The 576,716-nt window shown below is 39.7% G+C and overlaps 4 protein-coding genes across 7 annotated transcripts; 2 read left to right on the forward strand and 2 right to left on the reverse strand.

Annotated features, from left to right (window-relative positions):
- The first annotated feature begins 66,938 nt into the window (after positions 1 to 66,938).
- CTNNB1 (catenin beta 1) lies at positions 66,939 to 89,256 on the forward strand. 2 transcript variants are annotated; one of them, XM_075728153.1, is made up of 16 exons: positions 66,939 to 66,962; positions 81,441 to 81,498; positions 81,982 to 82,209; positions 82,347 to 82,600; positions 82,690 to 82,928; positions 83,013 to 83,214; positions 83,542 to 83,686; positions 84,144 to 84,247; positions 84,335 to 84,673; positions 84,923 to 85,081; positions 86,025 to 86,144; positions 86,297 to 86,447; positions 86,539 to 86,660; positions 87,872 to 87,932; positions 88,686 to 88,907; positions 89,199 to 89,228. In XM_075728153.1, exons 2-15 carry the CDS (start codon positions 81,486 to 81,488, stop codon positions 88,892 to 88,894), a joined length of 2,346 nt encoding a protein of 781 aa, XP_075584268.1. In that variant the 5' UTR covers positions 66,939 to 66,962; positions 81,441 to 81,485; the 3' UTR covers positions 88,895 to 88,907; positions 89,199 to 89,228. The 2 variants fall into 2 exon arrangements, with proteins under 2 accessions (XP_075584268.1, XP_075584269.1); XM_075728154.1 differs by lacking the exon at positions 88,686 to 88,907 and having other exon boundaries at positions 89,199 to 89,256.
- A 2,726-nt stretch (positions 89,257 to 91,982) lies between these two features.
- On the reverse strand, positions 91,983 to 346,501 carry ULK4 (unc-51 like kinase 4). Its single transcript, XM_075705440.1, is given in 37 exon segments — positions 91,983 to 92,004; positions 92,006 to 92,065; positions 95,094 to 95,182; positions 149,185 to 149,370; positions 157,587 to 157,685; positions 161,260 to 161,426; positions 186,760 to 186,865; positions 222,146 to 222,194; positions 239,663 to 239,755; positions 248,422 to 248,566; positions 248,666 to 248,717; positions 258,147 to 258,241; positions 258,332 to 258,383; positions 262,136 to 262,192; positions 262,527 to 262,648; positions 266,763 to 266,896; positions 273,445 to 273,572; positions 279,412 to 279,594; positions 286,097 to 286,258; positions 297,672 to 297,755; positions 302,161 to 302,268; positions 322,660 to 322,738; positions 323,565 to 323,611; positions 325,066 to 325,247; positions 327,212 to 327,272; positions 329,325 to 329,429; positions 329,926 to 330,025; positions 332,461 to 332,530; positions 332,660 to 332,784; positions 334,585 to 334,677; positions 335,298 to 335,373; positions 336,294 to 336,377; positions 337,212 to 337,313; positions 340,030 to 340,192; positions 341,602 to 341,741; positions 343,364 to 343,463; positions 346,364 to 346,501. Coding segments are annotated over 37 exon segments (3,858 nt in total).
- A 99,713-nt stretch (positions 346,502 to 446,214) lies between these two features.
- Positions 446,215 to 502,551, forward strand: TRAK1 (trafficking kinesin protein 1). 3 transcript variants are annotated; one of them, XM_075704525.1, is made up of 15 exons: positions 446,215 to 446,278; positions 463,689 to 463,765; positions 467,234 to 467,350; positions 473,060 to 473,160; positions 474,706 to 474,814; positions 476,460 to 476,538; positions 476,932 to 477,062; positions 477,592 to 477,666; positions 478,875 to 479,012; positions 480,679 to 480,755; positions 482,788 to 483,024; positions 484,043 to 484,359; positions 488,765 to 488,980; positions 496,760 to 496,862; positions 501,753 to 502,551. In XM_075704525.1, the coding sequence occupies exons 1-15, from the start codon at positions 446,215 to 446,217 to the stop codon at positions 502,549 to 502,551; spliced, it is 2,640 nt and encodes an 879-aa protein (XP_075560640.1). The 3 variants fall into 3 exon arrangements, with proteins under 3 accessions (XP_075560640.1, XP_075560641.1, XP_075560642.1); XM_075704526.1 differs by having other exon boundaries at positions 488,765 to 488,920; XM_075704527.1 differs by lacking the exons at positions 446,215 to 446,278; positions 501,753 to 502,551 and adding an exon at positions 498,143 to 498,215 and having other exon boundaries at positions 463,700 to 463,765.
- A 10,686-nt stretch (positions 502,552 to 513,237) lies between these two features.
- On the reverse strand, positions 513,238 to 517,655 carry CCK (cholecystokinin). Its single transcript, XM_009481065.2, has 2 exons — positions 517,400 to 517,655; positions 513,238 to 513,374 (listed from the first exon to the last, which is right to left on the reverse strand). The coding sequence occupies exons 1-2, from the start codon at positions 517,653 to 517,655 to the stop codon at positions 513,238 to 513,240; spliced, it is 393 nt and encodes a 130-aa protein (XP_009479340.1).
- Positions 517,656 to 576,716: the final 59,061 nt, after the last annotated feature.

Raw genomic sequence — 576,716 nt, forward strand, 5'->3', positions numbered from 1 at the left:
ACATACTCAATTTCCTCTGTTATTTTACCACTTTGACCAAATCCTGTGTTACTGAAAATTCAGATGAGTTCTGGTGAAATAGTAAAAACAAATAAATGGGTATATAAATATTACTGTGAATAGAGGAACTAAATTTATCTCTCTTGGACTTCTAGGAAGTCATGTTTATCACTGTTTTTGAATACTCAGAAACCTGTTAGTATTGATGGGAATGTTCATGAATCCTGATCATCTTGCTGATTTTTGTAGAAATGCCTGTTGTGTTTGGTGAAAAAACACATTCTTAAAATGCTCAGTCAACCATCCAGTACCAAAAATGGGACTCTCTGAGTTGTATACTCACTCATGGGCTAAGACTAAGAGTACCATACTTTAGCTCAGCTGTTGAGCATTTGATGCAAGTGCTCTGCTGAGGGCTAGATGCATATGCTTATGTGTAAACAAGCTACATCTTAGGTTGTTACTGGTGCAACGCCAGTTGCTTCAGCTGCTATGGATGCAACAGCAATGTAGTCAATGACAATTCAAACAAGTGCGGGAATTAATCCAGCATGTCTCATGACTGAAATCATGACTGGGTCACAAATGATTCATGTGCCAAAAATGGCTAAAGTCACACTCAACCTTAACTAAAATAATCATCATTGCTAGAATTCAAAATGAATTCCTGCTTTTCAGAATCCTACAATAAATTAGCCCCCTTCTCCCTCCTCAGAAAGACCTATCTATTTCCATGATTCTTCATTTTAAAGAGTTTGACTCATGAGCTAATGTGACTTCAGGAAAAAGAGAATATATAGCTATTCTTGGTTTTGTCTAGAAAAATTTCTGTGGGTCATTGCAGCTTTAATTCAGAATTGTATTGACTGATTTCTTTCTGCATCCTAAGGAGTTGCTAAGCAACATGGATTCTTTCTCGCCATGCATTTGTCAAGACAGAAAAAAGTGGGAAGAAATAGAAAAAAGATTCACCTTCTCTAATATATCTATCAAGCCACAGGGTATCACTTATTTCAGTCTCACCTAAAGTTATACTATTGATATATTACTCACTTCCTCAGTGCTGTAGCTGCTTCTAGAGTCTAAGTTCAAAACCAATGAAGGTCTCTTTTTTGCTCTCATTGATAAGGCACTGTTGGATGATGACTTTCACCCATGAGTCTACCCTTAGCCAATGGCTTATAAACCTTCTCATAAGTCGTAAATGGGCAGTGGCCCATCGTGCCAAATTCTTAGGTTATTCTTCTCGTGAGAAGCAAAGGGTTGGGGAATGAGGGCTTGTCTGTCCTCAGCCTGGAGTCCTCTGAGGTCTTCAGAAAAGGCAAGTCATTCCAGGCAGACAGTACAGCCTGAATGCTATCATTTGGGCCTTACAGACACTGCACTTATGGCTTGTGGGCCACTGCAATAGCATGGTCAATCAGAGAGGGCACGACAATGCTATGGTGATTACCATGGCATGCACTGTAGCCTATATATTCAACATAGGCATACTATGGTTTCGTGGCAATGCTCCGTAAAAGGTCTGTCAGAAGCCTGCATGTGGTCACCAAGCTTATTTTGAAAAACAAATATTCCATTTTAACATCTGACACACTCTCCAAGACAGTGGCCACCAGAGTTTATGGATTTTCTTCTTTTCTTTGCTCTTTGGCAAAATGATTCTTTGCTAGGTGGTTCCCCATTACACCACAGCTTTTTTGTCCATCTCTCCTCAGAAAGGAGAACCAGTATTTGCCACCTAGTTAGTAGTTCTCTTGCTCTCCCAGAGTTGTACTGCAAATAGATTTGTACAAGCAATAAAGATGATTTTTTTTTGTTGTTTGCTGAAAGATTCAGCTATAACTTGGAATACAGAGAGGTGAAGCCAAATTTTGCAGTCCACTGCATTAAGGAAAACTAGGAGAAAATCTATTGACCTTAGTGTCTTGATGCTATGTATAGTCAATGAAGTCATTCCTGATTCACTATGGTACAACTGAGAACAGCATTTGGACCTCTTTGCTGCACTTTAAAGCCAGATTTTTTGCCCTCAGAAACATCTATTTGTAACTTCAATTGACAACATATATCTGAGGGCTCTCAAACTGGAGAGCAGAAAAGTGTTATCGATTGACTTTCCTCCTGTTGTTCATAAAGTATGGTAAGTTCTGCTTGTCCTAAACAGCCTTTTGAGGGCCGAAACCAGCAACTCCATTTGCTCATTCTGAAAGAAAAATCACAGTAAGTTTTTGTAGAAAATTGTAAAACTGTTTGTATTTCAGAAACGTTGTCAAATAATGGATGTGGCCCACTGTGTTTTGTGTGACAGTTTAACTGCAAGATCCGGAATATAGCTTCAGAAATGCATTCATGTTGTTAAATTGGTTTATTTTTAATGTATTTATAGCTCTTAATATCCATTTCCTGTTGCTATTTTCACATGGAGTTTTATTGCCAGACACTGGTAAAAAACATGGGGTTTTATTATATACTGGGAGTTTGATAGTATATGTATATAATGTATAATCACAAATATGTACACCAAGCCCCTAACTGTAGAAACAGCATATCAGGAACCCACTGATACTGTGTTTTCCTGTTTGGATCACTCCTCAGCTAACAGATGTGTAGCAACACAAGCAGGCAGAGAGTTTCCAATTGCCTCTGAAGGCAAGGAGGCTCTTGCTGGTTATTTATCCCACTTTGAGCCTGGAATAAACCATTTGGTAAATAGGTCCCGGTAGAATAGGTTCAGATAAGGGGATGCTGTGAAGGACTAAAACCTTCACATTCAAAAAAACCATTGCATTTTTTGGGGCACTCCAAGCCCAAATGCATCAGACATCTGTCTCTGCTATCTTTATGTGTGCCTACAGCTGCAGCTGTGAGTAATGGTTGCTTTGGTTGCCCCGGTATGTCTAGTGTTTGACCACTGTGTGAGGCTGGATCCAAAGTCCTCTGAAGTCAGTAGGAATATTTTCACAGAAGCTGCTAGTCTTTGGGTTTGCTTGATGCGGCATTGCAATCAGAACTGAGATGGAGAAGAGGAGGGCCACACCACTGCCACCAGGATGGATGTCACCTCAAACCACAGCCAACAGCACAGGGAAACCGAAGAAATGATTGTCATGGAAATTTCAGAAGAGGCAGAGTGTATATTTTCCAAAGTTTTGGTCTTAAGGATTTACTGTCACAACAACTAAAAAAGGACAAAGCAGGTCCTGCATTTGTGAAGAGGGGACAAGTTGGGGAAGGAAATTTTGGATCCTCTTCATCTCTCTCTGTGATGGAAATAACATCTGATTTTGCTCTGTGACCTTCCCATGTACTTCCTTTGGAAATCATAACTCACCTGTGGTCTACAGTGACTGCTGCCTTCCATCTCTAGCCACCCAAGAGAGGAAAAATATTTTTCCTTTCTCTTGGCCTGTAGAGATGCATCAGCCTTTCTATGGACTCCTTCTATGGACTATGCTCCTCACCCAACATTCCTATGCAGCTGGAGCACCTGGTGAGGAGTGAGGGAGAAGAAGGAAGACCCATCTGAACTGCAGGAGCATTGCACATCTGGGGTGCAGTCCCACTGCAAGCTGAACCACCTCCCCAGAGCTTCTTGTCTCGGCGGAGCACTGGGAAATCACTGGCAAAACTCAGTGCTAGTGGTCCTGGAATTTGCCCAGTGTGTGACAATAAAGCGTACAGTCCTTCAGTCAGCACTGGAGAGCAAAGTCTGAAAACTGAAGAAGTACATCATTATCATAGCTACTTTTTGTTTAAATGACTACCTTTTTGTCTGGCTCAACAAAGAGAGCTGCTAGTGCCTGCTGGGCACTGGAAGAGGTACAGAAGTGAGTATTTCCGCTCTGACTAGGGGAATTTCCCATTGCTGTTATCCAAAATCACTGTAATAAATCTGAAGGTGGAGGGAGGTGGATTCTTACCTCATGCAAAGCTGCCTTGTCCTTTGGCTTCAGTGAAGTGGCAAGAGTTCACATCAGCTGAGGACACTGATTGAGCTTGGCTCATCTTATAGCCAGAGCCGATTCCCTGACACAGAGGGTGAAAGAGCCTCTTTTAACAGCTGTTGCAGATGAGCTGCCATGCCTCGCCATCTGGGCACAAGCTAAAGAAGGGGATGTCCGTGCACTTCACCTCTGACATCAGGAAGCCAGAGGGAGATAATGTGCAGTAAAATTTTGCTCCACAAATGCATATTTCTTGGCTTATTACACTGATGAGTTATGTTTGTGATTTGGTGCCACAACCTGCACTCTTTGCTTTCAGCTTGCCTTTAAATGCTTCAGTCTTTTAATTAACAACAACAACAACAAAAGACCTCTGTCAATGTTTGTGGCATTCAGCTGCCATTCTGATGCCAAGTGCTGTGTGTAGATCTCAGTGAGAAGGTGGTGTTCTGGGCACTTCAGCTTCCCCAAGAGAGTGATTGATATATCATGATAGGTGACATATCATTATATCATGATAGGTGATAACGGTAGCCATACTGACTACCATCAGTATCAATGCAATGGACAATAATGATAGCGATAAGCTGTGTCCTTAGGAGAAGTTTAGGTTCAAGGGATGTGGGCTAGGTAAGTCATTAGTCAGGGGCATCAACTAAGGTTATACTAGATGAGTGAAATATTTCAGAAAAGAAAAATAAACCTGATAGGACACTTCACTCAGCTCCTCCCTTGGCTGCTTTAGGAGCTGAAGAACTTCCACCTGCTCTGGTCTGCCCTCACAGGCTGTGAAACAGGACCCCTTGCTAACACAGGGGTCTTCCAGTAAAAACAAGTACAGATCAATCAACATAGTCCTCTGTAGTTTTACTCTATATATCCTCTATATTTTTTAACTCTACTATATTCCTGATTTAGCAATGGATCCAGGGAATGACTTTGGTAACTCATGCCACCTCCCTGCCCTTTCTGGGCTGGCAATTCAGGTTGCATGCACCCTGGCTTTCAATTTGCCCCAATAGTTCTGCCAAGCACTTCTGGAGAAAGGGGGTGCCCGTGCTGCACTGAGCATCCCGGACAGGCACGTCCCTCCTGAGTCTGCAGCACCTGCTCGTGTGGTCAGCCCTCACTCATGCCAGGAGTCTCAACAGCCTTGGTGTGTTCACTCCCATGAGTAATTGTAGCTCACTTTGTAAGGATTTAGCCTCGTCACCAAATTTACTCCAATTCCAGAGGGACAATGTCTGAGCCAATTGCTTTGTTTTGTGGGCGGCTTCAATAACGCCAAGTACTGGCCGCAGAGACTCTGGCTATTAAGAGCTGGCCCTACCTGGTTTGTAATGGATGGGTGGAAGAAGACAGCCTGAACTAACTAACTCCCAGGGTGCCTTTAGTCCACTGCACCACATTATCTCCCATTTTCAGACATTTGTTCTTTAAACCTTTTCTCAAGGAGTTCATAAAATATTAATGTGAGAGGTCCTAGAAATTTCTCTTCTTATCCTTTGCTGTAAAAAAAAGAATTACAAAAGTGCTTCTCTTCAACCAGTGCTTTCTTTTGTAAGAGAAATATTTTATCTAGCCACTGAGACAATAATTTCTGTTTTCAAAAACAGGAAGAAAAGTATAAACAATGTGCAGCCAGAACAAATAATAGAGGAGGTTTGCCAACCACATTCCTAAACACACATATACATTGTCTGTGAACAAAACTGCCACAGCCCATGATTCCTGACATTCAGAGCTGTCACACCATTTATTTTAGGCTTAAGATTTATGAAAGATTAATAATGATAAAGACCTACTGCTAGTTCTAAGCAATGTGGGGATCTTGTGCAATTTAGAAACTGTCTCAGGTGACTGCTGCAGAAGAACAGAAGCAGCCAGAGCAATGGATGCAGGGCACAGGGAGGGTGCAGCCTTGCAGGCAAAGCTCTCCCCTCCTCTCTGTCCTCGCAGATCTCTGGCGTGCTTCCCATGCTGGGAGCCGCTCTCTATAGGCGTGGAAGTTTTGCACATGCAGTGCAGAGTCTGCAGTGGAAAAAGACAGGAGGATTCGCCTGAAGAAGAGCTCTGCAGGGCTCTGGTGGATGGGCTTTAGCAGATCATGCTGCAGGGGTGTGAGATGTCCCAGCCCCCAGCTGTCCCCACCCCTTTGCAAGGAGGTACCAACCCTGCAACAGCATCTGCACATCAGCTCCTGTGCCTGCATTGCAGCCGCCCAGGTTCAGCCCGAGCATGTAAGTGCAAATTCCTGAGGAGGGTGAGTTTGTGCTAAGACTCCAAGCTGAGAGCAAGAGCATCGGTGGAACTGGTGCCGACGGTCTCAGGGCAGTAATGCTGGCAGAAGGACAGGCACAAACTGCAAGGTTGCAGACATTGCTATCCAAACTGTCTGATCAGTGAATGCAAGTGTGAATCCTCATGCACTCTTCCTTCTGCTCAATTTGGCTCTAGCAGAAGGTTTCTATTCCGACAGGGCTGCCTACATTTTCTGGGGCATAGCCCACTCTTAGTTTTTAAGAAAGCGCCAAATGCAGGAGGACAGGCTGGCATGCAGTCTGTGATGTGTAAATCAGGCACTCGCTGCCCAGTCTCACCAGTGGTGCATGTTGCAGCCTGTAAGGGCTCTCTCTGTTCACATCAAACTGCTTTGTAAGTGATGTGCTCGCTCTAGCCCTTCTGTGTGCCGTATACATGGGTTTGTACCACATTTACTACATTGGCTTGAAAACCACTGAGTTGTAATGGGGCTTGGCATCAAAGGGCATCCCGGTAGTATTGGCATTGGTTAGACCCCAGCCATAAAAGAAAATCACAGCTCCAAATGAAATGGGTCAGTGCAAAAACGGTGTAAGGATTTGAGCTCAGGGCACATTCCTGTCTTTTCAGTTAATATTCTGATTTTCTTTTTTATTCCTGTTTACCTGCCCCAGGTATGAATAGGTTGTCCCAGCAAACCTTGCCCCACTGGGAAGACACCAGATGTGGCTGCGCCCTGGAGAGCACTTCAGTGCCTGCTGCCACCACTCGATGTGCAGCCTGTCCCCCAGCATGCATCTGCCCTGCCACTGAGTGAGGATGCTGGCGCTGGTGTAGGGACATCCTTTATGGAGTTTCCTGGCAGGCAGTGCTATCGGTGGCATTGTGGTCAGTTCCTGGGAAGGAGGCGGAGGGGCAACCATCAGAGGCACACAAAGTTATTCAGTGAGTCAGAGCTCAGGGGAAAAATCAGAGCAACTCTTTTGAGATCGAGAGGGTTTGGTTTGGTTTAAATGCCAGAGAAGGGAAGAGGAGCATATTTTGAAGCAACTAAGAAATAAAAAATGAAAAGTGAGGAAAGAATCCTCATCTGGTGATTGTTTAAAGCTGCTCAAGCAGTCCTGGAGGCATGAAAACTAAGAAAAGGTGAGCAAGCACTCCTCCCATGCTCACTGGAAAATTGATCCTTGTTCTTAGCTATCATTTATGTATCCATAATAAATATTGACTCCTGCCCTACCGCAGGACTTACATAAGTGCTCCAGACACGTCTGTTTGCAGACATTATGATCTGTGTCTTTGACTCTCTGTACTAGTCTCGTTATAAATGATGAGCCAATAAATACTCTTGGAAAAGTTTTTACGATGTTTTAGTTGACATTTGGGAGCTTCAAAGACTCACATAGAGCTGCCTTCAATCTATATGCACTGTTCTTCATTGATTAGGTGAGCTCATTGATTTCTAGCAAGATCAAAGCTAGAAGACAACTGGTGGAGAGGTTAAATATGGAGAAGACCTACTGGACCCATTTGCCAATTACCTGCTATAGTAGAAGATGCTTTTCCCATACAACAGCCAACAAAATATCACTTCCACTTTTATATGATTCCAGAAATGGTCTGGACATGTAGGCACAGGGTTTCTTCCTGCAGCCCTGGCAGCTCCCAGTGTCAGGAATTTTCTTCTGTAATTTGGCCTGCTGTTGGCCACAGATTACTTCATCCACGTGCTTCCACTCATCTCTGGTGCTGCTCCTCTCTTGTGTTGGGCTGCCCAGCTGAGCATCATTTTACATACCCCCTACTGAGGAGGGACCTTCAGCTTGCAGGAAATGGGGATGTCCACAGGGAAATACGAGCAGTCATACTGGACTAAACCAAAAGGGTCTTATGACGGTGTCCCTAACGAAGGCCAGCAGCAGATGAATTGAGGAAGCACATAAAAAGGGTAAGTGAAGAAATAAGAGCCTTCCCTGGTGGTATCTGGCAGTCTGTAGACACCTCCTGAGCGGGTGCTCATGTCAGGAGCTTTGCGTCTGAAAGCCTTTGATGGAGCTTTTCCCCATGCGTTTGTCTTAACTTCTTTTTGAAGTCATTTGTAGTAACTGTTCAGCCCAAACAGGTGAGATGCATTTTGCCTTTACATTGCACTCTGGGCCCCTTTCCAGTTTGCAGCCACCCAATATCCACTATTTTCCTGAACACCATTGCTGAGTATTTCTCTTTAGCTAACATCTGCATTTTGGGCTATTTTCCCCAGCTCTATTAACTAGCATTTTTTGAAATGAACATCCTTAATTGGATCAATTTGAAAGGATATTAATTTTCTGTCCATTCATTCAATCTCCCATTCTCCTCACTGGGGTTCACAACCCCTCTGAATCTGAGTAGCATCAATGAATACAATTAATATAGAGTACACATACGCTCTCAGATCATTACTGAAAATGTTAAATAAGATCAGGTCTAATATTGATCTCTGGAGCACCTAACTTTCCAGCTATTCCCCATCTAACTGTTGATGACTAATGATGCTTTCTACAGCTAGGCAAATGACGTTTTGGCTTACTGCCAGTCCCCAAAATCAGGAGAAAGCAAGAGAGAAGTTGGTTTCAATCATGCTGAAAAAGAAAAAAAATTCAACACTTTCTGTGAATCATAAAATCACATATATTCAGTTTGGATCAGATGGAGTTTTTCCTTACTTGACATGGTAGTTTCAGTTTTGTTTAAAACACCACCAAATGTTTTAGAACTTGCTTAGTTGCACATTAAAGGAAAATTTCTAAATGAAAAATTATTTTGAATCAGAAAATACAAATGCTGCTTCCCAAATGATCCAGTGGGATGTTGGATTTTTTTAGGGTGGTTACTTTTTCAAGACCAAATAATTTAGGAAAACTCGATCAGTAAGTACAAAGTATAACTTCATAACTGGCGAATCTACATTTTTTTATCCCCTACTTTAGCCAGGGCCAGCTAGAAAAAGAAAATTTTATTCGAAAAATGTTAAGCATTTCTGATAATCTTACACCAGGTTTTAATTTCTTTTTCATTTGATTTCATTTTTAGCATTTGTGGCATGTAAATGGGACAGCTAATTACAGTGATTTTTCTGAGTTAGGAAGCATTATTGCTTGCTGTTATAATTAATCATATTTACTGTAGCAATGCCTAAGAGTGCTTACCTGTGGCCAGGACCCTTCCTCAGAAGGAACACAGAAGAGTAGGCAGATCCTTCTGCTGAAAGACTGAGGCTGGTCACTGACTACAGGAGGCTGCAATGCACAAGAAGTTGAGCACTGGGATAGGAGCAGATCTCATGTTCGGTGTCCTCCTCCATTTTACTGCCTTATGGTTTATTTGTATTGAATTTGGTTGGAAAGGGATAAACTAGTTGGGGAAAAAAAGAATAAAGGATGGTTAAGGAGTCTATGTCAAAGAAGAGGGTGTTGAGAGGTGCAGGTATGAATTGAAGATGAGCTCAAGAAGCTTGAAATACTCTGAGTCTGTTCATTTTTGTCTTTATGTCTAGTGATATACAAATATGCTATATTATTACTGATTTTATATTTTACATGACTCACAATTTCAAATTTTTTAAAAATAAGGCAGTTAATTAACATTTATTCATGTTCTACCCATTCTGTGAATTGATTTTGGCTGTGTCTCTAGGCTAATGTCCTCTCCTGCCCTGGTGTTACACATTTTATTTTAGCTCTGAGCTGTTGTTCTTAGTGAAAGCCTAATGCTCAGAGGTAAAGGAGCTTTCCTCAGCATGGGAGCTGGCTATGGGATCAAGAAATCAGCAGTGGCTGTACACCAGCTCCGTGCTCCTTGTTATGCAGCACTGCCAAGCTGAGAGCAGCCCCAAGGCTGCTCTACATGCTTTGGGGCAGATAATGGCCCTGAGCCACTCCAAGATGAGATGTAGCATGAACTGCTACCGCCTCTCACCCTCTTCTTCCTGCCCAAGTCCCCTTTCTGCCAACAGTGCAGGACAGCCCTTGAACACAAGTAGGGCAGCTTACAAACTTGCAGTCTCAGAGCCTCTTGCCAACAAAATCTAGGACGCCTATGTCTCTGTGTAAGCTCATTCCTTCCTCAACGGATGTCAGTGGACCCAGTCTTCCCAATTGCATGTCGCCTTACATATGCTTGCCCCTCTCTACAAAGTTTCCTCCTTGTTTTTCACTGATGCCCCATTTAAGAGCTAAGAGGGTATAAAGCTTGAGGCAAAAAAAAAGTAGATAAAGATGCTGGAGCACTGTCCCAAATGGCAGACCAGAGCCTGCTGATGTATATCCAGAATGAGAGTCCTCAGTATGTGCGTATGGAGGAAGGGGAGAAGGGAGATGCTTATTAGACCGAATGGGAGTTCTGTGAGCGGGAGAGGAGCTCTCTGTGGCCCTGAGGATGTAAGGAAGATTTGCTAACTTTGCTTTATACTATTCATGCAGATAAGGAAGACTCTCAGTCTCCAATCATAAATCGGTATTATACAGTATACTCCCAAAGGCCATAATTACTTCCAGAAGCAGAAATTTGAATGACCCAGATAATTAGTTCAGTGCAGCTGGTCCAAAAATTATTTACATAAAAGCCAGTTTTACTTGAGGGGGAAGAAAAACAACCTTGCTACCGAAAGCAAATGACCCAGTTAGCTTCGTGCAATGAGTCTGAGGAGGCAGAGCATGAATGGCAACACGATGTCCTGTGCCATCATTTCTTCCCTCTTGTTTTCAGAGGGCAAACGCTGGACTGCCAGTGTGGCAAACGAGCCCCTCTATAGACAAATATGCAGGAAGGCAGTGAAGAAACAGGAAAACTGCATGAATTTGACCTTGTGCTTTCTGTGAATGTCACTCTCAGGGAAATGCAAGGGTCCACCACCTCCAGAGGAAGACATTTCACTTGCAAAGATGCAGGCACCCAGGGAGCAGCGAGAGGGGTGAGGAGCAGCACAGCTCTGCTGCAGGCTCTGAGGAAGCCAGCATCAGTTCTTCCATGCAGGGGACTGATGCAGCTGGAAACTAATCATTGCAGTTATCTGGATTAATTTTTAACCAAAACCAGTTCCTCCATCCAGCTTAGCACATAGCTGGGCAGCAGCAGGGGCACCCAGGAAGGGAATGCCCAGTGGCTCTGTGGTTAAGGTCTCGGGGGGCCAGTGCTGATGTTTCAGAGGCTGCCCTCTAAACTGTTAGGTTAAAAAGGAAAGAAAGGATATGTTTTTAGAAAGCATTTAATTTTAAAAGCATTTGAGTGATTCAAACCTTTGCTGGTGACTCTGTGCACTTTTAGCGTGCACTAATGGACACGCTAACCACGGCTGGGTTAACCACTGCTATGTGTTTACAGCTGTGTCCTGTGTGGACAAGCCCTGAGTCTCAGCTCTGCAGTGCTCTGACCCCATCCCCAGGGCCAGCTCTTCTGCCCCTGCCCGTGCTTTTACCCTGCAGGCAAAAAGGACGGTGGCTGCCCCCACTGCTGCTCCCATTCAGGGACCCCACCATGGGGTCACCCCCATGAGCACTTTGGGGATGCACTGGTTGTTGCTTCCCATAGACTGGGGCATCTTTTCCCCTGCCCATCAGTGAACCAAGACATGCCGCCACAAGCATAGCAAGACATGGAGCTACAGGCCGTGGTAAGCGTGAGGAAGAAAGAAGCCTGAGCTGTATGTCCCCATTTATTGTGTCCTTACATCTTTGCCAAGTATCCCAAAGGCCACCCCTTTTTATTCAGGCTGTGACCACGGCAGAATCAGACCAATGGTCTGCAACAAAAATGTGCCAGGAAAGGTATCTGCTGTCCCCAGTGTGCCACAGGCATCACCTGGCATCACCACTCTTTAGTACTCCCTCAAGGCATAAGTGTTTTTGTGCTGCTTCTCAAAAAGCTTGCTCACTCTCAGAACAGAGATCTCCCCCAAAAGGAACAAGAAGACAAACAAAATCTGTGAGAAACAAAACAGGGTAACAATGATCTTTTGTATTCAAGAGAGCGCACAAACATGCTTACTTAAAAAACCTAAATTGTTCTCCTAAAATGTAAAGTGTACAAATAATAACAGTAAATTGCTGTGTATCTCACCAGCACCACATTACTGTTTGCTATTAAGTTTGCTATGGATAGCACTTGTTACTTAACAGCATAGTAAATAATTAGATAACATCCCCATAAAGAGACTGGATCTGATTCGCCTCCCACTTACATTGCTTTTATGCTAGTACATGCCCATTGACTTAATGGGGTTAATCTTGATTTACAACACTGTAAATGGAAGGTGAATTAAAGACCACAGAAGGCAAGTTGGAGAGGATGTGATTTGCAGTGGGCTGGATCCCGACTACAGTAACACACCCCTAGACGGGGACTAGCTCCACCAAACTAAGGAGTTGCACAGTTGCCAGAGCAGAGGAAATGGAAATTCAGGCCCCGCTGCCCTTTGTTTCCAGTGAATGCGCACATCTTGCACAGCACCACGTGCCAGTAGGTTGCCTTCCCTTTCCCTCACCCCACCCTCTCTCCATGTGACTCAGGGGCATAAGAAGCATTTCTCTTGCATAGCCTGAACCCATGGGGGTCTTCATGATGTGCACACTGGAGATATTTTGCTCTGCCCTTTGCCTAAAGGCAACACACACAAAGTCTTAGGGGCACATCTATTGCATGCACAGAAGCCTGTGAGACAGAAATGAGCTGACGACTTTTGAGGTAGGCATTCAGAAACCAGCTGACTTAAAGGCTGGTGCAAACTCTGGTGCATCCATCTTTATGTGTCATGCAAAGTCAAATGTAAATCATCCTTGCCTATCAAACTGGAGCTTGTTCTGGTCCATGACTCAGGTTCCTCCACCAAGACTTGACCACAGGCCACCAGCTTAGGCACCTTGCAAATGTCGCTGGCCAGGCAGAGGTACAACTCATACAAAGGGCTCGGGGCCAGTGGATGGGAGGTCATGGGGGAAAAATTTTAGTGGACAGAAGAGAGAATAGGTTCTTGCAGGATCACGCAGTGGATGAGAGAGGGCTCCTCAGGGGCATTTGGGTGAGTAAGCAATGCCAGTCTCCCCAGGCCATCCTGATTTCCCACTTGCAGTTTGGAAGCCCGTTGATGAAGATCTGCAGTGGTGTGCGCATTTGCATCTGTCTCTCTCTTTCAACATGTGAGAACCAGCTCCTCAGATGCTATCGGGCAACAGCAGCTGAGCTCGGCAGAAGCACAGCAGCTCCCACCAGCAGCAGAGCTGGTCCTCCAGGACATCTCTCTTGGAGGAATAGCACGGCCTGGATGTTTGGAGACCAAGATGTTGGTAAATATACCCTTGTTTACATTTCCTGTTACATAAGGGGAATGTTTCCTCTCCTGGCTCCTCGTCACCCCATGCAGCATGGGATGCTCGCAGCAGGAGAGAGCGTGTGGGAGAGGAAGCAGGATGTGCTCCCATACTGCGCTCCCAGCGCTCCCACCACACCCGCACCCCGTGCCGGGGCACTGACGGAAACCGCTTCTCTCTGTGGTCTAACCTGGCTCGCAGTCAGGGCGGCAATTACACTGCTGTAATGGCTACTCCCAAAATGTATCGGTCAATCGGAATTGCATGTTAAGTGGGTGCCTAAAGCCATGGCAGGTTTGATGATTACTCTGTGCCAGGACCGCAGCTGTAGGCTGGTGAACACAAGGAGCACCCAGACGGACCCAGGGAGTGGATCTAGACCTTGCTTTCACTCTGGTTGCAGAGATGGAGAGCAGCGGGTGCTTCAGGGCAGCTGCTTCCCTGATAAAACTCCTCCTGTCTTGCAGCAGAAATGAATTTGCCCCTCTGGGCCAGCTGCTCCCCAACATGGGAAGTTCAGGAACCTCCCTGAGGTGCAAACAGACATTTCCAGCAGCAACAAAATATACATAAACATTATAAACATTTTAAAAGATCACTTTAAACTTCCACCTCTCCCCCTCAGCTGCTTGCTACCGCCCGATTTCTAAATGAGCGGGATTTCTCCTGTGTTCAGCTTCATACATATATACACACGCATAAGCACGCCCACCTCGTACACAAAGTATTCCCCATCTTCAAGTCACAGTCTCAGCAGAGTACAGAATTAGATCCTGTCTCCACTTCATAAGCTCACCCTCTCTGTTAGTTTATATAAAGCCACTTCAACCCTGAAGGAGCTGGCATCTCGCATCCCTGCCTTCTGAATGTACAGAGCAGAGGAGTAAAGAACAAAATAGTGGGGATGAGGGGGAATGTTCTGTTTCTGCTTGGTAACATGAAATGTCCCAGAGTTAAATACCAACAAAATATTCAGTGTTAATGTTTAATATTGCCAGGAACTTGTCACCTACACTTATCGTCTTGGAGCTGCCATTCTCTCGCAGACTCCCACGTCTGAGCTCTGGGCCTAACATGCTTTCCCATTATATACTAGAAGAAAAAAAAAGAAAAGCCCACAAGCAGGGAGAGATGGTGACTCTGTCTGGGTTACAAAGCTAGGTAGGGCTTTTTTCCCCTTTCTGTTTGCACAAATGAAATGACTCATACAGCAGAACTCCTAAACTGCTGCTTTTCAGGGGTTTTTTTGAAGCACCCCCTCTCTAACCTCTGTGGGAGATTTGCTTTGCTGCACTGGATAACCAGCCTCATCACCCCTCTCCTCCCCCCTCTCCCCAGCCAGAGCCTAGTGTGGCAGTTCTGCAAACTGACTCATGAGCACAGGATTTGGGGGATCCAGGGACAGAACGGTACCTAAAATAATGCAAATTAAGATTTTGCCTGCCACACTTTAAAATCGACTCGAGGCTGATTTGCAGTTGTGAGGGTCCTCTTGAAAAATGCACGGACGCCATTTCACAGAACTCACTTGCAGACCAGGGAGTATTTCTCAGTGCAGCTTGATGGCATCCCGAATGTCTCGTTTTACTGCTGGAAGCTCAGGCACCAAAAAAATAAGAAGTCAAATCTCCTTGCAATCAGTAGAAACACCATGCTTCACACTGCAAACAGAATTGGGCCATCCTGCCTGTGTCTCTGGTTTCCATAAAATGCCTTATTATCCTTCTAGGCTGAGTGGTTAATAAAAATTCAAACTCTTCTAGCTTATTCCAGTTAGGAGGAGAAATGGGCGATGAATTCAGGTATCTCTGCTGCAATTCTGTTTATTTGGAAGGCTGTACAGAAGCCTGCTTCTTTAAGCGCAGGAACAACAACAACAAAAAAAAGAGGTCATTTCCCTACCCTTCACTCCAAACCTCCTTCGGTCAACAACCTGACCCAAAAGTGACTCCAGTATTCTACCAAAACCACATAATCATCAGACTCTTTTCAAACTTTCTTCTGCTTCTGTAAGATCTGTTATTCCCTGTACACCTTTGCTTTTTTTTTTCCTACAGCAACAAACATGCTCACCACACCTCTGAAACAACATTCAGCCCAGACGCTGCCGTGCAGAGCAGCTGAATCCCTAAAAATTACCCAGTCTGCCTTTTGTGGGGAGCAGGGGTGTAGACGATGACACATGCTTAATGCCTCTTACAGCCATTTTAAGTGAAAGATGCCTCTAAACTGTCTTTTTCACAAAGGTTTAACCCAGCTGTAGCAACACTCGCCACCTTTTTATAATTCTTGCAGCTAAAACTTTCAGTTAAAAAAAAAAAAAACAAAACAGGTAAATTGAGATTTTTATGGAGTTCAGTGACCAGATTCATTAGGCTTATAACACACGCAGAGATGTGCTGTCATTCCTCTGAGCCTGCAAACAAGCCGTGGCTGCAGGAGGATTGTAAACTACCTCTGTTGTTTCCCTGCCTTTCTGTATCGCTTCTGTTTTGAGGATGATCCAAATGCCACTTTACTACTGATCATTTGGATACAAACCTACATAACATCCAGTGGGGTCAGACCAAATCGCCCAGAAAGCTGTCTCTGGCAGCCGGCGAGAGCAGATGCTTTGGGAAACGTGCAAGAAAAGGGCAAATTCAGATTCATCCTTCCTCTGGCGTAGGCTTCCAGCTTCTGACAAGCCGAGCTGAAGGATGTCTTCATATTGTTGTATTTAACATCTCTCAAGAGTCTTTTCTGATCTCAATCTGTCCGATCACTTTTTGATCGCATTTCGCTTTTGGCCTTCCTGGCATCCTCTAGCAATCAGCTCCACAGCTTAATTACATATGTTTGTTAGAAATCTACTGCCTGGTCAACCAAAAAAAAAAAAACAAAACCCCAACACGGAGCTACTGGACACCAAGTAAAATGCTGAGAAATAGTAAATACCCATTCTTTGTTCATCCTCTCCTTGACATTCATGATTGTATTTATGCTTATCATGTTTAATCAATCTTACTTCCTGAACTTATGCAATAAACTTTTGAACCTGTTTATACCTTTGCCATCTAAATATCCTGTGGCAATGACTTCCCAGTGTTAAGACTCTATTGGTGACTTCTTTTGATTTGTTTTAAATCCACTCCTTGATTAATTCACTGGGTATCCCATTTTCACTGTCAAGAACAGTAAATAATCCTTCTGTTTATACCTTCTCCAGCCATTTGTGGTTTTATAGCACACTGCTGTAGTCCACCTTGGCCCCAGTCATCTCTCTCTAGACTGAAGTGTCCCGGTCTGTTTAATAATAGATTGCTGCTAAACTTAACCATTGCTGCTGGAAGAAGTGGTGAGTGTAAAGGCTGTTTCTGTGGCTGCTCTCAGAGTTTCATTTTCCTGTTTCATTGACCTTAGACATAGTGCCTTTCTGGAGAGTATTTAGGTCATAGGAATGTAAGATATTGGAAAAAATGTGAAAGTTTGTGTAAAGAAAGTATATTCTAAAGCATTTTGAGGAGGGGAGGAAGTGAATTTTATTTGCATCTGTAAGAAACAAGATGTGAGAAATGTATTCTTAATTATGTGCAAAAGTAGCACATATAAGTTCTTGTTAGACACTCATCTGAAATAATCACAAATCTTTATTTTTTATTAATGAACTTGGATCAGAGATGGAGCTGCACTATACATTAAGGGAGCTGAATATTTTTTTCTGTTGACGTATCTTTAAAACAAGGGAAAAGATAGAAAATGGAAAACATCAATATCACTGACTTGCAAGCAAAAAGGAAGGTTAAGATGGAAACATTTGAATTGAAACGTACACACAGACCTAGTGTGCAGTGTAGACACAGAAGTTATTAATGTTTCCAGAGAAAGTGCTTACTAGGTAGATAGACAAAGAGATTATATATCAAATATCACACGGTAACTCAAAATAGTTTATATTCACCTGCATTAAACTGGAAGAAGAATTGCATACTACTATGATTTTGAAATAAATGGAAATGTTCGTGGAATCTTACTTCTGGAAGGGTGATGTGCAGCACCAAGAGCATGTTGAACAGCACTCCAAAATTCTTTTGCTCTTTATTCCTAGAGAAAATATTTCACTGCAATTGCTTTTCACTTTTTGCCAAAATTTTCTGTGTGTATGCGTTAGGTCTTGAGATAAAAAGGAGACAAATCTTGTTCTGAAAATTTCCAGGAGTCATCCAGGCCAATACATCCTAAGGTATGCTAACACATTAGAGAAATTGATGGTATTTACTGCTTTTTCTGAGTCAGTGGTGAAAAACCAACATTAATGTTGTACTTAGGAGTCTGACTTGTTATATCCCTATAATTTGGTTACAACTGATGTACGATCGACACGAGTGCCTTGAATTTCTTGGTTCATAATTGCCAACTTCACAGTTTTCATGAACATCCACGAATTCACATTTTCTTCATGAGCTGCTCACAGTCATGTTATCCTGAGCATTTGATCATCCAATATTTAGTGCCTGTATTCCCATGCAGCACTGGGTGTGGCTTCCTGGCTGTGTGATGCAATCTTTAGACAAAGAAATAGAGACTTCAAGAAATCACCTAAGCTCCCTCAACAGGGGGAGAGACCTCCAGCAGCCACTTTGTCCCACCCTAAACCATGTACCCATGGGAGGTGTCCTAAAGTGCTGCAGGGCTTTGCTTCTCTTGCCCACTGCAGCTAGACCCTGTCTAGCTCAGCCAAAACTACCCCATCATTTCACACATGGGCTGCGAAGTAGATTTCTCATGTAGATAGTCCCCAAGGGTGTGGTTTTAAGCAGATTTATTTAAAACAGTGCCAAGGGCTGTATGTTTCATATTTAGCTTATGCCGGTTAGCTTAGGATCATTGGGACTTGACTTATGGTTAGGATTCTCGTACTTCAGTTCCTCCAGGGCACAGAGGTATGGCTGCTGCTTTCAAAACAGAGCCTGTTAATGGACGATATTTAAGCAGATGTTCTTTGCCTGGCATTTACGATAGTCCAAATTGGTTACCACAACGGGGCTGGCACAAGGTAACTTGGGCTGTGAGTCTGATGGTTGGGTGGGTTGGGCAGTACCTTATACTAAATGAAAATACACCAGTCTTCAATCTGAACAGCAGTGTTTAGCCCCAGATGTGTTAGCACTGATTTGACAGAATTGGTGGGAATAGAAGCACAAGACTGGGCCTTAAAACAGTTATTTAAGCTGTGCAGATATTCTTATTTCAAACTGGGAGGCACTCACTTCATCTTAGCTGTGAGCCCTATGTTTTCTTTCCCCCCTGAGAAACAGCGAATATTGTCTATAGAAAGCAAACATCTTGTTTTTTGAGACCTGTGTGTATTTGATAGCCCACTTTTTGCCAAAAAAATAAAGAAAAGTTTGAGCAACCCTAATTGAAGGCCTGAAGAGAAAGCTAAAAGGGATGAAAAGAGGCCTTACTGAACATTAATGCTTTCCAGGAGGAAAGCTCTGGCATACTTGTGTTGGTAGGCAGTTACGGCCCCTATCTGTCAATGCTAATATGCCATGTGGATAGAAATGTCTCCTGTTACACCTCCAAACACATCAGTGATGTATTTGAAACATACCCATCACCAGAGGACACAAGTATGCGAAGCATTTTGTTTTGCAGCAACAAAAAAGATAAAACATTGCAAAAGGTTGCCAACAAAGCAAGCTCTGTGGTGAACCATAGCCGCTCTGCGGAAGATCTGGAAAAGACGTAGAAAACTTAAAAAGAGAAAGCAAAAGGGGAAAACCCCTGCCAGGAGTTACCAGTAATTTTGAAAGGAAATGCTCTGGAGGGGAACAGCCAGAAGAGGATGAGGAAGGGCTTACCGAGGCCATCGAGTGAGCAGGGAGGATGGTGTGATGAAGGAAGGCTGTGCTGGAGATCCCTGGCTTCGCTTCCTGCCTCTCCTGTGGGTCACAGGGTGTCCTTGGGGAGGCCGCAGGACACGTGCACCTTTCTGCACACCGGGAAATGTGCTGGCATGTTTTGGAGCTGGAATGGGGTAAGTGCGTGCCATAACAGTCCTCCTCCTCCTCCTCTAGGGTATGCTACAGTTGCTCTTGCACACGTGGTTCAAGGATTATTGATTCATTTTTAGGTCGCTTTCCTACACAAATTAGGCTCATGCAGCCGGCCTGAGCACCCGTCTGTTAGTCTCCCCTGGTAACTCTTGAAGCCTGTTGTTTTCAGGCACATTGACAGAGGGGTAAAGTTTCAGAAATATCTCATCCCTAAGGGTTTTGTGAAAATAAAGGACTAAGTAGAGAAGAGAGACCCTCTTCGCTTCTCCACTGAAGGACTGACTACAAGAGCTCGGCTGTTATTAGGCATCAGATACCCACATGGATGAGTCCCTCCCTGGGCTTCATTGCTTCTGCTCTGCAGGAACTCACTCATGTATTAACTGAATTTTCTCGTCCTTCCCTTTATAAAGCTAGCGCTCTACTGTAACAGGGATAATGACATATTTTGCCTGAAATAGGATGCTTATGAGAGCCTAGCTTGAAATAAAGATTATAAAAATGTAATGTCTAGCAATTGTAGAAGAGTAGGAGAGAGAGACAAACAGATATATAGGTAGGCAGATGGATAGATTTCTTAATTGAACTCTCTGCTTGGCTGTATTTCCTTTAGGCAAGTACCATAGGTGACTAACAATAAAGGATCGCAAGGAAGAACATGTAGGTTTTTTTAAGAAATTTGACTTATCATAGGCAAGCTTTTAAACTTGCATCAGCCTATACCAAGGATCCATAAATAATTCAAAGCATTCAAATGGTCTAACATTAGCAGAGTAGAATGCTCCCCACTGGTGCTTAAAAGTAGAAAACAAGGTGGCAATATTTCCTCTTTTGAAATACTAGCAATATTTCATTTCCCTGCTCCAGAGCATTTAATATCCTATACAGATCAATACCTACCTCACTATCTATCGATAAATGAATAATTACATTTTTGCCCATCCCCAGACACTCTGAAACCATTTATTCTAGTCATTTAATCACAAAGCTGTTATTGCAGGGGAAAATCAAGCAGACGTGAATACATAAAGCCAAAAATAGAGAGCTAAGCTGAGAACTTCACTACGATAGCAGTCTCTTCCGAAGCAAGCTGCTTCTCACTTTCCCAGGAGATGTAGTAGGTTTCCCTTCACTTTTCAAAACAATAACTGGAATGGTAAAGCTCAGTCAAGCAAAGCAAAACTTCACTCACTTTGCTTTTCACAGTCAACATTTGAATGCAACAGGGAGTCCTTGCTGGTCTGATCAGGAGCTCTCTCTCTCCCCATCAAAGGACCTGGGGTCCCAAAATGTCCTCACGCTGGAGCCTCCATTTGAAAAGGAATCATATAACAACACCCATCTGTCTCTGTAGAAAAATTTGTTCATCTCAAATGAGTACTCTTCTTCTGTGCTTTTTTGAATGGACCTACATCTGGGAAAACTGAAAATATCCAACTTCACCCCATGGAAGTCTTAGTTTACCCACAGCAACAGCATCCTCCTTCCCAGTTTGTTCACTGTCCTTTTGATGCCATGTGCCTGCTGTTAAGAGACTAGATGCATGAGAGAGTCTGTGTGTGTGTATATACACACAGACAACACGTAAGATTCAGAGGAAGAGTCTAGACTGATGTGAGAGTGGTAGTTCCTCATTCACTGACATTAACAGAGTCTTCCCCCTGCACCTCAGTGAGAGCCTCGGGGATGAGTGAATTAGGCTATGTCTAAGTCAAAATTCTTAACAAATATTAATTATATAAACCTCCCTCCCATCTCAATTAGATATATGCTTTTTGTCTGTAAGAAGGATGGAAACTCAGATGACTTGCCAGAGTTTGGAAAGCAGAATGGTGATATGTTCTCCCAGCTCCCCATCCTATGCAAACCTGTTCTTCCTTCCAGACAGGCTGGGTATGTTTACCATGTCTCTACCTTTGTTTCTGCTCACCTTCCATCCCCACAGGGAGCCCTCAAGCACGTATTTATTTGCACTTTGAACCTGTGCTTGCTTGCACGGCTATGCTTTAGCTCAAGCTGGGACCTGATTGCTTTAGGGGAGACAGAGACAAGATTGCCTGAGTGCCAGTAAAGCTTCAGTGCCTTCGTCTGCAATTCCTCCCTTTTACCCCAGCACTCCAAGTTCTCCTGCAGTTGATACCAATGAGTGGGAAAGAATCCTACAGCGGTTCAGAGCAAAGCGTGTGTGGCACAAACGCCCATGGGCGAGTGCAAAATAGTGTGATCAGACTAATGTGGACTGAACTTCACATTTAACAGCAGAAATAGCAAAGCCTTTATGCATATTCTAATGTAGACCATGAAGGTTTCTGAATGTATAGATGGTTTATTATGTCAGATTTGGCTTTGGGAGGTGTCTTGAATCCTATAAATGATATGTTACAAAAAATGCTGACATATGTATGTACGTACGCGTGCAAATACATATGTCTGGGTCTTTGTGGAAAAATAATAACCAAGGATGGCTGGATGAATAGCTAACCAACTAGCTAGCTATACTCATCCTTAAACTGAAAAAAGAAAACCCCAAACCTTTAAGCTACATGCATCTTTTAACACTGACTTCACTTGTAAACCCCCAAGTATACCGAGAGGACTTCAGCCATCTCAAGTTCCATCAAGTTTCCTTTTCACTGAGTGCGTGGCCCTGGATCCTGCTGTGCAGGTCTCAACAGCCTCAGCAGAACAGGGAGACATGGTGGGTCGATCGGGTAGCTTGGTCCTTCGTTATTCGGCTTTAATCCGAGTAGCAACAGCAAAGCTTTGGTGTGTATGGTTTGAACAGTAACCAGGCAAAGAGGAATATGATAATGCAAGAGCCAGAAAAGGACCTGGCAAAGTCATTTTCTAGTCTCTGTGGTATCCAAATTAACACATGTTTTTCAAGGGTGAATCCAAACACATCCTATTTCTGTTGTTCAGTGGCCTGCCTGTGGCAGAGGTGGGCCAGGCAGCCCTTGTCCCCCACGGCTCGCAGGCAGGCATGCAGCAGCCCTTGCGTCCCGACACAGACCATTCAGACCTGCTCTCACTTTGAAATTAGCCCTGCTTTGAGTAGGGGACTGGACAAGAAGGTCCTTTCTGACCTAAATTATTCTCCAGTGCTAAGTTCAAAACCTGTTTTAAGTGGACATTTGGGAGACACCTCTCAGTGCCAGCACGGAGATTGCCCCGCTCATTTTGAATTGCAGTGGGCTATCTGTGACTCTACAACAGCAGAGGAATAACATCCAGTTTGCAAAGAATGACCACTCCTGATGCCAGAAGATTCCCAGGTAGCTCAAGCCAGCTCTTTTCCCTCCCATCAGCAGCTGCATGGATGGAAACAGTAGAAAAAATTGCAGGCACAAGTGCAGTTTCACTACTCCTGTTCCTTGGGAGGATGTAGCAGCTCCCACCTGTGCTGCATCCAGGCTATGAGACCAGGAGAGCTACCACAGCTTGGCGAGGCCATGGTGCTGCTCCAGCCATAGAGGACAGTTTGGCAGGGGAGGCACACCCGGACCATTGTCAGGAGCAGGGAGCTGACCCCAGTCCAAATCCACTGTTGAGACAGCAGGTCAAGACTGACTCCGTTTACTCAGAAATCACCACACTGCACAGACCTGTCTGCTCGCGGGATTTGTGCTAGCTTGATGAAGGAGTTGGCTCCTATCCTCAGCTGAACCCTCATGGTTCAAAGTTGTGCTGGCTTCTTTTCTGTGTCCTTTGGGGTGAAAAATGTCTTGCAGCTGCTGCTTATAATTATTTCCCCATTTTTCAATGTTCTCCAAATGAATGTCACCCAAAGCAGTGCTCTGAGAGACTGCAATCATGATTGCCAATAGCCAACATCCAGACTAAAAATAAAAAGCCACAGCATGGGACTGAGAGACAAGCAATACATCCTCTGGCAAAAATCACCAATAGCTGGAAAGAAAAGGCCTCACCCCTCCAGTCATGTCTTCTCCATGCTGAAAGAAGCTTCCATCTAACAACATCCTCTTCTGATGTCATCAAGATATCAAGACGGCTTGTAGAAAGCCCAAGGTGAGCTGAGCTTTCCTTTTCATAAATGCCCGTATTTAATATTCATGAAATCTTGGCTGGTCAGTAAATACGCTGGAGGGAAATTGAAGGCTTGTCAGTGGAGCATTTATTTTCTCCTTGGATGAATTTGGGGAGCTGTTACCAAATACCTATTTTTGGCCCAAGAGGTAGCAGGTCATCTTTTTTTTTTTCTTCTTCTCTGGTTTCAGCAGCCACCTTTTGTGGAGATGGATTAGGCTGAAAGGATCCCACCTGCAGAAGGGAAGGAAACCTAAGGAAAACATTTTCTGGGAGACAGCCACAGTCCCTGCCTTGCTTCCTCCCAGCTGTCACAGCCCAGGAGGGAGGGAGAGCTGCTGAGGGCAATGTTTCCAGGAGTATTGGGATGTGGATGAGGAAAAGGGGCAAGGAGCAGAGCCATGGGTCTGCCCTTTCCCTGTGCTGGTGTTCAGTGCAGAGGGTAGTGGGTACACAGCACAACCATGCTGCAGGGATGGGACCCACCGGGCTGCACACCTGTCCTGGTTTTGGCTGGGATAGAGTTAATTTTCTTCCTAGTAGCTGGCATAGTGCTGTGTTTTGGATTTAGTAGGAGAAGAATGTTGATAACACACTGATGGTTTAGTTGCTAAGTACTGCTTGTGCTAGTCAAGGACTTTTCAGCTTCCCAGGCTCTGCCAGGTACACAAGAAACTGGGAGGGGGCACAGCCAGAACAGTTGACCCAAACTGACCAAAGGGCTATTCCATACCATATGACGTCATGCTCAGTATATAAGCTGGGGGGGGTTGGCCGGGGGGAGCGATCGCTGCTCGGGAACTGGCTGGGTATCAGTCGGCGGGTGGTGAGAAATTGCATTGTGCATCACTTGCTTTGTATATTATTATTATTATCATTATTGTATTGTTATTATTATCATTACCATTTTACTTTATTTCAATTATTAAACTGTTCTTATCTCAACCCAGGAGTGTTTCTCACTCTTACGCCTCTGATTCTCTCCCCCATCCCAGCGGGGTAGGGGGAGTGAGCGAGTGGCTGCGTGGTGCTTAGTTGCTGGCTGGGGCTAAACCACAACACCACCTCAGTACCAGGTAATATCAGCTCTTTGGACCAAGCCTTCAGGTTGCCCTGCCTTGTACCACGTGTGGCACACAGCCAGCCTGGCAGGAAGAAAATACCGATGAGCTTGCAAGGCTTCTCAATTAGCTTTCCACTACAGCTCAGGAATTGAGACCTCAGGGTTTTGCCTAGTATATCAATTTTTGCATATTATACCTGAGGTGGGCTGAAATATTTATTTCCCTTCTTTTTGATTAGTATTTAACACGCAAGGAGAATCTGTTCATTTGTCAGACTGACCTTGCTCAGAATGGGGTCTAGAGACCAATCCTTTACGTGCTGACAGTAGCACATATACTTAGGCTAAGTAGAAGTATTTTGTGGTAGCTGATCTACCAGTTCACTGCAGTGTTAGGGTTGATCCTAGTCCTGCAACAAAAGCCTTCCTGAATTTTGCACACAGTAACCTTGCAAGATGAAAGCACTCTAACAAATAACATGACACTCTACCCTTGTGAAAATGAATAAAAGGCCACATCTTTTAACAGCAGTGGTGAGATGTTTTATTTGCACTCATTTACCCCATGCCTGGAAGACACGAATTCTCAATCACTATTGCTACACAGTCTTAAATGTGAAATAAAGTGCTTCATGTGAATGATCATAATTGTTCCAAACCAGACTCTAAACACCCAGTTGAGAAAGGACAGTACCACCTTTGAAATGAAAATGTGGCTCAAGAGGGAAGGAGAGAGATTCTAGCTCTTGTTTTCCATTTTCGCAAGACTCCCTAGCTCTCCCTCCCCGTCTGCGCAGTCTTGGGCAGATCGTTTCCCTGGTGTCTTGCTCCTTGAGGGAACCACAAATCCTGGTGCATTCTCATTTAACTGAAAGGATCCTCAGTCAAAACCACAGCATTCAGGCTGATTCAATAACTTGTTTGGCCCACTGTTTTTTAAGAGGTTGCAGAGCTATAAATATGTTGTTTCAGGGGAGGTCTTAACTGCCAAGAACAAGCAGCTGATGTTATATTATTGGATTCAGGACTAGAAAGAATGGAGTCTAGACATTCCCTTATTAAAAAATAAGAATTTTTACTTAGTATTTCCTCTCTGTGCTGTGAAGTGATAAATATCATCAATAAAGGTCTAATATCTCAAGTCAAGACTCAGTCCCACCTTCTGCCTTCTGCTCCCTCAGAGGTTTTATATGGGTCCATGCATTTGATGACATTCTTCCTGGAAAAAAAGCTTCAGATAATATTTACCAAGTTTATAAATGTTTTACAAGTTGTCATAAGACATGGGGATTTCAGGCACAAGCAAAAGAAGAAAGAAAGTGTCATAGAAGTGTGTTAGGGAAGGAGGAGAAGAAATTTTCTTCTTTAGCTGATCTAGCAAAAACACCTCTTCTCCTTGGTCATTGATGCACAGTACCTATGAAGAGCTTCCCTGCATATACATCTGGCTGCATCTATTGCGAGAAGCACTGGGATTACAAGCTTGCAGGCTAGTGGGGCCTGCGTGAGTCACAGGAATCAGCAGATTCACCTTTTGGTTAAAAAAAAATCACAGTGATTTTCCTGAAGATGTGGGGACTCCCGTTGATTTTTCTGGTCAGATCAACACCATTGCAAGATGGTAGAGGGGAACTGCCGAGTCCTTCCCCACCTGCTCCCGCTGGAGGCAGCATCTGCAACACACTTCCCTCCTGAGCACAGCACACACAGGATTTGAGAAGATCCTATTCCCAAAGAAATCCTGGGGGAAAGAAATTAAAATCAATGCAAAGCAAACCCAAAAATATCCAAGATACATATCTGACAGGTACTGCAGGCCCAGACCCAACAGAGCATTTAGACTCCTATCTCCTGTTAGTGCTCATGGGTTGATACAAGTAGAAAGAAATAGGAGTCTTTCTGAGCCAAAAACACATGGAACAAACAGAAGCAGTAAAAGGCCCCTTAATATCTCTAGGCCTGCTTATTTGATGACACTGGAGCCACACACATTGTTATTGAAGCCCCCATAAACACAGCATTGGTGCCCATCACCCTGCTAAGCACCTGCCCCAACCCTCAGGAAATGGTGGCATTGCACTCCAGTAGCCAACACAGCAGAATTAAACAGACCCTTTCACCTTGAGCACAGCTTTTGGTGGGCTTAAGAAATCCACCCCTGCTGAAATTTCAAACAAAAACCCTTGGATGGGCCATCACTTGAGGTAGGGAAGCATCTCACACAGCTAATGGGAGCCCTGGCAGATGGTTCAGCTGTGTGGTAAACTCCTCACCTCTAAGAAGCGAGAACTCCAATAACATACTTCTGAGTTAAAATGGGACAGCTGTATTTCAGACAAGCTTGCTGCTTACCCTGGGCTTTTCTTGTGCTATTCTGATGGAAATCAGAGGATAGCACATCCTAAAGAATCAGACTTGGGTGCATTGTTTTCATGACCAAGAGTATGTTGCTCCACAAAAATAGCTTACTACCTTGTAAATATTCCAAAAGTAAGGGTCTGTTCAAGATATGTGTGCTGCTAATACTTTAGGCAGGTTGACTGTGTCCTAATTCACGCTTGCTAGACTACATGATTATCAAATCTTAAAGCAACCAGTGTTTCTAGACATATTTTATCCTAGAACATGGTTATCAGCTCATATCTATGCCTTATTTACACTGGAATTTAACGTCATGTATGCAAACATATGCTAAATCCCTCAGCTAAAAACCAAGCGTCAGCATACAATTAAAACACCTTCATCTCATCCAGAATATTCTGCAGCACTTTAGCTGTATAACGATGCCATGGCAGTCTCTGACCTAAGTGAGATGAGTGCTGAAGCAGCACAGGTGAGGCGTGTTTCACACAACAGTGGCAGGTTTCCCCAGGGAGCACTACAGCACATTTCCCAGGTTTTTTCCCCCATAAAGGTACAATGGAGGGGACAGGCTGTGCTAGTGTCCATTTTTGGCATGCCAGGCAAAGTGCGGAGGCTCTCGTGGCAAGAGGAGGAGCTGCCAGAGTAGCAGGAAATTCCACTTTCCCGAGTGTTTCCTAATTAGCACCGTTTCTGGAGGCAGAGTACCTAATACCAGGGTGCAGGTCTAACCTGGTTACTGAAGGAAGGCATTGTCTACCCCTGGATGCCCACTGTTTTCCCTACTCTGGAATATACTTATTACATTCTCACATAGCCAGGCTCTGTACCTCTTCTCACTCAGAAACAAGCCAGCCAGGACTCAGAGAAGCACCCCTGCCCAGCCGGTGATGTTAGATGGGGCACCCGTGCACAAGTATCAGTTTCATATAAAAATACAAATACAGGTGCCGAAGGGGAGCATGGCACTCTGCCTATGAAATATGCCCTTGTGAGTGCTCCAAAAGCCAGGGCCCACTCATGATGTATCTACAGCCAGCAAGTCATCCAAGCTGAATATATCTTAAAGCTTGTCAGACAGCGTGATTATCATGTCTCAGAGATCATGTCCACCTCCCTAAGCCAGGGGTTTCAGCCCAGTAAACGTGTGTGGTTCCTGGACTTTTTGGGCACTATTTACTTTCTCACAGCTTACCCTCTTTCTCACCCAAATGCTATAAAACCTGGACCCGCAGGTGGGGCAGCAGCAAGTGCTTCCCATCACCCCCATACCCACCCAGGCGACAGCTTGCAAACACCCTTGTCTTCATCGGGGGGCTGCTCACCCCTTGCAGCTCTGGGTTGCTCCACAACCTAGCCCTGGTCACGCCTGTCAGCGCTGCGCTAAGCAAAGCAAAGCAAACCCGCCCTGCTTCACAGTCCTCGTCCTGGCGATCAAGATTTCATCAGACCCATCCAATCCCACCAATAGCATTGCCTGGAAAGGCGTTTTCAGCAGCACCCGCATATAAGGAAAAGCGCCGCGTGAGCCCTTCTGCCTGGCAGGGAAAGGCTCGGGAGGCTGAAAACGTAACCAGAGGAGGCTGTGTACATCTTATCTGGGATGCCAGAATGTCGCCTTTATAAGCAGAGCCCTGTATTATCAGAAAAGAGGCTATTTTCGGCTTCTTAGCTCATGCTCTGGAGCAGTGGGTGACCAGTGCTGCAGGAGCTCATTTAGGAGTCAGGAGATAGAGAGCCACAGCAAAGCAGCTGGGGATTTCTGGGAACGCGGGGTCACCCTGCATCCGCACCAGCCTCTCTGCACACTTCCAGCAGCGGAGCAGAACAGGCTTGGTGCAATAAGGCCAGTGCCATTAAATTATGACATTTAAAATATTTTTTGCCTAACCTCCTAAGCTACTGACTTATCTTTTCTTATCCCCTGCACCAGAGAAGAAAGGGAATGCAGTGGGGACAAATAGACATAGATGATATTATTTTAATACCAGGATTATTTTAATACATGTAATAGAATTGAATTCTGCTCAAAAAGTTAAATAATTTACCATGTTCCTATGCACACTGCACTAAAAAAACATGGTTAAAGCAATAATTTATTCTTGGACAACAGGAAACAGCTGATAAAAGAAAACCTCTTTTGTTTTGGATTTACAGACCATTTCCCATGTGTTATGTTTGCTTTGGCTGTCTCTCTGGCATCCGCTAGTGGAGATGAGAAGGAGGGGAAGGCAAGGGTGTTGCTCAAAACACAGGACCCACAAATGCTGTTACTCCTGTTACTCTCTGCACAAAGGTACCAAGGATCCTCCTGAACCCTCTTCCTCCTCCCCAGAGCTTTTTTAAGGTAACTGTGTGAGGCTACTGTCCTAGCAGCACTCCAGAAACTCTCTGGAAACACATCACAAACTTCCCGGGAATAGACAGGCTAGGAAGTCCATAGTCTGGAGATGGAGGAAGAAACCAAAAAGGAATAGCCTAAATAAACCAGTGTGCAATTGCTCGCATGTGTTACTCTGCAATCCTTTCGTGCTTGGCTGGTGGTTTTATTTCCTAAAGGAAGTGATCCTCAATGACTGTCACACTTGTGCCACTGGCCATCTAACCTCCCTTTCCCTACCTGAAGAGTGAGCCTCCATGTGTTTTGGCTTGTGCACATCCGTACTTTGCTGCATGGTCAGGCGAGGCCTTGCAGTTATCCCTTCACAGCACCTTGGGTAAGAAACCTCGTGATGTGCTGAAGTTGTACCTGTGCTCCCTGCTCCCAGCATTGGGCAAACAAGGCAGCCCAGTGTCTGAGGAGCCTGGAGACAATCACCTCAGACAGGGCTCATGAAGGAAGGGAAAAAGGATTTCTTGTCTTTTCTTAATTATGAACAAAGAGGCTTTGAGATTGCTTTCTCTTTCGTTCTTACCTGAGGAACAGCAGGATTTCTAAGTCTTGCGTTGGTGTTTTTGTTCTTTCTTTTCCCCTGGAGAACCCTCCAGAGGTCTCAGAGATGGGAAAAAGCAGGATACTGAACCTACCCAACAGTCCTTACAGCCTGAAGAAGGGCTCATGAACGCTAAGTTTGTCTGTGCTTCCTGGCTCTCAAGCAGGTCTTGCAAAAGATATGACCTTTACATGCAGGCAGGAACCACCAAAAGGTTCTGTTAAAACACTTTTATTTTCCAAGCTTCAGGGATTTTGAATATTGTGATGCGGTGATAAAGTAACTGCACCATGTATTTAAAATTGTCTGAGTTTTCCACTGTAGACCTTAAACACAGTGCTAAATAGGGCAAACAAAAATAGCTGTTACTTTGACAAGTGCTTATTTAAAGCCTGTTTTGTCAGCATTGCTGCCCTGGTTATGACAGGGAAGTTGTCTAGAAATTGCATAATTACCAATATTAAACGCAAAAGCAAACAGCACCACACAATTCAATAATGGAGCGGGTCACGTTTGCCATGGCTGTTGCAGCCTCTATTAAGGCTGCAGCAACTCCGTCTCAAACCATGGCCTCAGGAAAACGCCACACTGCTGCTCCTCATTTGTTCTCAGCCAAGGAGGTTGCTCTGCTCTCGGCATTCAGATTGCTGCACCAGGGGAGGCAATAAGGACACTATTTTCTCGCTCGCCTGCATGCTGCTGAGAGAAGGCAGTGTTACTGCCTTTGTTGCTTGTTCTTCAAGTGTCCAGCACTCATCATCGGACTCTTAATGGACTTCAATATAATAGGAGTGGGGACTGGAGATCAAGGGGAGAAACAGTCCAAAAACACTAGGACATCCTTTTTGTACATCATAAATTTTGCAACAAGTTCAGCACCTGAGTTTCTGTGGAATAAAAGAAAATATTCAGTGCTTTTTGCCTCCTTCCCCTTCCTCTTGCCTTCCCTTTCCTCATAGTGGAAAGGAGGTGAGAAAAGATGACCAGCTCAGAGATGGTTCTTTAATGGTTTGATTTCACAGACTTTGTGTTCCTTCTGTCACTCATCTTTCTCCCAATCTCCAGGGGCATTTTCAGATGGTTTGTCCTCCTACTTTCCAACAGCTCAGCAGGTCACTCTGAGGGCCTATCCATGTGATCTGTTTTCCAGTCCAACCATAGAAGGAAGCATTGCAGCAAGCTCCACACTACCTTTCTCCCCACCTCCTTCCCTTCCAAGGTTTACTGCATGCACTAGAGTGGGTTTCTACCCACGAACACTTGTTATACATGTCCCTCTTATCTGAATGCAAGCTCAATATCGATCTGCTCTGCACTTTAGTCTAGCTCATTTACTTTCGGTAAAAAACATAGGAAAACTGAGCAGGGAGCTCTGGTCTGCTAGTGAAGATCCCCTCCTGCAGTGCTGCTTACCCAGTGTCTCGCCTGGAAAAAGCAGCAGCAGCGTCAGGAGCCTCTGGGTGCTGAGGCAGGCACGCTGGAAGTGACAGGTTTGCATTAAGCATCCATCAGTGAAAAACCTGCTTTAAGTGACTTGGTCAGCATCATATACGGATGCAGTGGCAGGAGCATGTATGCCATCAGTAGTCGAATTCCTAAGGCACCATGTAATCTCCTCCCTTCTTGCGACCTGCTGCCTCATGGGCTGCACGTCTTCCAGATACAGGAGCACTTGGGGTGAGGACCCTACAGCCAAGAGCTTTCTTCATAATACAGTCTTCATTAATTTTAACAGCAGAATCATCCTGTGCACTACATGAGGATGGGGACTTAGGGAAAAAATTAGCATCGTCATTTAATTAAAGATGGATCATAATAATAAAATCTGCACAAAGGGACTGGTGTGGGATTACGAAGAGGACCTTAATTGTGGAATTCTTCCTATTTGACTTTGAGTCTGATTTTTCCATCTTAACACAATCTTTTTAACTGCTTTGGCATGTAATTTCCTATTGTGAAAAAAAAATTAAGAAAGACTGAAGTGTCATCATTCAGCTTCACAGTGACACCTGTATGTGTCATGAGCAAAGCTGGAATCTCTTCTATCTGGGACTCTTCTCACTTAACCTAAAAGATTAACTGACAGCAAGTGCTATCAGTTGCAAGGTTGCACTCTAGCTTGCTCACTGCAGGCCAAGTATGAGGGGACTTTGGCTAAAACGCTCTCCTCTGTGGCGAGTATGTGCAAACTGCAACTATTCAGGCACCTAGAAATTAGGTAAATTTTCTTTGACAGTACAGTGACATCAGACTTTTGGTCCCTGCTTCAAATGAGGGGTACTGCCAATGCTTTCTAAAGATGAAGTTGCCAGCCTTTTCTTTTTCCATGGGTGAAAACCCTTTTTATTCATTATGTTTGGGAGAGCTGAAATGTTTCAGCTAAAACTACCTAAAAAAAAAAAAACCCAAAACCAAACAAAAACCCAAACCATGCTTCAGAAGACATCTGAAGGCAATTTCATGCTGAACAGCCAAAGCTTTACAAAAGTTACACAAAGGTGAAAGCAGGACCTTCTCATCTGAAACACTGGATGCCTTTAATAATCAACAGTGCTCCCAGTTGCTCAGGTTTCCCTTGGCAGGCAGAGGATAACCATCCTCACTTCTTTCAGCAAAGCCTTTTAGACCTACTGGTGAAGATGAAGAAACTGTCATCATCACCAATCCCATCTACAGTGATTATTATTATCTGGAAGAAAAGCAGGGCTTTGTTCACACACAGGATTTCCTAACAATGAACCTATATACGACATCCCATACGTAAGAGCAGAGTTTCCCTTTTCGGCTGGGCCGACAACCGTGTTGCAGTCAAGGCTCTGCCCCATGGGCAGCACTTGCCAGGCAGCTGAAGGTGTTGGAAAATGTGCTCTGACGCTCACGTGCCAGGCAGGTACGCAGGCCTCAGCCCATCCTGCTGCCACGTGCTTGGAGCACCCATTCATGCTGCTGTGAACAACCACACTGGGTGCAGACAATAGCGAATCGTGCTCTTCTGCCTCTGCCAGTGTCCTAAATAGGTACCACTGACGACTTAAAACACTGCCACTCGCATTTCTCTTGTAAAGAAATGTAAAAGCGGGTGCAAATAATAAAGTGGCACAAAGCACCTTGAGAACAAACAATCATTTGCGTGTAGATCATTAATAAACATGACTAACTCTGTTTCTAACCAAGATGATTCAAATATTTTTATTTTTATGGCTACACAGATCCCTTACTTCCCTCACAGTACTTTTAAATTCAGGAAAACAGAGGAAAACTATACAAGTTCAAACTTACTGACATTATTTTCAGTTTATTTCCATGAAGTTGAATGCTGAATATTATGAAACAGCTCAGGAATGCTGGACATAAAGGGAGATTTCCTTTTTTTCCCCTTCAGCAGAAATATCTTTTGGCAATAAATCCCCACCGGAAATGTGCTTTCCCTGATTCCCCGGCTTAATTAGCTCAAACAATGTAAGATATGTAACACTGACCACCATGGGAAACCTGATAACAAAGAACAGTGATACAATGCAAGCCTTTCAAACAGATGCAGCCAGTACCCTGCTAAGACAAAAGTGGATCCAGTGCGATGTCAAGCCTTTTCTTCCTTCGCTGCTGCAGGAGACACTAGCACTACGGTGAGACAAGTTAAACTCTGCCATGTTTTTCTCCAGTAATGATCTAAAATTGCCAATTCCTCTGTAGTATGCAGGTCACACATTAGTATTTTTGTCAAGGAAGAGACAGCAACTAATGCTGCAGCTCCTCGGCACTCAGGATGCATTCACTGCTGTTCACCATAGGGAAAATTATGAGAAAAACTGACCCCAAAACTGGCTGCTCATGTGAAAACGAGCAGCGGTCCTAGTTGGCAAGACTGCATGCCCTCACATGCTCCTTTCTGAGTCAGCTGAGGCTGCAGTTTCCTCAGGATTTCTTTCCTGGGCTATATCCTGAGCAGCCCTGCCCCCCCTGCCCTTGCTGAGCACTCCATCCCACCCCATGTCATCCTTCAGCAATGGTTTGTGCAGATGGATGGTAAGCAAGAAGGATGTGCTCACTTGGGTTGCAAATATCCTTTTTCTTCTTGCCTTTCCATGCTGCATTACTGCTCGCAGGGCAAGTTGTCCAGTGCCTGCCCCTGCTCGGAGCTGGCGTACTGCGGTAGCCACAAAGCTGAAGGAAGGGTGAAAGACTGGGAGCATAAGCAGTGGGTGAGCAAGGACAATGGTGCTGCAAGAGACAGTAACATCACTGGTGGTGGTAGCAGCGAGGAATACAGCCTCTCCTGCAGACAAGCAGAATTGGGACCCTACTTAGGTCAGAACAAATTTAATGTGCAGTTGGGGTCTGGATTGGTGCCCACAGTGTGGATAGTCCCAGCGTTCATTAAAGCTGCTCTCCCCCAATATTGTTAAAGATGCCAGAGGAGAAAAGATGCAATAAGCTTTTGTCTATTTTTCCATTTATAGTTTATAATTTTTAAGTTTAGACATATTTATAGATTTCCTTTTTCTTTTACTTGCATTAGAAGCTTGATTCTTATCACTTCTGTTCCCCAAAATACTCTGTGGACACCAGAGAACTGGCAGGATCATAATGTCACAGGGAAACAGGTAGGGAAGTGCAAGTAAACATAGTCAGGAACAGGGATTTCTTAGTCAGAGCGTTTATAGTTTGCTGCTTCTTTTGGTTTTTTCATTACCTGTGTAACTCAAATGCCTTGCAGGAGAATGGCGAAATTACTTTGGCCAGGTCCATCTGGCAGAGCTCTGTTGACTCAGCGATGTCCATTGGGGACATGAAACCGGTCGGAGAGCCAACCTCCATCCGTGCCTGGTGCACTGGGGCCAGGCACACCGGCAGGGCTGTGCTTTACTGGCTCAACTTGTTTCACTCGCGCACAGGTCCGGAAGCACACTGCCGCTGAAAGCATACCAGTGCTACCAGCACAGCCCTTCCCATGTACACCTGGCCCTTCAGAAAAGGTGAGAAAGCTCTAAATCCAAAAGAATTCCTCCAGTAGGGCTTCTAGACAAAACAAAGAAACAGCAAATCCAACCTATTCAGGGTCTAATGACTTGGGTATTCCTAATATAATATCAAATGGAGTTAAGAAAGTCCAAGAGCCATCTCTTGGGCTTCTTCGTTCATTGTGAAGAACCAAAGGTCACGGGCTCACTTTTCTTCTGTGGGTTGCCTTTGAAGTGCGGGTGTCATGGGTGCACTGCAGGGCCCCACATAGAAGGTCCCGTTTGATCCAAGTCCGTAGGTGGCTAGCTCTTTTTGGCATCTCTGGCTATCACCTTTGTATTACAAGGCCAGTTGCGATCTGACTGATCCGTTTAAACAAATTAGATTCATCCCTCTGGCTCTGCTAAAACTCAAGTGCAGCCCTCAGCTGGGTAAAGCACAGACACTCCAGCTTTATTTATATTAATGTAATTATAGATAGACCAATATTGAAATGGCCAACTTGCACTGTAGGCAAAATAAACAAATGCTTCTTTGGTGATCAGTGCATCATGGTTTTTTTTTAATTATAGCCTGCATGCTAACTCTAGACCATACCTAGAAAATGTGGCAGTCTTAGTTCTCAGAGACAGTAAATGTTGCTCATTTTCCAATATATCAAAGTGAGAGAGTCTACAGAGTATGAAATTATTTTATACACCAGGTATGAAAGTATTTCATACATGAGGTATTAAATCTCCTTCCCACAAAAGCCATTGGCAAAATTGCCACTAACTTCAGCAGAGACAGCACTTCAGTCTAGGAGGGTATGCGCGTGTATGCAGTGAACAAATGTAAGAAGCCTAGGGAAAGAAAAAGAAGTATCAGGAACGTACAGGAGATTACAAAATCTATCATGTCTATCATGAGTGCTAGGCAGCCACACATGTCCTGCACCTGGTTCTCCAAATTAGTCCCATACATGGCTGCAGCATCACTTACAAAAGTGGAGTCTTATAGAGCTGTTATTAAGTACTGTTTACTAGGTGCAGCTGTGCTTAATTTCTGCCTATATAGTCCTTGGTTTCAGCAGATATTTTGAAGATGTTCCTATTATCACCGCAATTCTGGAAACAAAACTTGCATGAGAAAACAAAGATGCAGAGCTCCTTCTTCATCTACTTTTCCAGCCAGGCAACTGACGACACTGCCAGTAGAATAACACCAAAACCCTGTTTTTATGCAGAAGAGCTGGTGTGAACATTTTCTTTGGTTTGCCTCCAGAGGGTATAACAGTCTTTTGGGGATTTGGGTCTGATTGTTCACTGTTTTCTCAAAAAGAGCTCCCCCAGGGCTCTGGCAGAGTTTCGTTTGTAACTTCTGAGGCTCTGCATCTGGAGATCTGCCAAGCCTCTGCCTTTGGGTGATACACACTCCCATTTAATGGGAATCTACCACCCCCGCCCCACACACGCACACAGTTTCAGGCAGGAGGTACCACTTTTTCTGGGAAAATTACTGCTACGCAGGCACACAACAGTTGCATATGAGCAGTCACACAGCTGTGGGATGCATCAGATCCATTGGACACGCGGCAGACGGTTGGATGCTTCTTGCACAGCAAAACCTCTGTATTCTATTGCTCACATATGGTGTGGCTCTGTACCTCAAGTTCAGTGAGTTCGTCTAGGCCTGGGGTGCCTGGAGCTGGTGAAACAGCTAACCCTCCAAATCACTGCACAGCACTCTGTCATTGTCACCAGGCTTCCCGTGTAGTTGGCATGATGACTCAATTAAAGCAAGATTTTCAGTCTGTTGCCTGGTGTTTCATTGGCTCAAGTTCACTTAAACAGACGTCTCCAGAAGGTCAGCTCAGGAAGGTAATGAAACACAAGCCAGAAAAATATGTGCTTGCTTTGGGCGCTTTGGGCACTTTGGCCAACATAACATAAATATGCACAGGACAACTTCACCCCCACCCATTCAGGTGGTTGCACAAAATGGAGAAATGTCAAGGAAGACTTTAGATAACTGTAGAGCTTATGGTAAAAAAAATGCAAGAAATGGGTTCCTAAATGAATAAATGTATATCAGCATTTAGCCACTAAATTACATGATCTGATTTTGCATTCAGAGGAATTCCAGTTGTTTTCTTCTTGAAGTTTGCAAGTGGCTAAAGGAAGACAAACTGATTGAATCATTTTAACTGACTTGTGTTATTGGGGAAACTGGAATATTTCAGTACTTCAGTACTTACTATCTTAAATTTATAGAGAATACTCAAAATGAAGATCTGTTACAGACTTACAAATACTCTTTCTGGAGATAGACACACTTTTCTTCACTTGGTATACTTCTGATCTTTATTTGCCATGCAGCCAGAAAAAACATTTGGCTTGCTGGAAAAATGTAGACAGCACTAAACTTACTCAGTAACTGCTTCTCTGGTTACAGTACTGTAGAACTGGTGCCGAAGGAGGCAGTGGTCGATGTAGTTAGGAAAGAAGGCCTCTTTAAAACCAAAGTGCCTAGCTGAATTTTTTCTTTCTCCCTCACTCATCCTAGGGGAAACCTAAGGTTTCATGTGAGCTATGGCTGCACATATGAAATAGCTTGGCCTCTTCTCCATGTGCAGAAAGTCTTATCCTGTACCTATAAGATTATGGTCTATCCCTTGGTAATCACTGAGCCCAAACTGAAGAGATGGCCCAACAGGACACCCCACAACATCGAGGAACAGGCTCCACTGACATCGCAGGGAGTCAGTCCAAAGTCTCTGAGCTGAACACCCCAATCTTTCCAAACATCAGGGCTATAAATTATGCATCTCATGTCCATGTTATATATATATATATACATGTATAGCTATTTTCTGATACTTCCATGTCTTTTAATAATTAAGTTAGCCTTCCACTCTGAAGGGCAATTGATTGTCACAGAAATCACTTTTAACGTATTCACTTTGTAGGTACCCGTCTCCAGGTAACTCCAGGACTCCATCCACATTGCCAACCATCATATTTTCAAAATTCAGTCTTTTCTCATGAACGCTGCATAAGGACAAAATCAATCTGCCTCCCATCACACTATGTGAATAAAACTGAGGCTGTAGGATGATGCCAAACCATATATTTGTGGAAACATTTAAGCATTTTCTTAGCTCCCTTGGACTGCCTTGAAATTTGAGCATGTGCTTAAAATACTTTGCACTGTTGTATTCTTGGAGGTCAAAATATTAATAGGAAAAGTGGCCAGAGAGCAGTACTGATCTAACAGGTCTTACACACTACACTAAAAATGTTGGTAGATCACAAAGCCCTTCACCGATTTGTTTTAACTGATGAACCGAATCTTGGTCTCCTTTTTGCCAGTTGACATTTTGACCAATTCAGGGTCCCAAGATACTGATGAGACAAACTGAAGAATACAGTTGATGACATGCAGGGCCCTGGGACCATCAGATGCTCCCTGCAAGCAAGACGTTAAGCCCCAGTGACATCTCAGCATGGACTGAAAGATGGACCTGTGCAAGCTCCACTTCCCCACATCTGATCTGAAACCTCTGCAGGAGTCACTGCCTTATGGCATTGTACTAATGTCAGCAGACAGCATCTTAAATAAGGTAGGGCTCTCATTCACATTCATTGAGTAAATGTTGTTATTGCCTCCCAGGTGTTTGTTACCACCCGTCTACTGGGCTACGATCTCCTGACAACAAAGTGGACAGGAGGGAACTGGTGTCTGAGCCTCAGCCATTATAATTTAGACACTGTACAGTCTAGCACCTTAGCATGAACCCTCCCTTCTTGATGGCTTGAACTTAATACACAATGACACACAAACTGGAGTGGCTGAGGTGTAGGTGCACACTCCCCACTATTACTTCTGTCCCAGAGGGGTAATTGTCTAATGCCAAAGTCCCCTGCTCATGTAGGGGAACGAAATATGTGTAAAAGGCAAATGAAAAAGTCCACAGTATTTTGCACCCATCCACTGCCACTTACCAATAAATAAAAGTGAGTGTGATGAGGGCTCTACAGCAGCACTAAGCAGGTAGCCTCCCACTCCTCCTGGCTGGGTAACCAACCCACACTGGTGGGCGAAGCTCCCGCGGGCTCTCAGCAGAGCTCTGCTCCGAGCCACAGCACCAACTGCTGAAGGCACAGCCAAACCCGCGCCAGCAGTGGAGACTGCATCCAGAGGCTGCTGTCCCTGTTCTGCAAGGTCCCACCCCCTACCATGGTTTTACTCCAAATCCCTCCAGTTCAGATGTGTCGGTTCCCACCCTCTATCAGACCCTTCTCCCATGCACTCCCATCTGTGTTTCCAAGCACCAGCCTTGCTCTTCAAGGAGACTTTTGCCAAGTGCTTTAAAGAATGCAAACCCGGGCCAAGTGCTCCGTGCTTTTGGATGCTGCCCTACCTTTTGGAGCCATTAGTACAGAGTAGCGTAGACTACTTTTATTATGGAAGTCACATTTGGATTTAAATGTTCTTTCCATTTCTCCAGATCAAGCTTGGATTTTTATTTTATTATTACAGTTTTATTATTACAATATATTTTTTATTATTGCTGCTAATTATTACTTAGCTCTATTGGTTATTAGGTTCATCACTGCTTGGAAACTTCCGTGTTAGATCTGGTCTGGATAAATATCAAAAGATTTGGATACTTTTCCAAAAGCTTTGAATATGCAAAATTGTCTATATTCCTGGAAAGGAATGGAAGTTAGCATATGAAAGAGGAGGAATCAGACAAAGTAGGGCAAATTAAAGGACAGACTCAGTACCTCCCATCTCTGGGAGAATTTCCTTAAAACTGAGACAGACACAGCATCCTAGTGAGTCTGTTTCTGCATTAGCTTGTGTTAATTTAAAGGGTTTGTGTTGTATCATTACCTTTTATTATTAGGTTTTCTGTAATGGTCAGTGTTACATATCTCAAGCCATGTGAGCTAATTAAGTCAGGAACTGCAATTTTTTGAGTGCTATAACAGATTATTCCCACAATAGCATTCCCACAGTATTTCATTATCTCAGACTCTGACTGTAGTTAGAAAAAAAGTAAATTCATTTTTGAAACTGGGTCTAGTCTAAGTCTTCACCCAGACATCTGTGCAAGGCTTCCTCTATAGAAAGAACGGGGTGGGAGGAAGCCCTTTGTTGGGAATCTTAGAAAAAAATACTTGTTGATGGTCAGCTCTTTTCAACACAGCCTCATTTAACTCTCCTGACAGTGTTGGAAGTGCTGTAGACAACAGCCAAGTGTGTCAGCCTCCATGGCCGATGAGTGCATGGGTGCCTCCACCCACTCTGTGGTGGTCCCCAACACAGGTGCACAGGGCACCCACCCAGGGCAGCTGGGGCAAGGCAGCAGCTCTCCTCTTACCACCCTGCTTAGGCTTGGGTTGGACTTGAGTTGGTTTCGGTCATGCCATGGTCACACCAGGTCCAGCCAAACACAATGCTGTCATGGTAGACTGGACCCCACCAAAGCACTTGGCTGAGGATGTCCCATGAAACGCTGAAGGTGCTTGAGGCAAAGGAAACTAAGTCTGAGGGTATCCTTACATGTTTGGCCTTGAGTTTGTGTGTGAGGGGGTGTGAGATGAGCTGGATCAACAAAAAAAGGCAGATTTGTCTTGAACAATGAAAACTCCTAGAGTCAAATCTCCCTGTCCGTCTGGGGAATACTGCCTTTAGCAACAGCTGAAGAAGGGATGTGCCTCCATGCCATGGAGACAGAGTAGCGCTCTGGAGATCCCCCGTTACAGTTGTTAAAGTTACACAGAGTTGTTTTGAGAAAATTTATGCCCAATTCTGGCTGCTTGCTATGGCTATTGAAGAACATTTGGACTTGAATCAACTTTTTAAGAGCCACTTTTGGATGCGTTCAGATTTTGTATCAGTTTTGCTTACTGTAGAAGAAAAAGGCTCATGAAGGCTGGCAATTCAAAATCATTTCACACAAACCCACACTTTTCGGTGCATAAGTTTGCACCAAAAATTTACCAAGGTCTAGCATAACCTAAGTGTAACTATGCAATTTCCTTATAAATTCTGGATTTATTTTAGTTATTTCTGCATAGGAATGCCAAGTAACTAACAGCACCATCCACTAAAGTATAAATGTTTATTTCACAAAATGCTCAAGCAGAATTGACATCAACTGACCATTTCAAATATCCCATAGGTTTTCTAGCTTTTTTATACCCCCACATTTGATTCTTAATGCTGAGGAATGCTCCATGCCAGGCGATGTGTGCACAGTGATTATAAACAGTCACGGTGTGGTTTGCTTGCTGATACACAGTTAATTCAGTTGTCTCCTTCAAGTGAATTTACATCCTTCCATCTTCATATAATGCCTTTGCATAGGAACTTAGGACATGTATCAGTTTGATTACATGAGAAAAGGCAATCCAATCCAATGAATTAATCTGAAATAGAACAAATTTTGGTGCCAGGAACATCTCTGCCTTCTAAAATGGAGCTGAAGCGTGGATTATTTGTGTTTCAATATATCCAGGCAAAGCAGCAAACTCTGTTCAACTTCACGAGGGCAACTTTAATGAATTTTCCCTCTAGGTACAAGTAAGTGGAGAATTTTCCCCCGCACTTTCTTTTTCTACAGTACTTTTGTAACCAACAACAGCTGTGTACCTTATTTCAACTTTTGCAAAAATTGGACACAATTGTTTCACCCATTAGAGAATGTATAATTCAATTGGATTCATTTTTCAGTTTACATCAGTGGTAAATTTCGTTTAAAATACATTACATATAGCATAGCCAAATATAGCATCCTGAATTGAGAATTAATTGTAATTAGTAGACTACAGTTTTCTCCCAGTCAATTCTACACCCATCCTAAAGAGTACTCCCATACTTGTTTCCTTGAGACTTAATTATTGTACACCTTAAATATGCCGTCTTCTACCTCTCATTTAGCTATGAATAAGGTTTAAAGGATCTCTTTCCTGGATTATTAAGGAGAAGATTTTCAATTTCTAAGCTGTAAATATTTGTGAAAATATTTGATCTGAAATAACATATTGTACATTAAGCTGTAATGAATAGAATTCCCATTATTTCTGCTGCTGATGGCAGATGGGATTTAAATTTAGATGGTAATTGTCAATTCCTTCCTCCCCCTTGGAAATCAATGAAAATGAAATCCATAACTTATAATCCACATTTAGAATTGTGCTTAATAGCTGATGACATGATATGACCTATGGGGAGAAAATAACAGAAGGACTCTCAACTTGAAGAAATTCAAGCCTAGACATCTAGGGAAAATAATCCAAAACTCAGTTATTCCTCAGAAGGGAACATGAGGAAAGTAATGCTGAAAGAAGCCTGAGGGTGATAGTAGAGAGTGCATTAAATGTGACTGAGCGAAAAAAGAGAAAGGGAAATTTTTGGCTGCAGATTCAAAGACATCACCTCCTGGAAAAGGGAAGAAAAGATTCCACTCCTTATGGCTTTGGTGTGACCACACTAGGAATACTAAATTCACTCTTGGGTACCTTATTAGCATCTAAAAGGGCAGGTTCAGCGGAGAGCAACAATAGTGTCTAAGGGGTTGTCTGGGCTGACTTTTAAGGAGAGATTAAAATAGTTCAGGGGTGGATTGGGGCATCTTTTATTCCCATGGAGTAGCACTTTAGTTCTTATCCCATCCCTTTCCCCTACATTTTAACAGGCCTACTAACAAAGCAAAATATTATGGGCAAGTGTGTAAAAGTCTGGCCCTACAGATAGATGTATTGGCTAAGCAATGAACAGGGGAAGTTGCAACAGACATCTATGTATGTTGGAAGGGTTATTAACACCAGTGGGCATAACTTGCAACAGGATGATATTTTTAAAGGCAAAAATGTAAAAGAAATGAAAACTTATTGACAGGTCTGTTAGGGTATTGATTACTCTCATAAATGAAGTGATGCATCTCTTGATACATTTAAAGCTATGCTTGCAAAGCACAAGTGACTACACTCAAGAGAACAATCCTGCACTGGACAGAAGATGGACTAGACGGCTTAGCAGGTTTTTCTTATTTCTACTTGCACTGACTTAGAAACTTTAATGAGAGACACGGAGTTACAAGACAACCTGGTAATAAATATGCACCACTGTCTAATGTATTATTTGGCCAAAGCCCAGATAATTCCTGAAGTACACTTCAGGGCCTCATAATGACTCCAGTGCTAAATATCTTACAGTCCCACCTCTGCCTGGCTGGGCCAGTGAAACATTACACAGTATAAACAAGAAATCAGTCACTAATCCTGAGCTGCAGTCTCTAATGGTAGTGTTGGGGAGAGTCTTTGGATCTGCTAGAAATACTCTGTGCTGGGTTTAAGTCTACTAAAACCTCCCTGGGACTGTTGCTTTCACAGACTTTCTCTGCCATGCCCTCTTCAAGTAGCATCTTCCCCTTCCTCCTTACCAAGGCCCAGGCTTCCCATCAGGAGGTGGATCATCACCACTTCGGTCAGGGAAAAAAGTTCAGATCCTCTGATGGACGGATCTGCCACCCTTTGATACTGCAGACACTCAGCAGTGATGGTAGGTATTGGTCAAGGAGGGCTCCTACACTGACCCCGCAGCCGAATTGCACCCCATCACAGGATGCTCAGCGCCTACCCCAGGATGCCCTCTCTCCTCCAGTGCTCAAGCAGGCTTTGTTAGCACCTTCTGCATTTTGGCAGAATGGTTTATTTCCCCTTCATAGGTCATTAAGTCTCTATTGATTTCAAGCAATTGGTTCTCCACACTGCAGACGTTGTTATAAATTACTGATAGGGGATATGAGTTGGTTTGGCTCCCCATCTGGTGTATTTAGCAGCAAGTTTTGAGTGTACATTTCTCCTGTTGCTCTTGTTGACGTGCCCACACAATGACAGCAGCAGTCCTGCTTTTCTCCAGAGCTGAGCATAGGTAATTTCCTTAGCCTGGGCTCTCGAGAAGCCATTTCATATTTATTCATTCTCTCTCCTCTCAGTGCAAATTTACTCTCCTCTCCCCCTCCCGCCCCAAAAAAACACATCCATATTAAATTTCTGCCTTCCAAAACAGGCTAGGAAAAAAAGGCAATAGATCCTCTTGCTTATTTTTTAACTGCTTTAAAGCAACATGATAGTCTCTCTCAGCTGTGAAATTACCTATACTGGGCAACTTAGCATCCCTAAAGAAGAAGGTCCTCTCTATGAAATGGAAACAGTGCAGTGAACGTTTTTTGGTTTTCCAGAGCCCTTTCTGTAGTAAATGTCATGTTGTCACTGCAGCCTTTTGGCCGCTTCGAAAGTGCTAGCCCCAGACAGAGTCAGGCCTAGCAGCCAGCATCCTTCAGGGCTTACTGCAAAGATCAGCTTTACAGAGGGATCTGAACTGAGATCTACAGAAGTTTGGATCAAGTTTGGGTCAACCAACCTGCACTAACCTGACAAGAAGAGTTTCCATGCTCTGATTCTCCTTCAGGGACATCTGCAAATGTTTGTGTTTCCTATTAGCAAACACACATTTAGTAGGAGAGGTGGTAACAACTTTCCCAGTACTCATCCTTAACTATTTCTGTCATATTTTCCCTCCCTTTCATCACCTTCCCAATATAAACTGTTCTTACTATTTATTTGTAAAAAGCCAAGAACAGACAAGGTACTTTACAAACAGTAATGAAGAAAACAGTTTTCTTCAACAATGTATATTTCTGCCATATTCATTTTAGCACTCTCTTTCTCATATTCTTCTTATCCTCACCCACGAAACACAGTTTTCATGATGGTAGCAAATAGTGCAGAGAGAAAAAAGGATAAGCGTGGAGAAAAAGAATGAGCAAAAGACAGAGAAAAACCCCAGGAACTTTCTGAGATATTTATTAAAGTAAGGGCTGTGGGAAGATAAACATAGTGTACTGGTTCCATTCAAAAAAGTAGATCTTCCTTCTAAAGCAACCACAGCCAAACCAAAGATAGCCAGGAATTTCTGTAGCAGAATATCTGGCATCTCTGAAGATCTCTGCAGATACAGAAATACAGAGAATCAGGTGGGAGATGGAAGAATAAAATTTAGATTAACAGCGAATCTTCTGAGCTTGAAGACCCACAGCAGAAGGCAGAGGTGTGTTTCCAAGCTGGTCCATTGACCAGGGAAGGAGGTGCAGTTGCCATTTTGCAGGCAGCAATATATCTCTTGTTATCTTGGATGTTAGACTCTCTCACAGAGACGCTGCTACCCAGTGCAATGGGCTGGTTTTGAAAAGGAGAGAGCTTTTCCCTGAAACTCCCTGGGCATCTGATCGTCCCTTTGGAGAGGTCCACTGGGAATTTTCATTACCATTTGAACAGAAAACAAAACTATGCAGACAGGACCTTAGTTCAATATTGTATTAAGGTAAGTGCATTGGCATCATCCTGTGACAAACATTACATCATCCTTTTAACTAGTAATGTTTTTAATGTATATATTTCACTAGGCAACAGACTGATAGTGTTTTTGACCTTTTAAAGTCACACAAAATATTTACCAGCTTTGTTATCTTAGAGTGCTACAAAGGCAGTCAGCCCCACAAACGTGAGATGGGAAAGGTTCATGTTCTTCACTTCCAGTGTTTTTCTGTGTATCTGTTATACAAACACACACATATAGGTATACACAGAAAATTACACACAGAGGCCTGCTATAGAGAGGGCCTGTATATATATAAAATGATTATAAGTGGTTGTCTCTCACACCCATCCTCAGTGTGTGTGAGTGCCAGAAACTAGACATGATGTTCCAGACTGGAATGATGCAAGGAAGAAATATATTGCATTTATGGAAATCATTCGTTTTGCTTGTCTGGGAACCTCTTGAATATAAATAATAATTTCATTTATAAATTTCAAAGCACTGTCCTAAGAATGGGTAAGAATCATTATCTTCATTTGACAGTTGGAGAAACAAAGAGCAGACTGTTTTAAGCAGCAGTCTAAGGTCACAAGGAGTAAATGAAGTCAAACCTCATCTCCTGAGCCTGACTTTCCCTTGAGAGAGCATACCAGAGAGCACACCACTCACAACTTTATCAGCTGAAACTCTTCCGCGCATATGCTAGTAGTATTGGCAACCCTGAGCTTTCACAGATCAGGACTGAGGTTTCAAATGATCAGCAGATTTGCTTTAAATGCATAAGATTAAAACCCCCAAATAAATACATTTGTGTTTCTTCTATTTGCCTTCTGTTATCTGAGCCTTTGGAGTGTGCTAAGGTAATGGTTTCCAGGTATTTTCACCACCAAAAGATCCAGGCATCTTTCCTTAAAAAAGGGGGGGAGTGGGAAGGGGAGCGGTACTAAACAAACAGCACTAAATACTGCAAATAAAATCTGGATTGCTGGCAACAAAATGCAGAGGCCATACCTATTTCTGGCACATGCTGAAGACTGCTCTCTTTATAAAATGATGTCCCCACCCTACCTCAAATGCAGATCTTTCTTTCAGAGCTGCAGCAGCTCCCCGTGACGACTCCTGAGGCTGGTAAGCATCCATCACTGCCTCAGTTTGGGTTCTCCAGACCTTTTCAAAGGCATGACAGCTTGGGGCAGAGCTCAGAGTACACCATGGGAGTCGCGGGTCTTTCTGCATTGCTTGAACCCAGCAGTCGATGTGGCCAGAGCACAACAATTTAGAGCAGGGCACACCCCAGCTTTCTTTTGCAATCAGAAGAACTGTTCTTCCCCCTGTAGAAGCCAATTCCTCCTATTGGGGTTGGTAACATGGGATCAAAGCTGCCACAGCCACACAAAGCAGAGTACTGGTCCCACCTGAGCTCATTCCTCCTGCTCAAATTTGTTGGTGGGTTAACTCTGTGCCATGAAGCTTTATATCAGATACTGTTTATCTGCACCCTTCTTACTTTGTGCCAGCTGAAATTCACAACTCCGAAGCGGTGGTTTCAGTTTAGGGCTTTTTTTTCCCCTCTTAAGACCTGTCTTTTTCAAATGTCTCCAAATTAGACAATCGCCAGGGGCACTGATAGTTGTTTTCCTTTTAAGTCAGAGGCACTATTTGCTTTTTCAGTTCCTCAGTTGTTTTATCTCTTATTATGTTGAATCATTTTGAAAGCTATATCTTCCATTTAAAAGTCATATCCCATTATCTAGGAGGGAATTTGAAAAGGTCGGTGTTAAAAGAAAACACAAGCTAAAACAACCCCAACACTCAAGCCTTCAACACTAACTAACCCATGCGATATTGAAGGTTAATTAGGCTTTAAGAAAATGCGCAGGCAATACATGTGGCATGCTACTGATAAAATGACATTGCTTATAATAAATTAAATTATAGTAGAACCTCACTGAGGCACTAATCATGGGCAAACGACTGAAAAAAAAGTAATGTTTAGTCAGGCTGGGATCTGTTTAAGTTAATAAACAAAATAATACAGTGTATTCTGGTGTGTGGCCTTCAACAATCACAGTTCAGTTTTACTCAGTTTTAATGCATTTGCATATATGTTGCAAAAATAACAGTTGTAGGTATATGATAGCACTGCAAATATCTGGGTGGCCTCTAAAGAGTGTGAGTTAGCAGTATGTTATTTAATAAACTTTTTTACGGGCAGCACAAGATATCTCAATGGTTTCTCCTTGCTCTGCCATGTCTGTTAGCATTTAGGTATTGGAACAGACATAGTACGTACTGGGGAGAAGCACATATGGACATTCAAAAAACTGAAATAACGTTAAACATGTTACCCAGCTTTCATTTCTCTCTCTCAGTCATAAAATCATATGCTGGTACACACTTGCTGGAGTGTGAAAAATAAAGTATAGGTTGTTACTGAATCTCATTTTTAGCAGAAAAGATTTGAGTGCGTGCCCTGTATATTATATGGGCATGTAATATGCTATAGAAATAAATAAATCAATCTGATCTGAGAACCCAGTTCTTGCTTTTCAGATAACTTGTTGACAGACTCTGGTAAAAGCAATTGCTCAGATTTCTTCATGCTGTAACCCTTGGAAATGTTACAAACGCTTTTACAACAGTAAGCCTGAAGACGCAGCACCACACAGAATCCATATTGCTAACACATGAATGGCCTTTAATGTCTGCAGAGCCTTCAATCAGCTCCATTATATTCCTCTCAAAGACAGACATGAAATGCATTTGACACTATCACAGTTTCATTAGCTAAAACCTCACTCGCGTTAGCCATATGTGATACGGCAGGCAACCCTCACATTTAGAGGAAAATGCAGATATCACCTATTTGACTTTGCTGCTTCTGAGAATTCAGAAACCCAGACAAACAAAAATCCCATGTTTGAAAGAAGTGGAAGGAGAAGACTCAAAAAATAAAGAATAGTTAGTTCTACAAACTTTGGCTTGATAGCACTTGGATATGTGAAGACACATACTTCTTGAAAACATGCTGGGGGGCAAAAGTCATAGATGCTCCCAGATATGTAATCACAACATGAATACGTTCTGCAAAATGCTTAATCAGAAGGAGCAGGCAACATGGAGTCATCACAATTTTAATTCAAGCTCTGAAAGATAAGGCATTAAAATATCTCAAACCAGATAATGTTGGCTCCCATTTCAGTTGATCATTAAACTTATTCCATCTGTTTGGGGTTGCAGCCCTGCCTGACTCCCTCTGAATAGCATCTGATGCATGAAAGCATCACAGAGGCAGATCTGTCCATACTACGATTAAAACACACACACAGATATGTGTTTGGACTGTTACGCAAAATAAAAATGCATTTTTTTCCTTTGCACTTCAACACACATCCCTCTTTTAACCCAAACCTTTAAAAGGGTGTCCTTGTCACTACAAAACTGAAGAAAACACTGGAAGCTGGAGCACATCTTTTAACGGTTTCCAGGCAGCCTGTACCAGCCTGGAGCAAAGGAGGGTCTGGTAAGCTGTCTTCCATCTTCTCAACTATTCTTATCTCTAGCTCTGTTTCTAAGGTCAGTAAAAACATACAGAAGTGATTATGCAGGAACTAGCTCTGAGGGATTATGCTATTTGTCAAAGTAATAACAGTGAATTCAATATGCGTAAATCTCTTCTCCCTGTGCAGTAGAGCTGTGCTCTGGAATACCAGTGGGATATTGATAGGAGTCATTTCCTAGGCAGCTTACCTTTGGGGGGAGTTTGTGGTTGATATAATAAGAAACCCAAATTTTCTAAGAACCCACAAGTTGCAAGGGATAGTCCCACAGGCCCTTTCTGCTAACAAAACCAGTTGAGTTACTTTGCATTTTTATCAGTGACCTGGAAGAAAATATAAAATCCTTATTGATGAAGTTGGTAGATGACACAGAGACTAGGAGTGAACAAAGAGACGTCACTGATGCAGGGTGAGCTATTAGTAAGCAAACAGCATGTTTTTTAATACACCCCAATATAAAGGTGTAAAGAAGCTATGACTGTAGGAGGTCATTATAGAATCAGGGGCTCTGTCCTGGAAAGCAATGACAGCCTGGTCATGGCAAATAGCCAGGTGAGTACCAATCCCTGAGGAGATGCAGTGGCCAAAAGACCAAGTCACTAAGACAAAGGTGGGAGAACCTTGGGATACAAAGCTGCGTTTTGTATTTTGGCGCTGGTTCATCCAGTGAAGGCCCAAGCCCATCTGTGAATCCTAACAACCTTGCAGCCTCATTTCGTGAAACCAACTTGTCTATTGGGTGTGACTCCACTTCTGGGGAACTGCCAGGGAGCAGAAATCTTGGGTCTATACAACTCTTTGGTGGTATCTAACTTGTGCTGCATTCAGCCATGACCAGCCATGTCATGTGCCTTGACCTGTGCCTCCTGGGATCTCCAATGGGACATAGGAGAGCTGCCAGAATGGGGGTTCCCAGTGAGGAACACCAGCCTCCCATGCCATGGTGACCCAGAGGCTGCCATGTGGATGTGTGGAGCCAGTCAACAAGCCTGACAGCTTTAGCCCACAACATCACCTTGTGCGTATCTCAGACACAGTCTAGATGCAGCCACTTTGTCCCATCCTGGTGTCTATGGTCTAGAAGGGTGTTAATAAGCTGTAAAACAGAGAGGGTGTGGAAAATTTGCCTTGTAGAGTAAAAGGTGACACTTTATCACAGAGAAAACTAAGGACTAGATTTAATCAGTCTGTAAGAACAGAGCTTCATACTGGGCTGAGTGGTACAGAAGACCGAGGTGTAACACCACCCAGAAGCTGCAAGTTGAAACTGGGCAAGTTCAGACTAGACTTTAGACATGCTGATATTTGACTGCTAAAAGAACCTCCCAAAGGTTTTCCTGGGTTCCCTGGCCCTGGCAATTTTTAAATCGAGATTAGGTTCCTTCTAGAAAAGGAGCGGATGAGTTAAGCACAGCAGTACCTCTGGCTTCCTAGTCCGTAACTCCATGAAGCCCACTCTGAGCTTTCCTTTCTCTTCCCCCATTCCAGAAAATTTTATTAAGTGGGGGCACCCCCACAGGAGCATCAGAGATGCTTTTGTTGACTTTCCTTCCAAACTGGATGTTTCATAGGACAGTCATAGGCTATGCTAGGTGACATGCCAAAGGAATCCACCACCCATGTGATACTACGTTGCTGGGCATGATAAGGACTTAAGGCAGGCCTGAATGGAGAAATCAAGCCAGCTCTCTTCCATCATACAGACTAGGAATAAATCTGGCACTTCCCACTTGAATAAAGATTTGTCTTTTACAGATCTTGTTTGGAGGAGAGCCAGAGAGCAAAGATGCAACTATCTGAGGGCCCCTCTGGAATGGGAAGTGTCATTTGGGGATGGGGATCCGATAGAGGCTCACCTAATAAAATCAGCTGAGGATGGCAGTGTATGTAGGAATTTGGTTGTCAGAGGCTACTAATAGGCTTTTGGAAAGCCTGGAAGCTCACAAAGTTATTGCTTGTTATTTTAAAATGTTAATGTGGATTTGAAGCTCATGAAAGACATGAGATTGCTGGTGAAGACTTGTCTAGCCACACAGAGGAACAGCAAGAAATTCAGGTTTCTCCATCCCACTCGGCCTTGCCATGGAAGAAAGACCAGCTCCAAGTAAGTTTTGGTCTTTATGAACAATTAAGCCCCCAGGGCCCTCTGATGGCCTACGCCAACTCTGATGCCTGCTTTGTGATACAGATATATGTTGCCTGGAAACCAGACTGGTGTTGGCCACTTATTTCTTTTTCCTTATTTTCCTCCTTATTGTTTAGGGGAAAAAAAAAAAAAAAAAAAAAAAGCTGTAGCACCACAAGAAAAGGAACAGAGATTGTCTAATGCTCACAGGGACATTTAGGGGATCTCCCACCATGCCTCTAGTTATTGTATCTTACTAGAACAGCTCAAAATGGATACTTTGGCAAAACATGTCTCTTCAACAGTGTCCCTATGCATCAGATGATGAGATCATCACTTTAGGGCTGACGGTGTCTAAAGAATTTGACTTGTGTCTTCTTGACTCCTAGCAGGTTCACCCATCATTTGGTGTCCCTTCCCAGTAGCATGCACCTACAGCCCAAATAGTTACACCCTGGCAATTTGCAAATTCCACTTCTTACTGTGAAATTTGTTCACATTAATTCCAGATAGGAGGAAAAATCAAGTTGGTTGGGGAAATATTTTTTATTTAATCTTTTACTTTAGCTTTTATTATTAGAAACCAACATAAGTTGGTTTCCGGGCTGGATGAGTCAGATGGAGCTGATAACCATTAGCATGGCATTAAAACACTGCATTAAAAAAAATAAAATAAAATACTTCTTGTAAACATCTGATTTAAAAAACCCCGAAATACTAATCAGTTAGAAGCTGACAGAAATTTTTTAGCAATAAGCTCTTTCGCATAGAAATAGGCTTATTACCATGCATTTGCAACAGCTGGCATGAGCCTGGCACGGTGCCAGCAAACTGTGTCCTGCAAACACATTCTTTCCACCTGATCCCAGGAAAAACACCAGCAAGACAGAGTTGTATTCTCTTCTCAATCCCTGCATAATATACTCCCATTGACCCCTGCAGGAGTTCTGTGCATGTGCATGTGTGTAAAGAGTATGGTCTGAAAAGGAAAAATAAAGTCGGTTTTGCCTTTTCAGCCGGCAGACCTGTGAGCAAGGACTGTGGGCTGCTTTTAAAAGGTGGGGGTAGAAGAGTAGGGGGATGTGTTTTGCTACATTGTTGAAAGCTAGTAGAGGCCACCCAGGAAGGAAAGAATAAATTAATCACAAATCACAGCCGCATGAAGATCTTAGGTCAAATCAGATTTGTTAGAGGGTGTGGTGTTTTTGTTTTTGTTTTAAATCAGCAGAAAATTACCCTCTGCATGATGCATGGCATAGTCTTCAGCTCCTGGGTCTGCCCACACTCGGATGTCTAAGCACATTTGTGGTTTGCTGAGATCTAGTGGTGTTTGCTTGCTTTTTTTGGCCAAAGACTTTTCCATATGATTACACTCTAAAAGCGTGCCATAGATTACACAGTCCATAACCAGGTTACAAGGAGAGAACACAGGTCTGCATTTAGGAAACCATCCTTAATCCCAATAGGAACAGCTTCAAACATTCAGCCTTCAAACTTTTTTGTTATTGACTTGGTTAAATGTAGGGACAGATCCTGCAAATGTCAGGGATGTTCACTTTGCTGGGGGACAAAAATGCTCATAATTAAAATTAAAACTGAAGCAAAAGAACCCAAAACACTTTGCAGGATTGGGCTTCAGGTATGGAAAGTACAATGTTAACAACTTGGTGTTGTAATGCGAATCCAGCGATTTTTACATTTACTCTAAAAGGCCAAATTATGTAAGATTTTGTCAACTCTTTAGTTTAATGGGGGTGAAAAACACTGACTATAAAGGAGGTGAATGAAATGGCCTATGAGGCTTTATGGGTAACACAAAAATCACTATTGAAACAATGATCCCCTTACAGTTGAAAACATTGACCTTTGCTGAAGAAATCCAGAAGTCTTGAACACGGTGCTCGCTGCTTAGTCCAATTTCAAGTCAATCGAAGGAAACAAAATACAAAGGGAAAGGTCATATTGACTTAGTATAACAATCTTAATGAATCTTGGCCCTCTGTTTTGCATTTCCAGTGGAAGCATGAACTCAGTGGCTCAATCCCTTCCTCTCTGTGCTGCTTCCAAACACACGGGTAGAGGGAATAAGCTTTTGCTCGGCTCAATTCCCGAACAGCACCGTGTCTATGTTTAAACAGAGCCTGAAAAACAGCCTTTTTATTTTTAGCAACAGCATTTACTAAAAGGAGCTGTTCTTGACAAGAAAAGCCACTCATATTTGAATACGAAACATTTGTAGCACTTTAAGTGTGAGGGGAAAGGTAAGCAATTCGGGAGTCACAATCAATAAGGAAGAGATTGTGAAGGATTTCTGGACAGGGAATATTTCTTTGCCTCCCAAAAGCATTCATCCTGTGCAAAACCAGAGGGGTTTTTGGCACTGCTGTAGCTTATAGGTGTACCAGTCATGGACCAGCACCCGGCTGCGTCAGGTACTGTACAAATGCAGAACAGAAAGACAAACTTAAATCTAAGACAAGAGCTCACAGATGGATGCAGACAGGCAGGCGGGGGATACAAGGAAACAGGGTGACATAATAATATTTAAGTCCCTATTTCAGATAAACAGTGAAAGGAAGAATGACAAAATTTCTTTCTACTTTTTGTTAAAGCTGCTGCTCCCTCTGTCAGCCCCAATCCTGCCATGATGCCTAAATGAAATAAATCAGCCTGTTAATAACGCCTGAGCAGCACTGGCAGCCAAGGACGGAAGTCTAGTGAAAGACGAATGGTTGAAGTTTACTAAGTAGTTACAAACCACCAAAAACAGGTCTTAAAATGGGAAGTGTCAGGCAAGCCCTTAATAACAGGTAATACTACCAGCCCCACCTATAATTATGGGACTCGTCTCCCCACCCTCTGAATGTCACTCGTTTCCATCAATTGCAGGCTTTTCAGAGCACCGGCGGTGCCTTGGCAATGTCTGCATGCTGCCTTACAAAAACGGGGTGATGTTTTTTATCTGAGCTTCTGAGGAGCTGCTGTCATATACGTATTAAATAACAACAGCACAAATAATAGCAATAGTAATGAAACAGGAGGTTCAGCTCTGCCCACATCTAGCTACGCCAATGCTATCGTATCCCCAGTACAGTTTGAGGCAACCTTGAAAGGCTGCGTGTAGAGGGAATAATGTATTGAAAGGAATACATTTACCGTACTTCACATAGTCCCCATTAGGAGATTTTTATGATCACGTTACTATGTGCTTTGTCTTCAAACGGACACTTCGCTGGCTTTTCCACCCATAAGCAAGAAAAAATACTTGCCACTCTCATTATCAGTCTCTTGGTTCAGATTTTCTCTGTGATGTACAGCTGCTTCATTTTGGTTCTCAGTTCCAACAAGATGTATTATCGTCACCTTTTCTGTAACAATTTCCTTACACTCCTGAAACTAGACAACAGTCAAGGATTACTATGAGCCTGAGACTGGTACGTGCTTACAAATGTTTTAGCTGTGTAGAGATGGTTGAATATTTTTGTTTAGTCATTATTTTACACATTTACTACCATTTGGGTTTGTTTTGACATTATTTTACACATTTACTACCATTTGGGTTAGAGGATTTTTTAAAATTATACCAGTGTTTACTAACCAGCCTCATATGCTCTTTTTCAAACTGTTTGCTCTGACTGTTTAGGGGGGCTCAATGACTGTACAAATCATATGGAAACCTTTACACTTGCTGATTTGATATGGGCTGCTTTTCAAACATCTGATGTAATATGCAAGAAAGAATAAAAAGTAATAAATGTATGGGATGAATTTTCAAATAAATAAAGGTTTGTGAAACAAATTAGGGAAGATTTTGAGAGACTTAGTGCCTCAGTGAACAAGCTCCTGTGTACTTGTAATAATATAACCCACAAATCACAGTAAACCAAGTGTGGTGCTTTGATTTTTGAAAATATGCAAGAATATTCTTTTAACTATCTGATCAGCTCTATACCGAGCCCTCACACTATCAAAAGGTCAGAATCCAAAAGGGTTAAGTATTGACTGACAAGAGGATGAAAGGAAAAGCAACAGAATGTAGGTGTATAAAGGTCTTGAGGGACATTCCTAAAAGTCAGTATCGGTTTTTACACTTCTTGCACAGGACCAGATATGAATTTCAAATAACGAATAGATTCGGATCATCTGTACTTTTCAAAAATGTGAAACTCATATTTAACTGTGTCCATGCCAAAAGCTTTTCTTCTTTTTTTCTTGCTCAAGCCTTCATTAATTTGAAAATTCATGCCAAAAAATCATTATTTTTACTCTTTCTCACCCATTTTCACCTGTTTAGAAAAGCACCCCCTCTCCCATCTTTGACCCTGCGATTTGTACAGTCACTCACTGAATAATGCAGCCTAGGAGTTTACAAAACAACATACATGGGTGAAACTTGCTAGTTACTCAGGGGTGACAATGTGTTAGAAACAAATGGGTTTGAAAGCAAATAAAACCCCAGGTGCTGGCTATTTCCAGTACCACAAAAAAAATGCTTTGCATCCCAAATGCAGCTGGTAAATGCAGTGGGTTGCACGGTCAGGGCACGTGCCCCTGTCCCCCAGCCCGGCTACAGCAGAGCCATCGGTGGGGACTATTGCCCTGTTTTGGGACCCTCCATGGTGGCAGCGGCAGGATGGGAGACTTGCAGGGTGAGGGGGCGACTAGAAAAGGTCCTTGGCAATCTGTGCTCCACTCTCCTTTTTTTAGGGGCAGGATGTTTTGGGAAGAGAGAGTTTGCTGGCAACCTGATCCTCCCTCCGGTTGTGGTTGCGGAGACCTTCAAAGGAGACAGTGCTGGCAGCTGACATCCCCCCTTCTCCTGTTGGGTTTTTTTCCCATTCACACTGCAGATCCCTCCCCCAACAGACCTCCTGATCAGCTCCTTCCTTCCGCAGCACAAGCTCAGCCATATGCAAGTCCCTTCGAGCCTTGCACCACACTGGGAGGCCTCGCCACGTTGTTTATGTGGGAGAGCGGCTCCACCGTGCAGTGGCATTAATGAGCTTCAAAAAAAATAATAATTTGAGAAGTTGCACAGCTTCTAAATGGGAGCAGGAACCTGACGGTTTAGAAAGGCAATGGCAAACACAGCAACATTGGGAGGGCAAAGGAAGAAGCTTATGAGAAGGAAATAGCTGCCAACCCAGCCTTCTCACCTAGGGCTTCCCCAGAAACCATAGTAGCTTCGTCTCTGCCCCACAGTATTTCACATGCAGCAGGCCCCTGCACAGGGATAAGTAAATCTGTTGGCAAAGTTGGCAAAGACCTTTCCCCACTTCTGCTTCTAGAGGCTTGGGTGGCCAGAGTTAAGCCCTTCTCCCAAAGATACTTTGCAAGCCGTCCCTCTGTGCTGGAGGTAATCTGGTGCAAGGAGAGACAGATAGCTGATTTGTCCAGCCCTGCAGAGGGGCAAAAAAAGAGCTCAGAAATTGTGAACCCATGCCCCAACCCAAAAACCTCCAATCATGCAACACCCACGCCCTGAGACGTGGCACGGCCCTCTCCGGACTAGCGAGTGGGCCGGCTGGAGAGGGGCTGCAGGGACCCCCCGGGTACACGTAGCAGTGCCTCCATGTGCTGCCTCCTCTCCAGCCCCGTGGACGTTGCCTGACAAGTTATACCCAGTGACGCTGCTGTAAATGGCAATATCTCTTGGAATGGTTTCAGTCAAACCACACTTCTCTGGCAGCGTGCACGCGCGCGAGGAGAAAGGTGGGTGGAAGGAAAAAGGCAGAGCCAGCGCAGTAGCAAATATTGACACAAAACAATAACTAAACATTATTGTAAAACCCACACAAATGAACGGGTGAGTCTGGATGAGCACAGCCCAGGAAAGTGCTTCAGACTCATGCATTCATGTTCACATTTCCAGTGCTGAAGAATACACTTGCAGAAACAGAACCTGTGTAAGCACAGGTTGCAGAAACTGAGATGAGGCAAATAAAAAAAAAAAAAAAGTCATTTATTATTACGCAGAATGGCAGATACTACAAGGTATAATAAAGGGCTAACACAATCACTCAGTTTTGTTTTGGTTTGTTATGTTTTTGGTTTTGGTTTGGTTTTTTAATGTGGGTAGTCCCGCTGGCCTTCCTTAACTCTCAACAAATGCTCTCTGAATTGGGTGCTCGGCACCTGACAGGATTAGGCCCACATTCAACATTCACAATAAAGCTTAATCTTGAGTCACGTTAGCCCATGAAAAAAAAAAAAAGCCTCTGCTTTGTTGCAGTCATCTACACACAGCAATAAAAAGTCGCCAGTCACACGCATTGCACAGGTTGTCTTACACTTAACTATCTGCTTTTCTCTAGAGCCAGCTATCAGGCCTCCTCTCTTCCTTTTTGTTCTTTGGTGAGGGAAGAGTTTTTTATAATGGAAAAATAATCAGCTTGTTGTATCTACCTTTTTCCCCCCATTAAATTAATCAGGTAGTGTAATACTTCCAAAAGTATTTGCATATGTTTTCTTAATGAAGCCACCCATGGCTCCCACCATGTACTGCTTTGCTGTGTAAAGCCACTGTTCTCGGACACATGCATTTCTCCTCCGTAGGGCTAGGTCAATCATAGCTTCTCTTCCAGTTTTCCTGCTGAATGCCAAACAAGACATTTAGCTTGGCAGATGGCAATTTTCCAAAAGCACCTGCTAGCAGGAGCAAGGGACAGTATGGAGTACCCCACTAGCTGCCCACATAACCTGAAAACCCACTCCTCAGTCCTGCTTCAGCTCTGCCGTTTTGATTTGCATTTTCCTATCGTGTGACGTGGTCCTGATAACCCTGAGCCTGGCAGGTGCTCGGGTGCTTCAGTAGCAGGAACCAGTTAGATGGATGAACAAGTTATGAAATGTTGATCCAATTCCCCTACCGAAATTACCTGCCAGCAAAATACAGACATCCTTTGAGAATGTGAGTAGCACCCTTCCTCTTAAGAGCACGATACCGAAATACGTGCACACCACATTTCTTTAGGTGGGGTCTGAGGGAACAGAGCCTAAAGCGCTACTCATTTGTAGCATCAGCTTTACTTCAGGAGAAAGGAGACACCAGGCTACCTGCCCGGTGAAATACCTGCGCAGAAGTTTGCGAAAGCGCATTTTCGCCCTGTGCTTCATATGCAGAAATGCTATACTATTTACTCACTTGGATGATGACTGGGAGACACATTACTGTGAGCTATTATGGAGATTAATGCCTCAAATTTAGGAATTCATGTCCCAGTTGTTACTCTGGGAAAACAGCTATGGACACAGATGGAGGCTGAGCCCAAATAACAACTTAAAAATCAGATCTTTGGGGTAGACACGAAGAAGCCACAGAAACAAAACGGGTTTGATACAAAAGCAGCATTAAAAACAAAACCATTTTCACTAGCACAGTATATACATCTTTGCTTAATTGATTATATGTTTTCTTCTTCGGGTAAAAGGGATTTGAGACATGCAAATTCTAGCTTAGGGACGAGTTGTGCAACATCGCACTCGCTCATGAGTAATCCAGTTGACCCTGGGCCGACTCATGCGAGCCAGCGCTCCTCACCACCACGGACGGTTGCACAACCAGTGGGGTTTCCGTGCACCTCTCTATCTGCACCACCCTCCCGGACGGCACCGCGTCCGCCCTGCTTCAGCACAAGTGTTTGGTTGACCTTCTCCGATCGCTACAAAGCTATGCCAAAACACAGAGGAAACGTGTCCTGTGCGAGGAATTAGTTTGATTAGTTCTCTTAGGATACACATGATACTTTTTTTTTAAGATCACAGAAAGAACATTTCAAGGTTACTCCGTGAGAATAATCAATCTTTTAAAACACACGAGTTCTCTAACTACATTTGCCAAAAAAAAAAAAAAAAAAGCTGTGTATTCTGTGACAATGAAAAAGCTACTAAAGTCAGCACAACTGAGCCCTTAATTTTGCCTTTTCACCAGGTTTCAGACAATTAGGTCCATGAGCAGTAAAAAAAAAAAGACCGGGGGGGGGAGAGAAAGAAAAAATCACGTGGTTAATTTTTACATTATGGTGCCCAAATGAAAAGAGATCACTTGGCTTCATTTAACTTCCCATCTTCGTAGTCTGAAGAATGCTGCAACACGCTACTGGTGCATGCCTGTAAGGTAACTAGTAACCGGCTTCCATAAACACTATATTTACCAGAAAAAGACAGTAAAAATCCCTGCTTAGTTCACTGCACATTATACAAGCCAAAATGCAAAGAGATTTTTTTTTTTCTCTGCAATGAACTACGTGGAAGCGCCAACATATAAAAATATGCATCTGTTACTAATGAGATATTTACAACCCCTGCCTTGCCAATTGCACGTATGTAATACCTCGGTGGGTCGTTACCTATAGAGCCCTGGTTAAGAGACAATAGGTGCAAATTAATGTATAAACAGACATTATCTCTTCAAGCCTGGACATGACTTGAAGCCTCTTTAAATATTTTTAAATGCCACAGCTTTCTACTAAGGTTTTAAAATCCTTTCTTCCACTCTTTGCTGATGGTGAAAATGTTCGGGGGACAGGACAAGATATTTATAATAACAGGACATTTCACTCTGCACTTTGTTTTAGCATGTGGGGGGAATAATAATTGTATTCAGACTTGAAATGGCTTGGGTTACGCAGTTCAGAGCACAAGCACCTGCAGCAAATTAATTTGTTGTAGCACATTTATTATCTCATAGCTTCTATTTAGGCTGCAGCTGTTGCTGTTATGTTAATAATGTTTTTTATCACCACTGTATACAACAGGTTATGGTAATACAGAAATTTTGGGGCGTGGGGTGTCGGTTTGTTTTTTTTTTTTTTAATTTTATTTCTCAGAAGGAAAAAGATGGGGAGCATATAACACATAAGCATCGATCAGGCATTTAGCCTTCTGTTTATTAGCTGATTTGAAAGAGAATGGGCAAGAGAAATTAGAGAAGAGTAACAATAGACAAAGATGGCGCGTGCAGAATTTGTGAAAGCAAAAAAGAAGAAGAAGAGGTGGAAAAAAAGAAAGAAAGAAAGAAAGAAACACCGAACACCGCAGTGCTGGTGTGGTGAGTGTTCGGGTGGGGGCGGGGAAAATGCTGCAGTTTTCGTGAAATAATAAGGTGGAAAAAAAGGCATACAAAGAGTAGGTTTTTCATTGTCTGTAAAATATAAACACAGATGAATTCTGTCTTTGGTTTGTTCATGCTTTTCACTCTGCACAGCAGGGATGTTCTTAAGAAGTTGCCCTCTGCGAAATTTCACTAAATGGAAACCGTGGACCCTGCATGATGCGATTATAATCACACCAGCCATTCTTTTTACATAATTTTTTGTTTAAAATCCAGTAATGCTTCTTGTTTTTAAAACATATATCTATATCTATACACGCATCTAAACCAGTGCTGGTTTACGTCCCCCCAGCAAAGCGCAAGCTGAAGCTATAACTGGCTGTATCCCATCCGCAAATCTCCATGGACTCAAAAACAATATGAAAATTTTTAGCTGACAAGAACATGTCTGCTGCCTGCAGTCACTGCAATAGCTCACCATGTTGCCTACTAACCAAAAGATCAAAAATTATCGATTTCATGGCGCTGCGTGCTTGGGGTAGAAAAGCTACTTTAAAATTTGCATTATTTAAGAAATGAATTAAGAGAAAAGACTCATGTTTTAGAGCACTTTGGAACGTAAAAATGGCTTTATGTTTTAATCTTATCAATGATTTACTATAATTCTATTATTTTTAGCAGCTGGGGTCTGGAAATGATTTTTTTTTGCCGATGAATTTAGGATTTTGCCGCAGTATACATCTGCAGTCCCAGAATCCTCTGGTAAGATAATCCCTCCTGCGATGGGGAAACGCCTTTAACCTTTTCGTGAATGAAAAATATGCAACCATTTTGAAATAAAAAGGGGGAAAGAATGATGATTTCTAAGAGCTGGAATGAAATTTACTGTGAATTGAAAGAACAAGGAAAGGAAAACGTACTGTAATCGCGTTGTGGCGTTGGAGTTTCTAGCTGTTGTCTCCATCGCTCCTACCCTTTCTTCAACGGTGTCCGTATATATGCCTGGAGTATGGTGTCACCCATATTTCATGCGGGTGAGAAATCGAGAACCAAGACGTTAAGAAATACAGTGTTTCCTTGCCATAACTGCAGAAATGCTACCCCTACTACCTCCATGCCGCAGGCTTTAAGGAAAATTTTGATCACCGGCCATTGAAATTCATTTGACCAGCGGATTCTTAAGATGACCAGACTGTGTTAGGGGAGCCAAGCCTCTAGATAGCAAGAGGTGTTTACAGCTGCTCGGGGGTTTTAGCTAGACAGGGAAGAGGAAATTTTTCTGTGGCGTAAGGAAAATCCGAAGCCCTAGTCCATGCACAGTCTGTTTGGAGATTGAAACTCCTACCCTGATACTTTCATATTTTCAGGCTGCACAGTAATTAAGAAAGAGCAGTTTGAACAGAAAAATCAGGTCTTACTAATTTATTATCTTATGTTTTAGGATAACATATTAGCATCAATTACTCGGAATAAGGAAATCTGGCCTAAAGCTACTGAAAAAAAAAAAAAGCAGAATTTATGTATCAACTATCTTTTTAAAGATGGCTTTCTATAGAGAACAGCTATGTATTTAGGGTATTGACAATTAAAGGGTTACTACTCTGAGAAATCAGGGGTTTCATGTGGACGGAGTTTGATTAGAGAAGAAGAAGGTAGGTGTCACACCTCTGCGACTGTTACTGGTTTTGCCTGTGTTTCTGGCTGGCTTTTCTGCCAGGGTGCCTGAACACAACCATTGCAATTGTTTTAAATGAGGAGTATGAGACCCGTAATCATTAAGAGACAGGCACACAGAGAAATCTTAAAGGAAAGCTTAGGTGCTGTGGCATACTTGATAATGACAACATTTTGAAAAGGACCAATATTGTGGATTTCTCTTTACGTGACCATGCCATAAATTTTGAATATAAAGCCGTCTTGATATTTGTTTGGTTAGTAGTAATTAAAATATATGTATTGGGAGATGCAATGCTTCATGTTTATTCTGTTCCACTGCTTAATATGCCAGTAATCAAATATTCTGAGGTGTAATGCCTCAGCTACTGTATCAGCTGGAGACTTTTTTCAGTTTCTGAAACATACCTGATATATAAAGTTAAACTGTTGTAGGCATTCACATGTACTGAATTAGAGAGGGGAACACTAAGGCATATTGCATATATCCAAAACAGGAACACTGAGGGAAGGAATAACTTTTTTTTTTTAAATCAAATTGGTGGCCAATGAGAATTCTATTTCCGATGCTTGAAACAACATTTATAGACTACTCTAATTTGTGTCATTCCAACCAATTAACAAGATGTTTTGATTGGTATCTTCTATACTAATTTATTAATAATTTTTAGGGTCTCTCTTTCCTTCAAAATGACCCACTTACACACTCGCATAATTTTTTGCATCATTTTTGAGAAAAGCGAAATCTCACCAGTATTTTGAGTTTGGCTAATTCTCTTTCTCTTTGTCCATAAAGAACAATTTTTTTTTTCTGAAACTGAGCTTGAATGGCAGAGCTATTTGCTTTAACATAGCAAAGATTCTGACGTGTATTAATAAACTGTAGATCTCAAGCATGAGGCAGAAGTTACATTGATTAGTCCTGTATCTCAAAGAGTGCTTAAATACTGCAAGCATCTTCTCTCTTTTCCCCTTCACTCCTGTATGAAAATGAAAATATGCGACTACAATTTCACTTCGCTGGAAGAAGATTCCTTTTATTTTTTTCTTTTTTTAAGAGGATCAGAATGATGTATTTTTTGCTGACAAGTGAATATATATTTAGTCAGTGTCTGAAAAAAATATCTGTAGTTGATTCTTGAATATGTTCCTAGAACATGCACGGTTTGAAGCCAATTATGCATACATTTTGAAGATCCATATGGGAAATCAAAGATTCAGGCCCAGAGCCCTAGATGTTTCCGTAATTGGTAATTTTGCTTTGTCCTTATATTAGTGCCATGGCTACTCATTCGTTACTATGTTCCTTACAAACATAGCTAAATGCCAGGATTTCAGAAGGAAAGGTGACCAACTAAGTTTACCTTTAGCTGTTTGTTATTTTTAATTAATGGGCTTCCTGCTTTCTACCCTGTTAAAAGTTGACTCTCCAAAAGCAGTGCTAAGGATGTAAAAAAAGAGGCTAACAAAAAGATTTAAATCATTATCTTTTAAAATTTAACCATGAAGCTCTCCTTTGCACTGAGGATTTCTTACTGCAGTGATACACAATGGACATGTTAGGAGACTGCTTGACCTTTTGAAAAAAATATGTCTGCAGCATACTCGTCTAGCAAACAGCCACCAAAACAAACCTATTAAAGTATAAAAGAGCTCTAAGCAAACTTCTGAAGCTGCATATACACGCTCAGTGCTTCTTAGGGGGGAAAGCAAAAAAGTAGAAGAGGAAGAATAACCAGACTGTGAATTTACTCATGAAGCTCCGCACTGTAATATCTGATATAACATTTACTCTTCTTGTTTTGATAGTGGACCGTAACACACTATTTTAGAAAAATTAGAAACACAAAATGTATTTTAGAAACATTTTCATAATTGAAAGAACAGTATAACAAGTTAGAGTTAATCGTCACTGTAACACTTCCAGCTATTAAGATACGAGTTTTCCTGGGGTAATTTCTTTTTTTTTAAAAAAGGTGAAATTTTAGAAAATGGTTAGCTATCTAATAGCTAAAAATTGCAAAGCTAACATGAACCAAATTTCTATTAGCAATGTGTCTAGATCCAAAAGCATCCCAACCACTTTGCAGTGAAACAAATACAGATTAAAATGACAACAAACCATGCAAAACAACCAAAAATCCACAAGAGTTTAGCATTATGCGCTAAAGGCCTTATGAAATTTTTTTATATATATATAAACTTATATATAAGTTGTATGTTTTAAACCTGTTTTTAAAACGGCTAGTTCCAGTTGTCCTCGTCAGGTCAAAAAGAAAAGCAGTCCATAGTTCAGGGGCCAGAAGCAAAGTCACGGACTGTACCCCTCCTGCTCCTGCAAAATCCAGGCTCCAAAAGCCCCATCCCTGCAGACCTCAGGGGGTGAGATGGCACACAAAGAGGCTCTGAAAGGTATCTGGGACCATGCAATGCATCAGGGGCGTTTGACTGATTCTACTGTTGTTATCAAGTACCCAATGGAATTGCTTATAGTGAATTTGGCAATAATGCCCTATAGAAACAGCACTTTGAACTTATATAGTACCTTTGATCCAGGGATCTAAAAGGAGGGGTCTGTCATTATTACTATTCCCATTTTACAGAGGGTGAAACCGAGGCAGAGCAGATTTTCCCAAGGTTGTAGAGGAAGGCAGCTGAGAATGGGAGGTGGACAAAGAAATTAACTCTTCCCCCTACACCCTTTTTTTTTTGTTTTTTTAATGCCCAAACCAATCTCCAGGAATACTTTCTCTGACTCTTATTGTAAATTGGAATTAAACTTCTGGTGTCAAGAATGGCAAGGTCCTTCTGCTCATAGCTGCACCAAGTAACTCCCCTGGAAGGTGATGAGCTTTCACAGCCCGCTGGCCCCGAGCCGGCAGCATTTGTTTTGCCAACTCTTGCGACGGTTGCCCTCGTTTTTGCTCTCCTTTTGGCCAGCATTGTCAAAACAGGCCCTAAGAGAAAACAGCGTGATGAGGAAAGCTGTATTTCTTGAGCCTCCGACTTCAGGGTTGTCCAGGTGGCATTTCATTTCCTTACTAGCGGGGACCTGAGGTTGCCCACTGCACAGGGAGGCTGGCGGGTGGATGACTGCTATGTGCCCTGCAACAGCAGGGGAGAGCGGGGTGGAAATAAGGATTTTTTTTATCACCACTGCCTTTCCAGAGCCATTTTAGTAGTGACAGCTAACCCGCAGACTCAGGACCCCTCCCCTGCACTTGCCCCACTGGGTTGTGGCCCTCTGCCAGCCATGCCAGGTCCACCTGCGAGGGCTGCGGTGCCTTTTGTGAGCAGTAAGCCCTACATTATTTCCCCCCGCCAGGAGAAACCCGCTGCTTTAAAAAGCGACAATTAAAAAAAAAAAGAAAAGCGGTTGACATGAAAATCAAGTAGCACTGTGGAAGAAGCTCCTTTAGTCTAACACTACATATTACTGAATAAATCAACCGGGGGGGAAAAAAAAAAAAAATCTGTAAGTGTAACTTCCTGAGTAGAAACTCAGAGCCCATTTAAAACAGTATTATCAGTAGAAAAACAGGTATAAAGGGGGCCCCTCTGTGAACCGCACATCTCCCCGCTGCATGAACCACAGAAGCTGGAGGCTGGTGGGGAACGGAGGCTGCACAAAGCCCTCCAGTGCAAGACCAAGAACTCAACCCCCAACATCCGCTAGCGCTAAAGCAAATTTACACTGGGGGAAAAGAAAAATAAATCCATCTTTCACTAGCAACGGATGTTTTACATAAACACCTTGGTATATACGGTCCTTGTTTCATTGGGGGGGGACGGGGGGGACGGTGCATGTTATTTCCCCTCTCCCCCGGTATGTTAAACACACTTTGCCAGTGCAAGACGGTACACGCAAAAAGTCTGTAAAACATTCTGCCGTGCAAGCCCATGCACGCCGGGGAAAAGGCTGCCACATACGTGCCTTCACAGGGCTCTGCGCGCCGCTAAAAACCTTGTGCAATTCATAATATTTTCCTGTTTTTACGACTCGCTGAAGAGGCGAGGGGCGGGCGAGGAGGAGGGGTGTGTGTGTGTGTGTGAGGGGAAGCTCGCTTCTTCCATAAAAAAAAAATAAATAAATTGCATAACGAGATACTTTCTTTGGCAACTGCTTCCTGACAAATATTTACAGGGGCAGAGCGGAGCGCGTTTCCGCCGACGTGAGCGGGCCCCGCCGCCGCCTTCCCGGGCTGCCCCGGGCTCCCCGCCGGCCGGGCCGGGAGCGGAGCTCGGCGGGCTGCCCCAGCCCAGCGCCGGGGCCGTTCTCCCTCCGTTCGACGGGCCGGCAGTCTCCCGGACTTGGCGACAAGCGTTTGGGAAGATGGAGTTTCGCTACAGTTGGTGGCGTGCGTTTAAAAAAAAAAAAAAAAAAAAATCCCCAGGCAACCAAAGGCCAAATTAAAGGCGGGGGGGGGGGGGGGGGGGGGGGGCCGCGCTCGCTTTTTGCCCCCCCCCCCCCCCCCCAAGCGGGACCCCGGGCTAATCCCCTCAGCTGCACCCCCTCCCCCGCCGCCTCTACTCCACCCTCAGGCAGCAACTTCGCTCCCAGCCGGGACCTCGGATCCTTCTTCCCCACCTCCGGAATAAGGTGTCTCCGCTGTCCTCCCCCCGCCGGCCGGCCCGCCCGCCCCTCACACCGCCGCTCCCCTCCTCCTTCTCCTCCACCTCCTCCGCCGCCTCGCCTCAGCTCGGCCCGGCCCGGCCCGGCCCGGCCCGCCCTGCCTCCCCCCGCCGCGCCGCCGCCGCCACGGCCTTCCCCCCGCTCCCGGCCGCTTCCCTCCGCTGCTGCTCTCTGTCTCCCTCCGCCCTGGGAGCCGGGCACTATTTCTCCTCCCCCTGCCCTGTGCGCTGGGTGCCTGTGGAATGCTGCGCGCTGGGCCCGGCCGCGGCGGCAGGATACAGCCGAGCCCGGCGCTCACTATAAGAACCTCCTTGTGAGCGACGCCATTTTAAGCCTCTCGCTCGGTTCGGCGGTGGGAGCAGCAGCGGCGCTCGGGGCAAGGGGGACTAACACTGCCGCCCCGTACGGTCGCCACCTGGGAGGCCAGCGGCGGGGGCGGCACCGCCGTCAGTAAAGAGCCGAGCGAGAAGGAGGCAGCGGCGGCGAGGGGACAAGGAAGGAAAGACGGACCGGACCGGGATCGCCCGGGCGGCAGCAGCAGCAGCCGGAGCCCGGGGGGACCCTGCGCTCTCGCTTCCCTGCAACGTTAGTGCCACTTGCTCCGGCGGGACCTTGGGGCGAGCCCGGGCCGGGTCCCCCCCGCCCTCCCTCCCTCCCTCAGCGGCCACCGGTGCCCCGGGGCGGGCGGGAGCGGGCGCTGCGTCCCGCGGCCGCTGTGGGGTCCAGGGTGTGCCCGGCGCCGCGGCGGGAAGGACGGGGCTGGAGCGGGGCGGGGGGCGCTGCCCGGGTGGGAGTGGGGGTGGGAGAGAGGCGGCGGCGGGGGGGAGAGCAGGAAAGGAGGAGAGGGCTCTTGTTTTGGGAGGTCCGGACAGCTGCGTGGTCGCAGGAGGCGGCAGCTGCGGCTCCCGAGGTGTCTCTTGGGAAGCTCGTCCTGGGGCGAGGGGGTGGTTGCTCGGGTCTGCAGGAGAAGGGGAGTCTCTGCCGCCCGGGTCTCCGTGGGGCTCCACTCCCGGCTGCGTTTGCAGCCGAAGCCGGAGTACTTTCGTGTCCGTGTTCCTCCACCACCCCCGCTTTTTCTTTTTTTTTTTTTTTTTTTTTGGGGGGGGGGGAGGAGGGTGTTTGAAGGTGCTGACTCGCCGGTGGGCTGCAGACCACCGTTGGTGATAGGAGGAAGAAGAGAGCAGGGGACGGGTTTATTTGTACCGAATATAATTAATCACGGTCACTGCAGTCAGCGGGAGATAACTAATCTGTTGCCTTGTGGGTTTTCGGTCTTAGTTGCATGCATATTTACCGGCGAGGTTATGCTTCTTCTGGGTGTCACCGAAAGGAAGCACCCCGGAGCTGGGAGCAATCAAATTAAGTTTTTAACACCCACGTTACCAGAGTCTTGTGGGGAATGACTTGGGTCGTGTGGGGGTTCGTATGCTGCAAGGGGAAGCGCCTGCTGCTTTCCGTGGCTGGCTGGGGGGGGGGACGGGGACGGCGGCGACTCCAACCTCCCAGATTAACGCACTTCTGAGATGTGCGAAGCAACTTGCTGTTACTCCTAGTAGGACATAGGGCACTTGTTTCTGATTTCCCGTGGAACAGGGAGCTCCAGATGTGCTTTTTCCCGAAAAGCTTAGTTCAGATCTCTTCTGTGCATGATCAGTTGCTCCTGAGATGGCGAGGTTTCTTAAATCTAGCGAAATCTCAAGTTCTTCCCCAGTAAAAACTTGACTTAGGACATTGTGCCGCTTGTTTTTGAATTTCTTCCCAAAAACCTCTACTGAAGATTATCTCTTCTGGGAAGAAAGGGCAGGCTGTGAAGGTACTATGGGGCAACTTGTGACTTTAGGACTAGCAGTGTTGATCTTTGTAATCAGCTACTACTTCTTGATCTCCTTCTCATGGAGCAGCCATTGTTCTGACACTCTGTATATTCCAGACATCTGTGGTCCTCCCATCCCCCAAAGTATGCAAGTGGTGAATGGAAAGAGGCTGGGCTGGTATGCTGAGGTCGATGGACGGAAATCAAGGAGGGGTTTTAGTAAAACAGGATCTTTATGTGCTGAGACTGTAGTAAAGGCAAAGACAAGAAAACTACCTGAAAGAGTATCAGGGTGTTCTTGATATTAAGTTCAGACACGCCAGAGAGTAACTTGCCAATTACGATTTTGCTTCTGAATGACAAAAAGGTACTACTACAAGGGTTTAAAACAGCACAAAGGGCAAAACTTACTGGTGTTTATTGGGCCAAGTTGTAATGTGAATTTTGGTAACTGGCAGTCCAGGAACCTAATGTTAATCTTGCACTTTTAATAAAAAGGTGCTGACAGCTGCAGGTATGTGGCTACTGTGTTGATTGCCTAATGGCTGGTACTGTTGAAAATGAGGCTACTTAGGTGTTCAGACAAGGCTTTAAGGCTCTCTAAACTCAGCATAAAATCCTATCAAGTGTCTTGCTGTTCTGGGGTTGTTCTGAAGAAATGTCGTATTTGCTTGTCTGTTAGTTTGGATATTTTTTGTTAAGGTATAAACTGATACGTGTGGGAATGTTCATGTTGGTCTGTATGGCCGATCATTTCAAACAGTCTAGGGGAGAAATAAGTAAAAACGTGTTGATGGGGAGGACAATGCAATGCACGATAGCTTCTAGAAGCAAGGATTTAATACAAAGTAAAGCTTGATTGAAAAAGTGAGTTCTTCAAATGTTGTGTTACAGCTTTAGTAAACCAGGCTTCCTTTTTCTTGCCTAAGCAATAAATAGGCTGGGCTTCTTGCTTGATACGTAGTCTACTATGAACGCTAACATTCTGCTGTGACTACGTGGTGTGTCAGTAACTCACTTATCAAATCTTAGCCATGAAACCTGGTTGCCCTCCAGACATACGGTTTCTTTGTGAAACAGATGATGGTATTTCGTGACTTAACATTACCAAAAACTCAAGTTTAACTCTTCAGAACACAATACTTCAGAAAGTTAATTCAGATATAAAGACAACAGGTTAGTACTAGTGGCCACCTAAACTAATTTTGCAGTATTTCAAGGGGTAGAAGGGGAAGTAGCAAGAATGGGGCAGGAAACATAGCTATTACAAGCTTCAGTCTTACAAACTGGTCTGAATGTGCAGTCTGAAACTCCTGGATAAGGATGTTTCTGCAAAATATTGTCTAGTAGGTAGACTGGTGTGCAAATACAGCAGTAATCAAAATCACTCATGTTAATTCATAGTTAAAGCTGGTAATGCAGGGGTTGTGGTGATCATGCAGTTGCTTGCAGCAAAACTTGTTCTGTGACTCTGGTAGACTGCATACCGTGGCAGGAAAATCAGGACTGACCTTACTTATCTTCAAGATCATACTTCATGAAGCCTGATAAAACTTTGTGAGAAACTGTGCAGGCTGTTGGGACTTGCTTTTGGGTCCTCACAGCATGCATTTGCAAGCTCCGAGCCCTCTGCCTTGCTGGGTGACTGCTATAGTTTAGAAACGGCACCGTATTAAACTTTGCAAAATTCTGCAAACTCCTTGGCAGTAAGTATTGCATGTGACTTTTCTTGTCTCTTTAGATAAAATTATTATCCTGGTCAAATGGGCAGGGCAGTGTTGCTGACTTTCTAGTTAAGCATTAGAAGACTTGTTTTGGGGGTGCTTTAATATTATGCACCAACTGAATTGGTTAGACTTGCCAACACAAGGTAGCCTGACAGTTGTTCACTTTTATTATGCGTTTCTGGCACTTGATTCCAAGGTAAAACTTGCTGTAGCCTGTGATCAGGCTTTAGCCCAAGAGGGTCATGTCTTAATATGCTAGTGTTGTGTGGCCTGTGCTAGCTCTCATGAGAAGAAAGCAGCCAGAAAGGTTTTTTGCACTAACAGGTAACTTCAAGTGCAAGGGCAAGAACTAATGGAAGTCTTATTCTGGCATTTTTGTCTGTATGGAACACCAAATTGATAAGGTGAGCAGGTGAAATGTAATCTGTAGCTCAGCCTGCCCTCATGAATCTGTTAACTCTGATTTGATGTGAAAGCAAATGTGTCCTATGCTTTTGTTGCCTTGGGAGGCATGGGTGCAGATGTTGCTTTACAACTGAAATTACAGAAGAACTTTCTGTTAATGCTCCAAGTTGCTTTAGGAAATAATGTACATTGGCTGGATTAGTATTGCAGAAGTGAAGTACTTGCTTTATTAGTTAATACTAAATCAACTCTGGAGCCTTGTTTAGGGAATAAATTAATTCCCTTAAAGGTTGAAGGAGTTAATCTAGTATTAAAAGGTTGCTGCTTTTAAAAAGGTGGTATGAGCTAGCTGGATCTTAGTGGAGTTGGCAAATGCACAGTGTGTGCTATAAGTGTATTTGCTGGAGCTAGCATTTCTAGGCTGACTTACTGTGCTAAATAGACTTGTATAGATTGGAGAAGTTTGCCAACTCTGCAGCAACTGTAGCAAGTAGTTCTGTATTGTCCTGGCAACAATTCAGGTGCCCTCCAGTGGCCAGAAATCTTAACATCCTAAAGGTGCTGATAAATGCTGTTGCCTTGTCAGTTTGCCTTAATTAAAAATGTGTTGAAGAAACATCTTACAGTGTCAGACTTTACTAGCATGTTTGTTGCTCAGACAGTACTTTTTGGAGTGTTGGTATGTCTTGGTGTAAATGCATAGTTATTCTGACAGACAAGCAAAGGCAGCCACTTTCAGATTCATAAGTATTTCATTAGTGTCAGTGCAATTATGACTAATCACTCTGGTTTATTAAACCATGGAGATTAATGTTTAACATCCATGTTCAGGGCCGGCTACATGGTTACAGCCTAAGAAGAAACTAGATTATGGTTAGATACTTACTGGTTTGGAAGGGAGATTGTTTGCTAAATTGTTGCTGTATTTGAGTGGAAATGAATGCTGCAAGTTCTACGCAGACAGGAGGGACAGAGAATGCTGCAATACAGTGGCTGTCAACCTTCTTAGTGATGTACATGGCCATGATAAATGACTGTAGAACCATTAAGTAGCTTTTTGACACTCAAAACTAAGTGGGCAGGAGGCTTGAGGGCTGGCAGTGGTTTGTCGCTGAACTTTATTAGTGTTAAATGAAATGTGGTATAGTATTTGCCTAAGTTCTCATAGGTTATCTCTAAATGGTCATGATGGCAGCTTTTTTGTATGTGGCTAGGTAAGACTAAAGAATGATATTTGATCCTGGCTATTGCCATCTCCACTACAGACATCTTGGTGAAAGTAGGGGCGCATGGACCAAAAGCTGTAAATCAGTGCAAGTTGATTAGGTGAGTACTGCTGGCAGACTAAACCTTAGACAGCAACACTAGCTCATCCTTAACTGAGAAAGGCAGGAGTATGCATAATGTAGATACCTGTGTCCCACAAATAAGAGGTGGTAACTTTCTAAGTTATGATGATAAAACTGCTCTTAATGTCTTGCCCAGCCATGAAGGTACTCGAACATAATGAATGCTGCATGAAACCCTAATTATTGGAAATGCTTGCTGGTGGCCGAAAGGTCTCAAAGTAAACCCATTGCTGAACAGAAGTGAACTTAGTAACTGTTTTGAGGTTACTTGCATGAGTTGGTGGTGCTTAGTTGGTCAAAACAATTAAGACATAAGAGTAATTGGGTTGATAATCTTGTTATGAACTTGCATTAAGTTCATAAACTTGAAACTGTCATAACCAGTCCTTTAATACTGAGCTGCAAACCGCTGTCAAAGGACTGATAGGTGGAGACAATTACTACTTTTGTTCTAAAGCTGGATGTGTAACACCTGATTAGTAGTTGAGCAGTTCCTTGCATCTCATCTTAAATGTTAGTTAAGATTATCACCAGCTCCTCTCTTGGACAGTGAAGAAGGATATGTAGGTACTTGGAGCCAATCTTGCCTACTAATAAAGTGATAGACTTTGCCAGTGTTGCAGTATACTTGCCAGCGAAAAGCTCTCTTAAACCATTACTTTCAAACATGACCTGATAATTTCTCTGTCAGCTTGAGTACAGCTGCTGCTTGTAGCTCATGGAAACAACTGGATTTTTTTATAGAGGACAAACAGATCGTCAGTGCAGAAAGTGTAGCTGTCTTTGAGAAGATCACTTTTTTGTTTGCAGTTGTTGTTAGAAGCTGCTGGTATACTTGCCCATGATTTTGAATATAAAGGATTGTGTTGACGGGCCTCTTGCAACTCCTGAATGTTTCTCTAGGTAAAGGGCAAAATAATTGTGCTGTGGATCCAAATGCTGCAGCTTCGCTGAAGTGGCAACACCCAGTGCTGTGAGATTTCAGATACTACAGTATAACTATGCTTTTTAAGTAGCAAAAAGTGTATGGGACTATGTGAAAGGGTACAGTCTTTACATTGCACAGTATGCCCAGCAATGTGACTCTGGCAGCCTTAGGCTCTGGTCAGCATAAAACAAAATTCTGGTAGTTGTAAGAAATTATGGTGGTAGGAAACTGCTACTGTGAGTACCTTCTGACCTCTCTAGGTGTCCTATCAATATGTAATTTCCCACAAAGTTTCTCTAAAATGTCTGTCCTAAAGTACTGTGCATCGAAGTATATGATGTTGTCAGCTTCTTTGGAGGTGGGGGGTGGGCGGCACTTCCTGGCAGGCTCTAAAGTTTATCTCTTAGAATGATTGTGCAGATTAGTGCCGAGGTGAACTTTACGCTTTTAGTAACCTACCTGATGTGCTTGTTCTGAATTCTCCTCCAGGTTCTCATCATTTTATAGATTAGTTATCTCAAGTATTTGTTGGCTACCAGGATGCTCTGACCAATGTTAACTGTTGCTTTATTGAAACTTCTAATGGGTTGTCTTTAAAAGGGTACTTAAACCTTAGTGCCTGTGAAGACCCTGACTAATTGCACAAGCTGTTAGTGCCTAAATGCTGTGTTAGTCGCTCAAGGCATGACATGCAATGGCTGCAGCTGAAAGATACCCCTTGTGGCAGCTCACTAAGTCACTTTCTGATACATTTGGTTAACTGAACTTTCGGTCAGTGGCTAAAGTTGCTCTTCAGTGATCGGTTAAGACTACCCGTGTTCTGGGTGGCATTCTGTGTTTAGAGTGAGCAAAACAAAATGTGGATCTTGCTACACTTAAATTATAGTCTCAACTGCACTTCAAATTTAATGAGTTGTCACAGTTGATCATTTGGCAAGCTGGCTAGGAAGTGTGATTCTTTACCAGCCCGCTGTCCCTTTTGGGAGGAAGGGGAGGGTAAAACAGGTGAGTGTCCTGTAGTATCAGAGTCCATAGTGCTCCAGTCCTAATGGAAGTGTGGTAGAATGGAGCCTTACAGCTGTGTTGTAAAGTTCTTGTGGCCACTTTCCCTCCCATCTGATATGTGTGCCTAAGGCTGCATGGATTCAAAGATGAGCCTTGTTCTCTGTCCTTGTAACCTGAGTCTTTCCTTCAGTAGACGCTTTTTGAGGAATAAATCCTCTTTTAATACAGCTAACCCAGTGTTTAAGTCTAGTCAAGACTACCAGATGCCTGCACTTCAGTTCCATTAGGCAGTTGTAATCAACTTTCTTAGAGAAGTCTAGCAAGAACAGAACTATTTGCATGCTGTTTGCTTTAGGTAATGAGCATGTGAACAGAAACTCTTACTCTGTACTCTTAATTGGTCTTAGATTGCTGGATGACTGAAAATAGACAGGCGTAACATTTTATTTTGTGATGTGGCATTAAATGAACTCTTATTTAAAAAAAAAACTTACAAAAGCTAGAGTAGGGATGCTCTTCTGCCTGTGTTATGGAAAGGAATTTTTACATAATTTCTAAAGCAGAAGACAAGGGCTGAAAAGCTAGAACAATTGACGTAATAGCAAAGTGGGATGCCTGAAGGAAAAAGGAAATAGTGAAGTAGAAATGAAGCAGCAAAAAACAGTGGCTGAAAGCAGAGGTAACTTGTAGTGAGCATTGGCAGATATGCTCTGAAATACCCCTCTTCCACTTTAATTCTGTGGACTATCTGAGCCTCTTTCAGCATGTATTAAGGATATTTGAAGTTTGGAAGTTGCAACCTGTTAACATTTGAGAAAGATCAGTTTAAGCAGATACTGTTTAGGTTTCTTATTTTCCTAATGTTTAACAGGAGAAACAGATCTTAGACTTTGAGGTCCTATTAAGAGATTTTAAAGAACAACTTAACACTGTTGTGTATTCTGGGTTCAGAGTCAAACTTGCTGTGATCTGATTAGCTAAATCTAAAATAGAATGTAGTGCTGTTTGCAAGGCATCTTCTACCTTCCAGCAGGCATCAGTAGCTTGCATTGTCTGAAGTATTCTAGCTGCGATAAATTCAAGCTGGATGGATTATGTAGGATACTGAGTGCATAGGGTACTTCACTGGAGTGAAGTATTCTTAGTTCGTGGTTGGAGGGAATGATGTTGAGCAAATGGGAAATGACCAGAGCAGTTTTGTCATAAGTTAAAGTTTATGAATGAGTTTGTTCTGCTGCAGTCTAGGATCATGAAGCTAGATTTCAGCGTGGGCATGTGCTGTGGCATGCAGGTTATGATTCCTGTCTCTATTGGTAGCTCTTAGTTTTCAGTAGAACTACTGAAATGGTTGAGGTTGCTACATCTTGGCACAACACTTAAATATAGTAATGCTGCTCTTGCCATGGCATTTCTTCCGAGGTGGTGGTGAAGGCTATAGATGAGCGTTACTATCATCTAACCTGGAAGCTAGAAGTGTTTTAGAGCTGTGAAAACCCATGGTGGTTCTTTTCCTGTTAGAATTGGGAAAGTACATGTTGTGTTTTCCCTTGGCTGTATGGTTTGACTTGTTTCCTTCTGATGTTGCATACTGTATAAGTTACTTTCATTTACTTAGGATATCTTCAGATGGTCTATGACAAATATTTTTACCCAGTATTAAATATCAGCCTGCTGAAAGCAGAAGGAAGCCTGACATTAACATGAAAAATGTGTAGTTTTATATTCTGATTCTTGGTATAGAGAATAAGATAAACCTTAACTTTACTGTCTCCAAAAATATCCAAATGGTCTATTGCTTTGTTTAATGTGATAATTTACAGCCCTAAACCATTATTTGAGAGCCAGTTTTCAATGAGTTTCACAGTAGTTTTTGTCTGTCCAGGTCCTTAAACTGCTTGTGTGAGGAGGGATTTGAAAAATTGAATTTCTTAATCCAGGAGTCACTACTGGTGAGTGACTAATTTGACAATAATCAAGGCCCTCTAATGCTTGTATATAACTTTAATTTCAAAATAATCTTCACTCACTGCATACAGCTGTTCTTTCAGAGTTGACCAAGTGACTGAGGACTGCAAATGATGCTACTTCAGACAGAATATGGGAATGCTGTTCAGTACTTGTTCTGTGGATATGGAATGTATTTAAGGAAAACTGTTGTATTTAATCCCATGTAGTACCTTTGTACAAGAATTAAATTTTTTTTAAAATGCGAGTCTTCAGAGTGGAACTCAAGCATGTTATCTGTTCCTACTTTGAAATAAAGTATCTTCTGTTCATTGCATAGAAAAATTTTAAACCCCAATTGTCATTCCTACAGCAAGCTTCTAAAATCCCTTAAAACACACAGCACTGAAACTGTACTTTCAGGACTTCTTACTAATCTTACAGAAGCATCTGCATACTTTTTACCCCAGAGCTCAACAGAAGCCAGACAAAATTCCTCAAAGTTAAGGTTTTTTTGGAATATCTGGGAGGATATGGGAGAAGAGGACTTTATCCCCACTTCAATAAGGAATAATTGGAAGTTTAAAATGGATTTCTGGTGGCAAAAATTCTTGAACTTGTTTAACCTTGAAGACACAAAATGAAAGCTTCCTAAACTGAGACCTGCAAGGCTAATGACAATCCTTTTAACATCCAGGTTTATCATCTCCCTTAATACAAAACTAGAATTGTCTAAGTTAGAAACTGAATGCAAATACCCTGAATCATTACTTTTCACAAGTACTATCCTTTTTTTCACCTGTGGATAGGCAATCTGTAAATCAGTTCTTATAGGTCACCTGTAACTTCTTGTTCCTTCCCTCCCTCTCAAACTGTTGCTGTCATGTTTTCTTCAGCTAGACTAAGACTTCTTACTTTTCCTTTTTTAAAAAAAAAAAAAAAAAAGCTGCTGGGTATAAACTGGTTATAGGCTTCCCTCTTCGAAGGAAGAAAAATAACTCCACTTCTTTTAGGCTTCCTGATGATAATCAGTTTAGTGCTATTCCTAATGAATATTGCAGTGGCTATCTCAGTTGGATCATGTCTTCATAAGACTAAAGGCAGTAGAAGGTAGGCTTGCCTCTTGTAAAAGTGCTTATAGCTGTGGGGTGGGTTAGAACAAAAATTGCTTAAGGAGACAGGTCAGCCACTTATGCCTGAAAGAGCTTATATACCACGAAAGCTTCTTTGTTTCCACTATCACTATTGTCTGTCTTAGACAATGCCCCAGACAATGCCCCACACATGCTTTTCTAGAAAACAGAGTAACAACTTCCAGGAAAAGATCGAAAGATTTTTTTATTTAAAAATCCTTAATCAAATGTATTTCTTGCATCTCCACTTGAAAACTAAGGTTAATTAGGAAGCTTCTGCTACATTAAGTTCTTCTATTTCTGTTCAGGGAACTGATGTTGCCTGTATATTTTGGCTGCTGACTCTTTGTAAAGCAGATATACAGGCAATGTCATTGGCAGGCAGCTGTCTGAAACAAGACCAGTTATAAAATTAGGCCCAAAGAATGCTTCCAGTAACACCTTGGTAGTGGTTGCAATAACTTCTGAGCACTTGGAGAAAAACTATTTTCCAGTGCCTGTATTTCTCTTCACTGTATGTATATAATCCATGTTTTTAACTGCTCTAACTGTCATAAGAAGATTAAGTTCTACTTGTTCTATGTAAGAAAATGTCAGTCAGCACCAATGGTTAATTTAAAGATGCGGCTGCTTGGCCTGTCCTAGATGAAACACACACGTGAAAACATGGTCAGTAGACATGTTCCCTTTAAATTGATCATGGTGATTGGATGTGTCAGTCTTCATTTCTCATACAAGGTTTAGTAACATGCTGCTGTCAAGCAAAAAAATTTCTGGAAGGCTTGCAAACTTTAAGTTGGACTTGCTTTACAAAGAGGTGGGGAACTGCTTGTCAGATCAGTGAAGTATAATCTGAGTCAGTCTTAATGAGGAGATTCTGTTAAGATTAAGGTAGTAAACTTAAAAGAAGATGTATATATTTTTATTTAATACAAGCTGCAACTATGAGCTGTTTTATAGGCTAACAAAATGGCTTAGCTGACAATGAAAATGGGTTTATCTTAGATAAACTGTAGCAGAGGTGCAAATGTACTGTAGTCTTGATATACCAGGCCGGTAAATGTCAGGCTGATATTCATCCTCCCTAGATAGGCTATTCTCATAGGTCTTGTCCTCTCTAAGACAGAATAGATGTAAACAATTCACTGTGCTCTGTATCTTAATGGAGTTTAACAGCTTTAGAATTAAAATTGTCTAGGTTTTACTGAAGCTGTTCAGATTTATTGTTCAGATTTGAGAAATGCTATAGGCTTGTTGACTTCCTTGGCATGTGCTTAACTGTTCCCCATAAGTTTTGTTCATCATCAAAATACTACTGCTCTTTTGTTCCTTTGGAAACCAAGAAATTTGAATTATCTTCTGTAGTAACTTGAAAGTAGTAGCTCATAAGCCTGCTAAGCTTGCAAAACTTTTTCTCAGTTATTTAGAATTCAAATGCAAGGTTGGAACTGATGGTACACAGTACAGCCTAGTGCAATGTCTTGCATTGCCCTACATATGAGGGATTTAATATATATTTAAAAAAAACCTAAACAAATTCCATTTAAACCCAAAGCTGATGTGCTTTTTACACAAGTGGATAGTGTCATGGGGGAGGAGGTTTTTAAGAAGTTAATGGTCCCATAACTCCTGGCAATACACCCATATGAACTTCTGTATATATAACATGACTTTTATGAAAATTCAGACTTGAATTCCTTTAAAAACAGTAAGGCTTACAGAAGCTTGCTGTTATGCTAAAGTTTGTGAGTATACTGAGTCCTTCTGTCTGTCTCATCCTGCTGGTTAAGATCTGTATTACTGACCTTGAAAATGTAATGTCACTAGTCATATGTCATCCAGTAAATTTGAATAAGAGCTCAGTTTAAAGGAGCTGGTATGTGGTCCATGGTTGAAGACTGCAAGCTTAATTATCCTAGCAGGAAAGTTTGTTTTTGTGGGGTTTTTCGTTTTGTTTTGTTTCCACTCCCCCACCACCTCGAGCCCACCCTGCATGTATTGGTCCAGTTTCTGTCAGGAAAGGTAACAGCACAAATATTTGTGAGAATGGGAAGGAATGGGAGAATGTTCAGTTACAGAAACCCTAAAACCGAACTGAACGTACCCCTTTTTCCCTGGCTACGTTTAGTCTGCAGTTATTTTGAACTCTTGGGATTAAACACAATTTCCCATTTAAATAAAAAATGCTACCTGGAATTGCTGGGGGGGGAGGGTTACAGGTGTATGAACTGCAGATTAGGATCTTAGAAACTTTCAGGTGCAGCTAGCAGGCTCATCTAAGGTCAGCATTTCAAGGACTGAATATCTGACCGATAATACAGTTCTGAACACTTAATTGAGTCTTCTTCATTCCTAACTTGTATATGTTCTTCAGCTTTATGTTGAAACAGTGTTGCAGTGCAGCTGCTAGTATGGTCTGTTGGATTGTACCAAATGATACAGCTACTCTTCTGATCTCTTCAGGTTGTTGAAACTGAAACAACCTTGTCAGGGTGCAGTTGCTGTAAGCCAGCTGCCTTCACTGTTGAATTCTGCACAAATGAAAGGAAATGATATACATTGTTCCCAAGCCCCTCATTGCATTGCATATTTGGATCTGAGGTGGTAGTAAATATCTCAAAGCATGGTCGGTGCTCTTGTGTGTTAACTTCAAAACTAGTTTGGTGATGATTTTTGTTATCAGCCTCCTGAGAGGAGGAGACAAGAAAGGTTACAATAAAAATAGATCTTTTGTGCTAAGCGTATTGCGAATTGCATATAGCAGCTAGATCTTGCCCAGTTTTCTATTGGAAATGTTGCATCTGACTTACAGTGAGGACTAGGGGCAGCAAAGATACAACTTTTCCTTTTTAGTGCTATTCCACTTCTTTCTTTTTGGAAGGTGTTAGTGGGGCTGACAAAGTAATGCGTAAGACCTGCAGGGAGCTATCAAGCTTTTGTATATGCACTTCCTCCAATTTAGCTAATCAGAATTTTTGGATTAACGGTGAACTGGCAGCATGACTTAATTGTTCCTTCCCCTTACCACTGCTACTCCTGAACTCCAAACAGGATGTTGGAAGAATCCAGTATTCAAGGGACTGGAAAAAAAATGGTTGTATTGTCAGTGTATCCTCCATGCAGATTGCGAGGAGCAGACTGAGTTGGCCAGTCTTTTCCAGGCTGTGGAGTAGGACCAGTTTAGGGACCTAAGCATTTCCAATGGTATATATAGCAGGGCACTTTATGTTGTGTTATGTCTTAAATCAGCTTAATGCTGCCTATCTGCTGCAGATGCAGATCTCCTGTCCATTTTAAAAGAGCCAGGAAAGGGTTGCTGCCAAAAGTTGTGGGAGTGCAGAGTCAGGACAAACAGCACTGGCATTTGTACAGCAAAATAACGAATTTGCTCAGGAGCTGCTGGAGTATCCTGCAGCTGGCTTGGAGACAGTGGAATATAAGCTTGCCTCAGAGTTGCCTAACCTATTCAGTGAGACTCTTAAACTGCAGGCCTGTCTCCTGTTTAATTATGATTTATCTGAAAGCTACTCCTGAAGGAAACTCTTAAACTGGGAAATCTGTCTTTACACAAATACAGCGTTAAATGGACTTTGTTCTCCTGACACAGTACTGCAAACCTGTCCTTTAAAGAGATTAGCGGGTTGCCTTTACTTCATTGTCTAGGAATGTTTTGATCAGCATAGCTCTAACACCTAACAGCACATTGAAAGCTGATTGCTGGAAGAGATGGTTTTGCTTACTGCACTAGCTACGACTACAAATGTTTCTGCTTGGCTAGCTCCCAGAGTAGGCTGTCACCAGCTCTGTGTCTGTGCTGAAAACAATGTTGGACTGTGGGGGGAAGGGGAGCAAATGAAATAAAAGTATGACAGCTTTGAGTGACCTGTTGTGATGCTGTAGCCTCGAATTTCTCTTTCTGGGTTAGTGAAGAGATGGCTACAGATTTATGGTACAAATACTTCTGTCCTGCTTGGTGATATCAAATGGAGGTCCATACTGAAGGTTTTGATAGGGCATGTGATCCTATTTCAGCCTTCTGCCCCCAGTTATCTTGCCTTTCTGGGGAAAAAAAAAATAGTTAGTTTGATGACTTAATGTGTGCAACTAAAGGAGCACATTTGTTTATAAGGCTGGTTCAATTTTCAGTTTAACTTCAAGGAATAGTATTTTGTGTAGCAAGACTCCTTTCTTCTTGTAGTACAGGAAAGGAGTAAAGGAGGAGGTTCAATTATAACTCTTTAGGTAGCCTTTGTACCACTGAAATAATAGTACCTTGCCTTAAACGGTCATTTTGGCTTTCCTTGTGAAAATCCATGCTGTAGCCCTGTATCAAACAGTTTTGCTGCTATCTTAAGAGTAGCTGTCTTCAAGAGAAATGAGGAAGTCTGACATTTAGCCCTTGTCTTTGCGGCATGTCCAAGCTGTGGAATTTAATGTCTGGACTTCATCTTATGCAAGGATAGAGAAGTAAGAAATGGCTCTATCATGGTCAGTCTTCAGTTCTTTTTCTCTTGCAGCTTTAAAAGGAGACTATATCTTACATACAGTCTGCCAGAAAAAGTCTGGGTGATACATCTCATTCTTTTGTGTCTCTGTCCATGGGGGTTTGCTAACTAGCATTTGAATATACTTACTGTAGTAATGAAATGGCAAGAAAGATGTGTGAAGTCTTAGTTTGCAATTCTAGTGTTCTGATATGAAATCCTGTCTTGCTAGCTCTGATTAGTGTTTAATAAGTTCTAACCTTGCTCTTTTTTAGGGTCTCTGAAAGGTAGCAGGAAAGAGTTCTGGGAGCACAAGGAACATGGCAACCCAAGGTATATAATGCATCACAATTTCTGTTATTAGAATCTAGCAGTTCCTAATAAAGAGCAGTTAAATTGGCTCCTTGCTCCCCTTTTTTAACTTTTTAAAGTAACTTGGATTGAATAATGTCGCTCTACTACAGTAATTAATACCTTGCCACTGGAACTCAAAGCTGCAAACAAGTTTGTCATCGTAAGCATTTTGGGTCCCTGAAGTACAGTCTTAACCATAGTATGTGGAAAAGGGAACCTTTAAGCAGTAGACTAAAGACAGTCACAGTAGCAGTGATTGCTCTGCCTCTTAGTCAGGTTTATAGATGTCTGCATTGGTTCGATGTAAAGCCTCAGTTTAAAACTGCTGTCTTGCTTGCAGTGCTACCTCTACTGGGTTGAGGTAGTTGTTTATAGCAGTTTATTTTTTGTTTAAAATCTGTGTCATCTCTTGGATTAATGCGTGCTGACTAAACTTAATTGTTCAACAATGATTTCTTACAGCTGACTTGATGGAGTTGGATATGGCAATGGAGCCAGACAGAAAAGCAGCAGTCAGTCATTGGCAGCAACAATCATATCTGGACTCTGGTATCCATTCCGGTGCCACAACAACTGCTCCCTCCTTGAGTGGCAAGGGAAATCCTGAGGAGGAAGATGTGGACACGACACAAGTCCTGTACGAGTGGGAGCAGGGATTCTCTCAGTCCTTTACCCAGGAGCAAGTTGCTGGTAAGGCTTCTTCTTTTCCACTGATTTGCTTAGGCATGCAGCTTAACAATACAGGAACCTAAAAACTGAATTATTACTGATCTAGAAGATGAGCTTTTTATTTCTAGTTTGAGGTAATGACTTACCTTGTTTTTCAGATATTGATGGCCAGTATGCAATGACTAGAGCTCAGAGAGTGCGTGCAGCTATGTTCCCTGAAACACTGGATGAAGGAATGCAAATCCCATCCACGCAATTTGATGCTGCTCATCCAACTAATGTGCAACGCCTGGCTGAGCCATCCCAGATGTTAAAACATGCTGTTGTTAATTTGATAAACTACCAAGATGATGCTGAACTTGCAACTCGTGCAATCCCAGAACTGACCAAACTGTTGAATGATGAGGACCAGGTTAGCATTTTCTTTGCCTCAGTGTAGCTTGCTTGTAAGGTTTCTTCAATGACCTTAAAACTAAAAGCTTGCTTCAAATATTCCTGTAGGTGGTGGTGAACAAGGCTGCAGTTATGGTTCATCAGTTATCCAAAAAGGAAGCGTCTCGCCATGCTATTATGAGATCTCCTCAAATGGTATCTGCTATTGTACGTACCATGCAAAATACAAATGATGTGGAAACAGCCCGTTGTACTGCAGGTACACTACACAATCTCTCACATCACCGTGAAGGCTTGTTGGCAATCTTCAAATCAGGAGGCATCCCTGCTTTGGTTAAAATGCTTGGGTATGTGGACTACTAAGACGGTACTTGTGTTTTTTAGTTGGCGCTGGTAGGTGTGGGTACTCATGAGGTTTTTTCCTTCTGTAGTTCGCCAGTGGACTCTGTGCTGTTCTATGCCATTACAACTCTTCACAATCTCCTGTTACATCAGGAAGGAGCCAAAATGGCTGTCCGTCTAGCTGGTGGGCTGCAGAAAATGGTTGCCTTGCTCAACAAGACAAACGTCAAATTCTTGGCCATCACAACGGACTGCCTTCAGATTTTAGCATATGGCAATCAAGAAAGTAAGGTAAGTGCCTCTGCTATTGAAGCACTTAAAATGAGCAAGCTTGCTGTGAGTGGCCTAACAGTTCCTGTGTATTGACCTCCTTACTCTGAATCTTCAGCCGTTTTGGGCTTTTGCCAGGCAGTCCTGACCTTGCAAGAGGTGAGGGACTCAGGAATTATGTTGCGGAAATGCAGTCATGCTTATAGTGAGACTGCAAAACTTACGGACCTGACCAGCAGACGTGAATGCTTTTTTAAAGATCTGTAACCTATGATGGGTGTAAGCCAGCCACTACCTACCAACGTGCACAGGAAGTGACAGATAAATGTTATTTTTGCTGTCTTTCAGCTGATTATTCTGGCAAGTGGTGGACCCCAGGCTCTAGTAAACATAATGAGGACCTACACTTACGAGAAACTATTGTGGACCACAAGTAGGGTGCTGAAGGTGTTGTCAGTCTGCTCCAGCAACAAACCTGCTATTGTTGAAGCTGGTAAGTACCTTGTACCCATGACAACTTAAAAAGCTATGCAGTACTGCAGGATCAGTACGTTTCACGCAAGAACAGAAGCTGCCAGCATCAGAAATTGAACTTCAATTGGTCCTTCAGTCCATAGCTAGTTTTGGAGGCCTTTAGTGTACAGAAGTCTAAAAGGCAGTCTGTTTTAAGTAAGTCTGCTATGTTGTTAGCTGGATGGCTTAGTGGCTGAACATTGTCAGAATGGTCCCCTTAGAATACGCATACATTTAAAAGGTCCAGTGTCACAAAAAGAATCTCAGGGTTTTCTTCTATGCGATGAAGGGTTAGGGCCTAGCCGTATTATGATACTAATGCCAAAAAAGATCCAGAAGCTTGTGAGATATGCACTCAGGCTTTAAGGAAGAGAAGGACCTGGCTGTTCACAAGGTGAGCATCTGAGTAATGGTGTCAAATCTGTACCATCTTCCAGGTGGGATGCAAGCTTTGGGACTCCACCTCACCGATCCAAGCCAGCGTCTTGTCCAGAACTGTCTCTGGACTCTGAGAAATCTGTCAGATGCTGCAACAAAGCAGGTAAATGGCTCTTCTAAGGGATCAGGATCAAAAGCCAACATAGTGGAAGAGGAGAGAGACTAATTTTTTTTCCCTCTTTTTTTGCAGGAGGGAATGGAAGGCCTTCTAGGAACTCTTGTTCAGCTTTTAGGATCAGATGATATTAATGTTGTGACTTGTGCTGCTGGCATCCTTTCTAACCTTACCTGCAACAATTACAAGAACAAGATGATGGTGTGCCAGGTTGGTGGCATTGAGGCTCTTGTGCGCACAGTTCTTCGGGCTGGAGACAGGGAAGACATCACAGAACCTGCTATTTGTGCGCTCCGTCACCTCACCAGCAGACATCAAGAAGCTGAGATGGCTCAAAATGCAGTACGTCTCCATTATGGACTCCCAGTGGTGGTTAAACTGTTGCACCCGCCATCACACTGGCCTTTGATCAAGGTAAATAATAGTTAACAGCTTTCAGCGCTGAAAACTGGTGCTTTTTTAAGGTAACCTTAACTGTGAAAAATACCTTGTTTCCACAGTGTTGGGGAATGTAATTTGTCTGATGGGAAAGTTGCTTCAATTGAGCAACTCGGAGTTGTCAATTAGAGATTTAAGCATTTGGGATCAACAGATTAAAAAAAATCACTAACAGCAAGCACACCCATCATGCTCTTTTGTTCCCTCCCCCTTTCTTAACTGCAGGCTACTGTTGGTTTGATCCGCAATCTTGCTCTCTGTCCTGCAAACCATGCCCCACTGCGTGAACAAGGTGCTATTCCGAGGCTAGTTCAATTGCTGGTTAGAGCACATCAAGATACCCAGCGACGTACTTCTATGGGTGGAACACAACAGCAGTTCGTGGTAAGTGGCCACTGCTAACTGAAGTTAACGTGTAAAATTCCTGACTTGTCAGGTTGCCTCAGCCATGTATTGTTTGGTCTAAATAGCTGCTGTCTTACCGTTTGCTCTAGTTCATGTTAGTCTCTTGGTATGCTGATAATTCTGTCCTGGCAGACCTGAAGTTTTTCTTAAACAAGAATGTCAAAACCTTGGTTCTTATTTTACTAAGAACCTCTTGAGCATTTAATTCTGAACACTATAGGTCACAGAAATACTGGTTTTGCCTACTCTAGCAAGGGAAGTAGTTCTCTACCAGGAAACTCATTCTTGTTGGAACTATGGGTTTAAGAACGCTATCACAGCTTACTGTGTATTTTCAAGGGTGCTTAGAGCCATAAAAGTACTGAGAAGTTGTACAGCCTCCGTACTTGTTACCTGTTTAGCTACTGGGGCAGCGTGGCAAGATCAGTCTTGATCTTTTGCCCCGTTAAATGCATTAACAAGGGAGATGTTGCCTTAGTATGGGCAAATGGCAGCAGTACCTACTAGTCCAGGAGTGTAGTTAATACTTGCAGAGGCAGGAGGGGCCTCTTCGTTACTGATAACCACTGTTTCATACTTAGTAGATTGCCAAGCTAATTCAGTTTGGGGGGAGGAAAGCCAGTGTTGTCAGACATGAAGTTTATAATGAATTGAAATAAAAATGATAACAGTGGGCGGAGTTTCACTGAGATGCTTCAGTTACTCAATTTAGTTGGATAAACTGGGCTGACTCCTAGCAGGGATGTTGCGTTTGAAGGCCAGCAGTAGGTAGTGGATATGAGCCCTGTTGGGGGAAGGGGGTGTGTGTAGGGGACAAGTTTGGTTGATTTGTTGATGCGGTGGTCACTTTTTTGATGGTCGTATTAGAAGGTAGCACACAATATCTCAACCTCAAAAAAATGCCTTTTCTCTCCCTAACTAGGAGGGTGTGCGTATGGAAGAAATTGTCGAGGGCTGCACTGGAGCCCTGCATATTCTTGCACGTGATGTTCATAATCGAATCGTAATCAGGGGTCTAAACACCATTCCACTATTTGTGCAGGTAAGCAAGAGCTCAAGAAAATGCTATAGTACATACTAGAAAAACTCTTAAAATGGCTCTTACCCTTCCTTGGTAGAACTGCTAGGTCAGATTGTGCTGAAGAGCTCATTTCAAGTAGAAGAGCTAAAGAAACCCTTGTGCTTTGGTTGCAGTTGTTGTACTCTCCCATTGAGAACATCCAGAGAGTAGCTGCAGGTGTACTTTGTGAACTGGCTCAAGACAAGGAAGCAGCTGAAGCAATTGAAGCTGAAGGTGCAACTGCCCCTTTAACAGAGCTGCTTCATTCTAGGAATGAGGGTGTTGGTAAGTGAACTGAAAAGATAGGTTTCATCCTTGTGTTAGAAAAGTTGCTAGAAGGCTCGACTTCTACTAAACTCACCTTTCCTTTCAATAGCAACATACGCAGCTGCGGTGCTGTTCAGGATGTCTGAGGACAAACCACAAGACTATAAGAAGCGACTTTCGGTTGAATTGACAAGCTCTCTGTTCCGGACTGAGCCAATGGCTTGGAACGAGGTGAGTTGCGTCTTTGTGTTAATGGTTCCTTGGGGAGATCTTGCTTCCAAGTCCTCCCTTCTTCCAGCAGTCAAGTGTAGATGCCATCAGTGATACAGGTCCAGCTTTACACCTGGCTGTACCTCCTTTACTCTCTCTACGTGTTCAGGTTCAGCCAATCTGTGGCAAGCAGCCTTAGAGCTGCTTCTTCCCTTGCAGATAGGAAGAGCCCATTCTGTACTGCTGCTGAAGTTTATAATTCTCATTATGTTCATTAGCGTGCAAAGCTCTATAGAATTTTGTACGTCTCTGTGCTGCTTGTCAGAACCTAATGAACTCTGAATGGAAAAAATGGAGGCATGAGTGATATGAGGGAAGCATAAACATAAAACATACCCTGTTGAGGCTTCTATCAAGCAAACGATGTAGGACTAAGAATCTTGGGGTGGGGATGCAACTTGTGTTCTCCTTAGAATCGAGCTCTCAGACATGAATATGTTTGCAGGCTGATTATTGCACGTTGCCTTTTTTTCATGCTTAAAGGGTTACACAGTGAATTGAGACTGAAAACAAACTGTGTGCATGGGGTAGACGGAAGGTTTCACCAAGTCTCTGTCTTCTCCCAGATTCTTAAGATTCAGGAGCCTAGCTTGTCTCACCTTGTATGTATTTACTAAATAAAGGACAGCAGCCCTTGATTTGTACTATTTCAGTGCTTAGTTTTCTGTTGTCCTGAAATCTGTACCTACCACAGTAATGTGGGGGGAAAAAAGCTAAAATGGAATATCTCTTTGAGATTGGAATTAACGCAGTTACACTACAGACAGGCAGTTACTTCTGTAATTGGACAAACTGGGGGAGGTCCCTTCAGAACTCTTAACACTCTGTTGCTGGCTCAGGAATCTCTGACCAGCTGACTTGCAGGAGCTGGGCAGGTGTCCCTGAGGAGCAGTGTTCCTAGACCTGCTCCGTCTCTTTCGTTCCCAAACAGAACCCTCCTTCCAGTGATCTGTGGATTCCTGTGCCTACATCTGGCTGTTATATATTGGATGCAGATGCTTGGATAAAAAGGCATTTCATGTTCACAGAAGTTCATGCTGCAGTGCTCGCTGCAGAAGAGTTGCCAAAAAGGGATCTGGGGCAAGCTTCAAAACTTTTTAAACTCAGCATTACCAGTGCTGGCCCAAAGACCTGACACTAAAACTGTTTTGTAACTTTTTGTGTACATCTAGACAGCAGATCTCGGACTTGATATCGGTGCCCAGGGAGAACCTCTTGGATACCGCCCAGATGGTATGTCTCCTCTGTTCCCCTTGACTAAACTTAAGTTGGATGAAGTCAAGTCATAGATTTTAAAGGAGAACCGCAAATGAGCGAAGAGTGAATTACTCTTCAGCAAGGTGTTGCAATCTGACAGGCAGATGGGGAACTGCCAGCTCAAATAACCAGTTTCTGCAACACCACTGGCAGCACTGAAATGGGAGCCGTGTGACCGTGCAAAACTGGTGTCTCTTGTCTGAGCCTTGTGGGAGAATCTCCCACTGAGCTGTTGTTTCCAGAAATCTTTTAAATTCTTTACAAATGGACTTGACAATTCCAATAGTGGAGTTTTTCTTTAAAACAAAAGCTGGTATTGAATGTATTAGTCTGTAAGTGTCTATAGACTTGAACGCAAGCCTATCCCTAAGGATTCTAAGCTATTTTTGACTAGTCTTTCAGAAACAAGTCTACAGTCTTGGAGCCTGGTTTTGCTGCAGTATTGTTGAATTTTAGTACTGTTGATTGTGCAGACTAATGGCTTGGCTGGAATCTGCTCGTGCTTCTGACTGCAGTGTGCTTTGTCTGCAGAATCGTACTGGAAGGCTGTTTCGAACAATGGAATAGCCATTAAGGGCAGGCAACAGACTGTTTTGAACTTGGCTGAACTAGAAAAACAATTAGATGGCTACAAAGATCTTCTCACACACTGATACTTGCAGCTTCTGATGCATCTAACATCTGTTAACATTATGCTTTTTTTCCCTCTGCCACCTTTAACTTTCTTAGATCCTAGCTACCGTTCTTTCCACTCTGGCGGATACGGTCAGGATGCCTTGGGTATGGACCCTATGATGGAACATGAAATGGGTGGCCACCACCCTGGTGCTGACTACCCAGTTGATGGTCTGCCAGATCTTGGCCATGCCCAGGACCTTATGGATGGGCTGCCTCCAGGTGACAGTAATCAGTTGGCCTGGTTCGATACTGACCTGTAAATCATCCTTTTAGGTAAGAAGCTCCAACCTTGAATTTCAAAACAAAACAAAAAGAGAAAAACAGATGACTGGACTGAGGACTTGGTTGGCAGGGAGGGATTGGCTCAACTGGGTCCCCGTGTGCCAGAACAGTGAATAAACGCTCTGGAAGCACACGATTACAGTACACTCCAAACTGACTTCTGCCGTGAAGTGTGGAAGTAATTAACTGTAATGTCTTGTGCACTGGCTTCACGCAGTCTTAGTATGTGAAAACAGCCCTTCACGCAGGAGCACTGACGCCTGTTTTTTTTTCTCTTTGCAGCTGTATCATCTGAATGAACTTGCATTGATTGGCCTGTAGAGTTGCTGAGAGGGCTCGAGGGGTGGGCTAGTATCTCAGAAAGTGCCTGACACACTAACCAAGCTGAGTTTCCTATGGGAACAATTGAAGTAAACTTTTTGTTCTGGTCCTTTTTGGTCGAGGAGTAATAATACAAATGGATTTTGGGAGTGATTCAAGAAACGAAGAATGCACAAGAATGAATTGCAAGATGGAATTTATCAAACCCTAGCCTTGCTTGTTAAAAATCTATTATTTTTTTTAAATCTCTGTAATGGTACTGACCTTGCTTGCTTTGGAAGTAGCCTTTCTTTTCGCAGTAATTGTTGTTAGTTTTTTTTAAAGTCTCTCGTAGTATTAAGTTATAGTGAATATGCTACAGCAGTTTCTAATTTTTAAGGATTGAGTAAAGGTGTAGAACACTAATTCATAATCGCTCTAACTGTATTCTGAATAAAGTGTAACATTGTGTAGCCTTTTTGTATAAAAAAAACTAGACAAATAGAAATGGTCCAATTAGTTTCCTTTTTAATATGCTTAAAATAAGCAGGTGGATCTATTTCATGTTTCTGATCAAAAACTTTATCTGGGATATGTCTGGGTAGGGGCCAGTAAGAACTGTTTATTTGGAACCTTGTATTGGACAGTTTACCAGTTGCCTTTTATCCCAAAGTTATTGTAGCCTGCTGTGATACAGATGCTTCATGAGAAAAATGCAGTTATAAAATGGTTCAAAATTAAAGTAAACTTTTAATTCACTCTGTGTCAAATTATTTCAGATCATAAGTATATTTGTGTGTTTACAAGCCTTCTGAAAATTGTCCTGGAATTGCACAAGAACTCTAGTACTGCAGAGGAGGAAGCCCAGAAGCATTCACCTCTCATCCCGCTGAGGAATGCTTACCCTTTAGAGCCCCAAGTCCTAATGAGAAGGGTTCGCTACTGCAGTCCTCTGAGGAAGTACTCTTCCTCTTGGCCTGCCAGCCACACTCGACTTCTGGGCTTCAACAAGTGAGAACAGTGTATGACTTTGTCTCTCAAGATGGGTGCTCTGGGGGGGGCAGATGGAAGATCCTTTGCTTACAAACTGGCAGCTGGTCCAGTAGCTTAAACTTATTTTCAGGTGTCCTCAGTCTTCAGTTACTGGGTGAGATACCACCTGTGTGTAATTGCCTTCCCCTGAGGCAGCACCTGTGTACTTGGAAGCGGGGAAAGTAGTTCTTAAACTGCTGCCTTGTTCTCAGGCTGCGCACATCAGCACGGCGCAGCTGTCACCAGCCTCTGCTGAGAGCCAATGCTCCCCAGCACTTCTGCTTCTGTGCAGCGGTTTGGCAGCAGCAGATCAGAGGGGGCCTGGGCTGCAAAGGCTCACAGCTCAAAGTTAGGGTCCCAAGATGATGAGAGCTGAATGAAACTACAACACAGACTGCCCCCCCCGCCCCTTTTGCTTGCAGAGCAAAAGGCCCTGCAACTGCAGAGGGGCAAGTCTCACCTGGTAATTCAGCTTTGTTCCTCTCAGCCACACGCCCATGAGAAGACCATTACTGTAAAACACTTCATCAATAGCCACCAGCTAGCTTGTTCCAGCTGTTAAGCTACGAAAAAAAAGCTAGTGATGTTTAAAGTAATGTAAGAAAACATTCTTGTAAAACTTATGAGGTGAACTCACTCTGTTTATCTAGGGGTGTTTGCTTGCCTCCATGTTACTCTGGAGGACTGGGCTGCCCAAGAGCAGGCTCATAGCGGCAACTCTGAGTAAGGCAAGGCAGCTGTGTGTGGTTGGTGCAGCAGGAACATGCTGCTGTCGCTTGGAAAAATTAACGCTAAAGAAGAAGTGGTCATAGTACCAGACTTAGCCACGCTGTGCTTGCTCAGGGGACATGGGGAAAAAAAGGAATTTAACAACTTTATGCACTGTGGCATCTGCTAGCTCTAGAGGACATTTCCTAGAGTATCAACTTTTACTGGGGGTAAATGACAAATTGCCAGGCTCATCATCTCACCTATTTGCAAAGAGGCACTCCAGCCAGGAGTGTTGGCAGCTGAGAACGATACGCCACCAATGCAGCTTAAGCTGTGCAGTGCTAGGCAACAGAGGGGCATGCATTTGCCCAAAAAAAAGCCCATGCTACTGGGTAAAAACCTAATTAAGAAAAAAAAAACCCAAAACAATCACGCATACATGACACATAGATATATATACACACACAGCCTCTGTGTGACCGTTGGTTCTGGTTGCGTGAGATGAAGAATGTTGCCAGTCATAGGCATGAGGTGACCCCCCTTAAAATAAATGGCTGAGGTGACCCCTTAAAATAAACGGCCAAGGCATTCACCTGGTCAAAAAAACAGAGAAGAAAAAAAAAAAAAAAAACCACATTAACATTTCTAACAGCAGCTTAAAATAGTGAACCACTGTATATCTATATTGTTAAATAACAAACTAGTTCTTTAGTAGAATACTATACTATTTCTTTAATTTACACATTTCCAACTCTGGCTGGCAAACATTTGAGCTACATCACATAATGCCAGCAAGGTAAAGTCGTAATCAAGAATTCAACCTTGCAGAGGTTTTTAAAAAACAAACAAACAAACAGAAACTCCCTGAAGCCTCCCAAAGTCACGCGTACGCCCATACACCGCTACAGCTCAGTTTGCTAAATCAGTTACGTCTGCTCTCCTCGTTTGAAGATGTTCCTGCAGGAATGGGATGCTGAGCAGCATACACAGCTTGCGTGTTTCAGTAGGCTGGTCAAAAACGGTTCACTTGGAAGTCTTGATATTCATGTCCCACTGTTCTCAGAATTTCAAGTGCCAAGGAAGCAACAGCAACATCAGCGTGAGAGCTAGGAATTAAAACCAGTAACATCTATTAGACATCCTTGGGGAAAACTTCTTGTTCAAATCCTACATTTGTCTTTATCTATGCTGGAAAATTCTTAATAGCCATTAACTGCACTGTATACCCCACTTTCCTGTTAAGCAGCAACATGCAACTAGTGATTCTGCCCTGTAGCAAATCTTGTGTAAAAATGAATTTCAGCTCAAATTGACAGTAACTGCTACCTCACTCAGGCTCCTCTGTAAAAAGAAGATAAAATTTATCACACCCCTCCATGAATCTGCACACACGCACACTTCCAGCTTGACAGAAAAAAATGTGTTTTCACACATAGCCCTCTTAATGCAGCGGTGCTCCATGCAGGGAGGCAGTTCCACTCATGGTGTTGCCCACCTCCTGCAAGGAGGACCGACTGCCCCACCACACACAGCTCTGCAGGTTTGACATTGAAATGTGGGATCTTCCTCCTTTGCTTCCTCACCTAAGTTTTTATTATATGTATTTTGCCTAATTTTGCCTTGTGGAAACACATGGTTTTTTCTAGCATTGGAGCAGAGGCTCTAACACATTACTGCTAGTCCAGAGAAACAAGCCAGGTTTTTTTATAGACTACCATCCCTCATCTTTAGCTTAGAAAGGACACTAGTAGACCAATCTGCAACTTCCTCGATTACTGCTAATGACAAATACCTACCTACACTCCATGTTTTGGGGAAGGCAGAGCTAGCCAGGAAATCCAAATGATCAGTCCTCACTATGTAAGACAATGTCTTAATGAGCAGCAGTTTAAACCAGAAAATTTAGTTATCTGAAGCAAATTCATCTTGGCAACTGTCTTCACTGAAAAATAAATGGCTACGATCCCACATTTTGAAGTGCAGATTTGATTCCATGTAGCTACTAAGCAGAATGGGTTGGTTATGTGTCACTCTCAAAACTGCCTGTTCCAACTAGCTGAGGCTGCATCGCAGGGAAGGAGTTTGGCAATCCACAGCTGCTACACGGCAGCAGGAGAGCACCGAAAGCAGCTTTGCAGTCCAGGCAGTGCCCCTCTCTCGGCACGCTTGGCTGGTCTCCTTCTGCCGCGCAGGCAGGGCGAAAGATTAGAAACCTGTCTGTAAAAAATGAGCAAAGCAAAAACACTCCTCAATCACTTCACACCAGTGATAGTACGTGGGCGGAAGGGCCTGGGAGTTTAGACTACTCAGAGGATGGCTTAGATCCAGGATCTGGGTTGTAGCCTCTAAAACGTTTCCAGTTCGGCATGAGATACAGAGAGGCTTAACAGGGTTCAAAGCACAGGTGAGGAGCCCAAGTTTATTAGGTCACAAGGCATAGTTCGGGAAAGATGCCACGTAAGGGATTCTGGGGAGATGGCAGAACATCTGTAACTTCCATCAAGAAAATGGCCATTCAGCTAAAGCTGATTAAGCTTGCTAAAACCTCAGTCTTCTCCTGTCTGCCCATTGCCAATTTCTCCATGTCTGAGTCCATTACAGCCCCAAGATCCAGGCTGAATCCCTCCCGGTTTCCTCTGAAGGGGACGTGCATAGGGACGTGTGCTCCCCAAAGAAGGGGAGGAGGGAAAATGAAATCCGTGAGCTCCTGGGGGCTCCCCTGTTGCTGCTGCAGTGTGGGAGCTCGGGACAGCAAAGGAACTTGGCTTATCCTATGTATCAACATAATCGGCATTGGCATCAGCTAGAATTTGGTCTACTGAGCATCTTGTGTCAAATAAGAGAGAGTGCTGTTTATTCGGGGCTCTGTAGTACGTGGTTTTCTGCGTACAGAAATGTACAGGTAACAGACAATTAGAGGAAGCCAGAAAAGCAGACTCAAAGAGAGCAACTGAGCTGTCTAGTGCATCTAATGCTGAAAAGCTACAAAATAGAGTGATAACTAGTTCTAAAAGAAGAAAACCGCATCTTTCCCCACTGTAATTTTTAGTGGTGGTGCCAGTGTCTCCCTTGGGGAGAGCTGACATTTTATTTTAGATAATTTAATGTGTCATACAAAAACCCGTGAGTCAGCAGCTGAGTATGCGAGAGGGATGCAGACTGTTCTCGACAGGTTTGGTTAGTCCTCAGCGTGCATCTCTTCACACTCACCACGTCCCAGCATTTCCTCTCCACATCTGCCCACATCCCCCCTTCCTTCCCACACAGGGTACACCCTGCCATGATGCCAAGGAGCCAATTTTCCCAAACCAACTGATCCATATAAAGCCTACGTTTGGGAGCACAAAGAGCACTGAAAAGATTATCTTAGTTTTTTAAAACCTGATTTATAAACTACAACTTCTCTACCAATTTTAGTTCAACCAGGAGTGAAATGCAGCCTAACAGCCCATGGCAGGAGTGTAAAATTTGTTTTGAGGGGCAGAGAACAGTAATTCATTCATTCATATGTCCAAGGGGGAGTAGATGAGGGAAAGTCTACAGGAGATGAGCTGAGGTTTGGCCAACTTGTTGGGACTAGCACCGCTGTTCTCGCAGAGGAAGCCATGGCATTCCCCAAAGCCTTGTGCTTCTTGGAGAAGCTATGGGTATTCTTAAACAAAAGTAGTTCTGTTCTTTAGCTGCGCGTTTGAAAGTAATCAGCTTGCAAGTGCCCCGAACACAATTACTTTAAAACAGGGCACAAGCATCGCATTGTGCATCCAGCCCACTCTGCCAAGAACCACTGACCAGTATCCGGCTATAGAGGCCAAGTGTTCGGAATAAAATAATATATTTAAAAAAAAAAAAAAAACCAAACAATCGACACATGTGCAAACACATTGAGCCGGGCTGTGCAGCACACTGTGGCTCGCCGCAGCTGGGGATCAAAGCACACCACCGCCGCGGCAGAAACGCCGGCAAGCTCCAAATGAGAGGAGTTTGGAGGAGAACAGTGGAGGGAGGAGGGCCAGGAACAGAAACCTGAGAAGCTTATACTGCACAGAGGGCAATTACAGGAGAAGACCATGGCAGACAAAAGAGGAGGCGAGCGCTCTCAGCCCTGGAAATTCCTGGAAGCCTGAGGGAACTCACCTGGCAGTTTGGGCCAGGCTCTCTAGAGTTTGGATAAGAGCATCGCCATCATTCTTCAGGCTTTCTGAGCGCTTCTCGTTTGAAGTTATCTGGAACAAAAAGAAAGAGCCGTTATCAAAGGCTTAGCGAGAAATTCCTCTCTGTCATTTTTTGTGGGATAGGGGAGAGGGAAACAAGTTATAGCATTTATTACAATTGTAAATGGAATGTGACATTAAAGAGACCCAAGAGAAAGTCCCTTTTACTGGACCGGATTGAATTTTAGGCACAGACCATCTAAAATGTCTTGGCTTAATTAACGAGATTCATTCTTGTTCTGAGTCCCTGTATGTGTGCAAATTCACACATCACAGTCTGCCAATCCTGATTTCATCCTTAGTACCAACGCAAATACAAGCCCCATTTAAACTGAATTCCAGGGAGATCTTGGGGGGCAGTCATTTTCATTTCTCACTTCAGGGAAAAAATAACCAAGCTTGTATCAGCCTTCAGATCAGGACACACGGGGTTTCTCAGAGAGGAGCCAGCTTAAAATCACTGCAACGTTAGCAGTTGCATATCGAAATTTTTCTTGCCCTCTATCAGTCATTAGGAATATTACCCGCACAGGGCTGTCACCTACAGAGCAGGGGACTGAGTGACCAAAGCTATATGCCCTTTTGTGTCAAGTGAATCCTGATTATAGCTGATTTTGCTGCTGGTGTGTGTTATCACGCTAATCTGTAATGACTGCTTTACTGTTTCTCCAGCCTTAAGTAGTGCAACTACACAGCTCCAAGTGGCCGCACGTTTCCTGACCAGTTAAGGAGGTGAACAGGAAGGTCACGGGGGACGTGACACGAAGTCGCACAGCACTGTGGCACAGACGGACACTGAATACTTAGCAGCTTGCTGAAGAAGCTCTCATATCTCAAAAGATTACTGAAAAAAAAAGGTTTGCGTGTCAGTTCCTGCATGCAAAGGTAAATAAATCTTGGCCAAAGAGAAAGGAAAAAAGGAGGACCAGAGCAGCTGATTATTTCAATACCGGAGGAGTTGATGCTTGAAACAACAATTTCTAATCCCAAAATCTGGCAAGGACTTTCAAGCTTTAGCATGTTGCGGCTGGCCCTATTTACCATTGATCAAGCATCTGGGCGATAACGCCTTCACATCTCCCTCTTAAATCACAAGAGAAGCTGTATTTACAGCTGCCGTCCCACCGTAATTTATCAGCAGTGATTCTGCAACAACAGTGTCACTACATCTATAATCATAACATCCTGTAGTTAAGCAGAGACAGGGAACGGGGACCTGTCTGAAGTAAATTAAAATGCATCCTGTGTGTTGAAAAAAACAGTGATGTCATTACCTAAGTTCAAATCCTTGGTAAATCCTGATTACAGGTCATTAAACCTTTTTTCCTCTCTTGAGGTTATATCTGACCCTTTCAGTCTCTATTTCAGTAATCCGTTCTTCTTTATTTGTCACCCGTTAGACACAGACGATGTGTTGTAATCTGGGTTCTGAATGTGAGAACACCACCACACATAATAGTAGCAATACAGTTGCAATACAGGGCCAGAAGTGCTTTCACAAGATGTTGCTTTCTATTCCTGAAGAGCGCTCATGCCTCTACCGACCGCTTCCCCTAACTTCTGCAGCTCACCAGCTGCTGCCACGTTCTTTGCACTTGCCACATTCGTGCCCCTTGTTTATCCTGCACACTTGAAAGAGGAAGAGATCGCGGGGGAAGGAAGGTCACTGAAGACTGGATCATGCTCCATAAAACTACCAGGTCAAATACAGGTTACAGATATCTCATTCCAATACATCCTAACTCTTGGGTGCTGACATCTGTACAACCCTCTGTCGTGGTTTAGACCCAGCCAGCAACTAAGCACCACGCAGCCGCTCGCTCACTCCCCCTACCCCGATGGGATGGGGAGAGAATTGGAGGAGTAAGAGTGAGAAACACTCCTGGGTTGAGATAAGAACAGTTATCTCAAAATAGTAATGATAATAATAACAATATAATAATGATAATAATAATAACAATATACAAAGCAAGTGATGCACAATGCAATTTCTCACCACCAGCCGACTGATACCCAGACAGTTCCCGAGCAGCGATCGCTGCTCCCTGGCCAACCCCCCCCAGTTTATATACTGAGCATGACGTCATGTGGTATGGAATAGCCCTTTGGTCAGTTTGGGTCAACTCTTCCGGCTGTGCCCCCTCCCAGTTTCTTGTGTACCTGGCAGAGCATGGGAAGCTGAAAAGTCCTTGACTAGCATAAGCGGTACTTAGCAACAACTAAAACATCAGCGTGTTATCAACATTCTTCTCCTATTAAATCCAAAACACAGCACTATGCCTGCTACTAGGAAGAAAATTAACTCTATCCCAGCCGAAACCAGGACACTCTCAGAGTCTTTTAACAAATTAGCCTTTGTGCATTATATATAGACAGAATATTCAAAATGTGCTCAACTACAAAATCTGTACCAAGAAAAAGTTTTAATTCTAAAATGCTCTATTTAAAACAATAACTTAGTCCAGCTGAGTCACAGGGTCTGGCTATAAGCTTGCCCGTGTTGCAGCATGCCTTGTGTCATTATTAAGAATACATTTCTGTGGATACAATGCATTTGAATGGAAAGGATTAAAATGGCTTTATATGCACAGAAATCATAATGGACGGAAGAGAAAGACCCATGAGGTCATCTCCCTATTATACTTCACTCTTCAGAGTAGCTTTCAGCAGCAAGCAATGGGCTGCTGTGATATCCATCCGTAGGGGCTACTCCCGTCTCTAATAAAATGCTTCAGCATGATCCTTTCAGCAGTAAAGATGGTACCACAAGGAGGGAAAGGATCAGGCCTTAAACATCATGAGCAGCCCGCAGACTGTTTAAGCCTAAAACAAATTTAGGACACATTTTCTTGAGAGCACCACCTAACAGCTTCATACAAGCCGAGGGGTGTTGGTGAAGAACAGACCCGGCCGGCTGGCAGTGCCACCTGCACGCACAAATGGACAACCTCCATGGACAAAACGTGGCTGTACGGATTTTTCGTGGGCAAATGGGGTTTCCACAGCTGCTCTCAATCACCGGTGTCCAGAAAACTGCTTTCGATCTACCACCAGGCATCCACACCATGGGTCTGGGAGAGGATCAACGCTGCAGTAGCAGGAAAGCTGCAGGTTGAATATAGGGTGAGCTGCCAGTGCCCCGTAGCCAGCGGGACCGCAGCTGCCTATGGTTTTTTTGTCATTACTCCCATGCTGTTACTGCTCTGACCGCTAGCATTTATTTGCCCTTTGCATCAGGCTGCTTAGTAGACCTGATTGCCCCCCGAGTGATCAGGTCTCCCACATACGACAGATTAGGTCCTGCTTCACATAAAGCTCATGAGAAATATTGTCTGGATCACTGTACACTTTCAAGACCCAAGATAAAACTTTACCCATGTTTCTTATTTAAAAATTGTTCCAGTTCTGTCTTCATTTTGTTCCACAGGTAAAAATAAATAATGACAGCACATAAAACCATCAGTAACCAAACTTTTAGAAATGAATTTTTCACTCATTTCATTATCTTTTTCTTCTACCCAGCATCGCTGTATCTTTTATCCACATCAGTTGTAGTTCTTGTTCACTTAGAATTTTAACAACTGGTTTAATGATCTCTTGTACTATTGCTATTTGTTAGGGCTGGCTACAACACATATTCAATGACATAATCAATAGCTATTCCTTTAATTAAAAATGTAATTAAATCTCGGTTTAGTTGTACAGTCACTGCAATTTAACAAGAATTTCAAAATTACTTTTCTTTATTCAGCTAATAGCCATTCAGCAGCTTTTCTCTCTTCAATTCTATTAAACAAGGATGAGCCATAAGGAATACCATAATTGGTAAAGATCAGTATTTCCTAAAATTTAGGATAGCTCTTCAGGTATTATGGTGCTGCTAAAGGTGAGTGCAGGAAAAGACATAATACAAAACATTTGCTGGAAGATCATCTTCACTAATAAATTGAGGAGTTTTGGATTTTTGGTCCAAGAACCAAGTTTTGCAATTCACGTTTCAAGAAAGCATGGAAACCTATAGGACAAACACTTTTCTTAAGGCTGGTTTCATAATACTGAACTGCTTTCTCTGATTAGTCATAACTCACATTTTGCAATTTACGACTGAGTTAAATGACCTAAGTAGTAAAGTACTCTCTCACCATTTTGAAGAGAAAGAAATTCTCCTGCTTTGTTGAGGTTTCAACTAAATCGTAAGCTTGATGTCTGTGAAGTAAACTGGGAAATAATGCAAAATATTGACTGGGTGAAAATAAGGAGCTTTTTATTTGAAACTTTTTTTGTTGTTGTTGAAGAAAGGCCTCAGGAGCATATTTAGCTGCACCTTCAAGTGTTATCTTCTCAAATAAACAACTGCTGGAGATGTTTACCATTTCCACACTCAACAGATGCTTTTCTACAAGCCATCACCATGCCCGTATACACAGACACAAGCAAGGTTCTTTCTCACAAACTGGCTTTTTCTCTTTCCCAAACATGCTCAGTATTTTAACCTCATAAAGTGATGCTTCCTTACTTTTTCCTCAAAATTTGATACAATTAAGCTAATTACCTTTGCAGGATTAGTTAGCTCAAGTTCTCACTCAACTTTACCAACAGTGCCTGAGAGTTGCCACACAGGTAACACAGGAGTTGCTGTGGGCTGGTTTATGAGAACCACCAGATACTTATGGGTCCAGTGTTAGCATCACTTGAATATCAACACATACTGTGAATAAAGTACCACTTATGCCCAGCTGTAGGCTTTTCTTCAGCTAATACTGCAGTAAAAGCAATCACCAATATATTTTTTTTTGTGCACTAACTGGGACCCTATGTAGGACATGACATATATTTTTAAAAAATTAAGTTTTCAGAATTAAAAAAAAAAAAAAAAGCAGCACACTCCTATTGCCCTCTAGACTCTATTTCAAATAATGTCTTCATAGTAAGTGCTGTCCCCACAATTTTAAATGTGCATCTCAGACTTCTCATTCCTGCTTCCACCTTTGACTGGCTGAAGGCACTGTCAGTAGGACACAGAGCCTTTCATCCCCACCCAAAGCTGCTGTTTCAAATGCCATCCAGGCTGGTGGTGATTGAAAGTTGATGGCTATTCACAGCTGCTTAGTGTGACCTTATTGCCATTTTTTAAGGAACAAATGTCACAAAATATAGTGGTGTCAAAAACATCACTATAGCTGACACGACAGCCCAGCAAATAAGTCAATGGGATGGTAACTTCAGAAATGAGGCACAATGCCTGCGCTGGAGGAGAAAACCTTCCAGTGTTGCAGCCCGTCTTATGTCTATCCCAAGGCATTTAATGGTACTTTTCCTCCCAGGCTGTCAGTGCTGAGCTATTCACAGGCACTGCAGTAATCAAATAAAACACGGCACTTGGTTTGTCATTTACAACTCACAATGCCATGGCCAGAAATATGCAGCTGTTCCTTCTTAACAGAGGAGCACGCTAACCAAGAATATACTGCAGAAGGAACTCAGTCAGGTGAGCATCTATGTGAAATAAAACTAATGGATCCATTGATTGTGTTCAAACTTACTAAATAGAAATATTTCTTTCAAAAGAAATCCCTCTCCAAGCAATACACATTGAGCTGGCATTGCCCAGAGGAGATATATCAAATGGATCCATCACTTCTGTAGGCCTGCACGCTTGCTTACTCTTACAAAGTAATGTAGCCCTACCTTTGCGTAATGAAGGGCCAGACCAAATAAAGCATTTGAAGCCTATAGAGGCTGTAATTATTACGTTATAGGTGTCAGCCCCCAAAGAAGAATCCCCAGGGGAGACCGAGATACCTGCACAGTGCATGGGGAGCGCATAGTTGCCAAAGCGCATGGAAACCTGCATGTTGAGCACGAAGTTATCTGAATGCCCTCTCCTCTCTGGAGCTCAGACTGCTAACACAGCAAATGAAAACTCATGATCCAGACAGCAGAGACCACAACTCCAACCCTTTTCTCAGTGCTCCCACACCAGGCTATGGGCTCCCATGCTCTCCTGTACTCCTCTCCCCTTTTCTAGGCAAGCGAAGGTCACGTTTTTGTTGCTGTGGCACAGTTTCCGCTGGATGGGGAGAGGCAAGGAGGTTTGGATGGTTCCCACACAGTGAGGGAATAACACCACAGCACAGGGACTTGGCAGGGAGGCAAGAGGCAGCACGGCTCTCCAGGTCAGAGAAGTTAAGCATGAACTCCTGTTTACCAGTGGAGCACTCTAGCTATTAGCGCAATTTTATATCCGTGGCAGGAATTTTTTAAAAAATAAACCCAAAACAACTAAAAACAGCAACAAAAAATCTCAGCTATCTACAGCGGTCTTTTGTGAGGTGTTTAATCTGGCATTTGTTAGACATGCTCTAGGCAGGCACATGGGACTGGATCCTTCAAAGCACTTAGGTGCAACCAATTTGCAGATTGTTTAATGAAAATTAATGGTAACTCTTGCCAGGCTACGCAAGTGTAGCAGAGGAACACCCAAGGACAGTGTGCTCGCAGAGACACCGCACTAGGATGGCCACAAGTTATTTTTGCTCTCCATAATATACAAGGACTCATTCTAAAAGGGTAAAAACCTTCCTGGCATCCCCCCACCCCACCCCCCATCACAGCATGCTTCCTTGCTACTCTTCTCTCTACACATGGTTCAGCCGGAGAGAGACAGACACAGAACGTGTGTGTGGGAAGAGCAAATCAAGTCGGACAAGTTATATTTATGTTACTAATTGCCAACTCATTTGAACAGGCCTGAGCAATGTTGCTGGACCATAAAAACAAGAAATGAAAGTTACAAAAGCATGAGTGTTCCAGGTGTGCTTTGGCAAGCATATTGCAGTCAGGGATTGCAGACACACAGTTACAAAGACTTCGTGGCCTTCAGATCCTGCAAATACATGTGAAAACAAGCAGGTATTTGTGACAAAAACCCCATACATCAGACAGCTTAGCTCTGATATTAGAGTTCAAAAATCTTTTTTTTTTCCTCTTTATGGATAAAATTCTTGTTCCACTGAAGTCAGCAGCAAACTCCTTTTGACTTTGATAAGGCCAAGATTTCATTCAACGTGTTTTGTTTTCTTCTAATTTGTATGTGTGTGCAGGTTTATTCTAAGTTCAAAGCAATTTCCACCCGTAACTTGGAAACGTACCAGTTTCCCGGCAGTCTGAAAGCCACGCTGTCTCGAGTACTATTCACAGAGAGACAAGAAATGTCTCCCACACGCTATACAATGGTTAATTGATTTTGGACATTTCTTGACACCTTCCACTTTGAGGCTATTCTCTGCCCTTCAGCATATACATAACGCACACAAAGGCAAGCTCTGTGATTGTTGTAAAGTTGTAAAATTACCAACTCTAAGGGGCATTGTCTAAGCAGAAGAGAAGATTCATAAAACCGCAGGGTAATTATTGAACAGAAGAGTGCTCTCTGTCTTGTTTGATTTTTTGATTTGGTTTTTATTGCTAGCAGTGTCCTTAGCTCACTTTCAAGAAATACAAGATGTCTTTATAATCCAGAAAATATCCATTATCGCAGTTTCCATCCTCTGTAACTAGTGAGTTTAAAATATTCGACTTAACAGAACTGGATAGAGCAACCTCTTCACATCCATTAGAACCAGCTGTCCACAACGACTTCATTAGCAAAAGTAAACTGCAGTCCTGCCTGGCAAAAGGTGTCGCAAAGGTGCTGCAGGAGACTTCCACATCGTGTTGCAGTGTTGACAAGTTACACATGCTCATAAGCCAGCCCAACATCAATATGACATTAAAAATAAACACTTGCTACCCTGTTGCTGGTGATCTCATCTGCAAACCCAGGTTCATCTGTCATCTGCATGCCAACAACTCCCTGAGGTACCACTTCAGACTAGTTTAACTCTGTCCAAACAATGATCCCAGCTGGCCTCAAGCATCAGCTTTAGCAAAATGAGGCCACATACTGAGCTTATACGAACCTTGCAAGCCCCTCAGATCCCTCTTCCCGCAGCTCCCAGGCAGCTGCCTGTCCTCAGCTTGCTGGGTCTGATGAGACCACCACCTCCCATGTACACCCCACCCTGATGGTCTCGTATGACTTTCCCCTTACAAAAAGAACAGGGAAATCCATTGTAAGCATTTTTTATTACCACAGCAGGTCCAATTTAGGCTCAGATCCTACCTTTATGTTCCTTTAGGAGCTATGATAGAGGCTCCTGGTTTTCTTAGAGCAAAAACACATAAAAGCAGTTAGGAACTCACACTGTAAAACAATGCAACAGGTTCTCTGCATATCTAGATTTCCCTTCAAGTTCATCATTCCCTGGATCTCTCATATTCAAATGTCCTTCATAGTCTCTCTCTTCATCAGCTTTTCTCCTAAAATAGCTTCTGACAAGTAACTCCCAATCCCTCTTAAATGTTGATTCCTGTAACTCTTTTTCCAGTGCCACTGTCTTGTATGGCCTAATAATTCAACTCCTGAATAAGATCCCTGAATTCCAGCATCTGTCATCCTTTATATCTCCCTATAAAATCACAAAATATTCTGACTGCAAAGTTGCTTTAGAGTTATATCCAACTTTGGTTGATATGCTCCATGGGCTGTCCTTCTTTTCTTGTCACATACATGTTCTTTTCATGTTCATCTAGTACAGCTGAACCTAGATCTTTCACTGTCATATTTTGTGCGACAACAATTCAAATAATTTCAAATATTTATACACTTGTAAGTGTAAGAACAGTTACTACAGATAACTCAACTTCTCACTATTAGGAAAACCAGTGACAACCAGAACATATTGGAAAGTGCTGACCTTTAAATGGCAATTACCATACAAGAGAAGTATGCAAGCAACCAAGCAATTACCAATTTCATGCATGCTTTTACATCTAAGGACACAAACACTTGAGCAGGCATGCCTGTGATGCTCAGGTGAACTGGACAAACCCCTAGGAACTGCCAGCAGTTGCAGTTTACTGAGGAATTTGAGTTTTAACGCATACAGCCTCCAAAAAAATAATACCTCCAACCTGACGTTGTCCCTTGACAAAGGCAGAGTGATGTGAACAGATGCTGTCAAAGTTGTCCTTATACGGATCCACTGGTGCAATTCAAGTCTTATCTAGTATGCAAAATCCCTAGCTTCCCCTGAGCAGAACATTTATATGGCATTGATTAACTTTCATGAAGGATGAAACAAAATTGCAAAGCTCATGCTCACATTGGTTATAATCTGGACTTGAACAGAAGACTCCAACAACTAAAAGTCTGTACAATTTGACTTAAAGTTTTAGATTTACCATTCCAAGAACAGCAGGAATATGATGAGTTACATTAAGAACTAACACAGATTACAAAAATACATACTGAAAGAATAAAGAGAGTAGCAAAATCATGTTAGAAAATCATTATGAACTATGATTTTGAGCTAAATATTAAAGCATTAAACATTAGTTCCTTTGTAGCCCCTACAGACTTGGTTTCTATGGACACATAAAACTTGGACATAGAACACTTGAGGTTTTCCTTAAGTACCAAACATGAATAGACTTTCATATACCGAAAAAAGACAAAAAAAGGTCTGATGATTTTTTATTAGGGGAGAAAAGCATCATTATATTTATGCTTTATGTAAAAGCCAACTAGGAATGTAAATGACTGAACAGGGATATAAGTCTATAAAACACCCATTTCTGAGGAAAATTATGCTTTATGTAATGGTTCAATTTCCATAAAATTGTAAAAACTGTCATAAAAACAAATGGACTTCTGAAATCGATGCTTGCTTATTGTCATGTGACAGATGGCTCTGACTGCCTGGCAGAGAGCAAACAGCTACCTAGTTGGTCCTCACTGACCTCGGAGAGAATAATTTTGGTCTATTCACATTTTTTTTTTTAATGAGCCCGGTTGCATTTAAGTATCTTTACAGCAGCTAGTAAGTCATCCATGTGCAATTACAGAGAAGAGGTCAAAAGGAAGTAATAGCGATGAGCCCAACAGATGACACAGCTAGGCAATCTCAACAGTATTGCACTATGTAAAATTATAGTGCACTGAAACACCAAATGAGTCTAGCAATCCTTTTGTGGCCACAGAAACAATGAATTAGGACTCCATAACGAAAACAACAGTGATAGTCACTGAGAATTACACTGGCTTTGAATTATGAATCAAATAAACAGGTTGCAGGTTACAGAACTGCCAGTTTCACTGTACAACCCGAAGCAAAACATCTGTCCATGTGAAAGAAGAGTGTATTTCTCATTGCTGACCATGGCAGTATTGTTTTTTGGACAGCTCCTGTACCTATTCATAATCATACTGGGCTCCCAGTACCCAAATACCAGCACAGTGCTAATCATTGCAGGGATTGGGGAGGTGGTCTCGGAAAGCAAACATATCCCAAACAAGGGGATAAGAAACTTCCCCCAGGAACATGGGTTTGCAGTATGCCAGCCACTGGAATAAAGACTTATCATTCTTGCTGGTCTCTGAAATTAAGGGCAGATCCCGTATTTGACCCCCCCTCCATCAGTGTCATTAAAGAGCAGCCATTACAGACGGAATACTTTAATGTCAGTTGTGAAAACAACCATCAACCAAAATGGCAGCCCAAATCTGCACTTAATGCAGACACACATATACTTTCAGACTTACACTACTTATTTCAAATAAACAGAATGAGATTTGATGTAGAATGAATAGTTGGACAGGCCAAGTTGTGAGTAAGTGTTCACAGTTACTTCAGAGATCATCCCCACTCACTGCATCTCACACAAGTCGTCAGTACGTTCATGTTTTGGTTTTTGTCAACACTTGCCATTTCATTAAGTTGTGTTTGGACGTCACATGCTTCACCCTTTATGAGCCCTGCTGTTTTAGTGACATCAAGATACTAGTGATTTGACAATGTCATACCAATTTTCCTCTCCCTATGTGAACTCGCGTATACCCACACTTGGCTGACTATCACAGTTTCATTGGTGACTAGCAGGAACAGATTCCTGAGTAGCTTTCCTATGCTTTTATCAATTCATTGAGTTTCACCTCCTGGTAGCCTGTGTATAAGAGAAACCCTTGTAGTCCCCAACATAATGCCACTTTACTGGTCTTTATAATAAAATTTCAAGACACAGATGAAAATAAACACTGAAGAGTTTCTTTACTGCAAAACCAAAAGGGCTCTAAGACAAGGTTAAATGATTTACAGCGGAAACTCACAAAGAGAAGATAAATCACCTTTTTCTCTCAATACAGTGCCGTACAGTCATCTTCATCTTTTCTTATCAGCTGCCATTTCCAACACATGCAAGAAGTGCTCTTATTATGCTAGGGAGCAAAAAGGATCAAGCTCTTCAACCTGGCAGTCTTCTATCAACAATAAAAGAAAAAGATACAAAGACCGCGAGTCCAACATGATGTCACTAACTAGTGACATGAATGGCAATGTACTGCTTTACTGCTAATAAAAGAAGTCAGGGAAGACCAAGGCTCATTTTATTTAAGGATAAACTCAAGTAGCTGGTAACTCATCCCTGACAGTATAAAAAGAAGGGCAATGCATGACAACTCGGTGCAATACTTCATGGCAGATGGAGTGAGGGGAACAAGACTAGCTGTCTGTGCCGCTGGTGGGCACAGTAAGGACAATTTTGTCCTAATGCAACTGCCCAGTTGTGATCACCAAAATGGAACAAGGGGGAATATATCCCTGCATCAAGAAACGAATGTAGAAGTTACAAAATATCTGCTTAAATTGTTCATCCTCTCCACATAGAAGGCTGTCTCTGGCACTGTTACAACCGATACTAGAGTTTATCTTCTCCGTTGCGTAGTTAAACAAATTTTAGCTAAATTAAAATCACGCAATTAAGTAGAGTCAAACAATCACAAGTACTTGAGTTAAAAGAGTTTAAGAAATTACCGGCCACTTAGCTAGAATGTGAAATCTACGTATATATGCACCCACTAAATGGCAATGTTAAGTGGGCTGGCTTGAACCACCACTGTTGGTGATTTACACTAACCCATTTTACTCCGTGCTGTAAAAGATTGGGGTGTCCATACAGTCAGCTGTGTTGTCTCAGGCAAGATAGTATCTCAGGCAACTGCTCCCTCAACTCCTTTGCCTTGATGGCACCATGATGGGCGTCCATATTTTAAAAGCTTGCTAAATGTTCAAATTCTGAGCAAGAAATTGCTGTCAACAGAGGAAAGATGCTAGCACAATTATTTTTTAATGCATCCTTATTTTTATAGAACATATTCGAATGGAGATTAGTTATGTCATCCTTTAGTTATGTTGTCCAAGAGCCTTGACAAATGGGTTTTGTTGGGTTTAGTTGCCACAATTCAAAAAAAACAAACCAAACAAAAAATTCACTGCCCCAACTGTCTGCTCCATTTCATTGCCAGGGGTGTTCTTGTACCCAAAGCATGAAGGGGAGAATGAGATCCCTGTTTACATCTCACTTGCTCTGGTTCACAACTTGTCCTGTTAGCTTAAACAGCTCATGAAGGTGGGCCTGCATTAACACTGGGCTGAGACACGTTTCCAGGTCTGTTGAGTTGGGACAGCAGAGAGGCAGGACAGCGAAGTGGAGGTGGTGGTGGACCAGGCAGGGCAGCAGACTTCACTGCAGCCAGCATCTCAGAGCCTTAACCATGAGCTCACAGACTTTTGTCATTAAAAGGTGGAGATAAGGAGGTAGAAGCCTGAATTGATAAAACTTTCAGTGAAGTAAGTGCACAACAAAAGGAGAGTCTGTCCTTCCAGAAACACAAAATCTGCTGAATTCCCAAAGAAGAAACCCTGTTTCCTATAGGAAGTAAACAGTTTAATTTGGATAGAAGAACATTCTCTGGAAGACAAACTGACTGTTTCTCTTTGTAACTCTGTAGTACAGCAGAGATTGACCTTTGCATCCTCATTTTGATGCTTATCTTGAACAAACAGCCTAGAAGTCAATGTCTACAGAGAAAAAATTAGGGAAGTGACTTTTCTCCAAAAGTGCAGAGAAAGTCCTAGGGAAAATTTTAATAAATATGAGTCCAGCTGCTGTAGCTGAATGTTAACCAACTTTGTGATGCAGTGTTTATTTGGCCATGAAATGCTTGCTGAGACAGGTTAAACTTCAATCTTGAATTATACGATTAAGTCTTTCAGGGAGAAAATGATCCTTTGTAGCTTTTGTTATCTCAAAATACGTTACATTTCAGTATCAGCAGAACAACAAACATTTTCTTATTTTATACATGCATCGGCTTTTTGCTTTTATCTCATGGGTGAATTTAGAGTTCAAGGAATGGATACCACTGACTAAAGCCAATCCTAATGAATGCAAGGCTTCTGATAAACTTCACCCACGCAGATCGGGCAGTGAACCTTGCACCTAGCTTACAGCACCACCACTTCTGCAGTCTTGGCTTTAGATGAATAGACAATTGCATCGAACTGTGTACGAAACAGCTACTGACAACCCAGCTTTCAGCTATGACCTAATCGGGATGTGAACTGGATACTTTTTCCTCTCATTTTCTTTTTGACTACAGGAAAAAAATTACAAAGCACTATTATCACACAGTAATATTCATAGTAAATACACACAAATTCCAAATAAAGCATTTCTAACTTAATAAAGCAGTTTGTTTTCTCTTAGAGGTTTCAAGTTAAAACTCCTCAGACATTTTTGCTGATGTGCAGCTAATTACATCATTGTTTTGCATTTGCTATTGCACAACTACCATGAACAAGGTGTGCCTTAAAATTAGATGTTGCAGCCCATACACTTACCCTGATTAGGTCAATAATTTAAATATTAACACAGTTACGGAAATGAAAGCAGACAGATTCTTGTTAAAAAAGAAGTCATTATATACTCTTACACTGTATTCTTTTAAAAACATGGGACTTAAATGTTTTCAGACGCAGAATGAGCATCTGGGTGTCTGCCACAAGATACTACCTTTTGCTCTTATACCCACTGTGGCTGTCAATCTTACAACTCTGTCCTCCAGGACAAGGTAACTGAGTCACAGTGCAAACTTAATCACATCACAACACAAAGCTGATGCGATGATCTCATTACTGTTCCAGGAAAAGGAATAAACTCAATTCCTATTTACACCAGCAAATCTAGCTTTCAGCAAAGACCTACAAAAGCCCTGACCACATAACAGGGAGAACAAGTAACATGAGTGGCACCCTATTAAGAAAACTATTAACGTAAGCGAGATAGTGACATTGAGACTTTTAAAGAAAATCTCAGTGCTTTGTCAGAGGATTTTTGAATTTTAAAACAGTTTTGAAGTTTAGCCAAATCTATGATCTTTTTTGGTAAGGTTAAGGTACCTGGAAGTTACCTTTATGTCAGGTTAAAAATAATTTTGTACATTAAAGAAGAGATTTATTGCACTCTTTCAAGCACTCAACCCAAACTAAATTGGCTAGGAGGTTCATTTTGAAGCTCTTCACCCTTTTTTTAATATTGTATTTGGATTATTTTCTAGCATCATATCAGACATGCAGAAACAAAATCTAAAATGACTAAATCTGACTTAAAAAGAATACCTGTCTGATCAAAGCCTCTCACTCACCTGTGTTGGGTGTTTTTTTGGGGGTTTTGGTTTTGGTTTGGGTTTTTTTTTTTTTTTTGGTAGAACTAACTAGCAGGAAAAGTCTTATCTTCTAAGAGTTGCACTTAAAACTGATTGCTTATAAAGATTTGAAGAATGATGGGGATTATCATTCTAAAACAGCACCCAGGGGAACTGGGTGGATCAAGGGATTGCTAATGAGATATCGAGTCTTTCACATCTAAACTGCTGATTTAAATTCAATCCAAGACAAAGATCCCCCAACTGGTGGACATCTGATGATCTGTAAAAAATGAGCTGATGTTCTCACTCTATTCTTAGAAGATGCATGCTTTAAGAGCACTGAACTGCCAGCAAAATTGGCACTCTTTGCAGTGAAACCAAGGAATGAATTGACAATGAAACAACTTAAATTAACTCTTATCCTTCAATACAGTAATATAAAACAAGGCTTTGGCTTTCTGGATCAGGTTTAGATACTCAACCTGCTCAAAAGAAAGAGTTCCAGCCTCTAAGGCTACCACAGTAAATCTAAATGAAACATTTTAGTAAGGTAAAAATTACTATTTAACTTCCAGAGTAGCTATATTGGGCTTTAATGACTTATAATTTACAGAAAGGGCAGTAGTAGATGTTAATGAGTGACTCAGACAACTTTCTATTATGCTTTTCTGCAGGAGCAGTCATTATCACATGTCAGTTGCTCAGAACATAGCACTCTAGTCCTCCCTCTTATTTAATAAAAGCAAATTAATCATTTCCAATCATTTATGTACTCAGTGAATTTAGACCCATTTCACTCATAAATTACAGTAAATGTATCATTTTAATTAACTTACTAGTCAAAGCTGTTCTACAGATGTTTTGTTTGTTTGAGCATACTTAGTCTATGAACTATTTGCAACTCTTACTACTGTGATTCTTGATTTACTAATGGCATTTGTGACAGATCAACTGTATGACATATTACTGTTTCTCTTTGCTAACTACTGGGTCAGACCGAGAGTCCACCTCCTAGGCCTAAAGCTCTTTGCTCTTGGTACATGACATGGCTATCTATCTCAAATGGCTACCGTGCAAACCAAGCCCATAGCCAGTACAGAGAGATGGACTGAACTTACCTGCATATGAATCAGTGGGTTGGGCACACAGTAATTGCCACAGCAGGAGCAGAGCCTCTTCTCCTTACGCAGCCTTCTTCCCTCTTTCCTTCCTCCCAAAAAGTACCCCTTCCACCCCATAACCCAGACCACTTCTCCCTGCAGGAACCTCCCTTGCAGCCCCATGGCAATTATCACCCACGCACAGGAGCGGAACCCACCAGAACAAGACCCCGCCGTGTGCTGGTGGCACTGCATGGAATGAGGGAGGCTAGAGAAGTTCTTTGTTGTGTCTTTCAAAGGATCCCTCTACCAAGTTCATTGCTCTACCAGGGAAAACAGGTTCTTCCTGTGCTAGGCCCCAGGGCAAATCCAGAGCAATTGCCCCTTGGTCCAGAAAGAAGAAATACGGTCTCTTTAAATAATGGAAGGTGTTGATCATCCACAGACGTCTCCCAACCCTCCATGACATCATCAAAAAGCTCACGTATGTTCTAAGTTGCCCCCTTACAGCACGCATGCACAGCTAGCCAATGCCACCAAACACAAGACAGGTTTCTTAGCAGGAGGTGAAAAGGGACGCCACAGTGTGTGGATGAGGGCACCTTGAGAGAAGATACCGTTTCTTCTCCTGCTGATCCTTTCCTGACTGTCTTCCTCTTGTGCACTGCCTCCCAGATCCTGCTCACCCTAAGCGCTGTTTTGCTAGCCATTCCTCTACAGACACCCATAAGCAGGTGCTGGAAATTTGTCCCAGGGGACAAAAACGGCAAATGTAATTCATGACAGGGCTCCTTCACATCATTAGAGGAGGTCACTGATGCATCCACAGCTCCATCTCCCAAGACAGCCTGTGTGTAGAGACAGTCATATAAAGGAGTAACACCACCATCATCAGTCCTCTCAGAGAGTCCTTGAGGAAGCCTTGGGTATGGTCCTCTGGGATATGGTTGGTGAGAAGGAAAAGACTGCCTTAGTGGATGCCAGGCAAAAATCCATTCTGAAGATACAAGTACTTGGCTACCACCTTTCCAGAAAATCAAGGTCTTGGGTCTGACTTCTGTCATCCGAGGAAGGGATGATCTCCTGCCTTCCCATTAGGTCTTCATCTAGGTGCTGAGACAACACCAGCACTCAGTCTTATCTTCCCTGCCTAAACCTCCTCCTACAGCTCCAGCTGTTCGCAGTCTCCATGCTGACCATTGGTGGCCAATCCCACAAGGCTTGGCAAGTGCCAGAATGAACGGAATCCAGAGAGAAAAGGTCTACACAGAGAGTCCTTTCTTCTTGCATTTCCTGTGGATCTGTAAGAGGGGTGTCATCCTCTGCCAGGAGGCTGCTAACATGTTTCTTGGTACCCTTCTATACTTTTCCAAGGAGTAGATGTATGCACATGCTCCAGTTCCCCTCACAAAGGAGTTGAATATGTGATCAGAGAATCATGCCTCAGGCCCAGTGGTCTTTCTGGACCCAGACTTTACCCTCTTTCTCCTATAATTCAATACACTAGGGTGAGTAAGGCAGGTGCCTTTAGGCTCTAAAATATCTTGCACCAGACGCCAACTTGCCACAGCCCTCCACCAACTAGCCCTTTTCACATTGCTGCAGCGCAAGGATTGGCATATACCTTTTCTACATCCCAGCACCTTTGCAATAAGGACAAGACATAATTTCCTCCCTATCAAGCAAGCCCAAACTTCCAAAAGGCCTCTACAAAGCCTATGTCCTCTGACAGGCTATTGTAAAAATGACCATAGGCTGACCTTGGCCAAAATTAAGAGCTCATGATCATTACAGACACCAGGTAGCAATCCATGAAAGGGGTTGACTGGCCGGAGGGGCGTTCCTTACTCAGGTCTGGCCTCACAGACATTTTTCTTTGACCAGTGTTCTGCAATTCCAAAGGCCTGTATAGAGTTAGGATGGTTTTTCCCTCTATACATTATTCAGTATTTATCATTACTGAAAGTTATCTGCAATTCTGTCATCCATTCAATCAATATTTTGAGTTGTCTGCAACTCTTCACAATCAGCCTTAGTTTTGAATAATTCTGTATTATCAAAAATCTTTGTCATAGCACTCTTCATCTCTTTTTCCAGGCAATTTACGAATGCATTGCAGAGCAAAGATCCTGGTAGGCTTATGACAGTAATCTGCATTTATGGTGCAAAACTAGCCATTTATTGTTTCCTATCATTTAAGCTGTCATTAATCTGAGAACTTTCCTCTTTCTCATGGCAGCTTAGTTGCTTTAGAAGTTCTACCAAGAAACCTTAAGAAAAGCCTTTCCAAATCCAAGTCCACTATATCAATTCTTCACACACTATTGACTCACTCGGAGGAACTGGAGAAATATGACTTTCCTCTACAGACATCATATTGACTCTTACATAATGTGCTATATTTATCTTTCTGTTTACCCATACTTTCCTTATTATCATATCTAACAGTTTCAGTCTTACAGAAGTCAGAGTTAATTGTTTGCAGTTCTCAGAATGATCCCTGGAGTCCTGTTAAAAATTTTAGTATAGATACTGATTTACCTGATACGTTGGGTACCACAATTACAGGCTCAGCAATTTCTTGGACAATTACCATTGGGACAGCTGACCTGTTACTACTCACTTGATCAAATTGTTCCAAAATCTGGTTTTGCAACACCTTAATTTTTTTAGTCAATTCTATACACATAAAAAAAAGGCTGAGATGACCAAACTGTGTAACTTTCAGTAGCAAAAATCAAAAGTCTGAAAAGTGACCTTTGGGGTATAAGTACAAGACTTCCCCTGTTCTGGTCTTCAGACGAATACTTCATGTGTTAGTCTGCGAAATGAAGTTCGATGCTAAGATACAGTAGTTTCTCAGAACCTTTGTAAATAGTGATGAATGACTACCTTCATTGCAGATGGTGTATTTTTTCATTTGATGAACTGGTAAGCTATTAATGAGGACTGTCTATGACCATGAAAAATAGCATCTTTGCCTTTATTATGAGACAATTTTTTGAAAAATATACACCTCAGAGTATAACCTGGATGACTGACCTTGCTAAGTAACATATACTAATGGTAATGGTAGAACAGCACAAACAATAATCTAAATTACCACTACAGACTTTCAATGACTTTTAAGTCTTAGCACCTCAATGTTTACAGACATAAACATTCCAGGACACATAGAAAATTGCAGACATTTGGAAGTCCTTTGACAGACACCTCACCTGGAGGTAGGCTAGCTCATCACCTTGAAATGATTTCTTTCGATTTCCCTTGAAACATTTCCTGGATAAAGCTCCTGGAGATAAGACACTTCTAACTGATTATGTCCATCCCTTATTGCATTTCCATCCAAAAATTTCACACACCACAGGGACTCTCCTCAAAACTGACACTCAGAGTAACACCTTGTATGGTGCAGTTTCTGAATTTGCTCATGAAAACAGAAATGAGAAAAGGTTTTGAAGAGCATGTTCCCATGTATTAGTAGCATCTATGACAAGCACACAAATATAATATATCATAATAACAACATATCTAGCTTTTGACTCTGAGAACAAATTGTGGGTGTATTAGTTCTTGCTTAATGTGAGCACCACTGGGAAGTACTTTTTAAAAGGATAATGAGGCAGTGCGAAGGACTAAGATTCACAAAACTATGAGAAGAGGATAATTTTGTGATGGGTGTGGACTGTGGGAGTTTTCTGAATGGATGATCAGAGCCAAGAAAAGCTAACCCTTTCTTCTTTTTCTAAATGAAACAAAAACTTCTAATGAAGACATCAGATAAATGGAATAATATTATTGCCATAGGACACGCAAGTGCAATAAAGCTAGGATATGATAGCATTTCAACGATAATCAGAAATCACAGGTTTAGAGTTTAGAGACTAATAAAACATAGGAAACTAAAATTAGAAAATGTTGCAAACATATCTGAGAACATCACCAAAATAGTCTTGAGAACAGTGTGCTTACCACATTAGTGGAGGAAAATTTGCATAATTAAAAGGCATTGATAATTTACGTAATGCAGGTCAAAGAGTAAGAACATCATGGAGCTGTAATTAGGAGAACTATTTGTCAGTCTCATTTTAAATTGGACTCAGAAACTTCAGTCATGTCAGTGGCATTTATATGAGTAAAAGTTACTGGAACGACCATATTTAAAACACATTAGGGTAACTAACTTCTAGTTTGTCAGTAAACCAAGGACCGTCAAGCATGCCACCAACCGACATTGGTGGGCAAAAAGGAGGGTAAGTTCTCTAGACAGTCTTGGAGGCTGTGGGACAGAAAGTGCTAAATTAGGGGAAATGTCAAAGAGTGGTTAGGGTATGGAAATAGACAGCTGATGGGTACATAACAAAAAGTGCAAATACCAGACTGTTAACAAGGAAGTCTCATGGATGAGACTGCCCGAAGAACAAGCTGGAAGCTGGCAATGGGGAGGGCATGGAGAGATATCTGGCAAAGGGGGGTTATGGCCTTCATCTTCCTAGATCACAGAAGAGGATTTGATTACTGGTTAGGGTTATCTGCAGAGCAGCTTCTCCCATGGAGAGCAGGGGCATTTTAAAACAGGAGAACAGCATTTTATTACAGCACAACAGCTGAGAAAGGATTCTCCAGTGGATAGGGAGCACTGGTTCACAGCTTCTCCTCTCCCTCCTTATTTTGAATGAACTCAGATCTTGGAAACTGAGCTGCTGCCTATATTCAAGTTTGTTTACATGGCTGACTGACAGGAGATAATATTTCTTTACATCTCTCTTCACAAAAGCCTGCAGCAACAGATGGATTTTGCAGCATAATCTAAAGGTCAACAACTTCTGACCAGCAAACTAATGGAGAACAGACCATGCTGCAGCAAGTTCAGCACTGGGGAAACCTAATTAAAAATTACGTTCATATTTAACTGGTGTTTCAGTATTGCACAAGGACAGAGGGAGTACCTGATTACCTAAGATATGTTCAAATCAATAAATGCTTTTCTGAAAAGGAAAGCTATGCATAAATATAAATCACATGCCAAATTCACTATTTGCAAGACACAATATGTAACAGTTTTCTCCATCAGTTAAAAGTATTTTAGAAGCCTTTAAGCACGTCAAAGTATTCTGAGCAAAATGTGACAAAGGGGTGGATTTTGTAGTGATGCATCTGAAATGTCTGAGAATTATTTTCACAAGTTGTAGATTAAAAAAAAAAAAAGACTGTCACATAGATATTCAGAAGCACTTACAATTAATCAAGACTCTCAAGCTGCAGACTCGAAATGCCCTATTTCTCTTCAGTTAAGAAAACAGGTTCAAGCCTGCCATACTGCTCAGCTGCCCACCCTCTCACCAAAATTTCTTCAATTGCCCAGGGGTGTATCCCTCAGCTACTGAATATCCTTCAAACTCAGAGGGACTAAACAAACATGACCTATGCATAACAGTAATGCAAACAACTATAGCACCTCATCCAGAATAAATGAAAGATCAGTCAGATACCATTTTGTATATCCTTTCAGCAAGAAATCATTCCAGTCCAGCAGTTTGTAACATGGGCAACTGGTCAGTAAAACCACTCGTTCTCATTCCACAGCAGAGATCGTCTAGCAATGAAATGAGTGCAGTCTTTGAAGCACTGCATGGCCTCTAAATTGATAGGCAGCAGTGAAAGACCTCTGAAAACCAGTATTTCCTATTTGATTTTATCAGTCAGCTTGAGGAGAGTTAGTGTCCTTAACAGTAACATTTTATCATTGAACTTGACACAAACGCTGACTTTTAGATATGAATTCTACACATACAAAGATGCAGTCATATAAATTAGCAAAGCCCAAATCGCTGGTTACCACAGCACTAGTAGTAATTTCAGCTATTATGTAATTGATAATTAATTCTGTAGTTCAAGTTGCAGAACTATTATTTGATTATAATACCCCTCTTCTGCACACACTCTTCTGAATATGCCTTATAGGAAGAAGCTTTCCCTATTTTAAGAAACTTCTGAGAGTTTTTAAGACTGCTGAGAGCGTTTAGCTAAGTTTTCAGCTGCAGACTTTTAAACAGGAGCACAGAAAATATACATGCAGGAAAGGAAGTGCACATTTTAAAGAGCTGGCTGAAAGACAGCACTTTGATCTTGCCCCAGTTGGTGATTTGATTCCATGAGACCATGAAGAAGACCAACCAGTGGGAATTAAAACATTAGATCACAATAAATCAACAGACATGAAAACATTAGCTCAGGCATTAAATTTACATTTTCCAGACCATTGGCTCTTGTGACCCAGAATATACTGGGAAATTAGAAGTTCTGCTGTCAGTTCTGTAGCTCTGTTTCACTCTAGCCCAAAGCAACAATCACGAAGTGCAGGCTCTTGCTTCATTCTCTTGCCTTACACTGGAACATACTTATTTTTAGGCATGGCATACTTACAATCTCATTACACATAGGAGTGGGGAAGATAAGGTCCATGCTCAGTCTCAGATTGGGATGATGCACATACCATTTAAATGGAAATAGCAGCTGTTGGGGGACCATACAATCAGCTGCATAGCTGCAAGAAGCTTTAGCGTACTTGGGGAGAACAGAGTTTTCAGATATTTCTTTTTCTAATATGGAAGAAATCTTTACTGAGCATATAAAAAGCTGCCACTTTTTTTAACGGTTTCAAGCTTTTAAAAAACTCTTCAAATAAGAAAGGAATTCAGGGGATGGCAAAAGCCACATTATCAAAACAGAAGTCAAATTCTTGCCACAGGCAGTAACTTTTCAGAAAAGCAAAGTTTAAAAAGTCATCAGAATTTTTAAAACTATGACCAGATAATAACAACAACATAACACCTCTTAGTAATCTTCCAGGAAACTGTGGAAATTTCATCAAGAATAGCTTAAAATTTCAACCTGAGTCCAACACCTATTATGAAAAATAGGATCCAAAACATCCCAAAGTTACAGGCAACTGTTATACAATGGGACAAGTCAGAAAACCCCAATAATAAGTAACCACACATGCCATATTAAGCTCTGTCTATGCCACAAGGGAAAATAAAAAATAAATATTTTGCTGTCTTTTGGCTAACATGCTTTTAGCATGCTCTCTCTCACCAGCATCACCGCAGAATTTCTCCTAAACATTGTGCTGCAGTAAATGACTTCCCAGGACAGCTTTGTTTCTCTTCCCTGCCTCCATATTATTTTAGAAATCATACTAGAATAACACTGGTAACAGATGTTTAAATATGTCTGTGGCTACCACAGTTTCAATAGCAGTGCACAAAGGCTGTAATGATCATGTCCTGCCCACTACCATTCAGACAACTCAGCTCCACTGAGCAGACCCAATGGGCACAAAGAGAAACGTTCCCCTTTTGATATCCCGGTTCAACAATGGTTCTGCTGGACTTCTACCTTTACCTCCCTTGTAGGAAATTCAGATAAATAAAAATCAACATAATGAGTGAGCTTGTGATGGGAATATTGCCCAGGTACTAAAGAATATTTCATATTCTCAAATCTGTTATGGAATATTTGTAGTAATATAAACAGAACACAATACAAATACAGATGTTTTTTAAGCTTTCCCATAATAAATTACCAACTATATGTGATCAAGTATCTCTAGTGCAAAAATATTCTACAGATCAAGTTTCAAATCCACTCGGACCTACTCATTTCAACTACCCTTGCCATGACGAGGCTATGCCTCATAAATGATGTGGGAACCAGACACCAATGCCTTACATATAGTGCACGTGCCCTTTATGTGACATATGATGAAGGTCAATGGGGCTCCTGACAAACAGGAACTTTTTGGAGAGGGTATAAGGCCATGACCTATAAATATGGAAGAGGTGAAGCCCATAACACTTCTTCTCCCTTTTCATCAAGGATAGTTGTGGATCCAGACTCTTCGGGGCTCTGTGCACTGAGCTTAATCCCTGGCTATTAGAAGTAGGACACTGGTGAAAACCAATGTACATCAAACCAATCACTCAGGTGAACACAAACTATGTCCTTACCTTGCTCCCTCTAACGGAAGTCATGGCTGGGTTAAGTAGCACAGGGCAGGGATAAAAATCTCCCCTTTGAAAGAGATCAAGAGACGTCCCTCTCCTGACGAAAAGTCAGAAGAAAGCCTGGTTGCCTCTAGCCTGAGCTACATCTGCACTCTTCCGTGAGGCTCCCCCAAGAGTCTGAGCTCTGGAAGCATCATGGGACACAATTTGCTGATACCATGTTACTAAGAGTTAAGAGTTTCTCCCTTGTAGCTTCAGCTGAGCTGGGACTAAGTGGCAGAAGCGCCTATCATTGATGCACACCCTGAGCGGTTATCCCTCACCCATCAGTCCAAGCAAAACTCAGATGTACGAGGTTTGGTCTTCACAAGTCTCTCAAATGAAATTATTTTCCTTTCGGATCAAGTTTCTCATGTATTTGGTAATAGTGGGTTTGTCAAAGTAATTTTAAACAAAAAGTAGTTACTAGGGTTACTGGGATATCAGATAGATTTTAAGGTCATAGAATAAGCTGGAATTAATACAGAAACTTTTGTAACTTTCTGCATGAGATTTACTTATTTTTAGAGAGAACAAAATTAAATCCACAGGGATCTCATAAAGTCAGTAGAAACTTTTTTCCCTCTGAAATCATATTCATTAATACTACTATCACATACAGGAGAACTGAGTAAGTCAAGTAATAACTTTGGTCAAGGATTTACGCCTATACTGGGCAGAAAAAATTCACCCATGTCAGTGGGCTTGTTCTATAGCATGTAAATTACCCTAATGATAGCAAGCAATTTTCTTCAGTCCTTCATTCATTCTCCTAAAGAACAACTTTCCAATTTATCAAGACAAATGAAGGAGCTGAACTACAATTCTTACATGGAAAATTTAATAAACCCTTTTAGTAAATTTTGATTTTGAACCACAGTGCCATATAACATTGATATTGGCATTCTGCACCATGTCAAAACATGTTCCAATTACTGCAGGCTGTGATGTATTTTCTGATTCTAAAGCTGAGGAGGTAGATGCTAACTAGTCCTCTTCTATATCTGCTTACAATAATTTTACTGTGATGGAAGAAAAATAATTGAAATAACTTTCCACCTTCTGCCACTGGAACGCACAGTTTTTGTCATTTTATCACAATGGGTTGTTACTAACACTACTATCAAATTGCCTAGGGTAAATTCTTTATATATTAATTGGAAGTTCAGTTTTTATTTTTGCCCTGTCAAGGACTCCTATAATTAAGAATGAAAGATCATAAAAGAGCACATTCTGAAAGGTATAATTTTCTTTACCTGTGTTTTTCAGGAAGACTTCTACAACACCAAAGCCCTTCACATATTAAAACCTTCTGGTATAACTTGTTAAGATGGTATTTTCCCAAGCATCATATTCACAGTAAGAAACCAGTTTACCTATTCTCATACTTAGGGTAACTGGGAAAGAAAAAGGTTTTACTGTGCAACTAAAACACCTAAATACTGTGTTAGAAAAAGCAGAAACTGTGGAGAAACTCACATTCACAGATCTAATGGCCACTAATATTATTTATTTGTACTGTTGGCAGTGGTCAAAGGTCTGGCTCGCACGAAGTGAGCCACAGCGTGCAAGGTGACGTATAGATAGGGGAAGCTTTTCTGTAGACCTTAGACTAGGAACAAACTGAGGGACATACACACACACACAACACCAAACAACCCAGAGCAACCAGTAATGGAGAGGAGAAGCAAAATGCTGGCTTAACTGTATCAAAACAACATTTGTAATTAGGCTAAGAACATATTCAAATTGTCAATTCCACAAATAAACTAAGTCAGGGCAATTAAATGTTATCCTTTGCACGGTGATGCAACTTCTATTGTTTGTGTGCATGGGCACATCACTACCACACAAGACGCAATGATATGTAATTGCACCTTGGCACTTTTACTGGAAAGATCATATTCCTGACCGTCCTTTACATCAGCTTTGACATCAGCAGAATGATTCTTAGTTTGCTCTAGTCAAAGGAGGGGCAAAGTCTATATAATATTATGCTCTAAAGTTTCTCATTTCATCATTAACTTGTTTTAATAAATAAGTAAATAGAGTGTTGGAGGATCAGATGACTTTGCGGGAATAGAAGGTTATACTGCAGGTTCTTTCATTTCTAGGGCAATGTCGATAGTGGAATGAATACGAACAGGCATCCTTGACCACATTGCTATCTGTTAGCCACCCCACCCTTGATCGTTTTAGCATCAAGTAAAGTGAACACCTAACAGATGTTCTCTGAGCCAAAAAAACAGTTTCAGAGTTGAAGGAAAACAGGTGTTTGTATGACAAGATCGCCAACATTAGCTTTAAATATAAAACTCCTTCAACTGCCAAAGGACCGAAAAACCATTAGAGCTTGTATTTTTTAAAATACCTGATGATGGGTTCCTTCTCTGAGCAAGAATGAAGCACTGTAGAGGTGGAAATTGGACACTGGGTATAGGCATACTACAAAATACAGAGCAGAAATATCTGAGATAGTGTAGACTCCCAACAAGCAAAGAGCACTAAAGCCAGCAGAATCATGTCACTCTCTTGTAGAGCTGTAACTCTCGCAGCTTACGCGTCTCCATCAATGAACTGAAAATGACTCACCAGTAAGACCTGATCTAACTCCTAGCAAAAATCACCTGCCCGTAAACAAGATTAAAGTAACTACTAATTTAATTTAAAATTAACTGTTCATTCGGAAATTCCAAGGGTCCAAATATGAAAATAAAAATGTTTCTTTCCTAATATACCTGAAAAAAACTCAGAGAATGGATTTCAGATAAAGATATACAGAAAATGAGATGTTCTCACGAACCTTTTTCCCATATATATGAACAGTCATTTTAGAGTTGGGGCTCAGAGCAGGACAACTTCACCATTTTTAGACAGACAGGCTGGTTAGCCATTAAGGAAAGTTACTTCAAACAACTTTCAGCTGTACTCAATGACAATCTAATCTTTGCAGCAGAAAGAAGATGATGGAGAAAAGCTCCATCACAATAAGCTGTCTGATGCTTCTTTCTTCTGTGTTTTTAAGGTAGTGGCAGACATTTTGTTGGGAAGATATCTATTCTGGGAAGTTGCACTACACTGCGGAAAGCATACTGCTTCCAAGCAGAGAGGGGGAAAGTGCAGAAGTCCTCAGGTCGTTCCCTCTTCCATGAACAAACAGGCAAGATGAGGAAAAGGATCAGGGAAAACAGACTCTGTCGCAGGAGGCAGAAGTGACTGTGAACAAGTGGGGTTTTTTTTCCCCGTTTCTGACATGCCACCCCTACCAATTGCCAAGCAAAAGTGGAGGGTCCAATATATTTGTGACAGAACTTGCCCCTGACTTGCAATAGGTATGGTTGTGCTTTACAGTGTTAGACAGTGACCCAAGGCAATGTGAGAGGGACTAATGGCTCAGTAAACATGGACCGGCTCTTTCCACAGCCAAATAACCACAACCCCTGGCTGCTACCTATGATGAAGACACACACAAAAGGGGGAGTTTCAAAGGTAGGAGTAGTTCTGCAGTTTTGGTTACTTCTCTGAGATGTGTTTGCTCACTTCCAGTTACGCAGGGGGATGATTCTTCGTAATTTAGATTTTAATTTACTTTAAAACTTTTTCCCTTCAATATATTTAATGAGCGCAATAACACCACAAAATGTGTATTAGTCAGCTAATACACCCACGCCCTGGGTGTGTTATAGCCCTCAGCAACACTGCTGCCCCAGTACATCCAAGATGCATACATACTAGCTGACAAAAACACACCTTGTTGTGTGTTATTGCTTACATAAGACAGGACTTAGCATATGTAACTGTATATTAATGACACGCCTTGATACATTGTTAAACTGGAAACTATGGTTGTACTCCATCAGAGGCGTAGGTGTGTGCTGTATTACACAAAGCAAAATTAATTAAGAAATCCTGCGTTCTTGCTGGCAGTAGCTGTAGCGATATGCTGGGAACAAGAGACCACACTCCTCACTGACCTACATGGAGCATGATCCAGGCCAACCTCCTAAGTGCCAAATGCCTCTCGGACAGAATCTTGACCCTGAAAGGTGCTATGATAATACAACTCATTTAGACAGAATGAAAAAAATCCCCATTGCCGACACCCCCCCCCCCCCCCCCCCCCCAAGGCTGCGGGTTCTCCATCCCTGTACAACAGCCTGAGTCAGAGCTGCTGCCCAAGGGGCCTTTCCCCTCCGCCCCCCCTACCCCAATCTCCCCAGCCCTCCTCTGCGCCAGCGCTGGCATTTGTGCAATCAGATGGTGAGAAATCAGGGATGCGATCTGGCCAACCCCTCCCATGCTTTCTTCCCTAGGTTAGTTTTACAGTTTACCACTCACGCTCATACTGGCACCAGAGAGGCGGCAGAAACACATGGCTGGGACCTCCCTTTTTGACGCCAGCCCACACACAGGCTGGTTTAAAGCAATCGTGAAACCGTATCATTAACAATGTTGGCAAAAACCTTCCCACAGACACAGTTATCCCGACAAAAAGTTGCCTTGCCCCAGTGACTTTTTTCATTTGAATATTGAGCTAAGGTGGCTCTTTGCTGTGGAGCTGAGGGGGAGGTTTCCCCAAATAGCTCTGCTGGCAAACCTCCTTCGAGCCTGCAGTGCAGCAGTACCGCCTTCAACAGAGCAATGCCAAGTGATATCAGCAGTGATCCAGCCACTAGTGTTTTGATACTGATTTTTATTCATTGCCCTATTTTCAGTATCTTATACTTCTTCCTCTGAGGATGTTAACCAAGCTCTCCCTTTCTTTATGATTTTTACCCTTTAATGTTTCAAGCTTACTCAACAGGAAAGTTTTACCTCCAGCTGCCACAGCTCTCCTGCCAGGCCCATTTGAAAGTAGTAGTAAGGTGTTAATTAGGGTGTTAATGGCTACAGAAACACCTTTTTTTTTTTTTTTTTTTTTTATTTCAAGGAAGAAATTGCTGGAAACTCAGCATTCCTTGCAGAAGTGTTAGACTATATAAAAAATGTAACAAAAAAAAAAAAAAGCCTTTATTCGGCACACAGTGTAGATAGTCTTTGGCTCCCAACAGCTCCAAACTACAATTCTGTTTATTCTCTTTCACCTTTCATTTGGAACCATCTTGTGGTGGGGAAAAAAAAAAAAGGTATATCTTCTCCTGGTGTCTGAGTGCCAGAATATTTTTTTTAATCTTTAAAATGAATTCTATACCAGAGTGCATCTTCACAACAAGAAAATGGTTGTGTTAATGTTTAAAGTAACGTGTAGTTTCTCAAGCCACCTGAGCCAACCCCGCATCCCTCTGCTGCTGAAAGAGGCTGCCCCCCTCTCTTCTTCCCTGCTGAGTCTTCCCAGTGCCAGTCCACAGTTGCGCTGGCTCTGGCACTTGTCTGCTACCTCTGCGAGTTCAGTTAACTCACTAAACCGACATAAAGCTGTTCACTTTTTTGCCGAGTTCATTTTCTGCCGGTTGAGTGAGCTGAACCAGCTGAAAGAGGGGGCAGCGCTAAGCGCAGGGAAAGCAGTGGGAAACATGTACCTGGGGGATTCTTCCTTTTGACAACAGCAAGCTGCTAAAATGGCTCAGGCATCTTGTGAAACCTCACCCTAAGGGCACGGCTTTACTAAATCGCCTGATACAAATTAAGAGTTTGCTATTACAGAAAGAGACAGGTCCTAGTAGTCACCCGATCTCGTATTATACTAATTCGGCTCACTAAAGTGGTAGAAAACTACCTGGGGTGGCAGCTGCTCTTTGCCAGGTCAGCAAGTGGAACTGGCACATCTTCTGGTCAAGATGAATGTGGAAGCTGACTTGAGGCACAGGCAGAACTGGGTGGCAGGGGTGGGAAGGAGGAGAAGAGCCAGGGAGAGGAGTGAGCCCACTCTCTTCTAGCTATGGTGAGAGCTGAAACCTTGCGAAATCACACCCCATGTTATGAAAACTCCTAGCAGAAAAAAAAAAATATTTCTCCATTCCTGTTAAAAGATAACTGTGAAGCTACTGTTTCCCCAGTCTTTATATAAACTTGTTGACTTGTGTAGAAGCTAAAAACTGCATTTCTTCTTTATCAACATTTTAATTTCATGTAATATCCCAGTCTAAGAGTCACTGCAAAAATAGATACAGTGATTTCAGATACTGCTGTACACCAGACTGTGTGTTACCATTCTCCCAGCTTGATGAGTTAATCATGACTGCTCTTCATTCACCGCAGTGCAAAATCGGCACAGCTAGTTCAAATTATCCTTGGCAGCAATTTATATTAAGCAAAGAAGGAAATTTTTGTTGCAATCTGAAAATAACTTTTGGAGATGTCAGACGGATAAGAACCCTTCCTTCCAACACTGCAGTTGGAACTGGGTGGACAGGCCCCCTCAAAGGCTTGGCATCACACCAACACTCTTACAGGTATACCACATGGTTTGTCTTTTTAAACTAGCATCTTTCTAAATGCTGGTTGTTTTCAACTTTCACTAGCTGTTGTTTTTTAAAACACTTGTGTCTCTTGGGTGGGATTTTGGGGTTTTGTTTGTTTGCTTGTTTTTCAGTGGAGCAAGTTATTTGGATCCTTATGCTTTATGTTACAGCTAGACCGAGATGAGAGTGCGTTTGTCACGTGGGCTTACGTCACTCAGAGATCTGAGGCAGCTGGTACTTTTGCCAACAAAAAAGCTTCTTCTCTCAGCATATGCTGCATCAGTACTAGGGAAGTTTGCACCACAGCTGTGCCAACCCAGTTACTGTGGCACATTTGTAAGTGCTGCATGAGAAGACCTCAGAGTAGTGACCTTCATACCCTGCTCTGACATGAATTTTGCTCGTGGGGCAGAAGGATATTTTTCCATTACTTCTATTCAAACATACTCATATCTTTGGCTTTTGGTTACCCATATCTATTTTCTGATCTGTTATGATAAAAGCCTATTAGAAAAGATATTATACAGACACTTCATATCCAATTTGCAGAAATATCTGGAGTCATAAATAAACAATGGAGTTCATGAAATCTGATCCATTAAAAATACAGTCTTGTGACCTGTTTCTGGCTCTGGCAGATGACTTCTCTTAAGAAAAGCTGTTGAAATTCCGAGCATTCACATCTGAACTCCACTCCAAACTTAATTTAAACTTCAGTTTAATAGATCTGGATCACTACCTCATCCTTACTTTTAACTACTAATAGCAACTAACTTTATGGATTGCTGCACCTGACAAATTATTAAATATTTCAGCTATTTTCTAAGTGAAACGCAATCTACATGCGTTTCTTTAGTCCCCATCTCCTTTCAGAGAAATTAATGCATCTCCCTGTACTGGTCTTACTTTATTTAAATAACCTGATAACTCATCCTTTCTCATCTTCTCAGGATTCAAAATAAATCTGTATGGTCTCTTAGTCTACACTTTCCTAAGGAATATAGTCCTTTCAGATCTAATCTTTTTGAGTAACTAAAATCCTCAAGCTTTGAATCATTCTGGCTTTGTAATATTTTTCTGTAATAAGAAAACCAGGATGCAGGCACTACCTCCCTTAATTCACATTCTGACATCTGTATTGGCGCAGGAAAGCCTGCAGTATTGTATTTGGACTAGATTGTTCACAGACATGCAAGTATTTCACTTCTGAAATTACAGAATTGTTGATCTTTTTTAAGAAATTATTATTCACTGGAACACTAAGTTAAGAAAAAATACTGAAGGAAAAGGAATGAAAATAAATTTTTTCTCCAAAGAAGGTGATTACATGGCTAAACATTATCTATGGAGAGAAAGAAAATCCTAAGAATCAGTGGGGCTTGTCAGAGTTACTTTAATGTGCCTGATTTTTTACAAACACTAACCTACAATTTCCTGACATCTTAAATTATATGTTTCCGAGAACAGTAGTTTGGCTACAGTGTGTCATACATACAAAGTCCTTGCTGACTGAACAGAAGGACATTTATGATGCTATTATGACAGGCTGGAAAAATTCTTACAAAATAAGTCCTCTAAAAAAATAAATCCCAAAGTTAACTTACTGGTCTATAGACAGTATTTGCTGCAATCTCCGCTGAGATTCAAACTTAGTTCCCAGCATCCATTCTTAACTCCACCAGAAGGGCCATGAACAATCAGCAAACCAAAGCAAGAACAGGGGAAAATCTTCTGGGTCCCAGAGGCCTGCAAGACATCTGACTGCAATCCAAGAGGATGGAAAACAACCAACCTAAATATTTTGACCAGAATTAAGTATTAATGCTTCAGCAGCTCCCAGAAAGGAATATGATTAAATGAAGTCTAAAACCAAATATTAGAGAAGGAAAATAGATTTCAAGTTATTATGCAAACCAGACATTTTCTATCCAAATTCAGGCACTGAACTTCTATAATCTGAATTTTAAAACATAAGTTGATGTCTTGGTTGTAAATGGTGTTTTTTCTTTCTGAATGTCATGCTAAATTACTGTGTGCATATGCAGGGTGCGTGGGTGGAAGGGATTGGCACAAGGAGAAATTCATTATTGGGAAAAAAAAAAGGTTTTTCTAAGGGCATGGTTAAGAATAAGAATATAGCTCTTCCAATAAAAATGGAGCTAACCACTGTTTGTAAACACATCAATGTGTAAATGAAGACGCATTACTCGTTAAGTACTGACAATATCTGATTCAGCCCCTGCATATACCAGTAAGCTGGTCTTGCTGGCCTCACTCTCATCCTTCTCATCTAAGTGGTTATATTGTCTCCATGGGGATACCACAGTGCCTTACAAGTCAATATGGACAATCTTCGAACTGGACTTCCAAACACATCTCTGCTATTAATTCCTGTGTGTATTCCATTATTAAAGTGCAACTTAGACACACTGATCGAAATGCTTGGCTTCCGTAATTCCCATTTTGCTTCATCAACCAGCGTAGCACGACAGCTGTTAAAAGCCTTTTATATTTAAAACACTATTCTAGACCTACTGCATATTTCCAGTTTACACATCTGCGATACAGAATAATGAGAGGTAGATGCAAAGTCACAATGCACTTCTAAATAGAGCGAGCTCTACTGGAACCAGTCTTAACATATGCAGCCATAGCTTTTGCTCGTTATTATGAAGTAGCAATTTGTCTGTATATCTGAAAATTAGGAATGCTGAGCTTGTGGGCCTAATCAGGCAAGGCAGTAAACCCAAAGTCTACTAACTTCAATAGGATGTAGAAGTTCCTCACCCCTGGCATTTTTGGACTAATACAGCAGAACTTTTTAGGTTGTACAGAACGGTGCGGGTCTGCTGTGTCACTGACACTTTGCTAATTTACATGAGCTGAGCCTTTCTTTGTCTAGTGAATGTGGGAAGTGCTTAAATAAATAATAAAGCCTATTTCATGCTGCATCTGTATCTTGGAAGATTGTTATATGGTTAATTGTACAAAAGAAAAAAAGAAGATGTGCAACCAAAAAAAAAGATGAACTAATTTCTCATAATATTTATGCAACAACATCTCAAAACACAATCTCTAGTTTGCATTTCAATTGTCAGACTAAGATGAAGGTATCTCAGCATGAAATCTATTTGTAAGAGATAACAATATTATTGTTCTGTAGTGCATATAATTTGATGAATGCATTTTCTGGAATAGTTTTTAACTCTTCATCCCATCAGAATATGCACTAAAACCTGTCCCCTGTAACAGTCATATGCCATCTGCAGAAAGATGCCAAAATGGCATAATCATAAGAGAGTATGGAGGAGTGTGTTAACATTTGCTGACCTTTTCAGGTTTATTGAAAACACATTATTTCAATTTCCTTGATATAATGGTACTTTGGATCAATGTGTGTTTGATCTCAATGGTTATTTATAATTTCCTACTGAAAGTACACAAAAATTTAGTCCTGCTAAGTTTCATCTCCTTGCATGCCAATAGTCTTCCAATACTTGAATTGAGTACACTTGCTGTCCAACAGCATCTATAAAGAACAGTACTCTATATACACTCATTTAACAGCTTTTTGTATGCCTTTTCCCCCCCTTAATCTAAATTGCTCTAAATTTCTTTTTAATATAGCATTACTTTCTGTGGTCACATTACAAGATTAGGAATCAGGAATTTTATTTCCAATTCTATCACTAGCCGTCTTGGCTAAAACAACCAAAAATGACAGAGTAAAATATTTTTACATTATCAGAACAATCGACAGAAGCCTCAGTATGTAATATTAGTTTAAAATTATTTTGTTGCTCCAAATTGGCAGCACCTTTTGAAAAAACACAAGGGTCTGAACGTAAGAATAAAGTAAAAAATGCTTGGAAGTGCACTTAACAGAAACCAAATCAGCTTCACTTTTCTGAGCAGAAAATGGAGCAGGTTGAAGTTATAAAGGCCAAAAATAACCTTTCAGATAAGCATGCTTTCAATACACAAGACTGGCTGCTTCTAACAAAGAAGAATAAAACTTGGATGCGTCAGAAGCCAGTAACAGTTTGGGACTTACCCATTTTGAAGTCTTACAAGTAAAAATCTGAAATCTTGAATGAGACTCTATTTGTCACCCAAAAGCAATACAGAGTGAATCAGCAGGCAGTCATCGTCTTCTGTCTGCTCCACACACTAATCAAGCTGCCTCATTCTGCTGTAGTGACAGCCCATCATTAAGGCATTAGAAACCTAAGCATCTGAATTGAGTCTTTTTTTAGGACTGTGGTCAGATTTGGAATTGTACTAGTCTGTCTCTCTATCAAAAATAGGAAGCTTAAGGAAAGGCTGCACGACTGAAGGCACGCTTTCTCGTGTGTACATGGTGAACAAGCAACGGATGCTGATACACACAATTCAATCCCTCTATTCCCAAGGATGTGCTGTTTTCACACTTTTCTGTGTCTGCAGGCAGAGACTAAAACCAGCTTACATATTCCCATAAGAGTTGTCTTGACCAAGCCTGGAGAAGATCCTTCGCTACTTCTTTCCTCAAAGCTGAGACAATATAATATTTTGCCATAAAGTGCTGTTTCTGCCCAGACTGCCAAACAGTAGTCCTTCAGACAATTCCACCAGAATTTAATTTTACAAATACCCAAGCTGCAACAGTCAGAAAAAAGCTCTGCAGCAACAATAGGCCAGCTGTGATCCACAGACAGCTCTAACACGTCACCACCCCAAGAAATATGTGCAAGTTGGTGGTCCCAGAGGAGTGCTGTGAGCCCTTCCTTGCATACTGAACTGTGGATCAGCATCTACTGTTAGGATTAGTCAGCACTTGTGTAGGAGTTGGAAGGGGTTTAAGGCTATGATAAATCTTAGAGATCCTTTCCAATTTTAATGATTCCTAGTTTTTACTTTCATTATAAATGATCCAGCCACCAAGCCAGGAGGCATGGGGTTGCTACTCTACCCTTAATTGGTTTAATTGGTTTAGTGGTGGACTTGGTAATGTTAGGTTAATGGTTGGACTGGATGATCTTAAAGGTCTTTTCCAACCTAAACAATTCAATTCAATTCAATTCAATTCAATTCAATTCAATTCAATTCAATTCAATTCAATTCAATTCAATTCTATTCTAAATACTTCGATATTTTATGTTGAAAGACAAGAAGAAACCATCTCTACTGATTTACAAAAGGGTGAAATAGCTGAATGAACAAATCTGCCTATGACCTTGAATAGGGCAGACAGGTGGTTTCAAATGATTACCTCAATTAATACAGACATTTTACAGAGATGTTTCTCCAATAACCAGATAAATGATAACACGAGGAAATTTCATCCTGCCAGAAACCCAATGACCTCTCCAGTTTCTGCTTGCAGTAATATCAGCACATACATAATAATGCATTTTGCTTAGAGTCTGCTAGTTAAAGCCCAAAGCAGTTCATATAGAAACAACTGGCCTTTTTTGGACTAATGATAGAAATAGGGGAAGAGGCTTGAAAGTTACTACTTCTTGAAAGTTACTTGGAAGATCCACCTAATTATTAACATAGATTAATTGGTGAAGCGTGTTCTCCTTGATATAAGAAACGCAGTAACACCAATGGAACAAAACCAGCCAAGAACTGAGCTTTGAAACTCTCCAACAGTCTTTTGCATCTTAACCTTTTGTACAAGGCAACTTAGCATATCGTTTCTAAAAAACATAAAGGACAAATGTTTAAAATAATTAAAAATGAAATAAAAGATTTAATTTAGGATTAAAACTTTCTCTTTTATGCTAAAAATCTTTCCCTACAACTATATTTCATTTGGCTTGATCCTTTTGCCGCCTCAGTCTTTTTCTTTGATGAATAAACCAATGCTAGTTGAATGTAAATAAAAATCAGGGGCATTAAGTTAGGAAGGCAGACTCACCAAATTCAAACATGTACACTGAATATTTTCTTTCCATAAAGTTGTGTTTCGTTCTACAGCTAAATCAAGGCTGAAAGCTTCAGCAGTAAGGTATCTACATTAGGTGGATAAAGGGAATGCTTTTTTAAATCTTAAATATTTTACAAGTATGGATTACAACACTACAACTACTATTCTGCCATTCAAAATTAAAAAGGAAGTGAAGGGATAAAAATATAAGCTGCCACAAACCCATATATTTCCCTTCTTGAAACTTTTCACACTTGTATGAAAACAGTTTACCTAACAGACATCAGCTTCAGTAAAGGGAAACACTGTTTTATAAACAGCCACTGCAAAAAATTTATGCAGCTCACATCACCTTCTGTCAATATTCATTGTTGTTTCCACAAGAGCTGTAAGAAAATAAACATTTGCTTTCAGTTTCATTACCAGTTCCCTAGTTTGAACCAAAGTCTACTTACCTGCATCTTCAATAAGCCTAAAAATTTTAGGACAATATCCGACTTTTGCTTTGACATGATGGTTCATGCAGACCAAACAGTTAAGAAAATGAGTGGATTAAAACTATGTGAACCAAAATAAACATGCAAATAAAAATATTTGCATAGACTCCCTCTTCAGTGACACTGCAAACATGCATATAACTGAAGGCTGAGTTTCTTGGGAGATGCCCGTGAAACTTTTCACAACACAGTATCACATTGCTCTCTCATCTGTATTTCTAGTACACTGGAGTGCAAGCCCACCAATTGATATCAGCTACATTTGAGAGCAAGGGTACATTTTGACGAGCTAAAAATAAATCACTAATAAAATAAAAATATAAAAGTATATGAATTCAACCGAGAAGTAAAAGATAGTAGATCACATTTTAATTAATACTATTTAAAATTCAAGCTTTCAAGAACTGTGTCTAATTCCCCTTGGGTTTCAATGACACTATCTCGATGGTTTTCTTTTGAAAATTGCAGGGTGCAACTGCATTTTTTGAGTATCATACTTGTCTCACTTCTATATGCTGTAGGGATCGCAAAGATCCCTCCCAAGTAATTCTGCTATCCAAGGTTAAGCTCAGATACTCTTGTATAGTGGTATTTCTATCTGTTCTTCTCTTGCCTCTCCTCTTCCTCCCTTCTTTGCTTTAGATCACAGTTTTAACCCTATGATTAAACTGTCATTAGTGAGCAATTTCTACAATGTTAAAACGATGATGTTTTTAAACCTCAATTTTCAAATGTGAGAACACATCAAAACATTTGTGGCTTTTTTCCTCTGTGACTTTACAGGAGTATATAATAATTATTATGAGCTGTTCCACATTTTAAAATTAATAACCTGATTTGAGCAAAAGCTGTAAAGGTAAAAATGCCATCAGAGGGCAAACCACTAACAGTGTCACTCAGAAGTTTCTGCCTGTGTATTCAGGAGACCAGAGATGAATTAGGAAAGTACTATAAGGAGATGATTATGTATTATGTGGTATAATTCTAGAAAATTATTGACACCTGTAATTACTTAACTAGAAACAATGTAATTTTAGCATTAGAATATCAAGATATTCTTACATAAATTATTTTATGCAAATGGAATAATAATTTATGAGAACATAACCCATTTAAATCAATGTCGATATCACATTTAGGTTAAAAGAAATAGCAGAAATGTGTCGCTAAAATCAGAAGCGATGAATCTAGATCACAGTTGTGTCGCTTGGCATTTAAACTGAATGTTTGTACAGGGCAGTGAGACTTTATGGTACATTAGGAACTCACAGCAGAAGTAACAAGAAGCAAACAGACACCCTTTCATCATCAACTCCCAGACAAAAAAAATACCAGTAATTTGAACAGGGCATACTGAAGGTAGCAGCAAGCATTCAATTACTGTACATGCCAGACTGACTGCTAGCATAGTGCCAGTAGTATCTGAATACTTCCCAAACAAGTAACAGTTTCCTGCTTTTCCATCTGTAGCAAAAGTAAAAAATGGGGTGGGGTGGTGGGGATGTAAAGGACCTTTTTACAGACATTAGCAAGCTGAATAAAGGAAGTTTTGCTTTCTGTCAGGAAAGTCACAAGAAATCACTTAAGCACAGTTCTTTCTGTTCACATTAATGAACTTGAAACATACGCTTAAAGCCTTAATTTTGACAGTGACCCAAGTCCCTGTTCATTCATTCATCCTGCTTCTGCTCCAGAAAACCAGACTAAGATTCTGTTCAAAGTCACAGGCTATGACTCTATGTCTATGCGCAGTGCTGAGTATGAGAAATAAAACCCTCTAGACAGAAATACGATGACAGCTAGAAGAGACGTGCAGCCAGCAAGCAAGCCATGCAAGTCAATACCTATCTTCTCAGAAAGTTCATGATAGCTAGACTCGCACATAGCGACTGCAAAAAAAAAAAGAAATTAACAGGACCAGTATTTTCTCTGGCTGTTTTGGAGAACAATGTGAACCACCTTAGCACAAGTTAATAGTACTGCTATGCCCCCTAGGCATGCTGAAGACACGATGGCCCTATTTTATTCCCCAAAGCACAAAACCTTTCAATTTAGAAAGCTACTGAAGGTTCCTAGAACTTTCTTTTACATCTTATTGGGACTCGCTGATGGCTTCTCTATGCTTGATCACATCTCTAGGCCAGACAGAAATAAGGGCCCTAAATCTTGCCTTGTTTTTCTTCAGGATGTTGTGTGTCAGCAGGGCACTAATGGCAGATGAAACTTTTGCTTTCCTCTTTGTAGGCTCCAAAATACTACCCATCCAGCTACAGAGCCAGAAAAGGGTGTGGGTATTTATTTCACTGTGACCTCCCCCCCGTAGTATATCTACACCAAGGAACATAAAGAACCCAACCCTCTTAATAACAGGACTATGAGTCCCAAAGATCCCTAAATACATAAACTAAGACCAACTATTATACTGCAGAAATCACTTTGTATAATGACAGAATTAGGGAAAAAACTGCATGTGCTTTTTTTCTGACAGGTCTCAAGTTGTTTATTTGTAGATACACTGAAGTTGTCCAAATAAAAGCACGAAATGATCTACATAAATCACATTCGGTGTTATGCATAAACAACACTTACTGCAAGGAATAAAAAACAAAAAAAACCCCAAACAAACCCAAAACCAATAAAGAGATGAGACAGTGAGACAGGTCTTTTTTTTTGGGGGGGGGGGGGGGCGGTATATAATCTTACATCCGTATCTAGTTCTTTAACAAAGATTATATCAGATATATTTTTTTCTTTTTATGTTGTGTAACCAAACTGGTTTAGACATCTCCAATAATGAAGACATTGCTACTATTATTATAAAGTCATATAAAAGTAGGTGAGCAGCTGTAGCCTAATAAACACACAGCTGAACAAAGGAAACTGCTGACAAGCTGCAATCTTGTCTTAATGTAAATTCTCATGTGTTCACATCATATTTTAATTGTACACAACAATAAATAAGCTTCTGTCACTAGCAGTTTCTCATAAATGGGCTAATGGTAATTATCCCTCTATTTTCAACCACATGGTTTTAGTGAAAAGATTAATGTCAGGAAAATAACACAAATATAATGAGCTTTGCAAGCCATTTGAGTGGCAGAAAATACAGTTTTCTTTATTTGATTTTTCTAGTTTTATATGAAAGCTGTGACAACTCTCTCATAAGACATCTCAATGTTTCAAGCATTAGATCCAGCAATATATTAATTATGTAAGAAATATATAACCTGCTTCCCTAAGTTTTTCATTAGGATTGTTGTACTGGTGAACTGAAAGCCAAAACGTGCAACTCCAGCTCCATCACTGAATTTAAGGGCTGGTCTCTCTTACATCTGGAAATATGTAATTCAATATGGGCAACAGGTTTCCCTTCTATTCTGTCCTTTGCTCTACAGCTGGCATTAGGAGATGTTTGTTTGGTCTGAAATTTGTACTAGTCTGACAAAGTTATTTTAACTCTGACTAATGATAAGATACAGCATCTAAAAGAATGATTGTCCAGGGAATGATTAAGAAGAAAGGGCCCTCTGAGCCACTCAAGTGCTACAAACTTGCTTCTTTTAATTTTCACTCTTTTTGTCCGATTAATCCTTCCAGTTACATGTCTTAAGCTTCCAGTCAAAATCAAGACTGTACCGAGTACCGTATAAACATACAGCTTGAGACACAAAGGTGATGCTTGCATTATGTGGTGGCACCTAGACCAGACATACATACGTTCTATACTGCAAGCGTGGCAGCAGGTCCGGCTGGAACACAGCCTCTACCGCATGGAGGAACCCGCATGCTTAAGCACACCGCGTGGGTTAGCGTGCTTGCACCTGCTGCTTTGCTGAGCAATAGGGTTGATAGAAGACTGAGGGGTGCAGAGACTACTGCACCTATAGCTGCTTTATTAGTGTGGTACCAACAGTTGTCCAGCTGTTTCATGTACCTTGGCTGATTTTCTGTTTAAAACATAAACACTCTTTCTGCTTTCTTTTAAACAAGTTGATGGGTAATAGCATTTGCATCTCACATGATGTTAGCATGATACTGCTAAATACAGCATTATCAAATCTTTGGGATGAGGGTTCAAATTAGGTTGCCAGAACTTCTCTGTTCTCACTAATAATGGGACTGTGGCTAGAAAACATCACTAGAAGACCTCATCCAATGATGACACTACAATACATAGTAGCTTTGGTGCCCCTTCTCCCTCCCTACAGTCTTCCTGAATGCACACAGCTTCACTGGAGCACATTCCCTGATATGGACATTATAACACAGAAGTCCAGCTTTGATCCAGCTTCTTTGCAGAGGAGTGAGAGATGCATCCCTGTCCATTGGAGGGGAGAGGAACAGAAAGGTACATGAGGAGCGCAACCACCTCCAATCTCTTTCCTTCCTCTCCACTGGAACAGAGAGGCTGCAAGCTGAACCCTTGGTAAGTTGGGTGGGGAGATGGATCAAAACAGCGCAGAGGGACAGGCTGTACAGAGTGGGACACAGGATCCATATCACACTAAAATCAGTATGTTCAGTAGTCTCAAAATCTGTTTTCATATTGTTTGGGAATTACAGACATTCAGAACTGTAGTGATACCATGGTATCGAGATAGTGTTCATCACCGCTTTACATCTCTCACCTCTAATCGTTTCCAGAAATCATTACTTCTCTTTCTCACATACACGTATTCAGCAGTAGTCAATGCCGCTCCGTTCATATTCCAGTCCACATCCTGCCACTGTCCTCTGCACTTTGCCTTACTCCCAGATGTCCCAGAGTCATTAAATGACTGTCAGAGTGATTACATTTGCATTCTACTTTCTCAACCAAGTTCAACTAAAAGTATCATCATTTTTTAAGTTCTTGAAGTATTCTACAGGGTATTAGTCAAGAGTTGAATAAAACAATCTTGACAGATTGATGTTTGGCTGCTATTATTTCCTAGTAAAGATGGACAAATTTGGTTTGCCTCGTTTCAAAGCCATTTGAACTTTGTGGGTCAAAGGCTTGGTTACATCATTACTAGGTTCATCTCCCATTTAAAACAGTTTGTTAAAAGGGGAGTGAGGAAAAAGACACAGATACAAGCTTTAAAAACCAAAAACCTACCGGTGCTAGCTTTGCTTTTGGGAAGACTATTAGGCTTCCCACATAGTTTAGTCGCATATCACAGCATCCTATTTCACTACATTTCATTTTCTTAAAATGTACAACTGAAAGAAGTTAAATGGAATTTAAATTGTTAAACTAAAATACTTAGTATCCTATAGAATTTCTGCTCCTCAGTCAATTCTTTGGTCTCTTCTTTCAATCCTTTTGTAAAAGCTTTTTTTTTTTTTTTTGCTAGGACTTAAAGTACCTCATGTTTTGGGATGCTAAACCAGAGCAACTTTTTGTAGACCTGATATTCAGGAGTAAATAATTAGTACTTTCAGGAAATTAGATATCCTTTGGAATCTCTGCAACTAAATTTAGAAAATTAAGGTATTTCAAATCCTAGTCATTTTAGAAACTTCTAGCCCTTATGTAGACAGAAATACTAAAAATTAAGAGAAGTTATAATTTAATGAGAAAATTTTAAACGATTACAGAACTGTATATAAACCTAATAGATGTACACATACAAGCATATAGCAGTATGCTAATGTAATTATATACTCTTGAGATCATAAATAGTTATGCAAAATTGAAGTATGAAGCTGCAAGAAGGGGAAGAAAATCTTGTTGAAACCTGCAGTGGTCAAAATATAAGATGAGAGTAGGCATTTTAACATTCTTGCTCTTCCAGATTTCAACATCAACTCCCACAATGCTTTCAGCTTCATTTAGAAGAAAAAAAAAAAGTAACTTTCAAGAAAAATCAGGAGCATCTGGTTCCGGAGAGAAGAATCAAAACCATGTAAGTAGAGGTGGAAATGAGGAACAAAAAAAGACATGTCAAGAAATATAATGGTGAAGGCAATATAGAGACTAGAAGAGTCTATAAAATCATTCATTATTAAATAACATCACCTTCAAAATGTAATACATATTCCATCCTGGAACTATAATTACATTAATAAATTGCATGAGCATCTCTCTGATGTCATCAGAGCTCCTCAGTGGAGCAACAGTCCACTCAAGCAATCCTGAGGGCATATTATTTAAATCTTTCAATGACAGCTGTAATTTGCTTTTCAGCAATAAGAATATTCCTCACCAAGATCAAAGAAATATTGCTATATTAGCAGAGTCAGGGCCACACATATCTGACTGATATATGGGGTACAAATTACTCTTAGCCACCTTATAGTTACAGACTTTGAAAATAAATATTGTGTGCCATTACATGAATATACCCCCATTTATATTGCAAAAGCATAAACGTGTACTAATGGTTTAAAATGACAAGAGGGCCCTGATCTTTATAAACAATGATTCCTTTTATGCTTTATGTAAACCTATTACTGTATTGAGTATGCTAAAAATTACCTTTTCTAGTATTTAAATGCTGGCAGTACTTTGAAGAAAAGTAGCAGCATGAGGATGTGTTAATATGCTCATTTCCATGGGAATTATTCGATTGTAAAAGATTAACTTGGTTTTGTTTTTTAACTCTAATCTGCTTGGTCTAGACTTTTGCCCTAATGAGAATAAGCAACACACAGCTACTCACTGAGGGGTCTTCGTTAAAATTTTAGGGCTGACTAAATGCTGCTTTACCAGTAAGCTCTGCAGAGCTTTTCTGCTCCAGCACTCAGGGCCAGCAGCCCTGGACCCAGGCTCCCCTGGGAAATCCTGCCTTTATATCTCCCCAAGCTCACTGCAGGAAAAATCTCTGCCTGGGGGACAGGTAGAGAGTCCCAAACTGGCACTTTCCTGGAAACGATGGTGTCTTGAATGAAAAGCCACAAAGGAAGCATTTGGTTTAGAATGAGCACAAGGTATTCTGCCTTGATTATTTCTTCTTTTTTCAGCGACAAAATGGGACAATAGTAAATTGCAGTTACAAATAATGTAATTTGTTTACATTATTAGTCTTGTGGAACCCAGTGTTTAGTATACATACCTCACATCACATATGTATACCTCGCATCATGTATACATAGCAGATTTTTATATACACATTTTGTTTAGCACACATAGGGGCAGGTTTTGATATCAACTATCTTCTTCTGATGCAATTTGAATATGCAATAAGTCTGTTCATTACAATTACCAAGGATTTACAGCCTAAAGATGAGATTTTAATCCACAAAGTACAATATTTTGCACTATGGAACATACCATTTTGACTTTTCAGTGTATACTGGGGTTATGCTCTACAACAGTTCTCTTGCAATGAAGTACACCAGTATATTTCCTTAAAAAATAAATTTTAAATAATTGGAGCTATTTTTTACTATACAATTACATGCATTTGCTGATCCATTTCTAAATGACCACTACATATTAGTGGAAGAAGTACTCTATTAATATTAAAGGATCTAGGTAATCATCTGCTTTTGACAAGACTGAGGATTGAGTGTCAACTTCATTGCTCTTAAAATGCCCCCTGAAAGGTCAAAAAAAGCAAGCTGTATAAGCAGAGTAGAGCTGGTATGCAAATTATGAGATATTCTTATGCTGCATCATATGAACTCATCAACTAGTCATTGCATCCCAGAGAAAGCATCTGCTGTGTGAAATTTAGGACAGTAATTCACAGCCCATAGAACACTGCATCACCACAAATTAGATTTGTTATAAATTTATAATGATGTTCGTATAAAAACATTACATTTTAATTGTTTAAAGAAGTAACAGCACTGGGCACTTTTATAAATGTTTAACTAGTAGAGTCTTCATAATTTAAAATGTGGAGGTTTCATCACTGAAGATGCTGGATTGAATCACTGTTTGAACTTGGGGGGGGTCAGTTACTGTAGAAATCTACTGAAAGTCTAACCTCAGTGCACAAAAATGCTATTTTTAAATGTAACCTTGTTTCAGAACACTCACACGAATCATGGACTCATCTGAAATTGTGCAGCACCATGTTCATAATGCCCAGATATGGTTATCACTGCCAGGGATTAGTATGTGAGCATGGGCCCTCTGTTGGGGAACTTTAAAAGTATGCACTCATTAACAAATACATCAACCAACCATTAGATGCACGAGCTATCCAGGGAAAAAACTTGAAGTGTTTTGTTTTCTTTAATTGCATGTATGTTTTGACTGATGCTTCTAAAAGAATCTTCATCTTTGATCTTTCCAACAATCTCTAACTCCTTGAACACTGCCTTCCCTTTGCTTTTTATGGTCATATTGCTTGGTCTCATTATCACGACCAGCATACTTTGGTGTATCTATGTCATATTTTTACTCACAATTTCCATCTGACAGACAACCCGTATCTGAAATGCCCTATGAGCCTATTTGTCTCCTTTGCCTAATTCATGTACCTCAGAGTCCCACATCCTCACAGCTTGATGGCCAAGAACTGCCTCCCTCTGTAATATACCCCTTTAATCACTCCAACTATATTCCCTGTTTACCTGCATCCACACACTGGCTATTAAATCACTCTGTGTAACCTGCAGATTTGCTCATGGCATGATTTTTGAAAATACCAGCTTCTCAGCAGTACTCCAGCCTTATAAGATGAAGAGGGTAAGGATCCAGGCAAAGTGAAACACAGGTAGTGTTTGTCAGATGCCATATTAAAGTGAGGAACTTGAAATATATTTGAAAATCAATAGACAGAAATATTGACAAGGAAAATAAGGGAGCACTGAGGATTAATGAAGAGGGTATGTCAAGACCTTTTACTGTGACGGTTCAGTACTAGGTGATTTAGAAGTCAAAGGAAGGACCACTCCTTTCCAGTGGGGAATCTAATTCCTGCATTCAATTTCCTCCTGGTACATGGTAGTTAAAATTTTACTCACACACTGAAATGTAACAGACTATTTCACCCTCAGTAAACTTGTCAGCAAGGAGACTGAGTTTAAGAGAACAGAGGTAATAAAAAAGGGAGGTTTTGTTGAAGGGTTTGCAATACGAGTTTGCAAAAAGTCACAGTAAACCTGGTTTCTATGAGTACCTGTATCTCTTTTTCGACACGGGCAATCAAAACCTTCCAAAGCTCTTTTAGTTTCTGGTAACGGCCTCACATGAAGATTAGATGAAGACTAAGGATTTTTAAATACTCCTGTGACCATAAGAATTATTTGGAATAAAATGAAGATACTTTTGTATTAATAATCAGGAGCAACTAGTTAAACTCCCATTCCTGCTTGCACAGAACTAGACAGTGCCCAAGGATTTGTTTTATCCAGGACGGTCATCTTTGTGTCAAATTATTTCCTATTCAGCAGAGTCACTTTCAGGCAATTCCTTGAGCTTCTTTTGAAAACAGGAAACAAGCTGGATTGTTCTCTGGAGCAAGAAGTGACTTTTTACTGTGCTTGCATTGAGCTTATCACAATGAGGTCCTGGGCTACAGGCACTAATGCAATTCAGTTATACTAATAATGAAAGCAGCAACTGCTGCTCATACACTCTGATTAAAGATCCCGGAAATATGTGCAACCTGGTATTAACACCGAGGCTGAGAAAATATTTTAATAATTTAATCCTATTTGATTGGTGTTGGTAGACCCTCTTAGAAAAATCTTGTTGATGTTTATTACTCCTTATCTGAGGACCATGAAATATTTTGTAAACATTAAATATCACAGTAGCTTATGAGGGTAGGTGAGTAATATTAAACATAAAGCTGCTAGGACAAAGCAGAAAGCAGCAAAAGTAGGAGCCATTCAGCAGTATATTAGAAAGTTGTCAGCAAACAAACACACACTAAAGAAAAATGAAGGAAAGCCGTTAAAATAGCCCTCTGTTTGAACTTTGGGGTTGGGAGCAGGAGAACTCAATATATGATTTGCTAGCAATGCAGGTGTTTGTCTATGTGGTGGAAACACCAGACAAAGGATAGTGTGCTCTCTTCGACATGGAGAAAGCACTTCACAGTTACAGTAAAAACACTGACAGCAAATTAGTCATTACAGAGATGTAAATGCATAAAACAAAATAGCACCTCTAGACTGAGATAACCATGGGTATTCCAGACCTATCACCAGCTGCAAAAAGGTGGGACCTAAATCACATCAAAAGTTAGAAGTCCCAGTAAATATTTCCTTAACCAAAAGCTTCCAAGCTATACAAACTCCTGTATAAACCCCAAAATGGTAAGTTAACTGCATAAAAAATTCCTCACCATCTCACTTTAGGTATCACTGCTTAATATTTTGATTTTACCACAGGTTATATGAAGCCTAGTATTTTTAATAGAATAGGCTCATGGAGTCCAGTGATCAGCTGAAAAAATAAAAAAATCTCAGATCCATTTAAAATAAAATTATAATTTTCACAGTTGTTAAGAATTTTGTGACACTTTAAGAACACCCCAAGTCACATACAAAAAGAAAATACACTGTGCTTGTGGTTATACATATACAGGGATACAAACTATAACACATAAAGTGAATTAGAGCAAGTGTAGTCAGATAAGTACAAAATTCACACAGCAGAAGAGGATTCTGACGCAGCCAGAAATAAGTGATCCTATAAGCCTGGACAATCTTATTGAGATTTAAATATTTGCCTTTTCTATGAGAAGAAATAAGCAGAGCATTCTTGTACCACCTAGTGCTTTGGGTCAAAAAATAGCAAAGTTTTCTGCAATCTGGTATCAGCCACAGAACTTCTGGACAGGATCAAAAGTGACATGATAGGGGAAGATAAGAATTCCAGGGACTGCATTGGTGACTGAGGCTTACCCATGGATACTTGTTCTGTTTAATTTCATAAGACAGAAGGATAAGTACTGGGAAAAAAAAACCAGCAGTAGTATATAAGTTTAGAATGCTGTGCTTGAGAATTTTGGCCAACTGAAAAAAGGATATTGGAAAATTCAAAGAGGTAAATGAAAAGGAAGGCTAATCAGAAACAGAAAAGGCCTTTTAAAACTCTTTCAGTGCTCTAACCAAGAGTATAAATCTAAATACCAAAATATTCTTCCCTCTCCTCCAGTAGAAACCATAGGATGCAAATGTTAAAAAAAATTCAAGGACAGCGTTAACATATTGTACTACTTCTCAGCATCCTGAAAACATTCCATGAGTTACACAAAGTATAAGTGAGCCTGAATTTAGCTATTCACAAGCTACATAAGCCAGGCACACAGGTCATAAGCATGTACACGCCTCTAAGGTGAAACAGTATCTAACCATTTCAAGTGAAAAATGAAAATTCTTCTCAGACCCATACAGTGAAAAATTGTGCCCTGGATTTCAATACACAGAATATAATTAGTCAAGTTAAAACTAACCATGCACACTACTATAAAGAATGCCATGGGATCTCAAATGATAATCAACTACAGTATCCCTCTCACATCTGGATATCCTAAGTATTACTGGACATACAAATAACATTTTCATACAGTACTTTAAAAGAAAGTGCTTTTTGAAAAGCTATGTTATCTTAATATCAAACAAATAATTATAAACTAAATAATCCATATTTTAGGACTTGGTATTGCTCATAGAGTGTCTGAGAACAAACTGAGATATTATTAAGTATTGACTATTCAAAAATCACACTTTCATTGACTAAATGTGTTAGTGCTATTGAAAATGCTTTACTAAGCTTAAAAACCCCTTCCATCAGGGTTTAATGATGAAAGTACAATATTTCATTTCCATGAGAATTTGGTAGAGCCCACAGGACATTGCAATCTGAACACAAAGTTCAAAATACAGCTTAAGTGAGACTTTAAAAAAAGAAAATCCAAATTACTCAGATAAATTAATCAATATTAGCTCAATTCTCTGTTCAGTAAACCACAAAGTACAGCAAAGGGGCTGTGCTGCAAGAGAACTCTGCCCACCAAATGCTGAATTTCTTCAAATTACACTATACTAGCTCAATTTAAATCATTCTTTAATTACTGTTTAAATTGGATTAAAGTAGTTGCTATTAGCTGCATTCATCTTCCGAGTAATTTAAACCAGTTTTTCTCAACTCTTCACTGTAAACTCAATATATTGCTTCTTGACCAAAGGGAAGGGCCTGGTCTAGCAATTCCAACTCACAAATATCCCTGCTGACTGTTAATTATTCATCAGGGACATTGTAACTTTTTTTTTTTTTTTAAAGGAGTGTCACTAGATTGTATTTCAGTCAAGATGTATGTAAATTCAAAAAAGCTATACTTAAAAGCTTACTTTATGACTAGACTAAAACCCAGAAGCATAGGAGGAGGAGAGACATCCCCCTGGCCGCGGCCCTGGGGACAGGGCCATTCCCCCACACGGTATGGTGGGGCCTGGAAGTGCCATGGCGGAAGGTTGCCAAGCAACAGCTGGCGCTGGAGGCCTCCCCATCTCCCATCTCTGGGGACTCTCTCCAATTTCATTAAAACCCTAAAACAAAGGCCCTTCCAAGTGTGCAAACAGAGGGAGCTTCCCTGCACGGTGGGAAGGGTGGAGAGGCATTATCCTTCCCACGTATTTGCTTCAAAGCATTTTGAGAAACTCATCCTGTTTATGATCTGCATAATGTATCTTAATGCTGATTAGCTTTTTCTTCTTGGGGGGGATCTTAAGTTGTTTGTGGCTAATGAAATGCTCCATCCTACCCGGGGACGTTTTTCTAGTAGACTGAAGCCAACAAAACGATGGTCTATAAAGAAAGGGATGCAGGCTTGGTAACAACTTGAAAATAATACTGAAGAGGGACAGAAACTCTTCGTATAAGAGTCATAAGGATTTTAAAAATGTATGTAATTTAAGGAAAACATATATAACACATGCATTTATAGTGAGTATACCTATACATGTCAGCAACCCACAAGGGAGTATTGTACTCACAGTCTAACAAGCATCTCTGTTATAAAGCAACAGAATATGATAGATTACCCTAGTAATTAATGAAATTAATTAAAGGCACACTTAAAAGATTCAGGTTAGGAGAAGGATGCATAAGAAGTTTTTCTCCAGCTAACTGAGGCTGTTAAAGAGCGTTGTGCTCTCTCCCCAGGAGATATGCCAACAGGTTCCAGCAGCTTTCTAAGACTCTGGGAAAGCAGACTCCGCTGGGAATTGCCGCACAAGCACCTCCTTGTGGCGCTGAATCCTCGGAGCTGAAGCCGTAAAAGAGATGGTATCTGAAAATCTCTTGGGATTTTGCTTCACCTTCTTTGAGGCAAGCTCCCTGCGTAGGTACTTGCAGGAATCTACTGAGGGGCAAATCTCCAGCAAGACCTTCAACTTAGAAAGGGATTGCAGAATTGCTACCCTAAATCAGACATTTGTGCTGCCTGGACTGTACATCTCTTCAAGCTCTAAATGTCTTTCCCCATAATTAATGCATGATCAGTGACTAATACAACGAGGACCTAATCTGGGAACTATCGCAGTAAAAATATACACATATATTTTAATACACAAACACACAACTGTCAATTTAAAAGATGTGAACTCAGCACATCTCTCTATAAAACTCAGGATGATACAGTTACTAATCTAAATGACAGAAATACTTAGGGACACATGACTTGAATGATATTTTAGACATAGCAACTGGTAGTTCCCCAGGCTTTGGTTCATTGGAAACAGGATAGTAAATCTGCCTTCAGGTACACAGTGATGCCATAGGTGTGGTCCAACTGGCAGGGAAAGCAAATTAGCGTTCAACAGTCCTACAGTGAAATTAATGAAAGCTATGGACCTTTGCCACAGCTCAAGTATTATCATTCTAGCCTTAACGTCTTTACTACACAGCCTAATACAATGTGAGAAATCCTTATATGTATCCCCCACTGGGTATCTGACATGCAGATGACATCCTAAATGTCTTAGCTGCTCACAAATAAAGGATGAACAACTTTTTGACAGTTAAGATATGTAAATTAGTGAAAATGAAGTTCTAGAAAGATGATGGGGGGTGGGGGGAAGGAAGTGTGACTTCGGTAGAATTCAAATATACTTTCTGAGAAGTACTTAAGGTAAAAGTCGCCGAACAGAAGTTCACTCTCCACAGTGACTGCAGAACTGCCTGTTAAAGCCTGATGCTTATCCACTAGACAGAATAAAAAGAGTCTTCTCTTGTTTTGAAAGCTGAAACATTTTATTTGCCAGTACCCAGCTGTAATCCCACAATGATTATGTGGCCAGTGGAGATATTGGTTAGTTCTATAAAAATTCTGGTGATAATCACTTGTCTTTACGTTACATGCTAGATGGTAAATTGACATGGCAGGTAGATTTTTTTTTTCCTCTGGGGAAAAAGAGAAATGAAAAACTACTGAATAAAGCAGGCAAAAATTGAACTATTTGCTTCCCAAATGAAAATTTCTTCCACTTCACAAAGAAATATTGTAATCTAGATGATTTACTGGACTGTAATAAGATGCACTATATCTTCACAGAAGAGATGGAGTGATAAGAAAGTGATTTCCATAAAGGGTGGTAGGAGAGGCTCCCAGAACCAAAGAATGGGACAAGATTACTCCCCTGACATCAATGATCGTTTACACAAGTGCTACTAAAAAAGATGAAGAATATCTGAATAGCAGTATTGTCTAACCCAAGGTGAAGCAACCAGAACAAGAGAGTTAGTAAAACGGCTGAAGGGGAAAAAACCCCAAACCACCAAACCTTGTTTCTTTGATTCAGTAATTTTATTCAGTTTCTGTCCATTATATGGATGCCAGTGAGAGAACATTCTTGAAAAAGACTGGTTAACCTGGGCCTCACAGAGCCAAAGCTTTGAAAGCTAAGAGGTGATTATAAAAAAACAGAAAGAAGACAGTCAGTGGTGCCTCTTTAAAGCTTTTAAATGATCCTTACTTACACAGTTACAAAAGTTAGCTAAAAGCATATTTTTTCTGGTTTTCACTCCTAATGATTTCTTTTTTACAGCAAAATAAAGCCTGTAAAAAGGGCTGTTCATCACGATTCCTTTAATAAGTCTGTACAAAGATTTCTTTTTTCTCCCCCCAGTCTGGCCTATATCTTTATTTCTGTTTAATAAATGAATACAACAAAACTGTAGGGCAAAAATCAGTGAAGAAAGTGTTGCAATATGTTTCTATTGCCCTGCAGTCAATTTGCTGGTCAAAGTTGACAGTGAAAAATGACTATTTAAAAACAAACAAACAAACAAACAAATGAAAAAAAAACCCCAAACCAAACCTCCAACTTTGTCCAAAAAAACCCCTTCAACCACTAGAGATAAAACTTAATGAATGAATACTATTAAATTAAACCAACACATAGATATAAGTTTCCATTTCATCAAGGTAAGGTTATCTTGTATGTCAACAAATTCTGTGACATGCTTTAAACTGAAGACTGAAATTGAGAAGCCTGTCTCCATCCGCTCTCTGGAGTCATATGAAACACTTGGACAAAGGTTAACTAGTCATACTGCCATGCCTTTTCCTTATTTCCAGAAATACATGCTATAAAGGCAGCTATAGCATAGACACATTGAATTCTTTTTGTATATTCCTGTCTTACATAAGCAATACCTGTGCCTGTAACAACAAAGTTAATGTGACCACAGATTGGAAAGATGCTCTGTACAATCACCAATTGACAAGAATGGAAATTGGTGCACTTAATGATCCCTCTATTAAAATATTGCTCGGATATTAAAAAAAGAATGAAAAACACTGCTCTAGGCTTCAAAATTCAGCATGAACAGCTGATGTGGGCTGAATCCTTCTTAAATAGATATGATTATATTTCAATATCTTTTGTGATTATGACAATTTTGACAAGATAATAATCTCCTCTGAACAGGACTTTTTAAGGTTTAGAGAAATAATGTAAGATTTATTAAATAATCTGTCAAATTATCTATGAACCCGGCTTTCAAAAGAAATCCTATGATCTCATTAAAATAATTACAGAAAATCTATGCCTGATATTATAAATAACAAGTACCAGTATCACTGGTATACAAAGGAGAGATCAAAAAGTACAGGGACTTGCTAGATTCAAAAGGTGATAGCATAGCTTTGTTCTCTTAAGATAATCAACAGAAGTTTCTGTGTTAAATACCCTGCATGCTATGTCAACTTTTGAACCATAGTCTTCACAATGGAGGGAAAGGAAACAAGTCTGTAGCTATGCTGAAATCAAATAATCTAGATACGTATATTGCAGCCTTATTTCTCTTTCCTTTCCTCACACTTTGTTGCCTCTTTACTGATTGCTTTTGGAGAAAAGCAAAAACCAATTCAACGCAGCACAACAATTACACACACAGAGAAGCACAGGTACAAGTAAAAATCAATAGGAAGTGTCTTTAAAAAAATCTTTGCTAGAATACTCTTTTCAGGAAGAGCATGAGAAAATAAAGAAGTGAAACCTGAGGTGATGTCAAGAATGAGAGTAATTATGAAATTTAATCATCATTTTAATTTTAATTTTATATATTCATGCTTCTTCGAGGGAGAGATAGGACCAAGCAAAACTAGGAAGAAGGGTATGGAGTTTACTTTCCTGTGATGTAAATATAGCAGGCAGGAGAAAAAGGACAGGAACGGCTCCAAAAGCTCTACAAAAAGGGTTGCTTCCTCTTATCTCTATAAGTAGGATGACTCCTGCTGCCGTTGATTATGGCCTTACTCTAGTAGCCAGCATTGTACTTGCAAACTTCAAGCGTCTTCTGCCTCTTACACTGGGGAAGTTACCCTCTTTTAATTGAAAACTCCTGCTCTTGGAGAGTAAAGGGTGAAGTAATCAACCAACAGAAGGTGACAATGCAGGCAAAGCTTCTTATCAAGACACTTCAAGATAAAAACCATACTATTATCTGAGAGAATGTTACAGATACAAAAGGTTTTCCACCTAAGCTTCTTGAAAGACACAACACTGCTGTCATGCCACCGTGTCAGAGCATGACAGAATTGAAATCCCTACCCGTCAATAACATCAGCAAACTAAGCCCCTGCACGATACCCACTGATTGGCATTCTACATTACAACCACTCCAGCAGAAGTGGTCCCTATAGCTCAGTGAGAATGAGGAGTCAGCACTCTACGCACAAACCTATTTCAAGTACAAAATGGCATCTTATTTACCATGAAATCAAGCACTGTGTTTCTCAACAGCTATTTAATGCTACAAGGTTAGTTCTTTCAGAAGGCATTCAGAAAATTGTTCCAATACTTCATAAAGCTGAAATACTAAGCAAATATATAAATAACTTGAGTTACTTAATGGTTAACTGAAATAGGAGAAATCCAACAATCATTTTGTAAGAGGTTTTAGGAGTAGAAGGCTATCTTCTCCAGAGAAGTTAACTGAAATTTAAAGACATGAAATTTAACTTCACGTATTTTGTCTTCAAAATTCTTTTACACTCTTCTTTACTTTTAAAAGCAAAAAGCTAGGCAAAAATTATCCAACAACTTTTAAAATGTTTAGAAGTTGACTCACCAGTCTTTTTATAATTCTCAACAAAAGCTTCAGTTGTCGTGTATCTTTTTTGGACTTCAGTACTTCAGCAAAGCTGGCCATGTTTTCTGGAGACATACTGTCCTGACTGTTCCCTCCATACAGCTGAACCAGCAAAGATAAGCACTGTGAGGAACTCTCAAATATTTCAGTATCTTCACTGGGAAGCTAAAAACGAACAAAAAATAAACAAAAATCAAATTCCAATTTCAGAAAAATTGCATGTCACCAGGGATTTGGAAGAGCATTAATATTTGCCTTGTGCCAGGAAAGAATCATTTCTAGTTGATTGACTCAAAATTCCATTAAACTAAGTTTAATAAAGTAATGAAAACATAATTAAAATATATCTGTTCTTAAGCAGCAGTATAACAATGTATCCACTATCTATAGCGACATCATAAAAGCACTGAAGATGTTGCTTGCTGCCAACTCTGTTATTTTCAGACAGTATATATTGCTTTAAACAGAAGTAGTAATAGCAGAAAGTATCATTATAGCCATGATGTCTAACCTACATAATGCACACCACAAAACTCCATTTAATTATTTCTAAATCAAGTCTATGGCTTCTGGTTGAGGTAGAGTACAGGCTATCTAGCTATTTAATGGATTTTAAGTAGCCACATTAAGAGGTAAGTTTTGCAGATTTTAAATATTTTCCTGAATTCCAGCTTTTCTGCACTCCTCTGAAGAGCAGATACTGGAACAGGCCCTAGCAATGGGGTGGAAAAACTCTTTCCTGGGAAGCACAATTATGGAAAAGATTTGGGGGCATGGCTAATAATAATCTTTAAAAGAGCTTCTGGTAGTATGACACTGCTATCAAAATGATTTATATCTTTCTTGAAAGCACTATCTGGAAGTAATGAGTAGAGATATTATTCTTGTATTTGGCACTGCTGGAACGACAACAGGAACGCAGTGCCTAGTTTTAGTGCAGACAGCTCATGAAAGCTAGTGAAAAAAATCATAGAGGTTTCTTGGGAACAGGCAAGAGGATGACAGATTGGAAAACATAACAGCAAAGGACTGAAGGAATTCAATGTCTATAGCTTATCAAAGGGAGGGTTAAAGGGCACTTGATCATATTCTCTCGGTTACATGTGAGGAAAAGCAGGCTGAGGATAGGTTAATTCCTTTACCTGAAAAAGGACTGGTAAGAGATGATAGCTCAAAACTTTAGATAAAACAATTCAGATTTGAAGGAAGATAATACTTTGATTTCTTTTTTTCTTTCTTTCTTTAGTAAGAGTGATTAACCGCTGAAACAACTTTCTTAGAACTGAGACAGATTCTCCATCACAGGCAATTTATGTATTGCAAAAATATTTTTTTTCCTAAAAAAATAGCAAACCCCTTTACTATAATAAGGAATTAATTTAGGAAAGTCCTATGTCTTGTGTTATATAAGATCCTAGACTAAATGATCTCAATAGCCTTTTCTGGCCTTACAATCTATGAACTGGACAAAACATACCAGTGGTGGTCTTAACCAATAAGGTATAGAAGTGTAAAAACACCTCATCACTCCTACTAATTTTTTAATTCCAAAAGTACTATTTAAATACAAAGAAGCTAGATTAAAGTACAGTTAATGGGCTATCCTTACTGACAATAAAAAGGAAATAATTTATATAGTCTGTCCAACCATTTATATAATATGCCCAACCACTTCAATAATGGTTACTTATTTAATCTGCAGTATGAACTTCCAAAGTTTTTTCATCTTAAGGAAAACCCATACAGTTACTTTAAAGCATTCCGGGTGTTCCCGGATATCATCAGACATATACTCCTTAAATATTCAAGAAGCAGCTCCCCAGGGATCTGCATGCAAATACAATCCTGTTTTCCATTAGCTTCATAGAGCTGGCTGTTTAAAACAGACTGAACTGAGATGTAAGCTCTGAATACATAGCCCCAAGACATATCACATTCTATTTGACCTAATGCTATGCAAGTGACAGGACCACAGCAGCTATTTCTTCCACAGTTTTGTTGTATGTTTTTTCTTCATTCCAATCTAAATGCCACCTATTTGATTGTTTCCTTTCCGACATCCAGAATTATCTAATAACATCAACATAAATAGCAAGGCTAAAAAGGAGGAAAAGCTACAAATAGTAACAAGCTTTATAGCTCCATTTATATCTTCAATCCTTATCAAGTAAAAAAAAAAAAAAAAAACTCCACTGATCTCACTGGGGGCTTTGAGCCGACTTGTATTTCCTTTACTGAAAAAAAAATGCTATTAGATAAAGGAAGGAAAAATTAAACTACTTTAATGTATCTCATCCCTTTTAAAAGCAGCACTCTAACTTACAGGTTTTTACTAGATCAGTGTAGACAGGTATATCAACCATTCCCTGAAGAAAACCACAGTACAAGAACTATATTCAATTTTTAAATGTTGTTTGTGGGCTAACCAATCATAAAAAATAAAAAATCCGTGAACATTTGGACAGATACACCCTTGCCTTATTATTGCAGTGGAGGCTAGTTCCCTGGGCTCCATAAAGCACAAAATCCCATGTGTAATCAGTTATCACAACAGCTATACTTGGAAGTGAGACTGTTCCCAAGGTCTTTTTCTGAGATATTCACTAAATATCAGAGGAGTGGAAAGGTGTCAGTCTCTGCAGAGGACTGCCCCTACAACAACCTTGCATGAAGAAATACATAAAGCACCACGTCCTTTGCAGTTCTTCCTGATACCAGGAGGATACATGACTTCCAAGGAAGCAAATGAGCAAGTCCAGCCTGTTAGGGTCATTCCCAAGGAAAGCTGTCTTCAGGAGTCCCCAGTTAGTGAGACAGTGCAACATTTTGCCCTAGGTGAGGAGGAGCTGGGCTTGGGCCAACGGCTTTGCTTATCTCCTCCCAGCATGCCCAGCCTTTTATCACTGTTGCTGCTGTTCTTTGTCGCTTGACAAGAGAAAGGAAGACCCTGAATCTCTCCATCCAATATGTCTTGGCATCAGATAGGCTTGCTCTCTACAGGATATCAGGCTGTCAGTGACCATCCTCCAAACCTAGCCACCAGTATCACTCCAGGGTTCATAGTACTTGTCAACCATGACATCATCCTATTCAATGACAAATGCCAATGCATTCCTTCATCGCCTGTTGTACTTCAGGCTTTTCTGCTCCTCTGCTTCACCAGAGTCTGTTTGAGTTTCAGTGCTATCTAGAGTTTGGGGAGCAAGTTGCTGTCATCCTGGAAAACTGCAGGGTAAAACAATAACAGCATAGGTCTTGGATGAATAGGAAAACAAGCTGGGAATAGGAAAGACTGTATTTACTCTGGAGCAGATGAGAGTCATTGGCCTACAGTCTAACCAATCAATAATTAAGGTGGAAGAGGAACTCTCAGCAATGTCCCTATTTAAGTACGTCTGCAACAGCATTTTTCTCTATAATTCTCACCATTTTGCTGTTTCACTACCGACAAATAGTGATTTAGATGTCAAAAGTCATGAGTTGGTAATCTGAAATTTAACAATGGCTGCCAGTCAGCGTTAGTACTTTCATTAACAGTTATAGAGGATCTGAAGAAAATTACTGGAATGAACAAAAGCAATGACTGAAAATATAATAAATATCTGTAAAAATAGAAAACCAAGTAATGAATATTCAGCTTTCAAGTAAATAGTGTCTCATGTCTAATAAGAAGAGCAAAGCTAGAATCATGTTGCTAGACAATGAATATAGATGGATGGTTCATCTCTTAATCAGCTGGAACAGTGTTCTGATAATTTTTCTAATCATAACAATACCATTTGATATGAAGAAGTATATTTCAAGTCTTTGAAATGCATTTATAGTTTTTCATGACAGCAGCTACTTAAGTTTTTGTTCTTTCAGGGGAGGAGAAACCTATGAAAAAACTAGAGTTCTAACTCTTTAAGAAAATACCTGCCCCTTAATATTTCATAATTACATGAAAAAACTCTAGTGACCTTTCATTTCTTTTTGCTTTATCAGTCTTAGAGTGGATTATGGATTCAGCCCTTCAGCAAGGTAGAAACATTAGCACTCCTTCTCCTTGCAGCTGTTATCATTCTGGGCTAGTGTATAGCTTGAAGAAAATCCAGCACCTTAAAACGAATTACCTAAAGTAAAGTAAGTAGCTAAAGTCATAATTTTTGCCATTCTCTAACTCAGAACTGTAGATTTATTTTTCACTTCAAAATTTTAAAATAATGCTCATGGCAAGACTTCTGTGTAATGAAGATTGTGTATTACTTTTTGCTTAATTTTTATGGCCATGTTATAACCTGTGAACAGGCTTGTAAGGTAAAATTCTACTTCTCTTCCTTTCTAGATGGAACCTGCTCCATGTATTTTAAGGTTAATGTGGTGAAGAGCAGGAAGTTTCTTGCTATCACACATCTATATTTCTGCAGTCTGTTGTCAAAAATGCCTTCATTTTGAAGCAAGTTGCAGTGTGTTCATGAATTGCAAACCATTGCAAGAAACGTGTGATCATTTGAGCTGAAGTGGCAGTTTTCATACCGTTGGAGTTGTTACAGCATCTAATTTTAGAGCTACAATGAAACTGCCTGGATTACCCAGAGGGGACACTATTTCAGTGCATTAATGAGGTTATACACAAAGAGAGTTTATTACGATAAGAGATAGATGTTCATTAGATCAGTAATGTGATTACAGAATGTGCTGTAAAGGAAGCACCATTGGGAACTATAGGGAAAATGATTTTGCAAACATTAAACCAAATGTAAAAGCAAAACATCATTATTAAATCTGCTAACTTTACTATGCTATTCTTATTAGTAAATATGCATAGTTTTAAATGAAAAAATAGAATACTATATTTTGGCTTAGGGCAAAATTGTCATCTTCCTACCTAAGGGAAAATATTTTAAAAACCAATGTATTTTCAGTTCATTTTAATCTAGCCTAACTGCTGAGAAACTAAATCCCCATTCTGAAATCCTGGGCTTGTGACAAAATACTTTTATTTCCTCTGGTGTGTTTTTGTTTGGGGTGTGTGTGTGGTTTTGTTTGTTTGGGTTTTTTTTCAGTCTTTAGGGTAGCTCTGTAGAGAATTCTTCAAATAAAATTCACAGATAACATTTCAAATACAATAACAGCAATACATTATATATACAGGAAATAAACGTATGTTTTTCCCACTCTGACCACAGAACTGTCTGTATTCCTAAGAAATGTGAAATAAAATTCTACAGTCTACAGGGTTATCATTCTCCTGCTATCATTTTCATTCTTCATTGGCAAATACCTTCACGTGCTCTGAAACCGAAGTCAGGGCACAGCCTTACAGACAGTGCGACATAGAGACAGAAAGGACCTACAGGAGATCATCTCATTCATCCATGTGCACTGAGGCTTCATATTTGTCCTCTTCATGTTTGCACATGATTACCTGGTCTTTCAACAGTAATATACAGAGCACAGTAATCAACTGCAAATTTTACTCGTAATACTACAATGAAGAAGCCTACCACCAGAAGACAAGAAAAGTTCTCTCCCAGCTGTCTGGTAGGCTGCAGAAAAGACCGGAAGATCTACACCTAGGATCTTAATCTAGGATCTACAGAGAAACAAAACTCCTTTTTATAGGTACTGGCAAGGTTTCTGAAAGTTTCTGAAAAGTTTCTAAAAATCCACACTGAAGCGATTTCAAAAGTAAGCAAGCATTAATTTTTTTTTTTAGTATAACGGTATATCAAAAAGTAGAAGGTATTTTATATCTTCTATAATTGCTGCAAGTTTCAGTATAATAATCACATAACATTTATGTTCAAGCAAAGAAACATTACACAAAAAAGCTAAGTGTAATTAACTTTTAAACACAAAGCTGCCAAGCAGAAGACTAAATGCTCAATTTATTTTCTTCTTATTGATCAGTTAAGGGCAGACTGATCATGGAATTAAATATTGAATTCTCCACATTTGCAGTGTTTTCTGCATGACAGAATTTATAATTATTTCTTCTTTCGCATTCTTAAAAACTCTGAAGTTTCATTTACATGCAATCGAGTTTTCCTACACTCGCTTTGCTATGCCCTAAGTGATAGACTAAATCAGAATTACAGAAGGGAAAAATTGATTCTAAGTTTTTGACATTTTCAAGTTTAACTCACATTGATTTTTGAGGGATTATTAACAGAGATAAACATGTAGAACTTGAGGAAAATAAATAAATAGACAAGTCAATGGGGCATGGAACAATCATCTAGTTGAGGGATATACATATCAATGAGGGAAAGCACTTATTTAAAGTGGCATAAAAACTATAAATTGGGTAAGATAGGTAGAAATAACAAACCAGAGAAAATAATTTTAACTCAATATCTTAAAGTGATGGTTAGTTCAGAATTTAAGACCTCCATTATCTCCAGAAAATAAAGTGCACAAAGAACTAAATGCCTCAAAACAGTAATAAAGGGTTATGTAGCCATGTAGCTCAATGAATACAGAGAACTAGTGTTGGCAGCTCCACAGAACTTAAGCTTAGGTAGGCCTGAGTCTTTCTGAGGGGTAGGGAGAGTATACATACTTGAGAGACCCAGTAGACTTCACAAAGAATCTAGTCCTATTTAAAGTGATTAGAGCATAAAACATTTTAAACAAGTGGATCCTAAATGTTAAAATTATTCTGTTGTTCAAACTCTTCCAGCCTTAACAGGAAATGTTTAATACAGCAATGGGTAAAGGATATAAAATTTAACAAACCTCGCTAAAATAACTTTCACATATCCAATCAAGCACATGTATGTAAAGAACGCCACATACACATTACAAGAGAAAATCCCTCACTTTTACAAAATCTTTAACAAAATTCAAAACCAAAAACAAACAAAAAAAAAGAAGCAGCACCGATAGTCTTTAATCTTTACCCATATGTTAAAATCATCAGATTTAAAATAAGCATTTTAAACATACCAGAATCTGTAGAAATACGGAGCAAAGCAAAACCTAGTGGTAATTTGCAGCCATGCTTCTAAAATACAAGGGCAAGTCAGAATCTAATCAGTACATGCTAACTATACAATTATCCTATCCTTTAATTAAAAAGTTATAAAAGACTTCCAGGTGGTATAGGCTGAGTACAGCTTGGCCTCTAATTTTCTGTTCTTTAGAGAGTTAATGGAATTTAAATTTATGACTATTTTCACTTTAAAGGAACATTTGCATCTCTTCATGTCTTACTATTTATCATACATAGTGATTAAAAACATAGAAAATAAATTAAAAGAATTGATAAAGATTTAATATTATATAGTTGAAATTCAGTCACTTTGTTTTAGGTCATTGAGTGAACATTTCCAAAAAGCCTTTGTCAATATCTGTTCAAAAGAAATCCATCAAAGGAGGACTTTGCAACAACTGTAATGCCAAAAATTAATAAAAAAGGAATCACACTCTTCCCCAAAATAGAAGACGACAGACAGTGCTAAAGATAGTAAGAGTCACAGGTATTTGTATCACAATACATCTGAAAACCTATATTTAAATGAAAAAAACCACCACCCAAAAAATTTGAGGCTGGAAGAGAACTGAATCTGAAATGCCTCTAAGTGAAATAACCTGGAAAGCATAGTGTGATATGCCACAGGGAAACTCTCACATACCATTTTAATGGCTTTATGTTGAATAAAAGGCTGAGGCAGCCTCTAAAACCCTGTCCGGCTCAAGAAGCATTCCTCTACTACAAGCTATTACACACAGAGCCAAGACAAATCTCTGGCACAGTATGATGGAGGTTGAGCTGATGATGCGTCAGGGCCACAATATAGCACTCTGTGAAGACTTCAGTGCAGCACTGTGACATCTTCGTAAACCCTGGAAGAGACTGTCTTTAAACAGACAGACTTCAAAGATGTTTACAGATCACCAGGGACCATTCCTACTTGTAAATCCCTCAGAATCATGTTAAAATAAAACTAAACCCTTGAGAAAAACTCAGAAGGCTAAACCCAAGAAAATAATATTAAAAGTCATCACTCACTGCAAACTAATTTTATGTTTACTGACTTTTCTAATGGTAGCAGTACTTGCTGTTTCCGATTTTGAATACCATCCTTTCCCTATGCAGTGAGCATTAGTCCATTCCAAAGGACTAAAATGTGGCTATACATATGTAACCCAATTGAGAATCTGCAGCCTGTCCCTTGTCCCACTTCTATGCTTGGGACAGACTTATTCCGATGTCACTTGTAACCTGCAAGTCACTAGGACCTATAATTTCTTAAAAAATGTTAGTCCTTCCTTCGTACTAGGTGGGAGCTTATAAACAATAAAAAATTAGCAAACAGTTCTAAGATATTGAATTCAGTTGAATAATTCCAACTTCAGCAACATTCCAAAAGGCTTACAAACAAGCAAATTCTCACCAGTTGAATAAGCAGGCTAATTAGGTCCGTCAGGGGTTTATTGATAAGCAGAAGGTTTTCGGCAGCCTGCGTGTCCCCTCCTGTGCCAGATTTCTGTGCCTTAATAAGATGAGAAAAAATAAAAAGCAGCCTTGGTGACTGTTCCGTTATGAGAAACAAATTAGGTCCATTAGGTGGTCAAAGTTTGAACGGAAGCTTGAAGGAGACTTGTATACTCTTTTCTAGTTAAGTATTCCTGGGCTCCCAATGAGCAGTTACGCTCCCTGTGTCTGTAACAATAAGCACAAAGCAAAAGGGACTCATGCTGTCATGCCCATTCTGCACAGGCTGAATATACTGACCTACATGACATTTCTTCAGCAAAATGCTATAAACTGTATATGCAAAAGATATCTCTAAAGCCATAAATGTTTTATGTATTTGTATTCTCTTTCAACATGACATGCCTATTTTAACATTAAAGTTCAACTTTTTTTTTTTTTTCCTTTATCAGGAACAATTTTAAGTGCAACTCAAAGCAAGAAAACCAAGGTGACTGAAGAGTTAGGATACTCAGCAATAACATCCATTTTTGCCCTTCTGACTCACTTTGTATCCTGAAATATTAATAATATATTATAATAATTTATTTTTAAATAGGAATAATAAAATCCTTAAGTGACCAAAGTCTGTGGTATGATCCGTTACTACTTCTAATTCTGATCATTGTCATCCCCTCTCATCAAAACACACCGCCATCCTAGGCAGTGCTATTTATGACCCATCCCTGCCCCAGGACACCAGCAAGGGCTGTTTGCAAGATTTTTCATTTAACTTCATTATCTTGGGCCATGACTCTATACACGCTAGCTGCTAGAGGAAAATGTAAACATTTTGTCTAAAGAACACATTTTAAAATAATTTTGCATTGTGTTTCATTTAAAGCTCAATCCTAAAACCATCATCTAAGTATAATACTTGAGGATTTTCATTTGGTTAAGTGAACACAGGAGCAAGTCCACTGAGACAAGAGACACTACTGCTGAAGCTCTGCTGTTGATACTGATGAGTTGAAAGGATAATGCCTTTCTTCTGGAAAGAATTTTGAAATAAGAGATCTGAAGAGCTGTTTCTCCAGGTAATAAGACACATTGGTATGTCCCTCACTGAGACTCACCACAATGACCTGGAATGCTGAAGTCCAAGAAGGGCAAAAAGACATAGTGCAGAGAAGACAAGAAAATGGACTGTTTATATTAATCAAGAAAGAGAAGTAAGCCACCTTCACTTCAGCAAAATTTACAACAGCTTTTTCTGGTTAGTGCTTGGATGAGAAGACAGACATTCTCCATCACGGATGTTTGACTACTTTCTTTAACTTTTATAGATTTAGTGTCTTTGGACAGAGAATGAATAATATCACTAAAGGAATTATACTTTTTATATATACATATATATACACATATATATATAAAGACTACACACTACACAATGCTTAAACCTACATTAAGTCACTAAATAGAGTCCACTTCTCAAATCGAGATTGCAAATTACTTTTAGCTACTGTGGATCACCTGTGGAACACGATATGATGAAAATGCTCCAAAACAATTATGCAAATTAATCTGAACTTTTGTACAATTTCCATTAAAAGACAAGTACTTGGACCACAGAGAGCAAACTCTTGGATGAAGCTGGATACAGTTATCAGCACCATTCAGCATAAACTACTGAAATGCAAAGAAAAATGGTGTCATGTTTTGCCTATGCAGCTGGATAAGGTTATCACTTTACATATAAAAAGCTTAAGTAAAAAGGATTCAAGCAAAGGTGGTACCACCTGTAAAAGTCAACTTAAGCCTCAAAAAAGGATAATATGAGAAAATTTGATTCTCTATTTCAACTTCTGTTTTAGAAGGTATCTTATTCAGAAGATCCCTATAACACCAGTCCAAGGCTATTTGTTATCACTACAGTGATGCATTTAGTGCCACATGGATAGTGGAATATTATGTAGACGCATGGTAAATAGCAGTCACCAACTAATGGCCATCATTCAATAGGGCGTGTGTACTGAGGCAGCTGCAGAACCCACAGGGGCCTTGTGACGAGTATTGTCAAGACAAGTATGCCAAGGCAATTACCACCACCATAAAATTAGTTTTATGGGGGCAGAGGGCAGAGCTATGCTTCAAAACTCAGTTTTTCAGCTTCCTCTTTTTACCCATTAGCCTTCCAGAGCAAAGCAGATTACTTTGACTAGAGATGGACAAAACTGGAGCTGGAATTTTAGTGTGTCAATCAACTCACATATTAATGTAAAGCCAGAATAGAATTTGGCTTTGAATGTATAGATTTAATTTTGTATCTGAATAAAACACATCAGTTTCACTAATATTACTAATCCACGTGCAAGACCCTCTCTCCTCATATGTGTCCTCCAGTATAATTGGCCTCACCACTGTTGCATGGAGCATAAGTACAGAATTTATCTCTCTGTGATTACATGGAGTGCTGCCAACAATATGACAATCAGCAATCAGCCTACAAAATTTGAAATGCATTACAGAACCTGCTATTAGAGGACTTGGAAAAGACAAGGTACTGTACCAGCAGTTCTAAATCAAGTTTCTTTCAAAAATTAAAAAAAACCCAAACCAACACCTCTCAGTAAAATATCTGGTTGATATGGTTGATAACACAACTGATTATGTAAATCTGTGTAGAAAAAAAAAAAAAAGCTTGATTTTCAACACCCACTTCATGCATTAAACTATCTTTAAAAAAACAAAACAAAACAAAACAAACCAGAAAACAACAACAAAAAACTACACAGAGAAGGACCTTTTCAGAACAAAGAAGCCATGTCCTGAAATTCAATACAACCTGGCTGCAGTCTTTTGAATCTCTGTTCTCCAGATATACTGGACCTAACAGGCTTCTCTGGTTTTTCAGCAGATAATCCCAAGAACATCAAAAACCTAACACAAAGAGTAAGTGGTGGTATTTGCAGCCTAAATACAGAAGTTAATTCCAGTTGACTAACTTACAAATTTGGTAGATCATTTAAAAACAAAGCTAATATTGCTAGCTTAATGTCATGTCTAAAAAAACATGAATGCTTTTCCTTGGTTTGTTTTTAAGAGTTATGTGCAATTTCTTTGCATAGTATCTTTTTGTGCTCCATTTTTAGGGAGGAGGAGGAAGTCCTACCAATGCTGTGATTTGCAGTGGTTCAAACAGTAACTTCAAAGACAAATTGATAAATGTAAGAGAGGAAATACTTTTGTCAGTGCACATGCAGAGGTTACATATGTTTTTCAAGCACGGTAATCACGTCTGATTTATAATAAAACAGATACTGTTATGAGTAATCTTTTTCTTTTAAAAAGAACAGAAGAAAAATGCTTTGAACTATCATTGAGCAAATATTGAATTAAAGTATTTACGGAGTACAGAAACAAGAGAGTCACCCAGAATCTGTGTTCCCAGCATATAGTGAGGCTAGTATGGACAGTCTAGCCAAGTAAGTACATGAAACAGTGATACGCAGTTGAAAACACATGCTCTTTTCTTTCCGCCAAACCAAAAATTCAATAAAATCAGAATAGTCGGAATTTCATTATTAGGATAACAGGAAGTTATCTAAACAATTGTTTAAGATGGTGATGACCACAGGAAATAAAATCCATACCTGTAAAGTCTGACGCACAATGTTTGCTGTATACATCAGCATGCAGTGCAAAATGTCAAGCAAGGACAGAAGCAGTGCATTTGCTGTCTTCATGCTGCTTTTATCATCTGCCTCCAAGTACAGAGCCAGAGTTTCTATTAGGAGATTACAGACGTGATGAGCCAGTCCTACATAGAAAGTGAGACAAAAAAAAAAAAAAAAAGAAATAGACTATCAGGAAAAGAACAATGTGGAAGGTAGCCCAGTTAAAAATAATAGATTAGCATAAAAACAAATGTCACATACATTATGAATATTTATTCAATTTCCTCTTTTTCACCATTATTATAATTACCTCCTCTTCAGTTTGGAGCCGCTCATAAAGAGAGCTAAACTGATACAATCACATTTGCTAACTGCACGGAAAATTATGTAACATTCATTAAATAAAGACATACTTTGAATCCTAAACTTTTCTGTAGCATGCTGCTACACTAGTCTCCTTCACAACACTCCTAGTCACAAGAATTAAGTAATATCTCCAGGCTGTTACAAAATGACACATCAAGGTCGGAGCCTGAAGTTTTCTTCCTTAACTGGTCTGCCAGTTACAACCTTCCCCATATGCTTTAATTGCAGAATTGAACAGTGTTATGCTTAACAAAATATATTCAGAAGACCATTATAAATGAAATACTGAATACTATACCATAAATGCTATTAAGATTTGTTTGACCAGTGGCAGTAAAAAGTTTCCTGAAAATGCCTTCTCGTCTTGAAACTTTTTTTTTTTCAGCTTCTTTGGAATTTAATAACATCAGATCCTGTAGCTTGCTTAACGCACAAATAAATTCACATATCAGAAAAAATATAATCTATTTCAAGGCAACACCGATTCACTTCAGAATCTTTCTTACTTTCAAATACAAAATGACCAAGTTCATTATATTTGATCTTAATCTTTTTCTTTCACAGTTTCTTAAGGAATGAAAGATACTTTGTTCCTCACCAAGACCACAGTTATGTTTGTAAAGTATCTTCTTTTAAACTGGCAATTAGTCATACTGTGACTTGGGCATAAATATGTAGTAACATTGTAGCATATTATTACATTAGCTTCTAGTCCCCTGGCTGTCAGAAGTTACTGAAGTATTTCACTGATTTTACTCCTTTTGTAAGTTCTCCTTGAAAAAGTAATTGTATATATTTTTATAAACATCAGCACAAGATCAAAGTGAGACATGGTAGGATACAATATGTAATTACACCATTCAGCTTTTGAGAGTAGTCAGATCTGTGGGGTGTTGAACTATTTTTGCTTTGAAAGCTGCCCCATCAATTAACTAAACTTCCATGAAATATTTTCCTCCCCTATTCATCATCCTTAATACTTTCCACAGGAAATTAAATACAAAAACATTCATTTAGAATACAGTTATGGGTCAGGATTATTAAGACTTGCACTCTTCTTCTATCTCACATCCTTTTGTGTTTTCTATGATTACTGGCATTATTCTTCCACAACAATTATGATTGATGGACTACAGCTCAGGCTAAGCTTTGAATTTCCTGGGTTTTTGTCTGCACAAACCAAACTCTCAAAATTATATCAGTCTAATCTCGCACATTTAATTTCCTTCTCCTTTTTTAAAGTACAGTTTCTGCTGCAGTTCTGAACATTTCATACAAAAATGAGATCGCACGCAGAGACATATTTAAGTGATGTCACCAATATCCACCAAGAAGAAAAAACCCAGACATTATTGCATGTCTACCCAATACAAAACTTATGGTTATTCTACGGCTTTTTTTCACCAGGCTAAATTAGAATAAACTTAAGAAAACAGTCCAGTAAGAGTTGGTCCCTATCAAAGCAAGGTCTGCAAAATTGCCTGCAGGAATATGTCCAAGTACACTCTGTTTTTCCCTGTATATGACCACAAAACCCACAGCCACATCAAAATGAACGAGTCACCTCTATTATTTCTAGGTGGCTTACATATAACCCTTAAGACAGTGACTTGGAGATTAACGCTGAAAAGGGTGCTTTCAAACAAAGGCATTGTATGGGTCATCAAGAATTTTAGGCAGTAGTCTTCCTTGCATTTACAACACTAAGCAGGGAATGACTAGTAGTGAAGGAAACAACAGGATTCACATCTCGGATCCGCAATCCTTTCCCTTTCAACTTTGAGGAGAATGACTTGTTTATTCCCTTGACCGTACCAGCCTGGGTCTCACAACTGCTTCACTCCTGCTGTTCAGTGAATGGGGAAGTGAACCAAATGCTCAACCTTCCCCCTGCCCCCAACAAGACAGGAATAATATAATCACCTAGATTTTATTCTCTTGAAGTATACACATCCTAAGGGTATGTGTATTAGCAATCCTGCCTCCGAACACCTGAAATACACTAGAACATTCACATTTATTTAGTTAACAAAAACATCAGAACTAGTGGATTTTATATAGGTAGATACATGCTCACACAGAGTTATATGTACAAAGATATGCATGTTGAATTTGGAAATTTTGGGGGGAAAAAAAAAAAAAAAAACCCAAAACTTTTCCTGGACTTAAAATACCTTTGGAAAATTTAACACATCAAAACTTTATTATAAAGACATCTAAAATAAAACACTGGTGCAAAATGTTCCCTAAGACACTGAGTGATTCATACAGAAACCTGATAAACACTTGGTTCCACAGATAAAAAAAAATAAAACAGACTGACCTCTTGCCAAGTAAATAAAGTTCCAGACATGCTCTTTAAAATACTTTATTGTCACAACAAAATGAAAATTGGAGGCCACAATTGTAGACATGTAAATATACTCCTTGCTTACACCACAAGACAAAATACACATTCTTTGCCCTCAGAAGAGAAAGTTGGGAAGCTGGTATAATTTACAGTGACCATACAAAATTCAATAGAAATTTAACGGCCTTGGCCATTGGCACTGTAACTAATGTATTCAAAAGGTAGCGATAAAGTTCAAGGCTGATATGTCGCAGCATTCCAAGAATTGAATCCCACAACATAGTCTGAAAAAAGAGGATGCAATTCTAAAACCAGGAGCCTGTATTCATAATTCAGTAAAGCATAATATAAAAATTGCATATAGATGTCTAAGTTTCAGAAAATACATTGAAGATTTTCTGCCAGATTTTACAAGTGATTCAAGAACCACATGCTTCTTAATTTCCAATAATGCCTAAACCAATATTTATCTTTAAAAACGTCACACAATATATTTCTGAGACATATTTAAGAGACATAAGTTTCTTATGCAGTGATTCTTAACTGTTCATTAGAAAGTAAAGTAGGCTTTGATTCAAAAGATGCACTCCTGAACTTTGGAAGTGGTGGATCTGAATCTGAATTCTGTATCATAGTAGAGAGCTAAACCTGATTAAATTGAGGAATATTGTTCTACTGAGAACAGCTACATATTTTTAAGTATTCTGGTACTTCCCAAGTATGTTGGTAACAGTCCACTGTCAAGAGAAAAGTGTTAGCGACAGTTTACATGGGTTAACATAATGCATCATAATTTCTTTCAGCTGGGCATTTCTTATTAAAAGAGTTAAACAAAAACTTATTAACTTACAGGGTTTTTTTGTTACTCTACTAATTTGCAAATTTCAGCAAACAAAATATGTGACATCATATCCTTTATAGCTATAGTTACAGTTTAGATTTACTACAATACTTCATAATGCACTAGTCATGCCTTATATTTATCTGTAAAAGGAAGATCTTCAAAACATTAAGTCTCAGTGCCGTTCTCTGCCATTCAAATTTTGGAGAAAAATAAGGCAAAACTTGGACTTGGTATTAGAATTACTGTGTTTATACGTTAACATAACTGGAATTAAACAAAAAACTTGTTCTAATTGCAGTCCAAGATTCATCATATGTATTAAAAGGATTGCATCCAAAATGCCTAGCCACAGTTTTATAGCATTTGACAAACCTAGTATTCACAGCAGAGAATTTCTTTTGCCCAGAGACCCCTGTGATGAACTGAACACGTCGCTGATAGTGCTTTATGAATGTGGACTGTGATGACTGTGCTTGTGTTTTACAAATCTTTTCAAAAGATAAAAGGAGTCTTTTGGCCCATGATACAGCTAATCGGACAGAATGTGCCATGATACCTTCTGGAATGAAAGCTGAGAGGAGATATTTTATTCTCACCTATTAGCAAGATGGATAAAGGAAAAGAAATCTTTGCTTCTAAATCATATGAAACATCAAAGGACAGCCTAGGAAGCAATCTTCTAGGCAATCCTTTCATGCCTACCAGCAATTAGAGCGTTCAACAAACCTGTCTGCTTCTAGCCGAAGAAAATGTTAGAGCAGGTGCAATGCCTCCGAACAATGCCACCACGCAGCCAAGCAGCCAGCAGCAAAACCCTCAGCCCAGCAAAAAGGTTTCTCTTTGTTCCTTTCTACACGTTGCTCTCCGGAGAGCTGTTTTTCCCATTTGTATCACACCTACACAACTGACTCCCCAGGGATATTACCAAATATGTATTCACTAGACTTTTCTTCCTTCTTTTACTTACAGAGTGGACCTGCTTGGGGTTTTTACATTTTTTCTTTTTTTTAAAAATGACTCAAAATAATAACATATTGGGAACTAGCAATGATACTGCCATACTAACTAGAAAACATATTCCATAATCTTTTTAATGTTAATGACAAAACTCAGAAATATTGCTAAGAAGAAACACGGGACTGTAGTCTGATGGATTCTTTCGCACAGGAATTAGCTCCTCAGTACCTGAGCACTTAAGATAATACATCATGTCATAAAGATTCTTCATAAAACCTTATTTACATAAACATGGGATTTAATTTGCATTCTTTGCATCATAGCCCTACTACTCAAGGTTTCCTCTTTTGAACAATTCAAAATAGGCAACATGAAGCAAAAAGCATCTTTAGGGTAATGGCATTTTTAAAAGAGCCTCGTTGCTTTTATTGTTGTTCTTGTTTATTATTTATTACTGTTTATGTTTCAGGAACTATTTGTGTTAGTACTATACTATTATTGAGGGAAGAATAAACTAGGATAAAAAATTATATCACCACTGATTTCAAGATTTGGCAAGTTATGAATGTCAGATCAAGTGGAAAGAAAATAATAGGGCTGTTGAACATATCAATTGCATGACAGATGCCCTGAAAATTATTTTCTATTCTGATCTTAAAAATGAATAGCATCTAAAGGAGAAAATTCTGCGCGTATTGGATAGTGTATTCCTAGTACTGGGACAGTGACTGGACATTTTGTGACCAAATAAAGAATCACTAGGTTTGAGGAACAAAATTTGAATTTGTCACACTGCAGTGGTCAAGGCTCTCCAGAGCTTTCCTTTGTGGGAAGAGTCCGTGGCTCAGCTTTTCCTACACTCATGGCACGTAGGGCACTCACCAATGGTGCCTGAGCAGGGCACCTGCCCTCACACTCAGGAAAATGGACGTGGTAACAATTATGACAACCAGGGAAGAAAAGACAGTCATCAACTTCACTACAACTAGGTTGAAAGTAGACTGGGAAGCACTATGTTATCTTGAGTGTGATGCCTGAGAGGAATACAGACCTGACATTCTCAGTGGCAAGATTTTTCTGCTTCGACTCAGTCAAAGCATGACATAGCTCTACTTCACTTTTTCAGGACTGGCAATGTTTAGCGCTTATTATTAGAACACAGTTTACAGGCGGCATCTTTCACTTGTGAAGAAAGAGTGCAGAACTGACAACTCCCCAGGGAACCACATCAAACTCTTCTCAGCCAAAAAGAATCCTGCCAACACAGAAATTTACTTTCTTCTAAAATTTAATCTATGGAACAAACATGTAGGTGATTAAGACCAATAGGTGTTTCGAACAGCCAACTAAAAGACAGAAAACCAGGTGGATTCTCTTATAAAGAAAAGTATCTGAGTGTAATAAAAAGATAGTAAAAATGCAACTTGAACAATTTAGGAATAATAAAATCACATACTATTGAATACGCTTGACTGGTCAATACAAAACTAGTAAAATATAACAAATTATACCAACTAGGCAGGACTGTGGTGGTTCTGTATGAAAAGATGTGGTTAGAATGACATACACAGAAGAGTCTTTCTGAAAGTATAATCACTGATCCCCCGGGAGTTCCTGATTTGCTGTTGCTTTTGAAACAACAACAAAAAAAAACCACACAAAAAAAAAAGAAAAGAAAAAAAAAACCCCAAGTTTCCCATCTTAGAAACTCATTAAGGTTTCTGTTACAAAATACCAACTGAATTCAAGTTTTTGTGTCAGACTGACTCAACCATACTATAATTAAGTCAGAAAAGATACCCAAGCTGTGTGAAACTAAGTTCACAGCACACATGGGTACATAGCATCAAAGTTTTGAAGGCAGGGGATTTTGTTCTAGACAAGATTTACCGAGATGGTCCTCATTGCTACAAGTATAACTCATTGAACACGAACACAAACTTTTTCAACAGGGATAGAATGAAGGATCAGAAGGCAATTTTCTTCCAAAAATAATTATAAGACCATCCAAATGCTTTCTAGTTCAATCAGAAAACAAAAATTCAAAATTTATATGAGCAAATACCACATAACTATGAATTTAATGATGTTCAGGGGATCTATTCACAGCGTTGATAAGACATTAATAGTGCCTCATTTCAGCAGTCAGGTTTGATTTGTTTGGATACCATGCTGTTGGCATCACAGTCTCTAGAAATGCTATCTGCTTCTTATGTTCTGTAAGTAGCTGAGAATAATTGAACGTTTAATACAAAAAGATAAGAGAAAAACATAACTGAAAGGTCGGATCCATTGAAGATGCGCACACAAACTTTAAATGCTCATATCAGATGGCTTGTGGGACTGGACATAAAAGGAAAATGTCTTTTTAAATTAAACTATTTTAAATTAAACTATTGCTCACCAGGGATGAAATTTAGTACTCAACAGAGTCATAAGATGTGCTGCCAGTTCTGTCACTAATGTATATGTTATGTACATCACAAATCGGCTGCTTTTTTGTTAATCGGCCCTTGATGCATGTAAAATCGAGTGCTATCATCACAAGAGGTAACTGAGGTAACTGAGGTAACTGAGGTAACTGACAATACAGTAGAGTACAATGCTAGGGCTGCCTGACAGACATCCATTTTGTAAACAGCTTTGTTGATGGCAAACACTAGTTCTTCCCAGCTGTTTGCTAGTGATCAGTTGTTGGAGGTTATTATGCCTACAATTGTGCGTAAGTGTGCGTGCATGAGACAGAGAGAGGATGCAAGTACTCCTTAGTCTCCCCAACAAGGTGTGCTAGGCTGTTTTAAACTGTTCAAATGGGCAGCTTGCATTAACCCATCTGATTTTGCTTGAAGCAGATTCACACACTCAGATGACCCTTCTAGCTGGAAGACCTGGGGAGGGATAAAGGTGGAGGTAGTAACAGTGACTTCACGGAGCAGACATTTCAAATATTTCTGTCCCCAGTTGTACATATATTAAACATCTAACTTGCATTCTTTTCATATGGATTTAAGCGTTTTTGTTGATACAGTCTTTCAATATGTCAATTGTGCAGTACTTGCAAGCACAACCTTCCATCACCAAAAAAAAAAAAAAAAAAAAAAAAAAATTAAACCAAGACTGTAATAACATAAAATCACGTTGTCTGGATTGACTATTATTACTGTTAAGTAAACTTCATAGTAGCTTTTCAGCTAGATATTTTTCCCCATATGTCAGAGACACGTTAGAGACGGTAGTCTATTTTATAAAGCATAGTAATTCTACAGCATGCTATACCTCAAGTCAGATCCTGATACACCCTATTTCATCCCTGACAAGGCGTCAACTAAAATAAAATCTCTTGGTTTTGTGAGACAGAAGAGAGATGACACTTAGGGGATTTTCCAAACAGCAGGTTTTAATGATATGCACGAGGAACAAGAATATCTAACAGGACCCTTTACTCTCCGAGAGGCAACAGTCTTTAAAACCCCCTCTAAAACCAGCCTGAGGTATTAGCTGTTGTTGCTTCACAGCTACATGGAAAAACTTCTGCTTGCGTGTTGTGAATTAATATATAGTATATGCTTTTTAAAAAAACAAAGACTGCGTGAAGTCCTCAAATTAATGGCAAAAGCTAGACAAAAAGTTCCTCATTAGATTAAAATCTGTTGGTTTTGTTAGATTAGGAATTCTTTGCATTCAGCAAGATTCAGAGTCAGTAAAGATTCGATAAAGACTTTTGACCTACTGCTCAGAAAGATCAAGCCTGCAACAATCACCATGTGATAAAATACAAGGGGAATTTATATCCTGGGCTTAGTTTAGAACTAGAAATTCTTCTAAATTGATTGCCATTTTAATAATAGACTTCCTGTCACACAAGATTAAACCCTGTTTATCTACTTCAAATATCTTAACGTGCTTCTACTTTGGCATCAAATTTCCCTTCTACCAAAATCCTTGAGAGATCACATTCAAACTTTGAGAGCTACCTTTTTGACAAAACCTGTACTGACCAGATATGAACAGACTCAGAATGCAGATACAGCCCTAAACTGTTGCCACAAATTGACAGCATTCAACAGGTTTGAACGACATTACCAGCACTAATTGCTCTACCTAAGCTTTCAAGAGTCCCTGGACTGAGAGCGATAAGGACTGATGAAACTTGGCTTCAGAAAATTCTCTGAAGTTTTCAAACAGTTTTAAATTGCAGAAATAAAACACAGTTGACTACTGTTCCAACATATATTCAGCAAAGAATAAGGGTAAAAACTCTATACATTTCCCTACTGAAAAGTCATGCTCTGTAAGAAAAGATTAATAAATATTTATTCCTACTCCTCTTGGTCTATTTACATCAGTCTTCCATAGGATGAAAACTTACAAATACTTGGATTTTCAAGTGAGTCTTTTACAATTGTTACAACTAAAGCACAAAAGTGAAGTCTAGAGTATACACTAAGTAGAATTTGCTGCTGTTTATTACAACAAAACTGAACCTACACCAGAGTTTCCTGTAACATCCTACATTATTCATCAATTAAGTTTATAACAGAAATGAAAGCTGACAACCAGTAATTGCAACTACCCAAGGTGGCCTTGGTGTATTTACACTTACATGATCAAAGGGCTTAAACAGAGGTCAGGATGTTACATGAGAATAAATCTGGTTTTGCAGCTATGACCAGGTTAAATACTGTAGCCTAAAGCCTACTCTGCTAGGTCAACTGCTTTCCAAATAAGTCATAGGACAACTTTGACCACCAGACTCCCTTTCTAATTTGCTATCATCTGGCCATGCCAATAATGCCACATCTGATTAAATCTCTAAAATCTAACCACAGACTTTTCACCTCAGATGTTATTATCCCTCTTATTAGAGTGGCTTAGTCACATGTCTTGGGGTTTTTTTGCGTGGATGCTTGTTCTACTTTGACCTAGCCATGATTTTCAGCCTTACCAGCAGGATCTTTGAGCTGGAACCCATCACACTGTGATCATGCTGTCACCTCAGGCTGTACCAAAACTGCCTTAACCTAATACTTGTCTTTAGTACAACCTAGACCAACAGAACCTTCATTTTCTGTCAGCACAGCTACTTGACCCCCAACTATTTGGGCTTCAAACAACTGCACTGAGCTAAGACAGCTAGTGCCACACCTCAGCTTATTTAATCCAGCGGCAGTCCTGGCTCTAAAAGAACTATAAAAGCTTTTGTGTGTTCACATACTGTGTTCCATAGGGTGTCTCCCCTATCTCAACAGGACCCATGCAATAGGAGCATAGGTCTACTGACACTGGGTTGTGGAAAGCCTGTACATTTTCTACGCAGGTACCTGTTGCTGGGACTAGTGGAGCCTGTGTATATATTTCACCTCAGAGGTGAAAAAGAAGTTCAGAACCTTGATACAACTACAGTGAGAGAGATGATGACCACAGAACAGAAAAGAAGGATTAAGAGCACCAGGATTTTTTTGTTAAGTGGGTGCCCTGTGAAGATGTGTAACAGAACAGCAAAAGAAACTTGATATGCAGTCTCTGTCTTAGTACCTGTACTAGTTCCGGCTGGGATAGAGTTAAATTTCTTCATAGTAGCTTGTATAGGGCTATGTTTTGGATGTGCTGAAAATAGCATTGATAGCACACTGATGTTTTAATTACTGCCGAGCAGTGCTAGCACAGCATCAAGGCCCTTTCTACTCCTCACACTGCCCCACCAGTGAGTAGGTTGCAGGGGCACCAAGATTTGGGAGGGGACACAGCTAGGACAGCTGACCCCAACTGGCCAAAGGGATACTCCATACCATATGACATCATGCTCAGCAATAAAACTGGAGGGGAGGTTAGCAGGGCAGGCTGCTGCTCCTGGACTGGTTGGGCATTGGTCAGTTGGTGAGCAATTGTTTTCATTTGCATCACCTGTCTTTCTTGGGTTTTATATTCCTCTATCTTTGTTTGTTTATTCCTCTTTTCCTTACAATTTAAAAAAAATTATTCTTTTTAATTATTAAACTGGTTTTATCTCAACCCACAAGTTTCTCTCTCACTTTTACCGTTCCCATTCTCCTCCCATCCCCCTGAGGTGGGGGGAGAGTAAGCGAGCAGTTATGCTGTGCTTAGTTGCCAGCTGGGGTTAAACAACAGCACCTTCTCCTTTTTCTCTAACGTGTCTGCTCTGTTGGGCATAGGTGTTTACTAGGTACTAATGCACTACGGGGTCCCAGTAACTTTACCAACTTGCTCCAACACAGGGAGCCTCCACCATCCTGTCTTAGGGTGTGCTTCATGTGTCACTTCTTACATGCCTTGGGCACTACCACTATGCACCTACATTTCTCCTCCAGCCTGCTTATGCCCAGACCACTGATTCTATAGAGCAAATTCAGGCAAAGAAATTAAGTTCAATCGTTTTGTTTGATAAGATAAACAATGGGGGTGGGCGTAAGGGGGAGCTTGCAATGAAAGGCTCATGTTCCTTTATTCCTCCTCCATGTTATCTCAAGTGAAGAGACAAACATCAAGGATCACAAAATTAAACAGTAGCTTGAAACAATAAGGTAATATCCCCAGCATTTTCTAAAATAATATGTTCTGCAACAGATTCAACACAGGTCACTGCTTCCATCTAGGATTCAGGATTGCAATAGATACCCTACAGAATGGTGGCATCAGGGCCTATTTGATAGGGCTTCCCTCTGTTTACGTGAATAAACACTTCTGGTTCAGAGAGAAAGCTAGCATGTCAAATGGCTTTAGGGATGCCCAATCAGGTTCAGTACAGGAGCACATACTTTTCCAGATGGAATCAATATGCAGTTGCTACCTGTAAATAGCTAAGATCTGCTCAAAATTTTGGCTCTGCTCTGTTTGAACTAGGCTTGTCCTTTGCCTTTGTTCATCAATATTTTTAGAAAGAGAGAACTGACTAGGCCTAATGAAGATTGTGCTTTAAGGGAGAGGGACTTTGGAAGTAGGCTACATAAAGTGAAGTCTGGATCTAGTGAGTCTGGATCTAGTACAAGTAAAAGCAGCTCTGATGGAAAGACCGGAGGAATTAAGATCTGCGAAACTGGACTGTCAACAAATTATGCAAGAACCAGAGAGAAGCTGCAAGAAGTAGACACCAGAAATGAGACACGTACACAATTAAGTTTTCAAGACAAGCAATTTCATGGCAAGTAGAGGTCAAACATTTTACACAACTTGGCCTGCCAGAATACTTGCACTGAACTGGGATACCGGACTACAGCTCAGCCTGGGCGACTGGGCAGCACCAACACTGGCCAGCTCGATGGAACTGAATTAGGAAGTTATAGCCAAGAGTGGTCATTTACTGCCTTTTGGATGTGTTACTGTTGCTGGTTACAACCATGACCATATGCACCCCTTTCATGAACACAGGTTTTCTTCCATGGGGCTAGGCAGAGCCCCCAGTCAGTTCTTGCACTCAGTCCAGACTGAGTATCTCTGTATTCAGACTGATCCCACAACGCGCAGACTCAGTCTGAGAGACTGCCTGACCCATAGCCTGGGCAGGCATAATCTTGTAAGCAATGCTGTTCTTTCCGCATCTTCTGTCAAAACCCCTAAATCTGCCTTGATAATCTGTTCTTTTGGGTACCGTATCTGCCTTTTACTTTGCTTATGACTTTTCCTCACAGTATAGACAAAATACTGCTGCTAAATTCATCTTCTTGTGTTGCTGGTTGAACCACGTGCTCTCTGAACTCAACAACATCCAATGTAATTTCTGAAAAAAATGCATAGTAAGTAACAGTTCGAGCGTCTTTTTCTTGTAAGATAAATAATGGCATAAACCCACACTTCATGTCATTCTGGGTTGGGTGGTGGGATCAAAATATACAATATCCATCTGTTTGAAAAAGACACAGCTAGTTTATTCAGCAAAAATGTGTATTGGAAAGACTGTTGAGCCATCATGGATAATTTTACTGTTTTTTCAATCTTTATATAATACATATAGTAGCAGTAGTTTTATTGTCATCCAGGGAAATGAGTCATATTTCATGGCTGTATCATTGGCTAAAGAGCTGTATGGTACAATCTGGGCATGTTAGCTAGGAAATACGATCTTTTAAAAGTGTGAATAAATCCATTAACAACACTTTCCTGGATTTTTGCCAAGTGTCACAGGAATAGGGGTGAAAGGTTTTTGAGTAAGCAACCTGCAATATGATAAGCAAAGAAAGAATGGCCCTCAGGAAAGATAAGACAAGTTGAAACTAAATGGATGCAGGTGAAGAAGAAGTTTCCACCCTTTTTTTCCCCCCTTATCTTTTCAAAAGGTGGGTGGTAATGGGGGGAAGGGGAAATCTTCCCAGTTTTTACAATCTCCTAAAAGACAGAAAAGAGCTTTAGACTTTATAAAGATATCCTATTTCTTCCCCTCTTCATCTTAGAAATTCAAAGGGAAGCACATATCTTTTTCCTCAGCTAAAAAGAAGGAGCAGATAGCTGGTGCAGTATCTTCTAACACTGTGGAGACATCTATGAAAATCCTATTTATGAAACAAAAAAACCCCAACATTTATCAAGTTAGGGCCTCTTTAAATGAAAAGTTACACTGATCTGAAATCCACCACATATGCTTGAGCACAGGTCTTTGTTGACACACTTGTCTTCATAAACCCTTCTTACATAAAAATAATCTTGGTCCAATTAGAAAAAAGCTTAAGGTAAAATGAAAGTAACTTTTTTTTTTTTAAAGGGTGGATAGACAAGTTTGTACCACATTTATGAAATGTATTTTTTAAAAAGATCAAATGGTATCATCAGGTGAGCATCTACATTTTTGTCAAAGCACCTTAAATAACCACTGTCCCTCAGCTGGAGGTTTCAATTGCACATCAATCAGGTTCCCACAACAGCTGACTTGCAAAAACTGACTATGTGCAGATACATTGCTATAAAATGTAAATATTCATGGACACAAATATACACATCATTAGTTACTATATCAAATCTACAAGCCATTGACCAAATGCTGTAGGAAAAACCTACTAGTTAAGGAGCGGTAACTTGCCTAAATAACTTTAATGAGAACACAAACGCTCATCTGAATACATGCTGATGGTGGAAAATCCATGTGTAGACATGGATCTATGGCTTTAGACTTCAAAAGAAATTTATCTATAGAAATGAATTCTTAAATAAGAAATGCACATAAAAATATAACTTACAGTGTTTGGAAAAACTAAGCTAAACAATATTATGAAATTACATCCTGAATAGCAAAAGAAAACATCAAACTATAAAGACTACATATAAATGTTGTATTTTAGGTAAAGTTTGAAAAATAAAAAAATATTTAGGTGGAAAACCACAAACATTACAGGAAAAGTTTCTACTTCATATTTGTGTACAAATTGGGACTTTCAAAAGGCTTTAAAAATGTAAAGAACTTCAGTTTCTCCATTATAATATAATACCCTTTCTGCTTTAAAGATAAAATTATTTTAAAGTTTAATTGTACACAAGGAGTTTAAGCAGATTATTTTGTGAGATGAATACATTTGTTCAGTCCACAATTTTCCTGAAAATAACTTAGAAGAGGAAAATATCTGGCTGTCTGGGAGCTATGACAACTATTGAAAAAATCTAAAACAAAACAAAAAGCCCGAACCATTCTTTAAACCAGTGAAAAACCTTAGATTTCATTTATCTGTCCACTACATAGATCTGGTCCTGCCAAAACTGGTGCTTGTTTTTAGCAATTGACAAAATTAACTTCTTTCAGTAGGATCAAATAAGCACATCTGAAGAAGACCATTACCTCTATGACAGAGTAATGATTGATGTAGTTTAATTTTGTGTATAGTACTTCGTACCTTTGCAACTGTACACTTGCCTCAAATTGGCAGTGATACACTGCTTTCATACTGAGACTGTTCTAACAGCTAGAACAGAAAATATATGAAAGCTCTACAACCTATGGCATAGTAACTGTATTCAAACTGGGTCTCTTTTCAAATATGTAGTTACATTTTTAATTTCATCCCTTAATATCATCTTTTAGCTTACTAATTACATCTGACAGGCTACACAGGGACATAATCATAATTAGACTTTAATTTATTATCTGTAACAAATAGTTTGTGTCATCAATAGTTAACTTGTAGCTAATATGATAGCTACACTTTTATCTAGTTAATCATTTTCTCTCAAACTGAACATATCCACTAGTCCTAATATATGATTTGGGTTGCACCTTCAGGAGAGTACTAGCATAATGTCTAACAACGCTTAAATTAGACTGCAGGAGAAGCAGCACCTAGAATGAATGCAAAGACAACAGTCTCTAGAGGAGAGGAAAAACTATCATTTTTATGGATAAGTGGGTGAAAAAGAGCATGAGATTTTGCAGATTTTTTCCTTTTTCCCAATCCTGAGTTTGTCATCAGGAAACCTTTGGATATCCACATCCTCAGATACAGAATCAATGCCTGACATTTTAACATAAGAATTTCATTTTTCAAATGAGTTTTCTGCTTCCAAACATTTATCAGTCAGTGTAATCGCTCAGCCAAAACCTTAACTCTTAGTTTTGTCTAGAAATTGGATAGGCATAAAACATGTCTATTACGGTTGGCATACTAGAAATATACAGACAGTCTAAGTTTTGAAATTGCTATATTTATTGAACTAAGTTCCAACCATTAAACTAAGTTGATCAGTTATATGATCAAATTTCTGCATAGGGCCTCTCAGACTAGAATATCATAGAATGAAGATATTTTGGATGTTTTTTGTTATTACTCCTTTCTCTTCCATCAATTAGGTGTTAAAATGAGATATCTTGGGTAGTTTAATCAGGCAGCTATGCTGCAAGATGATCTGCTTAACTAACCACAGGGATAGTATCAGGAAGCCTACGCCAGCCACAGAAAAGGCCAGTCCTCTTTTACAGTACAGCACTAGCGAGACAAGATGTAACAACCTGTTGAGACTTTATTAACTTATTTTATCCTTTGAAGGCTTTGCAAGCGTGCTGTGACATTTTGTGCCTTACGGATATGACTCTCAACAACAACAGCCTTGGTTCTACTTGAATGGCATAACTGTTTCTCACAGCAATTACCGTTTCTATTTTCATCCTTTTCAGATGGCTGTATTCTTGAATATCACAGGATGACACAGGTTATTTTTTCCTCAAAGACTTCACTACTACCATGCTATTTTGACATGATTCCCACTTATCTTTTATGATACCAGACTTCTAAGTTTACCCATGTGATATTATACCCTTCCACCTGAGTGACTGGCATTTTTGTTCAGAAAAACATGTCTTAATACTGTTAAAAAACATTCTGAACTTCATAACATCATAGAAGAGACTTCCTCGGGCTCAACCGCTGCTAACTTCTCATGTAAGCTGTAACTCAAATGAACATAGTGACACACGACTGCTATCTTTAGATGTTCATAGAGACATCTGTGCTCAAGAGCTGAACTATTACAGTACTGGCAGGGAGCTGTGAAAGGCTTACATCCCACACGGCAGAGGCTGTAAGGTGTACACCTCCCAGCCAAGGGACTTTCCCCGTCACATCCAAATGATACAGAAGCAACAACTGCAACTACTCAGACAGGATAATATAAGTCTGTCTGCATTTATTTTCTGTATTTTAAAATAATTTCTTACTTTACATTTATTTAACTGAGAGTGTTTTGTTTCTAAACATTGATTAAATAGAGAAAAATTGTTTTTAGATTCTTACTTGTATTGATTTCCCCAACTTACTCTCCCTGCCAATTTTTCCATCCAGTATCACAATATGTTGCATATGAGCTAAGTTTTATATTTGCTTAGGGTGATGTACAAGAAGTGGGCATAAAGTACTGCCATGAAACAACACGTTTTCTATCTTCAGTCACTGAACAAATATTCCTATATTGTATCCTGTAAAAGCTTTGCAGAAAACTCCTGCCTCCTAGGAATAAATAGGGGCTACTAAGGAATGAGCAAATGGCTTCAGAACCAGTCTGAATGCGCATCTGATTTCTTCACAGACTAAATCTGTGGGGGCATTTTGGTTTTTTTTTTTTGTTTTTTAAGGGCACATTAAGTAATGTGTTTTATAGGATTTTATAACTACTGCCTTTCCCTTACAAGTAGGCTTCTCTTGTATGACTAATCCATGGTCCTCTTCTCAATCACTGTCTTAGAGTTAGTTTCTCCCATCTTGGAAGAAAATCCTGCAACTCTGAAGCCAGCTACTCCAACAACTCACTTTTATTCCTAAAATCGAAGTCCTATGCAATGTCACACCAACGCCTTCTCAGTGTTGTACAGTAGTTCAGATTACTGCATAGGTGGATGTGGCAAGGAGGAAGATCTGAGTTGCCAAGTTAGTGCAGTCTGCTGCCTAATTTTATGAACACTGACAAATTAGCTCGTGAGAGAGAGCTGACTAGGAAACTAGAAACTGTTCTTAAAAAGTGTGCTATGGGCAGCATAATCAAATGTATTTTGGAGACTGAAGCTGAAATACAATTATCTGTGAGGAAGTGAAAGATAGAAGAGTATCCTCCAAAGATTTAGGTAAGTTAGAAACCTTTGGGGTCTATCTAGAGAGCTCAGAATTCATTGTCATTTACCTATCATTATGTTAAAGATCTGTGTATGTAAAAGACTGATTTTTTTATTTTTTTTTTTTAAGAAAAAGGTTAAGGTTGGATGTTGGTCTCATGAGTGCCACTTTTTGGATATGCAATATTTAACAGACTTTAACAATACAACACATGAAGACACCTGAAATCTAATTAATCTCTTGACATTTGACTAAAAGTCAAAGCAGCGGACCACAAGATGAATACGGATACCTCACCCATGAAGGTTGATCTTTCTTTCATGAGGTGCAAATGAGTTATGATGATCTGACTACAAAGTTTATTGCAGATCTCTTCCTTTTTAATAATTGTCCCTGCTTTAAGCACCTACCATGCTTTGTTAATATGATATTGGATATAACAACTGCTGTAGCTGACTTTCTACATTTCCACTAAAGGTCCTTCCTTAGGAACTTCAGTTTTTACACAAATTGCTTCAAGTACCGTGTATTAACTAATAGCTGTTGCGTTTTTAAAGGAGAACTTGAAGACTAAGATTGTTCTAAGTGTTAAAACCCATAATTTCACTTTTACTTTAGTACCCAAGATTCAACAGCATTAACACATAAGGAATAAAGTTTAGGATTTGCTGGTACCATATAATGGAAACTGTTTTAAACATCCAGGCATTCACAGATGAGAAGGTTTCACCTCCATCAGTAAGAACTATTATAATCCAGGACATAAACTAGGACCAGTTAGCTCCACTTTGATCATGTCATAACTTTATGATAAAAGACGGAAAACTGTTCAAAGAAGATGCTCCTCTAACATTTATATTCTTTAGTTCCTACCTGAAGGTGAAATGACATCTTTTGGGTTTTTTTGCAACCTAATTTCCATAGGGATGGTCCAAGATAATAGGTTGCAAACAATGTTTTTTAAAATTTTGTAATTTGGAAATTTTAGGTATTAAACTTCCTTTCTTTCTGTAAATATGTAAGTACATATATATACACACATATTTTGTGCATGTCACATATTGCATTACCCCATTTGCTGTACATTAGCCAGGAACATTTAATTGATAAGCCCATACTACTGTCTTTCCCTAAGCTATGGCACTAACTTGGGTCTCTCTCCTTTCCTCAGATATTGATTATTATAGAATGAATACATACTTTGTATATTTGGACCTCTATGCCCTCTCAAGTTAACTTAAAATTGTCCATTGATTTCAAAAGATGGGGAAAGGGAGGAAAGAAAGAGACTGGCAGACAGAAGCCAAGACAGAGGGAAAGAGGACAAGCCTCACATTCTTAGAAGACCATGCTAAAAATGACCACTATTGTCTTGGCTTTTTAGCATCTCACCTTAATCATTCACAAGAGACCCTATATTAATCTCAGTCTCCTCACTGAATTCCAGTCTCAGTAATTAAACTGAAGCATATAATTCCCTCCTGATTATTAAGTGGAAATTGTCATTAACGTTAACAGAAGAAATGTTTAATAGCTGATAACACAAGTACAGGCCATTTTAAATTCCCTCTGTGACTTTAGTTGCACATGTTATTCTCCATTTCACCTTTAAACATTACAAGAGGTTATCATTACGTGTCTGATGTATTGTCACACAAAGGGACACAGTTCAGGGGAGAGAGAAATTAATGCTAGGCAATCCACCCTGTACGCAAGTGTTGAAATGCACAACCGTATCATTGTTATTAATATGAAATCACAGAAGTAGTAATGAAGCAAGTGCCATCATGCAAGATTTCCTTGAGAAAGGGGAAAGTTCAACATGTAAACTGCAACCCATTAAAAAAAAAAATCTCTATCACCTAATAGAACTGCTTTGAGCAGGAGAGAGTTCTGAAGGCTAACAGCACAAAAGGCAACAGTGATGAGGGTCTCTGAATGATCTCTGCAAAAATACTGCTTCTTGGCAGCTGAAGAAAGGCATACACAGAATCGGAAAGAAATCCTCATTGCTAAAGTCTGGACTCCTGGAAACAAAAAAACTTGACAGGACTGACCCCCTAATGTGAGTTCCTTATAATGTTTAGCAAGTATTTAGAGGTTTTAATTTCTAAAGCTCCATATATACATGAACTAATTATCACACTGTAATGGGGAAATAAGGGAAATTGATGACCCATAATACTCTGTCTTCAGCCTTCTTTTTTAAGACAGCAGAATAGCTTATGTTGAATGCCTTCATTAACAGCATGGACATAATGTGTTCATAGGATAGAATAACATGCACCTTCAGCAAGTTTGCAGACGACTTTGAAATAAGGCAAGCGGTTGATGTGATGAAGGGCTGAGCTACCATTCAGAAAGAGCTCAAGAAGCTGAAGAGCTCAAAAAAAGGGCTGCCAGAAACCTCTTTTAAGTTTAACAAAGGCAAATACAAAGTTCTGCACTTGGGAAGGAATAAATTCATGTAATAGTACAGGCAGAGGCTGGACACACCATGTGGTCCACCCTCTTAAACATCTTGGTTGCCCTCCTCTGGACTTGCTCCTGTCTGTCAATGTCTTTCTTACAGTTTGGAGCTCAAAACTGGACACTGTATTCCAGATGAAATCTCAAGAGTGCCTGATGGAGGAGAATAATCACTTTCCTCAATCTTCCAGTTATTCTTTCTTATCCCAGCCTTTTTTTCACTTTTACTGCTGCAAGGGCACACTGCTGACTCATGTTCAACCTTTCTGTTTGGACTCCAGGATCCTTTTCTGCAAGGGGGAGCTTAGTTTCCATTTTACTAGATCATATTGTTCTCCATCACACAAAAATCATTCAAAATGACAAGTTGAATATCAAAGACAATGGCAGAGGAAGTTGAAGGTATTATCCTGTAGCGAACACTATATATTTACAGTTGGTAATGAAAAGGATAAAAAGCACTCCAGATTGCATGGAATAACTTTTCATAGAATCACAGAATCGTTTAGGCTGGAAAAGACCTTGAAGACCTTTGAGTCCAACACTGACAAGGCCACCACTAAAGCATGTCCCAAGCACCACATCTACAGGGCTTTTAAATACCTCCAGGGATGGGGACTCCAACCACTTCCCTGGCCAGCCTGTTCCAACGCTTGACAACCCTTTTGGGGAAGACATTTTTCCTAGGATCCAATCTAAACCTCCCCTGGCACAACTGGAGGCCTCCTCCTCTTGTCCTATCTCTTGTTACTTGGGAGAAGAAGCCCACACCCACCTTGCTACAACCTTCTGTCAGGTAGTTGTAGAGAGCAATAAGGTCTCCCCTGAGCCTCCTTTTCTCCAGGCTAAACAACCCCAGTTCCCTCAGCTGCTTCTCATAAGACTCATGCCTCTGTAGAGCCTTTCTACACTCAAGCAGATCAACACTCCTGCCCCAGCTTGGTATTGTCTGCAAACTTACTGAGAGTGCACTCAATCCCCTCATCCAGATCATTAATACAGATATTAAACAGAACTGGTCCCAATACAGAGTCCTGGGGAACACCACTTGTGACCAGCTGCCAACTGGATTTAACTCCCTTCACCACAACTCTTTGGGCCCAGCAGTCCAGCCAGTTTTTTACCCAGCGAAGAGTATAGACTCATAGAATCACAGAATGCTTTGGGTTGGAAGGGATCTTTAGAGATCATCTAGCCCAACCCCCCTGCAGGGAGCAGGGACAGCTTTAACTAGATCAGGTTGCTCAGAGCCCCATCCAACCTGACCTTGAATGTTTCTAGGGATGGGGCCTCCACTACCTCTCTGGGCAACATGTTCCAGTGCTTCACCACCCTCAGTGTAAAAAAATTTGTTCCTTATATCCAGTCTAAATCTATTCTTCTTTAGTTTAAAACCATTACTCCTTGTCCTGTCACAACAGGCCTTGCTAAAACGATTGCCCCCATCCTTCCTATAGGCCCCCTTTAAGTACTGGAAGGTTGCAATAAGGTGTCCCTGCAGCCTTCTCTTCTCCAGGCTGAACCACCCCAACTCCCTCAGCCTGTCCTCACAGGAGAGGTGCTCCAGCCCTCAGATCATTTTTGTGGCCCTCTTCTGGACCTGCTCCAACAGGTCCATGTCCTTCTTGTGCTGAGGGCTCCAGAGCCAGATGCAATACCCCAGGTGAGGTCTCACCAGAGCAGAGCAAAGAGGCAGAATCACCTCCCTCAACCTGCTGGCCACGCTTCTTTTGATGCAGCCCAGGATTTGGTTGGCTTTCTGGGCTGCAAGCGCACATGGTTGGCTCATGTCTAGCTTTTCATCCACCAGTACGCCCAAGTCCTTCTACACAGGGCTGCTCGCAATCCCTTCATCCCCCAGCCTGTATTGATATCGGGGGTTACCCTGTCCCAGGTGCAGGACCTTGCACTTGGCCTTGTTGAACCTCATGAGGTTCACACAGGCCCACCTCTCCAGCTTGTCCAGGTCCCTCTGGACGACATCTCATCCTTCTGGCGTGTCAACCGCACCACTCAGCTTGGTGTTGTCTGCAAACTTGCTGAGGGTGCACTTGATCCCACTGTCTGTGTCACTGATGAAGATATTAAACAGCACTGGTCCCAGTACGGACCCCTGACAGACACCACTTGTCACCGGTCTCCATGTGGACATCGAGCCATTGACCACGACCCTCTGGATGCCACCAGCCAGCCAATTCCTTATCCACTGAACAGTCCACCCATCAAATCCGTATCTCCCCAATTTAGAGAGAAGGATGCTGTGGGGGACTGTGTCGAATGCTTTACAGTCCAAATAGATGACATCCATTGCTTTTCCCTTGTCCACTGATGCAGTCACTCCTTCATAGAAAGCCACTAGGTTGGTCAGGCAGGACTTGCCCTTGGTGAATCCGTGCTGGCTGTCTCAAATCACCTCCCTGTCTTCCATGTGCTTGAGCATAGCTTCTAGGAAGATCTGCTCCATGACCTTCCCAGGCACAGTGAGGCTGACAGGTCAATAGTTCCCAAGGTCCTCCTTTTTTCCCTTTTTAAAAATGGGCACAACATTCTCCTTCTTCCAGTCCCCAGGGACTTCACCTGACTACCATGACTTTTCAAATATCATGGAGAGTGGCTTGGCAACTACGTCAGCCAATTCCCCAGGACTCTGGGATGCATCTTATCAGGTCCCATAGACTTGTGTACATTGAGTTTCCTCAGGTGGTCTCAAACCTGATCTTCTCTTACAGTGGGGGGGGCTTTACCCCCCTGGTCCCCATCTTATGGTCCATTGACTCAGAAGGGGTGAGGAAAGAGGTTGCCAGTGAAGACTGAGGCAAAGAAGTTGTCGAGTACCTCAGCCTTCTCCTCGTCTGTTGATACTAGGTCACCATTCTTGTTCATCAGGGGGGTACGCTTTCTTTAACCTTCCAGTATGCCCGTCCAGGCCATGAGCAGCCAGTTTCTCCAGAAGAATACTGTGGGAAATGGTGTCAAAGGCTTTACTAAAGTCCAGGTAGACAACATTCACAGCCTTTCCCTCATCCACTAAGTGGGTCACCTTGTCATGGAAGGACATCAGGTTAGTCAAGCAGGACCTGCTTTTCATAAACCCATGCTGACTGGGCCTGATCGCCTAGTTGTCCTGTACGTACTGCGTGATGGCACTCAGAATGATCTGCTCCATAACCTTCCCCAGCACTGAGGTCAGACTGACAGGCCTGTAGTTCCTCAGATCCTCCTTTTCTCCCTTTTTCATTCAAAGAAAATCTTATAGTCTACAATTACAAGATCAATATCTTCATAATATTCTCGCAAACCAAATTTCAGAAGTTCTTTACTCGGCAATTAGGCCCTTGATCAATAAACCACTGGCCATAATCCAGGTTTTCAGTACTCTGAAGATCAGCCAACGGGGAAAAGGGATTAGACAAGATGGGGACATTTTACTTGAGATAAATTATTTTTGGCGGCTGTGCTGTTTTTCCTAGTCAGGATGCTGAAGTTCAGTGAGCCCAACTGTTGTGGTTTAACCCAGCAGGCAGCTAAACACCACACAGCCGTTTGCTCACTTTCACCCTCCCCAGTGGGATGGGGGAGAGAGTTGGGGAAAAAAAAAAGCAAAATTCATGGGTTGAGATAAAGACAGTTTAATAGGACAGAAAAGGAAGGAAAAATAATAATAATATACAAAACAAGTGATGCACAATGTAATTGCTCACCGCCTGCTGACCAATAGCTAGCCAGTTCCCGAGCAGCGATCGCTGCCCTGCCAGCCAACTCCCCCCAGTTTACACGCTGAGCATGATGTCATATGATATGGAATAGCCCTTTGGCCAGTTTGGGTCAGCTGTCCTGGCTGTGCCCCCTTCCAGTTTCCTGTGCACCTGGCAGAGCATGGGAAGCTGAAAAGTCCTTGACTAGTGGAAGCAGTACTTAGCAACAGCTAAAACATCAGTGTGTTATCGGCATTATTCTCATCCTAAATCCAAAACACAGCACTATACCAGCTACTAGGAAGAAAAGGAACTCTATCCCAGCCAAAACCAGGACACCAAGTTAGTGTTGCCCAATCACTAATAGTCTGAAAATGTTACTGGAGTTATTTATGACATAGCACAGGAAAAGATAAAAGACTTTAATAATGTTTCTATCCCACTTCCTTAATTTGGAAACTAGCATGATGGAAGAGATGCATTTTATTTTTGGAGCAGATGAGAAGTGAAACAGCACTGATATACTACCAGCAGCATAAAAAGTACATGGGAGTTTGCTCTGTGAGACAATAAAGAGGAGCTATTCAGGGAATGGATGCAGTTTTGCCATGTTGTTAAATAGTTTTTCACCTAATTTGCCATGCAGAAAGGCAGAGCATATTACTTCAAGTAAGGCATGCCAATTACGTGGTTACAGTGCTTGTGGGACTCCAGCTACCTTCTTTGCATATCATTGTGCAGTTTTAATAAGCTATCCTGTTGCAGCTCAGGTCAGTGCTAGCTTAGGATTTTGCCCAACACAGAGGAAGGAGATCTGCCCAAAGATAGTAAAAGCAGCACATACATCTAAACCCCAGGAAACCCCAAGCAATTTCTAAGTGTGATAGACAGTTTGCTGAGAAATAACCAAAGCATCAGAATCCTATGAACCATCCCTCTCTGATTCAGTGATATTTTCCTCCTCTTTCTTTTCTTCTGGCCCTATTCTCATACCACTAACTTCAGAGTGGATCTGTTTGAAACAGGAGACGAGCATGTTATTAGCTACAATGTCAAGTTCCAGTTCGCCTCCTGCATGACAGTATTGTCCATTCAATCCCTTCAGAGTAAAAAGGACCAGGAATTCAGCTCTCCTGCTTTCTGGGTGAGTACTTTAACTGCTAAGGTAATTATGAAAATGAGGGCATGACCACTACTACCAATCTTGATAGAGTTTTAGGCTGGTACGTGTTCTGATTTCTTTTTTTTTTTAAATCGCATACCTAATCACAGACCCAATTCTTCAAATTTGCTCATCACCATCAGTGTTTATACTTAAACCATTAATCATACCATGTCTCATCTGGCTCCTTCTCTGATGCAATGACTATAGAAAAGCTACACTCTGATGAATTTTCCCCCTCGCACCCCACCCAGTCTTTTCCTAGAGACTTTCAAAAGGTTCTCTCTCAACTCTTGGCTTCACAAGAGACTTAGCTGTCACTTCACTGTCTCTCTATGCAAACTTCTTTCTTTTCCTTCTGGAGTATGCTACATGTGATTTATTCTATACAAATAGTACAAACAGTAGTGTAGATCTTATTGCTGGATATCACTTATTAACAATAAACAAAAGTAATATTATCGATGTGTATATTTCTAAACAAGTTTTTAAATTTATATAGATTTCCAACAGCAGAAACTTCCTCTTCATTTTGTAAACCAGAACCAATTTCTAAATAAAAGGAGCTTCGATAATAAAACATAGTGAAATGAAGACACAGAATGGTTTGTAGACTAAGACTTCATAGTCAGTTTGGGCTCCACCCCATTAGTCTGCATCACTGGACTGCAACAGAAGCTAGTTTTTTAAGAAGAGCAGAAATATTGTACAACTTATCCTTTCACAGGTTTGAGCAGTGAGAAAAGGAAGAATTTGCAGAGGCTCTCTCTGCCTGCCTGCACTCTGCACTGTTATGGTCAGAGCTCTAGCCCACTCCTTTCCAAAGCCATTCTTCACAGGCATAATGTTAACTTTCAGCCAGTAATTCTTTTGAACCACATTTTCTTGGAGGAACAGCTTTCTAAAAGTTAAATTTATAATCAAATCAGTAAGGGAGGTAGATGATGAGAAGTACCAGTCAGTAACAATGCGATTATCTAACAACAACTATAGAATATAAATACATACAAATCTACAGTTTCACACAGTGCCAGGTATTACAACAGACTGGGAAACATTTATAGTAAGGAGAATAACTATTGATAGAGACAACATACCTTCTTCAGAAAGTAACATCATGTTCGTGCTTTTATTAGCAACTATGTTATTCAGTAAGGCGATTACAGTTTGCATTGTATTCCCAAGTATACTGTCTTGGTGTTCCTGTAAAAACAACAAAAAAACCACCCAAAATAAAAATACTGTAGTTTTCCTTTTGCAAGGTTAGAAGAAGAATATTCCCTTCCAAAAAATGCAGCAATACAAAAGCAATACTCTCTCAATCCATTGAAGTTCAACATTTAAAATGCTGGAAAACCAGCCAAATATCTTAGTAGAGAATATCAATTTCAGGGAGCCAAATCTAAAATCTTGGAGCAAAACTTCTCCCATGTTATTTTGAACTGAAAGAGTTCCTAGTTAGCTCCAAAGTTTTGGGACTTTGAGAAATGGCATAGAGCTTTATCAACCTAATCTCTATATATTCAGAACCAGGATCATTCCCTTTTGTATGGTATTTCTTTTATTAATGGTATTAATTTTACTCTTTTCAGTTTCAACTTGATAACCCACAGTAAGTCGTAAAATCTATTTGTTGTTTTTGTTTGTATACTTTCATAAGTATAAAATTAATTTCACATGCACATTAAAGACCTGTTTCTGTATCAAATTGCAACACTTATGTCTGTCTTATGCTTGATGATTGCTTCAGTGAATTTTCACAATTTTCTGAGACTATACTGATAAGAGGAAGGTGTCAAGGTTTATAAAGAAATTTATTTTCCTCTGTAGTAGTTAACACGCACACTCAATCTGAAAAGGGTGAATAAGGCAGTGCAATCAAAATATTTATTTATTCATGCTAGTGACAGTAATAACTCGGGTATCTTCCAAGAAGCCAAAATATAACAAGCTTTTCCAAATCTGAGTCCAGATATAAATATAAGCCTGAATACATTTCAAATCTCCCTAGAAGGGTTCAGGAAATATTTTGTTCAATTTTTCAGACTCAAAGCCAAATAGAAACATACATCCAAAGTGAACATAACAACATTAAGAAAAACTGTCACATTTCACATATTATAGACTTTTCACATGCACCTAGGTGACTTCCATGCTTCCCTTTCCCATCAAATCTCTCAATATACTGATATCACTCAACTGCTTCACTGCCACAGAATATGCCATCTATTCTGATCCATCTGATGTCTGACAGTAGACCTTTGAAAAAAGTTAAATTTGAAGTTGAACAAGAGAAAAGATTATTGGTCTGAAGTTGGGTTAAGTATTTCAGATGACAAAAATTACTACTGCCGTTGAATACAAAGGAAGACTCTCCCTGAAAGTTCCTTTAGGAGATGAGCACCAGTGGCCAAGAACAGTTTATTTCCTACATCTCTTAGCTCCGGTATTTATGACCTTCTGTCTCAGATGTATGCTTGAAAACAACATGAGCAATCTATCCTTCTTGGGGATAATCTTATTGACCATCTAAATACCATAGCTGGTGCAGAATCAGGCTGCTTGACTGTTAGCCAGCAGCAATCACAAAGAACATATTTTACTATTCCAAGAATTCACTTCAAGTTAACCTATGAATGGCTTTCAGATCTCTAGTTTATAAGCTGCTTTTTGGGTTGGGCCAGGACTAAGTCATCAGCACTGCATTTAGGATAAGCCACACAATTTGAATCCCTGCCTGGAAACATCATATAACTGGTTGCAAGAAATTCTCAAGTGAGACAGTCCTGATTTTTATTTCTTGACTAGCGTGATAAAATTCAGGATACCGTGAAATGCATCTTCAATGCCCCTTTGGAAAGTCCTCTGTTACAGTGGTATAAAGGGTCACTTTATGTGAAGAACAAACATTTTCCTTTAAACATTTAACTACAGAAGAAAAGGTTTTGACAGGCAGAGGCTCAGATGGTTGCTTTGAGAGCATTAATTTCTGTTTCTGCACTCAAAAACTAAAATTAAATGTTATTATTTCCTGTAAATACCATGAAATATACATGATAAGGTATAATACATTAACAGATAAAGAAATATATAAACATACACAGCCTCCAATTGAACTTCAGCCTGTATGAATTTTCTATTCATACTAGAGCACTTTAAACTGGATCATAAGGAGAAGAGACAAGGAAGAATGGCTCACAGCCTTTGAAGGACTGTAGTTTCCTACCAACCCCTAAAAAAATATATATATCCAAGAGCCCCAAAGTTCTATTTACTTTACATAGCACTTTGAGATGTCATTTATGATTTCTATAAAGACTACAATAAATATCTGTTCCTCTGAAGGTTTAAAATAGAGCCTGATAAATTTAAAAGCAATGTTGGAAAGTATAAACACTACATTCTTCAAAAGATAAGGTAACCAATACAGAAAAGAGATACTATAAAGACATGGTACTAAAAATAAATTTGAAGTTATTTCCTACAGATAGCTGAAGGGTAAGAAAAACATTTTTTCAAAAGATAAACAACATGTTTATCTGGTAGTCTATCATCACAATATCGTATTAATTCTCCTAAAGAACATTTAGTAAACAATACATTAAATAGTAAGAAAGCCTATTGGTGTTATTGAAGATAATGATACATGCACTGAGAATATAAAATTAATGAAAGCAAAAAATTCCGCAAGTACCCAAATGAGAGCAGACTCAAACATTTTCTTTGCAAGTACAATATTTCTATTACTGGCCCATATATGTGAAGTAAACATCTTGTAGTAAAATTCCCTTTTGAGATATGCAATTACAAGAGAAGCTGGTAGTTGCTGACGATAGCAATCTTTTGCATTCACCAGGTTAGTAACATTAAAATGAAGCCATCTTTGCTTTTAATGGAGATCAATTACACTATACAACCCTCTACTGAAAGACTAGCACTGAGGCTTTTACTTATATCAAAGCATATGTAACAAAACTTATCTTACCCTAAACACATATAAACTAGAATTCAAGATGTAATGTAGATATCTCGAGGAAGGAAAATGGTCTCTTAATGAATAAAATAATCTTACAAACGGTATACTCAGCTGTACTGCTAGTTTTAACATATGTGTCATAGATGGGTTTTAACAAGATACTAGGTTTCAAGAAGCTACAGGTATGCTTTACTTAGATAAGTCATCACTGATTGCTGTTAGACTCTGTTTTAGAGGTTTATATAAAAATATTTAACTTCTTCATAATCTATCAAGGAGGAAAGCTGATCTAATTTGTGTGCACAGCACCACAGACTGTGGACATTTAATGAACAGTGCACTTGACAGCTTTAATAAAACATAGCATTTGCCAGCAGAGATAATTAGAATTGAAGCAGCAAAATTCTAGTGTTTGGCAACACAGATGAAACAACTTCATTAAAATGTACAGCTTCGGCAAATGAAAGGCAGGAAAGCACTGGACCCTGAAGAATCAGCCTCCTCAAAACTAATTGCTTCAGTGCTTAAAAAGGACAGCTATGAAATACCAAGGGCATAACAAGGAAATACTAGTATAAAAAAAAAAAGGAACCACAGAAGATAAATCAGGCTTTTCAAATAGGACGGCACTATATTTAGGCCATTAAACTTTTCATTCTAATTTTGAAGGGTTGTACATTAACAAATCAGTTGAAGTATTTTTTTAAAGCCAGTTAGGTAAGAGGGTGTGAATTAACAAAGTGGGAGTACAAATCTTGGCAAGATACTATGGCTAAAGCTGCCATTTCTCTTTCTTTAAGTGGATTAGAATTTAGAACAGCATAGGCAAACTACAGTATTCTAATTACATTTTAGATAACAAAAGAGATAGCAATTGCGATAAGAAGTTACCAATTTGGGAGACTTCACATACATGCCTCCTACTCATGTATCTAAGAATCCAGAAGAAAATGCACTAAATGCTATGTTTACAGATATGCTGTAATTAAATCTAAGGACCACTATATACCAGAGTACTACTGCTCATTCAATATAATCAGAGTGATTAAACTTTAACTATAAAGGGGCTCTCCTTCTCAAGCTTACATATGACCTATGAATGCAAGTTAAGTAAATAAGGGGATGTAACAAGATGTAGGCATGGTTTTTCATACACTAAACCCACTTGAAGAAGAAAATTTAGAAATTAACGATATCCAAATTATTTTTAATAAAAGATGCCATTTTTACGTGATGATTCTTTGTCACAGTATAGTTGAGATAAAATAAACCAAAGCATTGATGCTAACAAGGACCTCTAATGAGTACAATTTAATATTGCATTCAACCTAGCTTGTTTTGATATACTGTATTACTTTGTATATATGAAATAGAGTATCAGAAACTTTCCTGGACATAACAGTAGAACCCTTCTGTATGAAACGGCATTATTAGCATGCAGCCTGCAAGGGACATTCACAACAGCATACGCACTGTTCTTCAATCACAAGAGGAAGCCCACTGAGAAACAAATTTAATCCAGTTACGTACATAGTCGGCTAATCTGGTCTTTAACATTTTGTGGCTTTTGATGCATAAGACCAGTTATGCATAAACTGAAAGCATATAAATATAGATCTCTAACATTAAGGTAATATTATTCTCCTTATTGATGATTTAAGTCAGAAGTAAGCACAGCCATATCTCTTGCTACTCTGCTTTTCAAAAATCAGCCTTTTACAAAAGCGCAGTTCTAACAGAGCTAATATTTCCAAATATTTTCCTCTGGGTATGGTCATACAATAAGGAGCAACTACCAATCTGGCAACCAATTTCTAGAATAAGCACACTTAGGTGTATCACAACAGTGACATATTCAGTTCACACAGATCATAAGTCTTGCAACTTTCACAGAAATTCCTGTTGCAATATTGGTGGGGGGGAAGAGAATCAGTATTCTCAGTCACCAAGTGCTTAGACAAAGTCAACTGAGGATGGGGAAACAGTACTGATGAAGGAGAAAGGATACCATTAATAAAAACCTAGGATGTCAAGTACCAACCCACAGAAAACAGTAGTGTTAGTCTTAGATTTTGTTCTCCTACCCACTGCAGCTGGCGATGCAAAACTTCACAAGATACTTTGAGAAGTAGATCCATTTTTGAGAAGTATATCAATTTACAAGTGCATTCTCTTGCCATACCGAAGTTCAGATTTTCAGACCTAACAATCTTTCTTTCTATTCTGCAACTCATTTGTTACATCCTTTTCATTCCCCCAAATTCCTTGTTATCTTGGAGACAAGCATGCAATTTCATTTGTTAATGGTCAGACGCTCAGGAGGCATAAGGAGGAAAGGTGACATTTACAACAAACAGAGCTCTAAAAAACATTGTCTCTGTAGAATGAAAATACAAATTTGTTACTTTTAGAAAACCAGCTTATGTCAAGATCATACAAGTACTTCCTTTGTACAACAAACATTTAGAACTGAAAAAATAACTAAAGCCAGTGTTCTTTCTCTTCTCATTTTATTCCCAAATCCTGCAAGAATACAACTTCAAAGAATGGACATGTGAACAAGAACAGTATTTTTCTACACCACCTATTAACAGCTTAACTACTTTTCTTCCTTTAAGAGGACCACTTCACATTTCAAACTTGTGGAAGCTGAATAAACCATTCTAATCCAAGAAGGAAAATGTAAGTAGCGAGTTAAGGATAACAAAACCATCCTAAGCATGAGATTTATAAACTATATGAAGAGAAGAATACTTAAATCTGTTCAGAATTAGAGGTACACAATCTTCAAGGTTAAGAGGGAAACTATATAAAGGCCTGTCACCAGTTCTACTTTATACATAATGAAAAGAGAAAGATGCCAGCATATTGATACACTTTTAAAATTAACATATAATTTTTACAGTATAAACTACCAAAGTCCCAAATATTGACTAAGAATTCCTTTTTGTCCTTGCTTTTGCTTTGTATTTATCTGACAAAAAAACCCTGGCTATTGGCATGAAAGTTTCTTTTATTCAATTTTTAGTGAATCAAACAGTCATCTTGGGGAAAAAAAAAATACCAACCAACACAACAACAGGAAACTAATGGTCCAGTTCAGTGAAATTCATGTACCATTTTTTGTCTAAGTTTTGGACAAAAACAGGATAAATCTTGTTGCAGCACAACACAGAAAACAATAACCAGCCATGCAATCTTACATTCACTGTTACAGATGAAGCAACTCAAAAGCAAATCTCTAAATGCAATGCCATTTCTTCTTCCTACAGAATTGCACCTAAATTTCTGGCACAAATGAAACCTCATACCATCTCCTTTTGCTGCTGAAAATCTTAGGGAAAGAACTCATTCTCAAGGGAAAATTTATTTACTGTCAACAGAGGGAGACTAAGACAACTCCTCTCTCAAGTAGAGTCAAGCTCCTTCACAGGGAGGACACGCTGAAGCAATTTCCTATAAAAACATAATTTTCCCCGTTACCTAGAAAGAAGCATCCAAGCAATTAGTTTCCTGAGTATTAAAGCTATTCATTGTGAACAACACTCAGAAACTCCCTTAAAAGTAAAATTTGCTCAAGACTGAAGAGACAGTATGGAAAAGCAGTTATACACATATCTTCCTCTGGAGAATTAAATTTCCTCATATCAAGGAAGATCCTGGAACCCTGGAAGCATTCATGCTGCTATGTTCTGAAGCAATAAAGCTCTAGAAGTAATTGATACTACCACAGCAGTAACTTCATATTTAATATCATAAATCTGTAGCTACCTTGGAGAGTCTCAAGTATCAGTAAGGCATTTGAACTGCAAAGTCACCTGGGAGCTGCAATCAACCATTACACCAAGAAATTTCCATACCAAAATATTAACTTCTGAGACTTGCGTTTTCACCATTAATTAAAAGCTAGTTCTTAAACAACCTCAGAATGACAGCTACCAATCAACTGACATCTTTTTTTTTTTTCCACATGGATCTTGCCTTTGATGTAAAAGACACTTTGCCACTACAAGAAAAGATGTTGAGATGAGTTCGGGGAATTTGCTGGTGACATTTTTAATATAGAGAACATAGATTCATTAGATTTATCCAAAGGATCATATTAAAATTTTTGGCTGGAAAAGGTTTGAAGGGTTCAGAATGGAATTTCTGCTTAAAATCATAAAAAGAGACATATGCTGAATAAGGTACTAAGTTGGGGCACTCACCTAGGATACTGAAAATTTAGTTTCAAGTCTCTGCTGGAATTGGGGGGTGCAGTGATTTGAACATTGGTCTCCTCTTCATTCCTGAATCCATCATCAACTGTTAAGGAATAGGTCTCTGTCTCTTCTCCCTTCTCCATAGCTAGCTAGTTGTTAAATTAGTAGTTAAAAGCCGAAATTGAGACCAGCTCAGTGATTATACTACCTACTGAGGTATGCAAAATCCAGACTGAAATACTTTTCCCAACATTTTACCTAACAACTGAAAAAAACCAAGGAAAGACTAGTGTTTTCTGAGGAAGCAGAAAGGGATGAGAAGAATATCCATTGCCTCGCAATCTCAAATTGCATGTTTTATTCTTCATACTCACAGACGTAAACTCAGTAGTGCTGGAGAAAAAGGTGTTGAATTAGAAGCCATGGGCTGACAAATAAACACAGAGAAATGAAACCTGCCTGAATGAGGAAAGAATGATTTTTTTTTTCCTACCATAATTTAGTTAGGCTGAGGGGAGTTATAGTCATTGTATTGGATTTGCTTGGCAAGGTTTTGGTAGCAGGGGGACTACAGAAGTGGCTTCTGTGAGAAGCTGCTAGAAGCTTCCCCTATGTCCAATAGAGCAAATGCCAGCCAGCTCCAAGATGGACCTGCCGCTGGCCAAGGCCGAGCCAATCAGCAACAGTGGTAGCGCCTCTGTGATAACATATCTAAGGGGGGAAAAAAACCTGCACAACTGCAGCTGGAGTAAGGAGTGAGAATATATGAGAATGACAACTCTGCAGACACCAAGGTCAGTGATGAAGGAGAGGGAGGAGGTGCTCCAGGCACTGGAGCAGAGATTCCCCTGCAGCCCATGGTGCAGACCATGGTGAGGCAGGCTGTGCCCCTGCAGCCCATGGAGGCTGACAGTGGAGCAGATATCCACCTGCAGCCCGGGGAGGACCCCATGCTGGAGCAGGTGGATGCACCCAAAGGAGGTTGTGACCCTGTGGGAAACCCATGCTGGAGCAGGCTCCTGGCAGGACCTGTGGGCCCATGGAGAGAGAGGAGCCCAGGCTGGAGCAGGTTTGCTGGCAGGACTTATGACCCTGCAGGGGACCCACGCTGGAGCAGTCTGCTCCTGAAGGACTGCACCCCGTGGAAGGGACCCACACTGGAGCAGTTCATGAAGAACTGCAGCCCATGGGAAGCACCCACATTGGAGAAGTTTCTGGAGGACTGTCTCCCATGGGAGGGACCCCATGCTGGGACAGGGATAGAGTGTGAGGAGTCCTCCCCTGAGGAGGAAGGAGCAGCAGAGACAGCGTGTGATGAACCACAACTCCCATTCCCCATCCCCCTCTGCCGCTCGGGGGGGAGGAGGTAGAGAAAATTGGGAATGAAGTTGGAGGAAGAGAGGGGTGGGGGGAAGGTGTTTTAAGATTTAGTTTTATTTCTCATTATGCTACTCTGATTTGACCGGTAATAAATTAAACTGATTTCCCCAAGTCATGTCTGTTTTGCACACGACAGTAATTGCTGAGTGATCTCTCCCTGTACTTATCTCAACCCGGGAGCCTTTCGTTATATTTTCTCTCCCCCTGTCCAACTGAGGAGGGGAGTGATAGAGTGCCTTTGGCGGGCACCTGGCATCCAGCCAGGGTCAACCCACCACAGTCATGCTGTCAAAAGCGGCAGGAAAAATGAATGTAAATATTTAATTTTTGTGTTTTACCCTTTGCTTTATGCCTTCTACACCCAAAATACTACTTAGTTCAAAGTACACTGTTTTTTTCACACATTCAATTTTACTCAATCTGTAAATGCAACAGAGAATGTTGATAATTAGTTTATTCAAATTACATTAAACTTGAAAACAATGAAGGGCTGCTACATCAAAAGGAAGCACCTGCTGAATCTTCTGTTACTAGATTCATGGTATAGTATCATTACATTTTGCATCTTCTAAATAATTTTATTATTTCTTATTTTCTACTATTAGTTTTTTTAGGGATTATCTAACTAGTTAATTACTAGTCTGAAAAACATTAGGAAATTCTCACTTTTTTAATCTCTTTTTTTAAAGGCAGCCTGTTAACCTCAACCTTGGACACCTGTTCACAGAAGTTTCGCATTTTCCTAGAGACATGCATTTAGAAAACCAACATACTCAGCAATCATACTGTATCAGCTATCAACACTTTACTCAGCTCAAAGTACACATACTACTGCACATGGATGTTCTAGCAAATTCATCTCCCAGCCTTTCCCCACTCAAGTTATTCCTATAGCAGCAAGCTACGTCATCTGTTAGTTTATACCAAAGCATCAAGCCACAAGGCAGGAAACAGGGGAGTGCTAACAATACTCCTCAATGAACAGACTGGCAGAAGTGCTGAAGAGTAATACAGCCAGCATTATTACCCCATGAGAGAGCGTGCATCTCTCTCATGTTCCTATCCTGGGCTTAGATAGACAAGCAATTATGCTCTAAGGAAACTATATTCCTACTACGACACTAGGCAAACAAGGCAGGAGAAATTAACTGATTACCATAGGTGAAAACTCTATCTAGCAAAATACTGTATTTATTAAGTGTAAATAAAAAAATTTTAAATAACTCTACTTGTCATCACAGTGCTTTTTTTGTGGTGTTATACTCAATAAACATTAACTCTCAACACTAAGTTGTTTGCTTAAGAGTATAATTCATTCACTCTAAAGAAATATTATAGGGAGATTTTATTTGGCATGGTTTTTGCTTTAATATTCATTGTCAAGACAAGACAATCCATGATTGGCCCAACACTTAAATTATAAAAACTTGCTGTTAAATCACCAGCCTCCTCCCTTCCTTCCCACATTGCAGAAGGTTACAGAGTTGCATATCTCCTCCATTTTTAGCACTATTGTTTCCAGACAACTGAACACTGAAACAAAGTATAAGGGATGGTAGACTCAAATAGGTGTTTGGTTAGTTGGGTTATTTTTTAGGGTTTTTTGTTTTGTTTTTTTGGTTTGGGTGGTTTTTTTTTTTAAATCAGTTAATTAAGGACCATGAAAATTAGCAAACTTTGACTGTAACCAAATTACTAAATACTTACAAACCCAGGAAGTGAAAAATATTTTAGGTATATTACAATATTTCTGTGAAATACAGGAATAAGGTTTATGGGTAAACTATCTCTAAAGTTTCTTCTTCTGTAAGTTATTAGTATATAATCTCTACTTTCAACTCTATCTCAAGTTAATGTTCCCTGATAAACAGTATGTATATTACACAGACACACTTTCATACCCCATGTATGACAGTGTTATCCTGGCACCCATTCAAGAACTCAAGGATGAATGAGTTTTCTTCTTATGCCAAGCTGTGCATATGAAGTCCAAGAATAAAAAGAGCTGGGGTGAAAATGAAAATCAATGGTCTGAACAGAACTGAACTATGATACTGGGGCAAAGATTCAGAATTTGAAGGGAAGATTACAATTTATACTAGTCCTAACTCTGCGTGTGCCACAGTGATTAAAACTCTCCCGCGTATAAGCGTTCATACCCATATTTAAACTAAGTAAGACTTGAAGTGTTTGCTACCTCTCTTAATGTCGGTTTACAAGAATAAGTATTTGTGAAATCCAGGCCTAAAAAATGTAGTGTTCATAGCCACCAAAAATCTCACTGCTCTCAGAGAAACAAGTCTGGTAAAAAGAGCCACATTTGGGAATATTTGGAAGGAGCAGTTTGGATTCATAGCCAGATGACTTCTGAATTGGAACAAATGAAAAAAAATAAAAGGAAGTCAATTTCTTATTCTATGTAAATACTAGAATCACACTTTCTCTTGTAGACACAACAGGAAGGAAGCTTATTGCTATCCAAAAATCTCCCACAAAGATCTGATCCACTCATCAGCCTAACTTGGTGTCTAGCAAACAAGCCACCAACCCTGTTCTTTAATCAGATTCTGTCCAAGGTTAACATGATTTTCCTTTATTACTGTTTACCAGAAATAACAGCATGTAGTTAGGATGAAAAATTAAAAATAAATAAATAAATCTAGAGACTAGAAAGACAGAACTTCAAGGTTAAATGACAGTACCTTCTCCTTGCTTACATTGTTCTAGGATGTTGCTGCAGCTTCCAAGACTCCACAGAGTTTGCTTTTAAATTAGTTCTGCCTGTGGCAGCAGAACCAAAGACGGCACACATATCTTGGTTATGTTGGTCTGAGACAGAAATAACATTTTTTTCCTTTCATCATGATCTTTATTTATTCCTTTAATTGTTTTCTTCCTGTTTTGCATTTAATGCTTACTCTGTCTCTATCTGTGACCCTACAAAAAGTGAACATGATGAAGTTCACTTTGGTAGGTCATATTTCAGGTATGTATTTCAGTAAAATACTTAGGAAGTGACAACCCCCCTTTAGCTCTATAAAATACTGACAGCATGAATGCAACATCAGTCACAGGAATTACATCCTCCAGACACTGGAATTCACTGATATTGGAAGACAACTGTTTCCTTAGCTGGCAGTGGTCTGCCAGTGATGCTAGACTACAAAGCAGAAGCAGAACTGATGAGAAGGAAGTAAAATGGAGAAAGAAATGACAACTGACGAGAATGGTAATAATAATAATTATTCAAAACATACTTGCAATATGAAGTTTATAATAATATAAATTTGTATGTGCTAATAAATTACTATTCTTGTGAATTTAAGATGGTACCTAAACTAAAAGAGGATAGATTTAGATCACATATAAGGCAGAAATTCTTCACTATGAGGGTGGTGAGGCACTGGAACAGGTTGCCCGGAAAAGCTGTGGATGCCCCATCCCTGGAAGTGTTCAAGGTCAGGCTGGACAGGGCTTTTAGCAACCTGATCTAGTGAAAGATGTCCCTGCCCCAGGTAGGGGGCCTGGAACTAGGTGATCTTTAGCAACCTGATCTAGTGAAAGATGTCCCTGCCCCAGGTAGGGGGCCTGGAACTAGGTGATCTTTAAAGGCCCCTTCCAACCCAAACCATTCTATGATTTAGTCAATTGAGTGACAACATCCACGCTTTCACATAGCAGCGGCTATGAAATAAAAGGCACAGATATAAAGCACAAACAGTTCTCATCGCCCAGAATATTAAACTAGGAAGAAAAGACAGAAAACAGAAATTACTTCACTGGGTGTATAAAAGAAGTATAGCACAACGAATTTTGGAATGGCCTGAGTCTTGCTCCCATGGTAGCAATCTCAATAGTGCCAGGCAGTAGACAGTTTGAAAAATTCATGGTACAGATATACTCAACACTACAGGGTCAGCTGGTACCCCACTGGTACTCCCTGAGGCAGTCTTTGTGCATTTGCCCAGCACAAGCCAAGAACCATTTCTGAAAACTCTCACTCTCAGCTGTTCCGAAGTCCACTCCTACATTTCAAAGAGGAGCAAGGGCACAACTTTGGATTTAAAAGCTGGTCTGAACTCAGATCTACAAGAATACAATGAAAGGACAGCAATTCTCCTTCTCATCAGCATTTGCAAAGCAGTATCAGTTGCCATAACTTAAAAGAAAGTATACATCTTGCTGCTACATATCATCTCACCTGTAATTTATTTCACTTTTACAGGAGATTAACAGATGGATCAAAGACAGAATCAAGAATGACTAACTTCAGCAAAATAGGAAGCTCTTCTAAACAAGTCCTACTTCCTTCTCAAAACCAGAGGAAATTATTCTGCATTTTATTATTATTATTATTAACAATATATTGAACACAATTTTTTAATTTGCACACCTTTCCAGGGTAACCTCCAAATGATTTATTACAGTTTTCTTCATAGTCTCGCCCCACCCCTTCCCTCCACGTAATTTCTATTTAGGTGCCTACATATTGATTCAAGAAATGAACATTAGGAATACAAGTTTGAAAATTGGTATAGGTTAAAAAAATAAATTCTAGTTTATGACAGAGATATATTCCATTCACCAATTCATGTTTTCTTCCAAGCACAGGTTCAATTCAAACCTTCCTGCTTTTCGTGACTGTTAAGGAAGTTATCTCCTGGAAACATAGGAGATACGCTATGAAGGCACTGGAAACACAGTGCCTTCAACCCCCAATAGAGTGACCTTCTTTCGTTCCCCCTCATGCAGTTCATTTCAGTAGTAAACAGATACTAAATGATTAGATGAGAATTTATGTCTACTGCTTTAAAAGGGTGACAGGATACATTAAGTGTATGTATATATATACACACACACATATATACGCATATACACACACATTTTCTCATAAATTACTTTAACTGTGACATACAAAATTCAACTGAAACTATTCTAACACTGAAAAATGAATGACTTGAGACTATGTTGTTTCAAAACAGAGCTAGATTTTCCACTCCCTCAAATGTTCAAGACTGCAAAAAAAAGTTCCCAGTCCGCAATGACACACACCCAAGGTTCTCACACTACCTGTACCCCACCAATGGTTCACTACCTCACATGAAATGTAGAGGACTGAAGTTCTTCTATTCCTCCCCATTTTAAGTGAAAGTCCAGATCATCAGAAGCCTCTGCTATGACAGAAATGTAATATATACAAACTGAAGCAGCTTTAGCAGGAGATGTTGAGAGATGCTAGTAAAACATCTTGCCTAGGAGTGAAAATACTTATTTTGAGCTTCAGAAACCCAGCATCAGCCATTCCCTCTGGGTGATTCTGAACTTGGGATCTGCACTTGGCCCATTCCCCTAAGGCATTCCTGATTAATAGGCTACTGGCTACCCTGAGGCCTGCCTTTCTCCTCTGCCTCCCATGCCACTGTGCAGAAATTTCACCCTGAACACAAGAGGCCTTTCTCAGTGAAACCTATATCCAAATTGGAATAATATCATGAAACACTGAAATAACCCAAATAATATCTCCTCCCTCAAATTCCACACTCGAGTCCTGAAAACCATGGAGCCATGACCAGTTCCTATCAGCAAGATACTGCTGCTATGCCCAACTTGTCTACCAACAAAGAGTAGTTTTATTCTCATATGAACTTATAGCCTGAAAAGGAGCTGGATACTTTTAGATCCAAGTAGCATGCTGAGAGGCATAAAATATTGAGAAATACGTTTATTATCACTAGAGGCCAGACAAAAATTTTAGCAAATATACAACATCACACAACGTGTCATTGCACTGTAAAAGGAAAGAATAATAACAATTAAAAAAACACACACCCAACCCCCTAACCCCCCTCCCCCCCACCCAACAATTGGACCACTGGATTAAGACAGCATAGAAACATGTTTTACATGAACTGATTAAAACATTAACTTTGTTAGAAAACAGGGTCCTAGTAATAACTGAAGGAGTTAATTTTTTAATTACTCATAATAAGGAATTTTACAGTTATTAAGGTAACTATATTAGTGTTTTACTTCATTTCATTCAACCTATTCCTCCCTGAATAATTATTCATACTGAAAAATGTGTACAATAGATGTGAGAGAGAATAAAAGGATGAAAGAGGAAAACAGCTAAAATATATCTGAAAAGCTAGTAACAGGAATTTTACAAAAGCCAGGGATAGGAGAGTAGGGTATCATTAGCCATTTTCATATCCTAATGGAACATGCAAGTTTCAGTCTGTTACTGAGAGTGGGTCTGTGGCAAAGAGCCCAAATGAGGTCTGAGAAAGGATAATGTACCTTTAATGATTGAAATAGCAAGAAAATTAAATCTAATCATGTTTCATTAAGCATACTTTAGCTCCCATTTTTACTAAATTATTTTATTATGATTTCCCAACTGTCTGTTGAAATAACCTTTTACAGCAATTTAATTCACCATCATAAACAAGTCTCATTTCTCACAATGAAGTCTCCTGGGATTAGTGAGAGAAGATGGATAATCTAAACCTTGCCAATCCTGCAGCCACTAAGGTAACCACTCAGGGAGACAAAGATTTTTGTTTTCCTATTTGTGGCTGAGATCATTAAGATATAATTAGAAACGTATTCATGAGTAATAGAGCGTCTGTTATGGAGATACCATTCGCTCAACAAGCATCTTCTATATCAGTCTTTAATAAGAAGGGCAGCAGGCATAATCCCCACTTCACTCTCTGGAGAGTTCTGTATTAAATGGACTGCATTAGACAACCCTCTCGCTCCCCCCTTTTTAATGGAATCTTATTCAGGCATCCAGTGTTTTCTCAGACTCCATTGTTACCATCAAAACTGCTAGTCTGTTTGCTTTCAGCAATATGCTCCTGCAGTGCCATCCAGATGTGAGCCCTAAAGATAGCTACGTGCAGTGAATTTAAATCCTGCTCCAGAACTTGTTACAGGGCAAGCAAATGTGGAACTTCACAATATACAGTAACAAATGAATTGGACTGTTTACAGAATAATCCTCAGCTCTCTGCAGTAGTGAAAGAAGCTATTGACCCCTGTATGCATCCTTTCTGCTTGATGCATCATTCGAGTAAAGAAACTCAAGGAAATCTGTTTTGTCCTTGTACGCAAACTAATTTGTTGCCAAACTCCATATCAAATCACATGACATATCAATGGAAAATTAAAAGTAATGTCACCCAACCAAACAGTGCTTATGTATCTGCCATAGGGATCAATTTATGGCTACCACTTAAACTGCAGAGTGAAAACCATCAGTGACCATATGTAGTATCACGACGTTTGAACAGGTTATTACTATATTTGGTTGGCAGGAGTTTGAAAGGGACCAAGTAAATGAAAAAGAAAGAAAACAGTTCTAGGGCACAATTTTGCTTCCTGTACCCACGTCAATAGTAAAGAACTACTTGCTCAAAGCAAGCAAGGGGCAGAAACTGAACCTTGTAATACAAACAGGGGAAAGGGACTTGAAAGACAAACCTAAGAAAAAAAAAAAGAGACTACCAAAATTTCAGCTGACTCTTTGAGATGATGCTACTGTTATAACTATAACTAGAAAGTTACAGTGGGTAAAATAAGATTGGATCATGGTAGGCTTAATCTTTTTGCATATATTTGACTATAAATCTATTTTAGCAAAGCAATGATTTTTAAGCTTGCCTATAAAAACATTTCATAAACCAAAATATATTTAGAAACTAAGCATATAAGACAATGAGTAAATGACTACAGTTAAAAACAGAAAGTCAAAAGCAGAGTATTAAGATTTAAATTGTTTTGCTCTGTGGAAGACTGACATTCTAAAATCTAATTATCATCCCGCAGTATGAACTCTTCAGGAAGACATTAACATAAGGAATGTATTATACATGACTGAAGCCAAACCAGACAAATTTTTAGATAAATGATCAGAGTTCAGAAGCATAATGCGGAACCTCTGCCAGCCAGAAACCGTTCACGGACATTCAATATTCTTTTACAAGCTCTATTGTGAAACACACAATAGTTTATTACCTTAGTCATCAGAATGCAGCTGGTCAATAACCGTACAGTCAGCAACTGCCACATTCCTACACCAACATTTATTTAGATGAGATCAGGAGATATACCTCAGTCGTTTGACAGAACAGAGATAATGTCACAGTAAAATTCGGGTCACAACATCAGTAACTCTTGTTCTGGAAAGTATGCATCCAGCTTTACTTCAGTATGTGTTTTTTCCTTAAATGCTTTCTCTGTCTTGATATTTGCATTTACAGGAACAGTAAATTGGCAGACTGGTCTTAATCAGCCTGACAAAACACAAACTTTGGGATGAATGAGATTTTGCTTTAATATTGCTTCTACAGCAAAAATAAATATTTAAATGTAAGAATTAATCACTTTGGGTGAACATTTTCATTGATGGTGATTTGTTTCTATATGACCCACTTAAAACTTCTCATAAAAGTCACATGAACTATGGTAAGGTCAGGATTTCTCCCCATAACTTCTAATTCATAAAGGACATAATTTGGTACTAGACTTGTGAAGTCTCACTTGAGGAAGAATCATCACTCACACTCTTTCTGCAGCACCTGCATTTCACATAGTTGCAGCATTTGCTCCTCTTCTCAAGGTCTCCACATGCCCTTTGGCTTCATCTGTGATCAGTGACCAGCCAAACTGGGGTGGGAGCGAGGGAAGGCTGCAGGGTTGCACTCCAGCCAGCCCTGCAACACACAGCAGTCACAAACAAGAGCAGCCCTGTCAGCTTCCCAAAACTGTTGTCCTCCCTGCTCCCTCTTCCCCTGCTCATGATCAACTGATATGTAACTCCTGGGACTAGGCACATTTCTTCTTTTTTACATCACATGATCCAGTATGAAGAACACCTATCACAAAGACATGGAGATTTCCAACATAAATAATGTCACATCTATGCATGGGGTTTTTTTTAATGTATACTCATATACTTATATATATGTGTGTGTGTGTACACATACATGAATACTGCACAATTACAAACTGATTACAGGAGAAGAACTAAATAAAATGAAATGTGTCCAAGGCATGGGCACTGCAAGACTAAGAATGAGAAAAAAAGCCTAAAGAATGGGAGGTGATATTTACCAGTTACTGATAAAAATGGGGGAGGATAGAGGATGAAAGATAAAGGATTCAATTTGTTTAATTTTATTCATAGCAGAACAAGCTAACAATCCAGAAGATTAACTACTTTTGCTGCATTATTTAAATTAAAATGTAGGAGAAAAGCAGCAAATGCTAAGGAACGTTTGCAGGAAAGGGGTGTGACGGAAGTAATGTGGTTTCTGAAGATGATGATACCAGTTAAGTGTCTAATTAAAATGGAGTGCAATTATCCCTTTACCCATCCCCAACCACCTCCCAAATGCTTCTTCTCTAATAAGTGTGAAAATTGTCCAATTAGAATGACTACAAAATATAATGACCAAAATAACACAAATCCTGTGGAAATGTTCTATGTTAAACATTGAGAGCTCTGAAACTTGTTCACAGATAGGGAATCTATGTAAATGGAGGGGGAAAGATTGTATCTGAAGTTGCATCTGAAATTTAACATACATAAAGTAATGCACACGGTGGGGAGAAAGTCCTAACTTCATATATGAACTAACAATCCAATCATCTCAGGTTAGGAAAGACAGTTTCACACAAATGACCCAACTCAATGATACCAGTCAAAAAAACAAAGTGAAATGTTAGGATAAGAAGGAAGAATTAAAAAAAGAGATAACAAGAGAACTTCACTATGCCACTGTGTAAACCCACAGCTCATCCACCCTTTGAACACTCCACTCTGGTCCTACATCTCAAAAATTGTATATAAAAATGGAAAATATTCTGAGAAAGCAGCAAGAATAATCAAAAGTGTGGAACAGCTTCCATTTAAAAATACCTAAGTAATGATGGCTTTGTAGTCCAGAAAACTGTTTTAGCAATCTGAGGGGGAATATTGAGATTTATAAAATCAAGGGTCCCTTGTTGAAGATCCCTTGTTTGCTGATTTCTTGAATACAGAAACAAGAAATAATCAATTAATCTGCTAGGAGCCATGTTCAAAACAGACAAAAGGAGCTGTTTCTTCACTCCATGCAAAGCCAGGCTGTGCAGCACCTTGTCACGGTGTTGGGAACTCGAGCAATTTGTGTGGGCCTACAAGGGAGGTTGGACAAGGCCATGGAAAATATGTCCATTGCAAATACTAAACACATAGTTACTACAGCCAGCTCAGAAAGGTCTTGAGCTGAAAGTGGTTGGATGTAGAGAAAGTACTTGGTGGACATGTCAGATAGGCTTACTCTTTTAATTTTTTTCTAGACATCCACTTGTGGCCACTGTGAGATACAAAACCAGCAGGCTAGTCAAGACCCTTGATCTGACCCAGTCCAACATTTTTTACATTATTCCTAGTTGTCTGTGCAAAAAGTAACATGACCACCACCATACTTCAAAAAAAGAGCTAAAGGAAATAAGGTATGAAAAAAATCAGATTTCATATGGAGTCCAAGTAATCCACAATAGCCAAAGAAAGCATGAAAAACCCTCAAAGAAGTCTATTCAAATAGAAGAGCTTCCAACACTTCTCATGCAAACAAGAGCACTTAGATGAATCAAACTCCCATTAAAATAAATGAACGTGAATTAACATAGAAAGTAGATTAGGTACCACCTGATTTTTAGACAGAACTGATAAGTATTTGACTTTTTATAAATGACATTTCTAAGTAGAAAATACTATTTTACTTCTTTGTGAATGACATACTATTTGAAACATACTGGCCTCCAGAATCATTTTAGCATAATTAATTATTATACCAGCACGATTAACCCCATAGTTTTATCATAGATATTAATTATTCAATTAAAAATGTAAAAGGACTTAAAAGTCTTATAACCTGACAATAATTGTCCTTATACTAAAAATAAGGAAAAAAAATCATACATAATTTTCAGCATGAAAACTCCTAAGAGTACATATCCCATTTTGTGGCCAGTTCCCAGCAAGTTTCTCTATAGTAAAACACACACACACACACTAAAAAAACCCCCAACATTATACCAAATTACAGAACCTAATTACTTTTGGTATTTCAAAAAAAGCATTTCTGAGTAAGTGAAAAATACCTTTTTGCATATGCTATCTGCTTAAAGTACATATTACATAACATATAAACAAGACAATGTAAATCCCAAGTAGAAATACTAGGATAAAACTTACGTTAGGAAATTATGATAAAAATTCAGGATATGCCTACTGAAAAACTCACACTGAGATGGAGCACAATGCAACTTCAAAATAGGAATGGATTTCTTTTTTTTTTTAATTAATATTATTATTACCTTCCTTAATCAAGAAGACATTTCCAAAACATTTCTTAAGTCAGGTACAATTAGAGATACAGACACCTACACTCACACAAGTAAACTCTGCTGGAGTTAAAGGACTGAAACAGAGCTTGATATTAAATACTATATATTCTATAATTCACACAACTAAAAACAAGAGCTTAAATAAGAACTTTGTGCCAAAAATTTGTTTCTGAATTCTCAAAATTACTGTTTGTTTTTAACTCATGTACTCATTAATACCAACATATTTGCATCCAAACAACTAAACAGCACAGACTGAAAATTAACTTCATAACTCAAAACTAATACTGCGTACTTTTAACCTGCTAATTTCTGAAAGAAATAATTGTTGCTTCAGAAAACAAGTCAATCTGTTTCAGTCATAAAAAATAATCTGGTTTCTCACACAAAAGTATGCACGTATTTTCAGTATATAAAGCAGAACCTGACTCAGTTAAAATTAAAAGTCTACTTACTCCAACAACCTATCTAAAACACTCATCAACAGAAGAAGCCCTACAAGTGCAAGCCAGGTATACAGAACACTTTCCCCAGCCTCTAGGAATTCGCAGCCCAAGGACTTTGGTGCAGAAGCAGATCTTTTGAAACATAAGAGCTCTCAATGGATTTTTCTTCCATTAATTTGTCCCATCTTTTTTTAATTCAAGTAAACTCAGGACCTTAAGGCACAGCTGAACTTAACCCTACAGGAAGCAGTATCACCTTTTGTCAGTTTTTAAGATCCCAATTGCAAGTTTTCTTTAGTTCATATAATACAGTTCTTATATTAGAAGATACAGTGCACAGCAACACTGCTCGCTCTTCACCTTGTATGAGCCACTCATAACTGTGTGCTATCATACTTCCCCCTCAATCATCGCCTTCCAGATTAAAGCATACGGAAGAGTAATTTCTACTACAGTGGTGGTTCCAGACCTTTGATCTAATTTCTTCTACAGTGGTGGTTCCAGACCTTTGATCATCTGTGTGTCTCTTCTTTGCACTTTTTGCAGTTCTGCTCTAACCTTTTTGAGATGGGAAACCCCAAATCCACACATGGATTAATATGGCACAATGTTTTTCTGCTTGCCATTGTAATATTTCCTCTTATGAGCTGTTACATTCGGTTTGCTTTTCTGACCAGGACTAAGGATTAATCAGATATTTTTATTAGACTGTGTTTTTATCTAACCACATGTGGTGGTTTGACCCTGGCTGGATGCCAAGTGCCCACCAAAGCCGCTCTATCACTCCCCTTCTCAACCAGACAGGGGAGAGAAAATATAATGAAAAAGCTCATGGGTCAAGACAAGGACAGGGAGATCACTCAGCAATTACCATCACAGGCAAAACAGACTCGACTTGGGGAAAATCAGTTTGATTTATTACCAATCAAAACTGAGTAGGAGAGGGGAGTGAGAACATGTGTAGGGCAATGAGAAATAAAACCAAATCTTAAAACACCTTCCCCCCACCCCTCTCTTCCTCCAACTTCATTCCCAATTTTCTCTACCTCCTCCCCCCCGAGCGGCAGAGGGGGATGGGGAATGGGAGTTGTGGTTCATCACACGCTGTCTCTGCTGCTCCTTCCTCCTCAGGGGAGGACTCCTCACACTCTATCCCTGTCCCAGCATGGGGTCCCTCCCATGGGAGACAGTCCTCCAGAAACTTCTCCAATGTGGGTGCTTCCCATGGGCTGCAGTTCTTCATGAACTGCTCCAGCGTGGGTCCCTTCCACAGGGTGCAGTCCTTCAGGAGCAGACTGCTCCAGCATGGGTCCCCTGCAGGGTCACAAGTCCTGCCAGCAAACCTGCTCCAGCCTGGGCTCCTCTCTCTCCATGGGCCCACAGGTCCTGCCAGGAGCCTGCTCCAGCATGGGTTTCCCACAGGGTCACAACCTCCTTCGGGCACATCCACCTGCTCCAGCATGGGGTCCTCCCCAGGCTGCAGGTGGATATCTGCTCCACTGCGGACCTCCATGGGCTGCAGGGGCACAGCTGCCTCACCATGGTCTGCACCAGGGGCTGCAGGGGAATCTCTGCTCCGGTGACTGGAGCACCTTCTCCCCCCCTCCTTCTTCACTGACCTTGGTGTCTGCAGAGTTGTCATTCTCATATATTCTCACTCCTTACTCCAGCTGCAGTTTGTGTCTGGTGTTTTGGGTTTGTTTGGGTTTTTTTTTTCCCTTCTTAGATATGTTATTACGGAGGCGCTACCACTATCGCTGGTTGGCTTGGCCTTGGTCAGCAGTGGGTCCGTCTTGGAGCCGGCTGGCATTGGATCTATCTGACATAGGGGAAGCTTCTAGCAGCTTCTCACAGAAGTCATCCCTGTAACCCTCCCTGCTACTGAATCCTTGCCACGCAAACCCAATACACCACGATATGTCATTCCTGAGTGATAATGGCAACACATCTTGCCTCACTGCATATGTAGAGTCAGGACTGTTGCTAGTAGACCCATTGTGCAATACTTCAGAACACATACAGGTTTCATGCTTGCTTTGAAAAGGAGTGCAAATTAAACTGAAAGTGAGTAGTATTAGGTGTCAGAAAAACTTGTGAGGATTTTAATTACATGGATACTCACAAGATCCTGAAGGTTAGGTACAAAACTTCTTTCAAAAAAGGCTCAAATCAAGTGTAATGAAAGAATGTGTGAATGCTAAACAGCTTTATGACTACCAAAAAAATCCCCCACCCAACTCAAAACTGTTGAAGAGGGGGGAAAAAACCTTGATACAGAAAGTCTGCACTGTGAACTTTATAAGATCTTCAACCACCTTGTGTTTGCAGAAAAACAGAGAGGACAGAACATGAGCACCAATTGTGCACCTATCCAAGTCTGAGGGCAGTCCAATGTGATGCTCAGTCCTGCTCTCTCACTCCTGCTGCTGGTGACATCCATCATTAAGAAGCATAAGCTCAATACCCTTCTGTCTTAAGTTCCCAAAACTGATGGAGTGGTCTGATGACTGAAATGAAATTCCTGGTACAATGTTCAGTGACCACAGAAAAAGGTCATAAACTGCTCTCATTCAGACTAAACTGGGGGAACACTAACAGAATGATTCCTGATGGAATGGGCTAGACAGAAGAACACACTATAAAATGAAGTACTGGAGACTTATTTAAAGATATATATCAATATAAAATGACAAAAGAAATACGATTTCCCTCTCAGGGCAAAAATTCATGTTTTTCCATGGTTTTAAGTCTTTTGAACTATGCATGGATTTAAGCCATCCTTACTTAGTGTGAGAAAACAACATGTTTTTATAGGGTGTCTGAGATGTAGAGATCAATGAAAGTACTTAATGCCATAGTTTAAGCTACAATAGAGAACTCATTAATCAGTCCTTAATTTTGCTTTTTTTTTAACATCTAATTCTTCTCCTAAACACTATAAAAGTTTTCTTTCTCAATACATATTTCAAATATTCTACAAATCTTAACTGTTCCAAAGGTGAAAGAGTTAAAAATAAAGAAAGGTGTTAGTTAACATCTAAGTACACTTGTTTTCCATTTAGTTTTAGAGGAAACTCTCACAGTTTTCTAAGGAAAATCTAATAGCATTGACTTTAGCTGTCAGGTGCAAAGCTGAAGTTAGCATGTTCCCTTAAAGGTCAGAGTTGCACTGTTTTTAAGTAAAAATATAATCATTAGGAAAATATTACCACTTTTGCCCTAAATTCTCCACAGCAATATTCAAATTACCCAATCACAAAAGTCTCATATATACCACTTAATTAAAAAGTTGTTCAGAACTCTGTTCAAAAACCACAAAAGTAAGACTCATATTTAAGGTACCTTGCATAATGTTCAAGAGTATTGCCATACAAAACAAGTTGGCAGAAACACTCACTGACTTCATCCATCCATCCAACCTTGACCTACAGTCTGTCTTGGATTTGGTTCGTAAAAGAACAACCTCATGCAGTATAAAATGTAACTGGCTTAGATAAGGGAGAAATGGAAGCGGAGCCAAACCAGCTGAATAAGCACTGCCACTTCAGTCCATCCACCTTGCTTACTTAAAGGTCAAAGCATACAAGGAATTAGGAAGCAGGAAATGGATGAAGAGCTCAGAAACCCAAACTCACCTGGGAGACTACTGACTTGGATCCTAACCTAGAGGGGTTAACACATCTAACAACAGGTAGGACACAGTGAATGGTGGCTACCATGCTAGGAGATAGCCCGTGGGGTAGTTTTTATTTGGTTGTTTTTTAGGAAGATGGGCTGGATTAGGCCAATCAAATCACAGAAGTTGGTTGTATATTTATATCAACCATATTCAACAGGTATGGTTGAAGGTACCTTTGGAGCTCTCTAGTCTAATCCCCTGCTTAAAGCAGTCTTGTCAAAGCAAGCTGACTCAGGACTGCATCCAGCTGAGTTTTAAGAGTCTCCAAGGATGGAGATGCTACAACTTCTCTGAGTTCTTGCTTCAGTGTTTGACCACCCTCCCCACAGCAAAGTTTATTCCTATATCAAACTGGAATTTCCCATCTTGCAACTTGCATTCATCCTCTTGTCCTTCCATTGTGCACTGCCAAGACAAGTCAGGCTTCATCTTCTCTGTACTGCCTGATAAGGTAGCTACGGATAGGAATAAGATCCCTCCAAGCCTTCTTTACAAAGGTTGTATGAAACCTGTTCTCTCAGCCTTTCTGTGTCTGCCATGTGCTCTGGGCCCCCTGATCATCAGGGTGTATATTCACTGGGCTTGCTCCAGTCAAAGGTTCAGGGTAAGCACTATTACAGTTTTACAATATATTTAAAATTCTTCTCTAAACACAGTATTTGAACTAGGTATTCCTAACTAGTTTGGCCTTCCAAAAAAAAAAAAAAAAACAAACCCAAAACCAAAAAAACCCAACTTTTAAAAGTTGTTCAGAATAAGCACTGCACTATTACAGCCTTTGTAATTGGAGGGGATTAAGGGAAACACCAACTACTAGAGCCCAGCAAGGTCCAAAGGACAACAGACAATCCTCTAGATATAGTAGAAACCTTGTGGATTTTGAGCAACAGCCAAGGGCCAGCACACAGTAATAAGCAGATGCTCCACCCTTTGCAGGGGTTGAGACTTTTGGACAACTGTTGTGCTGGATCCCAAGTCAATCCCTGAAGGGATCACGGGAGTTCTGTATTCCATACCATAACACTGGACAAATATTAGGGTTATAGTTAATTATTAGTTGTTTTGAAGGGAGTTTAAACTGTGTCATCACCATGCATCCCTGTAACACTGGGCTGTTTTTCCCAACCAACAGAAAAAAAAGAACAGAGGCCTCAGCTGGGCTGTAAGTCACTTTGAAACAACACTGTGAAACATTCTTGGGACAGTCAGAGCAACAAAGTGATAAAGACTCAAACAAGGCACAACACTGATTGTTACTCTGCAACAACTTTTTCTTTGAAATGCACTGTAAAAACATTTTTCTTTCAACGGACAACTTGGAAGATGTTATACCATAATACACAAAACAACCATCCACTTCTGACTAGTTTAGAAACATTTTATATATAAAAAAAACCCCTCCACAAAAACAGTATGCTTGCTTGCTTATTGAAGACCAGTAAAATAAAACATGAACAGTGAGATCAAAGAGATGGAAAACAGTCACATCATAAAACTTAGAAATGTGTTCTAGTATCAGCAGTAATCACAGTCAGTATTTCTGCAAAGCAGACCTACACACTTCGCTACTTCTTTGTGATTTCCTTTTCCAGTATGTTATAGCTAGCTTTAAAACTAGCTTTTAAACACGAGTCTTTTAGACTCATGTTTATTATCCGTAAAATTTTTTACTTCTGGACAGGATGAAAAAAAACTACTAAGAAACACATAAGAATATTGTTTATACATGAGTTTTCTTACATCCCTTAGCACTGAATATAAAATAAAAAAATAGTTATGTAGCATACACACTAAAATATTAGTGACTAGCAACAGAAAACAATTCCTTTAAGATGCAAATAGCTGAATTTCCTTCCTAGAAAAGAAAATAATGCTGTCACAAATGCTGTGGATTCGATTTTCTCTAAGAAGTGGAGCTTCAGGTGATTTTTTAAATAACTTTATTCCCTCCTCCAACAGGAGCAGTGGTTCAAAATAAATTTCAAGATAAGAAAAAGAGTGATAGAAAGATACGCTTTAGTAATATTTTTTCCTTTTAAAATGCCATTTCATTATGCATAATATCAATTTATAATATTAAAATTATTTAAAGGATGGCTCTGCTTTCCCTCACATGGTTTTCTTTTTCCACCAGCAATCCTACTGGTGCTAGACCTACCCAGACATACAGTCATAAAATAGGCTGCTCACATTTATTTAAAATTTGTACAGTGCTTCTCATAAAAAAATCTGAATACTTTCTAAATCCTAATGAATTTATCATCCCTGCATTCCTGTGATGTACATTTACAGTTTAGACACTACCTTAGCATAAATAATTTCATTAAAGAATTATGCTTGAATAAGGTCCAGTTAGGACCTTAAACAGGCCTAGTTTCAGAATGATGAGCACCAATTTCTAATAGTTTTGTAAGAGCAAACGTGTTCATCAGACACACGAAGAATAGAAGTACACTAAGCGCATCTGAAAAAGGTGGCCTATACAATTTGAACAGGGTCAAGCAGAAATATAGATAATCAGCAGGAATAAGCAGCAGTGCTCTCAATTCTCTCGGTACTCTACCAACAAGCCCACTCTTCATCCCATGAATCATGTACTTCAGGTAAATGAATAAACCTGAAACCCTGCTCAAATTCTGTCATTTGTAACAAATACACATTTAACTACTACCATTATGACCTCTCAATATTAGAAAGTTGAATTAAAACCAGTCAAAACTATTTGATTCAAGCAACTCTACAAGAACAGCTGAAAATCAGCTACTAATACCACTCAGAAAACCAACACAAAACCCCCACAACAATAATTTTCTCAAGGTTAAGGAGGGAAAGTAAATCATTCCAGCTCTGTTTAAAGCTAGCAGCTGTTAAGGGAACTTTCTAAAAGGTTTTCAAACTTGTACATGCAAAAGTTTTAATTATATAGCATTTCCTTCATTATCCCAAGCTCATGATATTCATAAAAAGAACACAAAAGAAATGGCACACTGCACCTCAGAGGTACATGGCATCCCTCCAAATGAGCAGCTTGTAGTTGCCACATGGTCCCTAAGTCCCCAGAATATGCTCCAATCACTTCCGACACTCCGGTTCCAGTCCTTTTCACAAGATTTCTTCAAACTACATTGGTCTTTTGCAAGTATGGGAAGACATCCATACATTAATTGTGAAGACATCCTCTGCTCTGAACTTGCCAGGGGACCCAAGGCAGGATGGCTGCAGCAGCTAACTGTCCAAGTATTTATTAAGCTTCATAGAAGGCTTTCCACTTTATAAGCCCTCTGCTGCTGCACCCACATTAGTTAGCTAAGCTACTAGCTTAAAGTTAGGTGGAGACATCTTCGTGAATTACTGCTACACACTGACTGCAGCACAGACAAGTCTTAAGCTTTGTGGTTATAGCAAACATGTTGAAAGTCTAGCATAAGCGACAAAGTAATTGAAAAAGTCAAATCTTTCTCCTTTTAATGTTTGTAGCAAAATGCCTATGCAAAGGAAACTTCTGTTGACCTTTTTACTGGGGGACGAGAGGCTAGCAGCCCCATGGAAAGAGAACTGGGGGCTTGGGTTGATGGCAAGTTGAATATGAGTCAGTGTGTCCTGGAGTGCACCAAGAACAGCATAGCTAGCCAGTTGAGGGAGGTGATTGTCCCACTCTACACTGGTGCAGCCCCACCTTGAGTACTGTGTGCAGTTTTGGGTCCCTCAATATAAGGACATCAAACTATCAGAGTGTGTCCAGAGGAGGGTGACAAAAATTGTGAAAGGTCTCAAGGGCAAGAGGAGCAGCTACGGTCACTTGGTTTGTTCAGCTTGGAGAAGGCTGAGGGGTGAGCTCCTTGCAGTCTACAACTTCCTCAAGGGGGGCAGCGCAAGAGGAGGTGCTGATCTCTCTCTAGTGACCAGCAATAGGACACAGGAAATGGTATGAAGCTGCATCAGGCAAGTTCAGGTTGAACATTAGGAAAAGGTTCTTCACTGAGAGGGTGGTCAGTAACTGGAACAGGCTCCCCAGGGAAGTGGTCATGGCACCAAGCCTGTCAGAGTTCAAGGAGTGTCTGGACGATGCTCTTAGTCATAAGATTTAGTTTCAGGTAGTTCTGTGAGGAACAGGCAGTTGGACTTGATGATCCTTATGCGACCCTTCCAACTTGGGATATTCTATGATTGCTTTATCTGTATGGAAAACCACTGCACATCACCTAACAATATCTGGGGAAACAAATTATATACCATGGGTTCTCATTATTAACCGCAGAGATGCCTTTTATACCATGCATCTTGGCTTCCAATAGTTTCATTATCATCAAGATGATAGTTACACATCAATAAAACAAAACTGTTAAGAGTTCATTCTGTGTACAGTGTTAATACTTGCAGAGAACAACTGACCACAGCAGATGAACAGCCTGATACTAATCAAACATTTACAGATGCACAGATATATAAACACCTCCCCAGAAACTCCTGACTGAAAGACTACTGACAAAAAATAAAAATCAAATCTGTTCCTGAAAAAACTTTCTTTTAGTAAGATTCTGCTTCCTGATAAAAAATTCCCAAGAGAGTTACACTTACACATGTTTATTTCCAAGAGTACACATTCTGATATGCAGGCTTATCCCTTCCAAGTATACACTATTTTCAACTCAGCAATTTAAGAGAGATAAGTAGTTTCAGGCATCTCATCCTTAAACTAAAGTGTTTAAGCAAGTTAACAGAGTAATGAAAAAAGCATTTCTACCAGCTGAGCCATATTTTATGCCTTGAAAACTGGAAATTAATATACTGTACCCTACTGCCTTTTACAATACCTTCTTCAGTCTTTAGAAACACTCCTATTCATTTGATTTAGCATTGAAAAGAGAATAAATATAATACTTTACTGTATGTTGACAAAAGACTTCAAGACATTGGTAAGAAATGTGTCAGTTCAGAAAATATTTAGACAATACTCATTGTTAAAGTGTTGTTTTACTTACAGTAATTTTTACATTTGCATCACATTTGTTTTCTTTAAACTGTATCTCATAATTTTTTATCAAACACACAAATTCCAAGATAGTCTAACACTTTTTCACTAGTTTCTCCTTAATCCACATTTGGATATTAAATCTCTTTCAAAACAGGCAATTATTTTGCTTTATACACCACCAATTAAAATACGATTTTGGCATTTTCACTTTCAGAAATCCTCATAGATTACATTCCTAATCTGTCACAGCAGTTTTACATATGCTACCACAGCATACAATTTGGCTATGAAATCAAGTAGATTTTAGGAAATATGCATACTTCACAAATAGGGAAAAAAAAAAAAAAGATATTAATTACGGATAAATTTAAGGTTCTTAACTGTAACTAGTGCCCGTCCTGTAGAAGCCACAAAAATCACTCTTCGAATCTCATTTCAGATACCTTATAAATGCAGTAAATTCCCTAAAAGCAGTAACAGGCAGATGAAATACACCAAAACGAGTCGTATTTAACTTTTTTCTAACAGTATTGAATATACAGCCAGGAACAGGAATACCACACACAAAGCTATTCAAATAAATACTATTTCCTGTTCTTTAAAACATGTGTTGCCTAACCATTCACAGATATCTTTGTGTTGATTTTTTAAATAGAGAGCTGAGGCTAAATTAAGGATTGAGTAAGCCAGAAGACTGGAGTGAACTGTTGATAGCTATCAGTTACTACCAGTATCAATCTTCTCATGCAAGCACAAAGCTTGAACAGGGACTTTAGCTCAAAGCTCATTTACAGCACAGAGAACCGACTGCCCATTTGCACTAAGTGCTAGTGCTTATATCATTTGCCATATTCGCTATCCTAATTTTCTCCAGCAGATGAGTTCGGCAGCATAAACTATATATATTTCCTACAGAACATAAAGAACAAGAGTTTCCTACTCTACTGTTTCAAGTATCTATCCTGGATGGTCTACAAGTACTTGCAAGAGTTAGAAACATGCTCCCCATTCCTCTAGACAACCAACAAAGTGTGCACCACGCTGGACTAAAAGGTGCTTAGCTTAGCAGACAGAAGTAAGCTAATGCTTCAACTGTTGCAATAACCTCTGACACGTGTTCCTCTATACCTATCATCCATGTGGCCACGATACAGAAAAACACCTCTACCTCTTCCCTCAAATGATATTTGACCGCAGTGTCTCAGTAGAAAACAGAAACCAAGTAAAATAGGAATGGTGAAACTCCCGCTTTTCCTCTCCAATGTTTTTTCCTTTTTAATAATATTTTCACAGCAACGACTTGTCAGAAAACAAGTATTATTTTTAAACAGTTCTAAGTGGGTGGCTTCATTGCTTTAACTAGATCATAAGGAGTGGAATCTCTGACTGTAAGCATTTCCTGTAGCTTGATTTTTTTACTTCAATTAAAATTCAAAATGAAATATAAAAATCCAACCACTGATTCCACTTGGCTGCTATGCAACTTCTTTCTCACAACTTTTTTTTTTTTTTTATTGAAGGGCTTTAGTTAAAATTATTCTTAGTTTTTAAAAAAAACCCAAAGCAATCTAGTTATACATGGCTACATATCCCCTATTTAGACAAAATTTCCACAAAATTATTAGCTTTCTTGAAAAGAAGGTGTTACCCAAATAAAACTGGAGTGGTTTGTTTTTTTCTTGAAGTATGAATGTTTAACTAATTTTGATGTAACTGTTACAGTTCTTCTTATAATCACACCTAGCTCACACTCTCGTCCTTAGTGCTCAATGGAATAATGAACTTGATTCAACTGCAATTACTGCAGTCTATCAAAAACATGAACAGTATATATAATCCTTTAGTTTAAGAAGTCCAATTCTGTAATTAAACTTATTAACATGGACTTATATAGCAGTCCCAAAATACATAGGGACAGTATAAAACCCCAAACCTAGACACAACTAGGAAAAAAATCCCAAATATATATGAATATGACTACAAAAAGAAGTATATTTTGTATTTTCATAGTAACAGCTTCCCACTGTATTTTAAAAAAAATTAAAATTTGTAATTTTAAAATGAATTTTAATTATTTCAAAAAGCGTGAAGAAAAGATGTGGACTTGCTTGTGTTAAGGATAGATCAACAGTATAAATAAAATAATCATTATATTTTTACATTTAAATTAGATTGTCTAGTTTAGACTAAGACACTATCTACCTTTGGTTGATGGTATTTAATAAGATATTTTTAAATACAGTAACTTTCAACCTTACTATAAAGTCATTTTTATTAAAAGGATATGCTTTTAAATCCATGTTGACACATTTTTCATGCGATCGCTGACCATTAAAATACAGAATGTTGCAAAAAAACATTTGACAGTAAAAAACAAAGTCTGTGAGATGCTGGTGTGATTAAAAATTACACTAGAGATTTTAATAGGATAAGTACACAATTGACTACTAAGCTTTAAAAAGAGGATAGCACTGAGCTCCTTATCACAAGCTTCATTAACTTTAGTTTTAAAATTTATCAGCAGAAAAATAGAATTTCAACAACTACACAGAATTTCTTTTCTATGCAATAGCTTAGATTTAGATAACCCTAAAGGAAGGCCGGGCAATATTTATGATGTGTGGAGAGTCCCTGTCCTACCCCCTCTAAAAAGTAACATAGCACAGAAAATAACATATATGCCAACCTCATTGCTAGCTGCTCAGCAAAATCTTGGTAGCAACCTAAATCAGAAGTAGCCATAATTTATAAATATGGGAGTAAACCACTTCAATTTCCTTTATCAACCTCACTCCAGCATTATAATATAATATTCCAAAATGAATATTTTGTATATAATATACTGATATTTCAGATAGATCACAGGTTTGACATAGTAAAATATATTAGAAACAGAATACTAAGGATGTAGCAGAAAAAGGCAGCAAGGAAGCAAAACCTGAAACATATCCCACAGTAACTTTTCCTGTTACAATCCCTTCTACTTCATCAACAGCAGCATTTCATATTTATACCTTACACCAACACAACTTTTGGCATCATTTATGTCATCATGGAATTTGGCTCATTATTTTTAATCTCATTACCAAGGGGAGTTTGCACCTTTTAAATTTTGCACATTATGATGCCAGCTTTCCTTCTGTTTTTCAGTCACTTGCTGTCCTGAATATACTCGCCTATTGTCAATAGTCTCCCTTTTTCCACAGATACACGTCACTACATCTTCACTGATCTCATTGGACATTATAGCAAGATAAATGCCTACTCATAATGCAGTCATGCGTTCGTATTGCTTTGCAGAACTACTCATAATCTATGTAACTGCTAGCACCAGGATCTGACATCAGGGTACTGATAAAACTAATTTGCATTCAGGTGTAACATGAAATTCCCTTCTGAAGTTTTGCAATGAAGAACTGTATCCAGGTCTTTCACATGTTCACAAAGTACACTATTAATCTGCATTTCCTAAATGTAACTAAGTGTTGAGTGATAAATGAGTATTGAGGGTTTCCAGGGGAATGGCAACTGTATTTATATCCTCTTACTAATAGAGCAGTAACTAAAACCTAGCTCAGGTGAATAAAACTAATAGCTATTCTCTTAGAACAACTTTTTAGGTAGACAGTACCAGCCTTTTTCACTGATCCAGTTCCTTTTGTTTGGCAACAATAACATTTACAGAATCGCAGTCATAAATGACATGAAAGGATATATTTGGTATGATTCAGCTGAGTTCAGAGATCTAACTGGTCCAGATACATGACAGAGGGTAAGAAATTGTCAAATCTCAGTGTTATTGCTTAGACCACAACATAGGATAGCATGCAGTATATGAGGTAGTGCAACTCTACATCAATGAACAGTGAGAAGCAGCCACATTAAAACCTATTTCTTGTGAATTGCCCAGTATCTGCAAGCCATCATATCCTCACTGCTGTGATAGCTAGATTAAAGCTAGTACATTCAATCCCACTTTGATTGTAGCACAGTCTAGAAATGAAGACTGCTCCTGGAGATACTTTCCAATTCTGAGCCCACATTATTTCGCTTCAGAGCCTAAGAGAGTCAATATTCTGTCAGTGGCATCACTGGAAATAACATGAGCTACATTTAATGATACATAGAAAATAAATACATTGGACATTTGGTCTCAGCATAGAAAATTATGAAGTACTAGTGATATTCCTTGAACTTGATAGTGATAGTTCTACATTAACTTACTGACAGTACAAAAAAGTGTATTGACTGAAGCATAATTGAAATTTAATAGTTCAGGGTCTGGTAAAATTCTATGTACAACAACACAGGGCTCAACGTTACTGATCTGTGCTGTTTTTTGAAACCAATAAAAAGCACAAACCTAGCCAAAGAGTAGTTTATGGACAGTAATGGGAAGTAAATGATATGCAGTTCCCTTCAGTCGTACAACCATGAAAATTATTTCAGAAACCTGTAATGAAGGAGTTTGTTAATTTGTTCTGTTTGTGAGGAAAAACAGCCTAATGATTAATCCTTCCAGTCTGATGAGTCCTGGCTCCCAAGCCTTCCCAACTGCCTAACATTCCTTTGCTGAATTCACTCTTCTGGAGGGAAAAGAGGGAAACAGTAAGGAGGGTAGCAACCTGTTTAGGATCTCACATTCCTTGAAGCCAAACAAGACCACAGCTGACAGCCAGTGCACTGTTAAAGCTTGACTGCTATATTTGGCAACTGACGCCACTACAGGTGTCCTCCCTGAACAAAGCACGTTGAAAGGCGCTTTCTTTTTTTTTTTCCCCTCCCTGAAAGCTATAAGCTTTTTCCCTCACAACTCTAACAGTAAGCTCCAAGACAGCTATAGAGGTTTAAGAGAGCTATGAAACCCTCACAGACCACCAGTCATGAAGACTAATTTGAGCTTAGCTGCTTTTTACTCTCTAGAAAGAGAGGTCAAACTATGTGCAGGGACATCAAGAGGGAGTATTTATGACTGACTCCAACTTATCAAACTTACATAGCATGACATACAAAAACATTTTAAATACCATGAATATAGATAAGTTATAAGAATTTTTTCAAGATCTGGGAATATTTCTTGAGATCATAACGATGCTCAAATACTCATAGCTATACACTAACACACATATATATGTGTGTATATATACATGTGTGTATATATACATTGGTAGTTAAACTTCAAGATTACAACACCTGGAGACGTTTCAAACATTAATTTAATATTTGAGGATATTAACATGAAACATAAAACATTTCATATTTTACTGTGTTCCTCTTGTTACTACCTAAAAGCAGTACTTATACTAGGTCAAAACTATTTATGAATCACTGTAAACTGTTGTTTTTATTGTTAATACTTATCACAAAAAGAGATTTGTACATATATGTACATAAAATAGCATAAAGACTGTGTTCTGTATGCTACTGGGAAAAAAATCTATCATCACTGAAGAGGTTACTTTAATAAAAAAGGGCTTATCTGGGTATGCAGTATTAGAGAGATTTAAAATGATAGGCAGTGAAATAAATCAATGCAAAGGAGGAGAGATTAAAATACTTAAATCTAAGAACGGAAAAATCGGAGTTGATTCAGAATCACATTTATGAACAACTGCCCTGAGTAAGATTGAATTTCAAGAATGATACAAAAGCAAGTATGCAATCTGCTTGCACTGCATAAATTATGCACATTTATTTATAATGTGTATTTAGTATTCATCAGAAGCATGCTTACATGACAAGACACTTACCTGATACAACTTCATGAACAAAAAGATTGAAAAAACCCCATGAGGTTGTGGAATTTAGCCATGAGAAGGCTAGTGGATAGCACAGTACCCAGCTTCCAAACTAGCCTATAGATTTTTCTTCTTCATTAACATATTTGTTTCACAACACCTCAGAGATGCAAAACTATCAACATGTTTTCATGGTCTTCATAAGTAGAAGATGCTACTTAGGGATGGAAATTCAGCATGTGGCTATCCAAAAATCATATCTTTGATACTTCATATTGAAAGAAACTCTAAAAGCAAATAGTGGGAATTGGCATTATCGCAGTCAAACTTGGGTTTGACACAAATTTGGGTTAAAATGCAGATTCCTCAGCATTTGTTGCTTGGGTTGGGCAAATATAGAGTATTAATTAAGAATTAAGCTCATTAATTCTATTTTTCCGATTTTTATTTAGTTCAAAACCAAAAGTATTTATCCTGAAGTTTTTATACAGTAGATAGTTGGTGAGAACCACAGACTTGTCTGCTTACACTAGATTCTTTTGTATTGATAAACTGTTCAATTTAATGTTATCAACATTTTATTATTTTATCAACATGCCTTATTAAACTTACTAGTTTGACATGATTTGAGAGATATAATACCTATCTATTAGTATACATATATATAAAAAAAATTATTCTTACCAAGATGACTTGGAAAAGAACTGGAAAAAGATGGATTTCTTCCACAAGGCTGTAAAAACATATTTTAAGATTTATTTAAAAAGAGAGGAAGTGAATTCTTATTTAACACACTAAACTCAGAAAAGGAGCAGAGTAGTAGAATAGTTGTTGCCAAAATCCATGACCCAGAACCTCAGCATTTGACTAGCTCTCAACAAAAATAAGCTCTGCTTCAGCTACTAAATAGAAATAGCAATGTTATACTGCTTTGGAAATTACTTCTAGGTCTGTTCACTGATGCGATTCAAGTGAGTGGAACAGTAATTAAATTAATATTTTTAAATGGCAGAAATTAATCAAAATTCAGAAATATAATACTATACATACTATGAAACAGTCAGTGTGTGCCATTAAATAATTTGAATAGACTCAGCACACACAATGGAATTATAGATATGCTGTGTTTTTTAAAGCATGCTACATTAGCTAACTTCTTGAATTTAACATATTAATATGACACATTGGTCAGCCACTTCTCTTGACAATACTGAGGAGTGGTTACCCAAAAAAAATTTAGCTACATTGTCTTGAATTTCAAAATCGGATACAAACCAGCATATAAATATTTATGAGAATATTCTCAAAAACCAGTAATACTTTACATTAATGCAGCCTCTTCTATTCTTAGAACCCAAACCTTTTTTTTATTAGTAAAGCATGTCTTTCTCTCACAAACACTATGATGACATATGAATTATATGATTACATACTCTTTCCCATATTATACTGTCTAATTTGAAGAATGATTCTCCCTTTTCCTTACACACTGTACTAGATGCCTGTTCAAACACCACTGAGAACACCAAATTGTGTGTTTCAAAGATTTTGTCTTGTGTCTTTATAACATTACGGAAGTGCTTCATAAACATTAGGTAGGTTTTAGCCTTGTGATACAGCTATAAGACAAGATTGTATTATGAAGTCCATGTAATAAATGCTGAACTCAAGCACAGAGAGCACATCTGAAATTATTGAGGATGTCCACTATGACTGTATGCTCAACATGAGACATGCTTTTGCACATTTGTTCAGGGAACTCAGCATAGAACATCCTACAAAATTATCTTGTAAGTAGTACGTCAGTTAGAAACACAAAATTATATTATATAGTTCTCTGTGAATAAACAGGAGTTTATTTGATTAAAATAAGCATTCAGTTTCATGTTTGAAGCTTTACTGTGTAGTACCCTATACTGGCTTCTGGTGCAACAATAAATCAGATTAATTCGGTTTGGTAAACTATTTGTTAAAAAGAACCTATACATTACTAAGATTATATATTTCCACTTAAGAGTTTTTATTTATGTCCAGTGAGAAAGATGAGAAGGTATTATTTTTATGGATAGCGTAAGCTAAAGCACTAGACTGTGAACTGAGGCAACTAAAAGGATTGCACATTCTCTTCTATAAACTTAATGAGAAAATTGAAAGGGGACTAGAACAAACATCCAAGGGTCATAAAATGCTTCATTTAGATTAATGTCACCTATCAAAGCCCTGGTCGTTCGTATTTGCCAAAATCATGTTACGCAAAGGAAATATAATACAGTAATAAGGAATGAAAGGCATGCTAACGGAACAACCATGTTTATGAAGAACTGAGAATTACTTGGAAGTCATATATGTGCATTAAGTATAAATAATGGTTTCATATTCCATATTGTTTTCTTATTTCTCTGATCCTTGCGTTCACCTAAATGTAATAATGATGATCATACAGAATATACATGAAGTCGGGGTGGGAGCAGGGGCTTAGCATAAGGAGATTTGTTACATTGTACAGCACTGGCACGTGGACAAAGCGACAAGTAAAATACATCCACTAAATTGGTCAAAGCATAACAAAGCAATATAATTGTATGCACCTATATGAACATGTTTAACGTAGCTAAGTAACAGCCTTGTTCAACCAAATGTGTTCAATTTTTCTTGCACGCAAAAACGTGTAAAAGTACAAGTTACACCCAACAGAAAATGTAATACATTCTGAGAGAGAAAGAAGAGTTTATGTACAGAAACAAACTCATTATTTTGGAGTTAAGAAGCCTGAATTTACGGACAATATCTGTTCTTGTTAAGTTGATGGAAAAAATATTCATATGCAAGGGAAATCCCAACAAGTTGCCTACATAGGTCAGGAGAACCTGAAAGCTATTCTCCCCTGTGCCTTCTAAGAACACTTAAATAGACAGTTATGCACCTTAGACATGGCCAGGTCATAAGAGAGTCCCAGGATTGCAGATAGGAAAAATTGTTATATCTGAAGTTCATTTTCCAGGGCCAAATCCACTAGTTACATTAAAAGTTTAGACCATGCCTGTAAAACAGAATTTTGCTGACGTGGGTATAACAATCCTGGATGTAAAAAAGCTAATTTAAACACCACAGACTCCCCAAAAGAACAGCTAATGTAAAAGCAATCATGTTGACAAAACGAAGTTTTGCCAGCACAAACCTTCTTATGCTTTGGGCACACTGGAATTACTTACCCCAGCAAAAGCTGCTTACTTTGCTACATAAGCAGCATTGAAACTGAGAACACATTGGCAGTAAAATGCAGCTGAATACTAAGAATAGCTAAGCAATCCTAGTTTAGGCAAAACCTAGAAAAACTCTTTTGAGGTAAAGAGTAAATTATGAAACAATTGGTTTCAAAAAACTGCAAGCGGTCCCAATTGTTACAAAGTTATAATGTCAGCTATACTTTCTGCTGAGATAAGCTAAGACGAAACCATAGCCAATATGGCTATTCTTAAAGGTCATCTGCAAACCTTCATGATTGAAGCAAGAAATAGCTGCAGCCTTTAAAGAAAATTATACATGTAACTTAGCTCAAGCTTAAATTCATGTCAACCAGCATGTTAAGACAAAGCTTAAATCTGATTAATCCCAATTTTGTGTATATGTGTGCGAGAGAGAGTGTGACTATCACATTGTTCATTGCTATCTTGCACAGTTTTACAAAGGAAAAGTCTTAAAGCAGGTGAAAGAGGAGTTTAGCTATGGAATTTATTTCATAGATTGGCCATATTCTAAATAAAAAGTAGTTTGGTTCTTTGTAGACTTTTTAAAAATTTATGTTAAATCAGGTCCTATCCTGTTTGGAAAACATACAGTATCATAATCGTACATATAAGCAAATTATAATTCTAAATATCAAGTACTCACATTTTCTTCTCATTTAAATCTACACCCAAATAAACAACACTGGCTCAAAGGAACTGGTCATCTGATTTTATAAGAATTGCCATCAGTATAGTCTGAATTTTTAACTCTCTAATAATTTTCAGAATGACATTATGCCTCCAATTTTGCTTTCAAAAAATATGCAAGATCTGTTTTTCTAAGACGTCCTAAATTGCCTTCTTGCAAGATACAAACCTACTGCAAGACACTGAACACAGAAAAAAGGCTTTTTGTTACACGTGTGATCCCTTAACTATCCCAGGCACCTACTTTGAAATAAGAACCTTACAACAGCACTTCTGGTTTAGAGTTTAAGCTTTCTGTCCCAGCACTTGCATGCAAAAGGAAATACCGACACCAGGATGTTAATCTACACTGCCTTGCATTTGCTTCTCACAGAAATAATTCTGGTACACACTAATGAAGGCAGTCTTGAGGAGAGAGCATAAGACTTAACTCCCTTCTTATCAGACATCAAGAACATCTGTGCTGGTTCCCCATACAGAATTTTTTGCCTGATGAAAACACGATTGGATATTTCACTTGTATGTGTTCAAGATGGGTACTACACCAAGTTAGGAAAAAAATTAAAAAAAAAAAAAAAAAGAGTGAAATCAATAAAACTCCTGATCTTGTATCACTTGCAAAGCAATTTAATAATGTTACTATCTTATTCCTCTAATTAGAAGTCTAACAAATTAATATTCTTACTTAGCTTTTAACTAAACTTTTGTAGTAAATTCTCTGCTCAAATACAAAACCATAAATTCTACATGTCCAGATTGCCGTTTTCCACCTTTATAGGTAGGATTTGCCTGTAGGTAGGCTATACCTACAGTGACAACTGGTCCCTAAACAAAGGAAACGGGGCAAAATTCTTCTGTAAAAATACAGAGCAATGAACTTTCCAAAACACTGAGATTTGTGCTTTTAAGTTACTTCATTTTCAAAAATCAGTATGTTATTGTCGTAAGTTTTTGTTATAAAAAAAGTCATAGATTGCTACACTCAAGTAAACCCTACTAATTAGTCTTTCACTTCTCATTATACGAAATAAGAACCTTTTCTAGAAGGACAGCAATGCAACAAATAAGATATACCTCACAATAAAAAACAGGAGTTAATATACAAACAGAATTTGATTTTGACCCCTGACAAATGACTTAAGAATTCATGCTCTTTACACTGTGATGCACTGCAGTCCGCTGTTGTTTGTATTGTCTGTATGTCTGTATTTTTGGCCTGGATCATTCACAGAAAAATCCAAACCAAGTGTGCGCATATTTTTTATTATTAAACTGAAAAGCTGCAGTAGAGGCTGGAGAATAAACACAAAATGGCCAACACACCCATGACCTCACGCCACTTTAGCAGCATAGAGAGACAGAAAGTTAGTGGAGATGGTCAACTGCAAACTCCTCGATCTCACTCTCAAACAGCAAGTAAACTCAGGGATATGAGTTTCTAAGTTGGAATAGCCTCTCAGGGCCATTGGTACCTTGAATAAATTAGAGAAGAGTTCACATAAATTTACTCTTTTTGGGTGAATCCCAAATAATAAAGACCCGCCACTGAACCGGAAAGTTTCAAAGTCATCTTACTGCCACACTTTCATACCATGCCCTTCAGTAGCTGTTCAAAGGCAAAGACAATGATCTTACCATCGATTTTAAGAAATATTATACCAAGGCACAATTTACAATGGTATCTACCATAAAATACATCAGTGAGAAGATCTATCAACCTTATCTTTAGGGGTCCAATTATTTTAAAGTCAATTTTCTTGAAGAGAGTTATTCTTCAATTCCAGTTCCTAAGCCTTCTCAGCTACTGTAGTTTACATTCAAACGACCCAGGGGGACATGGAGGAAGAGAAGACTTTTGGCCTTTCTGCAGGCAGAAATTTATGTTGGATATAGAATAATTGGATTTTTATTTAATGCTTTACTTTTTATAGCAGACAGAAAAGGAAGATAAACACAACAATGAAGATCTGTATGTAAAAGAGATATGCATCACTATTATTTGATGATATTTTAAAGATATTTCACAAGTGTATAATTAATATTGAACATGGGAAGCATAACAAGGAGAGGCTGAATGCTATTCATAAACACAAAGGAACAAGATTTGAGAATTAAAATAAATGTACAACTCCACTCTAAGAAAAATATCTGAAGTAGGATATTTCTTCTTTTAAATATCTTGACTATTTGCTACAACTGTCAAAGTATGTGAAATTCAAGGAAAATATCTTTCAATAAGTATAATATGAAGATCTGTATAAAAAGTACTGATCCATAGCAGTTTTGTTTTTATCATGTATCAGCAGATGAATTGGTAATAACTTCCAGTAATTATGTGATGAAATGAAAGGGGCTTACTTTCAGTCCCAGTGAAAGCTCAAAAACTGTTGCACACATTTATTGGAAGGGTGTCAATGCAATCCCAGTCATTTTGTCAGCAGTCTCAGCAAGCTTACTGAAGGAGAACAGTTTGTATTTGCAACTCCTGTTCAGTTTCCAGCTTCAAAATTCATATGTTGTAGGAATATTTGTCTTTTGATATGCCTAAACCACAACATATTGTGTTTCACCAATTTCCCATTATTTCCTACAATTTTACCCTTGCCTACTCACAAGTAGTATAGAATACCTAGCCAACAATCCTAAAATAAAATGTCCCCCGCTTTTTTTTTATATATAAAATCATAATACAAAATGATTGCCAGTCAGTGAAGCGGAAACTGCAAGATGGCAGGACAATTATATTAAATTTTTAAAAAATTTTAGAAGTGTATGTGTTATCGGCCCTAAATATTACAGGCCTACAATATGGTATAAGACAAGAAAATACTATGATCAAAAGTTTGAGGGGCACTAAGGGCTATAGTCATAAATAAGAATGTTTGAAGCTCTCACAGTTGCAGCCTCTGCAACTGTGCTCTGCACATTCAGTGGCAACATAAAACTTCTGCCTTACTGGAATTATAACAATTTCCTGCTTTTTAGGGTATATAATCTTTGTTTTACTTTTAAAAAGAAATTACATGAAATTCGGCTCCTTAAAACATCCGATTTAAAAAAATTTGTTTCCCTGAAGTACTAAGTCCTGAGGGATATTTTGCTTGAAAAATTTATATTGATGTTTCCATTATGTTATCTTCATGATCTCTTGACACCTGAGTCAATGCTTCCTCCTAGCTTTGAAAAATAATTGATGTAGTCTAAAACATTAAAAAAACATATTCCAGCCCTTTTCAATAGTCTTCTATTTTCTTCCTTGCTGAGATTATAAAATATCCTCATTCACTCTGATATCAAGGATTTGAGACTTAAGCCCATAGCGTTCCAATTCATATTGTTGACAACACTCTAGAAAGGAAAAATTACTTCTCTGAATGAACTGTCTGCGAAGTGCTAGGATCTATAATGTAAAGTAATATGCCAGGCTACTCCTGGTTGACCAGTACCATTGGAATAATTAAAAAAAAAAAAAAAAAAAAAAAAGCAACGTTCCTCCTGAGATTAGATATTTACTTTTTTTTTTAATATATACAGAGCCTAGCTTTCTGTATATAATAAATTTAGTTAGTTCCATGGTGGGCCACAAAAAAAGTTCGATATTGCCAGTGATAGTACATACACACCACAGTTTATTTCAGTTTGTTCAGTGACGTGTTTCAATATGGATACATGCTTGATAATTTTTCTGTTCCACTTATCTCTAAGAAACCAAAACAGGAAAACTATGCCTTGATTTACATATTATACAAACTTGCAGAAAGCAATAGAATCTGATAAACTGACATGAACTGTGGTTTTGATTAATTCAGTTTCCCGTGATCATTTTACAAATTTTTTTTTTCCTCTCACCATGCATAACAATCAAAACTGTATTCTGAGCTCTACATGACTGTTACTAGAAATTAGAATTTACTAGAGAACAAAAGCTCCATTTAGGGACAATTTTCAAAATTTAAGGTGAATCTATACCACAATTTTCAAATACACTCAAAATTATTCTATTCAAACTGTCTTAACACATTTTAACATTAGTTTTATTTCACTCTGAAAGAAAACATTTTCAGGAAATCTGGACTGTACTAATGTGTCCAGTCTTAGACTAAATAACTGGATGATTGTCCTTTCTGCTAAAGACTGACTTAGGAGACTAATTTCCAAGTCCCTGATCAACTTGATTCAAAATGATCTAGTAAATACCCCAGTTATAATGCTCAATGGAACCAAAGCATGCCATTCATCCATTCCAAATTTTGGTATTTCACTGAAGTATATCTATGTTTTAGTTTAGACAAAACAACATATCTCAATGAAATTTTGTTAAGTGTTCATGTTATCAGAAGGGAGAGCAATGACAACTTAATAGTGATATAATAAGCAGTAAGATTTCTGTGGAAAGGAAATGCAAACCTTACTTTCAAAATAAATATCTGAATCAGGCTCTTGGGATGTCTCTAAAAATAAACATATTTCTTCATAAACTTTCAATATCAGATGAATTAAAACACAATGAATTTCCAGTATGGTCAAGTGGCCATGATAATTTCTGATAAACCTCCTCAACTCCTGAAGTATCAGAAATGGTACAATTGAAAACTTTTTAATTACAATCACAATATCTTACTCTGAAAACTGATTTTAAGAAGTGTTATGCCTCAAGAAATTTTTCAGCTTCAGGATGAAGTTCACTAATCATCACAAATGGAACTGGTGAAAGTCTAGTAAATCTTACTTTCTTTAAGGATCCTAAACCATTTTCTTTTAGCAGAGCTTTTTTGTTGTTGCTGTTAAAGCTTGAAGACTAATATTTTCTGAAGTTTTTGCCAGGTTGTGATTGCATATCTTAGACTGTTACTGTATCCAACTGGAAAATAAGAAAAACAATTCCATTCTTCCACAAGTTTTAAAGTCTTGTTTGAAGGCAAGGAAGCACAACAATCTTAGTCCTTTCTCCAGTTCTGCTACTTTTAAACATTATATTAAATAAAATTGCATTAAAGTTTTTATAAGTTAATTTTCAGATTTTTATTTAACATAAAATACATCTTGATGTTTCACAAAATTATAATATTGTCTAGAATAAATCAATAGCAGGTTAGACAAGTTATTTCAACCATATCTCAGATACTTTTCCAAAGCCTTTTTTTTTTTTTGAGATTTTTTTGAAGCATTTATGTATTTATATCTTTAAAGTCAAGCCTGACTGAGATTTCAGCCCTAAGTAGATAAAATTCCTTAAATGTAAAATCATTATTTGCTAAATAATTTTAACTGATTTGATATATGAAAAAGCTTCAGAAAATTCTGAAAAAAACTTTTAGTCATATGCTTTTACTCATAGGATTTAGTTTTAGGTAGTCCTGCGAGAAGGGAGTTGGACTTGATCCTTATTGGTCTCTTCCAACTTGAGATATTCTATGATATGAAAAACACAATAGTATGTCAAGCAACTTTTTCTTCCATAGCTAAGCACTCTCACGCCCGAGAGCATTCATGCAGAACTATTCGCACAAATAAGGATCGCAATTAGTCTTTTACGTCAACCAAGATCTTTGGTTATTATTCTTATCCCTGAGAAATTATAAACACCATCTGTTAAAAGAAAGAATAAGGGTGAGAAAGTACTTCATTCACCAACATAATCAACACTCTACCAGTAACCTTGGAGCACTACCAAGACGGCAAAGCATTCATTTTGCCCCTCGGACTTCCAACACTTTGTTAGTCAGGTAATGTTAATGAAAGCTTCTGAACCCATATGGTTCTTTGAAAGGTGATCTGTAAGGTGTAAACATAAACACACCCGTCTGCTAAATTACTGACCTATGTTTTCGATGCACTAAATATGGAGGGTAAAGTAGGCCTTACACCTTTAATCTAACTCATTTGAGACTCCTCTCTTTTTACATTTCCTGCAGACCATGACACAGCAAGAAGAAAGGAAGCAACATAAAGGACATTAAATGGTTTTGGGGCCTGTTCTAAATAGAGTCTACAGCATTGGAAATCCTTCTACATATATACCCCCCCACCCCCCAAAAAAAAAAAATCTTACAGAATTTAAAATTAAAAAAATCCCACCTTTGGATTGATAGAGATGGCTGACGGGGAACAAATGGAAGGGAGCAAGTGAGATAAAACCAGAGATCCCAGTTCACACACCACAGACTGCTTCTTCAGGCAGTCAGCTAACATTGATTTCAAGTGTTCTCAATCCCTACAAAATTTCATTCTACTACACAACAAAAGGGCTGTCACAATCTCTGAAGAATGACAGAAGTTTGAAAGAGAGATACAACAGAAGGCTCGCAAGCCTTCCACAAAGCAAGATCTTTTCTTCACAGAAGCACGTATAATCAAGCATCTCTTAGATATTTTAAAAATAATTAAGGAATATCTAAAGGAGAAAAGAGCCATTAAAGTGAACTTAAGCCATTTATTCAACTATGGGACTAAAATCTGAATTGAAAATTAAGACAAATGTTTCAGATTTTAATCTGTGTAGAGACTGCAGTTCTTGCGTGTGTGATTACCTCTAACTGTTCTTTCTATGCAGAGTCTCTAGGGAAGAGACTGGTAAATATTTTGGAACTTGCTAAAAATCCAAACCCATTTTCTGTTACTGAAAGAAAGAGGACACAAGTGCAAATCCATCCTGAGCTGAAAAAAATCTAGGTAAAAAAGAAGCTTTTAAAAAAATAATTTTTAATAAATATTAACTACATAGCTATGAAAGAACCTTATCTATATTCACTTAATAGAACTGTAAGCAGGTAGAAAACCACCATTCAGTGTTATGATAACAAGGTTATCTTTCAGTCCTCTGAATATTTCCTCCATTTAAAAAAACAACAACAAAAAAAACCCCAAAACCACACACCCAAAAATACAAAACACTACCTAAAATACATTATTTATCTATTTAAAAAAAACATGAGTAAGAAAACATTGAGAAAACATTTGGGAATAGTGGCATTTCTGAGTTGGATCCGCATAAGGATTTAGGCATCCTCATGGTCCTAGAATTTCCAGTTATAAAAACTAAAAGCATCTGTCCTTACATATGTGGAGAATATGGGCCTAAAATCAGATTTGCAATATTCAGAACACTGAGCTGGATCTGGCTGATCTAGCCAATATAAAAGCTTAAAATGCTCCTATGTTCCAGGTTCAGTAATCAATACCCATTTAGGATTCGCAGTCTCATACATTACTCATTTCATTTCTTTTTAAAAAGGGTAGTTTGGGGGTTTTGTTGTCTTTTGTTTTAATGGTTACCTAATGTCTTCCTTTGAAATGTGAGACACCCCCAGATTCCAAACCTCTTCTTCAACCCCAGCCTTCTCTCTTCAGGGAAATTTAGCTAGTCCAGTAGGCTATGCTCACTCTACAGAGGGTTACGCTCCAACCTCTCTTTGTGAAGCTGTCCTACTGAAGAGAAAAAGAATTAGAGGTTTATTAGACCACAGAAGGAGAAAATGACTTTGTCACCTATTTTTTTTAGTTCAGCATTTGGCAAAGTGAGATCAAAGTGTGTACCTTGTTTAAAACTCTCTGCTTTCATAGGAGAGATTTAAAAGACAGAAAACGTGATGTTATCAGATACTAACTTTTGAGAAAAGCTGGATGGGGGGGTGAAAAAATGTGTATTACAGACAATCTAAGCTGAACAAATGAGTAGAAGCTATTCTGAAGAATAGAACTGGTGGTCATGCATAGAGCAAGAAACAAGACATTCATTTTAAAGGGACGAAATGTCAAATCCATGACAGATCTTTGAAGAAGTCACTCAGCATGTGGACAAAGGAGAGCTGGTTGATACAGTATTCTTGAGCTTTAGAAATGTATTTTATAAGGACCCCTACTAAAGGCTCTTAAAAAATAGGTAGGACTGTTCAGATTGCAAAAGGTACAGCTAAAGGACACAATATGCCAGAAATTTATGAAGTAGTGTGTGCTTCTTTTTCACTATAAGAACTTGATGGCAAATTAAGTGGCAAGTGGCAGAGTAAACAAAGAACTCCAAAGAAAACGCCTAAAGATGATAAATCTTCATATGCAGGTGATTATGCTATGAAATAACTACTAATGCTGAAAGTTGCTTGTCAAATATCTTTTTGAACCCATGTAAATGAAATGAAAATTACTCATCAATAGCTACTAACTACAGAACACCACATCTTCTTACATGGCTTCTGAAAAAACAACTTGGAGGGGGCTGAGAAAGCCTGCAGAAAGTATTGCCACTCGCTTGCCTTCTTCCTATAGTCTTCTCTGAGCACCTGCAGTTGAACACAAGACAATGGATTGGATGATGGTTTAGATTTGCTTTGTGCTGAACAGAGGATTTGTGGCAGAACTGAATCCACTCAAGTCCGCAACTCCAACTGTAGTACCCTAACCAGCTGACCCTTCCTCATTACCTGTTTATTTTTTATTTGCTATTTGTATTCACAATGGCAAAAATTCACTATTGAAAGTAAAAATAGCGAAGAATGAATGGTATTTTCTTCTCCTTCTATTTAATGCTTTACATGAAAAGAATAAATGTGTGAACCTTACAAAATGACATTTTTCAATAATTGACTTAGTAATATCAAATAGCAGCCTCGCATTTTTAAAACTTAGACATTCAGCAATTCATCAGCAACACGAAAGAGGAAACAAAATTACAGGTATAAGGTTAATAGCTAAAGGGGAACTTTTATAAAATTAACACTAAGGAATTGTGTTTTACATTAAAAATGGTGATTAGTATTACAGTCAGTGCATGACTAGACTATGAGAACTCACTTGCAATAAAGAACTCTGATCACCGCCTTTGATATGAATTACAATTATGTGCGACTTGACAACAGTGTTATTAGCTGACACAAAACTTAACATTTCAAGAGTCTGTTGCTGGGTAAGTTTTCCTGCCTGGTGTTATTCAATAAAGCAGCGTATATGCAAATATTATACCAAGTAATAGGAATAGCAAAGATCATATGAATTCTTTGCTGTTTTATATTAGCATTATTTCTCTAACAAGAAATTGAGGATTTTTACAACTCAATTTTCATAGATGCGAAACTAGCGTAATCAGGATCACGTTCAAAATCTACATAAATATTCCCTGAAGTTCTAATAAAACTGTATCATCCTCTGACAATCTCTCCTAATCCATCTACATTATGATTTTCTCACTAATGTTGTATACCTCTAACATGTAATTCTACTGTTCAGTTCAGTTGGACTAGGCCCTGTAGGCTTACCTGTTATCAGAACTACTCCATATTACTTTATTCATATTCATTACAGAAAACAAGAAAACACATAAAACCAGAGAAGCAATTTAGACGCAAATAGATCTACTTTTTAAAGTGAGGACTTCAACCTTAAACTAGAAAACTAAAATGACTAATGATGAGAACAAAGTGTTTTTAAAGCAATTAGTATAAGCCCGCATTAATCAATTCACCAGGAAAGGCAAACACTGAAGTGCTAGCCCTTTAGTATAATGGCAAAGAAACTACAGCAGGTTCAAAGATAATCTACGCACAATGCTAACGAATGCTTGTGAACCGAACCACAATTCTACCAACACAAACCAATTAAAAACACCACGGTGAACTCCAAACAGTTTGGGGGGGGGTGGGGGTGGGGTGTTTACTGTTTGTTTTCTGAAATCAAGGGCATGGATATCAGATAGACCATTGCAGGATACACTGAAATGTAAACAAATGCTAATGTAGAACATCATGATGTATGATAAGAGGATCAACCCATTACTAACACTGACTGCAGAATGTGCCTTAATGGTCTTTAATAGATAATGCATGGGTACGAACAGTAGCATAAATTAAGTTTGAAAATTGGACCATACATAGATAATTCAAAAGACATTGTGATAAAGAGTTACTCGAATTAATTAAGACAATCTGCTGTGGTGTACAAGGTCTATCCATCTATCATCTTCACAGGTACTAGATCTGTGGCATCTAGAAGCAGCAGATTTTTTGTTGCTCTTCAGCACCTTCCTATTTTCTTTTCTGCTGCCTCTTCCCCTTTTCTAGAGCAGTGCCTAAAGTCTGTCTGGGAAATTTACAGTAAGGACAGGAGGTGGGGAAGGTTCCTTAATTTGCTCCCCTGTCCTTCAATCCACCATAAATCTAAGAAAGGTCACACCATTAGTTTTTAGATAATTTTTCTCCCTCAGGAAATGACTTTAACAACAGAATAGTGGAATGTGTCCCACTCATGATTATTATCTGATGCAATATCTGACACTCCACTCACCTCCACTCTATGTCCTTTACTGTCTCCCTTACTTGCAACCAAAAACATCTATTTTAGCAACCCATAAAAATCAGACTCCATAGTTTTGAGTATTTAGCTTTCAGATATATTAATGTCATCAAATGCTATAAGTTTCTGACTAAAGGTAAGTCAATTAGCTGCATAAAAGGGCACACAGCAAAATATATAGCTACATTGCAAAACCTTATCTATAAGACAAAGAGCCAAGTTAAGAATCATGACCCAGTATAAGTTTCCTGGAGTAGGCACAGTATAATATACCTTACAATAGCCGAAACATTTAAGAAAAGCTAATCGATACACCATATTAATAGAAACTAAGAAACTCATATTAACTCCTTATTACCAGAAAAATCTAGTAACCTGATCATTACAGACCACAACAAAACAGTGTACAAGACTTAAAGCAGGAACCAAAAAAACCCCAACCCTTAACTAATAGGTTATGTCTGACTTTCTATCTGTACATATAACCTATACCTGAAGTTGATAAGCACACAAACGACGAGATATCTTATGCTATTGCTCTTTTTGAATACAGACTTTGCATAGTTAAATCAGATCTCACACTGCTGCAGTCATTTGGTCCTACTGTAAGAAGTTCAGTTCCTCCAACAACTCCTTACACAAGTACAGTCCACCAAGAGTAATTAACAAAGGGAAAAAAAAACCCCTCATGCAAGTTTCCAGTAGTCCAGACATTCATCATTAACTGAAGCTACATGTTTCCTTAAAATCAGTGATTTCTTTTAAAAATCAGTCTCAAAACGCTAAAGAGGAACTCTGCTATTAGTTCTCACACTGGTTTTACTGTCCACAGTTTTTCTTACTATAAAACATTAAAAATTCTTGAAGAAAACAAGGCAATAGGTATTTAGGAGAGCCACAGCAGAATACTATTAACATTCTTAAAGCCAGACTATTAGCTTTGAGCCAAGTATAAAATAGGCAACTGATGGACAAATTCTGTTCAAAGCTCATCCTTCCAATATCTGCTGTTTTCTTAGTAAATGAACTCTAAGTGAGCTTGTATCAGACAGCAATTGTTGCATAATGTAAAAACAGGTATATAAGGGAAAAATCTGACTTATTTATACTCTAACCCACTAAGGTGAAAACAAACAAGAAAACACTCATCCTTCTCTACAACTGGATTTTCTTCCTGTGGATCCTCATATGATCAGATGTCCAAATACTTAATGTGCTCATAGAAACACATTAAAGTTTATTTTACAGCAACCATCATACGCATGCTGGAACTTATGTTTGTGACAGATCTAATTCTGCAGCACATTAAAGTGTTATCACTAGAATGCTCCACTGCTCAATTGAACAGCAACAGAGTGGAAGAGCTCCCATAATACAGAATGTTAAAAACAACCCCAACAGTGGAGCAATGGCAAAGATTACAAGGTATTTTTTGTATTCTTACAAAATATTAAAGGCATTCAAAATATGTATCATACATTAGTAGTATTTTATCATAACCTTATAATACATTAAAAATATAATATTTTAATATCTGTGCCTCTCCCATATAGAACAAACTACCCACTATAGAAAACAGAAGTGTCAAAAAAATGGTAAAAAGATGAAATGTTTTTCCTCTGATCTCACAAGTTAGCTGATTTACAGTATCAGCTATGAAAAAAATTAAACAAAAGATTGGAGTGCATCTGTCTCCTTTCAAGTGCTATAAGAACTTAAGAACTGCTCAAATGCTGACACCTCTATCGGGAAGCACACAGGAAAAGACTGAGAGGATGGGAAGAAGAAAGGTAAGTGTGAGATACAAGAAAAATGGTGGTATTAAAGAGAGAGCAAGGAAGAGAGAATGCATTAGGTGAACATGTCTGAGAACAACCTATCATATAGAACAAACTAAATAAAACACAGTAGCTCTCATCCTCCACCCAATTCACTCTTTTATTTCAAAATAAGGTTAATAATAATAGCTACTTTTGAAAGACGTGTAAACAATAAGGTAAATACTAATTTAACATTTTGCCATTTTACAATCTTTTTGCTACCACCATTTTTATTTGATTGAAGTCACAGGAAAAAGCATCCATCCTTGAAACCCAGGCATTGTAGATAAAATGGAGAAGCCACAGAGACTCAATGAAAAGTGACTCACATCACTGTCATCAGTACTGAAATATAATAGAATTTTTCCACAAACAACAAATTTAATCCCAAAGAATTTGTGTCAATGTTACTTATTTACTTCCCATCACCGTAATCCAGATACTTTCCATGTGCCTAATGAAAGGGACAAGAGAGAGCCTATGCCTTGACTAATTCTGAGCTCCATGCGTATGATTAATTAGCCATCAAACCAAAACAGAACCAATTGTGATCTAGTGTTCTCTATAGCATGTACCTGGTTCCCTTTTTGTTCACTAGCAGTTTGTGCAAATATGAATATACTATTCACCTCTGTCACACTTTTGATGCATCTGCTTCTTCCAGCTAAAGTTATTGGGAAGTCCAAGAATCAGGAAAAAGACAGACCAAGAGAACTGCATAAACTCCACTCCTTCAGAAATCTAGCCAAAGAAATTACTTAGTGGAAGTAAAAGAAGAGGGCCAGTAAGACATGTGAGAAACAGAACAATTACAGATGTGTTAGTATCTGGAATCTAGTAGCCCATCCTTAAATAACAGGACTGGATAAACTGGTATTTAAAATTATTAATAGTTCATTGGATATCCACAGCTGCTGTCTAATAATATTAAGAAAAGAATTGCTGTCTGCTGTAAGAAGACCATGAGGATGAGTGTGTATCCACAATCTACCTATATGGAACATAAGGGCAAGTATACACGATTACTCAAAGAGAATTCATTAGGCAGAGGAAAAGTGCTGCTATAATATCCAGAATTCTAGTTACAGAAATATTTTTTATAACTCTTCAAGTATTAGAATAACTGTAGGTTAATTCTAAAAATAGAAAGCTGTACTATTTATTTGTATAATACATAAAACCCTGCAGTAGCATAAACAGCTTCTACACAATAAAAATACAATTAAGTACATTTACTGTATTCAAACCATTTAAAATCTCAAGCCACTATTTCCTAGTTCATTTTTAGTCTACTTAGTATATTAAAGCACCGTTCACAGTAGCATCATAAAAGATTAAAACCAGGATGTTTTCATCTTTTCTAATAAAAACAGTGGGAAAACAAATTAAATTCCCTTCGTCACATTTTTTTTTTTTAATCTTGTGCTCATTTCAAAGCAAGACAGTATTGTACACAGTGACTTCTTAGCCATAACACTATCAGACAGCACGAACACACAACGGTGAGTTCAGAACAACCTGATTTTCTGGGCAGCTCTGGGATGAGGAATAGCTGCATGTGTGCACACATATGTGAGAAAGATGCTTCCTTATTACTACCAACAAATGCAGTTTAAGTTCTATGCCACTTTTTTTTTTTTTGTCCATCACAGCCAAAAGTTTGGAACCAGAAAAAAGAGACATTAAGATACTTTTAAACATACTGAGTGTACCTATACTCAACATTTAAATCTGTATGTAGGAACTTAAAAGGGTAGCTATTTTTGCAGAAAAACTGAACAGCTTTAAAGTGAATTCACTGGTCTAAACCTTTTGCAAACAAATCACCTTTGTCCTAGTACAAATATGCTTAGCTGGACAACAGTTTTGATTTTTTTTAAAAAATTTTTAATTATAATTTTAATGTTAAAATTCTTATGATTTTGTCTCTAGTATTTCATTGGCTAAATCCATATTAAAATAACCAGGATCATATAAAATTGGCACAAAAGACATAAGATTGTGCTCTATAACAGATACTCTCCAAGGATTTTCTAAATCTCCTAAGTACTAGTCAAAGTAGTATGACAGTGAGATCTAAGTTATCGTTAATTCCTAATAGGAAAAAAAATGAATTGAGACAGAAAGAACCCAGAACAACCAAGAATGTGTAGTTATATCACCTCACAGAAGCAGGGCAGTGTTCAGTCAGGGCCACCAACAGTTTCAGAGCATACATTGGTACTGGGTCTGGAGCCATCAGAATGTGCTCATACCTGAAAAGGAAGGGGAAAAGGGATAGCAACATTGGAAAAAAAAGTCGAGATGCGTGTTAAAAGGTTGATAGTAAAAATACATCATTTCCCATTTCCAAATTTTATAATCACCACAATAGAAATACAATACTGTTTGGAATAGCTGTACAAAGCAATAAACAAGACTTAATTAGAAACAGTATTTTAAAACCAGCATCAGAATAAGTTTAAAAGCAGCATTAATAAAAGAACACATTATCTTTTAGAGAGAGATACACAATTATAAAATATGTAATATATTTATAAAACATCTACACATTTTATAAATATAAATTATATTAAAATACATATTTATAAAAAACATTTTCTCTCTATGCATATGGTTTATTTATTGATATATATTATATATTTTTATTTATTTAAAAAAAAATCTAATCTTCAAGAGGCAAGTAGAAACCAAGCCTCAAAATATTAGGCAGAAGATTTATTGGGTCCTCAGGAAGACCATCAACCAACTTATATATGATTAAGCTCTATATTTTGTTTATATAGTGATTATTCTGAAAATGAAATGTTTCACTGCCCTGGTTTCGGCTGGGATAGAGTTCATTTTCTTCCTAGTAGCAGGCATAGTGCTGTGTTTTGGATTTAGTAGGAGAAGAATGTTGATAACATGCTGATGTTTTTAGTTGTTGCTGAGTACTGCTTATACTAGTCAAGGACTTTTCAGCTTCCCATGCTCTGCCAGGTACACAAGAAGCTGGGAGGGGGCACAGCCAGAATAGTTGATCCAAACTGACCAAAGGGCTATTCCATACCATATGACATCATGCTCAGTATATAAACTGGGGGGGGTTGGCCGGGGAGCAGCGATCGCTGCTCAGGAACTGTCTGGGTATCGGTCGGCGGGTGGTGAGCAATTGCATTGTGCATCACTTGCTTTGTATATTATTGTTGTTATTATCATTGTTATATTGTTATTATTATCATTACTATTTTACTTTATTTCAGTTATTAAACTGTTCTTATCTCAACCCAGGAGTGTTTCTCACTCTTACTCCTCCAATTCTCTCCCCCATCCCATCAGGGTAGGGGGAGTGAGCGAGCAGCTGCATGGTGCTTAGTTGCTGGCTGCGGCTAAACCACGACATTCACTTATAGAACACTTGCATTGATATATATGCTTTATTTCAAATGTCAAAAAATATTGCTTTAACTACAGCATACTTCCATTCTCCAAGTAATATGGAACAGAAGAATAGAAAAATACTTCACAGCAATGTTTATTGAGAGCTATGGCAGTGAAGATAAAACTGCAAGAAAAACATCTATGAAACATTTCCAAATATCACTTCATGGAAATCTTGGTAAGGAAAAACAGGCTACTGAAAACCAAAATGGATCTTGCTGTTGCTAAAATTCCAGTAAAACCCACCCAAACAGGGCTATTTTTATTTTGTTTAAATCAAAATGTATCTGGAGGGCAATAGGATGCAATGATGGAAGAGAGAAAGATGTAAGCATAAAAAAAAACCCACTGCCTTTGATTACAAATAATGCTACTCTAAACATGTGGAAATAATAGAATTGGAAGCATAAATCTCTTCATTTATAAAAAAAAAGATGAAGAATTTATCAAGTATAAATAAAAGGATGATTTGTAGGAAAATGTGGTAGGTTAGCATGTTTTGTGCAACAAAACGCTTACACTACAGTTTTTTCTTTTTGGGTTCTGATGGGGAGAGGGGGTGGAATCAAGCAAATCACCAAGAATTTTACTTAACATTTTGAGATCCCTAGTGCTGCCTGAACTGAGGAATCTGGCTCACTTCAAACTACCTGGGTGTTGGTGTGTACCCTACTGTGTTCTAGCTCTTCACTGGAATGAAGATCCCCTCTCCCCCAGCACCACACCTCAGCACTCTGATTTACACAGGAAGGAAATCTAGAAGGAGGTGTGGTGCTTTCCAGCCAAGTCTCTGATCTGGACAACTCTAAGACAAGGAGGATGAAGCACACCAGCTGTGCATTCTTGATGTAGCCTGTGGAAGCTCCTTCACAGGGGCTAACATTCCCACACAAGCACACAGCCTATGGGCAATGTATCATGGCTACTATGCATTAGCTTGAATGTGTTGCCATAGAGTTGCAAACCACATTGGAGAATCTACACAATTAACCGATTAGAAGTCAGTGTTGGCTTCATGTCTTCAGTGATTAAAATCTCTCCTTTACAAATAACAGATTCCAGCTCCTGAAAGAAAACTACTTGTCACTGGTGATTAAGAAGTCCCTTTCTTCATAAAAGAAGAAAATACTATAATGCATTAGTAGACAATCATCCTGGAAGCCCTACATGAGAGCAACACATATTGCTACCAAACATAGTGGAACATTTGTGGTTTTTTGCAGAATCCATGACTAAATCTTTTGAGGCAAGCAAAATGATATCAGATGACTTGGGTGCCACAAGTCATCTGCTCACTGGATGGATTTAGGTCTCCAAAAATGGTAATTCCTAATAGTAAGAATGAAACAGCCATGCTAACTTAAAAATCTGACACTTGGCAAGATACTTGTTTTATTATAGACACATTAATACCTTCCTGTATTGGGTTTGCATGGCAAGGTTTTGGTAGTGGGGGGACTACAGGGGTGCCTTCTGTGAGAAGCTGCTAGAAGCTTCCCCTATGTCTGACGGAGACAATGACAGCCAGCTCCAAAACGGACCCACCGCTGGCCAAGGCCAAGCCAATCAAGCGACAGCGGTAGCACCTCTGTGATAACATATTTAAGAAGGAGAAACAAAAAGAAAAAAAAACACTGGGACACAAACTGCAGCGAGAACATGTGAGAGGAACGACTCTGCAGACACCAAGGTCAGTGATGAAGGAGAGGGAGGAGGTGCTCCAGGCACTGGAGCAGAGATTCCCCTGCAGCCCATGGTGCAGACCATGGTGAGGCAGGCTGTGCCCCTGCAGCCCATGGAGGTCCATGGTGGAGCAGACATCCACCTGCAGCCCGGGGAGGACCCCATGCTGGAGCAGGTGGATGTGCCCGAAGGAGGCTGTGACCCTGTGGGAAGCCTGCACTGGAGCAGGCTCCTGGCAGGACCTGTGGGCCCATGGAGAGAGAAGCCCACGCTGGAGCAGGTTTGCTGGCAGGACTTGTGACCCTGCAGGGGACCCATGCTGGAGCAGTCTGCTCCTGAAGGACTGCACCCCGTGGAAGGGACCCACGCTGGAGCAGTTCATGAAGAACTGCAGCCCGCGGGAAGCACCCACATTGGAGAAGTTTATGGAGGACTGTCTCCTGTGGGAGGGACCCCAGGCTGGAGCAGGGGAAGGGTGTGAGGAGTCCTCCCCTGAGGAGGAAGTAGTGGCAGAGACAACGTGTGATGAACTGACCGCAACCCCCATTACCCATCCCCCTGCACCGCTTGGGCAGAGGAGGTAGAGAAAAATGTAAGTGAAGTTGAGCCCGGTCAGAAGGGAGGGGTGGGGGGAAGGTGTTTTAAGATTTGGGTTTATTTCTCATTACCCTACTCAGTTTTGATTAGCAATAAATTAAACTGATTTTCCCCAAGTTTAATCTGTTTTGCCTGTGATGGTAACTGCTGAGTGATCTCCCTGTCCTTATCTTGACCCATGAGCTTTTTCGTTATACTTTCTCTCCCCTGTCCAGTTGAGAAGGGGAGTGATAGAGTGGCTTTGGTGGGCACTTGGCATCCAGCCAGGGTCAACCCTCCACACTTCCCTAGAAAAGATCCACTTAAAACAATTTTAAGCCTCTATGTATTACTTTTGAGAGAGACTATTACTATTCTGCACAGTAGTATCCCAGCTCCTCAGAGTTCAATAAAAAACAGTCGCACTTTATTTCCTTTTACTTGAAAATCTATTCCCCCCCTCCCAAAGGATAACATTAGTAAAGGATATTTCTAAGGGAAGGTGCAGCGATCCATCAAACCAAATACCATCTGAGAAAAATGTAGATTACTAAAACAAATGCCTTACCAATTAATAGACACATTGCCTGCATAAAGGCCATTAGGAACTATGAGTACATGAATCTTCTCTAAAATATTCCATGTTTGAGATACTTTATTAAATGAATGAGTTCATCCAATGATTTCCCTGCCACTTCAAAACACAAACCAATTTAGTAACAACAGTTTTAGAGAACATTTTATAAGGGTTCTGTAAACTCAAAGCACTACACTGCAAGGAGTCATTTTGTCAATCTTTTCCATAAGCAACAGTAACAAGAGGACCTCGAGATTTTGGGATATGGATTCTCTTAAGCTCTTAAAAAAGACTAAACATTTTACTGACAAATTATCTCAAGTATCCTGGACTTTGTACTTGCAGAACTGGCTTGGCAGTCTACTAAGAACAAGCTACATAATCTTTCAAATGAAATAAAAATTTATTTACACATTCCTCTCCTTTTGCTGGTTCTGGCTCAAATTTCAAATTATGATATATAATTAGGAATATTAAGAATTAAATGAAAAAGAGATGATGTTTCAATTTATGATTAAAAAACCTGGATATGTAACAGAAAGCATTCACCTTGTATTCATTTTCTATAGCTGAAAATTTCATTTTGTTTATGAAAGGCTCAGGAAAGTAACCTTTCAGTTAACTGAAATTAAATGACACAATTTCATTCAATTCAATCAAAATCCTGTGAGGAAGTTAACTTTCTGATGTACAAATGCACAAATATTTAATGGAATTAGCATTACCAAAGTGGCAACCACTGCATTCCTCCATTTATATCATAGAATCGTTTAGGTTGGAAAAGACCTTTAAGATCATCCAGGCCAACCATTAACCTACACTACCAAGTCTACTCTAAGCCAATCAAGGGTAGACTAGACTAAACCATGTCCCAAAGTGCCACATCTACCTGTTTTTTGAACACTTCCAGGGATGGTGACTCCACCACCTCTCTGGGCAGCCTGTTCCAATGCTTGACCACCCTTTCCGTAAAGAAATTTTTCCTAATTTCCAGTCTAAACCTCCCCTGGCGCAGCTTGAGCCCATTTCCTCTCGTCCTATCGCTAGCTACTTGGGAGAAGAGACCAACACCCACCTCACTACTACCTCCTTTCAGGTAGTTGTAGAGAGCAATAAGGTCTCCCCTCAGCCTCCTCTTCTCCAGGCTAAACAACCCCAGTTGCCTCAGCTGCTCCTCATAAGACCTGTGCTCCAGACCCTTCACCAGCTTCGTTGCCCTTCTCTGAACATGCTCCAGCAACTCAATGTCTTTCTTGTATTGAGGGGCCCAAAACTGGACACAGTATTCCAGGTGCGGCCTCACCAGTGCCGAGTACAGGGGCACAATCACCTCCCTGCTCCTGCTGGCCACACTATTCCTGATACAGGCCAAGATGCTGTTGGCCACTTTGGCCACCTGGGCACACTCCTGGCTCATGTTCAGCTGGCTGTCTACCAACAGCCCCAGGTCCTTTTCAGCCAGGCAGCTTTCCAGCCACTCTTCCTCAAGCCTGTAGCATGGCATGGGGTGGTTGTGACCAAAGTGCAGGACCCGACACTTGGCCTTGTTGAACCTCATACAGTTGGCCTCGGCCCATCGGTCCAGCCCTCTCTGCAGGGCCATCCTACCCTCCAGCAGATCGACACTCCCACCCAGTTTGGTGTTGTCTGCAAACTTACTGAGGGTGCACTCAATCCCCTCATCCAAATCATCGATAAAGATATTAAACAAGGCTGGCCCCAAAACAGAGCCCTGGGGAACACCACTCGTGACCGGCTGCCAACTGGACTTAACACCATTTACAACTACTCTCTGGGCTCGGCCACCCAGACAGTTTTTTACCCAGCGAAGACTACGCCCATCCAAGCCATGAGCTGCCAGCTTCCCAAGGAGAATATTGTGGGAGACGGTGTCAAAAGCTTTGCTAAAGTCCAGGTAAATGACATCCACAGCCTTTCCATCATCTACCAGGCGGGTCACCAGGTCATAAAAGGAGATCAGGTTGGTCAAGCAGGACCTGCCTTTCATGAACCCATGCTGGCTGATCAAAATGAGGACCATTTATATGTCATGCATAGTGACCAAAATTCTATTTTCTGGGTCAGTTTTACATTTAAACAAATTAACTTGTAGAAGATATTTATAGGAATGAAATATATACACAAATGAGTACCATTATAACCTTCCTTAAAAAGAACATCACATGTTAAACCCAGATGTCCCTCTCTTCCATACTCAACAGCTCTCAGTTCTTAAAAAGCAGAAGTAAAAGTGGTGGAAATACCCACTTCTTCACACAGACTGCCCATGAAGAAACAGCCATCGCACCCCTCCTCTCCTCTTTTGACTGTCCTCCAGCTGAGTCACACTCTGTCCTATCCTTTGTCCAGCAACAGAAAGACTAAACACCAGCAAACACCTCTTCAGCCTCCAAATACAGGCTAGTTGTCTCTTCACTTTCTGTCTCAGAGCTTTCAAGTAACTTTTACTTCTTGGGACAGGGCTTTATGTTATCTTCACAAGTAGGTTACATGGAACATTAGACCTCCCTTCTCTGTCAATTTAGGTCAGACCTCTTTGCATTCAAATAAAGCTTCTTTTGAGAACTGTAGAGAGTGTATGACGAATCATTCCTACCTCCCACCAATAATTTCCTACCCATACCTAGAACATTGCTGAACAAAACTTACCTTTTGTGTCTCTTTTGACATCCAAAGCAGCTGCTTTGGTCTTTTCTTAGTTTCTTTTTGAGCCTTCTCCGAACTGAGTTTTGAGGCTTTCAAGTTTTGTTGAAAAACTCAAGTTTGAGTTTTCTTTTCTGCAGAAAATCCTCAAACCCTCCTCCACTTTGTTTCCTCTGTGCCTTCTTGCATTGATTACCTGCTCCCCACAGGTGAACATACTTACTAGGGGTTGGCTCAAACCACAGGTTCAAGTAATGTATTAAATATGTAGACACTAGTTAACTCTTTCTGAATCACTGGAAGATTTACATACTGCTTTTCTATGCTCCTAAGCTAGAGTAAAATTTGTATATACCAAGTTCTGATATATTCCAAATATCATAAACTTCAAGAATTATTTTCCTGAGATAATCTCAAACTACTTCTCAAATATAAGTATCATCATCTCTATGGTAACATAAAGGAACTGATTCAGAAAATACTTAGAGCCTGGAATCAAGAATATGAGCTACTGCAAGACCGTTTTTTTATACATCTACAATGAAATGCATGCAAAGATAGCACAGCAGAAGTCCCCAAAGTAGGATCATATTCAGTCTCAGACCAAAAAGCCCTGCCACTCAATTGAGCTAATTAGCTTGCAGACAGGAGTATACCATCTGTTTTCCTTCTAGTTTGGAATTAGCATGACACTCCCCGCCCTCCTCCCAGTTCAACAAGAAACTTTTTATAAGATGGGCATGCCTGCTAAGGGCAAGATTCAGAGCAAGAACAGAACTTGGCCTCGCTTGACTCCAGGACTCTTCCCCTATCTGAAGAAAGGTATCTGACAGCTTTTAATAATGCATGTACTCTATTTTTAAAATAATATTTTCAGTTTCCATTTTAATACATAATAATAAATTCTGTATTTCCCAGTGAAAAAAATACTATGAATAAAGGAAAATAAGCTTCTCTATAGAGCTCTAAGATTTCCTTCCCGTTCTCTCTCACAGAGAAAAGATTACACATCTTGCATGGACAGAACTTTGGTCCTCAAACTGTAAGAACATTAGTCAGTTAGCAAGAGACAGTCTCATTTTTGGGGAAGGCACTGTTTCTGATCATAATCCAGCATCCATTCCTCCACCCTTCTGCCACTTACTTAATGTAGGGGTGGGGAACAATTTCCTCACTTAGGGCAGCTAAGTATTTACAATTATTAACTTTTGAGGACCACACATTAAAATACACTAACATTATTAGAATAATGTGAAAGATAAAAGACGACATCTTTACTGTACTCATCCTGTGTTCCTGCTTTCCTTCCCTCTACTCACAGATGTTATCAGCTTACAGTATGCATGTACATAACACAGAGAGCTGTCCTTACGCTCACCTGCAAGTCATTTTGAAATAACAGGCCTCATGTGACCATTCACCATATAAATGAAGTTCCAGGCCACATCTGGCCCACAGGCTGTAGTTTTGTCTACCCTCCTGCAGGGTTTTTCTGCTGCTTGAGGCCGCAGGAAAGGACAGCAATTCAGAGGTAATAACTCCCGGGTGGATCATGGAGGACTAATCCATCCTGTACTATTCCTTTTTAAAAAGTTATATGTCATTCCATATGATTTCAGAACATCTTACATGAGGGCACAACATCCAAAATAGACAAAAAGATGCTGCTGTTAGAATGTTCTGACTTTATTAGCAGAACAAAGAGGAGTATTTAAATCACAGCCCGAAAGCTAGAGGAAACTTGTTTCACTCCAAGAGCAGCCAGAGGCACAGTATCAGAAATGAGCATCACACAGAAGTTGTGTTTGTGTTGTACGTGACAAAGTACTAAATAAACCTAGGAGAGAGATGTTGGGCAGAGAACTCTGGCAGCAGTCAATTGCTATGCCTCTTTTCGTTTTGCCATTTAAACATAAAAAGGGTAGTTAAAACAAATACGCTGTCAAAATGGATTGAGGATCAAATTATTCCCCATTACAGGAGCAATATTATACTTACTGAGGCAGCAATGAATCTCTAATGAGAGACAGAAGCTTGCTGTTTGAGTCGAGGTTCTCCCCTTTCTCCTCAGCCATGACCTCGTGGCTTAAAAGCAGTGATGTGGTTTCTGAGAGCAACCGCAAACTGAAGAGTCTCCATTCCACTTGAAAATAAAGGTGCCAAGAATGTGACCACACTGAAGTCTAATTAAAACAAAATGTGGAATTCATGGAAACTGTAGTTGATGTGGCCATATACTTACCATTCTGACTGTGGACCAAAGAAACTAGTGGTGGGAGGATACAGTCTTCAACCTAAAACAGAGAATTAGAAAGATCTGGCTTAGATTATTCACAGGGGAAAAAACAGAACAGAGATACACCATCATCTATGTTTATTCCACTGCTGGAGCCCTTAATCAAAGGGATGAATAATCACAGAAATTCATCCATAATCACACTTATAAAGCCATTAAGTTCACTTGTCTCTGGTAAGCTGTCATAAATATATAGACAGTAATACACTTTTATCTATAGAAAACAACAGTAACGGTATAATTCACTGAGAGTGAATTTTAATTTAAAACACAGAATTTAGTGCAGATGTAAGAAAAAAAGAATATTAGAATATCTATTAATACTGATGTTTTATTCCATAAACTATCATCAAATAGAGTTCAGAGGAAACATCCTTCTAAAACAAACCTGCACAGAACTAAAATACATCAGGAAAGATGTACTACCTCTAATGAAATACCCTTAACCTTAGTTGAGAGTCTTGATAAAATTTTAACTTCTTTCATTCTGGTAATACACAGTCTTCCATTAAAATTTAAATTTACAGACTTAAGATTGGAAATATGAAAAAAAAAAAATCCAGTCAGCTCTTCATTGTCCATGACTGTATTGTTACAGATTAATCTGCCACAGGACTAGTCAGCTTAGTTCCATCTGAAATCAACTTATGGCAAACTACGCTATAACTCAGTTTTATGTATCTAATATTACAAAAATACTGTATTATTAGTATTCTCTCTAAGAGAATGAATTACTAAGCCTTAAGTCATTGGTAAAATATAATTTATTTAGATAGGACATGTTTTATTTTTGGGGAGAGGATGGAGGGACAGCCCTGCAATTTTTAAGTATGCATCATGGATACACAGCTTGTCCTTGGATTTATTTATACAAATAAAATTACTGTGTAGGTTCTCACTACATTGTGGACAGGATTTGGTGTAACAAGACTACATTATAATTCCCCATGTGTTTTCTTTTAGAGATTAATACTAGAAGATAGGATTTCTCTAGGTTTATGCAGCTACTATTAAGAAACATCTGTAGAAGCTGAAAGTATATATGAAAAGGGGTCACTAAATGAAGTTAGCCTCTAGCCAGCAATAACTACAATTAGCAACTATTTTGTTGTTAGTTGGTGGTCTCTGTTAAATGAATCTCTGCCATTAAGGGATTCATTTAGTCTAGCTTTTTTCACTTCTGAAAAAGCTACCAAAAGATGCCTTTGTTACATACTTTCAATAAAAGAGGTAAGGAACTCTGCTTGAGGTATGTAAGTCAAACTACTCTTGCAAGTACAAATAGCCTTTATACCTATATAGATGATGCTATACATCATACATGCGGTGACTTTTGTAACACATCATAATTTTGATATATTTTATGGTCTTTTCAGTTAATATGCAATAAGATAAATAATAAAACTACATTGCATTCCAACAACTCCATTAGTGCAGGTTTCTAAACTGTTCTACAAATCGTAATTTATCATTTATAACATACCTGTGAGGTAGGATTAAAAAAAAAAAAAAAAAAAAGTATGTACTTAAGGTCTTGCAGTCCAAAAAACCAGTTCAACCTACTGCAACGCTTCTCAAATGAGGAGGCACATTTAAGTGGTAAATTAAAGGTGCGAGACAGAAAGAGAGGTAAAAAAAGCAGCTCTCAATTGTCTGAAACAACATAGGGACTCAGAATATTATGAATCACTCAGCAGCAGCAGCATTGACTCAGACTGATACTGATTAAGATGGCAGTATACAGCAGTATGATGCAACTTCAGTTTCTAAAACTTCAAATCATCTTTCACTTTCACCTAGTATTAACAGTAGTCTTTCCACATTAGCAAATGTAGTTAAGCCAGTCATAAGTCTTTTCTAAGACAGATATATTTTAAACCGTCATTGTAAAGAAGGTTCTTCAGGTCTTAAATAATTGTAGTAGCTTTTTCTGATCTTTTTCTAACACAAACCTCAGTTTTGGCAAACAAACTGTTTAGAATGGAATTCTCCATAGTAGCTGTTTGCCTCATGTCAGTTCGGTGTGGTGGGGAGATCAACTAAATGAAGCACTAATCCTATGGAAAATGATTTTGTGATGCAAGAGCATATCAGAATTCACATGCTGAAGGGAGAAGCAAGTATTAAATTGTATGTGAACCTTAAATGAGATACTTAAGTGAGATAACTCTGCAACCCTCATCGTTTCTCCATGCCATTTGGGTCTCTATTTTTTTACTAATGTGTACACAAATTTGTAAACAAGATTATGAACTAAGCAAGTAATTATTGAGGTGAAATAAACTGAAGTGTAATAGTAAATGAAATATTTTTAATAAATTCACCAGTGAATTGCACGAGTTTCTGTAAGTTATGTATACAGATGCATGGTATTAGCATTTTGGCATTTTCTAGAAGGATTGAAACAACTGGAAGAATACTCAAACAAGGAATCATTTTGTCTTCTTTTAAATGACTGCTGACATCTACATGGAATCAAATCTCCACATATGCATGAAGCTGGTCAGGTATTTTTCTTGTTTCAGTCTTTATCCCTAAGATTGTTTACAAAAAAAAGTGGAAAATCTTCTTCTTTAGGCCTAAACAGACTGGATAGTTTAAATATGCTCATAGCTATATCTGGGTTTCTACCATCTTCTAAATAGCCTGATATCCAGTTAACAATAAATCCCTAACTGCACAAAGCCACCATTGTACAATTCTGCAATGATGGCATTCAAAGGCTATGCTGCCACAACCGTGCTGTTGTTGCTAACCCAAAATAGCAATGAAATACTAGAAAATTCCATACACACTACCTTCACATCTCCCAGCTATAATACATATGTACAGGACCAAAAAAAAAAAAAAAAAGTAGCTCAAACCTGGTAATCTTGTTTCTGACAATTGGAAAGGAGTAGAAAGAGAAGAGAAATAGACCAAGCATAAAGCACAACTCTAGTTTCTAGTAAAGTAACTCTTGAGTTTAAAAATTTCCTAAACTGATGGTGTATCTGTATTTTTGCATTTAATAATGCTTACTAGCCTTTTCTCCCATTTATTTTTCCAATCCTATCTTAAATATATTTATACTTTTAGCATGTGCAATACCTATGGCACTGAACTCCACACTTCAATTATGCCTTAAGAAAAGGCACTTCCTTGTTTATTTTAAACCTGCTAACTTGATACCCACTTATTCTTATTTTATGAAAACAATGAATAATTATTTCCAATTCATCTTTCCTATGCCATTCATAATTTTATACTGTCAAGTCTTTTGTTTCCAAGCTGAAGTTCTTGTCTACTCAGTCCCTCCTTGCATCATTGAGATTTACTTTTTCTTGTTAAGCTTCATTCCCTTTGAGAGTGAATGACCACAACTGCATTCAGGATTCAAGGCTTGAGGGCACCAGAGACTTACTATGGCATGGTGATGTCTTCTGCTTTTTTGTCTGATCTTTTACCAGTCATTTCTAATAATCTAGTTGTCTTTTTGATTACTGCTGAGTATAAAGCTATCAGTTTCATAGAAAAATGATGCTAAGAGATCTCCAGAACAGTTACAAGTAGTTTAGACCCTGACACTGCATATGCATAGTTGGAACGATTTTCCCCATGTGTGTCGCTTGACATTTATCAGTATTGAATTGCATGTCATTTTATTGTCCTTTCACTCAGTATCTTGAAACCTTCCGAACTCTTCTGTCAGTTTTAATTTTCAGTACTGTGAATAATTTAGCGTCATCAGTCAGTTCTGACACCTCCCTATTCATTCCCTTTTCTGGATAAGTTATAAATAGCACATGTTGCAACATGGATCTTTGTAAGGCACCATTCTTAATATACCCAAATTTTTTGAAAACTGATCTCTACTCTCTACTTAGTAAATTTTAACTAGTTAGAAGTTGATCTGTCAGATGGCAAGAGGGAAGGGCCACTGATAGATTTGAAGAGTCTTTGGTGCATGACTTTGTCAAAAACATTTTGGAAATCCAAGTGTACTATCCAAAACCAGAACATCTGTCTCCATGAAGTTCACTGTTTTCTGCAAGCAAAACTCTACTAGTGAGGTATGAGCACAAAGCTGTACTCACTTTTCTACAGTATTTTATTACTTACAAAACCCAGATCTTCTGAAAACAAGGCACATTTTTTACAGAAATTCTTCTGCAAAGTCTGTATATTATTTTAACCATCAAAAGAGACAAGCCACAATTTCAGAGTAGTTAAGTATGCACCAGCTACTAGGAGGGGCTTAAAAGAGAAAACTGTAATTTCAGTCCTTCTCTGCTTGTCTCCGCTGTTCAGGAGATGTCAGACGCAAGGCCTGCACCCTAAATATATGTGCCTACTTTGTTAGAAACAAACACTGCCTCAGCTTTACTTAACCTCACCAAGCAAAGTCCAAGCTCCACAAGCACCCACTAAAAAGCAGTTGTAACATTGCAAAGGCTCACAGTGGAAGGATCCCTACACTAAATCTCTAGTTAGTGGGAGGTATCCCCTAAGAATAATGATGGAGAACTAAACTTCCATTCACTTGTGCTAGTCAGCAAGGATGAATTCAACTATTCAACATATACATCCAACCATCATGTATTAATGAACTAGCATATAACCAAACTTATCTGTTATCCCCTACACCTTAGGCTATGTTTATATGGATAGCTTAACCCTCTTCTCAAGGCCACAAAACTCACCTTAATATGGCTAATATTACCAACATAAAAAATCTCTCCCTTGATTAAAACTCAGTTTCAGAGCTCTTCAAACCCATTATTAATGCTAAATTCTTGACATTTGGTGTTACACTGGGTGAACAGAAAAAGCAAGCAGGCTTAAAGCCCGGTCCAGTAGCATTTGTGAACCATGCTGTTCTCAAGTGAAAATCAGACACAGGAATTAAACTTACATAAAGAAACTATGCTATCCATTCCATGCAGCTATCGTATCCAAACTCGCAAGTGACTAAGCCCATTACTTTACTTCCAGAGATTTCCCTAGAGGCACCTGGTTCTTTTCAGTGTGCATATGTTTAACTTACAACTACTGACAAATATCTTCTCCTTATCCACTATTCAAAGCAGAACATACCAAACCAAAGACCACCAGCTCCCAACCCCTTTTTTTCCAGTCACATGTAAGACCCACAACATCCAACATCACCTTGACATTTATTCTCATTAAAATTCCACATACAAGGTTATTGCTGAAAGTGACCATGGAATTAAGATCATGCTGCCTTCAAACTTCTTAAAGCATTCGCTGGAGGCGCAGCATGCTCCTCAATGTTTTAATATTGCCTGTAATCTCTCAGAATGTAATAGAAAAAATAATCTAATGCATGTTACAATGAACTGGGGAGAAGGATGACATTTCTGTAATTTTTTTTGAAAAGTCTTCAGAACTTCAGAATCTTCATTGAGCTCTTTTTTTTTTTGCCCCCCTCCTTCTTACTTCTGGGAAGAGACAGCACTGACTGACTCAATATGTCAATTAGTACAGAACTGGTTTCACAAAAAAGTCTCACATCATGTGGATTAGCTTAATGGACAGAAAGCCACATGGGGTGTAGAATTTTAATCTACTCGAAAAGAGAAAGTGATTGAAGAGATGCTGTACAATATGTTCATATAGTCATACCCTACACTGACAAAATTAAGGTGTCAGTGGTTAGATCAGAACAGCCTGTGGGTGAAGAATACCACTGATGCTGAATCAAGAAAAGACTAAGATGAACAGAAAAAAGCACTTGCACAAGTTTCTAACCCTTGTGTTGTCATCTTTGGTGAAAATAACAACTTTTATATTGTCAACCAGCAGATTTCCATGTCATACTGCTTTTCCCTTGACTTCTCATCAAGCAACTCATCATGTTCAGGGTGCTTTTATCTTAGCCTGATTTTTAAAAATAATTTTTAAAACCTTGAGGAGGAGAACCACTGCTGACAACTTTTACCTCAACCAGAAAAGAACTTTCATGCTTCAGGTAAAAGATCATCTGTGCAGTATACAGATCATTTTTGGGAGCTAGTTAGAGTATAGAAAGGATTCCCACAGGAACTGCCTGACATCATGAACGACATCACTGCTCAAAGTGCTCTGAATTAGCATACATCCTTTTTTCAGGCAAATAAATATACAGAAAAAAAAGAAAAATGCAAATTATACAGTCAGCACAGAATTCTTCCAGTTAATTATATCTAAACCTTTACCAAATTTGAAAATACATATTGTTATAAAATTTATTATCTGAATTTAATAAATATCTTCCATTTTAGGTATGTAGAGGAAACAGGCAGTTGGACTTGTGTCAGTTTAAGAAACTGGGGTTTATATTTGACTCCAATCTACAGAGACTCTTCCTGATGGCCTTCATCATCACACTTGTGTACCTGGAAATCTAGTTTTGTGAAAACTTGCTGAGTCACACTTGTTGTTAATCTTTATATCTTGTAAAAATGCACACAACAGCATGCAAAATGAAATTACTGCTCACTACTGTCTTTCATTTGAACACTTTCAATTAATTTCCCTTGGCTTTATCACACTTAGCAATATAGAATACAGTCAGTCCCCTCAGAAATTAATCTCCTCAATAACTGACTTCAAGTTGATGGTAATCAGAAATTTGATCACAAAAAAATCAATTTATTCTATTTTCTTTGTTCAAGGTACAAATATAAAGGCAAATCAAACATGAACTAAAACCCAGAACAAGCAATTCTTTTCTTCTCAAAGTGGAAAAGAACCTGAAATGTTGCTCTTAAATGCCTATTAACTTACATAATTTCCACTGCAGCTAAACTAAAACTAGAACTGAACTGAAAAACTTACTGATTCTGCTTTTATTAAATTCATTAAACTTTTAGAATGCATTTAATTTCTGATTAGAAACTTTAAAGAAATGTCACAGTTGTAGTGGAAAAAAACACAACCTCTCAAGAAGGTTTTGGCCTTCCCCCCTCCCCCTCCATAAAATGCTGTTTGTAACCAATTTTGTCTAAATGAGCAATCCAGGCTTCAGAGATCAGCCTAGGATACACATTTCTCTCCAGTAAAAGAGTTTCCTACTAACCACTGTTATACTTAAATATTGATCTGGAAGCTCGAACATGTCTTGCTTCAACTTTTTAAAAAAAGCACCAAGTTCCACTGGGTGCTGGCATTTATATTCATAGATTCTAGTCATGCTCAGCAAGCAGCAATTAGAAGATATCCCTTGAGTAAGAGCAATTCTAAAAATATTCTGTATGCATCATAGAAGATGAAGCACCACTTTCTGCTAAAGTAATGTATGCTGTACATTCAAGTATAATTAGCACACTAGACTTCGTAAATAGTATTAAACTAATTACTGTTTGCACCACTAGTGGCAGATGTGGTTAGAGATTATTAATTACAGTGGACAATTTCTTGAATTTAACATACCAAATACGAGGCAATTTCTCCACTTTATTTTGTGTCTGAATGGCTATTTGCTGAGTGTCAGGAGGGCTCTTTTAAATTAGGAAGAACTGTAACTTATGAAAATGAGCAAGTGAAGTAATAGATTTTATTTTCTCAAAAAAAAAGCTGTTCATTGACAAGCATATAATTATTTTTAGTTAATAAATTTCAATATACACCTAGTCTAAATCAGGGAAACTGTTCTGCAGAAGTGTTATGCGTCATAAATTTATAAGCACTGGACAGGCAGGAAGTTCTTTCTCTAGCTACTTAAGGTTAACCAATGTGTTCAGATGGATTTTAAAGAAACACCTAAAACTTTCAACATATGTGATGAAGTAAACTGTTCCCCAGAAATTTAGATACTTGAGTAAAACTCACCTACTGGTAGCCAGACTTAAAAGAGAATGGGATAGTCATTCCCTGGCTTCAATATAACATTCTGCTGAATGTGGGGACAGGAGCGGGGAAGAAGGGTTGTAAAAGGGAGCTGTCTCCTTAGTGCTAATTTTTCACAGGAAAAAAACCCAGACCATTAAAGTTTAAACAGCTAGGGGAATTTTCTTTAGTGTGCTGACACAAGGTATTGCAATTTCAGTAAATGTTGATGGACCTCCATAAAAAATGGTACATATTTCTGTCAATATAAGACACACCGATAATCCACAGAAGTAAACAGATTATTTTTAAAAATTGAGGTGATTCTAGAATGATACAATCATAATACAGTGACTTGAAGGCTGACAGGCATGTAAGCAGATACCAATAGGTATTCATACCTCACCTACATTTGCATTTCTTTTCTGGAACATCCTTTTCCTTATTCAATTGAACTGTTTAGTTCTGTACTACTTCCCCTCTGACTATTAACTGGTTAGATATTTGTTCATAAGGACCATTTTCTTGAATACCACTCTTTTTTGAGTATTAATTAGAATAAACATTAAACTTAAATTCCTATTTATACTTTTTATTAATTTTAGTATTTTTACTTATTAAGACCTTATAATCTGCTCAACTAACGCACACACCAAATAGGATTCAGCTTCTAAAAACACTTAATTTCTAAGATCACCCATTCTTATCTAGCACAGTCCCTAAGATCACTCATTCTTATGAATTTATCAATTTGGTAATGCCTTTCTTGATTCAAGTGCTGTATTGAGCGGGCCCTTAACCGAATTCCAATATAACACAAATTTCAGTTTGAATTAAATGGTCACCCCAGTTAAGTCTCATAGATTATACTTTTGGTAGGGATTCAGGCACAAAAATGCACTGGTACAGGTTACAATGATTTGTCAATCACTGATTCAAGCATTCCAAGTTACTGATTTGCTGACAACTATTTCACAACATAACTGTTCTGGCTTCAGCTAGCTTAGGTTGAAGTAAATCATTTAATTAAAATCTTCAAAGAAAACAGATCTTTAGTGACATAAGCAGCTTACAGTATGTGGGTTTGGCAATTGTAATGCAACTTTTAGTAAGCAATCTGTTATACTTAAACAAAACAACCCACCATAACTGCTATAAACTGTTACTCTTGATGATGATCTCATCAGGAAGAGTATTGATGGAATGGGTCTTCAACCCTCAGAGGTGGTCTTTCCAAGCTATGTTAAAAGCATAATGACAAATGAAGTGGTGAAATTTTCACTAACATATAGCAATATACTCACTTTGAGGCTGAAGAAAGACTTATAAAATCTAGTGTTATATTTACATTAAAATAATTTTAAGAACTGCTATTTCTAAACTTTAAGCCCTTCTCATTCTCCGTCTTCTCAACTAAATATAGTAAACTGAGTCTGAATGCCTTCCTGCTTCTTTGAAAATTAAATCTCTCTATAAACAACAAGGATTTTTCCTGTCAAATAGAACCACAATACATTTTAAGCCATAATTTAAGCAGTTTCTAAATCTTCAAAACATTCTGTTATCAATGGAATTAGGCCAATTAGCCTGCAACTATTTAATTTGTTGTGAGACTTACGGTCAAGCGATGGATTGTCAACATGACAGGATGCTGTGTTACTGCTTCAAAGGTTGATAAAGTAGTCTTAATCAATTCTTCTGATGCAGCTTGCCCTATTAGTAAAAATCATTGTATTTCTTTATAAAATGCAACAGTTATAATGCCTGTTTATAAAAGTACAGCAGTATCACAGGTTACCTTACCTATTGCTCCATCCAAGTTTGTTTCTCCTGAATCTATCGATCTGATAAAATCCTACAGAAGAAGAGGCATTTATGTTAAAACACTGTCCTGGTTTCGGCTGGGATAGAGTTAATTTTCTTCCTAGCAGCAGGCATAGTGCTGTGTTTTGGATTTAGTAGGAGAAGAATGTTGATAACATGCTGATGTTTTTAGTTGTTGCTGAGTACTGCTTATACTAGTCAAGGACTTTTTCAGCTTCCCATGCTCTGCCAGGCGCACAAGAAACTGGGAGGGGGCACAGCCAGAATAGTTGATCCAAACTGACCAAAGGGCTATTCCATACCATATGACATCATGCTCAGTATATAAACTGGGGGGGGGTGGCCAGGGAGCAGCGATCGCTGCTCGGGGACTGTCTGGGTATCGATCGGCGGGTGGTGAGCAATTGCATTGTGCATCACTTGCTTCGTGTATCATTATTATTATTATCATTATTATACTGTTACTATTAGCATTACTATTTTACTTTATTTCAATTATTAAACTGTTCTTATCTCAACCCAGGAGTGTTTCTCACTCTTACTCCTCCAATTCTCTCCCCCATCCCATTGGGGTAGGGGGAGTGAGCGAGCGGCTGCGTGGTGCTTAGTTGCTGGCTGGGGCTAAACCACGACAAACACTTTAAGAAATTAAGTAGTATAATCACTGAATAATTACAACATGAAATTCTTTAAGGGACTGTGTAAATACAAAATCTTAATGCACCTATATTATGACAGTGTGTCCTAATGATTAAGATATGAAAGACTGAAAGCATTCATGATCTAGCTGTTATAACATAATTTTGCAAGTCTGTAAGGCTGCTGGACACTCAAATGTAGAGTACAGTAAGGACTATTACTCTAACTAATGTCAGGAATGTTAATATTTCCAGCTAAATAGACAGCAATTAAGTGTCTTCACTATTAACAGAAAATTGTAATTTCTAAGATGACTTTGAACTAGCTTGGACATGGCTATGTTAAAATAACTCAGCAAAAAGACCAAAGACCCTCCAGAAAATGCAATTTTCTCTTATTTGTTCTCCATCCATACTAAACACACTATGGATACAGTTACACACAGGAGAACATACAAAAATGCATAACCTTCTTTTAAAAATCACCTAAATTAGCCATCATTTTGAGGAACAGGGACAATGAAATATTAATAACCTGGGTTAAGTAAATATTGTACAATTAAACCCATTATTCTTTTGCCTTTTCATCTTGATTTCACTCTTTTGCTTTCACTTTTATGCATAGCTGTTTATTTCATAGGGGATACAAAAGACATGTTATTAATATTTGCTAAAGAAGGAAAAATTCTCAGCAGAATTCATAGTATGCTCTTTTTTACTAATGCAGTATTTAATACATAGAGGATTTACCACAGATAAACTTCTTTCTCACTTTCAATTTGCACACATACCTATTTATTTATATGATGTAAAGCATTAAGAAAATGACATTTGTTTCATATTTCACTATCAATTAAAATTTTGTTATTATACATTAAATTGGCAGAAGTGTCTACATGGGTTATCTTTCAGTATGTAAGAAACATCTGAAGGATTCTTCTCTAATTAAAAATACAGTTAGAAACTAACTATCTATTTCATAATTTAAACACATCTCAGGCAGTCATAAAAAACAACTGCTTCTGTTAAAACAAACAGTCATTTTATCTTCCTGATCATTTGAAGAAAATTACTAGTTATTATTTAATTAACTTGTTTTGGAAGAGAGTATTATTTTGTTTGCCTATTTAAGACAGTTTCACACCTAACCATAGTCTCAAGACCAATTTGGAAGAATCAATATAGTTGGTGCAAAAATTATTCCAGCTACTAACGCTGATTTCTTTAATTATATTAGAAACACAAGAAGATGATGTATTTATACAAAAACCACCAACTATCTGGGTTTTTTTAAACAATAGAGAGGAATGGTGCATGTATTCCACTACAGGTGAGTCTGTGCCCTATGCACTCTGCTGGGAGCCTACTATTAGCTGTGCCTTTGGGGCAGATCCTGTCCTCCATGTATTTCTATTCACAGCTGAAAACATGAAAGGACTGTCCCGACTCCCTCTCAATTTCTTTGCACAACAGTACTGAAAATTACAGTGGTGATGGAAATAACTTCAAAGCAGCATGAAAAAAAATTCTCAATGAACAACAGTTACAGGAAAATAACTACTCTTTTCCTTCCAGATACCAAGCACACATCTTTCCACTCCTAATCATTTCTTATTGTTAACAGTAAGATTTGTGATTAAATCAGAAATCACCCCCCCCAAAAAAAAACCCAGACCATGAAAGACTGACTTGCTAGTCTTAGAGGCCTCAATTATAGCACAGTACTTTGAGAAAGTACAAGCTGATGATCAAAAGTCCCTTTATAGATGTCAGTGGGACTGTTGCCTGGTAGAACGGACAGTTACTCTTCCAGAAGTAATTGCATTAGTCATATCATAACACAGTTCTATAAAACAGATTCAAATTTGATATTATTTTTTCAGATATACTACTTCCCCTCCCTTTTTTATGCATAAATCGAAATAGTAAATGTAAGTTCCTGAATTGCCTTGTTCAATGGAGACAGAAGGACAAGATGCGGGAAATATTCAGTAACCTTTTCCTCCTTGATCTGACAGGAAAGCTGTGCTAGTGTAACTAGCCTGACTTCCTCAGTCAGTACTTCAAGCAAGCTGAAGTAACATCAAAAGAAAACTTACACTGTACCTGGTCAGCTGTACCTATATTGTTGACAGAAGAATTTCACATTGTAGAAGGTTGATCCAAAACCATTAATAAATCTACTGCCTAGTTACAAATGCTTCAAAGAGATAAAAGGCTTTGTAATTCAACATCTACAGTTTAAAACTTTTTTTCTTCATTCTAATGCTAATTTTTAAACAAATGTTTTAGTAGAGCTAAATTAAACCCACATTTTCTTGGAATCAAGAGTCAAAGGAGAAAGAGAAGGGAATCTGAACAGTAAACTTTAATCCAGCTGTTTGTGGTGAAGTATTTTTTCATGCTATTATGGAAGTAAATACCTAGTTGTCATTTATGAACCCATGTACTTAAAGGTATTTGCTTAACTCTGATATGCAACTTGAGAATATGCTTTTTTCTCATTTAGAGAAACAACTGTTTTCATATGAGGAAATGACATTACAACAGTACTTCTTCATTTTTGCTATACTATCCTATGGCACAGTTAAAAAGTTCATTTTCTATTGCTAATGTCATAAATCAGTTGTAGATGCTAACATGAGACATATCTTAGGTCTGTAGCTTACAATACTCAGCTTTTCATCAACTAAATACAGTGTAAGAGTACTGGCAAGAAGAAAAAGGTGACAAAAGGAAAGAATATCTTAAATATAGATTAGATCATAATTTATCTTTTATTTCTACTCATAAAATACTAGCATAAAATTCTAGAAAGAATATTCTGTGTAATTTAGAGCTAAACTTTTCTACTCTAAAATAAAGCACACAGGAAATTCTCAGTTTATCAGACATGTGCAGAGTTTCTCTGCACTTGAACACAGGATAGCATATTTTCCCTTTGACCCAATAGATTACTACAGAAAAGATTTTCTGATAATATGTAGAGTTTTGAATATAATCAAAGCTTAAATTTTATACTCAGAATAAAGTTCTCTGTCCAATTTATAAATTTAATATAATTTTATTATATTAAAATAATTCCCAATGTTCTATGCATATGTATATTTTGTAAACAAGATTTAACTTAGACGGTTATACTCACAAGTAAGGTCCCATAGTTGAAAAGAAACTCCTCTGTCACTATCTGGGGACGAAATACCTATTTTAATTTAGCAAAAGTTGAAAAAAAATTACATTAAATGCATATCTTATGACTAGATAAAGTAAAACATATACTTCACAGCCATGTTAAAAAAAGAGGACAAAATATGTATTTGTTTCTATCACTAGAGTTGTCTTACAATGTGCAAAAATAAAGCTTACATCTTTAATGCTGTTATATAGCTGGAATACTCATCAACATATCTACACATTAATAAAAGTTCTTTTTTATCCATTCTGATCGTGATCAGCAGAAATTAAATTTTGGGAAACTGCTAGAGTTTGTCCTTGGTTTAACAATTTTGGGGGAAAAGAAAAAAAAAAAAATCTACCGGGGATGTCACAAGATGAAGCACTACAGGCATCATAGGAAGGCACATCTTCAGCTCTTTGGCCTGAACCGTTGATGGGTGTTTACGTCCAGAGACATTAGTTAAGGCAGTGAGAATGTCACCTACAGAAAACAACATTTCAGATTGATCTAACATAATTGCTTTACTAAACAACACCAAACGACATATAAAACATCTCTGTTCCAGTATCCTCTGTTCAATCCTGTCTTCTCCCTCCTGCTGAAAGTACTGTTCATGTGACTGCATGATAAATCAGGCTGATCCAGCACTTTCCTTTCCTGGTTCAGTGTTCAGCCAGGCCAATTTCCTGCGCTGGCTACAGGAACAGGCACACAAATGTGACCTCTGGCAAAATGGTGAGGATAGAAATATAAGGCAGGTGTAGAAGCAAAGATGAAATTACCCCTCTTGGCAGGGTTTGGTGGCTTTAGGTGGCTACATACACATGGAATTATACTCTTGAAATTCTGTGGATGCAATTCTATTTCCAGTGAAATAACAAGCAAAATTCTCATGACTTCCAGCTGACCAAGAGCTGAATTCACCATGATTAGTAGGCAACATAATGCTCAAGCAGTATGCTTTTCCTGCAGCATAGTACCACTGGAAGAAAGAAAGAAACATCTTCCTCACCCCTTCCAAAAGATCCCTCCACCGGCCATGCATACACATTCTCATACACAAGTTTAACCATGATGCAAGTGACATAGAGCAACAGGAATTCTCACATTCTCATAAAAGGGGTAGCAGCAGGTCAATGAGAACTTAGTTGCCTCCATAACAAACCTCAGACACAATAATGAGGGAACAAAATTTTAATTCCAATAGTGAAAACTGTACTTCAAACGAGGCATATAAAAATCAAGGAACATTATGCTAAATTTGTGTTATATTAACTACTGTCTCAGAAAAGCAAGACCCCTTCTGCATGGGATGAAGAACAGAAGCAGCAGAAGAAAAGTCACGGCTCATATGCAAAGAAGGAAAATTCTGTCCCTATAGCCTGAAAATATTAAAAACCAAATCCTGTCTTGAAAGAACACTTACTGTATTTTTTTTCCTTAACAAGAGAGCTGCACAAAACTGTAAAAGGCAAATCACATAGACATTAAACAAATAAAGGATGGGATTTGGCATTTTATACAATTTTCATGCGAGAAAAGGCCCTTCTTTTCAGAGTAAGTCACAGAGTTCAGTCATGTTGAATAATACCAGTGCTTTTCTTCTGCTCCCATGGAGTTCAATTTTCCATATAAGCTGAAATGACAGAGCCTGGCACTACAGTCTGTTGTAAAAATACCTAGCCTTAAAGATTTGTCTCATTCTATAATATACTGTGGTCAAGAAAAAGAAAGCATTGCCTAAAACTCTCCAAATACATAAACCAAAATATTGGGTTTTCATCAACACTTTTTTTTTTTTTAAATTACAATATTGAAATTCAGCAAGACTTCTCTGTGGTTAGCAACAAATAATTTACTGAACAATCTACTCTCTATGTTTTAAGGCCCGTATAATCATCTTATTTGCCAATTTTGCTGTTGATAAATAGATAGATATGGTTACTTTGATTTTTAGCATGATCTAAGCAATTCATATCTACTTCCTAGAAATAGGTTAAATATTATAAAATGCAGAAATAAAATTAGTTTCTTACAACAACTGAAAACTTTCAAAATTATCCACAAGGTTAACAATTTATTTAATTTGTTTAAATGTATCTTTAAGGCCAATTTCTACAATTTGTTAATCTATTTGGTTTATAGCTACATCTGGTGGAAGAAGATGGGATCAGTAAGGAGCTTACATAAATGAATATTAAAAAAGCCAGCTAGGATTAATTGTAAAATCAACAATTAAACTGCTTTTAACTGTTCCACTTTGCAAATCTCATTATTTTTCTTAGGAGCCCATAGCTTTTACCTCCTCAAGCAGAACATGTTCCTTTGTCATACTCACAGCAATAAAAAGAAAAGGCCTTCTGCCAAATGTGGGCAAATACAGATAGCTTTACTTTACTAAAACACACAAAACACCACCACAAAACAACACACAAATCTAGCTTGGAAAGGAAAACAAAGTGTAAAAATTATGCTTGATGTATCAGTTGTCAACAATGCATTGAAATTGTACATCAACAGTAAAAAAACCCAGCAGAATACATGTTAAAGCAATTGATGTACTATGTATTATAATGATAGTAACTATATATTTGATGTATAGTATTTTCAGGTTCTGAGGAAATATCAGGGCCTACTGTATTAGTTGCATATAGTACATACAGACAGTAGGAGGTGAATTTCTACCTCAGATATTTATAGTCTGAGACTTCCAAATCCTGAAATATAGCCAATATGCGAACCTGATATTTATTTAGAAAAAAGGGATCAGGTATTTGGAGCAAGGCAAAAATTTGCATTGTCATAGGAAGTGAAGTTTCTTTTAAAATAGCAGCATGACATTTAGGTCTACTGACCTTTGCAGTGCTACCATTTCATTTTCAACATCCTAGTCATAATGTAGAGAAGATGAAAAATAAATCAGGTATAATCTCATCAGAAAATAATTTTATGGAAAAAAAAGTTTTATCATTTAATGACAAAGTATACACAATCAGGGTTGGTTTTGCTCCCTTTCTTTTCTTGAATACTCTCACAGCACTTCCTTCCTTATCTTCCTATTTAGCTTTCTTACTCTGTTCTGTGGGAGATCTCACCCCCCAGAAGTCTTAATAAGAATTTTAATGATGATTTAGACTGGCCACACCAATCTCTCATTTTCTCCTTCCTCCCTTCTCCCTCTTTCCTTCCCTTCATCCTTCCCTCCCCTTCTCTTTCTCCATCCCTCTCCCCCTCCACCCTTCCCTCTAACTCAGTTCCTTCCCTTCTCCTCCCCCTCCCTCCTCTTTCCTTCCTTTTCTTCCTACCCTACTCTCTTCCCTTCCTCTCTCCCCCCTCCTCCCACTTCCCTTCCTCCTTCTTCCCTTTCTTCCCCAATTCCTTTCCTTCCCTCTCCTTTCTTCCTTCACTCACTCCTAATTAACTTTTTCAAAAAAACCCCTCATCTTTCCTCATATAACATATAGCACAGCTTTTTCCAGGAGAGACAATCCCACTGTTCTTACTCATCTAGAGTAATTTCTGTGACATTTCTTTTATTCAGTATCAACCCTATGTTCAAATCTCACCAACAGATCCTCCTTAATTTTTCAATTCAATTTATCTATTACTTTTGTACAAATGGCCAAAATTCTCCTCCTGTTTCGTGACCTTCTCTTAACTGACTCCCCAGACTCTCGAACTAACTTCTTTCTACTCCAGTTTCTTCTCTGGTTGCCCAGTGACTCCAAACTATGCCCTGCACTTTGCATGTTTTGTCCAATTTGCACGCATGCCTTTCACTGTTTCTTCTGTAAGTCCCTGCTTCCTCACTACCTCATCCCACAAGTTTGAGCATATTCAGTGATGACAGGACTTTAGCTGCTGTACCCAAGCAGCTAAATTTCTGTTTGAACGTATATGACTAGCACAAATTTCAAAGTAGCTTTTTGTCATTCCAAAGGCTCAAATACCAGTGAAATCTGAGCAGATATTCACAAAATCATCCAAATGCATATCCTGGGCACAAAAGCTACTTTACTGAAACTTCAAGTCCTTATTCCTAAGTATAAGGAATGGGCTGAGGTAGCACTAACGTTCTCTCAGAGGAATTCTTTCCATCTTTTCTTATGCATGAGCAAATCAGTTTCCGACATCTAGAACAACTGAAGTATCTAGGCTGAAATTTTCCAGAAAAATTGCCTGAAGCAAATACTCAACATAAAAGTTTCAGTGTAAGTGATTAACATGTACTCATGGATATGCCCTGTTGCATCTCTCCTAGATCTGTGCTTTATGAGGCAAATCTGCTCTTAGGTTTTCAATGTTTGGAATATCTTTAAAACATTGATAAAACTTCTCGTACATTTGGGCCTCATTCCTGACTGAGCTGATGGGGCTTACCGTTCAACAAATACAAAACATTAATATAGGAACTCATGCATTCCAATACAAAGTATCTGATCATGACATAACTAAAAAACTTCATGAAGCTGATATCATGCAAACTTTATGTAATCAGACAATACAGTCTTTCCACCTGTATATGTAAGGAGATATTTGTTTCTCAAGGGAGTAAGCAAAGGAAAGATTTGTTCAGTTAATCAACTGAATTTACCTAGAATTCCTGGCAGCTCCCACACAATGTGACAGATGAGAAGATCCAGGCATTTTGACAGGTATTCACTGCCACCTTGCTGCTCTTTTCCTGGCGTGGTCTTTCTGCTGTCTCTTTCAATATACATCACGAGTCTACATTTAAGCAAGTGCAAAATATTACCTCTCAAAACAAAAAATGACACTATATCTCAAAAATACTACTGAGGCAGACATTTCTCATATCTGTGGTTACAACCAAGACAATACATTAGTTTTGGCTCTGTAGTTTTGTTGAAATTTTAGACCTTCCCTTTCAAATAAATCAATTTTAAAAATAACATACATGACTGTGCCAAGGAACAAGAGGAAACACTTAAGCTACTATAAGTGCAACTCTACTAGTTTAAATGAATATATGATGCTAACATAAGGAGCGAATCCCTCTGCAGACTTAGACAGAGACTAATTTGAAAATCCACTTTATTTTGAAATATATGACCAATATGCACAATATGAGCAAAAGACTAAAGACATTCATTTTTGACATGTAAGAATGTCTAAAGCAAGAATAATTTAAGTCAATGTAACAAGAGATCAATCTTTCAGTCAAGAAAAATCATACTACATAAATCATACTACAGCCTATCAAAATGTTAGCACTAGTTAGAATGGCCATATTGAAAGAGATAGAAGTCCAAACAAGCCTTACATCCTTTCTCTAGAAATCTGGTGTTCAAGGTTTCTAAAGACAAACTTAGTGCTTACATTCTAACTGCTAAGTGCTGTGTAGGTGTGCCGTTCTGCAGAATGACATTTCTCATAGTAAACTATGGTAACTGATTTATTAGCCATTGGCTAACTTACAAGAGATTGCTTTAACAATAAACCTGTAACAGAATGCTTCAGGCAATATTTTAAAATGCTCATTTGAATAGACAGAGGGGCCAGACTTCACTTTAGGGGCATAATATTGACATCTTTGTTTCGCATTCGAACTCCCTGGGGGTCCTGTGCAAAAAACCATCAGTCACTGGTGAGAGAAATCCATGCTCTGGATTTTAAGAACACACTTCAGTATTACCCTTTTTTTTTTTTTTTAATATCTTTCTTATAATCAATGTTTTTTTATAGAAGCATGAAAATAACTTAAACTACCTCAAGTGTACACAACAGAACTACAGGACTCACAAACACAAGACTTTATCCTAGGAGGTGTGAATTTCCATCAAAAAGGCAATTTACTCAATGAAATAAAAACTACCTAAGAATGCATTTTGCAGGATTAGGCCTCTAAACAATGTCTAATTGTTATGGAAACTCACCTTATCCTTCCTGAACTGTGTTACAGAGACAAAAATAGAGATAAAAGACCCGTTCAGTAACTACGTTTCACCTCTGCAATAGCCCAGATGCAACACATTCAGCTACACTTCCCAGAGACTATAGGGACATGTTTTATTTTTCTTGTAATCTCTGGATATTGTATTAAATTACAAGGAATTTCGATTTGTCTCGTAGAAGAGAACTACTTAAAAACCTGCTGTTATGTTTCAAATAGAATTTTCCTTAAAAAAGCTTTATTTTTTTTTAATATAAAAAATTGAACATTTTAAATTAAAACAATATAAAGCCTCTAGCCTTTCCAGACAACCAAGTCATTTTTACTCAAAAACTCTTTAACTTTCGTCAAAAACATGGCAAAAGATCAGTGTTTGTATGGATTTTTTTTTCTTTAAGAAAACACTTCCATGATTTAACATTATCTGATTCTACATGGAAGTATGTTTAGATCTGTTTAAGTTTTACTTAAAATAGGCTGAACAGACTTCAACATGAGTGGCTTTTTTGCTGCAGTGGGACGGGGGTTCATTTTTCAGAAGTATGCTCTATTAGTTAATCACATTTGAGAAGCATACAAAGTACGTTCATTTATTGAGTGAGGAAAGATACAAAGTTTACATAAACTCATGAGTTCTCTCTTTTTGTGTTGTCCTTCCCATCACAGGTCTTTCACAAAGATTTTCTAAAAATATGCACAACTATTTTTTTCCCCGATAGTACTGTTCAACTAAACCTTGTCTTGAGAAAATTGTACAGATCCATATATAGGCAGGAAAGCATTATTATCTCTATTTTCCTTTGACAAATTTCCCAGTCATATGTAGAACAATTCATCAGTTACTTTTATTCCCTGAAGAATCTCAGTGTTCCATCTAATGGGCAAAACTAGGCCTATGAAAATACATTTATGCAATTCACATAATGCACATGTTTGTCTTGCACTCAACAATACATCACAAAATATGTAGGTGTTACTATAAATAAGTTAAATATGATGAGGAATAAACCACTGTCTATGAAGTCAAGTTTGATTTAAAAAAAATTCTTCAAGTATCAACATTGCATGATGTGGCCATCAGTGAGCTTTTACACAAAAAAGCAAAACGACCCAAGTTTTCTGAGAAAATATATGAAGAGCGGAGCAAAAAGGAGAATTGCAGAGAGTTAACAGTCCTTAGTAATAGGAATGGGAATGAGGTCTACTATTTAAAAAGCAGAAGAACTGTTCACTTATAAAGATGATCAACATGAAAGAAAGAGAAGATTTAGTCAAAATTCAGAAGACTGAGCAGACTCGTGGTAAGACATGGTCTTCAAATATACAGAAGTCACTGTAAAAAGAAAGACTACGTTGTTTTCTGTGCTTAACTTGTAGAATCAAAATTTCAGCGAGAAAACAAGGATTTTTGAATGTTAGGAATAACTACCAATTAGAACAGCTATCAAAAAGAGGCCATGGAAAACCCACCAATTTCCACCAAACATTGAAAAATACTTCTCAAGCATAACAGACCTTGACCTGGATCAGAAGTAGAAACCTTGAGAGGTTGCAGGGTCTACTTAAGAACCGTTTTTTAAAATACATTCATTCCCTTCTATCAGTGACATTTACCCTCAACATCCTTAAAATCAGTTTTAGATATCAATAAGGTTCAGCTACAACTTTACCAGCATCTTAACAGGGGGAAAAAATGCATGTGGCTGCCAGATGACTGAACCTAAAAGCAGGAGGTCTCTCACTAGTGGTCTTCTCCCTGCTTCTCCTTGCAGTTCACTAAGTTCACAGAGAATGACAGACCTCCAAGAAACTAAAGAATGTCTTGCATGCTCTGAAGATGTATACAGCCCATTTACCCCAACAATTCAAGGACCCGTTTTTAGTCAACTTCTGCTAACAGAAACTGATGAAGATTTTCAAAGAATATTTAATATAGATATATTGTTTGTTTTACAGAGATGCAACACTGGATGGCAGATCATGCTAATAAGAAGGGTCAATCCCTATTTCTCCCTGTCTATGCTGGGTTTTTTTGTTGGTTGGTTTTTTTTTCTTTTTTAATTTGATAACAGCTTGCTGGTTTGTTTTTTTTTTCCTGAAATCACTGACTTGCATAATTGTTCCCTCCTGCCTTCCATTTCCATGATTTCCCATTTGACTGAGCACCAAACTTCTCTGTTCTTTTTCTCACTATTTTTCTAGGCCAATCTTAGACATGTAAGGCCAACAGGCTATGCTAGATGCAAGCTTGTAATAGGCCTCCAGGTAAAGCTTTTTCTTGAGGGCATATACAAGATCTGAAAATTTAAAAAATATGGGAGGGTGGGGACAGATAACAGAGAAAGATTTTGCTCAAAAGTTATGCTTTTGTGCATAGTTAGGCTTTTGCAGACTGAAAGTCTGTTGGGAATACTATCTTTCCACAAATGTCCATCTCTGCAGACAGTAGAAAAAGAGGTTTAAATAAATTCTTTAGGGAGGAAGTTCAATTTCCAGGGCAGCCTCTATTCACCTAGGAAATTCTCTGAGACCATTTAGATCCAGAAAGAATAATTCAGTGAGACTAATCAGAAATTACTACCAGTTCAGAAAAGGGTGAAATTCTAAGTCTCAACAAAACTACAGGTTGTATTCCTTCCCTCATTAACAGGTAGCCTGCCTTTGCAAATCACGGCGGAAACAAGGAGACTAGAAAACAGGGTGATTAGCAAAAGAAATGAATTTGCATATTGTAAGCAAACAAGTGCTGTTTCAGCCTACAAGGTGTTGTATCTTCTCTAGCTGTATCTCATGTGGAAGAACAAAAGGTATGTAATGGACTACCATGAGACAGGTAGAAAAAAGAGTAACAGATGAACTGTATCAATGTCGTGTGAGAAAAAATTCACTTCAAAATTACATTTTGAAGTAAATGCTGTTCATCCATAGACCTTGAAATCTTGAAGTACTTCGGAAAGTCCTAGTGGAATTTCCTCAGTGACATCCACTGTCAAGCTCTTGAATTACTCCCACCACAACTAATAATAATTTAAAAATACGCTACAACAGATTCAGAGAATTAAAAAAAAAAAAAAAAACCACCACACAAATATCCCTGCAAAGGTATATATAATTTTGATTACTAAACAAAAGCCTTTTCCAACACCAAATTGAACATTTAACTTGAAGCTGTAGAGATATACGCAGTGTTGCCATGAAAGAGTTATTACTGACTGTTTTAGCATCTGCATCATATCCTTTAACTGACACACACTGAAAAATGCCTTATATTGATTATCATAAACAGATTTTATAACCGAAAGCAATATAAATCCTGTTACAGGCACTAGCTGCAACTGCTAAAAACCCAGTAAGTAGAAATTATGCACGTTTTACTGCATACTCTTTATATTTCCAAATCAAACACCTTCATAAAGAGATTTGAGTACATCAAACATTTTCAGTACTTATCCAACTGATTACTGCTTACTGTACTAGCAATTTTGAATTTATTAGTCTTAATTTTGAAGTAAGTTTTCTGTCACAGAACTGGAGACATTTAACTAAAATACATCAACAGGAATTCAACAGTGTAAGTCAAAGAATATCCATTATCTCTACTGGGTTTAATAAAATTCTTCCAGAGTTCAAGATATCATGAAAGTAGCTGTCTCCACATATAATGGATCACTTCTCCCTCATCCTACTGTAGCTATCTTACTTTCTGGATATAAAAGAAAGGTTTTAGTCTAGATGATCTATCCTGTCAAGAGATATACCATTCACTGAAGAACAATTATGAAGAAAATATAACAAATTAAGAAAAACAGTTTATCGTATAAGGCTTGCCTATAGTTTTACCTAATGTGTTATACTATGTACTGGTCCCTAATCAGCTCTGTCTGGAGCATCACAATACAGGATACAGGATAGAGCCAAAATTCACAATACAAAGTAACATCCCCAAATTCACAACACATTATCTTCAGAAAGGCTGCTCATTGGAAAGCATTATAAATAAAGAGATCAAATTGCTGATAAAAATTATTAAAGTTCTTCTCTTTCATATAATACCTTAGATATAAAGAAACAAATAATAACTGTCAGTACAGGACTGCTGTCAGACATTTCTCCAAACACACAGCTCAGTCCTACCTGATATAACAAGCATATGAATAGCAGCAGTCATTAAAAATGTAGCCATTCAAAAAGCCACTTACAAATCATTAGAGACAGTTTTCACTAACCAGAACACATCACCTGATAAAACATTTCTGGAAGTATAAAAACATACACATGAAAAAGCAACTTGGATTCTTACTCCCTGTGATCTCCAAAAGATAGGATATCTACAGATTTGTGTGTGAGTGGAGGGGTATATAATCATAGCACCCCACAAGATGTCCTCTCACAATGGCTTCACAGTATAGCTCACCTGCTCCTTCCAATCCAGCCTTTTAGCTCCAATGCACAAGTCTTAATTCTCAAACATCAACATAAGTTATAAAGTTCTATTTGCTGTAAATGTAGTTAGATTTACAGCCACCCACAAGCTTCATACTCTTTTACTTTCCATTCCAAACCTGCTTTATTCCAATACCATAAAAACTGCGTTTACACTACATTGTTCTTAATCATGAACAGTGAAAGATATAAATCCCAAATAAAATTTCTTCCATCTTCTCCAATCACCCCCGGAACATGGTGACAATTTATATTCTAACAGAGTCTAATTTCCTCTTGTCTGATATGGGAATGTTTTTGTGCCATCAGAAAACACAAAAATTCAAATAACTATTCCTCTGTGAGTGAAATATAATATTAGAGAAGTTATTTCTTGCAAAGTATTTTAAAAACATAGAAACAAATAAAATATTTCATTTAAAAGTCACAGGAATTCAGTGGTCATTATATAAGTCACTATAACACCGCATATAGACAAGAAATATTATTTTACCTTGAATGTGCCTACACTGAAAAGACTACGGATTATACCACACCCCAAGATGACGAAGGTACATGACAGACCTTTTTTATTTTGCTTTCCCACCATAGCAACAACTCACTGTTGCAGAATTTGTTTTGTCCTACCCAAAGCAAAATCTGCTCCTTGCTAATGGTCACTGGGACCACAAGTTACTTTAAAAGACAGACTCTCCCTGTAAGACAGTAGTTTCCCCTTGTGAGTAATCATCACTTGATGACCCCAGACAAAAGAGAACACTCTTTTCTTTATATTATCATGAATAAAAGGATTCATATTACAGAGAAAATAGTTCACCCCTAAAACACTGGCTCAAAAATAGCACACATTTTGAAGTATTTTGGGTACAACTTCAAAAATAAACGTTACAACTCTAATTACCTTCCATTATCACCTTACCTTGCTTGACAACTGAGTAGCAACATCTCCCTGTTATTAATTAAAACTTGTAGCAGGACCAGAAAGGCTTTTGCTCGAATAAAAGTTGAAGGACTTTCAAGTAAATGAGTAATTGTAGTCACAAAATCCTTGGTGGAAATAAACACAAATACATCAGTATTATTTTATGGAAAAAGGTTACTTGCACTGTTTTTTAACAGTGTATACATTCAAAATTTGCTCATTTTCATATGCATTAGTAAGGTAATTTTCATGTCACTCATGGCAAGGGAAAAAAAAAACCAAACCATAAAACGCTACTAAATAAATTCCATCCAAGACAGACCGGCCCAGTGCAAAGCTGCTTTGTACATCTTCAAGAGCTGCAACAAGTAAACACTATCTAACGTACTATGTCCAAAATGGCACAAAATTAACTACAAAACATGATAGAACTTATATTTTAAAATATCTTACCTTAAGGATAAACGTCGGATATTTTAATATATTTTAATATATTTTTAGAAGACGACTAAAGGATTTTCAGAATACATAAATATTTCGGCACAAATATGATTAAATGTTTACCTATTAATTCCCATATATGCAGGAAGATTAAAAACAACACCTTTGTTGGATACACTCATGTCTACGTCAGACCCTAAATTATACAACAGATGCTCCAAATAGATGGCAAAACTGTTTCTACCTTCTCTGATTGTACTTATGAAGTGAAGAACACCTTTTCAAGGAACAACCCAAATCAGGACTTGGAAAGAAAGAAAAAGGATAAACCACAAGCATTAAGAAGCTATGACTTTCCTAATCCACTGACCATTCTCCATTCCCATGATAAAGTCAATGTATAAGATGCTAAGATCCTTGCTAACCCCTTCCTCCCTGTAAATCCAAATGAAAGAATAATTCAAAAAGTTTAACAAGGATAGTGAGAAATAAAGAGTAACCACAAAATATTTCCCTTCAAAAGTTTAACAATGGTTAGATGACTGGATTCTGAAATCACAGCTTTCTTCTTTTTTCTCTCTCTATTTTGCCCTGTATATTGAAAGGATTTTCTTCTCTAGTTTCTGGAATGTGGTCTGACATGTGGAAAGATGAGAGATTCATGTGTACTGCCTCAGCTTCCAAGGGAATAAAGCTGAGAATCAGTGGAAGGAAAAAAGGGCTCTCATATTATAAATAACAGAATAGGGTATTATGAGTTGCAAAAAGCATAAGATGAGGATCATTTATGCTCTCTCCAACAATATGTTGTAACTCCTGAAGAACCAAAGGAGAAAAAAGAAAAAGAAAAGACAAGACAAAAAACACATGGGGTATCCTCTACCTCTGAGGAATAAAAATGTCTGCTACTCATATGTACTCTTCTTCTACGAAGGCCAATTGGGCTGTTTGGTTAAAGAAAAAAAAAATCCATCTTCAAAGACAACCTTGCTAGCAGCAGCAATGGTATTTTTGGATCAGCTCCTGATCAGAATGCATTGCTCTGAAAACACAAACCCTACTTCAAATATCTCTCACTCAAAAAAAAAAAAAACAAAACAACCCCCCAAAAAACCCCCAAAAACCCCACAGAATTAAGAACTGAGCCACAATTTACAAACCGAGACAATTGGCTCTATCCAAGACTTAGGCTGAGAACAAATGGCCTCATCAGCAGAAACTACCTTCAAACATTTGAGCTGGATTCTCAAGGGAGTGACACTAGAGAACAAAGAGGTGCATAGTTGTGTACAAAATTTAAAATTCTGCTGTGTGACACACATTTAACATACCAAGTATTGTTCAAATTCCCTCTTTTGCTGACAGAATAACTGAAAGGCAACTTCATTCATAAAACTGAAAGTCAACACAATGTAATTTGTTAGAGAAATCTTTGCAACAATTAACTATACCTCTTTACAGAGACTGGAAAAAGAACAGGACTGTAGGAGGTGGCCAACAGACTATCAGATTTTACTCTGATACCATTTTAACACTGTCTGCAAAAGCAGTCATTGTAGACAGTAACTACAGAAATCCCAGAAAAACAAATTAATTATTCGAGAACTGTTTTGTTGTATGTCTGTAATTTCCTTCACAAACAGAAGAGGTCCTCAATCTTGTGGTTAATAAGCATAAGCTGTGTAAAGTTTACTGCTTTAACACTTCAACAGCTCATGGAGCGTGACTTGTAGCTCCTCCAGTACGAACCCGCGGTATGAACCTCCTCCAGTAAAGTTCTTAAATTACAATCTACTAAAAGCAAAGGTTGAAATTTTAATAAAGTGGGGATTTTGGGTTTTTTTTTTTCCCCACGAAATTACTCAAAACAACCACAAAAAGTTTTTACATTAAGAAAGCCTATAAAGCCTCAGACTTAGTGAAAGAGTATATATAGTGCAACACTGCCTGCTAATATAAATGGACTTTGCAGACCAAGCACAGGGACACCATGACAAAAGACACATGCAAGTACAAGCCAAAGCACATCTGTATTTTCAGTCCTCATGTGCTGGAAAGCAAGAATATTTCAATGTTACATGTGGGGGTTACCATGGGTTAGGACAACATTGTCAATTAAAATCAGTTACATCAGACTTATCTGGGAACGTTCTAATAATCTGACTTAAGAAATAAATGTGACATTTTGGAATTTGCTTTTCTGGCTGGTCTGAGGACTGCAAAACAACAACAGTTTATCCAAAGAAAATCTGAAGCCCATCTTTGCTGACCTGCAGAACTCAGTATATCAGAAAAGCCAAAAATTGCTGAAATACCATCTAGTACATTAATTATTAATTGTTTCACTGTTATATTGTTCTTTTCCCCCCTGCAACTGTTTGATGTTTCCATGGAGACTTGGTAGGGTAAGGACACTCTTTTTATTGCAAGTGAACGCACTGTTCATTTCAACAAGATCATGACTTTATATTGGATACTCTTAGTAATACTGCAAAGCAAGTTTAAAACACACCACAAAAAGCAATGACGTTTTCAAATTGGCTACGCAAGGGGAAAACAGTTAGACCACTATTTCACTATACAAGAACTGAAGTTGCGATAGCAATCATTTGTTGTGGTGTTGTGTATTTTCACATTCCCTTTCTATGCATTGCAAATGCCTCCATAATATTATAAGTTACGAGTTACAAAGATTTTGTTAAAGACAGTTATATCTTTTTATTAATTCATACTGATATTGACAAAAACAGAGGTAGCTACTTGTCCACATTCAGGTAAAAGACAAAGAACTGAAAAAAATAACTGAAATATGAGGACAATGTTTATAACACATTTATACTGCTTTTTTCAGTGCCATAATTGGGTATGACCAAGATAAGAGACTATGGCCAGTGGTGCAGGGAAGCATAGAAACAGTGCAGTTGTGGCCATATTGCTGTAACTATCTGAATAATTTTACTTATTAGTTCTTGAGAAAAAAACGAAAGAATAAAAAAACCCACCCCATTATCTGACCTCTGGAAGAACCTAACTGCCTTCAAAGAGTTATATGACTGTTTTTCGCTCATTCTTGAATCTTGACAGCCAGGTGAAAGTACTTAGCAACTTTTTATTTTTTTTATCTACTGCTATAGTGTGGCAAAGATCTTTGATTTTGAGTTCCTTTTTCCACACTATTTTAAAAACATAATTTCAGTTTTTTTTGTTTCTAAGACAAGAAACTAAAATAGAAAGGGTCTGTATCAGAGAGGAACAAAAACCAGTCCCTCTTAGGTACTGTAGTTCTCTGAAGATTTATACTAGCGTAGATGACCACAGAACTGCATTTCTCTTTGTCTTCTGGCTTTTATTTTGTAACTGGTTTTATTGGTGTTCTTGAAGGGAGTGGAAAACAAGGGCAGCCTTAAGCTTGTAAGCTAAGGGAGTTTCCAGATAACATGTACAAAACTAAATGATCTCCACCTTGAATTTGTATCTTTAAGTACCTTTTAATATGTTGGTTTGCAGCTGTATTAAAAAGACAGTCACAACCTTGTCACTACCTTCTGTATAACACTGAGGTCCTTCTGGCTCTTAAGCTATAGTATGCAAGAATTCTACATAAGGCAAAATACTTTGTAGGCCAACCCTACCCAACTGGTTTTTCTTTTCCCTTCTCTCATGAGGGTGGACTTGTGTATCATGCTTATGGAATACTGAAAAGTGCATGGATTATTAAATTCAGTTTTCAGCAATAAAATATTATTACTTCATGTAATGTGATAGTACCTGGCAGTTCAATTCAGGAGCAGGATTATATTTTTAGATCCTATTCAAGAAAAATAGAAATCTAGTTTCTGCTTCCAAAATCCTACAATCTAATTTGAGCAAAATAGACATTCTATGAGATACAGATTTAACTGAGCTGTAAGGCAGATACAGTTAACAAATGTGGGCACATGCAGTAGAACTAGATGCTCTTTACTAGTTTTTAAAGTACAATGTTTTTTCAGTTACAGCTTTGGGTACTACTCCCACTTCTACCATTAGTTTGATATATGCTATTAAAAGAATGTCTATATTTGTCTATATGTCAATTTTCTAATCTGCAAAATTGCAACACTTGTTCACAAAACACCTACAACAATTCATTAATGATTAAGCAGCAATTTTAAACCTGCAAAGTTTCAGCCATTACTGTACTGCCTGCCAACAAAATACTATTTTCCTATAACTAGTTGGAGAATTTCAGAGTTGATAATTTTTATAACATCAAAAACTTGATTAAAATAGTTCATAAGAACTGCAGTGTCAGAAAGGGAGTCCTTTTAGCAATGTAAGTCCTCTATAAATAAAAAATTCTTCACAGAAAACATTATGCTGTAGCCATATGCTTGTTGCACATTGCATTCTTTTGCTGAATGTTCAAGTGAATATTTTTTGAACATACTTCTCTGACTATACCACCAACTCACAGTAATGTGCACTATTAGAAACTGCGACATTATGGGACAATTTGCCACCTGTGAGTGCTGTTGTAGTGGAGTCTGTTGAAAGCTTAAGGCCAGCTGACGCATGTTTATAAAAATAAATTGGCAATTCTGATAAGGCACAGAAATGACTTTTAGGAAGAGCATGAGTGATTTCAGGCTGCAAGAAGAGATGGGTGGAAAAGAGTAGATTTTTTTTTAATTTAAACATTGTTGTTAAAACAATGTGTATAGCAACCAAATTAATCTCTCTCAACTAAAGTCTAATAGATTGTTAAAGTCAAGATGACTGTCAGGTGACAGCATACATTACAGCAGAGTATCCGATGAAAGCATGAACTAGAGTTCCCATTTTCTTTGTGATTTTTATTCTTTCCAAGCAGAGGGGGATTACTTTTGTTTATGAATTGTGCAGACTTACTGCCAAAAAAATAAACACTATTTCTCTAACCACAGAATAATTTAGTGATCAAAATAGAAAGCTTTAATCATCTCTTCCAACAATTATATTAGACATAAATCAGAACCAGTAGTTTTATTCAGTGACACTAAAAAGAAAACCCTAAGTTATTAAAATGCTAATTTCTGCAAGACATTTCACTTACAAATTGGCCTAAGGTCCTTTAAGGAGAGCATAAAGTAAAGCTTTAGATTCAATCAGGACACTCATTATTTTCTCTTTTAAATGTCTGAGAGCGCTATGTCAAATAGTTGTCCTCATGCATTCCTTATTGTTTTTCCTTAGGGCCATTATCAGTTATGGTCAGGCTAGACTTTTCTGAATTGATTGAATACTAGCTGCAGTAGCAATTTATATACCCATTAGTACCAGTTCTTGAAGATTTGTGAGAGAGAAAGAAAAACTATACACCACGTTATTTAGATTTTAAGCAAATAAAAATAGAAAATAAACACATTCCTCATTTCCTGCTGTTCAGATACACATCACTGAGTTCAGCATTTTGAAAACACAAAACCACTACCTAAGCCTTTAACTTTAACTTTCCAGTAGTGAAATTCCATGCCAGTGAATAATATTAATCTGAAATCAAACCTTTTCTTGAATCAGCCTCTGTAGATGAATCCCACATGACAACATTGCCGAAAACATGGTGAGCATGTACTGCTGAATTTTGCATATTCCATTTGCCAAGGAATTTAGTACAGCTGTTAATCCCACCTTTTCAATGACACTCTGGAAAGCATTGGGTGAATAACGAGTCATTCTGCATAGAGCCTACAAAAGTGGAAATAAAAAAGTTATTTAAAGGGATTATTATATCAAGAAAAATTATGGAGAATGAAAACAGGTAGTGACTTTTCCAATAGTTTAGAAATACAGAGAATTCATACAGTTTCATTCATAAGACAAATATTAGAGGAAAAGGCTACTTATTTTGAGAGACCTGGAATTCTTCTAAATGTATTGATATACACTCTATGCAGCTAAGACTGAAATATTTGGTACACCAAATAGTCACATTACTCTTTCCCTCTAGAGAACAATAATGATGGAGTGGCATAGTCCATGCTTGAATCTTTTATCAGCACAGAATGTAGATAGCATCAGGTAACACTGTACTAGAAAGGAGCACAGGCAACAGAAAATACAAAGATGGCACGCACCACAGAAATTCTGGTCACCCATAAAGGTGGGCATCTTTCCTCTCTCTCTACTCATGGACCTGCAGTAGTCTGCTATCTAAATTCTATCTTTAGATCTAGATACAACTTTAGATCTAGCTATTGTTAAGGAACAGCATTTAGTATAGTAAACATGCAAACTATTCTCCAAATGGTTGATTTACAGTGATTAAAACAATTCTAACAGAAAATGCAGATACTAACTTGTACTCTAGTGAAGTGAGCACAAATCTGTTCAGTGTATACTAACTGAACTATTTCATAACAAACATTACCAAATGACCTCCAGGGTGGATTCATTGCCAAGTCAACACAGCTTTTCCTTTTGATACCTCTGGAAATGGAACCTTCACGATACTGTAACTCTCTCCAGATAAAGAAAGTAAGACTCTTTGGACATTTAAAATTTTGTTTTCTTTGGCTTTCATGTAGTGTTAGGATAGGAAAACAGATTATGTCAATTATTTGATTCACATGAAAATCTGAATTGGATTTAGAGAAAAACTTTGAAGGCAACCTTCTTCTGAGAAAAGTAGACAGTATTGCCATTTCTTTGTTCCTTTCAGACCAGCTATATTTAGAAATTGCTGCTTACTTGTTGTGCATTCAATAGTGAGGTCTCACTTAAGAGAAACTATAGTCAATTATGCCCACAGAATACTATCATCAGAGAAAAGCTTTCCACGTAAGAACCTCAGAAATTGCCCAGTTCACCAGTGCCCTTAGAAACATTACTCAAAACACACTAAAAAAAAAAAACCCACAACCAAAAAAAGGCAGGCATAAAAGACAATAAATCAAGAACTTATGATTTTAAAACAGACATTTTATTGACGCTGTTCATCTACTCTGCTCCTGTTCTTCCTTGCCCTTTCTGGTCCAGGAACCATATCAATTGCAGCCTTTTATTTTTCTTCTTCCCCCATCCCCTTTTAAAACACAGACACTCAATCTCAGTTTCCTAGTACAGCATGCTCTGCTTCCTCAAGTATATAATCCAGCCCTTCACCTCTAGTGCAAGCTCTCAAAATGAGTGGGCAGGAGGTATGTGCATTCACTAAACATATCCTCGAGGGTCATATTACCAGTGAACTGCTGGGACCCTGGGACAGACTGTGTCAAAGCAACATGGAGCTAACTTGGTGTGTTAACATGGTGCAAGCAGACTTGCCAATGCCTTAGCTGTCTGCTACAGACCTCATCAAACATGGGTGACACAGGCCATCAGATAACCTCCAGGCAAATCCAGTAGGAAAGACATAGCTGTCTTCTAGGATCATAATGCAGCTTTGGAGACAGCAGGAAAGCTCCAGCCCACCAACAGCCAAGGGGAGAAGCTTTAAACTCCCATTAGCTTGTACGTCACAGAGCGCTGTGCTGTATAAATGAAACCAACACTTCAGCAGGAAAGCAGAAGATAAGAGTTTAATGGGGGATAGAAGACAAAGTATCCTAAATCACTTCAGTAGATCTAGTATCTGGAGAGAACAGATAGAGATAGGTCAAAAGGTGGTGGAGCAGCAGTTGGGAACCAATGATGAGAAAAAGGTAAGAGTAGAGCTCACACCATCATCTTTCAGCAGTGGTCCTGGAACAGGAAACGATCAGTGAGAGTAAGGCATTAGCAGAGCCTCTCCTGGAACTGGCTTCTCTGTCCTTGCTCTCTGCACAGCCTTAACCAGCACCTTTTCTCCCAGCAGCCAACCCTAGCATCATGATCCTTATCAGTCCCTTCCAACTTGAGATACTCTATGAATCCATGATCATCTATGCCCTATCCATTGCCTTCTGGTCTTACATGCCATATGGCAGCTTGGTAACATTCACCCTTTCAGGAGGTATTCCATGACTCTCTCAAGCTGGAGAATGAATGCATTAATGTATCTGCAAGACCAAAGTCTCTGAAAGAAACTATTCAGCACCAATTATTTAAGGAAAAAAAAAACCAAAACAAAACCAAAAACAAAAGCCCAAAAGATTGTGTTGAACTTTCCCAAATTAGTTTCCACTAAGTGGCTTATGTTTTCTCACTCATCCTCCAGCAGAAAAAGTAATCTGTTAGAAACAAAATTAAAAATTATTTTTAAAAAAAATTTAATAACTTTCAGTATATTGGAAAGAAAATATTCTTCCTGCTGCTGAGCTTGTCAGAATGTCACTTTGACATCTTACAGAATTATTTCTTCTCTGAGTCTAGCAGAATGATAAAAAGACATAGCTTCCTAAAGGCAAAATCTGTGATATTTACCTGAGGCATCTTGGACTCCAAAGTGAGCAAAAATACTGAGACACAGTCCCTGTTTGCCACCTCTGACAGGTAGGACAAGGTCAAGTGTCATTTCTTGACTACAGAGACTGAAGACAGAGAATCTTCTTGATATATTTTTAATATTGATTGAAATAATCATAAGTAAAATTCCATAGTGCCTTGCCGCTGATATACTTTGCAGACAGCCTGCTAACTCTAGGTAAAGATATGACACGTGTATTTCTTAACAGAAATGTATTTTTACATGTGAATATAGATGTCAGTCAAGAATAAATTCTTCAGGATACATTCAAACAAGGTAGGAATGATTGCATAATAAAATACAATAGGACACTGATGATCTCAATTTATGTGGTCATGCAGAATAAAAATGCCTACATATCTATAGCAACAATTTAATGAACATGGAAATTGTACAGTACAATATAACTGGAGAATACATTAGTATTTTACTTTAAAAATTAGTACATTACTGAAATCTATATAAACTTCCATTGATAAAAGATCTGCCTGTGCTAGATTTCAATACTGAGTAATTTCTTTTTTCTAAAGTTAAGATTATATACCCAAATACCCCAGCAGTATTAATACACAACCATGATTTATATCAGGTATTGAGTAATAAATCCAACAAGTAAGTTCACCCTCTTGTTACTTTAGTATTTCACTACAAAGCAGCAAAAGGACTAGACTATCACCTTAGTTTATCCTACTTTAGAAGCTTACTTGTCCAACTCACTTCATATGCAGTAATAAATTAATTAAACCTCAGACTTTTGATAAAGGACACAATCCCCAAAACAATGGAGGGAAAAACCCAGGAACACATTCAGACCCAAGCACACTTGTGTGAAATGATCTGTCTGGAAGAAGGAGATGGAATCAGCTACATGGATAGCAATAATTTCCATGAAGACCAGAAAAACAAGAAACAAAGCAGTTGGATCAAGGATGTAGAAGAGTGAATGTCGGTTACTGTTGCAGTCCCCCTCACTGCTGCTTTCATTCAAAGCTCTCCAATATGTTAGTCTGGAGCAAGCCCTACCTCCAGCATGACTAAAACCTCAGTGACTACCCAAGGGAAAGGTATGATCTCCAGTAAGCTTACTTCCTTCACATGAAAAAAATGTTAGTTGGGAGCAGATTTTTTTTTTTTTTTTTGCTTATGTTGTCCATATGTACATTTATAGTGCAGATTTGCACAAGATGTTGAAGAAATTTTTACCTCAGCAGAACTCAGTGTGCATACACAACTTGGCTGTCTCTTTAAAAGGCTGTCCTTGACACTAAAACATGCACGGGAAGGAACTTTGACAGAAAGTTACTAGAATGATAAAAAGACATCTTTCTTACTTAGATTGACAACTACCATTGAAAGGATGTCCCACAAATCAGCTGAGTTTCTCTAGGGAATCCTGGTAATTGCAGCTATCATGACCTCCTAAAACACACTGCTTTGTGCTAACTTATGTCATCTGTAAGAGGCCTTCTAGAGTAGTTCTTGAGGACTGATAAGCTTTGACAACTAAGTCTTTGAATTTGCATTATAAAGGGAAGAAAAAAGAAAAAAAATCAGGAGGTAAGAGCTTGGCAAACCCAGTATCATTGCAAGTCTTATAAGTGCAAACCCCGGAGTACCAGATGATTCCATTTTGAACTACAGTATTTTCTTCTCATTAGATGCTATGGAAAAAAAGGCAACTCCAGTAGTGCTTAGGACAGGCTGGCCACCCATAGTGTAAATACTATCACAAAGAAAAGATTTCTCAGTGGTTCACCTCAACCTTACAGCCTCAGAAGGATCAAATGATCTGGGATCTCAAAAGAGGCTGAGGATAGAGAGGGACAAACAACAACCCTCTCTTCTCATAGTTACTAGAAACCTCATATAAGGGCAAAGTGTGCAAGCCATACAGCACTGATGATACTGACCTCCAAGCCTACTGCTACAAAAAGCTGTAGTACACTGATGACAAGTGTATTCTTGAGAATCAGCAGTATAACTTCTACATCTTACTGAGCAGAAAAGCTCTTCCCTACCTCAAGCATACTGTATTGTCCAAGAAGAAACTGACTTTTCAAGAGGTTTAAAAAAAAAAAAACACCCCAAACAACAACAACAACAAAAAAAAAAAAAACCCACAAAAAAAAAGAGCTCACTGACATTTCCTCTGGTGATCTTTCTTTGCTTAGTGTCTGAATATAGTTCCAACAGACTGTTTCTCTGGGATACGCTGCTCACTGTAGCACACAAAACAGGTGTAACTGTCCAAATGGCCCCTACAAGCAGAGCAGCTCTGGAAGTCTGGTGTAGGAGTCAAGGGAGTGGTAAATGCTGGAGAAAAGTTCTCCAAGTGGATAGCAGAGAAACAGGAGGAAAACTTCAGGACAAGTTGAAAGAGATAAAAATAAAGGGCTATGATCTAGTAGCAAACAAATAACAACTGCCCAGTCTAATGATTAACAAGAACTGAAAGCACAGGATACAAAACATCCCTTATGGCAAAAGTAGTGGTAGGAGAGAGGATTGAGCAGACTTGTTTAAATACTCAGTAAGTAAAGGAAATCATAACTCTAATCTTCAGTCTTTTACCATATATACAGTCATGATGTAAGCATAAAATTCACAGATCAAATGGGTAAAATCTCAAAAAGAGCCTTTCTGAAAAAAACAGCCTACCAGCCAGACCCAAAAGCAGGCATAAGCTGGAAATGCTCTGTATAAAGGTTACACATATATTTTACATTTTTAGATACTGACCACCCTCTACCCATAAAAGTTCTAAGACTAAGTTTTTCCAAAGAATTTCAGGTGCCACAGAACAAAGGTTTCTGTAACATGTTTTTTACTAAATAAGTTTACTGTTCTAAAAGGTCAACACATTTTCCCAGTACTTGAGCAGTTTACTTCCCAGGCAAGGCTGCCACAAATACACATTGCGGTAAATGCTTAATAGATACATATATTTTTTTAAATTATAAATCATTCTACCATTTATCTCTTCAGCCACACTTCAGATAGACACATCTAGCATTGAAGTAATAAAAGAGACAGAATTAAAAATCTAAGTGCATACTACTGCAGCAGCAACATTACCATTTTCCATCTGGGAAGCCAATGGTAAATTCATTAGTGAGCCTGATCTCTGGTCAGGAAATGACCATCCAGTTATCACACTTCATTTTAAATAAGTCAGCTTATTGTTCAGTTCCAAAATATTACCTGTATTGGCAGGTAAGGCTTTTGTTTTGTCAACAAGAGATATGGTTAAACTCACAGCCATGCTGTGGTATTTTCTAATTCACAGGTAGAGGTATTTTCTACCTCACAAATCTTTTTGTTCCAAACCTTTTGTTTGCATGTCATAACTCTGTTTGTGAGTTAATACAGGATGATCAAATTCAGGGCAAAGACTAGCCCTGACAATTTTAGAGAAAGTAACATGATTATTTCAAATCTGTCTTCTAAGCAAGTCTGTGATATGAAGAATTAACACTTTTCATGTAAGACATCATACAAAAAAGAAATTTCAATTTTGCAAGAATTTGATTCTTTGAAAGATTAAACTTTTCATACATAACTCATGATCACCAGCATAACATATATGTTCCAGAAAATTATGAATCACAAGGACTTTTCATAAGCACTGGACTGTAATGCATGCACTTTTCAATTTCAGAAAATTTGTAAATATATTTTAATGTAATTGAAATATAAATACACATACATAGAGAAAACATGCTCAAAAACATTTCAGTCTCAATTCAGAATGCTTTTTGAAATAAACCCCAAAACATTTCTATATCACAAAAGGAAATTCCTTACCGAAACAGCAGTTATCTTCAAAGAATCTACTGTAGAATGTGTGAAAAGGTACCACAAGACAGGTCCAATTTCTCCTGTAATAAATCCTTGTGCATGGCAAGAGAGAGTAGTGCAAACATTTTCAATTATCTTTGCTGCCAAATGGTTCACTACCCGGTCTTCCTATAGGAAGGAGAGGAGAGGAAAACTCATATGCAAACGTTTCTGATTTCTTTTTAAACTACTGCCTATGTCCATGTTTTATTCCATTTCTATTGTCTTAGTATGGTTTCTTAATTTTGATACTTGCCAAAGTAATTTCATAGGAAACCTCAACTTGTGACAAAGTTACGTCTTTAGATCCTACTTTCCCCCACTTTCTCTTCTATTGCAAAGACAATTTAATACAAGTATAATTTAATACAAAATCTTTCAGCTCCAAATGATCACCCTAAATTAAATGCAGTCACTAAAAAAGGAAAAGGTTTTGTTATGTTAGAGGTGTTTCATGATCAGTGCTTTATGAATGAATGCCTGTGTATCAAAACTCATAACTACAATAGGTGCTGAAGAGCAAGATTATGAGATATACAGTTATATTAGGAAAAATAAAATTAATTACATTAAACACGCTTTATTCAGAAAAGCCAACAACCCTGTGGGATAAAGAAAAAGCCTTCTTGCAAGTCAAGTTATTCCATAACTCCTTTCTCTTCCCCTTCTGAAACAGACAATCCTGACCAATGTTTAAGATACACCATTGGGTCCCATGCACTAGATCAATTCTTAACTTTCTGTAAGGGATTCTGAATCCTTCAAGTTTTTAATACTAATCAAATAATTTTATCTGCAAAATAATTTGTGGAAAGCCACTGTACATGTAGCTTTAATATCTACATCAGACTCTTCTTACTACAATGTCTCCATGGAATAAAAAACATCATGTCAGAATAATCATGAGCCATCAGCACATCGTGAACATCACATGGCAGCAGTTCTTTCTCAAGAAAACTGTTACTGACTCCAATGGAAGCTTAACTTAATATAGATCACTTAAAAGAAGAGTCTCTAGTTTTTCTCTCTTCTCCCCCTCACCACCTTTCTTTATTATCTCTCTTTTTTTTTTTTTTTTTTTTTTTAACTCTGCTTTCACTTAAAAGCAGAGTCTTTACCTTAATAGAACTGGAAGATTCATTGTTGGTGTTTTTTTGGCTGTGCATTGCCTCACCTTATCTCAATCTTTAACTATGAATAAGTGAAGCGTTTCAACAATGTCTTAAATGGCTTTCTTGAGTTTAGCAAGAGTGAATTTTAATATAAGAAGGACAACCAATTTAATTTGTCAAGTCTACCTCATCGCCTGGCTTCACAAATAATTCATCATAATATCTAATTGATTTCTCTTTTAAACTAATCTCCACATTATCCTACTAACCTTTGGATTTCTGACATTTATCTCACAATCAGAACCACCAACAACTGTGAGCAATGATAATGAAACCTTTCAGAAAGCAGTACAAAAGCCTTCCAGAAGGGGAGAAGTTATACTTCATTAAAAATATATTCAATATCCACTCTTCCAATATCCACTGACTTAGGTATTCTAAAATACAGACACTGATGCAGAAATATTTGGAAACTCTAGTATAATGCTGTTAAAAAAAAAAAAGCTGTATTCATCATTTTCATGCTAATCCTTCCTGTTCTCCCAAAGAACTGCAGCTCTACTCAAAATACTTAAAAGAAATACTAAACATCTAAACCTGTTCCACTCTTTTATAAAACTCTACTGATTTCTGTGGTCTTCCTTCTGATTTACAGCCATGAAACCAAAGAGGATTTAGGCTTCACTGTTTTTACAGTTTTTATTACTGCAATATATTGTTATCATTTCGATCCATTAAAGACCTAAATACACAAATACACATACATGTTTACCAAAATTAAGTTACTCAAAACTTTATTTGTAAAAAATGATAATTTCAAATATTTTTCTGTGAATTATACTTCTGCATTTCAGCCTTTTTTTTTTTTTTGGTACAGTTAAGGTAAAAATACATGGATATATCAAACTGACTATATGCATTTAAAATCAAATCCGTAATTGAAATGTTAATAGTCAAGTTAAAACTCTCTTATATATGAAGTGATTACCAGGAATGCCAATTGGGGCTCCACTGCTACGTTAAGCAGGCAGAAACACTTAATAAATGCACTATAATCCAAATAATAATTCATAATCAAAGCATTATACAGCAGATAATAGTTATTATGAATGTTAACGAATTTCCAGATGCAATTACAGCTTTTCTTCACAAAATTTGGTCCTGAAGATGCGCTTTATTTCCTTTCAGCCACCACTGTGATGAGTTATGCCCTGTGCCAGACAGTCTTGGTACTTTGGCTAGAAAAAGGTCATGTATCGCCACAGTGCTCTAAAAGCTCAATGAGGCTGTCAGAGTAATTCCATTTGCTGCCACCTGAGATTGTCCATCTCAGCTCCTCTGGGATCTATCCCTGAGCACTGTCCAAGCAATATAACTTGTACCATTTTCTACTTAATTAGCTCTCTGGAAGGGAAGCCTGACCTAAACTAATATTTGGCCTCTTAACTAAAGGAGTCATCCCGTCACATTACCAGGACATAAGCTACGTTAGTGAACTGAAACAGATCTTCAAGATACAAGTAAAGCAGTTCCATATAACAGTTAACCTCTGTCCATATCACAAACTGCGTAAATCTAAATCTATGAATAGAACTGTATCAAAAAGAAGCACATACTCTTCTTTCACTGCGTTTAGATTTCAACTAGTTTTATAAAATGCACTTAAAGATAAAGCTCTTAATTTTCAGTCATGTTGAACACCTGCAGATATATCTGTTTCCAGTTAAAGTCATGGATGCTTAGTGAAAATGAGCCCTGAGTGAGAAGCAAATACCAAAGAATAAGATGTAAACTGCTAAAAAAGAACTTCTTTTAATCAAGTCTTTCTATTCTAATTGTTAAAAAGAAAAAAAAATGCAAATCAAAGTTATCAAAGAATCTACTTTCATTTTCTTAAATAACTGAATCTACTGGATATTTTTATTGATTGTTAAAAACTTAACAGTGCACTAGAAGTTTTGGAGGCACTGAAGATACAGTCACTACACTAACCAACATGCTATCTAAAAATAGCATAATGTTGTTTAAGGTTAACATGAAATATTTCATGGTCTTTTCATTTTATACTGTATATAGATACATACACTTGAGTAAAAGCATAATACTCTCAAAAAAACACTGGAAAAGCTGAAAGATTGAGGAATTAACACTGTATTCCACATCATTATTCTAAATCAACCTCCATACACTTCTTCCTTTAATCTAAAAGGACAGAATAAAAAGAAACTACAAACATAAATTAATGAAGTAAAGTTGTATCATCCTAAGCATTCATGATTATAGGAATTAAATCTTAATTTGGCAACAATTTGCAATATAAAGCCTTCACAGAGAAGAAGGAACATGTAGAAATAAAAATTTTAAATACCTTTTGTAGAAAAAAAAAATTAAAAATTGTCAGTAAACTATAGAATTGATAACTAAAGAAGAAATTAAAGTGATAATGTATATGATGCAGACCCATTACTTTTATACTATAGGCAATTCTGTCAGTAAACTAAAAACCTGATGTCTAAAGAATAAATTGAAGTGGTAACGTGTATGATTCAGACTATCACTTTTATACTATAAGACAATTCTGTCAGTAAACTAGAAAACTGATACCTAAAGAAATAAAAGTGAGACTATAGATTATTCAGACTATCACTTTTATACCATAGGCTGTACTATGCTTTCTGAGAAAATAGTTATGATTTTATTCTCCTCTTCCAAATTCTCCTTTCTCCTCCAAATTCACTGGAGAGGAACTGCTCTGGCTAAGAATGTACATTATAAAACATACTGCCTTATATTGTATATTCGCAATTATTTTTTAAAGTTATCTTTTATTATTAAAATTCCTCACCAGTTCAGAACCAAAACCCTCAGACTTATATCTTGCTCCCTCATAAAGAAAGAAGTCTATATGAAAGAGGGAAATGTGTACTATATAGCTTACTGGCAAGCTCTAATTTATTAAAAATCTTGCTTACACAGTACCTTGCACATCCAAGAGACAGAAAATTATCCTTTGTAATCTCATTCACTATTTCTGATTCAAATACATTCTCCAGGTGCCATGCTTTAAAATGAGAGGATTATGCACATTCTAAAAGCCATATACAGCTAATTAGCTATAGCTGTATATATATTAATTTATCCATACAAGTGTATTGCCTATATATTTTTTCCAGGTTCTATAAAGTTATTACTAAAATTGAATATAATTGTGTATCTTATATTTGTATGCCATTTGTAAGCAGGAATGGACAGATGCCAAGCGCCCGAAAGTTTTTTCAATGATTCCTCTCTGCTTTCACACAGGAAGACTTAAAAGGAGGCTAGCACACAGTTTCTGACTTCAGTGTCTAGTTTCACTGAAGGACCTTGTCAAAGCAACATAATCCAGACCAAATCAGACAAGAAAAATTGTAAGAGACATCAAAAAGTAGTTTGGATATGGGAAAGATTATTAGTTCTAAGACGACTATCAGGAAAAAATGTTTAAAAGGAGCATCTGAAGGAAGGGAGGGGCAAACGTAAGGGAGAAAACAGTGGAAGCAGGAAGGTGAGAGGATTGCCTGGAACATAGATGTGAAGAGGGGCAAATGTAAAGCAGAAACTAAAGCTGAGATTTCACTTCAAGATTAGGTTGAACCTTAAATGTGATAATGAAATGCAAAATAATATATGCAGTCAATGAGGAGGTTCAAATAAGAGATAGGATTATACATCTGGGTGAAGTAGACAAGGGTAACTTTAGCAAAAGAGTTTTGAATAAGCTAAGTAAAATGGATGAAATGAAAAGGGTAGCCACGTTAGCACTAACTACTTAATATTAAATAAGAATATCCTTTCTGAAACAGAAAGTATCTTCCATGACTGCATAACACAGGAACTGTAAGAACTAAGCACTTCAGCTGTAGAAATGAGGACCCTCCTATCTTAAGAGACTGCACACAAATATTTAAAAGTTGAACCTCAGACACAAATACAGATGACTGGAACAGGCATTTTCTGTCACTATTGGAAACATTCTTTGGAAAAGATTAGGAAATAGATATTGGAATATTTCCTGCATGGGTTATGACAGACTGCAACATTATACCACTACTAAACATGTCAAATTGGGCTTATATTTTAGTTATTTAGGAGTGTACCAATTTCCTTGTTTTGACACATCACTGAACATGCCTGTTCTTTGCCTGAGTTGAAAGTCAACTTCCATGTCAAGTTAACCATACTGAAGTGCAGTAAATCTGAACTTGTGATCCCATACAGATAAAAGGCTTTCCCAATCTTCTACTCCACCATCCTAAAACTCCTTTCACCTATACATACACTTTTTGTCACTGTTAGATTTTCAGGCATAGAAGGTATGTGGAAGTGACACTACCTGCATTGTCTGAACATTTTGTTCCTTTATAGGCAAATAAAAAGGACACACGCACATTTCAAACTCCCTTCTGTTCTACTGTTCTGTTTCAGAGGGCAATTTTGCTGTGATAATGATGAATCCTATAAAATTCCAGAGATCTAAGTACACATCAGAGTAGTTCATAATGAAACTGAAGAACAGTGAATTTACCTTACAAAACTCAAAGCTATATAAATTATAGTACTGAATAACATAAATTGGTTTTATTTTTTGGAATTCTTATTAAATACATCAAATCAAACTTCTTAATTGTCAATAAAAACTACAAGTAAATATTTATAATACATATACTTAACATACTGTGGTAATTCAGAATTTGTTACAAAAAGTTAGTTTGCCATTTTCATAAATATTGAGACCATATACAAATATTCACTCCAGAAAACATACCGAATGAGCTTAGAACAACTAAAATAAATTTACAATTTAATTAAATTTTATTATAGTTTCTTACTAATGTAAGAATGCAAAGCTTACTTACATGTAATAAATCATTAGATCAGGGAAATTTATTGAAAAATTGCAGATTACAGGCTACAAATGTAAAATAAAGAAATACAGCAGCTAAGATCTTAAGCTGCAGTCAAAGAATATTAAGCACAGTGAAGGCAAATTTAGACGTTATTTTCAGGATTTTCACATCCAGTGCTTTACTAGTGCAAGCAACAAAATTTACACAGAACCTCATTTTAGTTTTAAGTCAGACCTTAAAAAATTCTAGATTGTTCATTTTAACTATTTCTATTATCTCCTATTTCGCAGCAAGGTAGGGGGGAGGAAGTGCCATTCACACACTCCCCTGCATATCAGCCACTAAACTGTTGTGAGCCACTCACTACCCAAAGTAGCTCTCTGCCTGCTACCAGAGCAACAAAGAGTTAACTCATTAAACAAACAAAAACAAACAAAAAAACCAAACAAAAACCCCCACACCAACCCAAACCACATGAGAGCCAATGTATTAGGTTTGAAAACTGGAAAGATTTGACAAGCAACAAGAAGGGTTTCTATTGGTACATCAGTAACAAAAATAGGACTAAGGAAAATTGGGTTCACTGCTGAACGAGGTGGGGACAAAGAACATAGAAAGGGTTCAGGAGGTCAGTGCCTTCTCTGCCTCAATCTTCACTGCTCTCAGGCCTTCCATGCCCACATGCCAAATAGCAAAATCTGGGGGAATTAAGTATAGCTACAGGACAGAAAGATGGAGGCAAGGGAACTTTAAGCAAACTGGACATGCATAAGTCCATTAAACCAGAAAGGATGCAACCAAAAGTGCTGAGGATGTCAGTCAGTAGTGTTGTGAGGGAGCACACATATTCAAAAGTTTGTGGTGATCAGGAGATACTCCTGTCGACTGAGGGGGTGGGGAGGGGGAAGCAAAGGGCAGGCCCACCTTCCAGAGGGCAAGGAGAAATCCCTAACTCTGTCCCTGGAAAAATTACAGGGCAAATTGTCCTGGAAAATATTTGCAGGTACATGAAGGGCAAGAAGACTGGTAACAGAACAGATTTATCAAGAGCAAAACCCACGGGACCAATGTGACAAGCTTCAATTACAAGATGATTGGCTCAATGGACTAACAGAGACCAGTGGGTTTAATTTACTTCAGCTTTAACAAGGCTCTCCAGATGGATTCCTATACCTAACAAAATAGCAACAACCTGGACTTAAGTGGACTACAAGGTATGTAGAAGGCTGGCTGGACCACCAGACTCAAAGGGTTGTGATCAGCAGTACAAAGTCCAACTGTGGCAGCTGGGGCTATCAAGCGTCCTATTGGGACCAACACTGTTAATCATAGCATGTTCACAGATGACACAAGCTTGGAGCAAGTGGTTGAACCAATGGAAGGTTAGGCCAGCAAACAGAGGGATTTTAAGCTGGAGAAATGGGAAGACAGAAACATCCTGAAAGTCATAAGACTCAAATGCAGTCTTACACCCAGGATGGAGTAACTGACACAAAACAGTGGGGCAGAGAAGGATCCAGAGACTCAACAGAACAACAGGCTGAACACAAATCAGCAGTATTCCCTTGTGGCAACAAATGTTAATTGCATACTGGGCTGCATTACATACCAGTGCAGCCAGATGGCTGAAGGTGTTTTTTCACCTGTATTCTGAAATGTGAGACCATCCGGCCTACTGTGTCCCAGTTTAGGTCCCCATTGTAAGCTGGACTTTGACATCTTGGAGGGCCACCAGGATGACTGAGGGCCAGGAGCACATGATGATTAAGGACAGGCTAAGAGAGCTAAGTTTGTCCAGCCCAAAGAAAAGACAGCTAAGGATATAAAGGGTGTTTTCCAACACCTCACAGATCATTATAGAGAAGATGGCACAAGACTCTTCCTGGACGTACCAATGAAAGGTCAGGAGGAAATGGACAGAAGTTGTAGCAAGGAAAATCCCAACTAGATAGAAGGAAAAATATTTTCAAAGTGATAGCTGTCTCACACTGAAACAGGCACAGAGTTTGCAGAATAAACATCCTTGGAGTTACTTAAAGCTTAAGTAGATAAAGCCCTGAGCAACCTAATATAACTTCGATGTTGAATGCAAGTAGAGGTTGGCAATGTTTTGACAGGAGGATGCACCACATAACCTCCAAAGGTCCGAACTAAATTTTTCTTATGATTTGCTTCCCCTTACAAACAAAAAGATAGAAGGAACTTGATCTTGATTTTCTTTATATGAGACCATAGGTTGTGCTTTATTCTCTGTGAAAAAGACTATATGAATGTAACTAGAAAACATTAAAAATGCTCTTTAACATAACATATCTGGCAATGAATTAAGAAGCGATTCTGAACATGAGGGATTTTTCTTCCAGTTACCATCTTGGTAGCATTCTGCTGGACTCACTCTTGACTGTCAACTTCTTTCTTGTACTGGGGAGCCCAAAACTGAAGACAGTACTTCAGATGTGGTCTCATTAGTGCTGAACAAGAGGGGAAGAATGACTTCCCCAAACCTGCTGGCTAGTCTCTTGCTAATACAGCCTGTGTTGCCATAGCTCTTTGCTGCTAAGGCACACTGCTGACTCATGTTCAACTTCTCATTGGTACCCTAAAGTCCCTTTCTGCAAAGCTGCTTCCAAAGGAGCTGGCACTGTTGCAGGGGGTTATTCTATCCCAGAAGCAAGCCCTTGCTCCCACTTTTGTTGAACTTCATGAGGTTCCCATCAGCTCATTTCTCCAGTCTGTCCTCGTCCTTCTGACTAGCAGCCCTGACATCCGGCATATTGATGCAGCTCCCCCCGCCAATTTGGTGTTATCCAAGTGGAGAATACAATCCAGTTGGTCACTCTGGTCATTACTGAAGACGTTAAACAGTACAGATCTCTGAGGGACACTGCTAGTTATTGGCTACCAGCTGGACTTTGCATCACTGATCACTTGAGCAAATTTTCCTGCCCGTCTTATCTTCCATTTATCCTGTCTGTATCTCACCAATTTGGTGATAAGGGGAGTATGGGAGAGTATGTCAAAGGCCTTCCTAAAGTCAAGACATACAACATCCACTGCCCTCCCCTTGTCCATAGCGCTAGTCATGTCCCCGTCATAGAAAGTAATCAGGTTGATCAGAAGGCTGGAGCACATGACATATGAGGAAAGGCCAAGAGAGCTGTTCAGCCTTGAGGAAAGAAGGTTCAGGGGAGATCTTATTGCTGTCTACAACTTCTCCTTTGATCAGGTAGTTGGAGACAGATGTTCTCAGAGGTGCACAGCCATAGGACAAGAGGCAAAAGGCACAAGCTGTAACATAGGAAACTCAAATCATACACAAGGAAAAACTTTTCTACTTAGGGGGTGGTCCAGACATTGCCCAGAGAGGCTGTGGGACCACCATTCTTAGAGACATTCAAGAGTCAAATAGACATGTCCCTGAGCAATCTGATCAATTTAGATCTGCTTTGAGCAGAAGGTTGAATTAGATGACCTCCAGAGGTCCAATTCTATCCTGAAGTATTCTATAGTCTTACAGCTTCAAACATGTTTAAAAAAAGTCTCTAAGACATTTGGTTATATTTTAAGTCTGTTTGATGACACCGCACAGATGTTTTCATAAAAATTCATTAAGTAAAATTTTTGTGTAACTTTTGCTGCTAAAGATTGAGAGATCTACTTTTTCACCAAATAATGTGATAGGCTGAAGAGACTGATATATTATCATTCTGGATGCATCTACTTCAGTAGTCCTACTCCTACATGTTTTGAAACAAATATGCAAAAGGGACACCATAAATTGAATTGAATACTTTAAAATCTTTCTCTCTCTGTTTTTCCATCTTTTTTCATTCCTCCTCCACCCCTGCATCTAAAACATCTGGCACAAAAACTTATTTTATATCTGACTATTCTTTCCTTAAAAAACCAAAAATGGCTTGCAAACAGATGTCTAACAATAATACGATTTTAACTATCTAGTTTTAGATGCTGCAACATCATTTTCCAAGAAAGATGGGTGGCTAGTAAAGTTATGGAGGGTAAGAAGAGGATTGCTACAAGAGTGGAGGAAAAAAGTAGCAAAGGAAATTGTAGAAGTTAATAATAGCGTGTGCTAAGTTTCTCTCCATTTCCATATGTTGTGAAGGACTGTCGCGGTTTAGCCCCAGCCAGCAACTAAGCACCACGCAGCCGCTCGCTGCTTCATGGCTATTTTTGATTCTTCAAATGGTGGTGTTCTGGAAAATCGAGGCTGCTATACTGAGCCAAAGAAATTTGTATTAGTACATTCGTACTGTACTCACACAAAAAAGCACAAATACTTAAATTCCATTACAAACCTCGAGCATCTTCACAAACAGAAAGCGTAAAAATACACAGATGTGCTTGGTTAGCCTAGACATAACTTTAAATTTACACTTAATTAAATTTAATTCACACTATTGATGGGAAATACATTTCTATTTTGTGTTATTTCTTCAAGAAAAATATATCAAGATAAATTAAGAAAATTTTTACATGTTTCAGGACTAAGAATTACTTTTTTCCTACAGGAACAAATCAGTATCTTGTGGGTGTCTTGATTTAGTTTGTCTACACTGAATATTCAGAAATAGCAAGTCTTCCATTACTAAATTTATAATTAAACAGCTTCTCACTAATGTGCCTTAGAATGACATCTTACTCTAATTTATGAGCTGGAAATAGTCCACAATACACACACAGTTGTGTATTCTTGATCACCTGAAGTTATGAAGATATTAAAATGCATCTAAACTCTTCCTCTATTAATCACAATCTGTAGGCAATAAAGATCTCAAAAAAAAAAAAAAAAAAGAAAAAAACACAGAAGGAAAAAAGGTATTTCTCTTGCTTTCCCCCCTCCAGCAACCTCCAACATGTTTTCTGCCTTCAGCTTTGCCTTGGGCAAAAATAAAGGCAAGTGGTCTCATATAAACAGTAAATGCCAACTCTCTACTCAATTCTTTTTCATTTTACAAATTGGAACTATATGGATGTTTTTCTTCCATTCTTCTAACACAGCTAAGTCATCACTAAGAAAAATGAAGAATACAGCATAGCACCTGTATGAGAACAAAACTAATTACTATTTTTTGGCCTCAAAAGAAAGCTAACAACTCAGCAGGATAACAATGCAATTTTCAAAAGCTGTACCTCAGTCACTTCAAAACAGAATGTAAATCTTGCTCAAAAATACACTGTACAAAAATCAAATTGCAAGAGGACAGTACAAACTGTCAGAACATTTCTCAGAAGAAAGCCATAGCATTAACAAATTCCACATTTATTAACAGTAATTTATATTTACTATCCTATTTCCAAAAAACAAGCAGCAATACACAAATATTGAATGCACAGAGAACAACACTGCATTTTTGCATTAATCTCCTGCTTAGGTCATGGTCTTATCACGATTATTTAAAGTCAAGAGCAATACTTGGTTGACGAGGTACTGCAGTGCTGCAGGCTACAATCCTTACACAATGCCTAAAGGGTTATTACAGTGGAGAAATTCTATGGAGGACAATGAAAGAGCCTTACCCCTTCCCGAAGACACCTCATTAGCACAGTGTAAGTAGCTGAGGGAACAACCCAGCATTCTCTGGGGTGCTCCCTTTTTTCCTCCTGAAATAAAGCCAATAGCACAAATGAATAAATCAAAAACCCACAATAATCTCACTCGCATAAAAAACAGCTAACAGATTCTTATAAGGTTCATATTATACACATCTTCAAATTAACATATGCTAGAAAATATATTAAATTCTAGGGCAGTATTACTACTAAATGTTATTTCATGTGCAGCACAGAAATTGACATTTTATTAGCTTATTTAAATAGTCTCTGAAATCCATAACAGAATTTGTCCTAATATTTCTGGGTTTCATTGACTCCTTCTAATTCACACACACAAAAATATTCTTGCATTCCTCTTAATCATTTTGATTACTTCAGAAAGAGACAACTGATTATTAAAAGCAGTAATGCTTCTCTTTAAATGTGATTTAATTATACCAAACAAAGTTACTTTTGTCTGGCAACTAAAAAAAATATGTAAACTTATTTGGGAAAAAAAATATTCAAAGTCATACAGGGAGATACAAAAGTATTTATTAAAACTTACTGTATGTAATAGCCTTCAGTACATAGCAACACTGTTCCAAGATCTTTATGTATACATCCTTGAAATCACCCTGTTAGAGAGGCTAATTCTTTGCTAGTTGAATGAGGGGTTTGTTTCTTCCGCTAGAAGTTAATGAACTCCACTTCCACCTCCACCCCACCCCACAGCCTACTGTAAAACTTCAAGTTTAAAAGACGACACTTGGATATCATTAAGATTTAACTAAAACAACCTCTATATCTAGGCTAGTAACACAGAGATATTAGCAAGTTAAAAAAAAAAAGCGTCTTTTGGGAAAGTGAGAAATAAAAGGCATTGGATGGTATGAAGATGATATGCCATGAAATCAATGTCTTATAAGTTGACAAAGGATGACAAGCAACAATTCCTTCAGAAATTATACATTTCCTGAACTCTATTGTTTATATTATTAAACTATTTTTAGCATTCTAATTAACTGTTTATAATAAAAAGCATAGGATGGGCAAGGTGGAGGTTAACAATGCGGAAACAACTTATACTTTTTGAATTTCCTGAGTGGCCTACACTAATTCAACATACATGACGTGATAATGTCAAGCATTTAATTAAAGCATGGCACACTAGCAGGGAGGACTATTACTGAATTGCCTACTAAAATTAATTTTCCTTCTTTATTGGAAGTAAATCAAAACTTTATTTGCAACAGGTATCAATAGAGAAAATGTGTTTGTTAAATGTCCCATTTTTTAAGCTTTATTTCTGCTAACTTTGTATTAGGAGGAATGGAACAATTTTCCTTGGAAGTATTTACAGACAATAATAATAAAAGTGTCTTGATGTCCAACAGAGACATAAGATCTACTACATTCCACCTCCTTCATCTTATCTGAGTAACAACATGCTGACATTTAATCACAGTTTGTCTTCCAAGGCTTAATGTATAAGTTTGAGAAAATGCAGCCCAAATTTCAAAGAAGGATAGCAGGTTACTTTGTAACAGTCAGAAGTGGAATCTTCTCCACCTGGAAAAGGCAGGACAAGACTAGGAGTCAAGACAGAGTTAAAATGACAGCCTATGCTGGAACTGGCATTGCTCTGTTTCTCGTTTCATTCATCTAGTTTAATCAGAAATTCTGTCAAGTTTTTCTGTAACCATACATATTAAATGTAATATAAAATAAAAAGCCTTAAGAAATAGTGCAGTTCTGAAACATTAATAGTTCCTCCATTCTTCAGACTGATTAATGACTTTCTGCAAGGTTTAGTCTCTAGTTAGAAATTAAAAAAGGCAAAAGGTGTATAAAACTTAGCACCATTCTTAATTACCTAAACACACCTACACAATTTGACATTTAAAAAATTTAAATATATCACCAAACACTGGGGAATCTTCCTACTTTTTGCCTGCAGCCCATGTTGATTTTGATTAAACTTTAGGTTCTGCACCCTAATAACACAAACAGCACAAACTGAATAGAAATATTACATAGAACGTGAAAGTTTTCCCTCAAGGCAAGTTGCTTAAGAGTAACAGAACATCCTCCTTCAGGTCTGTTCATGCTTCTTGTGCATTGCTCTTGGCTTCCGTTTGGAAGAAAAATGTAGATACGGAGCAGAAGATCTTACTTATGAGATCTCATACGCAAGCACACGCACCATATCAGAGTTTAGGATTGCAGAGGACCTTTACGATAATCTGGACTTTTTCACAGTATTTTTCTAAGCCACAGAAGTGCAACCAGTGATCCTGTATTTAACTTAATGAATCATGCTGCACCTAGACAGCTGAACTTGATTTTAAGTGTTGATAATTTATGATTTCCCAAGTGTTCATCTGAAAAAGAAACAATCTTTATCGTTATTTAATATTAATATTGTGGTTGGACCTAGAAACATTTAGCAAAACCACAGAGGGAATAAATAAATAAATAAAAACAGCCATGTCCCCAAACACCCTACAGTTTAAATGATAAATATTTAGCAGCTTGATAAAATAATCAAGCAGACTGAAGAGCAAAATGGAAGAAAACAAGGAGAAAAAGGCAAACAAAATTATTTTGTGTACAGTTCCTAATGAATCAGATGCAGTTATGATTTTTTTCTTAAATTAGTCAAGGAATAAAGCTTTGCTGTTTAAAGATACAAATTGGGAATAAACATTCTTGTTTCATCTTATACTACCATTGACTTTGTGTGTGATCTTGGCAAGGTCATTCAATACTACTGTTCTGCAGTTTAATGAGCAACAAAATGCCTACAACACTACAGTATTCTGACGTTAAGTAGGCACAGTATAGAGAAATTAAAAGCTTTATAAAGGGCTTTTCTTAAAAAAATTTTAAAAATAAGTTAGTATCTCCAAGCATACAAATCACACTGATATTTTTTTTACCAAGTTTTACCAAGACACAGTGCCTTGAGTTCATATGTGTAGAGTAGTTCCAAAATTTCTTCCTATTCTCTAATAATCTTGTAGTTATAACTCAAAGCAATGCAACCCATTACTATAGATCTTCCTGAAACATGGTAGAATTGTCATTTAAATACAAGTTATCATGCTTCAAACATTATGAAGTTCATAAAGACGTAGCAGACTCAAAATTTTGTCAGTTCACATTTTCAGAAGGGGGAAAAAAAATGTCTTAGGGTCAGTGCATGCAAATCATTTTGTTATTATAGAGCCACTGTAAACAGACTTGTTTCAATCACTGCAGTTTAATTACAAAATAAAATCAAGCTGTGCAAAATACTCTTGTCAATTATAATTTTCAAGTTGCAGTTTTAAGTTTGTTTGTTTTTATTAGTGGTTAAAAATTATACAGTTTGCGGTCTGTCTGATGATGCTAAGTACAAATTTCTTCCCCCTGAGGAAAACTGAGGAAGTATTAGAATACATAAAAATAAACTGTGACTGTGGATTTATTTTCCATAATATAATTTCTCAGTGTTAGAACAAGTTCTGTGACTCTGTGTGTTTGATAGATATTTTGGCAATTGTCTAACCAGAAAAGGACGACGCTTGCTAGCCTACAAAAAACAAGGCAACCATTTCATCTTGTGGAACATGCAAAGGAGCTAGGGATGAGGACAATAAAACATGGAAGTTCAGCACAAAGCCATAACTACAGTAAGCCAAAACTCAGATCTATTTGGTATTTTCATTCCTTTATCAAGTGACCTGGCAGACTGATAACTAACATGATAGCATTCAGAGCAATTAGATGATGCAATTAATACAAAGGCTTCAGAGAAGCTAGGGCTAGGCTTTTTCTGTTTGAAGTCACCTTCATTTCCAATAACTAAAAGAAAGTACTTTACTCTTTGAATAAGGGAAAAGAAAGGTGAGGGTTTAGAGGAGCTGTCATCTTCAAGTCCTACTATTAATAGTATCTCTTTTCCTCTGTTTATTTTTAATGTGAATCTACTATTTCTAGACTGAAGGTTTAAATTAGTTCTAGTCAGGAATCACCATAATTCCATTTGAAATTAGTCAGGATCATTCAATTTCCTTTTCCACAGCACTGTGAATCCAACCATGCTAGAATAAGATCTGATATGGACTGGATACATTCATTTATTTATATCATGGGCTGTACTGATACATCCTATTTAATCAAAGTCTCTAGCTAAGACATTCTAACACTTAGATCTGCCACTTGGAGGCCAGCAGTCATTATGGTGATTAATGAAATTGTTTTATGAAGTTAGAACTCTATACTTGAAGAATGCCATTTAATCTATCTCAGATGAAGTACATGATTGGACTAACATGTTTCTTAAAATAGAAAAAGTATCACAGAACATACATGGACAAGAAACTGTTGCGGATACAAATGACAAAGTAATTTGCCTTTTTTGTCTACCTTTCCATGGGAAATTTTTTTGATATTTATTAAAATTTTAAGGATCACGTGACAGTCTTACCTCGCTGGCTATGAGGTAAAGAAGCTCCCCAAGTGCTGGTAAAAGGCATTGTTTCAATTTGCTATTTCTGAAGTTCTCTCTGATTAGTTCAGTTAAAAGTATAATTGCCTAAAACAAAAAAAAAAAGAAATCCTAGAACAACATGTATAATCTTTTCTCCAGCAAAATGCACTGTTAAGGGTAACAAGCTTTATCTGAAATGCCATCTTACTGATATCATCTTACTGATATACTCTTCACTAAAGAGCCATTGTAAAGGATTTAGTAAGCATGGAAAGACAAGAAAAAATAAAAATTACAAAACAGATTACATATGCAACGTGGAGAAAAATGCAATGAGGAAATAGTCTAGGTGACAAACTGTCAGCTATCCCTTCTTCCCTTTCCCTCAGGACAGTAGAAGTAGATCTGCCAGGGAAGAAAACTCTACTTGCTGTTCCTATGTTTCTATCAGAAGATCTAAAAGTTCTCCTCGTCATCAGGTTACAAAACCAACAAACAGCAAAAATAGACAATGCTGTCTTTTGTGTAGATATCACATCAGGAGATAGCAACTCAAAGATTTGTCTCCTGATCTCTGAGTTTACTGGCGACTCACTGCATGAGAACTGGACATTTCATTTTAGTTTTCTGTACCTCAAGAGTTTCTGTTTGCAAAGCGCATACATAGTATTTATATTGAGGGGGTGGAGGGAAATTGAAAATTCTGATTCATCCTGTGTAGGTGACCTAGTAAAAAAAAAAAAAATCACTTTCCCATAGACATATGGAACAGATTTCAACCCAACATTTAATGCTGGATTCATTCAAGAAACCAAGGATCATTTAACTACCGCATATTAAATTAAAAAGCATGCTATCTGCTGGCTGGGGTGTGCTCCCCAAAACCCAAATGCGCTCCAATATGTACCAAGCATATAGTAGTACAGAAGCCATTTGTTTCTTTAATTTAGGAAAGATGGATCTACATGTACCCCCTGCACCAAAACATTCATGCCTTGCAAGAGTAGGAAAAGACGACAATTCAGCAGATATGGTTTTAATACACTTCCTATGTCCCTTAAGTAGTTCCTTTGACTATTAGGAAGGATTTAGTTCTAATACTTTTAAAGTACTTATGAGATACAGCAAATAAGCTCTGTAAACAGATACTGTCAGTGAAGTCAGTGATTTCCAATAGTTTGCATGATATGCTAAGTGAGATCTGAAGTTATTTTTATGTACTCTGTACTTTAAATAAACAGTAATATTGCATATACTATTCCATTTTAAACCTTGGAAACAGTCAACTTTTTAATTATTACTTCTGATGTGAAGTGTGATGTAGTTCACACTATTTTTTTTATTAAACAGAGAAAGCATTGCTGTAAAGTATCTTAGCGTACAGGAACAGGAAAAAAATAGTTCAGGCAAATAATGATACTTATTGCATATTCCACTATTACACAGAAAACAAGGCAATAGAAACCATCATTTTATGATCTCCTTTAGTATAACAAATGGAGCATGAATTTTATTTCATTCTTCTGCTTATGAACTCTTCCTTTTCCCCTTTAAACAGCAGAAACATTATCAGCAGCATCACCAAGACATTTCATGTGTTTATTTTATGCTTTAGGAGAGAACGATGGTGGTCTTAAAAATGGACTTGTTTAAAAATACTTTGAAGTAGGATTAACTCTGTGACAATCCTATCCCAAAGCCATTGAGTCCAGGTCTTAAGATATTGACACTGCTACAAATATCTGATAAGAAGCACAAATGTTTATACAACAAAGATCATCTAACTAATCAAATCATAACAAAATAAGTACTGGATCACTCTAATAGACATTTTATTGTTCTCTTCTAGTTTAAAACTACTTTTAACATGGTTAAACAATAGGGAAGAGTTAATGAGCTGAAAAAAAAATTCTCTAGTGTTTCTCCCAGTTGAGCAAGTATTATCTGTATACAGAGCATATGGAGCACAGACTTTATCACTCATCTCAGGGAACTCAACATTTACAGTCCTATTTGAATACAAAAAAGCAGCACTTCAACCCGCACAAGGGGTCTAAACAGCAGCAGTTCTGGGAAACCACTTACTTTGTGCAGTCAGTTTCCCAAGATATTCTCAGCCTTTGCAGAGGATTTAAATGGAGAACCTGATAGCCATTCTTGCAGACTGGTCTCAAATCAATCCAACAAACAGACAGGAATTTTTCAGTTCTGATTACGGGCCTGCTAGTGGAGGCTCCTTTCTCCTTCCATGGAAGATCCAAGTCTAACTCTCTTGAGCATTGGCTTCACTGCATTCTCAAGGAGCTGCTCAATTCACTTCAGCTGACTGAGTCCCACCACCCTAACACTTACAAGCTTCATAGTTTTGCCTCTGTTAAGCAGCTTTCCCTAAACAGAAAAAACTACTCACAGCAGACAGAACCTTTCAGGTGAACCATGAGAGATGGCTCAGATAGCTGGTTTTCAACACAGCTGAAATACTCATATAGCCCAGTGTACAGCAGAGACTAATATTTCAGACAGTACATTTAAAATCTGGACTCACCTCACTTGGTGACCTGGAAAAGTCAAGAAGTTCACAAAATCTGGTTAAACTGTGGTAGTTAATCTGTGATTTGTTTGCCATTATGTGTTCTCTAACTCTTTCATGTTCTTAACCAACACATTTCAAGCATGGGAGATTATGTGACATTATTATCCCATATATATCCCATTATTATGGGACGGAGTTGTGGAGACAGACTATAGCCAGGGTTGAATATGAGGCCACAGAGAGGGAACACATGCTATTGCTGACTATAATGCCACATTGCACATTTTTCTGAAGTGGAAGAAAAGACCAGCATAAAGATGAATGACAAAATATAGCCATGTTCATATACCTGCATTGTAGCTACAGCAGCAGATCTTACTTCCAAAGTTTCTTCTGGTGCTTGACAAAGGATTGATGCAGCTCAGAAACAAACAATAGATACACACACATTTTCTGGACATAACCAAGGAAGTGGTGTAGCTTCTATGTTACAAATGTAGGAGCAGGAAAAGCTTGGGAAATGGGAAGCTTGAAGTTGAGGAAACAGATGTAGATGAAAGGACAACAGGGATGCAGAAAGAGACTAAGGGAAGTATATAAGGTTAGGAGTTCAATCTAGAGTGATAGAAATGTAACACTGTCATCCGTATGAACAATTCACAGTAAAGCTCACAAGGAATTTTAGTTTCTTTTGTTAGAAAACTGTGGGCCAAAGCCACTTCAGTACTTACTCCCAAAGGAGAGAGCAAAACAATCTACAGCCCTTCCTCTGAAAGGGATTTAATGTGACATGCCTTTGAAGACATGTGTGGTAACTGAAGGATGTAACATAAAAGCTTTTCAGAGTTACAAGACACATGCTCTTTACTTTGGGTAGCACAGCAAAAAAATAATTAAAAACTAAAACAAGCATAAACCACCACCACCAAACAAACCACAACAGCAACATTGTGGTTTTCTCACAAATCATGAGAAGTGTTTGGCCAAAGGCAAAGATCATCCGAAATAGTCCTGGCTCTCTACTTTCAAAACATGCGCTCTCCTCCCACTACCTCAAAAGGCCAAGCAAAACACAGTCCCATCTAGTCATTAAGCAAGAAGCAGCTAAAAGAAAATGTTACTCAGAGGTTTTTTTCAGCAAGCTAAAGAAAATTGTGATTTTGAACATAAATCCCTTTCTGTATAAAGCAATGCATATAAATGCCAAAACACATATGCTGGCTGCTGATGACTGCAAAGCAGATAGCAAATTTGTCATTATGCATGCACCCCAATAAAAGTGTAATACATTATTAAATCCTTGATGGAGTATACATATATTACATATCCACCAATAAGAAAAAGGTAAAAACATAATTTAGTTTTTATCTACAAAGAAAAAACACGTAGCAAAACAGTATAATTTAGAGAGTATTTTAACTGAGAGGTGTGCTAGGCAGGAGACAAAAATTCTGTTATTTTCTGGGAGAGGACCAGTAATAGTGTACATAATCTTGAAAAAAACAGAAGATAAATTCATTATCATCCCTGACTTGCAGTTCAGAATATCAGAACATCCTAATATTATCCTGATAGAAGAAACTGCCTCAATGCTTATGAGCATCTTATAAGTCACTTCAGATTTATTGCAAGACATCATCTTCTAGAGATCTTTATTGGAAAACTACTTGTAGATGTTGCTGAATTCTGAACTGCTTTCATTACAAGGTTTAAATTTTTTACAATGACAAATTCATAGATACATAAGATCAGTTGCTCAGTAAACAAATATTCTTGTCTCCTAGATACTTTACTAATATTAAATGCAAGGTATGTTTTTGCAACTTATAATATTTTTGCACATAAAGGCTAGATTCCAGTCTCCAACCTTACTGTCATTTGCATCTATATAGAAAGAGGCAAGATATTGACACAACGGCCTCAAAAGCTCAAAGAAAATAATCTGTGAAAATCAGCCTCATTTTAGCAGACTTTGCAAGAAAATATTCTGTGAAAATCCTGTCACAGACATTCACAAAAGCATATAGGGAACTGAAAGGTGAATCAGGTTGGGGGTGGAGAGGAATCAGGAGTTTACAGAGTTTAACAATCATCCCAGGAAACAACCAATTCCAGTCCTGAAAGTTATAAAATCTGCATTTTTTTTTTTAAATAGTTTACAGATATATTTGGCAGTACAGCACTTTTTCTTCTCCAGAGCACTAAGGAGATTTTATCCTCAACTTTCCTTGATTTTCTTTCACCGTCTGACCTTAACAGCTTCATAACATAACATGAAACTTTGTACAGGGAAATCATATAAAAACTGGAAATGTAGTCTTCAAATCAAAGAAACAAGATCTACTAAACAAACTTTGACCTTCTCCCTTTTTTTATGTAATGCTATGTTCATTAACTGTTTTCTTTAACTGCTTTCAGAACATTTCTTCAGACATTATCAGGGAACTTTAAATAGCCTGCCATTCAAGAGAGAGCTTCACTTTCATATTTAAGTAAAGAAATAAATGTATCAGCAGGTTTTAAAGCTTCTAATATATCAGCTTGAGAAAGTGGCAGTCAAGTTGGTTCAAGTACAATTCTGCACTAAATGATGAACACATTATGACAGCATTTTCTCCTTTATTAGATTTGCTTTCTATAGCTACACAGAATTATTCTTGCTTTTGTGACGAAATACATATTTTGAGAACTACTTTCACTGTGGAATCAATACCACTAAAAGTACCTCAGCACTGTGGCATTAACAGACATTATTCATATCCGGTTAACACCTCTCAACTTTGCCTCTTTAGACCGAGGGTGAACACACCATGAGATAGTATTTAGACTACACAAAACTGATGAGCTGTGTGATAACATGAGCTGCAGACGATAGTCCCAGCAGACTAGCTAGGGACATTAAATCATCATGATACCTAAGTTAAGGTTGCTTGTTTGTTTGCAGGCAGGACTTGATGAAGAAAATACAAATCAAACAGTACATCTGCTATAGAGAATCAAGGCAGGGTGTTCAAAATTATCAGTTTTAATGATGTATTTCAAGCAGCAGAAACCTCTGCTTCAATATCAACACTAATCTTGTTTTGCACCTGTAATATTTATTTTCCCAAAGCATTGTTAGTGTGCCATCAAAATTTACCAATTTATTATCTAAACACATTTACGTATGAAGTCCTACAATTCTCAGAATCCTATGTTCTATTAGATAAAATCATGAATTAAACTTTGTACTTAGTAAACTATTCCTTTACTCACTTGTACTAAGATCTGTTTGACTACCTTACTACTCAACTGAAGTTTTTAAAAACTATCATTACCATAAAATATACTGGGTAGATTATGCATCTTCTGCGTTTTTTTGGTTGTTCATTAAAATTAAGTATTTAAGATTTAAAATTAATGAAAATTAAATCAAAGGACAATATTGTATATTGATGAACAGAAATTACTGTTTCTCACTCTCCTTCAAGATTTTAAGACTAGTAGACCTAGTTATTATTTTTATTCAGAATTGATAAGAGGAAGTTGTTTCTGATGTTCTGATTCCTACTCTTTTCTCATATTTGAATGAGAAAGTGGTATAACTGAGTTAACAAGATTTAAACTAAAAGTTATTTCCTTTCTTGTGCACTAACAGAAACTGCCAAAAAGCTAGTCAACACTGCAATAAATTCAAGTTTTTGTTTTAAGAAAAAGTTGGCTTATTAAACAAGAGAAGATCTGCCTGAAGAAATCTGAACCATAAGATCAGCAACTGACTTGCAATAAAATTATTAAATCTTTGTTAAAGAGACAAAGAATGAGTTTCATGAATTTTTATACTGATTATCTTCATATATTGTGATAAATTTGTCCATTAAAGGTTAATTTTAGTAACTGTAAGTAGATCCATAACAAGAAAAGCACAATTAATTAGCAGAAACCAAAGACTAATAGAACTTAAGGGGGGTACTATGGCAGAAGGCAATGAAGAATAAATAATTACCACACATTATAGAGGATACTCACTATTCTTAAATGCTTATGGTCTCTCAAACACAAGTCTATATTTACCATAATCAGATAATGACCTCTTTTTCTTTAGAGAGAATACAGTCTAACATTTACCCTATAACTTCCCTCTGTTCACTGAACACATTTAAGTAATCAAATATTATACAAGTGCAGGAAATGGGAGCTCACAGAATATGTCACACACTGAACAAGCAGAGTGTCTGTGCTGTTAACCAAACTTAAGAAGATCTTCACACATCCTCTGCAACAGAAGCTATGAAACAGGAAGTTGTGATTCATCATCTATATTATAAGCACAATTATATATATACAAATGTTTTTATAAAATACATGTAATGTTATACTACAAAGTATTTATGAATATAGAAATTTAAGAACATGTTTTAAATGTCCTAAAAGGAGTAAGGCAAGCTGTTTCCTGCTCTGTCATGTGCACAGATTATTTCTAATCTTGACAATAGTGATTTGCACAAGATTTAAAATATTCTTTCATCCTTTCATAAGGAAAAATATAAGACTTTAAAAAATGTGCCCAAAGACCTCAGTGTTAAAGGATGGCATAAATTTTAGGTAAACAAAGTTAATTACCTGGAAAAATCCCCAACAGAAAAATCAAATTTATTTTAATTACATAGTCTGACAAATAAAGTCTCCTTCTTACCTATAGTACATTTTTTTCTTTTCAACCTGCCTACATTTTCCCCTTCAGTGAAGTAAGTAGTAATGAACTGCAAGTCCTACACTGTCTGGTAAAAGCATCTTAAATTTACTAGATTACCTACACCTTTTACACTAGCTGTCATACTGGATAGATATAGTATAGTTATAACAAGAGAAGAAAGAAGAAAGATTCATATCTGGATGGACAGTCATTACCTTCATTTACAACAATAGTGTGTGGAGTTGATATGTTACCTGTGGCAGATTCTCAACGCATTTCAAGCTATATTTAGAATTTCCCTGAAGTTTTAGGAGTCCAAAAGTGAAAATTACAGCATATTCAAGAAGAGAAGCTATTTTACACCTTAAGATGTAAAGTAGCAATGTATAGATTTACAATATTACTCTCTCTTTGATCTATTAGTATGACTGTCAGCAACTATTAGTGGAAATTAAAACATATTTGTAATTCTGCAAACCCTTAGAGTGATAAAAGCTGTCTATGCCTCAAGCAGAATAGAAATTGCTTTTCAGTTCATTTTCTTGCGAGTACACACACATCATGTAATGTGGGCAAGTAATGCTAACGAAATCTCACTTTCCTTGGAGAAAAGCACTCTCACTAGGCTGAGAAAGTATGCTGTGGTTATCTTGCCACTAACCAGAAAAGAAACTACAGTAATATTTATACCAAGTACTCATCTTTAAAATAGTGCATAAAAAAAAAATGACCAGCCTTCTCTGAACATCTCATGCATGTTGCCTACCTCCCTTCTCAATAGAGTATTAATAGTTAAACCATTACAAGGGATAACCGTACTTAATCAGGAGTTGGATCCACATGTATCTGTGACCTACTGCACCTCAGTGAAAGCTGGTTAAATATCCTGAAATAAACAAGTGGCTTGACTGAAGAATCAGGTGGCAAGATGGAAACACATATATTTGTCAAACTCTTCCATGGGGTGCAGATACAAGAAGAAAGGGTCTGAGCCAGTGAAATATTCAGGTTTTGCACATTTTGTGTTCACTGCAATAAACTGGGTCATAGAATGAGGAGGACTGAAGGGAATTATGACCATCAGACTATGGACATGGTATTTACGCTGTCCTGAATGTAGAAAAAAAGATAAGCAAATGTACAACATATTGCATAATTTATGCAGAAATATAACTCCTCTAGGGAGCAATATAAGATGGATGTGCGATATTTTTCCAGGTGGAATGCAATGCAAAACTGATTCACCATGAAAACTCTTATCTTTTCAGCTTTTACATAACTGGTGTAGGAAGGGGTCTTAGCAGACGAGTAGCCAACCAGATATCATGAACTGAAATGGAGGGTCCATCGACTTGCTTTGGAATCAACCCAAGATCCCAAACAGATACAATCAGATACAAATAGGAATTAACTTACAAACCTGTGATGTTTACTAACACATCAAAAATGCATGTAAAAGAACTGTCTACAAGCTTCGGGGTTGGTTTGTTTGTTGGGTTTTTGTTTCATTTTTAAGAAAAAAATAATTATCTCTTCTTGTCTGTCATGACAGATGTATTATTACATGACCTCAGTTGCAGATGTTTATGAATATATCTGATTTCCACCCCAGCCCTTAAGTTTGAAGCTTTTTAATGACAGAAAGGACCAGATAAAAACATTCGCTTCAAACATGAGAGAGATCCTGGTTTTGTTTTTGCCAAGGGTAGGAATGAAAAAGATTGTTCAGGAGTCCAAAAAGTGAAGGGTCCCTGAATTAGAAAGATTTCTGCCTTCAAAACTGAGGTCAGTGGCAATCAGCTGGAGCTGGTTTACATCCACAGATGTAAACTGGAGCTAAAAACGAGTTTTCACAGATTAAGATTCAGCAGAGCATCCAAACAAGACATTTTTCTTTTTTCCCTGTTATTTTTTTTTCTTCTTCTTCTCCTCTTGCTTTTTGTTTCCCTATATTTAACTATCTTCATTATACGCAGGTTCCCACCACTCATCCTTGCCTTTTCTGAATATCATGTTTCTGGATTTTTATTCTTTTCATAATGCTATGTGAAGTTACTCTAAGACATCTTCTTTTACTTCCAGGCAGTGGCCCTGTTATCCACTTATTTAGAAGCTGTGCTGATGACACCCTTGAAAACCAATGTCCATCAATAAACTGACCATGCAGGATATTTTAGATTGATTAATTCTATATAGAATTTATCATATTTTTAAAAAATTCTACAGACTGAGGATTTGCCGTGAGTTTTCTTTGAAATTAGTTTCCTTTATTGCTTATTGCAAATTCCTTCATTCTGCTCAGTGAAGATGCAAACCAGACCAAACAACACCTGCTTAGAAATTTCCTTCTTCTCTACAGAATTCATTTTTAAATGTTTCAGACTAAATTTTTTTTTTTCCCCCAGATGCTAGCTGAAGGGGCTTGTATTCAGAGGAAAAGCTAGGACTACAACCAATATACAACTGATCTTGCCTAACACTGAGCCTGGTTTGGGTGTCTTTTAGTGCTGTAATCAGAAGGCAGCAGGAAATTAGGCTTTTCAGCTACCACCAGTGTGCAATTTCTATCTCAAGAACATGTTGTAGCCTAATCGTGTCAAGCAAGCATGTATGTGCTTTAGAGGAAAAGGCTGGATTTTTCTCTCCTGTTATTAGCCTATGATTTGATTAATTTGCCAGTGCAAGACCTTTTGTCAATCTAAGAAATGAGAGAAACATACTATTTTCAAACTATTCATTTCAACATTTACCTTAACTTTCATTTTGTTCTACAAAACTTACCCAGAGTATGCCAGTGAAAGCAACAACAAAAATTGATGCTACAAGCAAAGACTAAAGTCTATCCATGATGCCAAAAAATACTAGTGAAAGAACAAATCTAATTTAAATCTACAACACATATGACAAATTCATCTCTCTTTCTGTTCCATGACTCACAACACTACAAAATTGTATACGTTTACTTTGATGTGTGGTTTTCATGAAAACTGGGGCAGCATGAAAAGAGAATCATTTAGACAATCATTTTAGCATTGTCTCCTTCCCTGCAATCATTTGAAACCTCTTACCCAATTTCTACCAAACTAAGCAAGAGTAAATAAATAAATAAATAAATGTAATGGGGTTTTTAAGCCTCTAGAAGCAAAATAACAACATAAAAGTGACAGAAAAGCTGTGGTACAAACTCATTTCTTTTTAAACAGAGGATACATGTATGAAAAAATTTTGAACACATTACACATAGGCAAAGTTCAGAGATTACTCTATTAATTATCAGAACACAGCCTCCTAAACCAAGGATTTTCTCTTTAAACTTTGTGATAGCTAACAAAGGCAGAGGTGAATATGCTAAATGGTAGCCTTTATGTAATTCAGTTTAAAAGTCAGTGAGCTGCAAGTCAATTCATGAGAAAGCAGGCTCCGTTAGCTGACAGATCTGCTTGTTAGCTGTAAAAGTAAGGATTGTTCAAGCATCCCTGCTGCATTTTCTACTTACTAATTTAGCTGCCTAATTTTAAATAGAGAGAGGGAACTGCAGGCAGTAAGTGCTCTTGGGGCTTTAGAATATTTGGAATTTTTTCCTCTCCATGAAACAGTTCTCAGTGCTCTCAAGAGTACAGGCTTTACCAAGAAAGCTAAGGGTGTATTCCCAAAGGTAACTGGTGAAGTGGCTGACAGTTTATTTGTTAACATCACATTCATTTAGTACCGCTGACAGGCCAATTTTTTTCCATTTTTAATGCTGCAGGATAACCACCCTTATGTTTTTGAGAAAATAATAGGAAGATACCTTAAATTTCCTATACGGGATTTGATTTTACTTGTCTTGATTTTTTTGGCTTTAAGAAAAAAATTAAAATGCATATTCAATTCATCTTGCTCTGTGTCTGTATGAATAACACCAAAAAACTCTAAGAAATCACAGAACGTTTTCAGTTTAGATTCCCAAATACAACCAATAAAGGCAAAATTATTCCATGCATACACAGAACAGGACACAAGTATATTCTAAAGCCTCAGGAAAGCGATGCCAGAGGAGGGACAAACTGAAATTAGTTCAGCAAAAGCCCACATAGTACAACAGTCAGAATAAAACACTGCACAGTACATACATAATAAAGGTAGCTGTCAGATACATGGTACGCTTCACATAATCATCATTTTCCTCTGGAAGTAAGTTAACCTGAAACTGCTTATCACCCTAGAATCAAGATAAAAAGGTAAATCCTGTTCAAGAATCCTCCAGTTGCCTTCCAAATCAAAGAAGCTTCCAGGTTTAATTCTTTGCAGCCCTAGAAAAGGATGGTTTGCACAAACTAATCCATGAAGTATTTCTCTTATGCTCCTGCTTAAGAACAACCTCTGCTCTCAGGCAAACATGAAATCGGTAGACTTAGTGACAGAAAAGTTATAGCACATATAATTATTTCTATGTTTTCTATGCAGCTGAATTGAAGGAAAAACATAACTCAATGTTGACACTATAAGCATTATTTATTAGCCTAACAATTATGCTTATCTATATTTTTTAACAATAAGAACTATTGGGTCAAGCTCTGTTTCTTAGTAGGTTTTGCACAATAGAAATTTCTCTGCATATTTCCAGTTCTGAAATAGAAAATAAGAGATGATGTATCTCATTTTTTTTGGAGCAGATTTAGTCCTCACTAGACATAACTCCCATTAACATTAAAAGAAATTACTGGTTCTACAGTTGTTGTGCATGTAAAATTCTCTTCCAGTGGGAGTCACTCAGCTCTAAAAGCTACCTGAGAATAATCTAGGAGAGAGGAATAACCAGTTTAAAACATGACAACTTATTTGACTATCACAGAATTTAAGTTAAAAAAGTATAATAAATAGTAATTTAGAAAGAATTATTTTATAGTGGAAAAAAATATTACTTTTAACTACAAATGTAAAATATTTTAACTAAGTAGGACTTAAAACTGTATTCCTTGCTGTACATTTACATTATAATGGATAGAATGGAAGAAAAAATTGAATTATAGAATGTCATACAATAGAGTTTAAACAGCTGCATTTTAAACTGTATATGATGACTGTTTTATGCTAACAGGTAAAATACTGAGATATTAAGCATCAAATACTGGTTGTAGTGTTAAAGTAGTCATTATTTAACAGCATTTTTGTCAGATAATTATGTTTCTTTAGCTGTGGTAATATGCAAATAGCTAACTGTACAAGAGCAAATGACTATGCAATGTTAAAAAAACATGAAAAGCTTAAAGCAGAGCAATTGAAACATTTCCCAATTTAAAAAGAAATACAGTGGGAAGGGCCACAGGTCTAGAAAACAAAGTCACACTATGCTTTAAACAGAAATCTCACAGCTTGTGTTGCAAAAATATTACAGTAGAGATGGGCAAAGATATCAAATGGTTAGAATGAACGAAAATCTGTGATTACAGGAAAGCATATATGCTGAAAATAGTCCTACAAGCTGTCTGGTGAGACATGAAACGCTTCCATCATTATAACCAATTATGAAGAATCCTTTTAAAGTGTTCTCTGATGTAAGATGTTTTATTCTATACATAAGCAACTTAACCATGGCAATCTTACACTCAAATTGCACATCAGTTTCACGGCATATATACAGCAGAATGACAGTAACATTTTTTTTCAGTGTATCACTCCAAAATGGAAGTTGATTTTAGTGTCGTACTTTCTTCACACAAATAAGTTGACTTCCAAAATGACCAACATAAAAAAGTTACACAGCAATATTAAAGATAAATGAGTTCCCCCAGCCACAAAATACATTCACTAAACATAAAAAAAGAACTTGACATAAGTCCATGTATGTATCAGTTATAAACTGTGACAGTAAATTAAGGTTTTGTACGACTGTAATTTTATCCTAAAAAAAAGTGTTACTCAATTCTTTAAAATCAAGATATATGGAAAGAAATAATGATTTCACAAGACAAATCTTTGTCAATAAAAACACAAGATGCTAAGCAGCTCTCAACTGGATCAAGACTGCTTTTTGGCTTTGTGAGTGGTCAGCTCCAGATGCTTTTTAAAAAAAGGTACAAAAACCTCAAAGTGAGCTTGGACACCCTAGTTAAAACTATCTCCTAACTCCGAACAATTAGGTACCAACATTAAATCTGAAGCATGCACCTTTAGAGGCTTTCAGAAATGTTTTGCTAGCACTTGCTATTGTAAGTCTGATACTCCCATTACCTATATCAACACTTAAAACTTCTGAAATTTGCCAACTTTCCAGCTTTCACGTTCTCATATGGAAAGGTGTTTTTTTGTCTCATTATGCATCCTCTCATTGGATCTTAATTTGCCACTTTTTAACTTTATGAAGTGGCTTTATTCTTAAACTACAGTACAGGAAAAACATTCCAATATATATTTTCCTATATCACTCAGCATTTGAGGATAATTCAAAATTTTTACTGAAGACAGACACTTTACTAAAGAATCTGACTCTGACCTCAAAGGTCTTTTACTTAATTATTCTTGCTGGTTTTCCTCAAAATCATCTTTAACTCCTACAGTGCCTTTTTGAGATAAGTGGACTAGAACTGGACATAGTATTCCAGTAAAGTTGATGGTGGGGATGTCCCCCCTCTACTTTAAAACCCAGCCTGATGGAATATTGGGGGGAGGGGGGCAGGGGGCTTGAACAGGACTGGACACTGAGCCACAAACTCCATAACATCTAACAGAAATCCCATGAAACAGCTATTGAAAAGAAAAGATGGGGAAACAGTAATCAGAAAATACTTTGAAGTTATATTTGGAAATAGAAAGTCATACCCAGTAATGACAGAAGTATTTCATTCCAATTACTCAGTGTTATGTTTTCATACCTTTAATGCTATCTGATTGCCCAAGCAGGAAACAAAAGACCTCAGCGTTCCCAAAAATAAGAACACATTTCTTTTTTTAATTCAAATTCTTTTTTCCTGAAAAAACATAGATATTTTTAATACACTAAAACTTCGAAAGTAGGGTGTAAATCTAAGACCACTCTGATTTTTAATATGGCTGATTACACTAATAGGCATACAAATTTATTTTTTAAAGAAGAATGAGCTCTCACTTCTCCACTTAGTCCTAGTAATTGAATTGAATGCAAGCAGGTGAATGCATGACAGAGAAAAGGAATGCACACAAAAAGATTTATTGGCTGTGGAATTTTTTAACATTGACCACGTTGACAATATTCATAAGATACCTTGTATGGAAGAGGAATTCGAAAGAGATGAGGATGCACACTACAGTAGTCCATGCTGTATTCTTATTTACTACACACAGGTATTTATTCTGAGTTTGATACCATAATTTTGGTCATTTTAAGCCAGTATAACTAGTGCCACCATCAATAAAAACAGATTCAACCTTGCTCTACCTCCTCCTTTGGGCTGGCACAAGCATTCGCACATCAAACTGAATGACAGAACAGATGCAAGTTAAAATGAGCCTGATCTAAAAAGAAAAGCTCCTTCTAATCAAGATCAGTTGTCTATTGATTATTCATCTTAAGATCACAGCCGATAGTGATGATTCATCAGTTCAGACTTTTTCTGAGACACTTATTCCTGCCACACAAAAAACCCCAATCTCATCAAAACAAAGAAATGCAAACCCCAAATATCCCAAAGCTCAGGGTTTAGAATACTCAGCTATAACATGAGAAGCCGAAAACACATGCTCTTGCTCTAAAGCTAAGTACATACAGTAAAATACTACTTCTCTCCATTCAATAGCGTGTGACTTTCAGACATACATATGGGATGCAGAAAGATCGACAGATCAGAGGCTCACACCAGTCTCTCAAAACTCAAGCAAGCACCACATCTAGCCACCTACTGACTGTCCACACATGTGTTCACTTTTCTCTGCCTTTGCCAAAAAGCTCCCAGAAGGGAAATTAAACATTAAAACATTTGATGGGAAGCTGTTTTCCCTCTCAACTCTGAATCAGTATCTGGGTACCCATTGATTTCCTGAAGTCTTTACATGGATATGAATTTAGGGTCTGTCTGTTCCCCTAACGTGTTACCCTTAATTCTCCCTTAACAAGCTTCTCTCTGAAGCTTACAATAGTCCAGGTCATTATTGTATTTATGATAGCAGTAGCCGAAGGAGAACATTGACTTGGTATTTCATAACACTGATTTACGAGGAATATAAATTATGTTTAGAATTCCAAATGAAATATTGAAAACAGACAAAAGTCTCCCAGATAGCATTTTACCTTCCAGAGATGTAGATATTTATACACCAAAGAAAAGGATCCTAGGGGCATAGTTCTTTATTATCCCAAAAACAACAGACTTGTAGAAAAACAACCTACAGCATTTTTACTATCATAAGAACTAACTAAATTGAAGACTATTGCAAAGAGACATACTGGCAGGACCACTGATGGCATTTTAATGGAAAAATGTACTATGTCATCTCTTGAGGAAAATGAGTAGATTTAATGGACTATGGAAACAGTGTCAATTAAATGTCTTTTAAAAGAGTACAGTTTTTGCTTTGGTCAGGCAATTATTCTAAGAAAACTGCAAAAAGTGATTTAAACCTGCAATCAGCAATGTAAGTTTTCAGTTCCCTAGCTGAGAATTTCCTTCTTTTCTACTACCAATTTGGTTTGCATTTCAAACATAAAGCAAGCCCACTTAACTGGATTGATAAAGTCAATTTTCTGAAGGGGGGGGGGGGGGGGAGAGGAAGAATCTTCCTACAATTATGATAAAAGGTCTTAATATTTTCTCCAACTATCCAGAACTGCCATGCTTGACAGATTCATTGTTGTTAATTTAATTATATTTACATTTTCGGTTTATTAACTTGGAAGAACTCAAACACACCATAAGTTTCTGCCAGCAAAGGCTAATTCACCTGAGAAATGTTGATCTTTTATTTGTTTGTTTTCCTCCTGTGTGCTCCCAGCAAGTATGTAAGTTATATGCAATGGACCAGGTTGTTGAAAATAAATTGAAGGAATTTATTATAGAGGTTGAAAGTTTACTAAAAGTCACTCAGAAAACTTAAATGGAATCTCCTCTCACTGTTACCAAAATATCAAGTGACAGTCCTGATTATGCCAGAAATAATTTTAAACTTTTAAAACAATAATTTTACAAAACAGTAGACATCTCTGTGTGTGTGCACATGTGTAAGTATTCATGCACACACTCTGCTACAGCTTCCATCTCCTACCTAGAGACTTTTTTTTTTTTAAGTGGAGTGGGGTTTTTTTGGTTTTGTTTGGGTTTTTTGAGGGGAGGGGGTTGTTTTATTTTGTTTTTTACATAAGAGGTATCAGGGCAAAAAAAGAAAAGTGCCCTTGGAGGAAACAAAGATACGCTAAAACTACGATCATTTGTGAGCAGACTCAAAAAAATTATTTTATAATAAAAACAACATTAAAACTAAATAGGTTGGGAATAAATGGCCAAATGAAACCATTTTTGTTTGAATCTCCTTACAATATGGGTAGACGTGGATAGACCTAGAAACAAGAGTTATCGGAGAGATAGGCTAGGAACATGACATAAAAGTGGCATTCCGTAAGAATTTGAATGAGAACAAACTGGAGACCTAGACCAAAGTATGAGTCATGTGAGTTTACAGGTCATAAAACTGGACCTGTAATGATGCAACTGCAGAAAACAACCACCAAATTGTATGTTGGTTCAGTCAGAAATAATAAGGCTCAAATTATACGGAGTTTCAATTTGGATGAAAACAGAAATCAAGATATTCCATTGCTTTGACAAAGGAATCATATTCTAAGGTCAGTATTACAGAGATATTCTAATATGCTGTCATTCTCCATAGGATATTTAGTTTCTTAATTTGGCCATGGAATTCCATAAGCCAAAGGCTTTGCAAAGAAACTTGCAGTGTGAAGGCTGTAGCAGGTTCCGAGCCCTTTAAACACTCAGTAGAGCAGAGGCCCCAGGTCTGTAAAATAACAGGCACAGCTGCTTAGGTCATAGTGTGAGACTGATATTCCCAATTTGTGAATTTAAAAGTGTTAAGGAAAAGGACTAGATTTTTGCCACCAAAAGGACAGGCAGAGAACAACTCAATAGGTGGACGAGGCTGGTCTCCTACCAGACAGAGAAGGACACTGCTCCCCAGCATGGAGGCATTCTGTGAAGTTGCTCTATTATCTCTTACAAAAACAAAAGACAGAGTCTGAAATTTCACATCAGAGTGGCTGTGTCCTAGATGGCAGAAGGCTTGATCTATTCACAGAGAGGAAAGAACAATAGCTTCTTTTAATAAATAAGACAAATTAGACATACATGGAAGGAAGCCTCCCTAACTTGGCAAGAATTTTTCTTTCTGTAAGATGAAGAATAAGCAGATATTTCTTTCCAAGAATCCTGGAAAGAAAGAATCTTTTTTTGTAGAATCTAGTTCCTTAAGAACCAGTTTCAAAACCTAAATACAAAGATAAAACTTTCGTGGTTAAGTGTTTTCCTAAGATAACTAGGAATATATAAGAGGAAATGATGTTTCAGATTTGTAAAGGGCAATTCCATGGGAAGAAAAAAAAAATACATTACTAAGTCAGAAAAAGAAGTGACCTATCATCAACTTTTATTGCACCTGCCAGATAGAAGAAATGACACAAAAAATGTCTTCATCTTCAATATAAGAATGTGATTTAAAGAAAAAAATACAGGAGATCAGTTTCCCCACTGTATTCTAAGATCAGTCTCGTTTTTTCTAATCAATGCGGTATTCTTCTAAAAAAATACTTAACTAGAAATAGATCAACTAAATATTCATTTATTATGATTTTTTGCTAATATAACTTACATATTGGAATATATCAGCAAGATAAAGATAGTACACAGTTCCACAGGTACATCTTTGTCTAGTCTCTGAATTAGTAGTTTACTTGCATTTTATTTTTGCATTTTAGTGACCTCTGGTGGTTACAATCAAAACAAATCGCTGTTCACCAATTACCTGAATCAGAACTTTTGAAACAAACAAAAAATTTTAAATTAATTCTTAATTAATTAAAATTAATTCTTCTAAAAACAACAAATTACAGTCTTTTGGCATACAGTATGTGAAAGTTTAGTTTAGCCTGTAAAATGAGGATGAATGTTCTTTTCTTTCCTAAAGTTTTTCTGCTTCTTCAGGACTTATTGTTACTACTATTTAACAAATCGTTTAAACAACAAAAACAAAAAGGTAATGGTGCAGATTCAACCTCAAAGATGGAGGAACTATCCTTAAATAAATGTATAACTGGGTAAAATACAGTAGGGGGTAGAAATGAAGAGCCAGATTTTAACATGTAAGGGCCAGCAGTGGTGTCCTGCATTAGTCTCTATTAGGTCCTGCAGTACTTTAAAAGTACAAAACAAATCACAAATAACTGGATGAGTGTATAATGAGGTAACAAAGAACTGCAAATGGGCTGTGATTGAGTGATAAAAATTGGAAAGAAAACTCTGTGTACATAGTATGGCACACATCGGGGACAAAAATAATTCCAGAATCGCATCTTCATGAGCTCTGAAATGACTTTTCACACTTAGGAACAAAATTTTGGGGCTATAGGAGATAGGTCTACAGAGAGATCACCTCTGTCTAACAGGGGTCAAAAAGCAAACAGTATCAGAAGTTACTAGGAATGAAGGAGGAAACAAAATAGAGAAACAACTACCAATAGATAGATCACTCATACATCTTTAGTCTGTAAGACCTGGATCACAGAAAGTCATTTTAGATCATGCTGTTCTGGCTACCTGCATCTTATCTTGTTTTTGACATTTCCTAAACCACAGCAGCCACCAAGAAACTTCAGCTGGAGCATCAGCATATTTCTAAAAATTGTAAATTCCATCTGTGAATGATTTTTATGTTCATATAAAAAAACCAAACAGGAAACATTTTGAACACATAATATTATAGCTCAATGTACAACTAATTCAATCTATTGCTTTCACACACACAAAGCAGACTAGGATATGTATTTTCTACGATGGAAACTGCGAAGCTAGGGAAACTATCGCTGAATATGTTAGTGCTAAACACCTAAGCAAACACCTAAAGCCAAAAGTTATATAGACATCTCAAAATTACTTTTGAATATTTTCACTGGAACTTTAAAAAATTAAATATCAGAAAAATCTGCCACTTACAAGAGCGCATTTTAATTGTGACCTGGAATTCAATTGACATGCAACTGTCAATATTGAAAGACTTTGACCAAACTTCAATGACTGTAACCATAAGAACTCTTTCCCCACTTTGTAACTTGATAAAACAAACAAAAAACCCTAGGTAATAACAATAATGTTTTGAGTTCAGCTTTCATTGCAGAATTGAAATGTTAAGCAACATAGCAAGATAATCATAATCATTCTTAATATTCATTAAGAAGAAAACAGAAGGATCTAGAACAACAAAAAAATCCTTAGTTGCATTGCCAAAAAAGTCAGATATTAACCTATAGCTACATGTTTGTACACACCAGATCTGCACAGTATGGAGGCTTATTTGCTACGCGTGTTTAGCAGTTGTTTCTCACATTCAAACACCCATTGTGTTCAAATCCTAACTTCACCTCATGAAGTAGAAATGATGTCACATTCACACTTTAAACAGATATTAAATAGCAGATTCTGTCAACTTTATGCAATCTGTGTGCATGTGTCACATGCAAAAAAGGACAGTAAAACAGAAGACTGATTAGACAAAGCAGTCTAAGTCAACTACTGAGCATGCAAAATGAAAAAAGGATTAAAATTTTTTTTTCTTCTCAAAAGAAAATGACTTGCCCTTCACTACATACATTCTTCAAGAACTGTGATGAAACTCAAACTAGTCCCACCTCAATTACTTCTTGGAAAAAAGGATTTCTAAGAATCAATTGTACTATTTTTATACTAATTACAATAAATACATTTCAGGATAACCAAATATGTCAACACTTTCTTCTTGTTAAACACACATGCACAAGAATTGACTACTTAATTTACTGAAAAGGAGAGCAAAAGGCTAGAGTTTTATCATTTGTGGGTAGTTCTGCCATAGGTTAGTAAAGATCAGAACCACAACTACATAGAATAAGCTCAGAAGTTTATACACTTAATTAACTGAATTAATTATATTCCTATTTACACGTATGAGAAAAAATAAAGCAAAGTTCCAAAAAAAAAAAAAAAACCACCCAAAAAAACCGCAAACTGTGAAAGTTTCTGACATAAATAGTAAAAGCATTAATAAAACTTCCCCCCCCAAAAAAAAGGAAAGTTACCTCTGAAACAGGTACATTTTCTCCAAGTTCAGATGCGTGTAATGCCAGTAAACCAATCAGTCGAGCAACTTTGGCACGTCTGCATATAAAATAAATCTTTTGTAGGTGCAGGAAAAATATTTCAAAAATATCACAAAAACAATTATGTCTTGTTTATATTTTACACAGATTCATAAAGGCAGTAAATATTTTTAAGTGCTGTTTACAGCTCCAATTTTCTTCTTATTTCTATTTTTATGTATCATCAAATTATTTCAGTATTTCAGCTCAATTTAGCAGTAAATTCATGCATAAACATATTTCTTTCCTTTAGCACTGAAGAATGAAGATTCTTTAGTTTGTTATAGTCTTACTAGTCAGTCATGCTCATGTTCGATTTTCTTATAACAGAGAAAACCCCTATAGAACATTTTAAACTTTTCGGTATAGCTGACAAAACAGAAATCAAATCTGTATCAGGAAATCAGTTTTTAATGTTTCATTAAAGAAACAAGTGGAATAATAAAATCAACATTTATAAAAAAAAACAGCAGAGGGCACTATCACATTGAAATATTTCTGACAAGCATTTAGAAGAAAGCTACCATTACAGTTTTTTTACTACTATTATGGTGCAAGTTGGTTTATTCAGTAATTTTAAGTAACAATATTTGATACACTAAATTATATAACTTCTAGATAAAGTTTTAGAGATTTTCTATAATCTTTGGTCCTGTGAAATAGCAATGTATTAAATCAGTGCTCAAAAAATTCTATGTTATATACACCATCATACTGCCAGTCAGGTACCACAGCAGTCAGATGAGTTAAAACACTCCTCAAATACCCTGTTAAAAAATATCTTTAATAAAATTCAGTGATAATTCCATATTTAAAAAAATTAATTTTAAATAATTGTTACTTACATATCCCAGTTGGCAGCTTCACGCAGCTGCTGTATCAATATAGGAAACTAGAGTTTAAAGAAAGTAAGTAAGTGTTAGTGATTTTCAGTGATCTGGTATGTCCCAATGATAAACAAAAAAAAAAAATCAAAATATCAGTAATTTCATAAAAATGTATTTGGATAACATTTGCAAAAAGTGTTATCATAGCCAAATACTGTATATTGTCCAAACATTGATTAAAAAGAAGGCTGAGAGTAAAAATACAATTCCTTTCTATATTCTTGCCTTAAACTAAACTGCTAAATATACATCAGTGTGTTAAAAAAAATTAAAAACCCCAAAAAACAGTGTATGTTTTTTTGTTATGAATAACACTGCAGAGAAAAAAAACTCTGATACTTTCATCTACAAACACAGAGATCATCATATAGTATATCAAACAAGTACTTAATAAATGAAATTTATTTTGTGAGAATGGACAAAAGCAGTTGGCAAATACTAGAATAATGAATGGCCTGTTAACACACATAACCAGCCACTTAAGAACCAAACTGCATAATTACTAACTCATTTCTAAAATGTTCTGTTAATTGGCAATTCAGTTATGAGATTATTGACCCCCCAAAAATTCCCCATGATAATGGGATACACCTTCCATCAATTGTTTCATGTTTCCACAAGAATTCTACGGCATAAGACCTACCATTGCTTCCAACCTGAATGTTCTTCATTGAATTTTTCTGGCAGTGCAATTTTGCCCTTAATACCTCTATACCCAACATGTGTCAGAATGTGACTTAGGTGCATTAGTACAAATGTAGGGGAACAAGGTAGTTTACTTTTTATTAAATAAACTGAAAAGTGTACATCAGGACAGCCTCTATGATGCTTTTACATAGTGGGAAAACTAAGTCTATTTCTCTTCTGCACATGCAATACTCTGAGTAGTATGTTAAACCACTACAGAGGATACTAGTAAAACTGGTAGAAAATGTTTCTTGAAAGGTGAAACCACCATTTAGGTATACTCTAAAACAGACTCTTCAGACAGCATGTTCACTCTTTGAAGCAGTGTTTAATGAAAGTTTTACTGCATGTTCTTTAGAAAGTTTTTCTTGCTATTCTCTACAGACATATGGCCAAATAAAACTGATTTAACAATTCAAACATGAACTTTTTTCAGTCTTCCCTGCCACTTAATGATTTACGAAGACTGATGTTTCATCACATGTTATTTCACACTCTCCATCAAGGTTAGTTTTTACCCCAATCTTTTCACTAATACAACAAATCTATACATAAAGGTATCTGAAATCTAAGAGAAAGAACTAATTTCACTCAGCTCTTAAAAAACCTGACGTGGAATTTAGTAATTTTTTTTTTCGTTATTTTATATTTAATTCACCATACTATTTTGGTCAGTATGCCAATGATTTCTTGAAATATAACTAAAAGCAGCTGATTTTTGCTACAATGGCAAGTATGTAAAAGTTGATTCCTTGAAAGCTTTATTATTTACCAGCTGAGAGCTAATTAGCCTGCTTGCAACTTCCTTGTGGACAGCTACAGTACACAGATAGTACAGTAAGTTCAGTTTAGAACGTGCTGCTCCTGTATTCTTCTTGGTGGAATCAAGCAGTGAACATACTCGTTGCAAGAAGTCATTCCAGTCCACATCTTTCATAGACAATAACTTCTCAGCTAAGAGAAGAACCAAAGAAGTAGTTAAAGGCAATGGATCTTTGATGTTGCTTTAACACACTAGAAAGTAACGTCAACATAAATAAGTACCAAAGTTTGAATCTAATTATAATTTTATTACTTAAAATATTAAACAAACATGTTATCCTTAATGTCTGAAGATTATAGAAATCAAAGAAATAGTAAGAACAGAAACAAAGCATAAAAATGTAGCAATAAAAGCCTCAAAACATTTTGAAAGTGCAACCCTGCTCTGTCCTTGGACTTCATTTAAGTAAACATTTATTAGCATGATATTTAGGAAAGGTAGTAGTTGTTGTCCTTAATCATTACTAATTCTTAAGAAAGTGCAGTTTCGTCAGAGTAAATTTGAGGCAAAAACTAATGAAAGTCAGCAAAATCTCCTCAGAATCAATAAACTGAAAATTTGTATAGTTATTCATATAGGTAGGTATCCATCTAGTTAAGCTTTAGTAGTATCAGAACATAGATGACTTCAGGAGGAACACAAAGAAGTCAAGTCACTAGGACAATTAACATAAATCCTGTGGTTCAATTAATTGACCACTATACATGAATAGAGAATTTTCAAAGACTTCCTTATCAGTCCCAATGGAAAACTTCACTCTAGCAGCCATACATTCCCTCAGTTTTGGTTAGTTATTTATTAATAACTTATCTGCCATCCTCGCATGCTCCAGTACTAAATATTTAAGAGCATGTCTTCTGTCTTTCACTCCTGTTTTATACTTAAGTAACAACACCTACTAATGAAGGCAAATCTAATTTACATTAGTAAAGGTGAAAAGAGGTTTGGATTGCGGGTATTTAGCTTAATTTTTCCATACTGTCTTTAATCATTATTGACAAGCAGCATCAAATTCAGTATCTTCAAAAACAATCAGAAAGTTCTCCAGAAGAAAGCTATAAGCCTGAAAATGTTACAACCACAAAAAACAATGTCCCTTATTAAATAAATACAGGCAACAATAGTTAAACATATCAGAATAATTCAGCTACTTACATGCAATATGAAATAAAATACCACCCCCTTAAGCACTTAAATCTGATCATTGTTGCCTAGGATGTTAGCCAAATTAAAAATATTTTCTGTTACTACAGTCTTGATTGGGAGACTGGGGGACATTGTGTTCCTTTCCAACTATAACATTTCTTCAACAAAGTACCTCTCCAAAATACATACTTTATAGAAAGAAAAAGGTACTTTTATGTCTAAGAAAAGGCGCTATGTGAATTCTAGAAGGACCACATATCTGGCTGACATCCCTCGTCAAGCACAAAGTGTAATAGTACTTCCTTAAGTAGACTAGAAAAAATTTTCCAGGGGAAGAAACATTACACTCATGACAATGAGCAGCCTTTTGTTTTCAGAAACAACAGCAGCCCTTCTAGACATTAAAAACAACAACAACAAAAACCCAAATCTCAAACAACTCCACACTATCTTTTGGGACATGATTCCCATAACATTTCATGATTAAAGGTGGGACTGGCAAGGCTGCCTAGTATTACAGCTGATCAACACTGCACATTTTAATATTGTGTTTTCATTTTCTTCTCTACCTTTGCCAAATGTTAATCTATTTGGTTGAATATTTCAGTTATATCTCAGTTGTTTACCAAAAATAACACAGTGAAAAATATGCCGTTTTTCCACACACTAAAATGGCGTATGCTGTCTCATTTTAAAAGGTTTTGAGCATGAGCTTGTAACAGAAGAAGGCAGAAGAGAAAGGAAGGGCTTATAACTGTTAGCACTTGAAAAGTCTACTCAGAATTGGTCTAACTAAAAACATTAAACATGCAACTTCAGTTTCAGAAAAGTTATGAGTTCTCCAACTGTGACAGTTTATCATCTACAAAGGAAGGGTATAGATCTTGTGATAGCGAGTTGCACCATCATACACAGAACTTGAGTTTTAACAACTTCAGCAGATCCATACCTGAATATGTTGGTACATGTAAAGTTTTCAAGTCAAATCTAACTGGCACTTGCTTCATTATCTGGAAAAATAAACAAGCACATTACAACTAGTTTTAATACATTTCTGGAAATCTCTAAGTACTTGAGCATAAAAACACAAAGATGCAAAAATTGTACAGGATGGGTGTACAAACTACTGCTCATTACTGAGGCATTTTCCATTGTTTTCTGGTATGTTTTTCTTCCAAGCAGATATTCAAGATTTAACTCTATGTTTTTAATATAATTAAATTGTTAGTATTTCCATTGAAGTGATTTTTTTTATTTAATTGGAATTCAAAATGATAGGATTTTTTCAGTTTACATTTTTATCTTGCTTGTATGCAGGGAAAAAAACTTGTATTTGGGTTTCAAAAGCTACAGAAAGGTCCTATGCAGCCGAGAGCCCATGAAACGTTTTAGCAATTCGTTGCCGTACAGTAAATACATATATATACACACTATGCCATTCTAGAATATAAAAAGTAATATTATCGCCAACTAATCATTCGTAAGGTATGGGGTTTTTTTCCCCACAACACATTGTTTTCTGGTACATCGTGAAACTGGATGGCTGCTCAATGACTGAGCATTTGAGTGTGATTTTCAGTAACTAAAGCATACAAAAAAGATAAATTGTACACTGGAATTTAGCCTTTGACAGATGAAGCTTAGGTGTAACTAGAGAGTTATTTTCTGGAAAAGGTCTTCAATTCCACAGATCTGCAGAACAGAGGGAAATTTTACAATAAAAGCTGACATTTCAGCTGTTAAAATTCTGCCAGCATCTACCAAATCCCGTTCCAGGAGATTAAATTGCAAGCTCTTCAGCTTTACCAGGTGTCAGTATCATCCTTTAGTCTGAAGATCACCAAGTATGCAATGACTCTGATTACATGTCCCTGGAATTTAGTGGGCTATTTTGCATTAATTCTGAGTCCGGAATTGCATGGTAAGGAGATTAGTCTCCATGTGCACATTAGCATGTACGCTTCCCCCTAATCTTATCTCTTATACTTGTAGTAAGAAGAGAAGCAGCGAAGGGCTAAGGCTTTGTGTCAGAGTCCTGATACAGAACTGAGAATTTACAGAGGTGGCATTCAAACGTATCATTACTTTTGAAATTCTCCACTGGCAACAATGTCCCCCACCCCGAACACATTAAAACAGTATTGCTGGGTAGGTACTTTATCTAGCTGTGTAAGATTTTTAATTTGGGGGAATGTTAGGAATTCCATTAAAACAAACAAAAAAATTGGTATACTAAAGCAATACAGCAAATAAAAGCTGTAAGACATTCTTAATGAGCTAGATGCTCACTTCCAATGAAAAATGTTGCATTCGCTGCATCTGCCACTTACTGAGTAAAGTTGCTAAAATGACTTCATTTTTTTGCACATAAATAAAAGGAAGACTAAAGGGTCTCTGGCCTATCACTCCTTCTACCAATACTACACAAGTGCCCATACACGCACTTTACACTGTCATTGCAGTGCAGAGATCTAATTTTTTTTTTGCTCTTCCCTTTGCTGTCAGTCTCTGCTCAAGAGACTCATCACAAATTGTTATCACATTAGAATCCTTATGACAGAAAATGGATGGACATTTCTTGTAAATTCAGGTCTTCTTTTCCAGAGAAAATAAGTTCATATTTGTTAGAAAGATTATCACATCTAAAGTTTAGTTATTCTGTAAAGGTATAACTCCTAATCTAGAAGGCTTCATAAATGGCCTTGTTTTGAGTATACCAAAACACACTCAGTTTTGTGTTCATTTAAGTAATAGGTATCAATAGATATCAGAAAACAAATCTTCAAAGCACTGAACACAATATTTAGTAGTTTATTTCTTGTAAGACATTATTTAATATTAGTATTCAATCCCAAAATAACTCAGTTCTCCAAATTAGCAACACAATAGGATTATAAAAGACTGCCAAAAAATTGCATGAGAGCTTGCCAGATGACTGGGTGGAACTGCTTTAAAATGAGAATTATAAAATACAGGAAAAGAGTTTCACCCTGATTAGAGATTTATCTGCAAAAATAGCCTCACCCACAAGTTCCTGAATCTTATATTCTATTTTGCTATACCTTTGGATTGTCAATGATTGGTGTTATGATAAGATCAGATTCAGTGTAAATGAGCTCTTTCAATGTTGACTCCATATCCTGCTGACCTGAGCACATAGTTTTAGCCTAGAACAAAACCAAAGTTTTTTAAAAAACTGTTTTGCACCAGAAAAAGAAAGTTTATGTTTATTCCCAAAACATTTCATTTCAACATTATACCACACAGTTTGGCCATATAAAAATAATATAGAATATGCTGTTTATTATGTAGTAGCAGATAGGGACAACTAAAAATTATGATAAAGGAACATGTTGAAAGAAAAAGCACTGGGTCCAAAAAACTTGCAACCTAAGTTTAAAAAAGTAGACAAGAGGAAAGAAGAGAGCATTATCCTTTTTATACACTGGGGGGAGGGGGGGGAGGAGAAGGAGACTAAGCATCTTGCTTAACTCTTACATCTGAAGTTTTGCAAATTTTTTTTTTTTTAATAACTTGCACACTATAGGAACTGCTTTCATAATTATGGAAGGATGGAGAAGAAAGTTTACTTTGCCACAGACTCCAGGCTAGAATTCTAACTATAAGGATACCACCATCCCTTAGCATTATTTTTATACTCACCTTTTTCAAGCGTGAATCTCTTTGTGGAGAATTTTGGATTGGGGCAGTAGTAGCATCACTTACTTCTACTGCAGTGCTAGTTCTAGGAGTGGGACGAGAACTTAAACAAGAAAGAAAAAAAGAAAAAAGAAACCAAGAAAAAGTACAGATTAAGTTTCACTGCAAAATACTTTTTTGTTGTTCTTTTGAAAAAACTTTCATGCCATACCATAAATTTTCAAAGTTGATAAATGCAAATGATGCTATCCCTGCTCCAGCAACTAAACATGAACTTCCTGTCTTTAAATATGTCCTGACAAAGCTAGGATTTGTTTGTCAGATAGAAATGGGAAGGACTGGGTGGGGTTTGTAGGGGTTTTTTTTTGTTAAATAAATGTAATTTGATTATTTTCTCACCCATAGTCAGTTCTCCAAACCGGATGCTAAAACATGATTATCTTAACTCTTAATAGCAAACAACATAGGAAGAGAATTAGCTTGACAAAAAATTGCAATTTATTTCACATTATTCTCTTCTGACTCCCAACCCTTGGCTAGGTAATGAGAATTAAGAACTGCCTGATTCTCGTGTATGAATGTGAACTGGGTTTACTTTTCCATTTTTCTTAAAAAAAAAAAAATCTCATTTGCTAGTTAGAAAATGAAGAAAGGAGAGACCAGAACACTGCACATTTGCAATTTTCATAGAGCTGCTAGTGCACTTATTTTTTGTAGTATACATTAATTTAAATCAAAGTGTTTAAAATAAACTTTAGAATTATTCAAATTGGCAGGCCAGAAAACTAATTTAATCAACAACTTCAAATTAATGTGCTTTCTTGATTAGCAGAAAGTAATATACACATTTACCTGCAAATCAGTTTATTAGAAAAAAGGAACTAAATTAAAAATACAAACACCAAACAAATTTAAAGATACTCATGAAAATCAGTGATCAAATTACTAACATAGTTGTTCTCATTCTTATCCTTATTTTGTTAAAAAGGCTTCTTTTACCTATTTTCAACAGAAACAAATTTAAAAGGCACAATGAAGGGGTGCCAAAATATTTTCTACTAGCTAGATAAAACTACATAAAATGTCCTAATTCCTATGGTAAAAAATATATCAGGATCTGCTTGGAAGTTTAAGCAGTCTTATTTCCTAAACCAAAAAAAGTATGATTTCTAGTTAGGAGGCTGAACAAATTATTCTAGGTTCCCACATCCTTCAAAACATGTAGATTTGTTAAATATATTTTTTTCCAAACCTAATTTGCTTTCACATGTGTTTGAGAGAGAAAATCTTTCCTACTTTTCCAGTTCTCAGCTGGTTTCTCAGTTTAAAACAAGACAAGTAGTCACTGAATTGAGCTAGTTGAAATTACTAAGATCTATTCCCTTTGCACATGTAGAAGCAGCTGATTAGTCAAAGTCTGATTAACCACTTCAGCAGCTAAGTGAATTCTGATGCCAAGTGCCAGGTCGGCAGTCTCCTTCCACTTCAATGTTTTAAAACTTTATCAGGTAACACATGTTGCTTTGAGAAATTAAATCATTCAAGCAAAGAGAATTTCAGAAAAGAATACATTAAAAAAACCCTCTGTATTACATTTCAAATTTTGTATTAAAATAAATGTACCTATCATAAATAAAATATGTTGTTCTTAAAAATACTTTTTTTCCTACTCTCATTCCTGACATAATTTGCATTACATGGTGTTATACCAAGTGTTTGTAATGCCATTGCAGCCTTTCTTCTCAGCAGATTCCTAAAGCAAACAGCAAATGCCATTTCAAATTACTAATAGCATGGTTTTAGCTGTGATGGTAGAAGTTGTGAGGTGAGAAGTAATACTTTACTAAAACCAACTGAAATAACTGGAAAAGTAGACTCACTATCATGCACAATGACACTATTTCAGGTTATGCAAGAAGCTTGAAAGAGTGTTTAGTTTTAAACTGGAATATTTCTGCTTGATGAGGACAAGAACAAAATCTATTTTACTAGATAATCTACTTGGCTTGAAAGCTAGTACAAAGTTTCAGAATCAGGCCTCAACTACAACATAACACTGTTAAGCCAATCACTATTTTTTAACACCTACATAGTGTTAGATTGTTACCAATAGCTTGTGATGAAAAGCTACAGGTAGAGTTTACTAGTGGATCATAAACTGAATGCTTATTCTTGTGTATTTAAAGTAAGCATATTCAAAGCATGTTCTGATCTATATGAAGAAGGAAAGAAAGTTCTAAAGAAATTCTTGTTTAGACAGACAGCTAAGAAATCAAAAGCTTACTTCCAAAAACCAGTGTAAGAAAGCCAAAAAAGCATTGTTTTAATTACACACACTGTTTTAGCAGCTCTTCAAAGGTGTCTTATTAAACTGGTGCTACAAAGTTCAAAAGGAGACACACTAACAAAATGTTACAAATGGAATAAAATGCCGGGGGGGTGGGGGGGCGGGTTCGAGGGGCTGGGCCACGACATACCACAAACCAAAAACTATAAAGGGTTTCAATGGTTTTCTAATTGTTCTTTAGGTTTCCGTACCTGAGAAGAAATATTGATTCATTTGATTCACCATCAACTGCACTTTTTGGGCGCAATTCAGTCTGATTTTCTACTGAAAGAGAACATGAACTTGCATTCAGAAGTTAAAAAATAAATAAAACACAGGGAATAAGAATGTAAGATTGACAAAATTTACAGGACACAAAATAATTCAAAATAACATAATGAATAATATTACCTATTTTGAAAGAATTGCTGGGTAGCTTATTATTTGCTCTTGAGGATGACATGTTATCTAGATTTTTATGAGTATCCACTGGTTCTTTGGCACTCCAAGACACAGATGACTCTGTGTCTTCACTGCTGTTTAATAAAAGACATTAATTACATAGATTAAAAAAAGAGGGATCATATCCATTATTTGTTGAAATTAATTAGCATATGATTTAGCTGTCATTCTCTAGATCCGGATACTATTGCAATATGTGCTACACATACTTTTTTTATATCAGTAATGGCAATGATGAAAAATAAGTTTACAGCAAATGACTTGGAGAATATTAAAAATTCTCTAGTTCCCTCAGTAGAACTTGCATGAAAGAAACCGGAAAAGCTAAATTATTACCCCATAACACCAGAGCTATGAAGAAATATTAAAAGCTTCAGAGACCATTCAGTCTTCACAGGGAAAAGTCACAACAAACATACTTCTAATAACGAAGTCTGTAGCCTAGATTTAGATCAATAAAAACTACCATTTTTTTCTTCTTAATGATTTACATGTCACACTTAATTGCAAGTTTATTGATTTTGGTTGGTTGGTTTTCTTAATATACCCCTCTGTTATTCACATGGAAGTGGGTCATATAACCTTCCTGAAGGGTCTCCAGGATATCAAATATTAATCAAACTCACACTGTGAAAAAGAATAGATACATGGGCCTCACAGTTGGAAAAGAAAAAGTACTGAGCTTCTTTTGCATGTCAAGCCCGTGTCCTACGTTTGTCATATCTGTCAATTAGTGCATACCTCAGTGGATATTTCAGAGGCATTAGAAAACCCTCAAGAGTAAACTCAAATAGCCCAATATTTCGTAGGAGATTAAGATTCTTCTGGTTCTCTGAGAATTCCTCAAAGATGATCACTGCGGTGGAGGCTGACATAGGTCTTGTTAAAGCCTTTAATAATTGTTACTTCGTGGTATAAACTTTAAATATTGATTTCTTATCTGACTTGGTGGTGAAAGCAGTAATAAAATTAAAAGACAAAGAGCTGTATCTCAAACTAGAACAAACATTTATAACAAATAACTGGTATCAGAAATAGGTCTTAACACAAGAGAGAATTTTAAAACAGACAAAACACAAAAACATTCAGCATTCTAAAAGCAAATTATTTTCACATTAGTTCCCTAGACTGGAACCTAAAGTATCTTGCAAATATTTAGAACAAAAGAACATAAAAATCAATACTAAATATCCTAATTCAAAATTAAAAACAAAAACCAGCAAGGTAACTGGAGTTCGAAGAAGTCTAACTTTTTAATACATAGAACCTATTATTCACAAAAGGTTTGGGATTTTTCTGCACATATAGCAGTGTAGAGTATTACAAATATAGAAAAAAAAACCCTTAGATTAATGCTTTATGTCATAAGCAAGGAATATGGGTCAGCTGCATTTGCAAGGACATAAGGCTGAACCACAAATCTAAGATGCTGTACTGATAGGCTTTGTGATGCTCTAAGCCTAATGCATAAAAACAAACAAAAAAATCTCAGCAGAGATAAAATTGACCCATATTTATAAGATTCTACAAAAGCTTTCAAAAAAAAGTCAAATTACTGTGTATCGTTGTTATAAAAACAAATAAATAAAAATGAGAGCACTTAGTTCAGAAGTAAATTTTAACACATTCTCTAGCCAGGAGGAAGGAGTCTGTTGAAAGCAAACAGACAGTGTAATACACTAATAGCATAATTCCTAAGCATCCAAAACTGTTCACCGAATGGTGTAAAATTCCATTCATCAATTAGTTAACGATATGAAAAATCTGAGCAAAATTCAATAGCGGGAAAATTTACAGAAAGCCAAAATAAAAATATATAAACATTTGTTCGCTTAGATTTACTATACAAGAAGTCTTCCTTGAACATTCGGTACCTTGAGCTTGTGCCCTGGCTGTCTGCAGAATCACCACAATGGCTAAGGGATCCTTTCCAAAATGGATGCTGCAATAGGTCTGTCCAATTCAGCCTTTTGAAAAGCAACAAACAAACTGAAAAAGCAGTGGCAAAGTACAGCTCCACAGACACATATCAGACTAGGTTTTGAATCCAGTGCCACTACAGAGCAATTATTCCTTTTTTTTCACTTTTATTTGGTCAACAAACAAGTTTTCTTACAGGACACTTTTTGCCTCAAATCAGAATGGATAATTCATTCAACACAGAGGTATGAGACTAACAATGAAGGAAACTGCATAGCCAATCCCAACATTTAAATTATCCAAGCTACCCTATAACTGATAATCTTATATTATTTAAAAATATAACTGTATCAGCTATAAATCAAAGCCTCGCAAAATAGATTGCTCTGGAAAAGCAAAGCCATTCGATTTTACAACTGCCCATCATTTCTGTTACAAAGTCATCCATTTAACACCAGCTACAAAAATACAAAGATATACTTAATCAAAACATTAATTCTGTATATCTTCATGTAAGAAAAAGCACAATTTGTTCTTTTATGAGGGACTAAATGATTTTTGCATTCTTTGTGCTCTAAAATTAATATACATACAGTATCATAGCAATTATTTTTTCCAGAGCTGAAAAAAGACAATGTAAACAACTGTCATGTATTAGACAGTTTACCTTTTCTGAGGATTCTTTTGAAGCAAGCCATCAAGCAAACTAACGAACTCGGCAGAAGGTTTGTAAAAAGCAGAACCTGTAGATAGAAGCACTTGAGAAGATAAGTACTGGGCAGCAAAAACAACAATCACACAATATAGATCAAATCATTATCTACAGATCATGCTAAAAAAAATTAATTTAATAGTAATTTAATCTGAGAAAATCTGAATGTATTAAGAATCCTAAATATACACTCTTCGCATTTCAAAGGATCCTCAAAAAAACCCCAACAAGCAAAACAAAACAAAAAAGCCAAACAAAAACAAAAAAAGCAAAAAACCCCAAACCAAACAAACCACCAATGCTCGATCTCCAAACTAATTAACATTGTTTATATGTTAAAAAAGCACCCTCTAATTATCAAATAGCTATTATCAAGAAATAAAGTGGAGTTGAAATCTGCTTAAACTGAAATTGTTTCCCCCAACCATGATGATTTTAAGAGGACCACTGTTGCACCCTATTATACAAAAGAGGTTTCCAAAATTCTTGTTTAACTGAGAAAAACTCTACTTCTGAGAGCTCAGAACTATGAAATGCACTTTCTCCACTTTGAAAACAAAATCTCTCTTAGAATTTAAACAAGTAACAACACTTTTAATTCTACAGGTCACTGTTTTCACTACATTACTCTGGTCTAAAAAGAGCCACTAGCATTTAAGTGTCTCCATGAATACCACTGATGCCCAGAATGATTGAGATCAAAAATTCCATCCCAGAAGGTAGATTTACTTTTAATTCCTAACACTAGATGATACGCCTATCTGTCAAAAGGTAAATAAGCATTCATCATTAACAGGGAAAAAGTTCTTATCAAAGGAAGGCAATGCTAACATTCACTTCGGACAGCTAACTGATTCCTGCAATCAGCCTCAGAAGAAATACTGCAAAACAAAACTTTAACTTTTTAAGCGTTACTCCAATTTGATTCATTAAACAATAACAGAATGTTACCCTCCGGTTTAGGTGGCAATGGATCTTCATATAAAATCTTTTCAATTAATTCAGAAAAGCTGTCTGAGAAGAATGGTGGCCTTCCTACAAACAAAGCGTATTTCACAGATTAGGCAAACTTCAAAATGGCTGTCAGGTGCAACGATATACGATGAGCTCATTTTCCTAAGGAAACATCCAAAGAAATAAACACCCTCAGCCTGAATTCTATTTATCAAGTTCTCTTGTCAATTTAAATACAAAACCTTGGATTTAATTCTTCTACCATGAACAGCAAAAGAGACCAAGGACAGGACAGGCACCAAAGATAGCTTGGAGGAGGTCACCATGATAGCCCTGTATGAATCAGCAATGAGAAAACAACAAGAAAAAGTCTAGGCAGAAATCTCAATATCTTTGTAACTATGTTGATTCAACAGATCAGCGTATTGTTTAGGACTTCAGAAGGTTGCCCTGTAATTCTCTTCTGTGATGAAATTTTCCTTCCAGCTGCAGCCAGTGCTAACAGGTATTTTATCTGCAGGAAACCCCATGACTCTAGTTTTATACTTTCTCTTTCAAAGGTCAAACTAATGCACCCCAAGTTTAACACAGAGTTTAAAACATTACACTGTCAGAATTCGAGGACTCCTATAATTTTAAATCATAGCATTTAAGCAATACAGGTTGGTTAATATAATATTTAGATCACAGTCAAAAGGACAACTTAATAGTATTACTTCACTTGATTATTTGATAAATTCCCCCCCCTTTTTTTTTTTTAAAGTACAGTTAGTATATTCTTCAAGGAATCTGTAAAACCTGTCTTAAGGTTTTCTACGTCTTAACTTCACTAGAAAGTTAACAAAGAAGTTACTCTGGGACCACAACCTATGTTTCCATTATCACAGATATTAAATAGATACACAAACTTACAACCTGAGAACATTTCATAAAGTAAACATCCCAAGGACCACAGATCACTGGCTTTGGAGAAGTCTTCTCCCTTTATTGCTTCTGGAGCTGTGTATAATGGAGAGCCTACAAAATACAATATGTATAATGCACTTTGATTATTCATTCAGCATTTATCCCGTTCAACACTTCGAACTTTGTCTCCACACTTCAGTGAGTTAGGGATTATCTTCACTTAGTAAAAGAAAACTGAGATACAAAATGTAACTAGTTTCAAAGGAACTTCTCTCCTATACTTTTACTGAATTATGTAGGATTATATACACTATTTTGTTGGAGTTTTTTCACTTCTGTAAACCAAGCTGGATTTTGCTATACTTTTCTAACACAGTGATTAATACGAAATATGTTTTGACACACCTTGACAGCTTCCAGAGCCAAGCAAATTGAGCAGAATGATAAACCAACATAATTCTCATGTGAGTAACAGAAATAATTACATCACATCAGGTTCGTGGGTTTGGGGTTTTTGTTTTTTGTTTTTTTTTTTAAAAAAAAGCTATCCCAAGACAAACCCTCACGAAATTGGAAAACTCCGTTACAAAAACAAGGTTAGCTACCAACTGGATCACTGATATAAATTAGTTATAGCTATTTTCACACTAAAACACTATGAAAACATCACATATCACAGCAGCTAATTCACAAACCCCTTTTGTCTTGTTACAGAAAAAGAAATATACAGGTCTTATTTCTACAGTAGTTCCCCTCTAAAACACTAACTTGGTTCTCAAAAATCTCTAAAAAAATTACACAAACTCAGCAAAAATGTGAATTCCACAGTCCTTTAAAAAGCTTATTTTGGATCCTTTTGTTCTTTAGTTTTACTTTAAGTGACAAAAGGTCATTAACCATACAGATCAAAGCAGCTGTTCTGAAAGGCAACAGGAAAGAGATTAGATTTGTATTTCTTCCTGAATAAAGATCTGGTCTTGGTCTTAGTATTTCCAGTATGGGCTTTCAGCAGGAGACAGCAAAGTCTTAAGAAAGCTCTCTTTGTTCCCATAAAATATTGCCAAGAATTCCATTGTTCCTAATAACAGTAACTGCTATGACACATCATTATCTTGGAAATAGAGGTCTGTGAGATGCTGACTAATGAAAGATTTAGAAGATTAAAACCAAGTTTCAGAATTCTTATTCAGTGAAAAAATAGCATAGTATTTGCAGCCTACTGCATTTGCATGGATCTGCCTGTTGAAACAAAAGCACAGTAGCCTCACACTTTAAAAACAAATGATCATTCTTAAGTAAAAAGCACTGAAACAGTCAAGCCTAAGACTAGAGATCACTTGGACTATTCGCATCAAAAAGGACAATGAAAGTACAGTAGTGCAAAGTCTCCAATGAAAGAAGCAGCAGTTCTGTGTAGTATTTACTGAATTTTGTTAACAGAATTTAGTCCTACACCTCATAGAGAACATCTGCAGCACAGACCTTTTAAAAGTCCATAAATAATTCCATAGCTCAAACTTTTGAGACAAAACAGGATTAATTTTAAATAACTTCTTTTCTTTATCATACTTCCAATATCAGTTATTTCTTCATTCTCCAATTGCTACTTTATAACTGGAGCACAAAAGGTTGGAAATAAGTGATTCTTTTTACTACTTCCTTCAAACTTTTTTTTTTTTTTTTGAGTAAAATACACTGTTCTATATCAACTAAATACCAGAAATACAATTCCATCAGTTAGAAAAGCCAGTTCCAGTTTGAACTCTGGAATTCCAAAGTTTTAGTGATCTTCTCATTCTTCTAAATCTACTACTTATACTTAGTTGATGATATGTGAAATCCATCAAGGACCAAAGGTATTTCACAGATTTTTCTACCCACCAGAGTTTTCATCAAATAGCAATAAATAATTAAGCCTCCTCAGCAAATTCAAACCAAGAACTAATATTTTTAACTAATTAGCTACCTTGAAACATTTCAGATCTCATTCGTACACTCAATTTGGGGTTTTGGTTTTTTGTTTTGGGGTTTGGGGTTTTTTTTTAAATTCTTGAAATTTTGCTTCTGCTTTTTTTTTTTCTACAAAGAAAAATAATCAAGAACAGTTTATAAAATAGAGAAATCATGCTCAGGATAGACAGACAGCTTGTACATTAAACTGTACTGTAGGGATTTGATGTCAAGCTCCAAAAAGACATTTAAAATAAGCCACCTCCACTTACATTATGTTGAAAGTTTGTTATACAAGTATAGTACAGTCTATAATCACCTACATATGAGCTTCAATCCAAAAATAACCTGACGTCTATTTACAAAAAGCAGGAAAGGTCAAGAATTGTTAATATGTCATACATTTTACAACAGACAGAAGTATATTTTTTCCAGCTCTTAGTTAAACTGGCTTTGTGAAACTTAGAATTATTACCATATATTTGTAAATCCAGTTTCTTTTCTTCCTACTCACTTGCAGGTGTTGTTCCCTCTGTAAGTTATGATGTCTCTGAACAATCTTCCTTAAAAGCTAAGTTTTGGTTTTGAGCTTACTTAAAAAATTCCCCATATGCAGGATATGTTAAAACTGCTTACAGAAAATGTACAGATCATGCTTTCTGTTGCAAAGACACAGGCAAATACATTAATATTTACAAATGATAACACAACAGAATAATTATTCAGTTTCTCTAGAAATTTAGTCAGCCTCAACAGAACAATAAACAACTATTTTATTTCAAGGTCTTCTCTCCAAATTACTTCAAACAAAGGCTTTTTGCAACTTTCATTCTGTCCCTTTGGTATAAGTTTATTTTGGCTAGTAAAAATATCATACCTCGAAATCTATTTTTCAGGAATCTTTGTGGAGTGCTTTCATTGACATCTCCTTCACCTTCTTCAGATCCAACTAAAGCAAAAAATTCTTCCAAGTTTTCACCATCCACTTTAGCCAAGCAAAAGTTACTGAATTTCAAGGTGCCAGGCCCTTCTAGCAAAATCTAGAAGAATAAACATAATCCAACACACAAGTATCATATACTAAAAATGATGACTGCTGAAATTTCCAACATAAAGTATAAAATAATTTAAAAAAAGAAAAATCACAATCTCAAACCATTTAAGTACATAGAGGTGATCACTATAACCAAAACCACTGAAAATTTCTTCTTTTAAATTAAAACCAATACTGTCTTTTTCCTTATAACCAAAGAATTACAGAATCTCACAATAGAACCCTTAAGAGGTTTAATGTACACTTTTGTTTACTTGTTATTAAATCTAAATGAACAATGATGTTACTATAGAAAAGAAAGCAAAAGTAGAGTAAAACTGTATAGGAAAATAAAAGCATGGTAAAAAGAAACATCGCTTCATTTGGCAGGGGGGCGGGAGGGGGAGCGAATCTTTTGGAATTTATTTAGCAGAAAATTCCAAAGATTTTATCCAATGATGATGAGAGTTTTCTCTATGCAGTCACTGCTTATTCTTGTAATTAAAAGCTTCATAATCCCAAACATGTTGTTTGGAGAAATAGCCCATTCAGTCAGATTCGGGGGGGGGGGGGGGGTGGAGGAGGGGGACAGGCAAAGAAAAAAAAAAGCAGTCTTACTTTGCACTCTGTATTTTGTGTTCAAAGGAGTACTTTACAGCAACATTCTTCTTTGGAAGAATACAGAGGCATCTCCATTATGCTTTATTCATATATATATATATTTTAGTGCTTTTAGACCCATAAATGACTGCAACTGAGTATAATCGTGCAAGATTTTACAGAAAATTCAGAGAAGGGCAACTTGATCACTTACAGATCAAGATCAAAACTAATTACTGTTAAGCAAGAATTTTTGGTTATAGTTATATTCTGGTTATTACATAAATTAAAAACAAACATGGACTTTGACAAAACTATACATAATTTCCACACACATACACAAAATCAGAAACTACATAAAGATTTGTATTTTTATGAAAGAGTAAGATGATAATTTAAATGGCATTTGGAAACAATAGAGAAGGTTACCAACAAAGTTTAGTTAACTTTACTTCCTCATTAGCATTTTCTATGACTTCAGAATATTCTGCAGCATGATAGAATAGGTATAACAGAGTTATATGTCTGAGGACAGAGAACCAAAATCCTTCATTAATTCAAACCAGTACACCAAATCAAAAAGAATCTATCACATTGTATCAAACATACAAAAGGGAAAGAAATCAATTAGCTCATCAAATATTTAAGCTATAGACTTGTCTCTCATTGTCTTCACATATACTATAGAGCTCAACTGGCCTCCAATCTGAGGTAAGTCTCTTCCAAACAGTAGAACAGAAATAATTAATTAAATGCTGATGGCATACAAAGTAACACACACTACTAATGTCCCCTATAAATAATACTCCTTCTTACCTTTCCAGGTGTCAGTTCACAAAAGATTATTCCAAGCTTATGAATATGGTACAAACCAGCAATCAAATCAACACCAAATTCTCTCACTACATCTTCAGGTAGATGTTCATCTTGAGCAATAACAGATTCTAGAGAACCACCTGAAATATGTTTACACAGTCAGCAGGTGCATAGAAAGAAGATGCCATGCAAATAATTCCCAAAGACATTATATAAGTTTCTTCAAAAGATGTCAAGCAAAAATCATTATCAGTAGACATTAAAAATATTTCTTGAGATTATCTAATAGTTACAAAATCTGAGGTGTACAGAAAAAAAAATCTATTTCCAATACTGTGACAAAAATCTTAATTTGGACTAGAATTAAATTGAGTGCATGACTTCAAAATTACTTTAATATTGATTTATTTTACAAAGGAAACAGAAGGGAAAAAAGAAACCCAGAAACTGCGTCACATCACAGTGTAATAGTACCCAATGGGTTTATTCAAATTCTTTAACCAGATCCCTGCTGTATGAGTTAAAAGAACAATACCAAGAGCAGGCTATCAACTTCTGTGAACAAGTGCTAAAGCTAACGACATGCAATTTTCCACTGAATTCACAGACAACAGAAATAGTAGAACTGAGTTACATTCTGGGGTCCTGAGCTCAACAACATACAACAGATACTTTTGTTTGTTCTTCACGCATAGTATTTCTGTACAGTCCTTTTCTTGACTCGTGCCCCAGTTCTTTCATTTTCATCCTTTCCTCTTTTTCTTTCTTTCTTTTTTTTTTTTAAAAAAAAAGAAAAAAGGATTTTAAAAAACAAAACAAAAATACCCAGGACTAAACTTTCATTTTCCAGGTTTCTCACACAAACCCCAGCTTCCTGGCCCAACAAGTCCTACTCGTACCTCTCTGGACTTCTCATCCTAACCTGAGACCCTTCTCTATCCTTCCAAAATCACCAGTCTCCTTCTCCACTAAATTCCAACCAACCCTTCCTCTGTTTCTGATAAGATTACTCCTACAAAGTGTTCTAATTACCCCTCACATAAATACTCTATCACCTGTGTCCTTCTCTGGGCTTCACATTCACTCTCTAGGTTTTCCCCCACTGATTGCTACTGTTTCTCTGTCCTTGCAAAAATCTCTTCTACCCCCATCACCTACTTCCTCGCATCCCACTGATTCTCAGGTACTTCATCAGACTTATCCCATTTGAGCCATTCCTGTCCTAACTGTTCATAGGACTTGGACTTCTCCTAATCTCATTTCCCACAACTCATTGCTCAAACAGTCTTTCTCCTCCTTCCCATCCCAGTCTCCTATCCTAAATTCCACGTTCCCATCTCTCCCCAAATCCCTTTCCTCAACCTCATTTGGTCCTTTACTACTCCTGCACCAAACCTGTTCCCCCGAGACTACAATTTGTATTTCGTGAATTAGCTATGGGTTTCCTGGATTATCTATTATTTACCTCTTAGCCAAATCATGCAGATTGGAAAGAAAAAAAAAAAAAAGAAAAAAAAAAAAAAAAAAGAAAGAGACACAAATTTAAGTCCCTGAATGAAAACAAGGATTAGGAGAGCTCTTCATAGAAAAGGATACTAGATCTTTTGTTCCAAATCACATAATAGATTTTCCTGAGCTTTTTTTTCCCCTTGCTCAGTACTTTCTTTCAGAGAAGAACAAGTATTTGTTGTGGAGAAACTGTTACAAGAAACTTCTTACAAATATTCACTCTATAAATTTTTATCTTTTAAGCTTATCTTACCTGTGCATAATTCCACTACAAGCCAGAGATGGTTGCTTGTTTCATACCATTCGTAAAATGTCACTATATTCTTGTGTCTGATTTCATGAGTCAGACGAACCTAGAACAAAGTTTTTAACATACTTAACTGAAAAAAAAAAAAAAAAAAGCAATATACACAGATGTCCTGGTTTCAGCTGGGATAGAGTTCATTTTCTTCCTAGGAGCAGGCATAGTGCTGTGTTTTGGATTTAGGATAATAATGTTGACACCACACTGCTGCTTTAGTTGCTGCTAAGTACTGCTTATGCTACTCAAGGACTTTTCAGCTTCCCATGCTCTGCCAGGGGCACAAGAAACTGGGAGGGGGCACAGCCAGAATAGTTGATCCAAACTGACCAAAGGGCTATTCCATACCATATAACATCATGTTCAGTATAGAAACTGGGGGGAGGGGGGGTTGGCCAGGGAGCAGCAATCACTGCTCAGGGACTGGGCTGGGCGTTGGTCAGCAGGTGGTGAGCAATTGCATTGTGCATCACTTGCTTTGTATAGTCTTTTATCATTTTTTTTTCCTGTTCCTCTGCTGTCCTATTAAACTGCCTTTATCTCAGCTCACAGGTTTTACTTTCCCCCCTCCGATTCTCTCCCCTCCCCCGGTGGGATGGGGGAGGGTGAGGGAGTGGCTGTGTGGTGCTTAGTTGCCAACTGGGGTTAAACCACAACAATGGACTTATGGGGTGGGGGGGAAGAGATAATACAAGTTTACCCTAGATCAACTACTTGTTCTCTTACCTTTTCCAGTGCACTAAAATTATTCTCCAATGCAAATATTTTAGTTTTACATGCATGTTGAAGAAAGATAACTTTCCTCACAGACTCTGCCCAACTGTTTTTAAAAATAGAGGGGAGAAAATAAAAAGGAAGTTTGCCAACCCAAAATTATAAGCACTATTTAACCTTCTTGCATCACAATAACAAACTGGCAATCAGAATTTGGAATCAAATTTGCATTCCTACTTTTTTTTTTTTTTCCAATGAGAACACAAGTGTGAGACAATATGGTGAACACAAGTAAGAGGAAGTAAAAAGAAATGTTTCCATTGTTCTTAATCTTAACAGGCAAGAGCAATCATTCAAGGGTCCCTGGAAATCTCTATTTCTATCGCACCTACATGGCCTAATCTCTGCAGAAGTCTCCATATCTTGTCAGAGTGGTATGTAAGGTATCCCCAAGGGCTTTCTAAGATGAATGTACTTCTAAGAACAAAATGTTTAAATAGAGCCAATTCATTAATCACCCAATAAATTACCACTGAAACAATAAGAGGGAATATGAAATGGTATTGGGTTTGCGTGGCAAGGTTTTGGTACCGGTGGGACTACAGAGGTAGCTTCTGTGAGAAGCTGCTGGAAGCTTCCCCTATGTCTGATAGAGCCAATGCCGCCGCCTCCAAGACAGACCCACCGCTGGCCAAGGCCGAGACAATCAAGAACAGTGGTAGTGCCTCTATGATAACATATCTAAGAAGGAGGGGAAAAAAAAAAAAACCAACCTGCTGGGGAACAGCAGCCAGACAGAGTGAGAATATGTGAGAGGAAGGACTCTGCAGACACCAAGGTCAGTGCAGAAGGAGGGGGAGGAGGTGCTCCAGGCACCGGAGCAGAGATTCCCCTGCAGCCCATGGTGCAGACCATGGTGAGGCAGGCTGTGCCCCTGCAGCCCATGGAGGTCCATGGTGGAGCAGATATCCACCTGCAGCCCGGGGAGGACCCCATGCTGGAGCAGGTGGGTGTGCCCAAAGGAGGCTGTGACCCTGTGGGAAGCCTGCACTGGAGCAGGCTCCTGGCAGGACCTGTGGGCCCATGGAGAGAGAAGCCCAGGCTGGAGCAGGTTTGCTGGCAGGACTTGTGACCCTGCAGGGGACCCACGCTGGAGCAGTCTGCTCCTGAAGGACTGCACCCCGTGGAAGGGACCCACGCTGGAGCAGTTCATGAAGAACTGCAGCCCGCGGGAAGCACCCACATTGGAGAAGTTTATGGAGGACTGTCTCCTGTGGGAGGCACCCCAGGCTGGAGCAGGGGAAGAGTGTGAGGAGTCCTCCCCTGAGGAGGAAGGAGCAGCAGAGACAGCGTGTGATGAACCACAACTCCCATTCCCCATCCCCCTCCCCGCTCGGGGGGGGGGAGGAGGTAGAGAAAATCGGGAGTAAAGTTGAGCCCAGGAAGAAGGGACGGGCAGGGGGAAAGTGCTTTAAGATTTGGTTTTACTTCTCATTACCCTACTCAGTTTTGATTGGTAATAAATTAAATTAATTTCCCCAAGTTGAGTCTGTTTTGCCCGAGATGGTAATAGCTGAGTAATCTCTCCCTGTCTTTACCTTTACCCAGGAGCCTTTTGTTATATTTTCTCTCCCTTGTCCAGCTGAGGAGGGGGAGTGGTAGAGGGGCTTGGTGGGCACCTGGCATCCAGCCGAGGTCAACCCACCACAGAAACAAAATTTATTTACTGGAAAAATAAAATATTTGAAAAGTCAAACTGTAACTGATACAGTTTCTTTTCCAGAAAGTATTATATGTTTAAAACTTTGCTAAGCTTTTACAAACTCAAATTGATTTACATTAAATGCTATTCCTTCATCAAAAATCAATTTCTTACTACCAAGGAAAAATTATTATTTACTGGAAGGTATTGCTACCACTGGGTTTGCACAAACTGATAACAAAATAAAGCAAACCACTACATGCAACTGTTTTTGCAAGTTGTTTGACATATCATAGAAACAGTAAACCTATAAACATGGGTTTATGCATGTGATTTAAACAACAATAAACCAGTTGAAGAAATAAATACATTAAAATAAGACTATTTAAAGTATAAGAATTTAAAAGCTGATCTAAATGGTGACAAACTCCATGTAAAGAAGCATGTGGTATTTTTCCTTGTAGCACAGGCACTATAAAAGATTTTGTAGGGCTGTATCTTTTTCCCAGATTTAGCAGGAAAAAAGCATTACTTACCCAGTTTGTTATTTCAGCTCTTTTGCATTTGTCAGTGCAAAGAACAGCAACAAAATTAATTGTCCCCTTTCTTCTTCCTTTATAAACAACTGTTTTATTTCCTCTTCCAATCTCCTCATACAGAATGAAGTTTTCCATACTTAAGGATGCTTTACAGGCAATGGACTGGAAACATGGTATTAGTCTCACAAACAAATAAACCTTTAAAGAAGCGGGGCGGGGGGGGGGGGGGAGCATTCAAATTTAATAGTCATTGATGTATAGGATTTACCCTCCCAATTCTTCAAAATAGGGCTTATATACTTCCAGCAAGATCAAACATAATTACTTTACAGAAGGCCTCCTCTCAGGAAATGTGATCAAAATTTTGAACAGATGCTGGTATTTTCCACTTCCAAAGCTCTTAACACATTCAGAAAGTTACAGAGCACAAAGTTACAGTACCTACAAATTCTAAATATTTTATTTGTAAATAAAAATCATACTACCAAACTTAAAATTGTATGTTCTACATAAAACTGCCATCCAAATGAAAATATTCTACACTGAAAGCCTTGCCAAATAAGATTGCCATTTCTGCGCAAGGGCACTTCAGGCAAATATGCCCCTGCAGCTTTTCACGATGTAATTTAAACCTGCCAAATAACTGATGTAATCAGCATAACTGAAAAACACAGGACTTTGTGACTATCAGTGTTGCTACCAATGCAAAGCTGAATGTAGCTTTACCGGTTACAGGACTCAGCATTAAGGATTTTTTCATGGATAGAAACAATTCCTTGCAGATAGAAGCTGTGTCAATTTGTTGGCCACTGTTATATTGTGGGAATCAGGGAGTTCAACAGGAATTTAATTTATACATGTAACTATAATTTTTGTCAGGAATTGCATATGCTTTAATTTACATACTGAAACAAATGAAACTATTATCATTTGTTGCAAACCCAGGAATTGACATTTGTCTATTTAAATAGTTAGATGCTTTTCATAAAAGTCTGGTTAATTCTTTTGTTCCACGATTATTTTCACAGAGAATACTTGGAGCAATGGGAGAACTGACAACAAAATATTGAAGCAACTGTAATACACAAAGTAAGAGTTCTGTGTCAGCTTTCCATCCTGCTCCTCAGCTATTCCACTGGGTTAAGAGCATGGACATACAGAATCCCAGTATCAGCATATTCCAAAAATAGGATATATTGCTCACTAGTCCCCAGCAACCACCTTGTAGTAAGTTCTTCCAGTTCCAGGCCAACTTCACATCTGATGCCCAGTTCTTCCAACTACCAATTTAATTAGTTCCAAGCCATTTGGAGTTGTTCTTTCTCGCATCTCTTCATGAATTCTTCCATTTTGTTTATAAAACTGTTTCTTTTTACTTCAACAAGACCAGTTCTCAATGTAGTTATCCTAAAACCATAGAAAAGCAGCATATTGGAGAGGGTAGTGCAGCAACAGGAATTATCAGCAAGGATGGAGAGGAAGGGCTGCATAAGCAGTACAGCTGCCAAAGCATAAGCCACGAACTCAATTTCACTTTACCTCTTTCATGAGACACAGAGCTCCCAGAGCGACAAATCTAAGGCCAAAATGAAGACTAGAGAATTCCCAAGTTTTCAGACAGGACTTCAAGTAAAAATACAACAAAGCACTGAGCAGCACCAGACAACAAAGTGTCTGTCACTAAAACACTGGTTCTTGCCAGAATATCAGCCAGGTGCCACACTACAACTCGGATGATCCAGAATTCACAACGTACGTAGGAACCTCATGATTCCAGGATTTCCATTACCAAAGATGGTTATCCAAGACAAGTTTTCCTCACAAAAGAAGAAAGAATCTCGTCATTATAATTCAAAAGCCTTAAGATTAATACTGTAAATTAGTCTGATTTTACCCAGCACTAAGCAAACAGCTAGGCACAGCCAGTATAACATAGGAAGAAAGACCTCTTTTTCTACAGTTATCTATGAGAACAAGGTAATTATACAGTAATCTGTTCGCCAAACATACCAAAATAAGGCACAAAGATGGGGGTGTCCATTTCCCTACCGCTCTTTCCCAATTCATGCAGATCATTACACAATTCTTTACATTCTTTTTCTGGACAGCTTAAAAAAAAAGACCAAAAAACCCCATAATGTCATCCCCTAGTACACAAAGATTCCACAATAGCAATGCCATAGAAATGTATCCAGCAAAGGAGATTGCCAACCCACAGCCCGTTCCCAAAATTTACATGACCGCAGCCCCTTCCTTGATCATCTTCTTTTGCAAGAATGCTTCAAACCTGACATACGCACCTCATAACAAGACTGAAGCGTATACTCATTAGACAGGTGGAAGATATCTTCATGTCGGTCATATGAAAAGCACTATCATTCACTCATGCAATAAACCATATAAACACATGCCAGGCTCAATGACAAGTACAGAAATATCTGGTTATCTGACAAAAACATGAGCAATGACATGCAAACACACACAAGCACAGGGCAGTCATGGTCGTGGGACAGGGAAGCCTTCGTTGCTACCTCATGACTGGCACTATTGCAAATAAGGCCTCCATTAGCTGCTCTGCAAGAGGCTACAGGGAAAACAGAAGCATCTAAACTTGCATCCCTGAATCTCAACAGCAATGGCTACACCACCATTTCAGTACACAGACCAATGGAGCATGACCCACGAGGCAGACTTTCAACAGCGGGAGTACATTCATCGCTTTGGACATAGAATCATAGAATGCTTTGAGTTGGAAGGGACCTTGAGAGATCATCGAGCCCAACCCCCCTGCAGTAAGCAGGGATTGAACCTGTGAACTTGGCGTTATTAGCACCATGCTCTAACCAACTGAGCTAACCCAGCTGGTCATAAAGTGTAGAGATAGAATAAAGTGACACAAAAAGTGAAAAGAAGCATCTCAAGGTGAGACAGCTGCTGCAGAAGCCTGCCACAACCACCCACTGCAATGAAACGGGTCTGAATCTCCACAGAAGCACCCAAAGTAGCAGATTCCAGCTGCGAAGGGAGCTGCATTTGCTCTTAGCAGGATACAGGACCACAACGCCAAGGAGACATGGTTCCAGAAGTGCTTCTTCCTTTCCTTGGTGAGAGAATGGCCAGAATAGTCTGAACAGAGTGGCGCCCGTGGGACCTGAAATCTCTTGCAGTCAAAGCCCTGCCAAGAGCGGCCAGCTCGGCAGGCCTGAGGCGCTGCACCGCAGCCCCTGGGGCACCGCAGCCCCTGGCAGCCCCCGGGGCACCGCCCGCTTGCAGCAGAGGTGAGGGCGGCCATCGGGCAGGCCGTCCCCCGGCGGGTCTCCTGCCCCTGAGGAGGCCTCTCAGTTGGGGTACCAGAGGGAGCTGGGGGTTCCCCCGCACCAGTCCCCCAGCTCTGAGTCCGCACTCGGACCTCAGGACTACGGCCGCGAGCGCCTGAGGACCGTTAGGCAGGTGCGCGCCCCGCCAGCTAACGGCCGTTAGCCGCCCGCGGGGGGGGGGGAAGATGGGCAGCGACAGCCGTACCTGTGAGGCGGGGGTGAGAGAGGAGGCAGCGTTACTATGGCCGCGCCGCCGCCATCAACCGAAATCGGCGGAGCCCCGCCCCCGGGCGGGAGTCTCCCATGCCCCCATAGGGAGGGAGGAAGGATTTGGAAGTGTCCCGACGGGAAACGCATCCCTGCACGCCACAAAATGCAGCCAGCGGGAGGGGCATCGGCACAACAGGCAGAGTGACTCCGCGAACTGGTTTTTTTTTTTTTTTTACCTTTACCTTTAGCAAGAGCACACCGGCAGGTCCCACGCGGGTCTGCCCCCTCTCCCCGCCTCCGCGCGCCGCTGGGATGGTCGCCGCCCCGCGCCCGTATCCAGGAGACGGGGCCAGACGCCGGAAACAGAGCGGAGCCGCCATTGGGCCAGGAGGCGGCGACGTCAGAGCGGCTCCACCGGGCCGGCGCCGGCGGGGAGTTCCCGGATGTTGCGGCGCGCGGTGGCGACGAGCTGGGGCGGTGCCTCGCGGGGCGGGGGGGGAAGGGAGGGGAGGGGGCAGCACGTGCCTGGGGGGGCGGGGCCTCAGGGGCGCAGCCGCCCGGTTGCCAGGCAACCGCCCGCGCCGGGCTAACGGCCGGGGAGGCGGAGGCGGGGATGGCGAACCCGGGGGGTCGGGGCGGCCCTCGGGAAAGGCCGCCCCTGCGGAGGGGGGCTCCAGCGGCGCCCCGCCGCCTTGGGCCTGGGCGGTTGGGGCTTTTTTAGGAAACCCGCATAGGTCTAGCGTCGGTCGAAGCAATACGTAGCGCCGTCAGTCCCGGTACGGCCGTCTGTACGCTCTTCATTGGGGAGTACTTTGTTATGACAAAATGCAGCCCTTGAAACAAGCGGTTTCCATTTTTAGCGGTAAACGGGACTTTCAGCGCTATTTTTCATCCCAGGGTGGTGTGGTAATGGGTGGTTTTAAGGCCTCTGAACAAGGCAAGTATCCTTTTATGTTACGTGACAAAGCTTTTAGGAACGTTTCGTGTGTCTCCCTAAGGCAAGTTGTACAGAATCATGTTTTGTCTGTTGTCCCACCTTCACCTTGACCTCCTAACAGTTTTCAATCCAGAGTCAACCAGATTTGATAAAAGAAAATAGTATACTTAACAGGAAGGACTCAATGTTTCTTTAATCTTTATAACAACAGATAGAGTTTTTTTACTCCCGCTGTAGAAAAGATTTCAGTATGAATTTAAACCCCCCCAATACTGAAAAAAAGGGAAAAAACACCCCAAACCACTCTGTTTGGGAGAGGGATGTTAGAAAGGTGTCAGCCGCAAGAAGCGCTTCAGGTTTGTTGCATACCTTCTTAGACAGCAGAGGCCGTAGACGCAAAGCACAGACCTGGAGGAAATCCAGCTTCATTAAGTTAGACGGCTTGCCAAACATTTTGTCACAGTTCAGCTGTTGAGGGGTTTGGTAGAGAGTCAACAGAACTGGTAAGAGATGAGTGCTGCACACAGGTATACTTTTTGCTGGTTTATTGGGTATCCACATAGAATTGACCAGATTCATAAGCATTGAAGAATATCATGTGCATATGCATGGCAAAATTACTCACTTCTTCACAATTTCAGATTCCGTCCCATTTTGCAGCATGTTTTTAGTGATTACAGAGTTGATCTGTAATTACCAATGAAGTTACAGCTTTGAAACTGCACAAGCAAAATCAATTTTCCATTTCTTTTTTAATGTAAACGAGTGGTTGACTAGATATAAATAAACTGAATGCTTAAGTAGACGTCACCTAGTTTCTTTTAGTAAGCACAAGAAAAGCATGCTTTGAAGAGGGATTTATTTAGATTTTAGAAAACTGTATTTTATCTCTGGCTCTGCTGAGGGTGACTGATATAAAGAAGAAGAAATAGAATATTAGCTCAATTGCAGTACCAGTCCTGACAGCAGTTTGGTGGCAGATCTTAGAAAAGTCACTTAATTTCATTGTCCCTGTCCAAGAGGATAAAACTAAGCCACAACAACTATCAAGTTACTGCCTTTGCTTCCAAATTTCTAGTGTTTTGTCCTGTGTATAGCTTTCTGTTAAATTAGTCCAGGTTAGGGATTGTTTTTATGTGAAGGGGATAAACATCCCATTTTGGAGGAGTGAGATGGTATGAACTTTAACATTAACAAAGTCTTTTGAGATCTTCATATAATAGTGGCAATAGCATTGCCAACTAGAGAGAAACACAAAAAAACACTTTAATAACAAGTCAGTCAGAGATTCGTAGACTTTCAAATTAAATGTCTTCATGATGAAGAATTTTCAGTGTAATTAACAGCAGACACAGGGGGACACATTGATTCATAGACCTCTTTTTTCCAGTACCTCTTAGTTAGGAACTATGGCACTTTTTGGTTATTGATACAGAGTTCATTACACATTTGTATCTTTCTCACCATCTGGATACACAGTTCCAATGTACTCCAGATGGGGAATTTTCCCTTTGATTTAGTATAAGAATCAGGAATTCTCTCATCAAACATGTCACCTGCTTCCAGTACAAGAGGTATCTTGAAGAATCTAAATACAAATCAGGGCTGTAAGTATAAGACTCTTATCTTTGGCCTTTTTCTTACTATTTTAGTCTGTTACCCCTTCAGTCTGTTACCAAACATGACTTCAAGCATTGTACTCAACTGCAGTAAACTTTTCTGTGGGAATATTTTCAACATTCAAGAACGGAATGCAAAATATTCTCTCTGCTGTTTGCACCATTTCAATGCTCTTAGCAATAAGACAGCAAACTCAGCCTTGCTATTTGCCTGGCTATTATATGGGACAGTCAGATGTAATCAAATTCTTGTTCTCAAATAAATATATGATCTAATTTAAGGTAAACTGGGATCTTGTGACTGAAACCACATAGTTCAGGAATGCTTAAACACTTCGCTGCTCTACCCTCTGGGTGCTACAGAAGCCTCTGACATTTAGCCTGGTTCCCAGAAGTCTGACTAGTAGCCTATATTATTAAGGTATGTTTCCATGTTTTGTTTTTGTCTGGTAAAAAGACCTGTTCTTTAGTTTGCTTTAGGGCCTGCTGAAGATGCTATACACTTCTGTTTGATTTTGCCACATGTACCAGGTTTTCTCCCAGCTATCATAATTACTCATGCTCTATCCCATCTTGCTAGTACATGGTGTTTCTTTCTATTCCAGACTGACCCCATTCTCAGGAGAGTTTCTATTCTCAGTGTCCTGGGTATGATGATTCAGTTTCTCGTATATAATATTTTTATGTTCCATTTGCCTTGACAGTTCTGTCATTCCTGGGAGGTACATGGGGCCACTTTTCTGGTCTTTGACGGTTTTAGCAGAACAATGGACATGAACATAAGCACATATTTATCTTTGCTTTTTATTCTCAAATTCTTTTCCAACATCCTCTTGAAACTAGCACACACTTTCATTGTTTGCGTGAAACTTTGTGTATTTTTCTTTGTTTCTGCATTTCTGTGGTAACATTAAGGTTCTCGTATTATGATTTAGTCATCTTGTTTTTCTGGTACAAGGCTCAAAGTCATTAAATAAATTCAAATGTTACAGTTTCAGTATTGTATGCTGCTGATATTTGGGAGTAGCAATGATTTTTTTAATTCTTTTGGTAGCTTCTGGGATTTTTCTGTTTGGAAATCTGTTTTCTCAATCACAGAGTTGACGTTTTCACTGCAGAAACATGATTGCAAAACAGTCCTTGCCAATGTGTGTGTTTCACCAGTGAGGCAAAAACTAGTAGCAGTGGCTTTTATAAGAACAGGGCTCCAAATCTTGCCTCACTGGATCAACTTGTAAGGTCACCAATACTGCATGTATAGCATGCTTGCGTTGCCTCTTCCTCTATTATGGTCTCAATGCTTTGCACACGTCTGTCCTGGTTTCGGCTGGGATAAAGTTAATTTTGATTTGAAAGAGATGTGGTAAGATACTCTGCAAATTTTAATGCTCTCTGAGTTAATACCTTTAAAGGTTGGCATATTACAAACTACTTTTACCTTCCCAAAATCATTTGGTTTCCTTGGGAAGTCAGCAACTGCTCTGTATATGATACCGAAGTCAAAACCAACTTCCTTTTTTTTGTTTGTATTATCCGCTAATGAGATGGGGTTAATTGTAATGGATTACCACAGATTCTGCCAGATTCTACCTCATATCACATTCCTGAGTATCATCAGCTCTGATGCTGATTTGTGAGGCTGGCTGGCAGAGCTGATACTCTTCTGCTGCGAGGTTCACTAGTAAAAGCATTCTCAACACCTAAGCCTACCTCATGGCTTCCAAAATATGGCAAGATGACCACCTTGCTTATGCAGGAAGGCTGAATAGGCCTTGTCAAAATCTTGCTTGTTCAGTGACTATCATGCTGCTTATGTGATTTTGAGATTCTGTAGAATTACTAGTGATGCTTTCTTCTTCTGTGTAGTTCAGTGTTCATATTATTCCTTATTCTAATGCAATAAGTGGTGTGTAAAGCAGATGCTGTACTGGTTGAATTACCTTCATCTGTTCTACGTATAACATGTTGGGAGGACATCCCATTTTCTTCAAATACATTCAGCAGTTTCGACTCATGCAAGAGTCAGATGCTTTGTAATTGAGTATAGAAATTCACTGTTTCAGCAGAAAGCAATGGCTTTTATGTTGCATATTCTGAAGATTCAGTTGTATACTCAGGATATCCTTTCCATTCTGATTAGAATTCACAATGTCTTGAGGGTATTGTCATCATTCCGCACTGTAATTTTCATTTGGCTTTGCTTGATTGCACTTTTTTTTCCTTTTCTTGCAAAATGCATGCCTGGCACATTTATCATTATCCCACTATCTTGCATTTAATTTCCTCTTTGTTTGTGTACTTGTCTTCACTTCTAATGCTAATCTGAGCTTTACAAGCTATTTATTCCAACTTGCATTTCATTAACGTCAAATATGTGCAAAACCCCATCCTCTGAGTCACTGTTTGCTTTCTTCATGCTTTTTCAGACTGTAAGCTCTGGAATAATGCTTTTCTTTGCCATAATTATTATATATGATACTCTATGCAGGACATTTTTAACAAGTTTTCTCCTTAAGACCTTTTATCTTCATTTTATTTGTCTCCTCTGCTTGTGTTTATGCTTTAGCTTGTGCATAAACTTTCACTTTTTTGATTTAGCCTCTCATTTTCCTTGTGTTCTTTTTCAAATTATACGTGTGTGCTCTCCTTAGGTCACAGTCCAAATAACACTTCAGACCAATGCCATAAGCTGGCATTGCTCCTGAAAGATGCAGCCCCTTTACAGGAAAGAAATTTCCAGTAGAGGAGCAGTTGAAGAAGGAGAAAGCATTGGTGCTGGCTGATGCTACCTGAAGGAAGCATAGAGCCCTGAACAAGAAAAGCTTTTCTGCTGATTTGATTCTTCCAGCAAAGGCAACATTGCATACCTTGTTGTAAAACAAAACCAAAACCAACAAACAAAACAGAAAACAACCAGAAAAATCCATCAAAAGTACTCAGGTTTTTAATTTTCACATGCTCAGTCAGACAACTTGCAAGAATCTATGTGTTTTGATATTCAAGTAAAAGCAATGATAGCTTTACAGAAAACACCATTTAAACAAGAAAAGATATACGGGCAGCATTATGCAGACACTTCATAAATCCTTTTAAAGGACTTAGAGCATTTCTTAGTCCACGCCGATAGAAAAGTGTGAGAAATGGGGCCAGTAACAGCAGGTATCAGCAGGAAGAACAAAAAAAGAGGAAGCACCACAACTCCTTTCTTAAATCTGCAACACAGCTATTCAGAAACACATTTGTGGGACATGTTTTAGTAATTTTTAGTATCTGGTTGCTGTGTCAGTTGTCAGCTTTGGAATTACTAGGTGAATGAATTGAGATGGGGGTAGGAATGCAACGGAGTATGCTTATGTGCACTGTAGCACCATGCAACAAAAAATCGTAAGGAGGATTTGGTGCAGCAACCACCAAACAACTGCTCCCGTATCCCGTGACCAGCATACAGACACGCATCCTGCATGTGAGGGGCTGGGGATCCCGTATTTCCAAGTTCTCTCCCCTGATGTACTCCCACGCACTGCATTTGTGTATAAATTGTGCATGTCATTGCCATTTGTCCCACCGTGAAGGACTGCCGCCGACTCTAACAAGACTCTTTTCAGCCTCAGCAGTACATCTCAAATCCTTGTTCCTTACAGATGTGACAGGTCAATTGGTTCTTCTCAACAATAAGTCTCCAATCGTGTATACTCGTTTCTTTCTATCGTTGGTGAGAATCTTCACTTTTTTACTTCTCTTCTTGGTTTTCCTTCTGCCTGCAGATCATTTCTGCCTTCTGTTTTTTTCCACATTGGATCTTCTTCCTGGGCTCTGATTCCAACATGCCTCTGCTGTGTGTCTTCCTCTGGTTTAGTGGAACTGAAAGCTTTTTTTTTATTCCTTACCAGCCTATCTCTGCTTTTTTTTTTTTTTCCTTCTCCTTCTCATTGACATTCTGTAAAGCACAGAGCAAACTCTGTTCCCCAAAAGCACTTCTTCACTGTACACACCCTTCCTCCTCACTGCTGTCCTGGGCTTATGTTACACATTATAACAAGTGCCCAGCTGCTGCTGAAAGGCTTGGTCCCTTGTGTGCACCCTCACAGTCTTGTTCCTCCTCTTGTGCAACCTCTGTCACTCATCTGACTCCATTGTTAGCTGTTTCAGGAATTAGTCAGAAAACGATCCTTTTTCAAAGCCTCCTGATTTAGCTTGCTCACTGGCTAACCCCAGGGTCACACGTATGCAAGACTGGGCACAAAGGAAGCAATGGGGGAACTCAGCCAAGGGTGAGAAGTGGAAGGGACCAACCTTTTTAATGATACCAAGGTGTTAGACTTCCTAGCAGTAACATGAAGTTTCTGTTTTAGGGAGGAGTTAGATGAGACTACCCAGATGATGTAAGAGGACAGTGTCACCAAAGGGATGGGTCCTGTTCCCCCCAGATGAGTGGTTTCAACTCTTCCTTTGTGGTCACTCCTGATACTTTTATGACCTTAGGGTGAATCTATTCAGTTCACTAATCTGGTGGAAAACTGACAAGGAAAAAAATATAATTAGTTCTCTGTCAGGTTAATAAACTGAGTCACTCACTGAGGAATCCCAAGCACCAGAGCAGCCCCTGGAAAACTCAGGAGTGCCTCGCTCCTCCATAGGAGAAGCGGGGAGAGCAGCCTGCTCCCTCGGGGAGCAGCAAGCCTTTGGGCTGACTCACATGCCAAATCTGACTGCACCCTGAGTCACTCCCAAGGGATCTGCTCTGGACACGCCTGTTCGTCGGGTGCCTGTGAATCCTCTCTTGTCCTTGTAACATCTCTCTTCTCTGTTGCCCAAGCACATCCCCATCTGGGATTCTCTTTGTTTGCATCTGTGAAGGGCTGGATCATTTCTTCTTATGGGTTATTCAGGGTCAAACCCCAAATCCATGTACACTCGCTCGAGGTTAACACACATCCCACGCTTCCGGAATCCTGTCACCAGCACAACTGCAACTTTTTTGTCTTACCAGCTGTAACCTTGGACACAATTCTGTTCTTCCTTTGCCGGTAAACAAAAACAATCAAACGCTCCGCCAACAAATAGTTCTGTGAGCTGCAGAAATAAGAAGTTGTGATTTCCTCGGTGTTTCTTTTGAATTATTTATTAAGAACCCAGACCACAGCTTTTCTCTGTTGGTCAGACATTAATAACAGGTCTCTTCCTTTGGGCATTTTCTGGTGTCTAATATGTCTTGCACTCATACTGCAACACTCCTCTCCAGGAAGGCATGGGCAGGAGTCCTCTCCTTCGTTCCTCTACCAAACTTGAAGAAACGCATACTTTGTCTAACTTTCACCGCGACCCTCTCTCCTGTTCCCACGTCTGTTGTTCCGTCCACCAGCGCCCCTGCATCCCGGCTGGGAGCTCGGCCAGCGTTTCGCCCAAGCCCTTGTGCCCAGCTGGGGCCGGCAGCGCTCTCGCACGCACCGTGGCCGCTCCGGGAGCGGGTCGCCGCGGCAGTCAGCCGGCTGTACCAGCCCAGGTCATTCAAAAGGTGGCCCTAAAAAAGCCGAACCCTTGCCAAAGCGCGGCCCCCTCGGCCGGCACAGGGCGGGCAGCCGAGGGGCTCCGCGCCGCGGCAGCCCTCCCCGGCAGCGGGGAGCGGCGGTGGGAGGAAGGGCCGGGCGGACCGGCCCCTGCCGCCCGGCGAGGCCCTCCCCGCACCGCGGCGGGTCCCTCCGCGCCTCCCAAACCGGCCCGGGTCGCTTCGCCCGGCCGCCGCCGACCCAGCTACGCCTTCCCGGAGTCGGGGAGCCGCCCGCTCACCTCCGGCGGGAGGCGGCCCCGTCGGGCGGGCGGCGGCCCCGGAGCGGCGCGGCCCCGGCACCCCTCGCTCGGTCGCTCTGCAGAGAGGGCCCCGCGCAGCCACGGCGCCGAAGGCCGGGGAGCGTTCGGCCGCGGGCAGCCCGGCCAGCTCTGGCCGAAGCAGCGGTGAGTTACTTCTAAGGCGGGCGGTCCGCCGCCGCCGCCCGGGACGGGGGCGAGCGGTGGCGAGCAGTGCTGCCCGCGGCCGCCTGCAGCCTGCTCCGCGCAGCGGCGGCCGCCTCCCGCTGCGGAGAGCCCCCGGCGCAGGGCCGCCCGTCCCGCCGGCCCGGGCCGCGGCAGGGGGCCGGTTGCCGGGCGACGCCGGCCCCTCCCCCCCGGCAGGGCTGGGCCATGAGGTAATGGCCGCCGGGGGGCGGGGGGGGTCGGCGGGGAGCGCTGCGACTACCGAGCCCGCGGCCTCCGAGGCGGCCGCCCCGGTCCTGCTGCCCCCCCGGCGGCGGGCGGCGCCGCAGCCCCCTAGGTGTCCGCGCCGCCCCGCCTCCCGAGGAGGCCCCGCGGCCCGGCCCGGCCCGGCCCGGCGGCGCGGGTAAAGGCGAGCGGAGCAGCTCCGCGCCCAGCGGCGGCCGAGGACAGCGAGCGGCAGCCGCCCCACGTGTGCGCTGCCGCCCGGCGGGGGGGGCTCGCGGCGGCCCCCGGGCGCTGTTTGAGAGCGGGGAGCTGCGGCGGCCCGCGCGGAGAGAGGCCGGGGGCGGAGGGCACATGAGGCGCTGGCAGGAGGCGGGAGAGGCGGGAGAACCAGCAGCAGCAGCAGCAGCAGCAGCAGCAGCAGCCCGCCGGCCGCGGCACCCCCAGCGCTCTGCCCGCGCCGCACGCCGCAGCCCCTCGGCGGCGCGGGCCGGAGCTGAGCCGTGAGGGGAGGCGCAGCCCGGAGGTGGCCGCCGCCGGCAGCGGGGCTCCCCCGGCCCGCGGGGGTGCCGCCGCCCGTGCCCCGCTGCCCGTGGCGGCGCGCGCGCCCGGGGGGCCCGGAGCCCGGTGAGTGCGCGGGGCGCCCGCGCGGCGCCGCGGCCGTTTGGCGCGTAACGGTCCGGCGTGTGGGGTGGCCCCGGGGGGGGGGGGGGGGGGGGGCGACGGGGACGGGCCGGGGGCAGCGGCGTGGCTGCCCTTGGCCCTGCTCGCCCTCGGGTGAGCGGGGGGGGGGGGGGGGGGGGGGCTGCGCGGCCTGCTTCGTTCGCCGGGGAGCGGCGAGGGGGGGGGCCGAGCAAGGTGCAGCGGCTCCTCCTCCTCCTCCTCCTCGGGCCCCCGCTGCGACCTTGGCAGCCGGCTGGCTCGGGGGCGGGCGGAGCGCCGTGGCTTTGGTGCCTGTGCTCTTTTGTCCCTTCCGCCCCCTTAAAGGAAAGGGGCAGTTGGGTGTAATTGTTTACCGCCGGTCAGGAATCGCTTGCAAAATGCGGCCTGTGAATTATTTACAGGTAAACTGCTGCTGTTGTCAGCCTGGGGGACCCTCGCTTATGGAGAGAGCTTTCATAGCCATTGGGGGGGGGGACATACGAATATTAACTTGGTTCCTCCAGTGTCAGGGATTATGGATAGCTTTTGGCGGTATACCTCCATTTAAAATGACTAAAATACTCCATTATGGTTTTTCGCAAGTTTGAAATCTTAGTATCTGCTTTGGTTTGCAGCTGACGATTTTGAACTTTCATGTTTGGATGAGCTTACTTTCATGTAAATTTAGGGAAGGATAGGAAATGTCCAAAAAATGGCACATCGGTTAAAGGGTGGCAGTCCAAGCTTCTTTTTGTCCCTTGCTCAGACTTTGGGAGAAGTCTCCCGTGTGGACACTTTTCTCCGCCTTGCCATCTATAACCTTATTTGAACCTTTCAGTCCACCGAGATTAAATCGTGGGTGTAATGGTTTTTGCGATCCGGAAAGCAACAGCAAAAAAAAATGCCAAACTAAACCAAAACAAACAACAGTTATGATGACTAGTTTGCGGTATGGGCATGCTTTACTGCCTTGCATTATACAGTCTCATGTACTGTAATTAATGCCCTGGCTTCTGACCATACTGGAACCGAACTGCGTTTAAATGTGGTTGTTCCTGGTAGGGCTCTTCTGGAGTTTCCATAGGAAGCCTGGAGGAAGGAGCATTGTCCCCCAGCCCAGGAACTGTATTCACAAAGCTCTGCCTTCTCTGAGGCGCTGTAACCTGTTTTAATTGAGCCAGAGCAACCTATGATGGCAACAGATAAGAAAATCATTTTAGAAGCACGTAAGAAAATTATATTAAGCCATAATTACAGCTATTGCTTCTCTGTTTTTTCAATGAGCATCATTATAAGGGAGGAAAAAACAGAAGGGTAAAAATCTTAAGGGAAGGCAAGAGTTTTCAGCTTTTAATGTGAGCTAGTGAGTTAAGTGAAGACCAGACGGCTGTACATGTGGATAGAATTTAAATTTCTGTTGAAGTAAAACAAAAGTTTCTGTCAGTTGCATGAATGAACTCCCACTTGCCAGTGGATTTAACTGCATGGTGGATGACGGTAGTGGAAATAAGTGGAGTCTCTCTGGGTCTAGTGCAAAAAAAACCCCTAACCAAACAAAAATCTTGTCGTTCATAACTGAGCTTGGTGCCAGTTCTAGAGCACTGGGTAGCACACCAGTATGCTGAGGAAGCATTAATGTGATTAGGCACATACATTTATATGTGTGGTGTTCCATATTTGATAAGTGTATGCATAAAATCTCAGTGAAAACTGAAGTTGTTGCTGCAACCTCTGAGCATCTGACTAGTTTTATCCAGAGTCCTGACTAATGAAGCAGTAACAGCATGTGATCTGCAAGATTTGCCATGTATATTAATGGATGTTAACTTGGCACTCTAACGGTTTGTGGAACGTAGGTGAGAGTTGGTGGGAGTAAGTGAACTTGCATGTACCAGAGAGCAAGATCAGATGGAAAAGATTTGCCTGGAACTGTTTGTAACTCCTGTGTTCCTCTCTGCTGCAGCTCATACCTGAGCTCCTTGCTGCTTCACACGTTTTGTCTCCTGTAACAGATTACCAGCTGCTTTTGTAGAAGTAATTTGATCCTAACCTTTCCACGTCCTCTGAGGATTTTCTTTTGAGTTTTGAAATATTCTAGCCAATCTGCTTTGGGATAGAAGAATTAGATTAATATTGTAGAAATGAGTGCAGGTTAAATATTTTTGCTTTAAATGTGCACTTGATCAATGCTCTTGTTTCTTACTGTTGTCACTCTATAAATATGAAATTAGTCCTAGGAAAAGTGCTCGAACTTCCCCCTGTAACTGCTATGATAGCCAGTAAGCTGAATGCAAGATTTTTTTTTTTTTTTCTAATAGCTCAGTAGAAGGAATTTTCAGAATGAATGCTATTGAGGCAATATCTGCAATATCAAAAGGCAAGAAGTTAAAAACAAACCTTTCACCCTTTCTAAAAGCTGTACATATTTTTCTTAAGAATTTCCTATGTTACTTAAAATTCCCTTGGGAGTGGGGAGATAATAAGCAGCAAGGCAGTGTGTGAGTTATATTTGTTTGAAATCTATTTCTTTCCAAAGTCTTTAAAATTATTTTCCTTGATTTCCAGAATTGGGGTGGTTTAGTGCTCCTGCTACTAGGATCAGAAGTAGCATTTGTGGGACATTTGTTTTGTGTTGTCTGGATGTTGTGTGTTATGAGTGGTACTAGAGTCAACATTGGTGGAGTGTTTGTTGTTAGTTTGCAAAAAATGGCGTGTTCTTTGTTTCAAATTTTGAAACAGATACCTTTCCCCCTGCCACAGTAGCGACTGTTCTGTTTGCAAAAGTGGGTGCGTCCTCTAATAAGGCTCCAATACTAGGCTGGGTACTTCATCGGTGTAACTTTTTGAATAACCCCATTTTAACTCTTACAGAACTGTCACTTGATTTCATGTGCTGCTTATTTCACCCATATCAACGCAAGAACAGACAGACCAGTATGATGTGAGAAGTCCCGTTAACTAGAATATGGAATTGGGAGCTGTGTTTTAGCCGGTTGGTCAGAGAAATATCATTGATAGGTAGGCTGTTATACCTGGTTCTGTTTTCATTTGAACTCTCCATGTCTCCAGATGTACACTGCAGTTCTGCCTCTGTAGGAAGCTTAGTGATGCCACCAAGATCAAGATTAAAGAATAAATACACTTAATTGCATGTGAAATGACCAAAGGCATGCTGGCATCTTCTTGTGTGATGGTCATATTGTTCCTTGTTTCTGCTGTGAATGAGATTGTCACTCGTGTGTTGCACAAGGGCTATTAAAAGGAATAGATTTCAGTAGTGACTGCACACCAAGTGGCTTTCAGAGTTACCATAAAAATGTAGTAAATAGGAGAAACGCTTTCTACTCCCTAAATGACAGCTATTGCATCTCAGTTGTAGGCAGTTCACTTAATGTACGAAGCTTTGTAAATGCTGGAACTGTAAAACTGGTTTGTCATCTACAGTGCCTGTGCTGTGAAGGTATGTTTCTGAGTCACGTTTGTACCACTAAAACTCCACGAGCAATGCCATTGCCTCCTCGGAATGCTGCACTTGTGTGGAGGGCTCAGTTTTGTGGATTCAGTTGTGGGATCAGTGATACTGGGAGAGATAAAAATCTTAAGAATTAACTTCCTGTTAACGTAGGCTTTCCAAGGTACCAGTTGGAGTCCGATTCAAAGCCTTCCTGCTTGCTCTGTGGTTTGACTGAGATAGCTGTGTGAGTTTACAAGTACTCTTACTTTACTTGTAGCAAATAACATGATGTCTCCTAAATAAATTTCAGGCGTTTACTGCTAATATTCTTTGTCTAAAACTGTCCTTTATTTGAACTTTGATTCATCAATATTTCTCTTTTTATTGGAGCCTATTGATTACAGTGCAAAAAGTCATGCTACATAGTCATCCTGCTTATGGTTGTCTAGCTAAGAGGCTTATTGATAGCACAAACAGATTAGCTCAGAGATAATTCTTGGATTCAATTATGTTGGCAGATTTGCTCTAGTTAAATCAGTTAGTGACTGTACTGGGGTCGATTCTTTGCCTTATCTTACAGCTTCTCTGGACAGGATTGTCTAACCTTGCAGTCCGTTGGATGCTGCAAACCCAAATGATGCTGTTATTATTTAACTGTCATATTTCCTTGTGTGTGTTTTTTTGTTTTGTTTTGGTTTTTTTTTTTTTAAGTGTTCTGATGGATTAATATGTATCAGACCCCTGCTGGTTTTGCTTGCATTTATAGCAGAAGTTCAGAACAGTGTAGCAGAGAAATAGAAAGAAGGAAGGAAATATGAGAGGAGCTTGGTTTAAAAGCCCTTGCAAAGTTTCATTATTGGCTTGTATTGGCATAAGACCATGTTGCTGCCCAGCGGAGCAAATTTTTCGCTGGCTGTGGATTCTTTCTTCTGTCCCCTTCCATATTAGGGTTCTGGGAATCAACTCTATGACTTAGCCAAGAACTGTTTTTAAGGTTAATTTTTAATCAGATAGTCCATCCTCTGGGCAGCTGAGCAGCTGTTAGCAGTGAGGCGAAGGAGGCAATAGGAGTAAGCAGCTGAGTGAGGCTTTGGTGTCAAGAGGGAAAGTCTTCGGTGAGCATAAGCTGATTTTGAAACTGCTGCAGTCTAAGCTCTAGTCTAATCAACACCAGTTGTGGGTTGGTAGATGAGATGCTAATGCCAAGGCTGACGATAACCTGCTACGGATTTGTGTGCTTATGGAATATTCTTGGCTCCCAGCACCTGTATGAGCAGAAGAGAGGAATACTGAGTAGTTGATGTTCTTAGGCTATACACAGACATTGTCCTTTATGGTACAGAATATACTTAAGAATAGATTTGAATATTTTTGTTGCACTTTCAATTCACTCTGCATTTGAGTGCTCTTTCCTGAGCCAAGATGCCCACAGATTATCATCTCTGTTGTGAATAATGTCATCCTCAAAACTTAATGTGTAAAACAGTATGATTTTAGATTTATAATGTGAACTAACCTTAGGGAAAAAAAAAAAAAAAAGACTATTTTCCTTCTGCCTTCTTCAGTTATTTGTTCTTAGCAGACTTCTTTGGAAAGGCTTTCCCTCTTTAAAACTTGTACAAAATCAGCAGAGCTTTTTTTCCTTAGGTTTTGTAACATCAGCAGGTAAATGTTTTTCTTCATAGACCATAAGACCAGAAAAAACAACTAGGTGATCTAGTTTGACTATAGAAACTATGGCTCCGTTCTGAAGTGTTTTGATCTGAGTTAAGATTTCTGTATGTATTTGTAATCACTCTGGGAAAAAAATCATCCAGGTATTTTTCATCAAATGTTGCTTTCCTAGTGAAATAGCCATGTGAAAATTGCTCTTGCTTTTTTTTCCTTTTTTTTCCTTTTCTTTTTTTTCCTCTTTTCTTTTTTTCCTTTTGTTTTCCCATGACACGTTCTGAAGGGTTTGGAAAGTAGAAGTGAGAGGTTTTATTAACACAATCACTCTTTTCCCCCAACTCCTTTGAGTTTGTGAATCTTTTGTAACTTTGCAGGAGGTCTGCAAATACCTTTAAGTCTTATGTGTAGTAAAGCATATAAAAGTTATTTCCTTAGTTGCTTTTTGCAGACCCTTTAAGGAAATCAGTGAATACCAGGATGAAAATGACTGGCATAGAGAGAAAGTGCAAAGAAGAGAAATACAAAGTAGTTAAGAGTTTGTATTTCTGGGATTTTGCAGGCAATGTGTTGTAAAAGAACAAAGTCGACTTTATGGTCCTGTGTGAAGATGGGAGCTCTGTGGAAGGTGTGACACTTTGTGTTTGGTGGATCATAGCATGGTTGATGTTGGAAGGGATTTCTGGAGGTCATCTGGTCCAACCCTCCTGCTCAAGCAGGGCCACCTGCAGCCGATTGCCCAGGACCACGTCCAGATGTCTTCTGAATATCTCCAAGGAGGGAGACTCCACCACCTTGGCAACCCGTGCCAGTGCTTGGCCACCCTCCCAGGGAAAAAGTGTTTCCTGATGTTCAGGGGGAACCTCCTGTGTTTCAGTGGTGCCCATCGCCTCTGGTCCTGTCACTGGGCACCGCTGGAAAGAGCCTGGCTCCCTCCTCTGTGCGCCCTCCCTTCAGGCATTTATACACATTGAGGAGGTCCCCCCGAGCCGCCTCTTCTCCGGGCCAAACCATCCCAGCTCTCTCAGCCTCTCCTCATAGGATAGATGCCCTGGTCTCCCTTCTTTGTGTTAGTGGCCCTTCACTGGACTCTCTCCAGTATGTCCATGTCTGTTTTACACTGGGGAGCCCAGAACTGGACATGGTACCCCAGGTATGGCCTCAACCAGTGCTGAGTAGAGGGGAAGGATCACCTCTCTGACCTAGTTTCCCACCTGTCTTACAGCTGTTAAAAGGAAAAATGTGAGAACCACCCACTCCCCACCCATGTAATAATTCCAGTGCTTCAAACAAAACGTGGAAAAACTGCTTATCATTAGTTTTCAGTGAAGTTTAAAATAATGCTGAGTTGGCTTGTACTGTCGTTTAATAGAAACCAGAGGTTAAGAAAATGTTCATACATGGAAACACCTATAGTCTAGAGGGGAAGAATGAAAACTGTGGATACATTGAAATAGTTACGTGCACCTCTGAGGAGACAGTTGATTACTGTAAATTGGAGCCAATCAGTGTACTTCTGTATTGTATGTTTACATAAATTCTCCTTTTTAAAGGCAGGTGCTGGTAACGTATTACTGGACTTCAGTTTCGTGCAAGTCGGGAGTCTGCATGAATTATCATCTGACAGCAGCCATAATTTGGTGTCCTAGAGAATACTGAAGTGCCATTTTGTTTGAAGAGAGAGGTATTTTTTTCAAATAACATTGATGTCTGCTGCTTGTGGGAAATAGAGAGTTTTACACTTACTGTCCTCTTTAATGTTTGCATAAGTGGAGCTTGTATTGCTAACAACATTGCCTGTCCCAGAAAGCCTAGTTCGAGCATCAGATACTGCACATTGGCATGCTTTGCCTGGGGACACAGTCCACTCCTCTACAGTAAGCAGAAACCTTGCAATTCAAATCCATGCAAACCTATTGCCCCAGTGGTACCTGTAAAATGAGTAGGACTGGAAGACATTGGAGCAATGTCAAAGTCCTTAGGCAGTCCTTGAACCCTGCCTTGAGTGGATTTCTTTCTCTGCAGCAGTGACTGATCATACTAGTTGTATTTCTGAAGAGGTATGCACTGTTGATGCAAAGTGATGAGGAGGAAATCAATCTTTCTGGTATTACAGTTTCTTATATAGATCTTCTTTTGTAGTCACAAATTGCACTGCCTTCAGAAGGGAATGATAGACTTCTTGTTTGTTGTAGTAATACTACAGTAATGATTACTTCCAGGAATTTATGGAGGGGGTGGAGATCAGTGTTTACCAAAACCATTACCCTCTTAGAGGCTTTGGTCCTGTAATGAATTCTGCAAACCTGCATGTGTGAAGGTCATAGCAAGATCAGTCCATAATGGCTGTATTTCCTGAGGGTTATGTTACCTTGTCGGGTGGCAGGTAAGCATGCTGTGGTTTGACCCAGGGACTTGTGGCTGACCTGAGAGCCATAAATTTCCAATATAAAGCAATCTGAACTGAAAGTGCTTCTTCTGATTGCCTGAAATGTTTATAACCTTTGATTCCTCTTGTATTTGTTCCCTAGAATTTTACTCCATAATGACTTTCTCAGAAATCTTATTTTGCAGGACATCCAAAGCCATTAGAATGAAAAGACTGAGAAAAGTTAGATACTGCACTTACCTGGCAGAATACAATCTTGTCCAAAAGTCCAAAGTGGTCTCTAGTGTCATGCTATTGGATGTATGTTATGCTGTCATTTTTCTGTAGAGAACATGGAGTTCTCCATGACAGTTGCTTGTACTGCTTTTATCTACTAAATGGGATTTCATTTAGGAACTGTGGTACCTCAGGCAAATGCAACGTTCTTAAATACTTTGCCCTTTTACATTGCAAAAGCTACAAAACATTCAACGTAAACTAATGAACTGAGCTTGTTTAAGTACTCACGAGTCACAAAAATTGGTCTTCTCTTACTTTGCAAAGGATGAAGGTGGTCAGCAAGATCAAAACATTTGACTGAGGTAATTCAGGAATTGGTGCCAGTTCTAGAATTAAATATGGTTCTTGTGAATCTCTTTTATAAGTCTCTTAAGATCAGTGGATTGGTACACTCTTTGTGGTATTAGCTGTTTAGGACCTGACAGGTTAGAGGATCTGAATGAGGCAGCCTCCTCAGTAGACATGAATGTTACATCTACACTTTTTTATTTACAGTACTAAGGTTTATAGTGTATATTACTAACTCTCCTACAAAGAAGAACTCCAGGTGGGCCAGAAGACTCTCCTTTCTCTAAATAGTGTATGATTTGCTCAAGTAATTTGAGTGTATTTTACAAAAGGTTTAAATACATGTCTGGCAGACAGGTTGTTCAGGATAAGATGGTGCTACTATTACAATAGCGATTTTAGTGAGATTTCTATGTTCTTTTTGCCTTCAGTAAAACCAATGGACTGTTAAGCTAACCATAGTGTATTGCTATGGAAAAGATCAGTGTTCAAAAGGGGAGTCTGGGATTTTCACAGGCCAGGAACACAGCACATCCAAGACACAGCACCATCTCACTTTGCTCACTGGTGACTGTTCTAGGTCAGTCAGTCTCGGAGCTTTTCGAGCCTGACTTACTAACCTCCACCCTCCAAAAGTAAACACCGCACCCATTTTGTACTATTTATCAACTTTTAGAGGATACCTGCTGTATGTTGACATAAAGGAAGAAAAATGGAAAGTTTTGTTATTAATGTCCCACTGTACTGTTATACTGCATAGGAGGAAGGAGAGGAGGGAAATAAGATTTTTTGGCTTGAAATGTCTGGATAGGAGTCTTTTTTGTTTTGTTCATGGGGGTATTCCTGTCTTTTTTAAAAAAAATTAAATGTATCATAGAATCATGGAATGCTTTGGGTTGGAAGGGACCTTTAGAGGTCATCTAGCCCAACCCCCCTGCAGTGAGCAGGGACAGCTTTAACTAGATCAGGTTGCTCAGAGCCCCATCCAACCTGACCCTGAATGCTTCTAGGGATGGGGCCTCCATTTCCTCTCTGGGCAACCTGTAAATGTAGATAACTGCTTTTGTGGAATGAGTAATGTATTAAAGCTAGGGATGTTTGTATGTAAAAGCAAAGATCATAACCATGTGTAGTTCAAAGGGAGTAAACATGGAATTAACAGTTTGTGATAGATACCTAAGTCTAGCGAAAAGCTTCTCAGCCCTGATGGAGCAGGTAGATTGATGCCACTGCACTTTGGGTATGGATGCCTAATATACCTCTTAAAAGCAGAGTGGATTTCTTAAATTCAGCATTCATGATTTTATTATTATCTTATTTCATTCATTGAGGGATATTTTTTATTTTATTCCTGTTCCCAAACTGTTTTTGATGATACCTGATGGCAGGAAATGTATCTTAATGATATGACCTTAAATGATATGCCCAGAGAAGTTGTGGATGCGCCATCATTGGCGGTGTTCAAGGTCAGGTTTGACAAGGCTTTAAGCAACCTTATCTAGCGAAAGATGACCCTGCCCATGTCAGGGGGTTGGACTAGTTGATCTTTAAAGGTCCCTTCTAACCCAAACCACTCTATGATTCTATGAAATGTGGCCTTAAATGTGTTTTTTGGATCAAAAAGTAGTATGAATGCCATATGTTGATCTGTATGAATATTTACAGTAAGAATTAAGAACTGGAATAGATTTCACATATTTAGTAATGTCAAACTGGTAATTCCTTAAAAAAAAAAAATCACGTGACTTGTCAGCTGGTATTCAGACAGAAGTTGCAATTCAGGTGGACAAAACTGTACTGGTAAATGGTCCTTATTGTTCATCAGATTTAATTTTTTTCCTTTAAGAAAATCTTGGGATTAAAGATGATCTTTCTTCCTTTCTACCAACTGACTAAATAGATTATTCCTTGCATTTGTAGGTCTAGCACAGCTGCTTTTCCAGCAGGTATGAATTCACCAAGAACAAAAATGTCTCTTGGCTCTTCAGTTGCCAGTCAGTTTCTCAGCTTCAGTTTCATATGGCTATTGAATTGAGCTGGGCAAATTGAAACTGGAACCTCATCTCTTTGTATCTCCAGAAGAGGCCATTGCTGTCAAGCCTTGGGTTAATGTTTGTGTAGGTTCTGTAAATTCTGGCTCTGGGCACTGGCCTAATGGTTTCCCTCAGTCCTGTGGTGCCATGGGTAAGCACACCCAGCAGTTAATGGAAATATTGATGATTTGAGTCCCACCAGGGATTGCTGTTCATGGCAATGAATACTTGAATATCCTCAAAGCTGCAGATAAAAGTGGGAAGTGACTGCCTAAAACTGGGTGACAAGTAAAGCCAACAGAGTGCCTTGGTTTAGTGGTTTGACTCAAAAATGTGGTTTCCTCACAAGTAACTGAAGCTGCAGAACAGCACAATCTTCCTTCCCCATCCTCACCCCTCCCTCAGGCACTGCTTTTTGTATGGGCATGCTGTGGCCCGGCTCAGAGCACTGATCTAGCTGAGAACTACTTTACACAAGCCTCTGTGCGTTCTCTCCTGTCCTCCTTCCCCCATCCCCTTGGTTTAGCCTTTCAACCAGATGGCATTCCTCATCACCTTGACATGGAGTGGTACAACCACCAATATGTATGAGGAGAAAGGAGTGATGGGAATATATGGCTTCAGGGTAGGTGTGCGGTAGGGTGAGGGTGTGCTTTCAGGACAGCCTACACTACTATTGGCTAGAGATGACTGGGAAAATGTGTGCCTGAAGGCTGTGCTTTTGCAGGCAGATTAGCCTGGTCTCACAGTTTACCATCTCTGGTGGGAATAGTCCTACCTTGTCACCAGCTATGTGTTGTACTGCTTTGTCCACAGATCTTTCGTGCTGACTGTTACCCAATGGGGAAATAAGCCAGGGAGGCAAACTGGAAAAACATGTTTTGAAAAATTATTTTTATTTATTTGGTTGTGTTTTTTTGCCAGTTTGTGTTTCTCAGGGAGTTGGATGGACGTTAGAGATGGCACAAAAACAAGGTAGGAGTGTGCAGGCAAGGCCAATTAGTGTTGAGTTTGCTTTAGATGTGTAACACCACACCTTATATTTAACATGGATGCATTAAGTTATATAGCTCTCTTTAAAAATGAGAGATGATGTTATCAAAATTGTATCATTCACTAGTTGTGTGGGTTTTTTTGTTTGTTTTTTAATAAAATAAAGTGGCAAACATAATTTTAGTAATCTTGGTTAGCAGAATTGCATGGGGAGGATTGAATACCCTGTCCTATTTCTGTTATATGAGATGGTAGATTAGCACTAATTACCTCATCAAGAATGCTGAAAGGAAATTCCTAAATGCACCTAGCAGCAAGCCTATTGTTTTGATCCTATGACCAGAGGGGATAACTTGAAGATTAAGACATGATATAATAGTGTGGCGGGAGAAATGAGTAAGAGGAAATAGGAGGGGCTGCATGGTCACGAAAATGATCAGCTTATAACATGACTTGTTACAGTAGATGTAATACTGTGTTCTCCTGTTTGTTCCTCAGACCTTTCTCTGGAAAAGGTAAGATAAGCAAGCAGTTGTTATAATGTGAGCAATAAAAGATTTTTTTCTTTTGATTTAGCAAACGCTTAGACTGAACAGCTATAGAATACTTACTTTGAACTCCAGAAATTACAGGGCTTCAGCCTGTTCTGGCTCTGATTTGAATCCTACAATGGGTAATTAATTTCTCTTCTGAATGGGAATTGGTGGTTCTGATTGCCCTGATTTCTAACTGGAAACTATTGTTTGTTTTCTGGTAGAAAATGTGTAGTACAGCTGTGTCGCAACTTGGAATTGAGTGTATGTGAAGCTAAAGAATAGACTTTGGGAGGGGACTGTTTTGGACACTACATTGTTCAATGGTATTGTCAGTTACCACTGGAGAAGTGAAAGGATTTTGAACGCTTGGGATCTCAGAATATTAAGGCATTGGATGTTCTTAAAGGGCACTAAAGACATTTGCAAGCATCTTTTATGAGTTCTGACATTTTGGCTGATTTGCTCTACTTTTTCTCCCTGCTTTTGTTTTTTTCTTTTTTTTTTTTCTTTTTCCCCCAACCATACTGTTTCTCTGGCTTTGTTTTGTGTGTCAAGTATTACAGATTTTCCTTTATTTCCTCAGTTAAGAGCTCAAAGAGAGAAATTGTCAATCTCCTTTTCTTTACAGGGAGTCAGTTAATGGTTTGTAGAGTTCTTGATAGCAACTAGCTACACAGAGGCATTTGAAAGAGAAATTAACAAACAAGGCTAAAGGGAATTGATAAAATGGAAGTGAAGGTCTGTCCTGGTTTCGGCTGGGATAGAGTTAATTTTTTTCCTAGTAGCAGGCATAGTGCTGTGTTTTGGATTTAGTAGGAGAAGAATGTTGATAACATGCTGATGTTTTAGTTGTTGCTGAGTACTGCTTATGCTAGTCAAGGACTTTTCAGCTTCCCATGCTCTGCCAGGTGCACAAGAAGCTGGGAGGGGGCACAGCCAGAATAGTTGATCCAAACTGACCAAAGGGCTATTCCATACCATATGACGTCATGCTCAGTATATAAACTGGGGGGGGCTGGCCGGGGAGCAGCGATCGCTGCTCGGGGACTGGCTGGGTATCGGTCAGCGGGTGGTGAGCAATTGCATTGTGCATCACTTGCTTTGTATATTATTGTTGTTAATATCATTATTATATTGTTATTATTATCATTACTATTTTACTTTATTTCAATTATTAAACTGTTCTTATCTCAACCCAGGAGTGTTTCTCACTCTTACTCCTCCAATTCTCTCCCCCATCCCATCGGGGAAGGGGGAGTGAGCGAGCGGCTGCGTGGTGCTTAGTTGCTGGCTGGGGCTAAACCATGACAAGGTCTTATTTAAGATTTAGCTCTTAAAAAACCAAAAAAAACCCAAGCAAAATTGAAATAATTATTTTCTAAATTTCTTTTCTAAATATTTTTTCACAAAAGATACTGAGAAGTTGTTGTCTAGGAAAACATATGCAATATACCAGATTTTATAATAATTCCCAGAGATGGCTGTGGTGGCCAAAAGAAGTTATGCTATCTAACTGTATTCCGTATCTAACAGAAACTTCATGAAGTGCCTGTTAAAAATGATCTTAAAAAAGGCATTTCTGAACAAGTGGACTCGCTAACCTCTTGGAGAACAGATTTTAATAGGAGTTGGAAACTGATATTTACAGATGTAAATGCCTATCAATTATGAGAAGCAGAATACAGGCCTGTAACACAGGTGTGGGTTACTGATTTTAAAGGGGTTCGTTGGTTGGGGTTTTTTTTGTCTTGAGGGTTATCTTTGCTCTTTTGAGAAATAATTGCAGGAGCCATAGTTGAAGCCACTAGCTTCAACATAGTTTACCATTTACACTCTAGAACGGCAAAACCAGACTTGAATCACAGTGGTTAAACAGGTTGTTACTTACTGATTTTAGTGTGAAGATCACCCTTAGTGTCCTGAAGTGAGAAAGGTGAAGGAGAAAGGAATATAGTGATAGGGTGGGTGTGTTTTGGGGGAGGGGGAGTAGAATTTGGAAGGATCCGTTACATTACAAGACATGATGTTTCATCCAAAATGGCTAGTATTTTGTCTTGCGAGCCCTTATTGACTTCTGGGGTTCTCTGTTTTTTTAATTTAAAAAAAAAAAAAAAGGTGCCCAAATTACTACTGTTGGATACAGTAGTGCACCTGACTCAATATAGTTAGTATACACAGTACCTCAGCTGTGGAGGTAGAAGAGTCTGGAATCCTTGACACCTCAAAAGTGTCTCTGAATTACGGTCTCTTGGATCTTGCATGCTGCAATATATGGACCATGTCAAAATGTCAGCAGCTGCTTCCATATTTGCAGTGCTGACAATATGACCTTCAGGTTAAGAGATCTCCGCTGACATGAGCTCTGCCCAGTGTTTGCTTGTTTTACTCTGTATGGAGCTTTTGTAGTTACATACTTCTAAATGACCACAAAACAAATGAGAGCATGAAACTCTGTGTTCTGCACTTGCAAATGGCTTCTGTAATACACTGATGCTTCCACTTTTTCATCGTGCTCTGCAGTATAATACTTTGTGGTAAGGTGCATGTGCAGCTTAAATGAGAAGAAGGCACAAAAAGGAGCAAATGTATTTCTTGGTAACACTGACACTATCTTTGGACCAGCTCCTTTTTGCATCTAGAAGGGTGGGTTTGCAAATTGGGCAGTTTGCTTGGGAGATGGTGTAAACAGGAGGGCAAAGTTAGTCTGTTAACCTGTCTCAGCTCAGTGCTGGTAAATGCAGCTGAGCATAGTGAGGCTATCTTGGGTATTTTGTCCAAGTTTTGCCTTCTGTCTACAGAGCATGCCCAACTGAAATCAGTACAAAGTTGCAATAATAGGAGTGTGCTATCCACTTCTGTTAACTATTGCTTTGATGTTTATTCAAGACGGGGATATCAGCTGGCACAAGATTCAGACGTAATGAAATAGCTGATTATTCCATGGTGTGTGCTTCTAGGGTTTGTTACTCTTTGAGCTAAGTTTAGCCAAGTGACTTTCACTGGAGCCTATCACCTCTTTATACAAGTGCTCAGCTAGTGTGAATCAAACTAACTCTGAATATTAAGACTCTGTAAGGTAGAGGGCTATCTTGTTATCCAAGCTTAATTGTGGTTTGGGAGGCCTCTAGGCTACTCTATGGCTGCCTGTGTCTGTGATCTGATGTTATTTATGAGCTTTGTGGTTATTTTATGATGTCAAAACAGCTCCCCCATCCACCTCCAATCTTCTGCCAACTGTGTTGCAGCAGTACTGTCAGAGACATATTTCCAGAAAGGTGGGGATTGAGCCAAGCAGGCATTATTACAGGTTGTGGTAACTATGTCTACCAATGACTGTACTTTGCAGTTATACAATGTTTGCATTGTGTCTTTGTCATCTAACGTACTCATTTGTCTTACACCCCAGCCTGTAGTTTCCTGAATAGCAAAATACAAGTTCTCTCAGGACAGCTGCTTGATAAGGTACATGTTGAAATACTCAGGAAGAGAAATCTGTTTTCTGGGTAAATTACAGATTGCTGAGAGGGAGGACATAGCATGCAGATGGGCTAGAAAGCATGCAGATTAAGATTCCTGGCCTTTTCCTGATCAATAGCTTGATTTTTGTAAGAAAAGTAAGGCTGAGAACTTGTAAAATTGTATGCAGATATTGTTGTATTGAATGAAATGGTGCAACTGGAGTGCAGGGAGACTGCAGTGTAGATGGCTAGGGTCTGTCTCTGTCTCTGAAGTGTGGAAGTACTAGCCGACTTAGAAGGACTCCTTGTCTCTACCTGCTTTCTGTCACATGGGACTTGGAGCTACAGCATGTGGCACCAGAGAGAAGGGGAAAAGGGGTTTGGGTCTGTAGCGAGTGAGGAAAAATCTGGAGACAACAGTAGTTATGTGCCCACTCTGAGCCAGTAGTTGTGAGCTGACTTACGGAGGAGAACGTTGTTCTGCAAATTGTTTGTGCCTCTGTGAGATTATGCTTGTTTTGTGAACGGTGGTCTTTTCTGCCAAGTTGAAGGGCATCATGTGTCTTATTTCTAGTTACTGTATCTGTTACACAACCAACAGCACAGCAACAGAAGACTTCTTTAATGTGTCTGATGTCAAATTTATTTTTAAAAAGCAATGTAATTCATTATTGGTGCCAGCCCAGATCTTTGCCACAGTCCACACTTGTGACACAGCTGTTGCTGCCATTGCATAGTTAGCTCCCCAGTTGGAGTTTAAGGTGGGAGCGAAGTGGGTTTGCCTTATTTGCACCATCAGAAATCTACAGCGTGACACATACAGCCTTCTGTAGGCAGTGGTATTGTACAACTTTTGGTATTAAGAATTCATGATCAAACTGATGTTGTCTGAGGCCGTATCTTTTCTTTCTATAGATGCTCTTCAGCTGCAGATTTTTGTTTCTCCTTTGACCTAGTTCTTGTTGATGTTTAGATTTTGGTTGAAAAGGTGGGACAGTTTGCCTAGTTTCTTAAAATACAATTTTTTCATAGTGAAGTCAGAAATAAGAGTATGTGTGTAGTTTAATAGCCTAATGGTGAGACTCCAGGAAAAAATGCTGTCTAAAATGTATCTTGATCTTAAAGCTCTGAAAGAAAAGTTACAGATCAGATAGAGCACTAGCAGAGGAGTAAGGCATATAACTGATGCATGACTGTAAGTATGTTTGTCACAGCCAAATTGATTGCTGTAGCTGGGCTGATCTCGCTTATTAGCCTTTCTCAGTCTTCAGTGCTTTTGTATAAAACTAAAAAGTAACTTGCTCTGTATTTTCTCTTCTTTTTCCCTTTGTTGTTCAGTGATGTGGTGCAAATTAAGAAATATTATCTGCTAAATGGCTCTTATTTTAAAGTGGGCCAACATTGTTGGACAGTGTGGGAATTTACAAAGTGTTGCCTTTATCCGCTTTTGGGTTTTTGTCCCCTGTCTCCCTTGTGGGAAATGAGAATGAAAACATTCTTTGATGAGGATGTTAGTGTCACATATTGGTGTTTTATAGTAGACTGATTAAATGGGTTGTTCTTGGAATTTGGAGCTCAGTATTCAGTGTGTTGTTACTGTGGATACAGTAATTTGCTAAAGTAGCCACCCCTTCATGCTTTGCCACTGACTAATCTTGTCTGTGGAATGCTTGCCTCTCCTATCTGTGCTAGAGGCCGTCAGTTATTGGGTCAGGTCTAGCCTTTCATGGGTGCACCTGCACACATTATATTAGATAATAAACTGAACTCATGCCTGTTGAGTGCTGGAAGCTACCTATGTTTTTGTGTAGATGAAAGAGTAAAGAGAACAGAGGGTGGACTGAAGTGTAATGAAAGTCTTGGGCACCTCACCCCCACCCAAACATTGCTTTCTTTGTTCCCACCTTCACAGAGTCCATCATACTCTTTTGCTAGCCACATCCTTGGGGCATGGGAAATCACAGACGTTTCTCTAAAACATCTATGTGATAAATACCGTTTAATGCCCAATGCTGACTCTGTGTGAACTAGAACACAGTTCCATTTCCTGAGTTCCTTGCTCTTCTGCCTTCTTTTTTTTCCTCTATAAACCAGCTTTTGAACATGTTTAAAAGAAAGCAGGTAGAAACATATATTTGTAAGTAAATTAAATGGACAGCAATGGAAGATAGTCCCTGAGTTTAGCAGGAGAGAAGAAAAAAATACCAAACCACCTCTGTAATAGTTAAGTGCAGTTAAAGTATTTTATATTTCTAACCCTGGATCACTGAGACTTGCAGTTATTTTCTTGAGTAGCTTCATTTTATGGAATAGGGAGCGCTCTGCTAAGATGGAATTTATTGAAGGAGCATGGGGAAATCCTGTGGAAACAGTGACTGTTGAAGTGCTCGAAATGTAAGCATTTCAACTTGCTTTCTGCATTGGTTCTTTTGTGAAATGCAAATAGAGTTGAGAATGAATGAATGTGTCCAACCTTTGAGTGTTCCTGCGCTTTGCCTGGGTTGGGGGCTAGAGTCAGGAGTGGTCACATGAGTCTGTGCTGAGATCATTAGACTGGGGACACCAGCTGTGCTATTATTAGGGGTTTTAAAGTCTGTGGCAGATGTTCTTAGGCTCTCTTCCAGCCCCGACATATGGTGCAGTGGAGTACATGGAAAAAGAAACGTCTGACAAATTGTTTTTCCATGCAACAAACAGATTTTTTTAATTTTTATTTTTTCCCTGTGCAACTGGGCAAGCTATTTTATGTTAACTTGCATGTATCGAAAACCAGTTTGAAGTATTTGAAACAGAAGAATGAAAAAAGTGATCATATAGGAATAAATACAAGTGCTTTGTTTGGAAAGCAGGACTTGGGGGGCTAGCCAGGACTCAAGTCTGTAGGTGCACATGTTCTGCCATTCACGTATTTGTTTTCTATTTTCTTTGACACTGCTATTTAGACGGGCCCTTGTTGTATTACTTTTTGTGTATGTATATAATGTAAAGCTGTTCCTGCAAAGATTTTGAATGTATGTGATGGGACATGAGATGTAATACACACAGAGCAAAGAGGTATTAATAATGTGGTGATTAAAATCTGTGAACAGAACCGCTGCTTATTATATTATAGTGATATAGCATGGAGAAAAGCATGGGTTTTCTTTCTTTTTGTCATAGTAAGAAAAGAGTATGTATGTCTTGTTTTGGATGTGTAATTTGTGTCCCCTCTGGAAGTCAGTTAACCAGTTTAAATATTATCAAAATATAAATCACAAGCTGCTTAATATTCTATGGACTTCTGATATGCTCTGTGTTGCACAAAATGCAGAAGGGAGGTATCTCCAGGAAGGTGCAAGACTGACTAAATGGCAAACCATATACTGGGCATGATGTCATATGGTATGGAACACCCCTTTGGCCAGTTCGGGTCAGCTGTCCTGGCTGTGCCCCCTCCCAGCTTCTTGTGCACCTGGCAGAGCATGGGAAGCTGAAAAGTCCTTGACTAGTATAAACACTACTTAGCAACAACTAAAACATCAGTGTGCTATCAACTTCATTCTCATACTAAATCCAAAACACAGCACTATACCAGCTACTAGGAAGAAAATTAACTCTATCCCAGCTGAAACCAGGACAAAAGGTACATGAGGAGCTGAAGAATGAACTATTTATAATAGGTAACAAGTATGTGTCTGTATTCCTTGTGTTATGGGTTTTTTAACCATGTAAGCCTGTTGTTGCTAAGCAGATCAACGAATGTTTAAACAATTCCCTGTGCATCATCTTTTCCTTTCTGTCATTATAGTGCGTGGTGGTTTTTTGAGCTAAGCCAGCTGAGATGCTGCACGAGTTGCCCTGTGTTAAGCACAAAGGGAAGAAAATGCAACACTTGATTAGTTTTTGGTTTTATATGTCCAACTCTCAGCTTCCTAACTCTAATCGGACAGCTCTCTCATACAGAGCTTTTTAGAATGATTATAGAGAATAGTAGCCAAAATAAATAATCTAACATGCAATTCTTGTTGGGGCGCTCATGCTTTTCCCATGCATTTTCTCTGTGCATGTTCCTTCCTGGATGTTACAGGTACAGACCATACAATTGATCAGAAAATCTGAATGCTCATTCTCTGTTATTGTTTCATCTGACACCAAGAAAACAATGTTGGTGACCTAAAGGTTTTTTTTTTTTATTTTTTAAGTCAGTGAACTGGGATTTTAGTGAAGTGCTAGGACCCATTTGTAGGTGCTTGTTTCTGGCAAGAGATACATTTCTAGATCTAGTCTGAATGCGATTCCCTCTTTTGATCTCCCCATCTGTAAACTGTTAACTTTTCTACTTTCTAGTAATGGTGTTGTTTTAAACCATTGAAGACCCAGTTAGTTCTTCAGGCTGTTCCCACAGTACAGTGTAAAAGAACTAAATGCCTCCACTTATCGCAGTGCGGAGAGCCATGAGATACGATCCCAGAAGTCTTTGGTGGCTCCTGTGGAGAAGTGCTGTTTTACAGCTTATACCCAGTCATTTGAGAGTACCGCTGTATGATTGTACCCAAGGTAAGCTGGTCTGTGCACTGAAACCCGGGTGTTGGTTACTCAGATGGATAGCAGCGAGGGATCAATTGCTATTTGTGTAAGACTGTGACTTATACAGCTCAGCTCCTTATACCACACAGCTCCTATGAAAAGAACAGTGCCTCCTGTGTTACTGTGATTACAGTGCAGGACCCAGAGAAAAGAGGATTAGTCAGGGCATGTTGTGTTAAGCCTGACTGCTTAATCAGAAGGATTTTTTTCCCTGAAGATTATTTTGTTGGCAAAACTGAGAAAATCAGGCTCTTGATGAGATCCAGGGCTTGCTCTGAAGGCTTGGAGCAAGCAAAGTCCTAATGTGCTAACATGACTGGTTAGAACATGTTTTTCCCAGGTAAGCAATGAACTGTCATGTCTGCATGATGGGAGGAGACAGTGGCAAATGTGCTTGTGATAGTATACTTTCCTTGGTAGGTGGCAGTCCTTGTTTGACTAGAATCCAGTATTTATATAGCTTCTTACAGTATCAACAGCTTTCTGACTGGAAAATAATTGCTTGGATTAAAGTGGTGGAGACTTGCACTGAGAGTATTAAGCCTAGGTCAGCTTTCCCCCTCTTCCCCAATTTTGTACTTTAGCAACCTGTCCAATTTTGTGTGCATGAGGTGGGAGGAGAGGACAAAGAGGATTTGTTATAAACATGTTTCAGAAATGCATTTTCCCCTCCTGAGGATATGCTAGAGGAAGCAGTTTTGCTTGTTAAATCTTAACTTCCAGGATTCTCTGCAACTCCAGTGATGCCATCGTTGGTGCTGGTTCACATACCTCTTTTGGCAGAAAACGCTTCCATGCAATGGATTCAAGCTAAACAGTTGCCAGTTACATTTTAATTTCTCTGTAACTCTAGAATGCTTTAGACATGCAGATTCTCATATGGGTGTGTATCTTTGTGGGTAGATGGATCAATCCTTGACAGATGAAAATCTCATCCTCTCACTGAACATATGTTCTAAATCTCTTCTGTGAAAATGTACAGGAGCCTACTGGCCAATTCCACTCCCACTTCAGCCTTAATCAATATATTGTAAATAGTGTGGGAACTGCTGTGTTAGGGGCATTGTGTGTATTTGTTTTATGAAGGTTCATTTTGCTAATTGACAGGTTGATAGATTAATGGACACTCCTACTCCTTAGGTGTATTAAAGATGGGCTGTGATTTTTTTTTTTTTTAAACTATCCTCCTCCCCGAGCTTGACACTTCTTTTTGTTGATATCTTACAATACTGACCATGTTACTGCTTCAAGTCAGCAATAAAGAAACTTACTTGTGTTCTAAATGAGTGAAGCTCTGAAGCAGCAGATCTCCCACTCTTTCTCCCTCCTTCTAGTTTTTAAGAAATTAGATCTGCTGGCCCAACAGGAAGGGGCTTACATTTCTTGCTCATTATCCAACTGTCATGCGGAGCATGTAGTCATGCTGAACAAAGCAGCAGCATTCCTGGATCCCTTTAATGATGTATTCAGAACTCCAGTGCCTCCTAATTTAATGAGTACAGTGAATGTATTCACAACTAACAAGAGCATGCTCATTAAATAGCAGTAAGTTAACTGTCCTATTCTCTTCTAGCAATCCAATTCATAATTAAATGGTGCCATATCTGAATACAACACTGGGCTGTCAAATGGAGAGGTTGGATGTTCTGTGGGTATGTGTGGTTAGACAGGGTTGTCGGAGTATAAGTAATTTAGCTTAGCGTGCCTCACTGATAGGGCTACTTTTCCTGGTGGTGGCTTTGTGCTTACGAGTCCCAACCAACCAGAAAGTTTAAACTTAAGCAGTTAGCCAAAATGTTAATTTAAATCATCTTTTAGTTTGTAGCTTTCAGTTTTATATTCTACTGTATTGTACTGTTACTGTTGTGTAAATCCAAAGTAGCATGGCTGTACTAACTGGAATTACTAGAGTGTGACTGAGGGCAGAATTGGACCCTTGGTTGACTTGACAATGACAAACTCAGTCTCACAGTCCTGATGGTTAGGTGGTTACATTTGAAAAATGAATAGATCAGTTTAGTGTTTTGGATTCGCAGATGCAAGCTGAAGAAAGGGTTATGCTGCTCAGAGGCACAAAGGAGCTTGTTGGAGTTGTCTTTGGTGATGTTCAAATACATGTTGCAACTGAGTGCTCATGTAAGTTATCTGCCCCCAAAAGCACACTTATCTTAATTTTTCATGGAATTACGGGTGAAAGCATAAATACTGAATACTTATCTTTGTTCTTAATCTGATGTCTGTTCTGAAATGTTTTTGTTTTAATAGTTACAAGCAGTATTTAGTAACAGATTTGGAGGCAGAGGGTATTTGGGCCTGAGGGAGGGATAGCACGTGTACTCTGCTTTTCAACTGGCAACCTCCTGACACTGTTTTGGGGGCTTTTAGCATAATCAGGATGACACTGAGCCAGTTCTTATTTAAAATGAACTGACAATCTATTCGGTTTGTGCTGTCTGTCTGTCTTTAAACTGGTTTCAGAAAAAAGCCATACAGTCCTTACTGCCTGTTTGCCATCTGGAGCAGTGGGCTCCCGTGCGGACAGAGGCAGATGTACCGAATGCCTGATGCAGCCTTCTGCAGCTGCTGCCTGTTACCACAGGCTGGCTGTACCTGGCTCTGATAGCTGTTCCTCAGCCAGTCCCTGCAGGTCCATGGCATGGGCGCCTGTGTAAGTCTGTCAAACGTATGCTGAACTCTAATAAATAATCATTAAAGTTTCCTTCTTTTCTCTTAAGAGCCATTTTCATTCAGATACACTGAGTAAGCATCATTGCTTGTCTTCTACACCTGTCCTTTCACGTTAATACTGAATGGTAAGGTTCCTTTTAAATGTAAACTTACTGCTTTGTTCATGCGGGTGTATGTTGTAAAACCTAAGCATGAATTGTTTGATGTAATTCAAAGGAAGAAAACTTACATGCTCCAGAGTAAGGAAGAACTTGTTCTTTCCATCTTTAAATACGAAGAATGAGCCACAGTGGTTGATTCAAACTGGAAACCACTTGTTTACTTGGGGCATCATGTGGAGACACACTTGCAGCTTGTGTAGTGTGGGAATGCGTGTAGTGAGTGCACTGTGTGTAGAGAAAGAGAACAAAGGTGGGGAGGAGATGCCAGGGTTTCTTTGTTTTGGTTTGTTTGGGGTTTGGGTGTTTGGTTTTTTTTTTTTTTTTTTTAATCCTCAGTAAAACTTTCCCTGCTGGTGTCTGGAACAGGTGAATTCAGCTCCATGACCTTTTTGTGTAACTTGTTGACGGAGGTGCAGTGGGTACTGCCATAGGGATACCATATGCAACTGAGGCATGGAGTGATGTTTTGTAATCTGTTGCTTTCTACATCTGGTCTCAGGCGTTTCCCTGCCTATATTATGCAGATTGGTGAAAGTCCTGGGTGTTTTTCTTCAGTGTGTGTATTTGGAGGGATAGCTGTTGTTTTGGTTTTTGTTTTTCGTGTTGTAGGATTGCCAAGGCAGAAAAGGACTATTTGGGGAGCAAGCTGCTTTTATTTTATTGTTATTTCCGAGGTTGAATTACTTTTAATTTTTTTAGTTTTTTTTTTTTTTTTTTAATACTAGGCCACAAATGTGCATTAGATGAGGAGCAAAGTGGAAACAGTTCCTGTGTTACAATGCTTAGTCCTATTTTTGCAAGATCTTAAATCTTTTTAAATTAATTATAAACTTTGTCTGTATTGTGGCTTATAGCTTTCCTGTAGTAGCCACATAACTTATTTTATACTTTGAATATTAAGACAGTCTACTACTCTGCCCACTTGTTCAGAGAACAGTCTGTTGTTTAGTGACTGTGCCTGGGTATCTGAAAAACTGAGACACATTCCAAATGTTCTAGTTCTGAATAATAATTTATCCTGCCTACATACAGTGTTTTCAGAGAAGCTGCAGGGGAAGGATTTTGGATTGAACGCATATTTGCTTGTGTGGGTGTGAAAGGGCTGTGTAGGGGATATTCTTCACTGGAAAAATGATCCACAGTTTTTTCTGTAAACTTTCTTGGCCCATCACTTCAGTTTGGATCTTTACACCCTCTGTGCCTAATAGCGATTGCTACAAAGGACAAACTTTTGGTGCCTTGCATTAGTAAAACAACACTAGTTAATAGCACAGACAAGCTACTCCCTTCTTCCAACCTCTCTTTAGGTTATTTTTAAAAAGACAATGACCTTTTCCTTCCTCACCACCAAGCTAAGAAGGTAATGAAAGTTACATTACAAACTTATAAAATAGAAACGAGTTGAAATATGTTGCAGGTAAAGGAAATCAAGAAATTTTGTGCTTTGCATGTAGGCTTATTATGGGGGTTGGTTGGTTTGGTTGGTTGGGGTTTTTTTCCCCACAGCAAATGGACTATCAAACAGATGTGCCAGACTGTAGACTTCAGTTACTTCAAATACCTCTGCACTACTGCCATGCCTTGAGGCTTTGGAGGTCTTATAGTATCAGCAAGGTGACTCTTCATAAAAATCTGTGTGTAGAGAGCACCGAATAACTGTTTGCTCGTTGCTTATAAAAGTCCTATGTTTATATTTTGCAAAATCTGGGGTAACACTCAGGTATCCAAATCTGTCATTTGCTGTTCTCCTTTTCGTTGTTATCTTTTTGTCTTCCCATCCTTCAGGAGCAGAGCTGATTGCACTTCAGCGAGAATTTAATCTTGCTGCATGTACTGCAAGTATCTTGAGTAAAGTGTGCTTTGGGATTTATACATGCCTTTTTTGTTTTTGTAAATTCTAAAAAAAAAAAAAAAAAAAAAAAGTGATCATTCACTATCAGTTTACCCAGGTACTGCTCAACAGAGTGTCTTGATAGAAGCTACTTTTCCCCTGTGAAAGTCAGATGAATAGTTGATGATTCCTTTATTTAACAACAAATCAATTATTTAAATTGAATGGAGTAGAATACCTCGAAGGTCTGATGTACACTGATCTGACAATTCACATCCACAGTTGCATACAAAGCAATGACTTCTGTTTCAGAATAAACTTGGCCAAATAATAAACCCAAGCAAATCTATACAAAGTTTAGTAGCCAGTCAGCTGTAGGGTTAAATCCTAATTTATCTCACTGAATATTTAACAGTGACACTGTCTGGCAAAGGTTAAATAATCTTACTGTCAGTTTCATTCTTGATTATAGTGTCAGCAAATCTTCCTGCTGCTGAAGATGCATGGGCAAGACATATGGAAGATGGCAATTACATGGACTTGTTGGGAAATCTAAAAGAAAAATGTTGGTTGAAAAATTCTTAATTCTCAGGAAAAATAAATTCTGTAACTGAAAAATGAATGAAAGCAAAAAAATTTTCACAAGATACTTCATCTGCTGTGATTTCAGGGAAACATCTGTGGAAATCCAAACTTGTACACAAAGGGTATGAACAGGAAATCTTTCTTCTTAGTTCTACATGTTGGTGAAAAGAAACATTTTTCTCTGAAATGTCAGCCTTTAAAAGACTATTTTATTCCATTCCCTGACCAGTGAAGTGCTGTATTTGCATATTGCTGCAAATATTAGTTCTGGATTGTCTTGAATAGCTACTGATTGTTGAAGGCCTATTGCCTTCTTTCTTTCTCTTTTTCTTTTTTTCACTCTTGGGGAAGAAAGGGAAACTTTTTTAAAAATTATTTTTCTGTGTCTGCCTTTTTAAAATTCCATGGTACTGGAAAAAAATTATCTCCCTAACAGTGGAACTAAGTGGTATAAATAACTTGGGGATGGGAATATGTCGTCTTTGAAATAGGACAGGTACAATATTTTTCTCAGTGAAAAGTTCTATGTGAAATATTTTCATTGGTTATTACTTTAATTCTTGCTAATTCTGTTTAGACTATCTGTCTCAAATTTAATTTCTCCTATTGCAGGTCTTTGTGTTCAATCTTAAGATGAAGTCTAGAAGTGCACGTGGGAATAGAATTACATTCGCAAATGTAAATCACCTCATCAAATCCACCGTTCACCATATGGTGAATTTCAATCTTCTGTAATCCCAGCCTGATACTCATAACAGTTCTTGCACTTTAATATGTTAAAACTGCATGAGTCAGGACTGTTGTGAAGCAGGAAAGTAGTGGTGTGGAAAGGCTCTGGGACTATCTGCAGCTGCACTGATAAAGTAAATGATGGTTTATGTATCTTAAAGGCTGGATGTTATCCAGGCATACAGTTATACTCAGTCTTGAACTGAAGAATAATGGGATGATTGAATGCAAATCAGTCTGAAAACATGCACAAGTTTAAAGGATTCGTATATTAAGAAGTCAGTCCAAAATGAGGAATCGTCTTTTTGTCAGAGTTGGGTTGTCAGCATCCAAAAGCTTGATGCAATAGGAAGCACTGTAAATAACCATCGATGCAGGTGTGAGCCTTTTGAATAGTTACAGTGGAACTTTTAAAAAAACTGGACAGTTAGACACAAGTGGGAAGGTAACTTCTAATAAGCAAGATCAGATGAGAAATGTTCAAAATTGCATTATCCTTTATTTTGTCTGAAGGACCATCTATTTTTGGAGAGGTTTTGCAGGGAGGGAGTTGCATTTCATATCTACAAAGATCCAGAAGTTTGTCATTGGTGCGAACTTACCCTTGGAAGACAATGTTTACACATCCTTTGTTTTCACACTGAGAGCTGAATCAGTCCACAAAGAGAATTGCTACTGCGAGAAGAGGTGGCTGCAATTGCGAACTTGTCCTGAATGTGAGGGGACAGGAGGCTGTCTGAGAAGAACTGCTGTGATCTGTCTTGGAGGAGAGATTAAGAAAGGAAATTGCTCAATAGTTTTCTTGAGGAATGATAAATTATTTCCAAATTCTTAAAACTCAGAGTTTGCTGAGGTGACAGCTCATGCGCTGTGTAAAAATGCCATTTTGAGGAGGGCATTTGGTGTACTTGGTGCCATTTTGGTGTACTATTTGTGGCTGGCTTTCCTTTGGAGGATAATTTCAGCAAAATGGGGTTTAATTTGTGGGAGTACTTGTGTGATTGCCAGGTGAGCTCATAGCTCCGTTCTCATCAGTGTTTCAAGACTTGCAGCAGAAAGCCTTAGTCTTTTGAAATGTATGCAGTTTTGAAGCACTGCTCTGTTTTGTTCTATAGATAAATCTTACTACTTTTGTGAAGACTCTGGAAACATTTTGTGGTGTTTTCATGAGGGTACACACTTCCCTGTTTATGTTTTCTGTGTGATGTTTAAGAGGAAAACATTTGCTAACATCTGTTCTGTCCGGAGGATGTTTGCATACGGTTGTCTATACTGCTCTGTGCAGAAACTGAAAATTTTGGACATGGTTAAGAATGTAGATATTGTAAAAAGCACTCAAAAAGGTTTTAATGCAGAAGACTGAAGAGAGTAGTCATCTAACCCTTTCTCTTTGACTCAGTTTGGTAGTTTGTATAACTGCTCTGCCAAGAGAGGGCGAGGAAACTTGTGCATGAGCCAAAGTTACAATTGCATTCAAATGACCTTACAGCATCAAGAACTGTTCATGTGGGGAAAACACAAAGAGAAGCGACACTTAAAGTGAGCCTGCTAGCCAAATGGTGAAATTCTGGAGGGGAAAAGGAGGCTCAAGAAAGGAAGAATGCTATGCAGATGACCAAGAGCAAAAAGAGTTGAAAACCAGGTACAGCAATGGCTGCTGCGGAGCTGTAATCCCCTGATACTGTTTGTCTGTCTTAGAGCTTAGCTTTGAATGTAGTATGTATGTAGTGTGTGTACAGAGGCATTGCTAGCCATGTTTTAAATTAATGCAGACAAAGGAAGGGAACATGGCAAATGCTGCTTTAGTACTTTTCAGATTCCCTTACTCTGCAGTTTAGTTGAATGCGTTTTTCAACTGTTGTGCTATGTAACGCTGCCTGGCCTCTCTCAAATAGTGCTGAGCTGAGCTGCTGTCGTGTGGTCAGATGCAGATTTTGTTCTGGTGGGGCAGGGGGAAAGGCTTACGCTTTGATGTGCAAAAGTAGGGCATCGACAGTGTACTGTGCTTGAATGGGTCAAGGATCTCTGTTTACCGTGGCTGCTTTCTCCTGCACTACCTCAAGGTCTAAAGTTAGTCCTAGTAAACCGCCATGCTATTTAAAATGCTGCCACCGTAAGGGATTTTTATGAGAAAGCTAATATTTTTAAGGTTACATATGAAACTGCTTTGGGCATCAGGTATCTGAAGTCGTGGTACTATTATTAAACAAATGGTGTGGTGGGAGCAGGCAAATTAGTGCAAGCTGTATTACTTGCACAGTTTTGTAGGCTTTTGACTGCAAAGAAATTGCAGTTATTTGGGATATGCATATTGTCCTATATTCATAGGACAATTCATTTGTCACTGATTTCTATAGGACAATTCATTTGTCACTGATTTCTACTGGCAATCCTGGAGCATCAGAGGCAGGAAATATGTTAATATTTATACACTATGTGTATTAATCTTCATATATGCTGATAGATACTTTGGTGACTTTAAGCCTATTTACTGAAGTATGCTATTAGTGATGCCTGTCTAACTGGTATCCTCGACTTCATTCTGTTGTTAAAATGGAAATTCCTGCAATACAAGGAGCTTAGACATGAGTGTTTCCTTTGAAACACAAGATAACTTGTGCTGGGGATGTCGTCATTTTATTAAGCTTATTTTCTGGATACAGTTTGAGTTTGCTTTTCTTATCTGTGTTTAAATTTGAAACCAGAGCTTTAAAACAGAAAAAAGCAAAATGGTTAAAAATCAGTGCATGAATTTTGGACAGTATGAAATATTTTCTTCATAGAATTTTTTTTAAGAATAATTTTTTAAACTGTGATGCCTTTGAAATATTAAATTGCTGTTGGAGAGTTACGTGTTTGTGTTCTGGTGGCTGGAAGGTGGGAAAGATATTTAGATTCCCCCTTCCAACTTTGTTACTGTGAATTTGTTTGCTTACCAATTAATTTTAATGTAATAGTCTTCACTGCTATAATCAAATGAGGAGCAACTCTTTATAATTTACTAATTCTTTTTATTAGTCCACAACTTGGCTGTGTCTGAACTCTGTTAAAAGAATGAGTACATTTAGTGAATTTGTAAAAAATATTTGTAACTGCTTCTAATCAAGTTAAAACAAGAAATCAAGTTTAATTTATTTTTCACATGCTCTTTGTTACAAAACCTATTTCATCTCAGAGCCAAAATATTTTAAAGGGCCTTTCTATGGTTGGGAGCTTTTTAGCTTTGGAACAATGCCCGTAATAGCTGTTCCTTGCTCTGTGATTGACTGACTTGAAGGAAGCTGAGATTTCTTATTCAAAAGCTTTACATTTTAAAACTTTATAAAAATGTCTTGGACTGGCACTACCTGCAATACCTAAAATCCCTAACACACTCAAAAATCTCAGTGCTACAGCTGTTTTTAGATTATTGTAGGAAAGCAAAGGGAAGGAAATGAGACATTTTTGTAGAGCTGTTAGCATCTGTAACATGACTTTGCAAATTATGGGAGCATAATCGTAGCTGGACAGAGATGGAGTTCATATCAGGCAGAAAGAATACCCTTCTTGTTAGCTCTTTTTACTTTCCTCCTCCTCTGTCCGCACTAGTTCAGGTAGGGTTACATTGCAACCGAAGGGCACTTAAATTCTAGTAGGAGCCCTTGTCTGTAGGGATTAGACTAAAAAATCTGAAGTGTTCTTGAATGAAATACATTTGATGGATTTTTTTCTTGTTCATTTTCGTATGGCTCACCTTTTCCTCTTGTAAATTCCTGTTTCACCCCCTGATAAAGAACATAAAGGTACAGTGAATACAAAGAGTTTGTATTCTCCCTGTTCACTTAAATTACCCACACTTTTTGTTTCTTTCCGTTAAGTCTACTTCCAGTGAGGTGCTTATATTCATCACAGAGCAGCTCAGAATTTGTCTGCACTTCTTTTATTTATCTCTAAAATATGGAGGAACACCTGCCTTGCACAGGTGTTGAGCAATTTTCAGTTCTTGTGGAGAAAGTCTTTTTGAAGGAACATGTTAAAAATCAGAAATATTTTTCAACAGACTTCTATTTCTTCTCAACCCCACCTCCCCCCACCCCCGCTTTGTGTATCCCAGCTGTTGCTGTTCAGTGTATGTACTGCTACAGCATGGACTGCAATGGAAATCAGTTTTGTTTCTTTCTGGTGAACTGTGTCCCAAAACATGTCATAACACAGCTACTAAGAAGAAAAGTTGGAGGCAGAGGAAACTTCTGTGAAAGGTGCTGTTAGAAACTGTCCTGTAGTCAGGAGGTCTTGTTCAGTGAGCAATCTGATTCTGAATGTGTGAAGGGAGCTTGGATAAAAGCAAAGGGCAGGCCTGTACTAAGACTTGCAGTCTTTGCAGACCAGCAAGAAAACAGAATAACTTAATTAAGTCTTTAAACAGAACTGAAAGTATTTGGACTAATTTATAATACGTTTACTAGCCTTCCTAACTAGGATTTTAGTTAGAATTATTCTGAGACAACTTGTTTCAAATATGAAATTAAAGACTGAGGTGGATATATGGTCTCTTAGAACAGCCTTCAAATCATTACTAGTCATCGTGGGGCTGTACAGGAATTACTGGGAAAACCTGAGGATTAGAAGTAATAGGAATGTATTTCACCTTGTGGTTTCCATGTTGTTAGGTTTTTTAAATACCGAAACTATTTCCTCATCAACTTGATACTGTTCCCTTTGGTCCCACCTCATTCTGAAATTATTTTTCTCTAAAAGAGATTAAATGTGCTTCCTGGTGTCAGCTGACTTCATACATACAAGGTTTCATCAGAGAGCTGGAACTGAAGTTAAAAAATGTAGCTGACAAACTTTAAATACAGGAGATGCAGAAAGAATAGCTGCCTAGTTAGGCTGCAAAAATCATGTGAACTTTAAGCCACTGAGGAGCTTAATTTAGTGGAAGACTGGCCGGAGAGGCTTAATATAGATAGCTCAGATATCATGTGGAAACTCTAATTTAGACATGTATTGATATAAGACACCTTGAGCTTATTTTTATTTGTTCCTGGCCAGATTGTTTGTTTGCTTCCCTCCCTTAACCACATTCTTTACTCTCAGGAAATGCAGTACATTGGCAACTGTTACTGCATAACTACACCTAACTGTGCCAGGGAGAGTGAAGGAAAATTGGCCTTCCAATACTGGCACTCGTTCTGGTTTAGCCAGTTTTTAGTGGAGTCTTCAGTAAACTTGTTTGGTACTGCTCCTGGTAACTTTGACTGGGAAGGTGAAACAAGTAGTGGCTCTGGTCAGGATGTCCTTCTGCTTGCTGAGAAGTGTTGGTGACTTTTGAACCTAGCTTTTCCTTTTCTTCCCATAAGTGAAGTTCTTGAAGTGGTGAGAGAGACAAGGGATGTGGTAGGGAAAATGCTTGGAGAGCATTTGCTTGAGAGGAAAAGCAGGTAAGTTAATTCACATGCATCACCTACTCAGTGCCCTCCTTCTGATGTAAAACAAAAGAAAACAAACTTGAGTTTGAGTGTTTATCTTGAAATGGCAGAGTCTTTAGATCAGACAAATTCTTCTCTCTGCCTCTTAAAGATGCAAGTTCACTGGGATTTCTACTCTTCTTCCTTGTTCTCTTTTTTTAAGTTATGCCTAGGCACTAGTGTACTTGTATGTTTCCCAATACTGTAACTTCAAATTATAGCTATTAAATCAACAGCACAGTAATTTTTAACTCTGTTCACAAAACTTCTTGTTTCTGGCGTGGTTATTAACTAACATCAGTAGGAAGGTCGTAGTGTAACTGATGTGACTTGCCCTCTGATGAAAGTGTCATGGGAAAAACAAATGGACGAATGGATTCCCTGTATGTTTACAGTAGCCATGGAAAGTTCTGCTTTGCTAAAATCTACATTAAGCTTAGGAAAAAAAACCCACCCACGCTCTAAATCTTTACTTCAAGAAACTGATACTTGACAGTATCACTTGACTCCTCACAGGAATTTATTTGGGGTAAAATCATACTGTTGGTCTGGAAGCAGCTGGGGATTTTAACTGTACAAGAAAAAGTACTCCTGAGGCATGTGTTCCAAGTCTGGAGTAGGTGTTGTTGATATCACTCCCAGACTTCTTAAAATTACAGCCCTTAATGCAATCACAGTTTATGACACCTAACTGTACTTATGGATCTATAACTTCATAACTGGAGATTGAGTTTGGGAGGTATCATTATGAAAGCTACTGTTGTCTTCTGTGTGAAGAATTAAAATACCTCAACAGCCTTACAAAACCAGAGTAAATAGGACACCTTCATGTTTAAAAAGTTTTTAAAGTTGGTGGTGAATATTTCACTACTTAAATTCTCTGTGAACAAAGCTAACTTCTATGAACTATATAGAATAAGGTTGGGAATAAGAGTCAGACCAAGGCTCTTTGTGGGGGGGGGGGTTGCAGAGTTTTTGCTGTAATGATATAGGAACTCTGTTGTTCCATCCATTTTGAGTAAGTCACAGTACTGTCCTCTGGTAGCAGTGAGTGTGGAAGTTGCAGAAGTTTGTGGTCTATGCAGGGAGGACGGTTTTGTGCATGAAGTTTCAAAGTCTTGCTAACTTTTTCTGTGTCTTTCTAAGAGATGGCAAGTTCCTTTTTAGTTAAAAAATCTCAAATACAGATGCTGTGAGTCAAGATGATTTTTTTTTTTTTTAAGATGTCTTGAAAATTTTGGATGGTACTTAAGCATAGTTATACAGTGCAGAATGCCATTTTATGCAACGTCAGAAGATGACCTACTTCTTGTCATGTCTCTTACATTTGCATTTATCTTAATTTAAAGGTAATTAGAATCTATTGGTTAGCATAAAACTAACTTTTTGAAGGGGGAAAGAGGGAAATACTTATATTTTGTCTTTATTGAACAATATTGCATTGCTTTGCTACTGACAAGAAACAACTGTCTCAAGTTTTTGAGTGAACATCTATGTGAAGGACAGCCTTAATCTCTATGATTCATTTGTCTTAGAAGTAGGTTTTGTTACAGCTACCTCCCAAAATGCAAAACAAATTTTTTTATGTACAACTTTTTTGAACATCAGACCAATCCCTTATTCCATTAAATTCTTGCTGTCAAACTAGAGAACTCAGTTCTAGAGATGGAAAGGAACACGGTATTTTTAGTGTCAAAGCACTCTTTCATTTTGTGAAGTGCTATCAAAATTATTCTCCCTGCTCAAGGTTTGATGGAAACATGCCTTGCATACCTTCTTGAGTGGCCTTTAATTCTGTAGCTCCGAGCTATGGGTACTGGAGGATTTCATGTGCGTTTTTCCTTAGTGGTCATAGCATGCAATGAAGCAACAGAATCCACAACACAGCTATCCATACAAAAGTGACCGGGGCAAGCCTTTTAATCCCTCTGCCTGTTTTATTACTGTTTTATAGTGAGAAGAATAACTTTGAGAGTGTTATGCTTGCCTACAAAATGTCATGTATGTTCTTACATGTTGCTTATAAAGACATCCAGAGAAGCAATCATGGAAGACTGCTGAATTGTGAACTAATATATATTATTTAAGTGTACTTCAGATTATCAGTGTGTTTCTAGCATATTCAGATTTTACAGTCAGTGTTGCTTATAATGAGAAAAAAAAAAAACAAGCCATTTTCAGTACATTTTTTTGAGATTGCCTGTAAAGTATCTGTCACCTGGGGGGAAAAAATATGCGTTCTGTCTGTGGTGGGCATGGATGGGCATGCAGTAAAGGCTTCCCTAACTCAACAGATCATTCTTTAGCCTGCCTCTTCAGCCTCTCATGTCATCAGACTGAGCTGTGGGCCTGTTACTAGGTCTGCAGAAATGTTTTCCGCTGATAATGTACATGTCTTGCAGTTGAGAAGCTATTTTTAGCAGTCTGGTCAGTTTAGAGTCACTGAGGGACAGAGTCCTGGTGGAGAGCTGTAAAAGGGAACTGCCAAAGGTTTGGAATAGGAAGGGGGGAAAAAAGTACCTTTCATTCCCGTTTTGTCTGTTTTTGACTATGTTGTTATTTCCTGGTAACTTGCAAAGAAAATGCACATTTCTCAGGTTTGTTAGCTGGGGTTTGGCTAGGAATAATCTCTGTGTTATCGAGGGAAAATCGGTAGAACTGCATGGGGGGAAACTTCCTTTTTCACTGTGATCATGTTCAAAGTCTGCCTGTATCTCAGCAAACTGATACCTTTTAACTAGAGTGAATCTGAGAAGTGCTGCTCTTCGCTATGCGTTAGTGCAAAGGCTCTGACTTGAGACAGTTTGGATGGAGTGGGAGTTGTATTTGTACACTGCATTTGCTTATATGCAAGACTTTTTCCTGATTACCCAGGGAAGGGTGATGCAGATGACAATGCTACTGAAAAAGGAAATTGTGGAACCTTTAATTTGACCGTGATACTCAGCTACAGGCAGCTTTTTAATATTTAAAAGTTGATATTTGAAAGAACTCGTGAGCTTCAATTCGATCATACAATAATACAATTATTCACAGAATGATTGTACAAAAAGACAGCTGAGGTAGATAAATAGCACAAAGCACAAGAGGGGCCACTATTTTACATGATTATTTGCATTTTACATGATTATGTACATTATGAACTCAGGGCAGGAAAGTTGCTGGTTTTTCCTGGTGGCAAAATAGCTAGTGAGACTCCCCTAAAGACATTGCCATGCTTTCCCCCCTGCTCCCTTCCAACTTATTTCTAATGTGTGTTTTGTTTTAGTGCTAAAGACAAAGGTCATCCCCAGTGTTTCAGTGTCCATGTGCATGGCTGAGTGAATGTAATTTTCTTCACTTTCATGTTCATCTTTGCAAATAAAATTTGCAGGTAGAGAATTTAAAGTGGAATTCAATGCTGTTTGAGACTTCTCTAAGTGACATACCTGGGAATGCTGCCACATAGGAGAAACATTTCAGTGACATGTATTTCGCTGCTGTGGGGACACCAAAGATAAAGTAAGGTAGGCTGTGTCAGTTGCTACAGTGTTTTGTAAAATAACATTCCATGCAGTGGAAGGTTTGCAGACATGCTGAAGTGAAAGATCAGCCTTCTCTCACTGTTTATTGTTAGGTTTTATATGTTCCACCATACTATCTCTTCATACCGGGTTAGTGTCATCTACCTGATACGGAAAAACTTTCTTTTTTCCTTTTCTCTCAGTTGAAAATAACTTTCCAAATGTTTGTCTGTCTGTCCTCTGGCCAGTCAGAATGGGTTCATGCTGGATGTCATCTTTCTTCATTTTGACTGGTGGGCGTTGGTCCTGCTGAGACTATTGTATGGTGGCTGACTTTTGTGCTACACGTGCACTCTTGTGCATTTTTTTGGGCTTAATCTGGTGGTGTAACTTTGCCTGTGTCAAGTTGCCAACCTTTTCCTCCTGTTTATTAATAAACCTTCGTGTTTCTACTGCAGTCAGCATAGGTAGAGTGAGACTGAGGAAGAGAGCATTTCAGCACTGGCTCATTCCACTGAGAAAGTGGCAGCATGCCTTACTCAAATTGCACGGAGATCGTTTGGGCTGTGGGCAGGGGCTGTGTGGGCAGCTGGTGTGGATTTTGGTGGCTGTGGAGTCTGGACTGAACAGCAGCTTTGGAGCAACGGCACGAACTGCAGACCTACGATGAAAACCTGTGGATCTGTTAAAAGAAAGAGAGCTCTAGGAAGGTTCTGGTGCAGCTGGTCACTACCAAGACATTCACCCCAAAGGGGCTGTGCTAGACTTACTGCTGCTTAAAAACTGGCTGCCTTTTTTTAATTGTAGGACAGTGGCTTATTTTGGCCTTGACATGTCAGTTGCTGGTGTTGATGATGATGGAAGTTTACAAGGGAATTATTGCTAGGCCTGAGTCACGGGAAACTTACTGTGCTTCCTGTTTTGGCCATGGAGGTTCCAGCCTAATGATAAATTTTTATTTAATAATATAAATGAGGTATGTGCACACTGTTTTTTCTTCCTTTTCTGTTTCCATGGTGAGGAATGAGTGTGTGAAAACTGAGCTTCGCTGCTGTGGGCCATGGGACCTTACAGAGACATAAGAGCGCACAGAAGACGAATGAAATATTATAAAGCAATAATTTCAAAGTGATGACAGAATATTTTACTGAGGAGAACAGAAAATGGTTCTTATTAGAAGTTGGGGGTTGTGTCTTTGCTGAACCCTGCAGTTGGTACAGACAAATAAACAGTGTGTTTCTGAAAACCAAGTCTGGATCCAGAACAGCAAGGGAAGTAAGGGTGGTCTAGTGTACCTATGTCTCTACACTGTTTAATTCCCTGCATCCTGGTAGGGGAAATACTGCAGTTTTCTCTTTGGGATGCAGTCTTGTCTTTTGTTTGAATTGTTGCATGAACTGTTTGGACTACTGTGTTGTTCTGACCAAAAGGATGACCAAGGATTTGTTACACAAAGCCAAAACTGTTGTTTGTGTGGGGGAAGTGGTGGCCTGGAGATCTCTGCTGCTATTGCGCATGCTTTTTAATGTTACTTCAGAATTTCTTGCTGAAAATTCTGTTGGACCCCAAACCCTCAGGCAGATATACTTTAATATGTCACCTTTCTTCTGCTTAAAGCATGACTAAATTTAAATCAAAAACTTTTTTACATGAACCGTAGAAGGAATTAAATAGGTTGACTTCATTTCACGGAAGTCAGTGCCTATGTAGAATATAGAAGTATTTTTCTAAAAATTCTCTCTTCTAATGATGTGATGTCCAGCCCTTTACAAGCAAGTTCATTTTTCCCTGTCTGCCACACTAAGTTGCAAGGAAGTTCTCCCCGGACCTCCTTTAATAGCAAGGAGAGTTTCATATTCTCTCTTGAAAGTAAAACAGATGTGATAAAGCTTTGAGGTCTGATGCTAGAACATACGGGACAGAGAACCTAAAATTAATGAAGGCTAAATAATGAAATTGAGGGTTTGCGGTCTCAAAGCACTTTTTAATGTTATTGGCTCCAGCTGTCAACTCTTGGCTTCTTTTTACCTGTTTTAGCTCAGATAAGAGTTTGTATGTCAAATGAGCAATCTACTCAGGGATTTTACAGAGTAGGTAAAGAGGTCTGTTCCTTTCAGGAAATCCTGTGTTTATATTCAGGATTGAACTTGTAGGCCTTGCTTTCCATTTTGCTTGTTGATCTAGAAATCTGAGTCTTCCACAGCTCCCTTGACAGAAGCTTGCTTCTTTGTGTACAAGCAAAAAGTGTGAACGTCTAAAAGTCAATTACTTTGGCTTTAGTGATACTTCCCTATGGCATCAAAGTTTATCATCATCTTCAAATGTAACTCTGGGTACTGAAAGCCCAGAAGATGTTCTGGTCTTAAATCTGAGTAAATGTTATTGTTATTTTAAGGAAACTGAGTATTGGGAATGATAACTTTGCTTGTGATAGAGTATGTGCGTGAGTTGAGGAAAGTGAATCCGAATTGTGGTTCTGAGGCTGATAGGACCTTTGCTCTGCCAAACTGAGGTCATGAAAAAACAGAAGGAAGAAATTTGTTTTGAGAGATGCTTTCTTTTAAACTGCAGGTGGGGAACATTAGTGGGTGTTTTGTTTTTTTTTTTCCCAGTCGAATGAAGAAGTGCTTCAAATGCTGTGTTTTCCAACCTTGTAAACCTACATGTTGTTCTGTGTGCTTTCACCTTTACCGTGCCTCTGTAACATTTTACCAAATTTGTCCAGTTCCTCTTACTGCCAGAGCAAGGGTTGCTTTTGATACTGTAGTGAAAAATTTTACTTTCAGAGAAAGTTTTCAGAGAAATTTCAGTCTACCAGTTCAGTTGTAGAGTATACACAGGAAAAAATCCTTGACATACAGGAATAAGTTTCGTCAAGGAACTGTTTCCCCTCACTGAAAGCTGGCTTGGTTGCTTGCCTGAGGCTCTTGGTATACTCAGAATGCTTACTGACTGGGTGCTAAGATATGAATAAGTCATAAGGCATGCCGATAAGTGGGAAACTGAACTGACTGATTGGTAAGCAGGTCGGTTTGCCTAGTCCCCTTACAGTAGTTTTAGGTCTCCATCAACAGAGATTTACAATAGAGTGGGAGCTGGCAGTGGGTAATTTGGTTAAGTGCTTGCTTACTGCCTGTGCCATGACTCTGGTGAGTAAGTGAAGTTCAATGTCCAGTACTATCTGTTGTACATGCATGCAGGAATTTATTTGGGGACAACTTCAAGAAGCACCGTGTTTAAGGGTTATTGCAGTTATTTTCCAAAATGAATTTCCAAATTATTTGGAACCATTTGATCCATCTGTATTGAGTGACTTCAGATTTTTATTTTTGTGGTCCTTTGGGGAAAGCCACAATGCTGATTTTCAACTTAGCTGTGTAATTAAGAAAGATAGTTTAGTCTGCAAATGAAGCAAAAGCAGAGCATATATTACATTTAATTTGCGTTTTTACCCCTCAGCTTGTGCTCTTGTGTAGTTGTCACTTGTAAGGAGACTTTCTTTTTTTTTTAATAAAGACTGTATCAACAGTGTTGCTCTTGTCATGTTCATGTTAATGCCCCTGGAATTTTCTAAAATCTTTGCTAGCGTGACTTCGACTTTAATGGCACTAAGCCATGGATAATTGGCTCAGTTGCCTAAAATTCCACAGCCTGTTGTTAAGATAAACATTTCTATGTTCCCAAGAACACAGATGCATGTATATGGTAATATACTGGGTATAAAGAGCAACCTTTAAACAGCAAATTCTTATTTTCCTATTTCATTCTTGATGTTTACACACAAACTTCATAAGCACAAAAATGACTTGACAGAATAATTGTGCCAGTTTTTAAACTACATTGTAGCATTTTGAGAAGGGCTGTGAGATTTCTCTCTGTTGTTGTAGCCATTAACTTCTATGGAAGCAGAAGGGAAGCAGTCCTGTGTTGGAATGGTACGTGTTGAGATGCACCCTTGTTAGTCAACAGCTCATGTCTCAGTTGCTGGGAAGTCCATGTGACCAAGGCTTTGGTATAAGGCCCGGGACTGCTGGTTGTTTAGGAATCTCTAGTCTTCCTATGTCACTCCTCAGCACTGGTACGCAAAGTGACTTGTAAGTCCTGGGTATCCACAAATGTTGGAGATCCAGCTCTCTCTTTGCTGAAAAGGGTTGTGATCTGCATTCCCCCCAGCCCAAAGCTTTAGAGAGGGGCTGTAATTATAGAGCTTGTGACAGAACTGGGTTCAGTTCACTCATGTCCTCGTGAGTATGAGAGCATAATAGTATATGGTTGAAAGCATTGCTCCCATACATAACTACTTAAAGATGACAAAAGAAAATGGATATGAGGCCCAGTGATATTAACAGCCAGTTATGAAATTGTGGGATAGGTTCTGGGGAACTTTGTGCACGTTTAGGGTTGTAAGACAACCTTGAAGAGTGAGGGAGGTTCTCACTGGATAGTGCCAGTTGCTGGAGCACGTGGGGAGGCTTGCTGCCAGGGAGTGAGGGCCAATGATGCTAGTGAGCCAAAGCAGATGTTCTTAGCATCTTACTCAGAGCAGAAATTGGTGGTCTGACTGTCCTTGGAGGTAAGCTTCCGAATAGTCATCTTTAAAATTGCTTCTAGCAGCAATAGGAAACTAAGTTTCTACTTTCAGAAAAAAATGGGATGTTCTTACTCAATAGATCGGGTTTTGATTTGTTTAGGGTTTTTTTCTTTTTTCTTTGTCATCTTTTTATGTGATTATTCAACTTGGTCCAAAGCAATAAACTCAGTCTGAATGTAAGTGCATCAGGACACAGCAGGTATACTGTGTGGTTTTTTGGGGGGGGCTGTGTTTGGTTTTTTTTTTCTAGGGCAGTTTGCAAGGAATTTTGTTCCTTTTTTCTATCAGCTGGTTCCTTTTACCCCTGCTCTGACTGTCTCTGTGCAGTAACAAATAGTAAAGAAAAGCAGCGGTCTTAGTTCTGTTATGTGGTATTTTGTGTAAATGTTTTCAGGACAGCTATTAAAAATTGAAATAATGACACTTCTCCAATCCATTTTTTTAAAATTTAACTTACACCAACTCTGTGTAAACTCTTAAAAGTCATTGTGGAGGGTGAGAAATTAAAAAAATCCTCCTTTAATAAGAGAAAAACAATAGTAATGCAAACCAAGATTAAAATTCCCCCCTCAGGTTTTAAATAATGACAAATAACTGTTTTGGGTCAGGCTGTTCTTTGTTTAGGGTTACTTGACTAAAACTTGTGTCCCTCGTTTGTTGGCAGTTAGATTAACTGTATCTTTGTTTAAACAGTAGTAGTGGTGGGGACAACCACCATTCTAGCATGATCTTTCAGCTATTTGCACTGCTTTCCCTTGCTCTTTAGTGTTGTCCTGAGGAAGAAGGTATGGCTTGGTTGGCTGATCAGGGTTTTCTCTTGGAATGGTATCGTATTTTAAGTTGAATAATTTTACCTATGCATGCTATCTTAGGCCCAGGCACTGTTCAGTAGGGTTGTTGGAGGTTTTTTCATTTTGTTTTCCACTTTACTAGTAGCTAGTTCATGTGTGTCTAGTGCATTTGTGCCTCTCTTCTCTGCTTCTGGTCAAGTGCTCTCTCTCGTTCTTCCTGTGGAGGGGAAATGAGCCCAGGATTCAAGAGCAGACATAGTGCTGTTACCTCCTCTGCTGCGTTTCAGAGAAATTGTGGTCATCCCACAGCTTTTCCCAACTAGTGGAAAAGCATTACTGAATACTTACTTATCTTTTGAAAGTCTGTGAGGCTTATGGAGAAGTAAAGAAGTAGGGAGTTTCATGCTCTTGTGGCATATGAACAAGCAACACTTTTCAGGTTTCTGTTACCATTGTTCCCACCCATGCTATTTGAGGACCCGGTTTGCTGCTGATGTAATAGTTTCCCCCATACATGAACTGTTTGACAAATCTTTGATACCTGCCTTTCTTTTAGTGGTATGAGGAGATATGCTGGTAGGCAGCATGTGTATTAACATACTGAAGCTGGCATTCATGTAGTTTAGCTTGTGTGTGAGGCAGGATTTCATACATGCTAAGTACAACAGCAATCTAATCCCAAATGATTTGGTGGTTGGTTTGGTTTTTTGTTTTGGTTTGGTGTTTTAAGTCATTAGATCCTTTCCTTCTCTTCAGCAAGTATTGGATCATGCCCCTTGGACCCATCTTGTTGTTTAATGGTGCATGTACAGCAATGCACGTAGCATGGGCAACAAACAGGAGGAGCTGGAGGCCCTTGTGCAGCAGGATGGCTATGACATAGTCGCCATCACGGAAACGTGGTGGGACGACTCTCATGACTGGAGTGCTGCACTGGAGGGCTATAAGCTCTTCAGAAGGGATAGGCAGGGTAGGAAAGGCGGTGGGGTGGCTCTGTATGTTAGGGAGTGTTTCGACTGCATAGAGCTTGACAGTGGTGATGACAAGGTGGAATGCTTATGGGTAAGGATGAGGGGGAAGGCTGGAAAGGCGGATGTCCTGTTGGGAGTCTGCTATAGACCACCCAACCAGGAGGTAGAGGTAGATGAGGCATTCTATAAGCGGCTGGCAGAAGTGTCGCAATCGCTAGCCCTTGTTCTCGTGGGGGACTTCAACTTGCCAGACATCTGCTGGAAATACCACACAGCAGAGAGGCAGCAGTCTTGGAAGTTCCTAGAGCATGTGGGGGATAACTTTCTAATGCAGCTGGTAAGCGAGCCTACCAGGGGAGGTGCCCCGCTTGACCTGCTGTTTACCAACAGAGAAGGGCTTGTGGGAAATGTCGAGGTCGGAGGCCGTCTCGGGCTTAGCGACCACGACATGATAAAGTTCTCAATTTTGGGTGATGCTAAGCGGAGGGGCAGCAAAACTATTACCATGGACTTCCGGAGGGCAGACTTTGCCCTCTTCAGGACCCTGGTTGGGAAAGTCCCTTGGGAGGCGGTCCTGAAGGGCAAAGGGGTCCAGGAAGGCTGGGCCCTCTTCAAGAAGGAAGTCTTAAGGGCGCAGGAGCGGGCTGTCCCCGTGTGTCGTAAGACCAACCGGCGGGGAAATCGACCGGCCTGGCTGAATAGGGAGCTTTTGCGGGGACTCAGGGAAAAAAGGAGAGTCTACCGCCTTTGGCAGAAGGGGCGGGCAACTCAGGAGGAGTACAGGGATCTTGTTAGGTCCTGCAGGGAGGAAATTAGAAAGGCAAAAGCCCAGCTAGAACTCAATCTGGCCAGTGCTGTAAAAGACAATAAAAAATGCTTTTATAAGTACATCAGCAATAAAAGGAGAGCCAAGGAGGATCTCCATTCTTTGCTGGATGTGGGGGGGAACATTGTCACCGAGGATAAGGAAAAGGCTGAAGTACTTAACGCCTTCTTTGCCTCTGTGTTCAACAGCCAGACCGGTCATCCCCAGGGTACTCAGGCCCTTGAGCAAGAGGATAGGGATAGGGACCAGAATGGAGCCCTCATAGTCCAGGAGGAAGCAGTTAATGACCTGCTATGCCACCTGGACGCTCACAAGTCTATGGGGCCGGATGGGATCCACCCGAGAGTACTGAGGGAGCTGGCAGAGGAGCTTGCCAAGCCACTTTCCATCATCTATCAACAGTCCTGGTTAACGGGGGAGGTCCCTGATGACTGGAGGCTTGCCAATGTGACACCCATCTATAAGAAGGGCCGGAAGGAGGACCCGGGGAACTACAGGCCTGTCAGCCTGACCTCGGTGCCGGGGAAGATTATGGAGAGGTTCATCTTGAGCGAACTCCACAGGCAAGTACAGGTCAACCAGGGGATCAGGCCCAGCCAGCATGGGTTCATGAAAGGCAGGTCCTGCTTGACCAACCTGATCTCCTTCTATGACCTGGTGACCCGCCTGGTAGATGATGGAAAGGCTGTGGATGTCATCTACCTCGACTTTAGCAAAGCTTTTGACACCGTCTCGCATAATATCCTCCTCGGGAAGCTGGCAGCTCACGGCTTAGACAGGCATACTCTTCGCTGGGTAAAGAACTGGTTGGGTGGCCGAGCCCAGAGAGTAGTGATAAATGGTGTTAAGTCCAGTTGGCGGCCGGTCACGAGCGGTGTTCCCCAGGGCTCTGTTTTAGGGCCAGTCTTGTTCAATATCTTTATCAATGATCTGGATGAGGGGATCGAGTGCACCCTCAGTAAGTTTGCAGACGACACCAAATTGGGTGGGAGTGTCGATCTGCTCGAGGGTAGGATGGCCCTGCAGAGGGACCTGGACAGACTGGATCGATGGGCCGTGGCCAACTGTATGAGGTTCAACAAGGCCAAGTGCCGGGTCCTGCACTTCGGTCACAACAACTCCATGCAACGCTACAGGCTTGGGGAGGAGTGGCTGGAAAGCTGCCTGGCCGAAAAGGACCTGGGGGTGTTAGTAGATAGCCGGCTGAACATGAGCCAGCAGTGTGCCCAGGTGGCCAAGAAGGCCAACAGCATCCTGGCTTGTATCAGGAATGCTGTGGCCAGCAGGAGCAGGGAGGTGATTGTCCCCCTGTACTCGGCACTGGTGAGGCCGCACCTGGAATACTGTGTCCAGTTTTGGGCCCCTCAGTACAAGAAAGACATTGAGGTGCTGGAGCGTGTTCAGAGGCGGGCAACGAAGCTGGTGAAGGGTCTGGAGAACAAGTCTTATGAGGAGCGGCTGATGGAACTGGGGTTGTTTAGCCTGGAAAAGAGGAGGCTGAGGGGAGACCTTATCGCTCTCTACAACTACCTGAAAGGAGGTTGTAGTGAGGTGGGTGTTGGTCTCTTCTCCCAAGTAGCTAGCGATAGGATGAGAGGAAATGGGCTTAAGCTGCGCCAGGGGAGGTTTAGACTGGAGATTAGGAAGAATTTCTTTACGGAAAGGGTGGTCAGGCATTGGAACAGGCTGCCCAGAGAGGTGGTGGAGTCACCATCCCTGGAGGCGTTTAAAAAACGGGTAGATGTGGCGCTTCGGGATATGGTTTAGTCTGGTCTACCCTTGATTAGTCTAGAGTGGGCTTGGTAGTGTAGGTTAATGGTTGGACTGGATGATCTTAAAGGTCTTTTCCAACCTAGATGATTCTATGATTCTATGATTCTATGATTCTATGACTGGATGATCTTAAAGGTCTTTTCCAACCTAAACGATTCTATGATTCTATGATTCTATCTACCTCAGCGAGCACCTTGCATGTGCATAGGTGTGAGTAGAAAGTACGTTTGAGGTGTTTACAGTTCGTATTGCCATACCTCTGAGCTTTGTTTTGTTACCTGATGAATTCCTCCTTTGCACATGCGGTTCTCGTAGACTCTGTACTAGTGCTGGTGCTCCAACAGCTTTCCTTTCCAAGACAGGTACGCAGCATGTCCAGCTAAGATCTCCCAGCCAGTAGTGTCATGCACTAATTTTTAACTGTTTTCAGTTTTACTCATTCACTGGGGGGGGCGGCAGTGGGGAGGGCAAGTTTGGTGGCCTACATTAAATAAAAGGAGAGGGAGCTGTAAAAAGCTCCCAGTGTAATGTGAGCCTTACACAAGGAAGAACTATTTATAGAACCCGGCAACATTTGCCTCAAGGAGCTTCAGAGCAGAGAGGGGCAGTGTTACATAAAGCCGGGTGAGAGCACACTTGTGCGCTCACAGCTGCGAAGGTCAAACCCAGGGTTTGTCGTACGGTATGCTTCCACTCTCCCTTGGCCTAAGGGGAGAAGAGACTGATGGGCTCCTTCTGAAGGCCAAGCCCTAGTGGTGAGAAACTGGTTTGTGGAGAACAGTGGGGTGGTTTTCTTTCTTTCTTTCTTCTTTTTTTTTCTTTTCTTTATGGGGCATTTATTTGTGATGCTTTCATTTGCATTAATATTTGAGAAAACATGACTCCGTCTCGATGACTTAATGGTCAAATAAGGCCAAACAAGGTCACAGCAGCAGCTGTGGGGACCTTGAGATTAAGGTTTTATGCTTTACATGTTGATACTGTCATTTAAGCATCTTTTTGGTTATTGCTGCTGCTATTCTGGCTTTTGTTCTCTAGTGGTGACTCTTTTATTCTAAATGATACTGCCATGCCGCTGGCAGTTAGCCAGGTATTGTTCTGGTTTTGGATGCCTTCATCTGCTTAATATTTGTTGGTTATGAGGCTTTATAAAAAGTGATTCTAGAAAGCCTTCAAATCTTTAGCTTGAAAGCATTCTTTAATGGTTTCATAGGCAGAAGAGCCCCTCTTTTGGGAGGCATATACTTGAGGAGATCCTTCATAGCATGTGACATAACCACAGGGTGTTGATACTTCTCTGAAAAGATTGTAGTTGGCTAGGCCGGATTTCCTAACCCATCTGAGGGGGGGAAGCGTGGAATATAGTTTAAACATAACGTAAGGCTTGAGTAAAAGGGTCTGTGTGATGGTGGCGTAGCAGCAGCTTTGGTGTGACTGCCTGGGTCACTGGACGTACAAACCCTGTTAAGAGAGCGAGGCAGTTTTTCCTCCAGGGAAATCTAGGAAAGATGTTTGATTAAAGGGTTCTTAAATGGCTTTAAAACTTTGGATAAGGATATAGTCTAGAGTTGTCCAAGATGCCCATCCCTTTAATTTGCTGTAAAAATAATGGATCTCTTCTAACATGAGAAATGCAGTACTTGTTTCTATGTAAAGTGTTTGAAGGTAAATAAACTGCTTGTCACACTCTGTCATTCATCTATGACACTTTGACTGTTTATGTCCCTCTAAGAGGTTTAACTAAGCAGTCAGCATTCTGCATATTTAAAAGCTAGCTCCTGAGTGGAAAATAAAACCCCATGGTTTATAAGAGGGTATATAATATAGAACAAGATTAAAACAACTCAGTAAATTATTTGGGATCAAATTCAGTCTTTATCTAAAATTTAAATAGTGATTATATATATGCGTGTGTGTGTAGAAGCCAGACTTACTGCAAATGGTTGTTTCTTCATGGTCTGACAAAGTGTGTTTAAATGGATGTAGGCATTTTGACTGACTTTTGAGCCCATCCAGTCAGTGAAGAAATTGTTTTTAAATTTAAAAAAATGCAAACTTCTGTAGATGCAAGATGTGCATTAGTAAAGAAATAAGCAAGCTGAATGCTTGAAGCAAGTCTTATTAAATTGCTTTGGTCAATTCAGTGATTATTTTCTAAAACACTGACTGAAGACTGTATTCTGAATTACCAAGGGTAAGCTGGCATTTTAGTCTGTTTCACAGATTAGACAGACATATAAACTGGCTTTGATTTGCTTCAGTGTCTACATGGGCATTTTGCATCTGAAGAAAGTTTTTTCATGTAAATAAAAAGCTTGGGGGTTCTTTTTTAAAAGAACCTAATAAAATTTCGCAGACTTAGTAAAACAGAGGCATTTAGTGGATTTACAAAGTGATGTACAAAACAGGGAAGAATTTCTGGTGGGACTCTTGCAAGTACATTAAAGGGAGGAATTTGCACAGTCTGAAACCCTCTGAAGTGTTTAACCATCAGTTGGTAGTTAGTAAGTGAGAAATAGTAAATGAGAATACAGGATCAGAGCTCTGTAGCTCCAGGCAGATGTTAAGAGTGGAAAGCTCTCTCAATCCCTTGGTACCCTGAGGTTCTGTCTAAATTAGCAAATACTTTGGTCAGTAGGGATGGATGAGCAGATCAAAGTTGTTGGTACTGAAGCTTCTTAAATCTTCATTACCAATTTGGGTGCGTTACTTTAGATTAGATTTAGCTTGGCACCTTGGCTGAGTGTCCCACTTACCTGTGCAGTTTGAAGCTTTCTGAAGGAGAAGAATGTTACAAGTGGACACCAGATGACCTTGCAGTGATGTAGCCCATGAGGTTATTTGAAGCCTTGCATTCTTGATTGGCAGCAGGTTGCATTTGAAGTGTGTCTTGGAGTGGAGCCTTCAGGTTCTCTTACTCAAAAGGGAATTGATTGTTCACATGCACCAAAAGTTCTGAAAAACCAGCTAGCTCACAGTAAAAGGTTTTGCTTCAAAACTGAGCTACTGCTCTAAACCAAAAAGCATAGTTAGATTAAGTATGAGAGTGTGCATAGCAAAAGGCTGACCTGGAAGAGAGGGCAAGATTTTAGTCAGAAGCACTAGAAAGATATTTTCCCCCTCTTTTAAGGAAATATTTCTTTGAATTCGCAGATCTTTGCAGTGATCAAGCTGCGTTTTTAGACTAAGGAGTAAAAGTATTAGTTGAAGCACAAAATCTGAGCTAGATAGATAACTAAACATTGTTCAAAGCTTGATAGTGACCATAGGGTGCAGCCTGTGGCTCGTGTAGCGCATTATTTGTAGGAGTTCAAACGTTTTGTGACTACAGTAAATTCCTTTTGGTGCAATCCAAGATGGTGATGAGAATAATGTTACAAGGTTACAAATAATGTATTTGTTGGCATTGCTGGGCTCTGGATAGGCACCTGGCTGAATTAGCTCTGTGTCTTCTACTGCTTTTGGGGGAGGAAGAAGGGTTACTTTAACTCTTTAGATTTAGAGTTAAGTTGTGTTTAACCTTTGAATGCAGAAAAACTTTATCTCAAATGGCTGTAAAAGAGCAAGTGATTTATTTTGTTTGCATTTGTATGAAATTTGGATGTGGGAAACTCAACCCCCTCCCCCCAAAATACACTGCAAACAAACAAAGAATTTTTTTTTTTTTTTTTTTTAAATGGCCAGAACCCAGAAGTGGCTGACTGACGTGGAGATTTTTTTTTTCTTTACCTCAAGACCCTCAAATCTTGGCTGTTGTCTGATGTTAATGTGTCTGTTAGCTTTGAACTGCTTTGCCTAGGTACTTACAGCTGGATAACTTTTTTTTTTTTAAAAAGTGGAATGCAGAGCTGGCTAAGCACAACTCAGTTTTTTACTTAGCTTTTGTAATCTGGGCTGCCACAGGTACACTGCAATTGGTACCCAATGTACTTCTTGATCGAGTCTTGGTTACACTGTAGTCATAGTCCAAACTATGGTGTAGATGTACAATTAGGTGACAGTGGTGTTTGATGTATATAGAATTTAAGCTCTTCATACAGTAATCATGCAAACACTCTATTTTAAGCATTTATTGGGTTAGACCAAAATCTGGGTGTTGTACAGCAGAGGTGTGCAGGAGCAAGTCTTTGTGCTTATGTAATTTCTCTTATAAAGTGCAAGATTTGAATGAGTGCCTTTAAGAAATAGCTTACAAATAAGTTTTTTTTCAGAGTAAAATGACCTGGTTAAAAACTTAAGGGATGATAAACTTAAGGGAATTGTGCTTTTTCTGTGAACAGTTTTACACTGAAGAATTAAGTTCAAACATTCCAAATTAAATATTTCTTTAGACCCAGGTCTGTTTATTGGCCCCAAACTGTGATTATACTTAGACTGGTAGAAATGGTGCAATACAGCCACTGAGGCGCAAGCTGAATTATGTCATATTAGGTAGAAGAGTTATTTAAATCCTGTATGCAGGCTGCTGATGACATAGACAGTGGAAAGAATGAAATGCATTGAATTTTCATCAAGAAAAGTCATAATCTGACTTACAAATTGTGTACTTGTTGGGATGTCAGAAGGAGTAAATACAAAGCACTGCAATAACAATTTGTATGTCTTTTGGATGTCAGAAGGAGTAAATATGAAACACTGCAATAACAATTTGTATCATCTTCTCATTATGAATATGCAGGTGAGACTGACTAAAGAATAATATTAATGCTTTGTATTTCATGGGTGTAGTAGCTACAAGATCTGTTTCTCTTTGTAGCTGTTTTGGCATTCTGGTAAATACTGCTCACCTGTAGTTTATTTTTCTTTTCTGCAACAGGAAGATTTAGATGAAAGTTTAAGAGAGAAGTGTGCACCCCTGGATTAAGTGGTAATATTTGCCTTGCAAGAGAGGCCATGCAAACAGGGCCTCTATAGATTTGATAGAGTCTGAACAACATTTTTCCACTGTCTGTATGGAAATTGAGGATATTAAATAAGTCTGAAAGGAAGCAGGCATGCACATCTATGCCTGCTTTCTTCCCTCCACAATACAAGGTTTTAAGACCAAGGCAAATTCTCTTCCTTAATCCAGAACTTGTTTTTCTCACATAGATGTTACAGGAGTTTCTGCAGCAGACCAGGCAGACTGACTTGTGAGGATTTTTTGGGGGGGTGGTTTTTGTTGCTTGCTTGTTTTTTCAAGCTCTATTTAGAGTTTCCATAAGTGCCAACAGTGAAACAGCTTGTGTGAAGGAAGAGCAGGGATGACTTCTTGTTTCTGAATGTGTGCCTCTGCTTGTTCTTAACAGTAACAAGGCAGAAGCTGTTGGAGTGCAGCTTACGGGATGGGGAGAACTGGTTCCATGGTGCCTCAGTGGGGTGAATGTTAAGCAGGGGGAGAGGTGAAACTCATTCAACACAAGCTTCTGACACAACTTGCAACGTTACGTTCTGGCCAAAAGTATTTTTGGTGAGGACTGTGTGGGAGATAAAGTGGTGAATGAGTAAGGTTGATCAGGTATGTCAGATGCTGAATGTCAGTGTGTCCAGAAAAGTTGCAAGATCTCAGATTCCCAAAACTCACTTGGAGACTTTTACACACAAATCACACTTTGGTTATCCGTGTTATTTCATTTGGTAGTGTTGTTATGTTACTGGCTTCCTGTAGTTGCTAAGGCAGGGCACAGGGAGGAGAGGAGGGCAAGAAAAGCTGAAGAGTGCTGTTAATGCTTTCAGTTACTTACTCCCAGACGTGACCTTGTTCATAACAACAGACTTATCTAATGGTTTCCCAAAACAAACGTGATTCACAGATGTGTGGTAGCAAGTAGGACAAAATGGAGCCCTTTTAAATCAGTCAGTCTGTGCATTTCCAGTATATTTTCTTGTTTATAGCTTCAGCTGTTTCTATGTTCAGTGCAGAAGGGAAAACAAACATTTGCATTTTGATTCCAACTTCATTTGAACAACTAATTTCTAATATCAGTAATCTCCCTCTTGTTATTTCTAAAGAGCCACTTGAAAAGGGACTATTTTTAAAAAAATAAGTACAAGTGACCCCATTGTCCTTTTCAATGTGTACTGTGATAGTGCAGGAATAATGGATGCTCTGCAGGGGAACCATAAGATTTTCTGTTAAAGCACTCAAGTGAAACTTTCTCTTCCTGCAACTGCCACAGTAGAGTACCATTTGTATGAGAGTATGGTATTGTAAATTTATCATTTGATTTAATCTGTTCCTGTAGCTATTATGATCACTACAAAACACAGGTTTTGAGCCTCTCAGTGTGAGAACTGTTTCCAGGTTAAGTGATAGCATGCAGAAATACAAATGTATGGAATTGAGGAAAACTTAATGAAACATTGTTTTGTGTAGGATGGTGGGGTTTTTTTCCACAGAGCTAATACTGCCTATCTATTTTCCAGTTGTGGTGTTCTGATTTCAGTGTAAACAAGTCCTTGTTGAGACCCTCTAAGAGGGGGAGAGAATTTTGCCTTGTTGTTCTTGTGCCTGTGGTGAAAGGCAAAATAGTTTGAGAAAAGATGGTGCTTTTAACAGTGTTATAACTTTGTTGCAAGGTTTTTCTGAAGCTTACTCCCAGAAGGTCTAGAATGCATAATCTGTATCTTGACAGTTTAGAGCCAGAGGCTTGAGTCTTGTAATGAGTTTCCAGAAATACTGTTATGCTTTGGTGAAGCGAGAATGTTATTTACTAGAAATGCCAGAAAATAAGATGCCAAAATCCTGTATATAACTGTAACAGCAAACTAAGATTATCTGGACGTGTTCTTAGAGATTAAAGAGAACCTTTTTCATAAGATTCTCCAGAAAACTTTTATTTCTGGTTCTTAGTGAAGTACTGAACATAGCATGTTCTGTTGCTGCATTTGCATATTGAGTTGCATCCACGCCTTCTGCTTGCAGATCAGTGCCTTTGTGTCTTCCTGCTGGCTGTCTTTCTGCTTTTCCCATGTAGTCTGGGTGTTCTTGTGTGGCCTGTTCCTCAGCTGCTGCTTATGCCTTGTAACTACTATGTATATAAAGTCATCTCTTCCTGCCCTGCAAATCCTTTCCCAAGCCTGGTTTTCTGCAATCCCATGATTGTATTTTCCTTTCCTAGCAGTAATGAGCATTTGCATCTTTTCTTGGTTACTGCTGATAACCAAAAACAGTACCATACCACCAATTACTGCAGTGCCTTTAGCCCCATGTCCAAAAGGTTTGGTGAATTTTTTGGATAGGAGGTGCTGCTCTTCATTCCTTCTCTGGCCCATTTAATCTTGCTGGGGGCATTGGTATCTGTCTTTGAGGGATTTTCTTCCCTGTTTGCTGCTCCCCAGTGCTCCAGCCTCAGTAAGTGGACACCCCCTTAACCCAGTGCACCTTGAGCTCTGTTTCCTGTGCACTCTGTAAAGGGAGCGAAGATGCTGGCTGGCAGTCTGGCAGTGAAGGGCCCGGCTGTGCAGGGTGGCCCAGTGGAGAGAATAAGCCTAGCAGCGTTATATGTATGAGCCCCTAATAATTTCTGGTTTGTTTGGCATGAGTCAGTTTCAAATGATGATGTTATTAAAATAGCAGTAAATCAACCAGTGATGTGCAGTCCGCACGGTGTCGCTCAGGCAGCAAGCTGGATTACACAGAGCTTTCCCTTGGCTGACATGATAGAAAGGTGGATGGACTGTGCTTACCCCAAGTTGGCTTAGGCAAAAATCTGGATGTTTAATTAGCCGTTAGTAAATAACACTGTACAAGGAGTAGCACTTTCCTACTTGACATGACTGTGCAACGTGCAAAGACAGGAAGCTGCTCTGTGAAGACTGACTGGTTTTTAGTATTTGCTGAATTTGTCAGGTTAAATGAATGTTTAAGGAAAAGAAAATTACCTATTCTGATTTATGCTGTTTGGTATGGCTTGAATTGAACATTTGTTTCTTTTGTGTTTTGCAGACTTCTTGAAGCCAAATCTAGCAAAGAGAGAGAGTTCTGTTCCTGCCAGCCAGACCCAGTCTCCAGTGCTGGTCCCCCTGATGGCAGTTTGTACAACCCTGTGAAACTTGCCAAGCTGGACGCCACAGCTTTGCACGACTGCACTTTGGCCGCCACTGTGCCTCCTTCGGAGCTGTCGAATCATGCAGTCCTAGCCCGTGACACAGGCATTCACGAAGAGCACTATGTAAGCGAAGCGGTGGAAGATGATGTGCCAGACTGCAGAGAGTACAGAGATGCCTGCACCATTACTGGTAAGCAGTCAAATCTTTTATCTTGGGAAGTATATGGAAATGCATAGTTAAGCTTCTGTTCTTAAGCTGTTGGTGAGATATCTGTCTGGTTCATGGACAATGCTGCTGCTGTTCTGCACATTTTCTCTTGTTTAAGACGTGACTTCACAAGCATCTGGATTTTCAGTGAAAGCACTTTGTAAGGTTTAAGGCTTTTGCAAATAGGCTTGACCAAACTAGGATAGTATACTTACATACTTGGGAAGTTGAACCGTTTGAAGTTCGTTTGAAAAATAAACAACTGAAAGTCAGGAATGAGGGGAAGGAAATACTGCAGCCTAAAATTATGGAATGATTGTCCTAATGTTCAACATAATTTAGATTTTTATGTTGATAGGAGAATTGCTTTGTTGGAGAAGGGGATGGGAGAAACAGTATGTAACATCATGTTTTGACTGTACATTTTTTGCTTTTCAAAACCATTCCATTTTTGTCACATTAGTTCTGGAACTATAAAAGTTAATGTGTAAGGAACAGCTTCTTCTGCATGCTTGTATGAAAGGTTAAATGCCTTTTTATCATAGAGTTCATACAAATAAAGGGAATGTGTGTTTAAGTATGGTATTTTAAATAGAATTAGATTTTTAGTGATGTGGTCTGCTGACCCAATTTTTTTGTGTTTGAATAATCACTGTAACTCAGTTTAGTCATGGATATGGCCATGAAATGACAGGCAGTTTCCATTCCAAATGCATGGTTTGTTGGCTGAGCTGTGAGGCTTCTTTTAGTTTAAAGTGACCTTGTCAGTTCCATGGTCTTTTAGGAATGTTTGAGGAGTCAGCTGAGTTTTTGGGAGGAACAAATGAGAGAGCTGAGAAAAATAGAAATGAGACTGGAGCCCTTCCAATTGACTGCCAGATACCTTTATCCTGAGTTACTTCCAGCCATTTCTAGAATTGTCTGTAGGTCAGAGAATTACTTAACGGTGACCATCAACAGATACTTCTGTCGTACGCCTTCAATTAGCTCAGCCCAACTGCTCTGTAGTTGCTAAGGGTTGATATTCTGAAAAAAGAAAATAGAAAGAAGGGGAGAGATGCTCTGCATGTCCATCCCTATTCCCTTGAGAAGACAAGCAGCAGGATTAAGGCTGAAGTCACTTTCAGTCAGGTAAGCTTCCACATAAAATAAACATTTTGTTAACAGAAACTAACTCCCTGTCCCTCCTCCCTTGTATTCATGGGCTTAGAGCTCATTTATAAATGGGTCACTCTTTTGACTGCCCTCTAGGTATTTGCTTGGCAGGTAGACTAGAAACTCTACGTGTTACATCGGTGCATTCCTGGTAGCATAGCTGTTTTCCAGGCCCCTTGCAAAAGGATCTTTCTTGCAAGTTGTTCTGTTGGCTGTGTCTTCTCACCTTCCCTTCCTCCCCTGATAACAGGAAGACATCAACTTTATGTTTTTCTGTTTCTGACTACAAGCCCAGACAACCAACTTCTTTCCTGAATCAAGATGCCTTCTTGATTATGGTTCCGTGAAATGCAAGACAAACTCTGTCTTTTTTTTAATTTTTAAAAGTAATTTTTGTTAAATGGAGGTCACTGTATGTCTTCCTACCTCACACTCTTTCAAGCCTGGTGTAGTTGCTGAATGTCTGTCTTCTTGCTTAGTTGTCAGCCAAGTATGGTTTACTGATTGATCCTATAATACTTTTTTATGATGAGCTGTTCTGCAGCAGCAAATTTGTACTGCTTGTGACCTGGAGACAACATGGTAAGACGTGCAGTAGAAATACTGGTGGCTTGTTGGTTGGTTGTTTTTTTGGGTTTTTTTCTTTTTTAAATGGATATTTTTGAGTTTCAGCTCTTTGCTGTGCTTTTTAAAGGTGCCAAAGGGCATAGACTGGGAGTTAGGAACTGGTCTCCTACTTCCTCTGTAAATATCTCTGTTTTGTCAGTAGTATGTGCTGGTATGCAGCATATACTCTTGAAATAAGTGGAAAGAGAACTACTTGCAGAGGAATAAGGATTGTCAGAGGCTTTAACATGAAGACTTCATGTAGGTCTGACTGACAGGTTAGTGCTATTTACACTTTTAAACTATTTAGTAGGAAAGAAATTGCTCGTATCAAGTCTGCATATACCATAGTTTTTCTTCTGATGCCAAGCCTTGACGCGTCCTAGAGGAGGCATGTTCAAATTCAGCAATCAGGGTAATCTATTTTCTTTTAGACTAAAGCTAACACCTACAACCTATTGTAAAAGTCATCTGCAAAAATTCTTTCAAATAAGGGCTTGAACACAGTTAAGAATAAACTGGGAAACTGAGTCACAGTGCTGTGTGGTGATGCTTTCTGAAATGTAACCAGCTAACGGTGATGTAATTGGAGTTGACTCTGATACAACTTAAGCCTAACAACACATTGTATGATGTGCACATTTTGCTATTTAACTTTCAAGAAGGCCATTGGTGCTCAAAGAAATTTAAATTCTTGCTGCTTTCTTCCCCCGCCTTTTCTGTTTGCTGGCAGTAGAGAGGCACTTGAGCATTCTCTGCCACGGTCTTTCCTGCTTGAGACCTGAGAGCGGATGGAATGTAGCTGAGGGTGCATTGTGCGTTCTGATTGTGCTAAGCATGTTTTCTGGGATACAGGGATGGCTTAAACACTTCCTGTCCCCAAACCACCCCAGAATTGTGCTTGAACAGATTTCTGTGGGAGTGCAACTGGAGCTGTTTTACGCAACTGATCTGGAGAAAATCCCTCCCCCGCTTTTGTGGCAGAGGGGAGATGAGGGTTACTTTTTAGCTAGGTCACGCCTCTGATCTGTTCTACTGTGTGGCCTAAAAGCAGTTATGTTGGCATAACTGAGGGAACGAGCACTATAGGGGTGGACCTGGGTGACAAAAAACAGCGAGATGAAAAGTTTCCTTAAGCCAGTGTTACATCTGAGTGGGGGACAGCACCCTAAAAGATTTCTTCTTTCCCACTGAATTTGGTAGTAAAGTGATCCAAAAATCATAGTTGCTGTAACTGAAGTGTTACGCCTGTGCAAGTAGATGCTTCTGAATCTCTGCTAATTTGAGCATAAAAGGGGCAAATGAAATAGGATTATTGATCCATTTAAAAAAAAATGTTGTTTGTGAATGTTCTAAGAGTTGTTAACATGTTACTGGTGGAGCACATATTTTCTAAACACTAATAGTATTAAACCTGAAAATGGATTGAGTAGCTGCTGTATTAGGTTGGTGGGTTTTTTTGGTAGTTATTACTTAATTTTTGTTTTTTATTAGCAAGATTTAAGAGAAAATTTCAATGTAGCCTGACTTACAGAGTTTCTACTGCTATTGTTTATGGAGCCCCTACAGGTAAATGGGCAGAAGGAGACTCAAGTCCCGAGGTTGGTGGACAGTGGGGCAGCACTGTATGACATGGAAGTGGCAGGCTGCTACTACACGTGTGAGGCACCTATGGTGTCCCAGTTGTTTTTCCTTTGAACTTTTCTTTTTCTTGTTGCTACCATTCATGAGTGTGTAAAGGTAGGAATACGGATGTAGCACCATCTAGTGTTCCCTTTGCTAGAAAGGGAATCAAAGTGCTTTTAAAGGTGTCTTGTCTCTTTCCTGTAATTGCAGTGCAGACCTGGATACTTCCAGGATACTTCCAGTCAGGTGTTGATGGAAACAGCAACTGGGGTTGGGGGCTTCCTTTTCTGTCTAACACCCACCGTCCCGTTTTTTGTAAAGCAGAAAGGGCTGTAATCTTGACACGATAAAGCAGAGTATCGCCAAGTTGCTCAATAGTCCCAATTTTGTGAATTATAAAAGCCTCTTAGACTGATTGCCTTTTTTCCTTGTCCATCAGCTGCTCTTAGACAAATCCTGTCCTTCTGGAAATGGAGAATGCAGTGGAGATGGAAGTCTGAAATACCACTGGAGTATAGATTTACTCTTGTGACACATGTCTGGCTGCCAGAGTTTTTTTGTGTGTGGCTTTTTTGTTTTGTTTTGGGTATTTTTTTCTTTTGTGCATATGCACAAAATATGCATAAGACAGTATTGTTAGCCATCTTCAGTAAGTTAACTTTCAGTCTGCTTTCTCATGTCTGAAGATTCAGTATTTGCAATGATTTTGGCATGACACACTTTGTAATTCAAGAGCTAACTGCTTAATATGCCATGTAGGTTTCCTTCATCCTTTTCTGAAAAAGGAGAGAATGAACGGACCGTGATTTAAATTGCCTAGATCCTTCATTAGTTTGCATGATTCATTTGTTCATTATACTAATTACTCTTTCTGAATGCATGTAGAAGTGTGTTCTCTGGCTGTCATGTTCTGGGCAATTTCCTGAGGGTTCTTGGGAAATTCTTTGTCATGACAACCTGTTCTGTGTCTTATTTTGTTTGTATTTAACACAAGTTGATTCTATTTATTTATTTATTTAAAGTTACATCACTGGATGGGTCAAACCATGAAACCCCTTTTTCTCTCAGCTGGGAGGTATCTCTGAGAAGAGTTGGTATTGTGTGACCTTGCAAGTAGTGTAACTTCTACATTACTGCACTGACTGCAATGATGGGTAGTTGTAACATCCAGAGAAAGTGACTTTTTCTTGCTCTCAAGCCTCACACAATCTCCTAGCAACAAAGACATTTGGGTGCAGAAAGTTCTCTCTGGATTTTCTTCCTGTCTCTATCCTTATTCAGGCCTTAATTATGTTCTTAGATGAAACAGAGCTTCTGTTCTCTTCCATCAAATGTTACCTCTCTTCATGGCAACGTCAGCCAGTTTTGATGACTGACTGATCCTACAGAAAACCAGCATAACTCTGACCAGTTTTTCTGTAGGCACTTAATTTTAAAGGGCATGCTTAAGGCCTATAGAATTCCATTCCAGTTCCTGCATACCCCACCACCCAAAGGTTCATGTTTTTGTTTGAAAGGCTAAATTTCTGTTCTTTCTGTTCTGAGTCTGACAAAGCATGACTGCCCCAAGATAACTCCTTAAGGATTTTGGTAATAAAGGTTGTTACTAGAATGCTTTACTCTTGTTATGCGGGAGGTGGGAAAATACTGTATCTGTGGCTGTCCTGTTTTCGGTGTGTGAGGTACTGCCAGACCTTGCATGCTTGGTATTCTAAGAGTGTTGAACAGAGTGCTCTGGTTGTGTTTGGTACCTGTTACAGTCTGGGTGGTTGTCCTCTAAGCATTAAATGGTTACAAAAATATTGACAAAATAATAACAAGTTTGAATTGATTCCCTCTATGTGAACCTCTCTAGGTTCTGTTATAGTTGCCTTTCTCTTCTAGTGGTTGTTCCCTACACAGCATAAACTTGCTCTAGCACTTCCTTCCTTTTCAGTTCCTGTTTTGGGGTGGTACTTCCATGTTTTTCATAGTTTTGTGGATATGAGAGAAGAGATGTAAGATTGCTTGGTGGAGCTGGAACTCAAATGAAGAACATAAGGAATGCTCTCCTGGGTCGGATCAGCTGGCTTAGGACTGTGTTTCTTACTCTAGCAACAGCAGAGGCTGGGCATGGAGAGCATGTGCACAGCCACTCTCAGTAGTTTATTCTCAGCATAAGTACCCCCTTCATGCAGAACTGTTGTACTAGGGATATAGAGGGTATGTCCCTGCCGAGTTCTTTTAGTGCCTATTTAGTGTTGGACCCTGTCTGTGACTTTGTCTAAAACCTTTCTGAATCTGCTGATTGTGTTACCATGCAAGTTCATGGTTTTTACTGGGTGTGTGCAGTGGTACTTAAACCAATCTCCCACTGGTTTCTGCCAGTATGTGGTTTTTTTAGTTATGCAGGATTTGATGAATATCAGTTCTTCATTCTCCTTAGGATTTCATTATTTTGAAAAAACTCCATCATTTTCACACCCTGGCTTTCTCCTCTCCTAGCTTTCTTAGTCTCACCTTTTAAAACTTTGAGAACGTGGACTCTTACCTCAGTCCATTTACTTTGCTATTGCTGTCACCAGTCTCATCTTGTAAGTTTGATTCTAATTATGGTCTCTTCTTGCACTTCTTTCCTTTCTATAAGCAGCTATTGCTAAATTCTGAGCACTCTCTCTACAGCATGCCAGAAATGCTAGTCATATTAAGATGAGAAAGCTCCCTCAGCATGGCTGGAACTGTTCTATGAGTCTGGCTTTAGTTCTGTCTAGTATACTCAAACAAAATTATCTTATCCTCTATGCCTGCCACGTCATTGCCACTGAATTTTCTGGCTGGCTTTTGGTGTCTTCTCTGTCAACTTCAATTTTTCCTTCCTGCCACCCCCCCGCTTCCCATCAGTTGTTTTCCAGCTCTTACCCTTTGCCAATAACTTTGTGTTTTTCCTGATTCGTCTCCTGTGACAGGTTGTTATGCTACCTCTTAGTCTGTATCCTAGGCATACCTTTTCTTTCAAGGATTATCTTTTTGTGTTTTGGTGGGTTTTTTTGGTTTCGTGGGGGTTTTTTGTGTTCGTTTGTTTTTCCCCCCAAGCAGAATTCTGCTACTACTACTACGGTCCTTATCCAGCCCTCTTGCTTGCTTATATCATACTAAGAGGAGTATATGGTTTTTAGTGTAAACTGTCAGTTCTAGAGTCACTGTGAAGGCAACTGCAGGAATTACTGAAGTCCAGTGTGACATTTAAAAAATTTTTCTATATTTCCCTTGTTTTGGGAAGCACTTGTCATTCCTAAATGTCTGCTTTATTCAGGGTAGGGAAGAGTGAGAGCAGTAAATATTCATCAGTGTTCTGGGTTTGTTCTTTGGAGAAAGAACTCCTGAAAGCAAGTGCCTGGTGGATTTTTGGGGGGTGTTTTTTTTGTTTTGTGTTTTTTGTTTTCCTGATGCAGTGCACTTGAATAGTACTGGAAGATGAAAAAGCTACCTTTGATTATTGGTGTATTTAAATACGTGAAAATACTTTTATTCCATAATTTACCTCCATGACATGCTGAGTGCAGCTTTACCTTTTTCCCTCAATGTACATGTATGTGTCCATAATGAAACAACAAATTTTCCCTTTAAAGTCAACATCTGTAAAGAGCAAGCTACATAAGAATTAATTCTTATGTTTTGCTTGTGATTCTAAAGCTTCACTGACAGCCATTGTTTAGGGGCTGGCACATTCTGTAGCTGGGCTGAACAACAAGCAAAAGCAGGACAATTGCTTTTCAGGGTTTTCCGTACTCAGTGATCTATCAATGGGTTTTTGAGACATTCTCAGTCTGTCTTGGCAGCTTGGAAGATCCTAATGGTTAATGAATGTGTTTATTCTTACTGCTGCTGAACAGAGCGTTGCCAGCATGCATTTGATACATGAATAGCTTTTGTTCTTGCTCTAAAAGAATAGCTGTGGTGGTGGAGTTTCCTTTTATTTTCTTTTTAATGTAAAAATAAAAGCATAAGTATGGCTGCATTTACCTACAGGGAGAAACATTTCCATACTGAAGCAGAATTCATTTAAATTTATGGCATGATGTACAGTAGGGACCCGATAGTTTAGTGACGTCTCATCACCAAGATCTGTCTCACCTTTTTATACCTAGCAGGAATGTGTGTGTAGGATGAAACCAAAGCAGGGAGACTTTAACCTAATAAACAATTACATTCCTCACATTGGAACTGCAGTTTCCAGTGGTTTTATCTCTGTTAGCTTCGACATTCCCAGCTTTGTCCCAGTCTTTATTTGGTGTGTTTGGCTAAGCCAAGTTTTCTCCCAGTTTACTTCTTCAATATGCTTTCAATTGCCAAATTTAAGTAGAATTTCCTACCAGGGAAGGTAACATGCTGGAAATATTAGTGCTTTACATACCCAAAAGTGCAGATGTAGGCTGAGCCCAGTGACCTATATGGGAAGACAGTTCTATGGCTTGTCCACTCCACAGATAGGCTTGGCCAGTGCTTGGTGTAGCAGAACTGAAAGAACAGCATTTTTTCTTCCACTTCAGCTGGCAGCCTGGTCAATGTAACGATTTTTCCTGCACAACATTATTCTTTTGGATAATACTGAACGGTCTGATCCTTCATACGAATTCTCCTTTGTAGCAAAGGAAGAATTGTGATTATGTTCTGTGCAGCTTCCCCACCCTTGCACAAATCCTTTAAAACTTTTGGGGAGAAGGGACGACTTCTTTTCCAGTGATGAAGCTGGATTTGTTTAGGGGAAGGAGGGTGGGAGAGGGGAAGAAAAGCAAAGTGTTGAAGTCTTTCTCCTTCCTACTCCTATCCTTGCTCTTATAACTGCATGTGTGTATGAATTAAAATACGAAATGGCAGATAACTGAAGTAACACATGGTATTATGTAGAGAAGATGATGAAAATCCCTGTTTGGGTGCTTCATTCTTCTCCATGGGCTGGACTTCTCATCCAGAATGTCTTTTCCATGATTGAGTGTGCCCATGTGGCTACCATAAATACTGCCTGCCTTTCCCATGGTGCCCCACCTACACAAGGTGGGAAGTCCAGTTGAGATCTGTGTGTGCAAGACAGAAAGTGCTGTGGGCAGTACTAAGTTACAGGTCAGCTGAAGCCTTGCTGTCACAGCCCAGAATGGGAATATCCGAGGTTGGCATGGGGTCTTTTATTTTCCCATGGAAGACTGGATTTTGTGCAGTATTTTCCATGTTTAGAGGCAGATGAACCACTGCTTAAATAGGTTTGGTTAAAGGTGTGGCAGGACTTGCAATTCCAAAATCCTGTCATGCCAGTCAAGTTACAGAAGCTGCTGTGGCTGTTTGAGGAGTCTGAGTTTTAAAGGTACAAGACAGCTTGTTGAAGAGGTTTTCTTCCAGCAGTTTGACTTTGCAGCCAGCAATGAGACTTCTGATGTGTAGGATTCTAAGGCCATCTTTCCCTTTGGGCAAGTCAGTGAGTTGGGAGGACAGTGAGTTTTCTTTTTATTAGAAGTAATTTTCTTTGCCCTAGAAGATAATCACATACTTTATATTAGAACATAACATATCGTGTGTGTACAGTCCTGGGTTCAGCAGTAGTATTTGTAAGACTTCTGTATAGTTAGCCACATTCTGGGCATCCTGAACTGAAATTGAATAGGAATGTGTTAAGTTCTGGGGTTTTGCCTATTACAGGTGTATGTGCAGAGTAATTGTTAAATAATGTTCAAGAAATACTTGTAATTCTGGACCCCAGTTAATCCTTAATGCCTGTTTCTGTGTGGGCCTATAGAGCTGAAATAACGGATGACTACAGGCTATGTTTCCCTCTTCAATAGACTAGCTAGCAGCCTAATTGCAGGGTTGAAGCTTCAGATGTACCCTTTTGCTTTTCATTCTTATGTGGATCTGCTCACAATGATAATGACTAGTTCACTCCATTCCATGATTGTCTAAATGGACAGAAAGCATTGGGAAAATGAGGCTATTGGGCTGCTTCAAGCAGCCAGGAAATACCTGCTGGAAAAGCATTTGGAGAAAGACCATCTTTCTTGCTTCCATCCCTGGAATATGATTAGACTTTAGGCTTGTGGTCTGCTGAGAAAGAAGAATCCTAATGTAGTCATGGCCTGTTGGTTGGTTGTTGAGCTAGATAGGTGACTTTTCTTGGAAGGAGTTTCCAGAATTTCCTTGGACCAGTGGAATGGGATGACTTTTCACATTACGGAGTTGCATATTTCTTCACCCTTTTAAAAATGGGAGGAGATACTGAATACACTGAGAATTTTAAACGGGGAACTTCCTACTTAAATAGTAGAAAATGTAATGCTCTCTTGTGTGAAGGTACATGTGCTATAGAATTTGATGTCATTTTATATTCACGGATACAAAATTTGCCAAGTGCTTACTGATCCTTGGCTTCTGAGAAAGGATGTAGACTTCCAGTTTGTGTTCTTTATGTGTATATGCATCACATGAAGCAGAAAACAGCAGTCGAGATTCACTAGTGTTTAGCTAGCATGAGATAGCCTCAAGTTGATGAACTTTAATTTCTTGCATTACATGTGGCTGGACTTTAGCCTCCATGCAGTAGCCCCGTTCTGCAGAGAATCTTCCTTTTACTTAACTAGTAGGGAGCCAGCACTGGAACGCACTCTTTTCAGGTATTGTGTGCTTTTTAAAAAAAATAATTTGCTGTTTATTGACCAGCCATTTTCAAAGAGGTTTTAAGTTTCTATTTTAAATTTTAGTGAGCTAGGTATCAAGGGGAAGTGTTGGGGGGGGGGGGGGGGGGGGTAACAGGACAGTACTGAAAACCAGGGAGAGGAATAGATGGCTCCATATTAGACTGAAGAAGTCTTCCTGCTTTCTCCAGAGAGTTTCCTTGTTTCTCTCATCTTATTTTTCTTCCTGTCCTTTTATCTACTTCCTGTTCCCCAACTGCCTCAAAAGGTTGTGACAAGTTGCAAAGTTTTAAATCTGTTGTGGGAAATGAAAGAATTTTCCTGTAAGTGACTATGGAGGCCTTTTCTTCCTTGTTTAGCCTTTTCCTTTTTTGGCTTTTAAAATTTTTTTTAAGATGGAGAGGGTATTTAGACTGCCTCTTTCTGGCTGTAGGCTGAGTACCAGCTTCTGGGTGGCGATGCAGTGGAGTCCCCTGGAATATGTTTAGGGTGGGTGGGTGGTACAACCTGATGACCAAAGCTTGTGTTTTGAAAGTTGCCAAGCAGCCCAGCATTTCCCCAAGGTCACACCTAGAGTGTAGTTTTTCTGCTGGACACACTGCTTCTGTGCAGCAATTGTTTCCATTTTCTCAGAGGAGGCACTTCAGGGTAGCGCAGCTGCTTTGAGCTGTTTGCAAGGTGTTGGCCTCCATCAGGACCACAACTCTGGAGTATGGTGCTCTGGGAATGATACAGTCTCTGGGTAGTTTTCTTCTAGTCTTCCTTGTCTTGACTTGTGTGTTCTGGCCTGTCCTTTCTTGAGCACAACCCTGACCCTAGCATGGTTCGTGGCAGGGCTGGGTTTATGAGAAATTGGTTTGCTCCACTTACAGCAATGGGCTGTAAATGAGAAACTGGCTGACAAAATGTAATTTGTGGTTTAGGGGTTCGGGTACTACGGCACTTCTTAACACCAGGTGGCAGTATCTACTGCCAGCAGGCTCTATAGAGACCTGGAAGTCCTTTTAACCTTGAAAGGGGAGCCTCTGCTTGAAAACAAACCAATAAAACCATAAAGATTGAGGATGGTTTGGACTAGAATTCAGACAGACTAAAACTAAATATTTTATGTTCCATGCAATGACTGTACTGATAAGCTGTGTTGTATTGCGTTTCTAAAAGCTCCTGCAGATACCAGGCTTTGTTGTAGAGGTTTTTTTTCCTCTGTGATTGTGTTTTGTGTATGTTTTGGGGGTTGGTGTTCTTTCTCTTTGTTTTAGGTTCTTTACTCTGAATTTATCACTACTTCTTATGTGAAGTTGATGCTAAAACTGAATAGGTGCTCGTTGTTTATCAGTCAAGCTAGGTTTCATTTCTACTGTAAGATATGACTATTCAGTCATAGCTGTAAACAGGTAAAACCCAGAAGTGTGGTAGGGAACCGAGTTTGACTGGTGAACTGCTTTGGGTGACCATGTTGTTTGGAATGAGATCTGCAAACCTGTCTACGTGTGGTTCATGTGGAACTTGGCTTGAGTTGAAGTTAGTTCAACTGAGGTTGAATTGTTTGATCATGAGGTGCTGGCATAGTTCCTCCATCCAAATAACACTGACAGCGAAATATATGTTCAATACTGTATGGGAAGTGACCTAATGTATTGCATTGCTGCGTGAGTGCAGGATGAAAATGTCAGTGGGTGACAGCACCCTGCACAATGCCTTATGATCTGTGTGATGTGTGCACAGAGGGGGAATGGCAGTCCTTGAGGTGCTGTGCCATTTCAGTACAGTCAGCTCCCGTTGTTTTAGACCTCTTACTCCCATTTTCTTTTTGATCAACTCCCTGCTCACTTGTCAGCAGAGGAGGGTTGTAAGTGTACATCCCAAAATAACCAAGTATACTCTTACCCTCTCTTGGTTGCCCTAAAAATTATGCCTCTTTCTTCCCCAGATAATTAAAAAAAACCCCAACCCAGCCTCAGTTCAATCTCCACAAAGAAAAGTTAACTACTGTGCTTTTTTAATGGATAGAGGTGTTGGCTAGAAGAGAGGGAACAGGTGAAGTAGATGAAATTGTGAAAGGTATCCAGATCAGCAAGTCTAATAAAAATTCCTCATAAACAAGCTGAAACAACCTGTGAACCTTTAGTGGCTGTCTTAAGTTGGGAGAGAGGTGGTGGAGGAGTTTAAGATGCTCAGAGAAGGGGAAATATGCCAGTCAGTCACATGCCGATGTATGAAAAGATGTGGTACAAGCTAATAAGTAATCCATTAATAATAACCCAAGAGAGAGTGAAGTAGGAAGAAAAAATGCAGAAAAGAGCTCAATGGGAGCGTTCTGCCCAGTTTTGCATCCTGTTTATTGAAAGAGTGGGTTAGAAATTGAAGCCACAAGATCGTCAGAGGAAAAAACAAGTCTCTGAAAGAACTTGGTTTAATCTCATTTAGAAAACATACAGAGAAATAATGTCAAAAACTCCTGTAAAGCAGACTGAGGGACTTCTTTATCTTCTGAGGAATAGGGCATGGAGGATTATATTTTGCATCAAAAAGAGGTGAGGGTGTTTGTACACATGCCACATTTAAGCTATGAAGACAGCAAAGCACTGGAATGCATAACTTGCAAAAATAATATGGAAAAGAATTAACAAATTTTCTTTGTTTATATATAATTATTTCTACAAAGTGCTGAAAGTTGCAGACTTCTACAGTGTACAAGAACCTTAGAAAAACTTTATTCTTAACTCTTTTCTTTCAAAAGCAGAACCTGGAATGACCCACACTTTAGTAAGAATCATGAGTTCATAATTCATTTAGCTGTTTAAGTTTTTGTAATTTGCTTGTAGAAGTTTCTGTTTCCAAGGATGTCCAGAAAACTGCAAGTTTAAAATTGCTTAGACTACAAAACCCAAAATCTGTAACAGAGCAACTTATGAGGATGTAGTTCAACTGTATTTTGTTGTATCATTTTTATTAATGATCAATTAATTGTCTTAGGCTTATGGTGTTATATTTAACTCAGTAAAATGAAGGTACCATTTAGGACAAGAGGAGGTGCAACAGTTTTATGCCTGCTGGGCTTCAGTTAACTTAATCATAAGACATAAATGATGTCTTGGCTGTTCTGAGTAGAGAACTTATTTAACTTGGTTATCTTTGCAGTTTAATCAGAAATACTGATACATAACATCTGGAAGCACAATTGGGGTCTTCTATAAAATGTAACTGGTGTTTCAGGATGGGGGATGGCGTTAGTCTGTACCTTCTCATAACAAGTGCCTGCACTCAGAAAAGGGAGGGGAGGAAAAGTGAAGGGGAAGACTGCGTAATTACAGCACTGAGAGTATTGCTGTGATTTAAATGGTGAACCAATGTTTAGTCATACACAAGTGTAATTACGGTGTCCTGTTTTCCTAAATAGGCAATTACATCAGAGCCTGCCTCTATTTCCTGCTGGTATACAGATTTTTAAATTGCAATAGAAGTCAATGACAATAGCATCATAATAAGTTGCTTTTCCAGTTACTCATTAATATCTTTTCCAGTTGTTAGGCCTTTTGAATTGCTCAGAAACAGTCAAGATTTGTTACATGATAGAGTAGAAAAATTGTCTTGGTTGACTTGTATTCCACTATAATTCTTTCTTATTTACTGTCTGTCCTTCACGTTCTGGTGGATTTCTTTTCCACAATAAAACTGTATGGGTTTCTTCTGTGTATGTTCATGTGTGGGGTTTTGTTGTTTGTTTTTTTTTGGGAGGGGGGGGTGTCCTCCTAAATGTTATTGGTAACTTCTTTTGTATTCCATTTTCTGCTCCATTTTTATGACACAGAAAACCATTTTACTTCTCTGCACAAAATTATTTGCCTGAAACTTTTTATCTATAAAGTCAGTCCATTTCTTTTGAAATACTAATTAAAAACAGAAAGACACTAAAGGTTTGAATTTTTCAAACATTTTTATTTCCTTATTCCCAAGAAGACCACCTCAGTCAGGCTGTGTAGGCTCTTACATTCTTCACAAGAGGCGAACTAACATTTCAGCCAAAAAAAAAAAAAACCCAACAAAAAGCTAAACCCCAACAAAAAGCCAAACCCCATATTCTTGAACAGTGAGAGCAATTAGTTAATCCAAAGATACATATCTATATCTACATATCTATATATATGTAGATACATATATATATGAAAAAATCTTTATGTGTATGCATGTACACACACATCTTTGAATGTTTAGTCAGCATCAGCAGGTAGTTTTGAGAAGATCAGCTGGCTTTTCTGAACTCAGATGGTTGCAGGCACTAAGATGGATGTTGTCAGCAATTAAAAAGGTAGCCAGGGAAAAAGAAAGGTTTGAAGTTACAGGTTAGCTCTCAGCTTTGGAAACATGGGAAATGGGTCTTGTTTCTCTGTGTAAGTTAGTAGTCCTCCAAAAGGGCTGCAAGGACCTGTTAAAATGATGTGTGCAGGCTGACTCTCGCATTGCACGGAACTCCATAAAAATAGCATTGCTGCACATGTGAGTACCTAATCCTAGTAACTTTTGCACATCCACTTCTGCAGTGAGGTTTGGAGAACACTTATGTATGTATAACAGTTAGCAGAACAGCCCGAACAGCAGCAGAGGAGAATACCTCCTGATAGGTAATAGCAGACTCTGAACCGTAAGGTATACTGCAACTTTCCCAAGTGGATTTTATTTTTACTCAAGAGGATCTAGGATATAGGCAGGAGATTAACAGTATGAGTTCATCTTTGTATCCTCTGCCCTGTTGTCTGATAGAATAGTAATGTTCTTGCCATCCTTAGTGCTTGGGATTATGCTAATGACAATGCAATTTCTGGATTAGAAAGATTAAAAAAGAGGTAACTGATGGTCTGTAGAAAAGTATGTGTTACTTCCCTATTCCCCCTTCCCTTCCTGAGGGATAGGCAGGGAAGGAGAGGTGGTGGGGTGGCTCTGTATGTTAGGGAGTGTTTTGACTGTATAGAGCTCGACACTGGTGATGATAACGTCGAGTGCTTATGGGTAAGGATGAGGGGGAAGGCCAACAAGGCGGATGTCGTGTTGGGAGTCTGCTATAGACCACCCAACCAGGATGTAGGGGTAGGTAGGGGTAGATGAAGCATTCTACAAGCGGCTGGCAGAAGTCTCGCAATCACTAGCCCTTGTTCTTGTGGGGGACTTCAACTTGCCGGACATCTGCTGGAAACAAAACACAGCAGAAAGGCAACAGTCTCAGAAGTTCCTAGAGTGTGTGGAGGATAACTTCCTGACACAGCTGGTAAGTGAGCCTACCAGGGCAGGTGCCCCACTTGACCTGCTCTTTACTAACAGAGAAGGGCTTGTGGGAGATGTCGTGGTCAGAGGCCATCTTGGGCTTAGCGACCACGATATGATAGAGTTCTCGATTCTTGGCGATGTAAAGAGGAGGGGCAGCAAAACTGTTACCATCGACTTCCGGAGGGCAGACTTTGGCCTGTTCAGGACACGGGTTGGGAAAGTCCCTTGGGAGGCAGTCCTGAAAGGCAAAGGGGTCCAGGAAGGCTGGGCCTCCTTCAAGAAGGAAGTCTTAAGGGCGCAGGAGAGGGCTGTCCCAGTGTGCCATAAGACCAACCGGCGGGGAAGACGACTGGCCTGGCTGTACAGGGAGCTTTTGCTCCGACTCAGGGGGAAAAAAGGAGAGTCTACTGCCATTAGAAGAAGGGGCGGGCAACTCAGGAAGAGTACAGGGATCTTGTTAGGTCATGCAGGGAGGAAATTAGAAAAGCAAAAGCCCAGCTAGAACTCAATCTGGCCACTATTGTAAAAGATAATAAAAAGTGTTTTTATAAGTACATCAACAATAAAAGGAGAGCCAAGGAGAATCTCCATCCTTTGCTGGATGTGGGGGGGAACATTGTCACCGAGGACAAGGAAAAGGCTGAGGTACTTAACACCTTCTTTGCCTCTGTCTTTAATAGCCAGACCAGTCATCCCCAGGGTACTCAGCACCCTGAGCTAGAAGACAGGGACGGGGACCAGAATGGAGCCCTCATAGTCCAGGAGGAAGCAGTTAACGACCTGCTACGCCACCTGGATGCTCACAAGTCTATGGGGCCAGATGGGATCCACCCGAGAGTATTGAGGGAGCTGGCAGAGGAGCTCGCCAAGCCACTCTCCATCATCTATCAGCAGTCCTGGTTAACAGGGGAGGTCCCTGATGACTGGAGGCTTGCCAATGTGATGCCCATCTACAAGAAGGGCCGGAAGGAGGACCCAGGGAACTACAGGCCTGTCAGCCTGACCTCAGTGCCGGGAAAGATTATGGAGAGGTTCATATTGAGTGAACTCAACAGGCAAGTGCAGATCAACCGGGGGATCAGGCCCAGCCAGCATGGATTCATGAAAGGCAGGTCCTGCTTGACCAACCTGATCTCCTTCTATGACCTGGTGACCCGCCTGGTGGATGAAGGAAAGGCTGTGGACGTCATCTACCTGGACTTTAGCAAAGCCTTTGACACAGTCTCCCATAGGATTTTTCTTGGGAAGCTGGCAGCTAATGGCTTGGATGGGCGTACTCTTTGCTGGGTAAAAAACTGGTTGGGTGGCCGAGCCCAGAGAGTTGTGGTGAATGGAATTAAGTCCAGTTGGCGGCCGGTCACAAGCGGTGTTCCCCAGGGCTCCGTTTTGGGGCCAGTCTTGTTTAACATCTTTATCAACGATCTGGATTGAGGGGGTTGAGTGCACTGTGGAGTGAGTCTTAGCAACAGTTGCAAGAGTTATGGCACTGGTTAAAGATGGAGCTGCATTGCACAGCATGTGAGTGGCCTCCCTTAGCACTTGCTTTTCCAAAACTGGTTTAGTTAGCTCTTTCTTATTTTGTGGGGGTGGGGAGGCTGTGGTGTTCTCTTCTTTTTGTCCTGGCACAAAAACGGGAATGCAGATTGATGCACTAAGATTTGCAGAAAACGTGCCAGGGGTTGCTCTGTTTCTTAATAATTATTTAGCAAGACATTGTAGTTAATTTTGTATGGTAATTAAAATGTATATGTTTAAAATGAGCATGCCTGTTTTGGTTATTCACACACATGCAAAATTCTTCATTATAGAATAATACAGGTTGGGAAGTACCTCTGAAGGTATCTGTTCTGACTCCTACTCAAAGCATGTCTTTTAAAGTGAGTACTCATGGCCTTGTTTAGTCGAGTTGTCAATGTTTCCAAAGATGGGAGATTTCCCAGCCCCTCCACACCCCTGTTCCCATGTTTGACCATTCTTATGGTGAAAAAGTTTTTATGTTGAATTGGAATTTTCTGTGTTAAAACTTCTCAGCTCTCTCTTGTCCTAAATTTAAATCTCAAATTTTAATTGCAACATTTTTGCAGTTGTTGATGGCTGTTGGTATCCATTTTTAAAACTGTGTGCAAACTTGATGTATTTGTGAACATGAGGAACTGATATCGCAGAATGCAGGTCGAGATACTGTCAAAAGGTTCCCTAAAAGTTCTTGCAGCCAACTTTACCAGTGCATCTTAAGTGTGAACTGTGACACTGCTATTGCAATCCTGGATTTCTTTTTCTCGAGAAAAATCTGCCAGCAGCAAAGGCAAAAAATATAGCAGTACTGAACTGTGGTCAATGAACAAGTTAAGGAGATATGTAAAGGTTGCAAGCTAAAAAATAGTCTGTCAAGTAGAACATCAAAAACGTAAATTCCATAGAACATCAAAAATGTAAATTCCTGTATCTTCTAAACTGATTAGTATCTAGCTGTTTTCTACATGCAGAAAAATCTTGCTGATGCCAAAACAAACTGACATCTTTGCTAGCTTGTATGTATAGTACTCAATTTAAAGTAACTAACAGAGATTGTCCTCTTTCTCTTAACAGATGTGTGCAACAGTACCAACCTTCCTGAAGTTGAAATCATCAGTCTACTGGAAGAGCAGCTGCCTCATTATAAGCTGAGAGCAGATACAATCTATGGTTATGACCACGACGACTGGCTTCATACACCTCTCATTTCCCCTGATGTGAATATTGACTTAACAACTGAGCAAATAGAAGAGACCTTGAAATACTTCCGTAAGTCAAAAATTCGGAAATTTTACTGAGGAACAAATAAAATAGTGCTATTTTTGTTGCCTTCTCTGAAATATCTGTGCAATTCTGTGACAACTGTGGAAAACAAGAGAACTCTTTGTGACTTATTGCTCTGGTCTTCAAGTTTGTGGTAGATAGAAAACAAAGGAAACATTTAATCAAAACCAGCAGTTGCATTTGTAATTGGTGCATGCACCTGTCCACATTATCAAATATTGGTGAAACTGAAATACTTTTTGCTTGTGATCTATCTGGCAAGAGACTGAAATTTCTGTACATATACAATATAGAAAGCTTAGACCTGTTTCAATATTTGCTTTTTTTTTTTTTTTTGAACATGTTCTCTGACAACATTGCACTGTTGTCTGTTGGCACTGTGTGCCAGCATCACAACATGACATCAAATCATTTTTCTGCAGCTTATGCTTCTAGGAAAGCCTTGTGAAAAGCTAAACTCTGAGCATTTGGTTGAGATGGTTCGTCCCTTCATTCTTTCTTTTGATCATATTCATACTGCTAGACAAAAAGGTACCTTCTGTGCCTGGAGGGAAAGCATGCAGTGATATGACCTTCTTGGTTTTTCATTCTTTTGTTTGAGCCTGTAGATGTTTTTATCATGGTGAATGGATTCATGTCTCTCTGGGTTCTTCCACTGTGGGTATTGACTTAGCTGTGCAAGTACAGAAGACTTCTGTGATTCATCCTCTAGTTACTGATTTATTGAGTAATGTATGATCAAATGATTCTTCCTTTTTTTTTTTCCCCTCCATGGTTGCACATGAAGGTGCAATTTTGTTGCACTTCTGTATGTGTTGCACCTTAAAATAGTCTGCAGAGTATCAATCCAATAGGTTATATGCTAAAGCTATAGTAGTTAGGTTTACACAGTAGTGGATTTACATAGATTATAGTAGTAGATAGATTTAGGTGGACTTACTTGAGGTACTGTGGAACTCAGAAGGGTTGAGTTACAGGGCTCAACACAAACCTTTGCAAAGGTGGTGAAACAGTGGAACGGGTTTCCTGGAGAGGTAGTGGAGGCCCCATCTCTAGAAACATTCAAGGTCAGGTTGGACGGGGCTCTGAGCAACCTGATCTAGTTAAAGCTGTCCCTGCTCACTGCAGGGGGCTGGGGCAAGATGACCTCTAAAGATCCCTTCCAACCCAAAGCATTCTGTGATTCTATGGCTTCATTCCATTTTGAAGCACTTGGAGAATTCACTTTGTAAGGAGCAAGGTTGGTAAAGAAAAGCATTGAGAATGTGAAGAACTAAGTTTCTGACTGTAATGCTTCAACAGAAGGCATTAAGTATTTTAGTAGATAGCTTACATATACTCTCCACCTCCCCCCAGTCAGACAAAGACAGTGGGAAGGGCAAGAGGTGAGCTGAAGCTGATCTATGGAATCAGTTGTACTACAACTCCTTGTTTTGTATCAGTCCGCTAGTGTTGTTATAATGATGGCAGAAGTTGGCTTAAAGAAATGTTTTGAAGTGTCAGGTTTCCAAAGTCTTTTGTAACCAGATTAGTCATGTCTCACAAATAAGATTGTCTATGTGGGTGGACTGTTGCAATAACCATGGGAAGATGTTTTGCTAGTGGGGCAAGGAAGGGGAAAATCCATGTGGAAGTATCCTAACTCTCCCAACTGAGATGCTGGTGGGGCATGTCAGTTACAATGGTGTATGACTGTTGGGGATGGATACAAAATGAAGCTACATACAACAGAGGAATCGGGTAGCAGTAGCTGCCTGTAACTGCGAGTACTTAAATAATTTTATCCAGCTTTCAGCTTACAAGCATAATGACTGCAACTTTACTATGTTGCTGTGATTGAAGATTTCATCCAATTGACTGGCTTGAATGAAAAAAATGTATAAGTGTAATTCCTGCCACAACGGGTTTTCTGCTTTCATTGGGAAATAACTGCTTAAAGAAGAGGAACTGAGCAAGGACATGAAGAAAAGTTTATTCCTTGCTGCTTATATATAGAGTCTTGTGTGTAGTTAGTAGTTTCAGAAGTTTAAGCAAATTTGGATTGAACCTTAGACTGATTCCCTGGAAACTGAGATTTCTGACTTTACCCTTGTTCAGTTATCGTGAACAAGTCATATAACTCATCTGTGCGTGAGAGTGCAAGATCATAAAACTTTGGCAAGTTTGGAAATGATGGCATTGATTGTAAACATTGGTTTATAGAAAAATTAACTATTAAAAATATTACTTTAACTAAGTTGGCAGAGAAGTCCCATGAATTGTACCATTATCACTTTGTAGAGTGTTTTCCAGGGTGTGGGTGCTTGCACAATGATTTCTTTTCAGTGCTGCAATTAAGGCACTCCTTATGTACCTGTTCAGTTTGTTTTAAAAACCTTGACTAGGGAGTGAGCAAACACTGTAACTTGTCTATTGGAAAGTTTTAGTATAATCTTACAAATTTCCACTATTTTCAAAGCAGTATCCTTGTGGTTTAAGAATGCTATGGATGTAGTTAAATTAATAAATAATAAAAATGAAATTTCATAATCTGTCAAAGTTTTTCATAACTGAAGGAAGAATTTATCAATTTTGCTGCAACAGAAAAGGATTCACTGCAAAATAAATACTTTTATCAGAATTAAAGTGCACTACACATACAGATTGTTGCTTTATCTTCTTCAAGCTTCTTAGAGACACATAAAGATAATTGAAATTAATATTAAAACTTGAGCTAGTGCAGAATATTTTTAAGTGTGAAATTAAGACTTTTGCCTTTTTACAATGAGGGTGGTGAAGCACTGGAACAGGTTGCCCACAGAGGTAGTGGAATGTTTCCCTAGAATTCAAGGTCAGGTTGGATGGGGCTCTGAGCAACCTGATCTAGTTAAAGCTGTCCCTGCTCATTGCAGGGGAGTTGGGATAGATGACCTCTAAAGGTCCCTTCCAACCCAAAGCATTCCATGATTCTATGGTTCCTGGTGTGTTGTAGTGTCAATCAGCTTCAAAACCAGGGTGTAACAGGGAGGAAGGGGTATCTTGTGGCTTTATTCAGGAAATATTCACAGGCTGAGAAATACTGGACAACAAGGGGGATGTTTGTGCATGTTTTAATACATGTAAATATTGTGCATTATTAATATATGTAAATAAGTCTTTTCTAAGGCTTCCTGTTGTTTAGGGACAGAGCTTATCAGGAAAAGCAACATTTTATAACCTCGCAGTTAAAGTGTAACTACTTAGGTTGGAAATAGTCTGAATGGTAACACAATAGTGACAGTCTTGAACAGTACTCATTGTTTTAATGATGTTGAGGTACCTGCTGTGAACAACTGGAATTAGGGAAGGGGAACACGTCTGGTTTTCCACTGGTTATAATCGCATTCCCACCCCCCCCATCCAAGGACAGTGGAGGTTGATTTTGGGGGGTGGTAATTGAGAGGAGCTTTTTTCCTTCCTTCTGCTGTACGTTTTGAACACATTTGTGGCCAGTTATCATACTCAATGACTCTGTAATCTCTGTCTTGATTGTGATCTATATCTCCAGCTCTGTCCTGACTCATTTTGTAAGTTTTGAACAAGATAGATGTCTTAGCCCTTGAACCTCAGTACTGGATTACTTAAAAACATTTTGAGGCCCACAGTAGTAGGAAAGTGGGGTGCTCAAAAAAAAAAAAAAAAAAACCCAAACCCAAGTGTGTGTATATATGCATATATAATAAATACATATAGTATATGTGTATCAATGTGCAGTTGGATTTGGTAGTTATCCTTTTGAAAGAACTTTAAAATATAGTGACCAAATTTCAAATCTCTACTCAAAATGAAAATAATTCCTCAAATGCATTTTTGGTTAAGTCTTGTAAAGTGCCCTGAAATTGATTAAAAAATGTGGCTATCTTAAGCCTAGTAGTAAACTGATTCTGAAAATAAATGCCTTTTAAACTGTACTATTGTCTTCATTTGTTCCCTCCTTAGAATGGCAACACAAGAGGGAGAAAGCTTGTTTGTCAAAAAGGTTATGTAAAAAGCTCTAATTGATTTGCAAGCCCAAACCAAAATTTTAAGCTGCACTCGGAAAACAGTGCTCTAATTCTCTGTGGACTATCTCTCTCTGAGAACTGTACTTCCAAAGAATTTATTTGCTGTTTAAAATGTCATATATATAAGAATTATAGTACATTTTTTGTGTATTAGGCACATGCACTTACATGTTCACATATACCAGTTGTGCATTTTATAATTCATTCTCATTATCCATCTAGTATTCTCCTTTTCTATAAAATAGGCTTCCTAATATGAAACTGTGATACTGCATACCTATCTGTCTGTGATTTTTAGTTTCTGAATAATACAATTACATTTAGTAAGAGAGGCTCTGTGGTTGTTTGGATAGATTCAGGTGTCTCCAAAGACCATTACCTGTGAAAGAACCTAAATCACTTGTAGTGACAGTATTCTCTAGTTTGAGTTCATCTGTGTTTACGTTTGATCCCAGGAGAGAATCCATGAGAAATACTACTTCCAGGAGTGATTCAGCATATAAGGTAACTGGCAGCTGCATTGCTGTCCTTTAAAGTAGAAGCACTGAAACGGTAGAGTTTTCTGAAGAGCTGATGAGTGTTCGGAATGGTGTATTATTAAGCTTTTAAAGTATACAGATGCATCCATGACCCGCCTGGTGGATGAAGGAAAGTCTGTGGATGTCATCTACCTGGACCTCAGTAAAGCCTTTGATAACGTCTTCCACAGCATTCTCCTGGAGAAACTGGCTACTCGTGACTTGGATGGGCATACTCTTCACTGGGTAAAAAACTGTCTGGGTGGCCGAGCCCAGAGAGTTGTGGTAAATGGAGTTAAGTCCAGTTGGCGACCAGTCACGAGCGGTGTTCCCCAGGGCTCAGTTTTGGGGCCAGTCTTGTTTAACATCTTTATCAACAATCTGGATGAGGGGATTGAGTGCACCCTCAGTAAGTTTGCAGATGACACCAAACTGGGCGGGAGTGTCGATCTGCTGGAGGGTAGGATGGCCCTGCAGAGGGACCTGGACAGACTGGACTGATGGGCCAAGGCCAACTGTATGAGGTTCAACAAGGCCAAGTGCCGGGTCCTGCACTTTGGTCACAACCACCCCATGCCATGCTACAGGCTTGGGGAAGAGTGGCTGGAAAGCTGCCCGGCAGAAAAGTACCTGGGGGCTGTTGGTTGACAGCCAGCTGAACATAAGCCAGCAGCGTGCCCAGGTGGCCAAGAAGGCCAACAGCATCCTGGCTTGTATGAGGAATAGTGTGGCCAGCAGGAGCAGGGAGGTGATTGTGCCCCTGTGCTTGGCACTGGTGAGGCCACATCTGGAAACTGTGTCCAGTTTTGGGCCCCTCAATACAAGAAAGACATTGAGGTGCTGGAGCATGTTCAGAGAAGTGCAACGAAGCTGGTGAAGGGTCTGGAGCACAGGTCTTATGAGGAGCAGCTGAGGGACATGGGGTTGTTTAGTCTGGAGAAGAGGAGGCTGAGGGGAGACCTTATCACTCTCTACAGGAACCTGAAAGGAGGTTGTAGTGAGGTGGGTGTTGGTGTCTTCTCCCAAGTAGTTAGCAATAGGATGAGAGGAAATGGGCTCAAGCTGCGCCAGGGGAGGTTTAGGTTGGATCTTAGGAAAAATTTCTTTACGGAAAGGGTAGTCAAGCATTGGAACAGGCTGCCCAGAGAGGTGGTGCAGTCACCATCCCTGGAAGTGTTCAAAAAACCAGACAGATGTGGCACTTTGGGACATGGTTTAGTGGGCATGGTGGTGTTGGGTTGATGGTTGGGCTGATGATCCTAGAGATCCTTTCCAACCTTAATGACTCCTAGTTTTTACTTTCATTAAAGAATAATCCAGCCACCAAGCCAGGAAACACGAAATTGCTACTCTACCCTTGATTGGTTTAGTGGTGGACTTGGCAATTAATGTTAGGTTAATGGTTGGACTGGATGATCTTAAAGGTCTTTTCCAACCTAAATGATTCTATGATTCTATAATTTTCATTCAGTTAAAAAGTAGATTACTAGCTATTAATGCTCACACATGCTTGTTTTACTGTGACTGAACAGGTATGGTTTCAGGGGGTAGAGAGGGCTGTGTTTCCTTTTTACCATAGGAAGTGTGTCACAAGGGAACACTTGAATTTAGGAAAATAGTCAATCGATTATTTTTGGGTGAAAAGAGAAATTATCTTCTCTGGATTGCAAAATTACAAGAGTGTAAATGCTTTTAATAGGGCCACTGTCTTAATGGGCATCTCCAGTTTGGTTCCTGGTTTTTTGTTGATTCCTTTTTTAGGTCTCCTTGGGTTTGTACATCCATCTTTAGTAGAGCATAATGACTTATTAGACCCTACTCTAAAGGATGCGTGGAGTACAACTGTTCTCAAAAGTAACTTGATATTCACAAAATGCCATCTGTTCTTGTATTCTATTATTTCTCCTTAAAATATGAAAACAAGCATTGAACGTGTACTAGAAGTTAAGCACAAGTGTGGATGGAGGAAGAGAGCACTTCAATACAAAGACAGAGTAGGGAAGGTGTGGTCTGGGAAGGTTTGCAGTAAAATGAAGTATCTTCTGCAGCTTGGTTATAATGAGAAACTGTAAATTAAACTAGTTTGATTACTGAGTTCCAGACTAGCAAGACTTGCCATATAAAAGTTTATACAGGGCAAGTATTTATGCTACACTTGTTTCTTGGATGTCCAAGTGCTGTATGTCAGTGACGTGCACTTTAATACTGACTCTTTTCTGGTTCTCCAGTCTACTGAACTTGTTCTACTTAATCTTCTAACTGCGTGTAGTGGTTACAACTGAGTCAAGATGTTACCTATTAAAATCAAAAAGCAATGAGATTTTTGAGGGGTGTGGATGTGTGGGTATGTATGGTGATTTTAGTATTTACCGAAAACCTAGGTTCTCTGTTGAGCACACCTCTCTTCTCTGTCAGTAAAGCAAACTTACAAACTAGTTTTTCTTAGTATTCAGATGTTATGTTTTTGCTTGCTAGTTCTTGTAGGCTTATATAAATGTTATGTAAGTTGTAATACAAGATAAATCAAGGATAATAATGCTATGGATCTATAAAATGAGCTAAAATCACTTTTCCAATGCCACCTTCAAATTTCTTAAATTCATTGTGATACTTGGATATGTTAATCTTTACAATTGCAAAATGTTTATTTCTGAAAAAACTTCGATTGTTGTTTTCTTGGCATTTTGCAGTAATAAGGATTGTTCTTCCACCATTATTAGTAGAATCTTGAGTACCTCGGTACTCTTTTCACTGTGGAAGGCAAACTTTATTTAATGAAAAATGTCTTTCAAACACTGCAACCTTATCATGCTGAGGCTAGTAACATTCTGCCATTTCCGGCAAGGCTTTATACTGCCTAAACTCCTTTTAATAGAATGGAGGATGTGCATTGCAAGATATCACAATAGGAGCGGTGGTCTTGCCTAGTGTGAATTGAGTGGATTTCTCTGTAAGAAAAGGGGAAGAAAACTATTTACCAAGGGAATGTTTGGATCCTTTGTCATAAATCTACCTCCACAACCTACATCAAAACTTTTAGGCAAAATACTGATTGCAGTTGGCTATTTCATTCCTGTGGGGTTCCTTTTATACAACTCACTGGTTTTGACTGGAATTCAGATGACTTGAAAATGAGTTATGCCTGGAATTTTAAAATCTAGCTTTTGACTTTTGATAGTATTCTGTTAAGCTTCATAAGGCTTGCATACTGAATGTTGTCATTGTAACTGTTCTCTATGAACGTGTGAGGTTTGAAATCTAAGCAATTAATCAAGGGCATTTGATTTCTGAATGACTTGGAAAAATGTCCTTGCAGTTTTTGGACTACATGCTGAGACTGATGCTGGTTTATAACCTGCTGGTGGAAATGCAATGAGTTCCCGTCTGTGTTGGTCCGTACAGGGTAAGAGTCAACAATGGCCCTAGCTATACTGCTGTGGCTTGTTAGAGCAGATTTTTCTGTCTTCCTGCAGCTTTTTGTTTTTGAGATGCTCAGTCCAATCACCAACTACAAAGGCTGTCAGTCAGAGAATCTGCTGGGCAGTGTCACTCAAGAGTACGGACACAAGGCTACTTAGCCCTCCTCTGAATTAATTTTTGAAGATACTGGCAGAAAGATGAATATTTAAATATCAAAGCATTTTAATTTATTAGCAGCTTTTGGGGGGGACTTAAGCTATAACCCAGGGTAGTTGATGTAAAGAATTGGTTCTTAAAATTTAGTTGGCATTTGGGAAATGGAGTCTTCACACTTGGATGAAGATACCTTTTGGGAGGAACTGAATAGTGTATTAGGGCTGCAGCTGTTCTTTTACATTCCGAAACTCCAAAGCACATCTTTGTCATTATTTTTTCAAGTGCTTCAGATGGAAGACTGAGCCAGTCCCTACCAAATAACAAAATAAAACTGATCTGACCCTAAAGCATGATCAAATAAATCAAATGTCATCTCACCAGTCTCATTAAACTTGTGAAGCAGAGTGCCTTTTAAGCCAGTCTGAAATGTGCTGCGTAAACGTATGATACAGCAAAGTGACGTTCCGTCTCCCTGCCCCCAGATTAAGGAACGTCAAGCACCCTTTTAGCTGGTGGCTAGGGAGAGGTCTATATAAGAGCCAGGTCTAGAGCACAGCTCTCTGAGCACAGCTACCAGAGGCAGTGAACAGGCACAGCACTTTGCACAAGAGTCTGGGTTCTGCCTTAAGAGCTTAAGGGGACGGGGCCCAGGATCATCTAGGGACTCCTGGGAACCCTCTGAGAAACCTGAGGGTGTCTCCTGCTGCCAGGTAAGGGCAAGGTAAGGGGAGCCACAGGGATATGGGCCTGAGGAAGCTCTAGTGGCTTCTGAGGAGCTGTCAGCTGCTCCCTGCTTGGAGCCTTTGTTGCAGCTGCTGCTGGTTAGGGATGGTCAGACACCTTTTTAGTTGGTGCTTGAGAGAGCCCTATGTAACAGCCAGGTCTGGAGCACAGCTCCCAGAGACAGCTGACAGATGCAGCAGTTTGTGTGGAAGGGCACAAAGAAGGGGTCCTCATCTGAGTTCAGAACAGCCTAAACCTTCAGATATGGTGGTGATGTGCCACAGGGTGCATTCCCCAGGTTTTGGAGCACCTGTCCCTGCCAGCGCAGAGACTTTAACCCAGACAGAGCTTCAGATGGTGGATGCAGCCCAGGCTGCCATGCGCGCCTGGGGCCTCTCCCTGAGGTAGGGAGAGATGACCTTCCTTTACGCACAAGGTGTGCTGCTGTTGAAGAGCTGTCACCAAATGAAGAAATTAAGAGAGGAAGTCAGTCAGCAGGCTGCGCAGCGTCAGGGAGGATGAGATACGTAAACAGGATCTGGGAGGAGTGGCTGAGACACCAGAGGATTGTGCTGCCATTCAAAGGGACCATGACAGGTTGGAGAGATGAGTCAGGAAGAGCCTTGGGCAATTCAACAGAGGGAAGTGCAAAGTCCTGCATCTGGGGAGAAACAACCCCATGCACCAGTACGTGCTGGGGTCTGACCAGCTGGAAGGCAGCCTTGCAGAAAAGGACCTGGGGAGTCCTGGTGGACACCAAGTTGAACATGAGCCGGCAATGTGCCCTTGCTGCAAAGAAGGCTAATGGTATCTTGGGCTGTATTAGGAGGATTGTTGCTAGCAGGTTGAGGGAGGTGATCCTTCCCCTCTGCTTGGCACTGGTGAGGCCACACTTGGAGTGCTGTGTCCAGTTCTGGGCTCCCTGATTTTATATTCCTTCAATGTAATGCAACTTGCATTCCTTTCATCTCCCAGGAAGCTGCAATCATGACTGTCTGTGGGTTTTTTCCTTCCTTGTTAGAAAAATAGGTCATAACGATGCTACTGTAATATTTTTGTCTATCCAATCAAGCATGATATTAAGCTTAACTTCATTTTACAAACATTTTTGCTGTCTCCAGGAAAAATATAACCACAAAAAAATGGAGATTGTAGTCTACATTATTTCTGGGTGGTGAACAGTTTGCAAAATCTGACTCTTTAAAGCTTTACTCTTCTTCATTTTTTTATGCTGGATAGGGGTGTATTCTCTTAAATGTCCAGGTCTTGCTATCATGGTCTCATTTACAGTATTTAAGTATGCCAAGTGATACCTTAATTAAACTATGTAGCTGATTTTGCAGGTAGGTTGCTGAAGACCACACCAATTTTGATTTTATACAAATGCAAATATAGTACTCTCCAGTAATAATTTACAGGAAGAGACAAATAGTCTTTTCATGTGGAAAATAGGTTTTTTGTCCCTAAGTAATTTAATTTCATCTGTCTGCCCCTGTCTCATATTAAATCATTCTGTTTCAGTGGAAGAACAGTTGGGTTTTCCTCTGCATCAGAAGAGTCTTTTGTCTGTACCAGGTGAGGTCAGTGCGCCCTTATGGTGTTCAGAGGGGACCAGCACTGTTCCATCTATTGGAAGTACCTGTACCATTTTGAAGCCTGGAATAGTGATCCCATTTTGCTGAAGGAGAGTCAATCAAATCTGAAGCACCCATTTTTCTAAATACTAATTCTGAAAGCTGCCGATACAATGCTTTCACTGCTCTGGTTCCACTCTTTTCAAGTTAAGCTAGCCACAGTGACTTCTTCCTGAGCAAAATACTACACTGGAACAGATCTCTGTCCTAAGCTGCAGAGTTGTTTGCTGTTACTAAATGTGCAGTCATAGGATGACTCCTGTTCTGTGTTCTTTTAGAAGGTGAAACACCAGTAACTCTTCACTTCAGTAAATGAGATCACAGTTTAGAAATAACAGTATGCTAGCCTGTCCTTGAAAATCAGTTGGGCTTGTAAATATGCTTCTTTTCCTTTTTAATGCTCTTTAATAACTTTTCTTTTTTTGAAGTCAGTTAAAAAATACCAGTTTGCAAAGTAAGTATTGTGGCAATGCCTGACTATTAACAATATGCATTGCATAGTGAGGGACTGTACAGCTGCTCCTCTGATAAAAAGGTCTCCAGATGATGTTAATAGGATGAGCAACTTTATCCTGAGTGGTGGCGACTGTGTTGGCGACTGTAGAAAATAATGAAAGGATATGGTGTTTAATTATCGAACATCCTGATGTGATGCTGTAGCCAAGAGAAGAAATATGACCCACAGTTAATCAAATAGGAGATAATACACTGTTGCAGCTGCCACAGAAATACTCCCATCCAGCTCCAGTGCTTAGTTTTGAAGGATCCTCCCAGAACTGGAAAAGGTTTGGAGAAGTAAGCTGAGAATGACGAAGCATGGGAACACATGATTTATAGTGACATACTACGTAATGATATTCTCTGAATACTTTATTTGTCAGCAGAGATGACTTGCTGCTGTTTTGCACCCTAGCAACATGGTTCACTGCATCCTTCAGTGTGCTGCTACAGCTTTCTTGAGAGGCCATGTTTATAAATGGGGTAGTTGATATATCTTTGTCAAAAATTCTCTTCAAGCAAGGAAAAAGGTTTGTGTGATTTTTATAACCTGGCTAATTTAGGCAGACCAGTTTAGTGTTGATCTATGGCATGGATTTATTGCAGCAAAAGGGAAGGAGAAGAGGGCTTGTGAGCTTTTAAAGTCAACTTTTGTGCCTAATAAAACCCCTTTGTAACTGCAAACTTAAGGAGCGCTCAGTCTAGCTGATCAGAGCTGGCTGTCAGAATTCTTTATCAGTCTGTATATTTTGCTCTATGAGGAGAAGTGGGGGTTTTTTTTGTTTGTTTTCTTTTCTTTAAAACTAACATAGGAAAATAGAACACAATCCAGCAGCTGGAAGGGAATACCAAATGGATGTGAATAACTGTATTTAGCTTTGGAATAGGAAAAAGCAAGTCCCTTATAGTCACAGATCTATTACCTGAAATTTTTCTTCAACTCAAGTTTTATATGAACTTTTAGGCAACTAGCAAAGTAATACCCCAGCCAAATACAGTGTTTTAATATGGAGATTTGAATACGCAGGGGTTTAATGTTTGCAGAAGCAGTTCACCAGAAAAATGTACCATTCTGGTAAGTTTTATGTAAGTTGAATCCAATGTATAGCTATAGGAAGGAAAAGTAGGGTTGCAGAGGTTGAAAGAGGGTTCTGCAAGTGCAGCTGCTTTGTCAGCCTGGTCAGACTTTCATGTTCAACTTGGCAACCCTTCCAGCCCCCCCTTTTTAGAGCTACAATTTCTCATAAATAAAGGGATGCTTGCATGTGGATACCTCGATATATAGTATTCCATCTGTCCAGGGTTTCTCTCTTCACACTGAGATCATACACTTATCCCATATTTCCAAGTCTCTTGAGGGGTTCTGAAATCATTTGACCACACAAGTGATTTTCTCCACAGAAAAATAATGGCTTTCTGGATTACACCAATATGTTTCCAATCAGATTTGTAGAAAAATATCAATAAAATAAACATACAAAAAGCTCCAACCCCCCACCTTGAACTATTTTTATTCTGTCTCATTGAAGGGGGGTGTGTGCAGGGGGGAGGACAATGAGAAGAAAATTCTAGCATGATGAAGATTTCCTTTGTTTAAAATGTCAGGAAATAAAAAGGACAGAGTCACTGCAGCAACTTAAGCTGGTAGCTAGTGTTCATTCTTTATATTTTAAATGCTTGTTTAATAGCATTACCAGACTGAAATTACCTTTTGGACAAAAATAATAGAAGTGGAACAAATAGCTTATATGCAGACCAAATGAGTTAATGTTGCCATAGGAACCTTTCTTTTTCTCTGAGAGTATTTTAACAGTGTAGCCTTAATTGCATTTAATAGCATGTGCAGTTCTTGCCTTGTGAGCATGCATAACTGAAATTCTGCAAGACTGAGCTAGGGCTGGAGTGCTTTGTCACATTCCTCTGTTTCAAGATGGCACAGTGCACAGTGTGAGGGCAGAATGATCGCATTTGGCAAAAATGCTTGCACTATTCAAGTTTTTGTGGGTTTTTTTTTTTTAAAGGTAATTGTATGACCTTTGCATATCCAAAGGCTTTTATTGGCTTTTATATGATCCTTTGTGATTTACTAGCCTGAAGGTCATGTACACTCATTGTATTGCTTTTACATCAATACTGAGCATACTAAAAATCTGATCAGCAGAGTGAAGCTAAAAATAATGCGATCCCTGTCAAAATGCAAGTAAGTTTTGCTTTGCAGATCCTTGTTATCTCAGTTGTCCTGGTTTCAGCTGGGATAGAGTTAATTTTCTTCCTAGTAGCCGGTATAGTGCTGTGTTTTGGATTTAGTAGGAGAATAATGTTGATAACACACTGATGTTTTAGTTGTTGCTAAGTACTGCTTATGCTAGTCGAGGACTTTTCAGCTTCTCGTGCTCTACTGACTGAGAAGGCTGAAGATGCACAAGAAGCTGGGAGGGGGCACAGCCAGGACAGCTGACCCAAACTGGCCAAAGGGCTATTCCATACCTTATGATGTCATGGTGAACAGAAAAATGGGAGGGAGTTGGCCAGGGGGGTGGGGCTGCTGCTCAGGAACTGGCTGGGCATCAGTCAGTGGGCGGTAAGCAATTGCACATTGTGCATCACTTGCTTTGTATATTATTACTACTACTATTATTATTATATTGCTATTATTACTACTACTATTTTACTTTATTTCAATTATTAAACTGTTCTTATCTCAACCCACAGGTTTTCACACTTTTACTCTTCCAATTCTCTCCCCTATCCCGTCAGGGCAGAGGGAGTGAGCAAGCAGTTGTGTGGTGCTTCGTTGCTGGATAGGGTTAAAACATGACATCAGTGTACCTCTTGATTTCAGGAGGGCTAAGGTTAGCTTGATGATGCAAAAGTAACAAACTGGGGGGAAGTGCCACTAAATGTGGTGGTGCCTTGATTAAGGCTATGCTGCTTTGCTTTGATTTAGCCTCCCAAGAATGGCAGTGCTTCCAGCCTAGAGCAGGTTGACTAACTTTACTTAGAAATTACACCAACTCAGTTGTCCACCAGCAATAACTGAAGTACAAACATTGGACCTCCTCACCCAGAGACTGACTGGTTGCCACCGGTGCAGGAGAGCTGCGGGCCTCGGCCCCGTGTGGCGAAGGCTGGCTTGCGGAGGAGAACAGACAGGGACATAAGAGTAAAGTTAAATAAAACCAGCAGTGTAGAGACGTGGATTGCAGTTTGCTTCCTGGCCCAAGAGCATCTCATAGGGGCAAGGGGGAACTTGAGGAAGAGCTCTAGCACTTCAGTCTCTGTCAATCTTTAAAGTTCACAGTGGTCTGAAACCATGTGCCCTTGTTCCTACTGTCTAGGAAGTTAAAAATAAGTATTTTGTGTAATGAAAGGAGTTCAAAGAATCTTAGTCTGTGGCAGTAAAACAAATGAAGTGAATGGGTGGAGGCCCTTGAACTACAAAATCACAAAACAGCAGAAGGGTTGAGTTTGGAAGGGACATCTGCAACTCATCTGGGTCCAACCCCCCTTCTCAAGCAGGGTCCCCTAGACCAGGTGGTGTCAGTCCTCAGTAGCTCTCACACTAAAAAAACCCATAAAACCAAATCTTATGTTCAGGGGGAATGTCCTGTGTTTCAGTGGTGCCTATCGCTGCTGATCCTCTCACTGGGTGCCACTGAAAAGCGCCTGCCTCCATCCTCTGTGCGCCCTCCCTTCAGGTATTCATACACATCGATAAGATCCCCCTGAGCCTTCTCTTCTCTAGTCCCAGCTCTCTCAGCCTTTCCTCTCAGGAGGGATGCTCTGGTCCATTCATCTTCATGGCCCTTCACTGGGATCTCTCCAGTAGGTCCATGTCTCTCTGACACTGGAGAGCCCAGAACTGGACACAGTACCCCAGGTGTGGCTGCACCAGCGCTGAGTAGAGGGGAATCCTGTTCATATTGCCAAATAGGTTACTATATTGTAGGATGAACACAGTGATTTTTTTGTTTTAGTTTGTTTTTTTAAATTTTATTTGCAGATTTAGAAACATGTTCTTTTCTGGTGAAATAATGTACTTGCAGGCAAAGGTGTATTTGAGTTTGGCCCTGGACTGGAACTTTGGAGTTCAGTGAGTAACATGGCCCGTTGCCACTGACAAACATGAACAGATTTGTTAAATCTGTGGCTTGGCTATCGATATATAAAAGGGATGTGGCAATTCCCAAGCTCAAAGTGACTGCAGTGATAATTTTTTATACCAGTAAAGCTGAAATACTAATGTGGTCATGAAACCAATCTCTTTTCCTCTGTACAGCTTGACTACGCCTTACCTATTTCTGTTACAGTAAAGCAAAGTGGTACCAGTCAGGGAGTAAGTGATAACAGCCTAGACATGAGCAAGGGGGAGCTTAAGAGAAATGTGCAAAATCATGAGTGAGTGGAAAGGAGAGATGAATTGAATGTTCAGGTTTCCAGAGCTGGAAGCATCGAATTAAGTTAGTAAAAGTGAGTTGCAAAGCAAAAGTTGAGGGTTTCTTGTATCATGAATTAGTAGATGTGTGGAACTCCTTGCAAGTGGATGTTGGAGGTGCTAAAAATGTGCATGGGCTCAAGAATAGACAGGATAAGTCCTTCAAGAATTGCTAGGAGTAGAAACTGTATCTGGCTCAGGCTGTCTCCGAAGCTGGAAAAAATGGGAGGTTGAGAGGGCAGTTGAGGGGAAGTATTGGCTGGTTCTCATGGCTAGACGGAGAGAATTCTAGCCATGGCTAGAACCTGCTCGTGGCTGTTCTTGTAGGTGGAGCCTTTGGCTAGACAGACACCTCCTTGATCAGACCCAATACAGCTTCCTACCTTATTTGTGTTATTAACATATGTTGCAACATAATCTATCCCAATGCTTCTAATGGTGTTTGCAAAGAAATACAGTTTCCTAAAAAAACGGGAGAAGGGGGTGAAGAATATGTGGCAGTTATGAACAAAATGGACGTCAAGCCCTTTGGTAATTGTACCTGCATAGATTCAGACATGCTTTTTGAATTGCTGTGTAAGTAAAGTCTTTTCTTTCATTTCCAAAACATTGAACATGAACATTAAGCTATTCTGTGTGAAGACCTTGAGCATTTTTAGGAATAGAGTAGTGAAAGTTTGTCCTAACCCCTTTTTTTGGGCTATGAAGCTTAGATGCTTGAAAAAAAAAAAAATGGGTCAGTGGTTCATGGAGAAGGCAAAAAGCAGAAGCAGATTAGCTTTATTGCAAGGGGAAACGTATTGCTGTTCTGATTTTTCTGATTCTTTCATTTTTTGTTTGCCACTTTTGCAATGACAGGATGCATAAAGGATTCTATTATATCAGCCCAGAATAGTGTAACAAAGCAGTAATATAGTTTCATTTTCCACGGGGAAGGCAGGCTTTTATCAAACCGTGTGGAGGAGAGTAGTAATGGACTAGATTTTCATTATTAATGTACTGCATGTACCCAGTGAACTGCGATGGCATGATGCTGTTGTTCCGTGAGCAGTCAGCAGAGAGTTGTATCATCTTTCTGAGCAAGGATTTTTGTCTCCAGTATGGAGGGGTGAGACTTCTAGTCTGTAAAGCCAGAAACAGCAAAATGCATTTTCTTCATCTCTGCATCTCTTTTGGAGCCAGCTTGTCTCCATGGCAACATGTTAGACTGAAAGAGATGTGGAGACTAGGGAGGAAAGGAATGAGTTAGAAACAGCCAGGCGGTGGTGTGTGTCCCCCACGTCAGCGCATCAGCCTTTTGATAGGATGATTTTGTTAACACCCATCCAAGGCTCCTGTGCAGAGCGTCTTTATTAGAGCAGCCGCCAGGGCATCTGCTTCTCCCTTCTGCATCCTTTTTCTATTTTTTTTTAATTTTTTTTTCTCCCCCAAATACACCCTGCACACCCACCCCTTTTATTTTAGTTGCAGCCTCATTGAAGATGTGCAGCTCACTTTCAGCTTTTTGTGAGCTTCCTTGCGCTGTGGTATTTTGCAAAGGCAGGAAGGCATGGCTGCATTTCACTTGACCTTAGCAGTGAAGTGAAATCTCGTCTATGTTGCTGCAGGGTACTGACTATGCAGAAATTTATTGAAGCAGATTATTATGAACTGGACTGGTATTATGAAGAATGCACAGATGGTAAATATTTCTTTCTAGTCTCTTGTTGCAGAATTTGGAGCTTGTAAGACTGGACCATCGTTATTCAATGGTTTTAAAAATGAAGTACCTTGAAAAAGGCAGCACCCTGGTGTAGCGGAGATGCCAGCATCTCTGTTGCACCTCAACATCTCTTGTGAGCATGCTACAAGAGACTCTGCTGTATAGCTTTCTCTTTTTCAAAGGGAGTGGCAGAGGAGCATATGCACTATATGAGCAATCTTTGGGCAGGGGGACAAATATTTGAAATGCTAATTATATGTATAATAATTCAGCTGAATTTAAATATACTTACTGTAAGATTCTGTATTGGTTTGAGTTTTAAGTCTTTGTGTGTTGTGTGTGTTACCAATATGCTGTAATATGTATATACTTAATGTGTTAATAGGCAGTATATGCTTTCTCTCTGTTTATTTGTCTGTGAAAGTCATTTAAAACTGTAGCTTCTTAAAAGTGAGCAGGTTAACTTTTTGAATTGGAAAATCACACAGTCTGGCGAGCACTGTCTTCTGGGCCTCTTGCAATTTTTCTGATGTTTGCTTGGGCGATTATTTCTTTATCAGACCACTGAATGTTTTCGTCAGACTTCTGATAGAAGGCACAGGAGGAAGGATAAGGAATGGCTAAAACTGTACTCTCAGCAGAGTGGAAGAATCAAGATTCCTCATCAGTGGTACTCAGTGGTAACCTCTAAACCAAAATGCAGCCTTTGGGAAAGCAGTAGTTGTATGTAGATTTTATTCTGATTGGAGAGCTTGGCTTAAATGAGGCAAGTCCAAGATCACAATGAAGCAAAGAACAGAAAGCAGTACAGAGTGTAGGCCCAAGGGATGTTGTACATATGTAGTACACAAAGATATTTCATAGTGGTTTGATAACAATATCAGAGGGGACATGAAGAGTAAAGATACATATGACAAAATTTGAATGGGTTTTTGTGGTCTTTTGAGTGGCATATGCCTCCATTTGTTTCTCTGTACTAGATTTCAGAACAGAATGCAATTTTAGAAGCTTGTTAAACTTCTGTTACGTTTAATTAATTATTCCTGTCCAGGTGTTCAAAGAGGAAATGTGCGTATTTATTTAAAAGATCTGACCACTTTAAGTTGGACTGAATCCATTATATAACCTTTATCCTTTAGGTTTAACCCTAGTAAATACTGTAGCATCTGATTAATCTGCATGATGTAACCGGCTAAGGTGGCCTGGTTTTAGAAGCTTGAAAAATAGAACAGTTGTACTGTCATTAAAAGCTGTAGCTGATTTTTTCCCAGGTTAAATACAGATAGCCTTCTTTTTATTGTTCTTTTTTATGGTCCTTTGGTCAAAGTGTCATTATGTGGAAGTGTGGCATGCCTGAATGTCTGAGCTAAGAGCTCATCTGCTCCTCAGTTTGGTCTTAAGGTGTGTGCTGCGCTGAAGAAACTATGGGAGTTCCACAGTAATGGAATAAGCAACAGGTGTTGGGCAAGCATTTAAATACTGTGTGGGATCAGGGCCTTGGGAGCCCTGGAGTGGTTGGTCTGATTCTGGGCTTACAAGTTTTCTTGTGAGTGCTGAGCCCCCGCCCAGCATACTTCTTCCATGAGCTGAGACCTATAGTGAGTCAGCTAGAGTATGTGCTGGCTGGCTGCTTGAAGTATTTGGGGAGTTCTCCCCTAAGACAAAGCAGGGTTTAAAGTCTGGAAAGCAGGATTTAAAGTCTGATAGGGAAAATCTCTCCTGTAGGTAAGGCACAGTGCTTTTTTAATGTATATGTTTGTTTGTTTGCTTATTTGTTTCAAATTAAAATATTACTTTTTATGTGATGGATAGTGCTGTCAGTCTTGTCTTGGCCTCTCAGGAAAATTGTAGTCTCATAAGGTTTAATGGAATTTTATGGGGGTTAGCTTTTGTTTCTCCCAGTTGAAGTGTGCAAGGAAGAGAGAAGGATTTGAGAGGTGTGGTGGAAGGCATAGTCTTTGACCTTTGATACTGGCATATTAATTTGGGTTTAAAATAGTATTGACATTTCCGGTTGATGGAGAAAGGTATTCTGATTGTAGTGGGAGACAAAAGGCATCTTTAAAGTATAGTAGAAAATGGAGCTTTTTCAAAAACCTAGAGCAGATGGCACGTTATGAGAGATGCCTGTCTCTTGATTGATGTTTGATTTTTCTACCATGTATTTGTTTATACCAGAGTTATTTGCCTGAGATGCTTTTTATATTCAGTAGAGTGTGATAGGCAGTGGCAGCTCAGCTGACCTGTTTTGGATATCTATTTTAAGACAAGATGAAGCGTAGTGAGAGAGCTTATTTCTCTGCTATACGTGGACACTCTGGAGATCAGATGTATGTGCGCATTCAGTTGTGAATCCTACCCAGTTCACCCTTTCTGGTAAATACAACATTGGAGCAGAGTGCATGGTAACTAACTTGAAACTAATAGATAACCTCACAAGCTATTATCCTACAGAATTACTTTTCTGATTGTTTATACATTCTTTGTCAAAGCCCCTGGGACTCAGATTTCCATCTAAAAGGTGTGACTTCACTTGTTTTACTTCTTTAAATCATTATTTTAGCAGCATATGGTTTCTTGTTCTTCAAGGAAATAAACACTCCAAAATGACACCAGGATATAAGGTATTAATGCTATTATTTAACTTACTAGGTAACGAAGCGATTCTCACTGTTACCTCAGATTTAATGAACTTTTGTATGGACCAACATGGTAATGATGTCTTCAACTTGCATTGTGTGGTGGTAATTTGCAAAAGCAAATGAAGTGCTCAAAATTTACAGTTTACAAATCTTTAAAAAGACTTTCTAGGGTTGGAATAATGAAATAATCCCTTTACATAAGGTCCTTCACAGAGTTTATTTTTGGTAGGAGGAGATTGAATTAGACAATAAAACGCTGCATGCTATTTATCTGAAGATTGAATCGCTGGTGTTAACTAACATTACAATAAATTGAAACTTCTATAAATTACAACTATTAGACTGTGGTTTTTAGATACATTTTTCAAGTATAATAAGTTACAATATGAGTGACAGTTGTCACCTTATTTGGCATCAATGAAATATTGTGTAGATGGAATGGGGAGGGGGAAAGAGCTGGGTGTGTACTTGAGTAGGAAAGTAGTTATTTTCATAGCAGACTTTGAGATTGACAGAACCAATGACAAAAGAGGAAAAGGTGACACTTTTGCAGACTTCCATCATGAAAGATAGCAGGATAAAAGTCGAGGTTCATCTAGGTGGTTTTTTAGAGAAAAATTAATAGATTCTTAAAAAACGCTCACAACGCAACTTGGGTGAAAAAATAATGCACAAAACCCCACAAACTCCCAAGCAGCTAAATAAATAGGTAAGTAGAAACCCATAGAAATCTTTATGAATAGCCTTCTTGCCCTGCCTCTTTCTTAGGCCAGTATTTTTCATCCTCTCAATGAACAATGCTTTCTAGAGAAATCCAGGTTGACTTTGGATCAAATTACTTTTCTTGTAGTTTCTTCCGTTACTTGTTTATTTCTAACTGAACAACTCCACACGGATGCCTGAGAGTTCATTGCCTACAATTCCAGATGACTTTGAATATGTGCAGTTGGCTCCTCCCTCCTTCTTTTGTTGGCCATGAGTCTCGGCGATTTCTTGTGGAGAAAATAGTGTCTTTTCCTTTTTTCCCCCACCAGTCACACTGCGTTCCCTGTTCGTCATACATGCCGAAGCTTCTAAGCCCTTTTATGTTTGCCTGAGTGACTTTACCTCACTGTCTTGGTTGTTCCAGCACCCTGCTTTTGCTCTTCTCTATAACTTTCAGCTCCTACCTGTATTTTCCTCCTGCTCACATTGAAATGTTTTCATCTCTTGTTCTGTTTGCAGCTTGGAGCTCCTCTCCTCTGTTCTGTTTTCCATTCCACTGAAACGATTATTAGCAAGCTCCCTAAATTTCCTTTTAGCTGAACAATAATTAACAATGTTAATGCCTGTTCTCCTTGACCTCTCAGCCACTTTAAGCATGATTTACTTATCATTGCCTTGCTTATATTAGTGTGCCTTTGCAGATGTGAGAATGTGTCCTGGTTCTCTTTTCTCCCCCTTTTTTCTCTCCCTTTTTCCCCCCCCTCCTTTTTTTTTTTTTTTTTTGATTGCTCCTTTAAGGTACCATTAGAAGAATATTTCGCATTCCCTGCTGCAGCTTTTTGAGAGTTCTTGGTTCTCCATGTTTCTTCTCAGTGCACCTTAGTTACAGGTAACCTTGCAAACACACATCTGCCAGCTCTATGGGTGGTGCAGTCAACCTTTTTACTTAAAACATGCTTCCCTCGACACCTTCTCCCTTACAGTAGGAGCTTGGCTGACGGTTGGGCATTTATGATGAGTCATTGTCTCCCTCATACATTAGCCCCTTTTGTCGCCATCCCTGTGGACAGAGTAACCCTGGTGTTACTCTGGATGTTAAGTGGCTGTTGACTGTGGATGCCATCTAAATCTGTGAGAATCTTATGAATGCCTGTGGCGTGCAGTCTCTGAAATAGCCCTTGCTCTATAGGTATGCAGCTAAAATTCTCATTCAGGTTGTTCTTGTTTTGCTCCTATGTCCTTTATCTCTATACTTGATAAATATGGTTGAACCTTGCTTATATTTATGTAGTCATTGATACCATTTTCCTAGTTTTCTGCTTTTTGCTGTGTCACTTCTTTTTCATTATTCCTCCATTGACTCTATTCTTTATCCAGTCTGACTGAAGCTACTTCTACTTGTATGTTGTCTTTATGTGGCCTATTTTTCAGTATAGAGGTATTTTTCCTCTTTATTCTGCTCAGCTGCTAAATTTCAGATAAGCATTTTCCCTACTTCATCCCATGTCATTCCCTTTCTGCAAAAGTAATGTGCTGTCCTTTTGGTTGAGTGATAGAAGATAATTTAGGTGGGATTTTGAAAGAGTGGGAATTGTGCAAAACCTGTAAACATTTGAACAATCTAAGTTTGTTTGACTGTACATTTTAATAGAAAGCACATGTTCAGTGACCAATTTATCCCCTCTCCCTGAAAAGCCCACCCCAAAACACCTGCATTTCCTCATTAACATATTTTTAAACCCAGGTGCTGCTGTTTCAGCCAGTTTTTAAGACTTGGCTGCTTACAAAGAGAATCTTTTTCTTCTAAATGCCGCATTGTTATTATTAGTTAATTGTGGTAAAAATTAACGTGGTTAATTGTGCAAAAGTCTATGTATTTTTATTGATAAAGGAAGGTTAAAATGATTTGAATGCACTGGAGTTCCTTGGAAATAGTGAGTCAGGATAAGAGGGTTTGTTTGTATTGTGCCCAGCCTCACCCTTCTTCAAGCTATCTCCCAGTTTCCGTGTTTCCTCTTTTGATTGCAAAGTTACTGAAGACAGCCTATACCTTGGTGCAAGCATTACGTGAGAAAAGTGCTCTGTGTGCTTTAAGTATTGCAACTCACCTAGCAAGCTTCCTGAAAGGAGTTAAATGTCTTTAGCCTCTAATTCAGAGTGGTGATTGCAGCAAATATGCCAAATTTACCTTGCAGTGGCAACCTATAAAAATGAACGCTCAATCCGGTATGTTCTTTAAGTCCCTGAGTGTGCATTTACAGGAAATACTAAAAATCTCTTTTGAATATTTCCTGATTAGAATGTGTATTTTCAGAATCGTATACAATTTAGCTTTTGTTGTTGTTGGAAACCTGGCTCTTTAGCAAGTAAATACTCATACACTAGTAAAAGGGCTTAATGCGGAATACCACTAAATGAGTTGATAGTGTGAGGGTGTGGTACACGTTCCTTCTCCACCCATTAGGAATTTGTATCAGCATTTATCATACTCTGATATCAAAGTAGGCATTGCAACACTTATCTTTCTCTCAGCTTTTGAATGTCAGAGTCCTACTGTGTGGCGTGAGTTGACATGAGTCACAGTTCAGAAGTCAGCTTGTGGGAATATTCATTTACTCTCCTTATATTGCCATGTATATTGGGCAGCAACATGCGTATTTTCGGTGTGTCACCCACTGCCCTGCTCTCCTTTATAAGCTAGTTGGTTAGCTGTAGTCAAACACTAGTCAGCAATATTAAAACCATAGTATGTCAACAGGGCTGGCAGGGGTGGACTTTTCTGTCCCTAAGCTTTAAAAGGTGCTTCTTGCATTCTTTTAAAATGACTTACTGTTTTGGTTTCTCTCAGAATGTCCATTCTCTAGCTATTACTGAAGTATGGTAAATTGACACTGGATGGCAAGTAGGTACTTAAACTCTTACTGTCCGATTTTTAAATTATTCTTTAAAGAGTTTTGATTCACTGTTACAGGGGAGAAATGAAAACACAGAAAAGCTCTAAGGAATCAGAAACTAGAAGTAATCCCCATTACATTATTATAAAAATTACATCTTTTAATGTCATGATATGGGGAGAAAGGGATAATCCTATTTTTTCCCCAGCTGAGTTCTTGAGGCTGTTGCTGGTGATGAATATTGCAGTAAATTTGGCAAAGGTCAAGTTGGTAAGTTTGAGTAGTAAGATGTTTATTCAGAAATGAGTGTTCCTTTCCTCAGCAAGCATTTATGTGGATTTCATGTCCTTTGGCTATTATTTATATAAACATTGTTAGATTGTTTATATATAAATATCAAGAGTTTAAAACTTAAAATAGAATAATTCATCATGATTGTATAAAATGAGTTCCTTCCTGTCTCATACTTTCACACCACTAGAGAAATGGTAATAGAGAAATTGTTCCCACGTGACCCTAACTGTTATGTTCTGCTGGCTTGTAATGTTTGTCTGTCTCCCTTCCTAAGCCATTATGTCCCCTCAGAGGGTGATGAGTTGCCTTTGCCTTGCATTGCCCTCACTTTCCCTGCAAATGCTTTGCCTTGTGACGCAGATAGGAATGCTTTCTGCAAGGAGCAAAGGTTACCTATTTGCCATGGAAAGTAAGGGAGGCAACTTGGCAAACATTAAATATCTATAGCTGCAAAAAGTTAAATAAGAAAGCTAACCTGCTCTATGTGTGTAGTAAAGTTTAGCAAACACAACCTGTTGGAAACGAAGAGGTCTGAGCACAGGGAGTTTTCTTTGTTGTTAAATAGAGAAGAGATACATATGCCCTTGAAAATGCACTAGAGTGCCATATGTGGACTTGAGGTATTTTGTTTCCCACAGCAGACAGAAGGGTAAAGATTACTGTAGAAAACATGGTAATTGACAGCTGATGTGATATGTTGCTTAAATGCTTTGTGCGAGAGTAATATTTTTTGCAAAAGCAATAAAAAAAGCCCCAAACGCCTGCTCCTTTCCCCCAGCCCAATTCTTCACGCAGTGGTTTTAGTGTGTGGTAGATGCTGCAGTCAGACCATCCTATACAATAACCGCAACGTTCAAGATCTCTCTGCTGGGCGGGATTAGCATGTGCATGTGTACAGGTTTCGGCTGTTCACTACTCCTGGGAAATCTGTTACTTGCGGCATTAGGCAACTCTGTGAAGGTGCACACCCTTCACCAGGTGTGACAGAGGCTGGGTCGGACTTCCGTGTTGCTGAGACACTTGTGGGAAGCTACCACTTCACTTGGAGGGGCAGGGGCAGAGGAGACAGAACCTTGTTGACGTGAGGAGTGCTGGGGGCGGGGGGGGGCTTTCAGCCCACTTACTTTGTCTGAAATGTGCTAGTAGAGCTGTTGAGTAAAAACTGGCTACCCTCGGAGCTGGTATGAGGGACAACGTAAATCTTCTAGTAATTATTAGACAGATGGTCTCTTCCCTCCTCCACCCCATCTGTACAACACAAAGCTGCTGTACTAAAGACAAATACTCAGTTGCTCAGGAGCTCCCTGGCTGAGCATGTGAGTGAGGAAAGATGGTATCCTGCTTTGCAGAGACCTTGCTTTGCTTTCCCCAAAAATACAGCCTCCGAGGGAATGAATTCCTGTCTCCTGTGGGACTAAGGCATCATATCGTGTCTATTTGGGATAACTTCAGCATGTCAGTAAACGAAGAGGAAAGCTTTGAATATGACTATGAAAAGGAAAATAAGAGAGAATGCGCATTTGACAGGGAGAGCCTTGATATCTTGGAAGAAGGTACTTTTCACCTTTCATTTTTAAACTTTTATGGTAGTAGCACATGTCAACATACAAGTGATTTGAGTGGTGTTTGTAGATTGAAAGCTACTAAATTTGACTTTTTTTTTTTTTAATGTGTATTCAGTACATTTGGATGAAATACTAAGCAAATACTTGTACAAATAGAATGAATCTTAATTTATGTACACTTCTTTGAAGTAGAAATACATGATCAACAGATGTAGGCTATGCAATACCTTTTATTATAATGAAACTGGATTTGGGAAATTATCTGTCTTTGGAAATGTGCATTTTTTTATATATACATCATGTGTGTGTGTGATGAAACTGTGTGTTAGGTTGTCATTCCCAACAAGTACTTCTAAAAATGAGTAAAAGAACAGGGCAACAATTTTATTCTTGTCCATGAACTTGAAATCACATAGACAGAAATAAGGTAAGTTTAGGGCCTGGTAACAAATGACCCAAAAATCTTGTCATACTTGTGGAAATAATGGACAACTGCAGTATTGCAGGCAACTGGCCCATTAGGGTGGGAATGTGAATGTATGTGCATTGAAAATCCTCCTGTGCACCTGCTGTACAGAGAGTGTACCCATTCAAGGGCTGCTTCCAGCCAGTCTGGCAATTTTTTTCAGGGCTTCAGGTACCAAAAGCTAAATGCACCATTTATGTTATTTTATGTGCTGTAAATTTCACTCCAAAATAGTGTTTTTGTGGGAGAGAACTGGTACTTCCAAATACACTATCATAAAGCTGGTGTAAGGATGCTTTGAAAAGTAGTTAGCACAGAGAATGTCACCTGCTGTGAATTTACACCCTTATTCACCTCATGGGAAATAGTTCCTATGTCCAAAGCCTCAGTGGATGTAACATGCTCTTTGAATCCTATTGCATAGGACTTCCCTGTAAAGACTTCCTCAGAATCAAATATTCCACCTGGATTTCATTCATAGTCAGTCAATAAACTATCCATCTCTCCTGTTGTGGGTCTCTGAAGGAAGCTGAGATAACTTGTGTGTCTGTGCAAAATAAAAAGGTGCTTGAGAGAATACTAGTAAAAGAAAACTAAAACTTGGGACTGGGGAGGGGAGGGAACTTACTGAGAGAGGCCAACCAATGTTGGTTTATGTTTGATTCCTATTTTTTCAGTGATTAAATGGTTGCTGAAACATACGTCATGCTGTTCTTACACTTGCTGCTGACTGTACCTTTCATGCAGATCTAAATACAGTCTGTAGCTGTTCTTGTGGATTTCAAGAGGGGAAAAAAAAATGTTGAGTTCCATCTGGGATAAATTTAGCACTGTCTTTCTATAGTACCTTCTCCTCAAAAGCTCAGTGTATATTTGAAGTGCCTTTTAAAGATGCCTTCTCTCCTCCAACCTATACATTCAGGTCACCTGAACACTCAGTGTAGTAGTGATACAGATGCACAAAAATGATATATGGTCTTCCTATGTATCTTTGCACGTGGGCGCATTTATAAACGATACTATTTCTCTTGGGGATGAGTCAATCCATTCTATAAGGAAAGCGGATAGAAACATTCAGCATTTCCATGCTGAACAAAAGAAACATTTTAGCCGTATCTGGCTATAAATTTGGTACTGGAAATGGAAAGTCTTTGACAATATGCTTCACTTCAACCATTTATAGTTATTGAAAAGAAGGGGGTAAAAATGGTGTAATTAAGACTCCTTAACTGTTTGGCCTATTCCATGAGCAGAATGTGTACTCACTACTTGTCTATTATTTCCATGGTCATTTTGATGTGGTGAGGTTTTTCCCTGTCCCAACACTTAGATCCTGTGACTTCCCTCAGTCCTGTTTCTAGAGCCTCTGTCACAGAACTAGTGTTACCCTTGGCAGCGTTCCAGAATTGGTTCTTTTGATCAGGATGGGAAGCACCTTCCTAAAGGTCTAGGCAGAACAGTCCTAGAGTCAGTGCATTGCTTTGGAGTTGTAAATTTGCCTGACAGCAACATCCTTACTCTCATTTGATAAGCTGGTCTTTGAGTTGACTGCGGTGAAAGTTTGTGCAGGGATATCTGTTGATAGCGTCTGCTCAGTTTTTGTTGATAAAAAAAACCTGAGCTGTGAAAGGACAGCCTGTCAGTTTTCCTTGGTTAGTGTGTTGTTGGGTCAGCTAATTCTGAAACTGGGCTGTGTTTTGATTCTTGCTTTTGCAAGTAGAACTGGAAAAGACTATTACCTGTTTAGGACCTGTGATAGCAGCCAGACATTACTGTTTCAGTTTACTGATGTAACAGTTAGATTAGAAGTCCCCCTTATCTAAAGTACTGGGTAAATGTGGACTAAGAATCTAGCCCAAGTTTAATTAAAATAAAGTCTTGTGATCACTGTTAAAATCTCAAATTCAGGCACTCCAAGGGCCTGACTTACAGAAAATGTAAAATACCTGTTTTATCTTACATTGACTAGAATGGAGGTCGTACAGGAGTCTGGAATTTTTAAACACTAAAGCGAAGAAAATGGAGACCAGTCATTCTTGAAAGCTTTGGCACAGCCAATCCCTCCCAGAGAGCTGGAATAGGAAAAGATCACGTATTTAAGAGAGGGAGATAGCTGACAATGCATGGCTTTTAATATAGGCTTGTAACTTCATTTTAGGATTTTTGAAAGTTTTACAGTCCATGTCATGGTTTAAGCCCTACGCCCATTTGTTAGTTGCAAAGACTGCAGTCCAGACATTTCTTGACAAGAAATGAAGGAGGACAGCAACAAGACAGCAATTTAGTGGCTAGTAATTGAAAGTCCTGGGGGAAAAGTTTTACTTGCAAGAGAATAGCTATGCTGAGCTGTATCAGTAAATGGTGTATGCATTAGGGAAAAATGCCTGGACAGAACTCACCTTATCTCCTTAGTTTCACTTTGTGGCTGTGTTTTCCCCATTACCACATTTGACCTGTGTTTATGCTAATAGATGGAGCAAGTGTGTGATGTTCTTGTTGTAATTTCCTTTAACTTGATTCTTCATTCATCACAAGAAAATTCGTTGCAGTTCATGCCCTGCTTAGAGAAAGTACTTCAAAATGGCTACCAACCTGAGTGTTTGGGCATTAAGCTTTAGAGAAGAAATAACAGCAGAGTTTTTTCCCAAACCTGAGATTAAGTAATAACATTGGTTTGTATGTGAGGCTTTAATATGGGGTTTACTAAGCTATTTGAATACTTGATGAGAGAAATGGCAGTAAACAAACATCCTTCAAACCATAGCTTAAATAGCAAGATAAAATCTTTTCTTCTAGAAGAATCAGTAACTGCACCTTAATATTACAAGATTAATTTGCAAACTGTGCTATTGAAATCACAGTAAGCTAGGCTGTACCGTTTAAAAAAAAAAAAAAAAAAAAGAAAAAAAAACTATTGGTGTTGCCTGTTGAACTTACGGTAGTTATTTTTCACTGCCCTAATATGTACTTGCTGACTGAGTGTGTATCGCTCGCAACATTATGTTCTTCCAGACTCCTCCGTGGAGCTCGCCCACAGCGTGACGCGGCGGCTGTGAAGCAGTTGGCGCGCTGTGGCCGCTCTTTATCCCTCTGAGCAGGGTCACAGCCACCCGCCGAACCACCCGTCTGCCTTTGGGAGGGACCGGCCCGCTCCTGCGCTGGGGGAGCAGGTCGGGAGGCTGGAGGAACTGCTGGCGTGTTGTGTTAAAATTGGGACTTCAGCAGGTCGTGCCTCAGAAGCACGTTCTTCAAGCTCCGGTGACAGTAGTCTCTGAAAATTTTTAAGCTCTTTAGATGAACGTGTTCTCTTGGGGCCGTCTCAAATGTGACAGGCAACAGCAGGCCCGAAGCCTCTGCCCCAGTTTAGCCAGGGCTGCCAAAAGCTCCTCTTCAGCGGAGGAGAAACGACCATGTTTACCTTTAAACGTGTAAAATCTTTCTAGTCTGGGTCAGTAACAGAGCTGGCATTACATTTTAGGTGTAATTTTTCTGAGTTTACCTGAAAGGGAATATACGTAATATGGCACAGTTTCAGATTTCCTCATGCGCTTGGCTCACGTCAATGTAGTGCTTGCAGTAACCAGTGCCAGAGCATAACTGTCGGTGGTTCTAGAACAGAAGCTGTGATTTTTAGCAAGTGCTTTATCCTTGGAGTGCAAAAATACACTTTCGGAATTTGTAACAATGTGAGCTGAGACATCTGAGTCTGCCAGGGTCTCTGATCGCTGATGTTTGCCAAGTGGTATCCAGCAGTAAGGAGCATGGCTGGTCAGTCAGTGTTACTGTGTCTCTTCTGTATGTCTTGATGCGCTACCTCTGAGATGCGATGAACTTGCCATTGTATCTTTGGTGTTTGGATAGAGCCCTGAGCAGAGGGGAGAAATACAGAAGCTATTTGTGAGGCAGGGCTTCTCATGACTGATCAAGAATATAGTAGGCCATGCCATAGTTAAAGGCTTTGGGTAGGGAACTGTTACAAAGAAAAGCAAGAAATTTGTCCGCTGCTGCCACCTTGCCAATAAGAAGCATCAGTACTAAAATTGCCAGAGATTGGTGCTCCCTGAACAGTATTTCCTTATCCTTATGTAGTTTCTGAGGAAATAAATTTTGGTAGTAGGAAAATCCCCATGCACTGGAGCCTTCCCTGTCAGACTCTACATTATCTGCCCAAAAAGTGAAACTTTACCATAACATCTTATCTGCTGTTTCCCAGTACTTGGAAGTAGATGGGAAGAGGAGCAGTGAGAGCTGAGCTTTCCTCTTCAGCCATGATTGCTCTCTTCTTGTTGACCCTGATTGATAGGTCTCAAAAATGAAGAGGGGGGTATGCCTTGAAAGAGGAAAGCACGGAGCAGGGGCTGAGGACACCTGCGACTGCTGGCCCCTATGATTTTTTTTTTTTTTTTTTTTTGTTTCCTTCCACCTGAATCCCCTGTTTGGTGGCTGGTGGCTCATTGCAGCCATTCAGCCATTCACAATAGTGGTATTCTTGCTCTGCTTCCCTTCCATGGCTGTTTCCTGTTCCTGGAAACACACTTGTCCTCTAAGCAGCATGCTGTATAGCTGTGTGACTTTCAGGGAGTGGTCCAGGAAGGTTGTCCTGGTTTCGGCTGGGATAAAGTTAATTTTCTTTCTAATAGCTGGTATAGTGCTGTGTTTTGGATTTAGCGTAAGAATAATGTGATAGCACACTCATGTTCTAGTTGTTGCAAAGCAGTGTTTATATTAAATCAAGGACTTATCTTCCTGTAGTCTGCCAGCGAGGAGGTGCACAAGAAGCTGGGAGGGGGCACAGCCAGGACAGCTGATCCAAACTGGCCAGGGGGATATTCCATACCATATGGTGTCATGCTCAGTATATAAACTGGGGGGAGTTGGCCGGGGTGTGGCGACTGGTGCTCAGGGATGGGCTGGGCATCGGTCAGCGGGTAGTGAGTGGTTGCATCACTTGGTTTTCCTGGGTTTTGTTCCTCTCTCTATCGCTCTCTTGTTATTTTCCTTTTCATCATTATTATTATTAAACCATTCTTATCTCAGTCCACAAGTTTTCTTACTTTTTTGCTCTTCAGATTCTCTCCCCCATCCCACTGGGGCAGGGGGAGGGTGAGTGAGTGGCTGTGTGGTGCTGAGTTGCTGGCCGGAGTTAAACCATGACAAAGGCACATACTTTCCTCCCTTCTCCCTGAACATCTTCAGCTTGGGAATCAGTGCTTTAGTCAGTGTGGAGCTCAGAGCCTGAAAGAAGCTTCCAGTCAGATGCTGCGTTAAATAGGTGATGAGAAATAAATGCAGAGTACATCCTTTCAGCTGTACTCACATTGGGAAACACAGGAATATGGGTACCCAAAAATTTGCAAGCTTTAAGAGGGTATGAAGGTGGTGCTAGGTACTTTAAGGCAGAGGAAATACTTGATCTGTGTAGCATTTGTCCATTTGTGTGTTTGGCTTTTTAAAAAAACCAAATACTTTGAACCATGAATATGTCCCCAGTAGCGTATATTTAATGCTGGCATGGAAATAATGTGATAGAAGCTTTCTCTGTTCTTTGTTTCCTGTTTTAGATCTGTGACATTCACTTCAAAGCAGTTACCAAAATGCATTTTCTAACTCTGTGTTTCTGGAATTCTGTGGTTCCTCCACCTGCGGTAGTCATTTTTTTTAATTTTTTTTTTTTTTTTTTTTAATTCTTTCTTTATTGTCTAACAGCCTTCTCCATAAATGGAGAGGCCCGAAGTGTAGTTTGATTTGGATGTTTGTATGCATGCATTCATTTAGACACTGCACTTCCTATCACCCTCAAGCAAAAATACTACTGATTTGCAAGTGAGCAAAAAGAGGTCAGTAAATTGGCACTGTAGGTTTTATATTACAGTGTTGTCCTTCATTTGCTCTTGTTTTTATCTTTACGGTAGTGTTACCAGGCTCTCATGTTCATCAGAAACTCCAGCAGGCTAGAAACCTGCTATGCAGAATTCATTAGAGTTGTGGAGTTTGTGGGTTTTGGTTTTTTGGTGTGTCATCCACAGTCCTGTCCCTTCCCCTACTTCACTGATCAGAGCTCAAAATTATTATTCAAGATAGTGTGTCTTTTTTACTTGGTAGTTTTTTTGGACACCAAGGAAATAAAAATAGCTGCACTAGCAATTGGCCAAATGTTTTCTTGTAATCTGTGAAGGCTGACTAGCTGCACACTTAGACGCTGTTTTGAGTTTTTAAAATGCTGCTTCTGAATTGCTTTCTCTCCCCTCGCTTTTCACCTTCTTTTCCCCACAAGCCTTGGTTTCTGAGGGATGGACAGCAACACCTCTTTGCAAGTTTGCCCTCCTTCCAAAACGAAAACGTTTTAGTTAGTAGCTCTGTGCTTCTGCTGTGTTGCATGTTGAGTGCCGATAGGAGGTGTTTGACCGGAGGAGGCATTTTATTATATGCAGTTATTGAAGTTTGTTTCCACGTGGACGTTGAAGAGGATGCATGAGATATCATTTCTGCTTTGAAACCCTTCCACATTGGCAGAGTAGTATATGAAGACCTCTGTTTTAACAGTGACCAACTGAAGTTTGGTGGAAATTGTGAGATAAAACAGCTATTGATGACTAGGTCGCTACTTCTTTCCTAGTAATAAGTCTGTTGTGATAAGGCTGTGGTGTTCCCCAGCCACATTAAAGATTAAATGGCAAGTTCTGAAGGAATAGCTGAGTGAGCAGCCACAATAATCAACCTTTATCCCTTTTCTCCTAGCTGAGTGACTTTATTCCGTCTATGGGAGCACTGTCCTTTTATCAGCTTGGATGTTAGGAAGGTTATATATTCACCTGAATTAAGGATGGTGTGAGGTTGCCATAGTCATAATCAATGGTGATTTTTAGTGCTAGATACAGAGTTAAAATAAGCTTGCTAATGACAATCTCAAATATTATTTTATAGTAGCGAGGGAATGTTGTAACCAAGGGAACTATTTAGTGTGCAATTGTTCTGGAAAGTAAACTGATGGCGTCGGGGTTTCTGATAGACGTTTTATTGCATGACTTATTTTCAAACATAGTAAGTTCGTACTGGGTTTATGGTGATGTTAATTTTTTTTATTGTGAATAGTCTTCTGGATGTGACACCATCTGTCTTTATGTGAAGTTTTTTATGGAAATCTTCTATTTAGCCTCTTTGTTGCCTATAGCTGATGTTCTCTGCAAGTAACTTCAGTTTTTTCTGTGGAATCCTGAATATTCTGCTTTTCACTAATATAGCTTGTAGTCTGCAGATGCGCTGTATTTTTGCTTGTGCAGTGGTGTAGTTATTCTTCATATTGCTATGTAATTTTTGTCATTACTACTTTGAACTGTAAACTTTTTACCGTTACCACTTTCAGACTTAATTATTTGGATAAGTGTAATTATCTTTTGAATACTTTTGAGTGGCATTCTTTGGAGTTCACTGGCACTACTGATGTCACTAAATATTGTAAATGTTTTCAGGATTTTATCCTCAAAAATAAAAGTTGAGAAACAGGAAAATAAACAGAAACAAATAGTACTTCTTGCTGTAGCTCAAGCAACTTTCTGATGTTCAAGTATGGAGAAAAAATAAACCTCCCAACATTTCAACAGATACCTAAGTACTGTTGCACTTGATAATTATTGATGTGCCTTAGGGGTGATCAACTGTATATTTATGTATATGTGTATTGTATATTTATAAACTGGGTGGAGTTATTTCCTTAGGGTGACAAGCTGTCTCCCGGTAATATTAGTGTAGTCAATACACTTATTTGCTTTCTTTTTTTTTTTTTTTTTTTTTTTAAATTTAAATCTTATTAGGCCTTATCTGTCTCTCCCCCTTGCTTTAATGCATGTTAGAGCAACATTAGCCAATCTGTCAGACTGAACTTTAACTGACATTGTCAAGGGTAAATCCCCTGAAGAACAATTTGTGCTACAGCAGCCTGATAACCAATAGTCCATATGATCAACTCAACTTCGTTAACAATCCCTTTTTTCAGAATTGCAGGGTTTGAGGAATAGGTGTAGCTGAAAATAAACAGAAAATAAGGGTAGAGCAGAAAGTGCTGTTGTTTCCTCTGATTGTTGGTGGATTTTTAGAAAACTTGCACACTTCTAGATAAGTCAGTGTAGCTTCTTAAAGGATCACTTGCAGTGGTAGACTAAACTTCTGCATCCTTTCTTCAGTCTAACAAAACTCCTGGTTCCACCTTAGTGATTAATCATCTCACCCAGTCTAAGTAAATATTTTTATGAGTGATACTGTGGCCACCATGGTGTTGTCTGGGTATTATAAGAATCGTTTATTATTTTACATGCATTTTGTGTTTACTTTGCTGTCTCATACCATAGAACCCAGTTCTTACCAACTTAATATGATGTAGTATCTTTATGTTGAATAGTGTTACTAACAGTATTGGAGTTGCTTATTCATGGAGTAATTCTACTGCATGTAATACAATGACTGTGTGACATGATAGAATCCTAATTATATATCTAAGAACATCTGTTTTCAATTCTTCCTTGATTTTTTTTTTTTTTTTTTAAAACTCAAGAGATTGCTCTTCAGAGGAAAAAGTTTTAACATTTTAACAGTTTGTTTTGCCACTGACAAAAGCAAATATTACAAAAGAGGAACACTTGTGTTCTCAGTTTACCTTGAAACTTAGAATTATTTTTTTCTGTTTTTTGGGGGATTTTTTTTAGCTTTTGATATACTTACTGGAACGGTGACATAAGATGAAAACTAAGCAAACCTAAACTCTTTAAAGGATATTTTTCCCCAGTAGTATTGCCAGTATGATTCATGTTTTATTTTATTTCCTCACAGTTTTATGTGCTGAAAGAGTGGGCCAGATGACTAAAACATACAATGACATAGATGCTGTTACACGTCTTCTTGAAGAGGCAAGTATTATATCTCTTTAAGGACCTATACACGGTATGAGAAAGTATTACAGAAATTATATGGTACCACTACTAAAGACTATTGGTAGACTGTCCTCAAATGAGGAGGAATAAATGCTCTGAGTGTATGTACACTTAACCTCATTGGTAAGGTAAATATAAGTAAAGGTCGTTTGTTTATGTCCATCAGAGTATGGATTCATTACTTGTGCTTATTTTTCATTTAAGGCCATTTAACTTGCTCTTGGCCAAATATTTGCCATAATGAATGGGGGGGAGTGATCTTAAAATGACACATATTTTTACAGTACGTGTAAAGCTAATGGCATCATTAATGATGGATTTATTATCTTTTAAGATAAAAAAAAAGTTCACTAATAGTCTTGTATTCATAATTATTATCTCAGATAATCTCTTTCCAGAGAAGTACATAGACACAAAACTAGAGAATATCTAATGCTCCATTTGTCTCCAAGCCTTTTCTTCTTTGCCTTATGTTTGGTTGGTTCGGGGGTTGTTTGGGGTTTGGTTTTGGGTTTTTTTTTAATACCATTATTATGTAAATTGCTGTTACTGTAATCCTTGGCATTCAAGAAATGGCAAAAAGCAATTGTCAAGCTATGATGTTTATGTTCAATAAATATCATGATAAATTGTTTGACTGAAATTGGCTGCTTTTCTGCAGTAAACTTGAGCGACGATATTCCAAACTATGTTTATGAAGAATTATTTAGGTGAAAACTGTTACAATTGTATTAGTTCATGGCTGATTGTAATTTAATGCTTCATATTTATTTGCTTGTTTATTGTGATAACAATGTCAAAAATGGGGTCTGTCTAGCCAAGATACATTGAGCGGTCTGTTCTTCCTCTAATTCTGCAAGGAAACAAGCATGGGAATGCTCACATCTCCTACTCATGCTTGAAACATCTGATCTTAGTACAAAGTCATACATTTTGGGCTTTGAGCTGAACTCTTTTAAACAACTTTTTTATGAAATACCAGTTAAAACTGATTCTTTGCTTAAAAGACTTGTCCTGGAATAATCCATTAACTTGTAATAACAAGTCTGTCACCTGTTTGTGTCCTGTACCCTGTCTTGTTTGGCTGAGATTTACTTGCATTTTTTTTCCATGGCTCCTTCTAGTAACGATGCAGCATCCTGCCATACTGTTTCCTCCTGAGTCCTTGTAGGCAAATGTCTATAGATCCAGAAATCACACTCATGGGAGCAATGCTAGAAGGACTTGGTGAGCCAATGTTTTTAAGCTTCTGGTGTACTTCCCTATTGGGATGATGGCAAAGGAAAAATAGGGGAACATGTAATAGGTGAACCTTTGATAAAACAAATACTTTCAGTCAGCTTCTTTCTTTTATTTGGCCAGCATTTCTGATTGAATCACTCTATTCCTAGGCAGACGTGCACTTACAGCTCCTTTTTTTGTTCCCCAAATGATGGTTATCACAAGAAATAACATCTGTTTGCAGTTAAGGTGTAACTCCTTCTGCTACCTTCACACACACAAGCGAAAAACAATCCCAAAAGCTACCCCTTCTCCGTCCTCCTTTTTGGCAAGCTTCCAATGACTATGTTACAAAGTTGGCAGGGTGAAAGGTGCAGCATTTTGGAGGGGAGACAGGAAAGAGAAGATCTCAAAACAACATGCATGCAGATACATTGAAAATCTGTGCCTATTGCCCTGAAACTAAGCGAAGCAAGTGACACCAGGCCTGCCTGGTGTACGTGGTAAGAATAGGAGCAGATTCCTCTGTGAACCTGTTTTCTCACCCCTTTTCTAATAATAGTGTAATTGTGTCTGGCTTCAGTATTTTCTTACGTATTGCTGTAATAAATCAGTCCCTTATCACTGCAAGTAAGAGGCCTGGCCCCAAACTGAGATTTAGAGCTGAATTGCTAAAAATTGTGTAGGAATTCTAGGGAGGTTAATTAAAGACCCTGGAAATACACTTATGTTCCTCAACTTTGAGGTTAGAAACCTTGCTGCTACATACCTCTTCCTCTGTAGAGTCAAAGCTGCAGCAATATTTTTTTTTTTTCCACTTTGAGTTTATGATGTGAGCCAAATTACTAAACAATAAGTTGGCTCGATATGTAAACCAAACTTTTTTTGATAACTTTGTGGAACCTATTGTTCTGAAAGATTGTGTGTAAGATTATAGAAAGATTTTATAACTGGCTAATGCCAGTAGCTTTCAATGCAAATATAAGCCTGACCTTCAGAAACCATTTGGAAAATGCTATTTGTAGATATAGCAGTGATCAATAACCTCTCTTTTTATTTACTGATTATTACATAACTTCCTTTTTTTCCCCACTACAAAAGCCTCTTCATTCAAATCCATGTGATCAGTAGCTGTAGGTTTTGCAGCCTTTGTCATTAATGTATACATGACACAAGGTGGCTTTTAGTCATAAAATCTGGGTGGCTGTCCAGGGTGGTAAATAAGCCCCAAACAGTATTTTCAGTGACAGGGAGAAAAACTATTCCTCAAATGATGTTGAACTATAAGTAAGCGGAGAGTTAACCTTAGCACCATTTTCCCACTATTATAAAGATCTAGTAATTGAATAAGAAAATGACAAATAGAAATGCTTAATGAATGGTGCAAGGTTTTAGGCAGTTTATCACCCTGTCCCAGGTGGGTTACACCCCCATGCCTCAGCTTTGCAGAAGCTGAGACGTGTATTAGGTACGTGTCATCAACAGGATAAGCTTCTAGTTTTTATTGGTACATGTGGTGAACTGTCTAGACCAGTTATTTCCAATTTTGTGCACACAGGCGGAAGAAGGGGACAGGCATGGTATGAGAGTAACTGCTTAATGTAGATTTGGGCATATGCAAAAAGGAAAGGGATAGGACTTGTTTTTATACAAAAGCACTAATGGGTGTACATACACGAAGGACATGGGAGCTGAACATTCATTGTGGTGGAATTGGCTTCTGCTCCTGCACAGCTCACTGCTTTTTATTTCAAAGTGGAGCAAGTGGAAACTGAAGAATGCTTTGAAATGCCTAAGTCCTTTGCTATTTTTACTGTGCTTCTTTAAAATGTAACCTCTAAAGCTCTGTGATTGCATTCTGCAGATGGTATAACAAGGTGATAGAGCAGTTTCCCTCAGTAGTTACTCAAACAAAGCTGTAATAGCGACCCAGATCTGGTTTCATTTACGTTGTTTTCCATTAGACCTTGAAGCTGTGCATTCATATGTATGGTTCAGTAACTCTGTATGGGTCAGTCTTTTCTGAATAATGTGGGTGTAACATCAGCAGGAATAGAAAAAGAAAACTGGCAAAAAACTGAGCAAACCAACCTTCACAGAAGGAAAAAGGTTTTTTATTGTTTAACTACTTGTTCCTTCCCTTTTGTGGCAATTTTACCCTCCCTCTGATCCTTTGATGAATGAAAAATTTGAAATTAGCTTTCTGTTCTTAATGCTTCACAGAAAGAACGGGACTTAGAATTAGCTGCTCGGATTGGCCAGTCGCTGTTAAAGAAGAATAAATCACTGACAGAAAGAAATGAGTTCCTGGAGGAGCAAGTAGAACACATCAGGGAAGAGGTAAGATTTTTATGCCTAAGTGCTGTATCTGCAGTGATGGGGTAAAATTTCCTTCTGGCTTCACCTTGTTCATACTTAATTTTCTTGGGCGTCCTGTCCATAGCAGGTCAATCAGTGTTGCAGCAGCTTGGTCAGCCATCTTTATAGCATGTACACTTAGAAATGTGACCAAAAAAGTAAGTTGACCTGTTGGCTCAAATCAGGTGTGATTTGAGGGGAAAAAAAACCCTCAAGCCATTGAATTTTGCTGTGCCTCAGATCTCTTTTTCCTCTGAAAAGATTCCTTTTTCCTTCCAGCTGCTCTTTTTGTTTTGAGTCACTATACCCACTTTTTCTTCTACTTGTTTTGCCCTTGTTCCCCTGCTTTATGCATAATTCCCCTCTGGTTTGATCATCTCACTAATCAGTTTTCCTTCTCCTACCTCCCTTTGTGTGCAGCTCTTTCTTCTTGTGTCTCCCCTGAATATTTCTCAGCCCTCACTTGTTTCTTCTTAACAAGAAGTTTTCCACATACCATTGAATTTTTAATCAAATATTTATACGGTTGCTATTTCTTACTGTATTGCTCTGAATGGGGAGTTGGATGCTATAGGTACTGGCAGATTCTCGACGGATGTATCTTGGATAGAATGGTACAGGATGCTTTATAAGAGCTCTTTATCTGTACTGCAAGTGTAGCTAAACTCTACTCTTACTAACTAAGCTGGAGGCAAATGTTGTTTCTCCTGTGCTGGGACAGTGACCTTGGTTTGTGAATCTTGTCCATACGTAGCCTTGAGCAAGAGGAAGAGAAATCTCACAGTTGTAGGGTGAGCAAGAGAACAATGAACCACAGTGGATGAAAACCTTAAAAAAGGCTGTTAATAAAACTGCTCAGGGGTGTGAGGTGTTGAATTATATCTGAGATGGGCTGATGAATAAAGCGTGGATGGAGGGATCCCAGTTGTGTGATAAATGGCGGTGGAGCACACACGTAGAACTAATATCCTTTAGCATGGCCTGCCCTTTTTGGCAAGGAAAACTAATTCTCTTCTGTCCTAGAGGAATGCTGTTATTTGCTGCCCAAGTCCCATCATGTAGCAGACCAATTTATTTGTGCATTGGTTGATATGGCATTTACTAGGCATGTGCATACTGACTGGGCAGGGCAGCGCATTCATACCACACATCCAGAACGGAAGATTTGATTGAGGAAGGTGGGGTACAGGGATGCAGTGGTCTATTTTTATTTAGAGGGACTCAGGAGCAGCATTAGGAAAAGGGCCACCAGAAATAAGCTTTTTACCAGGTGGCTTGATATGTTGGGCCATATGTTCTGTCAACACCCATCTTTCACACTGTCGTTTTGACTCCTTCAGAAATTGATGCTTAAAGTCATGACACTTTGGTATGTTGAAAATCTTTCTTTAGTAGGTTTCAGATCTTCCATTAATGCTGAATTTTGAATATTTTAATAGAATGGTAGCTAAGACAGCTGTCTCTAAGGGCAAGAGATAAGAGAATTGAATTGAATTGGTACTTTTTAAATTCTGTAAAAACTGCCTAAAAATGGTTTGTCTGGGGGATCTGTGGTTTCTGTAAAATGCAGACAATTTTTTTCTGGTGTGTGGTATGATGTTAAGGTTTTCTTGGTATATGTGTCATGACATGAATAATTTAGCTTCTTTAGTCCTCTGACCTACCAAATTTCTCCTGACAAAACCTTCTGCTATCCCATTAAGTAGCTCAAGTTTTTCCTGTGTCCTTGTACATGCCACATTCATAGGTACATGTGAAAGTAATATAGACCTGTGCAAACAAATGCATTAGATTGTTGGGTTTGTTTTTTGAGTTTGTATCATCAGGTGCCACTTAAGCTTAGGAAGGGGCTGTGGTCATGTTCAATAAAACCTGATGGAACTGAGACTTTTCCTGTAATGCACTAGAGAGCAAAATGTGAGTGCACTGAAGCAGGCACTATACTGCATGCACGGACACTTTAGTCTCAGCTTACTGTTCCATAATTATATGCTGAAAGCATAAACATGATATTGAGAAAACTTTCTTACTTTTAAATTGTTTTCATTACAGAGATGGGTGTCTGCCTTTTCAGCAGCAGAAGTGTAGTTCCCAGGTACAGTGTGTCTACCTGCTGCTGTATTGCCGTGTTCAGTAAGAATGCTGCAACTCCAATCGCAGGACAGGTCCCTTTTCGCTGAGATGGTGCTACCTACAATTTAATGCTGTCTCCTTTGACATTGGAGCTGGGTATCAAAACAACGTAAACTGCCACAATACGAACTGTGTTTGAAATGGAGTTGGCCATTAGGTTTTTAGCTTCTGTTAATCTTTATAAAATTCCCAGTTTATGCTCCTTTTTGCTCTTCAGATTTTGTCATGTGTTTCTGAAGCTAAAAAGGTAGTCCTTCAAACACAGTGTCAGTCCTCAAATGTTACCACAGGTTTGAGGTAGTGTAATCTGAGTAATATAGCCCTCTAGTCCTGTTGTTCTAGTTCCAGGTCACATATCAGAGTTTGTGTTTTGGTGTTAGCTGGTTTTGAACTCTTTTCCAGATTTGATTTTGTTCTGTGTAAAGTGAGAGGAAAGGAAAAGCTGAATTATAATATGGAATGGTGGCTTAAAAAAGGCAACATTGGTTTTTGGTCTATTAGAGTAGAAGGTAATGTTGGAAAGATAGAAACGGTCTTTGGCTTGGTACTTGCATGCATGTTGTTTACATACAGTGCAACGGGGTGTCTTCATTTTAAGTGAGTAATTCCAACATGTTAAGCGTTTAGCTGCTTTCAGTCAGGAAAACAATCAGCTGGACTCTTGAAACGGTTGTTCATGATTCAGTAAGGATTGTTCCTGCAAGCTAGGTCCCATGTCTCTAAACTGTTATGCTCTGTGTGAGGATCCTTTTATCTTCTATCTTAAATTATTTCTAAGATAGGTGCAGCTATTTCATGACATAGTTCTGAAGCTGAGTGAAGCTTTCAGGGCGATGGGAGTGACTTAAAAGCCTGAACAGATGAAGTCTTGGGAACCAAGCATGGTGTCAGCTCATGGCCCTTGTCCCTTCTGGGACAAGGGCTCAGTCCCTATTGCTTGGTAAAAATACGTCGTGCAGGGGTAGCATGGTAGTGTTTGCTCCAAAGGGTACACGTTACAGTGGCTTGTGAAAACAGAGAAGAGGTCCTTTCTGTTCATAAAACAAATCCTGTGTTTTGCAATGTAAAAATGTGTACTGGGTCTGGTTGGGATGGAGCTAATACTCTTTGTGGCAGCCTGTATAGTGCTATGTTTTGCATTCATGACTAAACCAGCGTTGATGATAACCAGTGTTTCAGATATTGCCGATCAGTGGTTGCACAGTATCGAGGCACTCTTCCTCCTACCCTCTGGCTCCATCTGTGCAAGATGTTGGGAGGGGACACAGCTGGGATAAGCTGACCCAAACTGACCAAAAGGGTATTCTATACATCATGTTGTTATGCTCAACAATAAAAGCTCAGGGAAGGGAGGAGGAAGCTGGGACATTCATGGTTATGATGTTTGTCTTAACTATGTGTGCCGAAGCCCTGCTTTCCACAAAGTGGCTGAACATCTGCCTGCCAATAGAAAATAGTGAATAAATTCCTTATTTTGCTTTGCTGACACAAGCAACTTTGCTTTACTTATTAAACTGTCTTTATCTCAGCCCATGAGTTGTTCTGGCTTTTGTGCTTCTGATTCTCTCCTCCATCCTGTGGGGTCGTGGGGGCAGAGCGTGTGCTCAGCTCATGGGTGCTTAGTAACTGGCGGGGGGTCAACATACCACAAAATGCTATGTCAAAGGGAAGTGTTGCTGGAAGCTACTGCAGTGAGGTTTTTTCACATTTCACAGCATGGTTGAGGTTGGAAGTGACCTTTGGGGGTCATCTTGTCCAAACGCCACTGCTTAAGCAGAGCCACCTGCAGCCAGTTGTCCAGGACCATATCCAGACAGTATTTGAGTATCTCCAAAGGTGAAGACTCCACAGCCTCTCTGGGCAGCCTGTGCCAGTGCTCAGTTACCCCTCACAATAGAAGAGTTGTTCCTGATGTTCAGGGGGAAACTCCCGTGTTTCAGTTTGTGCCCATTGCTTCTGGTCCTGTTCCTATAAAAGGTCACCCTTTCTGGCTATTCACCCTCCTTTGGAGAATTGGAATGTTTGGAAATGACAGTAAAAATAGTATCCTCAGTGGTTTTAATTCATAGAGAAAAAAGTGTAGCAAAAGCTGGAGATGATCTAGCGCCCACGCACTGACAGTATCTGAATCCTTGCTACTTAAAGAGGCTGAGACATAATGTGCTGGAGGGAAGTAAATTGTTATTTTTGGCTCAGCTTTTTAGCTCTTCCCGAAATGGGGAAAGTGAATCTCCTAAAATTAATGCACGGATTTTATTTCATAATCTTCTGAAATGTGGTTGGTTGGGGCTTTTTTCCCCCCTTGCATTTTAGATCCAATGTCTCCGGAGGACGTGGTGCCTTAGCACTTCTGATTACACAGAATAGCCTTAGTAAAGTAAATTACCATGTTTGCTTAAAATTCTGCACAATTTAAGTGCTTTATTGCACTGAGTCTGCTTTTTGTTTGATGAAAATGCAGCCTAAATCTGTTTTATTGATATTCTCTGGGATTTTTGCCAGTAATAACTAGAAACATAAATATGGCTACAATACAAAAAGCAGAAGTCTAATAAAAACAAATGTGCTCTGCAACTTGTGCATTGGAAAGTGAAAACTGAGGGCCAAGTCTTGCAGTGCAAGTGGAAGGGAACAGATCTGTCTGATCAGTTATGCTATTTGTAGCTATGCAAGGAAAATAAAAATTAGTTTTTCGCCACTGAGGTCTTAAATTGCAGCTGTGAAGTGGTGTAAGTGCTACTGTGTAAGGGGGCTTTTAACCTTGGAGAATCACAATATGAATTAACCAAGGTTAAGTTTGTGGAGCTCACAATTACAGGGTATCTTAAACACTCAATTTTGATGTTTTGTTCCTTTTTCATATGTGTATGTACTAAGTATGGGACTCCCACATACTACTTTACTAGACTCATGTTTTGGCATCATCAAAAGCCCAAACTACACCCAGAACCTGACTGCAGCTTCTACCATTGCAGCAACCTCAGAATGGCAGCCTGCCGCTGTGTGGTGGTGTTCTGCAGCTCAACAGGCAACTGAGTTCCAAATGTAACCTTACTACAAAAGCACTTTGGTAATTTTGTCTAAAGTCTCTTGCAGAGGAAGAAATGTCTGTATCTGAGATCTGCAAGGTCTGTATCCAAGCCAAATGGTGACAGTCATCACATAAAATGGAAAAATGATGTTTGTCTTAACTCTGCCACATTGATTTCTTGCAGTATCATTGCAATATATCCATTTCTGTGGATGTGAATCTAGACTAATGCAGTAGTGACTCAGGATTGCTCATCTTAGACATGTTTCTCTTTCACCTTCTTTAACAGTGGTGGGTAATTGCATTTTTTAACTTCTAAAACAGGAACAGTTAATGGCTAATTTAAAAGGTATCTTTTTCCTTCTTTCTAAGAAATAAAAGAATTGGTTCTGGTCTGTTCCAGTTTCAGCCTTTTGGTGTAGTCTGAAGATGATGCTTGGAGGATGAATAACTAATTTATAGTGGGTTTACCTAAGAATGTGCTTAGAAAAGCAACTTACTGATCTGCAAGCTCTCTCTTTGTGCAGGTTTCTCAGTTGCGGCATGAGCTCTCCATGAAAGATGAGCTGCTCCAGTTCTATACCAGTGCTGCTGAAGAAAGTGAGCCGGAGTCCATCTGTTCCACCCCGTAAGTCATCGATCTACAACATTGAACCTTCATCTGGTACTAAGCAGGGGTAGTTTGGACAATTTGATAGCTTTGAAAAGTAGTAAAATGATCCCTGTATTGGCTGGAACTATAAAAGGCACTCTGAACTTGGTGCACGGCACTGGCTGCAAGGATTTGCATTGGACCAGCTGGCTATACTGGTGCCAACAGGAGTCAGGAGGGGGAGGTACAGAGGGAGGCTGCTGATGCAGCGCTGTAACTTTCACAGGAACTAGGTCGCCGTGGTGGCGAGGCAGACACACACGGTACCCCACTACACCGCATACGTTGCACACTGTGCTAGAATGTGCTACGTGTGTGACCTTTGCGCTTGAAAGGACCTGGGGGCGCTATGGAAAAGTTCCAAGCACAGGGAAGGAAATAAAGGAGTGGCTGGAAAGCTGCCTGGCCGAAAAGGACCTGGGGGTGTTAGTAGATAGCCGGCTGAACATGAGCCAGCAGTGTGCCCAGGTGGCCAAGAAGGCCAACAGCATCCTGGCTTGTATCAGGAATGGTGTGGCCAGCAGGAGCAGGGAGGTGATTGTCCCCCTGTACTCGGCGCTGGTGAGGCCGCACCTGGAATACTGTGTCCAGTTTTGGGCCCCTCACTACAAGAAAGACATTGAGGTGCTGGAGCGTGTTCAGAGGCGGGCAACGAAGCTGGTGAAGGGTCTGGAGAACAAGTCTTATGAGGAGCGGCTGAGGGAACTGGGGTTGTTTAGCCTGGAAAAGAGGAGGCTGAGGGGAGACCTTATCGCTCTCTACAACTACCTGAAAGGAGGTTGTAGTGAGGTGGGTGTTGGTCTCTTCTCCCAAGTAGCTAGCGATAGGACAAGAGGAAATGGGCTTAAGCTGCGCCAGGGGAGGTTTAGACTGGAAATTAGGAAAAATTTCTTTACGGAAAGGGTGGTCAGGCATTGGAACAGGCTGCCCAGAGAGGTGGTGCAGTCACCATCCCTGGAGGTGTTTAAAAAACGGGTAGATGTGGCACTTCGGGATATGGTTTAGTCTGGTCTACCCTTGATTAGTCTAGAGTGGGTTTGGTAGTGTAGGTTAATGGTTGGACTGGATGATCTTAAAGGTCTTTTCCAACCTAGATGATTCTATGATTCTATGATTCTAAGCATGGCTTATAGCGTGGGTTCCAGGTAATTAGCTGGCTGAACAGCATCGCAGGCTCTGAGGGGCTGTCTGCCCTTGATTGCAAAGTTATTGCTGCATTCTGGTGAAGCATGTGCAGCATTCATCTGGAAGATACTGGGTTGCTCCGTGTAGTAAGGTGGTTTCCTTTCTCATAGCCTTGGCTGAATAACTTTTCCATAGGAAGTGTGGGGAATAATAAATAAATAAATAAATGTTCTCTTTTAAAAATCACTGCAAATATATTGCCGCCCAAACATACTGGCATGAACAAAGCTGTATTTCATGTGGCTCTGGCTTTGAGACCTCTGCTCAGTCTGTTCTCCTGTGAGATTGGCCATAATACAGGTAAAAATGAGTTAAAACTGTTGTTTTTGTTACAAGGCTGAAGAGGAATGAATCTTCCTCCTCCGTCCAGAACTACTTTCATTTGGATTCTCTTCAAAAGAAACTCAAGGACCTTGAAGAGGAGAATGTTGTGCTTAGATCTGAGGTGAAATTGCTCCCTTTGTTTTGCATAATACAGTTGTTCATTTAAATGCTAGAACACAGGTATTGAGAAGTATGTATTAAAAGTTGAGAGAGTCTAATTAAGAGTATATAATTCCACATGTGACACAGATCTCTTTGTAGTTGTTTAATCACCATCCTTTATACTTCTAAATGAAGGAAATGCTGGAACATGGAAGCTACATGAAGCCACATGCAAAGCAGTTTCCTTGACAAAAGAATGTGCAGGAGCGTGGGCAGGTTTTGGAGTACAGCACTGCACTTTGAAACAGGTTTTAAAGGGCTGACCTGGTAGAAATGGGTGATGTTAGCTGCAGATCTGAAGTTTGCAGGCTGGCATGGTCTCTCTGGTACAAATTCAGTGTTTGTCAAAATAAAAATTGCTAGTCTAAATTTGCATTAAATGTCTTCAATTTGCGTTTCAAGTCAGGCTGTTAATATCTGAAGTTGAATGTTTTTCTTACCTTTTATTTCTGACAATATCCATTTGTTTCACAGACAACATGTTTTCTAAAATTTTATTTACTGTTCCCTGTCTATTAGAAGTAACGCTTCATAGTTGAATATCGTGTGAATAATTTTATATTAATTTTCAATGCAACTTTTAATCTTTGGGAGCATGTTACCATTTTGCAAACATGTAGAAGAGTGTAACAGAAGAAATACTTTGGGGCTAAGAATGAATGTATGAAAACAAGAGTATCATTAGCATTTTCTACTGCAAATGCAGGGCCCACTGCAAGGTAGTGTCACATCTTTGGACAAGACACAACATAATGGAGAGTGCTGTACACTTCATTGAGAAGTTGCTCAAGGAAGATGAGCAATGGTTTGAGAGTAATGAAGGTAGAGTTAGAACTGAGAGGGCCACTGCATCAGGAGCTGATAGGAGAACCCTGTGTAGCACTGACTTCCAGGGACATGCAGTCTGTGCCAGCGAGGCACAGGGTGGAGCCAAATCTGAGACCTCTGAGCTACACGTGTCTACAGATGCAGCCTGTGGGTGTCTGTGCATGCCCCCAGCATTGGGAATAGACTACAGACCCACCAAAGTCATGCCAGACAGAACCAGCTGGGTGTAGTCCGGCTCGTCTCGGTGCTCCTAGAATCGTAGCAGAAAACACAGAGCAGGGGAAGGAGGTAGCACTGAAGTTTTATGTGACATGTACGGTTACAGTGGCAGAACGTTTCTAATACTATCTGAATGTTTTTTAAATACTTGAATGTTTAATTCAATTATTTAAACCAAGCATTTAATTAGTTTGTGATGATACCTAGCTTTGTTCTGGTGACCGGATCAAGCTCTGCATACTAGTCTTTGGAATGTTCAGGGCTTTTTTTTTTTTTTTTTTTTAGCATATAATATGCACGTGACATCTAGTGGGGATACGGTGATAACGATGCACATTTCTCCATGCAATAATGTCTCTGCATGTTGTCTCTGAATGTTCGCGTGCCCCCTTTTTCCAGAACACAAGGGAGGGGAGCCAAAAATTGTAATTTCTGACTGTCTTCCTGGAGGAGTGATTAGAAAAGCTTGTCTTTCTGAATCAGATGGAAGTGCAGCAACAGACTGGCAAAGAACAAATGTGCTAATGTAGAATATCTGATGTGGATTTCTTGAATAGGCCTGTCAGCTGAAGACTGAAACAATTACTTACGAAGAGAAAGAACAACAGCTTGTCAATGACTGTGTAAAAGAGCTAAGTATGTCCTTATTTCTTTCCCTTCTGATTCGAGATTGTTCAGTAAAAAAAACAAAAAGACAACTGAGATCAGTCAGTTGTGTTTTTCTGTGGTATTAAAGAAAATTTCTGTCTGAAATTTCACAGCAGAAAATTCTGTCTGTAAGCTAAATCTTTCTCAGTTGCAAAGTAGTTCTGCATAGAAAATGTTATTGTTAAGGGAAAGTACAGTCTCCTTTGCTGCATTGAGCACTTTGTGTCTTTCTGTTTTTGTGTCCTACTGCTGTTTTTCAAAAATACCTTGCTATATTGGGGAAGGATTCTGCTGAATCAAGTGATGTTTCAAAAGAACATCTTTCTGCTTACTTTTCTGCTTTGGGGTTTGTAATGTTAATTGTAATCACTTATCTTAAAGGGGATGCAAACATCCAGATTGCCAATATCTCCGAAGAGTTAGCAAAGAAAACCGAAGATGCTGCCCGGCAGCAGGAAGAAATCACCCATCTTCTTTCTCAGATAGTCGATCTGCAGAAAAAGGCAAAAGCTGTAAGGAATCCAGTTGCAAGACTACTGTTGTGATTTGCTACTATTGTAGCTGGAAGACAAGTTACAATCCTCTGTATACTAGAGCCTAAAGGAAGTTTTCCACCCTCCTTATCTGGGTGACATTGTTTGATGTTTAATATCTAGCGTACTTGACTAGAAAACATCAATTTATTAAAAGATGCGTATATGATATGTCAAATACAATAGTTAATATTAGATGTGAAATTCTGCATTAAACTTAATGACTTTGGTAAGATAATGTCAGTACAAATATTTCAGTGGGCACATACTCGTTAGTTTTAGGGTCTTGGAGGTTCATTTAGCAGGGCACAGAGTGATGCTGGGTGTTCTTGTGTTAACATTTTAAAGTGTTGTCTATATGTTTTTAAACTAACACGCGTGGACTAATATTGCTGCAGAGAGGGTCTTGAGACAAGTTGGAATTTTCCTACTTACCTGTAGTACAGGATACAAACATCATCACAGGACAAAACATCACAGTATTTCTAATATTTTGGGCATATTTTAGTGTGCAGTTGAAAACGAGGAACTTGTCCAGCATTTGGGAGCAGCTAAAGATGCCCAGAGACAGCTCACAGCAGAGGTGAGTACGTTACTTAATATTACAATAATTTAGTAGTAGGGCAATGGCTGTTCACTTTACCATGGGAGTTTTAGTCTAAGCTGGGTCAGAAGTATTAAATAATTTGGTCTATGTATATGGAATGAAGGAACATTTATGTTCCTGGTAGAGTTCAAAACTTTTCCTTCCTGTTCTCTTCTCCTTCAGCTGGCACACATTTTGAAAAACTGAGGCTTATGGGCTATATAGGAACCCCTTTAGAGGTTGACTTCTCTAGACTGGTAGTTTAAGCCTATTTTGACTAGTGAGATAACATGGAAGAGCTCATTTGTACTGTATTTGTTCAGCAAATAAACTGAAGACAGTCCAGGATTGCTGGCTGTCCTCTGGGTGCTACATTCACATGAACAAAACAGATAAAACAGAATGAATAAAGCTTGATCCCCTTAAGATGTGTCTTGCATTTGGAATACTTCATGTTGAAGGTGGGAATGTCCATAGAAACTTCTGCTGATGAGACTTTTGTATCTGTGGTGCTCCACAAAGATTGAGCTCATGATTCTCCATCCCTTTCTTGGAAGAGACATTAACAGGATCTGTTTCTAAGCCAAGTAGCTTATTTTTATGAAACCTGTAGGAATGTGGTATTTCAGACTTCTGCCCCTCTGCCAAACTTGGTTGAAATGGTTTATGAGTGCAAAAACTGTGAGGGTACACAGACATCTGCAGACGGAGTGTTTACATAAGATGTATTTCCTGTGAAGGTCAAGCTAAAAATTAAGGGATGGTCTTAGGCTGTTGGGGGTTATATGTATATATATGTATGTATGTAAGTCTTGGTTTTAAAGTTCCTAAGTCCTTCGGAACACTGTGAAATGTCTTGTCCTTTTCCCCTGCTGTTTTCCACTGTGGTCATCGTGGCAGTAATTAGGCACTATACCTGACCAGGCTAAAGATACTTTTAGCTCTGTATCTTGTCCTCGACAGTGGCTTCATGTAGATATGTAGGATAGGAAATAGAGCAAGCAGTTCCATCCCCCAGGCCCTTTCTGTTACTAATCCATGTGATTTATTATTTTCAATCATATTCACTCTCTGGAGTTCTTTTCCTTTAAAATGGGATATTCTTCCCTACACCATTATCCTTTACCAGTGTGAAAAGAATTTGCAGGCTTTTTGTGATGATAGTGCAGCCCATAAGGTCTTGGATTGTTTTCTGTATGTTACAGTTGCGGGAGCTGGAAGACAAGTATGCAGAGTGCATGGAAATGCTTCATGAGGCTCAAGAAGAGCTGAAAAACCTTAGAAACAAGACTATGCCAAATGCCATATCACGTCGGTACCACTCTCTCGGTCTCTTCCCTATGGTAAGCAGATTTAAGAAAAAAACTGCACATACCAGAAAACAACCAACCAAAGGAAATGTGAGTGTTTGCACCTGACTTACAGCTTCAGGGATGGGATGCTAGGCCAGACATGAGCATGGGTGAAATGTGTATTCATATAGTGTTAAAGGATACCTGAGTGATCAATTTTGTATCCCTGGTTCCGAAACAGCGGTGCTGTGCAGTTACTTGGTTTTGCTGCAGTGTTATATACAACCTGCAGCTGGCTGTGCTTATGCTGTGAATCAAGGGTATCATTAATAGGTTGTTGCACAGTTCTATACGTCTTCGTTACGCATCTCTTGTACTGTGGTGGCTGATTTTTGGTAGGAACTTCCTGTTTTTTTCAGGAATGTTTTTCTTCAGTATCTTTGGAGATGTAACTTAACATGGTTTCTGGACATGGCATCCTTCTAGTCATGTATGATATACATTCTAGTTCTTCAGTACTTGAATAGGTTACACATGTATTCTTGTTTTAGGGTCACTGAATTTTCAGTGGTTCATTACAAGAATATTTGTTGCTAATGTGTATTATAGCAACATCAATTATGGCAGTGTCACTGGTGTTATCAACTTTGTTTACCTAGTTTCATTTGATTATGACATTGTACATTTAAAGCATGGGGAATGTGCAGTACCCTCAACCAAATGAGGAAAAAAAGAGTGGATAATAGTGTCTAGGAAAGTTCAGTGCCTGGCTCTGCTTGCCTGTGTATCTCTAGAATAATTACATTATTTCTGAGGGCAATGATATCAGTGAAGTTTCTTTTGAGTTATGTTAATGTAATCAAGCAGCAGAATCTGGCCCTCCTTGTCTTTAGCCATGTCTCGTCTTAACTGCTGAGGAAGAACACAGATTATATTTGTGCGCACAGGAAGTAAGTTAGGCTTAGCTTGCCTTTTTGTGTTCCCTTCTGAGACTGAACAGAGGCCAGTTTAAAGTGCAGATATTTAGTAATACAAGTTGTACTTGCACAAATACAGTTGAAAGCTGTGAAAAGTGTGCTTGTGCTGAGATAGGTTTATGTGTTTTGTATAAAAATTATTTTCAAATGTTGAATCATGGGACCAAAGATCATTTAGATTTGTGAATGTTTGATGCTTAGACCCTGCACTTAACTATATTTAGGCAGTAAAACTTACTGACCAGCAGTGGAAAATTGATAGCCTGTCACCTTTAACCTATGGGGGAAGTATATAATGCTTTATGCCAAGAACTGTCTTTTTTGTGGGTGGGTAATGTGAAAGGGAAGAGAGTTTTCTGTTTATTTTAAATGAAAACAGGTTAAGCAAAACTTTACACAAGAAAGGTGGGTGCTGCTGAGTAGGGAATTTAGTCTGGGAAGTCGGAGCACCTGAATTCTGTTGTTGCCTGTGATGGTTTTTTAGGATCTTTGACAGGTGTTGTATGTCTTCAGATGGTAAGTGCTGTAGCAGTATGAAGCTAAGCCATAATTTGTCTAATGATTTAGATATATTCATTAGTCTTAAAGCTTTCCAGTCAATTTTCATTTTTAAACCTTTCTTTTTCTGGAATGACACCTTATTAGTTATTAATTATTTTATATAAGTAATTAATTATTTTCTGCAATGACACCTATTAATACTATGATATTTGTTTTTCTTTTGTGCTTCTTTTTAACAGGATTCTTTGGCAGCAGAGATAGAAGGGTCAATGAGGAAAGAACTGCACTTAGATGAACCTGACTCTCCTGACTTGGCGTATGACTGAAAAGAATTGATTACATCTGAAGTTAATTATTATTTGATGAGAAAGGAAAAGACAGGAAATAGTTGAGCTAGGGATTTAGAAAGAAGTATTTCTGGCAGAGTGTGAATGATAGAGAAAAAGGAAAATAAATTGTCTGGTTGTTGGGGTGGTTATTTTTTCTTCTAAAGCTACCAAAAGAAAACTCCTATATGTAGGTTTTGCCTTGTCTTGTGAACTTGTTGTCCTCATTCTTGAGTGCTGAGAATGAGAAAAGATTTGTTTTCTTGTGTGTTACCATGCTAGGTTTCTTCAGTGAATTATTAGGGGATGAGTTCAGTTTTTTGGGTTCTCTCTTCAGGTATTATAACAGAAGTTATGAGGTAATTATTGATCTAATCCAGTTTTTACAGAGAAAACATCAGTGCAGAAAGGGATTCGGAGTGGTTGGGTACTTATAGTGTGATGTCCATTACACCTGTGCTAAAGTTCTCAAGTTAAACAAGAAAGCGGTTTGAAACAAATTAAGTACTTGTGACAGTCCAAAAGCTATAGATAGACCAGCTTGGCAGAAATGGCCTTACTGACACCAGTTGCACGTGTACTCCAATGGGTTTATCTCATCTATTTGTACAAAACATGGACTGGTTAATTTGAAACAAGCTAATCCTATTTAGAGGGTCTGTTAGAGAAACAGAGTTTACAAAGAAAGGACAGTCAGAGAAGGTACAGTAGCCACTTTCCAGAAACCTTCTAAGTGTATTTACAAAAAGCTTGACACATACTTAAACTTTCTCTGAGCATGAGCCAAGAATTGTAAATGAGGCTTTGACAGAGTGAAATGTTGATTAGAAAAATGTAAGATCAGAAAGATGTAAGCATGCTCAAACCCCATAGGATCCTTTTGTCCTTCCAGAGTAATCTAACTTAAGGATAGTTTAACTTCTTTAGAATGTCTTTTATATATGCATGTACCAAAGAAGGATACTTGTTTGTTTGTTTGGTTTTGTGGCTTGTCTTGGTTTTATTTATGTGCTCATCAGTAGTAACTGCAACCTCTGTGGGACCGTTTATTGATAGATGCTCTTAGATTCAGCCTCTTAAAGATATACAACTATAGACTTGGAGCCTACACACAAAGATTGCAACTGTTGAGCACTCATGGGCAGAACGAAAGAAATTTGAATGACATTAAACAGCATAAGGCATGCTGTCATTGTTATACCCTGGCAAGTGTTACCTTTAAGCTGGAAAGGATGCACTGTTATTGTGTTCAGCCACTGTTAACTGTAAAAGAAAACAGCGGTGGCACTTCTGTAGCGTGATGTAGGGCAAGTTTATTTTGTCAAGAAATTTCTGCTGAAGTGTCATCTGATCTTAATCTTGAAGCAGATGAATGATGTTTGTTATGATACCAGGACAATGGTGATAAAGAATGAACTGTAGAATTAGGTCAAAAATTAGGTTTCCAGCCTTGACAGCCTCTCTCTAGACTCTTGATCCATTACATTTCTGGGTTTTTTTCTGGTTTTGGGGGGTTTTGGGGGTTTTTTTTAAATGCTATTTAAGGGGGTTGGAAATGGGTTTCACAAAGAAAAGACACAAGACTTGCTTGCGTAGAGGTACTCAGTAGAGTAAATTCAAATTCTCTTTTAAAGTGGATTAGCCAGTTCATAGTTAAGAATTGAATGGAGATTTTTTTTCTTTTTTTTTAAAACTCATTTCCACACAATGGCTTTAAGGCGCTTTTAACTGATGTACTGAAATGCTCTTTCACTTAGTTTTATTAATATTTGAGAGGGTCCATGCACATAATTCTCAAGTGTTCTGTCTAAAATATTCTAGGATGATGGAATTATTATGTTGATGGATTGAACGTAATGGCCAGATTGTAGAGAGTGTGGGACCCTATGCATACTACTTTACAGAAACTATAAAGACAAGGTGGTTGGTGGAGCTGCAAATAGGAAGGGTTGTTAACTTCTTTGTTCCTTCTTAAGGTAAGAAGGCACTGTGTGATTATTAACTGTGTGTATGTCTTACCAGTCATCAGAAGCGGGTCTTCGAGACGGTGAGAAGTGTTAACCAAGTTGTCAAGCAGAGATCCATGACTCCATCACCAATGAATATCCCAGGCTCCAACCAGTCCTCTGCTATGAACTCAGTCATTTCTAGCTGTGTCAGCACTCCACGTTCCAGTTTCTATGGGGGAGACATCTCTAACATTATGATAGACAACAAGACCAATAGCATCATCCTAGAGACAGAATCCTCTGACAATGGGTCAGTACTGTAGCACTGGGCTTTGCTTTTGCTTTGTTTCTGATGTAAAGGCAAAGTGTTTCGATTTTCCTCTTTTTGTCTTACACTGTGCAGTTAACACAGTGATTGATGTACATCTTCAAAAGTTACTTTATTTTGTGCTTATAGTTCTTGAGCACTCAAGTTTGCTTAAAAAGGAAAGCTTTTTGAAAGTACTGTGTATCAATGTCTGCAACTCGCACCTATTCTGAGATGCAGCAGCACCAGATGGTGTAAACCCACATTTTGTCTTTGCAACTGTGGTTCAATACTTAAAACTAATTATATTTTCACCATTTTACATGAAAGTCAGGGAGTTCTGATCTAAGTTGCAGCTACAGCTAACTCTTTTGAGCCTGAAAATAAATAAATCAAGTGTGTGTGTATAGGTTACGTAATATGAAAACTTGTGAATGAAACCAGTCAGAACTTTGCTCTTCTATCTACTTGTCTCTTCCCCCAGTACAGCTCCACACTATGCTGTCTACACTTTCCAGTAAAAATGACTTAATATCTCAAAACAATTAATATTTGTCAGCAGAATGTACTCTTGTGACTCATTATGACATTCTTGCAGCGTTGGCCCTGTAAGATGTGGCCTGCTTACTTGGGTTTGTATAACCATAAGAGACCCAAAACAAGTAGGCACCTCTCATCTCCTTGTAGGAGGAAGCTCTTAAGTAAAGCACAGCTTTTCCAACCAGGAGTTTGCAGACAGGAGCTAGGATTCAAAACAGTTTTAGCATGAAAGAGAAAGAAAATACTGGTGTTTGCCTTTGAAGTCTCCAGGGGAGTAGCAAGTTGCTCCCAGACATAGTAATTTAAAGGTATTGGTGAATGTCTCAAAACTGTCATGTGGAGGTTTTAAGCATCTCTAAGAATTTTTTTCCTCCCTCTCCTCTTTTTTTTCTCTCTCTTTCTTTTTTTTTTTTTTTTTTTTTTTTTTTTTTTTTTTTTTTTTTTTTTGGTGTGTGTGTGTGTGTTCCCTGTTATGTTTTAGAAATGAAGACAGGATGAAGAAGCCTGGAACTCCGGGGACTCCAGGCTCCAGTGACCTAGAGACTGCCCTTCGTAGGCTGTCCCTCAGGCGGGAGAATTATCTCTCAGAGCGGAAGTTCTTCGAAGAAGAGCAGGAAAGGAAGTTGCGGGAACTGGCAGAAAAGGGCGAGCTCCATAGCGGTTCTGTTACCCCCACAGAGAGCATCATGTCTCTGGGAACTCACTCCAGATTTTCAGAATTCACTGGATATTCAGGAATGTCCATCAGCAGTCGCTCCTACCTGCCAGAAAAGCTTCAGATTGTGAAACCACTAGAAGGTGATAACAAAGGGCCTCGGCCTTTATCTGTTCTTCTTAGTGACTCTTTGTGGTCTCTTATCCATCACCAGAAAGCAGGAAATCTTTGCAATACATATTCTTTTTACTTTAGAGACAGTAATCCAAGCTGTTGGTTTGAAATCTTCTAACTACTACATTTTTCCTCAAGCCTTAAAAGAGTTAGGAAGCAATTCCAGCCACGGCAGTAAAATAAATGTTACAGGCCACACGTGCAGCAGCAGTGAGGCCTTACATCTAACCTAAATCCCAATGTTGCCATTTCATACTCTAGAAAAGGAAGGTGGTTGAGTATCTGAAATGTAAGCAACAAGAGAATTAGTTCATCAAACCTCAGTTCTGCAAATCAGTGTCTGGAAAGACCTTTACCTACTTCAAATAGTCCAGTTGGTCTAATAGACTATTTTTGTGATTAAAAATGACCTCTGGACTTTAATTGGCTGTTTGAGTAGCCACACATAAGTCTTTGTGGCTTTGGTTTCATGTGTGAAATGAGGTGGGTTTTTTTAAGTCAAATTTCCTCCATATATTGACTCAGAAGAAGGCAAGATATAGGTAGATGGTAGTCAGGGCTAGAGCTTTATTTCAGAGTTAGTGCATTTCTGCAGTCTGTCTAAGAAAGCTGACAGAGCATGTATGGTATAGTCTGCCTGGCTTTCTTCAGTCCTTTCAGGTTGTTGCTGGAAGTTAAAGTTGAGTAAATTCCTTCAGGTTTTAAACAAAATGAAGCTGTTTTCCTGTAGTACTTCACAGATGCACTAGTTACATAATTTAGCTTTAGTTTCTTTTCCTTTAACAGAACTCTGGTGTTATGTTACATTGTCTATGTGTGTTTTAATTGCAAAAGTTCCCTTCTTTGTCTTTTTAGAACAAATTTATTTCATCTATAAGGAGCATTTAGCATGATACGTATTCAGAAGCAAAAATAACCCTTCTTGTGTCCTGCAGAAAGTGATGTGCTGTATCTACCTATTCAAATGAAACTATAGCCATAGCACACAAGTCCATACTGTTTAGCAGATTTTAGTAGCTTGTTTTCATGACTGCTTTTTAATGGTCGTAAAAATTCTTGTACTACATGAGGGAAGGGATGATCCACCTTTGTTTCAGTTACTGGTTGCTACTACTGTAATAGATTTCTGTCACCATCCCATTATATCTGCTTTTTTCTTCCAATAAACTCTTAAAGTCTTTATCATCTTTCTATCTGTCTGGGTTTTTTTTCCTGGTTTTGTTCATTGTTCTCACTGGGTCATTTTTTTCCTTAAAATTTTTGCACCTTTTAAAATACTTCCCGTGTTTGGTTTTACATCTCATTTGTAGTGTGTTTGTGTCTGCCTGTTTCATAAGTTTAGTGTTTGTTGTCCTTTATTAAATACATGTTTATGATTCTGGTCCTCAGTTCAGCTTAGTTTCTTTCCTGAGTATTTTTCATGAGATTTAACTGGGTTTTTTGGTGGTGGTTTGTTTTTTTTTTTTTTTTTCCAACTTCATGGATGATTTCAAACTACTGGGGCAAAATAGTCTGCTGTACCTGCAGACTGTTATCAGTAGTTGTGCCTTTGGTTTTTATTATTGTTTTCCTAAGGGTGCTCATGCCATAAAATGGGGAAAGAAAAAAATCAGTTCTATAATACATTTCAGGTTAGTGGCTTCTATTTCTTTAAAGCAATCTGTTAAATCCCGCAGTAAAATAAATAGGGTGACAGAAACACTAAGAAATTAGTTGTCGTCTTCTGCACCTTTAAAAAAAAAAAAGAGGCAAAAAACTCTTTTAGTCGAATAGAATGACTGCTTGATGTGACTTGCTTTAGCTACAGTCTGGTGGGTTTGTTTGGTTTGGTTTTTGTTTTTAAACTGTGCACCTGCAGCTTGTACCATAAGCATGAAATAGCACTCCCTGTGTCGTGTAGGAAAACTAGAACCTTGGACTGATTATGTCTTCACTCACTTTGCTGCAATTGTGGCAGCAATGCATCATGAATTTCCAAGCTTTCTCTGACCCCCATTACTATACATGCGATGATGCAGATATCAGGAATAGAAAACCAAACTCTATGCATATACTTTATTTTGCTTTTAAATTTCTTCTTACTTCAGCCTGGCAGTCCCACTGTTGCACACTAATTCCCTCATGCCAGCTTTTTCTGATAGCATAATTTACAAAACTGTCCAGTAGGAGCCTGGGACTGAATATAGGCCAATGTGTTGTATTCTCCCCTTCAATTTGGCACCTTTTTTTTTTTTTTTTTAAAATCATAAGGTAGTTGACAATTGTTGCATCACTTTCTGCATTAGTGCTAATTTTCTGTATGGAAAAGTTAAAGCTCCCTTTCACACATTTTATAACATCAAGATTAAAGTAACAGGTGGGGAGAAACTCAGATATCCTCCTTTTTGTGATGAAACTTAGGCCACTTTGATTTCTAGTTTCCAAAATAAATTAATTACATGTAGTGACAATAGAAATGTTAAAGCTCAAAATGCAGATATTCTGGTGAATAAGAAAGATACAAAATATTATTAATTTAATACTTGTACTCTGCAGAGTTTTTCTGAGTATAAATTTTGGTGAGCTTGAAGGTGAAAATGATTACATCTTCAGAAGCTTGCATACAGAAGTTAATTAGCACAGGTTTTTATACTTCCATACTGTGCAGAAAGAAATTTTGATTTCTGGTGTTTTTCTGTAACTTTTGAGGGTATTGTCATACTGCAAAGCTCTACTCTTTGCTTAAGACTTGACAATATCTGACACTTCGTCACGTTCTGGAATATTTCTTTTATGTAGAAGTGAAAAACTTGACCTTTGTGACAATTCAGGAATAAACATAAGTTATACAAGTTATATGGATATTTTCTTCATTAGTTATTTATTCCAGGGTTGTAATTGTTTCTACTTCTTCAGCCTCAAGAGTACCAGTCTAAATCCTCTTTAGTCCCTCAAAAATTTCTTAAAGAAAAAAGCACTGTTATCCAAAGTAATATGGCAGATCCAATTATTCTGAGCTAAAAATTACACATTTCAAAAAGTGAGATAATTAAAATGCTACTCACTGATCCCAGTCACTCTACAGAAGGATGTTTTCGCTGTTCACTTCCTATTTACAATAAGCTTCCTGTAATGCAATATCCTTATTGTGAAATGACAATTTTTCTCATTCCATAGGATTTTTCTCAGATGCAAAATAATGTGTGTAAGAGCCATCCCTTCCCTAGTTATTACAGTAGTTTAGATGTTTACATGTACAATGCAAGGTATTACACCTTTTTTGTCTTTGAATACTGGTGAGATGTTTGTAGACCAGCTTGTTGACTGAGTCAGTATTCTGCTTTGGGGAGAGGGGACAGGAACAAGACAACAAAAACTGCTCTGATTTTTGCTGGCAGAGATTAAAATAAAGATGTTTTGTTTGTGTCACAGGACTTGGAATGGATAGTTTTAAGTCAGATGTTACAGCACAGTAATGATTGGTGGACACATAGAAAACTTAGGCCCTTGTGAGCAGTGTTTAATCACTACTTGAGGAATCAGATAAATCCTCCCCTGATATCAGTGGTCCCATCTCGGTGTATGTATCAATTTAATCTGATATGTTGCTGTTTCTGACTCATTGTCTCCTACTGAATGCTGAATATTGAATGCTTTTCTGTGTAAAATGCACCTCTTCCCTCACTCAAAACATTTTTCTGCCAAGGATGAAGCTACAGGTACAGTAGCATTGAGTTATGTAGTAGTTCCTGTAGCATAGGGGCTCAAGTAGGGGCCGTACAAGTATTTAGACTTGATGTATAGGTCAGAGGTATTATCTGCTTACACGTGCCTGGAGTTGATGTGGCTTTCTAACGTATGGTAGAAAGCTGAAGTTGCTGTGCAATCTGTGTGACTGCTGTCCTCCTGTTAGCCACTGGTAGTAAATTGTAGCATGTTTCTAGTACCTTTCTTAGCGTAAGCTTAATGCAAGAGTATGTGGTATGTGTTCCTCTCAGAGCTTTCTGTGATGATGCTCAGATAAACTGTTAAATGTTAATTCCTTCTATTCCTACTTAATCCTGTGAATTTAGGGGGATAAGCATATAAACGGGGAGGGGATGTGCGTGTGCACAAGTGTGCCACATCTTACCACCAGACTTTACCTATCTCAGTGCTTATGTGATCAGTTTATTTCATATTGATCTGGAAATGATGAAAAGTAGGTGAAGCAGTTTTGCCTTGTAGCTTGTCTTCTGAGAAATATTAAAGCCTAGAAATATTAAACCCAGAAACATTAAATGTTTGGAGCCCCCAGACATTTGGTCTTCTGGATAAACAAAGTGGGATTTTCTGCCTTTTAGATCCTGGATTGATTACTGATTTATTTTGCTTGTCTTTGTGTTGCCTTTCAAGGTTCTGCCACTTTGCACCACTGGCAGCAGCTGGCTCAGCCTCACCTGGGCGGGATCCTGGACCCGAGGCCTGGGGTTGTCACTAAGGGCTTCCGGACACTGGACCTGGACCTGGATGAAGTGTACTGCCTTAATGACTATGAGGAAGATGAGACAGGTGACATTTCTTACAAGGGCCTAACTACCTCGACGCCAGTTCAGCACACAGAGACCTCAGGTGAGAGGTCACAAGCACAAGTGACTGTTTCAGACAACAAGAATAACCCCCGCCAATCTCAGGCTTTCACAGAGGAGATGCAGGAGTCCACGACTGACGATGATGAGGGGTCTGGTGAGGGAAACTCATTAAGTCCAGTAAAACTGACATCTTTACAGGATTTTGATTACTGGGCCATTCTCGCATCTCTCCAGAACAGCATCCATAGTATTGCTTTGTGTGTAGCATCTGCACGTTAATGCGTGCAGTAGTTAGAACATAACCATTCTAACATTGGCTCAAAAACCCTTTCTTTAATAATCTTTTAATTTGACTTTTTTTCCAGTAACAGCATCTGTGGTCAATATTTTACTTTATTTTGATAAGAGAAGGCTGCTAAAAGGAAGTGGTTCGTTCACAAACCTTTGTGTGGCACGTATGCAACTTGTATGTGTATTTAGTGCACGCTCTTCAGTGTATATAATGTATAGACAATACATATTTTGTATGCCTATAGTGCAGATACTATGTTCGTAAGAGGTGATGACACGCTTTAGAATTTTATACTTTGGGGAAAAAAAAAAAGACTACATGATGACAAAAGGTGCATCTAAGTTGCCTTTGCTGAAACAAATGGAAGTGCCTTGAAAATCAAACAAAGAAATTCTGCGAGTTTTTCTGCAATTAATTCAGTTACCTCAGATACAGTTCCCTGTTTTTAAATTCCCTTTGAGATATAGAATTAAGAGGATGTTTTTATGCAGAGAATAATGACATTTCCTCCCCTTTCCTCTCCACCACACTATTAAATTCTCTCCTTCCTATTTATACCATATTAAGACTTAAACATTGTAAGTGACACAGTACTGCAGGAGTTGTTAGATACTCTGAACTGACATTTGTGGTCTATTATTGAACGAGGCTACAGGTTCTCAGACTACAGATGAGTTTGTGTGGTTTCTTTTTTTGTTGTTGGGTTGGGTTGCGGAGGGGCGGGGGGGGTTGTTTTAATAAGCTATATGAATCTTCGTTAAGATTTGCCAGTAGTAAATAATTATATCTAGTCCAGAATCAGAAAACTACCAGAGCTCCTTTTTCTTCAGACATCTTGTTTTTACATAGCTACTTTAAATGAGGACACTTCCTTCGCCCTCCTTTTTCTGGAATAGATCATAATTTATTATTTGACTGGTTGTTGGAAGATTAGATTGTCTCAGGGCTAGACAATAGTATTTCTGTTATTTTCATGAAGTGCAGAGTATCCTCAGCTCTCACTGAAATGGCAGTTCAGTGCTTTCAGCTATTGAATGTAAGCTACTTTTTGCAGTCAGTTTTATTAAGATTAAACCTAGAATCGTAGAATCATTTAGTTTGGAAAAGACCCTTAACATCATTGTGTCCAAGCATTAACCTAACACTACCAAGTCCACCACTAAACCATGTCCCTAAGCACTGTATGTCTACGTGTCTTTTAAGTACCTCCAGAGATCACTTATTTGAATACAGGTCACTGTTATTAACAGGTTATTCCCCAGTTACTGCTGATTTTTCCTGGGAGAGCTCTAGTTATCTCAGACAAGGTTTTTAAGCATATTTCCTACCTTATAAATTGGCAAGTAGATAAAAATCTGTGAAATTGTCCTAGTAATCTTATCTCATCATGTATTATTTGCTGAGTAATTTTGATAGGTTAGAGAAATAGAGAAATTGGTCAGTATGAATAACTTTGTGTAGAATAAACAAATGCATGGAAAACTTCAATTTCCCACTCTTTATCCTTCCTCCAGATTGCCCATCTGCTTAGGATTCAGGAGTATTCATGAGCCACATCAGTACTGGTTGCATTGCTCAAATGAAATAAAGACACTTCTGTATCTGCTTTTTGTTGAAGCAATTTGTCAGGCGGTATACAAGGAGAAGATAATTGTGGATGTTTTCAGAGTAGGCACTGCTAATGTGACAGTGCTTTTAGGATCCACAATCTGCCCACTGAAGAATACCTTTCGGGAGCCGAGATGTGTGCTTAGCTTATGAATTTATTTTGTATTTAAATGTTGTGCAGCCATTGCTCCTCTTAAAAAAAACTCCTCAGCATTCTTTCTGCCTCTCTTAGATTTCTCTATAAGAAATGCAATACAGGTAGGGGTGTGTACGGATGTGCATCTCCTTAGAGCGCTGTCACAAGTGCAAGGTTATGACCTCATTGCTTGCATGATTCCAGGGGAGATGCAAGGCAACAACATACAGAATAAGCTCTTGCTAGAGAATGTGGAAGTACAATAAAAAAGGAAGGGGAGAAATATCTTGGATACAATCTTTGGTGCTTTTGCTTGTAATCCAGGATACCTCCGTAGTGGAAAAATCTAGCTCAAGAAGTCCATAAAAGCCAGAAAGTATCTCCCTACCATTGCCACTGGCAGGCCATAGAGTGTGCCAGTCTAGAGCTACAGGTCTTCTAACCGGAGAGTGAAATGTCCTTGGAAATACAGTGCCTACAAGGACTGTTCCCAGCAGGTGTAAGTCATCTCAGTCTTCTGGGTAGGTGTCTGCCTCATTCGATATGTACGGTTCGAGGGTTGTATCTTACCATTTTTTCACTGGAGATGTTCTCTGACAGAGTACTATGAGGTCCTATTTTTATTGCCATTTTGAGGGCGTGTAGAGTGCTGCTTGAGATGAGCCCTAAGAGAAGTCATTTTAACATCCAGGCTCAGGAGAACAGACGTTGCTGGTAGTGGCAAAGATGTCTTGTAGCCAAAATAAATGTATTCATAACAGAGTATCAGTTGTTTCTTGTTGAGTGATGGATAGAGTCGGAAATCAATTCTGACTAAATAAGAAAAAGTTATGATCCTTGAATTTTCCTGTCCCTATGTTAAGACCTGTAGTATCCATTCATATGTAAAATAACTTCCTTACTGTATACACAGATTACATCCCAATTATGGCACTGAACATTTCAGAAGAAAGTAACGCACATGTAATTTATGACCCGCAGTTGGTCTGTCAGAGCAACATACTCTGCGTGAGCTCAGTATTTTATGGAGGATTGTAAATTGTAGAATCGCAGTTCTAGCCTAGTACCCAGGAATAGTTTGAAATTTCTGTATCACTTGAGTAGACTCTCAGCATAATTGGAATGGTAAAGAAATTATAGGATACGGCATTGTTAATACCATCTAGGACAAGTAATTTTTGCAGCACAAATTTTTAGTAATCTCAATATATTTTTTGTATTCTTTGAAAGAAACTGCAGTATATTATAAAGCTTGACAGAGTCTGTTTTGGGGGGAAGGGTTGTTGGGGTTTTTTTTTGTTTTGTTTTGTTTTACTTTTTTAATTCATTGCCTTTCAGGTTTCCCTTAAAAAACCCCAAGCCATCCAAAGCACTTGATAATGTTGTGAATGTTCTCATTTTGAAGTTGGAAGGGCTACGCTTGATTCAGCATGTGCTTAATTGCATGCTAGTTTGGGGTGCATGAACTAGTCTTTCAGTACTTGTGTTTGTTAGTTCCACTGATTGATTGCTTTGAACAGATGTGCACAGCATTACGGGATCAGCCCTCTTGTACTGTGTTTAGACCTTGACAATGATATGGAGACCTTTCCAAATAGATGCCTAAAATCACAAAAACACATAATGAATGTCTTATGTTTGAGTTGTTTTCAACAGGATTACTATACATGCTTCCAAGAGGTTACCATTGTACAGAAAAGCAATAAATTTTGTAACTCTCTTAGGTATTGATGCATATTTAAATATATTTTATTTTCAAACAGCATGAATAGTTCACAGGAATTATTTCTTCAAGAAAAATCTGTCAGCATTTGCTATCTGTGCTGTTAAAATGCTAGAATTTTAATTTGGGATCCTAGCCTGCATAAAATCATGTTAAAGCCACATTAAATACACTGAATTCTTTTTACATCTGTGCTCCATGGTTATATACATATGAGAAGGAGGCCTCAGCCAGAAGAAAGCTAAGAAAATACTGTCCAAAGAATACCTGCCTTGGTTCAGTTTTTCATCTCTTGCTGTTTCCAAAGCCAAAATAAATGGGAAGTTTGGAAATGCAGATTTAAGAAACATAACAGGAGTAAAGCTCCTGGCATAGATGTATGGATCCTTGGAGATTTTGAGCATTCATGGTTACCCCTGAAACCAGTGTTTTCTGAAGGACATTATGGCGATGTTTTCTGAAGGACGTCTGAAGGCACCTGAACACCTTTAGGAGAGCACCATGCTCATATTTTACAGCTGTTGTGTTTATCACCCATCTCCATTTTGTTGTAGTAGTTAACCCAGGCATCAGCTCCAGCATACCCTGTATTTTCCCTGATCTGTCAGCCAGGAGTTTTTCAGGACAGGTGGCACTGGGTATCAGAGCTTTCACCTTCAGTCACCTGGAGGGTGTGAACTCTGCTGAATTTAGAGAGTACATGAAGCAGCTGTCTTGTCCTGTGGATCCTAATGGGGTTTGTGACCTAGTTTTCAGGAATTTCACCTTACCAAAGAATGGAGTTGGTGGCATAGACTGGCAAAAGTGAAGTCCATAGCTTTAAAGTTCATTTCTGCATAAATCTGTACTTGCCAGAATAGGTATTTATATAAAATGCGAAGATTTACTGGCCGCTGTGAGCTCTCTGCCTCTTCACTATTCATCTAGCCTAATAGTGAATTTGAGTTCGGAACCAATGGTACAAAAGTCAGTGGTGTTTTAGTATAGCTGCTTCTTACAAATCTTCCTCAAACTCAGTTTGTCTGACACCTTTTGTGGATGGGGCAGGCCACTAATTTACCTACTGTAACTTTGTACCTTTCTCTGCATGAGCTGCTTGAAAAATCCAGATTAAATGGTCTTCTGAGGCTTCCCTGAGCAGAAGATTGTGTCCTAAACTCATTTGTTTTGCTGTTTGCACCTGGCAGAATGGCCCATAAGCTCTGAGTACTGAAGCTGGATCTGAAACAGCTCTGAGCTATGTACAATCAGCTTTGTGTTTTGAGTGGAGAAAGCTCTGTTTTACCAGAAGATGGAGCTCTGCAGTCAGTTTGACGAGTACCTGCCTTTTTCTGCAGTATTTTAAAAGATGTTCTTTCAACAGTGTTTGTGCTTACAGGAGAGTCTCTTTCAGCTATCATGTTTTGCATTTTTTCCAAAATACCTAAGAATTGTTTGAGAAAGCTTAATAAGGTAAAGAATCATTAATTGCTGAGACACAAAACACCATCCAGCAGCAATCTAAGGTTTAACTTGAATTTTAATTTAGGGGAAAAACGCGCATACAGTTTAGTTTATGGTTTCTTGATGGATGAAATTACATGATGTTTCTGTAAATTTTGTTAAACGCTTAGTTATGTGCAGATTCTTTTTCATACAGATATGAAGCCTCATTGTTAATCATCTACTACTATGAAAAAGAAGGTGTAAATAAAACATTTGGTTTCAGACACAAGTCACATGGAGCAGGTGTTTATATTTAAAATAATACTTTGCTGTATGTACATGTAAAGATAGGTTCTCTTATTATAAACTTATGTATTACTTCCTCACAAACTTATACCAACTCAGGAGATGGCCATTCTGATGTAAAATTACTAGGTTAGGAATAAATACTTTTGTTTCTATTTTGTAAACTTTGTTCATTTACAGCAACAGGTTCTCACTCTCTTTGTATTGTGTCCAAAGGATGGAAAATGCTACAGCAATATGATACACCCCATTGTTGACTGATGGAGAATGAAGCTGGTACAGGACTTTCTTAGTGGTATTTGAGGGTGGAATACGTCCTTGGAAATTGATTATTCTTTTTTTTTTTTTAATAATTTCAATTTGTTTCCTCTTACTGGAGCCAGTGATTTCTCTACTTTTAGCAGCCTTCTCCTATCCCTGACTCATTAATAGCAATGAGTCTTGCTTTTGCTAATGCAGCTATGTATCTTCAATGTGCCTGTTTCCAATCTGAGGGGGTGCCCAGTGGATATTACAAATGGGGAAAATGCACTTACTGTATTACAGCTATGTGCTTTGGGTTGAGCTTGCAATCTTAAACCAGCATTGCTTTATTCTGTTCTCTATTCATCATCCAGGGATAATTGCTTTGTTTCTACCTGATTTATGTTGAAGTCCTTTGTTTTCTCTAAATAACCAATTTTTTCATGTCCAGTTATTTGAGCTCTTTCTCCAGATTTTCTTTTAACTCTCTACAATATGGAGAGAATCATGATTGCTAGGCTGTGCTCCCTTGTAATAGCTTTTATAGTGCTCACACTAATCTCTAAAGCAACTGGATTCCTGAAGCATCATAATTACCGTCTCTGGAGGTGAAGTAGAGCTTGTTGTTATGTTATGCTGTGCTAACATTTGAGTGTGTTAACATGACACTCCAGTGGGTTTTTAGAAATATCCTTCTTTAATGTACAGCAGTACATTCCAGCATTAACTAGAAGTTACCTCACATTGTTTGCTTAGCCACTTCTGCTTCCACTGTTCACACTCCCCATGCTCCAGCCTTCACACACTGCTTATATGTGTTCTTAAAGGACTACCTAACTGCACACACTATTTTGGAGCTGTGATACTTTATATAAGAAAAAGGGAACACAGCCACAATTAAGACTTGCCTTGCCTCTGCTAAGCATCTCTAGAAGTTCAGAATGGTGTCTGGTCTAGTTGGTCTGTCTGTCTGTCCTTTGCAATGTGTTGAATAGTTGTGTACTGTGGTATTAAAATGTGGCTTAATCAGGGAATGGCTCAGGGGGTTGGGTGGGACTGAGAGGGAAGGAGCTGCACACAATTCTTATTGTGCATGTCTTTTGACCACTGCTAAGTTTGGTTACTAAGTAAGAGAACCTATGCAATCATGATATCTTTGATGTAATATTTAACTCGGGGTGTTTTTCAACCAGCTTTTCAGATGCATGGCTCTTAAATTTTGTAGTTATTTTGCAATGGCCACAGCTGCATTATACAGCAGGTTAGTATATCCACAGAAGTAGCTCTACTAAGAAGAAAGAAATGGGCCCAAGTTCTTAATTTTTTTTAAATTATGAGCTGTATTGCTTCTTTCCCACACGACTGGTATACTGACAGAGTGGCATCTTTACAGCCACATTTGTGGGGAAAATGCTTTACTACACTGTTTACAAATCTTAAAAAACCTGCTATGTTGTGCAGCTGAGGGCATACATTCTTAAAGAACATGCACAAGAGAAATGTCACAGATGTACAGTAGTGGATCCAAAAAACAACCACTTTCCTTACTGTGGATGCAAAAAGTCAGACATAGAGAAATAGTACTATGTGTCCATCCCCCCCCGCCAACTTTTCAGTCTGTATTCCTGTAGCAAGCTGGATCCATTACTGAGAAGTAATGAGGATGCCTTTTTGTGGATCAATCTAAAAGCTGAAATGCATAAGCATTCAGAAAATTTTAGTGCTCCTGAGCTGGTACTAGAAAATGCTGCTTGTAATTTCCACTTATGCAAGTTGCTAGTTTAGATGAGTACTAACATTTCAAGCACTGCCTTGTCTAAATTTGAGCAAGACTTATCTGCAGTGTTAGTGATCATGGGGAAGTTTCAGCAGACCCTTTTAGCACTGGCCTTGGAGTCCTAGATGTGCTTGTTTTGGAGAACAAGTGTTTGTTACAACACTGTAGCACTTCTGTATTTCGCTTTTCTTGCATTGATCCTGTCTGAGGTACCTCATCACTTTTTTGCATCTGTCTTATCAGCACACAGAAGTTTGGTTTTCCCCTTTTCTGTGTAAAATGCAAAGAATTTGCTTTTTTTTAATTTAGTACCTCATCCTGGGAAGTGCATGTCACAAACCAACTCCACCTTCACCTTCACCACCTGCCGCATTCTGCACCCTTCCGATGAACTCACACGAGTCACACCAAGGTAAGGGTTTCCCATGATGGCAAAGCCTTCAGATCTGTCAGTTTTACCTGTAAGGAAGTGCAAAGTAATGGCATAAGCAAAAGCATTAGCCACATCGTTGAATTACAACATACCCCCAAATTATTTTCCCCATTTTGAGTTACATCAACCTGATGTTATTTGAGAGGAATGTGTAATGTTTTAGAAAGCCAACCAAGATACCTTAAATTTCGCTGTCTCTAGTTAAAATATTGCAGAATCAGATATAACTAAGTTGCCTTTCAGTATCCAAACCTGACTACCCTTGATCCCAAACCAGTTGTAGTCCTCATGTGTGAATGCGCAGAATGTGGTGTCTCACAAAAAATATGAGAGAAATTGTTCCAGGGAGGAAAAATCTAAATCTTTGGCGCAGAAGAAAAAGGGATGCACAGGTAAAGAAATCCGGGAAGTACATGAGGAATGGAGGAGGAAATATGCCTTAATCAAAAACAGGGAGCCATCTACTTTCTTCCTTGGTGTAATTGTTGGAAATGAGTTCATAGTAGCCAGGCTGGAACTAATTAACTGGCTTAGTAATAGCAATTGGCACGTATAGGCAATACATGCCGATAGAAGGCAATTCTATAGCCTTATAGAAGGTGAAGATCTGAGAACCCAGAGGGCGTGAGTGAATTTCATATCTGAAGAGGGAACTTTCCATCCTTAGCAAATCAGTATTTAAAGAACGTTTTTTCTGTTTAGAAGGGCAATGCCTCATCACTTTCTCTGCCCCTTCCAGCTCCTGTGTGGGAGTGTATCGTTGTGTAGGTTCAGAGATGATCTGTGTAGACTTGTTTAGACATGAGATGGGCACTGACTGCCTAAGGAACGCATGGAAAGTAAGGGTATTAAATAGGAAAACCTGTGAGGTGGAAACAGATGATGATTAAATGTAACTTTTCTGCTTCTCTTTCTGAACAAAGACAGTTAATTGTGGCCTGGCTGGTTTTTCTTTACTCTTTTCTGTCTTCCCTCCCCTCAATTCTGTTACTGAAGACATCCTTTTATTTGGCTACAGTTCTATTTTATTATCGTTGATTTGCTGTTAATTGTGGTCATAATAAACTCCTTGATTACATTGGTTACTAAATCTAACAAGTCAGCCATAATTGACAGCTAAATTCAGTACGTTTTCAGGTGACTTAGTTATGCCAAAGTTCGTTCATGCAGGAGGAAAAGGACCAAAATAAACAATATGATGTTTTCAGCAGGCATGTTTAAGGAGCTCCTCCTTACCAACTATAAATGATTCTTCACAGGTCATGTGAGGAGGACGAGGAAACTGCATTATGTCTTCTTATGCTGAGAGGAGGTATAGGGCAGACACTGTGACCCAGCGTGGCAGGGGGTGAGCAACACTGCCAGCAGCGTCTGTGCTGGCAGGGTCACGTACAAGGAATGCTAGTGTGTGTGGCACCAGCTAACCCAAAAAGTTTTGGTGTTTACCTACCTGGTTGCCTTTTAACCTAGCCTCTAACCCAGGGGACGCTCTAACCTGACTAAATTTAATCTAGCTAAATGAGGTACTCATTCATTTGTTTCTTTTCTCAGTCTAACTCTGAAACTGTTGCTGGGCTGAGTTGCTGAGGCCAGCTTGAGCCTGTTTCTGTGGTTGTGTCCAGGCTACTCTGCAGTGGTGGTCAGCTTGATGGGGAAAATATTTCCCAGTTAAAGCAATACCAAAATGATCAAACAAACCGAAAAAAGCAACACGCATTTAACAACCACTTTCATGCAGGGATGGGGTTTTTTGTTTGTTTGTTTGTTTTTTAATTGCACTGTAGTGTGTACCTGTGCTGACCAATTAGTAGAAATACTAATCTAAATATCTGTGCAACTGAAATTTGGAGCTGGAAAGAATGAAGCTGTTGGAGTTAGTAAGCCATGGGAGTGCTGTAGTTTTCATCTCATGGCTAGGACATCTTAGAAGCCTGATAATTAACATGCTATGTCTGGGTTTCCAAAATGTACTTGGTCATACCCTGTAGAAAGTCAGTTCACGCAGTAAGTTCTCTTTCTCTTTCTTTTCCCTCCCTCATGCTTTTCAAGACTACTTCTGTACTTCTGTGTTTAGCCAGTGTGGGAGATGCATCACAGTGTCTGTCACTGCTCTTTAGTTCCACCCTGAACTGGAATCAGAGCTATGAAGAAGCAGCTTTAGTCAATGCTTAAGAGAAGAATTGTGAACTAACTTCTCCTTTCCCCTCAGCCTTGCCTTCAGAGTGTGTGTATGTGTGCTGCTGCAGTGGGCGTGTGTGGCCTCCTTAGCTCTGCTGTGAGGAGTCCTTCTCCCCTGCCGGTGATTCGGTCCAGGCAGAATGAAGAGGACATAAAGAGAGCTTGCCTTAGCACATCTACCGCATGCACTGACAGCCACAGCACACTGGGGGGTGCAAGAAGACCAATTCCAGAGCCACTTAGCAAGGCTACTTTTCAAATTGCACCACTCTTAATACTAGTTTTCTCAAACATGTGTTTCACTGCAGTATACAGGTAGGAATGTACGGGATTACTCTTGTTGAATTGCAACTGCAGGGTAAAAATCCTTTGGCAGTTTCACTTGCTTTCAGTAGAACTTGGTACAGTTCTAAATTACCCTAGAGATCATGTTGGTCAGATCCTATTTAGCCATGGAAAGAAGACATGACTTGAGACTTCATAACATCAGGCTAATATTTCCTTAATTAAGGAGTGCCTTAAAGATGTTACTGATGACTTTTAGAGGATCACTGGATGAAAGTTTGTAGTGTTACATTAACTCATGTCAGCTGATTGCTATATACCATTAGACGAAGTTCTAAGCTCATCAGAAACTGGCTCAGAACAAAACACAGAACAAAACATTCCAGGATGTCTTACCTGACATTCACAGTAGTCTTGGTTTCCCAGAGTTCATTAATGTAAGGTGAAATGAGACTGCAAATTCCAGTCAAGACATCATCCAGGCCCTTTTGTGCATATGGGCAAAAAGGATGTGATTCATTCATTGACCTGAGGCTTCTCTATAACTGGAAGTCCAACCAGGTTGTCTCCGTATGGTTTTTTGATGCATTTCTCGCTACAGAGAACCCAACTTAAGTTGCATGTTACAGCTGAGCCGAACCAACAGTGTGGCTCTGCTGAAAAGGGAAGATCCTGCTCTTTCCCCTGTTCCCCCCCCAGCCGCTTAGTTTTTCTGCTCTCTTGCATTGGCTCTGTTTTTTGTCTGTCTCTTTGCTGAGTGTCTTCTACTTGCTAACCTGGCAAAATGAAGGGGAAGATTTCCTTCTTTGAACAGTGGTGAGCTCTCAGGTCAGTGAAATCTCTGTTAGCATCAAGTGTTGCATTGTTCAAGACCCTTTAAATGCCATTAGAGGGGATTAATCCATGCCTAGGAAATACTATCGTGGAATTCACTTTTTTGTGTATGTATATGTAGCAAAAAATCATAATTTCAGCATGGTTAGAAATAGTTGAAAAGCTTTTTTTTTTTAAGTGTCTATGGAACCCTTGGGATTCTCCCAGAGACATGAATTTGGAGTGTCATGGATGTTCCACATGCCTTGTTTCTGGAATAACTAAGTACACCATGCCTTATTCAATGAATGGTGTACCTTGGACTGCCATAAATTTTGAGTGGGAATTGTGCATAGGTAAACATGCTACGGCTAGCCTGATCTATAAGAACAAGTTTTCTAAGGATGGCACAGTAGTGCCAGAAACACTCAAACCTCAGTGTCGATGAGATTTCATACTGTGGCACAAAGGATCTGGAACATCTCCTTTGTGTTGGTAATTCTTTGGAAATAGGTGCTGCATTGAGTCTGTGTTCATTCAGATGGTCAGCTTATGGGGAGAGGATGGTCTACCAGAATGAGTTTTATTTGATAGGCTTCAAAAAATCCCAATCCCTAATAATTAGCAGTAGCGCGTTTAAGAAAACAAAATGCAGTAAGATAGCACTAAACGTAAGTATGTAATGTCTGCCACTTGTTCTAAATGTGTGGATTATTGCCCATTTAACATTTTCTTGTCAACTGCCTGTACACAGTTTATTTTGAGAAGAAAGAACTGGAATTGTGGGAGCAATTTAGCCATGTTTTAAACTATAGAAATTAATGTTTTACCAAATTAACAGTAGAATGGCTCTGTGTCGTATTTGGTTCGCTGCTGAGTTATCAGTTACCTATTGACCAATTGACAACCAAGAGCTTGACTGTATTTTCTCATCTCTTTTGATGACTATTGACACCTCTGAGCATCTCCATCAAAAGTCACATCCCCCATCCCCTTCCCCATAAATGAAAGCAAATTCAACAGAAGAATTTGACCTTGCAGAAGTATATGTTGGTGCAACGCCAACTTCCAGCAGCTTTGCTACAAATGCTTCTGTAGCAAATATGTTCCCTTTCTCCCTTGCTGCTTTCTCTGCTATGACCCAGGAGTACTAGAAGGACCAGCCATTCTCTGTGCTCAGAAGTGACGCTAAAAAGTAAATCTGTCTGTCTTACACCATCGGACAAATCCCCCAGTTGCCTTGTCTCATGGAAGCAACTGGGAGTTGTGACAGCTAGTAGATCAGGAAGAAAAACTGAAGGTGGTGATCACAAACCTGTCAATTTAATAGTTTATCAGAAGAAAGCGGTGATGTTGGGGAATGCCTTAATCCCATGAGACTGGGTGGTGAAGTATGCAAAGTGGAGAGATGCGTTTTGCAAGAGATGACGTTTTTGTACTCGTCATCACATTTGCAAGGAGCTAGGAACTGTCAGTTTCCTGTGCACTCTCAAAATGGATAAAAGGCCCTAGGGGTTCAGGGTTAAAATCTTGCTTGCAGTAAGTTTTAATTCCCTAGTGGAGAGAATAATTTGCCTGCTCTTTTGCTTTCAGCCTTAACGCAGCACCTACTCCAGCTTGTGGCAGCATTAGCAATTTGAAAGGCACCCCAGTGGCTACTCCCTGTACTCCTCGGCGTCTGAGTTTGGCCGAATCCTTCACTAACCTCCGGGAATCCACAACAACGATGAGCACATCTCTGGGGCTGGTGTGGCTGCTGAAGGAAAGGGGCATCTCGGCAGCAGTGTACAATCCACAGAGCTGGGACAGAGCTAGCAAAGGCACCCTCCTGAACACATACCCCCCTAAAATGGCGATCATTCCTTCCACTCCACCAAACTCACCTATGCAGACACCTTCTTCATCCCCTCCATCTTTCGAGTTCAAGTGCACCAGCCCACCTTATGACAACTTCTTAGCTTCGAAGCCTGCTAGTTCAATCTTGAAAGAGGTGAGGAATAAAAAGAACATCAGGAACAGTGAGAGTCAGACTGACGTGTCTGTTTCCAACCTTAATCTCGTGGACAAAGTCAAGAGGTTTGGTATCGCCAAAGTTGTGAGTTCAGGGCAAACGTCAGCTCCTCCTTTAACTGATGACCAGGGACCTCTTCTGTGTGGGGCACAGGGACCGGTGAGGGCCCTTGTTCCTGGAGGCCTGGCACCAGACGGTCTCCCATTGGGCTGCCCTGCCGTGACCAGTGCCATCGGGGGCATCCAGCTGAACACTGGCATCCGAAGGAATCGGAGCTTCCCCACCATGGTGGGTTCCAGCATGCAGATGAAAGGCCCGACGTCTCTCACTTCGGGGATCCTCATGGGAACCAAGCTCCCGAAACAAACTAGCTTACGATGAAGGACTTTATTTTTACAGCTAGTCTTTTTAAATAAAAATACTCAGATTCTTTCTCCGATCTTGTTTTCTTTTCCCCACCGCCCCTTCATTGCCTCTTGAGTTTGACAAATCAACTTTGTGCCTAATGGGAGAAATATGTAAACTTTGTACAAAATGTGTAAATATGTACCAGATCTGTTGTAACTAATTGGATTATTTTACTGTTCAATTGAGTGCAAAAGGCTCTACGCTATGATTACTGTATTAAGGTTAACTTGCTAACTTTTTGAAAAGGTTTTTTTTTTAAGATGCACTGAAAAAAACAAAAGAACAAAACCAACAAAAAATGACTTGACTAGGAAAACATGAATTCTGTAGCTAGCCTAACTTGAGTCGAAGGTGCATGGGAAGCTATTGAATGTGTTTTGTGAGACCTCACATTACATCACTTGAAGCATGGGAGCGTTAGTGCTTCATTAAATGCTGAAAAAAGCACTCAGTTTAACGTGGTAGTTTTAATTTTGCTTCTGTAGATGAGTTGAGCTGAGTTATTGGAGTGCCTGGCTGTTATGCCTGAATGGATGAAACTTTTTTTTTTTCTTTTTCTGTTCTGTATTCGCCTCCTCCCAGAGGTGCTAAACTTGAACCAATACTGTGTTGAGGTCAGCAGGTCTACTGGGTACCTGGAATATTGACATATTCTTACCACCGCTGTTTCATTTGGCACGCTTACACTCTGTGCGACTTCTTTTTTGGTTTTTTGTTTTCTTTTTCAATGCTGCACTGGACTGTGGAAGGGAAAATGCTTTACTATGTGTTGCTGCCACTGAAACACGTTTTGTCAGTGCCCCCAAAGAAAACAGTTTTCACAACTCATGAGGTAAACATGGCAGTGACTTCCTAGAAGTCAAAGTTGCGGAACACATTGACAGATAAGAATGTTATAAAAGAACATGTAGCAAAAACAGCATTAGGAAAAGGTGTGTCCTTGAAACCTCAGCAGAGAACCACAAAAAACATTTAGTAACGGAATGGTACAAGCTGGAAAGAGCAACTTGCAATCCTTGTGCTGATCTTCAGGTTTCACGCATGTCGAGGACCATGGCCTTGTAAGCAGGGTGAGAATATTCCCCACCCATTTTCTGTTTTCCTTTTTCAGAGAAACCTTTTTCATCCAAAGTTGGACCTTAGCAGAGGTAAAAACACGGGAAACACTTTATTCCACAATGTTTTTAAACAGAAAAAACGCCTCCTAATACCAAACATATAACCCCCACTTTTTCACAAAAGAAACAAAAGACCTCACACAATCTCTAGTTACAGCCAGGTGATCCTAATTTATATTGCAATTTTTTTCTGTGTTTCTCCCAAACTTCTGCTGCGTGCTTGTAGAAAGAATTGAAATATCCTGGAACTGGAGCAGACTGGAGGGAGCTTGTTTCTAGAGCTGAGCTTGCTTCTAGAGCTGAACGGAGACCTGTATTTTTTTTTTGAAGTGGGGACCGGGAGGAGTGAAGGGGGGAGGGTTTAACATCTGCTTTCTTTTCCTTGCACTTCTTGTGGCATTTAAATCAAGCTCCCCATTTGTTACCATAATCACACTACACATAACTGCCGTGAATTGCTGTTTGTACCAGACTGTTACTAAATCATTAGCACTGATAATTTCTTGTATAAATTAAACTGTCTTTTAGTCTTTGTGATGAGAGATGGGTGGGTGTTTTGGGGTTTTTTTCTGAATGAAGTAGTTATTGCAGTAGTGCTATGGACACTAAGGATATTTTTTGAGAAAGAAAAAACACATCGGTCAGTTACTGCATGTGTTTGAAGACTTCTATTTATTCTATGAACTTAAAATGTTTCAGTAAAATGTCATCAGCTCTCTTTGCTGTTGTATGTGTGCACTTATTGCAAGTAAATTTCAGTATCTTTTTATTTGAATGTATCTTAAAACAGTAGGTAGAATAACTGTTGATGCTGAAAAAAAATCATGGACTTAATGGACCATTTTATATACCAAGAGGAAGAAAGCAATACCCTATGAGAACGTAAAGTGTAGAAGTTATTCATGCAATCGGGAAGCATTATTTAGCCTTTAAATAAACAGTAGGAGCTGTCCACCCACCGGAGAAAGCAGTTGTAACACATCAGAAAGATGAAACTTAAATTTTTCTTCACTAATATCAATAAAATAACAGAAAAGTTGCATCATTGTGTGTTATTCAGCTTTTTTCCTGTTCTTTTAAGGTGATAAATATTCCTTGATTAGGACCTTGATCCCTTGCTTTCATCTCTCAGTCAAAGCAAAATAAGAGGTCATCACCAGGTTTGGTTTTTAAGTTCTTAGACACAGAAGTGGTTGAAGAGTTTTGAGATTTTAAGATTGCTGGAACTAGTGAAACTTAGGTCAAAACAAAAAACATAGAAGTGAATGCAGTTTTTTATTTTTACTTGATTTCCAAGAAAGACGAATTGGCTGTTGTGTGGTTTGTGTGTTTTGAGCAGAAGAGGCGTGTGAACTCTCCTGCCTGAAGTGATGCAAAAACTATAGTGACAAAATGTAAAAGTACAGAGTAAGGAGGAAACATCCTGTGTTTTCCAAGAGACAGAAGTGAGGTCTGCTGTTAGCCAGTATCTTTGTTACTGAGGGAGGAAACGGCCCACTGATTAAATGGCAGGTAATGAGAAACTCAAAAAATCCTGCACACGTGGTGAGAGCTAACTAGTGATAACGGAGCTCTCTGGAGGAGGGGGTAGTTGGGCAATAAATCATAGAAAGATTAGACTGTCTTGTACACTGAGCAGGGGGATGTCAGGGAGGTTGGGAGGGAAATAATACCATTTATGTCACATACTTACTACAGAGAGAAAACTGGAGAGCCGTAATGCCAAAATAAACTTTTGGAGGGCTTGCATTAGTATGACGCAGTGCCACACGACAGCCGCGAGGAAGGCTGATGCCATGCTGCCCTGGGCACATCCAGGTACTGTGACAGTGAGTACGGAAACTCATTCTTCCTGTCTGCCCGGCTTGGAGCCTGGGGGAAGCTCGTGATCTGGAAGTTAATGGATAACAGGAGGGATTGGGGAGGACAAGCACAGTGCATCCAGGCCTGAGGACAGGCTGAGTTGAACAAGTGCCACTCCAGGGAAGGGAGGGAGCTGAGGCTGGTCCATAGGGTGCCTGTGCCTTTAGGATGAGTAGGATTTGGGATTCAGTTAACCCATGGGAGGGTGCGTACATGTGAAATGGGAAGGAAATCTGGGAACCATCACAGATGTGTGCAGAAGAGAGAGCAAGGAGGGAAGCCCTGATGAGTACTTGTAGTGGGACCTATTAACGAAAGTTGATGCGTAAGGTTTAAAAAAAGAAAAGTTCTAGTTGGAGAAAACTGCGTAGCAATAAATACCGTATTGGGATATTGTTTGGTCCATCTGGACCTGATCTGTCCCTCCCTCCTTTAAAAAGCAAATATTCACAGACATGAGCCTAGAAGGACTCCCACTTAAAACTGGACAGTTTTGACATCATAGGGTCTACCTGCTTGTATCTTGTTGCAAGACTGTAGTATCAAGACATAAGCATTTTGAGGAAGATACTTTCTCCTATTAGAGCTAAAAAAATAAGATTTTTAAGTAGTAATTCAGACTAGACAAGTCCTTTTTTTACAGGCTTTTATGTTTTATCTGGATATCGCAGTGGACAAGGTCAGGCGCTGGTGGCCTCACGTGGTACCTTCCTGGGCCTTTGGGAGCAAGGACCCAGCCCCGCAAGTCCAGTTCCTGCATTCCTTTGGCTGTTGCCTTGGTCAGAAGCTTCAACCCCTGAGCTCATTGACAGTGCAACCAGGGGACAAGTGACAGTGGTGTATGAGCCAGGAAAGGCAAAAGAAATGAATGTGCAGCAGAAAACGGGAAGGTAAAATTACTTGATTGCACCCAGGAAGGTTTGTAAGGCAGTTGTATGAGTGATGAAAATTAAGTGTAACGCAGTTCCCTGAACGGTTCTACACCAGCCCGGCTGCTGCTGTGCTGGGTAGCCCTGCAGAAACCCACCTCCTGGGGTCCCACCTGCTTCTAGAAGGAGCTGTTTGTCGTATAAGATGCTTTCAAATGACCTTCCACAGCTTACATCTGCTAGTTGTAAGCCCTCACGAGCTGCAAAACAAATGTTTGCTAGTTCTGCGTAAACTGTTACCTTATGCCAGGTAGCCTACTGTCCTCAATTTTATAAGCTGCGTGTGTGGTGGCATTTCCCCTGTCCTGGCAGTTCTTGCTGTACCTGCAATAGCCCCTGGCTTCTCTCTGCTTCTCGGAGCACCCCTGTGCTCCCCAGCACTTTCTGTGGCTCACAGAGAGCTCTTGGAAACCACTCGCCCACGCAGGGTGGGAGCCGTTCTGCCACAGGAGCTGCTGCGGTACCTGCGGTGCAGCAAAGGCTACATTCTTCACCAAGAAAGGAAGGTACGTGCTCAAGTGAAATACGCCATCAGCCCTGCCGTGGTTTAGCCCCAGCCAGCAACTAAGCACCACGCAGCCGCTCGCTCACTCCCCCTACCCCGATGGGATGGGGGAGAGAATCGGAGGAGTAAGAGTGAGAAACACTCCTGGGTTGAGATAAGAACAGTTTAATAATTGAAATAAAGTAAAATAGTAATGATAATAATAACAATACAATAATGATAATAATAATAATAATAATATACAAAGCAAGTGACGCACAATGCAATTGCTCACCACCCGCCCACTAATACCCAGACAGTTCCCGAGCAGCGATCGCTGCTCCCCGGCCAACCCCCCCAGTTTATATACTGAGCATGACATCATATGGTATGGAATAGCCCTTTGGTCAGTTTGGATCAACTATTCTGGCTGTGCCCCCTCCCAGCTTCTTGTGCGCCTGGCAGAGCATGGGAAGCTGAAAAGTCCTTGACTAGCACAAGCAGTACTTAGCAACAACTAAAAAACATCAGTGTGTTATCAACATTCTTCTCCTATTAAATCCAAAACACAGCACTATGCCTGCTACTAGGAAAAAAATTAACTCTATCCCAGGTGAAACCAGGACAGGTCCCCAGCCTGCGTAGCCAAGGATCAGCCCTAATCTTCAACACCGTATGAGCTTCTAGCCTGTGGTTCTGTGCTGTTACACAGCTCTGAGCCAGGAGATGGAAAAATCCCCCTGTGACACTGTCGATGTTGCAGTTCTGCAACACTCTGCTCACTTCTTGCTCTATTCTCTCCTCGCAGCAGCAGCCCTATCCGCACGCAGCCCTGGCCTGGGTTTGCCTCCCTGCCTGCTCCTTGTCATGTAAGAGCGCTGGCTGCCGTTTGCACAGCCCTCTCAGCTGCTGTCATTTCTGGCTGAGCTACACTGGGTGCTGTGGTGACACTCAGGGTCCTGGGTGAGTTTGTATAGCACAGGAAGCATCTTTTTGGGGTATCCCTTTTACATCTTTTCTCCTTCCCAAATGAATAGCTTTTTTTCTCCGTAACTCATCCTTGCTGGTGTCCATGAATGCTCCTGCAGTGATCTAAATCTTTGGCTTTGGAAAGAATAAATATGTGGGGTTTGCTGTTCATGCTGTATCGTTATTTTCTGACTTTTTAAAAAGTATCCAGAAGGATGCATGTAATGCTGGATTTGTTCGCTTCTTTGTTTGGAGATACGCATCTTCTGTGCCAGCCAAGCGAACAGCAATGGTGTTTCATAAGTGAGTGCACGTGGATATACTGACTTTCAGGCTATTGTGTCTGAAGGTGAATTATAAACCCAGCTTTCCCAAAGGCCTGAAACTCTACGGAAATGTGGATTTTATATGACCATGAAAATCCAGAGGTTTAGGATTCACTGAAGGCCCTACAGAAGACCTGGGCTTCAAGGTTGCATTCCTGGAAAAGGAAAGTGGATCAAATACCCATGTTGACAAAGAAGGCCACAGGGAAACCAAAGAGGGATTAAGTGCAGCCCACTGAGGTCAAGGGAAATCAGAGCTGAGTCAGGCCAAACTCCTCAAGGTACAAAAGGAACAACTGGAGACTGTGCAAGGGTAGGAGGTCTACTGGGGTGCAGGACCGTTCTTCTCTGTGAGATGCTTCACCCTAGTGATTTCAGTGGATTTTGGAGGAAACGGCCTGTTTCTGCTTCTGGAAAAAATGCTGGTATTTGGAGAGTGTCTTAGTTTCTCCTTCAAGACGGTAAAATATGCCACAGGGTAACAGACTGCATGAGCCATCTGGAAACTCAGCTGACATATTTAATGCATTCAGACGATTTCAAAGCAGAACAGAACTCCTGCATAAACTAAACGTCAGAAGGCCAGAAAGCTGATGAATTGGTGCCTCTGCTCCATCCTTGCAATATCCAAGTATCTCAGAAACTTTACTGGATGCATCTTCACTATACTACAGCAAGGAACGTGGTCATCCACCTCTGAAAGCTGGGTTGCAGGTGAGAGGAGGATAAGGTGCTGAGAACTGTGTGTCTAAGACTGGCCTGTGGACACATAGGATGTTCCTTGGAGAGCCAAGACGGGTATTTCAGCCTTTTGAGACTCTTCCCTCCTTCCTTTTGCATGTCTCCGGAGCACTGGATGGCCCCACAACTTAATGCTGTAGTGCACAGATGTTTAAAGTTGCTCCCAAATTCCTGAACACATTTGTCAGCAGCTCCCCACATCAAATTGAAAAGTCCAGCAATGTCGCTGGGATGTGTCCTGCCTTCCTCTGGTACATACAGGATCTGCTGCCTGTAGCTTGTATTCACGTTGAAGAATTAGCATTGTTCAGCTGCGCTATGGCATCTTGCTGGGCGCCGTTCAGACCTGCTTTAATTCAGTTAACAAGCCAATTGAGACCACAGAATAGCAAGAAAAATAATAAAAGGCCTGAAACTTATTGGTGTTTAGCAATGGCCTTAGCTGTAATGTAGGCAGTGCGCTTTCATGTGAGAATGGCATATACTCAAGAAGCCAATAATGTTTGTATTTAAAAGATTATAGAGATTTTTGTCCTGCTGAAATAGGCTTCAAGCTGTGCAGAATCCAATTGCCGTTCAATTGACACAGGCACTTAGGAATGACTAAAGCTTTAACAAGCCCACAGCCAGATTTTTTTCTTTCTTTAACAGAATTTTCATGAACTCAGGGGATACAAAAATCAAACAGACAGAAAAGCCTTTCACCGCTCTGCTAGGACATTATAACACTCGCGTTTTGTCTGACTTGCAAATTCCTCTGCTCAGGCCGTGGAGAGGGACCACCTGGTTTGCGCTCAGGGTGCTGGAGCTCACCAAAACACACAGAGCTGGGCTGCAGCAGGGAACATCTGGCTGTGGTGTGTCCTCAGCCCAGCCTGGCTGCTGCCCCACGTGCAGCAAGGACAGAGGGGCCGGTGACACAGCAAAGCATGGAATAGCTGAGCAGGATCCACATGCGTTCCTGTAACGGAGCGCATGTTGCCGAGAGAGGAGACTGCGGTGCAACGGGCAGGCAGGAAGGCAGGCAAATTCACCCTGGAAAACCAGTACCAGCTCCAGTGTCTCTGAATAGCTGAGCACTGGGTTCTGTGATCTGCGTGCTGCATTTTTTGCTTTTAGTACTTTTTGTTTAAAGCATATGAAACACCAGGGCAGATGAGACTGTCCAGGAATCAGGTGCATTGATACAGCGGAGCTTTCTCTTACGTGCTGCCCCCAACTCCCAGGAAGAACAGCCTCGCTCTCGGGGGGCTGCTCGGATTTCCCCTCGCTCCCAGGAGAAGCACTTGCCACTTCTACCCTCTTTTCACCGCTGCCATATGCATGGCCCTGCAAGGGCAGAGCCACAGGCTCTTCCCTGCTCATTTATGTGGAGTTTGCAGTAAGCTGCTCTGTTCATGGAGATTTGCCCAGCACCCGTTTTGAAATTAAGTTAATAAAGCTGGAACAGAACTAATTGAATCAAGTGCACGGAGAAAACAGTCTTTAAATGCAAAAAAGGTATTGATTTGCTATTTTGCCAGTGTTAATTTAGCCCCTACGCACGTGCTTCCACAAAGATGCATTTGAGTAAAGCTAAATTAAATGTCAGAGAGTTGGCAGCGCTGGGAAAATCACCTCCCAGACGAGCACCAGGAGGCTGTGCCAATGCGCTGCTGCGTGTGCTGAAATCTGCAGGACACTTCTTGGCCCAAAGCCTTTGCTGGACTCGAGGGTCTCGTACCCAGCTGCAGGGGCTCCGTCCCCGAGGCTGCAGTTTCCCTTGGGTTAAAACAGAGCAGCCTGGAGAGTGGCTTCACTAATGCCCTGGCATGAGCATTGCAGCTACCAGGGTTGCTTGACTTTCCCGAGTTTGCTGTCTGCCCTGTTTAGCTCCAGTTAGCACCTCCAGGTCGGGTGGGAGCTGAACGATATCTCAGCAGCCTTTACAAACCTTTTCCCATCTGGGAAATTTCTTCTGCTCCCAGAGGAGCAGGTGACTGATGTTTTGAGGAGGAGGAGGATGTTGCGGAGCGGTTTACAGCCAGCTCCCCCTTGCCTTCAGGAACAGAGCTGTGCCTAGAGCTACAGTTCCTCTTATCTTAATGATTACTACACTTGTCCCCAAACCAGCCCTCCTGTGGGTGTTAAGAATGAAGATGTCCCCTGCAGCTAAGTTTGTATCTTAGCAGCACCCGAAAACCCACGTTAGTCCTGAGCTGCGTTTTAAAAGAGGGGCTCTGGAAGAATTTAGGCCTGCAGGTCCTGACTTGCGATCCTGAACAGCTCCCTGCCCGGTGCTCCCACTCCACGAGGATGCCTCACCTGAGCAGGGCTGTGGTTTTGCAGCTTTGCATTGCCTTGGGGTGCGTCTCCAGGCTGATTTGTCAGGGCTGGGCAATTCAACACCTGCCTGAAATCCAGGTGAGGTTGAATAAGAAGCAGTTTTCTGCTAAAAGGCTGAGGGACGGGTGGACCCAAGAAGCATCTGCAAACACAGCAAACAGTGGCCGGACGAGGCTGTCTGCAAAGCGCACTTTCACTTGATAGTTATTTCAATGCCCAGTCGGAATAGGGCCCCCATTTACCTGTCCCGACTGGCTAAAACCTTCTGTCTGGGGATAGGGAAACAAATGAGATGAAATGATGTATGTTTTCAGTCCACATTTGGATGCCAGCTAAGTCACCGCCACAAGTCCCTTTATTGCCCTGGTTTATTTTACAGCACTGGTACAGCTTACATATTAAAACCGGCACGTGCAGTGACTTTAAAAAAAAATTACAAGTTTTGTCTGAAGCTCTCCGACATCCAGGAAAGGTGGCAGATGTGATTACTTACAAATATCACGCTGGCGGTGGGCTGGCAAAGAAAACTAGCGTTTTCTCTTAATCACTTTCAAAACCAGACAAACTTTGCTTGCAATTGCATCACAAGGAGAAAGCAGATTTCACAGGTGAAACTACTTTTTCCATAATTGGCATTTTTGTGATTTACAACGAGCAAATGACTGGTCAAAGGCAATGGTGGCGGTGGTTTGGCAGGGGTGGTAGTATTATTCTGTGCCTGGGAATGGTGCCTTGGAAGTTACTCAGCTGTTGGGGATACAGAAAGTCCAACCTTGATAACTTCAAGGGCAGTGAAGCCCCCCCGCTCCAGCCACCCCAGGGCCCATGAGCTGGAGTTTCGCACCACAAAAGATGGAGCTGTGGGGCTGCTTTTGCCTGGGAGCCTTATGAACAGCCAGGCGGCGAAACCCATTTTATGTGTGGTAGGCAACAAATTGCTCCCCCTGTCCTGGGGGAGCAGGGAAGTGACTTGTAAAAACCCCCGAAATTGTCACTCGGCTGCACTGAGGGCCGTGCGCTTTCACAGATGTCTTCAGAGACCTTTAGAAGAGAGAGTAACAGGAAGAAACCTCTTTTAAAGGAGGAAACACCTTTTTAATGTGGTACTCGGGAGCGACCCGTTTCCTTTTAGCAGACTGCGCCTAGACTGCCCTGATACCTCCTCCCCCTTCCCTCAGGATCATCTTCTGCCCCATTCAGGGAACTTTCTTTGCCCCTCCCCAAATGAATGCTTGGCTCACGGCACGGCAGGGAATGCTCTGTTTATTCCATGATTCGCAGCCGTCAGCAGAACTTTCACATTTAGTTCACAATATAAAATAAGTAAGCCAGGAAGGTGAAAGATGTTGGTGTCGTTCCTCTTTTTCTTTTAGTTTTAGCACTGTTGACTATTCACTACAAACACATGGGCTTGGTGTATAACTCAGTCCCTTAGAAATGGGGTCACCATGAAGATAGCTGGCCTTTCTGGCAGTATTGTGCTGTTGGGTTTGTATCTGGGCAAGTTCCCCTTAGAGTTCGCAGCTATTGGGACTGTCACAAGATTTGTGGCTCATTTGTCTGACTACTCAGCACACTGAACATATTTACATTGTAGAATGAAGGCATTTTCCTGCCTCTCTTTATAGTAAGACACCCAACAACATGCGGTGACAGGACAAGAAGGGATAAGTGAAATCATTTTAATATAATATCAGTGTATGAGAAACCACAAAAGAAAGAAAACATTTTCTGGAAAATTCTGCATATGTATATATTACATTGTATAGTCTTACAGACAAATTTACATCAAATACATGATATATTTTAAAACACTGATTCAAAGAGGACAACAAATTAATTTTTCTCTTTCTGTACAGACATGGGAGTGTGATTTTTTTTCTGTTGCTATAGTTTGCTGTTCTTTAGGAGGAGTATTCGTATTCTTCAGCACTGCGGCGTCCAAAATCCATCCAGCCCATGTAGTCTCTGTCATTTATCCTGTGTGTAGGATCAATGCTCTGTACTCTGTTTCCCATAACTGACAGCCTTCCAGTGGGACCTAAAGAAAAAGCATTTGGGAGAGCAGAGAGTAAGTGAAAACATTTTTCAGGTTCATCCATTTTCTGATCTTTTTTGTACTCATTAGCAGATGTATGTGATAGTTGAAACTGTTTGACTTAACACAGACCATGTAACACCACATCATATCATTGGGGAAGTGTCATAGAAACGTTATGGGTAATGTCCTGAAAGTGGCTGGGGTTTTTATTGTAAAATAAACAGATAATTTTCTCCCTCTTGGCTGCCAGGAGGGTATATGGTGCATTTCTCCTTTTTCCCTCCTATTTTACGTGAGAGAGAAACAAAGTCCTGACCATTTCTCACTCTTCCTGTAAGACCACACCCTTTCTTACTGGTATTGGGAGACTTGCTCTAGAGGCAGAAGAACTCTGCTTGAGAGCAGACTCAGGCCACCACAGGACTCCACCACAGTCCCATGTTGCTTGAAGGGCCATAAATTTAAGTACAGGAGCTCTTACAGTGCAAATTCAGTAAGAAGCAGGGTAGATTTATGAATCCCAGGGTTTGTAGAGAAGTGGGAATAATGAAATTGAGTCCTGAAATTGAGAAAGTTGCTCTAAATTGGAATTTAGAGCTAGAGATGTCTATTCCTGGAATTATACAGGGCTTATTACTATGTCAGTGATATTTTCATTGCTTATCCAAAGCTTTCATAATTCCTTTCACAGAAGAGTTGGATGCTGATCTCTGATCTTGCCTCAGCCTTTCTTTCTTCCTTGCTGAGGGCATCAAAGAGACACAAACTATTTGCAAGAATTTATGCTTTAAAAAAAAAGGGCTGTAACCCTCTGTTTTGACATCATCACATTATGTAACTAAAAATGCAGGGAAAGGTAAATTATTTCCCTCTGTACTCCCTGAAAACAGACAAAATTGACATATGCCAATAATGAGATTGAGCTTAAGCCTTGAGTGAGGAAGGAACAGACTCAATCTATTAGTACTCAATGCAGATTGGGGCTTGAGGAATACTTGAACTGATCAAAAAGGAAAAAAAGCCCAAATCAAACCCCACAAATCCAGATCTGCACAATTGCCTTGCTTATGGTTTCTTTTGTTTTGAAGGAACCCTTGGTGATTCTGTGCTTTTATATTTCAAGGTTTTCCTCATGTAATGATTGATAATGAATACGATCCGCTAAACCCAAAAACAATTGCATTGGTTTGTTAGTGGATGCAGAGGGATAAGAGAGTTAAAGGTACCAAAAAAAAAAAATTAATTATCTCTAGAAAAGAATGTCTACCATTAAACGCTCAAAACCCATGAAATTCACATTTATAATTCAAAATACGTAATTAAGTTGATGAGAATGGCTTCTTGGCACTATGCGCAGGCAGGGCTAAGACGGCACAGAACCATCACTCAGACGCTGGTATTTAGGAGACTTCGGAGCCTGCAGTGACCTGTGGGCTGTAATGGCTCCCCTGGTGCTGTTATGGTCTGGCCTTGCAAGGGCTCCTTAGAGGATAGTTAACGCGTGACAGCTACAACGTCTCTTCTACACGGTGCTAGATTCATGCTGAAAGCCTGCAGGTGAAGTTAATTGAAGCTAGGGGTCACAAACAGTAAAATGAACAGTAACAGCACCTTAATTACCTTGCCTCAAAGCACCGGAGATGTCCTGCGGATACTGCAGAATCAATGTACAGCAAACGTATTTAAAATTGTAGCAGTTTGGCTATGAGGCCGCCGTCTAGCCCTAACTTCTTGAGAGAATTTAACTCTCTCACTGTTTTAACTGGAAATATTGTCCAAAATCAGCCTTTCTGTTAATCACAAGGGCAAATGCCATCAGTGATGACTGCTTACACTAGCAAATGCCCAGATTCTCTTTCCCCCGACGTGGAATTTTCTAGTGAGTATTTTGGTTTAGACAGGTTAAAAGTGACTAATATAGTAGACGTGAGTGTTCTGCAGAGATTTCTGAAGTGCTGCCCAGAACCTTTATGTTAAATGAGAATATAATGTTTTGATAGGAACACTGTATGTATTGCTATAAGTTAAGTAAATACTGTTTTGCCCTGTGAATCTTCTTTTCTGTAACTAGCAAGCACATCTACAAACCGGAGTCCAGCTAGCCTAGTCATGTCACAAGAATCCCATCATCTGCTAACAGTCACTTTATAGAGTTAATTATATATGCCAATTAACGTGTATGCAGGAAATTCTCCCTTATATTAATACTTACCAAAGAGACGTCTTAAATCCAAAATTTTTTTCACTTGATCTGTTTAAGCTATTTGGAAATGTCAGCCAGATATTTAAGAGACTATAATGGCTACATAAACTAGAACGAGGAGTTCAGTTTCCATGTAGGTGGGTGACAATGACTACACTGGGGAAAGGTAATGAGGATTCTGCTTTGTAGGCTCCTGCAATAAGATTCTTATTCAGCCACAGCTTTAACTCTAGTGCGGAATTGTGGAATTTCGTATCTGAATTCTCCTTCCATTAGATTATGTGAACTGCTAAAAGAAGTTCCTTAATGGATATTGTGCAAATTGGTAACGAGAAGAAGTGTCTCAGCCTATATTAAAAGCGGTTCTTTTTCTGTTGTTTCTGATTTGGCCCTATTTGATGTACACAGATGAACATGTATGGCTGGATATGTAATGCATAAAATACACGTGGCATCTCTTAATCGCAGACCGCCATCAAAACTAAGATTAGGATTATGCCGAGCATATTGGTCAGCAGTGAGGCTATCCAGAGGGGCGGGTTAAATGGCCTGCATAAGCTTGTGTGGACAGATGGGAGAGGAGAAAGCTCTTACTCATATGAAGTGAATTTTATCCTAAGCACAGTCTGGGACTGGGAGTGACTTAATTTCTCAATGTCTGGATGTCCAGGTAATGCTCATTACTGCCTTCCCCTCGAGCCCTCTTTGCTTCCCAGAGGTCCTCTTTCCCTGCAGTACAGTGGATAGACTGGAGTGAAGCTATCACAAGTAAACAAGATTTGTGTAGTGGCTTTTGTTGAGGTTGGCAGTCAAAAGGCCACAGCAGTTAGGCTGCCCATGGTGTTACTCTATTGAGATACAAAGCAATACAGAAATGAGACAGTTCAAAAGGAAAAATGCTTTCTTGGGGCGGGGTGTTCAGCGTGAAATGATTTTGATCCTTCATTTTTACTGGTAGCACAGATGGCCTGCATTTGTGACTATGTAAAACACATGCTGTAAGATGTCAACAGGGGCAGCTTTACTCTTTCTCTTGCTAGCTCATGTATGCAATACAATTGTTTCCTCAAGTGACTAATAAATCACATGATAAGAATGAAGTGCTTTAATTCCACTACTCTACCAGTGCTTGGAGGATTTAAGTAACTGCAAGATTGTGTTCCCAGGCTGCCTGAGACCGAAAACCTAACCGGAATTGACATGTTTTGAAGCAAATGTGCTTTTATTTATAGTTACTACGTTCATAAATGTGAATTCTGATCTTTCAAAAGCTTTCATACTTTGTAACTTCCTCTGGGAACAAATACATGGAAAATCCAATACTCGGACAATTTCCCTGGTACAGGTATTTCTGGCTGAGGTGAGGTTAGCCATTTGGTCTGTATTTAGCCTCAGAAAAGCTTTCCTGCTCTTCTAACTTTTAAAAAGGGAGGGAGGAGGTTAACTAAAATGAAAAAGTTTGAAGAAAATGCAATTGCTGTATTTTATCTGAGATACAACATGCTGAAAATAATACCAAAATAATTATAAGGCTATGAAAATAGTAAGTTAAAAATAAAAGCTAACGGGTAGGTTACATTTTCTTCGGTTACCTGTACGCAGCTTTCAGTCAGTGGCTGCTATGTACAAATCTCTTTTTTGAGGAGTTTTGCAGTAAATAACAGAATGCTCTCTACTTCAGGAATAACCAGGCAAAAATCTACCTCCTATCTTCTCTAGGAATTCATGCTAGATGATGACAGGGTTATCTTAACATCTAGGTATCCCTGCAGGAAATTCCACTGACACAGAAGTAGCACAGTAAGTAAGCTGCAACCAGTACCTTTTCTGGCTTGCTGGAGATACTTGGCCAACAAAGCGCCGATGTTAGCTCTCTGGTCCATGCTTCCATCCAGCCGCGGCACAGATTTCAGCGGGCCAGCAGACGATGGGGCACGGACGTGCCGGTGATGCTCTGTCAAGCTCTGCTCAAGCTCAGCAGCCAGCGGATTCCCATTGTGCGAGCCCACAGTTTGCTGTCCGAAAGAGCTCGCCGAGAGCACAGCAAGGAACACGCAGATGCATATACCGCTGTACATTGCTGGAGAGAAAAGGAATGATAAGCTGTTAAAATGACCAGATTTACTACGTTGTATGTTGTCCCTACCCCTGCCTTCCATTGGGGGTGCTGGGTTCTGAACAAACTAGGGTTGTGGGTGTCTTGGTTTTGATGCAGGTAACTGTGGCATCTGTCTTTAGTTGGAAAACATGCATGTGAATAGTTAAATAAGCGTTGGTGAGGGGAAGATACATTGGAAGGAATAAAACTGATTCACTGTAGTATGTGCTGTGTCTCCCCCATCTACTCAATTCATATTCGCTTTTCTTCTTTGGAAGCTGTATTTCATTAAAACGTAAAAGAGATGTATTGAGCTCTGCAAAAAATCTCAGGATTCAAACACTACGCAGTATTTTGCTGTTGTACTAAAATCTGCTGTTATTACAAATACTCAATTTTGCCAAGTTCTCTGAAAAACCTTTACTCTATCAACCCTTCATTGGTTTGAACTTTAGTGTTCAAGAGCTGTCACCTCATCACACACAGAAAGAAAAAACAAAAACTTGTCCCAGGGAAAGAAAACCCCAAACCTAACACCCCCTCCTAAGCATTTGATCTAAAAGCTGAGGTGGTAAAAACTGTTTAGTTAAAAGCTGTAAGGAATAACATGCATCTTAATAACATTCTTCTTCATTTAAAACAGAAAATTCAAATGTAAGAAATTATTTACTCCTTCCTTAAACAAGTATTAGATAAAACGATGTTGTTTTGCTATATTGTCTGATCATATAAGCTGAAATAGAATTTTTCTGGAAACACAGAAATTACTCTGAGTTATTAGGAAAAACAAGGTACCTTGTATTTAATGCTACGGGGTAATTTCAATTTATAAATACGCATGAATTATCTATATGACAATTTTTGAATCGTTTAAGTTTTTGAACAGTGTACCGAACATAATCTTTTAATTTTAAAAGAGGAGAAAAATTGAGTTTATTTGCCCACCACATCCACTAGATGGAAAACATTTGCGATGCATAAAATACGTCTTATTAGCATTGTTCGGAGATGAATGAAAAATGTCAAAATCCATGGTTATTAGTGCTGTACTATGTAGGTTTTGGTACTTGGAAACCAAGGGTGGGTTGTGTCCTTTCCACAGAGGCATCTGTTCAACCGACCGGATTCCTTTTTTTTTTTTAAATGCATGTATATATATGTATTCGTGCACATACTAAGGACTCCAAGCACAAAATCTCATCCCAGGTAGCTGTTCCTCTCACAGCGTGCTCGCCCGGGAGGTCCGCTCGCCCTGCCGGGAGGTCCGCTCGCCCTCCCGGGAGCGCACCGGCCGGCACGCCGCCGGGCACCCCTGCGCTCCCCGCAACCCCCCGCCCCTGCCCGCTCGGGAGCAGCCCGAATTCCTCTCCCCCGCCGGACCCGGCTGCGTTTCCTCCAGCGAACAGCGGGGACGCCTCCAGAGCCGCCGCACAGGTGAGCGCCGAGCACCCCCATTTCCTCCCCCCCCCCCCCCCCCCCCGCAGCGGCAGGGATGCAGTCAGAGGAGGGGGGAGCGGTGCTTCCTACCTTTCCGCTGCGCTTTCCCGAGGTGGGAGCCGAGGAGGGAGGCGAGGCCCGTGTGTGCCCAGGCAGGGAACTTAGGGGCGACTCAGCCGCGGCCCCTTAAATAGCGGCGGGCGCCGCGGCGGTGTTTGCACAGCTCTGACGCAGGCCGGGGCCGCCGCCCGCTCAGCCCCCCGCCGCCGGCACCGGGGGTGGCCGTGGGGGTGTCGGTGGCTCGGTGGCTGTGGGTGGCCACCCACAGCTGCGCTTCACGGGGGGAGCGGGGCTCCGTCCCCGCCCTCCGGCAGCCGCGGGGGGAGCGGGGGCGCGGCCGGGGGCTCGCCCTCGGCTCCCTCCGCAGGGAAGCGCTCGCCCTGGGCACGGGCGAGCTGGAAACGCAGGCTGGCTTGCGTGTTATTAAAGAAGTGCTCCTGACCGGGGTGGATACCCACCACCCCCCCGCGCCCAAATACCACGGCGAGGGGCTTCTGGTGGGGCTCCCAGCGGCCGGCTGGAGCAGCCCCCCCGGGCTGCGGCAGGCGGGGCGGGCTCGCCCTGACCGCGCTTCGGGGGGGGGGGGGGGGTGTGAGGGTCTGGGGGTTTGGGTTCCTCTGGCTGCGGCTTCCTGCGACCGGAACCCGGGGGGCACAAACGCCTCCGGCCTCCCCTCCCCGGGGCCCTCCCGTTCGCCTGTGCTCAGGAGGATGGGGCGGTCATTTGATTAAAAAAATAAACCCCAAACCTAAACAGAAAGTCAGTGATGATCCCCGGCGAAAAGCCGGGGATGCGGACGCCTTCGACGTGGTTCTCGCCCACCGACCCCCAGAGCCACACGCCTTCCCCGGCCGCTGCGGGGGCCGCTGCCCCGCCCCGCAGCCCCGCAGCCCCGCAGCGATGCCCGCCAGCTCCCCGCGGCCCCCGGAGCCGCCTCAGCCGCCCTCCCTCCCGCCGCCTCCTTTTCGGGGAGGGGAGGAAATCTCAAGCCCGGGTTGCCACGGCGAGGCCGGGCCGGGACAGGGCCGGGCCGGGCTCGCTGGGCTAGCCCAGCCTGCAGCGGGCGAATACCGGCCCGTACCCCCCCGGCAGCGCAGCCCCGAGCCGCCTCCAGCAGCAGCCATTTCTCGGGACCCAGCGCTGGGCTCCGGCGTGACCGTGCCGAGTTTGTACCTTAATTTTTTTTAAGTTTACAGCTTGGAGGCAAGCGAGCCCCGCAGCCTGCTTTTCCTTCCCGGGGAAGGGAGCCGGGCAGCCCGGCTTGCTTATAAGACACCGAGGCTCTCCGGGGAGCCAGGTGCGCTGTGCGGAGGGTGCGGGAGCGCCGGCCGGGGCCGTGCCAAAACGGCAGCTGAAGGGGGCTCAGCGGCAGGGCGCGGGGGTGTGCGTGGGTCCTCAAGTCACCCAAAAAGGGCTCCGGGGAAGGGAACCGCGCTTCTTCCCCACCTCCTCGCCTGCCCACCTCCCCCCCCCACCCCCGCACCCGGCCCGGGCTCCGTCCCCGGCCGCGTCCCGGCGCCGCTGCCCGGCCGAGGCGGGGGCTCCCGCTGCTCTTCCCGCCGCGGCCGGCAGGGGGCGCCCCCTCAGCGCCGCCGCCCCCGGGCCTTGCCCCGGCGCGGCCCAGCCCGACGGCGGGCGGCGTGGCCCGGGAAAGGAATTGACCGAAAAGTCACGAAATCCAACGCCGGGGGGGGGGCGTGTGGGGTGGGTGTGTGTGCAGCCACGCGTCGTGGGATTGGGAAAAGCCAACCCGCCGGCACCTCCGCGGCGCCGGGGGAGCCGTGGCCCAGCGACGCGGCCAATGGCGCCTCGTGCTCGACGGCGTCTCGTGCTCGACGGCGCCTTGTGCCCGACGGCATCTCGACGGCGCCTCGTGCCCGACGGCGCCTCGTGCTCGACAGCGCCTCGTGCTCGACGGCGCCTCGTGCCCGGCGCCTCCGGGGCTGAGGGCGCGGGCGTGGGGGAAGCCACGCCGCGGGGCTGCTGGCACGGCCTGGCGCTTTCCTGGCGTGCGAGGGGTGTTGTGGCCCGCTGCACCCCGCCGCCGCGGTGGGGTGAGGCTCGGAGGTGACGGGGCTGGCGACGGGCAAGCTCTCTCACTGCCGTTCAGCCGCTAGCCAGGGTGCTTGTCGCTGAGCGGGATACGCTGGCCGAACGGCGGGCTGCTTTGCGTCTCCCGCTTTGGCGCCGGCATGGGGCAAAGTTGCCATCCTGAGGCGGTCAAAAAAAAAAAAAAAAAAAAAAGCGGAATCAAAACCTACTTTGAAAACAGAAAAGTAAGTTGAAGCGGGTTGCCAGGGGAAAGAACGACACTGAAATGGTTCCAGAGGTACCCGTCCAAGTGCTAGTTTAATGGCTCTGTCTCTGGAAAAAAAAAAAACAAAAACCAGAGATATTCCTGATAATTCAATTTCACTATTTTGGCTTGGTGGGAAAAATGCTCACTGCTATTAGATGATTAAATAGTCAACACGGAATTGAACTGTAGGTGTCTGGGAAAAACATCACAATCTTTCTGGGAAGGTACAATACAATAACAATTCTGGTAGAGTCACATCAAGCCCTTGTGAAACTCACTGTAGATAATGAGTTCCCAAGGGACCAGCCCAAAGCTTAATAGAAGAGAAAGACAGAGAGCTTACTAATATATGCATATGCATAATTCATATCAAGAGGTACAAATATAAATGCAGGCATTTGCGGCTGATATATTTGCCTGGTTGAACAAATAAACACTATAGGAGTTCATTTACATTGAGCTGATTTGCAGTATCAGTTCACTTATAAATATACCCAGGACTGCAGAAACGGAGTGAGAGAGTGTGCGCGCACGTGTGTGCATATGTGGGGCAGCCAAACTTACTATTTGTGTTCATGAACACACAGAAAGGCAACAACATATAAAATCAAACAGAGAAGACAGGAATGTTTGCTAGGCAGTTACATGCATATACTTCTGTGGGATCTCTGTGCTTTTACAAGAGCTTTTTCGCTGTACCTCTGAATTGGTTAAATCACAATGTTTGCAGGGAGAGGGTGAGGAACTCAACAGTGCAAGGACAGCATGAAGTTTTCTGCCTCATTCTACCTACATGATCTCTACACTGACTGCAAACGCCTGTTTGTTTTTCCTATTTAGCCATCGTAGAGTATGAAGAAAGTTAGATTACAGCATGATGTCAAGTTGTTAAAGTCAGCAGTATTGCACCATCTATAACTTTGGTTATAGACTTTTGAACACTGGATTTTCCTCACTGAATTTCTCAGTACTAGTATGTACAGTCCTTGGAGATTATTTTCTGACTTACTGATGTTTTCTTCGGTGAAAGTTTGAGTTGTGTACAAGTTCCAGTCCCTGGTAAATGTATGTTAATTAATGGCATTTTAGAACTGTTTTGGGCAGAGATAAAAGACCAGAAAGCCTCTTCAGCTTGAGCAATAGGATAGCAGGACCCTGAGGCAAGTTGCTTGCGGAAACTTAGTCTGCATATTACTGACTGATGCAGCACAAAGGGGAAAGAATCGGGGTTTGATTTGCAGTGACCTGTTAGGTTCCAGGACCAGTGTCTTCATCAGTTGCGGAGCCTAGGCGTGCACCACGGATGTGTAGAGTGCTAGCCACAGGAGGGCCTTGTGCCACCATCTCAGGTGGGGTGAGACAGATGCTGCTCTAATGCATGACTTCAACCTTAGTTTACCAGGAAGGAAAGTGCTTCGACTGCGCCAGAGCTTGAGCGATATTGCAAGAGTCTAAGTATAGATGCAAAACAAATGTAAACCTAAAATGAACCCTGCAATGCAGTAAATGCTAATATAGATGCATCCCTAAGGTAGAAGCTGGATGATACCATAGTTTAGAGGCTGCAGGCTTTTTAAAACTGGTTTTCTGGCAAATGTCTGTTGAAAGATTTGAGTTTCTCTAACCTTTTCCCCATGATGATCAAGATATCTCTATCCTCAACTGCTTTCTCTATTTATCTGCCAAAGGTTTTCTCCTGCATAGCTGAGGTCGCAAGAGACTGTATGGCTGAGCATATATTTTGTGCTGTTCCGGCACAAAGCTTGGAGTTGGGTTTGGAGCAAGAAGGCAGCATGAGAACAGAGGGATGGAGATATTTTCTTACGTCTGTTCTGCAATGGAGGTGGCCCGTGCCAATTGTTAGGGGCACTGTGCTAAGGTCTCAATCTCTCTCTGCTCTGAGATGGAGCAGAGCTTGTCTGTGAGTGTCAGAGTGGCAACAAGCTGGGAAATGCCCTGCTCTTTCCTACAGCGGTAAGCACGCAAGTGCTGTGCAATATTTCATTTCTGTCCATGTGCATGTGACTATTGTCCCTACGGTATATATTTTTCCTGGCAATAGCACATGTGGTTCGCAGTAGCATGGTTGTCATGTGGACAGCATAGCAACTTATGCCTATGTTTGATGCCTTTTAGCCAAAAATAAAACATGCGGATATTACTCAAAGTTATTGCATGGCTTTGGATTTCGAGACATTTAGGCTGAATATTAAATATGGAGCAGTATACTGCCAAGGATAAGTGTATCGGGATTTTAGACCATGAAGGATAAAGCCAGGTGGCTATCGTGTGGGACTAGGGGGCCTCATGTCAAGGAGGGTAATAAGAAATACATTCATTTGTTTCTAAGTATTACATCCTTTCCTGATTATCACTGTGCAGGGGTTTTTACTTTCCTCTGGACCCTGATACTTAAGGGTAATATTCTTTCCTATGTTGGGGCAAATTAGTGGGTTTTTTTTCTGTGAAACTGATGGAGTGGCAGTCTGGAGGATTACAATGAGGTAGGAGTAGTTGGCAGAGGATAACAGGGAAGGGAATGTTATAGTTTTCTGGAACTAATGGACAAATTAGTGCATATATTATTTGGACCAACTGCATGGATTGTAGATGTAAAACAGTCTTGAATATATTTTAAGACAGCAGGTTGTTCTGCTGCTATTTCTGTGGGTGTTGATTCAGACATTAAATTTTTGGGTTTGGGGTTTTGTTTTTTTTCAAATATTTTGAATTTTAATTCAGTAATTGCTATCAAATGACCTAAATGCTTCCACTCTAGTCTCTTTGCTCTGAATTTGCATCCCACTTGACAGGAAGATAAACTCTGCTTGGAGTCAACCCAGAAACCAAGGGAGAAATTTTGGTCCTGGGCAAGTGAACAGCAGTATTGCCTGGAATTATAAGGAATCTGGGTCCTCTGCCTGAAGAGTGCTGACCTTCTTTCACTAATATATTAGTCCTGCAGAGATACCAGACTACTATATCGGGCCTAAAGAAGGGTCCAGTAGAAGCAGATCAGCAGAGCTGGTGCTGAGGATGATTGGACACTCACAGACTGCTCTGCAATGGAAACCAAAGAGGAACGAGTGGGAATGATCAGGAAGTCTGCTTCAAAAGTGTACTCCTGGTATGAACTATGGGCACTAATGTAAATTCACTTGCTGTCTTAAAATTACACATTATCCTGCAGTTGTGTGAAGAAGGAAAATAAGAGGAAAAATCCCATTTCCTGAGAGTAGGGTTGGATTGTTTAGAAAATCAGATTTCAACCTCTGTCACATGAAATTCAGGCAGTTGGTATGTAAGCTCCCTACGGATCAACTGGGAAACTTACTTGTATGATGTCTTCGAATTTGGTTCCCTGTGGTTTCAAGAAGATATGGTGGAACAGAGAAGAATCCAGAGTCACTTTCTATGAGACCACCCAATCCCAAATCACTTGCTTTTTTGTATGGTTTGGTTTTTTGGGGTGGGGTTTGTTTGGGTTTTTTTTGTCTCTCTGAAAGACCACATTGATTTCCTGTGGAAATCGGCTGGGTTTTTTTCCAAATTGACCACAGGGTAGAGGCTTTCGTGCAAGTTGAAAACTGGAAAAGGAATTCAAAGTACTAGAAAAAACTGACAAAGATACGTAAAGTGTTTGTTCCTAGCAAATTCTCTGTGATTTCAGCAATACTTGCAGAGGTAGAGTTTGAAAAGATAGGAAGATAAAGGCCTATGTTGACAAGCACAGAATGAAAGTGCAGTAACTAGTCTCTCATGAAGAATGGGAAGTCTGTTTAATGCCTGCTTTGTGGAGTGGTTTGGCGTTTAGGACTCATCTTCCCTTTCCTTTCTTGTCTGTGACGTTCCTATGTTACCATGTGCATTTCAACTAAAAATGAGTGAAAACAAATAGCAAATAAAGAATAAGGGTTATGTATCAATGTAGAAGGAAGGAGAAAATGACAACTTGTGCTAGTTGTGCCTAGCATGTGAATTTATTCCTAGCAGTGTGCTTCTAATCCCTACTGCTGTGAGGTATTTAAGCATGTGCTTAAGCCCCTGCACATGTGGTTTGTTAGCCAGAGAGGGACGACACACCTTTAAATATGTCCCTAAACGTTCTGTCGTGACACTCATAGAGACCACTTGTTCTTTGAACTTGTTTGCTGTTTTGAGACCTTAGGGCTGTGATGTCCCAGATTTTGTCACACTCTAATGTCTAAAATTCAAAATTTCATTCAGCTTCTCTTGCTTGTGACCTTAGATATATGCCATGCACCTCAGGAGAGTCCTTGCCCTTCTTCAGAGGAGAGGTTTTCAACAGGCCTTGTGTTGTCTGCCATTCAGTCTTGAAGTACCTGCTTCATCAGATACATTTTTAAGAAAGCAGCTGTGATAGTACTCTTGTCTATGAAACTAAAGTACATATTCACAAGTACTGGAATATGTTTTACACTGATGTGATTATGTATTGTTTTAAATAATTGTATTTTATTCCATAATTAATATTTCCTTTTATGTAGGAGAAACCAGTCCAACACACTCCAATGTATATATTAATTCATTTATTATAAAAATAGCTTAGTACAGAAAGGAAATACATTGTACCTTTCAAAATACTTTGTACTTTTCAGATGTGCTCTCCACCTTGCTGCCTGGACCCAGGCAAAAAGTGTCTTTTCCACTGTGTGGCAATAACAGAATCCTGTAGGAGATACTGTTTGCTCCACAGTCCTCTCCTGTGAAAGGGGAATGTCTGACTAATCAACATTTGTCAAACAATTTAAAATCCCAGAAAGGAAGTTCTATAAATGACAAGTACAATATATTAGCCTCTTGTCTTCCAAACAGTTGCATGTTTTCATCTATGCTAAAGCTAGAATCAGAATTTAAGAATAGCAAAGTAATTTGACACTGGACAGACTGGACAGCCAATAAGGGCTTTTTAGTGTCCTTCAGAAGAGATAGGGGCTTTCTGTTTGATACCTAAGTGGATAGGACAGGTGGAGTCTGGTTATTTCAGTTCTATTGTTAAATTATACTTCATAATACAGAAGGAAATTGAATTAAGCTGGGTGCAAAATATGAATTGTTATTCTGACAATTCCTATTTAAATGGAAATGCCAGAAATGTCCATGGAAGGTATAGATACTACATAACTGTTCTGAATGGCTAGAATGGAACGAAGAAGTAATGGTGATCATTTGGACAGCAAATCTGACTGCATTGCAGTGAGCCAATGGAAGGAATTTGGTATAAGAGTGTTGTAAAGAAGATACTTGGAGGTCCTAGGGATTGCCCGCTGGATGAAGTCAATATTCCCCACTTTTGACAAGGCTGCTCCTTTACTGATTGCTCAGCAATATCTCTTGGATGTAGTGGAGGAGGGTACCTGCCATCTGGCACGAAAAAAGCATTAGCCAGGAGGCTCCGTAGTCTAACACTTAACTTTTTGTGGCCTGCTATTTCCACACTCAGAAACACCTACCTCTGTGACCACCATAACTCCAGGAGGTCAAATTGATTCAACCTGTTCAACTTATTCAAAGGCTGAGGAAAAAGAGACAGTTAACTCAGAGTTCTACTTCAATACCTCTGATCTGCTCCTTAGCGAGGAAGCCTTCCCTTAAAAAAGCAGAAGGAAGACTTCTAAATTAAGATATTTTACTGAATTATTAGGTATTAATGTATTTTGAAAGCACTGGGATCTAAGAATACACATGATAGAAAAGAATTATCACCCAGGCAGTATAACTAAATCTAAGGGGAAAAATTCTTTGGAAGCAGACAAATCTTGACATATACTGCTCACTTTTTATTGTTTCTAGCTGTCTGTCTCTAAATTCTAAATAAAAAAGGTTTACTGTATTCAGAGTAGAGTCTGGAATTACTTGAAATCAGCTGTTCTATGCAGTGCTGTGTGGCATGAAAGACACAGCTTTATGAAGCTTTTAAATAAGTATGTTTTCAGGTTGACTTCCTAAAATTAACAAAGACTAATTAGTGGGATTGTTCTGTATGGTAACAATGTCTTAGGTTCACTGTTTGATAATATAAATATATATGTTATTTAACACCTTACCAATGCTCTATTTTATTTAGCATGCTCTTAGGCCAAATAAATGACCTCTATCAAAAGATTCCTCAGGGTAAGAGCTAGGCCAATGTCCTGGCTGTACTTCCCTAGAATCATAGAATATCTCAAGTTGGAAGGGATCCATAAGGATCATCAAGTCCAACTCCCTGCTCCTCTCAGGACTACCTAATTAGCATTTACTTGTGGAAACAGGAATAAAATTGCTGTAATGGGGTGGGTCTGAGTTCTCCGGCTCAGATTTTCTCTTGAAATGAAAGAGCAGGATTACTGATGACTTCACTGGTGTGACATGGTGGCTTGTTTATTTACAGTCTACTGAGGCCCTGGTGCAATAGTAAGAAGGTACTGTGAAGTGTGCAAGTGTGTAAAATGGAGAGGAACTACAGTGACTGTGTTTTCTTTTCCTTTGTGTATTTCTACTCAAAGTACTATTAATGGAAATGCACACTGCTTCTTTTTGTTTTCTTATGATCTCCCTCCTCCCGTTACTTCATCATAGACTGAAATAAGCCATCCAGGCTGGAAGACGATATCTGCCATTTGTATGCAGTCAATAAATTAGCTCTGTCGTTGAGTCAGTGGGTTATGCTTTTGGTAGAACCTGGTTCAGGGAGGAGGCCCAGGAAAGCGTGGGCTGGCAGGGCCTGGTCAGGGCAGGTGAGAAGTTGCAGCTCAAAGCTTAAGCAGAGCGTGAAGGTGAAGGAGTGGTGAGACTGCAGAGGTAGCTCCAGGGAAAGGGTAGGTGCTGTGGGGAGCAGGCTGCTGGAGGTGGACTGAGCTAAGAGCGTTAGGAACCTGCTGTGATTTGTGTTTAAGAGAAGCAGACTGGGTGTCCTGTAGCCTAGCCATACCACCTGCGTCCCCACCTGACTGAGGGTGGTGGTTGCCTGCATGGTGATGTACGTTCAGTACTTTGGTTTTTGGGATTCAGTGATGTGTCCCACGCATAGCTGTTCACAAGGATGCTGGGGTTCCCAGTGTGACCCATGTGGGGACACAGTCGTATAAGCATGTTCTTTGGGAGATAATGCCAGTGGGAGGACAGCAAAGCAGATACATTATAACGGTCAACTTTATAAGAGCTGTACACATTGTCCTCTTGTTCTGGCAATATAAAGGAGCATCCACTGTTTGGATGTACGTAGGCTCTGCGAAGTGGTTGTTGGCTACTTGATCAGGATAATCCATACCTGAAATATTCATCTGTGTCTGTGTAGCGTTGGATCTGATGATGCTCTTGTTGACCATACCACTGATTGCAATAGGTGGGTTGGCATTCTGTGACATTCTCCTCATAGAAAAGTTCAGGTCATGAACAGCATACTCTCAAATCCTTATTTGTGTCCAGTAAAATCCAGGCTTGGTGAGGGGCAAAGATTTCAAGTTGGTTACTAGTATATCAGAAGTCATGCTGTTGTCTCCAGCCATAAATAATATGATGATAAACTGTTTGATCAAAACATTTTGAAGTGGAATCAGCCACCAAATCCTAGGACACTACTGAACATAAGGTCCACAATTCAGATTAATCAATATCTAATACTTCAGGCATATTACATAATAGACAGATGAATTCAGTTAGTTTGTTGGTTTTGTCTTAAAAACTCTTCCCTCTTTTGAGTTTGAATCACTATCTTGAATTTATTCAAAACCAATCCTTTCATTTTTAAATAATACTATTAAGATAATGACTAGAAGTGCACAATTAAATTGACATGTAGATCTTAATGTATTTTTTTTGTATTTTTGAGATAGAATAACTCCTGAATATTCATTTAGCTGGTGAATATTCACCTCTTTATATTTTCATTGCTAACCAAAACAAAAAGCAGAGAAACTTTCATAAGACTAACAGCAATTCAAATGATCATGTTCCATTAGAATCATGTTATCTTGCTAGAAATACAAAATTAAGATTTTTTTGGTACAAATTAATTATTTAAGTTTTACCTTGATTTTCATTATTTTTCTATTGCTTTCCTTGATTATGATATGCCTGATTCATTACTCTTGTTCAACAGTGAACAGTGTTTCAGCCCTAGCCCCCAAGCATGGATCAAACACACTACAATATTTCAGCAATGCTATAGTTTGGGTGAGTTATACTTCTGCTTTCCTTCATGGATTATGTAATTTTTTGAACTCCCTTGATGGCCTGTCTTCTTGGAGAGAAAAAGTGGTTCATCATATGTATCCCAGCTGTGTTTTGTCCTAGGTGAGGACTCTGAAGCTCACAAGGAGTGTGTAAGTCTGAAACAACTGAACTACAGATTTAGTGAGCACATTATTTGCTCATTATATGCTCTGTAAATATGAGTATATCTGAATTGAAAGACCTTCAGTTTTGGCTGAACTAAATTGTTTTTCAGACGTTTGTGTGTTTGGCCAGACTCTGCTATTTCAGCAGTTTGGTAGCTTTCTTAATCCCTGCGATGTATCAGTTAGCGGTAGTGGGACAATATGCCAATAATGTGGGTAATATTCAAGAGCCTCTTTGATAAAGAAAACAATGCCTGAGTGCAGAGAGCCAAGATTTGCACCTGAAGAGAAAAGCAGATTGCATTTTGCTGATTTTAGAAACATGAGGAGCAGCTTTCCACCATGAGAGGAAAAAAGAGTCCGGCAACAGTCTGTGTGGTGTTCCTCAGTGGAGTTAATGGCTAAGCAGGGTGACTGATGCCTTCGGTACTACCTGTCTTGTCAGAATAGCAGCAGTCACAGTGTTACAGATCCTTCCAAACTGCTCTGTGGAGTAGACAAACTATGTACCATTTTATGCTAGCTTTTTTTTTTTTTTTTTTTTTTTTTTTTTAGTATTTCTATTATAATTTGCATATAAAATTTGACTACACTTTGATTAAAGGCAAAATCCCGCTCCTTTAGAATACTGGAAAATAGAAATTTTCATTAAGGCTAAGCAATGGTGTGCACATACGTGTGGGCGCTCAGGAAGGTGATAACTTGGCACCTTGTTTCCTTGGCACCATGTTTTCTTTCCAGTCCATGAGAGTACTCATGGGGCTGATTCTCTCCTCCTCCTTTTCTTTTTTCATCTTAAGCAGAACGGTTGTATATGTTTTTTCCATGCCAAAATGGATTTTCATTTATACAGAGAGTACAAGATATTTCACATTAAAATGCACTGGAAAGGTTTATAGAAATGAGAGCTTTGCAAGCAGCTTGCTGTTTTACAGACTTTGCAGTGTTCAGTATTAAATACTTTGTTCAAAAGAAAAGGAAAGGAAAAATCCTCAACCAGACTTTTTGGTATTAATATTTTGCCCTGTTGAGGCCTGCTACTATGTGGCTAGAGTAAATTATTTTTATGAATGCCCCAGTGAATTAGGGGCCTACAAGCCATTTACTGCGGTGATATAGACATGTTGGAGCTTTGATGCTGATGATTAAGTGAAGATGGATCCGAGGCTTCTGAATCTTCAGGTTCTTGAACATTTTTGCCTGATCTGGTTTATCGTACTGTTGAAAATTACAAATAGTTCTAATCTAAAACCCTACCTCTGTAGGTGTTCTTAACTTTGGAGGTGTTTTAAGTGCTGACAAGATTCCAACATGCTTTATGAGAGGCTGCACACAAACCTTGAGTATGAACAACTCAAGTATTCCAAAAGGAAGTAAGATTTTCGCAGCGTGACTACATGGTCTCTGAGGTGGTTTACACAGTGGAATAATAGTTTTAGTGTTGAAAACAGTGAAAAAGAGGTGTTGGCTCTCCTTTATGCCTTAGACAGAAACTACAATACCAGAAGTGTAGGACATCAATAACCTCGTTAGTATACTGATGTTAGAGATAATATTGCAGTTCATCATTGTTTGCTATTGTAAAAGTTTTGCTGGGCTTTTAGCTGTATCTGTTCTTACATACCCCTGAGGAGACTTACTGTTAAGATGGATTTAGGATGGTTCCTTCTGAGTACAAAATTGTACGAGAAAAACAAACATTCAATATTCAAAAGACAGACCTATAGACACAAGAAACTGAAAAACATTCTCCTAACAGTAATAATTCCTTGGGAAGGTAGATACAGTGTAAATAGTATCATGCATTATGCATTTTGTCTGATATACTGCTCAATAATGAGGTAGGAAATTGATAGGGTGTTTCCTTATGCCATTGAAGGAGCAAACTTAAGCATATGCCCTAGTCAACTAGCTATCTGTAAGACACTGCAAGGCATATCCACTCATATACATTCCTCATAAAGTCACTAAAAGCTGTAGATGTTGCAGACATGCTCGGAAAGATTTGAGAACCTCTGAATATGGGGGTCATGAGCCACAGGAGAAAATTTCTATGTCTCTAAAAGTATCTGTGCTCACAATGGCCTTAGTGCATTTTCCCCCAGCTCTTCCCTGCAGAGCTCTCATTTTCCCCTTGCTTTTGTAACAGCTCTGGTGTTACCCCTGAACCTTTTCTGAAGTTGAATGTCATGTTTTTTTCACCTTTTTCTTGGCACTTTGACTTGCTAGTTAACTTTATTAACAGCAGGCTAATTAGAGGGAAAATGACAAATAGTTTGATATCATTACCTAACATGGTGAAATGTACTAAGTGAGAGAGAAGTGGGAGAAAGATCTTTGTAGATCAGTTTGATTTTGCTTGCTAGCTGAAGGATGATGAAGCCAGCTAGGGCTCATCTTTTTCTCCCAGAAAAGCAGTAAATTATCTTCTTTTAGCTTTGTCCCCGGTACAGGCTACAAAACATAACACTTGACTGTGCTCTCCATCCTTAGCTTAATGTATCTGGAATTATTTCCTAGTAAAAGTTTAAGAAGAATGGGTATTACTGCCACATCCAGACTGTATACAACCTCTGCACATACAAATTTGTAAAACCTCTGCCATTGACATTTCCCCCTCTTATTGTGCTTCAAAATATGAACGTTGCTTCATGTCTTTGAGATGAAGTCTGTACATAGGCACGGGGTAAGGAGTCTAGATGCCAAGCTACAGAAGACATCTGTCTGCTACCTCTGAGAAGGAGAAAATTTAAAAGGCATCCTTGTCTTTTTGTACTGCATTGATTATATGCTCAAAACAACACAATGCTGACTTCAGATGGCTTTCTCCACTTTCTGGTTGCTGCAGACTGCTTTCTTTGCAAGCTCTATATGGAAGATAGCTGTCTCACTGAGCATTTTAGGATCTGCTCCAGGAACCAGTAACCTTTTAGTCAAACAATATTCTGCAGCATAATTTTTAGTTACCCAAGTCAGTTGTTACTGGGTCAAGACCACTGTACTAGGCTGGAGTCAACAGATGATGCCAGGGCAAGTTTGAAGTTCGGCTAATGGAAGATTTTTTGCTCTCCCGTCCACACAGGCATTTTGCTTTAATTTGTGATAGTGCCTGGACTAGATAGTAAAAACATCAGTTTTTTTTCTGTAACAGGACATGAATGACTGGACATGATAAATAATGGAATCTCTTATAATTGTATCTACATGAATATTTCATATTCTTAGAGCTGTGAATTTATCCCATGTCTGAGAATGCTCTGAAGTATCTGACAGAGCTTAGTTGTTTGCTTGTGCTCCATCCCTCTCATACTGATGACACAAGTCTGTGGCTGCTTAAGATCACACCATTTTTCAAACGTTCAGTGTGCCTACACGTGCGTGGAAAACCAAGGAGCAGACTGCGAATCTTCACCCTTTTGTTGCAAAGTCTGTAACAGTGGAAGTAGAAGAAAGCAAGTTAAATTGGTCTTGTCTTTCTCTTTGGAAGTCTGCTTTCCTCTTGTACAGTATAGATATAGGGATTGGCTGCAACAGTTCATACAAGCTTCAGAGAGCTCTCACAGGCTAAATATGAATGCTAGCTGGCAAGCAAAAGTGCAAAGAATTTCTCGGTGTAGGCTTACTCTGAGAGTGAGAGATAAGGAGTTCATTAGTGCAAGGTATGTTTCAAAACCAAAATGGGTAGAAGTGTTGTTTTCAGTAGTTACTTTTTGAGTAACTGGAAATTAACACATATATCAAATGTATGGATCTGATCATGAAATGACAGTATTTCTCATCCTCTAGGAAGGGGCAAAAGAGAAACAGGAAAATTGAAACAATAGTGTTTGAGAAGGTAAATTTCAATAGTCTTTGAGAGTTCATAGGATGTTTTGTGAGAATCACATCTGAAGGAAAGAAGAGGTGAAGATAGCTCACAACTCTGATGAAATAATATTAAGGGTACAGTGGAAAGACGAGTGTAGAAAGAAACCAACTTGGCTAAATTGTAAGTTCTTCACTGACCTTTAACACAAGGAAGAAGAATACAGAAGTTGGAGTGCCAATCAGGTAGCTGGAACAAGTCTTAAAGTGCAACATGGGTAGGCAGAGAAAAAAATCTGAAGTGTCAGTGAACAAAATGAGATGCAGTTAGTGAGGCACATCAAAAGTAACCGGAAATCACTTGAAAAGTGCATTAGTGATAAGGCAGAGAACAAGAAAAGTTTGTCCACTACTGACTCTGAGGGTAAATACGTTAAAAGGTGTTTCTTTTGTATCAGTCTTCACTTAAAGCTCAATGGCAATCTTTCACAATTAGTACTAATGACAAAGGAAAACAATCTCAGCCTTTAGGAAGGTACACCAGGCCAAACAGTACTTAGATTTATCTGATATTTTAAGATTGATGACAACTTCTGTCTCTGTTGAACAACTGACCAAAGCTATTTGAGTTATCTTGAAGATCCATGAATGACAGAGGACATACCAGAAGACTGAAATAAAACTAAATGTAGTGCATCTCTTGTTGGTGGACAAGAAGAGTTGGGGATTTACAGCATAATTTTAATCCCCAGAACAAATACTGGTTCTGATAAATTTTTCTAAAAACCTAGACAGTAATGAGATGAGTAAAAGCCTCTACCCTCTCCTTGCCTCCCTGCAAATGGAAGAAGATGCCATAAAATAGCAAGACAGGATCTCACTCTGCACCAGTCAATACTTAGTTGTAGCAACCCAGGTAATTCAGCTTTCTAGCACTGTTCCCTGTATACATAAGGAAAAGTTCCTGTAGCTACAGATTTAGAAATTACTGGCGTATTAGCCAACAAGAATACCCAGGTGGCACTTTGAACAAGCTTTCTGGACTGTCTTGTGTAGGACCAAGGTATTAGGTTCTCACTGGAGAATTTCTTCCTTTCTCTGACTTTGTGTCTATTTTATATTAAGTATTGCCAGCTTAGTTTTAAATGCAGAAAGTGTTTAGCCAGCCACATTCTATAGCACACATTCAGTTTTCCATGGTGGTGGGGGTCTAAAGAATACTGAAGCATATATAAAGGGGAAATCTGTATTCACATATTATCTGATATTGAACAGAGGATTTGCCACCAAACCTATAATCAATGTTTATAAAAGGAAGGAATAAATATTGCATGACCTTCCAGTCCTAGATATAGCTGTCTCATTCTATTTAATAAGCAGAGGAGGTTTATAGTGTTTGCCCAGCCATTTCCCAAGATACATTTTTTTGCTAGGCTTTGTGACAATGTGACATTATTGCTTCTTGCTGCGTTAAGGTCCTACATTGTCTTGTCTATTCTCTGACTGAGATACATTTGTCAGAAGATCAACTGCTATGAATCAATGGACCTCCAGTGAGACTGTTGCAGCAACATTGATTTACAGCAGCTGAATATTGGCTCTTATTCTTTACAAACTGCTGATGTCATTAACTATTTAGAAGCTGTCATGCTTTAACCCAGTCGGCATCTAAGCACCACACAGCCACTTGCTCACTCCCCCCGAGTGGGATGGGGGGAAGAATCCGAAGAGTAAAACTGAGAAAACTTGTGGATTGAGATAAAGACAGGTTAATAGGTAAAGCAAAAGCCGCACACACAAGCAGAGCAAACCAAGGAATTAATTCCCTACTTCCCATCGGCAGGCAGATGTTCAGCCATCCCCAGGAAAGCAGGGATCCATCACGTGTAACAGTTACTTGGGAAGACATAATACCTTAACTCCAAACATCTCCCTGTTCTGTCTTCTTCCCCCAGCTTTATATGCTGAGCATGATGCCATATGGTGTGGGATATCCCTTTGGTCATTTGGGGTCAGCTGTCCCGGCTGTGTCCGCTCCCAATTCCTTGTGCACCCCCAGCCTACTCGCTGGTGGGATGGGGTGAGAAGCAGCAAAGGCCTTGGCTCTGTGTAAGCACTGCTCAGCAGTAATGAAAGCATCCCTGTATTATTAACACTGTTTCCAGCACAAATCCGAAACATAGCCCCATACTAGCTACTATGAAGAAAATTAACTCTACCCCAGCCAAAACCAGTACAGAAGCCAAGTTTAAAAAAATGTATCCAGCACAGACCAGAAAAACACAATAATTCCATTTCATAGAACATGTAAAAAAAAAAAAAAAAGTGTTTAGCATTGTCATGGTTTAGCCCCAGCCAGCAGCTAAGCACCACGTAGCCGCTCGCTCACTCCCCCTACCCTGATTGGATGGGGGAGAGAATCGGAGGAGTAAGAGTGAGAAACACTCCTGGGTTGAGATAAGAACAGTTTAATAATTGAAATAAAGTAAAATAGTAATGATAATAATAACAATATAATAATGATAATAACAATATACAAAGCAAGTGATGCACAATGCAATTGCTCACCACCCGCTGACCGATACCCAGACAGTTCCCAAGCAGCGATCGCTGCTCCCCGGCCAACCCCCCCAGTTTATGTACTGAGCATGATGTCATATGGTATGGAATAGCCCTTTGGTCAGTTTGGATCAACAATTCTGGCTGTGCCCCCTCCCAGTTTCTTGTGTACCTGGCAAAGCATGGGAAGCTGAAATGAAGCCAAGACATAAACAGACAGAGGCCAATTATCCTAGGAGACTGAGTATTCTGAATGATAAGAATAGTGAACAATGCCATGATTTGGTCATCTGCCTGAGATTTGAGAGACCTGTGTTTTTAAGCCTGTGCTTCAAATCAAGTACAACAGGCACTGGAACCTACTTTCCATCCATTCTCACTGAATTAGCTAGCTGTAGAGTTACTTTGTCCCGTTGCAGATTCCATCCTGGATATGATGCATTTTAGTTAAAATCAGTGTTTCCGGAAATTTCATTTTTGACATTCATTTTTGACAGAACAGCATTCTTCAGTGGGAATTAAGTAACTTTGTAAGTGGTAAGTAATTATCTATACAGTATAGTCATTATCTTTCATGTGAGCTCTAATTGTATCCAAATCACAGCTGGCATGAGAATGGTTTCTTTTGCACATAACTTTTCAAAGCAAGCCAGCTTGGTATCACTTTGGAAGAAGAAAGGAAAAAGATTTTTAACAAATGTGGATCCATGGAACATAATATAGGCAGTGTGCAAATGGTCACATGAGGGAGATGCACTCCTCCTGGGGATTTGTAACTATACAGTTTATTTATTATTTGCTCATATAGTTCCTGATGAATGCATCAAAGTCTCTAAATACTGTTGTGGCCTCATAAAACCTATTTCACATGCAATTTCATCTGCACTGCATTGCAGCAATTGCTTAAACCACTTTTGAAAGTCTTCATACTAAGAACATTCTGGCCTGATAGTGATTGTGAGTGTTTGAATCACTTGGCTGAATGGAATGAAAATACATTCACATTTCATGGAAAAAGGAAAAAAAAAGAGCAAACTTAACACATACAATGAATAACAGAATAAATGAATACAGAATAGAATCCCATTGTTAGATGCCATTGAATTTCTAACAAGTCATATACGGTTGTTATTGCTAAACAATAAACGATTAGCAGCAGATCATTTATATGACTGTTCAAATCTGTCTTTGAACTGAAGATAGAATAATACTATGGAAATGCAGTGGAGAAAGGTCTTGTTTAAACTAAAGATAGAACATTATTGTGCAAATGCAGCCAAGAAAGACATATTTTACCCTTTTTCTCCTGTATGGCTCTTATCTTCATTCACATTAATTTTCCCATTCTTTTGTCTTTTCTTTATCATTTTTGTATTTTTGTTACTTGTGATTTCTAAGCATGCTGGATATTTCAGCCAAAGCTAAGTGCTGTAATTTGCACTCACATGGATGCCTATACAAAGTCTGTGCTAGTAGAATTTTAAGGCAAGTCTGTTCCTTGCTGTTGTGAATCTGAACGCGTGTAGTGTGCTGCAGTGCAATGACGTTCCTCGTTACAACAGTCACAGGGGGCGTGTGGCAGTCTTTCAGGCTGGAGAGCTACCATCTTCTCAATATGAGAAGACATTTGTCACGGTTGACACAGGGGCATGGGGATATAGAAGAGGGAACTAATGTCACACACAAACCTGGGACTATGTGACTATATTCTTTCTATATTAATTTATGTCACATTGGTACTTTGTGATTCATGTGAAGTATGTGGAGAGAGAGAGAAGGTCCTTTCCAAGTATGGATTTGAGGCTATGGCCAGGAAGGGCTGACTTTACACATAAAGAAAAACACAGATAGAAGTTTAATTCTAACTAAAATGATTTTTATTATTTTATGTACACATTTGTAGACTTTTAAAAATACGTCATTTTTAGCTTTTGCATCAGGTATCAGAATTCTCCGTAGGAGCTTGTCCTGGTTTCGGCTGGGATAGAGTTTATTTTCTTCCTAGCAGCAGGCATAGTGCTGTGTTTTGGATTTAGTAGGAGAAGAATGTTGATGACATGCTGATGTTTTTAGTTGTTGCTGAGTACTGCTTATGCTAGTCAAGGACTTTTTCAGCTTCCCATGCTCTGCCAGGTGCACAAGAAACTGGGAGGGGGCACAGCCAGAATAGTTGATCCAAACTGACCAAGGGGCTATTCCATACCATATGACATCATGCTCAGTATATAAACTGGGGGGGGGTTGGCTGGGGAGCAGCGATCGCTGCTCAGGAACTGTCTGAGTATCAATTGGTGGGTGGTGAGCAATTGCATTGTGCATCACTTGCTTCGTGTATCATTATTATTATTATCATTATTATACTGTTACTATTAGCATTACTATTTTACTTTATTTCAATTATTAAACTTTTTTGGCGCCCAACGTGGGGCTCGAAGGGTTTGAGATAACAACAGATTAACCAGAGTGTATTAAGGAGTCTGTTAACAGTTGCCGGTCACAATATTAGTTCATCTGATCTGCACCATGTTCTTCTTTTTGCAGCACGCGTTAAAGCTTGTTGTCAGTTTGTGTAGTGTGCTATGCTCTGCAGTGATTCATGATCTTTTGCTTGGGAGGCTCCTTATCAAAACCCTGACCTTGAGCATTCTTTGGTGTTTGGGTTTCATACAGAAGTCACTACTGTACTTCGGGTACTATCTCATAGAGAGAGTTAGCAATTATACTTCTTACTCTGAGAGGCTTGTTGTGGAGGAAATACAGAATGGCACCTTTGCTGCTTTCTTCTATGATGTTTCCTCCTTCATTACAACAACTTTCCAGTATCTTGAACACCCCTGGGCAGTTAAGATACTTCTATTGATAATTCTTGGGAATGTTGTTTCCGTTTTGATAAAGGTCAGTAAGCAGTTTAAAAATATCATCCAGAGATCTACCGCAAGGCTGGATAGTTATGAGTGGCAGGGTGTGTGGGAACGTATGCGCAAGTACCTAGGGCAGTGGGGACCTCCAGTGTTTTGGAACTTCACCCCTGAACAAGTGCAGAATCCTGAAGAATTAGTAAAGTATTTGGAAGAAGTATGTTGTCACCCTGGTAGCTCCAGAGAGACACAAATCATTGCAACATGCTGGGGACTGGCCCATGCCTATCGAGCCGTGGTCAACGCTAATCAGTACCCTCAAAAGAAAGAGAAGGTCTCTGGATCTGATGACAAAACAACAAGCACTGTGGCTACTCAAACTGCCACTACAGGCCCTGCGGCTACTCCAACCCCCACTACAGGCCTTGCAGCTACTCAAACCCCTGCCCCAGGCACTGTGGCTACTCCAGCCACAGCCATGAGCCCTGCGGCTACTCAAACCACAGCCATGGGCACTGCGGCTACTCAAACCCCAGTGACAGGCACTGCGGCTAAACCACGACAGAGCTGGATGTTGTTCCTTGAGCAATTTAGTAATCTGAGACTTTTCAAGACTGCTAGGGTGTGGTTTCTACCTCTAACTTCAACTGAGAGATGAGATTGGAAGGGTACGAGTTTTTGAGTTTTCCAGCTGTTGTTTTTTTATGTATATATTTATATAACATATATTTTTATGTATTTATATAAAAATTATATTTATATAATAGTTACATATGTATAGTAATTACATTTATATAGGTATACTATCATGTTTTATACATTGGGAGTATCCCCAAGTTTCAGCAGTTTGCCCAAACGGTCATGCAGTCTGATCATGAACGGATTATTGTTTGAGAACACAGGGTTAACCTTACTGGAGTGAATCAATGATTTATTAAAATGAAAATTACAAAAATTATTTGTATCTCTACCCCTGTAGAGGGGCTTTGTCTTTCCTATGATTTGCTGATAATGCAGTGCTTTTCACAAGAGCATGAGGTAGTTCTTTCTCCCAACAAATAGATAATCATCACTTATCTTTACTCCACAACAGATTCAGAGAAACAAGTAATGATATGGTATGAATATCCACATAGGCAAATGAGTTCATCCCCTGAAAAGTGTTTTTAGATGGAACTTGGTGATCTGTGAAAAAGGAGGTTAAACTCATGTAAATCTGGTTTGTGGTAGTATATTTTTGCTCCAAAGGAAGGGAGGATCATTCACACAAATCACCAAAACCCCTTGTTAGACTCCAGCCTCTTACCCAAATATCAAGATTAATTTTAAAAGGTTTGATTATATCTTTGTGCACTGAACACTTTTCATCTGCCACTGAAATGTAAAGCAAGATTTGTATCCTTCCTGATTTCATACAAATGCAGATCTTTCCCTAGCCTGGTTCAATAAATCTGTGTAAAGAAGTTTTCAAGGACAAAATAAATCTTTCTAGTTTGTGTCTCAACTCAGTAGTATTCTTCCCTCTTTTTTGCAAGTGAAACTAATGGTAACTTGAAAATTTATGTTACATTTCATTGGTAGGTGAGAAGATGCCATTCGGGTACCAGATAAGTGAATGACAATGGAAAGCAGGCATCTGATGTTCTCTAATGGCTGTGATTTGTAGGCACTTTTCACAGGACTGCTATTGTGCAGAAATGGGAATACATTCCCATCTACCTGTAATGAGAAGTAAGTGGAACTTGCTTTCTCAATCTCTTCTCGAAAGAGGGAAGCTGCTTAGCTTATCACTCCTGGTCTAAAGTGCCAGGCTTTGCCTGTTGTGTTCATTTCTTGTTTGCTTTTCAATTCATTCACTATCAAGATGAAAGTCAGGATTAGACAAAATGCAGACCTGTCTTTTTCACAGACTTCAGGTTGTTTTAGATCTGCTGCGTTGCCACACACTTTTAGTCTTTCTTTGTGAAAAACCTATAAATTGGTTCCTATCTAGTTAGATAATCAAGAAAAGCATCTCTGGGGATTTTTTCTTTTTTTTTCTTTTTTTTTTTTTTTTTTTTTTAATAAAGACATTATAAATTGGGGTAATAGCAGAAAAATCAGTGTTGGGCAGAAGAGACCTCCCTTTCTTAGCTAATAATAAAATGCTTCTGAATCTTATGTTGCTGGTTCATATTTTAGGGTTGAATGTGGAACCAATATGTTTGTTAGCAAGAACTTATACATGCACACACAGGCCTTCATTTGAAATAAAACGAGATGATGAAGGTGGAGAAGTTTGGAATCGCATAGATATGGGGTTCATAGCTGGGCCTTTTTGATGAGGGGAATGAACTTTGTTTTTGTTTGAATGCTGAAGGTTTAGGTTTTTTGCCCAGTAAAATGGTGATGGTATTATGGGGGTAGTTAGAGACCACTTACTGAGATCACAGTGTTATTTTGTTAAGTGCTGTAAAAACACATGGAAGACACGTAATGAATAGTCTAGGGAGCTCACAGCAAGACTATGAAGACAGTCTATGTTACTTCAGAGGTCATGAATTGAACAGAGACCTGAATAATACATGGAGATCACAATCTGAATGAGTTGGCTTCTATGAGATTAAACGAAAAACAATCAATGAGGAGGCAAAAGACAATTGTTTTAAAAATATTTAAAATGGATCAGAAAGTGAAAACAAATCTCTTAAGACCATGAAAATAGAGATGGAGAAAAAGAAAAGAACCTTGTTAACTCAAACTCTACCTTTAGCCGTAACTGCAAATACCTGAGCCTTTCTCTTTTTCCCACCGCTTCTCTGCCCTTGTGATAGTGGTGACCATGTTAGTCTAAAGACCTCCATTGAAAACCAGGTTTTGGCAAGAAAGATGGAGGAGTGTTTCAGTCTTTTAAGACAAGGCACAAGCTAGAAACAGAGTTCCTGACAAAACTCTCACTGGGGCAGTTTCTATTCTCATTGCTGTTTGTTTTATTTTTCCACCTTGGAGAAATGAAAAAACAACAAATTTACTGCCTTTAAAAGGGATGACTATGTATTACAGTGCTGACTGTCCTCACATGCTACCTCACATGCTAGTCTGTGTATATTGTTATCTTACCTCGTTTCAGCATTAATACTCAACTGTGCTGTAGATTGCAGACCACAATGGGATTGTCTGTGAGTAATTTTGAAAGCCAAATGTTTTCTTGGAGAAGTGGCTCTACCTTACATGTATCTGAATCATGCTGCTCTGTAGGAGTGATTTTCTCAAAGAGGTTGAATCAAGCCAGCACACTGTCTGCCAACACTTCGAAATGTTATTGAGTTATACAGAAGTAGTGGAAGATGAACTGGCAGTAACTATGATGAGATAAAGAAGATAACAGTATTCAATAAAGTAAAGCGAGTTTACCATCTTTATAAGTGTAATCCAGAATAGAAACCAATTTGGCTGATCCTCAGCAGCTTTTATTATAAGGGTACCTAGCCAGCTCTTTAAGCAGGTGGATCACAGCATAGTTCTTTCCAGAATTCCAGGAATTCTGTAGCTAGAGATCCACAAAATCGTTAGTGGTATGGAGAAAATAACTAGAGAACAAACTATTAACTGTTTTTTCCACTATAAAAATTCAAGACGTGACCGGAAGTATCACTCTGCCTGTTTGAAATCCAAAAGGCAAAGTGGCTCTTTACCACCATGATATGTAGTTACACTATGGAACTTCTTGCCACAGGATGTTGTGGGTGCTAAGAGTTTACTTGGGTTTAAAGAGCAAATGGACAACTTTGCAGAAGACTGTCTGTGCAGGTCTATTAAATATGAAGACTCCACTCTGACTCTGGAAATCCCTGATTCCCCAATTATTTAACGCTGGGAGACATAGCATGAACATGTTTGCCCTGTTCTTTCTTGTGTCACAGATACAATATTATTAGATACAGAGTACTAAACTGGGTGGACCTTTGTTCTGACGCAGAACGATGCAGCCGTTCTAATGTTGGGTGATCCTGGATTTTTGCTTAATACTATGTACTAGATGTATCCTGCTCCTTTCTGTTTCTTTCTCTATTTGACAAGTAGCCAGGTACCAACACTGGGTCCATTTTGGGAAGATTGTCTACCAGTCAAGGGCAGATACATCAGTGTCTTTCTTGCTGTACAATTCTGATTTTAAAATTGTATTTTTAAAAAATATCAGAGTAGTTACATGAACGCAATTACTGGATATCCAAAACTTGATACCAGATCTACTTCAAATTATTATCTAAGAATAGTAGGTAGAACATAAGAAACTCTTCTACTGATTGTGAGCCAAAGCTCAAGTCTTTCTTTTGGCTGACTTCAGTTCTGTATCAGGACATTCCTGGGTTTTGCTTTATAGGATTATCCCAGTTTAGCAGCTAAGAATGTAACTTGCTACAGTACTAATCCTGCTATCATTATTTCTGGAACACTGGAGTAGCTCTGTTCTTGATATCATTCAGAGTATAATTAATTCCATTATGTGGTAAGTGTACTTTAGTTGCGGTGTACCATACTGCACCAAAGAAAGATATAAAAGTGCTTTTGAAAAGTAGCACACATAAAAAGGAGGACATAAAACTGTTATTTATCATGTTTTCTTCGTAAGCTACGCTGTATGTTTGATATAGATAATTCTGTACTCTAAGTATAAAGGCATGCAAGTAAACCAGATGCTGATTTCTGTATCTATAGCTTGATCCAACACCTATTGGAATGAGAATGTTAGTTTTCAGTGCTTCTTTGTTGTAACATTGGTGGGAGTTTTACATTCTATCTGCCTTAAAGGAGAAAGACTGGATGCCACAGTGGGGTCTATACACTTGATTGCCTGCTCCCTCATCATTCCTTCACTAGCTTTGGCTCCCTGACTGCAGACACAAGACCAGAACACAGGAATGGATCTCTGTTCTCCTGCTTATGCTGCATGCGGTATGACATCATCCACCTTTTATCACTCTAAACTTATTGTCTTCTTCTTCTGAGTCAGAAACTTCAAAGCATTTAGCTTCAACTACCCTTTCTTTTTATTTCCCTCTGGATTTTGTGTTTTAGTATTCTACACATTGTGCTTTATAGATATGATCTGCTTTCAAAGTTCTTGTCTTAACAGCATGTTTTGGCCTAGCTGCTTCTGTTCCCCAGGAAATTCTGACTTCTGTTCTGATTTTGGATGATTTTTTTTTCTCTTTGATATTCTGGAATTTCCTAGGAAAAAATGCTTCTGTATTTTCCAGTTTTAGCACATAGGTACTGTGTCACATCCTAAGGCTGGGACATCAGGGGCAGCTGAAGTGCAGTGGTATCTGCTGAGTGGTAGCAGCACTGTGTTGGTGTGAGGACTGCTGAAAAACCTGAGTCCTCAGTTAGGAAGGTAATGGGTTGGGGTGCCTGCAGGAGCCAATGCTGTTATACTGCCTTGGGTCCTCACTGCACACCTCTGCTGGCCCAGCTGACTGCAGAATGGTTTCCAAGGACACCAGGGTTGTACGCTGATGAAAAGCTGCTCCTGAAGTTCCCCTCTCATGAATTTGCTGAGCCTTTGCCTTGAGGATCTTCACTAGTTGAAGAGTTTGATTAGTGGCCTGTAGTACTACAAAAGTTCTTTACCTCTCGCTGAAACAGCTTCTTTTTTTTGTACCTTATGTCTGAGTTGAGAACAAGGATTTGGAAGGTTTCTTCTCTGGGGCCATTGCTGATCCTCTACTAGTGAAGTTGTCCCAGGTGATGTCCCCGATCACCATCCTGGCTTCCCTTTTGTTTCTGTATAGGCCCTGGGAGGAGAAAAAATTCTTCATGAATATTCTCAGTGAGGAATCAACATAAAGAGACAATGACCTCTAATAGTTCATAAAGGTTCATATAATAAAAGCATTAAAGAACAATGAAAGAAATATCTGCCTTGACAGAGAACTGTATAGTGGTACAGTTTTCCATTAGTTAACAGCTCCTAACACTAACTGCCTTAAATCAGCTTTTAAAGTAGCAAAGAGTTGAGTGCATTTTAAAGTTGAAGTTTTATCACTGGGCCTTGGCTCTATTCCCAGCAAAGAAACACACAAAATAACTTGTTTATGGGCTCTGAAAAAAATCAGGTTTGCTTTCTGATGCTTGATTTCTACTTGGGGAAAAATAATAATTCCTCAAGCCATCCGTTTCATTCTGAGATTAAATGGAATAAAGAGCCTGAGGAACCCAAATAAACATGCCCAGGGTTGCACATCAATGCAGAGGGGCTGCTACCTGGTGAGAGGACAGGACTGCTGGCTTCCTTTGGCTTCCTCTAAGTCTTCCACCAGTCATTTATGGCTGTATGCATGTCAGAAGGCACTTGACTCTGAGTCCTCTCTAGGCCTGATGGGATGCTTCTGTGGCCTTGCTGTTCCTTGTTTTCTTCAGAGTGTGTGGATATGGGAGGTCTGGGCTGCAACCCTTACAGTGGTGCTTCTGAACATGAAGCTGAGGATCTGTTTTACATGCTCTGCAAGGTAGCACGAGGGCTGAGGATGGTGAATAGTAGGATAGCCTTGGAGGACTGGGTAGGGCACAAGGCCAGCCTGGTGCAATCTTGTCCCTAATGCCCACTGGGTGGACTAAAGAATGAAGAAATTTAAATGGTATCTGCTATATAGATCCATGCACCAGTTCTTGCTGGTGGTCTCCCAGCTGGAAAACAGCTTGGCAGAAAAGGAGATGGGGGTGGGTGGACACCAGGTTGAACATGAGCCAGCAATGTGCCCTTGCTGCAGAGAAGGTGAATGATATCCTGGGCTGCATTAGACAAAGTATTGCCAGCAGGTCAAGGGACCTCACCCTCTACTCAGCACTGGTGAGGCCACACCTGGAGTGTTGTGTCTCGTTATGGGCTCTCCAGTACAAGAGAGACATGGACATACTGGAGAGAGTCCAGTGAAGGGCCACCAACACAAAGAAGGGAGACTGGAGCATCTCTCCTATGAAGAAAGGCTGAGAGAGCTGGGATGGTTCAGCCTGGAGAAGAGATGACTTGAGGGGATCTTATTAATGTATATAAATACCTGAAAGGAGGGCACCCAGAGCATGGAGGCAGGCTCTTTCCAGTGGTGCCCAGTGACAGGACCAGAGGCGACAGGCACAAACTGAAACACAGGAGGTTCCCCCTGAACATCAGGAAACACTTTTTTTAATGCGGGGGTGACTGAGCACTGGCACAGGTTGCCCAGAGAGGTTGTGGAGTCTCCATCCTTGAAGATAATCAAAAGCCATCTGGATATGGTCCTTGGCAATCGGCTGTAGGTGGCCCTGCTTGAGCAGGGGGGCTGGACGAAATGACCTCCAGAGGTCCCTTCCAACCTCAGCCATTCTGTGATTCTGTGTTTTATACTAGTAAATAAGAAGGTCCATGGCTAATTCTCTGGCTCTCAGGCAAGTGGTATGGCATAGGCCATGTCCATACCAGCTAAATTCTATTCCCTCTCCTGAACACAGTGGATTCATTTGCGCAGCGTACTGAGAGCAATCTCTGGCGTATGCTCCGTTCTGAGAGGTCAGAGTGGCTGCTAGTTGGCTTGGGCCAAAACCATGTCTGGCAGTGTACTGATGAGCTGGACTCTATCAATGACTGTGAGACCATGCTTAAGCCTATAGTCAGTGTATGTTTGGTTTGCTAATAAAAATGTAGTCTATCAAACCTATTCTCCATGTTCCAACCATGTTAGAGGAAATGAGCATAGTTACCAAGAGATTTTTGGATACAGGTTTCTTCCCTCTGCATTTGTTTTTCATTCATAGACATTAAAAGCATCCTGCCTTGCCTTACAACTCTCCTGGCTCACCCCCATAGCCGGGGCTTCCTGGTGTTTTCCTGATCCTGTGCAGGGGTTTTGCCTGTGCTTTCACAAATCATCACTCAGTTCAAGGGATTTTACTGGAAGGTTGGTGCTGAGGCACCTGCTTTCCTTTCCTTAACAGGTAGCTGAGGCCATGTAGCGCTGCCCTGGGACTTACCAGTTGGTTTCTGCTGTGTGGGGAATTGATTGCAGAGGTGTGAAGCAAGTCAGTTACGTTCCTAATGGGTGGCCCAGTGCGGAGGCTAACGCTGGCACAGCTTCCCAGCTGCTGACTGGACTGCAGGGAGAGGGGAGGGGAGAAATTCAGGAAGAGAAAGCAAGAAAAAGGAACCATGGAAAAACAAGATAAATGCAAAACCAGAAGGAACACAAGAAAGAATAAAAAGAAGAAGGAAATATTCTAGAAAGTAGTGCTAGAAAGAAGCCCGGGGCTAGCAGAGCGGAGAAAGGAAACAGAAGAATGAGGTGGAATAAACATATAAAACAGAAAAGAAAGGGGAAAAAAAACCCCATATTCTTTACATTCTTTCCTTACATTCTTTTTCCTACTAACACATGCTCTAAGCACTGTGTAATTAACTACATCCCTAGATTTGTATTTTGCAGTAGTTCTGCTACACACATTTTATAGCTTTCAACAGTATTCTAGCTGAAGCAGAAGGAGCTTGTAGCATCTTTCTTCCTTTCTGTCCCCCAGTGCCCTCTCAACATTTCCTATGTTCTGCTGACAGTAGGCAGAAGGGGTATTTGGCACCATTCACCCACTAGATTGAGTGCAAATCCATTTTGGCAGTGATTCCTGGTAAACTGCATATGCTTTGCACGTGGCCCCTTCCCTGTAAAGTTTGGGGTAATATTCCACTAGTTTTCTCTCTCATTTATGTTTCCTCTCCCTGTGTAGCTAGGCTGTGTGAGAATGAGCATTGATATAGTGCTTACCTTTTCTTAGTTTACTGTATGCTTAAAGCTCACCCACACTGATGTATGTTTTTGCTTCCCTCTTCTTTGCCTTATCTGTAGAATTTTTTTTTTCCCTGTGTTACATGCAAATAGGATAGAAGCTTCTGCACAAGGCAACATGTTTTACCAGGCACCAACAAGGCACTGAGAAAATGACAGTAATATTTCTTGAGTGTACAAATTCTGCAGTGTTTTCACCCAGGCTATGTACCCTTTTCTTCCTTTTTGAAGAATGTGCAGAGTTCTGTTTCTTTGAAGAAAGGAGAAAACAAGGAGACAATGTATTTCCTTACAATTTCAAGCCTCTCACTCAGCTTGTGTTGTCCAAAAGCTCTTTTGTCAGTGCTGATCCAGGCTATTTCTGGAGCTTGCTTTTCAGTCTGTTTTTGTGGTATCCCCTTCTTTCTCTCTTGTTCACTGCTCACTTGGTCAAAGAACAATCTGCTCAACCCCTTTGCCCATATAGTTCAAACCTGGATGATCTGTAGATAAGTAGTGCCTTCAGAGAATGTCTTCCTTGTATTATTCCAAACACTGTTACAGTGGTGAAAAACTGATAGAAGCTGCAAAGTGGTGACCTTTGGTCATGAGAAATGTAGGCAAGACATTCTGACTGATATTCTCTGTCCCTTAAACACACAGTTCTTCTCTATGTATCTCACTTCTAGTACAAAGATTTTAGGAATCTGTTTTGATAAGATGCATCACTCTTACCACCTTTATTGTTCTTTTGAACTTTGAGTGGTGCAGCAGCCTAAAAAAGAATTAAAGCTTCCCACTTCCCAAGGCAGCTATTCTTTATTTAACTTTTGAGAGTACTGAATGAATACCTGCTGGTAACTCATCATATTTTAGCTTTTATCGAAGGAAGGGGACTGTTTCATTACTCATCTAGCTCTAACATTTGTTGCTAACATTGTTAAACCAGAATTTTTGCATGGTTAAGCTACATCTTCCCTATACTATGACGGTGTTCTTCCTGAAGAATCTTCAGTTACCCAACTAGATTATTTTTTGTGTGCATGCTTGTTTGAAAGGACTGCCAACTGCCCTGGAAATGCAGTTACCTCTAATATGGTGATTAGCAATACACAGGATTCTACTGTTTTCCTATCCTAGGTTTGTTAATTGGGTAAATATAACAACAGCACAGAAGTGCAGGAAGTCTGTGTCACCAGCCTGAGCTGCAAAGGTGCTCATGTTGGCATGGCCTGGAAATATGCAAGGGATGAAATTAATGTGTTGCATAGTTCTTTTTGTCCTAGTTTGAAGGGAATGGACTGGTCATGACACTTCTGGTCTTACTTGTATAGCTGTAGACACCATGGCCCATTCTACTCATGTAGCCAAGGGCAATGCAGGGGTGACTTGGCATGCAAAAGCACACTCCAGACCTTCTGCAAGAGATGCTGAGATGTAGTTAGAGAGCCACAAATGCCACAGAGTACATTTAAGAGTTTGGGTTTTATTTGTCTTTGGAGAAAATTATATTTATTGGTTTTATTACATAAATAATTGCGCAATGGAAAAATATATGTATTTGGCTAGCAACGGGTTTGCAAAAGCACACGAGCATTCTAACCTCACTCACTTTGAGTCAAAGTTGGACCCCTAACTTCTGCATTTTTAACTACCCTGCTCAAAACCTGACAAAGTGTCTGTTCCTGCTGTGTTTAGATACGGGAGAATGTGAATGAGAATTTATACAGAATATAGTCACTGCTGTCAATAATTTCCCTTTAATCTTTCCATTGATCTCAATAGGAATTATAGCAAGCCTTTGTTAGGCACATAGCAGATTGCAGTGCCTATCACTCCTGATATTTGGACTGGTTTTGTTTCTAGCAAGTATGTCTGTTGCTGTGAAAAACTATCTGTGAAATGTGTCCTTCCCAGAAAAAGCAGTTCTGATGAGTATGTGGTTCTTGTATTAGTTTCCAAGTCAAGACTTTTACAGAAATAACACCTTCACTGAAGATTTACAGTAAATAGATGTGCTAGACAAAGGTTGAGGGCAATTAGAAATGTGGTGATATGACCAGCCAAGAATATACTGTAGATCAGTGGGTAAATTTGGTACTACAGCCTGCTTGCAGTACCTGTATCACCTGGTTTTCAATTAAGAGTCTGTAATGTTGGGGTTCTTTTTGGTTGTTTTGGGTTGTTTTGTTGGTGGTGGTGTTTTGTTTTGTTTTGTTTTTAACAGAAGTAATTCACATTGCTAGTGTATTGAAAGTGACTTGAAGAAACAAGAATATTATGGTTTCTTTTTTTTGTGTTTGTGTTTACTTTCACAGCATTAACAATATAAGGACATGACTGAATAATTCATGTATGTTTTATTGAGGCATTCTCACAAACAACCAAAAGCTTTCCTAATGGTTTGCCTAGACAGCAATTCCAGTCTCTGCTTGGAAGGTTTGATTTGCAGTGCCCCACTATTGTGCTAATGTGGTTTTCTTTCATAGCTGTCTCAGTCATATAAAATTGTTGCCCTACCTATAGACTGATAAATACTTTCCCTCCTTTGGTTCTGTCAATTCATGTGAATATTTCATGCTGCTGCAAGTTAATCCGGATGTTTGTGTTAGTGAACATCCTTTTCTCTTTGACTTTACCACTCTGATATTCAGTCAGCTCTACCATTTTTAAGGAAAAACACTAATTGAAAGATTTTAAAGAAAATTTTAAAGAAAAACACTAATATTATTCGCATATATTTTTCTGCTGTAGACAAGCCATTTTTATATGATCTTATGTACCCTATTTCGGCTATATCTTCTTACCTCCATTGTCATCTACCTCACTGTATTGGGTTTATGTGGCAAGGTTTTCGTAGCAGGGGGGCTACAGGGGTGAATTCTGTGAGAAGAGACCAGGGGCTACTGCCATGTTGGAGAAAGCCAGTTCCAGCTGGCCCTAAAATGGACCTACTGCTGGCCAAAGCTGAGCCCATCAGTGACACTGGTAGCACCTCCATGATAGCATATTTAAGAAAGGGTAAAAAACATCGTGCAGCAGCTGTGAGAGAGTAGTGAGAAAAATGGAAGAGAAACAGCCTGCAGCACCAAGGTCAGAGAAGGAGGAGAGGGAGGAGGTGCTCCAGGCACCACAAACAGAAATTTCCCTACGGCCTGTGAAGACTGTGGTGAAGCAGGGTGTCCCCCTGCAGCCCATGGAGCAGATGGATGTCCCCTGAAGGAAGCTGCAGCCCATGGAGAGCCCACACTGGAGCAGTCTCCTGGCAGAACTGCAGCCCGGGGTGAGGAGCCCACAGAGGAGCAGGTTTTCTGGCAGGACCTGTGGCCCATGGGGGACCCACACTAGAGCAGTCTGTTCCTGAAGGACTGTACCCCATGGAAAGGACCCATGATGGAGCAGTTCTTGAAGAACTCCAGCCTGTGGGAAGGACCCACATTGGAGCAGTTAGTGGAGGACTGCATCCTGTGGGAGGGACCCCATTCTGGAGCAGGGGAATGGTGTGAGGAAGAAAGGGTGGCAGAGGCGAAGCTTTATGAACTGACCACAATCCCATTCCCCATCCCCCTGTGCCGCTCAGGGCAGGGGGAGGAGGGAGAAGAGTCGGGAGTGAATTTGAGCCTGGGAAGAGGGGTGTGGGGAGAAGGTGGGTTTAGTTTTGGTTTTTTAAGCGTTTGTTTCTCACTATCGTACTCTATTTTTAATTGGCAATGAATTAAATTAATCTTCCCTAAGCCGAGACTGTTTTGCCCCTGACGGTAGTTGATGAGTAGTCTCCCTATCCTTATCTTAACCCATGAGCTTTTTCATCTTATTTTCTCCCCTTGTCATGCTAAGGAGGGGGAGTGAGAGAGTGGTTTGGTGGGCACCTGGCAGCTAACCAAGGTTAACCCACCACACTTACCTAAAATGGTCCCTCCTGGTCTTTTAGGCAGACCATGTTTATGGATTTACTTTACTGAGTATTTACCAAGAAATTTAATCAGCTGTCAAAGGAAGATGAATGCTTTCTCACTCCCTTGTTTGTACTCTGTATTTGAATGCACAGAAAAGATGAACAGAAACTCATGGGCTCAGGCACCTGATTTGAGCTTGTGTAAAATCTGAAAATCCCCTCCTAACTTTCAGCTGTTTTCTTGTCCTCTCTACCTCTGAGCAACAAGCAGAAAAATCTGGCTGTGGAAGGGCTTGTTTCTAGAGCATTTGTATCTATTTCAGCAAGAAGTCTACCTTTGCAACACTGAAACTAATTACCTGGGCTGAAATCTCTACCTATTCTGATGCATCTCTTAAATCCCCCATCTTAGGCACTCAATAATGCTTTCCTTTTCACTTTCTTTGACATTCTTTTGCAGGGCAATGAGCAGTGGTATTGTGACGCTTGCTGACACATTAACTGCTAATATTAACATCAGTCTACTTTTAACCAAGACAGCCATGCAATTTCTTAGAAGAGATGAAAATCATCTCTTAAAAGGGGTCTCTGTTCCCAATAAGCTATGTTTGCTTGCAGCAAAGGTGGTGTGCCAAAATATTGTCTGAAACAAAAATATTCTGGTATTGGTTGGTGGGGGGAGAAGAGGTATTCCAGGCAAACAAATCACTTATGTTGAGTATCTGAATCGCAGGCTTTTCCTGCTGAAAAATAAGCTTTGCAGATGTATGTAACTAATGAAACCTGCAAAGTCTGCTTCTTCCCTTGCAAGTCTTGGAATGGAATGGGAGAATATCCACTGCCTTTCTCCTATTCCCATCAGCTCAGACTAGACTGAGGTACTGTAAAGCTAAAAGTTTCTCCATCTGCCACCCAAATTACAGAGCAAGGGATTCCATCTAGTGGACAGGCTGAGCTGCAGGGGCAAAGAAATCTGGGTGTGTATGTCCCTCTTTTGGTGTGAATTCTCAAGTGCCTAGTAAAGGCTGAGTTAAACGATGATTTAGATAGGAAGAGCTAAAAATCAAGCTCAAATAAGTCTGATGAGCAGGTCTGCACCTGGCTTATAGATTCTCTCCCTCTCAGTGAAAGCCAGTCCCTCAATGATATGTCCATCATCTTTAAACATTACCAGGACAGAATGAGGTGCCTTAGATGGTACCACTTCTTGCTGTGCTGTGATTCACCCTAGCTAGCCATTGCCTTTTGTCAAATGCTGAAAACAGGGGCTCCTTTTTGGAGTGGAACTGCCTTATCCTTGTTTACCAGCAAGTTGTCTCTGGCTCTGGCCAGAAAGCTGCTAATGAGTGGAGTGTGAGCATATGGGGGTGAAGCAGTTTTTTTCAGGGTTCTGCCTGCCTGACTTCCACAACTCCAAGCAAGAACGAGGCCTTAAATCTGAAGCTCTGAAATCATCAGAGAACTTCTACTTGTGATGTCTGTGTGGGATAATGGCTTCAGTCGCTTGAAACTGAGCACAGTTTGATGGCAAGGGAAGGAATGAGGGGAGGGTAAAGTGAGCCTTCTTGCATGAAAGCATTAATATGCTCCAGAAGTCATGGTGGAGACTTTTAAATCTCCAGTTCACTCCCAAATGACTTGATTTTTAACAGTCTGTCCAAACCCATTTGACATTCCTTTCAAGTCCCTCAGGGCATTCAGATTCCACAAGCATTTGTTGTGCTACCTAATTAATTTGAAAGACTGTGCTTAATCCCAAGAATAAATTGATGAAGTTTTACAAAGGGTGATCTTTGATAACAAAGCGGAAGGTGCTTCAAATAAATCAAGTATAGGAAGTCACAAGTACATTACTCTTCTAAGAGAATCAGTGCAAAAGAAATAAGCTGTGTAGTGCCCATTGTTGTGATTGTCCAAGGCAGTGCTCAGTGACCTTTTATATTACACCAGACTCTTGTTTATAGTAGAAGCTCTTTGAGTTTATTCGTTCTGAATATAGTGCAGCCACTGGCCTCCTATCTTATTCTCTCAGGCAAATGTTCCAGAGGAGCAAGAGAGCTGTATTCCCTTTCCCAATTAGTACTACCCCATGCAGCATGGGAAAGCTCCCCACATCCCTTTCTGTCTCATCCAGCATGTATTTTAGTTTCAACTATGTGTGGAGCCTTTCCAACAGATAGCTGCTTGGGCATTTTACTAACTAAATTAGCTTTGGGCATTCACAGTGAGTTGTCTCAGTGGTCATACCTCAGCTGTGGAGCGAGTATGTGCCATGGTATTTGCTGGGGTGCTGTTCTGCTTGCCACACAGGTGAGAGACATGGTGGAGTGCATCACAGAGCTCCCTTCTGCCTGTCTGCCCCTGTAAATCATGAATGCAGAAAGGGAAGGGGGTATGGTGCCCACTGAGGTCTCATCCTACATAGGGCCAAGGCTTACGTGAATCCTGAAGATGGGAAGCATGGCCATGCTCTAGAATATAGCCATAATTTGTGAGAGCTATCTATTTTCCCATGCAACACTCTCCAGGTCCCATGGCACAATGTCTATGGCACTTATTGGGAAACTCAGTACAACAGCCAAGAACTGAGTTGGTCTTGAGTTGTTCCCAGGGTGTGCTCATGGTAGACTGGGATTCCTGCCTATGAGCAGCAATGTTTTCCTGGAGCAGCAGGGGCTGATCCTTCTCCATAAGGGAGAAAAAGGCGGGAGCAAGCACAACAGCAAGGCAGACAGGGGCCAGAGCCTTTGGATGAGGTGGGGAGGGGAAGCTCTGCTGAAACTCCTTGCAGCTGAGCTCCAAGGCTCACCAAGGCTTCTCAAACAGCCCTCTCTTCTCAGAAAGCTGGCCTTAAGGGCACACAGCTCAACACCCAAGATGGGTAAAATGTGTGCTCCAGACACAGCACTGTGCAAGCAGATGTTCACAACCTCAGACTGGAGTGATGTTGTTACCCTGAGAGACTACTATACCTTAACTGCTCTGAACAGATTCGCTGAGGGTGTGTCTTGTGCCATCATTTAAGTTGTTGGTAAAGATACTGAGTATTAGCACCAGTGGTAACCTGACATTGAACCATTGACTATGGCTGGGGCATGAGGGCACTAATAGTCCTTAATGTCCCTGACCAGCCTCACCTGGGGCCTCCACCCATGCCTTCTGCCCATGATCCCAGGAGATCCATTTAAGCTCAGGCTTGGGCCTTCAGTTCTGACTTAAGCTGTGTAACAGGTATACTTGTCTCAAGTTCTGTCTCTGGCCTTGCTTCCTTGAGGGATATTGGGCCAGTATTTTAGGTAGCTTGTCCCTGGTCCTTTTGCTTGGATGAATACTGGATCCATATTGCAGCATTATCTCCAGTCCTGTCTCTGGCCTCATCTCCTGCATGGGTCCCCAGGTTGGACCCTGGACCTGGTTCATTACCTTGCTTTGTCTTGGACTGTCAGTGGATCCTGTTATTATGACCATGCTGCCTGCTATGTTCAAATTCTCTGGGAATGTGCTCTGGTGAGTGAGGGCACTTCCAGTTTTGTGGTCAACTTTGGTTCTTGGCTTGTTAACCCTTGTGGAGTTGTTCTGCTCTCCTATGGGTAAAATGAAACTGGAGGGCTGTCAGTTTTACTCTCTTTTCTTGTCATGAGTACAAAGCTCAGACAAATGAGGATGTCTTTTTATATAAAAAGGACAACAAAATCTACAGTGAATCGAAATGAAGAACAAAGGATAATATTAAAGAAGAATAAAGAGTTCCAATTGTTAAATACTTACCACTGTGAATCTGGTCTAGCTTTTATGTGCCTGTAAAAATTGTCTTCAGCATAAGTTTTTGAAAGCACTGTATACTCCAACAGTCCCTCTCAAACACTGTGTTTTCTGTTGTTATTCTCAGCTGTGAAGATTTCCCACAAGGAGCATTTCTGAGAAGGTCTGTAGCTATGGTGAGGAGTTCAGAGATAAAAAGAGCCCTGCAAGAATAAGTGATGAGATACTTCTGAGAAAGGTAATGACATTTATGATAAAAAGAAATTGTACTATATTGGAGGAGAGTTTTTTTAATTAAAAAAACAAAAAAAGCTAAAGCTGGTCATTTCTGTAAGATACGGAGGATGAGTCTGTGCTATGTGGTCACAGGGAAGGCTTAACTCACAGCAAATCGTACCATGAACACACTGTACACTATACCCCTCCCATGTTTTTGCTGGGGTTTTTTTGGTTGGGGTTTTTTTTTTTTTCCTTTCCCCATGTCCCAGTGCTGGCAAATTTGCTGTGATTTTTCAGATGGTTTCCTTCAGCGCAGAACTTGCCTATTTCCCAAGTCTTTCAAACCCACAGCCTGCTCAACTGCATGCAGCAGCCCCATTTGTGCCTTCAGCTTTGCCTTTTTGACCATAACCTGTGATGGACATAATAATGGTAGTAGAAAAAACTTATTTCTGACCTTATTTCTGAAAAAAACTCTTGTCTTCAAGTGCTAAAAGAAAAACATGGATATAGCAAAGAGTCTTGACTGCTGTTTTCATGACACGAAGGTCAAGCACAACTAACTGAAAAAGGAAAATGGTCACATACTACTCAATAATATGCCCAGAAGGGCAGGTGCTTTGTACCAAAAACTATCCTGAGAGATTTCCAGAGATAATCAGCATTAGCTTAATTGCCCCCATAGAAGTCAAGGCGGAAGGCAGAGTTTGGCTATGTACAGTTTATGGCACATAAGAATTTGTAATGATAGAGGAATACTGTTATTCCCTACTAGCAAAAGGCTTTTGCTGGATGCTGAGCTTCTGACAATGACTGTACTATGTATCAATATATCAAAATCTCCATAACCCAATTATTGTGATTTTTGCTAGTAAAACTGACATTATGTGAGGAAATTCTGCAGCTCATGTCTCTAGGCTAATGTCTACATTAGCTTCTCTACTGCAAATTTTCAGGGAGTGTTTGGTGTGCAACAAATTAGCTTTACGGAAAAGAGGGGCATTTAAGAGACAATGAAGTACCCAGGTGTCTTCTATACATTTGCTTTAGCAATCTCAAAGACACTTTAACTCTCCAGAGAAGCGAGGCTGAGGGAATTGCAGAAAGCAGGACCACAGCTTAAAGTATATGACAGGAAATCCTCGGTGAGGCTGGGTATGGAGTTTTTGTAGGGTCTCCTAATGGGCAGGAGAAGGAAACACCCTGTATGGAGTGCAAAGGGAAAGGACAGTTATGGAAAAGACATAAAGAATAGCAGAGCAAAGCTGGATTTGAGGCATACTGGGTGGCTTTGATGAGAGAAGCTCACAAAATTGTGGGAGTATGAGCTCTATGTGGGAAAGATTTAGAAGGTTGCTGAGAGAAACTTAGGGGCATTAACTGGGTGAAGGTTATATGGTAAACGGGATCCCATACGGGCACCCCTCCACAAGAGGTAGGAGGGAAGGTAAGGGACCCTTGATGGGGGAAGGTATAAATGTGCTTGTTATAGGAGAGGACTGGGGCACAAACAGGACTCTTTCTGGGAAGGTTAGTGGGAACAAATTCCCTTTCTAGCATGAGGGACAAAAAAATGACTGTGATGGGGAGTGCATGAGCCACAGGGACTCTTGATTTGGGAAACTGGATTTTGAAACTGGAGTCTGGGTAAATGAGAATGATAGAGCACTGGTGTAAGAGCAAACATTGCAATGAGTCTGAGACATCGGATGGTGAAAAGGAAGGTGTGGTAGAGGAGGTGTGGAAAAAGAGGAAGGCAGCCCTTGTGTGCGTGTACAAGCACAAAGCAGGGGGTGAACCCTTGTTAGGTAGTCATACTCAGGGATATATGAATGTTTTGACAGTGGTGGACTGTAGTTTTTCTTTTGTTAACACTATGTGATTGGGAGGTTGTCAGTTCTGGTACTTGCATGAATGTGTATAGCTTCAGTGTCAGATTCTCTCCACTGTTCTATGCTGAATTTCTTAGTGGATGTGATTTCCAAAAGTCCCTGGCAATTGTGGAAGTCAGTTGTAAATAATGTCCTCCTGGATCTGTTGAGGCAGAAGGGATTGTCAGTAGTGCACTTAAAGTAATAGTAAAAAGAAGACTTGGGGAAGAAGAAAGTACTTAACTTTGTTTTAAACTGTCAGCATTTGTCTTCACGCTGTTTTCCGTCTTAGTACTTAACGTAATTCGCCACCTAGGCACCTCTGAAATACAGGTTGATGTTTCAGAACTATGAATCTAACAATCCAGTTCTTTTTATTTCAGATCTATCTTATTTGTGTGCACAGGAGAAACTTATTTTTGAGCAATTAGAAGCACATTTATTCACTGTAGGGTTAGCAAAGAAATATGTGTGGGCAAAATTTTCAAGAGCCCTTAGGAACCAAAGTCCTGTGGTTTTGAAATATTCTGTAATACTGAAACTGTTTTATGAAATCAGTTTTCTGGAGTTACTGTAATATCTGGGGGAAGGGGACTAAGCAAGCTGTCATGGCAAAAGGTGGGCTACTAGTAATGGCTGTGGCTGCAGAGCTTACACAACTGGGTATTTCTAGGGCTCTGAATACATAGCTAAACTTGCTCCAAGATTCAGCAGTGGGAGCTGTGGCTGGATTCAGCAATATTTAACTTTCTGTAGGGAGTGGCCAAAAACAGAGGAACACAAGCACAATATTTATTCTCTAGATTAAATATCCTCATTGTTAGACATCTGTCTTCTTAATTCTGTTCTCTATTTAAACACCAGTTAGAGAAAATTTCATGCCTTCTTATTTCTGTTTGCACTGGCTCCTAGCTCCAGATGTTCCCAATGAAGTGGGAATAAGCCTGGATAACCAAACAGTCCTGCTGATGGTATTGTGATAGTTCTTTGGCATTATGGCAATCTGAGTATTAAAATACACTGAAGTGGATCATCCACAAGTTTCACGGAAGCACTTAGGAACTTGGTTTCCTTTAAAACTGAAGCGAATAAGGATGAATGTTCCTCTTCCCCTGACCTTGCTATTGTACTGTCTGAATGTTATCCTTGTTGCTTTCTGGCTAAGGACTGTTATCTGTGAAACTAAGTCAGGGGAGGGGGGAATCCTAGCAGTTGTTGTTCCAAGAAAATATTTTCATTATGTCAATGGATCTTTAGCTGATGGAAGAAGGTATGCCTGATTTATTAGCACCGACAACTCAGCCTAGTGCGTGAACTTGCCATGTAAACACTACGATGCAGATATGCTTATAATCATATAGAGGGCCTTACCACTTCAAATCAAAATTAACTGTACAATAAAAATTACTCTTGTATCATTGTGTTCTTGTACCTGTAGCTATACTAGGCTTTTTAAAAGCAGTTTTGCTGACTTAGTTCACATTGAAGTTTTTAGCCACTTTGAGTCTACAAAGTGCTACAGGTAATGCAGGTCATGAACAGATAAGACATTTGTTGTTGCTTGCCTTTTAAGACAGAAATTTGGAATATGAAATCAAAAGAAAATGTGATGGTGAAAAGGACCTAGGGGGCCCTGGTGGGCAACAAGCCAGAAAATGCACCTTTGCCACTAGAATGCAGACCAGGATGATGTTGGCATTAGAAACAGAGTTGCCAGGCTGAGGGAGATGATCCTCCTCTTCTGCTCAGCACTGGTGAGGCCACACTGGAGTGCTAAGCACCAGTGCTGGGTCCCACAGTCCAAGAGACAAAGGGCCATGTTGGAGCAAGTCAGTGAAGGACCATGAAGATGAATAAGGGCTTGGAGCATCTGTCATACAAGAAGAGGCTGAGAGCTGGGACTGTTTAGCCTGGAGAAGAGAAGGCTCAAGGGTAACTTATCAAGGTGTCTAAACATCTAATGGGAGAAGAAAAGATGGAGCCAGATGCTTCCCAGTGGTTCCCAGGACAAGAAAACAAGACGAGGAAATGGCTGCAAAGTGAAATATGAGAAATTACAGGGAAATCCATTTAAACATAAGAACAGTCTGTTTTGCTTTTAAATTGTGGTCAAGCACTGGAATAGATTGCTCAGAGGTTGTGGAGTCTCTGTTGTTAGAGATCCTCAAAACCTGAGCAACCTGTAGTAGTCCACCCTGCTTTGAGTGTAGGGTGGTTGGTGATCTTCCAACCTCAGCAATGCTCTGACTCTACAAGTCTGTTCACCAAATCTGTTCTCTACATTTGAACATTTTAAAGTCTTTTGGGAAGTACCTAGTTAAAATACAATGAACAAGAAGGCAAACTCAAAGCTTATCAACATGAATGGGAGCTTTCCTCCTGAATGAGTACATTTATTTCCTACATTAATAAAATCATATTTAAATTATAGATAAACAAATGGTAACATCCAGCCCTGCCAGGGAGTCAAAAATGATTCAGGAAATGGACATTATGCTGTTCTTATGAATCCTTTATTCACCTAGGTGACTTTGTGAGGGATAGTCCCATTACATTGCTTATGAGCAAAATTGATCAGTTAAGACAATGTCTGCAGAATATGGGCCTTAGACACATTTGTGTCTTTGATTTGTTCATCAGCCTGCCTTTGGCTTAGCAAAGGTGGCATTTCAGTCATGATTTTCTGACCAATAGTACAGTTTAAGGGACACATTGGACAAATTGATGACATCATACAGAAGTAATCCGAAGGAGGCTACATGTTCAGTTGTTTGTTGGGTGGTAGCCCTAACTGCACAGAAAATACAACCTCTGACTTGAAATTCAAGCTTGGTTTTTAGTGATTTCAGGAAACCAAGGAACAGTTTGGGTGTTTTTTCTTTCAAAAAAAGAGGTGCCTAAATTAACATAAGGGAAGAGGTTGCTAGGTTCCTTAAATTTTCAGGCTAAGAAGGACACTGAAGCATCTGTTTGGCTGAGAATGCTCTGAGGAGATTCCCATGCCACAGGAATTGCTGATACCAGAGTAAACTTTCTATCAGCTGAAGTTGATGCCATATGGAATGCCAAGCACACAGCCTTAGCTTAGTGCTACCCTTGTCCTTACGGCATCTCATACTTGCAGTGCTCAGGTGAGTGGCCTCCCAACTGCATCACTGGGAAATTTTTAATGTGAAGGTAAGATGAGGATCAGCTGTCTTTTGTCAGTGTCTTTCTTAGTGTCACATTCTTTTGAAAGAGCTAACTATGATTTAATAAAATGTCTGCGCTGCATAAATTGCATGCTTGAATTATGCTCTCCCTTTGAACAAATAATGAATGCAACAAAAATTCATCTTTGCCATGTTAATATACCAGTCATGTTACAGTTTTCACTGAAGCATGAAGAGCTTTTTCGGTTCTTCTCCCTTCTGAATTATAAAATGGCAATTAAAACATGAGAATATTTATATGGTGAGGCCCAGATTAAGACAGCTGAATATTCTTTCCAATTGACTGGAGCGGTAAGAGGCGGATGAAATGAAAGTGCTAAAAGAGAACAGTCAGCAGGAATTTTAAGAGAAATATGAAGCATAGTATGAGTATACTTTGCTGTGTATGTCTTGCATCTCAGCTGGGATGGGATACCAATGTCCAAAATCAGTCTTATTTCCTGTTGGTTTAAAGGCCTCAGCTCAGCAAGTCTGGAGTCCACTCACGTTACTCAAATATAGCCCAATTATCGTGCAGTGGTACTGAGCACTGTCCAGTAGCTTAGTACCTTGCTCTAAGACCAGGTTGCTCTGCTTCTGTTACCCCACCCAGGCAGCCTCTCCCTGAGGCCTCTTCTACTTTCACTAATAGATTAAGTGTAAGGAGACAACCCCTTCTTGTAGAGCCCCTTGAGCAGTCTCCTCCGTGTAGGTGGCACTTGGCTCTGTCAACACAGGTGTCATAGAAATGTTCTGCACCTGATGTTCCTCTTGATCACCCTGGTTTGAGTAGTCTTGCTCTGGTTGCATGATAACTACTCCTCCTTCCCCTGCCCCCCCCCCCCCCCCCAAAAAAAAGGCCATTACTTCCCTAAATGGGAAGATCACATGGAGGGATGGAAAGTGCAAGTTGATTCTGATTTCTTTCTTGCCTTGTTCTGTAGAGGGATTCATATTGCCAAATGCTGAATATGCTGAGGTATACTAGAGCTAGCCTCTGAAACACTGCACTGTCTTCTGGCTCCACATGGTGCCTAAAGCCCTTTGTCAGCCTGGCTGTGACACAGTGATCTCCAAAGCCTGCCTTTCTTAACACTGCTTTAGCACACCCTTGCCTTGGTGGAACAGTTGATTCAGGATGTGAAAGGAGCAGGAGAAATTTAACATGGAGCAAATCTCTGTTGCCTTCTTGGAAGGGTCCCTATGTGGAGGGCAGGATGCTACAGAATTTCACCACTTTTGACCAACCGTTTCCATGTTTACTGGCAAATTTCCAGTGGTATGTGTAGATCTGTTCAGTTGAATTTTACGTTTACTAAGGAATCAAAGCTAGACTCAAATAAACAAGGAGGATTCACTTTTTTGTGGGAGAATGATGAAAATTTTCTGTTAAGGAACTGATCTGCACCACATTCATGAACATCAAGGAATTGCTGAAACTACAGGAATTAAGAGTGATATGATGGTGGATTAAACTATAAGAGAGGCCTTTCTGTGGGACAGCTCAGATAAGAGCATCACTGACAAAAGGAAGGACTTACGCAAATGTTAAATGAGTCCAGTATACTCGGGCCCTAAAGTTTGTGCGATTGATTTGAGCAGAGTCTAATTGCTTGGGGTTTTTTAGTTTCTTCATTAACTGTTCACCTGTCTACAGGTCCTGCTTTAATATTTTACAACTAGAAGTGCACACAGCATGAATAAAAGGAGTTCTGATTTACAAAGTCTGTATGTCTGTTGTTGCTTAAGAATCCTGATGAGCTGTAGCAAGTCAGCTTTAGGTGGATGGCAGTTGTAGTGAAAAAGAACTAAATAGCAAGATAGATAAATTCTTTAGCAAAATTAGTGGCAATTAAAATTCACCTCCAGCAGGGATCTTTAGGTTAGTTTCTTTATATGAAAACATAAACATTAAGGTTTTTCAACAAACAAACATTTCAGTGGAGTTGTTTCTGATTAACTCCAGGGACTTCTTTTTTGGTTAGTATTTGTCAGCTTCCTATAATGATTATTAAAACCTCCTGAAAAATCCTGTGAAACTTGAAGAAAAAAGTCAAATTTCTCAACTCTGTCTTTTTTTTCTATCCAGTAGCAAAAAAGGACTTTCAGCTTAAAATGACATATTTTAGATTAAGTAGAACTGCAAGAAATGCTGAAACTGTTTTTTCCAGAAGGCACAAAGCATATTGTCTTTGAATATGGGTGCAGCTATGCTGAGAATGCCAATGCTTGTAAAATACTGCTTAGTGATATTTAAAAAAAAAAAAAAAATCAAGCACCAATAGATAGAGTAAAAAATTTGTCAGAGCTATGCTCCCCAGATGGTAAATATGGCAGCTTAGAATTGAGAAGTAAGACTTCTCGTTGAATGTGAACAACTTTTAATGAGGTTCACTGTAAATAATATTGCTATGGAAGTATGCTCTCCTGGACAAATTCTGTACCAAGTTTCTTACCAGTGTCTCATTCAGTGTGAATGTGCTAGCAAACTTTTCTTCAGTACTGTCAATTCATGTGGGTTGCTCTGTTTTGGAGTTGATTATGAGAATTCAAAAGTGATATTTTATGCCTGTGCACAAAGTGGTTATATGAGGAAGTTGGACGTATTAATTAAAAAATATTTGTTTGTTCCTGCAATCCTGCAAGTTAACACTGAGTTTGAAACAACCTATTTGCACATTTCTAGATGCCTCAGAATTGATTGAACCTTCATAAAAGCAAAAAAAATCTTATTTATGAGCACAAAGTGGTTTCTTCTAAAGAAAATTTATCATCTCTCTGTGTGTCCCCCTTCCCCCCCCCCCCCCAGTTAAGCTGTGTAGAGCTAACTCCACAGTGCAGGAAAAGCAAACAGCTCTGCATTCAGGAGTTCTGGTTCTGCTCTCATCTCCCACCTACATGTGTCTGTTCTTTGTGCCATAAACTCACTATGGCAACCCACAGTGTGTGAAGTGCTTCTGGATCTAGAATAATAAATGTATTGATATCATCACAATTGCTACCACATCAGGTTGGCAGTAAAGACTGCTAAAAGCATATGAAAGAAATGCTTGCCATATTTTCATACTTTTCACTAAGCATCCTGTTGTAGCTAGTGATAATGACAGGTTACTGGAATAAATACTTGGATATATGACTCCAGTACAGCTGTTCTTCAGAAAGATTAGGTTCAGGAAACAATCTGTCATGTTCCTCAGCTGGATGTCAAGAGAGCAGACTCAGATTAAGATGTCTGTTTGGTTCCTGGCCCTTTTGCCAGTGTAACTTGTGATTTTGATTTCCATAGCGAGTGGCATGGAAAGGATGAAGGGAGATCAGTTATTCACTACCTTCTCCAGTAAAAGAACTAGAGGAGCATCAAATGAAACTAACAGTTGCCAGGTTCCAAGTGAAAGGAGGTGATTATCCAATGTGAAGCTAAGCTGTGGAACTGGGAGACTGGAGAAGTCCATTAAGCAAGAAAACAGTGATAGCAGCTGAATACTTAAAAAACACTTCTGGCTCAGGAAGTATTCGAGCTACAGACTGTGAGAGTTGGGGGAATTATTCTGAAGAGAAGTATAGCAAAGTACTTGGCCTGTTCTTATATTCCTCAGGCATCAAATTTTGTCCACTGTCAGGATGCTAACAAGATACTGAACTAGTTTTTGGCTGGAGTCGTTCTTAGGACTGTGAGTAAAATGTCTGGCAATATATACAAGAGTCCCTCAATGGCAAAGGTGTCCATAACACCTAGCTTGCTTAAAAAAAGAAAAAAAAAGCATAGGAAAATGAATGTGTGCCTATATAGATACCTGTGGTTTGTATCATATGTGGTTTATATAATTAATTATTGCTACATATAAATCTTTAAAACTGTGCATTGCCAGTAACGTATTTAGTATATAACACTTTCCCATAAGATTCCAAAATACTCAGTTTACATGAATATCACCCAAAGATAAGAATGGCAGATATGAAGTCCAGCCAATATTTCCAGAGGTGGGTCTCTGTTAAAGCTCTGAAGTTTTTCTATTAAAACCTACCTAACTTTGATGTACTCATTTATGAATCAATGATCCCATGCTTTTCAGATGTGCAGCTTTTCATAAAAACTCTGTTTAGCTGCTGTATCAGTGACAGCTTGTGGCTTGATCTGAGAGTTGCTGAATTTTCAGGATCCTGTGATCCCCACCATATGTGGCAGACAGATTTGCCAGAGGGGATGGTGAACACAACACTGAGCATTCAGTGCAAATGTCTGGAGCAAGGGGAACTGATGCCTTTCCAAACATCCATCTGGATGAAGACACTTCAATAATGGCTGTTGGCTTTCATAACACTCCTGGACTATTTCGCTAAAGAAACTTCTAAGGAGGAAAGGCCTTGAGAGTTAATGCCTTCACACAAAGTTACAAGCATGGCAAAATTTCTGTGGGGTGTTCAAAATGTTACTGTTATGCAAGCTTTAATCACAGTGTTTGACCTAATGTTAAGCTATGAGTTTTGTAAGAGTGAATCTGTCAGCTCCTATAGGACCTCAATCTTTAAGTATTTTAAAGTTACTTTAATACCAGTCTAATTTTGCTGCTGTGTGAATGAGAGATGCAAAAAGATGCGCTACAATAAGATTGAAGTAATTTTTAAAAAATTAGACCACACTACCTATTAGATTAATCTGTTTTCTGTGGTTGACTCATTGTCCCAATTATTTCTGTTTCACTTAGATTGATGTGGGCATAGAGCTGATACCCACCTGCATTCCAACCCACAAAAACTCAGCATCTCACAAAGATCAAGAAACTTTCAAAGCCATGCATTAAAAGAACTACAATGAAGGCTGCAAATCAACAGTTGTTTAATCAAAATTGTAGAGGAGTTGATAAGAATAATCAGAGACAATAATTCTCAGACATTTAAAGCAACTAAACAAGAACGTAAATATGTTTTTCATTTGATTTCCAATAGAAATCTCTTATTTTGATATTTTTGGATATTACTATTTCCTTCTTGCCATCTCTTCTTTTTTTTTGGGTTTTTTTTTTTTACGTCATGGAAAGGGGTAGAAAGCCTTATTAAAGTAATTTAAGAATATTTTTGTGCTTTTTTCTTCCCAACTTTTTCACCTAGGAGGTGGGAAATTGAGGGAAAATAAAGCAGGAAAGGAAAAAATGAACTTTGAATCTCAAAAGTATCTCAAGAACAGATTTTGGTTTTGAGATTCTTGTATGCTATAGTTAAACAGAAAATCTGGTAGCCCCAATCATGTTTAGTCATGGATGTTTTGAATCATCTGTGAACAGGTAGATTTAGTAGATAGATGCAGACTATATTTTGCTGTTCTCCACTCCTTCAGGGAGCACATATGTGATCTGTGTGTGTATATCTGCATAGCCTTAGGAAGCAATGCCTTCTTTGCTCTACTTTTGTATATTTCTTTATAATACCTTTAACTGAGTATCTTGCCTTACAGATAACATTCTAGCAATGGGAAAAGGGAACCTCAAACTAGTTCATAAGCTACTTTTGTATTTAATATGTTTGAGGTTTAAAATTGCTTTTATAAGGAAAGCAATTATACTTGTGGCAAGTAAAGGAAAAGATCAATGTTCTAAACACCTCACTGAAGAGGGTAAGTGGGCAATTACACACTTAGTGAACTGTCAGTGCCTCTGACTTGTCAGAACAGCCTAAAGATCATTCTAAGAGGAAAACCTGACACCTTTGCAAATTAAACTGTGTCTCAATAGGCGAGCACTAGGCTAAGTGCTTGTCTTAGCTGTTGTATTAGTGTAAAAATAAATGTTTTTGATATACTGCCTTGTTTATTTGACAACAGGGAGTGATTATTTGTTTGTTTTCTGTAATTATAACTGCCAGGAAAACATTATCTTAATCTAATGTGGTCTTTTCAGTCATTAGTGTGCTCTAAAATAGTAAGAAATCTCATACTTGCCCATAAAAGGCTCTAATAGGATCCATGACTGTATCTTCAACGTGGTTTCAAGAACTTCAGAAATGTGGCTTTTGGAAACTTTGCAGAGCACTGTTGCTGAAATTTGGATACCCAGACTGAGTCCTTAGGTTTCAGTGCTGCACACTGTGTGTCTTTCAGAGTTGTGAGGAACATTCAACACCTCACAGCACGAAGCTCTAGGAATGCGAGGACACAGTATGTAACTATATAGAGCACCTGAAGTGGGAGATGGTGTGTTTGGTTTGCAAAAGCACAGTCCTCAGAAGGGAAAATGCAGCAGTCAGTCTGCTGCAGCCTTTTACATGACTGCCTTTTTGAAAGGTGTTTTCCTACCTTGAGCCCAAACGTCCTCTTCCATTAATGAGAAGAAGCTTACAGCTTCCTGTGATCTCATCCAGTCTTACACAAGAGGGGAAGAAAGCTGGAACATTTTTCTCCTTTTTTCTTCTCTTGCTTATAGCAAGAGACAGGCAGCTTATTCCTCTACCAGATTAAGACTTGCTGCAGCTATGAGGAATTAGACATGGGGCTATATATCCTTGTCAAGCAAATAAGGGCTGTGACAGTCTTAGCCACTGGTATTTTAATCTTTGAAACCATTCTTCTTGCCGTAAAGAAGGATGTGAAGAATTCAAGGTGAGATGGGACCGTTAGATTATTTATTCTGACCTCTTGAGTATCAGTCCATAAATCATCACCAATTGAACTGAGTTGAAGAGCTTAGCAACAGTGTATCCTCCAAATAGCATCTAGCTTTTGTCAAAATGACTTCTGAAATGTAGAGTCTGACTCCTTCTTTAGTTTATTCCAGGTGTTAACACTCTTCACAGATACAAATTTGGGGCTTAATCTTCATTTTGTAGTCATTGGTTTCTGTCAGAGCCAACCACAATATAGTAGGCAAAATGTATACTATAGGTCTTTTACTGCAAGGTATATCCCTCAATTTATGAATGAATTTCTGAGATTATTCTATAATTTTATTAGCCTGTATGTCCTAAAAAAAAAAAAAGGAAAAGAACACAATACTTCAGTGCTAATCACCTAACTGATATGGTACACAAAGATAAAACAGTTGCTTGGACCCCAGGGTGACCCTTACTGGTCACATTAGCCCTCTGCCCCAACAGTGGGTAGAGCCCTGCTCAGTTGTTTGTCTGAATCACTTCACAATACAGTCCACCACTTCATAGAACTCCGTTAATCTTTGTCATCTACACAGTTTTAGCAGATATGCTTTTTAGATCTGTAGTAAAGACTCAGTCTGATCCTCACAAAATCCTATTAGGCAATACCTCTGTTGGAGGCTGGCTTCCCACTGATTTCTACTTTCTTGTGTCTCCATTAACCAGTTCACTCTTCATATAACATGGGCTTTGTATTGCTGTTTTTTTAAAAATGAGGGCTGTTGTACAATACTACAAATGCTTCACAACGGCCATTATACCTGTGTAGCAACTTTTATAATCTAGTCTTGTGATTTATGCGTGTTTAACTAACAGAGATGAATCTTGACCAAAATTCCAGATCAAAGCATCAGTACCACCTTCTTCCTGAGATGAGGAAGTTAATGGGAGTAAACTTATCATGGCTATGATAAATTCAGAATTGCCAACTGTTTTAACTTGTATGTGAACATTATTTTCCCAGTGGGCATTGTGTCTGCACATGCACTGTCAGAATTCACTCATGTAGCATTGTACAGCAACAGATGACGGTGTTATAAGGACATGGACTTCCACATGCGTAAAGGTGATAAGGAACAGATTGAGCAGGAAACCATACAAGTCTCTCTCTTAATGGTCTTTAAGATTTGCAGGAGGTAAAGTGAATAAATTCTCATTGAAAACCAAAATGCTGCACTGACAAACACTCTTCCCTAAGGGGGTGGGGAGGAGAGAATGAAGTGGCAATATGAGACACAAAGTGTTAGGACTTTGACACAGGTATAATAAAGATGTGGTGAAGGAACCTCTGTAGAGTAGAACAGATTCTCAGTTTTAATATTATATTGATGTTTCACTTCTAAATGCCTTGCCAATGACAAATGCAGAAATAATAGATCTTACAAGCCTGAGCACTATACGTTGTATCAGTTGTAGGTATAGCAGAACAAATCTGTAACAAAGCTATAGACTTTCTAGACTTCAAAAATCTAAGAATTAATTAATCATTAAATTGTGTATTAAACATTTATTAATCCTTTTAAAGTATTTCTAATTAGGACATTAATATGAAGCTACTATACTGTAGCACTGCATGGCTGTGGTAGAATGCATATTGATTTAATGAATTATTTATTCTTTCAGTACATTCAATGAACCTGATATGACGGACTTTCTGAAGTGGCAGAATAGTAATATATGATCTTGATACAAAGCACCGATCTAAAGTTCCTTTAAATCTGGGGGTGCTCAAGTCAGGTACAGATAAGCTTTTGGCAAGCAGAGATGGAAGTAAACTGAGTTCTGACATGGCAGCAATGCTGACAGTCAAGCCCCAATTCTTTCCCACAGTGAAGCTGAGAGGCTGGAAAATTATTCTGTATACATCTTCCTGGAGCTATATGTGACTTTTCTGGCTCATTTATAGAGACTCTTTTTGTCCCAGAACAAAAGTTGCTTGATCCACAGGCAGACATTGACCTCAACATAGATGGAAAAGGAGACATATATGCAGCAGCAGTAGTACTTGGTGATGACAAGGCTTCAATGTATCCCCATTACAGTAAATTTCTGTCGAACAAACAATCGCTACCATTAAACCACAAATAACACCTGTCATCATGAGTCCTAAACACCTCATCAGAAATTTCGAGCATAAATGCTGCTTACTGGCAAGAGTTCAAATGCAGAGGCAAACCCTAAAAAGCAGAGGACCCGCCATATTTTGAAGTGCAGGGGTCCTTGTTTGCATAGCTTTACCAAAGTAGGAAAAAAATTAAAAACAAAAGCCTTAGACTGTAGCTAATTTAATGGTAGGGCAGATGCTTTGTACTTTTGCAATTGCTCTGTAAGGGAGAGGAGATAAGCTTTATAATTAGAATATGTTAGTTTTCTAAATAGAAAATAACACCAGTAATGACCATTCAGCACCAACCCAACTAATATGGTGCACTGCAATTGCATGGCTGTTTGCTGTATCATCTCTTCCTCTTTATCGCAGCTATCTGTGGGTATTCTGGAGATGTCACAGTCTGTTCTTCCCTGCTGTTTTGACTGGCTTCCTGTCCCATTAAGCCAATTTGATAATGGAAAGAGGATGCTATGTGTTTCCAAGACCTGTGGTCCCTAATAAACAGAGTGGGCGAAGCAGCTACAGGAGGCAGGCTTCTTGACAACAAAAAGAGAGATGTCTGAGAGATGTTTTTATAATTCTTGGCCCCTGTAGCAATAAATAAAGTCCCAATGCCCTGACCTTTTGTAGAACAGACTGTCCTATGAAACAGCTGGTCAAAATGGAGCTTGCCAGAAGAATGGAACTAACGAATTTTTGTGCTGTGGCTATCAAAATGCTCCTTCCTGGTCCTAGGAATGTAAGAATTGACAGATTGAAACATCCTCCATCGCACTGAAAGGACCATCGGGGGGGAGGAGGCACCTTTGTCCTGCCAGGTTACCAGTGCCAACCTTCTTTTATAGGTCTGACTGTGTGCAAACAAGGTTGACAGCGATATTACCTAAAGGGAAACGCAGTACATACTGCAGAGCCTTTTCTTAGTCAAAAGAGACAACTTCCTAGTGGGAGATTTTGTAGAATCTCTTTATAAAGCTGCACATGAATGAACACTATTGAATGTGTTCAATGCTCCTAGTTTTTCTGTGTGAATTTGAACAAAAAGTGACTAAAATCTCCCCTATTAAAAGATAAGAAAAAAAACTCCAGGAAGCCATTTGCTGCTGCTGTAATAAACATTCATTATTAACACTACTTTGTGAACTAAGAACAAAGCTATTTTGCTGGTAGGACAGACCTGCTGTGTGTAGATCTGAAGCGCATTAGTGACATACTGCAGCAAGTATTGATATTCAGCAAGAAAGTCTTTGCTACTCCTTCAAACTTAACCCTGTTAGGAATAGAAATAATCACTTTTTATATTATTTGTTTGAAGGTGCTGAGTTATTTGGCCTAGCAAGAGCACTACAGTGTTCTATTGCCTGTCCAGTTCAGACCACCTTAAGGCCCCAAGCAGGTTTCTTTAATATCTTTGTAGCAGCCCAGTGAGAAGACTGATATACTTAATAGAACTGCTCAACAGCTAACATATGGGTGGCAAGGGCATCATGAACAATCAAGCCTATTTATAAAGGACTTCATCTATTTATGTGGATCGTTTTACTGCTGAGTTCACATGAGTTTGTGTTAGTCCCTACTGAGCCCTTCCTGTAGGTCTGGAAAGTGCATTCATTTGATGCTGGAGGCTCAGGAAGTGAGAACATGCTCTCTGAGTCTCTGTTGGCAGTTAACACCAGGTTCTTCTGTAGTTTACCTGGAAAATGTCAACAAAATAGCCCTCTTACTGGAACTTACATTGCAGTAATGTAAGCTTTTTACTATGTAATGGGTAAATCAAGTAGTGGGCGGTATTTAATCTCCAAATCAGACAAGCAGTTTTGTGAGCGGGGAACAAAGGAAACCTGGTTTCTTGTGGATGTGTTATCTGTGAGGGGATATAGGCTATGTGTCTGATGTTAGATTCTCAGATGTCTAATAAAAAGGAAACCCATGCTACCTTCTTTCTCACAATGAGGACTCTAATGATTTTTTTTTTTTTTTTTTTTTTTGAGGTTTGCACTACCCTGTCAGTTTTGATCAGAGCTGGTCTACAAAATTCAGGCAGGGAGGGTAATGCACAAACAACCCGATATATATGCATGGAAATAAGCAGTGTGAGTATTAGTTACCTGAACATTCATTTAGCTCTAAGAGATTCTCTGTCTCATTCAGCTAAAGAAGTTGTAATGCCATGAGAGAATGCAGGTCGCTGCTTGGGGACCCACTCTTTCAGAAGTAAAGCCTATTGGCTACTCTGTTCAATTAAACCACTGAGCACTCCAGTTCTTTAATGAAGCTGGAATTCTTATTTTAGAAGCTACTTCTCCTGTTTCTGTTGCCTGAGATGCCTCATGTACCTTTCTCTATCTCTTTCTGAGAAAGAGAAGGTTGGCATCTATGTGCTTTTTAATCTACACTGACAAGAACCAGTCTTGTTTTATATAGGATGTGCTTGTTCATGTGGGATTTTGCTTCCTTGGTCCTAGTTATTAGGTATAAAACATCATAAGATCTGATAGGGAATTAGGTGATTTTTCTTCTCTCCATGCCTAACATTTCCTGATTTAAATATCCATCGAATTCCTTATTCAGCCAGTCCTGGCTTGAGTCTGGCTTTACAGTCACTGTAAGACATTGCAGTAGGCTTTATCAATTACATATCCAAAAAATAAGACGTGCATGATCTCACTTTCATTTCTCTGAGTGACACATAGTGACTCTATGGCATATGTGAGCATGACAAAACATGGAATTTTGGTTAGAATGCCTTGAATCTACCTCACAACTTCTTGTATCTAGGGCAATCCCTTTTGTGACCTTATCTCACTGTTTCACTGACCTGAAACACAGTTTCCTCCTCAACAACTTTGTATCAACACTACCTACCTTTTTCTCAGAATAACATTGCCAACAGAGACTTGTGTGACAGAACAGTAAGAGTGTTGATAGGATTCAGCTTTTTTTGAAAGAATCCTAACAAATTACTATAGGAAGAGTAACCAATAAGTTGACTTTTCTTTCATGAACCAGCCCTTGACACAGAAGATAACTGATCTTGAAAATTATGTGTTGCCTTTCAAGGCTCATTATGTGAAAGAGTCTTAGAGTATATTAAAAAGACTCTCAGTTTAATGGCACACAGTGACAGTTGTTTGAGTTATTTGAGTGTAAAAATACTTATAATACATTGTTAATATTGTTTAAAGTTAATAAGAGAATGTATGTCAGTTTAGTGGAAAATTAAGTAGCATATCTTAAGACCCTTTTAATTAATGAGTGGGAAAAAAGCATCTAGTCTCTGCAATAGGGTATATGATGAATTATTAAGACAAAAAGATGAAGATGCATCATATATACATAATAAGGCCATGAGGAAACTTGCCTGGGGGATCAGCTTGCATATATACAAAAGGTGCTGAGGTAGAGGCCTATGCAATGAAATGTCTTCTCCCTGCCCAGGCTTGCTACATGCTGTGAGGAAGCCTGTGAGGAGAGGAGGTGAGAATGAGCTACGTTTCAAATCTCGTGACTTTTGCATGTGTTTTTTATAGACAAGCATTGTGGTCCCATCAAAGATAATAAGAACTTTTCCATTGATTTCTTTGTGAAGCCAGGTCCTATTTGTTTTCACAGTTCTTCATAAAATACAGCTTTGATCTGGGTTCCAAAGTCAATTTTTTTCCTTGGATTCACTGTCAGCAGCTTCTAAAAAGGTTTTGGTATGGGAAGTTTTGATGGATTTGCCTTTCTATGTTCTTTCTAGAATACACAAGATGACATTGCCATTGCTTATGTGTTTAATTTCCACTTTTTTATGTCTACCTCATCATTGTAAGTCAGGAGCTGCATAACCTGGGTGCTCTGCAGTTGGTTTTAGTAGTTTCTAGCTGACAATTCCAGAAAAAAGGGCTGAGATATTCCATTGCCACTCAGCAGAAATGTATTCATTCTATCACATAAGTTGTGTTCTGAATTGGTTAAAAACACATTATTTAACTTTAGTGTGGGATTGTTTCTATGCTGATAACACTGGGTCTGTTTCGCCTTGATATAGGGCTACTGGCTTCTGTAAAGGTACTCCTGATCTTAGTCTTCCAGCAGTACACTGTTCTGGCCTTCACCTTTAACAGCCTTTCAGCAGGGCTTTTACCACCATAAGAGAGCTAACAGCCTTCTTGGATGTTGGTGGAAGTGAATCAGAACACAATCTCAGGAAAAATATGCCCAGATTACCAGCAGTAGAGCAACACACAGCTATATAAGCTTTTCTGTACTGTCCTGCTTGTCTCTGCCAGCTGCGGGCAGTCCTGTTCAGCCTCATCCCTCTCAGAAAAGCATATATGTATTTTGCAGGCATAAGTAGATGGATGGCAGTTAGACAAGTTGTTCTGCTTCCTGGATATCTGGTCATGCCACCTAGCAGCACTGAAATGAATGCATCTCATATGGCTCTCTCCAAGCTGTATTTAAACTTAACTGTGTTAACAAGAATAGTCTGAAATTTAATACATATGCAAAACTGCCAGACCTGTACTGAAATTTGTTTCTATGGTGTTCTCCTTCCTGGCTTCATTTATAACGTGTCTAAAAGGCATGTCAACATGGCACAAACCATGCAAGAAGCTGGTCTTGCAGAACTTGCTTCTATTCTGGCTGAACTTGCATTAATTTCTAAGGTAGCTAATTTTAAAGCTGGCTGACTATTTAAACTTAGAGCACCTACTAGCTAGTAGCCATTGCAGTGTAGACAGCTTGTTCAGATATGAGGGATACTGTGACTGCCAAACATAGAAGTACTTGTTGATGAACGACTCCAAGTAATAGTGAAATAAAATTGAAATCCTAAAAGCTCACACCTTTTTCTGTCCACATTTCCACAGTTTGTTTACAGTTGCCTTTTGCACTCAAGTGTAGTTCAATGAGTCCTAACTTACGAAAAAAAAATAATTGCAGCTATTTCTAGTTCTCTCTATTTGTTTTCAGTTCTCTCTTCTGATCTGCAATTATTAGTAGGGGAATTTTCTACAAGAATTGCTGTAACGGTGAGAAAACTCCTCTACTCATCAGCAAACATTTCCTCTGACTGATTTTCTTAAATGTATTTGTCTGTTAGAACAGATGGAAAAGTCTGGGGAGGAGTTTATATTTACTAGAAATGCTTTTGTGTCATTCTGGCTTATGACACTTGCACTCTTATCTTTCATAAAACTTACTATGCCTCTGCATGGACAATGTCACAAACCATCCCTGTGCAAAGCCTAAACACTGTGGGAGAGCTGCTATAAAGTTTGGCTTTAAAAAATTTTCTTGTGAACTGGTTTTGCTGTTTCTGAATCTTCCCAAATAACTAAAATATGCTGCAGATAATGAAAATGAGGAGTCCTTATGACAAAAATGAAATCTTAAAACAAAAAGAAAATCCTGTGGCACTGTTAGATATCAGGACCAACCTGGTAAACTTCTATGGTGAGACAGATAACTACTTGGTGGATGAGGGGAGAGCAGTGCATTTCCTTTGCTTCAATTTTAGTAAGGCTTTCAACACAGTCTCCCATAACATCCTCATGCACAAGCTTATGAAATATGGACTAGATAAGTGGACAGGAAGATGGATTGGAAAAAAGGGTGAACTGCCAGGCATTGAAGGTTGTGATCAGAGGCACAAAGTCTAGCTGGAGGCTGGTTACTAGTTGAGTACCCCAAAGGTCAATAGTGGGTCCAATAGTATTTAACCTCTTCATTGATGACCTAGACAGAGTGCACCTTCAGCAAGTTTGCTTGTGATACAAAACTGGGAGGAGTGGCCAATAAAGCAAACGGTCACATTGCCATTCAGAGGGACCTTGACAGGCTGGAGCAATGGGCCGACAAGAGCTTCATGAAGTTCTACAAAGGGAAATGCAAAGTTCTGCACCTGGAGAGGAATAATGCCATGCACCAGTACAGGCTGGGGGCCAACTGGCTGGAAATCAGCTTTACAGAGAAGGACCAACTGGTCTCAGTGGACAACAAACTGAACATAAACAAGCAATATGCACTTGCAGCAAAGAAAGCCAATGGTGTCCTGGGCTGCATTACAAGAAGAGTTGCCAGCAAGTTGAGGGAGGGGATCCTTCCCCTCTACTCAGCACTGGAGAGTCTGTATTTGGAGTATTGTGTCTATTTCTGTGCTCCCCAGCCTAAGACAGACATGGATTTATTGGAGTGAGTCCAGTATAGGGCCACAAGGATGATCAAAGGACTGGCTCGTCTCTCATATGATGAGAGACTGACAGAGCTGGGATTATTTAGCTCGGAGAAGAGAAGGCTTGGGGCAGGGAAATTTTATCACTGCTTACAAATGATGAAAAGATGTAATGAATACAGAACATGACTCTTCTGAGTGGTGTCCAGTGATGGGACAAGATGCAACAAACACAAGTTGAAACACAGGAAATTCTTTAAGAAAAAACTTCTACTGTGAATGTGGTTGAACACTGGCCCAGGTTGCATGGAGAGGTGGTGGAGTCTCCATCCTTCGAGATATTCAAAACCCGACTGGACACAGTTCCAGGGCAAGCTGCTATAGGTGTTTCTGCTTAGAGTAGGGGCTTGGACTAGATGATCTCCAGAGGTCCCTTCCAACCTCAGCCATTCTGCAACTCTGCATGCACAAAGTCCCTGGCGTAAGGCAATATTGGCCACTCACCTTGCAAGGCAATGTCTTCCTTCCAGCCAGTTGCAGCTTTTATGCATCAGTTTTATCAATGGAGGTGTTAACACCTATTATTTGTAGAGTTTTTGGATATTTCTGATTATCAGATCCTGTCTTCAGCTTCTCATGGCTTGCTAAATTTTACCTGATACCTGCTGACCTACTGCATAAAAAGAATAGTTAATGTTCTGTGAATACATCTTTAATATTGATGCTTGGTCTCATGCAGCTCTTCAGACTCTCCAGTGAGATCTTGGCTTGAGAGTGAGACTGCCTCTTTCATCTCATCTAGTAGGACTGAATAGTGACATGGTTTCAAAAGGTAGAGGGAGAATTTCCCCTTTTTTTCAGGAAGACATTGGCCTGCTAAGGTGGCATGGTCCTGTGGGTCCTCCCCTTTTTTCCCCTCATCTCTGTTCTGGACTCTCATCCAAGACTTCACCCTTCTCCTTTCCTCTTTTATTTTTCTATCAGACATGCAACATTCCTGACTGATGAATAACAGAAAACAGCCTACAATTCTTCTGAATAGCTCATGAGTGAGAAGA

Source organism: Pelecanus crispus, chromosome 2, assembly GCF_030463565.1.
Source record: "Pelecanus crispus isolate bPelCri1 chromosome 2, bPelCri1.pri, whole genome shotgun sequence".
Lineage (NCBI taxonomy): Eukaryota > Metazoa > Chordata > Aves > Pelecaniformes > Pelecanidae > Pelecanus > Pelecanus crispus.

What these genes read in the sequence shown, in the direction of transcription:
- CTNNB1 (XM_075728153.1), top strand. An exon ending in GCTTTGGTTAAAATGCTTGG is followed by an intron (nt 82,929 to 83,012) that starts GTATGTGGACTA and finishes TTCCTTCTGTAG; the next exon opens with TTCGCCAGTGGACTCTGTGC. An exon ending in CCATTCCACTATTTGTGCAG is followed by an intron (nt 86,145 to 86,296) that starts GTAAGCAAGAGC and finishes CTTTGGTTGCAG; the next exon opens with TTGTTGTACTCTCCCATTGA.
- TRAK1 (XM_075704525.1), top strand. Translation starts at nt 446,215, where the DNA reads ATGCAGAAATTTATTGAAGCAGATTATTATGAACTGGACTGGTATTAT. An exon ending in TTACACGTCTTCTTGAAGAG is followed by an intron (nt 463,766 to 467,233) that starts GCAAGTATTATA and finishes AATGCTTCACAG; the next exon opens with AAAGAACGGGACTTAGAATT. An exon ending in TGCAGAAAAAGGCAAAAGCT is followed by an intron (nt 477,063 to 477,591) that starts GTAAGGAATCCA and finishes GGCATATTTTAG; the next exon opens with TGTGCAGTTGAAAACGAGGA.
- CCK (XM_009481065.2), bottom strand. Translation starts at nt 517,655, where the DNA reads ATGTACAGCGGTATATGCATCTGCGTGTTCCTTGCTGTGCTCTCGGCG. An exon ending in TCTCCAGCAAGCCAGAAAAG is followed by an intron (nt 513,375 to 517,399) that starts GTACTGGTTGCA and finishes CTTTTTCTTTAG; the next exon opens with GTCCCACTGGAAGGCTGTCA.